At 43.9% G+C, this 555,480-nt stretch overlaps 6 protein-coding genes, 1 non-coding gene and 1 pseudogene across 32 annotated transcripts; 5 read left to right on the forward strand and 3 right to left on the reverse strand.

The window, feature by feature from the left end:
• Nucleotides 1-21,547: 21,547 nt before the first annotated feature.
• Nucleotides 21,548-239,147, reverse strand: ELP3 (elongator acetyltransferase complex subunit 3). 9 transcript variants are annotated; one of them, XM_086414847.1, is made up of 18 exons: nt 238,672-239,147; nt 235,670-235,762; nt 164,115-164,245; nt 134,528-134,627; nt 131,460-131,598; nt 126,327-126,397; nt 124,968-125,031; nt 122,504-122,572; nt 120,067-120,221; nt 99,968-100,129; nt 96,371-96,497; nt 87,445-87,638; nt 67,071-67,161; nt 64,203-64,268; nt 61,985-62,212; nt 60,979-61,060; nt 60,751-60,893; nt 21,548-22,794 (listed from the first exon to the last, which is right to left on the reverse strand). In XM_086414847.1, exons 4-18 carry the CDS (start codon nt 134,602-134,604, stop codon nt 22,732-22,734), a joined length of 1,731 nt encoding a protein of 576 aa, XP_086270973.1. In that variant the 5' UTR covers nt 134,605-134,627; nt 164,115-164,245; nt 235,670-235,762; nt 238,672-239,147; the 3' UTR covers nt 21,548-22,731. The 9 variants fall into 9 exon arrangements, 8 of the variants coding, with proteins under 8 accessions (XP_086270973.1, XP_086270974.1, XP_086270978.1 ...); XM_086414848.1 differs by having other exon boundaries at nt 238,846-239,128; XM_086414852.1 differs by lacking the exon at nt 60,751-60,893.
• Nucleotides 45,390-45,496, forward strand: LOC147366646 (U6 spliceosomal RNA). The gene has a single exon (XR_015132194.1). It is a non-coding gene; the product is annotated as a U6 spliceosomal RNA (small nuclear RNA).
• NUGGC (nuclear GTPase, germinal center associated) lies at nt 150,022-200,614 on the forward strand. 3 transcript variants are annotated; one of them, XM_086414843.1, is made up of 19 exons: nt 150,022-150,159; nt 157,593-157,680; nt 162,952-163,056; nt 164,068-164,176; nt 165,481-165,703; nt 166,250-166,480; nt 170,543-170,752; nt 174,922-175,097; nt 177,942-177,960; nt 178,330-178,419; nt 183,960-184,065; nt 184,435-184,568; nt 189,354-189,518; nt 192,052-192,209; nt 193,912-194,053; nt 195,539-195,647; nt 196,540-196,676; nt 199,087-199,177; nt 200,346-200,614. In XM_086414843.1, exons 2-19 carry the CDS (start codon nt 157,638-157,640, stop codon nt 200,483-200,485), a joined length of 2,388 nt encoding a protein of 795 aa, XP_086270969.1. In that variant the 5' UTR covers nt 150,022-150,159; nt 157,593-157,637; the 3' UTR covers nt 200,486-200,614. The 3 variants fall into 3 exon arrangements, with proteins under 3 accessions (XP_086270969.1, XP_086270971.1, XP_086270970.1); XM_086414845.1 differs by lacking the exon at nt 150,022-150,159 and adding an exon at nt 156,469-156,595; XM_086414844.1 differs by lacking the exon at nt 150,022-150,159 and adding an exon at nt 157,418-157,501.
• SCARA5 (scavenger receptor class A member 5) lies at nt 229,910-362,993 on the forward strand. The gene is made up of 9 exons (XM_086414854.1): nt 229,910-230,249; nt 234,300-234,420; nt 261,829-261,957; nt 306,419-307,093; nt 320,935-321,015; nt 323,748-323,846; nt 325,682-325,738; nt 349,759-349,953; nt 360,880-362,993. The coding sequence occupies exons 2-9, from the start codon at nt 234,306-234,308 to the stop codon at nt 361,014-361,016; spliced, it is 1,488 nt and encodes a 495-aa protein (XP_086270980.1). The 5' UTR covers nt 229,910-230,249; nt 234,300-234,305; the 3' UTR covers nt 361,017-362,993.
• LOC147366649 (U6 spliceosomal RNA) lies at nt 349,424-349,517 on the reverse strand (annotated as a pseudogene).
• A 23,620-nt stretch (nt 362,994-386,613) lies between the features above and the next one.
• On the forward strand, nt 386,614-419,543 carry PBK (PDZ binding kinase). 4 transcript variants are annotated; one of them, XM_086414855.1, is made up of 8 exons: nt 386,614-386,780; nt 389,860-389,937; nt 392,338-392,431; nt 404,365-404,507; nt 407,698-407,867; nt 409,746-409,875; nt 417,735-417,911; nt 418,533-419,543. In XM_086414855.1, exons 2-8 carry the CDS (start codon nt 389,880-389,882, stop codon nt 418,730-418,732), a joined length of 972 nt encoding a protein of 323 aa, XP_086270981.1. In that variant the 5' UTR covers nt 386,614-386,780; nt 389,860-389,879; the 3' UTR covers nt 418,733-419,543. The 4 variants fall into 4 exon arrangements, with proteins under 4 accessions (XP_086270981.1, XP_086270983.1, XP_086270984.1 ...); XM_086414857.1 differs by having other exon boundaries at nt 417,735-417,906; nt 418,531-419,543; XM_086414858.1 differs by lacking the exon at nt 392,338-392,431.
• Nucleotides 419,544-425,762: 6,219 nt separating this feature from the next.
• On the reverse strand, nt 425,763-456,310 carry ESCO2 (establishment of sister chromatid cohesion N-acetyltransferase 2). 6 transcript variants are annotated; one of them, XM_086414864.1, is made up of 11 exons: nt 453,818-456,310; nt 452,402-452,462; nt 450,826-451,651; nt 448,686-448,722; nt 445,601-445,658; nt 441,850-441,976; nt 440,588-440,719; nt 439,437-439,526; nt 438,618-438,761; nt 430,117-430,292; nt 425,763-427,027 (listed from the first exon to the last, which is right to left on the reverse strand). In XM_086414864.1, exons 2-11 carry the CDS (start codon nt 452,452-452,454, stop codon nt 426,895-426,897), a joined length of 1,776 nt encoding a protein of 591 aa, XP_086270990.1. In that variant the 5' UTR covers nt 452,455-452,462; nt 453,818-456,310; the 3' UTR covers nt 425,763-426,894. The 6 variants fall into 6 exon arrangements, with proteins under 6 accessions (XP_086270990.1, XP_086270991.1, XP_086270988.1 ...); XM_086414865.1 differs by having other exon boundaries at nt 450,826-451,310; nt 453,818-454,006; XM_086414862.1 differs by lacking the exon at nt 453,818-456,310 and adding an exon at nt 453,658-453,815.
• An 84-nt stretch (nt 456,311-456,394) lies between these two features.
• On the forward strand, nt 456,395-489,613 carry CCDC25 (coiled-coil domain containing 25). 8 transcript variants are annotated; one of them, XM_086414869.1, is made up of 10 exons: nt 456,395-456,498; nt 461,712-461,759; nt 464,946-464,994; nt 467,833-467,883; nt 468,384-468,435; nt 474,217-474,292; nt 478,496-478,599; nt 478,791-478,993; nt 482,415-482,460; nt 486,398-489,613. In XM_086414869.1, exons 1-10 carry the CDS (start codon nt 456,471-456,473, stop codon nt 486,425-486,427), a joined length of 687 nt encoding a protein of 228 aa, XP_086270995.1. In that variant the 5' UTR covers nt 456,395-456,470; the 3' UTR covers nt 486,428-489,613. The 8 variants fall into 8 exon arrangements, with proteins under 8 accessions (XP_086270995.1, XP_086270998.1, XP_086270992.1 ...); XM_086414872.1 differs by having other exon boundaries at nt 464,955-464,994; XM_086414866.1 differs by lacking the exon at nt 486,398-489,613 and adding an exon at nt 484,620-484,809.
• The last annotated feature ends 65,867 nt before the right edge of the window (nt 489,614-555,480 follow it).

Consider the following 555,480-nt stretch of genomic DNA (forward strand, 5'->3'; position numbering starts at 1 on the left):
GACAAGTCCAGGTGGGGAGGCCTGTCCTAACTGGGCTTTGTGCTCTCTGTGCCGCTACAGTGGGGTATTGGGCCCCCTCCCTACCCTGTGCAGGATGAAGGGCTGGGACTGGAGACAAGTCCAGGTGGGGAGGCCTGTCCTAACTGGGCTTTGTGCTCTCTGGGCCGGCAGAGAGCATGTCTTTTCCAGTGGGCCTCTTGCTCCTTCTGCAGCCCCAGAGAGATGGGGGTGCTTGCAGCTTCTCCTGGCAGAGACCTAGTTGCCCCTCTAGGAAGCCCTTCTGGACCACAGCCATGGAACCTCATGCTGGCTTCCTCTCCACGAGGCTCACCTCTGGCTCCTGGGAACACTTGTGCGTCTGCGTACAGGCAAATCCTGGGAGCATGTCCCTCCTCCCTCCCCCTGGTCCTCTCACTTTCCCTAGAGGGACTGCCAGAAGCTTCTAGATTTCCCTGGAGGGCCAAACTGTGCACATGCAGGCAGAGCAAGCTCACGGAGAGGACTGCTGAAATCAAATTCAGAGGCCTCCCTCTTTGAGGAAAGAGGAGAGGGGTGGGGGTGGGAGTGTCTCTCTACACACTCCTTTTCCAGAATCTCCTCCCCATCTCCCATCTGAGTCCCACTCCTGGTCTGGGGAAGCGATTTCAGATCTGTGTCAGGCACTCTGAGTTCTGGCACTCACTTGGATCACTGCCTTCTCGGGAACCCTGCTGGGGCTTCCATTTTTGCCTTTCATCATAGGGGCCAGCTCAGCGGGCACTGTCAAGGAGCAGTTTCATTATTATTATTTTTGCCACCAGCACCTTCATATGATACCATCAGTCTCCCTCTCAGCCCCCGACGCCCCATGACATCTCAGACAGACCCGTGGTATTTGTGTTTTATCTGTAAGAACACTCTCCTTTGCAGACATTTGAAAGTTAGGCTAGAACTTCCTTGGTGGCCAAGTAGTTAAGAATCTGCCTTGCAAAGCAGGAGATGCTGGTTCCATCCCTGGCTGGGGAACTAAGATCCCTCATGCTGTGAAGAAACTAAGCCCATGCGCTGCAAAAAAAAAAAAAAAAGTTAGACTAAGTCAGGCTGTGATATGATGCTGAGCTCCCCATGGGTCCCTCCCCAGGCGTGAGGAAGGGCATGGTGTCCGGCATGGCTCCATTTTGCTTTGTCACACTGTCTTTGTCCTGCTCTGGGCTCCTCAAAGGAGGGCGAAGGGCACAGAGGAAAAGGGTAAAAGCCTTATGCGGCAGTGGGTGCTGTATGAGGGCCCTGGGCGCCTCTTGACTCTAAATGCATGAAGTTGTTTCTGGGCTCTGGAAAGATCTTTGCAAGCACCTCTGTGCCTACCCTGACTCCGTCTGTCAAGATGGTCCCAGTGAGTCCCTACAGCTGGAGGGAGACCTCAGGGGCCCCTTTCTGAAGCGTCGCCATCCTGCTCATCACTTTTCCTGGAGACTTCTCAGCTGGGTCATGGGAGGCCCCTGCCTCCCTCCTCTCATCCTGCGAATTCCCTGCCAGTAGTTCTCCTTTCCCCTTTCAGTCTTCTCTTTCTAGGCTGGGGGTGTCCAGCTAGACTGGTTCTGCTCTAATTTCCTGGGTTATTTGTTCACTGGCTATAGTTCACTGGTTCTTGCATATTAAAGCCTTACAGTCTGTTAAATCCCAGCTGTCTGTACAAATAGTGGTCTTTGCCATTAACATCCTCAGGACTTCAGCTCAAACTCTGCAGGCAGGAAGAACATCATCACGTTCTGTGTGAAGGATGTACTTACACATAAGTTACTATACTTTTGTTTCTTGGTCCTTTGTTTTTTTTTTTTTTTAATTTTTTTAAAATTTTTGTTGTGGTGCACAGGCTTCTCTAGTTGCGGCACATGGGCCTAATAGTCATGCAGCGCGTGGGATCTTAGTTCCCTGGCCAGGGATCGAACCCACGTCCCCTACATTGGAAGGTGGACTCTTAATTACTGGACCACCAGGGAAGTCCCTGTTGATCTTTTTCTTAAAGCTACTTCATTCATTTATATTAATCCCCTATAAGCTTTCAGATTAAAACCCCAGCTTTTTTTTAAACTTGTTTTTTCAAAGGTTGATCTTGGGACTTCCATGGTGGTCCAGTGGTTAAAGAATCCAACTTGCGATGCAGGGGATGTGGGTTCAGTCCCTGGTCAGGGAGCTAACATTCCACATGCCGAGGGGTAACTAAGCCTGCATGGTCAGGAAAGACCCCACGTGGTACAACTAAGACCCAACACAGCAAATAAATAAATTGTAATGTTTTAATTGGAATATAGTTGCTGTACAATATTATGTAAGTTACAGGTGTACAATATAGTGATTCACAATTTTAAAGATTATACTCCATTTATGGCTACCATAAAAGAGAAAAAAGACTGTTCTTACTCTGAGATAAGTGAGTTAGTCTCCTATTGCTTTGTGTTTTGTCAATTTTACTGCATGTTTGGTGTTTTGTAGGAAAAGTTGGAGAATAGGAAGAAGAAACTTGGAGATAGGAAGAAGAGATTATGAGGTATTGTTTGGGCATGCCAGGGGGCACAAGTGGTAAAGAAACCCCTAACAATGAAGGAGATGTAAGAAATGTTTGATCCCTGGGTCAGGTCAGGAAAATCCCCTGGAGGAGGGCATGGCATCAAGGGATGCTTAGGCCTGATTCTGTTGACTAGATATTTTACAAGCCCTTAGGGCAGAGGTTAAGCTAATTTGCAGATGGCTGTCAGGTAGAGATGGAAATCATTTCTGTCCAGAAGACTAAATAACCTGAAAAGTTAATGGCTCTGTTGAATATTTACCAGTTTTGTATTTAACCCATAATTAAATTAACTATATGTACATTTCTGGCTTCTCAGTTGGTCTCTGATAGGTTTTCACATCTTCCTGTTTACCTCATTAATTAGTTAAAATCTTTGGCATGTGTTCTTTTTTTAACATTATATTCCATTTAGAATTATTATAAAATCTTGGCTGTATTCCCTGTGTTGTGCATCTTTTCAGCTTACTTATTTTATAAATGGTACAATAGTTTGTACTTCTCAATCCCCTGCCCATATTTTGCCTCTCCCCAATGGTAACCACTGGCTTGTTCTCTATATCTGTTAGTCTGTTTCTCTTTTGCTATGTTCACTGCTGCTGCTACTGCTAAGGCGCTTCAGTCGTGTCTGACTCTATGCAACCCCACAGACAGCAGCCTACCAGGCTCCTCTGTCCACGGGATTTTCCAGGCAAGAGTACTGGAGTGGGGTGCCATCGCCTTCTCCGCTATCGTCACTAGTTCCCTTTATTTTTTCATTCCATATATAAGCGATACCATACAGTCTTTGTCTTTGACTTACTTCACTTAACGTAATGCCCTCCAAATCCATTCATATTTCTGTTGTTGTTCAGCCGCTCAGTTGTGTCTGACTCTCTGCGACACCATGGACCGCAGCCCGCCAGGCTTCCCTGTCCTTCACTATCTCCCGAAGTTTGCTCAAACTCATGTCCATTGAGTTGATGATGCCATGCAACCATCTCATCCTCTGTTGCCCCCTTCTCCTCCTGCCTTCAATCTTTCCCAGTATCAGGGTCTTTTCCAATGAATTGGCTCTTTGCATCAGGTGACCAAAGTGTTGGAGCTCCAGCATCAGTCCTTCCAGTGAATATTCAGGACTGATTTCCTTTAAGATTGACTGGCTTGATCTCCTTGCTATCCAAGGGACTCTCAAGAGTCCTCTTCAGCACCATAGTTCAAAAGCATCAATTCTTTGGCACTCAGCCTTCTTTATGGTCCAACACTCACATCCACACATGCCTACGGGGAAACCACAGCTTTGACTAGACAGACCTTTGTCAGCAGGTAACGTCTCTGCTTTTTAGTATGCTGTCTAGGTTTGTCATAGCTTTTCTTCCAAGGAGCAAGTGTCTTTTATTTCCATGGCTGCGGTCACTGTCTGCAGTGATTCTGGAGCCCAAGAAAATAAAGTCTTTCACTGTTTCCATTGTTACCCATTTATTTGCCATGAAGTAATGGGACCAGATGCCATGATCTTAGTTTTTTGAATGTTGAGTTTTAAGCCAGCTTTTTCACTCTCCTCTTCCATCTTCATCAAGAGGCTCTTTAGTTCGTCTTCAGTTCCTGCCATTAGGGTGGTGTCATCTGCATGTCTGCGGTTATTGATATTTCTCTCCAAAATCTTGATTCCAGCTTGAGTTTAATCCATCCTGGCATTTCACATGATGTACTCTGCATATAAGTTAAATAGCAGGGTGACAATATACAGCCTTGATGTACTCCTTTCCAGTTTTGAACCATCCATTGTTCCATGTCTGGTTCTAACTGGTGCTTCTTGACCTGTACACAGGTTTCTCAGGAGGCAGGTAATGTGGTCCAATATTCCCATCTCTTTCAGAATTTTCCAGTTTGTTTTGATCCACACAGTCAAAGGTATAAGCATACTTAATGAAGCAGAAGCAGATGGTTTTCTGAAATTCCCTTGCTTTTTCTATGACCCTATGGATATTGGCCATTTAATCCCTGGCTCCTCTGCTGTTTCTAAATCCAGCTTGTACATCTGGAAGTTCTTGGTTTATATACTGTTGAAAGCTAGCTTGAAGGATTTTGAGCATTCCTTTGCTAGTGTGTGAAATGAGTTCAACTGTGCGGTAGTTTGAAACATTTTTGGCATTGCCTTTCTTTGAAATTGGAACTCTTCTAGTCCTGTGGCCACTGCTGAGTTTTCTAAAGTTGCTGGCATATTGAGTGCAGCACTTTAACAGCATCATATTTTAGGATTTGAAATAGCTCAGCTGGAATTCCATTACCTCTCCTATCTTTGTTCAAAGTGATGCTTCCTAAGGCCTACTTGACTTCACACTCCAGGATGTCTGGCTCTAGGTGAGTTATCCGGGTCATTAAGATCTTTTTTTGTATAGTTCTTTTGTGTATTCTTGACAACACTTCTTAATATCTTCTGCTTCTGTTAGGTCCATACCATTTCTGTCCTTTATTGTGCCCATCTTTGCACAAAATGTTCCCTTGGTATCTCTAATTTTCTGGAAGAGATCTCTGTGTACGAAGTTACTTCAGTCATGTCCAACTCCTCGTGACCCCACGGACTGTAGCCCACCAGGCTCCTCTGTCCATGGGACTCTCTAGGCAAGAATACTGGAGTGGGTTGCCATTTCCTTTTCCAGGGGATCTTCCCCACCCAGGGATGGGACTGTGTCTCTTACGGTTTCCTGCACTGGCAGGCAGGTTCTTTAACCACTAGCGCCACCTGGTTCCCACTCTTTTGTTTTAGATAGATATTCTATCCCGTATCTATTCTTTGCGTTATTCACTTAAGAAGGCTTTCTTCTCTCTCCTTGTTATTCTTTGGAACTCTGAGTTCAGATGGGTATATCTTATCTTTTCTCCTTTGCCTTTAGCATCTCTTCTTTTCTCAGCTATTTGTAAGACCTCCTCAGACAAACATTTTGCCTTTTTGCATTTCTTGGGGATGGTTTTGATTACTGCCTCCTATACAGTGTCATGAACCTCTGTCCATAGTTCTTCAGGCACTCTGTCTATCAGATCTAATCCCTTGAATCTATTTGTCATTTCCACTGTATAATCATAAGGGATTTGATTTAGGTCATACTTGAATGGCCTAGTGGTTTTCCCTACTTTCTTCAATTCAAGTCTGAATTTTGCAACAAGGAGTTCATGATTTGAGCCACAGTCAGTTTCCAGTCTTGTTTTTGGTGACTGTATAGAGCTTCTTCATCTTCGGCTGCAAAGAATGTAATCAGTCTGATTTCAGTTTTGACCATCTTGTTGGAAGAGGGTGTTTGCTATGACCAGTGTGTTCTCTTGGCAAAACTCTGTTAGCCTTTGCCCTGCTTCATTTTTTACTCCAAGGCCAAACTTGCCTGTTACTTCAGATATCTCTTGACTTCCTACTTTTGCATTCCAGTCCACACATATTGTAAGTGGCAGAATTTCATTCTTGTCTATGACTGCGCAGTATTCCGTTGTATATATGTATCACATCTTCTTTATCCATTCATCTGCTGATGGACACTTAAGTTGTTTCCGTATCTTAGTTTTGTAAATAGTTCTGCTATGAACATTGAGGTGCATGTATCTTTTCAAATTAGTGTTTTCCAATATTTCTCAATATATACCCAGAAGTGGAATTGCCGGATCATATGGTAGAGTTTAGCTTTTTGAGGAAACTCCATACTGTTCTCCACAGTGGCTGCACCAACTTAGATTCCCACCAACAGCACACGAGGCTTCCCTTTTCTCCACACCAGCCTTTGTTCTCTCGTCTTTCTGATGATTGCTGTTATAACAGATGTGAGGTGATATATCATTGTTTTTTTGTTCTTGAGTATGTTTTCATGTACATATTAGCCATTTATGTTCTTTAGAAAAGTGTCTAGGTCCTTTACCTATTTTCCAATTGGATTATTTGTGTTTTTTTGTTTTGTTTTTGAGTTGTACGAATTCTTTATATATTTTAGATATTACATCTTATCAGACACATTGTTTGCAAAGACTTTTCCCTTTCTATACATTGTCTTTTCACTTTGATAACCACTTCTTTTGTTGTGCAGAGGCTTTTGTTTTGAATGGTCTCACTTGTTCATTTTTATTTTGATGCTGGTTCTTTAGGTGTGATTTCCAGAAAATTTACCAGGACCCCTGTCAAAGAGATTTTTCCTATATTTTCTTTTAGGTGTTTTATGGTTTCTGGTCTTCATTTAAGGCATTCATCTGGCTCAAGTTAATTTAGTGAGGTGTAAGTTTAGGCTCTAGCTTCATTCTTACATTGTTGTTCAGTCACCCAGTCATGTCCGACTCCTTGCGACCCCATGGACTGCAGCACACCAGGATACTCTTGTGTGAGTGCCCAATTTTCCTAACACCATTTATTGAAAAGACTGTCTTTTCTCCATTAAGTATTCTTGGTGCCCTTGCCAAATATTAGATGATTGAATGAGTATGAGTGTATTTCTGGATTCTTGATTCTGTTCCATTTGTCTATGTGTCTGTTTTTTGTTTTCAGTCTGTTTTTGTTTTGATTATTGTAGCTTTACAATATAGCCTGAAATCAGGAAATGTGATATCATCTACTTTGTTCTTTCTCAGGATTGCTTTGGTTATTCAAGTTTGTGTGTGTGTTTCACATAAATTTTGGGATTTTTTTCTACTTGTGTAAAAACTGCCATTGGAAAATTCATAAGAGTTGCATTGACTCTATAGATGGTTTTGGGTAGTATGGATATTTTAGCAATAATTCTTCTGATCCATGAACACTGGATATCTTTCCATTTATTTATATCTGATTTCCTTAATCAATGGCTCATAGTTTTCATTACAGAGATCTATCACTTCCTTGGTTAAATTTATTCCTCTTTTATTGTTTTTGATGCTATTATAAATGAGATGGGTATGTCTTTTTCAGATAATTCACTGTTAATGTATAGAAATGTTACTGATTTTTATATATGAATTTTGTATCCTGCAACTTTACTGAATTCATTGCTTAGATCTAACTTTTTTTGAAATCTTAAGGATTTTCTATATATGTAATGATGTCTTCTGAAAATAGAGACAATTTTACTTCTTTCCTTCAAATTCCGATACTTTTTCTTTTTCTTGACTAATTGCTCTGGTGGGGACTTCCAGTGTTATGTTGAATAGAAGTGGTAAGAGTGGGCATCCTTTTCTTGTGCCTGATCTCAGATAGAAAGCTTTCAACCTTTCACCACTGAAAATGATGTTAGCTGTGGGCTTGTTATATATGACCTTTATTATGTTATGTTCCTTCTGTACCTAATTTATTAAGAATTTTTTTTTATCATGAATGTATGATGGCTTTTGTCAGATGTGTTTCCTGCACTTATAGAGATGATCATACGATTTTGTTTCCTTCATTCTCTTAATGTGATTATCACATTGACTGATTTACATGTGTTGAACCATTCTTGAATCCCAGGGATAAATGCTACTTGATCGTGGTGAATGTTCCTTTTAATGTGAGTTCAGTTTGCTAGTATCTTATTGAGATTTTAACGTCTATTCATCAGGGATATTGATCTGTAGTTTTCTGATAGTGTCCTTTTCTGGCTTTGGTATCAGGGTAATGCTGGGCTTGTAAAATGAGTTTGAGAATGTCTTCTCCTCTATGATTTTTGGAAGACTTTGAGAAAGACTGGAATTAATTTTTTAACGTTTGGTAAAATTTAGCAGTGAGGCTATTTGGTCTCAGGCTTTTCATCTTTGAGTGGTTTTTGGTTACTGACTTAATCTCTTTACTAGCAATTGGTCTGTTCAAATTTTTAGTTTTATCCTGATTCAGTCTTGGAAGTTTGTTTGCAAGATTTTTTTTCAGGTTGTCCAGCTTGTTGACATGTAGTTGTTCATAGTTGCATCTTATGATCTTTCATAAGATATCAACTGTAATGTCTCCTTTTTCAGGTTTGTTAATTTTATCTTTTCAAAAACCAAGTCTTAGTTTTTTTAATCTTTTCTTTTGTTTTCCTGCTGTCTATTTTATTTCTGTTTTGATTTTTATTTTCCTTCCTTCTGCTGACTCTGGGTTTTGGTTATTCTTTTTTTTCCTCTAGGTCTTTGAGACATAGAGTTAGGTTGCTAATTTGAGATCTTGCTTATTTCTTAATGTAGGTGTTTATTGCTATGGCCCTCTTAGAACTGCTTTTGCTGCATCCTATAAGTTTTGGTATGTCATGTCTCACTTTTGCTTGTGTCAAGACACTTTAATTTCCACTCTAATTTCTTCTTTGATTCATAGGTTTGGAAGAGTGTTTAAGTTCCAGTATTCCTGAAATATTTTCCAATTTTCCTCCTGTTATTAGTGTCTGGTTTCATACCGTTGTTGTCAGAGAAGCCACCTGGGTATGACTTCAGTCTTCTTGAACTTGCTAGACTTATTTTGTGAACTAACATTTGGTCTATTTTAAAAAATGTTCCATGTGCACTGGGTATGAACGTATATTCTGCTGTTGTCAGATAAAGTGTTCTGTATATGTTATGTCCATTGGGTATGTCTACACTGTTAGCAGCTTTTGCTGGATTCCCTGGTGGCTCAGATGGTAAAGAATCTACCTGCAAATGTGGGAGATCCGGGTTCTATCCCTGGGTTAGGAAGATCCCCTGTAGAGGGCATGGCAATCCACTCCAGTATTCTTGCCTGGAGAACCCCAAGGACAGAGGAGCCTGGTGGGCTCAGACACAACTGAAGTGATTTACTTATTGGGTCTATCAGATCAGTTCAGTTGTTTAGTCATGTCCGACTCTTCACGACCCCATGGACCACAGTACACCAGGCCTCCCTGTCCATCACCAACTCCTGGAGCCTACTCAAACTCATCTCCAATGAGTCGGTGATTTCATCCTCTGTCGTCTCCTTCTCCTGCCTTCAATCTTTCCCAGCATCAGGGTCTTTTCAAATGAGTCAGCTCTTTGCATCAGGTGGCCAAAGTATTGGAGTTTCAGCTTCAACATCAGTCCTTCCAATGAACACTCAGGACTGATTTCCTTTAGGATGGACTGGTTGGATCTCCTTGCAGTCCAAGGGACTCTCAGGAGTCTTCTCCAACACCACAGTTCAAAAGCATCAATTCTTCTGTGCTCAGCTTTCTTTTTAGTCCAACTCTCACATCCATACATGACCACTGGAAGAACCATGGCCTTGACTAGATGGACCTTTGTTGGCAAAGGAATGTCTCTGCTTTTGAATATGCTATCTAGGTTGGTCATAACTTTCCTTCCAAGGAGCAAGCGTCTTTTAATTTCATGGCTGCAGTCACCATCTGCAGTGATTTTGAAGCCCAATAAAATAAAGTCAGACACTGTTTCCCCTGTTTCCCCATCTATTTGTCATGAAGTGATGGGACCAGATACCATGATCTTAGTTTTCTGAATGTTGAGCTTTAAGCCAACTTTTTCACTCTCCTCTTTCCCCCTCTCAAGAGGCTCTTTAGTTCTTCACTTTCTGCCATAAGCATTGTGTCATCTGCATGTCTGAGGTTATTGATATTTTTCTGGGCAATCTTGATTCCAGCTTGTGCTTCTTCCAGCCCAGCATTTCTCATGATGTACTCTGCATAGAAGTTAAATAAGCAGGGTGACAATATACAGCCTTCGTGTACTCCTTTTCCTATTTGGAACCAGTCTCTTATTCCATGTCCAGTTCTAACTGTTGCTTCCTGACCTGCATACAGATTTCTCAAGAGGCAGGTCAGGTGGTCTGGTATTCCCATCTCTTTAAGAATTTTCCACAGTTTGTGGTGATCCACACGTCAAAGGCTTTGGCATAGTCAATAAAGCAGAAGTAGATGTTTTTTTGGAACTCTCTTGGCTTTTTCAATGATCCAGCAGATGTTGGCAATTTGTCTCTGGTTCCTCTGCCTTTTCTAAAACCAGCTTGAACATCTGGAAGTTCATGGTTCATGTATTACCAAGGCCTGGCTTGGAGAATTTTGAGCACTACTTTACTAGCATGTGAGATGAGTGGAATTATGTGGTAGTTCTTGCCTGGAGAATCCCATGGACGGAGGAGCCTGGTATGCTACACTTGATGGGGTCGCAAAGAATCAGACATGACTGAGCGACTTCACTTCACTTGAGCATTCTTTGACATTGCCTTTCTTTGGGATTGGAATGAAAACTGACTTTTTCCAGTCCTGTGGCCACTGCTGAGTTTTCCAAATTTGCTGGCATATTGAGTGCAGCACTTTCACAGCATCATCTTTTAGGATTTGGAATAGTTCAACTGGAATTCCATCACCTCCACTAGCTTAGTTCATAGTGATGCTTCCTAAGGCCCACTTGACTTCACATTCTAGGACGTTTGGCCCTAGGTGAGTGATCACACCACTGTGGTTATCTGGGTCAAGAAGATTTTTTTTTGCTCAGTTCTTCTGTGTAGTCTTGTCACCTCTTCTTAGTATCTTCTGCTTCTGTTAGGTCCATACCGTTTCTGTCCTTTGTTGTGCCCATCTTTACATGAAATGTCCCCTTGGTATCTCTAATTTTCTTGAAGAGAGCTCTAGTCTATCCCATTCTGTTGTTTTCCTCTATTTTTTTGCACTGATCACTGAGCAACGCTTTCTTATCTTTCCTTGCTATTCTTTGGAACTCTGCATTCAAATGGGTATATCTTTCCTTTTCTCCTTTGCTTTTTGCTTCTCTTCTTTTCTCAGCTATTTGTAAGGCCTCCTCAGACAGCCATTTTGTTTTTTTGCATTTCTTTTTCTTAAGGATGGTCTTGATCCCTGTCTCCTGTACAATGTCATGAACCTCCATTCATAGTTCATCAGGCACTCTGTCTATCAGATCTAGTCCCTTAAATTTATTTCTCACCTCCACTGTATAATTGTAAGGGATTTGATTTAGGTCATACCTGAATGGTCTAGTGGTTTTCCCTACTTTCTTCAATTTAAGCCTGAATTTGGCACAAAGGAGTTCATGATCTGAGCCACAGTCAGCTCCCAGTCTTGTTTTTGCTGACTGTATAGAGCTTCTCCATCTTTGGATGCAAAGAATATAATCTAGTCTGATTTCAGTATTGACCATGTAGTGATGTCCATGTGTAGAGTCTTCTCTTGTGTTGTTGGAAGAGGGTGTTTGCTATGACCAGTGCGTTCTCTTGGCAAAGCTCTATTAGCCTTTGCCCTGCTTCATTGTGTATTCCAAGGCCAAATTTTCCTGTTACTCCAGGTGTTTCTTGACTTCCTACTTTTGCATTCCAGTCCCCTATAATGACAAGGACATCTTTTTTGGGTATTAGTTCCAAAAGGTCTTGTAGGTCTTCATAGAACTGTTCAACTTCAGTTTCTTCAGCATTACTGGTTGGGGCATAGACTTGGTGATATTGAATGGTCTGCCTTAGAAACGAACAGAGATCATTCTGTCATTTTTGAGATTGCATCCAAGTACTGCATTTTGGATCCTTTTGTTGACTATGATGGCTATTCCGTTTGTTCTAAGGGATTCTTGCCCATAGTAGTAGATATAATGGTCATCTAAGTTAAATTCACCCATTCTAACCCACTTTAGTTCTATTGGGTCCATTTTAATGCTATTGGGTCTATAGCATTATTCAAATCTGCTGTTTCCTTATTGACTCTGGATGAACTATCCAGTGTTGAGAGTGGGGTATTAAGTTCTGCAATTATTATTATATTGCTGTTTATTTCTCCTTTTTACCTCTGTTAGGTTTTGCTTTATATGTTTAGGTACTCCCATGTTGGTTGCATAAATTTTTACAATTATTATCTTTGTCTCTTTTTACCACTTTAGTTTAAAGTCTATCTTGTCTGATATATCTACCTCTGTGTTTTTTGGTTAGCGTTTGCTTGAAATATCTCTTACATAGACTCTCAGTTTTTAAGGCTAAAGTGAACCTCTTGCAGGTAGAATATTGTTGGATTTTTTTAAAAATTCCATTCAATCATTCTGTCTTTTGATTGGAGAATTTAATTCCTTTATGTTTAAAATAATTATTAATAGTAAGGACTTACTATTTCCATTTTGTTAACTGTTTTCTGGCTGTTTGTAGATCTGTTGTTCCTTGCTTCTTATCCTTTTGTCTTTTTGTTTTGAGACCTTTTGGTATCAGTATGTTTTGACTTCTTTATCATGTTCTTTTGTCTGATTATGACAGGTTTTTCCCTTGTGATTACCATAGTGCTTTCATAAAATTTCTTAAAATTATAACACTGCATTTTAAGCTGATAAAAACTTCTGTAGCATTCCTAATGTTACACTTTCACTTCTCTTCCCTCTCACAATTTAGATTATTGATGTTACAGTTTATATATTTTAAAATATTGTGTAAACAATAACAGATTATTGTAGTTATTTTTTTAAAATTATATTTGTTTCATTAACTTTTAAACAAGACTTGAATTATGGACCACCACTATCATATTACAAAATCTAACTTTGTGTATTTATCATTACTAGCAAGTTTTATTGTATCTTCTAGTGTTTTTAGTCTGTTAAATAGCATTCTTTTACTTTTATTCAGAGAACCCCTGTTAACATTTCTTGTCAGGTAGTTGATGAACTCCCTCAGTTTTTGTTAGGAAAGACTTTATATCTCCTCCTTTTCTGAAGGCCAGCTTTGCCAGGCATAGAATACTTTGTTGACAGTTGTTTTTTTTTTTTATCCCCCCTTTCAATAATTTGAATATGTCATCCCGTTCTCTCCTGGCCTGAAAAACCTTATGGAGTTTTCCTTATATAAAACTTCTTTGTTTTCTCCTCCTCCTTTCAAAGTTTTTGTCTTTGACTATTGACAATTAAATTACAGCTTGGCATTGCATTATTCATGTTCAATGCATATGGGTCTTCTGGGCATCATGCATTTGGATGTCCTCTTCTCTCCCCAGGTTAGGGAAGTTTTTAGTCATTATTGTTTTAAATATACTTTTTGTCCCTTTCTCTCTTTCTTTTTCCTCTGGAGTTCTCATAATGCACAGGGTTTCTTCACCATTTTTCATACTTTTTTTTCTTTTAGTCCTCTAACTGGATAAATTAAAACATCTTGTCTTCTAGGTTATAGATTCTTCTACACAGTGAAGTCTTCTTTTGAAGTTCTCCATTGAGTTTTTCAATCCTGTTTTCTTCAGTCATTGTATATTTCAGTTCTAGGGTTTCTGTTTGTTTTCTTTTGATGGTTTCTAGTTCTCTATTGAACTTGCCATTTTGTTCATGCATTGTTCTCCTAATTTCAGTTATCAGTGGGATCTGATCGTTCACTAAACTTTGAGGATTATTCTGAATTCTTTGTCTGACAGTTCATAGATCTCCGTTTCTCTAGGGTCAGTTATTATACCTGTATTGGTTTCCTTTGGTGGTGTCATGCTTGCTTGATTTTTTCATGATCCTTGATTCCTTATTTGTCCATCTGAGTAAGTGGGCTCCTCTTCCAGACTTTACAAGTTCCCTTTGGCAGAGACAGTTCTTCACCAGTCATCTCAGTTTGGGTTTCTGGATATGTGTGCTGGAAATGTCCTTGGGTGGGTGAGACCTGCTGACAGGGTCTGTTTTTGGCTGAGACCACTGCCTGAGCTCTGAGATGGCAGAATTCTCAGGTGCCATTGCCTGAGAATTGGATGGGATTGCTGGCTTGGTTCCTTGCCCAAGCAAGTTTGATTTTCTGCCTAAGCAAGGTTGCAGGATGAGCTCTGTGATTGCTTCAGTTCTCTGGTCAGGTTTACTAGATGGTCAGGATTGGGTATACTACTCTACTCAGCAGCAGATGGGTCTATGAATTAGCATCCCTGCTCTGGTGGGGCAGCAGGATGGGCCCTGAGACCTGAATGGCTTACTCTTTGGGAGACTTGAATCAGGTAAGACTGCTCTGAATTCCCTGGCCAGATGGGGCCTGGTTTGCTCTGTAGACAGGGAGAACTGCTGGTGTGTTTTCTGCTCAGGTGCCTCTAGAGGTCAGGTTGTTGGGTGAGCTATGCAGCTTCCCACGTGCTCTGGTTGGGTTCCCTGGTAGGGTGCGCTGAGGGCTTCCCAGGTGGTGCTAGTGGTAAAGAACCCAACTGCCATTGCAGGCGATGTAAGAGATGTGGGTTTGAACCCTTGGTCAGGAAGATCCCCTGGAGGAGGTCATGGAAACCCACTCGAGTATTCTTGCCTGGAGAACCCATGAACAGAGGAGCCGGGCAGTCTACAGTCCATAGGGTCACAAAGAGTCAGACATGATTGAAGCAACTTAGCATGCACGCACACATGGTGGGCTGAGGACTGTATCTAACCATGGGTGGGGCTACAAATTAGCTTCCTTTCCCAGGTAGAGTGGGAGACCCAGTTCTAAGGCCAACAAGGCTCTATGCAGATCATCTGCTCTGCCAGCCTAGTGTATTTTCTGCTTGAGGGTTGCTGGATTACACAGCTTCTGGGTGTTAACCTTCAGGCTTTCTGGTCAGAAGGGGCCAGGAACTACACTCAGCATTGAGTAGGGCTATGGATTAGCTCTCCTGCTTGGGAGAAGAGGGGAATCCTCTAAGCCCAGCAAGCCATTCTGGTCATGGTCTTGCCTCAAGCTGACCCACTCCCGGAGTTCCCTGATCACTTGGTGCCACTGGCTTTGCTCTGCAGGTGATCAGCTCTGCCAGCCATACCCTCTGCTCTGCTTAAGTGTTGCTGAATTCTGGCTGCCTAGGTGTCTCTGATCAGGCTTTCTGAGGGGCTGGGAGCTCCACTCAGCAGTAGGCTGGGCCATGATTCAGCTACCCTGCCTGGGCCAGAGCACACCAGCCTCCAGGGCTGGCCAAGCTCTTTGTTTGAGAACTCAAATCAGTCAAGCCTGTGTCCTGCTGAGTTCCCTGATCAGACTGTGCCCACCTAGGCTCTGCAGATGAACAAAGCAGCTGCAGTGGTTGGGACTACTCCTTGGACACTGCTGGGAGGACTCACTCTGCTGGTTTTTGCCGGCCCCTCACCACTTCTCATCACAATCAGATGCCCAGGGCTCAAGTCCTGCCGGTTCTGCTGCAGTCCCTGTGATGCACAACCAGAGTGGGGGCTCCTAAGAAGGGACCCACAGTGGGAGCTGGGTATGCACCCTAGGCTCTATTTTCTGCTGGGGAGCTATAGGCCCAGGGGCAATCTCTCCGCCTGATGCTGTACCAGCCTGGGGAGGGGGTGGTGTCATCAGCATGCAGCAGCTCCTCTTAGCACTTCTGGTGTGGCCTGTCTTGGTGTCTGGTACAGGGATTTTTTCGGTCTCACTCCTGTGTTCCAGGGTTTTCTCAGTGGTGACCTGCACACGAATACTTGTTAGTTGTTCTTGAGGGAGAGCGAAGGCCTATTGGAATGGCCTATGTCACCAGCTTGGTGATGCCACTGTCCTCTGTTGTCTCTTCTTATAAGAACACACACACAGATATATGGACTTCCCTGGTGGCTCAGATGGTAAAGAACCCACTTGCAATGCAGGGTAACTGAGTTCAATCCTTTGGTTAGGAAGACCCCTGGAGAAGGGAATGGCAACCCACTTCAGTATTCTTGCCTGGAGAATCTCCATGGACAGAGGAGCCTGGCAGGCTATGGGCCATGGGGTCACAAAGAGTCAGACACGACTGAGCAATACTTTCACTTTCTTCACTTTTGCATATATATAATATTTTAAAATAGTAATTATATTATGTATTAAACATATCTATCTAAATGTACATTTTTCAGTTCTGAGGATTTTTAAAAATTTATTTAATTCTTAAATGTTTTGGCCATGTGGCACAGCACGTGGGATCTTAGTTCTCTGACCAGGAATCGAACCTGTGCCCTGTGCATTGGAAGCGTGTAGTCTTAACCACTGGACCATCGAGTAAGTCCCTAAGGACATTAATATTGTTGAATCAAGGTTCCACCTTATGACCACACTCATCTTTAATTACCCACCCCCCCCCAAAGGCCTGATCTCCAAATTCAGCCACATTGGAGGTTGGGACTTTAATATATAAATTTGAGGGGAACACAAACATTTAGCCCACTGGAACAGGGCTTACTGACTTTGTGTGGAGTGACCATCTGGGTTGCTTCTTGAGGAACTCTCTATGATTATATTTTTAAGTCCTTCCTCTCAGGCCGGTTATTCTCTAGAAGGGCCTTTCTTTTCTTTCTTTTATAAAAAAATATTTTATTTGTCTGCGCTGGGTCTCAGTTAAAGATCCTGGCACACAGGATCTTTAGTTGCAGCACGCAAACCCTTAGTTGCAGCATATGATATCCAGTTTCCTGATCAGGGATCGAGCCTGGACTCCCTGCATTGGGAGGATGGGGTCTTAGCCACTGTGACCAGCAGTGAAGTCCCTGAAATTGCCTTTCAACATCTGGCCTGTGGGGGGGGGGAGTCTTGCCAGCAGTCTGAAACCGAGCTGGGGACGATGAGGGCAGTGTCAGTGCTATTCAGCATGCATGGGTTCCTTTCATCAGTCAGGTCAGTCACTCAGTTGTGTCCGACTCTGCGACCCCAGGGACTGCAGCGCGCCAGGCTTCCCTGTCCATCACCAACTCCCGGAGCCTACTCAAACTCATGTCCATTGCATTGGTGATGCCATCCAACCATCTCATCCTCTGTTGTCCCCTTCTCCTCCCGCCTTCAATCTTTCCTAGCATCAGGGTGTTTTCCAATGGGTTGGTTCTTTGCATCAGGTGGCCAAAGTATTGGAGTTGCAGCTTCAGCATCAGTCCTTCCAATAACATTCAGGACTGATTTAGTTTAGGATTGACTGTTTGGCTCTCCTTGCAGTCCAAGGGACTCTCAAGAGTCTTTTCCAACACCGCAGTTCAAAAGCATCAATTCTTTGGTGCTCAGCTTTCTTTATAGTCCAACTCTCACATCCATACATGACTATTGGAAAAACCATAGCTTTGACTAGGCGGACTTTTGTTGGCAAAGTAATGTCTCTGCTTTTCTTTTTCTAGCCATCAGGTAGATGTAAACAATCCTGGCTGCTGTCCCAGCACCCCAAGCATGCAGTGGTCTAAGACCCTAGATTCTTTACCACTGCACCAAGCTTGGCATTCTTAAGATGGGACTTGTTCCCAACCACATGTGTGCTGCCCCTGCCGGAGCAAGGCCAGGCCCCAGACAGGTTGCTCCTTCCCTGATTCCTGGAAGTTGGGCTACAGATGAAGGATGGAAAGGCTTGGGGGTGACGGACCATAGGGAGGGACCCAGAAGCCTGCAGTGGATGACCAATGCTTATAAAAAAGAAAACAAAGCAAGCATATCTTAGTACTGAGTCAAGGTATGTGTGCAGCCCCTACTCTTCATCGATGATTCTAGCTATTGTGACAGTGAGAATAGAAAAGAACATGAAAGACCCAATGAAATAAAGTGTGGTGTCTGCAGACAATGGGAATTTAGGTAGTCATTAAAAAGAATGAGATGGGGACTTCCTGATGGTCCAGTGGTTAGGACTTGGCTGAGATCCGTGTGTACTGACACGGGAAGATGGTGGTGGTAGTTACATCTTGTGGAGTGAAGACAGTTACGAGGTGACACGCACCGTGTGACCATTTCGTGTAAAGCTGATTGGTTGTGTGCGGTCACGTGCGATTGCATGAAACGGCATTCATCACAGGGCTTACCGCTGTCTCTTGGTGAGATGTCAGGTTATTTTGTGCCTTTCTGTTTCATTTCAACCTGTTACAATGAGCATATATAATTTTGGGGACCGAAAAACAGCGATTTGCATTTAAATGGAAAGAGCAGCCTTCCTCTGGTCTGCGTTCTCCCTTGATGACATCATGACTTTCCACTTCCTGCACTTGGGAAAAACCTGGTTGGTGAAAGAAACCGGTTACAGGTTGTCTGTTGTGAGGCTGAGATAATATGAAAGCAGACTGGTTGCTCAATACTTGTTAGCGTTCTCTTTAAACATAAGCTGACAGGAAACATTTTCCCCCCTAAAAAGGGAAACATGGGGTGGAGTGAGAAAGGCCAAGTGGGTGACTCGGGTTTGGATCTCCTAAATCCACTTAGTAACTGAGCTCTGGGTTGTGGGGCTGGGCTGCTCCATGGGCACCGTGCATGTGGCCGTATACACGATCTGTGGATATTCAGGGCTGGTGCTGATGGCACTGGGCAAGGTGGTGGCTCTGGAACTTCAGGCCCAGTGAGGCAGATACCAGCCCGTGTCCTCATTTATTAAAGGAGGGAGATGAGTGTTGACCTTGAAGGTGACCTAGATAGCAAAGCAGCACATGGCGGGGCTCAGATGGTAGTTACCCCACTTGGAGGAGTTTTCCAGGTGGACAGAAGGGTGTTCTAGGCTTGTCGAGTGACAGGGAGGAGATAAAGCTGTACATTTGGACATAAAAAAGTAGTTTTTTTCCCCTTGTTACAGGCTTATTGTTATTTGGTCACTAAGTCGTGTCCAACTCTTTGGGATCCCACCAGGCTCTTCTGTCCATGGGACTCTCCAGGCAGGAATACTGGAGTGGGTTGCCATTTCCTTCTCCAGGGGATCTTCCCGACCCAAGGGATTGAACCTTCATCTCCTGTATTGGCAGATGGATTCTTTACCACTGAGTCACAAGGAACCTCCCTGTTACACATGTTATTTGTCTATGTTAAAATCAGTTTCTTTCAAAGGTCCATAAGCTTACGTTTTGGGGACAGCCATCACAGGATGAGACACAGAGGTACAGCTGGTACACATGCTGACGCACACAGGTGGCCCTGCTCGTCCTCCCTGGCCCCAAAGGTGGCCAGACTCCCTCAGGGGCTCCCTAAGTGGACATGGCTACCTGTGCACACACAGGAGAGACCACAGTCCACGCTGATGCTGGACAGCTTTCCAGGAAGCCCCCAGAATCACAGGGATACGTGAAAATGCTTTTTGCTGTTGCAGAGTCTCAGCTAGCTTCTTGTCCCTCAAAGCATGGAGCTGACAATTTGTAACCCTGGACTTACATGAACGAGAGAGGACCAGTCAGAACATCCTCAGGTAGAAGGCCTCAGAGCCCAGTGATGCTATTCTTCTGACACTGGCCTCTAGCAAAATTGAGAGATTCTAGCAAAAAAAAAAAAAAAAATCAGGTTCTACTGCCAGCAGGTAAGAAACTCTCATGTTAGAATGGGCCAGATAGACTTCCCTGGTGATCCAGTGGCTAAGATTCTGCACACCCAATGCAGGGGATCCAGGTTTGACTGATCAGGGAACTACATTCCACATGTTACAACTAAGAGTTTGCACACTGCAACTAAAGATTTTGCATGCTGCAAATAAGACCTGGTATAGCCAAATGAGTAATTAAATAGGTAAATACCAAAAAAAAAAAAAAAAAAAAGGCAGGATACTGCACTTGTTAGATATTGGCTATAATAGCCGGTACTTGTAGTGTGTTTTATGTCCCACAGGCCTTGATCAAAGAAATAGACACATGTGAGCTCATTTATTCTTGACAGCTACTGCACGAGGGAGAAACTGTTATCAGATCCATGTTACAGACAGGAAACTTGCTGAGGGGCAGTTTTCTTGCTCGAGGTCACACACCCATTGAGAAGCCACTTCACTGGAGTGAGGATGGTTTATACAGAGAATGTTGTGGTTTATGCAGCATCTTATCAAATGTGATCACATAAGAACATTGCGTTCATTCTGACGGGTGGGCAGTTCTCTCATTACAAATGAGGGGAGGGCAGCTCAAAAATAGGAGGGGACTTGCTCACAGCTTCAGAGTTAATAGAGGAGCCCAGGTTTTCAGAACCTAGATCTTGAGCTGTTTTATCAGGTTAGGGGTCTAAGTTCTTTATGAACAAAATGGCTTTTTTTTTTTTTTTTGGGTTGAGCCTTGCAAGTTGCAGAATTTTAGTTCCCCAACCAGGGATTGAACCCAGGCCCATGGCAAGTGAAAGTGCGGACTCCTAAATACTGGGCCAACAGGGAATTCCCCAAATTTCATTTTTAATTAGATGATAACCTTAAAAAATACCATAAAAATCTCTGGAAATGAAAAGCTGTAATTTGAAAGATGCCTTCATAGAACAAGTTTTGGCTTTTAAGTTGTACTTCTCAGGATTCTTCTGGGCCAGTAGGAATTTATTCCTTTAAAAGGAATCCACATTCATTCCCAAATCTGAGAAACAGTGAGTTCTACCAGGCTCTTTTACTTTGCAATAATGAATTTTTAAAATCTCATTTTTAATGCAAATAGATTTCAGTCTGTTTTTGATAAGGGCTTGATTTAAAAAAGTAAAAAAACTCCCCAAGTGATTTAACAAAAACTCAAACCAATTGCTAAGGAGCTGCTCAGTACAGATCAGACACACAAACTGCAGCTTTATAGGCTTCATGCTGAGGCTGAAGGCAAGGCGCCTAGCTGCTGTTCCTTATGAGGCAGTCCATTCGACCAAGACCACACATCCCTAGAATGGCCAGGCACCAGAGATGCCAAGAACAGTCTTTGGAGGTCAGGGGAAGTCATTCTGCTTAAATGTGAGTGAACTTGAATTTCATGCTAACTAGAGCAGCTTATTTGTGACCTATCTGACATCCATTGTAGGTCTGCTTTAATTAGTAAAGAAAAGGACACACTGATTGGAAGTAAAGAGTGTCCACATTAAAAATAATGATTAAGTGCCCCCCTTCCTGTGATGCTCATGCAGGTCCTCCTTCAATGATAAGACTCCTTTCCCAGGTGTCCAGGCCATACTGACTGGCTGTGCACGTGCTGATCTGTTACTTCTAAAGACCGCACTGAAAACAATCCTTCTCTAGGTAGTTTCTCAGTTATCTGAGAGGCTGTCTCTGGGGCTAGTGTCCTCAGTTTGGCTCAAAACTGAGAAGTAGCTGAATTCCCTAAACGGCGCTCATGAAAAGCCTCTGCGGTTCCGCAGCGAGTTGACAAGGGAGCCGATGCCATTTGCCTGGTGGCATTTTAACAAGATGGCAAACAGCACCCAGGAGGAAATGGACAGTGCCGGAGACAAGAAACCCAAGCCTGTAAACTCATGGCAAATGTCACCGTGTTTACAGGGAGAGGAGAGAAAAAGCCTTATATGATTCTTCCTTGTGTGTTGAAGATTTTATTTTTCAAACATTTAGAGGAATCAACTCCCTTTACTCTAACTTTTTGTAAAATGCCACTGAATCCCAGGGATGCAGGTTAAGCCATGCTCTTAAGAACAGACCCTCTCCAGGCTGAGTCTCCTTAATAGCTTACCTGGAAGTCACAGAGAGGCAGTCCTAGATGACGCTTTGAAAAAGCCAATCTTTCTCCTATTTTTAGATTTGGACCTGTTTCCAGTATTTTTTTAAACTTTCATATATGAGTTTAACTCTGCCTTTTCTCCATTTAAAACTGAAAGAATTAAAATGCAGGGAAGAATGGCTGTGTCTTTGTGTCTTGATGCTCAGACGTGTGTGCGGCAGACTGCCTGCTCAGGACAGACCAACGGGGACGCCAAATGCTTCTCTGGGCGAAAGTGCTGCCCACGGTGTTTAGCAGTTGTCAAGTGTGAGAAGTACGGGCAATCAAAATCCTGAAATAAATGGATGTCTGTAATGGCCCTTTGTAGATGGCAGCCAGTGAACTGAGAAAGGCTGGTTTCAAGCTTGAACCCTCACCTGTTCTCTCCCCATCACAGATATTTCAAACAGCAGCACAGGAACCACAATGACTGCCATTAAAACGAAAGCTGTTTTTAAACTAGTGCTGGAACGCGTACGTATTATAGCAACAGGACAGAGATCAACGTCTGACAGCTTTCACATGATCCCGACACAACTCTTTGTCTATACTCTACATAAATAACCTACCCCTAAGTTTACTCTTTAAGTGACATAGCCAGTTTTAGTTCATGAATCGTGGTGTCCAAATGAGTTGATTAACTTGCTTTTTGTCTCTTTGCCTGAGTCATGACGGTTAGGTCACTTGCAAGTCTCATGCAAAACCAAGAAACTAGATACAGGAGTTAAGCCTTGAAAACTGGTGACATCTTGAGAACATGCAGGAGCGGGTGGTGTGGGGGGGTCTGAGTGTCCAGGCTCCATGGGCTTGGTCAGCAGAAGCCCGACCCAGCCCTGAGCAAGGTTTCCAGGCTCCAGGGCGAGGGGGAGCCTCCTGCCAGGGGCTCAGGGAGGTCCATTTGCTTTGCTCAGCCTCTGTGCTGAGTTTTCAAGACATCCTGGATCGGTTTCCTGCCAGGGAGGAGATGCCTCCAGGTGGACTGGTGTGGTGTTATTCTAGCGTCTTTACCATGTATGGACCTTGCAATCTGTAGCCAATCTTTCTGTAATAATTCCTGGTGCCGACCCCTGTGAAGAAGCAGAAAAAACAGAAGTCAGAGTCTCTATTAAGCTTAACTTTGTGTGTGTGCTAAGTCACTCAGTCATGTCTGTGACCCCATGGACTATAGCCCACCAGGCTCCTCTGTCCATGGGTTTCTCCAGGCAAGAATACTGGAGGGGGCTGCCATTTCCTCCTCCAGGGGATCTTCCTGACTTAGGGATCGAACCCGCATCTCTCATGTCTCCGGCATTGTTAGGCGGGTTCTTTACAACTGCTACCACCTGGGAAGCCTAAGTGTAACCTTAGTAGCTCAACAGCCAGCACATGAGTCCCTCTGAGTTGTCCTCCTTCAGCCTCCCACTCACTCACAGACCAAAGTCCATTCCAGACTGAATCTCATTTTAGTAAGTCTGGAACTGTTATAAATTCTGAACTCAAGTTGCATTAAAGCATAGAAACTGTATTTCAGAGCTGATGGGTTTACAACCCTGTGGGGACCACGCAGCACGGCTTTAGATGTTACAGGTGAATGGCGAGTGGTGGACCTAAAGTGTGCGATCTCCACACTCCGAGTGAAGCCAGACAGCGTCATGGTTTCCTGGGAGGCTGAACAAGAGGACAGGTGTGGGACGTGGGGTCTCTGCAGCCTCGATGCCCTGACCCAGAGAAGTGTCAGTGCCACTCCTCCAGAACAACCATTTCTGCAAAACAATGTCAGTGACGTTAAATTAGTGGTACTTAATTTGCACCTTGTTTTATAGGTTTTTGGGGGTATTAATTTGGTGTATTTATTTTGATATACAAGCAATTTAAGCACCAGGAACTTACGCTGACTTTTTATTTGCCTACGTTTTAAGGAACATTAGCTGATTTAAGTCAACTACTAAAGGTCTGTAAACTTTTTCTTCTTGAAAAGGAATCTATATATTACTTCCATTTGAGGAAATTATTGTAAATGGTATCTCTCTAATAAAACACGAACACATATAAGAAGCTGAGCTCCCAGGAGGATAAAGTGTGGTTTATGCGGTATTATCTATATGCTGCTAAGTTGCTTCAGTCGTGTCCGACTCTGTGCGACCCCACAGACGGCAGCGCACCGGGCTCCTCTGTCCACGGGATTCTCTGGCCAAGAATACTGGTGTGGGTTGCCATTTCCTTCTCCAATTATCTATATGAGTGGTTAAGAGTATGGGCTTTTGATCAATTAGACATGGGTTTAAGGGCTGTGGCTTTGGCCAATTATTTAATTTCCCTGAACCTACATTTTATCATCTGTAATAATGTACCTGTGTCTTAAGGATGGTGAATAGTAAATGAGATGGTCCTTGAGATGTGCTTAAGTCCAAGAGTCTGGAAAGAGTTGTTTCTTCTGAAACACTGGCTGCTGTTAGTATTTTAAAACTTCTAATGATCTGATAGCTGATGGTTTTTCTAGCTTCATTCTCCCTGGAAACACTATGCTTCAGCCTTGGGGAAGTTTTAAGTTCCCTGTATGTCTGGCTCTTTACCTATCTTCCAGGCTTGGCCCATGCTGTGCCCTCTAGCAAATGAATTAAACCCTGGGGAGGGGCGTGGGATCCTCTGATCTGGAACTGGTTGGTCAGAGGCACACTGACAACCTAGATTTGCGATTCGCATCCAAAGTGGGGATGGTCTTGGGGACCGAACATGTAACCTGTGGGGTCTGACACCATCTCCAGAGAGCTAGTGTGAGAACTGAGTTAACTGTAGGCCACCCAGCTGGTGCCATGGAATCACATGATGTGTGGGAAACACTACTTCTGCTGTCAGTAGTGTTGTGGTCTTACTCTGTGTAACGTAAAGGAAGACACTGGCATTCTTCTTTTCAGTGCTTTGCCCCACAGCTCTCACCACTGTGATGCTGGTTGACCTCCCCCTGTGGTGGAAGCTCTATGTATCTTGTTCATCACTTTGTATTCCTAGTGATCAATATTGTGTGTGAAATCAGGCCACTGCTAGCCCTCTCCAGTCTAACCTCATTCTTTAGCCCAAACATTTGCTATTTAGGAACAGCCTTCCCATCGTGTTTTGTTTCCCATCCCTTTTCAAAATCTTTCAAGTATTATGAAAACCGAACTGAATTGATGTGATGGAGGTAACAACAGAATTGTCCTGTGGTAAGAGGTCACTGGAGAATTTCCCAGGATTACTAATATTGTGTCTTGTACAATTTCACCTTGTCTTTGTGTTCTAATCATCATTTCTGTTCAACACTGTGGTTTGGGGTAGAGCTGGGGGAAGACAGAAGCATGAACAAATAATGGGTCAGGCTGCTCAGACCCACTGGATCCAGGAAGACATCTCATACCTCTCAGAGGGTAGGTGCGTGCGTGCTAAGTCACTTCAGTCCTGTCCAACTCTGTAATCCCATGGGCCATGGCCCGCCAGGCTCCTCTGTCCATGGGATTCTCCAGGTGAGAATACTGGAGTGGGTTGCCATGCCCTCCTCCAGGGGATCTTCCTGACCCAGGGATCGAACTCAAGTCTCTTATGTCTCCTACACTGGCAGTCGGGTTTTTTACCACTAGCGCCACCTGGGAAGTCCCCCTCAGAGGGTATAACCAATTTAGTGTTTGCATTATCTCCTGAAGTTCTGTATCTGTAAGCAGGTCCTATGTCCCAGCAATCACATTCCCAGAGTGAAAAGAGGAACAAATGCTTATAGCCAACAAAAGACAGGATACTCATAACATCCAAAACAGGAAATAATCCAAATATCGATCAATAGTAGAATGGATAGAGTACAGGATGTTCACACAATGAAATACTAATACGGCAACAGGAAAGCAGGAACTAGAGCTACCTCCAACACCATGGACGAATCTCGCAGATCTAATTTTGCACAAAAGAAACTAGATATATGAGTCCATCAATGAAAAGTTCAGAAACAGACAAGACTAATTTTATGGTGATAAAGGTCAGAATACTGGTTATATTTGGAAGACAATAAGGATTGACAGATGGAACAAGGGAGTGTTCTGGAATGCTGAAAATGGTGTATCTTGATCTGGGTTAGAAGTTATTTAATACATGGGAACTTACACATACACACAAACTACATGGTATACTGAAAACACTGTACTTTATTCATGTACATACATTATAGTTCAATTTAAAAAAAATCCCATGAGGGTGTATATCCATTTAATAGATGTTCCATGAGTTTTGACAGCTCTGTTTATATAAAGAATTCAACAAAATAAGGAAAAAGGATGAGAGGTAGGTGGCTAAGAAACCATTACCAGAGGGATCAGTGTATCACAGAAATGTCTCTGAAGTCATCAACACAGAGCTTTCTATTTCTAGAATTCTAGAAACACACAAACATGCTAGAAATGACTTTTGTCATCCTTTCTTCCACTTTAAAGTTTGCATTCAAACTGAACTTTGCTCTGTGACATGACAGCGTTTGGCAGAGGCCCCCTAAGATTAAAACGAGCTTTTCCTCACTTCAGCTGCAAAGCACAGACTGTAGCATAAATTAAGGATTCTGATCAGAAAAGTGACATGACTGACTTACCTTTGAAAGAGATGGCTCTGAATGCTATTTTGAGAACAGAAGGAAAGTTCCAGGAGGGCAGGGTTTTGCCTGCAGAATTGCTAGTACCCGGAGCAATGCCTGCACGTATTGTTCAGTAAGTAAGTAACCAAGGGCAGGGGGCGGCTTCCCTGGTGGCTCAGATAGTAAAACAATCTCCTGCAATGCAGGAGACCAGGGTTCAATCCCTGGGTCGCAAAGATCCCCTGGAGGAGGAAATGGCAACCCACTCTAGTATTCTTTCCTGGGAAATTCCATGGACAGAGAAGCCTGGTGGGCTACAGCCCATGGGGCCGCAGAGAGTTGGACACGACTGAACGACTGAACTGAACCGAACTGAGCGACTAAGCACACATACACACAACCAAGGGCAGAAACAGGGAGACCAGTTAAGAAGCTATTGCAACAATCCAGGTAGGAGATGGAGGTGCCTCAAAGCAGAATCATAGTGGTGAAGAGTGGCTGGAATCTTGAAATACTTAAAAGGGAGAGTTAGAAGAATCTGCTGATGGATGTGAAGAGAGGGGCCTAAGATGACTCTAAGGTTTTTGGCTGAATAAGGATAGATTTGGAGAAAGAATGAATTGCCAGTTAGTGAGACTGAAAGATGCTGGGAGAAGCGGTGGGGAGGACACCAGGAGCTTGGCTTTGGCCGTGCTGCAGGTGAAACGGCTGTTAAGACATTCAAGTGGGGATGCTGAGTGATATGTGATGGTTCTGGAAGCCTTTCTTGCTCTTAGATGGTCTCTTTTCATGAATGTTCTTTTGGAAAGAAATTCATTTTCCTTTTTTCTTAATTGAAGTATAGTTGATAATACTAGTTGCACACGTACAACAGAGTGACTCAAAATTCTTAAACCGTACTCCATTTACAGTTATGATAAAATATTGCCTATATGCCCTGTGCTATACAATATATCCTTTTGGCTTATTTATTCCATACGTGGTGCTTTGTGCCTCTTAGTTCCCTACCCCTACTTTGCCTCTCCCCAGTGGTGACCACTAGGGTGTTCTCTGTATCTGTGAGTCTGTTAGAAAGAAATTTCTGGCTGGGGCAGGTAGCTTATAAGGGAGTTGCCTAAGGATGAAGCAGGTGGGTGGAGGCTGGCAGAGTGGGCAGCTGAAGACAACCTGGGTCCTTTTTGATGCTGTTGAATCATGAAGTAGCCAATCTTAAAGCTGCTTACCTAGGAAGCTGTTGTGAAAAATGTTTTCTGTTTGGTGTAAGCCATTTTGTTTGGTACTTTGGCGCACTGTAATAATACATGAGATAAACATCATTTTAACCATTTTTAACTGTACAGTTTACTGGGATTAAGGAGCTTCATACTGTTGTTCAACCCTCACCACCATCCAGTCTACAGCAGTAAAACTGAAAGTCTATATCTATTAAACAGTAGCTCCCTGATTTATACAATTATTCAGTTCAGTTCAGTCGCTCAGTCGTGTCTGACTCCTTGCGACTCCATGAATCACAGCACGCCAGGCCTCCCTGTCCATCACCAACTCCCGGAGTTCATTCAGACTCACGTCCATCGAGTCAGTGATGCCATCCAGCCATCTCATCCTCTGTCGTCCCCTTCTCCTCCTGCCCCCAATCCCTCCCAGCATCACAGTCTTTTCCAATGAGTCAACTCTTCGAATGAGGTGGCCAAAGTACTGGAGTTTCAGCTTCAGCATCATTCCCTCCAAAGAAATCCAAGGGCTGATCTCCTTCAGAATGGACTGGTTGGATCTCCTTGCAGTCCAAGGGACTCTCAAGAGTCTTCTCCAACACTACAGTTCAAAAGCATCAATTCTTTGGCACTCAGCCTTCTTCACAGTCCAACTCTCACATCCATACATGACCACAGGAAAAACCATAGCCTTGACTAGACGGACCTTTGTTGGCAAAGTAATGTCTCTGCTTTTCAATATGCTATCTAGGTTGGTCATAACTTTCCTTCCCAAGGAGTAAGCGTCTTTTAATTTCATGGCTGCAGTCACCATCTGCAGTGATTTTGGAGCCCAAAAAAAGTCTGACACTGTTTCCCCATCTATTTCCCATGAAGTGATGGGACCAGATACCATGATCTTCGTTTTCTGAATGTTGAGCTTTAAGCCAACTTTTTCACTCTCCTCTTTCACTTTCATCAAGAGGCTTTTGAGTTCCTCTTTACTTTCTGCCATAAGGGTGGTGTCATCTGCATATCTGAGGTTATTGATATTTCTCCCGGCAATCTTGATTCCAGCTTGTGTTTCTTCCAGCCCAGCGTTTCTCATGATGTACTCTGCATAGAAGTTAAATAAGCAGGGTGACAATATACAGCCTTGACGTACTCCTTTTCCTATTTGGAACCAGTCTGTTGTTCCATGTCCAGTTCTAACTGTTGCTTCCTGACCTGCATATAGGTTTCTCAAGAGGCAGGTCAGGTGGTCTGGTATTCCCATCTCTTGAAGAATTTTCCACAGTTTATGGTGATCCACACAGTCAAAGGCTTTGGCATAGTCAAGAAAGCAGAAATAGATGTTTTTCTGGAACTCTCTTGCTTTTTCCATGATCCAGCGAATGTTGGCAATTTGATCTCTGGTTCCTCTGCCTTTTCTAAAACCAGCTTGAACATCAGGAAGTTCACAGTCCACATATTGCTGAAGCCTGGCTTGGAGAATTTTGAGCATTACTTTACTAGCGTGTGACATGAGTGCATTTGTGCAGTAGTTTGAGCATTCTTTGGCGTTGCCTTTCTTTGGGATTGGAATGAAAACTGACCTTTTCCAGTCCTGTGGCCACTGCTGAGTCTTCCAAATTTGCTGGCATATTGAGTGCAGCACTTTCACAGCATCATCTTTTAGGATTTGAAATAGCTCCACTGGAATTCCATCACCTCCACTAGCTTTGTTCGTAGTGATGCTTTCTAAGGCCCACTTGACTTCACATTCCAGGATGTCTGGCTCTAGGTCAGTGATCACACCATCGTGATTATCTGGGTCGTGAAGATCGTTTTTGTACAGTTCTTCTGTGTATTCTTGTCACCTCTTCTTAATATCTTCTGCTTCTGTTAGGTCCATACCATTTCTGTCCTTTATTGAGCCCATCTTTGCATGAAATGTTCCCTTGGTATCTCTAATTTTCTTGAAGAGATCTCTAGTCTTTCCCATTCTGTTGTTTTCCTCTATTTCTTTGCATTGATCGCTGAGGATGGCTTTCTTATCTCTCCTTGCTAGTCTTTGGAACTCTGCATTCAGGTGCTTATATCTTTCCTTTTCTCCTTTGCTTTTTGGTTCTCTTCTTTTCACAGCTATTTGCAAGGCCTCCCCAGACAGCCATTTTGCTTTTTTTGCATTTCTTTTCCATGAGGATGGTCTTGATCCCTGTCTCCTGTACAATGTCACGAACCTCATTCCATAGTTCATCAGGCACTCTATCAGATCTAGGCCCTTAAATCTATTTCTCACTTCTACTGTATAATCATAAGGGATTTGATTTAGGTCATACCTGAATGGTCTAGTGGTTTTTCCTACTTTCTTCAATTTAAGTCTGAATTTGGTAATAAGGAGTTCATGATCTGAGCCACAGTCAGCTCCTGGTCTTGTTTTTGTTGACTGTATAGAGCTTCCCCTAAAATTTTCAGAAATATAACTGGATATTTTAGAAAACTGAAGTACAGTTAATTTATAGTTCGTGTTAGTCTCAAGTATCCAGTGAAGTGATTCAGTTATATAGACACACATACAGACGTTGAGTACAGTTCCCTGTGAGGTACAGTTGGTCCTTGTTGGACAGCTCTCTTATATAGTGTGTATCTGTTAATCCCATATTCCTACTTTATCCCTTCCCCGCTTAGTAACCACACATTTGTTTTCTCTGAAATAGTTCATTTGTATCATTTTTTAAAATCGCACATGGACGTGCTGTCTGTCTTTCTGATCTCACTTAGGATGATCATCTACGTAGGTCCATGCATGTTGCTGCAAATGGCAGTATTTCATTCTCTTTATGGCTGATATTCTACTGTATGTATGTGAGTGACTGTGTATTTGTACACACACACACACTCCCCATACGTCCATCTGTCAACACACATTTGGGTTGCTTCTATGTCTTGGCTATTGTAAATAGTGCTACAGTGAATACTGGGCTGCATGTATCTTTTCAAATTAGTTTTCTCTAGATATACACCCAGGAGTGGGACTGAAGGATCATATGGTAACTCTAGTTTTAGTTTTTTAAGGAACCCCCATATTGTTCTCCAGAGTGGCTGCACCAACTTACATTCCCACCAGCAGTGTAGGAGGGTTCCCTTTTCTCCACATCCTCTCCAGCATTCATTATTTGTAGACTTTTTAATGATGGATGTTCTGACTGGTGTGAGGTTAGCTTTTTATACTTCTAATTTTACAAAACAGATGTCATTTCCCATGGGCTTAAGACAAACAACAAAAGTAGAGGCGATAGTAGACTGAACATCCAAATACCCAGTACCCAGCTTCAACAATGATCAACCCCTCCATCAGGCTTCTGTTGCTTCTAGCTTCCTACCTACATGAAGTCACAAGATAGATTCAATGTTTCCTTTTGATTCTGCTCAGCTCAGTCACTGGAATCAAGTTTAAATCTCCTCTTTCAAATGATGGTAATCTTTACCATCTTCTTTACCAGTTATGGAGAAGGAAACGGCAACCCACTCCAGTATTCATGCCTGGAAAATCCCATGGACAGAGGAGCCTGATGGGCTATAGTCCATGGGGTCGCAAAGAGTCAGACATGACTGAGCGACTTCTGTGTGTGTGTGTGTGTGTGTTACCAGTTATAACCAGATTGAGGGCTCTCCAGGTGGCCCTAATGGTAAAGAATGTGCCTGCCAGTGCAGGAGACGTAAGAGATGCAGGTTCGATCCCTGAGTCGGGAAGATCCCCTGGAGGACGGCATGGCAATCCACTCCTGTACTCACGCCTGAAGAATCCCATGGACAGAGGAGCCCAGTGGGCTACAGTCCACCAGACTGAAGATGTGCAGCTGGTCAGAGAGCTTTACTTCCCCAAGCATGCCCCAGCCTACATCTGTCTACCATAAATAGCTGTAGAGGTGATGGAGAAGCTGCTCCTTACACATAGCACAGGATTCAACAACCCCTGGACAACCACAAAGTTCCATGATCTGGAACACTCCAGGTGTGCTGGTCAGTGAACAGCTTTACTGGAGTACAACTCAGCACTCCTCAGTTAAGAGTCCCACTGAGGGACTCCCCTGGGGTCCAGTGGTTGAGAATCCATCTTCCAATGCAGGGGATGTGGGTTGGATCCCTGGTCAGGGAACTAAGATCCCACATGCCATGGTGCAACTAAGCCTGCGTGCCATAACGAGAGAGAAGCCCTCGCTGTAACTGAGACCCCACGCAACAACAACAAAAGTCCCACTGAGCATACAGACTCCCCGGTTCCCAACTTGTGCCCTAATACAGAAGACGGGGCCTGGAAACTATTACCAACTCGAGGGAGGAGAGACATTCGGGCTTTGCTTGCTATGTACCTTTTTGAAGGAAAGGCACATTTTCACAGAGAAGGCAATGGCAACCCACTCCAGTGTTCTGGCCTGGAAAATCCCATGGATGGAGGAGCCTGGTGGGCTGCTGTCTATAGCACTGCACAGAGTCGGACACGACTGAAGTGACTTAGCAGCAGCAGCACATTTCAAGCTCCGATCCTTATTTTCAGTAACATCAGTAGCACTGAGACGGGAAGCCTACTTCTGGCCCACCAGGGAAGCTGTCAGTATTTTGGGGAGAGAAGTTTGACCTTTAGCCAGCCTGGACTCTCACCTCTTACTTAAACAAAAATATTCCCTATTTGTATCTCTCTGTGCCTCCTGTTTCTTGAAAGAAAGATTTTCCTCTGTTTCTACCCTCTGCAGAACGGGCTGGCAAAAGTATTAGCATTCTCAGCCAGCTTAGAAGGGAAAACGCACCATCACTGCGGTGGGTGGAGGCCACGCTCTGCCCCTTCTGCTCTCCTTGGTTAGCAAGGCTCCTCGTCACAGTAACTTTCCTCTTGCGAGACAGCCAAGAAAAAGCAATTACATCTCACAGCTGACGTCAGCCGAGCTCCTGGACTGACGTGGGCAGCTGTCTCACAGGCTTCTGCCCTTGAGGACAGACAGGCAACGGGCTGTCTCCAAAGTAAGCGAGTTCTCTACCCGGTGGCCTGCGTGCGGCTCTGCCAGTCCCTGGGCTGGGGGGTGAGCAGAGGTGACCTCTGTGCAGCTGTCCTCAGGGAGCCTGGTTGACAGAGCCCACAGCTGGCAGCAGAGCCTCAAGGACAGGGAGGAGGGGGCAGTCCACGAACTGGAGGCATCTCCCCCAGCTTTACTGGGAGCTGGGTGCTCTTGGCAGTCGGCCTTGGAGCAATAAGCCCAGAGGCCACAATGCAGAAACAGCTTTCCCACCAAGTACTGACCTGACCGCCCTCTGCTCCTTTCGTCCCACCCAGAGCCAGCAGTGTCCTTTGATTAAACCCTCAGCCTGGGGCTGCAGGGGCTTCCCAGGTGGTGCAGTGGTAAATAATCTGCTTGCCGATGCAGGAGACATAGGCTTGATTCCTGGGTTGGGAGGATCCCCTGGAGAAGGAAATGACACCAGATGCCTTCGAGCCTCCAGCCCCTCAAGGTGGATAAAAATGCCTCTGCTTCCATATCACCTCTCCCTTTCTTTGAAAGATGTGCACCATTTTAGCTTAACACGGTTTCAGCTACTTTAAGTGTTGATGAAAGAGAGGAAATTACCCAAAATGTACAGGCCAACTGCCTCAGCCACTGGCCACAGAGCAGCTTAACTGTGAGCTGATCAGTGCTGTTTAATAAAGGGGGAGGGAGGGAATCACACAGCCGTAAAAAGGTGAAATCAAAGATGAAAATGGAACAAACCTGTTTACTCAAATTCTGTGCTATGTGTGCTCAGTCGTGTCTGACTCTCTACGACCCCAGAGACTGTAGCCCGCCAGGCTCCTCGGTCCATGGGATTCTCCGGGCAAGAATACTGGAGTGGGTTGCCATTCCCTTCTCCAGGGGATCTTCCCGACCCAGGGACTGAACCCGAGTCTCCTGCATTGGCAGGCAGATTCTTTACCACTAGCACCACCAGGTAAAGCCCTTAAATTCTACTGATATGCATTAGAAAAAAAATGCATTCTATTTTTACATAAATAGAGGAAGCAGGCAAAAGAAGTCAACTAATCAAGGTGATACCTGATTAGACTGCGACACTCTGCTTCTCCACGTTACTACAGCCCTTTCTCTCTAAGGGTAAATCCAATACCAGAGTGAAGCTTAGAAGATGAAAATAAACACATTTTTCCTTTAAAAGAGAAAATAAGTCAGAAGCAGGAAATGAGCCTCAACCCCGCTTGTCAGAATCACAATCAGTTACACAATCACAATTCTGACTAACTCCATCTCAAAATAAAAGCAGCAACGACTGTAGAGCCGAGTGACTGTAGAGTACAAAGCTAGAGGAGGGCCGCTCTGTTTGGAGCCCTTACATCCACACCAGGCATGCACGCTAGATGCTCGACACACACCAACGAGACTGAGATTACTATCCTGGGAAGCACGAGAGATGCAGAAAGCGTCCTAACTCAAGGTCACACAACTGGGAAGTACAGGAACCACAATTCAGAGCCAGCTTGACTCCATGGCGTGTTCCCAAGGAGCCCAGGCGCCTGTGTTGTGGGGGATGCCGACCCTGCTTCCCTTGTGCTCGGCTGTGAATGTCTCGTCAGCCCTGATAACAGCACATCCATTTTTATTCCAGCATGGAAAGGACGGCTGACCTGTCGCAATCACCTTACCTTCTCTGTGTCCAGTTTCTCGCTGTCCTCTGTTTGATAAGGTCGCCATGTTTGTTTTATATAGTGGTTTATTTCCATTTCACTAACAAGGGCTCAGCAAAAAACAGAATAATCACATACAGGGTTCTGGTAACATAGTTCTGTACTGCCTGCCTGTGTTAACAGACGTGGCTCGTACACATGTGAGAGCTACTGGGAAGGGTGCACTGTTGAAATAACTTGACAAATGTGGTCACCCTTTTTAAAATGAAGACACATATGATATAGAGGTTTGGGGGAAGAAAGCAACAAAGATGGAACACTGATGGGAACTAGACGCTACTGGATGAGGAGACCAGGCAGGAGTGTGTGCTGAGTCGCTTCAGTTGTGTCCAACTCTTTGAGACCCCCATGGACTGTAGCCTGCCAGGCTCCTCCGTCCACAGGATTCTCCAGGCAAGAATACTGCAGTGGGTTGCCATTCCCTTCTCCAGGGGGTCTTCCCGACCTAGGGAATGAACCCGCATCTCTAAAGTTTTCTTGCATTGGCAGGTGGGTTTTTTACCACTACCACCACCTGGGGAAGCCCTAGGAGTATTTAAGCTTATAAAAGAGGTGACTTCAGGCTTATGGCAGACTAAATGGCTAGGACCAACGTTTTAGCTGCAGATAATTAAAAAATGTACACAAAACTAAAAATGCTTCCACTAGAAAAATACCCAACAGCTATTGATGATCAGGCAGGAAATAGGGAGAATATGTGAGCTCTGAGAAGGGAGTAGAGCCTTTTCTGCCTCAGTGGTGATGCCAACCCAGAAAGGGCAGCTGGATCCACAAAGGCCGGCTGGAGGCAAGTAGAATGGGAGGAGGCACATGGCTACCAGAGGCATCAGCTACAACACCCTGTATCTCTCTTCCCTCTACGAAGAGCTGTCTCTACGGTACAAGGAAGGTGAGAAGCACCCATCATCGAGGTCTCAAAGTATTCCTGAGAGCAAATTCTCTCATAAAAAGCTCAGCAAATAATAAAACAGTGAGGTAGGTACAGATCAAGACAAGACAACAAAAGGAAAGAGACTGCAGAGACTCTACATTTGAAATTATCTGACACAGATTGTAGAAAAGTTCTGCTTACTACATACATGGAGATAGATGCCGGAGTTAAGAATGTTTAAAAGCTACAAGAAACTACAAAACATGATGTAACAGAGTTGAAAAAGATACCAGAAATCAGAGAATTAAGAACTAAGGCATCAATGGATGAATTTAATGGTAGGTTAGACTTAATTAGTAAAGTGGAGAATGAAATGCAACCCACTCCAGTATTCTTGCCTAGAACTTCCCATGGACAGAGGAGCCTGGTGGGCTACAGGCCATGAGGCTGCAAGAGTCTGACAAGACTTAACTTTGTACTGTTGTTGCTTAGTCACTAAGTCAGAACAAACTTCAATAATAAAGCATGGAGAATTTAGAGAACTGGGTGGGGGTACAGGACATGAGACACAGTGGATACAGTGAGTAGGTCTGACATGTTTAGCTGGAGTCCCAGGATGTTGAGGGGGGCGGGGTGGGGACAGTGGGATAGAATCAGAGAATGAAAATTACTTGGAACTTAAAAAGTCAACCACCAATTAAAGAAACTCAATGAAACCTAAGCCATCCCAAGAAGATGAAATGCATATCTAGAATCATAGTAAAACTAGGGAAAATAAAGACAATCTAAAAATAAAGATACTTAAAAAAACCATAAAAGCAGCCAGAGAAGATCCTCAAAGACAGATATCTGACTGCAGAAGATAGTGGGAAGACAGTTTCAAGGAACTGAAAGAAAATGCAAGCCCTATACTATACTCACTGAAACTTACTTCAAGAATAACCAGAATACAATATTTCATACAATTAAAATTAAAATAATTTGCTACCAGAAGAATTTTACTAAAATAAATTCTTTAGGTACAAAGAAAACAATATTGGCAAATTACCCAAATAAATACTCATCAGCAGTAAAACAAGTAAATTGTGATAATATCTACATCATCAGATCAGATCAGATCAGTTGCTCAGTCGTGTCTGACTCTTTGCGACCCCATGAATTGTAGCACGCCAGGCCTCCCTGTCCATCACTGACTCCCGGAGTTCACTCAGACTCACGTCCATCGAGTCAGTGATGCCATCCAGCCATCTCATATATCTACATCATGGAATCCTACATATCAATGAAGGTGAATAAACTACTCTTAGATGCAGCAAGGACTGAAGAACAAAGAAAGTGGTAAATACACTAGTAAATCTAAATGAATATTGACTGTACCTAACAGTAATTATAATAGTAGTAATAATATCTTATAGATTTTTGAAAAAATATATCTCATACACAGACACTGCAGAAAAAAGAACATCTGAATAGCCAATAAGCTTACGAAAAGGTAGTCAACTTCATTAGTCATCAGGGAATATAAATTAAAACTATGAATGTAAATTAAAACACATCATATTGAACAACTGACATTCTAATACAAGTGAAAAATGTTAGCACTTCGGAAAACTACTTTGCAGACTCTTATAGTTGAACATATATATTCCCTGAAATCCAACAATGTCATTCCTGGGTATATATTCCAAACAGATGTGTGTTTATGGGCCACCCCAACTGGAAAATAACCAAATATCCAGCAAGAGTAAGACAGGTAAATTGTGAGATATTTGTATAATGGAATCCTGCCAATTCAAATCAATGAAAATGAATGAACGCAGCCACAAACCATGTGACCCAATCTCACAATGCTGCACCAAAATAACCAGAACAAAATGCACCAAAATGATCTCACTTTTCTAAAATTAAACACAAAACTATACATATATATAAATGATTCATAATTACGAATAGAATATAAAGAAACACCCAAGAAAATAGGAAAAAAGAGGCTCCTGGAGGAAGGAGGAAAGCAAGGGGAGAGAGGGGGATTAAGACTGGGTGGGGTTAACAAGGGTATTGGATGTTCTGTTCTTGACCTAAATGAGGATTGGTTAAACAATTCATTTTTTAGCACTTAATGGACTTTGCTGTCTACTTATTACAGCTTACTGTCGACTTTTAAAAATGAAAAACAGAGGTAAGATTAAGTTATTTGACCTACATGAATGCTTATTTAAAGGGGGAAATAAATCAATCTTTCATGCATATGGAAATGGGGAAACTTGGGTTAGAGATTCCAACTGGACATAGAAAGAACATGAAATTTGCAATGTGACTTAATAAATGTTTGATCAATTAAACAATTTCTTCCTCTTTTGAGTATATACTGGGTTTTATCTCCTGGACTTCTTAAAGGCAAGAAAAACTCTGGCCTAATAATAACGGTAGGTGCCCAATATGCTACTAAAGAAAAGTGGAAAAATAACTCCAGAAAGAATGAGAGATGGAGCCAAAGCAAAAACAACACCCAGTTGTGGATGTACTGGTGATGGAAGGACAGTCTAATGCCATAAAGAAAATATTGAATAGGAAGCTGGAATGTTAGGTCCATGAATCAAGGTAAATTGGAAGTGGTCAAACAGGAGATGGCAGGAGTAAACATCAACACTTTAGGAATCAGTGAACTACAATGGACTGGAATGGGTGAATTTAACTCAGATGACCATTATATCTACTACTGTGGGCAAGAATCCCTTAGAAGAAGTGGAGGAGACTTTATAGCAAAGAGTTCGAAATGCAGTACTTGGGTACAATCTTAAAAATGACAGAATGATCTCTGTTCATTTCCAAGGCAAACCATTCAATATCACAGTAATCCAAGTCTATGCCCCAACCAGTAATGCTGAAGAAGCTGAAGTTGAACAGGTTATGAAGACCTTCAAGACCTTCTAGAACTAACACACCAAAAGATGTCTTTATAGGGGACTGGAATGCAAAAGTAGGAAGAAAAGAGATACCTGCAGTAATAGGCAAATTAGGCCTTGGAGTACAAAATGAAGTAGGACAAAGGCTAACAGAGTTTTGTCAAGAGAACACACTGGTCATAGCGAACACCTTCTTCCAATAACATAAGAGAAGACTACACATGGACATCACCGGATCGTCAATACTGAAATCAGACTGATTATATTTTTTGCAGCCAAAGATGGACAGGCTCTATACAATCAGCAAAAACAAGACCTTGAGCTGACTGTGGCTCAGATCATGAACTCCTTAGTGCCAAATTCAGACTTAAATTGAAGAAAGTAAGGAAAACCACTAGACCATTGAAGTATGACCTAAGTCAAATCCCTTATGATTATACACTGGAAGTGACAAATAGATCCAAAGAATTAGCTCTAGTAGGCACAGTGCCTGAAGAACTATGGACAGAGGTTCATGACAAGACCATCCCCAAGAAAAATAAATGCAAAAAGGCAAAACGGTCGTCTGAGGAGGCCTTACAAATGGCTGAGAAAAAAAGAGAAGTGAAAGGCAAAGGAGAAAAGGAAAGATATATCCATTTGAATGCAGAGTTCTAAAGAATAGCAAGGAGAGATAAGAAAGCCTTCCTCAGTGATCAGTGCAAAGAAATAGAGGAAAACAATAGAATGGGAAAGACTAGAGAGCTCTTCTCTTCATGCAAAGATGGGCTCAATAAAGGACAGAAATGGTATGGACCTAACAGAAGCAGAAGATACTAAGAAGAGGTGGCAAGAATACACAGAAGAACTATACAAAAAAGATCTTTATAACCCAGATAACCACAATGGTGTGATCACTCAACTAGAGCCAGACATCCTAGAATGTGAAGTCAAGTGGGCCTTAGGAAGCATCACTATGAACAAAGCTAGTGGAGGTGATGGAATTCCAGCTGAGCTATTCCAAATCCTAAAAGATGATGCTGTGAAAATGCTGCACTCAATATGCCAGCAACTTTGGAAAACTCAGCAGTGGCCACAGGACTGGAAAAGGTCAGTTTTCATTCCAATCCCAAAGAAAGGCAATGTCAAAGAATGCTCAAACTACCGCACAATTGCACTCATCTCACATGCTAGCAAAGTAATGCTCAATATTCTCCAAGCCAGGCTTCAATAGTACATGAACCAAGAACTTCCAGATGTTCAAGCTGGATTTAGAAAAGGCAGAGGAACCAGAGATCAAATTGCCAACATCTGTTGGATCATCAAAAAAGCAAGAGAGCTCCAGAAAAACATTTGCTTTATTGACTATGCCAAAGCCTTTAACTGTGTAGATCACAGCAAACTGTGGAAAATTCTTAAAGTGATGCCAATACCAGACCACCTGACCTGCCTCCTGAGAAATCTGTATGCAGGTCAACAAGCAACAGTTACAGCTGTACATGGAACAACAGACTGGTTCTAAATCGAGAAAGGAGTACGTAAAGGCTATATATTGTCATCCTGCTTATTTAACTTATATGCAGAGTACATCATGAGAAATGCTGGGCTGGATGAAGCTCAAGCTGGAATCAAGACTGCCAGGAGAAATATCAATAACTTCAGATATGCAGATGACACCACTCTTATGGCAGAAAGCTAAGAAGGACTAAAGAGCCTCTTAATGAAAGTGAAAGAGAAGAGTGAAAACGTTGGATTGAAGCTCAACATTCAGAAAATGAAGATCATGGCATTCGGTCCCATCATTTCATGGGAAATAGATGGGGAAACACTGGAAACAGTAACAGACTTTATTTTTTGGGCCTCCAAAATCACTGCAGATGGTGACTTCAGCCATGAAATTAAAAGACGCTTGCTCCTTGGAAGAAAGGCTATGACCAGCCTAGATAGCATATTAAAAAGCAGAGACATTACTTGGCCAACAAAGATCTGTCTAGCCAAAGCTACGGTTTTTCCAGTAGTCATGTATGGATGTGAGAGTTGGACCATAAAGAAAGCTGAGCACCAAAGAACTGATGCTTTTGAACTGTGGTGTTGAAGACTCTTGAGAGTCCCTTGGACTGCAAGGAGATCAAACCAGTCAATCCTAAAGGAAATCAGCCCTTAATATTCATTGGAAGGACTGATGCTGAAGCCGAAACTCCAATATTTTGGCCACCCGATGTGAAAAACTGACTCATTGGAAAAACCCTGATGCTGGGAAAGACTGAAGGCAGGAGAAGGGAACAACAGAGAATGAGATGGTTGGATGGCATCACCGAGTCGATGGACATGAGTTTGAGTAAGCTCTGGGAGTTGGTGATGGACAGGGAGGCCTGGCATGCTGCAGTCCATGGGGTCACAAAGAGTTGGAAATGACTGAGCGACTGAACTGAATAATGTAGATATTTTCATGTTTGAAGAAAGAGAATTAATTAGAAACCTGGAAGTTCTTTCCTGCTCTTTGACACTACTTTTGTTTTTTTTACTACCTTGTCTTTTTACTACATGGGGCTGTGTTTCACAGCTAGTTTTGTGTTTTACTGAATTAAAATTGAGCCCACATCATATTCCTAGAGCCAAAGTTGGAAAAAGTGAGAAAATATGCTCAATCTATCCATTGATACTCAAATTTCTGATTTTCCTGATTATATAGAAAAGATTGAGATAATGATTCATGATCACTTAATTTGAAAAAAAAAAAATCAGTGAAATAAAAACAAACCCAAAAAACTTTTAATTGCTTTTGGGTTCAATTAATCAACCATTTATCGAGTGCTTGATATATGACTAGCACCATTAATGCAAGGAAAATGTATTCATTAGTTTCATTTACTTGCTACTGAAAGGAGATTTTATTACATCTCATTGATCTCTTAGCAGGATGGTGATATTTCGCTCTTCAACAATACACACTGATATCATAGTTGGGGAGAGGTTTTTCTTTTGAACCTTTCCTTTTTTGCTTGAAAACGTTTTTCTTTTGGCTGAAAAGGAGCCAATTAACTCAATGACCCTGCATCTTTCAAAGATAATTTTTTTTCCCTGTTCTGTTAAAAAGAAACTCTTAGTAGGTTACCCACATATAATCTTAGCTCTTCAAAGTAGCTGGTTATCACAAGTCATTAACACAGCACATTTATTCTCCATCAGAGAGTATCTTGGAACATATACATACAGAGAGTATCCTAGGAGAGGAGATTCAATCGGTTACCCAGCAACCTAAATGTTCCCCTGTTTTGAAATGACTATACCAAAATAACAAAGTAAAAATGAACAAAGAATAAAACAAGGGAACTTATAAAGCAGGTGTAGAGACTAAACAGAAGCTACTGTGGTAACTTAAAATAGGGTGATGCTGGAGGGTTATCCCATTGCTCTTGGGTTTATTCTTCACAGGGAGTCTGATGACTTCACAGGAGGGCCTACAATCATCCAGTTCAAGTCAGTGGCTCTGTTCCCACCAGCACAGAAAGTCTGCTAGGTCACAGATCCTTCCCACTACTTTGTTCGTGCCCCAGATCATCAGTGTGTTTCTGCAGAAGTTAAAGACTGCCATGTTAAAGACCAGCTAGGAAGAAGGATCCTTTCTATTTATAGTCTTTTTTAAAAAAGGTAGATTTTAAGAAGGAAAATGGTAGAGTAGAAAATTCTCTAATTTAGTCCCTCTACTGAAATAACCAGTAGCTGGAAAAACACTTAAAGCCAACTATTTGGTTTTTGGTTCTGGGGACACCAGAACCTGATAAGGTACTTACAGCAACCAGGGGGGTGCTTGATGAAGCGAGAAGCTGCTGAATTTGGTAGGAGGGCAGCAGAGAGAACCACCTACCACCCTCCAGTGGCCAGCTGGAGCGAGTGGACAGTAGCAGTATCTGTTTAAGATTTGAAGATCTTACAGTAGGTACTGGTACAAATCCAGTACCTGTCTTTTTAAGGTCCAGACATTTTAAGGAAATCCCTATCAGGTGACAGGCCCACTGCAGAGATAATGAAACAGAAATTTCAGTGACCACATGCAACAAAGAATACTGAATTTGCAAAAACAGTTTGAAAAAAATACAAATGGATGACTCAGCCCTCAAGGGCAATCCCTGAGGAAGGAGAGAATCTGACTTTTGTTATTCTTGAGTGTGTGTGGTTCTAAAAAGCATACCAAAGACTTCTCTTGTGGCTTAGCTGGTAAAGAATCCGCCTGCAATGCAGGAGACCTGGGTTTGATCCCTGGGTTGGAAAGATCCGCTGGAGAAGGGAAAGGCTACCCACTCCAGTATCGTGACCTGGAGAATTCAATGGACTGTATAGTCCATGGGGTCCCAAAGAGTTGGACATAACTGAGCAACTTTCACTTTTTCACTACCAAAGACAGGAGAGGAAGGCTCATTCACAAGAAGAAGAGAAGCTGACAGAAACTATGCGTGAGGTACCTTAGACACGAATTACTAGGCAAAGTCAACTATTAATTACCTTCAAGGAGATAAGGGAACCACAGGCAAAGAACACAGCCAACTAAAGCAAAAGCCAACATATGGGACTGCATCAAACTAAAAAGCCTCCACTGCGGAAGAAATAACTGGCAAAAAGAAAAGGCAAGCTACAGAACGGAAGTATCTGCAAACCACATATTGGATAAGGGGTTCTTATCCAAAATATATCAAAACTCACACAAGCTGAAAACAGATAACAATCTGATTTTAAAAATGGGCAGAAGAACTAAAGAAACATCCTTTTTTCCAAGGATGACATCCAAAAGGTCAATAAGTAAATGAAAAGGTGTTCACCACCACCAACCACCATGGAAATGCAAGTCAAAGCCGCACGACCACCACCAAGATGACAAAAGATAACATGTGCTGGTGAGGATACCAAGAAAAAAGGAGGGTTTATATATACCACTATTGAAGTGGAAGTCGGTACAGCCACTTATGGAAAACCACAAGGAGGTTCCTCCCAAATTTAGAATTACCATATTATCCAGCAAACTCCATACTTGGATATATACCCCAAAGAAATAAAAACAGGCTGTTGAAGAGATATGTGCACACCCATATTTATTGGTAGCATTATTCAAAGAGCCAAGATATGGAAATGACTTAAGTGTCTGTCAACGGGTAATGGGTTAAAAAAAAAAAAAAAACCCACACACTGAAATATATTTCAGTCCTAAGAAAGGAGGAAAGCTACCTATACACCACTTCAACCACACAGATGAACCTTGAGGACATTATGCTAAGTGACACAGTTGTGCTAAGTTGCTTAAGTCATGTCCGACTCTTTGCAACCCCATAGAGTATGGTCCACCAGGCTATAGTCACAAATTGATAAAAATATATACACACCTAACAACAGAGTCCCAGAGTATCTGAGGCAAAAATGCACAGACTTGAAAGGAGACTTAGTTCTGCAATAAGAGCTGGAGTCTTCAGTACACATTTTCAGTAATGGAGGACTTGAACAACACTTTAAACCACTGAGACCTAACAGAACACATCACCCAGCAACAGTGGAATAGACATTTTCCATGGTGGATACGGAACATTTTTCAAGTTAGATCATGTTATCAGACCATAAAACAAGTACTAATACATTTTAAAAAAAGTCTGAAATCATACAAAGTATGGGGAAGAAAGTACAAAGAAAAAAAAAGACTCAAATCGCTAAAATTAGAAATGAAAGAGGAAAACATTACTACTGACTTTACGGTAAGAAAAAGAATTATGAGAGTATGATAACAATAAGAATATGTATGTACGCCAACACACCGGATAACCTAGTGTGCTAACACCAAAAATTAACACCAATCCTTCCCAAACAAATCCAAAAAAATGAAGAGGGACACTTCCTAACTCATTCTGTGAGGCTAACAAAACCATGATATCAAAGCCAGGCAAACCCTACAAAGAAAACTACAGACCACTATCTTTATGAATATCTATGGGAGAAAATATTTGTAAATCACAGATCATTTTAGAGTCTAGTAGCCAGCAAATATTAAAAATTCTTACAGCTCATCAGCAAAAAGACAATGACCCTAATCCAAAATGAGCAAAGGACTTGAACAGACTCTTTTTTAAAAAAGAAACACACAAAGAAGCACACAAAAAGATGTCCAACGTCAGTTTAGTCATTGAGGAAATGTAAGTCAAAGCCACGGTACAACGTCACTTCTCACTCATTAGGATGGTTATAAAAATAAAAGGAAGATAAGTACAGACAAGGATGTGGAGAAAATACAACCCTTGTGCACGGTTGATGGGAAAATCAAATGATATGCAGCAGCAGGAGGAAGCAACGGGGCGATTCCTCAGAAAGTTAAACAGAAGCACCAGTAGCCCAGCAACCTTACTTCTGGATACAGACGCAAAGGAACTGAAAGCAGAGACTCAAACAGATATTCATATATTGATGTGATAGCAACATCACTGACAATAGCCAAAAGATGGAGACAGCCCCAAAGTGCAAGTGTGTGTGTGTGTGTGTGTGTGCAGCATGGCTGAACCTTGAAGACATTATGCTAAGTGAAATAAGCCAGACACGAAAGGACATATGTTGTATGATTCCATTTCATAGAGACAGAAAGTAGATTAGAACTTACCAGGGGCTTGGGAGATGGGGGAATTGGAAATTGCTGCCTAATAAGTGCAGCGTTTCTGCCTGGAGTGATGAAAACGTTTTGAAAATAGGGATGATGGTTGCCCAACACCATGAATGTAAGTAATGCCACTGAACCCTATACTTTAAAATGGTTATAACGGCAAATTTTATGTTAGTATACATAATTTACTACTTTCCCAAACGTGGGGGGAGAGGAGACTTTAAGGTGCATTAACTATCTTCAATTTTTAATGGGGAGGAAGGAATGTGGATTAGGATCCGATCTCAAAGCAGGCACCCTTGGTCCAAAACTGGTCTTTTATATTCCAAAACCTAGGAGGAAGACGTCGGAGAAGGCAATGGCACCCCACTCCAGTACTCTTGCTTAGAGAGTCCCGTGGACAGAGAAGCCTGGTGGGCTGCAGTCCATGGGGTCGCTAGAGTCGGACCCAACTGAGTGACTTCACTTTCACACATTGGAGAAGGACATGGCAACCCACTCCAGTGTTCTTGCCTGGAGAATCCCAGGGACGGGGGAGCCTGGTGGACTGCTGTCTACGGGGTCGCACAGGGTCAGACACGACTGAAGTGACTTAGCAGCAGTAGCAGCAGGAGGAAAACATAAAAGGTCAACATCATAGATCTTTAGACAGGCCTGTACGGGGAAACAGAGGAATATCCTCATAGAAGAGATGGCAGACAGAGGTCACCTGCAGGTGTGGCCTGTGGGGCCTGCCTGCCAGATTCTGCTTAGGACCGAGTTAGGTGTAACTGTGCTGCCTCGATGGCTGTATGAAAATCTGGATATCAGTGCTCGCTTCGGCAGCACATATACTAAAATTGGAACAATACAGAGAAGATTAGCATGGCCCCTGCGCAAGGATGACACGCAAATTCGTGAAGCGTTCCATATTTTTATGGATTAAAGATCTAAACGTAAGACCAGAAACTATAAAACTCCTAGAGGAGAACATAGGCAAAACACTCTCTGACATACATCACAGCAGGATTCTCTATGACCCACCTCCCAGAATATTGGAAATAAAAGCAAAAATAAACAAATGGGACCTAATTAACCTTAAAAGCTTCTGCGCATCAAAGGAAACTATTAGCAAGGTGAAAAGACAGCCTTCAGAATGGGAGAAAATAATAGCAAATGAAGCAACCGACAAACAACTAATCTCAAAAATATACAAGCAACTCCTACAGCTCAACTCCAGAAAAATAAACGATCCAATCAAAAAAGGGGCCAAAGAACTAAATAGACATTTCTCCAAAAAAGACATACAGATGGCTAACAAACACATGAAAAGATGCTCAACATCACTCATTATCAGAGAAATGCAAATCAAAACCACTATGAGGTACCATTTCACACCAGTCAGAATGGCTGCGATCCAAAAGTCTACAAATAATAAATGCTGGAGAGGGTGTGGAGAAAAGGGAACCCTCTTACACTGTTGGTGGGAATGCAAACTAGTACAGCCACTATGGAGAACAGTGTGGAGATTCCTTAAAAAACTGGAAATAGAACTGCCTTATGATCCAGCAACCCCACTGCTGGGCATACACACTGAGGAAACCAGAAGGGAAAGAGACACGTGTACCCCAATGTTCATCGCAGCACTGTTTATAATAGCCAAGACATGGAAGCAACCTAGATGTCCATCAGCAGATGAATGGATAAGAAAGCTGTGGTACATATACACAATGGAGTATTACTCAGCCATTAAAAAGAATACATTTGAATCAGTTCTAATGAGGTGGATGAAACTGGAGCCTATTATACAGAGTGAAGTAAGCCAGAGGGAGAGACATAAATACAGTATACTAACGCACATATATGGAATTTAGAAAGATGGTAACAATAACCCGGTGTACGAGACAGCAAAGGAGACACTGATGTATAGAACAGTCTTGTGGACTCTGTGGGAGAGGGAGAGGGTGGGAAGATTTGGGAGAATGGCAATGAAACATGTAAAATATCATGTAGGAAACGAGTTGCCAGTCCAGGTTCGATGCATGATGCTGGATGCTTGGGGCTGGTGCACTGGGACGGCCCAGAGGGATGGTATGGGGAGGGAGGAGGGAGGAGGGTTCGGGATGGGGAACACATGTATACCTGTGGCGGATTCATTTTGATATTTGGCAAAACTAATACAATTATGTAAAGTTTAAAAATAAAATAAAATTGGAAGAATAAAAAAAAAAAAAAAGAAAGAAAATCTGGATATCAGGATTAGGACTAGAACCTTTGAATCCAGGCATGCCCAAAGAGAGTTCATCCTGGGAGAAGGCCAAATGAAGTTTCCTGTGGAAAGGGACTGGATGCCTATTAATCACAAGTTAATAAAAATGTATTTGATCACTTAGTATCCAAAGATAGCCACTACCAGATCCAGATCCTGTCTTTTTGAGAAGTGGAATTTTTTTCCTTTTCCCTTTAAATCTGGGCTGGCCCAATGACTTAACCAACAGAATGGGGCAGAAGCCACATCGTGGCAGGTAAAGTGACCCTCAGGACTTCCCTGGTGGCTCAGTGGTAAAGAATTGGCCTGCCAATGCCAGAGACACAGGTTTGATCCCTGATCCGGGGAGATCCCACATGCTGCTACTACTGAAGCCTGCACGCTGAGAGCCTGTGCCCCACAATAAGAGGAGCAACCACGATGAGAGGCCTGAACACGACAACTACGGAGTAGCCCCAGTTCACCGCAAGTAGACAAAAGCCGGTGCGGCAACAAAGACCCAGCGCAGCCAATAAATAAATAAATAAGTAATAAAAAAATAAAATGACCTCTTCTCTTTGAAGGTGGGGTGGACACACTGGCTCTCTTCTGAGACCAGGTTATTAAGACTAGGGCTTCCATCTCAAAGGGGCTCTGTCTCTGTGATCACTCTGCTGGGGGAAGCAGGGGGCCACGTGATGAGCAGCCCTAAAGACATGGTCGCCCTAAGGAGGAACACTGGCCCTGAGACCAGCAGCCGGTGAGGAACTGAAGTCTGCCAAAGACCACACAGCGAACTTGGAAGTGGACCCTTCAACCCCAGTTGAATCTTTGAAATTACAGCCCTGGCTGACACCCTAACTGCAGCTTTATGAGATGCTCTGGGCCAGAGGCACCCAGCTAGACTCCTTCTAGATTCCTGACCTATGAAGACTATGAAATAACTGTTGTTTTCAGTTACTAACATCTGTGGTTTTTTAAAAAATTACACAGCCATAAATAATGCACATAAGATGTTCTACAACTTATAAGCGTCTTAGAGGCCAGCCTTCATGCCAGGAGAAGCTCAAGCATGTGGAGAAGAACCAAGGTGTTCACGTTGACAGTCTCAGTCGCGCACACTCGCTGCCGCCTAGAAGAGACTCCAGATGCGTCACCCCAGCAGCTGCCAACCATTTAAGGCACTGCAGCTGAGGCCCTCGACATCATGGAACAGAGACAAGCCATCTTCTCTATGCCCTGCTGAATTTCTGACCCACAGGATCACTGAACAAATAAAATGGTTGTTTTAAGTCACTAAATTTTGGGGTGATGTGTTCCTCTGTAATAAATGACAACTACTAATTATTAGGATTTGCAGTAAGAGCTAACAGACCACACGGGGTATAAATCTGGTGCTTCTGACTGGTGTACCAAACATCAGTGAGTCCTTTACCAAATGGACAAACTGAGTAAGTGGATGCTTCGGGAGGTAGTGAGGTACATAAGCAAACATTATCCTGTGACCACAAGCTAAAATCTAAATCCATCACCTAATGTCTTGAAAATGTGAGCCATTGGTTAGACAACAGTTTAAGCCAGGCTCGTGTGCCTTGACTTTGCGCCGCATGCTGACTGACACCCGACAGCCAGTGAAGGTTTACACGCTCAACGAAGACCAGCAGTGGGACAACCAGGGCACCAGGCATATCCTCCAGCTACGTGGAGTGGCCAAAGGGCATGTCCCTGCACGTCTGTCCCTAACAAAACGTGGTCCACTGGAGAAGAGAATGGCAAACCACTTCAATATTCTTGCCCTGAGAACGCAATGAACAGTATGAAAAGGCAAAAAGCTATGACACTGAAAGATAAGTGCCCCCCCAGGTTGGTAGGTGTCCAATATGTTACTGGGGAAGAGCAGAGAGATAGCCTGAGAAAGAATGAAGAGTCTGAGGCAAAGTGGAAATGATGTCCAGTTCTGGATGTGTCTGCTGATGGTAGTAAAGTCCAATGCTGTAAAGAACAATATTGCATAGGAATCTGGGATGTTAGGTATATGAATCAAGGTAAACTGGAGTTTACATTGACATTTTAGGAATCAGTGAACTAAAATGGATGGAATGGGAGAATTTAATTCAGATGACCATTATATCTACTTCCTTTAGAAGAAATGGAGTAGCCCTCATAAGCAATAAAACAGTCCAAAATGGTTCGCTTCCAAGGCAAATCATTCAATATCACAATAATCCAAGTCTATGCCCCAACCACTAATGCCGAAGATGAATGATTCTATGAAGATCTACAAGACCTTCTAGAACTAACACCAAAGAAAGATGTCCTTTTCATCATAAGGGACTGGATGCAAAAGTAGGAAGTCAAGAGATACCTGGAGTAACAGGCAAGTTTGGTCTTAGAGTACAGAATGAAGCAGGGCAAAGACTAATAGAATTTTGCCAAGAGAATGCACTGGTCAGAGGTAAAACCTTCTTCCAACAACACAAGAAATGACTCTATATGTGGACATCACCAGATGGTTAATACTGAAATCAGATTGATAATATTCTTTGCAGCCAAAGATGGAGAAGCTCTATATAGTCAGCAGAAACAAGACCAGGAACTGTGGCTCAGATCATGAACTCCTTTTGCAAAATTCAGACTTAAATTGAAGAAAGTAGGGAAAACCACTAGGCCATTCAGGTATGACCTAAATTAAATCCCTTATGATTATACAGTGGAAGTGACAAATAGATTCAAGGGATTAGATATGATAGAGTGCCTGAAGAACTATGGAGAGAGGTTCATAATGTTGTATAGGAGGCGGTAACTAAAACCATTTCCAAGAAAGAAACACAAGAAGGGAAAGTGGTCATCTGAGGAGGCTTTACAAATAGCTGAGAAAAGAAGAGAAGTGAAAGGCAAAGGAGAAAGGGAAAGATATACTGAGTTGAATGCAGAGTTCCAGAGAATAGCAAGGAGGGATAAGACAGCTTTCTAAAGTGAACAATGCAAAGAAATAGAGGAAAACAATAGAATGGGAAAGACTAGAGATCTCTTCAAGAAAATTAGAGATACCAAGGGAACATTCGGAGAAGGCAATGGCACCCCACTCCAGTACTTTTGCCTAGAAAATCCCATGGACAGAGGAGCCTGGTAGGCTGCAGTCCATGGGATCGCTGGAGTCGGACACAACTAAGCGACTTCACTTTCACTTTTCACTTTCATGCATTGGAGAAGGAAATGGCAACCCACTCCAGTGTTCTTGCCTGGAGAATCCTAGGGATGGGGAAGCCTGGTGGGCTGCCGTCTATGGGGTCGCACAGAGTTGGACACAACTGAAGTGACTTAGCAGCAGTAGCAGCAAGGGAACATTGCATGCAAAGATGGGCACAATAAAGGACAGAAATGGTATGAACCTAACAAAAGCAGAAGATATTAAGAAGAGATGGCAAGAATACACAGAAGAATTGTACAAAACAGGTCTTAATGACCCAGATAACCATGATGGTGTGGTCACTCACCTAGAGCCGGACAACCTGGAGTGTGAAGTCGAGTAGGCCTTAGAAAGCATTCCTACCAACAAAGCTAGTGGAGATGATGGAATTCCAGTTGAGCTATTTCAAATCCTAAAATACGATGCTGTTAAAAGTGCTGCACTCAATATGCCAGCAAATTTGGAAAACTCAGCAGTGGCCACAGGACTGGAAAAGGTCAGTTTTCATTCCAATCCCAAAGAAAGGCAATGCTGAAGAATGTTCAAATTACCATACAATCGCAATCATTTCATATGCCAGCAAGATTATACTCAAAATCCTTCAAGCTAGGCTTCATCAGTACGTGAACCAAGAACTTCCAGATGTTTGACCTGGATTTAGAAAAGGCAGAGGAAACAGAGATCAAATTGCCAATATCTGCTGGATCATAGAAAAAGCAAGTGAATTCCAAAAAAAATCTACTTCTGGTTCATTGACTACGCTAAAGTCTTTGTGCATCACAACAAACTGTGGAATATTCTTAAAGAGATGGGAACACCAGACCACCTTACCCACCTCCTGAGAAACCTGTATACAGGACAAGAAGCAACAGTTAGAAAGTGAAGAGGAACTAATGAGCCCCTCAATGAAGGTAAAAGAGGAGGGTGAAAAAGCTGGCTTAAAACTCAACATTCAAAAAATGAAGATCATGGCATCCAGTCCCATCACTCCATGGTAAATAGATGGGGAAAAAGTGGAAACAGTGTCAGATTTCATTTTCTTGGGCTCCAAAATCACTGTGGATGGTGACTGTAACCATGAAATTAGAAGACGCTTCCTCCTTGGAAGAAAAGCTATGACAAACCTAGATAGTTTATTAAAAAGCAGAGACATCACTTTGCTGACAAAGGTCTGTATAGTCAAAGCTATGGTTTTTCCAGTGGTCATGTATGGATGTGAGCTTTGGACCATAAAGAAGGCTGAGTGCCGAAGAATTGATGCTTTCGAACTGTGGGGCTGGAGAAGACTCTTAAGAGTCCATTGGACTGCAAGGAGATCAAACCAGTCAATCCTAAAGGAAATTAATGCTGAATATTCATTCGAAGGCATGGTGCTAAAGCTGAAGCGCCAATACTTTGGCCACCTGATGCGAAGAGCCAACTCACTGGAAAAGACCCTGATGCTGGGAAAGACTGAGGGCAGGAGGAGAAGGGGACAACAGAGGGCAAGATGGTTGGATGGCATCACTGACTCAATGGACCTGAGTTTGAGCCAACTCCGGGAGATGGTAAAGGTCAGGGAAGCCTGCTGTGCTGCAGTCCACAGGGTCGCAAAGAGTTGGACATGACTTAGTGACTGAAAACAACAAAGAAGAGGATGAGGTGGTTAGACAGTATCACAGACTCAGTGGACATGAATTTGAGCACATCTCCTGGAGGACAAAGGAGCCTGGTGGGCTGCAGTCTGTGAGGTCACATGGAGTCGGACATGACTTACTGACTGGAAAACAACAACAATGTCCTGTTGGAATCAGAAACGTCCCAGCTAAAAGGCTCCATAATATCAGTATCTTGGCTGCCGCTAAAAAAGGCAGCATCAGTATTTTCCAGCATTATTTAGTTATCTGTTCACCCAACCGCCAAGAATTTGCCAAATCCCTGCCTCTAATTGATCTCAAAAAGAAGAGCTTTATCAAACTGAATGGGTTAGAGCAATGTCAAACACTCGGAGAAAAGAACAGTACTAATCACACGAATGTTACAGTGATAAGGAGTTAACACTGCAACAAACCATAAAAGAGCCTTTGTGACAGACAGCAGATGGTGACCATTGCAGGCTAGACTTCGGAAGGTGTCCTTCCTCAGAAAAAAGCCTGTGAAGCATGTAACAAAAAAGCAAACCTTTGTATCAAAGCTCCTAGACTGCTCAGGCATGTTCTTAGGGACCATGCACTCCAACTCTGTTCTTCTACCAGAGCAGAGTATACAACTCTCATTCCCAATATCCATAAACAAAGAGGAACAAGAATGGGGAGGAAAGTCTACACACGTATGTGTGTCAACTAAATTAGCAAGGTGATCTTGCCAGACTTTCAGGCACGCGTTTTGGCGACACAAGACTCAACAGCATGGGCCTGGGAAGAGCAATAGCAACTTGCCACATCCTGTTGCTCCCATGCTGGCATCTCTCCTGGCATCACCAGCTTCTGCCCAGGAACTTGTGATCCTACTACACATGGACCAAGGTGCTGGTGTGCCAAGTTGCTTCAGTTGTGTCCGACTCTGTGAAACCCTATGGACTGCCAGGCTCCTCTGTCCATGGGATTCTGCAGGCTAGAATACTGGGGTGGGTTGCCATTCCCTTCTCCAGGGGGTGTTCCCGACCCAGGGACTGGACCCAGGTGTCTTATGTCTCCTTCACTGGGAGGCAGGTTCTTTACCTACAGCACCAGCTGGAAAGTGCCCCTGCCTAGGAAACTTCACCAAAAATTCAGTGGCCTGCAAGTTCCAAACAGTGGAAACTGACTAGTGGCCTATTTGGGAATATTTGAAAAAACATTAATTAATATAGTCATGTGATACCAACTGTGGGACAGGTCCAATGCACTTGATGTACGATATACTGTATAACTGGTACTGATTCATCTATAAATGAATAGATGAATAAACAAATAAACATCAAGTCAAGGAATAAAGAGTCCTGAAGTGAGCTATGTGACAATGCCTCCATAGTCCAGCTGCGATACAGACACCACTGAGAAAGCATTTAGCTAATGTGGTATCAAGCAAGAGAGTATTCTGTCATCAACGCTAGTCTGGCTAATAATGATGCTGAAATTAATCAAGTTTTTATAGTAAAGCAGTATTTTATGTTGTACCTGTTGTTTCTGAAAAGAAAGGTGTTCACCACCACAGCACAATCCCACTGGAACATGCACCAAAAAAGGATTATGTATGATCACTGTTAACGTCACAAAATGAATGAGAAAGAGGAATATATAGAACCTAGATCAAATTGCCAGCATCCGCTGGATCATGGAAAAAGCAAGAGAGTTCCAGAAAACCATCTATTTCTGCTTTATTGACTATGCCAAAGCCTTTGACTGTGTGGATCACAACAAACTGTAGAAAATTCTGAAAGAGATGGGAATACCAGACCACCTGACCTGCCTCTTGAGAAACCTATATGCAGGTCAGGAAGCAACAGTTAGAACTGGACATGGAGGAGCCTCCGAGCTTCCCGGGCCGGCCTCCGGGTCTCGTGTACCCCTGGGCAGTCGACCCCCTCCTACCGGCCCGGCGGGCCCGCCGTGGCCCGGCCATGAGTGCGGCCGCATGATGCATCCCTGCCTGGGCCGCTGCAGTCGCCGCCGCCGCCCCCGCCGATTTTTACAAAAAAAAAAAAAAAGAACTGGACATGGAACAACAGACTGGTTCCAAATAGGAAAAGCAGTACGTCAAGGCTGTATATTGTCACCCTGCTTATTTAACTTCTCTGCAGAGTACATCATGAGAAATGCTGGGCTGGGAGAAGCACAAGCTGGAATCAAGACTGCCGGGAGAAATATCAATAACCTCAGATACGCAGATGACACCATCCTTATGGCAGAAAGTGAAGAGGAACTAAAAAGCCTCTTGATGAAAGTGAAAGAGGAGTGTGAAAAGTTGGCTTAAAGCTCAACATTCAGAAAATGAAGATCATGGCATCTGGTCCCATCACTTCATGGGAAATAGATGGGGAAACAGTGGAAACAGTGTCAGACTTTATTTTTTGGGGTCCAAAATCACTGCAGATGATGACTGCAGCCATGAAATTAAAAGACGCTTACTCCTTGGAAGGAAAGTTATGACCAACCTAGATAGCATATTCAAAAGCAGAGATATCACTTTGCCGACAAAGATCCATCTAGTCAAGGCTATGGTTTTTCCTGTGGTCATGTATGGGTGTGAGAGTTGGACTGTGAAGACAGCTGAGTGCAGAAGAACTGATGCTTTTGAACTGTGGTGTTGGAGAAGACTCTTGAGAGTCCCTTGGACTGCAAGGAGATCCAACAAGTCCATCCTAAAGGAGATCAGTCCTGGGTGTTCTTTGGAAGGACTGATGCTAAAGCTGAAACTCCAGTACTTTGGCCACCTCATGCAAAGAGTTGACTCACTGGAAAAGACTCTGATGGTGGGAGCGATTGGGGGCAGGAGGAGAAGGGGACGACAGAGGATGAGATGGCTGGATGGCATCACCGACTCGATGGACATGAGTTTGAGTGAACTCTGGGAGTTGGTGATAGACAGGGAGGACTGGTGTGCTGTGATTCATGGGGTCGCAAAGAGTTGGACATGACTGAATGACTGAACTGAACTGAATGGTGTGCATTTCATTAAGGGAGTATTAGGAAATAATTTGGACTTCCCTGGTGGCTCAGATGATAAAGAATCTGCCTGCAATGCAAAAGACCTGGTTTGATCCCTGGGTTGGAAAGATCCCCTGGAGAAGGAAATGGCTATCCCACTTCAGTATTCTTGCCTGGAGAATTCCATGGGCAGAGAAGCCTGGTGGCCTAAAGTCCACAGGGTTGCAAAAAGTTGGACACGACTGAGCAACTTACAGGGAATGATTTATGAAAAAATGTAAAGGGATAAATTATTATGAAGTTAGAAAAGATGAAGCAGTCTTTTCCCTTCCTTCCTGAGAAGTCCTGTATTAACACACATGGCCCATACTGGTTTGCCTTTGGCAAGCTTCCTGTGTCCATTAGCAAATAGGTAAGCCAAGGTGAGGAAAAGCTTTTCCAGGCATTTTAGTAGATTATGAGTCCATTACCAGACAGATCTAGTTACAAATGTGCCCTTTTTTTCAGCTAGATGATAATGCAAAGCACAAAACTACCATTACTTCCAACTGAGGGAGATATGTGCAGCCTGGAACACTGGCCAATGAAACAAAATAATTGTTACTTTTTGCCCAAATATTATCTTGTTAATCAGTGTTTCTGGGGCACAAGACCATTCATTTCAGTTCCAGAAAGCCATATCAGACGCTTTTAAGTCTCAGGCACAATGATGTTTTTCACTAGTTGGGATTGTAGACATGCCTTTAGAGTCATGTGACTCTGAGCTCCATGATCTAGAATAATCATATCCCCACGGAAACTCAGTTTGCTCATCCTATATTTAAACTCGCTTCCCCTGCCTTCTTCTTTGCCTTTTTAATAGGCTGAAACAAAATCGCTATTGATCTCTGACTTCAGTGATTTCTGTCATCAAACAATCTGATATTTTCCTCATTTCTCATCATCGTTTGATCCGTCAGCCTGGTGCAATTCTTGGCCAATGGCCATGTTAATTTTCTACTTGAAAGAACACAAATAGGATACTGCTTGTGACGAAGGTAGTGGGGGGAGCTTGGGGAATAGCCGTCCGTCTTGATGCACAGCAATTAGCCTGGCAAAATGAAACAGGAACACGATTGGATCTGAAACCTAGCCAAAACTGCCTAAAGGAAAAAAGGTCATTTTGTTGGCGGTATTAAGTGGCTTTTTAAATAGTGGCTACTGACAGTTATATTTGCCCTTTCAAAAATGGTACGGGCAGTGTGACATCAGAGATCTCCAGTTTCCATGGTGATTATTAGTGATGGCATTTCAAATGTTATGGTTAGGTTCTACAGTATAAATCTCTGCATTTGACACTATAAGAGAGGGAAGAGAAAAAAACTGCTTCATTGTAACATTTTTAAAGGAGAGAAACTGATCATCCAAGTAGATAAACATCATGGCTTTTAAGTAAATAGGATTTGTTCATCTTAAACAAATGAATGTTGATAGAAGCAATATGAGGAAGTTGATGAAAGATACTATAGCACTTGAACTTAATAGGGACTAATTAATTGCTTGGGTATTTAGCAGCAATTAACTATTATTTCCTGCCTGCATATTATTTCATAAGCTGATTGTTCTCATACTAGTGATTTACCCATTTTTATATGTAGAAAGAGATTATTTTCTCATGCTGAAGCAGCTAATCCTGAGTTAAGAAATAGTCTAAGTAGGGAAAAACCTGTCTTCCTCTGCAGTTACGGACAAGCTGCAGGGTGAAGACTGAGTGAGCTTCTCTGGTCCACGTGAACATCCCTCAAAGGCAGGGCATCATCTCCTCCTCCTTCTATCTGCCCTCTCAGCCCTAGGCCCCTGCACACAGGAGACACTCCAGAAATGCAGCAATTCTGGTGTTAAGAAATTCATTATTGCTTTAATTTAACATTCAGAGTTGATGGTTAATCTGAAAACACACAGTTTACCAAGACAATTTTATATACTTAGGCAGAATGAATAAACTTAAAAGTCACTCTGATGGACTTCCCTGGTGGTCCAGGGGCTCAAACTCCACATTACCAATGCAGGGGGCCCACATTTGATACCTGGTCAGGGAGCTAGATCCCACATTCCAGAGCTACATACCCCAACTTAGGGAAAAAAAAAAGATCCCACATGCCACAAGGAAGATCAAAGATCCCATGTGCCGCAACTAAGACTCAGCACAGCCAAATAAATATTTAAAAAAAAAAAAAAAAGACACTCTGAGACAGTGTTTCATTTGATGTTGATAAACGGGTTTTCAATTTTCTCATGTAGCTATCAAGTTAATCTTTTATAAATCAGCTGCAAAATACACAACATGGACCTTTTATAAACAAAATATATTGAGACAACAAATAAAAAACAATTTGTGTTTTAATATGGAAAAACAGCATATATGGAATCTTTCTGACTAGTCATTCAAATCAGATCTACTGTGTAGTTAGTCATATTGTCCAGAGGCAGAAGACTATAAATCCAAGTAACAGAAACAATCTGCTGGCAAGATAAAGGGAAATCATAATGAATCAGAATTTAATTAAAAGAATTCTACATAAATGCATGCCTCTCACAGTCAGTGTAACCAGAATGATAAGTGATCCGTCTCTCCCTTCTTCAAGCGACTAGTTATGCCAGGACAGAATATCTAGGCTAGCACTGTGTATGAGTTACACAAAAGCCTACAGACCAGAAGGATAGATTTACAAATCAAGGGCAAGGTCAGGAAAAGAAAAACAAACAAGCCAGGTAGGACACAGATCACAGAGTATTGCCAGATGGGACTAAAGTGGACAGGCATCCACTTCCTTTCATAGACAGGATTAGCGACCTACGGGAAACTTTATCATCATTTCTATCATCAAACACCCAAACTGAAGGAGACTAATTACTCATGAAATTAAAGGGTCTCCTGGTATGGTTTCATAAAAGAATCTACTTAATATGAAATCAGTAAAAACACAATTGATCTTGTTGAGAACTAAAAGAGATGAAGCTATTTAAGGGGCAGATTTCTAGACTGTTAGAATGGCAAATGATAACCCAACACACTTATTTTTAGTAAAGAAATAAAGGTCCATGGAGATTGGAGCAACATTATTCAAGATGATCACAAGGAGAGCTGCTGTCAGTGCAGGAACAGAATCAACGCCCCGGCCCAAGCGTCTCTTCTTACACATCACGTCTAATGAAGTACTGTGAAGAAATGCAGCACCGAAGCACCAGCACTACCATAAGATTTTCATTCTAAGGATCACTTACGGAGAATAACTGACTCTTTACAAAAAACTAATTAAAACACACACACACAGCATTGTACTTAAATCAGGAAGACCAAAGTCAACTGAACAAATAAGGGAAGGAAAACAACCAACCAAGAAACACATTATGATTAAAAACCAACAAGAACACTTTAAATCTGCCCTCCTTGAAGTTCTGAATAATGGACACCTCAGGTGTCTAATTCAGGAACTCAAGTAGAACACTAACATGTTACTAAATTAGAGAAATACAATGCATCACACACAGAGTAAATGTTCTTAGTGTTTTCATCTGAAGGGGGATCAGATCTTGGGTCAAACAGAAAGTCAAGGCCCTAGATGGATTCTTCAGTACAGGGCACTGGTGAGGGCTCATAGATCAGAGACAGGAAGTACCACTTCCTCCCACAGGACTCACCTGAGTACCAAAAGCGCATTTCCAGGGCTGCTCCTGTAAAAACCTGCTGGCCATGAGAAACCCCGGTACAGAAATCCAGTAGTCCACCTGTGACAGCTAATAGTGAGAAAGGTTCTTCCCTGTTATTTTTAGCAAGTCTCTTCTTGCTATTTTAAAAGTTCAACAAGCAGATGATCTGAAATTGAGCTATTATTTAGATTAGAATAATAACCTAGAAAGAGCACAGATGCGGATTTCCACTTAGTAAGACACTGTTCAAAAAACAGAAACCGAGGTTCTTACAGGTAACTGAATGTGTCCCTGGGCAAATCAGACGCTCCTCTCTGCATATAACATTTCAAAAAAGAGAGAGACAGCATGAAGGCAAATTAACTAAAGCAGAGAAGTGACAGAATACAGATGCCCTTCAGTTTTAAAATTCATCAGGTTCCCACGATACCAGAAAATCACACAGCTGCACGTCAGACTTAGGGAATGCAGGCACTGCCAGGGTCACACAGAATACCTTTACCTTAGTGATCTGAAACAGAATACTACATTTGGAAGAGAATACTAAAACCTCGCTACTCAAAGTGTGATCTGAAGACAATCAGAATGGTCCTACCAGGAGCCAGTTAGACACCTAGGCCCTCAGGCTCCAACCCAGACCCAACGAGTCAGAATCTGCACTTCAACAAGATCTCCAGATGATTCACAAACCCATTAAGGCTTGGAAAGCACGGTACTACTGAAAACACTGACAGTTCGCTGGCAAAAGAGGCCAGCTGAAATTTCAGGTGATTCACAGATGCACACGTATAATGAGCTCTGAGTCAGTCTGGCCCTTTCCTGGTACTGGGGAAGGTTGACTTCTTGTCAACCACAAGCTGAACAATTGAGAAGTAAACCTTTTTTAATTACAAATACTGGCAACCAAGCAGGTGAGCTTCATTGAATTCCCACCTCTTTACAGGGTTTAAGGTAACAGAAAAAACACAAAGAACAGACTTGTGGTTGCCAAGGCGGGAGGTAGAGGATGGATTGGGAGTGTGGGGCTGGTAGATGTAAACTGTTACATTTAGGAAGGTCCTACTGCATAGCACAGGGAACTATATTCAATAACCTGGGATAAACCATAATGGAAAAGAATATAAAAAAGAATTATGTATGTATATAACGGAGTCATTTTGCTGTACAGCAGAAATTAGCGCAACATTGTAAATCACCTATACTTCAATAAAAAATATTTAAGATAACATAGAAAAATATAGAGAGCTAGCAGTGTTAAAAAATGCTTTATTAATCTGTCTGGAAAATGCCAAAAACCACAGCCAGATTAAATAATCGATTAAGTGAGCCTGGGTCATTACATTTTCATAACTGTAATCATTAAAATCTGGGCAAAGGTATTGATTTATTGATTGGTAACAACTGATTTTTTTTTTTTTAAGTTTCATTTAATAATGCTGGAGGGAAAAGTAACCTGAATCTTGATCAGGGCTTTCACCATGTTAGCTGCTTATTGAGAAGAGCAAATTTTGTAAGGGTATGACACTGAAGAGTACAAGTGAATGGGTGTAGTCATGTTATTTTTTATTCCACTTACACCAGACTTATCTTTTCACGCCCACTTCCCCCAATCACCTGATGTCCTAGGTGAGGCTAAGGGGAATGCTTCCAAAAAAGGGAAGAAATCTGTTCCCCAGGAACAAAGTCATTGAAAACAATTTTTAAGGAGTAAGGAACTCTGTCTAGAAACATCTTGTACTAGCAACGACGTTCTATTTTAATTTTCTGAACAATACTCACAATTACCACATTAACTTATGATTTTCTTAGATTTATTCATCTAATTTCATTTTCCCAGACAGAGTAACTGGGCAACGAAGCACAAGAGACCATGAGGAGATAGGGTACAGGAGGGTACCATGAAGAAAGGGAGCATGAGGAGATAAGAGAGACCATGAGGAAGACAGGGTACAGATTACTCATCTTGCCACCAAAGAGTGTCTGCAAGCTCTATTCTGCCAGACTGCTTACAGGAATTTTCTTTGTGCCAGAGCACCACCAGTCTTTCCCTATTTGGCTCTGCCCAATTCTGAATATAATAATCATAAACAGAGGCAAGAGAGGCCTTGTTAGGGGAACCACTGACTAAAACCACCCACCCTGGCCAGGCCTGAATAGTAACCACTTGCATGAGTTCTATTAAATAAGAGATCCTGATAAGGAACGCAGAGATAACAAACTACCATGAACCGGAAGAACTTGGGAAAGGTCAAAAGGAGAGTGGAGACATCACTTCATATGTCTACCAAACTCCCAGAATCCTTCTCGCTGGAATCCATCTACGCTGAGCGATGCGTGCACCTCCAGGAAGGACCCTGAGTCAGAACAACGGGCCAGAGGCAACCTGGAAACTAATCCCATCACCATAAAAGCTGAGACTGAGCCACGCGGCAAAGCAGTCCTCCTGGGCTCCTTACCCTTCTGCTCTCCACCCGGGCGCCCGTTCCCAGTGAAGTCTCTTGCTTCGTCAGCATGTGTGTCTCCTTAGACAATTGATTCCCGAGTGTCAGACAAAAGCCCACTCTTGGGCCCTGGAAGGGGTCCCCCCTCCTGCAACAGCCTGAGATACTTTTAATTGTGGTACCAAGTTAACAATGTGAATGAATCATGAACTTTGCCCTCCCCCTATGCCTACCCCCAGTTACCTGATATAACAGCTATTTTCCCAGATCCATGTTCTTCTCTGGCTATTCGTTCTGCTTCCTCCATCAGCAGCATGCCAAAGCCCTACAAAGAAGCAATAAAGGGGGTTAGGGAACTGTGAAGGAGAGAAGTCATTAAGAGGGGTCCATAAAACAAGAAGGCTGATATTTAGTAGCTGCTAAACTCTTTAAAAGTGACAAAAACCCATTTATAGGCATAAGGAAAGAAATGATTCAATTATACCAAAAGTACTCAGTGGCAGACTACGAATAACTGCAACAAAAGCCATCCCAAGGTATTTTGTGGATGATGTAATCTAGTCACAGCAAGGGAGGAATTGCCTGTCAATTTCTGTCGCTTTTTAAACAAGTTCTAGGCAATCTCCAGGTGATGAAAGTCTGGAGCATCTAATCTTGTATTATTAGTCACCCTTTCAGTTTCTAAAAGGCTTTTGGAAACCAGGCAATATTCTTAAATAATCAATAGATTGGGGGTTTAATGCTAGGTCCACCATTAGCAGTTTTAACTTGCTCTCCTGAAAGTGAAAAAAAGTGGTTATTTATTTAGGTTGTTTGGGGGAGTAGAATAGTGTGCCACTATCTTTTAGCTTGCATTGACAAAGTGCTTTAAAATTTCATAAGTGCTTTCTTTCACATTATCATCTTCCTTCGATTCCAAACTAGTTGAATCACACAAAATTGCTGGTATTAGATCATTTCTGACTTTCAAAAATAGCAATTTCCTATGGTTCAGTCTATTATTATATTCCACTTGATTGAGTCTCAATTCGTCTCTCCCTCCCCCTCCCTCATGCCCAAAGGGCTACAATTTAAAGAGAAAACCTCTCTGAACAACAGTAATGTTGGTTCCTCTATTTCTGTGCTTTCCTTTCTCCTTTCCTCTTCCTTTTCTTCTCTGCCCTCCCTCTCCCCCCTGCAATCCCTTTTCTCTTTTCCTCCTTTGAGCGACTTCTTAACCATAGTCAAACAGAAATTCAGTCCAGGATACCTGATGCTGAAATTTAGTGGGATCCCGACTGCTTACGGGAACCACACTTCCGTACACGTGCAGCTCTCGGACTATGGACACACCCCCAACCAATTCGAAACGGAATGTCTCCTCTGAACACTTCCGTAATCTCAGGAGGCCAATCAAGATGTCCTGATCTGGGTCTTCATACGATAAGAAGGTTTCCCAGCCTCCATTTGCAACATAATCTCTTCTCACCAATTCAACCTGTTTTAATAAAAAGCCATACAAAACTTTTTTTATAGAAGAATTAGAGAACAAAGTACATTTCTATAATTATATACATTTAAACTAATATCTATAATTAGGGATAGAGAATAAATAACCACAAATTACGTTTCTTTTTACTTCTCTCCTCTCAATAGCACTGACTATAAATGAGAATTTGTGCCTTGTCTATAGATGATGTAAGAAGAAAACTGTTTTACCATTTTATAAATATATGAACCTCATTAACCTTAAGATTCTTACAGGGTTTGGCTCAGTTAATACTTCCATGGATTTAAATCTCTCAGCCACTATGAAAAGTCTCTAAGGTAAAATTATAAGTTATGTCATGTATGTAGTTCTTGGGAGCACCCCCCGGGCCCCAGAACAGTCAGGTGCTCAATGGTTTTTAGTCCTCACCTCTTCCACTAAAACCTGCTTTTTTGGGGAAAAATGTGTTGGTTTCATTCCTTGATGGGATTTTAAGAAAAAGTATCCCACAGGACCTTTAAAATATTGGGTTGACCAAAAAGTACATTTGGGTTTTTTTCATAAGATGTTATGGAGAAACCCAAAAAACTTCTTGGCCAACCCAACAGTATGCCTAATTGTGAGATTAACAGGTTAAAGAAAATACAGCATCAGAGAGGGGTTTTAGGGGAAGCTTTTGTGTTAGCACTCTAGATGGTGTTTTGACTTTTGCATCCTGCTCAAGTGGCCCTTGTACTCTGCACAAATATTAAGCAATTGACGGGCAGAGAAAGCTACGTATGTGGGCACAGTCACACTCAGATGCACTCCAAAAATGGGCAGACTGGACCCACAGTGGGGTGAACAATCAGATTGACACTGACATGCCTCCTCAGCTTCTTGTTTGCTGCGTAACTGGACTGCACCAGAATTTGGCAGAAGAAGTAACTGTGCCAGGGTCTACTTTTTCCTTAAAAGGTCCAAGATGTGAAAACCATCAATTCATTTTGAGAAGACAAATATCAGCTGCAGATCTCATCTCTTCTAGCCTTTCTCAAACAGGCTCCCACAGGAAAGAGAACCCCCACAGAAAAATCTGGCAAATAGCTAACACGATTACAGGAGAGAAGTTAATTCATTAAAAATGTTTTATAGAAACCCTGTTGATGAGGGTGATCTCTTCACCTGATTACCACCAGCGGGCAATAACTGAACACAGAGACAAGCATGTGACACTCAGCTTTACCCGAAGGTAGCCACTAGTCACATTTGGCTATTTATATTTGAATTCTTTGGCACTGTGACATTAAATAAAATTAAAAAGTAAGTTCTTCTTGCACTAGCCACCTTTCAAGTGCTGAACTGTCACATGTGACTGGTAGCTGACTCCGTATTAGGTGGCACAGATGACAGGACACTTCCAGCAGTGCAGAAAGTTCTGCTGCATAGTACTGATCCATAATGAAGTTCCAACCTCATCTTCCTAACCTGCCCTTCTAGTGTTGAGTGATCTTCATATCTGGCTTTGCTGGCTTGACCTGATTCTCAGTGACTCTTTGCTCTTAGTTTCTTTATTAACTTTGAGAGTTTGGTTTTGGTTCTAACTATAGGGCTTCCTTGGTAGCTCAGCTGGTAAACAATCTGCCTGCAATGCAGGAGACCCCAAATAGATTCCTGGGTCGGGAAGTTCTCCTGGAGAAGGGATAGGCAACCCACTCCAGTTTTCTTGGGCTTCCCTGGTGGCTCAGACAGTAAAGAATCTGTCTGCAATGCGGGAGACCTGGGGTTGATCCTTGGGTTAGGAAGAGCCCCTGGAGGAGGGCATGGCAACCCACTCCAGTATTCTTGCTGGAGAATCCCCATGGACAGAGGAGCCTGGCGGGCTACGGTCCATGAGGTCGCAAAGAGTCGGGCACAACAGAGCAACTAGACACAGCACGATACAAAAGCAGGTACAGGCCCAGGCTTGACAAAGAGTAACGAGCAGGACGTAATCTCTCTATAAAATGAAGACACTAGCCTGGTATGGCCGGACTTTGTGATGAATTTCTTGGATTCCCACCTCTCTGGTTCTCACATCACGACACTGAAAAAAACAAAGCAAAAGAAATGAAGAAAGGGGAGGAAGGAGGGGCACAGGAATGGGGAAAAAATAAAGAGAAAGAAAAGAAAGAGGGAAGGGGAGGCAAATATAAAACTGGTCACTAATACAATTTTTACTGAAACTTCTCCACCAAATTCTGGGCTCAAAATTACATTTGAACATAATTTACATTGAGATTAAAAAAACTGAATTTAAAAATGAAGTCATTTTTAATAAATCTGAAGATAGGGAAAAACAAAATGGAAATATATGAAGTTAACAGCATATTGTTTTTTAAAAGGCATTTAGAATCCAAAGGAGATAGATACATAATATTGAAAGTAAAGAACATACCTCCTAAAAATTTGAACATAGTTTTACCCAGAGGATATAACTGTATCTGAAAGTGCAATCCCAAACTCTATCTACAGAAGAGTAACAACTGAATTCCTAATGTTCCAAAACCTTCCCCATTTTATAGCCCTCAATGTTTTTAGCATCATCATGTTTGTATCAAATTTTAGAAATGTCAGAAAGAGGGCAACTAAGACTGCTATCTTCTGCAGAGAAGGGCTCTGTGGAATAAAGGCTGGGAGGGAGGAAAGAGCTTTTATTATTATACAGTCTTTTATTATTATACGGTCTGAATCATGGTGTCATGGTGGCAGACTGGCTCTCTGAATGTCCCAGGAAGCACAGAGTTGCCTGTGGACGTGTGCTCGGCCTAGCCACATGATGTAACTCTCGCTTCTACTCCACGACCCAGAGTGTAGGCTGTGAAGCCTGACACTTATAATTACAAAATCCTCACAGTGACTATTATCTGTCCTATGATAATAGGACAGATAGTTCCCTAGAACAAACTATGGAACTTATTTCCAAGATTCTAACGCTTTCCATCGGTGAGAAAAGATCACCCTAGGAAAGCTGATGATGTCTTGCAGCCATACTACTAATAGTGTATTTGGTGTATATATGGAGAGAATTTCACGAGAAAAATAAGCGCTCATTATTCAGTTCTAGAAAAACTAAGCTATTTCCATGCCCTGGGAACCCATATCACATGCTCCTAAAGAACCCTTGCCTGCTTTTGCCCTTTCTTGGAGGGGTGGGGAATGGTTTTTACGAAAGAGATTGGTGTGTCCTTATTTTCTAGTAAAGACACTGCCTAGGTAAGCTAGATAACTTTTGGCTATGACTGAATTCCAGTCTTGAGACTCAATCCTAGATTACTTTATGAGAGCCTACCAAGGTTTAAGAGGGGTACAGGGTTAAAGATGATGGCTGGATAATGAGGTTATCAGGCTAACCAGGCCAGGAGGAGAAGGAGGAGCTGAGGAACTGGGACAGTTGGGGACCAGAGAGCAGAGCAGTCACATACTTGCTGGGGCTATTCATTACTGTACATGGGGCTTCCTTGGTGGTTCAGTGGTAAAGAAACTGCCTGCCAATGAAGGAGACTTGGGTTCAATCCCTGGGTCAGGAAGATCCCCTGGAGAAGGAAATGGCAACCCACTCCAGTATTCTTGCCTGGGAAATCCCATGGACAGAGGAGCCTGGCTGGCTATGGTCCATGGGGTCACAAAGAGTTGGACATGACTGAGCGACTGCTGCTGCTGCTAAGTCACTTCAGTCGTGTCCGACTCTGTGCAACCCCATAGACGGCAGCCCACCAGGCTCCCCCATCCCTGGGATTCTCCAGGCAAGAACACTGGAGTGGGTTGCCATTTCTTTCTCCAATGCATGAAAGTGAAAAGTGAAAGTGAAGTCGCTCAGTCGTGTCTGACTCTTAGCGACCCCATGGACTGCAGCCTACCAGGCTCCTCTGTCCATGGGATTTTCCAGGCAAGAGTACTGGAGTGAGGTGCCATTGCCTTCTCTGGACGGAGCAACTATATAACAATTACTGTACATAAAGTTGCTGTTTTTCTAGAACTTAAATTATTATTATTTTGGTAGAATAAGCCAATAATGTTCACAACTCTAGACCGTTTTCTGAAAAAAAGAAAAGAAAAACTTCTTCATAACAAATCAACTAAGAGAACAAAATGTTTCAGGTATGTCCACAAACATGATACGTAGTCCTTAAAACAGTGCCTTTCAAAGAGTGGTCCATGTCTGCACTGCGTGTGAGAACCTCCCTCAGCTCCGTACCAGACCAAGTGAATCAGAAGCTCAAAGCAGAGGCCAGGATGCAGGCTCAGGCCTAGGCACCCCCTGGCCTTTCCTCTTAGCAGCTCTGAGAAATAGCTCCTAGGGCACTGAGTTTTAAACCATATCGCGATTTCAAAATCATCTGCAGATTCCTGGGCTCTTTGTATTTCCAGGGAAAGCAGAAAGGAGGTGCTTAGTAAATATTTCTGAAATAAAAAAGCAAACGAAAAGACACAGGGGCAAGGTGGGGCAAGGGAGAATGGTGTATCTGGACAATAACATCGGTAATTATTTCAGCATGTCATCTTTGTTTCTTCAAAGGTCGTATTTATCTATAACCACTGGTCAAGAATCAAACACCCAGTATTTCAAAAGAAAAGAGGTTTTCTAAAAAAGGAGCTGAACACATAGTTGACAATTTCAGTAGGCAAGAGAAAACAACCATTAAATTGACAAACCCATACTCTTTTAGGAGAAAGCAGAGGGCTGCAGGGAGGGATGCAGATGGTGGAACCACTACTTCAGCTTCAGCATGCTGTACAGAAAGAGGGGCTTCAATGCATGAAAGCTCTTTGACCCAACCTGTAAGTTTATCAGGTGATCGCATGTCTGAGAGTACTTTGATCTCTGCAGTTACGGTCAGGCTCTTACCTGTATTCCAAGGTCTTTCATTCTTGCAAATGCCAGCTCTCTCAAGTTTCCGTGCTCCACTCCTGAGCTGACTAACGGCATTGGAATATCTCTGCAGGAGAAAAACATCAGTTATTGCAAAATATAAGTCACTCTCTAAAACAGGAAGGCAGGGATATTTTTTACAAAAGGAGAACCACCCTTCCCCCCTCAAAAAACCCCTACAAAACAGACCAAGAAAACAGAGGCTGAATATTCTAACTGGAAAGCAGATTCACAGCTTTTCTACCTCCCAGTTTTTCCATCTATGAAATTATGATTTTCACCAATCACGTAAGGTTTTCTTAAGAAATACCTGATGAAATCACTTTAGAAGATTACTAAATACAAAACAAATATCCAGTAACCATTATAATGATTTTTGGCTGAAGAGACACCTGTACTAAACAGGAAACACAATTCTTGTTGTTGTTTTTATAAAATCCAATTTGTTTAAAAGAGAAGAAATAAAAATTATTAACACACTGATTTATAACTTATAGACACTTTCCTGTAGAGCTGCTGAATGACAAGTAACCAGGAAGCTTAAAAGCCTGGCCGAGATGACAACTGGTCTCAAAGAATATATCCCCACCACCCACTGCAACGTTTCCTAAAAATCTAAATTAGAAGTGACTCTTCCCTGGTGGTGCTAGCGGTAAAGAACCCGCCTGCCAATGCAAGAGACTCAGGAGACTCCGGTTCAATCCCTGGGTCAGGAAGATCCCCTGGAGGAGGAAATGGCAACCCACTCCAGTATTCTTGCCTGGAAAATTCTCTGGACATAGGAACCTGAGTGCTATGGTCCATGGGGTTGCAGAGTTGGACACGACTGCATGACTGAGCACAACAACTTCATTAGAAGGGAATAAGAACTTGCTTAAAGATGAAGTAGATAAAATTTATTTCCTGGCATTAATACAGTGTTAAGTGCCAGGCACCAAGGAAACTTTGATCAAAAGTTGAAATTATGAGCTTCATTTTAGTAGCCCTCAACCTCCCTTCTAGAGAAAAACCAGTATCTTAACACAAAATAGCTAAAAAAAAAAAAATCTGAAGTAAGAATATGCTTAGGACAAGTCCCCAATTTGTTTTGTCTAATATTTGGTGGATTAGAAGACTTGAATGATACACCAATTATCTTGTTTTCTCATTTTTGCTTTTGAATCAACTTGAGTCTTTTCCTTCTCTTCTCACTTATCCCTCCAAATGTTAAGAAAATACAATTAGCTAATTCACCATTTGATTCTAATACGATATTCCCCACTCATTCAAAAGTATCAAAAGCTAATCAATTAGCATTAAAAACTATACATAATAAATAGACTCTGGAAGCTACTATAAAGAAATGATAAACCAAAATTCTTTAAGAGAATGACATACCAGGGCATTCAAAGTGACATAAAAATATATACTTTAGAGTGATTAGTTAATATCTATGGTTTACTTATACTTTTTAGTAAAATAAACTTTCTTCCTTTGGAACTGTAATTCCTTCCAACCAGTCCATCCTAAAGGAAATCAGTCCTGAATATTCATTGGAAGGACTGATGCTGAAGATGAAACTCCAATACTTCGGCCACCTGATGTGAAGAGCTGACTCATTTGAAACGACCCTGATGCTTGGAAAGACTGAAGGCAGGAGCAGAAGGAGACGACAGAGGATGAGATGGTTGGATGGCATCACCGACTCAATGGACCTGAGTTTGAGTACACTTCGGGAGTTGGTGATGGACAGGGAGGCCTGGTGTGCTGCAGGCCATGGGGTTGCAAAGAGTCAAATATGACTGAGTGACTGAACTGAAAACCAGATATATCTTAAACATTTATTTTTGTTTACACATCTATTTGGCTACACTGGGTCTTAGTTGCAGCACGAGGGATCTTGAGCTGTGGCATGTGGGATCTAATTCCCTGACCAGAGGCAGAACCCGGGACCCCTGCATTGGAAGCGCAGAGTCCTAGCAAGTGGACCACCTGGGAAGCCCCCAGGTCCATCCTAAATTAGTAATCATATGAAACTGAAAGAAGGCGAGTGAAGCAAAAAGCAGGTTTTTTTTCTTTTTTTGTGCTCGTACCCCCAATAAGCATAATAGAATTTACGATTCTATTTGCTTACACAGATAATTAGGGTATTCTTTTAGGTGACAGAGGAAAAAGCAGTTTATTTTATTTTAGGAAGGAATGTATAAAAAACTGTTTTAAGTTTTTTTACTATTTCATATTATATAAACCAAAGTTAAAATCTCCCAAATGCCTCTTTTAACCCTGAACCAGTCAATCCTAAACTAAATTAGTCCTGAATATTCATTGGAAGGACTGAGGCTGAAGCTGAAACTCCAATACTTTGGCCACCTGATGTGAAGAACTGACTTATTGGAAAAGACCCTGATTCTGGGAAAGACTGAAGGCAAGCAAAGAAGAACGAGGCAGAGGATGAGGTGGTTGGGTAGCATCACCGACTCAATGGACATGAGTTTGTGCCAACTCTGGGAGATAGTGAAGGATAGGGAAACCTGGCGTGCTGCAGTCCATGAGGTGGCAAAGAGTTGGACACGACTTAGCGACTGAACAACATTCTATTAAATTACTCACAAATATATGTAGTTACACAGCAAAGTAAAACACTGTTATATGTGATATGAAATTAATCTGATAATATAAACGGCAACCAGTTAGTACCCATTACATGAGATACATTTGACTCTTGTTATTCACTGCAGTGAAGTCTGATAATGTGCCATGGACACTGAATGAGCAAATATGGAAGCACTGCTCCTAAGCAAAACGGAGGGTTAGGTTCCTATCAGCTTTCAGTTCATTTCCTTCCACTGATCAACACATCACTTTGTTCTGTGTTTCTGTTCAAAGACACTTTATTTAACACAGAATTCATTCATTAACACTGTATATGGCCAACAGCACTATGATTCATGCTGTAATGAAGCTTATCTAACACATTTATTTTCTTTGTAAGACACATCACAATCTTCTTGTGCTTAGGAACACTATGCATGAAAGAAAGAAAGTGAAGTCGCACAGTCATGTCTGACTCGTTGCGACCCCATGGACTGTACCCTACCAGGCTCCTCCGTCCATGGGATTTTCCAAGCAAGAATACTGAAGTGGATTGCCATTTCCTTCCCCAGGAGATCTTCCCGACCCAAGGATTGAAGCCAGGTCTTGCGCATTGTAGGCAGACGCTTTACCGTCTGAGCCACCAGGAAGTCTGGGACATTTTAAACAGTAAAATCAACAAAAAGCATAAAAACGTGAATAACGTGTTATTAAGCGGATTGTTAAAGAATACCTGTTACAGTATGAGAGCTCACACAAGTATAAATATCATGCCAATATCCTGTTCCTCACCGATCCTCCGACCACCAGTCTAGCATCTGCTGATGACTCCTTCTACACCACCTGCCCTGCAACAGTCATCACTGGTGATTATTTCTACCATCTCTTCTGTGTTAGTTGAGCTTATATTTCAAGGAAGAATAGTCCCTTCTCTAATTTACAAACTCATAGATTCCTATTTTATTCAACCAGTTGTAGTAGTCTGATATCAACATTATTTTGTTGCTTAAATTAGATGTGGCCAGTAGGCATGCACTTAGGCTGGCTTCTGGGTCCTTCTGACATATCTGCAACATTCTTTGAGTATTTCCTTACTTTCTGCAACAAGATGTTCCAGGTTTATCTTACATTTACCAACCCTAGAACTAGCCATTTACCCAAGCAGTCCTGCTTCCTTTCAGTGGAGCACGGTATTTAAAACCAAGATCTGGGCACTCACTGTGCTCATTATTACTGAGGTATCATTGCCTTTAGAGATGACTTTACACATGTACATAACCAGATGGTCAATACCAAAACTAGACTGACAATACTCTTTGCAGATGAAGATGGAGAAACTCTATACAGTCAACAAAAACAAGACCTGGAGCTGACTTTGGCTCAGATCATGAGCTCCTTATTGCAAACTTCAGGTTTAAATTGAAGAAAGTAGGGAAAACCACTAAGCCATTCAGGTCAGACCTAAATCAAATACCTTATGATTTTACAGTGGAGGTGACAAATATATTCAAGCAATTAGATCTGATAGGCAGGGTGCCTGAAGAATTCTGGACAGAGGTTCGTAACACTGCACACAGGCAGTGACCAAAACCACCCCAAAGAAAAAGAAATGCAAGAAGGCAAAGTGGTTGTCTGAGGAGGCCTTACAAATAGCTGAGAAGAGAAGTAAAAGGCAAGCAAGAAACAGAAAGATACATATCCAACTGAATGCAGAGTTCCAGAGAATAGCTAGCAGAGATAAGAAAGCCTTCTTAAGGAAATAATACAAAGAAATAGAGGAAAACAACAGAATGGGAAAGGCTAGAGAAAGACTTCAAGAAAATCGGAGCTATCAAGGCAACATTTCATGCAAAGATGGGCACAATAAGGACAGAAACAGTATGGACCTAATAGAAGCAGAAGATATTAAGAAGAGGTGAAAAGAATACACAGGAGAACTATATGAAAAAAATCTTAATGACCCAGATAGCCACGATGGTGTGGCTAGATCACTCACCTAGAACCAGACATCCTGGAGTGTGAAGTCAACTGGGCCTTAGGAAGCATCACTTTGAACAAATATAGTGAAGGTGATGGAATTCCAGCTGAGCTATTTCAAATCCTAAAAGGTGATGCTGTTAAAGTGCTGCATTCAATATGCCAGCAACTTTGGAAAACTCAGCAGTGGCCACAGGACCAGAAAACATCGGTTTTCATTCCAATCCTAAAGAAAGGCAATGCCAAAGAGTGTTCAAACTACTGCACAATTGCACTCATCTCACATGCTAGCAAAGTAATGCTCAAATTCTCCAAGCCAGGCTTCAACAGCACATGAACAGAGAACTTCCAGATGTACAAGCTGGGTTTAGAAAAGGCAGAGGAACCACAGATCAAATTGCCAACATCTGTTGGATCATCAAAAAAGCAAGAGAGTTCCAGGAAAACATCTACTTCTGCTTTATTGACTATGCCAAAGCCTTTGACTGTGTGGATCACAACAAACTGTAGAAAATTCTGAAAGAGATGGGAATACCAGACCACCTTACCTGCCTCCTGAAAATCCTGTACGAAAGTCAAGAAGCAACAGTTAAAACAGGACATGGAACAACAGAGTGGTTCCAAACTGGGAAAGGAATATGTGAAGGCTGTATACTGTCACCCTGCTTATTTAACTTCTAGGCAGAGTACAACATGCAAAATGCCAGGCTGGATGAATCACAAGCTGGAATCAAGACTGCCAGGAGAAATATCAATAACCTCAAATATGCATATGACAAGACCCTAATGGCAGAAGGCAAACAGGAACTAACGAGCCTCTTGATGAAGGTGAAAGAGAAGAGTGAAAAAACTGGCTTAAAGCTCAACATTGAGAAAACTAAGATCATGGCATCCAGTCCTATCACTTCATGGCAAATAGATGGGGAAAAAGAAACAGTGACAGATTTTCTTTTACTGGGCTCCAACATCACTGCAGATGGTGACTGCAGCCATAAAATTAAAAGACACTTGCTCCTTGGAAGGAAAAGTATGACAAACCTAGACAGCATATTAAAACAGAGACATCACTTATGCCGACAAAGGTCTATATAGTCAAAGCTATGGTTTTTCCAGTAGTCATGTATGGATGTGAGAGTTGGACCATAAAGAAGGCTGAGAACCAAAGAACTGATGCTTTCAAACTGTGGTGTTGGAGAAGACTCTTGAGAGTCCCTTGGACTGCAAGGAGATCCAACCAGTCCATTCTGAAGGAGATCAGCCCTGGGATATCTTTGGAAGGAATGATGCTAAAGCTGAAACTCCAGTACTTTGGCCACCTCATGTGAAGAGTTGACTCACTGGAAAATACTCTGATGCTGGGAGGGATTGGGGGCAAGAGGAGAAGGGGACGACAGAAGATGAGATGGCTGGATGGCATCACTGACTCGATGGACGTGAGTCTGAGTGAACTCCGGGAGTTGGTGATGGACAGGGAGGCCTGGCATGCTGCGATTCATGGGGTTGCAAAGAGTCGGACACGACTGAGCGACTGATCTGATCTGATCTGATCTGATATGATAGAAGGGAACACAGAATTACCAGCAGGGCTGGCTAATCATTTATGGGGCCCAGTGCAAAATGAGAACAGAGCGTCTCTTCTTAAAAAATCATTCATGATTTCAAGATAATGAGAACAGAGCATTAAGCCAAGTTAAAGACCCTTGAGACTACAAGGTTGCATATGCCTTGAAGCTGGGACTAGCTATCCCAAAGCACAAGTCAGTGCTAACCTGGTAACAAAGGACTTTACAAGGATTCTGACAGTTCATAAATGTCCTTACATTCATGTCCGTCCCTACAACATGCCACATGGTGTTAATGGTCTTTGGCAGTGAAATGCCTGGAGTGTACCAGACGGGAGTTTTTCCTCATTACGGAATAGAAATGTGGCCATCTCCACTTTCAGAGATAATCTGTTTTCACTGAAAATGAAGAGAGAAAGAGAGTTCTGTATACACTGAGCATCATCTATGTGCAACACAGTAGATAAAGCAACCTGGAATATATAAACAGACACTATTCCAGACTCCCAGGAGTTCAAAGCCCAGGTAAGATTATAGACCCTCGGACTTTGCTACATTCATCTAGGTGCAAGTTTCATTTATTTTTAGGTTTTTCAATTTCAGTCTAGTTTCACTTTCTTGGCTTGAAGAGATACTCCATTCAGGAATATTCACTTTTCTATTTCAACAGGTAACCTGTCAAGCTTAGAGGTACTAATATTTGCAATTTGCTCATCAAAAGTCTTTCAAAGTGATGTCTAGAGCTTTTTTTGGTCTGAAGTTCCTCATACCTCAGAAACATCTTTTGGTTGCAAATTGGTATTCTATTCTAATGCTTCACAGTGATTTAAAAGTCACATCAAGGCAGACAGCTGTCAAATAGCCTGTGGGCAGCGGCAGTTTAATGTGGCTCCATCATGTGTCTGGAGAGAATTTTACATTTAATCATTGCCTCCACTCTTCCGTGCTGCAGTACAGAATGATTCATTGGGGTGCTACTTCATAAAAACACCCAGTTAGATGTTACTGACTCAACCGTCATAAAATTTAAAGTGTAAAATAGTTAAGAAAGAAAAAGGAGGGGTAGGTGGCGTGAGGAAATTGTAATTTTTTTTTTAAAAGACAAGTGTAAAACATTGTTTTTACTTGAAATATCTTCCTTCCCACTTTCCTTCCTTTGTTCGTTTCTTCTGATACCTGTCCAGAAAATCATTCCTAGAAACTTTTTCTCCATGTATGAGTTTAGATTCACGAGTCAACACTAAGCAAATTGTCTGTAATTAGCAGAAGCTGACACGAGGTGAACCTACATAGGAATAAGACAGATTTTCTAAAGGCACAGAACACAAAGACACATAATTTTCCTTTGCTATGATTTAAAACAAAAATAAACTAGAATTATTAAAATCCCCTGGATTAAACACCCTGGGAGGAGGCTTTTTCCTTTGCCAGTGGTTTCTTTACAGCAACATATAACCAACAGCTTCCAGATGAGCAGAGTGAGGTGCTCAGCTGTACTTCTGGACCATATTGGTTTTCTACATTTTCACAACTATTTTAAGAGTTTAAAACCAAAGCTAGAAGAAACACTGCAGAGTGAAAACCCTGTGATTCTTTTCCCAAATCAGAAGGTTTCTCAGCCACTTCAGTTCAGTTCAGTTCAGTTGCTCAGTCGTGTCCGACTCTTTGCAACTCCATGAATCGCAGCACGCCAGGCCTCCCTGTCCATCACCATCTCCCGGAGTTCACTCAAACTCACGTCCATCGAGTTGGTGATGCCATCCAGCCATCTCATCCTCTGTTGTCCCCTTCTCCTCCTGCCCCCATCCCTCCCAGCATCAGAGTCTTTTCCAATGAGTCAACTCTTCGCATAAAGTGGCCAAAGTACTGGAGTTTCAGCTTTAGCATCATTCCTTCCAAAGAACACCTGGGGCTGATCTCCTTTAAAATGGACTGGCTGGATCTCCTTGCAGTCCAAGGGACTCTCAAGAGTCTTCTCCAACACCACAGTTCAAAAGCATCAATTCTTTGGTGCTCAGCTTTCTTCACAGTCCAACTCTCACATCCATACATGACCACTGGAAAAACCATAGCCTTGACTTGACGAACCTTTGTTAACACCATCTAAACACTCAGCCTTCTCTTGTACACATTTGCATGTAACGCTTGAGTTACCCATAACACTTCCCTTAGCGCTTCTCTTTCAAAATTTGACCACTGAGACCTTGATACAAACTTCTTTCTGGAAGTCTGCTACTGCTGCTAAGTCACTTCAGTCGTGTCCGACTCTGTGCGACCCCACAGACGGCAGCCCACCAGGCTTCCCCATCTCTGGGATTCTCCAGGCAGGAACACTGGAGTGGGTTCCATTTCAGACATATCGTATTCTAGCTATATCTGAACATAACTTTAAAAATAGCAGTAAATGGAGTATAACATTTTCATGCAGAGATATGAAGCTGTTTTACCAAAACATAGCTACCAAATCATTAAGTGTTAATATCAATAAACTCAGATATGCAGATGACACCACCCTTATGGCAGAAAGTGAAGAAGAACTAAAGAGCCTCTTGATGAAAGTGAAAGAGGAGAGTGAAAAAGTTGGCTTAAAACTCAACATTCAGAAAACTAAGATCATGGCATCCAGTCCCACCCCTTCATGGCAAACAGATGGGGAAACAGTGCAAACAGTGTCAGACTTTATTTTTTGGGGGGCTCCAAAATCACTGCAGATGGTGACTGCAGCCATGAAATTAAAAGACGCTTACTCCTTGGAAGGAAAGTTATGACCAACCCAGACAGCATATTAAAAAGCAGAGACATTACTTTGTCAACAAAGGTCTGTCTAGTCAAGGCTATGGTTTTTCCAGTAGTCATGTATGGATGTGAGAGTTGGACTATAAAGAAAGCTGTGCACCGAAGAATTGATGCCTTTGAACTGTGGTGTTGGAGAAGACTCTTGAGAGTCCCTTGGACTGCAAGGAGATCCAGCCAGTCCACCCTAAAGGAAATCAGTCCTGGGTGTCCATTGGAAGGACTGATGTTGAAGCTGAAACTCCAATACTTTGGCCAACCTATGTGAAGAGCTGACTCATCTGAAAAGACCCTGATGCTGGGAAAGATTGAAGGCAGGAGGAGAAGGGGACGACAGAGGATGAGATGGCTGGATGGCATCACTGACTCAATGGACATGAGTTTGGGTAGACTCCCGCAGTTGGTGATGGACAGGGAGGCCTGGGGTGCTGCTGTTCATGGGGTCGCAAAGAGTCGGACATGACTGAGCGACTGAACTGAACTGTACTATGTGAACACGAACACAAGTTTGTTGGTTTCCTAGTCTTCATATCCGCCCAGGAAAGAGAAGACCATTCCAAGACCTTTGAAAGTTAAAATTTATCAAGTTTTCTTTTTGAGCTATCTCAATAAAAAGTACCATCTATCTTCTTTATGATCCAAATTCCATGATTGGCAAATTATATATAAACAGACAACTGATGTAAGAAGACACAGATAATAATCAGCTTCATGGGAGACATGTTAATCCTCACCAATAGCTCGGGAAATGCAAATTAAAATCCTAGGTAAATAAAATAAAAAATACAACCATTTAATTCTGTAGAGGTTGTGATAAAATCAGAAACCACATATTTACTCTAATATGATATAATTCCTTTGGAAAACCATATCAATATACATAGCAAAAAAGATAACACTCATTTATACGTTCCTTGTTCCAGAAAGTATGTTAAAAGGAATAGTAACAACAACGCTTAGATCCTTTGTTACGAGTAATCCTTCTCCTGGGTTCTACTACTCTAACAGGTTACTTCAACAGAAGTAAAAAGTTCTATGCACATGAATTTTAGATGGAGTAGAGGCCAAGATAATAATAATAAAAAAAGAGAGATGAAGAAACCAGGAAGCAACCTAAATGTCTAACATTAGGGAACAGTTTGCTGAATGAGACAAATTCAAATGCTAGATTACCAGGCTGCCATTAAAATGATAACTATGAAGATTTTTTAAGTCATTGGCAAGAAATAGAATTCAAAAAGCATTATTTGCCAGTGTATAAAATGTACCGCACAGACCCACTGTCTGTTAAATTGAGAGAACTCATTGTACTATCACACAAGACACTGAAATGGTGATGATCATAGTATAAAGAGAAGCATAAAATACTAGGAGTGATAGCAAGAATATGAAACCTGCCTCTTCCTATGAAGATTTACTCTGGGGGTAACCTCAGATATGCAGATGATACCACTCTAATGGCAGAAAGTCAAGAGAAACTAAAGAGCCTCTTGATGAGGGTGAAAAGAAGAATGAAAAAGCTGGCTTAAAACTCAACATTCAAAAAACTAAGATCATGGCATCTGGTTCCATTACTTTATGGCAAACAGATGGGGAAAAAGCAGAAGGAATGACAGATTTTCTTTTCTTGGGCTCCAAAATCACTGTGGACGGTGACTGAAGGCATGAAATTAAAGGACCTGCTCCCTGGAAGGAAAAGGATGACAAACCTAGACAGAGTATTAAAAAGCAGAGACATCACTTTGCTGACAAAAGTCTGTATAGTCAAAGCTATGGATTTCCCATGAGTCATGTATGGATGTCAGAGCTGGATCATAAAGAAGGCTGAGTGCCAATCAATTGATGCCTTTGAACTGGGGTGCTGGAGAAGACTCTTGAAAGTCCCTTGGACAGCAAGGAGATCAAAGTAGTCAATCCTAAAGGAAATCAACCCCAACATTCATTGGAAGGACTGATGCTGAAGCTGCAATACTTTGGCCACCTGATGCGAAGGGTGGCATATCTGGAAAAGACCCTGATGCTAAGAAAGACTGACGGCAAAAGAAGAGGGTGGCAGAGGATGAGATGGTTAGATAGCATCATGGACTCAATGGACATGAGTTTGAGCAAACTCTGGGAGATAGTGAAGGACTGGAAAGCCTGGCGCACTGCATTCCATGGGGTCGCAAAGAGTTGGATTTGACTTGGCAACTGAACAACGATAACAAAATGTACTGCATCCCAATTATACAAAGAAAGTTTTAGAAAAATAATGTAAGCCTGTTCATACCACATATATTGAAAGTGATTTTTACAGTACCTTTATAAATGAAATATCATTCTGTTGATGTAAATATAGTTATATTGCAAGAAAAATTAAATACATGGCTGAAAATTGAGAAGAAAATATAAGTTCTGATAATCAGTACTATTCTATGAACTTTGTTGGGAAGAAGCATAAAAATCACATGATCAAAAAGGAATGTACTGGATCAATGACCAGTGATGCCACATTACACCCCACACCCCAGTACCACAAAGCCCGGTCAAGAATGTCAGTGACTATTGATAACAAAAAGCAAGTCAATATAAAACAAACTTGAATCATATTATGCAGCACATACCAAGAAAATACGTCAATAAAATCGTTAAAAAATAAGTAGCAAGATATTGTAAACTTGAATGAATTCCACAGTTTATGTGTGTTAGTCGTGTCCGACTCTTTGCAACCCCACAGACTGTAGCCCACCAAGGGATTCTCCAGGGAAGAATACTGGAAACTGTTGCTGTTCCCTTCTCCAGAGGATCTTCCAGGTCCAGGGATCGAACCCTGGTCTCCTGCATTGCAGGCAGATTCTTTACTGTTTGAGCTACAGGGAAGTCCACAGTGAGCTACACAAAAAACCAGAATTCTAATGGAAACGTGAAAAACAACATCATAGCTATATTAAACACACAAAAATGTAAAAATAAAATGACAAAGATTTTATCTTTATATTAAAAATACTAGAAAATAATCAACTTCAGAATTAGGAGGGAAGTTGCTATATAAGACAGGGAGCCCAGCCTGGCTCTCTGTGGGGGAGAGAAGCAAGGGAGAGAGGGGATATACGTATAGCTATGGCTGATTCGTGGTGTTGTACGCCAGAAACCGACACAACAGTATAAAGCAACCTTCCTCCAAATCAAAAATAAATTAAAAAGTTAAGTAAATTATCAGTCCCAAAGCATGAAAATCTGACCACACAGCTAAACTCGAGATGACTCTCTACCAAAGGTCTTCACTGCTGGCAACTGAATCATCACTGTCTTCAAATAGAAACTGCCCAGAGATTCACTGAGGACATTACCAAGGCGGCATTTTTAAAGAGATTTTACTTCTTGTTTCACAGTAGTCTATCAGGTTTTAATTCACTCACACATTGGTAAGGTAATAAGAGTGTCACTTCAAAAGCTTAATCCTACACCCCCGAGTACTACGTGTTCCACATAAACCCTGTAAGCGATGTACTGATAGAGAAAGACAGTCTGGCCCCTAGGGTCAGAGCTGGGGGCGGGAAGGGGGTGGGGGCCTCTTCTACTGTTTGAGTCTCCAGAGAGCTGTAATGGGGTCGAGACAGGAGAACGGGGAACATGGGTGTTTCTTTAATCAGCTTCATGTTAGTCATGCATAGTATCAAGACTTTCTCCTCCTACGCCCTTTTGCTTGTCTAAAATACATACTCTTAATTCTTTCTGTCATGACCCCTTTATAGTTTTACTGGAGAGTTTATATTTGCTGCTCCTGTTTTCTCAAAGCCGTTATTTTTTCAGTTGATGGTAAGCCATGATAATGTCCCTCAGTGACATTTCATAAAACCTATAAAATTAAGCTTTTAATGTTATAGCAATGTCTTCATTGCTTGAGACTCACTGGTTACAGCACTAAGGAATTTAAAGATAAATACAGTGGGGAGGATGCAAACTCTTCATCTGATTTCCCATGCTATGCCTTGTTATTCTTGGCTAAAAAAAAAAAAAAAGCAAACTGGTGACCATGGCTGGGAAATGTCTATTCTGTGATACCTGTTGCCTCGCTTGACTGCTGAGAAGTAGTGTACTCGTTTTTCTCTGGTGGCCCCTATCAGTTAAATGCAAAGGAAACTTTTCTTTTGCTGTTGTTAACACTACTTACTGCATCTCAAAGTCACAGAAAAATTCCCAAGTGTGGTACCAATAACTATATTCCTCAAGTATTTGAAAGTAAATTGGGAACAAGATGTCCCAATGGCCCCCCAGAATACTCTTAAGTATCTCCTACAGCAAGGATATTCTTTTACGTAACCATAATACAACCACCAAAATCCAGAGACTGATAGCGGCACTTTACTACTGTCTAATCCTAGACTCCATCCCAACTTCCTGTGAGCCTCTGGTCCCAGCATTCCCATCAGCTGATCAAACGTGACTTTTTAAAAATTTGTGTTTCTATGTACGGTCTTATGCTCTTTTTCTCAATAGATGGAGAGATGCTTCATTAACATTGAACTCATGCCTCAAAGTGGAGAAGGAAATGGCAACCCACTCCAGTGTTCTTGCCTGGAGAATCCCATGGACGGAGAAGCCTGGTGGGCTGCAGTCCATGGGGTCGCACAGAGTTGGACACGACTGAAGCGACTTAGCAGCATGCCTCAAATAGCTCATGTCTGAATGAAGCTAATCTGACATAGGTATATTCTCCATAAGGCACAGTTACAGCCTTCTTGCATACAGGAACACTATAAGACACTTCAGTACGATGTTTAGAGGCCATTTCAAACAGCCACCTCACCAACAAGCAGCCCAGAATTGCAAAAACCATGCCTGTTAAATAGACTGTGAAAAGGACATGTCCACACACACACACTGTATTTGTTATCATTTGTTACAATTATTTCTATATCTACCGGACAGGTTGCAAACCACAAATTGACACCAGTATCTCCTATTCCAGAACACCATGTGGTATATTCTAATTTTTTCCTTTTTCATATTTGTAGTTCCATTTTCAGGGTTCCCTGATGGCTCAATGGTAAAGAACCTGCCTGCCAAAGCAGGCTTGATCCCTGGGTTGGGAAGATCCTGTACAAAAGGGAATGGCGGTATGCTTGCCTAGAGAATCCCATGGACAGAGCAGCCTGGAGGGCTACAGTCCATGGGGTCACAAAGAGCTGGACATTATTTAGCAACTGCACAACAATGACAAATTCTCTTTTCAGATAACAAAAAGCCAGGTCCATTACCCTTAATATTGTCTACCTACTAGATCCACCTCCTGCATGTTACTGACCCTTTCTTTCTGTCCTCATCTCTGGATCCCCTGGACACACTCTCCTTGCCCTGCTGACAAATGGTGCCAAGGGCAGGCATCAGCAAGAATGTCCCCCCTCACACCTGGGCTGCTCTAGCCTGAACCCCGCAACTGACTCCTTCACAAGAACACCCTCCTCCCCGTGCTCTGGGTCCCATGGCTCCCTAGATCTCCATGAGGATGCCTGCATGGCTCAGTACCTCCTAATGTCTCTTAGACTGAATTGTTCCAGAAAGGTGAAAGAGAAGGAGGAGAATGCAAATAATTGTGATAACTGAATTTTCTCATCACTATCTCCTTAATAATTTTTTTTTAAAAGAAATTGGTGTGTATTTATTTATTTATGGTTACATCATACAGCATGAATATCCTAGTTCCCTGATCAGGAACTAAACTTAGGATAATGGAGCATGGAGACTGGCATTGGAAGCACAGAGTCTTAACCACTGGACCACGAAGGAAGTCCTTCTCCTTTTTATTTTTAACTGTACTTAAAAAAAAAAAAATAGATCATTAAGCAATTTAGGTCCTTATGGTGGGCCAACAATTATAAAAATTTAAGAAATCAATATGTTGTGCCAGAAATGTATAACCATTCTTTGATGTTGTTCTTGTTTAGTTGCTCAGTCGGGTCCGACTCTTTGCGACCCCATGGACTGTAGCCCATCAGGCTCCTCTGTCCATGGGATTCTCCAGGCAAGGATACTGGAGTAGGCTGCCATTTCCTACTTCAGAGGATCTTCCCCAACCAGGGATCAAACCTGTGTCTCCTGCATTGGCAGGTGGATTCTTTACCACTGAGTCACCTAAGAAGCCCAAACACCCTTTGACCTTTAAGCAAATCCATTATTTTACGTCCTTGATGATGTTCCCATAGTTGACAGTTCTGCTGTATGTTATGAGTAGCACAGTCTTTGTGCTCAGCAGAGTACTAGTCACAGGACAGCTGACAGGACATCCATTTGTTAATCCCATTTGGTCTTTTACTGGTAATATTAGAATCTGGGTGGTTTTGAGCAGGGTGGTGGAAATGTGCCTTAACAACCAGGAAATGCAGGAATGGCTTTGTCAGGATTGTAGTAAATAGGTAACTTTATGGCCTTTAACTTTATCTTCAGTGTTATGTTTCTAGTTAGAAAAAGGGGGGGTGGCACTCCCCTGAGTGTCCGGTGGTTAGGGCTCCACTCTTCCACTACAGTATATCCATAAGATGGCAGAGTAGAAGGACGTGTGCTCATCTTCTCCTTCAAGAACTCCAAAATTACAACTCGCTGCTGAACAACCGTTGACAGGACAATGTTGGATCCCACCAAAAAGAGATAATACCCCACATCCAAGGGCAAAGGAGAAGCCCCAGCAAGACGGCAGGAGGGGCAAAACTGCATTTAGAAACAAACCCCATACCCATCAGAGATGGTTCAAGGGCTCAAACAAAACCTTGTGTGCACCAGCAGGCCCCACAGAGACTGAGCCAGACCTGCCTGTGAGTGTTTAAGTGTCTCCTGAGGAAGTACAGGTCAGCAGTGGCCTGCCGCAGGGGCAGGGGCTCTGGGTGCAGCAGACTTGGGTATGGCATAAGCCCTCTTGGAGGAGGTCACCATTAACCCCACCATAGAGCCACCAGAACTTACACAGGACTGGGGAAACAGACTCTTAGAGGTCACAAACAGAACCTTGTGTGCACCAGGAGGCCCCACAGAGACTGAGCCAGACCTGCCTGTGAGTGTTTAAGTGTCTCCTGAGGAAGTACAGGTCAGCAGTGGCCTGCCGCAGGGGCAGGGGCTCTGGGTGCAGCAGACCTGGCTGTGGCATAAGCCCTCTTAGAGGAGGTCGCCATTAACCCCACCATAGAGCTGCCAGATCTTACACAGGACTGGGGAAACAGACTCTTGGAGGGCACAAACAAAACCTTGTGCACACCAGGATCCAGGAGAAAGGAGCAGTGACCACAAGAGACTGACCCAGACTTGCCCGTTAAGAGTCCAGGAATCTCTGGCAGAGGCATGGGTCGGCCGTGGCCTGCTGCAGGGTTGGGGGCACTGAGTGTAACAGTGCGTCCAGGGGACCTTTTGAAGGAGGTCGCCATTATCTTCATTACCTCCACCACAGTTTGGCCTCAGGTCAAACAACAGGGAGGGAACACAGCTCCACCCATCAACAGAAAATTGGATTTAAGATTTACTGAGCGTGGCCCATCAGAACAAGATCCAGTTTCCCCCTCAGTCAGTCTCTCCCATCAGGAAGCTTCCAAAGCCTTTATCCTTATTCATCAGAGGGCAGACAGACTGAAAACCACAATCACAGAAAACTAACCAAACTGATCACATAGACCACAGCCTTGTCTAACTCAATGCAACTAGGGCCACCTAAGACGGGACGGTCATGGTGGAGAGTTCTGACAAAACGTGGTCCACTGGAGAAGGGAATGGCAAACAACTTCCGCATTCTTGCCTTAAGAACCCCATGAGCAGTATGAAAAGGCAAAAAGGTAGGACACTGAAAGATAAACTCCCAGGTCAGTAGGTGCCCAATATGCTACTGAAGAAGAAAGGAGAAATAACTCCAGAAAGAATTAAGAGATGGAGCCAAAGCAAAAACAACACCCAGTTGTGGATGTACTGGTGATGGAAGGACAGTCTAATGCCATAAAGAAAATATTGAATAGGAACCTGGAATGTTAGGTCCATGAATCAAGGTAAATTGGAAGTGGTCAAACAGGAGATGGCAAGAGTAAACATCAACACTTTAGGAATCAGTGAACTAAAATGGACTGGAATGGGTGAATTTAATTCAGATGATCATTATATCTACTACTGTGGGCAAGAATCCATTAGAAGAAATGGAGTAGCCCTCATAGTCAACAAGAGAGTCCGAAATGCAGTACTTGGATGCAATCTCAAAAATAACAGAATGATCTCTGTTCGTTTCCAAGACAAACCATTCAATATCACAGTAATCCAAGTCTATGCCCCAACCAGTAATGCTGAAGAAGCTGAAGTTGAACGGTACTATGAAGACCTACAAGAGCTTTTAGAACTAACACCCAAAAAAGATGTCTTTTTCATTATAGGGGACTGGAATGCAAAAGTAGGAAGTCAAGAAACACCTGGAATAACAGGCAAATTTGGCCTTGGAATACAAAATGAAGCAAGGCAAAGACTGAGTTTTGCCAAGAGAACGCACTGGTCATAGCAAATACTCTCTTCCAACAACACAAGAGAAGACTCTACAAATGGAAATCACCCGATGGTCAATACCAAAATCAGACTGATTATATTCGTTGCAGCCAAAGATGGAGAAGCTCTATACAATCAGCAAAAACAAGACTGGGAGCTGACTGTTTTAGCTCATGAACTCCTTATCACCAAATTCAGACTTAAATTGAAGAACACAGAGAAAACCACTGGACCATTCAGGTACGATCTTAAATCAAATCCCTTATGATTATACAGTAGAAGTAACAAACAGATTTAAGGGATTAGATCTGATAGACAGAGTGCCTGAAGAACTATGGACAGAGGTTTGTGACACTGTACTGGAGGCAGTGATCAAGACTATTCCCAAGCAAAAGAAATGCAAAAAGGCAAACTGGTTGTCTGAGGAGGCCTTACACATAGCTGAGTAGAGAAGAGAAGTGGAAGGCAAAGGAGAAAAGGAAAGATATACCCAATTGAATGCAGAGTTCCAAAATAGCAAGGAGAGATAAGACAGTCTTCCTCAGTGATCAATGCAAAGAAATAGAAGAAAACAATAGAATGGGGAAAGATTAGAGATCTCTTGAAGAAAATTAGAGCTACCAAGGGAACATTTCATGCAAAGATGGGCACAATAAAGGACAGAAATGGTATGGACCTAACAGAAGCAGAAGATATAAAGAAGCATACACAGAAGAAATATACAAAAAAGATCTTCATGACCCAGATAAGCACAATGGTATGATCACTCACCTAGAGCCAGACATCCTAGAAAGTGAAGTTAAATGGGCCTTAGGAAGCATCACTATGAACAAAGCTAGTGGAGGTGATGGAATTCCAGTTGAGCTATTTCAAATCCTAAAAGATGATGCTGTGAAAGTGCTGCACTCAATATGCCAGCAACTTTGGAAAACTCAGCAGTGGCCACATGACTGGGAAAGGTAAATTTTCATTCCAATCCCAAAGAAGGGCAATGCCAAAGAACGTTCAAATTATTGCACAATTGCACTCATCTCACACGCTAGTAAAGTAATGCTCAAAATTCTCCAAGCCAGGCTTCAATAGTACATGAACTGGGAACTTCCAGATGTTCAAGCTGGATTTAGAAAAGGCAGGGGAACCAGAGATCAATTGCCAACATTTGCTGGATCATTGAAAAAGCAAGAGAGTTTCAGAAAAACATCTACTCCTGCTTCATTGACCATGTTAAAGATTTGACTACGTGGATCACAACAAACTGTGGAAAATTCTGAAAGAGATGGGAATACCAGACCACCTTACCTGCCTCTTGAGAAATCTGTATGCAGGAAAAGAAGTAACAGTTAGAACTGGACATGGAACAACAGACTGTTTCCAAATCGGGAAAGGAGTATGTGAAGGCTATATATTGTCATCCAGCTTATTTAACTTATATGTAGAGTACATCATGCAAAATGCCAGGCTGGATGAAGCACAAGCTGGAATCAAGGTTGCCGGGAGAAATATCAATAATTTCAGATATGCAGATGACACCACCCTTATGGCAAAAAGCAAAGAAGAACTAAAGAGCCTCTTGATGAAAGTAAAAGAGGAGAGTGAAAAAGCTGGCTTAAAACTCAACATTCAGAAAACTAAGATGATGGCAACTGGTCCCATCACTTCATGACAAATAGATGAGGAAACAATGGAAAGAGTGACAGACTTTATATTTCGGGGCTCCCAAATCACTGCAGATGGTGACTGTAGCCATGAAATTAAAAGATGCTTGCTCCTTGGAAGGAAAGCTATGACCCATCTAGACAGCATATTAAAAAGCAGAGACATTACTTTGCCAACAAAGGTCCATCTAGTCAAGGCTATGGTTCTTCCTGTGGTCATGTATGGATGTGAGAGTTGGACTATAAAGAAAGCTGAGCGCCGAAGAATTGATGCTTTTGAACTGTGGTGTTGGAGAAGACTCTTGAGAGTCCCTTGGACTACAAGGAGATCCAGCCAGTCCACCCTAAAGGAAATCAGTCCTGAATATTCATTGGAAAGACTGATGTTGAAGCTGAAACTCCAATACTTTGGCCACCTGATGCGAAGAACTGACTCATAGGAAAAGACCCTGATCCTGGGAAAGATTGAAGGCGGGAGGAGAAGGGGACGACAGAGGATGAGATGGTTGGACTGCGTCACCTACTCAATGGACATGAGTTTGAACAAGCTCTAGCAGTTAGTGATGGGTAGGGAGGCCTGGTGTGCTGCAGTCCACGGGGTCGCAAAGAGTCGGACACGACTGAGCGACTCAACTGAACTAAAGTTCCAGTGCAGGGGACATGGTTCTGATCCCTGATCAGGGAACTAAAATTCCGCGTGCCTCAGCACAGACAAGGGAAAAAAAACAAAACCATGATTGTAAACGAGATCTCAGATTCTCTATCCTAGGAAAAACTGTTCAGGTGATTTCCTTCATGCCAACAGGAACAGGTCACTCTTTCTCCATAGTTACATTAATATCAGTGAAGAATGCCTGTTGCTACTCTCTCAGGGGCTCTAGAACAGGGATAACACACACATGGTCAGTGCGTCCTCTCACACTCAGTATAGGATCTGGGTTGGAGCAGATCCGGAAGAGGAAACACTGATTGAGATCACAGGCTCCTGCGACCCAACACCACACTGCTGACCATCACCCTCCACCCATCTCCTGGCTCATGAATGAGTGGAGGAATTAACACATGGATACAGATGACACTAGCAAAGCAGCTTGGACACCTGTCTTATCCCCAACCCCTCTATATACAGAGAGCATTCCTGATGTCCCATTTGTTCCCAGACCCTCTGTCTACAGACAGCATTCCTGGTGTCCCATTTGTAATGAAAAAAAATTCAAACCCATCAATTTTCAATGACACTGTTCTCATTAGACACTGGATAGACAGACTTGTCAGTAATGACTGCGGGCATGAAAGATAACACACTACCTCTGCACGCGGTACACTCGAGTCCACGGGGGCACGAGGGCCAGGATCCGGGCCACCAACTCGATCAGGTCGCTGGGGGAATAACTCTTGTATCTTCCTGACTTCCACAGTTCATAGAGCCCTGTCCCACGAATCACCAGGGTAGGGTAGAGTTTCAAACCGTCAGGACGGAAAGCTGGGTTCTCGAAAAACTCCTGTGGAGAGGGAAGATGAGCTCCATTAGTTACATGGAGATTACCCACGGTGAAGTTTCCATCCTGGGCCGACTTCTCTCACACACCTGCCTGGTCCCTAGACTACTTTCCATCAAGCGTGGGGAAACAGAACAGAAACTCACTGTTTTTATAGTCTCACGGGAGCAAGACACTTGGGTGCTGGGTGCCCAAGCCCTGGCTGACCCAGCTCCTGGCCACTGCTGCGGGGTCATCACTTGCCAGCCTCCCAACCTTGCCTTCCTGCCGTGGCAAAGGCAATTTCCTCTGCCTGGAAATCTTATCAGGTTTTCTTCATCTAGCTCACCTTTAGGTCTCAGCTCGAATGCCAATTCTTCAACGAAGTCTTACTGACCTTCAAATACAAGTTGCTTCACTTAAATTTTTTTTTGGCGGGGGGGAATTCTGTATTATTGCTTTCTTAACATCATCACACTGAAGATTCATCTGATGCCTGCCTTTACCTCCAGACCACAATCTCCTTTAATAATGAAGTATACTTAAAAGTGACTTTTAAAAGTGACATAGATCATTATCTGGGCTGCAAAACCTAGTGTTTCCTGTGTGGCCCTCTGCAGAGAAAGTATGCCGACCCCTGGGTATGACTGTGTTGCTCTCAGGCCAGCGGGCACCGTTCCTAACCCAGAAGACACACACAGTCCATTTGTCACCTGGATGCTGAGCAGTACAGCTAATTCATCTCTTTTGACACAGTCATTTCCTGCATTGTATCACCTCAGCTGGCTTATTTCTTTACTTGGGATGAAGCAAGGAGACATCAAGCCTTCTCCTTTCTATGATTTTGCACTGCAAATCTGCTCTTATCTAGATTCCACTTGACATGTGATGGAGGAATTAAAGTGGATTCATATAGTTCCCTCTCACCCCGACCTGGCATTAGTGTCTAAATGGCCAGAGTACTGTATCTTGTGAATGGAGTAAATGCTTTCTATCTTGTGCTGTTATTACTCCAGAGCTTCCCATTGTGTAACTTGCTTTCCAAAGAGATATAACTACTGAGTTTTCGATCTCTCTCATTGATTCCTATTATCATCTTAAATGCTGTAATCTTTGTGCACCATTGGCTCTGAGGGACAGTCTGCTGTAACTGCGTGTAATTTTCCCTGTAACATTTCTATTTTAAAGAGTCATCCAGTCTTTAATAAATATTCTATAGCCATCCACAAAAAGTATGTATGCAAGTCACTCTCCACCTAGTCTGCATCCATACGGGGAACATAGGATTTCAGCAAAGTACTTCTGGCTACTTGCATAATAAATTTAGGAGATATAAGGGCTGATATAATCCTTTCATAAGAATGATGATAGATGGAATTGGCGCAGGATTTCTGGTAAACACAGAGAATTGAAATATGTGTTTCTTTCCTTTCCTTCCAAAATCACACTAAAATAACAGGAAATAATTTTTTTAAAGCATAAACTCGGAGGAACAAAGGGAACATCAGACGAGAGAGGAGGAGGAGTAAGTGATGGCAGTAATTTCTGGAAGACAGAAAATGGAAGACTGGGAAATGACTGCAAATGAAGAAAACTGCAAACAAACCATCTGCAAAGGAGGGTACGGAGGAAAGGGCAGCTCAGCCACACGAGAGTCCCAGGAAGGCACGTACATCAGAAACCGCACGCATCAGGCAGGAGGGAAGATGGCACTGGATCAAAGTCTTTTCACAGATTTATCTCTAATTCCCCTAAGTTCTGAGTCCTTCTACAGGCAGTCACCTGTAGAAGGTGACATTTTTAAGGTGCCCGTTTGTTCCCTGGAGAAACTAGAAAGCTGCTGGACTCTGAGATGGCAGGTGCAAAGGAAGATGTGAGTGAGGATCAGAGCTTGAAAACAAGGAGATTAAGTGAAAGCCAGCATGGTAAATGGTGGGCCCCACCCTGCTCCCTGGACACCAGTAACCAGTTTGCTGTGACCTAGACACATATCCCCCACAGCCCCCAAGAGCAAGCTGGAGAGTTTGTCTCTGGATTAAATAAATGGTCCTAAATAAGAGTTCAGGGTACTGACATTTGGGAATCCCCTAAAGAAAGGAAGGCTGATTACTGTGAGGTATACCATCAACAAGCCACAAAGAGTTTGTGATCTGGTTTTTCAGCTCCTCATCTTTAAGGCATGACCATTTGGCTAACGATTACCAGATACTTGGGGGGAAGTCTAAAACAGGAAAGGCAGACCAAACAAAAAGAAACAGAGGAACTTGGAGCAAACAGAGGCATTGCATGAAGGAAAAATAAACCTTAAAAAAACAAACTGTAATTCCTTTAGAGAGAGAAGATCTAGTACATCCATAAAGGGCTTCCTAGGTGGCAAAGAACTTGCCAATGTAGGAGATGCAAGAGACGTGGGTTTGTTTGATCCCTGGGTCAGGAAGATCCCCTAGAGAAGGAAATGAAAACTCACTCCAGTACTTTTGCCTGGAAAATTCCATGAACAGAGGAGCCTGGAGTGCTGCAGTCCAGGGGGCACAAAGAGGTGGACATGATTGAGCGCGCGCACACGCACACACACACACACACACAAAACAAGAGGATGCTAGAGAACTGAATGTAAGAAAGAACTCTTGGAAATTAAAACTATAACAAAAACATCTAACAGAAAAGTTGAAAGATAAAGTGAGAAAATAATAAGAAAGCAGGAAAAAAAAGACAAAAGCAGAAAAGATAAGAATATCAGATAATCAACCTGGGAGATCCAACATTTCTAATATGAGTTTTAGAAACAGAACACAGAAAATGAAACAGGAAAAAGTATCCCATAGTACAAAGAAATTTCTCAGAAGAGTTGATCAAAATATAGCATGATTAATTAAAAAAAACTCTCTTAAGATACACCACTGTGATATATCACTTTCTCCAGAGTGAAAAAACCCAGGTTATATATATAGTAGTTTTTAAGGAATAAGGAATACAGTATTAGGAATAAGAATGACAGTATGCTTCTTAGCAGCACTAGAAGAGCTACAAGACAATGGCATAATGTTTTAAAAAAGAAAAAAAGGAGGGAAAATGGCTTTATGGGATTCTGTTAAGTGTGAAGGTGGAAGACAGAAGAGACATTCTTGCACATGTAAAAGGTTTGCTTTCCATGATAAATCCTTTCTTAGGAAGCTGCTGGAGCATGTGTTTTAGTAAAAGAAGTGTTGAAGTGTGAAGTGTTAGTGTTAGTTGTGTCTGCCTCTTTGCAACCCCATGAACTATAGCCCTCCAGGCTCCTCTGTCCATGGGGATTCTTCAGGCAAGAATACTGGAGAGGGTTGCCATTTTCTCCTCCAGGGCATCTTCCCAACCCAGGGATCAAACCCGGGTCTCCGCATTACAGGCAGATTCTTTATCATCTGAGCCATCAGGGAAGCCCAAGTAAACCAATAAAAGTAAAGGAATAAACCAATAAAAAGATTAATTTGGTTTCCAAAACAAAGGTTCTGACTGTAGAGAGTCAGAAGAGGAGCCCTAAGGAAGACACCTGTGAACCAGACAGAGAATTGCCAGTCCAGGTTGGAGCTGGAAGATTAAATGTCCAAGAGTTATATTTTGAGTCTAAAAATGGAACTTAGAGTATCTGACACAGTTGGCCAGTGACAGAGGGGCTTTAACACTGAACAGGCACATTTGAAGGTTACAGAACTTGGAGAACTAATAAGAAAGAAAAAAAAGAGATGATTTCATAGTTAACTGGAAGAAAAACAAAAAGTTACTTAAGAAAAGAACGTAAGTATGATATATTGGCTTCCCCAATGGCTCGGTGAGTAAAGAATCCATCTGCAATGCAGGAGACACAGGAGATGCTTTTGAACTGTGGTGCTGGAGAAGACACCTGAGAGTCCCATGGACAGCAAGGGGATCAAACTGGTCAATCCTAAAGGAATCTTCACTGGAAGCACTGATGCTGAAGCTGAAGCTTCAATACTTGGACCACCTGGAAGGTCTGATGCTAAAGCTGAAGCTCCAATACTTTGGCCACCTGATGTGAGGTGCGAATTCATTGGAAAAGACCCTGATGCTGGGAAAGACTGAGGGCAGGAAGAGAAGGGGATGACAGAGGATGAGATGGTTGGATGGCATCACCGAGTCAGTGGACATGAGTTTGAGCAAGCTCCAGGAGTCGGTGATGGACAGGGAAGCATGGTGTGCTATAGTCCATGGGGTCGCAAAGAGTCAGACACAACCGAGCGACTTTCTCTCTACTGATGCTCAGGAAACAGCAATCCAAACACGGAAGAAGGAAACACAGTGGTAAATATTAGAACCCCCGCCCCACCACTAGGCTACAACAGTTGAAAGTGGCGAGGACTACTGCATTTCGATATGACCCCCTTAGGAGGTACTGGATTCTCAAATACTATTTAATAACAGCTTATTAATTCCACTTATTTTATAAACTTAAAAATTAACAAACATCATTCTGCTGGTGATGTGAATGATACATTAGACGGGAACATGGCTGGTGGCCCTGTGACTTAGATAAGAAGCTGTCTGCCTTTGCAGGGGGTTGAAAGCATGAAGCTGTGGTGGTGGGGGTGAAGAGGAGGGGACGGCTTTAAAAGATATTCAGAGGGAGTAACAGACAGGACCTCCTGTTGGATCAGACCCAGAGTCCAGGGAACAGTAAGAGGAGCAGCAGCAGCAAAGATGTATGAGCACTCGCTCTGTGCCAGGCATTTTTCTAACTATGCATTATCTCTGCCCATCTTCACAGCCACCCCATTTTAAAGATGAGGAAACTGAGGAACAAAGAAGTTCAAACAGTTTGCTACCAAGTGGTGGGGCCAGGACTCAAGCTCACCCCAGGCTGGCTCTGGAGTCCAAATATTTTCTACTTCCTCCTGAATGATTCCTAAATGTCTAGCTTGGGAGAGTATGTGGATGGCGGGGCCACAAATAGTACAGGAAACAGAAGAGGAGGAGACCACTGGGGAATGCAGAAGTATGTCCATATTGGATACATTACGTCTGAAGTGCGGGTAAGGCCTCTGGTGCCTGTTGAAGAGTGTTCAGCAATTGGACTTAAGAGCTGAGGCTTAAGACTGCAGAGAAAATGAGATTCGTTGAAGTGTAAGTGGTAAAATCAGGACAACAGAAGAAAGACACATGTATAGACAGAAGAGCAAAAGACAGAAGCCACATTTATGCAGTGAGGAGAAAAAGAAGATCTAGCAGAAAAGAAATAGTCCTAGAGGTAAAAAGGGAAGCAGGAGGCAGCAGAGTCACAAAAGCCAGGGAGGTGAGAATTTAAGACTGGAGATAGTCCCGTGGGATCTACCTTCCCCGACCAGGGATCTAACTTTCATTCCTTGCACTGGGAGGTGGATTCTTAACCACTGGACCACCAGGGAAATCCCTGGAGATAGTCTCTAACAACAACAAATGCTAAGGTTGGATAAAATGTCAGCAGAGAAGTAGCCTTTGGATTTGGAGATTAGCAAGTATATCACAATGTTTGAGGGCAGGCTGTGTGTATGTGTGTGTCTGTGTTGGCAGCGGAGGACCTGCCAAACTATAACTTGATCACTTGGTTTTTGGGAAAAAAGCTCAGTGGGGGTGCGGGCAACTCCTGAGAGTCAAAAAGGTGGGCAAACATGGATGGACTTTGAAAGACTTCCCATGATTGACAGAAGGTTCTGGAGATAATTTTTCCTCAAGAGAAACCAACACTTTTTTAGCTACACTTAGCTGAAATGCTAAGCATTTTCAGCACCCTGAGCTTGCATATCCAAAAGCAGTCTAATTTTAAAAGAATAAAAGACCGAAACAGCAAAAAGTCATTATGAGTAATAAATGATACAACATTTTGTAGTCTTATCTGAGGACAGGTGGAAAGGGTGAAGTTAATGCTCGGAGGATAAAGTCCTAAGATGTTAAACATTCTCCATCACAACCAGGATTTTCAGCTTTATAAGGAAAAAGAAAATTTCATTCCAAAAGGAAATTTGAGTTACTAGACAATATAAGTAAATGCTGTTGATCACACACAGCTTTGACCAGCTCTGCACCTATCACTAGATAAGAGTGTGAATCTACATTGAACAGATGCAAATGACCACTTCTGCTCTTAGTGACTCAGAATTAACCTAAGTAACAAGGTGTGAGAGCAAAGCCAATTTATAACTAAGGTGCACAGCACACAACCCTAGAGATACTACGGCTGCAATACCTCAGTGGCTGTAGATGCTTTATGGGTGTACCAGGCAAGGCTGCCTTGTCCTCCAGAGTGATAACATTTTATAGACTTCTACAATTATTACAAGTAGACCCCTTACCTAGCAATGCTTCCAATGAATAAAACATGTTAAGGGAACTATCTGTGGGCTGCTAATGTGACAATAAAAGTAGACGAGGAAAAAGTTTTTAAAGTGTAAAATATGCTGCCTGCTACTGCTAAGTCACTTCAGTCATGTTCGACTCTGTGCGACCCCACAGACGGCAGCCCACCAGGCTCCCCCATCCCTGGGATTCTCCAGGCAAGAACACTGAAGTGGGTTGCCATTTCCTTCTCCAATGCATGAAAGTGAAAAGTGAAAGTGCAGTCACTCAGTCATCTCTGACTCCTAGCGACCCCATGGACTGCAGCCCACCAGGCTCCTCCGTCTGTGGGATTCTCCAGGCAAGAGGACTGGAGTGGGTGCCAATAACATGCTGCCTACTAGTTCAGAAAATCTCTAGAAAACAAGATTTCCTAGACAAAACCTAGTTTGTTTGTTTTTTAATTAGTAAACCTTTTATTGAAATATATCTTAGTATGGAAAAGTACACAAATCATAAGTGTAGATACTATCAAACAGCTTTCTAATCTGATGTACCAATTTATATTCCCACTAACAGTGAATGAGAGTTCCAGTTGCTTCACACTCTTATCAACACTTGATATTGTCTTTTTTCATTTTCACTACCCTGATAAGTATACACTAGCCGTGCACTGTAGTTTTAAATTTCATTTCTTTGAAGATAAATGACTTAGAGAACTTTTGAACAGGTATTGAGTAGCTGAACATCTTATTTGTGAAGTGCTTGTTCAAGATTTTTTTCCCCCATTCTATTAGGGTGTCTTTTTAAAAAAATTGATTTGTAAAAATATTTACGATAATCTATAGGTTGATTTTTCAGAGGATTTTTTTCTAGAGAGAAATCTGATTTTTCTCATTTTGGCTCTATTGTGTTATTCATTTGCTGGGATGAAGTTAGAAAAGGCATACAGTCTACTCATATTCCCTGTGGGTTTCTTTGAAAAGATTGTAAACAAGAAGATAAATCTGTTTACATGGAGGGCTGTCTTTGCAATGTTATTTCTGAACTATTCTTTAAAGACACTAAGAAAATAAATTGTGAGACTCAGTTATTTGCTATTACATTTTTTTTTCCCCAAGGGCACTTAAAGTTATGAACTCTGGCTATACCACTGGCCCACCCAGAAGCTGTGCTAAAGAAATGTGTGTTTCAGGTGCCTTTTAGGCTTATAGTCTAGTACCCAGCTAATACGACTGAGAGGAAGATATGGCTCAAAATCTATTACATAGTCAATATGCGGGAATTCGTAACATCTGTGAACATCTGTGAATTAATGCTGTCTTATAAAACAGACCTTTAGTTGTATTTCATTTGCTTGGAAATAATAAAAATAAACTTTCTGAAAGGAAAGAAAGAACATCATGATGAATTCCACAGTTCTAATAACAGAGCATAAAAGTCTTTTTGCTGATGAAATAACTTGATAAACATTTTCATCCTCTTCTCTAAAAGGATATCCCTAAGCCACTTTCCTATTTGAGAATCTGAAGGAAGAAAGAGTTCTGACCAATCTCATTTCCCAAGACCAAGCTAACATGGATCAAGCTAACATGTGATAGGGTGAAAACAAACGAACAGGATTTCCTGGGGGTACAGTGGATAAGAACCCACCTGCCAATGCAGGGGACACGGTCTGATCCCTGGTCAGAGATTTCACACACTGCAGGCAACTGGAGACTGGGCACCTCAACTCCTGAGCCCAAGCTCTCGAGCTTGTGAGATGCAACCGCTGAAGCCCATAGAGCCGAGCTCCACGACACGAGAGGCCGTCACGATGAGAGCCCGTGCATCACAACCAAGAGGAGCCCCCCTCGCCACAACCAGAGAAAGCCCGAGTGCAGCAATGAACACCCAGCACGACCAAAAATACATTAATAAATTATCTTTTAAAAAAGCAAACAAACCCCAGAGTTAGGTATTAAAATTCAAAGAACGGAAAGGCTAGAAGAAAACAGAATAGTTTCTTTCCCTGTTTAGGGAAATCCTGAAAGAGAAAGGCAGTTCTAAGCTTAGAAGCATCTTAAGAAATCACTAAATAAATAAGTAAACAGGAAAGCTTGACAACAGAATAAAAAGTAAAAGACCAAGAAAAATATTAATAGTGTGGGGAAAATATTTTTAACAAATTGCCTAGAAAGTTCATATAATTAACATTAAAAATATTCATATCCAGTGGAGGAATCAGTCAGAGAACAATTCCCCAAAGATGGAAGAATTATACTTACTGGATACATGTATACATATGGCTGAGTCCCCGCGCTTTCCACCTGAAACTATCTCAACATTGTTAATCGGCTGTACGCCAACACAAAATAAAAAGTTAAACAAAAAAAGAGAAAAAAAGCAGAGCGGGTAGCAGCAGGACGCACAGGCATTCTCACGGCAGCCTGGTTTGGGTCAACACTTACTGTGAACTGTTCAATGTCTCTCTCCAGCCCCACATTCGGCAGATCAGGCATCATGTGAGCCACCACTTTGAAGCCAGAATCTTTGGCCAGGTGGAAGGACTCGCACACTGCCTTCACAGTGTGGCCCCTGAGGAAAGAAAATTCACTACCTGTTACACAAATAAACGGGCAAGAAGGTGAGCAGCAGCAACAGAGCGAAACAAAGTCTGACACAGGTAGCGGTAGCTCTGGAATGAGGAATATGGTTGGGGAAGAGGAAATCTTAGAAAGTCATCTTTACATCTCTGCTTCTAAGAAGGCCTGGAGAAAAATAATTTTAATTCTAAGATATTTCTCAGAAATTCCTTATGCACCTCCTCAAAGTTCTGACAGCAAGTGACTGAGGTCACAACAATTAATATGGTGGTGGTTTAGTTGCTTCGTTGTGTCCTACTCTTGTGAGCCCATGGACTGTAGCCCGCTAGGCCCCTCTATCCGAGGGGATTCTCCAGCTAAGAATACTGGAGTGGGTTGCCATTTCCTTCTCCAGGGGATCTTCTCAATCCAGGGATTGAGCCTGGGTCTTCTGCATTGCAGGTGGATTCTTCACCGACTGAGCCACCAGGGAAGAAGAATTAATATACACTAAAATTACCTGGTTTAGCATTATGGGCCACAATAAGTCTGCTAATATAAATACCTAGGTTAAAAACAAGAATAGTGAGATCAGAGCCTTACAAGAACAGGATTTTGTTATGCCCTTTCTTTTAAAAATATTTATTACAAATAATTTCATTGGGAGAAAGAAAGGGAGGAAGGGAAAGGTGGGCAGAGAGAGACAGAGAGATTCATCAATATGCAAAGTACATTTCACTCTGGTGGGCAGGCAGGTCCTTAAAAAAGTATTAGTAAGAAGAGAGAATAATTGAGTGACAAAGTATAATCATTTGGGGCCAGCTGGATAAGTCAGCTTAACATTCTAGCGCTACATTCAAGACGCAAGCCCTATTAATAGTTTGGGGCTATTAAAAACTGAAGCCCACAGGGCTCTCACCAGAAAGACCTTCCCATTCACCACCAAAAACTCCTAGAAACTGTGGACCCCAGCCCACTCTCTGAAGGTTCCTATTCATTTCCATGGCTTCACTCTCTGATCTCTTTTTGCTAACGACTTCTCAATTTCCATGGCTGGGTCAGGCCTCTCTTCTGACACCACGCCCAAATACCCAATACTCCACTGCTGCGCTGTACAACAGTCACGAGGCACACATGGTTATTCAAGTTTATCTTGAAACTGATCCAAATCAGTAATTCAGTTCCTTGGCTGTGCTACCACAGTGGACAATGTGGGTTCTGAACATTTCAGTCACTGTGGAATGTTCTGCTGGACAGCCTGGCTCTAAAGCAAACCTTCAACTGGTTGCTGCACCAGCACGTAAGGGTCTAAAGCCTAGTTTTCCACAGTGAAACTCATCTTGCCTCCCAGCCTCCCTCCCTCCCATTCTTTCTCACCCTCATTCCCATTCGGTCACCATACACTGCTTTTCAGGACATCACCTCCTGCTTGAATTCCTGCAACAGCCTCTGAACTGGCCTTCCTTCCATCTTCTTAGTCCACCCTCACACTGTGATCCCTAAAAAGCGATGTTTCTAAAATGCGGATATGGGGACTTCCCTGGGGTCCGGTGGTTTAAGACTTCCAGTTTCCTCTGCAGGGGGCAGGGGTTCGATCCCTGGTAGGGGAACTTAAGATCCCACATGCCATGTGGTGTGGCCAAAAATAAATAAATGAATACATAAAATGCAGACTTAGCTGGCCTTGGATTAAAGTCTAAGCCCACTGGGCCAACTTCGAAGGCTCAGTCCCTCTGCTGACCCTTTCAGCCTCACCTCTGACCGTGCTCCCACCTCACACTCCACACTCCACCAAACAAAATCAGCCCAAAATCCCTAAACGTGCCATGATGTGCTTCTGCTCTCAGGAGCTTGCCTGTACTCTTCTTTCAGCCAGAAACAGTCTTCCTCTTCCCCACCTGACGAACTCAGACTCTTCCTGTGAGTCTCAGCAGCCTGAAAGAGTCTTCCTCTTCCCCACCGGATGAACTCAGACTCTTCCTGTGAGTCTCAGCTTCCACATCATTTTCTTCAGAAAGCTTCTCTGGTCTCCGAGAGACTCCATCCGCAAGGTACCCCTCCAGCACAGCCTTTTTACTGCAGCAGCCCTACCAGCGTTTCTGGCTCAAGCCTTCCCCAACAAGACTGCATCGTATTCACATTGCTCTTTCTCAAGCCTGATATCCATCAGACTCTTCCTGCGCACAAAAATATTTTGGAGATCTCTATTACCTTAAAGGGGCTTCCCTGGTGGCTCAGTGGTAAAGAATCTAGTTGCCAATGCAGGAGATGTGGGTTCGATTCCTGGGTTGGGAATATTCCCTGGAGAATGAAATGGCAACCCACTCCAGTATTCTTGCCTGAGAAATTTCATGGACAGAGAAGCCTGGAGGGGCTACAGTCTATGGGGTCACAAAGAGTCAGACATGACGTATCGACTAAATAACAACAACAAATTCCCTTAAGGGAAGCATCTGCCTTCCTTAGCCTGGAGCTCTTCTTGGTTGTTTCCAAGATGCTGACCCATGTGTCTCCCTGATTTCCCTTTACTTCCGTCTCCAATCACAACCCTCCATCATGTCTAACTCCTATTAAAGTGAAGCAGTCTTTAAGGTCCAACTCAACACACACCTATTCCTGAAACCTGTTTTTATTTCTGGACAGAAAAGAACTTCATCTTGGCTCTATCAGCTCTTACTCTTTCCTTCCTTAGACTCTCAAATTTCTCAAAGTTTATACCCATCATCTCACCAGCCTTTCTTTCAGTACCCTGCCAGTTGGCATTTGCTTCATAAAAACTAATTTGTTAGATCTCACCTGGGCGTATTTCTTTATGAACTGATCGACTGTGTTGGGACTCAGTTGTGACACACGGAATCTTCACTGCGGTGCGCGGGCTCCAGGGCACGTGGGCTCTATAGTTTTTGGTGCGCTGGCTTTCCAGTTGAGGCACACGTGGGTGCCTCCACCCACGTGTGGGTGCATGGGTTGAGATGCACCTCCAATCCATGCAGTTGAGGTGCATGGGCTCAGTAATTGTGGCACACAGGCTTGGTTACCCAGCAGCATGTGGGGTCTTAGTTAACGATGACCATCACCCAGCAATCAAACCTGTGTCCCCTACACTGACAGGCGAATTCTCAACCACTGGGCCATTATGGAAGTCCCCCTGGCTTCCTTCTTGTTCAAACCCTTTTCTCTGTTCCTAGTCTCCTTGGCCTTCTCTCCTGTTTTAAACTATTGACTTTGAGCCCTGCCTTTGCTTTCTGTACAGGAAAGGCTATTTATGAATAGGAAGAGAGATGAAGATGATGTTTATAGGCTACTAGAAAAGAGTCAGCACAGAAAGACTGAAAGTCAAGGAAGGAGGAGATGGGGTTCAGAGCATGGACAGAAAAATGAATAGGAGGAACACCTAGACCCCTCCCTCTCAGATGGGTAGGAACATCGATCTGCTTAGCGGGGGAAGAGGAAGGCTCATGCACTTCGCCTGTGCCATCTTACCGGTTGGTATCTCTGGCCACATCCTCATAGACACTCTGCACCCCAATCTCCAGCCTTGTGCAGCCGTAGGTCAACATATCACTGAGATGCCGCTTCATGCAGTAATCTGGTCTGGTCTCAATAGTAATTCCGATGCACTTTGTGAGGCTTCTCTCAGAATACCTATAGAGCAAAGAGAAAAGTAAATAGCCTGCCAAAGCTTTAGGACGTTGGCTCTCATTTCAAGGATGTCTTCCCCTTGTCCTCCTGGATCTAACCCAGTAGTTGAGAGCACCAGCTCTCGGGTCAGACTGAGTTCAAATCCTGGTTCTGCTACTTCTTAACTATGCAACCAGGAACGTGATTAACCTCCTTGTGCTTCGGTTTCATCATCGGCAAAATGAGGGTAATAGCAGCTACGCCTCATGGGACAGACGTGCCTGAGCTGGTATACAGTGTACAGTATTCATCGGCACCATCACCATCGTGTTCCTGCAGCGTGCGGCAGCCATAATCTCCTTGAAAAGCAGGGATGTCAACTGTGAAAACCCTCATTTTCGGTTCCTAGCAACGATTTTTCATGTAAGTGAAAACAATCTGCATCATTTATTTCCTACTCCATGTTTTAGAGTCATGTTAAATGAAGGAAAACAAAAGAAGGGGGAGGGAAGGGTATGCATAATGATCATAATGATCACAGGAAGAATTCAGGTGAAATGTCTCCCCCTACCCGCACCCCCCACACACATCTTCTTGTCAAGCCTATGAATCTCAGCAATGACTTACAAAATTAGGAGTCATTTTTCTCTTTCACTAAAACCAGGTATCAGAGTGGTGAGCACCACTTGAGATTCAAGCTGTTTTGAGTTAACAGTCTTAATGCTGGCCAGAAACCCAGGAAAATGAAAATGACTCACTAAGGGGAATGCTGACGTGCAGGAATAGGACACTCTTACCTACAGAGGCCACTGTGGCCAAGCACTGCACTGAACACGCCACAGGCAGTGAATGCTCTCATCAGCTCCATGACGTGCCTTTTATTATCCCCGTTTTGCAGATTAAGAACCTGAAGCTCCTAATGTGATCAAATATTGGGTTGGCCTAAAAATTTGTCTGTGTTTTTCCATGCCAGCTTATGGAAAAGCCTGAGTGGACTTTTTGCCCAACCCAATGCTTTGTCCAGGGCTTCCCTGGTGGTTCAGATGGTAAAGAATCTGCCTGCAATGTGGAAGATCTGGGTTGGGAAGATCCACTGGAGGAGGGCATGGCTACCCACTCCAGTATTCTTGCCTGGAGAATCCCATGGACAGAGGAGCCTCGCGGGCTACAGTCCATTGGGTCTCACAGGGCTAGAGACAGCTGAGCGACTAACACCTCGCTTGGCACTTTATCCAAGAGTACAGAGCTCATAAAATCTAAGTCAGGACTTGAAGGTAGGATTTTGACAAGGTCAAAAATCCTTGGTCTGTTTCACTCTATCACACTGCTTGGACAATTCAGCATGGGATATCAGATCTGTCTCCTCTTCCACTTCTGGGCTTCCCTTATGGCTCAGCTGGTAAAGAATCTGCCTGTGATGCACGAGACCTGGGTTCAATTCCTGGGTTGGGAAGATCCCCTGGAGAAGGGAAAGGCTACCCACTCCAGTATTCTGGCCTGGAGACATTCCATGGACTGTACAGTCCATGGAGTCCCATAGAGTCAGACATGAGTGAAAGTGAGTGACTTTCACTTCACACTTCAACTTCTAGAATGAAATCATTCTTCCAAATGCCCTTCTACGACTTTCTTAATTCTTCGGGGAGAGTGAGGGAAGCCTTTATTTGGCACTTCATTTCCTTCTTTTCAAAGAAGTTCATAGCTTTTGTTGTGAAAAAGAAAACTCATAAAATTTCTACAGTTCTGTAACTGCTGTTCTCTTTTAAACTCATTCATTCATCACTGTCAATAAAACGGACTTGTCTAATTTAAAAATAATTATTAAGGTGGTTAAGAATCACTGAACTGAAGAACTGACTCAAGTCTTTCACACTATGACTGTATTCCTAAGGTTTTATATAGGATTACCAAAGGCAGCAAGAACTAAAGGTAAAGGGCTAGGCCACAGTTACTAAACAATGAATCCTAAGACAAAAAAGGACACAGATCTTATCAAATCTTGCTTCTGACAGGATACTAAATCAACTGGCTTATCTGAGACAACCGGACCAGAAAGTCACAGGCCTTTCTAATAAGTGAGTCCTAAGGCATGCGGGAACAAAAGTATACGCTACCCCAGGATACACGTAATTCAGGCTCAAACATCAATTATCGTGTTTGGAGAAAGCCATTATTTTAAGAAACTGAAACACTAATGTATTATGGAGAAAGCATACTGCATGAAGGCTGACTGAAAAAACCCATGAAGCAGAAAACTCTAAATGAATATATTTCACAAAGTAAGTGAGGACGTCTTACAGTCAGACATTCCAAAATTGTACCCCTCTATTAACTGATATTTTTTTACAAAACCCACAATATTTCCGAGAAGGATGCCATTAAGTTAGCAAGCGTGGCAGCACAATAGTACCTTGCGTTCCCGGGACAACGAGAAGACAGGCAACCGCACAGACGGAACGTGTCTACAGGAACGAGAACTAAATCCACAGAACCTCTCTGCTGTGTGGATCATCAAAGGCCCAAGCAAGGCTGATAGGGAAGGCTGCTGCGAGGATGATAAGGTGTCTTCAGAAGTAATTAGAATACAGCCTAGGACACAGAGGCAAACCTTATCCTCACACAATAATTTACCGCCAAGCCTTTCCTCTAGGGGGAAAACATCAATACCTTCGGCAGCAGCAGAAATGAAGGGATAAGAAATAACTTGTTTTAAAAGCCAATACTTTGTGTCAGTTTCTGCTGCACAACACGTGAGTCGCCCCACCCTCCCCGCCTCACCCCTCTAGGTCCTTACGGAGCACTGAGCTGAGTCCACACACATGTGTTAACACACAAATATGTGCATAAAGGCAGGCAACTAATCTAAGCAAAACACCTGAGCTGGTATTTTACGGCCGATATAACCCCCCATATCATTTAAACAGCCATCCAACAGTACAGCTCTCCTTTACTACCAAGTTCAACTGCCATACCTTTGGGGAGCAGGGAGAGGCGGTGGACTTAAGTTCTTGGGCAATTAGGAAATACCGAATTTTCCAACCATGACCATGAGCTTCTAAGAGACAAAATCAGAACCTGAACTCTGGCTTTCTGATTCCAACTCCACTTCTCTTTCTGTGACATTATAGGGCCATCTAAACAAGCCTAAATTCCACCATCATGGGGCTACACTGATCTGGCTTCCCAGGCGGTGCTAGCGGTAAAGAACCCACCTGCCAACACAAGAGATGTATGAGACACAGGTTTGATCCCTGGAATGAAAGAGCCCCTGGAGGTGGGCATGGCAACCCACTCCAGTATTCTTTCCTAGAGAATCCCATGGACAGAGGAACCTGGCGGGCTAGTCCACAGGGTCACAAAGAGTCTGACATGACTGAAGCAATTTAGCATGCACGCACACTTCTTTGCATGCTGTAGGAGCAACATCAACTAGAAAAGATGCTAATGCTCTCTGTGAAGCTAACTTAAGCCAATATCTTATGCTGATGGCATTTTTTTTTAAACTGGGAGGTGGTGGTGGGAGGCGAATGGGACAGTAACCCAGGAACATCAAAGCAAATAAAAACCAGATGCTACCAGCCTTCAAAACAAAGCTCAAATACATTTCTCCTGTCATGATGCCTTCCCAGTGCCTCTTGGCAACTCTGTGCTCCCATTCCGAAATATCTTGCTCACACTCTGTATGAGTTTGTCTCATCTGTGGATATGCCTGTTTGTCCATTTGGACAGGAAGCTCCTGGAAGGCAGTAGGCTCATAAATGTTTAGAGGTAAGGCCTTCAGCACTGAAAACTCTCCTTCAGTATAAAAAAGAAAAAATACAAATATGAAGAATGAGTAAATGAATGAGGCAAAGCTAAAGACACACAGGTGAAGGAGGTCTCTCTTGACTCCAATAGCAGCCTCCAGCTAATTCGCTACCGTTCCCCTTTGGGAACAGGTTACTGTTCCCAAACAGTTAACCCTAAAAACTGCTTAACCCTAGACCAGGTAATCTACAGAAAATAAAGACGCAGTAGTCCTTTGTCCCAGGGAGGCCCAGCAGTCTAGCTGTAGGGCTAAGACACACAGCTAAAACCAAGAACCACTTAAGATCAAAGAGCTAGAAGTGGCAGATGTTATAACTGGATAAAATGATTTCTTGGAAAGCATGCTTCTATTTCTGGAAGAAAGTGACCTATAAAAGTGACATCTATTATTACTACTTACTGTCCCCTCATAATAAGGGCCCAACCAGCGGGGCACTGAAGGAAGACGATATGAAAGCCTCTTTAAACTGTTTCTGCTTCACTCCAAGAAGTCTGTGGCATCAAAAAAACATTTCTGATTGCTATTAATTTCCTGCCATTCTCTCTGAAACCTCTGTCATTAATGAAGTTGGCTGGGCCTTACTTTTGATTTCCTGTGTAAAATCTCACTAGAGGTTGAGGTCCAAATTCCTGAGAGGTTTAAGACCCTTTCCTACATGGACATCCCCCTACCCAAACCCAACCTGCTCAAACCAAACCACAAAGTAGATATGTATGGTATGTAGATGAAATATGAACTTTCATTAGTCAAAAGGTACAAACTCTCTTCTGCATCTGCAGTCCCAAAATGAGTAAGTAGAATTTATAAACTTCTTTGGACAGCCAGAGGTTTGTTTGACTTGCCAACTAATATCTGGGGTTACTGGTGTAGTTCCTCAGTGCATGTGCTTAGTCCTCAGTCGTATCTGACTCTTTGCGACCCCGTGGACTGTAGCCCGCCAGGCTCCTCTGTCCATGGGATTCTCCAGGCAAGACCACTGGAGTGGGTAGCCATTTCCTTCTCCAGGAGAACTTCTCAACCCAGCGACAGTCTCCTGAATTTCAGGCGGATTCTTTACTGGGGAAGTCCCCCAATTCCTTGGAAGTACCACCAAACACATTCTTTTTTGGGGAGTGAATATAATCATATCTGGAAAATATCTCAACAGAATTTTACGTCCTGTCTAATGCTGAGCTAATGATGGTCTAGACTGAAGAATGACTGCGTTGGATGTTTGGGGATTTATAAAATAACTTTTTCCTTTTGAGATGGTGGTCAAGTTTGGTTCCTGGATATTGGCAGTTATGTTGGGAGGGTCTAATACATAACAAAAGGTTCTGCTCAACACAAACTGAGGTACCAGACAGAAGCAGAATTTCGATTTTTACATGAGTACAACCTATGAGAAACTAACCTGGTAACGTAGCTTAGAGAATAATCAGGGACCTCTGCTCCCTTATCATGCTGGTTGACAAGGTTTAGGACACATGAAAAACAACCCACAACATTTTGGGTTTTGATTCTTCCAACACCCAACAAGAGTGCTATTATTTTGTACACCTGGTCAGAATGCCGAAGAACCAACAGCAATAACACTATTGACAGAAAATGAAAACACAATCAGGGTTATCACACATTCTTTCAATACTGTATTCACATTCAAATTCAAGGACTAGAATGTTATATACATAGCCCTTAAATTTGAATGTGAATACAATATTGAAAGAATGTGTGGTAACCATGATGATTGCTTTTTTATTTTCTATTAATAGCACATTATATACATAACATTATGCTTCCCTGGTAGCCTAGTGGTAAAGAATATGCTTGCTATGCAGGAGACCCGGGTTCGATTCCTGGGTTGGGAGGATCCCCTGGAGGAGGAAATGGCAACCCACTCCAGGATTCTTGCCTGGAGAATCCCATGGACAGAGGAGTCTGGTGGGCTACAGTCCATGGGGTTGCAAAGACTTGGATATGACTGAGCTACTAATACATACACATATACAAAACATTATAAAAAAGCTGCCATTGTCAGGAAGTAACTGTTAGATGAAAGATAAGCTCTCAATACATCTTTTAGATAAAAATCACCATTCCAATAGAAATCCTTAAAGCACAGAATGTCACAGAAAGCAGTAACTTTAGAGATAATCTAGTCTCACCTTCTCATTAATAACGTAGGATAACAACAGAAAATAAGCCTGGAACCTATTGTTACTGCACAGTTCTTCCCACTGCACTCACTTAACAATGCTTTCTAAGTACTGGGTTGGCCAAAAAGTTTGTTTAGGTTTCTGAATGAACTTTTTGGCCAACCCAATACCTTCTCTTCTCAAGGCACTGTGCTTGATATGAGATCCTTTCTCTTAAGAAGACATTCCGTATTAAGACACAGAAAAAAAAATGCATTATATGAAATTAGACAATAATGGTATTCCGTAAGACCACAACTCTTGGCTACTAAAAACCAAAGTGAGGGAGTAACTAAATTAGTAGTTGCAAATTCAATTGTAGCAAATGTGAACAGATTAAATACTCCAATTAAAGGCAGACAATGTCAAAGTGGATTAAAGAAACAAGACCCAACTACTGCAGACTGTTATCTATAAGAAACACATTTTCAATACAGGGACACACACGGGTGGAAAGTAAATGGGTAGAAAAGTATGTATGTAACAGCTGTAATGGGAAACAACGCCAACAAAAAAGGAAACTTCAAGACCAGAAAGGACTTCTCAATGTGATAAAAAAGTAAGCTCATAATCAAAGTTTTATCAAAGTTCATACGCCAGGAAAACGCACCAATCACAAATGTGCATACACCTAGCAGATCTTCAAAATAAATGAAGTAGAAACTAATACAACTAAAGAGGTAAACAGATCATTCTTCAATCATAGCTGGAGATTTTACTCTTTTTCTCTCAGCAATTGATAGTACATAGAAAAGAAAAAAAAATCCCCAAAGACCATTGAACAACACTATCTACCACCTCAACTTAATTGATGTTTATAGAACATTACATCCAAAAACAGCAGAATATACCTTCTTTCAAATACACATAGTATGTTCACCAAGAGAGATCATATATGCTGAGCCACAAATAAGTCTCAATAAAAAAAACTTTTAAGAAACTGAAATGGTACAGAATAAACCCTCTCTGATCAAAAGGGAATTAAAATCAGAAATCAAGAAAAACTCCATGTTTTTGGAAACTCAGAAATTAAACAATCCATTTGTATACAATCCACAGGTAAAAATACAATTTCAGGAAACATTGTAAATTAAATAATAATTACAACAGAACATATTAAAATTTGTGGGATTCAGCCAAAGCAGTGCTTATGGGAAAAACTTAAAGCTTTAAATACTTACATTAGAAAAGAAAAAAGGTCTATAGGATAGCTAGGTTTCTATACTTTATTTAAGCAAAGAAAAAGAAAAGCAAAGTAAACTCAAAAAAAGTAGAAGACGATATAAGAATAAAAGCAGAAATATATAAAGTAGAGGGCATAAACAAAATCAAAAGTTAATTCTTTGCAAAGAACAACAAAATTGATCAACCATAACTAGACTGATAGAGAAAAAAAGAAAGAACACAGATTATCTATATCAGGATTGAAGGAGGGGTGATCAATAACATCCTACAGACATTAAAAACAAAGTAAGGCAATGTTAGGGATTGGGGGCAGGAGGAAAAGGGGACGACAGAGGATGAGATGGCTGGATGGCATCACCGACTCAATGGACGTGAGTTTGAGTGAACTCCAGGAGTTGGTGATGGACAGGGAGGCCTGGCCTGCTGCGATTCACGGGGTCGCAAAGAGTCAGACACGACTGAGCGACTGAACTGAAGGGAATGTTATGAACAACTTTATACCAAAAAGCTTGACAACTTGGATAAAACAGTCAAATTCCTTGAAAAACACAACTTACGAAAATGGACACAGATGAAACATAATATCTGAATACCCCTTTGTCTATTAAAGAAATGGAATTAATCATCTAAAGTGTGAGTCACTCAGTTGTGCCCAACTCTTTGGGACCCCTGTGGACTGCAGCCCACCAGGTTCCTCTGTCTATCGGATTTTCCAGGCAAGCATGTTGGAGTGGTTTCCCATTTCTTTCTCCAGGGGATCTTCCTGATCCAGGGATCAAACCTGGGTCTCCTGCACTGCAGGCAGATTCTTTACCAACTGAGCTACCAGGGAAGCCCTGTATCTAATCATCTAAAGCCCTCCAATAAAGAAAACTCTAGTCTTGGACAGTTTTACTCATGAATTTCGGCAAACACACAGAAGAAATAATATTCATCTTACATGAAGTCTTTCAGAAAATAAGGAGGAAATGCTTCATAACTTGTTTTATAGGGCTGGCATAACACTGAAGCCAGAATGTAACAAAGAAAAGAAAACATGAAATCTCAGAGCACCATCCCCCATGAATAAATCCTTTCCAAAGTATTAGAAAGCTGAATCCAGTGATATGTAGAAAGAAAAATACATTACAACCAAATAGGGTCTATCTTGGAGAAGGCAATGGCACCCTACTCCAGTACTCTTGCCTGGAAAATCCCGTGGACGGAGGAGCCTGGTAGGCTGCACTCCACGGGGTCGCACAGAGTCGGACATGACTGAAGCGACTTAGCAGCAGGGTCTATCTTAGGAATGCAAGGTTAGTTTAAGATTAAAAAAATCAAAGTAATATACATTATCAGAATGAAAGAGGAAAAGCCTGTTATCATTTAGTCACAGAGAAATCATTAGACAAATGAGTTAACAATAAAACTCTGCAAAATTTTTCAATCTGATAAAGATATCTTAAAAAAAAAACTCTCAAGTAACACTGCACTTAATACTGCAGTATCAAATGTTTTCCCTATATTATTGGGAGTAAGACAGAGTCATTCTCATCACTTTCATTTAGCACTGGACAAAACGTCCAAGCTATTGCAATAAGGAAGAAAAGCATCCACAACCAAAAGGAAAAAAATTAAAATTCACTGTATTTGCAGATTACATGATTATTTTTAAAGAAAATTCTAGCATATCTACAAAAAACAACTTACAGAACTGAGTAGTGAATTTAGTAAGTTCATATGCTATAAGGTTAATACACAAAAATCAACTATGTACCTTGATACTAACTGCAAACAATTTGAAAATACAATTGAAAACAATTTCACTTAATACAACATCAACAAACAAAATATTGGATTGACTATAAAAAGTCTGTCCTGTTTAACCCACATGAACTTCTGGCCAACCCCAAATTTTGAAATAAATTTAACCAAAAGCTTACAAAATCTCCAAACCAAAGACTGCTAAGAGAAATTAAAAACTAGAAGACAGACTATGTTCATAAATTGGAAGGTTAAATTGTCAATTTTCTCAAAATTTTTCTATACTTTAAACACAATACCAATCCTATCACACTTTTTACTAGAAATTGACAAATATAAACTTTATACAGAAGGGCTGCTGCTGCTAAGTCACTTCAGTCGTGTCCGACTCTGTGCGACCCCATAGACGGCAGCCCACCAGGCTCCTCTGTCCTTGGGATTCTCCAGGCAAGAACACTGGAGTGGGTTGCCATTTCCTTCTCCAATGCATGAAAGTGAAAAGTGAAAGGGAAGTCGCTCAGTCGTGCCTGACTCTTAGAGACCCCATGGACTGCAGCCCACCAGGCCCCTCCATCCATGGGATTTTCCAGGCAAGAGTACTGGAGTGGGTTGCCATTGCCTTCTCCATACGAAGGGCAAAGGACCTAAAATATCCAAAGCAATCTTAAAACAGTAGGACTGAGTTAGAAGATTTACACTACTTCAGGATATACCCTAAAACTACAGTAATCAAGACTGTGGTACTGGCATAAAGACTGAAAACAGATCAATGGAACAGAAAAGAGTCCAGTCCAAAATTTATATCGCCAACAGATTTTTGACAAAACTGCCAATACAATCTATATGGGAAAGGGAAGTTTTAAAAGAAGTAATGTTGAAACAATTAGGTATGTATATAGAAAAAAAGAAATCTCAACGCCTATCATGCACTACACATAAAACCTTAAATCAAGATGGATCATAAGCCTACATATGAAACATAAAAGTCAAATCTATAACTAGAAAAAAACACAGGAAATATCCCCTTGCCTTGTGAGTAGGCAAAGGTTTTTTAAGAGATAATACAAAATAAGCAGTAAGTATGAAAGAAAAAAATTGCTAGATTAAACTTCACCAAAACAAAACACTCTGTTCAAAGATTTTAACGTAATGAACAGTCAAGTCACAGACTGGGTTTCCGTGTTTGCAAAACAGAGATTGAACAGAGGACTAGAATCCAGGGCATATAAAAAATAAAACAATAGGCAATAGGCAGAAGGTTTTAACACACACTTCACAAAGGAAATATACACAGAAAGCATCAGTACATAATAAAGTGCTCAGCATCATTAGTCAGCAGGAAAACGCAAATTAAAAGCACAGTGAGATGCCACTACACACCCACTAGAATGGCTAAACTTCCAAAGACTGGCACCACCCTACTCTAGTGAGGATCTGGAACAAATGCACACTCATATGTTACCGGTGGGAGTACAAATGATGCAACCACTTTGGGAAAATGTCTGGCAGTTTTGAAACTAAACGCATGATGGTTATTACACCCAAGAGAAATAAATACATACATTCACAAAAAGACTGCGTAAGTATGCTCACTGAAGTTTTATCATGATAGCTACAAACTGGAAATAGCCCAGCTATCCATCAACAGAATGGATAAACAAACTATGGTCTACGCCTACAAAGGAATTCCACCCAGAACTAAAAAGATAATGGCTATTATAAAACTCAACATGGATGAAGCTCAAAATATAACTCTTCATGAAAAGATGTCTCACACAAAAGAATATGTATTATTTGGTTCCATTTATTTCGTTGGCCAAAATGTCCGTTCGGGTTTTCTAGATCATCTTACTGACTTACTAATCCCGAACTAACTTTTTGGCTAGCCAATACATGACGTTTAATAGGCAAAACTAATCTATGAAAGGGGACAACATGAGAACAATGGCCGCCTCTGGGAGTCCAGGTGGGGTTTACAGGGAGGAGGCAGGAGGAACCTTTCTGGGTGGCAATGATGTTCTCTGTCTTAGCAGGGTTTTGTTACACAGGTACATGCATTTGTTAGAACCCATCAAGCAGTATCCTTAGCATCAGTGCACTTCATTTTCAAGTAAATTCATTCAAATTTACTTGAAAAGAAAAGACTACAGTGAACTAGCTAATGATGTGCATGATGATGTATTTGGGGAAAGTATACTGAAGCCTGCTTTAAAATGTGTTAAAATAAATAAAGAGGGATTGATGAATGCACAGAAATGGCTAGTTAGCTAAGTATGTGATGAAGCACATGTCATAGAACATAGGTTGTAAGTATGTGATGTTCACTGGAAAATTCTTTCCACTTTTATTTCAAAAAAAAAAAAATGTTGGGAGAAAAACTAATATCTCTTTATGATGACTAAGATTGTACGCTAGGTTGTGCTGCCAGTGTCAAGGATCCTGGTTACCGTCTGTGAAAATCTGATTTACCAAGAGAGGTAGTAAAAGTGATCAATATACAAAGTGAGGGGTGGGTGGGAGGTGCGATACTGGAGCCAAAGCCCAGAAAGGCAGGAGATGATCACTTTCAGGGCTTCTCAGGTTGCTCTGCTTTCTCTGTTACTCTGCAAATCTATGAAATTATCTTCTGGGCCTGGTACCCAGTGTTACCTAGCACTCTAGTTTTTCCAGGACTCAGGAGGACATAGTTGGGGGCTTTAAACTCATTGATGGACATGGGGAAAAAAAAAAAAAAGGAAGGAACGGAAATGAATTAAGAATTCCACAGGGAGAAGGTATGACTCACCCACTTCTTGATGGGTAACTCCCCTTTTAAATGGCATCTTGTGAGAACAGCCAAGGAGCAACAAAGATTGAATGTAAAACTGCTTCTGGGCAAGACTGATTAAAAAGGAATACAACTGTTAAAAGGTTGCTTTGAGTGATTTGGCGACATGTGCATTCTGGCGAATGGGTGACTCACACCCCACTGCCGGTCCTTTTCATCTCCAGGGTGACGATTTTTGAAGGACGAGAGTCACCAGTAATTGATGATCTCCAGACACTACTGCGGTCTTAGTCTAAATGACAGCAGTGATTAGCACTTTGCTTGATTTAATGAGTCTTCACAGAAACCAAACCTGCTTCGTCCTCGACTCTCTGTTTCCTCAGCTTTCCAGTGTTCCCAGCCGCAGGGAGCTAGCGTACTGCTTGCTACTACCCTGCCATAAATGTTAACCAAGTTCACCTCGTTAGAGTTTTCCCTTACTCTAACTCTTCATCTTTTCAGAAAAAAGCAAAACGTGAATTAGATTGGACACATGACAGTGAAGCAGGGACACAGCCGAGCTAACAGTAGAACTCGACGTGAGTTCGAACAACGGCTATTAGCTTTAAATGAGGTTGACTCATTTGTCACAATATGAACAATAACTTTAAGAAAATTTATTTATTTTTAAAAATTTGGCTGCGCTGGGTCTTAGTTGCAGCACGTGGGATCCAGTTCCCTGACTAGGGATCGAACCTGGGCCACCTGCATCGGGAGTGTGGAGTCTTAGTCACAAGACCATCAGGGAAGTCCCAGTATGTAACTCAGTACTGTATCTGTGTGGTCATATTAGTACCAACTACTAGGAAAATAAGGATTCCCTGGCGGCACAGTGGTAAAGAATCCACCTGCCAGGGCAGGAGACACGGATTCAGTCCTTGTGCGGGGAAGATCCCCTGGAGTAAGAAAAGGCAACCCACTCCAGTATTCTTGCCTAGAGAATTCCATGGACAGAGGAGCCTGGTGGGTTACAGTCCGTGGGGTCGCAAAGGGTCAGACACGACTGAGCATGCATGCATGCAGACTAGGAAAATAAACATGAATTTACTACCTTACATCTGAGAGAGGTGAGCCACACTAGGGAACCCAAATATTTTTCTTAAATACCATCTATACAAGAGAATTTAGATCAGTAAGATGAATGTCCATCCAAAAATTTTGCGGGAAATGTTATGTCCAAAACTCAGTATCTCTGGGCTGCTCTACATTTTGCAAGGATGTCAACGTTTGAAAAGTTTTCTGCGTTCTGTAGTACCAACCAGACAACTATTTCTTCAAATTACACAAAGCTTCCCTAAAAAACAAATACCAATTTTATTATAGGGAGCTGGCGGTAAAAATTTACCTCCACAAACACAAGACTGCAAATTGGCTTTCTCTAGATTATTTCATAAAAGCATAGAGGCCAGGAGAAAAAAGAGCAAAACATGCCAAGTGGGCTGGCAGGACTCAGTGTAGCGTTTATGGCTGGCTTTATGGCTCCCAGACTGTACTTTTACTACTTCCCGAGAGCCATTCATATTTGCCGCAATGAAAACTCAAATCACATATAAATTTTTATCTGAAAATAAAGTGTTTATTGCCCCCTTGAGGTAAATTAAAGAACAGAAACAAAACAACGCCAGCTCTGGTCTGTCCTTTAGAGAAAGAGGCTTTCTTCTTCAAAAGACTTTTTCTACACACATACCGTGATCTGAAGTTACAGAGTAAAAGTTCATTTCACCCCCAAAAAGGACAATTTATACACACCACTAGGCATCAGACCATTTCTGTAAAAATAGAGCTAAAACTTCACACAAAGAATATCAGTTCAGTCATTCAGTCGTGTTCGACTCTTTGCCACCCCATGGACTGCAGCATGCCAGGCCTCCCTGTCTATCACCAACTCCGGAAGCTTGTTCAAATTCACATCCATCGAGTCAGTGATGCCATCCAACCATCTTACCCTCTGCCGTCCTCTCCTTGTCTTCAACCTTTCCCAGCATCAGGGTCTATTTCTAAGGAGTCAGTTCTTCACATCAGGTGGCCAAAGTATTAGAGTTTCAGCTTCAGCATCAGTCGTTCCAATGAATATTCAGGACTGATTTCCTTTAGGATTGACTGATTTGATTTCCCTGCAGTCCAAGAGACTCTCAAGAGTCTTCTCCAATACCACAGTTCAAAAGCTTCAGTTCTCTGGTGCCCATTCTTCTTCATGGCCCAACTCTCACACCCATATACAACTACTGGAAAAACCATAGCTTTGACTAGAAGGACCTTTGTTGGCAAACTAATGTCTCTGCTTTTTAATATGCTGTCTAGGTTGGTCATAGCTTTTCTTCCAAGGAGCAAGTGTCTTTTAATTTCATGACTGCAGTCCACCATCTGCAGTGATTTTGGAGCCCCCTCAAAAAAAGTTTGTCACTGTTTCCATTGTTTCCCCATCTATTTGCCATGAAGTGATAGGACCAGATGCCATGCTCTTCATTTCTTGAATGTTGAATTTTAAGCCAGCTTTTTTCACTCTCCTCTTTCACTTTCATCAAGAGGATCTTTAGTTCCTCTTGGCCTTCTGCCATTAGGGTGGTGTCAGCTATATATCTGAGGTTATTGATATTTCTCCCAGCAATCTTGATTCCAGCTTGAGCTTCATCCAGCCCGGTATCTTGCATGGTGTACTCTGCATATAAGTTAAAAAACCAAGATGACAATATACAGCCTTGATGTACTCCTCTCCCAATTTGGTACCAGTCCATTGTTCAACATCCGGTTCTAACTGTAGCTTCTTAACCTGCATACAGATTTCTCAGGAGGCAGGTCATGTGGTCTGGTAGTCCCATCTCTTTAAGAATTTTCCAGTTTGTTGTGATCCACACAGTCAAACGTTTTGGCGTAGTCAATAAAGCAGCAGCAGATGTTTTTCTGGAACACTCTTGCTTTTTCTCTGATCCAGTGGATGTTGGCAACTTGATCTCTGGTTCCTCAGCTTGTACATCTGGAAGTTCTTGGTTCACATACTGTTGAAGCCTGGCTTGGAGAATTTTGAGCATTATTTTGCTAGCGTGTGAGATGAGTGCAATTGTGTGGCAGTTTGAACATTCTCTAGCATTGCCTTTCTTTGGGATTGGAATGAAAACTGACCTTTTCCAGTCCTGTGGCCACTGCTGACTTTTCCAAATTTGCTAGCAAATTGAATGCAGCACTTTCACAGCACATCTTTTAGGATTTTAAATATAGCTCAGCTGGAATTCCATCACCTCCACTAGCTTTGTTCATCATGATACATTCCAGGATCTCTGGTTCAAGGTGAGTGTACATACCATTGTGGTTATCTGGGTCATTAAGAACTTTTTTGTATAGTTTTTCTATAGTTTTTCTGTCCTTTATTGTGCTCATCTTTGCATGAAATGTTCCCTTGGTATCTCTAATTTTCCTGAAGAGATCTCTAGTATTTTCCATTCTATTGTTTCCCTCTATCTCTTTGCATTGCAAAATTTTAAAGTTTCAGTTGATAAAATGTCAAATTAACTGTATCCTAAAAATACATTATACACATCTTCAACTGGCCTAGCTAGCTCACGTGACCTAAGGAACCCAAAAAACAGACTAAAAATCTCTGCAGCAAATTTTCATGGAGGGGGGGTTAAGGGGTGGAACAAGTCTAAGATATTTATGATTCAAACTCACTTAATGCACAAGGTCTGCAACAAGAGATCAGCTGCACTGAGAAAAGAATATATAACACATAAGCATGGGGAGAGAAAAGTGTGACGGTCTGAACAGATGATCTGATCCTAAGAGGGAATTCTCAGAGTTCAGTGGATTTTTAGGCAGTAATCCTCTGAGGTACCGCTGTCATCCTAACGTCATGGGGCTTTGAACTAATTAAGGCTGTTTTTCCTCTAATTGCGTTTTATTCTAAGCTGTCATCTGTTTGTCAGTATTATTAGGAAAAAGGCGTTGGATTACATCATGACTCCCTCGGAAGTTTGAAAGACTTCAGCATTTTACTCAGTATGACTCATATTCATGAATGATCAAGGTTCCGAATGAGCAGTAAAAATAAGGTCCTATTTCATCCTGCTACTCAAGGCCCTGCAGGATGGAGATCAGGCTGGCCTGCTGTTGCTCAAAGTCAATTCATGGACACAGATTTAACCGATCACCTCCTCTGGTGGCCATCACACAAAGTAGGCTGCTCACACCCACTCTCCCAGATGCTGAGCACGCCACCCGGGCATCTCAAACTGTTACTGAATCTGAGGCTCTAGCTTCGTCACAAAAGAATTCTGAAGTGAAGTGATAGGTAAGAAGTGAATCTGGTCCCATCACTTCATGCAAACAGATGGGGAAACAAGTGACAGACTTTATATTTTGGGGCTCCAAAATCATTGCAGATGGTGACTGCAGCCATGAAATTAAAAGACGCTTGCTCCTTGGAAGAAAAGCCATGGCAAACCTAGACAGTGCATTAAAAGGCAGAGACATCGCTTTGCTGATAAAGGTCCATCTAGTCAAAGCTATGGTTTTTCCAGTAGTCAGGTATGGATGAGAGAGTTGGACCATAAAGAAGGCTGAGTGCCAAAGAATTAATGCTTTTGAATTGTGGTGCTGGAGAAGACTCTTGAGAGTCCCTTGGACTGCAAAGAGATCAAACCACTCAATTCTAAAAGAAGTCAGCCCTGAATATTCATAGAAAGGACTGATGCTGAAGCTGAAAACTCCAACAGTTTGGTCACCTGATGCAAAGAGCCAACTCATTGGAAAAGACCCTGATGCTGCGAAAGATTGAGGGCAGGAGGAGAAGGGAACGACAGAGGATGAGATGGTTGGATGGCAACACCTACTCAATGGATATGAGTTTTAGCAAACTCTGGGAGATAGTGAAGGACAGGGAATTCTGGTGTGCTGCAGTCCATGGGGTAGCAGAATTGGACATGACTGAACAATAACTATGACAAGTGGGAGAATTATTCCAATTATTTTGGGGATGAGGCAGAGATTTCCAGGAATCACCATCCACTTTTTGACCTCTTTGGTTAGCCTTAGAACCGTTATGGCACTGGAGGGTGTGCTATTTAGCATGCTAACGTATTACAATGAGTGTATGATAAGGCTCAGTGTCTACTAGAGGCTAACTGTTCCACCATCTTGGTTCCAACCAGTCTGTCATGCCCCATGGCCATGTCATGGATTTCCCAGGTGGCTCAACGGTAAAGAATTTGCCTGCCAATGTAGAAGACGCAGGAGACCTGGGTTTGATCCTTGGGTCAGGAAGATCACCTAGAGAAGGAAATGGCAACCCACTCCAGTCTTCTTGCCTGGGAAATTCCACGGGAAGAGGAGTCGGGTGGGCTATAGTCCATGGGTTTGCAGAGAGTTGGACACGACAGAGTGCACGTGCACACCCATGCCCACCTCATTCTTTTAAAGGCTGTGTCCTGCCCACTTCCCTCATATTTCAAAACTACTCTGGAGATTTATTTAAACTTATGAAAAAGTCTCTCTACTCTTTTCATTTTTACTAACCCAAAGGAGAGCATTAAGACATTAAGGGGATTGAAGTAGGGTGAGCACAACACCCTGCCCCCCATTCCAAGAGGCACCCCTACGTGGGTCATTAGTTGTCAATATCCGAGCAACAGATGATCATTCAAAATCCATTCACCAGTTTACTTGTGGCTGCCACATGCCAAGAACTATTTTAATTACAGGATAATGAAAGCATCTTTGGGTTCATTCAAGTCCTACTTATGACCCTGCAAAAAACTTAGAGGGGCAATGTTTGAATAACCTTATAATTAGCTGTCTTCCCGCACCCAACCCACCCCCACTGTAATAAAAAAGAAGCCAGAAAAAAAAAAAAAAAGCCTGAAGGCAGTGGGAGAGGGAGTGCAAGGAAAAAAAAAACAAAACACATATTTCTTCCAGTATTTTGAAGCTCTGGTGATGTATACAAACGTGTGCTCACACACACACAGACAAGCACTCTCGTTCGTTTTACACCTGGCACGATGTCCTGCGTTATAATTATAGCCAAGTTTAGGCTCTGAAAACAAAGCTGCCTTGGTTTCACAGGCCCCACTCCACTTCCTATGGACCTGGGCCAAGGGGCTTCATCTCTCTGGGCCTCAGTTTCCTCACTTGTAAAACAGGGATGATTTAAATATGTAACTCAAAGATTTTTTGCGAGAATCAAGTAAGTAAATACTCACTGCAGCGCCCAGCACACTGCAGACAGTGTAAATGTGACGGTCCCCTCCGCACGGTTCTAACGGATGCCAAGGATGACCATGACTCCATCACCGCTTCCACGTATTTATACTCACACAGGCATGGCCACACACGAGACGGGATCACACAGTAAGAGCCGCTCTAAAACTTGCTTTATCATGTGGTGTACCCTGGAGATTCATGAGACTCTCCCATAAGGTAAGCTCACCCATTTGTGTGATGATAAACACCTGTGACAATCGGATACTCCTCAGTTTTAGAGGGCTGGCCGAAAGTTCATTCAGGTTTTTCCATGAAATGTTACAGAACATTTTTTTCTGGACCATTTATTGCCAGCCCAGACATCTCTTGTACCGCCTACACATGTCCCCACTTGAGGCATTTCAAACTTAATGAAGCCAAAGGAAAAGTCTTGACTTTTCTCCCACAAACTCGTTCTTTCCCCTGTTCTTGCATCTGGGTAGGCAGCAGTACCCTCGGTCGCTTTCTACAACCCCAAACTGGGTGCATCCTCGACTCCCTCTTTCTTATTTCCAACCTGATTCAAAGTCCATCAGCAATAAAATATAGCTCTAACCCATCTGCCCTTTTCTGTCACTGCGGCCACCACCCTCATTTGAGCAGGGGTGGGCACAACAGCCTCCCACCCGGTTTTCCACTTCTGCTCTGGCACCCCTCAAATCCACTTGCCGGGATGTCTTCAGACCTACAAACCTGAACACGTCACTCTCTGGCTTGAAACCATTCACCTACTTCCTACTGCTGATTCCAGAGTTTTTTAAGTCCTCAACATCCAGCACAGCCTTCAAGCTCCCCTCATGCCATCTGCTCCTTGGTTTGCCGGAATCCAGCCACTCTCTGAGGAAGACCTCAAGCTTCTTCCTTGTTTCAGCGCCTCTGTCTTATTCGTTTTCTGCGCCTGGCCTGACTGGCTGCTCCGCATACTTCCGATCTCAGCTTAAACATCACCAGGTCATGTTCAGAATCAGCCTATGTTTTCTCCAGCACAGCAGCCTGTCTCCACCACGGCACCTACTGTCTGTCATCTGTTGAACCAGCAGAATGTGAGCATCACCAGGGCAAGGACAGCATCCGTCTTGTTCACCGTTTTGTTCCCGGTACCCCAGGCAGAGCATGGTCCCTAGTGGGCCTTCAATTAACGTTCAGTAATTAAAGGCAGAGTACACAGTAGCTTAGCCAGGTGTCCCTGAAATTTCTGAAAATAAAAACTATTTTAAGACTTTCCCTTCTAAAATCACCAAACTTAGGAAACTTTAGTTTTCTTCTCATTAAAAATGGAGACAGGAGGTATCAAAAGAAAGCATAGCTGTCTTCTGTTTTATCAACTAGAATTTGAAACAAATAAATGATCCCATTCACAAATAAAAATGACTCAACACTCATCAGATAGTAAGTCATAAAACAGTAACTATTAAATAATAGTCATTTGTTCTGTCAATTTTATAGCAGCTCACTGTCTCAGATTAAAAGTACTGCCCGAGCTCTTTCTGGGTGAGCTCACCAACTGCAATCCAGGCCACTCCTGCAGCTTAGACCAGCCTAAGGCCGAAAAGATCTGTGCAGCGATTTTGTATCTTTTGTTGTTTTTCTTTTCCTTTCTTTCTATTCTTTTGCAGTGACTTTGTGAGAATACTAATGCCAATGGACCACACTCACTTTTAAAAAACATAATCCTTCTCCCCACAATATAGCAGTAACAACAAGCACCAGGACTGCTGAGGTGATTCCTGTTAACTTACCGTGGTCATCATTTCACGATATAAGTGAAGTCATTATGCTGCACACCTGTAGACAGTATTGTACGTCAACTACATCTCAGTAAAATTGGAAAAAATGTATTTAACCATACAATCCATGAAAACCATGCAAGTAAAAAGAATAAAAACCTCTCCCCTTGTCCCCCAAAGAACTAGGAGGATAGACATAGAGCAGAAGGAATTCTCACAGACTGCTGCTAGGAGGATGAACCAACAACCACTCAGGTGAATGTGATAAAGTTAGGATTTCTTACTTGACGGCCTCATAAATATTGTTGGAGGTATGTCCTGATAAGGCATCATGTAAATTTCGAATAAAATAATCTCTGTATTCTTCTGGAAGGGCCATAAATGTTCCACCCATCACGATAAATTCCACTTTATCCACACTGTGACCAAGCTGTTTTAACTGAAAGACATAAATTCGTCAGCATTAGCAAGGTATAGTCAACTACTCTTAAGTGGCTTACTGAAATTTTCTAATTTTACTTGGCAGTGTTTTTATCACTACAGTTTAAAAACGAGAAGCAAACATGTTGAGCAAATTCTACAGACTCAAGAAAATAGGCTCCAGAGTCTGAAAGAAAAATAATTACGGTTCAAATAAGAAGAAAGAGTAAGAATTTAAAATAATCAAAAGTTTGATGTCAACTTACAGAGTTAAGTGAACATTCAGAAATACAGAGGATATAAATTAGCAGCAAATATAATCACACAAGACATAATTGTATACATTGTAATAGAATGAACAAATCTTTCTTGATTATGTATTTTTTAAGACTTCACTGAATTTGTTACCAGACTGCTTCTGTTTTACGTTTTGTTTTTTTGCCCAGGAGGCACATAGAATCTTAGCTCCCTGACTGGGGCCTGAACCTGTCCGCCGGCACTGGAGGCAGAGTCCTAACCACTGCACCACCAGGGGAGCCCCCCAGTATGTATTTTATGCAAGACCTTGGGGTCAGCATTGAGGACAAAGAAGCCCATAGGCAATATAACCAGGACTTGATGCAAACGAAAGAAAGGGAACACCAGATGAGAAAGCAGCACTAGGAAAGCAGTTTCACATGAAAACTTTAAAGTTTTGATTTGTGAAGATTCTGGATACAGGTGGCACCTTTTCAGCCTGGTTTCGGGGTGGGGTAGAAATCAGTCTGAAATGTAATATCTCCTCTACATGGGGACACAATGATACAGATCTTTCCAGTTTTCAACAACAAGTCAAGATTCTACTTTTTAAAAACAGGTATTTCGATTTCTTGCCAGGTGTTAGGCTTGAGAAAAACTCAGTCAAGGGGACTACAAATTATGAACTCTAATGTACTAAGTAAACAGGATATCTGCACTTAATATGAGCAAAAAGTTATCTTTTTGAATACTTATTTCTGAAAATGGAATATAGCAACTTATAAATACATACATCCTTATAGTAGGTTGGCCAAAAACTTCACTCCGGCTTTTCCATAACATCTTATGGAAAAACCCAAATGAACTTTTTGGCCAACCCAATACATATGTAAATCCTTACACAAACATAAGCGTATGTGCATGCATGTGCAACACATACAAATATATGTGTATATAGCTATCAACACTAAAAGAATACTCCAGCTGTGGTCGTTCACCAGGGGTACACAGTTAAATCTTCCTGGTAGCTTTTTCAAAATATCTTGCCTGGACCCTAAATCAGACAGCACCGCATAACTCCAGTGGCGAAACGGGGTGCGTGTTTTGACAAAGTCATTCAGGTGATTCTAGTACATTTACAGCTGGGAAAAAATCACTGCCCTCTGGTACTTTCTACATCTTCCAGAACCCATACTCCTTTTTGGTAAACAGAAACCTTTCAAGCTCTACTGACACATTTTAAATAAATTAAATACCATGGCTAAAAAAGAAATGAACACAGAGGTGACTTTCTGTTAACGTGTTACTTTCCATCTCAGTCTGTCTAGTTGCCTGACTAGATGTTACTATAAAAACTACGGACAGTGCTTGCGTTGTTGTAAAGTAGGCAAGTTTAAAATGAAGTTAATGTTCAGACTTCTCAAACACACCAAGGCCACTGACATAGTACTTGTTTTTTAATCAGTCATATTAAGATATAATTTATAGATTGGGTTGGCCAAAAAGTTCGTTTGGGTTTTCCCATAAGATGTTGCAACTTTTCTGGCCAACCCCATACAATAAAATCCATTAACTTTAAGTGTACAATTAAATGAGTTTAGAGTTGTGTAACCACCACAACCACCATTATAAAGAACAATTCCATGGCTCCCACGAGCCCCTCATTCCCCTGTAGGCAATTCCCTATTCTCACCCCAGCAAAGCAGCCACTATACTTCTCACTTGGCTTATGGAAGCTAAAATGCAATCCACCCACCTACTGCCTAAGACCTTCGACACTGCCACACACTGTAAGTTTCATAACACGCATGACTTTCTACAAACTCAAAGAACTTTAGAGACTATAAAGTCCTTACAGAAAATAATATCGTCTTTATAGCAAGTGGTGTTTTTGACCCTGCTAGGAACTGCAAAACTGTCCTCTCCTTCAGATGGGATATTAAAAACTTATGAAGGAGAGAAATATTCTTTCAGTTCTTATTTCTGGTTCAACTCAAATCAAGCAACAGCACCTCCTAAGTATAAAGATCTAATGTAAAAAAAAAGTGCTTTTTAAAACCTTACCTGTTCGATCCGGTGTCTTGTCTGCAGGTAAGGGTCATACCTGGCACGGATAGCTCGCATGGAGGTTGGCTAAAAAAAGAAAAATATCCTGTCATGCCCACATTGAATTAAAAATAAGATGTAGTTTCAAAAGGGCTGTATAAAAAACTAAAATTCTCTTGGGCTCCTTCCTTCCTTCCTCAGTGTGGTCAGTTTGAAATAATGACCTGAAGATTATCTGGCTGGTCTTCATTCAATAGCAGGCAGCTCCCTGGGTCATGGTTACAGCTTTGTGTAAACGCTGATGGAATTCCCAGAGTTACCAAATTGTTTTGCTGCTCTAGACAGAGGTGTGCATGCATGTTCAAAAAGAGTTCCTTGAGAAAATAACCTTTGAGCCAGATCATTAAATTACAACATAGGTTTTGATGGGTTAACATGAAGTCTTCATGCTGTCATAAAAAGGTCAACGGCCACCAAACAACGTCCTGGTAGAAAATGTTCCCAGCTACTGAGCCCTCGTGCGGCAGCTACTGAAGCCGCGTGCCTAGAACCCGTGCTCCACAAGAGAAGCCACGATGAAGAGGGGCCCCTGTGCACTGCAGCCGAGAAAGACCGTGTGCAGCAGTAAAGACCCAGCACAGCCAAAAATAATAAATAAACAGAATAAAAAGGAAATGTTCCCTGAAGACACATTGTTAAGTGAGAAAGGCAAGGTCTTGACAGACTACCTGCTGTGTACAAAGTCAGGATACAGAAGATGAATTGCCTTTATATGTCTATGCTGTTAATATCTATGCTGGGTGAACAGGAAAGGGACGATACTGACTGTTCAGTGGGCTGCAGCCGAATGGGGTGGCCAGGGAAAGTGATGAGAGGGAGCCTTTTCACTGAGAGATTTCTTTTTGTATTTTTACAATTTGATCTAGTAAAAAAAAAAGGAAAAAAATGAAAAACCATACATAAGAAGATAAAAAAAGTCACTTAGGCTGCTGGCTGCCGGCCTCTTCTGAAGGGGTTGACTGCTCGGAAAGCCTGCTTGGTGGCCTCCTGCTCTCGCTCTTGCCCCCGCAAGAGCCATCAAAGGCCTCTTAAAACCTGCCTAGATTATACCATTCCTCTGCTTTAAACCTGGATGGCTGCACGTGACACCGATTGGGTTGGCCAAAAAGTTCACTCAGGGTTTTCCTTGACAGTTTACGGAAAAACCTGGACAAACTTTCTGGCCAGCCCAATATAGCCAACTTCTTGCCTTGCCTTACAACCCTCTGTGTCACTGTCTCCCAGATCTCATTCTCCCCTCACCCGCTCTGCTCCAGAGCCCTGCCGTTACTCTCACTCTGGCTCCACCTTTTATCTATTCTCTCTGCTGGGGATGCTCCTTCTTGATTTTCTTGAAAGCCTTCTTCTTGTCATTCGGGGCTCAGTTACCACGTCACCCCTCCCAGCCACCAAAGCTGAAGTCACCCTCTCCTATATCTTACTTGACTTCACTTTCCTGCTTCCCATTTCAACTGGTACCTGATATTTTTTCGTTTGTTTCACTACTGTTTTGTTGTCCAGTCACTAAGTCATGTCCAACTTTTTGTGACCCCCATGGACTGCAGCATGCCAGACTTCCCTGTCCTTCACCGTCTCCTGGAAATTGCTCCAACTCATGACCATTAAGTCGTGATGTTATCTAACCATCTCATCCCCTGCTGCCCTCTTCTTCTGCTTTCAGTCTTTCCCAGCATCATTATTATCTGCTGCTGCTGCTAAGTCGCTTCAGTCATGTCTGACTCTGTGTGACCCCATAGACAGCAGCCCACCAGGCTCCCCCATCCCTGGGATTCTCCAGGCAAGAACACTGGAGTGGGTTGCCATTTCCTTCGCCAATGCGTGAAAGTGAAGTCACTCAGTCGCGTCCGACTCTTCGAGACCCCATGGACCGCAGCCTACCAGGCTCCTCCGTCCATGGGAGTTTCTAGGCAAGAGTACTGGAGTGGGGTGCCATTGCCTTCTCCTTCATTACTATCTACCCTCCACTTATTAGAATGCAGATTCCACAAGACCTGACCTGTCTTTTCCATGGCTGCAGAGGCAGGAAAACATCCTGGTGAGGTGCACAGAATTCAAGGCCTGGCCCTGTTACATTTGGGATGTGTCTTCCAGGCCAGTTGTGAAAGCCTTCTAGGCTCCAGTTTCCTTATCCATAAAACTATGATAATAATAGTGTTTACCTTCAAAATGCCGCTGGAAGATTTAAAGTTGTAAAGCACTTAGAACAGTGTTGACATATGTTCATAATAAGCGCTTAGGTAAGTATTTCTGCAGTGACTGGAACAATATATAGAAGCACTTGGCAAATATTTCATGAATGAGTAACTTGTGCAATCAAGAAAAAAATAAGAAAGAAAAATTTTAAGAAAGCCAGTACTTGTAAAAGCATATGCTAAGTAAAGTATGACATAACACTCCTCCGGTCAGCCTCACATTACCTTACCTCATATCCAGTGTAAGACTGGGTGGAATATTCGAAATCTGAATCAGGTCCGCCAGGGCAGTACCTGCCAACACAACAAAAGGGTGAGGGTGTCAGACTCAGAACTCAGCTCTACTGTCCAGTTTGGGACCCGCAGTCTCCATAAAACCCTGCTTGAAGCAGCTTCATTTTCAAATCCTGACAGAAGATTGTACCTTTGTGCTCTCTGCAAATACTTAACATTTTCTACTAATAAGTAAAAAGGTAAACATGTAAAGGAACAATATTGCAGTAGTTTTCAGAGTACTGCAGCCGCTATCATTTTATTTTTTTATTGGAGTGAAGTTGCTATATGAGGCTGTGTTAGTTTCTGCTGTCTGATGAAGCGAATCAGCTGATGTGTACACACAGCTCCTCCTCCTGGAGCCTCCCTCCCCACCCCACCCCTCCAGGTCCCCAGCGAGCACCGGGCTGAGCCCCCTGTGCTGTACAGCAGCTTCCGGCGGGCTATTTTACACGCTAGTGTACGTGTGTCAGTGCCGCTCTCTCAGCCCGCCCCACCCTCTCCTTCCTGCTGTGTCCACATGTCCACGCTCTACATCCGCATCCCTAGTCCTGCCCTGGAAATGGGCTCATCTGTATCATTTTTCTAGATTCCGTGTGACAGATGAATGGATAAGGATGATGTGGTACATCTATACACTGGAATATTACTCTGCCATAAAGAGGAGCAGAGCTGGGTCATTTGTAGAGATGTGGATGGACCGAGAATCTGACATACAGGGGAAAGCAAGTCAGAAAGAGAAAAACACATATCGTGTATCAATGCACTATCACTTTAGAAGTTTAAGCTTTTAGGGGCAGATAACAGTGCCTACATTTTCCTAGTTTGGATTGATACTCACAGTGCTCTCTTGGTAACTACACTTAGGAAAATTTTTCTCCCGACTGATCTTACTATCTAGAATCATGCATATTCTTCTAATTTTTCTAATTATCTAAGCTTAAGAAGTTTAAAGACTATTTATAAGGGTAACTTTTTGGGGATACTTTGCTGATCCAAATTCATTTTAAATTTCTGACATTTGGAATTCAGGCTTCTCATATTTCCATGTTTCATTTATCAAGTTAACAGACTATCTACTCTTTTGAGTTCTGTAACTATGTACTGTATATTGAAACAAATTAAAATCTTTATATGTTTTATTTTAAAGCACTGAAATATCCTATTAATGGCTGCTTATTTCAAAGAACTGACTTATGAATCTTTAATAGTTAAAGTTTTAAATATGACCAGCATGCACTGATCAAGGCCCTAGGACTTGGTATATCCATTAAAATGCAAACACATACACGACCTATTAAAATCATCATACTCACACACATATATTTCCTGTAAAACTGATGTGTGGACATCTGTGGGGTTTGCACATGACAGCCACAACAGCAATCTATAAAAGAAAGATTAATAAAAAAGCAACTGTGAAATAATTCACAGGAAATTCTGGAGAGTGGTTAGCTGAGAAAATGGGAGAGGGCCGCAACACAAGGGGCTTCAAAAGTGCTTGTGATGCTGTGTTTCTTAAACAAAGGCGTGGGTACCAGGGTGATCTCTTTTCAGTGTTATTAACCTTCAGATCAGATGGTACAGAATGAATCTTGGAGGAGGGGTCCCTGCTGGGGCTCCAAGGAACCACGTGTAGACGTGCACAACCTTCAGTCTCCTGACCTCTGGAGCTCACCGTTGGCAGTAAACAGACACTGAATGCACCACGATGGATCCAGGATTGGGAGAGAAGTGGACCAGAGCCCCGTGCAGATCAGGGCCTATGCAGACTGACTGCAGCCTGATTTCAGTTTGGTTCAGTCCTGTAACAGGAATTTCAGCTGTGGAGTTAGCATGCAAGGCCTCTTGAGAAAGATGTACGTTTACTGAGAAAGCATGAAGGTTTGGGTTTTTGTGTAACCTGGGTGTCCAGAGCTCAAAAGTCTGTGGCTGTTTTGAAGAATGAAGTACTATATGAAATTTTGGTTATTAAAGATATAACTTTGTAGCCTTCCTATCTGGAGAAATAAAATCCTTTAAATGAAAAAAAAAAAAAAAAAAAGTGCCACACTCAATATGTCAGCAAATTTGAAAAACTGAGCAGTGGCCACAGGACTGGAAAAGGTCAGTTTTCATTCCAATCCCAAAGAAGGGCAATGCCAAAGAATGCTCAAACTACTGCACAGCTGCACTCATCTCACATGCTAGCAAGGTTATGTTCAAAATCCTTCAAGTTAGGCTTCAACACAACATGAACCAAGAACTTCCAGACATACAAGCAGGATTTAGAAAAGGCAGAGGACCCAGAGATCAAATTGCCAACATCCATCAGATCATAGAAAAAGCAAAGGAATTCCAGAAAAACTTCTGCTTTATTGACTATGCCAAAGCCTTTGACTGTGTAGATCACAACAAACTGTGGAAAATTCTTCAAGAGATAGGAATACCAGACCACCTTGCCTGTCTCCTGAGAAATCTGTATGCAGGTCAAGAAGCTACAGTTAGAACCAGATATGGAACAATGGACTGATTCAAAACTGGAAAAGGAGAACGTCAAGGCTGTATATTGTCACCCTGCTTATTTAACTTCTATGCAGAGTACATCATGCAAAATGCCAAGCTGGATGAAGCTCAAGCTGGAATCAAGACTGCTGGGAGAAATATCAATAACCTCAGATATATAGCTGACACCACCCTAATGGCAGAAGGTCAAGAGGAACTAAAGAGCCTCTTGATGAGGGTGAAAGAGGAGAGTGAAAAAGCTGTCTTAAAACTCAACCTTCAGAAAACAAAGATCATGGCATCTGGTCCCATCGCTTCATGGCAAATAGATGGGAAACAATGGATCAGTGACAGACTTTACTTTCTTGGTCTCCAAAATCACCGTGAACGGTGACTGCAGCCCTGATACTAAAAGATGCTTGCTCCTTGGAAGAAAGCTATGACAAACGTAGACAGCATATAAAAAAAAAAAAAAGATAGCATTATAGTCAAAGCTGCCGTTTTTCCAGTAGTCATGTATGCATGTGAGAGATGGACCATAAAGAAGACTGAGCGCTGAAGAATTGATGCTTTTGAACTGTGGTGTTGGAGAAGACTCTTGAGAGTCCCTTGGACTGCAAGGAGATCCAACCAGTCCATTCTAAAGGAGATCAGTCCTGGGTGTTCATTGGAAGGACTGATGCTGAAGCTGAAGCTCTAATACTTTGGCCACCTGATGCAAAGAGCTGACTCACTTGAAAAGACCCTGATGCTGGGAAAGATTGGTGGCAGAAGAAGGGGACAACAGAGGATGAGATGGTTGGATGGCATCATGGACTCCATGGACCTGAGTTTGAGTGAACTCCAGGAGATAGTGAAGAACAGTGATGCCTGTCGAGCTGCAGTACACGGGGTCACAAAGAGTTGGATGCGACTGAGCAACTGAACAACAACAATTGATGCGTCGATTGTAGGGCAACCTGGGGGAGGGGAGAGGAAGTGCAAGGGAACTCTGTACTTTCTGCTCAACCGTTCTGTAAGCCTAAAGCTCTATTAAAAAATAAAAACAAAGCACAACAGTAACAGCAGGGATAAAGCATGGAGTTTAGGATGCACAACAGATAGGGGATGACAATAAGCTGTGTGCTCTTGACATTTTTAGTAGGTTACTCTGGTGGATCTGCTGAAGCTAAGACAAAGCAGGCCTGTTATGAAACGACTCCAATAACCTCCAAAATAAGAAACAATAAAGGTCAGAACATTCCTACCCATGGTGGAAGGAATGGACAATGCATTTCACATCATTTGGAAACCAAACAGATGGGGGCACCATGAATAAGGTGGTCAAGAAGGATGAAAGAGCAAGTCTGAGCAAGCAAGCAAGTCTGGTCTTGCTATACTGAAGGGTCTACAGGCAGTCAAAGGAGAGACGTCTAACAGGCAATATGACGTGGGCATGAAGTTGGGGGAAAGGCTGGAGCTGGGAGTCAGCGTATGGCAGTGTTAAACACCAGGGGGGCCTCCCTGGCAGTCCAGTGGCGAGACTCCGCCTTCCAATGCAGGGCACGCGGGTTCAGTCCCTGGTGGGGCAGCTAAGATCCCACATGCCTCGAGGCCAAAAAACCAAAACATAAAACGGAAGCAATGTTGTTAACAAATTCAATAAAGACTTTAACAATGATCCACATTAAAAAAAAAAACAAAAGACATCAATGGATGAGATCCCCAAATGAAGTGTGTACAGCGCTAAAAACAGTGGGCCTGGGACCGCAGAAGATATCCATTTTTAAAGACAAGCAGAACAAGAGTAGCTCTCAGAGAAAGAAAAGAAGGGATTCGAGGCAGGACGAGGACAGAACGGAATCGTGGAAACCAGGTGCATTTGTCAGGCCCAGAGGTTGACAAGCCTTTGCTCGCATGATGGCAAGCCCGTGCATACTGCCGAAAACTGACAATGCAAGGTTTATCCTGAGAGCACATTATTTAGGGAAGTAAATGCCAAGAAATCAGCTAAGACTTAAAAGCCATTGCCCTGGGTAGGGGAGGAGGAGGGGGAATGTAAAGAGGAGGTTTGGAACTATTCATTTTTCTGAAAGCCTTCTACGCTTCGGTACAAACCAACCAAAGAACCCCAAACACTTAAGTATAGAGAAGAGACTGGGATTGATGGTACACTCTGTGCAAAGGTTCTGGGGTTTAATTAGTTACAAGTGTGATGTGGTCCAGGAGAGACGGCTACCTGGCAGGTCATGTAAGCAGGAGAAGTGCAGTAGCCCCACCCAAGGAACAGACTGAACTTAGTTCACACGGGGAATAAAGGACTCGACTCTGGGCACCAAGTCTGAGGAGGGCCCAAATCCCACCCTGTGTCTTTCACACTCATCCTTGTTATCCTGGAGGCCTGGCCTCAACTGAGGCTCTTCATGCCTGGCTCAAACTGAGAGCATTCCAACTGGTCTCTCTGTCTCCAAGCGACTGACCCTCCATCTTTAAAGAACATTTTATTTCTTTTCAATTTTGGCCACACTGGGTCTTCGTTGCTGCATGCAGGCTTTCTCTAGCTGCAGTGAGTGCGGGCTTCTCTTTGTGGTGGCTCCTCTCATTGTGGAGCACAGGCTCCAGGCACACGGTGTCAGCAGCTGTGGCTCCCAGGCTCTAGGCCCTGCAGTTGTGGCGCCCGGGGTTAGCTGCCCTGCGGTATGTGGGATCTTCCGGGACCAGGGACTGAACTCATGTCCCCTGTACCAGCAGGCGGATTCCCAACCACTGGGCTATCAGGGAAGACCTCCCCTACATCTTGTATCCAAATTAATTTTCTGAAAAATCTATCTGGTTCCCATCACTCCCCTTCTCAAAAATCTTTTAGTTTCCTCGTATCTGGCTTCTTTGTGGGACATCTGGGCTTCCCTGGTGGCTCAGCTGGTAAAGAATCCGCCTGCAATGCAGGAGACCTGGGTTCAATCCCTGGGTTGGGAACATCTCCTGGAGAAAGGAACAGCTACCCACTCCAGTATTCTGGCCTGGAGAATTCCATGGACTGTATAGCCCATGGGGTCGCAAAGAGTCGGACACGACTGAGCAACTTTCACTTCACTTCATTTAAGATCTTTGACAAGCAAATGCCACAGTAACACTTTACCCCGAAGTCCTGCCGCTTTCCAAAGTGAAGCCCAGCTCTGGTGAGCCTGGTACACTTGCGGTTTCCCCCCACACACACCTCTTACATCATCTGTGCCCTAATTCCTGCCCCTTGCTCCCACGACTCTGCGCTTGCTCTTCTCCGCTTACATGGGCACCACTTCTGGGTCAGTCAGGCGCTTCCTAGTTCCTTATACTGTAGGGACATCTCTGTCTTCTGGACACCCTCCTGAATGGTGTCAACTGGTTCACAGTTACCATACGTATTAATATAATGACTCTGCACTATCAGTTAACTTTTCAAAACACCCTTTATGTTATAAGCCACGAGCTTAAGGTGGCCAACAACATTTATCATCTTCTGGTAGTCACCAAGTTTCAGTCTATACTTTTAAAGACCTCCTCCCCCTCAACACCCTATGCCCCGTGAGTTCGTGCTCAGTCGCATCCAACTCTTTGTGACCCCATGGACCGTAGCCTGCCAGGCTCCTCTGTCCATGGGATTCTCCAGGCAAGAATACTGGAACGGGTTGCATGCCCTTCTCCAGGGCATCTTCCCTACCCAGGGATCAAACCCACGTCTCCTGCATTGGCAGGCGGATTCTTTATCACTGAGCCACCTGGGAAGCCCCACTTTTGAAGACACTAAAAATCAAACACCATCTTTTCCTCTAAGTGACTCTCTTCCCTGGTGCTCTCCAAGCCTCCTGCATGCATCTCCACCCCAGCACACATCACTACAGGTGGATTTTATGAATTCAAATGGCCCACCTCCACCTCACTACGTGGAGGCGGGGATCAGTGGCCCAACCGATACACAATCAATACGTGATGAATCGCTCACTCACCCCACTGGCGGTTCTGATGGGTTTCGCCTTCAGCTTGGGGACCAAGACCTTCCGATACTGAGGCGGGACCGCGGCGATGATGTCCACCAGGCGGGGCTGCGCCGAGAGCCCGTATTTGGCAGCTGTCCTGGTCTTCACCCTGAACGTAGAGCATCCATCATGATCAAGGTCAAAATATTCCAAGGACAAGCTCCCAGAAGAATAACCTATGAACAATGTCACCAATGCTCGCGACTCCCATATCCCCTCACCAGATGAGCACAGTGGCTCTAACGCTTGTAACTGTCAGGGAAACAGGGGAACAAAATCCACGACTTCTTGTTCTCTGGAGTACCAGAGGAAGCCAGATGACCAGGGGACGGGACCCAGGACAATGACACAGTCGAGGTCTCGTTCAAGGTAGGGCTCCAGCGTGAGAGGATTCGACCCCTCCCCCAGCTTCCGCAGCACACATCCGGGATGAGGTTAACCCTCTCGCGGGGGCCTGCTCGGGACACTGTGGGATGATCAGACACGCACTTGGCCTCGACGGGCACCTCTCCCTGCTGTAACAACCAAAACTGTCTCCAGACGCTGCAAAGTCTTGGGGGTGGGTGGAGGGGTGGGAGTCGTCATGACTGGTCGCAAGCCATGGTCTCAGGCCAAAAAGCAAAACAATCAAACACAAAGCTATGTAGACCCGAACAGGAAATAAAGTATTGAGTTGGCCAAAAAGTTCACTTGGGTTTTTCTGTTAGATGTTATGGAAAAACCCAAACAAACTTATTGGCCACTCCAACATATATTTTTTAAAGCATTTAAAATATTTTTCTAATATAAAATACTACCTAAATAACAGAACAATGAACCATGTAATATACTTTAACAATTATAAAAACAATCACTCTTGTAACCACATTCCAAGAAAAAGAACATGATCACCATTTCAGAAGACCCCTGTGTGCCTTCCTGACTGTAACCCTATCCGCACCCCCAAAATAACCTTTATCCCAACTAGTTTTCTTCTATAATCGTAGAAGAAAAACTGTTCCTTGTTTTCTTCTATAATTGTACCAACTTTTCTTTTCTTTGTGGCTGCTAGCCAAATCCCACAGTCACTTTAATCCATCTAGAAATACTATGAGGTGTGCAAATCGTTTAAACAAATGTTTACTGAGTTCCTAAGAGGTACAAGAGACTACCTAAGTACCTGGGACATCAGGAAGTGTAAGGCAGAGCTGTTTCGTGCTCTATGTTTGCAGACAGGCATGCACAAAAATAAGTCTGCTGATAATAAAAACATACGTAATAGAACACACACCCAACCATGAATGCTTACAGCGCTCAAGACGAACTCAGTGTGTGCTGGGGAGACATTCATGGAAATGGGCACAGAAAAGCGTAGGCTTCACAGATGGGAGGGGAGTTTGGGGGAGAATGGATACATGTATATGAATGGCTGAGTACCTTTGCTGTCGACCTGAAACCATCACAGCATTGTTAACTGGCTTTACTCCACCGCAAAACAATAAGTTTAAAAGTATATACATTACAACAAAAAAGAAAGTTGCTAAGAGAGTAAATCCTGGACGTTCTCATCACAAGGGAAGAAGAATTTTTTTTTCTATTTCTTTAATTTTGTATCAATATGAGAGAGAGGATGGATGTTCACTAAACTTACTGTAATCACCTCATAATGTGTAGGCTGAATCACCATACTGTGTATCTTCAACTTAAAACAGGGCTACTTATCAACTGTATCAATAAAACTGGAAGAAGAAAGTAAAAACTAAAAAGGAATGGATGAGGAAGTTGGTAGTGAACATGGAAGAGAGTTATAATGCAGACAGAGTAGGCAAACTTGTGACCTGAACTGGACCCAAGGAAAAGATTCAAAGGCGACGCCAGAGTTTCAAGCCTGAAGGTTAAACGATTCGGCGAAGGGGCCATCTGAGTACCGGCTGGTTTTGAGGAAGATGCTAACTTTAGCTTTAGGTGTGCTACATTAAAGAGGATGACAAAAATATATAAGACACAGAAACGTTCACGAGAAACAAAAGATTTGTATAATTATGGGTACAGCCGAGAAAAAAATAGGGGAAAAAAAAATCAGTTAAACACATGGTAGAAAAATCAATAAAATATAATGTCTCCATAGCAAAAAAGAACATTGATTTCTTTAGCCAACATTTATTAAGCACAATGTTCCAAAGAAAGGGTAAAACATATTTTTCTAGACAGGGTCTAGAGAAACGTCATACGCACAGAGACTAGACCACTGACGGCCTGGGGTGGGGGAGCAGATCACTAGAGCAGATCTATATGACAGGTACACAGTCGATAAACAGACGCAGAGAGGAGAGACCACTCTTATTTGATGATGCAGCCAAGTCCAAGCTGAACCTGACTGTGGGGAGGAAGTGGATGGACGTGTCCGGGAGGCTCTGAAGCGGGGAAGGGCTGGATGACATCAAAAGGCCCAAAGAGAGGGTCTTCCTGGGAGCCAGCCGCCACCTGCTGCATCTCAGCGGAGGGACCGGAACGAGAGGAGGAACGTGAAGAGAGACGGACAGCAGGACAGACCACGGGCTCTGCAGACAGACGGTCTGATTCCAAATCTCAGCTCTACCAATTACCACTTATTCACTCTTGGAAAAATTACGTAACCTTCTCTATCTCGGGGGATCCATCTGTCCTGGTAAGTCCTGACCTCAGACAGTGTTTGAGAGTGTCAGCTGGGCTAATACGCCCAGTGTACCGCTAACAGTGACCTGACTACAGTATGCGCCCAAGAAATGTTAGACGCTGCCAGCAATATTAGGCTCTGAGGCAACTTTGCCATACATAATCAACAGGGCAGGGCAGAAAACTAAATTCTCAATTAAAACATGAAACATGAGATAGAACCAGTAGTATTTGATAATTGCATGCATGAAAGAGATCTATTAATACTTCCCAAGAACAAGATTACCTTCTTTGGCCCTGAGGTATGTGAGATTCCAGCTCCTACACCAGGGATCAAACCCACACGCCCTGCCTTGGAAGGCCAAGTCTTAACCACTGGACCACCAGGGAACCCCTCCACTTACTTATTTAGATCGATGTCTTTCCCCTGTTCGTGAGCTTCAATTAGTTGTTTAATAACATCTCCTATGGTCAGCATCATTAGCTGAGCAGGGCTGAGGTCGCCTAGAAAGATAATATTTGACAAAGTAAAAAGTCATATTATTCAGCAAATGTTTTTGTATTTACTAGCAGTTTTCCTTCCAAAATCATTCCAATCGTGCTGAAATAATAGCTCAAGTTTACCAGACAGTGAACTTTTATTGTTTACAATTTAGCCATATATCTTATACCTTTAATTTAAAAACAAACCTGAGTTCACCTACATACGGGAAGGGTTCACTCTAGAAGCATATACAGGAAAAGCATGATAGATACAGGGAAGAGCAGAGACAAACAGGAAGGAAAAGAACCAAATTGCACAGGAAAGAACCAAAGGAGTTAAAATAGCTTCCCTTCATCTCCAGACTTTTTGATTACATTTAGTTGGTTTACTTCATCTGATTCTCAGAAGAAAGTGAGGTGGATGGAACAAGAATATTTGCCTGTCCCATAAAAATGTTAACAAGGGATGAAGTTGAAACTCAAACCCAGGTGTCCCCAGAAGCAGAATCACACAGCAGTGTAATACTATTTTGAAATACAAAGGCAGGGGTCTGTCCTCGCCTAGGGACTTTAATGCATCCCTAAGATTCAGTCTAAACAGCACTGCAACCTTCTCCTGGCAAATGAGGCCATCCTTCTCACCTAAGAGGCAACAGCAGAAGCTGACATGGCATGACCCACCCTTTGCCCACAAATACAGTTGCCTGGTTCAAGGATGGGCACCTATTCAGGTGGGGGCCAATCTGAGCTCTTTTACTCAAGGCAAAAAAAGACACCAGCCCGTTTCCAGTGGTAAAAGCTGTGAGATTTCAGCTCGGGAGCTGCTAGCAAGCACACTTCCTGCCTGCAGAGAAAGCTGGTGTCTAAAGATAGCGATGTCATCAGAGAGGGGGCAAGACGAGAAAGCCCTGGCCCTCCCATTTACTTGATCTCATTTGAGACCTCACAACAACACTGGAAGGTGGGTACTGTTTTCCCATTTCACAGATGTGAATAATTAAGGCAAGTTAAGACATCATTGTAAATGACATGGTTAAGACTCAAATTCAGGCCTTTCCCTCACAACTTACATGCTTTTTCCCACTGTGCCAAAGCACCTCTAATTTCCTGAGACACAGCTACCATAAACAATTTGAGAAAAGTCCATTTATAATAGGAGGCTAACGCTTTCTAAACTGTGTAACTCAACCCCTCAGTATTCTACAGAAGTGCCCAAGGGGCCATGTAACAGACAGGGCTGGTGGTGAGGAAGGTAAAGTGGGGGGTGGGGGCAGAGGGAAGGTCTCTTTCTCCATTTCAACCCAAGCAGCTTCACTTCCATCTGTTTATATATTGAAGTTCTGCATAAGAATGTATTTGGAGGGAAAAGGGGGCTTCAGGTGATAAAAAAATACAGGCAGACCTCATGCAGTTTGGTTACAGGCAGACCTCATGCAGTTTGGTTCCAGGCGACCACAAAAAGGGGCATACTACAATAAAGTATGTCACACGAATATTTTGGCTTCCCGGTGCACACACAAGTTACATTTACAGTGTACTATAGTCTGCTAAGTGTGCAAAAGCAATATGCCTTAAATAAATGAGAGACACAAGTTTTGGGTGGCTTCTTTTGGCACGGGTGTGCGTGTAAGACACTTCAATCCGGTCTTGACTCTTTGCGACCCCATGGACTGTAGCCCACCAAGCTACTCTGTCCATGGGATCTCCCAGGCAAGAGCAGTGGAGTGGGTTGCCACGCCCTCCTCCAGGGGATCTTCCCGCCCCAGGGATCGAACCCTCGTCTCTTATGTCTCCTAGCATTGGCAGGCAGGTTCTTTACCACTGGCGCCAGGGCACTCTAATCTACAAGGAGAGAGCAGGAATTTCCCCAAGGCTCTGCTTACCTTAGTTAACAAGTGAGGCATGGAAAAGTGCTGCCGCCTTGTGGACACGTCCCGCAATAGCAACCTTCAACCTACAGGCAGATTCTTTACCACTGAGCCACTAGCGAAACCCCAAAACTATTGCTTATGGGCACTGAATATTCATAAAGACTACGTGTGCGCTCAGCTGCCCAGCTGTATCTGACTCTTGGCGACCCCATAGACTATAGCCCGCCAAGCTTCTCTGTCTATGGGATTTCACAAACGAAAACACTGGAGTGGGTTGCCATTTCCTCCTCCACAGAATCTTCCCGACAGGAATTGAACCCAAGTCTCTTATGTCTCCTAGCATTGGCAGGCAGGTTCTTAACCACTAGCGCTACACAGCATTCTAATTAACAAGGAGATAACAGGAATTTCCCCAAGCCTCCCCGGTGGCTCTGCGATAAAGATCCCCTGAAATGCAGAAGCTGCAGTAGACCCAGGTTCGATTCCTGGGTGGGAAAGATTCTCTGAAGGAGGAAATGGCAACCCACTCCAGTATACTTGCCTGGAGAACCCTATGGATAGAGAAATCTGGCGGACTACCTTCCGTGGGGTAGCAGAGAGTCAGACACTGCTGAAGTGACTTAGCATGCATGCTGCTTACCTTAGTAACAAGAGTGAGGCATGGAAACGTGCTGCCGCCTTGTGGACATGTCCCGCAATAGCAACCTGCAACCTACAGGCAGATTCTTTACCACTGAGTCACCTGGGAAACCCCAAAACCTATTGCTTATGGGCACTCAATAGTCACAAGGTCTACGTGGGTGCTCAGTTGCTCAGCTGTATCTGACTTTTTGCGACCCCACGGACTGTACCCCGCCAGGCTCCTCTGTCCATGAGATTTCCCAGGCAAGAATACTGGAGTGGGTTGCCATTTCCTCCTCCAGGGGATGTTCCCATCCCAGGGATCGAACCCAGGTCTCCCTCATTGCAGACAGATTCTTTACTAGCTGAGCTACCATCTGAGCCTTCAGCAAATATACTCTTTTTACTGGTGTTGAGTTTTGCCTCGATGTTGAAGGCTGCCAACTGCTCAGGGTGGTGGATGCTGAAGGCTGGGGTGGCTGTGGCAATCTCTTAAAATAGGACAACACTGAAAGTCTGCTGCATCCCCTGACTCTTCCTTTCATGAACAATTTCTCTGTGCATGCAATGCTGTTGGGTGGCATTTTACCCACGGTAGAAATTCTTTCAAAACTGGAGTTGATCGCCTCAAACCCTGCTGCTGCTTTATCAAGTAAGTTTAATATTCTAAAGCTTTTATTATCATTTCAACAATCTTCACAGCATCTTCACCAGCAGCAGACTCTGTCTAAACAAACCAGTTTCTCTGCTCACCCGTAAGAGGCAACTCCTCATCCATTAAAGTTTTCTGTGACACTGAAGCAATTCAGACACATCTTCAGGCTCCACTTCTAGTTATCCTGCTGTTTCCACATCTGCAGGGACTTCCTCCACTGACGTCTTGAACCCCTCAAAGTCATCATGAGGGTTGGAAGCAACTTCTTCCAAACTCCTATTAATGTAGTTTTTTTTTTTTTTTTCACCTCTTCCCATGAATCACAAATGTTTTTAATGGCACCGAGAATGGTGAATCCTTTCCAGGTTTTCAGTTGACTTTGCCCATGTCCATCAGAGGAATCACAAGCTATGGATTTCTTAAATAATAAGACTTGAAAGTTGAAATGACTCCTGGATGAGACTGTGCAATGGATGCTGTGTGAGCAGGGATGAAAACGTTAATCTCCTACATCTCCACCAGAGCGCGTGGATGACTAGACACATCAACAACGAGCAGTGATACTTTAAAGGGCTCTGCTCTCAACAGCGGGCATAAAATATCAGTAAACCATGTTGTAAACAGGTGTGCTGTTTATCCACACTTTGTTCCATTTACAGAGCACAGGCAGAGAAGATGTAGTATAATTCAGAATGGTAAATAAGCATTTTGTTGCTGTTCAGTCGCCAAGTCGTATCTTACTCTATTGAAACCCCATGAACTATAGCCCACCAGGCTTGTCTGTCCATGGGATTTCCCAGGCAAGAATAGGGGAGTGGGTTGCCATTTCCTCCTCCAGGGGATCTTCCCGACTCAGGGATCAAACCCCCATCTCCTGCCTTGGCAGGTGGGTTCTTTATCACTGAGCCATCAGACCATCTGCATTGTGATTGTGAAAGTCGCTCAGTCGTGTCTGATTCTTTGTGACCCCATGGACTACATAGCTCATGGAATTCTCTAAGCCAGAATACTGGAGTGGGTAGCCTTTCCCTCCTTCAGGGGATCTTCCCAACCCAGGGGTTGAACCCAGGTGTTCTGCATTGCAGGTGGATTCTTTACCAGCTGAGCCACAAGAGAGTATCCTGCCCTCTGAAGCTCTCAAGGCAGGCACTGACCTCTCCTCTCTAGCTTTGAAAGTCTTGGTGGCATCTTCTTCCAATAGAATCCTGTTCTGTCTACACTGAAAATCTATTGTTTAGTACAGCCACCTTCATGAATTATCTTAGCTAGATCTTCTGGATAACTTGCTGCTCTGCCATGCACTTTGATGCTGTACAGATGACTTCTTTCCTTAAACTTCACAAAAGTGAGCCCTGCTAGCTTCAAACCTTTCTTCTGCAGTTTCCTTACCTCTCTCAGCCCTCACAGAATTAGAGTTAGGGCCTTGTCTTAGGTTAGGCTTGGGTTTAAGGGAATGCCATGGCTGGCTGATCCATGCAGATCCCAAAACCTTCTCCATTAGCAGCAATAAGGCTGGTTTGTTTCCTTATCATTCATGAGTTCACTAGAATATCATTTTCAAATTCCTTCAAGAACTTTCCCTTTGCATTCACGACTTGGCTGTTGAGTTAGCACTCAGTCTATCTCAGTTTTCAACAGGCCTTCCTCACTAAGCTTAATCATTTGGGGCTATTAATTTAAAGTGAAAGATGTATGACCCTGCCTTATACCTGAACCCTTGAAGGCTGTTGTAGGGGTACTAACTGGCCTAATTCAGTAGCATTTATCAGTCCTCATTGTCCAAAGGAACAGGGAGGCCCAAGGAGAGGGATGAAGATGGGGGAATGGCCAGCAGTCAGAACACATCATTTATTGATTAAGTTCGTCATCTTACGTGGCAGTTTGTGGGACCCCAAACCAATTACAATAGTAGTATCAATGATCACTGAGTACAGAGCACCATAACACACACAGAAACAGTGAAAAAGTCTGAAATACTGTGGGAATTACCAAAACACGACTGAGTTGTGAACTGAGCAAATGCTGTTGGCAATATGGCACCGACAGACTTGCTCAACACAGAGTTGCTCCAAACCTTCATTTGGTAAAAATAAACAAACAAAACACAGTATCTGTGAAGTACATTAAAGCTAAACACAGTGAAACGAGGCATACATGGAGATGAAGATTTAAAAACATTTGGACAGCTCTTCGGTGTATTGAAAATTATCTGGATAAGTAAATTAGTAAGAAAAGTCTTCATGGAGGAAATCAGAGAGATCTTTAGAGAAAGGGCAGGGTTTGGACAAGCAAAACAGAGGGCAATCCAGAAGGAACAATGTTAGGTATAGGAATTACCGATCATGTTTATATGAAAGTGTTGCCAAACTGGAATGGAGCCTTTCTGACAGGGTTGGGTAAAATCAGATCACAGGGTACACTGGCTACTCGACAAAAGATGCAATACACAGTGGAGAATTATATGTTCTTGAGTTTGGGAGTAAAAAGATCAAAGTAGTGTTTAAAGAAAATAAGTACAGATTGATCCTTGAACACTGGCTTGAACTGTGTGTGTCCACTTATATGTGTTTTTTTTTTTTCCCTCAATAAATACAGTACCTGTATTTTTCAGATCCTTAAATTAACTAAGTGTGGGGAAAAGTTTTTGTTTAATTAGCGACCACAATATGTGGAAACAAAAGAACTAGGATTTGAGTCCTAATGCTATCCAAACTGTGTGAGCTTACTGCCCCTGGGTGAGTCATTTGTCAATTTCTTTGCTTTTGAGGCAGAGATAGCAGTATTTGGATTTTCAACTGCATGGTGGTGGGGGCAGTGCCTCCAACCCCAGGGTTGTTCAAGGGTCATCTATATACAAAATACACTACAGAAAATGAGCATACAAAAAACGATTCAGAAGATGAAAGAATACACATAATCTGCATACTAAGTAAAAGGCTCTTGAAAGATAACTTTAAAAAAAAAAACACAGAAGATTTAAAGCAGAACACTTGGATGACAGACTCAGTCCCTAGCTCCCAAATCCTACTGGCTATGTCGTAATGGGAAGATCAATGCCTTCTGAGCTCCCTGTTCCTTGTTGGCAAAATTGGGATAATACATACACATTTCACAAGACCAGTGCAAGAACCAAGTGAAATAATGTACATGTGAAAGTCTATTATTCGAATATTAGTTCTTCAGTGAAGGTGGGTTAGAGGAATGGTGGCTAGAATGAGGATAAACTACTGCAAGAGGCAATTTCTGTAGGAACCAGCAGGGCTTGGTGATAGATGAAATTAAAAGTAAAGCTGTCTGGCCTACAGATAGAGGAGCAAGTTAGAGGGAGAAGATAACTAACTAGTTAGGGGCAAGCAGTCTTTGAGCCCACAAAGCAACTGAAGGTAATTTGGATACTTGGAGTACCTGATGCCAAGAGGCATAGTAATCAAGGGCAGTTTTTTTGTTTGTTTGGGGGATTCGGAGAAACAGCCTGACCAACCAATTCGGTTCTGTTTCCTAAATATAATCTTGGGCTAGGAAAGTTACTTAATTCTTTTAATCTCAGCTTCTTCATTTGTAATCTGGAGATGATACCCACATAAGAATTATTAGCAAAGGCTCAATAAACGGTAGCTACGATTATCATAACCATCATTACTATTAGACCGACTTCTCAAATGAATTTACAGAGATAACACTACAACCTGCAAGAAAATATTTGAAATTTGACTCTATCCGGTTGAAAAACTAAAGATGAAATCGCTCCACGCTCAGGAGGTAATTAACTCCGGAGGTAATACAAATGGGAATAATTGCCTAATTACCCCACAAATCCCAAGAATAACTCGGCATTTCTCTTTCCTTTTTAAAAAACATTTAGAACTTTAAAACAATCTCAAATCAAAAAGGACGTGAAACGTGTAGTAAAACCTTAGCAAATTAAGAGTTCGAGACCGTGTTAAATCCATCGATCACGTAAATTTCTTGGAACAGAGCTTTTATCATTTATGCAAAAGACACCAAGTGATGGCCAAAAAGGAAGAATAAGGATAGGCCGGTTTAAAAAGCACAGTAGCAGGGAGAGACGAGTTCACAAACTGACCACAGGTGGTGGGGAGACTGCCAGACAGCAGATTCCCGCGGGAAAAACCGACTTCAGCATCTGATGGCCCGGGTTCGCCCCTTCCCTTCCACCACCCGTTCCCTCTCCCTGTCGCACCTTTGCGCTTCTGCCTCATCTCTCCGCTGTCGTAGCAGCCGCCACCCCAGAAAATGTAGATATCTACTCGGACCACGGGGGAAATTGACAGCCACCAAGCAACCCTGTCCTGTCGTAAAACGACGGAAACATATCGTAAAGCTGTCCCGAGAAGACCACGAGTGCAAGGGTCCGCCCCGCCTTCCTGCGGCGGCTCCCGGAGCCCCTGGAAGACGGAGCAGAGCTACTGAGGCCAGTCAGCCGGGGGTCAAAGGGCTGTAGGATGCTAGCATCCGAACGCCACCGCAGCTCTGGCATTAGAAACCTTGACCTGAGCAGTACAGCTACCGGACAGAGCTTATGGACAGAGGCTGCGCCAGGGAGCCAAAACAAGAGGGTGGATGTGGATGGTGTCTAAATAAGGTGGAGGAGCCTAGGATGCGTTAGGTCCGCGGGAATATGAGGGGGAAGAGAGTGATGACAAGCCCGCCAGTGTGGAGGAGACTAGATTTAGAGCCTGGAAGAGACCATGCAGCAGTCAAGTAACGCTGTGAGGTCCAGACTTGGCCGCCAGTTGATCACTCTGGTCTCAGGCAAATGGGACGTATCAATAACCATCATGAAAGCTTCGAAGTTTCTCCAGAAAGACGCACACACGGACAGCTTTGTAGAGTTTGGAGGCAGGATCTGGGATCATGGTTTTCTGAAACCCATCCATGATCTCCTTTATTCATAGACCAGAAATTAAGAACCCCTCTTACTGCGACAGGACTTCCCGGTGGAACATTCGTAAAAGAATCTGCCTACCAGTGCAGGAGATGTAGGAGACCCGGGTTGGATTCCTGGGTCAGGAGGATCCCCTAGAGGAAGAAATGGCTCCAGTATTCTTGCCTGGAAAATCCCATGGACAGAGGAGCCTAGCGGTCCAGTCCACAGGGAAAGAGGGGTTGCAAAGAATTGGAGGCGACCTGAGCATGCAGGCATGCACTTATTAGGACTTACCTGGTGGTCCAGTGACTAAAACTCCATACTCCCAATGCAGGGGGCTGAGGATGCCTAGTGCCTAGCTCCCAATGCCTAGTCTGGGAACTAGATCCCACATACTGCAACTAAGAGTTCATCCACTCCAGTTAAAGATCTCTCAGATAGCAACTAAAAGACCCTGCATGCTGTAGCTAAGACCTGGCACAGCCAAATAAATACATAAATTTAAAAAAGAAAGAACCCTCTTATTAATACATGAAGAAATGAATATGTGCTGTTTCCAGTTCTCTTACTTTGCACTAGAATTGAGATAACTCCAAGTCTTTGGCCTCACCATAACACTGCAACTCTCCTGGTCAGTTTTTGTGATTGTCCATCAGGACAAATTCAGTAACATGTATCTGTCCTTATTGTCATCCTAGTACCAAGTGACATACGTTAGCTACCTAGAAAGTCTTCTAGGACCCTCCAAGAAAAACTCTTAGTTTTTCTTCTAATTTTTCTCAATCTTCCTGTATATCTTCTCAAAATATAGGTATTCCACAGGGGTCGCTTCTTAAAATTGTCTCCCCCAAAGTGATCCCCAGAGTACCAAAGCTTTAAATACCATCTGTTTGTTCCCATATTTGTAGTCCAGCCCCAGCTCCTCCCCTACTTGACACTGTGTCAGATCTGTGTGTGTAATGTGTATCAGAAATGTAACATGTCTCCAAAGGAACTACACTTTTACTCCAACTCTGCCCTTTCCCCAATCTTCCTTATCTGAAGACACCATCCTCTACCTCATCACTTTTTAACCTCACACAAGAGAAAGAGAGAAGCTGGAGATTTTAAATTATAATTGAGAATGCTATATTTGAGCTAATATTTGATAATGCGGATATCTGGGGGAAAGAGGCTGTCAAATAGAGGGAACACTTAGTGTAAAGGTCCGAGGGTGAGAAGATCCTTGATGTGTTCACAGAAAGCAAAGAGGTAGCTGGCATTTGAGCAGTGAGTGAGGGGAACTGTAATAGAGGTCAGAGAGGTGATGGGGTGAGGTGGGGTGGGGGACACTGCAGCTCATGAAAGACTTTGTAGGCCAGTGCATAGGCTTTGCCTTTTACTGTCAAGTCATGTGGAGTACTATTGGAGAGCTTTTTAGCAGAAATATAATGTAATTTATAATTGAAATTACCTCTGGACTTCCCTGGTGGTCGAGTGGTTAAGAATCCTGACAATGCAGGGGACACAGTTTTGATCCCTGGTCCAGGAAGATTCAACATGCCATGGGGCAACTAAATCCATCTGCCACAACTACTGAGCCCACGTGCTCTAGAGCCCATGCTCCGCAACAAGAGAAGCCACCGCAACGAGAAGCCTGCACACCGCAATTAGTAGCCCCTGCTCATCACAACTAGAGAAAACTTGTGTGCAGCAACAAGGACCCAGTGCAGCAAAAAATAGATGAATAAAAAAAAAATTTTAAGTCTATTTGTTGAGAGTAGATTGTAGGGAGGAAGCACAGAGTGGGGAGATCAGTTAGGTGGTTGTTATCACATCTATGCCAGGGATTCCCAAGCTTTGATGCTCATGAGAATCACCTAGAGAGGGGTGAAAAATCCCAGTGCCCAGGTCACACCCTGTGCCAATTAAATCAACATATCAAGGGGGTGGCAGCCAGGCATTAGTATTTTATAAGATTCTTCCGTTCATTTCAGTCGCTCAGTCGTGTCTGACTCTTTGCGACCCCATGAATCGCAGCATGCGAGGCCTCCCTGTCCATCACCAACTCCTGAAGTTCACTCAAACTCATGTCCATCGAGTCGGTGATGCCATCCAGCCATCTCATCCTCTGTCATCCCCTTCTCCTCGTGCCTCAAATCCCTCCCAGCATAAGGGTCTTTTCCAATGAGTCAACTCTTCTCATGAGGTGGCCAAAGTATTGGAGTTTCAGCTTTAGCATCAGTCCTTCCAATGAACACCCAGGACTGATCTCCTTCAGAATGGACTGGTTGGATCTCCTTGCAGTCCAAGGGACTCTCAAGAGTCTTCTCCAACACCACAGTTCAAAAGCATCAATTCTTTGGCGCTCAGCCTTCTTCACAGTCCAACTCTCACATCCATACATGACCACAGGGAAAACCATAGCCTTGACTAGATGGACCTTTGTTGGCAAAGTAATGTCTCTGCTTTTGAATATGCTATCTAGGTTGGTCATAACTTTCCTTCCAAGGAGTAAGCGTCTTTTGATTTCATGGCTGCAGTCACCATCTGCAGTGATTTCAGAGCCCCCCAAAATAAATTCTGACACTGTTTCCACTGTTTCCCCATCTATTTCCCATGAAGTGATGGGACCAGATGCCATGATCTTCGTTTTCTGAATGTTGAGCTTTAAGCCAACTTTTTCACTCTCCTCTTTCACTTTCATCAAGAGGCTCTTTAGTTCCTCTTCACTTTCTGCCATAAGGGTGGTGTCATCTGCATATCTGAGGTTATTGATATTTCTCCTGGCAATCTTGCTTCCAGCTTGTGCTTCTTCCAGTCCAGCGTTTCTCATGACGTACTCTGCATATAAGGTAAATAAGCAGGGTGACAATATACAGCCTTGACGTACTCCTTTTCCTATTTGGAACCAGTCTGTTGTTCCGTGTCCAGTTCTAACTGCTGCTTCCTGATGTGCATATAGGTTTCTCAAGAGGCAGGTCAGGTGGTCTGGGATTCCCATCTCTTTCAGAATTTTCCACAGTTTATTGTGATCCACGAAGTCAAAAGCTTTGGCATCGTCAGTAAAGTAGAAATAGATGTTTTTCTGGAACTCTCTTGCTTTTTCTATGATCTGATGGATGTTGGCAATTTGATCTCTGGTTCCTCTGCCTTTTCTAAAACGAGCTTGAACATCAGGAAGTTCACGGTTCACATATTGCTGAAGCCTGGCTTGGAGAATTTTGAGCATTACTTTACTAGCGTGTGAGATGAGTGCAATTGTGCAGTAGTTTGAGCATTCTTTGGCATTGCCTTTCTTTGGGATTGGAATGAAAACTGACCTTTTCCAGTCCTGTGGCCACTGCTGAGTTTTCTAAATTTGCTGGCATATTGAGTGCAGCACTTTCACAGCATCATCTTTCAGGATTTGGAATAGCTCAACTGGAATTCCATCACCTCCACTAGCTTTGTTCGTAGTGATGCTTTCTAAGGCCCACTTGACTTCACATTCCAGGATGTCTGGCTCTAGGTCAGTGATCACACCATCATGATTATCTGGGTCTTGAAGATCTTTTTTGTACAATTCTTCTGTGTATTCTTGCCATCTCTTCTTAATATCTTCTGCTTCTGTTAGGTCCATACCATTTCTGTTCTTTATCGAGCCCATCTTTGCATGAAATGTTCTCTTGGTATCTCTAATTTTCTTGAAGAGATCTCTAGTCTTTCCCATTCTGTTGTTTTCCTCTATTTCTTTGCATTGATCGCTGAGGAAGGCTTTCTTATCTCTCCTTGCTCTTCTTTGGAACTCTGCATTCAAATGCTTTTATCTTTCCTTTTCTCCTTTGCTTTTTACTTGTATTCTTTTCATAGCTATTTGTAAGGCCTCCTCAGACAGCCATCTTGCTTTTTTGCATTTCTTTTTCTTGGGGATGATCTTGATCCCTGTCTCCTGTACAATGTCATGAACCTCAGTCCATAGTTCATTAGGCACTCTGTCTATCAGATCTAGTCCCTTAAATCTATTTCTCACTTCCACTGTATAATTATAAGGGATTTGATTTAGGTCATACCTGAATGGTCTGGTGGTTTTCCCTACTTTCTTCAATTTAAGTCTGAATTTGGTAATAAGGAGTTCATGATCTGAGCCACAGTCAGCTCCCGGTCTTGTTTTTGCTGACTGTATAGAGCTTCTGCATCTTTGGCTGCAAAGAATATAATCAATCTGATTTCAGTGTTGACCACCTGGTGATGTCCATGTATAGAGTCTTCTCTTGTGTTGTTGGAAGAGGGTGTTTGCTATGACCAGTGCGTTCTCTTAACAAAACTATTATATTAGCCTTTGCCCTGCTTCATTCCTTACTCCAAGGCCAAATTTGCCTGTTACTCCAGGTGTTTCTTGACTTCCTACTTTTGCATTCCAGTCCCCTATAATGAAAAGGACATCTTTTTTGGGTGTTAGTTCTAAAAGGTCATGTAGGTCTTCATAGAACTCTTGGGTAATCCCAAAGTGCAGCAAAATTTGAGAACCACTGACCAAGACCAGAGATGATAATGACTTGCGTAGGGGAGGAAGCAGTGGAGAGGGTGAGACATGTTCAGATTCTGAACATGCTTTAATGGTTTCAGCAAGACTTCCTGACAGCCAGATGTGGAGTGTGGAAGAAAGACAGGCATCGACATCAAGGGTGACATGGAGGGATGTGTAGGAGGGGCTGGATGTAGCTGTCATGAGCTGAACTGGGGAACACTGCAGGTGGAGGGGGGTTTCAGGGGAATGGGGGCTTAATTTGCATGTGTTGTGTTTGGGATACCTTGTGAGCTGTAAGACATGCAAGAGATCGGGGCTGGAGGTACCAAATGAGAGCGATGCGCATATGGGTGATACTTACAGATGTGAGAATAAAAGAAAGAAAAGAGTGCGACAGAAAGAAAAGAGACCAAAGATTAAGCTTTGGGGTATTCTATAATCGCCAGGAAACAGGAATAAGTAGGGAAGGAGGCTGAGGAGGTGCAACCAGGGAGGTGGGAAGGAAACTAGGCGAGCGTGGTTCCTGGAAGCCGAGTGGGAAAAAGTGTGTTGAGGAGGGAGTGATCCCCTGGATCAAATGCCATTGATGGGTCAACAAAGAGGAGGGTTGAAAATTAACTAGGATCACCGGAGACTCTGACACAAACAGTTTCACAGAGTGGCAGAAGTGAAGGCTTAACTGGAGTGGGTTGATGATTAAAAGGAGAGAGCTCTGAGACGGCAGCTTTAGAAACAACTCTTTGAGGGGGTTCGCCATAAAATACAGAGGAATGGGACAGCAGCTGGCAGGGAAGCCGGGCTCAGAGGGAGCGTTTGTTAAAATGGAATAAGTAACAGCATGTTTGTATGCTGATGGGAATAATCCAGGGGACACTGAAAATCTGATGAATGAAGAGGGGGCAGTAATCTACCTTGTCCTGCAGTTGGACAGAAGGAAGGGGATCTGATGCCCGAGAGAAAGGATTAGCTTTTGGTGGCTGTAGGCACTGTTCAGTCACTCAGTCGTATCTGACTCTCTGCGACCCCATGGACTGCAGCACGCCAGGCTTCCCTGTCCTTCACCATCTCCCTGAGCTTGCTCAAACTCATGTCCATTGAGTCAGTGATGCCATTCAAGCACCTCATTCTCTGTCGCTCCCTTCTCCTCCTGCCCTCAGTCTTTCCCATAGATGGGGTGTATTTGGAGTTCATCTATATCCAGGCTGGAAGGCAGAGCCAGTGATACATGTCGGGGGCGGGGGGCGGTTGGGTGTGATGGTGGGACTCTGTGGAAGTTCTCTTTCAGTTGCTTCAATGTTTCTAGTGAGTTCAGTGAAAACTCAGCTTGGTAGTTTGCCCAAACTCCTAATGGAGCTAGCATTCAGGTGTCCAATAGTATCAAAGGCCACCTTAATGAACCCAGCTTTAAAAATGACCAAAGTTCACGTTAGTTATTAGGGGCTTCCCTGGTGGCTCAGTGGTAAAGAACCTGCCTGCCAATTCAATCGCACAGGTGATGTGAGCTCAATCTCTGGCAAGGGAAGATGCCCTGGAGAAGAAAATGGCAACCCACTCCAGTATTCTTGCCTGGAGAATCCCATGGACAGAGGAACCTGGCGGGGCTATAGTCCACGGGAGCTGCAGAGAGTCAGACACGACTGAAGCAACTTAGCATGCACACACTTCAGTAGTACCTCTGGTTAATACAGGTAACTGTTGAAGTAGAGAAACAGCCAGTAGAGGGAGAGCTAAGCACACACAACATGAACGTATGCTATGATTTCAGCCCAAAGAAATCCAACAGTAGTGAAGGTAGTTCATGTTGATTTTCTTTGTTTTGAACTCCATATTGGTATTTCTATGGTTTTCTAATGGATGAGGCACACCAGCTTGCTAAATGTTGCAAGCAATTTTTAAGACCACATTCTTTCTGACCTTTTGTTGCTTTCCCACTTTGGACCAAAAACATACCTGCAGTTACTGCTGCTGCTGCTGCTGCGTTGCTTCAGTCGTGTCAGACTCTGTGCGACCCCATAGACGGCAGCCCACCAGGCTCCGCCGTCCCTGGGACTCTCCAGGCAAGGACACTGAAGTGGGTTGCCATTTCCTTCTCCAATGCATGAAAGTGAAAAGTGAAAGTGAAGTCGCTCAGTCATGTCTGACTCCTAGCGACCCCATGGACTGCAGCCTACCAGGCTCCTCTGTCCATGGGATTTTCCAGGCAAGAGTACTGGAGTGGGGTGCCATTGCAGTTACTGAGGGGTACCCTAGTAATGACTGACTCTGTCTTTGAAGGTCAAACACTACCTGAGCTGAAGGTTAAAAAAAAAAAAACAGATTTTATCCCTGTACTTGATGTGACTGTTGGGTGTTAGCAAGGAGGAATAGGTTCTGCTTTCTTCTCCTGGACGGCATTTCAAAAATACTTGTTTTCATGTTCTGTTTTTAAAAATGTGGATGCAAAATTTAAGTTCCAGAAAGAGTTATTTAAAACTGTATGACACTCATTTCTACAGTCACATGACCCAATGTCGTTTGGTTTTGGTGAATTTCAGGATTGTGTATCAAGAATCAGCTTATCTTCATCATCTCATATTATCCATCACTCCCAGTTGTCTTCTATTTGGGGCGGGGGGAACCGATACTTCGTCTCTCTTGGGACTGGGGTGATTTTCCTTGCTGCTTAGGTTAAATCAGATCCATCAGAATAACTCTCATCCTCAAGCAAAGGATACTGCAGGGTGGAAGCTGCAATCCATTTGGAAAGGAAAAATGATTAATGTGTAGGCATAGGGAAGAGAAAAATATGAGCGCCCCAGTTCACATACAACTGAAGTTTAAATGAAAGGTGCAGATAAGTACGTAACTATTTATGAGGGCGGAGACTGTCATAAATAGCTCTCTGATGGCAAATCAGTTTCACTTCTGCTTATGTAAATGTGGCTTTATGACAGGGGCCACAAAGGTGGTTCAACATACCTCGACCAAGGCAAAGAGGTTGCCACTGTCTTTGTGGAATCTTGGAGCTGTAGCATGCAAAGTGACATCTGGTAAGTTGTTTTTCTTATGCAATTTATGCTGTAACTTATGACTGATTAAAAAATAGCTTTAGAGAAAAATGGAGATGATGGTAGTTTCCATAGAATTCACAACCAACTTCCTCTCTCATCTTACATTAGTAAAGGTACATTTTTTATAATTAATGAACCAACATTTGTAGTAGTATTATTAACTAAAAGAAGAACAGTGAAAAGAAAAGAAAGTGAAAGTGTTAGTCGCTCAGTTGTGTTTGACTCTTTGTGACCCCCATGGACTGTAACCCACCAGGCTCCTCTGTCCATGGAATTCTCCAGATAAGAATACTGGACTGGGTAGACATTTCCTTCTCCAGGGAACTGGGGTCTCCTGCAATGGCAGGCAGGTTCTTTACTGTCTGAGCCACCAGGGAACCCTAAAGGTTATCCTCTATTCAGATTTTCTTAGCTGTTATCTAGTGTCTTTTTTCTGTTTTAGAATCCTATCTAGGGGAGGGAGATGGAGAAGGCAATGGCACCCCACTCCAGTACTCTTGCCTGGCAAATCCCATGGACAGAGGAGCCTGGAAGGCTGCAGTCCATGGGGTCGCTAAGAGTCGGACGCGACCGAGCGACTTCACTTTCACTTTTCACTTTCATGCATTGGAGAAGGAAATGGCAACCCACTCCAGTGTTCTTGCCTGGAGAATCCCAGGGACGGTGGAGCCTGGTGGGCTGCCGTCTATGGGGTCGCACAGAGTCAGACACGACTGAAGTGACTTAGCAGCAGCAGGGGAGGGGGATTTGGGAGAGAATGGACACATGTATATGTATGGCTGAGTCCTTTCGCTGTTCACCTGAAACCATCACAACGTTGTCAGTTGGCTATTCCCCAATACAAAATGTTTTTGGTGTTGTTTAAAAAAAGAATCCTATCCAGAACACCATATTACATTTAGCTGTTGTGTCTCTTCTTGGCTGTGACCTTGTGTTTGATGACTTTGACAGTTTTGAGGAGTCCTGGTCAGCTCTTCTGTAGGATTCACAAAGAGACTGGAGTTTCGGGTTTAGGGTGGAAGATCAGAGAGTTAAAGGTCATTCTCCTCCCGTCACATCAAAGGTACATATCATCAAGATGATTTACGACAGTTGTTGTTGACCTTGGTCATCTGGCTGAGGGAGTATTTGCAAAGTCTTTCTACTGTAAAGCGACTCTTTTTCCCCTTCTTTCCATCCTGTCCCCCTTGGAAGGAAGTTACTCTGTGAGGCCCATGCCCAAGGAGTGGGGGATTAAGTTCCCTTTCCTTCAGGGTGAAGTATCTTTAGAAATTGTTTGGAATTTTTCTGTGTGGGAGACTCATTTTTTCTCCTTCTCATGATTTTCCTAAAGTCAGTTATTTCTTGAGGGAAAGTGATTTTACTTTACTTAAGTGAATTTTATGGCTGCGTAAAGGCCAATGAACTAGAAATCTGGAGAATCGGGGCTTAGTTTGAATTTTATAACAGTGTGATCTTAGGCAAGTCATCAATCCTTCTTCCCCAAAGAAAACTTGTGTTCCAGGCACCATTAATATTAAATGCATCAATACGAAACTGAGTTTAGTATTAACATCATCTTATGCCTCATTAAGTTTGGCAAGCTTGGTCGAGCAATATGAAAGGATTCAAGTTCATTGCCGTAAAATCTGATAAAGTATGTAATGAAAATATCTGCTTACTTTACTTATCTAGTCACCTGGGGGAGAAGGACTGAAAAAAGCCATGCCTCCTCTACTGAATCTACCTCTGGCAGCCGTGCTCCTAATGTTGCACACAGAAGCTGATGCATTAATGCTGAAAACATAACTCTTTTCCTCCGGGGGTTTGATGGCCCTTGTTTCACTTTCGCTTCTAAGCTAATGTGTTTAAATTGTCCCTTTAGAGAGTACCCAGTTTGGAAGAGCCGTGTAATGTCCAATAAAGTGGTTAGGAAATTCTGCCATCACCAAAAGTATTTAAGCATTAAAAAAAAGAGAGAGGAGATAAATCCACAACATTGCATTTTTAAGAATCTGCTCCTTGCTCTTATTTCATTCTTCAATTACCTCCCTGTGGGAGGGGACAAGATGCTACCAAGGGCATATAACCCTGAAGATGCTTCATCAATGGGAACAAGAATGGGGGTCAGTTTACCATTTATGGTGGCATCTGTTCCCCCTGCCCACAAAAGTTGACTTTGCCCAGGTAAATATTAGTACTGATTTCTTGTTAAACTATCTTCACCAAATATTCTGAAAGTCAATAACATTTGTCCAGGTGCATAAGTGTCTGTGGGGCTTCCCAGGTGGCTCAGGAGTAAAGAATCTGCCTGCCAATGCAGGAGATGTGGGTGACGTAGGTTCAATCCCCCTGGCTAAGTAAAGGGTAACACACTCCAGTACTCTTGCCTGGGAAATTACACAGATAGAGGAGCCTGGCGGGCTACAGTCCATGGGACTGAAAGAGAGTCAGACATGACTGAGCGCATGGAAGTGTCTATAGACCAGCTTTGCATCAGTGTCACATACAGCCCTCGCAATGAACTCCAGACGTTAAGTATTTTTCTATTCTCATCTTACATGTGGATAAACTGGGACTCAGAGAGGTTAAGTGCTCTGTTTAGTGTCACACTGCAGTACCAGAGCAGGATCCCCCAATCCAGGCATTCTGACTCCAAATCCTGAGTACTTTCCCCATGGCATCCCTCACAGCCTGGAACATAAACCTGGGTGTGCAGACACCTTGCCCATTTTCTTTCCTCGCGTGTCCCCAGGCCCTAGAACCATGTCTGGCACACAGTAAACACTTCACAAATGTTTGCTGAATGAATGAATATAATTCCTGCTGTTATTAATTTTACCATCCAAGAATATGTTTAAAAGACACACGTCATTCAACACATATTTACTCAGCGCTCACTATGTACTGAGCACTTTCCACATTTATTAAAAGTAGGGAAGAAACCAACGTTAATGATCAAAATGCCCCTTCAAGTTACTTTGCTAATTTAAGTATTTTAATTTTTTTCCTGTTACTGTGGCCTTGGGGCAGGGGAGGGGTGCTGGGGTCGGGGACTGGAAATGGAAGGAAAACAAGAATCTAGTGGGGAGAGGTTAATGATGTGAAGCAAGGGAGGGTGGGACAAGATTCAGACTAAAGGAGAAGAGACTTAGATGTTTGTAATTCTTCATAAACACATTAAATTCTGCTCTGGACATGGACTGAAAGCAATGAACTACTCACTGCCCCCCCAACACACACACACAATCACGCATGCTCACGTGTACCCCCCAATGCCCCCGGCAGTCTGGCTTTGTTTTATTCTGAGGTCACTAGCTTCAGTTGGTGTCCTTAAGCCCAGTTTCATCAAGCTACCACTCTCGCTCCTACTCAACAGCCTTCACTCCCCAAATGCCTCCTCGTGCATTAAAGGGAACCCCTCATTTGTGTTCACTGTTCTCTCCATCTCTTACTCTGAAGCTCCAGAGATGGTTTAAATAGTACCAGTTAGAGGTTTCTTGGTGGAATGATGAGAACCCTGAACTTGGACTCACTGTCTGACCTTGAACAGGTCCCTTCCCCTCTCCAGGCCTCAGTGTCCACATCTGTAGAAGGGGCTCAAGAACATTATTTCATTCCACTCTAGGAAGCTCTTCTAGGACAGGAGTGACCACTGCCTTGGTGTCACCTCTGTTATGTTCTTTTAAGGAAAAAAGAGTGTATGCAAACACAAAAAGAGGAAAGGGAGAGTGAGAGAAGCAAGAAAAACTGTCAAAAGTCACAATTATTTGACAGGAAACTGGTGCTGTGCAGCCTTCCCACATCTAGCTAAATATGCAGAGTCCCTTTTAAAAGATGCTATTCTTAGGCTCTCTGCACATGAATGTAAATAAGTACTCAAATCAAAACTTACACGCTAACCGCACAGTTGAAATACAAGCGAAATAAACCACACATCAAAACTTTGCCCTGTGAGCCACACGTGTGGACGTTTTCAACTGCTTCTCTGCAGAAACAGGTTTCACAAAACACACCACGGTTGCTGCCTCTTTGGGGGAGAAAGTGGAGCCCAACATAATTTGAGGAAGGACTCTGGGTCTTTTGCTCTTTAAAATGAACCTGAAATCACCGTATTATCAATCATGCTCCTTTTGACTATCGTTACTGTTCGTATAGTTGCTCAGTCGTGTCCGACTCTTTTGCGACCCCATGAACTGCAGCCTGCCAGGCTCCTCTGTCCATGGGATTTCCCAACCAAGAACACTGGAGTGGGTTGCCATTTCCTTCCCCAGGGGATCTTCCCAACCTAGGGATTGAACCTGTGTCCCCTGCATTGGCAGTCGGGGAAGCCTGATCCATCTTCTGTATTTGTTCCTGGCACTGGCTAGTACAACCAATCGAAGGTCTACAGTGGATCTGTACCCCGGGAGGACCATACATTTGTTGTCTCCAGAGCCCATTGTGATATGACGTTTAATATTTTGTGTGTGTGACTATGGCTCATGGAGTTGCCATCTTCAGAAAACAACAGATATATTTCCAGGGGGCAATTCCTAGTTTCACATCTAAAGTTATTGTTAGGCACTATCATATTTTTTCTCCTAACTTGCCTAGGTTTTGCCGAGGTTTAGCATTTCCAACCCAGAGAAGGCGAGTGAGTCGGACACGACTGAGCCACTTCCCTTTCACTTTTCACTTTCATGCACTGGAGAAGGAAATGGCAACCCACTCCAGTGTTCTTGCCTGGAGAATCCCAGGGATGAGGGAGCCTGGTGGGCTTCCATCTATGGGGTCACACAGAGTCGGACACAACTGAAGCGACAGCAGCAGCAGCATTTCCAACCAGGAAACTGTCATGAATTTTAGTAACCTCATAGAGTTTTCCCACCACCGGCTTTACTGATGAACATTTCAAGCAAGAACACGGTATCTTGGGATTTGAGGAAGCCTTAAAGCCCGTCTAGTTCAATGCTGTTATTAGGTGATCATAACAGTGAAAGTTTAGACACTTCTAGGAGCAGAAAATTCATTACTTACTAAGGGAGCTCGTTCCATTTTGGACAACTCTGAATACAAGAGAAACGTTCAGCAAAAATGTACTTTCTTATACTTTCCACCTAGTGGATCTAGTTGTCCCCTCTTGGCACCACTGGAAACAGGCATTATCTCACTATTGTATTCAACTCTAAGGTTAAGTATTTCAAGACCACACAAAGTCCTCTCCACATCTTCTGCTTCAGCCCATGTCTTCCTTCCCTCAAGCTAAACATTCCCAGTTCCTATGGAGCAGTCCTATCAAAAACGAATTTGAGTGGCTTCCCTGGTGGTCCAGTGGTTAAGAATTCGCCTTGCAATGCAGGGGACATGAGTTCGATACTTGGTTGGGGAACCAAGATCCCACGTGCCGTGGAGCAACTAAGCCTGAGCACCGCAACTACCGAAGCCTGAGCACCACAACTAGAGAATTTGTGCTCTACAAGAAAATCTCCCACATGACGCAATGGAGATCCTGCAGCTTCAACAAAGACCCCATGCAGCCAAATACATAAACGTTTAAAAACAGATTCGGTGTTTAGACACCCTTGGCCTCGGAATCTCATCAAAAGCTTCCCATCCACTGTAATTAATTAATTCAGCACTACGATCGATCATTGCCGTTCACAATAGAAATATGACATTGAAACAAAAGCAGCCATGACCTCGAATAGCTCAGACGTAAAGAAAGAATCACAAGCGTACAATTCAGGTGTGCTCGGATCAGCGGTGGCACAAGAGGGGGACGAATGGGAACCGGGACACAGCTGCACAGAGGAAACGTGCAAACGAGATGCTAAGAAAGAGTCGCGATTCTCCAGGAAGAAGAGGGGAGCACATTTCTTCTTGACTCCCCTGCCTCGGAGGACTGTAAGGAGTTTGGGGCGGTCTGAGCCCAGGTGAGGAATGGAGAGATGAGGCACCTCCTAGCAAAGGCTCAGGAACGTGTACAGAGCAGAGTTCAGACCACACTCACCAACACCCACCAGGAAGAGAAAGCATTTGTTCTGTTAATGCCCATGAGCTGAACTAAGGGTGAGTGGCTCTTTTGACTGAGGAGCTGCGATTTTCGTTTGGGAGTGATATGTAAATGAGGCACAGTCTTGCTAACTAACGGCCGTGTGTCTACTGGGGGTTGACAGGTCAGTTGAGCTTTTGCATATTTCAGAAGGGCTGGTGACTCTCTGCTTTTGAATTATGCAGCTGAGTAGTCCAATCAGCAGCATCAGAAATGGAGAGGAAGCACGTGGGGTGCCCCGCCTTGTGTGCCCCGGATCCTCCCTGATCTGTGGAGGCAGAAACACTCCAGGACATCAGCACTCGCTCTTCTGAGGCTTTGTGGATCCAGTTTTCCCTCTGTGTTCAGTCCCTGTCTCCCAGGGCTGGAGACAGGTTCGATCCGATACTTCTTTTTTTGGAGGTACCTCCCCCCCCACCCCCTCCCCCACAGATGCCCCATGAGGCGGAGCTGACATAATCCCCAATTGGGGTGTCTCCCTGATTGCAGTGCCGGGTGGGGTGGTGAGGAAGACCCAGAGAACCTAACGGTTATTGCATCTCTTATTCCCCGCTCAGCATCCTCCGGAGCAACTCCAGGGGATCCCAGGAATATCAAATGTTCCATCCACCTCCCCGATACTTGCTGAGACCCGCTGGGACTCAGTGTCACTCAATGGCCCAGGGGTTCCGGGCTTACCTGATGGGGGCGCTGATGTCTCCCAAAACAGCAAAGCTGTATAACTTCACCTTCAAGGCTCTGGTCGTTAGAGGTTTATTGTCTTTTCAGACTGAGCTGCCTTCAAGATCTCAGGTCATTTCAGTTTAAAGGTCAATGGATAAAAAATGGTGGGGATATATGTGTATGTCTGGCTGATTCATTTTGCTGTGCAGCAGAAGTAACAGCATTGTAAAGCAACGACACTCCAATAAAAAGTAACAACGAAAAGAATAGATTCCAAGAATTTCTTTTAAAAATCTGCTATATACATTCATGTGTAGTTTTGTGTGCGGACACAGCTGTCAACTCTTTGGTATAAATACTGATTCATGACTGCCAGATCAATGCTGAGTATGTTCAGTATTGTAACAAGTTGACAGTCTTCCAACAGTGGTAATATTTGGCACCATCAGCAATAAATAGTCATTTCTTTTGCTCAAAAAAAAAAAATTCTATGGATTCAACTATTGCTGAAAATCAATAGTCAAACATGGACTTTTGTCATATTTAAACCAACACACAGTGGACAAGCTGTTATAAAGGATTCAGAGATAAGGTAGAATAGCCATTGCCCTTTAGAAGCTTGGTATCTAATTGGGGAGACAAAGCGTAAGCAAAATTACATGTTCTTTTTGTTTTGTATTTATAATTTCTGCCGTCTACTCCTCCCCACCCCCACTCTGTACTTTGTATTTTTCAGGCTGATGCTCTAAGTGGACAAAAGCAGGCGGTTACATAACAGGAAATGGCAGAAACTGAAGATTTTCTGATTCGGGAGCTACATCCAGGTAACATCCCTTCACTATCTCCTGATGAAGAGAGCAAGAACTATTTACCATTATATATATGTGTGTGTGTGCTAAGTCGCTTCAGTCGTGTCCAACTCTTTGTGACCCCATGGACTGTAACCCACCAGGCTCCTCTGTCCATGGGATTTCCCAGGCAGGAATACTGGAATGGGTTGTCATTTCCACCTCCAGGGGATCTTCCTGACCCAAGGATCCAAATTGCATCTCTTGCACTGCAGGTGGATTCTCTACCACTACGCCATTGGAGAAGCCCTGAGCAATATCTATTTGCCATTATAACCAAGGGCAAAGGGGTAGGGACTGTATCATTTTTCACTGTTCTTTATTGAGAAGCTGCTTTCTCACAACGTATTTTAACAGTGGATGAATATCAATTATTTCAATAACAACTAAAAGAGCCCATTAATAATCTAGTGGGTTATCTGACCAGAAATTCAACTTGTGCCCCCCACCCTCCTTTAAAAGTTCAAATAAATAAAATTCAAAAATAAATACATAAATAAAAGAAGGTTCCAGGAAACCATCTTGGATTTTCCGAGGGCATCCCGCTCTCAGAATGGAGAAGGTAAGCCCCTGGAATCATTTTGCATGCTTTCTGAAGGAGAGCTGTAGGGTGAACCACACTGGAGTCCCTGAGGGTGGCCTCCCTTCCTAGAAGCCTGGGTGGAGGACACCCAGAGACAAGGAGGGAACTTCCCCTGGGAAGATGCATTTAAGTAACCCCTAGTTACAAAACAATCCTTTGTGTTTTGAGAACTGGAGAGGAAAAATTTTCTTACTCCTGGGGATGAATTCCCTTAGCGGCAAGGGTCAGTGGGGGTAGTGCTGGTATCTGAGACATGGCTGGGCAAGCAAACTGAAGGAATTGCAACTTTAGGGCCCCCTTGGGAGACGTTAGTCCTGAAGGTGTGGGGCGTCCTGCTGGGAAAATCTGCGGCAGGTTCCCTCAAGGATCTGATCAAAGCGTCTATATTGAGACGGTTGTCAAAAGCGACACCTTGTGGCAGCAAGGAGCCATAGCAGCAGAGACCACGGCAGGCTTCTTGGGACGGCCCCGCCCAGCCCTCTGCTCTTTCCTCCAATGTTGTCTAGTCCATAAGTTCTGTCAGACTATTTTGTGACCCCATGGACTGTGGCCTGCTAGGCTCCTCTATCCATGGGATTTCCCAGGCAAGAATATTGGAGTGTGTTGCCAATAAATCAGTGTAATATCGTGGAAAAGGGAAAGGAGTGCTTGAACAATTACAGGGAAGATAAGAGAAATGGCCAGTTCACATCCATTCATTCTGGTTACAATTTAGTATGAAACCATTCGGGAAGATCCCCTGGAGGAGGGCATGGCAACCCATTCCAGTATTCTTGCCTGGAGAATCCCATGGACAGAGGAGCCTGGTGGGCTACAGTCTGTAGGTCACAGAGAGTTGGACACCACTGAAGCGACTTTCCATGCATGCACTACCATTAAGTGTTTTAAATCCCAGATGAACTACTTTCTCCCTTCCACCTGTTTTTTCATTTTAGATATTAAAGGCAAAGTGTAAAACCTGCTTTATCTGACTTCTCAGTGTTTGCTTTTGTTGAGAAATAAGTTTCCAAACTTTGATCAGACTAATTGCCACTCCTTACAAAGTTGAAATAAAGGCCAGGATACATGGGCTGTATACTAAGACTCTATTATGCTTGTGGCTAAGATCCTCTGCAAATGTTGTTTAAACAAGAGTTCCTGAGTTACAGGGTCAAGATCAAGGCCCTCCATCCTTTTACTCTTTGCACAAGCAGGTGTGAAAACACTCTGGAATTCCAAGACACCGTTTATAATGTGTTCTAAAGTGTTCTTCAGCAAACCACTGGCCTAGCGGCTGGAGTAGTATTTTTTTAGTAGTTAAAAATTATCTGTTTTATTTTGGTAAAACTTTTTGGTAAGTTTTCTAGGATTTCACTTGATAGCTTTAATCATAACATATTTAAAATTCTTGTTTTTCTTTTTTAAGCTCTGGGATGAATAAAATAGAAGACTAATTTATAAACATCTTCCAGAATATTAAACCACAATAGATAATGATTTAAAGTAAAAAGACTGTAATTGTGCATCGAAAAACATTGGACATGTGGTATCCATTCTTGGCTTCTAGTTATTGCTCTGTCATTTGCTAGCTCCGCACCCATACAAGTCTCTTGATTTCTCTACATCTGAAGCCATACATATTTTACATTGCTTTCCAGCTCATAAATCCTGTGATTCTGTCACCTCCTTGTTATCAATATCAAGGTTCAAAAGTTTAACCCACAGTGGATTTCCTTAAGCTAAAGTACTGAAGTTAGATATTGATATTTGCTTATTATAATCAAATACTTTGGGGACTTCAGAAAACCTTAAATGCTTCCATTTTAAAAAAGCTTTTAATTTTATATGGCGTACAGTTGATTAAAAACGTTGTGATGGTTTCAGGTAACAACAAAGAGATTCACTTCTGCCTATACACATGTCCTTTTCCAAATTTTTTTCCCATTTAGGTTGTTACAGAGTATTGATCAGAGTTCTCTGTACTATACAGTAGGTTCTTGTTAGTTATCCATTTTTAAAAAAATTTTTATAGGAGTATATTGCTTTACAATATGTGCTAGTTTCTACTGTATAGCAAAGGGAACCAGCCATCAGTTCAGTTCAGTTCAGTCGCTCAGTCGTGTCCTACTCTTTGTGACCCCATGAATCACAGCTCGCCAGGCCTCCCTGTCCATCACCAACTCCCGGAGTTCACTCAGACTCACGTCCATCGAGTCAGTGATGCCATCCAGCCATCTCATCCTCTGTCGTCCCCTTCTCCTCCTGCCCCCAACCCCTCCCAGCATCAGAGGCTTTTCCAATGAGTCAATTCTTCGCATGAGGTGGCCAAAGTACTGGAGTTTCAGCTTCAGCATCATTCCCTCCAAAGAAATCCCAGGGCTGATCTCCTTCAGAATGGACTGGTTGGATCTCCTTGCAGTCCAAGGGACTCTCAAGAGTCTTCTCCAACACCACAGTTCAAAAGCATCAATTTTTTGGCACTCAGCCTTCTTCACAGTCCAACTCTCACATCCATACATGATCACAGGAAAAACCATAGCCTTGACTAGACGGACCTTTGTTGGCAAAGTAATGTTTCTGCTTTTGAACATGCTATCTAGAACCAGCCATACGTGTACCTATATCCCCTCTTTTAGGATTTCGTTCCCTTTAAGGTCATCATAGAGCATTAAGCAGAGTCCCCTGTGCTATACAATAGGTCCTTGTTTGTTATCCATTTTAAATACAGCAGTGTGTACATGTCCATCCCAAACTCCCTAGCTCGTGGCATACATTTTTCTTCTTCTCTGCCCCTTTCTCTCTAGCTCTAGCCACGGAGCCAGCAACCACTTGGTGTTTAGTTCTAAGGCAGTCCTTAAACTGAGCCAGGATAAATTCTTTGCGTGGAGCATACTTGTAAGGTTAGAATGTCTGAGATGGAAGGGTCTACGGACAAGCTCTTTCAACTCCCTGTCACTGCGTGAGCAGGAGCAGGCCAAGATTCAGGCCTTGGCAGACAGCTCACCCTGCACTGCAATACTCTGGGGTGTAAGCTGGCTCCAAAACACTGAGGAATTTGTGCAGGAAGATGCCCAACTGAGGCTGCCTGAGCTGTCTGGGAGACTCGGGCCTGGAGCCCCATGTGGGAGGTTGGGCCTTCTGCTCAGGTTGCCATCCTGGGTCCCTGAGTGATGCGCCCTTTCTGTGGTTCTTGAGGGAAGATGACCTCCCAGTGTCACGCTCAGTTTGGGGGCCTCATACCCTTATATAAGCTTAGAGAGTTATGACTCTTGGGGTCAACTGTTTTCCCAGGTCACCTCACGGCCATTTGCTAAGGTTTATACCACCCCCAGGAGCGCTGGATTCGGCCGTTTCCAACAGTCTTGACCCCAAAGACCCCCGTACTGTCCTTTTCTCACCAGGTGAATCCTGCCAGGGGGGTGTTTTCTAAAACCCATCCAGGGACTTCTCTGGTGGTCCAGGGATTACGAATCCACCTTCCAAGGCACGGGACGTGGATTTGACTCCTGCTTGGGGAACTACATTCCTACATGCCGTGGGGCAATTAAGACTATGTGCTGCAACCACTGCGCCCAAGCACCACAACGTGAGAGAAGCCGTCACACCACAATGAAAGATCCCGCACACCACAACAAGGACCCAATGCAGCCAGATGAATTCTTCTTTAAAAAAAAGTTAAAATACTACAATTGATTTTAATGTATATTTAACTGTGTCGCAATGGTGCTCAGTATTTCCTTATATTTCATATTTAATTATTATGGCTTAAAGAATAAACATGTAACCAAGACCCAGCACAATCCAAAAAAAAAAAAAAAAACCAAACCATCTAAACACACTGTTTTGGTTTTCAGTTAAACCCTTTCCTGAGGATGATGGAGCCTCCCAGTCCTTCACTTTGTAACCAACAGAAACCACTGAAGTGAATAGACCTCTGCAGGACTACAAAGATTTGCTTCTTGGCAACTTTTTTCCTTGCCTATGTAAGGAAGCAGCTACTAACATCTTTAAGGCAGGAAGGAGGAAAAAGCCTCACTCTCCGCAATTTAATCTCTGAGGGACATCCACTTGGAGGGTACCCTCCACAGCTCTTGTATTCCTTCTATTTTTGTCAACTGACTCATTGTACAGATGAAGAAACTGAGGCTCGGGGAGAAGAAGGGATTTGCCTTGGTCACATGGCCCGTTCTGTTCTCTCATTCTGCTCCTGATCAATTTCCTGGGTTGCAAAGATGTCCCTGAGGCCTTTCTCCACCCCACACTGAGCCATCTCAGGCTTCCCTATCCAGCCATCTTGGCTTCCCAGGATTCGCAAACAGGAACGTTTCATGTCATCTTGACTTGTCTTCTGGGGAGATAGGTTGGGCTGCATTTGGAACTAGATGCAAAGTCCTGGGACTCTGGGAATTGGAAATCAGACTGGAATGACCCAACAGGGCTGCTTCTGAAATGAGCTCACAAACAACCAGGGCTGGCAGGGATCCTTCTAGCCTCTTGGGGTTTGTGTGTCGATAGAGGTCAGGCAAAAACAGTGACCTCTGAACCACACAGGGATGAGAGTGACGACCCCCCTTCACAGTCGAAAATCTGCATATAAGTGGACTGTGTTTTTGGTCTACGGTACACCATGCCCTCAAGACCTATAATTTTATATGTAATTTTATGTAACTTCTGTTTATCTCTAGAGGATGATGATATATTTAAAGAACCAATGAGAAAAAGAAGACGATCCGATCGAGACCAGAGGTTTCGAGCATTTCCCTCTGTGGAACAAAGCGCCCTCAAGGAATGTGAGTGTCCTGAAAATGCTTTATTGCTTGTCTGATGCAGCTCTGTCCTTTCCCAGATGTGTTAACATCCTCAAAAGAAGAGAAGGGTACTTGGAGAAGCAGAAGCAGGATGGAACATCTCTGAATGATCTTGATCCCATTAAAGGAGCCCTCGGGACGTCCCTGGTGGTCCAGTGGTTAAGATTCTGAGCTCCCAGTGCAGAGGGCCCAGGTTTGATCCTTGGTCGGGGAATTAGATCCCACATACTACAACCAAGAGTCTGCATGCCGCAACTAGGACCCAATACAGCCAAATAAATAAATATTTAAAAAAAAAACAGGAGGCCTCCTGGTCTCTGCAGAGATACTGTGATCTGACAGTTTATCTCTCAAGATCTGGATAGAAGGCTTGTTACAAAAATAATCTCTTCCTGATTAACACTGAAAATGGTTGGTCTGGTCCTTTTGTGGGTATTTATAGGATGTGCTTGCAGTTTTCTTCTATTTGTGACCACAGGAGAGAAGACTGTAGAGGTGCTGTAGCCCATGGTGAAGTGGACGCTGACTTGTGTTACCTTGTGCTTCAGAGCCGCCTGGCTCCTTGGGGGGCTCTCGTCATCAGTGATTGCTCTCTCCCACGATCTGTGACCTCTCCCATCAGATAACTTGCTCTTTTGTTTAACTGGCTTTTCATTTCATCCCCCACCCCCGCCCCGCCTTTTCTGCCGTATTAAGCAGACTCCTGCTGTGCAGACCAAGTGCTTGATCCCTGCCAGGTTTTAATGTGCTTGGTCACTCAGTCGTGTCTGACTCTTTGCGACCCCCTGGACTGCAGCGCACCAGGCTCCTCTGTCCATGGGGATTCTCCAGGCAAGAAGAGTGGGTTGCCATCCCCTCTTCCAGGGGATCTTCCCGACTCAGGGATCGAACCCAGGTCTCCCGCATTGCAGGTGGATTCTTTATTGTCTGAGTGACCAGGAACGCCTGCCAGGTATTAATACATCCCTGCTAATACATCTCTATTGATTCCAGATGAAAAACTGGAGTCTCGGACCAGAAGAGTTTTGAGCAACACTTACCAGAAACTTATTCAGTCTGTGTTCCTGGATGATAACATCCCCAACAGCATCAAGTACCTCATGTGAGTCTGGTATTGGCTACCATCAGATATTCCTTGGATGTCTCTCCTTAGGTGGTAGCAGATGCTTTTCTGCAATAATGAAAGAGAATTTCTGGTTAGGAACTAAGCAAAGAAAGCCAGAAAGTTCTGTTGCTATGGGCCATTTCTGTTAACGCTGGTGGTTGCCACACTGCACTGTCACCGTTGCTAGGGAATCTGCTAAAGATTTTGAAAATGGAAAGTGAAAGTGCTTTACATTCGTACATCAGATTCCATTTAACTGTCCCAAAATGCCCAATAAAGTAGAAGCCATGATTATCACTCCAGTATTTTCCTAAAATTGAGGCTCAAAGAGTCCAAGACATTGACCAAAGTCACACTGCTGATGAGTAAAAGGGGTGGAATCTAGCCCAGGCTGTGGGACTCTGAGCCTGTGCCATCAAAGGTCCTGTCCAGCTGCCTTGAAAGATTTAAGTGGGGTCGAGGCTACATCTCCTGCCCAGTAAGACCTCAGGGTTGCTCCTAATAACACTTCCCACCACTGTATAAAGTTCATGTCTAAGATCAAGCCTGTGTAATTTTCATGGAACATAAACAAGGAGATGTCACATCTATATAGACGTTGTAGAGTTTGTGTAGAATTATCATTTCTTCTTCTTGTGTGTTCAGTCTTGTCCTTCTCTTTGCGACCCCATGGGCTGTAGCCCACCAGGCTCCTCTGTCCATGGGATATCCCAAGCAAGAATCCTGGAGTGGGTTGCCATTTTCAACTCCAGGCGATCTTCCCGACCCAGGGATTGAACCCATGTCTCTTGCCTCTCTTGCACTGGCAGGCAGATTTTTTACTACTGTGCTACCTGGAAGAATTATCATTGCCAAATATTTTTGCATATTCTTTTTTTAAATAAAAGATTTTTTTCTGTGCTGAGTCTTGGTTGCAGCACATGTTCCCTGGCTGCAGCACGCACGCTTCTCTAGTTGCAGCACGTAAGTTTCCCTAGCTGTGGCACGTGGGCTCAGTGGCCCCGGAGCGTGTGGTTGGTTCCCCGACCAGACCAGGGATCCAGCCCACACCCCTGCATTGGAAGGCAGATTCTTCACCACCCAGTTAGGGAAATCCCTTTTTGCATAATCTCATTTGATCCTCCTGACAACTCTGTATAGTTAACAGGGCTGAATATTCTCCTTTGACCAAAGAGACTGCAGAGAGGACTCAGAAAGATGGGATGACTTGACCAGGATTGGAGATTAGTTGCTGTATGTTCTGACATTCTCCCAACCTTGCTTTGATGACCTTGACAATGAGTGTTTTAAAACTGATCTAGAAACAGGCTTCTTGCCTTGATTGAAAAACCATCATTGGACCCCATCTACATTGGATTATTCGGAAGCACTGGGGCTGGGAAGAGCTCCCTGATCAATGCCATCATCCGGCAAGCCATGTTCCTACCTGTGTCTGGAGAAAGTATATGTACGTCATGTATCGTTCAAGTGAGCTCGGGCTGCTGTGAGCAGTATGAGGCCAAAATCCACCTTCTCTCCGACCAGGTAAGAGCTGCCTCCCTCCTTCCTTCCTTCCTTTCTTCTCCTCTCCCTGTTATCTTCTCTCTCTTCCTCCTTTCTCCCTCCTTCCTCCTCCCCTTCCTTCCTTCACTTCCTCTTTTTCTCCCTCCTTCCTTCCTTCCCATTCTCCCTATTTTCCTCTCTCTCCATCCTTTCTTCTTCCTTCCTGCTCTGTCTTCCCTCTTCCTTTTCTTTCTTTCCTTCTCTCTCTCTTACAGATTCACATTCCTTGTCAACATAGCTCACATCTTTGTTAAACGAAAAGAACATAAGCCATACACAATGAGAAAGTCCAAAAGAACGAGATGGGGGCTCTAGCTTGGGTGCTGCCTCAGCTGGTTATGGGACTTTGGGTTCCTGTTTCCTCACTGACCATACAAGTGGGTTGGGTTAGATGATACCTGCCTGGATTAGATGATCTTAGATTTCCTGGAGCCCTCTGCCCCCTACAGGCTCACTGGACTTTGTCAATGTCTGCTGAATCTGTGTCATGGCTGTGGGGTGGGCTTGGCCCCCCCTCTGTCTCGGCAGGAGTGGAAGGAGGAGCTGAAGAACCTGACAACTCTCCTGCACAGGACGGAGGGGCCGGGCGGAGAAGAGGAGGATGCGTGGGACAGGGGCGATGCAGCGGAGGAAGCTGTTTGGAAGCTGCAAATGTTTTATGGAAACGGAGCAGAAGGAAAGAGCTACGAGGAGTTACTAAGGGCCAAGCCCAGAGGAAAGATTCCCACCTCCAGAGTCATCTCCCTCAAGGCAGAAGAGGTAGCTTCAAGATGTTTCTCTTGTTGTTATCATGAGCCTCAAGGGTAACCATTGAATCCGTTTGGGGGATTGGTGCAAGGCACAAGGTTCTCTCTCTCTCTCTCTTTTTATTTTAATTTATTTCCTTATTTTTGGCTGTGCTGGGTCTTCGCTGCTGCGGGGCTTTTCTCCAGTTGTGGCAGGCGGGGGCCACTCTCTAGCTGTGGTGCTCAGGCTTCTCATTGTGGCAGCCTCTCCTGTTGCAGAGCACCAGCTCTAGAACACAGGCTCAGCAGTTGCAGCACTCAGGCTTAGTCACCCCGAGGCATGTGGCATCTTCCTGGATCAGGGACTGAACCCACAGCCCCTGCAGTGGCAGGTGGCTCTTTATCACAGAGCCACCAAGGACATCCCCCACCTCCGCTTTTTAAAAACATTTTTATTTACTTTTTTATTTGGCTGTGCTGGGTTTTCGTTGCAGCACACAGGATCTTTGATCTTCAGCGCTGCAGGTGGGATCTTTAGTTGCAGCAGGTGGGATCTAGTTCCCTGCCAGGGATTAAACTCAGGCTCCCTGCACTGGGAGTGCAGGGTCTTAGCAACAGGACCAGCAGGGAAGTCCCAAGGCACAGTGTTTTATTGGAAATAAGTTGGTACCAAAATCAGAAGTAGCCATGATTTTTAATTTGCAGTCAAACGGGAATTTTTCATGTCTGAGGGGGGAGATTTTGTGCGCAGGAAAGACTGTTTATAGTTACTTGAGGATTAATTAAGGATGTGTTTTGCAGCAAATAATTAAAAAAAAAAAACACCCAAGTTTATAACAGCTTAAACAAATTGGGATTTATCCACTTTCTCACATAAGAAGACTGGGGGCAGTTGGGTTTGTGAGTTGGTTCAGGGGCTCAAGGACATCAAGATCGACAGACCCCTGGTCCCCTGACCTTCTACAGCCTGTCGCCTCATTGTCACACGATGGCTACTGAAGCGCTGACCTTCGCACCTAGCTCCATGGAAGGGACAAATGGCTAAGCGGGGTACCAACCGCGTCTCCTCTTTTATTGGGAAGTAAACGCTTTCCTAGAAACACACCCAGCAAATTTCCATGTAGATTTTCTTGGTCAGTACTGAGCCATGTGGGTTTTCGGAGCTGAAAGGGAGTCTCGGGAAACGAGAAGTCGACTTGTGGCTGGCTGAGACCAGTCTCAATCCACTGCCTTCCCAAATACACAGTCAGGATGCTGGGGGCAGGGCTGAGGGGCAGGGTGGGTATTAGATAAGCAACTAGTAGAACCAGCCTCTCCTTTTATGATCAATATATTTTTTTAATTAAAATTCAATTTTAAATTAAACCAAAATACATGTGGAACTAATATGCAATTTACCCACATTGCATACTACAAAAACCTAGTTTTTCTTGCATCTTAAAATTCACCTTTAAAATATTGTTATTCTATTTGTAAATCTGGTGCTTTTTATATAAAGTAAGAATAATTACTTACACCAGTTCTAAAACTTAATGTCCAAATATCTCCTAAGCTTAATATAGAAAAGCCTCCTTTAAAAGTTAATACTACTTACACAATTAATCAACATTCCTTAGACTTAAGAGTTCAAATTTAGCATATTTGTTTCTCTCAAAAAATTTGAACTACTTCACCAGGCATACTTAGAAGTCAAATGAATTAAACCTTTCAAGGCACTTAGCTCTTATATATTTAGAAAATCAAAGAAATGTAGTAGCCCCCTTTCTTATGTTTAAATGGATAGTCACTCAGTCATGTCCAACTCTTTTCAGCCCCATGGATAATAGCCTGCCAGGCTCCACTGTCCATGGGATTCTCCAGGGAAGAATACTGGAGTGGTTTCCATTCCCTTCTGCAGGGGATCTTCCCAACCCAGGGAGGGATCAAACCCAGGTCTCCTGCATTGCAGGCCATGCTTTACCTTCTGAGCCACCAGGGAAGCCCGTAATTAAAACTAATTAATGGGTAAGCAGCAAGGTCCTCCTGTACAGCACAGGGAACTATATTCAATATTGTGTAATAAGCCACAATGGAAAAGAATACGGTAGACAGTATACATATGTATGACTGAGTCACTAGTAGAAACCAAACACAGCACTGTAAACCAACTATACTTCAATCAAATTAAAAAAGGACAACCCCCCCCCCAAACATTATCTTCCTAATATCCAAAATACAGACAGAGCATGTCCAAAGAAACACAATGACGACAAAACTGGTTAGTTTATCTGAATACATACAACTTACACCTAGGTGTCCAGGTAATATTCATTTCCTCACTTACTCTGCACTTAGAAATATTCCTTCCCAGCATGAGGAATTTACTCATTTGAAACAAGACGAATGGAATCAGCATCTCCAGGAGTGAGGGCACAAATTCAGACTTTGGGGCATGGATTCTAGACAGGGGAGAGGGAATCTGAGTTTACTTCCTAGAATGGTTTGCTCCACTAGTTTATTGAGTGGTACGTGCCGGCTAAGTTGCTTCAGTCATGTCTGACTCTGTGCGACCACACGGACTGTAGCCCGCCAGGCTTCTCTGTCCATGGGATTCTCCAGGCAAGAATACTGGAGTGGGATGCCATTTCCTCCTGCAGGGGATCTTCCCAACCCAGGGATTGAACCCACGTCTCTTATGTCTCTTGCATCAGTAGACAGGTTCTTTACCACCATCGCCACCTGGGAAGCCCCGTTTATTGACTGGAGCCCTCTTCTTACAGAAAGCCCACGCTTTTTTAAGCCCAGTGCCTTTTCTCTTCTGTTGCCCTTATCCTAGCTTGTTTATTTTTTTAATCAAACTATCTTAAAGAACTTTTATCATCTCTTCTTTCACAATTTCGTATTATTTGATTAGAACTGCTATCTTTTAAACACATTTTTGTGGATATGGGCCATTTTTAAAGTCTTTATTGCATATGTTACAATATATTTTCTGTTTTTTGGTTTTTTGACTGTGAGGCATGTGGGATCATAGCTCCCTGACCAGAAATTGAATCCATGGCCCCTGCATTGGAAGACAAAGTCTTAACCACTAGACGGTGTACCAGGAAGTCCCTTGATGATATATCTTATTTCCTACCCAGATAGCAACACATTCTCTGATTCGATCTCAACTCTCTTAAGAATTTATCTTTCTTTCAGGGCCATTCTGTAGATACTTATTAACAGTGACTGCACTACATCCCAAATCTTCTGTCCTCTGAATTATCGCAGTAGAGATTTGCTGCTGCACAGAGTTGCTGGCATGAATGTGTTTAGGGAAAAAAAATAGGCTGAGAATGATCCTTCATCTCACTCACCATCATTAAAATAGCTTGGAAATGCCGATCTGTCCATATATTCTTTTGAACTTGGAAGATAAAATTTTTAAAACCTTTTGAAGATCAACTTCAGACCAATTTTCAGCTTAGAAAATTTGGCACCATTTCATGATCAATTTTCCACAGTCAGGGCTTTCTGGTCATAGAAACGTTCACATTAGTTCAAAAATCCTCTCTCTCTCTCTCTCACAAATTTAGAATGTTGCAGATGATTCCCATTGATTTTAGAACTGGAATGGAATTTAGAAGATAAAATCATCACCCAGTGAAGCTGTAACTTCCTCATGTCCTGTTCTCACTGCTTTTGTTTTCTCCATCTGTCAGTGTTAGTTGCTCAGTGGTGCCCCACTTTTTGCGACCCCATGGACTGTAGCTCGCCAGGCTCCTCTGCCCGTGGGATTCTCCAGGCAAGAATATTGGAGTGGGTTGCCATTTCCTTCTGCAGGGGATCTTCCCAACCCAGGGATAGAACCTGGATTTTCTGCATTGCAGGCAGATTCTTTGCCATCTGAGCCAGCAGGGAAGCCCATAGGAGCCTGAACTTCCTGATCTCCCAGTGTTCTTTGTAGTTCTGAGTCTAGACCCTTCCAGGCAGGACCTCAGGCCTCCTGGGGCCTGTCGCCCAGTACTGCATCTCACATGACTCAGTGGACCGCTGCTGAACCCGAGTCATAGCCCAGCTAGGGCAGAGGTGCTGGAGACTGTCTCGTGTACCTGACCATGTCCTTCTTCCTCAGGCAGGGGAGCTGTCTGTCAAGCTGGACCCCTACATCCGGACCCAGAGGAGAGACTGGGATGGAGGATCCGCTGAGACACACATCTGGCCCTTGATCAAACTGGTCGAAGTGACCCTTCCCAAATCAGAGCTGATTCCTGAAGGGGTTGTGCTGGTGGACATTCCAGGCACAGGCGACTTCAATAGCAAGAGGGACGAGATGTGGAAAAAGGTGATTCTCTTCCATAGGGCTTCATTCCCTCTCTCTCCATCCCCACCGTTCTCTGTAAAGCAGAAAGAATGTTCCACTTTCCGCTTAATGGATTTTATAAGCTCGATAGAGTTAAATTCTCCCATGTTCTAAGCCTCAGGGCAATGGTAGGATATCGGTGGCAAGAGACATTGCGGAGGGAGGAATCACGAGATAGGCCTGGGAGCTGGAACTGGAATTGTGGTACATGAGAAGGGCCAGCAACAGAGGGGCCCAAAAGTAAGCAGAGGAGACAAGGTCAGAGTGAGACAGGGAGGGCAACATCTGGGTACAAAGCAGAAAAGCCAATAGCCACGCACCAAGGAATCAGAAGGCTGCTCCTGGGTTTGGTTGTAAGGAATTGTTGGTAAGTTGCTAAGTCATACTGGACTCTTTGTGACCTGTGGACTGTAGCCCACCAGGCTCCTCTGTTAGGGGATTTCCCAGGCAAGAATACGGGAGCCGGTTGCCATTTCCTCCTCCAGGGGATCTTCCCAACCCAGGAATTGAACGCACATCTCCTGCATTGGCAGGCAGATTCTTTACCACTGAGCCACCTGGGAAGCCCTTGGGGAAGGTGGGGTGGGCTTTAATACACGCTTCCTGGGGAAGCTCCAAGGGGGTGAGTGACAGAGAAAGAAGGGCAGAAGGAGCTCAGGCGTGCAGTATTGTGAGGGGGAACACGGGGCACAGGACAGAGCTGGAAGGGGCTGGGAGGGTCAGGAGAGGTCCATGAGTCATCATCAGCGCAGAGGCTGCCAAAAATCTCTTTGCTGGACTGCTGCTTCCCTGGTGTATGTAGACTTTAAAGTCCGCAGATTTGTGCTAAATGAATGACTATGGGCCAGGGGAGCTTTGCAACTGTGGTTTTCCATAAGGATCTGGATGGCAGCTTACAGATAAGCAGCCTGTGCCCTGATTTTACAGCTAAGGAAATGAAGGCTCAGAGACGGGAAGTCCTTTGCCCAGAACCACACAGCTACTGAGTGGCAGAATTTAAACCTGAGGGCAGATCCCTGCCTTCTCAGCTGAGGCTCTGTCTCTCAACCTCCAGAAAGTCCCCTAACGATTCTTTTTTAAAAATTAATTTATTTTTGGCTGTGCTGGGTCTTTGCTGTTGTGTGCAGGCTTTCTCTAGTAGTGGTGAGCAGGGGCTGGTCGCCAGTTGCAGCGTGTGGGCTGCTCGCTGCACTGGCTTCTCTTGTTGCAGAGCATGGGCTTTCGGTAGCTGCCCAAGCTTCAGTAGGGCTTCATGCACGGGCTTCAGTAGCTGCAACACACAGCCTCATTAGTTGTGGACCCTGGAGGGGGCAGGCTTCAGTAGTGGTGGTACGTGGGCTTAGTTGCTCCATGGTGTGTGGGATCTTCCTGGACCGCGACGGAACCCACGTCTCCTGCACTGGCGGGCGGATTCTTTAGCACTGAGTCACCTGGGAAGCTTCCCTAACAGTTCTTTAAGGTGGAGGCAGTCTCCCAGTGTCCTTCATCCTTGGTGGCCTGTTCAGGCCTGGCCTGGAGAGCCTTTGTTTCTGCAGGGTTTCAGGTCTCGGGGTGGAATCCACCACCTCCTCAAGTTCCAGGCCAGCATGGGGAGTGACAGCCTCAGGGGGTGGCCGGCCTCTGGCACAGGATGGAGCTGTGGCTGCTGCCAGTTCAGACACATTGGGCAGCTTATCAAAGGCCACTCAGAACAGAGGAGCCAGCAGACCTGGCTCAGAACCTGGGCTCTGAGGAGGTTGGGCTGAAGTGAGGCGATGGTTCCCAGCCTGCTCTTTTTGGCAACAGCTCCCCCACATTCTTGTGGTTTTGTGATATCCTCTCAGGAGAAGTTACTAGACTCCCCTCCATCCAGGGAGAACAGAATACAACCCCCCTCCCCTACCCCTCCAGCTGCCAGCGGTGCCCTCCCTAAACTAAAACCATTAACTCAAATTCCCCCGTGCTGCCACCTAAGTGTCACCTGGCCTCTCAGAGGCCCATTCTCATTGCAAGGAGGGAGGTGGGTGGGGGCGGCAGGGGCCATTCCACCCCCTCCCGGTTCCAGAGGCTCTTGTCTTATAGACTGGCCTTTTCTGGCAGGGCCTGAAATTTAACCACTGCAACTTTTATGATTGAGGTCCTCTTTTGTCTGGCTTCCCTGGTGGCTCAGATGGTAAAGAATCTGCCTGCGATGCAGGAGACCTGGGTTAGATCCCTGGGCTGGGAAGATCCCCTGGAGAAGGAAATGGCAACCCACTTCTGTATTCTTGCCTGGGAAATCCTATGTACAGAGGAGCCTGGAGAGTTATACAGTCCATGGGGTTGCAGAGAATTGGACACGACTGAGCGACTGAACAACAATAACAGCAATTTTCCAGGACCAGGGGGATGTAGAGGTAAAAGAGGCCCTGCCCTGGAGGAGGAGCGGGCAGGTTTCATCTTCCAGAACTGATAGAATTGTCTGAAGCTTCCCTGAATTGGTTATAATTTGGGAAGTGGGGCGGAGAGATGGGTTTTATTTTCCTGCCTGAATTTGTGTCCATCCATGTAGGGGAGGAGGTTCAGAACCCAGATTTGTGTGCCCTTAAGTCAATCCTTTGCCTTGTGGGGTCTACTATGTACCCTTTCCATAAAATACTGAAGTCTGTTTGACTCTTGAGATGCTTGCTTTCAAAACAATGATCCATGAAGCCAAGAGGTTCATGGGCAGAGGATGGGGGGTGCAGAGAAGATGGGGGCTCCAAACCCTCCACCTCAAATTCAACTAAAGCTGTTCTACTTTTAAAAATCAAGTTGGACCACTGGAGTTCTTCCTAAGATTTCATCTGGAAAAGGGATCCACTGCTAAAAATAAGTTTGAACCCCCCTGCTCTACACCATGGTTTCTTAGCCCCAGCTCTTCTGACTTAGGGGTGGAGAGGGCAGAGAAATTCTTTGCTGTAGGGGCCCAACCTGGGCATTATGGGATGTTTACAGCATCTGTGGCCTCTGCCCACTAGCGTCCCCTCCAGTCTGAACAGTTAGAAATGTCTCCGGGCGTTGTCGAAGGTCCACCAATTAAGAACCAGTGGCACAGAGCAAATAATGATTTAGTTAGCAACTCACAAACTTGTCACACCTTTATGTGCAAAGTGCTATTCTGAGGAACCATAAAACAAATTCAATCCTGGAGTTGGACCAGTTTTCCATTTATATGGAGAGATAAGATGGGTAAAACAATACAGTCAGAGAAATCTCACAATTGCTTGTCACATAAAAGTTGTATATTTGATAAAGCGATACCTATGCTATCAAATCATTAAGTTACAATTTCATGTTCAATTCAATCATATGGGTTTCTGGCTCCCTGCTGTCACCTTGTGGTCGTGAGCTGCATATGCAGGGCAAGCCAGACATCAAAATAATGCTCGGCAGTGACAGCTTTGGAATAAACGCATGACCAGGACTAGTTCCAGAAAAAAACAAGACTTCTCCCTAGAGGATGGCTTAGTAAATCAAGCTAGTGAGGGATCTGGGGCTGAAGGTCTGATTTCTTGAATTCTATCAATGACTAATGCCACAAACATCTATGAAGCTTCTAGTTTGGGCAAGGTGCTGTGTTTGAGGTGCTACGGATTCCAAGCTGAATGATGTGGCCCCTTCCCATCTGGCACCTCGCGTCTGGGTGGGGAGGTGGGGAGGGGTGCAGAGTGCCAACCCTATACAGTATAGTAGCTGTACAGTAGCTCTGCCTGAGAAGTACCAAGGCAGGTAAGTACAAGTGCTATGGGATGCAGAGATGGGGTGACCAACCTAGCCTCAGGTGGCCCTTGGTGATCTCAGAGGGCAAACGGAGGTCAAGCAGAGGTTGTGGCAAGAGCAAAGACCCCAAGACAGATGCGCAACTGACACCCACGGATGCGCAAGAAGCTCATGTGGCTGCTGCATAGAGAGTGTACGGGCGGGGGTTGGTGAGAGATGGGGCTGGACAGAGAGCTGGGGCAGAGCACGGAGGATGGACATGACACATTAAGGAAACATGTCCAGTATTCTTTTCTGGAGACTCCCATGGACAGATAAGCCTGGCAGGCTACAGTCCATGGGGTCACAAAGAGTTGGACAACTGAGCGACTAACATGCTACAACCGAGGCACCATGTATGCTCTTAAACACGCTGTGGTCATGTTTCACAGACCATTGATAAGTGCTCCGTGATCTGGGTGATCAGTGACATTGAAAGGATTTCTGGAGGGAGAGCCCACGAGGACCTTCTGAATGAGAGCATGAAGGCCTGCCAAAGAGGGTTCTGCAGGGACCTGGCCCTGGTGGTCACCAAGAGCGACAAGCTCCACCTGCCGGAATATCTGAGGTACTGCTCTGGGTGTGCAGGGACGCGGGTTTCCCTCTGTGGGTCCCAGGTGCCGTAACTACTGTAACGACAGAGCTTTGACTCATGGGCACTGTGGACTCAGGCAAGTGACCAATGGTGATGAAAAAGATGCCTGGGTGACTTCTGGGCCATCAGGTAGGTTGTCTTGAGAATCTTCCAGAGCAGCTGCTTAATGCCCAAGAGGCTGAATTCTGCATAGCTCCAGGGGCGCCACTCATGAGTCTGAGATGCAAACAGCAGCTCCCGGTGTTTCACAGTGTAATGGACCTGCCTGCCCCCACGGATATGGGAAGCGTAGATGCCCCACAGCTAAGAGACACTTCCTATAACAGTCTGGGTGGTGCAGCTTTGAATTGTTAGATTCTGTTTCAGATTTATTTAGGCCACCACAGCACTGAGTTTCCTGTGTTAGTAGGTTTTCATGAGTTATGTATTTGATATCGCAATCTCCCTATTCATCCCACTTCCCCCTTCCCTGCTTAAAGTCCAGACATTTGTTCTCTGTGTCTGTGTCTATTTCTGCTTTGCGAATAGGTTCATTGGTACCATTTTTCTGTTTGTTTTTCTCTGTCTGACTTGCTTCACACACTGTATGATGCTGTCTAAACTGTCCATCAGCAGAGGTCTGCATCTTGACTGGGAGAGGGGTGGGGGCACAGAAAATCCCACCGACAACGAAATGACAAGAAATTAAGATCAGATCAGATCAGATCAGTCACTCAGTCGTGTCCGACTCTTTGCAACCCCATGAATCACAGCACGCCAGGCCTCCCTGTCCATCACCAACTCCCGGAGTTCACTCAGACTCACATCCATCCAGTCAGTGATGCCATCCAGCCATCTCATCCTCTGCTGTCCCCTTCTCCTCCTGCCCCCAATCCCTCCCAGCATCAGAGTCTTTCCCAATGAGTCAACTCTTCGCATGAGGTGGCCAAAGTACTGGAGCTTCAGCTTCAGCATCATTCCTTCCAAAGATATCCCAGGGCTGATCTCCTTCAGAATGGACTGGTTGGATCTCCTTGCAGTCCAAGGGACTCTCAAGAGTCTTCTCCAACACCACAGTTCAAAAGTATCAATTCTTTGGCGCTCAGCCTTCTTCACAGTCCAACTCTCACATCCATACATGACCACAGGAAAAACCATAGCCTTGACTAGCTGGACCTTTGTTGGCAAAGTCATGTCTCTGCTTTTGAATATGCTATCTAGGTTGGTCATAACTTTCCTTCCAAGGAGTAAGCGTCTTTTAATTTCATGGCTGCAGTCACCATCTGCAGTGATTTCAGAGCCCCCCAAAATAAATTCTGACACTGTTTCCCCATCTATTTCCCATGAAGTGGTGGGACCGGATGCCATGATCTTCGTTTTCTGAATGTTGAGCTTTAAGCTAACTTTTTCACTCTCCACTTTCACTTTCATCAAGAGGCTTTTTAGCTCCTCTTCACTTTCTGCCATAAGGGTGGTGTCATCTGCATATCTGAGGTTATTGATATTTCTCCCGGCAATCTTGATTCCAGCTTGTGCTTCTTCCAGTCCAGCGTTTCTCATGATGTACTCTGCATATAAGTTAAACAAACAGGATGACAATACACAGCCTTGACATACTCCTTTTCCTATTTGGAACCAGTCTGTTGTTCCATGTCCAGTTCTAACTGTTGCTTCCTGACCTGCATACAAATTTCTCAAGAGGCAGATCAGGTGTTCTGGTATTCCCATCTCTTTCAGAATTTTCCACAGTTTATTATGATCCACACAGTCAAAGGCTTTGGCATAGTCAATAAAGCAGAAATAGATGTTTTTTTGGAACTCTCTTGCTTTTTCCATGATCCAGCAGATGTTGGCAATTTGATCTCTGGTTCCTCTGCCTTTTCTAAAACCAGCTTGAACATCAGGAAGTTCACGGTTCACATATTGCTGAAGCCTGGCTTGGAGAATTTTGAGCATTACTTTACTAGCGTGTGAGATGAGTGCAACTGTGTGGTAGTTTGAGCATTCTTTGGCATTGCCTTTCTTTGGGATTGGAATGAAAACTGACCTTTTCCAGTCCTGTGGCCACTGCTGAGTTTTCTAAATTTGCTGGCATATTGAGTGCAGCACTTTCACAGCATCATCTTTCAGGATTTGGAATAGCTCAACTGGAATTCCATCACCTCCACTAGCTTTGTTCGTGGTGATGCTTCCTAAGGCCCACTTGACTTCACATTCCAGGATGTCTGGCTCTAGGTCAATGATCACACCATCGTGATTATCTGGGTCGTGATCTTTTTTGTACAGTTCTTCTGTGTATTCTTGCCATCTCTTCTTAATATCTTCTGCTTCTGTTAGGTCCATACCATTTCTGTCCTTTATCGAGCTCATCTTTGCATGAAATGTTCCTTTGGTATCTCTGATTTTCTTGAAGAGATCCCTAGTCTTTCCCATTCTGTTGTTTTCCTCTATTTCTTTGCATTGATCGCTGAAGAAGGCTTTCTTATCTCTTCTTGCTATTCTTTGGAACTCTGCATTCAGATGTTTATATCTTTCCTTTTCTCCTTTGCTTTTCGCTTCTCTTCTTTTCACAGCTATTTGTAAGGCCTCCCCAGACAGACATTTTGCTTTTTGCATTTCTTTTCTATGGGAATGGTCATGATCCCTGTCTCCTGGACAATGTCATGAACCTCATTCCATAGACATTAAGATACTATTATCAAATGGACCCTGGAGGTGGGCCAGAGCCTTTAGGCTGAAGAAAGAGCTTAGGGAGAGCAACAAAGGCGTGCTTTCAAGGGAAGTCAAGACTGCCATGATGCATCATGAGATAAGTAATTATTCCATTTTTCATTTCAGGGAAAGAAAAGTGGGAAATGTAAGTATGGACTAATTGTTTTCTTTTTTAAAGCTCGATTGAGAGATAATTGATAGACCAAAGTTCGGACTAGTTATTTTTAAATAATACTTTTTATGACTTGGAGAAGGACATGACAACCCACTCCAGCATTCTTGCCTCGAAAATGCCGTGGACTGAGGAGCCTAGTAAGCTACAGTCCATGGGGTCGCAAAGAGTCGGACACGACTGAGCGACTTCACTTTTTATGACTAGTGTTATATGATTTGAACACCTGCACACCTGTCTGGGTTAAATGAAGAGCAGCCCCCTAAATGTTCATCTTATCCCTTTATTACTCTTGATAACTCTGCATTCTTGGCCATGCTGTTATTTCTTCTTATAATCCAGGAAGCTATTCAAAGTCAGCGAGAAGCTGTTTTAGAAAGAAATGAAATGATAAAGCTACAGAGGAATAAAATTCTCAAGGATAAACTCAAGGTGAGTGAACAGATTCTGCTATGCATTTTTCTGCTTTTCAACCACTCAGACTTTTGAGACACAAGTGCCTGTTTGGGCAAAAGCTTTAAAGTAGATGATATGTCCTACTGATTACTTACTTTGTAACCTTAGGCAAATTACTGTACCTGTCTGAGCCTCCATTTTCTCATCTATAAAGCTGGGAAATAATAATATATACTGCCTGTGATTGTTGGAAGAATTGAATGAGTATATAGTTTACTGAGAACCATGAGCAGATAAAATCAGGGATTACCATGCAGGTTGAAGCGTGCTTGGCTAGAGGGATGCAGAGGGGCTGTGGGAACTCAGAGGAAGGATCCTCAGTCATGCTGGCAGTTGGGGTAGGTGATGCTGAGAAGTTCAGGGAAAACTCCTCAGCCTCTTGTGCAGAATTTTAAAGAACCAGTAGTCTTGGGTGAGGAGAAGTAATAGGAGAAAGGGCATTCGAGACAGAAGGAAGAACGTGATTGAAAAAAATCTGCTACACTGGGTGAACTACAGGCAAATAGGTTTGAACAGCTAAACAAAGGCCATATGCTGTGTTGGGATATAACGTCTGAGTTCTGTTTTTCAAGTTTGAGTAATTGGTCTGTGGGAATCTTGGTGTTCCTCAAGTTATTTTTATTATTCTGTTACTAAAATAGTTGCAAACATAAAACTCCTTCCTGTAATAGTCTTATGCAACCTTAAACCTGAAACCAACTTGAAGATAAAATATAAAGAAAACAACCTCAATGTTAGATGTGATAGGTGAGGTGGCTTTGCTGAAACTCAATCTCCAGGGCTGGGTTTTATAGGAAAAGCATATGGCCTTGCGGCCAGTTCTATAGTTAACTGCTTTCTGTATTTTGACTTCAATTATTGTGATGCAGAAAATGTCTGGTGTACAATGTGGAACTGAAAATTGCAGAGCTTTTGTTTCTAATTCAGAATAATCAGACCTCATACATAAGCCAAGGTCTTCTACCAGGCAATTTTTGAATGCTGATTTTAATGAGGCAGTAACTCAGAAGAGCTGTTCTTGTTCTCATTAATTGTGGAGGACATAATTATATTGTTTCTGGAAGTAGAAACATAAAATATTGGGTTGGCCAAAAAGTTCGTTTGGGTTTTCGTACCATCTTATGGAAAAACCCGAATGATCTTTTTGGCCAACCCAATACCTCAATTTACAATTCATGATTATATTTAGTGCTAATAAATGTGGCAAACTGGTGTGTATGAGATAGGGTCTGTGCAAAATGTCAGCTTGCAGGATGCCTATGGTTCTGACTCTTAATTGCACAAGTTCTTTGAGGTTTGCACACCTACCCCTCTGATGGCTACCTAACACCTTCATTCTCCAGCCACCTTTTTTTCAGTTTGAATTGTTGTGAAACCTTTACTTGTCCTGCAGGCCTTCATTTGGAGCATATTTAATTTAGCCATGGAAAAAATGAGGCAGAATTTGATTATATAGCCATTCATAGAAATGTGTATGCTTATTTTTTTAATTACAAAAATGAAAATTAGAAAAAAATATTTATGGAAAAGACAGACTCCTGGGACTACATTTTTTTTATCTCAATTTGGAAATATTTTAGAAAGGTGATTTTCTCAGTAGTATGGAGAACATGTGCGTGCTAAGTCACTCAGTCATGTCCAACTCTCTGCGACCCTATGGACCATAGCCTGCCAGGCTCCTCTGTCTATGGGATTCTCCAGCCAAGAATACTGGAGTGGGTAGCCATCCCCTTTTCCAGGAGATCTTCCCAACCTAGGGACTGAACCCACGCCTCTTACGTTTCCTGCATTGGCAGGCGGGTTCTTTACCGCTCCTGCCACCTGGGAAGCCCAGTAGGGAGAATGGATAGTGGGAAGAAGGGCTGGTGAGGACTGGAGGTAGAGAGATCAGCTTGGGAGGCTTTTTCTGTAATCTAGGTGGTGTTACAAAAATAAAAATAGGAGTGATAAGAACCTGAGTCAGGCAGTAACCACAGAAACAGAGCAGACGAGATGCATTCAGGAGCCAAGAGGGAGTTCCGTTCCACAGCTCAGGATGGCTAACTGTATGCGGCAGGCAAGACAGAGCTGGGTTTTGATGTTCAGGCATGCCTTTTGAGCGATTGTTATGCAGTATTTTGCCTTTGTTTTTGCAAACCTGTAAAGAAAACCTGCACCATTGTTCCTGTGCTCCTGTGTGTCCCTCTTTTTAACTTGCACACAATTACCATGCTCACACTTCTGACCGCAGACGTGTGGCGTTTTCCCCACACTGAACAATTCTCCCTGATCTCAGCTGGGTGCCTTACAGTTTAACTCAGTTTGACATTGCCTACTTGGAGAGAGGGCTTCCGAGGTGGCTCAGTGGTATAGAACCGCCTGCCGATGCAGGAGATGTGGGTTTGATCCCTGGGTCAGGAAAATCCCCTGGAAGAGGAAAGGGCAACCCACTCCAGTATCCTTGTCTGAGAAATCCCACGGACAGAGGAACCTGGCAGGTTAAAGTCCATGGGGTTGCCAGACAGCTGGACACGGCTAAACAACAACCTGGAGATAGCATCAGACCCCACAGGTTAAGGGTTTAGTCCCACAAGACTGCCCCCACTTCAGATATGGATCACAAGAAGTAGGTCCCCAGGTTACGCACTGCTTCTGACTTCATCACAAATTGGTTCCTATGACTTCCTCTCCCTTGGATTCAGTTATTTGCAAGAATAGCTCACAGAACTCAGTGGATCAATTACTCACATTTACCAGTTTATTACCTAATAAAGAATTTGATATAAATGAACAGCCAGATCAAGATATACATAGGGTAAGCTCTGGGAGGCTCCCCAGGAACAGAGCTTCAGTCCCATTAAATTGGGGTGCATTGCTCTCCAAGTATGTGGATGTCTTCACCAACCTGGAAGTTCTCTGAACCCTATGTTATTGGGAATTTATGTAGACATGATCAATTATGAACTACATTTCCAGCTCCTCTCTCCTCTCTGGAGAAAGGAGGTATGTGCTTAGAAATCCCAAGGGATTCGGGAGTTCTTTGCCGGGAACTGGGGTCAAAGACTAAATTTTAGAATGAAAGATTCTCCCAACACCTCTTTGTATAAGGGTCTCAGGAGCCCTGTGTCAGGAATTCAGGGCAGAAGCTGACAGACAGACAGACACAGAGACAGATATTATTTCACAATACCTTCTTGTTTTACTCAGTTTATAGATCATATGAACTCATTGCTTTTCACAGAATTATTGTGTTCTGTTTGATGTTCAAGTTCACATGCTGGCCAATGGAAGCCCTTAATTTAAGCTGAATCCTTTCAGCATCAGACATTAAAAATCAATATCCTCATATCAATAACCTCAGATATGCAGATGACACCACCCTAATGGCAGAAAGTGAGGAGGAAATAAAGAATGTTTTGATGAAGATGGAAGAAGACAGTGAATAAAAACTGGCTTAAAACCCAGCATTCAAAAAACTAACATCACGGCAGGCAGTTTCATCACTTCATGGCAAATAGATGGGGAAACAATGGAAACAGTGACAGGCTTTATTTTCTTGGGCTCCAAAATCACTGAAGATGGTGACTGCAGCCATGAAATTAAAAGACGCTTGCTCCTTGGAATAAAAGCTATGACAAGCCTAGACAGCGTATTAAAAAGCAGAGACATTACTTTGCTGACAAAGGTCCATCAAGTCAAGGCTATGGTTTTTAAAGTAGTCATGTATGGATGTGAGAGTTGGACTATAAAGAAAGCTGAATGCTGAAGAATTGATGCTTCTGAACTGTGGTGTTGGAGAAGACTCTTGAGAGTTCCTTGGACAGCAAGGAGATCAAACCAGTCAATCTGAAAGGAAATCAGTCCTAAATATTCACTGGAAGGACTGATGCTGAAGCTGAAGCTTCAATACTTTAGCCACTTGATGCGAAGAGCCAACTCATTTGAAAAGACACTGATCCCGGGAAAGATCTGCTGGGCAGAAAAGGGGGCGACAGCGGATGAGATGGTTGAATGGCATCACTGACTGAATGGATGTGAGTTTGAGCCAGGTCCGGGAGATAGTGAAGGACAGGGAAGCCTGGCATCCTGCAGTCCATGGGGTCTCAAAGAGTCGGATGGTACTTAGCAACTAAAAACAACAAGACGTTATAAAACTATCTTTGCTCCCTTGCAGCAAGTTTATATTCAGACCAATTTTTTTTTTCTCTCTCCCCAAACATGGACCTATTACTATAAAAGAAACTTGGGTTTCTTTTAGTGAACGAGTGAGTGAAAATTGCTTAGTCATGTCTGACTCTTTGCTACCCCATGGACTATACAGTCCATGAATCCATGGAATTCTCCAGGCCAAAATACTGGAGTGGGTAGCCGTTCCCTTCTCCAGGGTATCTTCCCAACCCAGTGATCTAACCCAGGCTTCCCGCATTGCAGGTGGATTCTTTATCAGCTGAGCCACCAGGAAAGCCCAAGAGTAGAGAGTAATATTAAAAATGAAGGTTAGGGTGCAAGGAGTACATATCAAAATGTTCATACAAGTAAAAGAAGTAGACAGGGTGTTATCACTGCACAATGATTTAAGTGACAAAGCTAGATTTTTTAAAAAATGGGGTTACAACTAATTCAAAAAGATATATGCACCCCAATGTTCACTGCAGCATTATTTATAGTTGCCAAGACATGGAAACAATCTAAGTGGCCATCAGCAGATGAATGGCTGAGTAATATTCTGCTCTGTGTGTGTGTATGTGTGTGTATATATATATACACACATATACATATCAGATCAGATCAGTTCAGTCGCTCAGTCGTGTCTGACTCTTTGCAATCCCATGAATCGCAGCACGCCAGGCCTCCCTGTCTATCACCAACTCCTGGAGTTCACTCAGACTCAAGTCCATCGAATCAGTGATGCCATCCAGCCATCTCATCCTCTGTCGTCCCCTTCTCCTCTTGCCCCCAATCCTTCCCAGCATCAGAGTCTTTTCCAATGAGTCAACTCTTCGCATGAGGTGGCCAAAGTACTGGAGTTTCAGCTTTACCATCATTCCTTCCAAAGAAATTCCAGGGCTGATCTCCTTCAGAATGGACTGGTTGGATCTATACAGCACATCTTCTTCATCCATTCATAGGACTTCTATGAACATTGGGGAGCACGTATCTTTTGGAATTAGAGTTTTCTCCAGATACATGCCCAGGAGTGGGATTGCTGGATCCCATGGTAACTCTTGTTGTTTTAAAGAGTTTTTTTAAATACACTTCTGAACTATTTTCTGTATACATTTCCATATACAAAAATAGAATTGCTATTTTTTTAACTCTGCAGAGAATCTCTGCAACAATGTCCTCACGACCCCTGACCTTGCGAGGGGGACAGATGGGAACATCTGACCTTGAGAATGTTGCTCATTCCTTACGGGGCTCGTGCAGAACGGAAAGTGGATGAGCTCAAGTTTGCTGATGGCTCTGGTGAAGCGGGTGCATGGCTGCCTTTGTGGCAGCTGAGTGATTCTGTTCCCTGTGTGCCTCTCTCATTTCAGAGAAAACTGCCAGCTGACTCCAGAGTTCTGGAAGCCTCTGAGTTGGTGTACACGGTCAGCGCCCAGGAGTACTGGCAGCAGGCGGTCCTCACCGAGGAGGAAACTGGTAACTTATATAAATACATATATTTTTATCTCACTCACTAAAATTCTCAAGAATAAGCTTGGCATGCTGAGTTTCCCATCCTAGAACTTTCTGTGCCAGTTTCCAGTTTGCCAGTTTCCACACCTACGAGCAAATATGTGTGTGTTTCTGCATTGTTGTGGTTCCTGATGCTTCACTGCTGACCTCCCATCTGTAGTCGCTGATCCTAGACTGGGGGAGACAGAAAGGTTGGTTTCATGAGCATTCCACCCCCAGAGGACCTCAACTGAAGTTGATTCAGACTGCCATCCTGATCTGTTCATTTTCATGAATGCTGTTTCCTATGAACTCTGGCCTTTTCAAACTGTTTGTGTTGCCTGTGAATTCCAGAAATCCCCAAGCTAAGAGAGTATATCAGGAGAAGGCTCTTGGATAAGAAGAAGAGGACGGTGACCAAGTATGTCACTGAAGCTTTTGGCTTGTTGCTCCTCACAGACAGTTTCAGCTGTACAGACCACATGCAGGTATGCTGGGAGTCTTCTTCCCGACTCAGGGATCAAACCTACATTGGCAGGCGGATTCTTTACCATTGAGCCACCAGGAAAGCTCAGCTTATTCCAGCAAAAGAAGACACATCTCTCCTACCATTAAACACAGTCTACCTGATTCAAGTCTCAGGAGAGTTTAAAGTGACTATTTTTAACTTTCCCTCTCTGCCTATCTGTCACAAGTGAAAAAAGAAAAAAAAAAAAAAAAAAAGATCAAACATTCTCTTCTTTCCTTACTCAAAGGTTACAATGTTAACCCTCAGATTATTTTCTTTAGACCCTATGAGTTTAGGGTGTTCCTCTGGTCAGAGAAGAAAAGTCATTCCAAGTTAATTCTCTAACTTGGTAAGAGGGAGGGTTCTCCCAGGCTGGGAGGCAAAGGACGCACAGCCCAGGGGTCTCCCCACTCATGGCTGCCCCGCGCCAGGGGTCTCTGTTCACGGTACCGAAAGCCTTCCCACCCCTCTGCCTGCCTTTGTGCGCTCGGTCGTGTCTGAGTCTTTGCGACCCCATGGCCTAGCCTGCCAGGCTCCTCTGTCTACCAGATTCTCCAGGCAAAAATACTGGAATGGAGTGGGTAGCCATTCCCTTCTCCAGGGGATCTTCCTGAACCAGGGATTGAATCTGCCCACATTGCAGGCAGATTCTTCACTCTCGAGCCACCAGGGAAGCCCCTGGCCTGCCTTTGAGTTATCTGCCAAATGCAGATGATGCCCACTGACTCCCTTACTACAGCAAGCTCTGAATTAACAGCCTTTGGACGTTCTTATTTGGTTGGTGTTTCTTTATTTCCATACTTGCTGTCATCTATCATATTTGCTCAGCCAAGCTGTCTGACCTGTTATTACATAGAAAAGGGAAGGGGTAGAGCCATGTACAATCGCGTTGGTCCCAATAACATGGGACAGTCAACCTGGGAGGGCCCAGTGGAGGGACTAGCTGAGGCAGCTGGTCTGGACATGACTTCAATGTGAAAAGTGAACAATGTTGACTCTTAAACAATATTTTATTTATTTGGCTGTGCCAGGTCTTCATTATGGCATGTGGAATGTAGTTCTCCAGCCAGGGATCGAACCCAGGCCCCCTGCTTTGGGAGCTTAATCCATGGAGCCACTGGGAAGACCCGCAATGTCAACTTTTAATAGTCCATGCTGCTGCTGCTGCTGCTAAGTCGCGTCAGTCGTATCTGATTCTGTGTGACCCCATAGACGGCAGCCCACCAGGCTCCCCCGTCCCTGAGATTCTCCAGGCAAGAACAGTGGAGTGGGTTGCCATTTCCTTCTCCAATGCATGAAAGTGAAAAGTGAAAGTGAAGTCGCTCAGTTGCTCAGTCGTGTCCGACCTCTAGCGACCCCATGGACTGCAGCCTACCAGGCTCCTCTGTCCATGGGATTTTCCAGGCAAGAGTACTGGAGTGGGGTGCCATTGCCTTCTCCCATAGTCCATGCAGTGTTGGTCAAATATCTTTGTTGTTGTCGTTTAGTCACTCAGTCGTGTCTGACTCTTTGAGACTCCACACCAGGCTTCCCTGTCCTTCACTATCTCCTGGAGCTTGCTCAAACCCTCGTCCATTGAGTCGGTGATGCCATCCAACCATCTCATCCTCTGTCGTCCCCTTCTCCTCCTGCCCTCCCTCTTTCCCAGCATCAGGGCCTTTTCCATTTTAGAAATTCTACATAAAAAGTGCCAAATAGAGCAAGATTCACCATCTTTTCCCTCATATTTCTTACTCTGTGTTTTGTTCTAGTTCTGTGAAAACAAGAAAAAAAAAAACAAAAAACACACCTTTCTGGAATTTGAGATTTTCTATTTTGACTTTTGTCCTCTGAAATACTAGTGAAGGTTTTGACATTCCAACTTCCCAAAAAAATTCTTCGGGGTGAAAGTTGCCTTGCTGCCCAGCCAAAGATTGCTTTTGGAAGTGCTGATGGAAAATGAATCAGATGCGGTGCTGTGTGTGGTTGGTTTGCTTGATAAACACTGGGACAAAGCCTTCTGCAGTCCAAGCTGGAGATATGGAAGTTCAGCCTCAGTTCTCTCCCTGTATCCAGACTCTAGGCGACAATAGACGCAGAGGAAGGGGCTGGCTGGAATTCTATCCTAGCCTTTTAGAGGGGGTTGCCAATAGCCTTCCTCAAAATTCTTTGGCCTCACATATCAGTCTCAGCCTTACTTCTTTGATCGAAAGTTGGAAGGCCAGAGTTTTGTCAGTTCCTTTGTATTCTGGCGGAGGGGGGGAACACCTAAAATTGTATGTGATGGACCATTTTTTTTAAGATTGTGACTCAAACTCAAAAATTAGAGAATAATTATTTTATTTTATATTTTTAAAATTAATTAATTTCATTTTTGGTTGTGCTGGGTCTTCACAGCCGTGCACTGGCGTTTGTCTAGGTGTGGCAAGCAAGGGTACGCTCTTAGTTGGGGTGTGAAGGCTTTCCATTGAGTGGCTTCTCTTGGGGTTCCCAGGCCCCAGAGCACCGGCTATAGTAGTTCTGGTGCTCGGGCTTAGTTGCTCTGTGGCCTGTGGAATCTTCTCAGACCAGGGATTAACCCCATGTGCCCTGCATTGGCAGGTGGATTCTCAACCACCGGACCCCCAGAAAAGTCCAGTTACTGTTTTTAAATGAACAGGGATCTCACCTTTATTTTTACGAATCAATAGGAAGTTGATTATGACAATCTCAATGCTGAATGAGTCCTGCATTTATTCATTGTAGATGTCAGCCTTTTTCCCTTTTTTTATTCCCAGCTTTTTCATTCCCAGCCCTTCTGCTTATCTTTCTTTCCTTCTTCAATAAAGATTCGTTGAGAGTGAGCCATTGTGAGAATCTTGCCTGCTGCGTTCCCTTTCATGACTTCTTTCTTCTTTCATTTTGCTTACCAGCGACACCACAAATTTCAAAGAACCCAGCAAGCACTCTGAGAAAAAAGTCCTGCTTATAGAATTCTGGGGCTTCCCTCGTGGCTCAGGTGGTAAAGAATCTGTCTGCAACACAGGAGACCGGAGTTCGATCCCTAGGTCAGGAAGATCACCTGGAGAAGGGAATCGCAACCCACTCCAGTATTCTTACCTGGAGAATTCCATGGACAGAGGAGCCTGGTGAGCTACAGCATAGAATTCTAACTAGTGAAAACTCTGAAACTTCCCAGGGCATGCCTGAAATGGGATAGTTTCCATAGAGTTCTGAAACTCATCTATTCTGAGACTCAGAATGTAGAAGTTTGAGGCTATTTTCAGGATCATTCAGCTCCATTCCACTTAGTTCACAGACAATGCCCTTGAGGATTCAGGGATGATAAGTCATCCATGGAAACTCTCACCTCAATGCAAGAGCTGTTTCTGTCATCCGGTTTGGAATAGAATTTAAAATCCTATGCTATCCAGCCATTTCTCCATGCCACTCACTCATTCCACAAACGTATATGGACTGCACTCCCCGTGCCATGCCTGGAGTAAACAAGCACGAATAACAGTCTGTCTCCTCAGCAGGGTCCTGGCCCAGAGCAGGGAGACACGTGGCCTGAGGGAGATACAGCACAGCAGGGGTGTGCCAAGTGCAACGGGAGCCCAGGCAAGGGCACCCCAACTCTGCTCACCCCAACTCTGCTGGGGAGTCAGGGACAGCGTGACATGAGAAGTGCCTTTTGAACTTTTTCTGGGAGGACAAGAACGTGGGCAGAGCCTGTGCACAGCCAGAAGGATGGCACATTTGGGGAACGGCAGCAAGTTCATGGGCAGCTACACGGGAGGACCTTTTGGGCAAAGACAGAGCTGGCGATGCTGGAGAAATTGGTTGAGTTCTGGCCAAGAAGGGCCTTAAGTGCTGAGCTAAGGAGTGTGGCTTCTTTCCACTGCAGGTGGACACTGCATGGTCTCCAGGGTTCTCATACAGGGGCAGGCACTACAAAGTTCCCAGTTTGGAACCTAGAGGTCAAGACAGCCTCTGGTGGTCACTCCCTTGTATATCTGAATTGACATTTCTTCCCTGATTAGGCTGTTCTCCTTTGAAGCAGGAACCAAGTCTTTATTTTAGTGGTCCTATAGCTCTGTTATTTATTCCAGAAGGTCACTGTTAGCCTGGGACTTGATAGAAGCATAGAATCCCAGGTGCTCGGGTTTGAACCAACTTGCCCAGTGAGTTCTATGCACATTTTTTCTCACACAAATTTGAGAAATCCTATCCTCCCAAACTGCACCAAGTTCATTAAATATCTGTCAAATCAGATGTCATTGGAAAAAATCTCTTTTAATAATGGCTGGATTTTTAAAAATATTTACTCTTTCCAATAGCCTAATGGATTATACCACTAAAATAAGTTGTAGGAGGCATATATTTGTTCTGGTCTCCAATCTCACAAGTGGCTTCCCCGGTGGCTCAGATGGTAAAGAATCTGCTGCCAGTGTAGAAGATTAAGGTTTGACCATTGGGTTAGGAAGAGCTCCTAGAGAAGGAAATGGCAACTCACTCCAGTATTCTTGCCTTGGAAATCCCAAGGACAGAAGAGCCTGGCAGGAGACAGTCCATGGGGTTGCAAAGAGTCAGACACAACTTAGAGACTAAGCACATACGTGTGCCAATCCCACAAAACTTAAGGAGATCTGTGGACTGGAGGATGCTTTACTGGGCGATGGGGCGAAGTCCACTGTGGGTGATTAGCTCAAGCTCAATCTGCACAGGCTCAGAGGAAGCAGACCTGGAAAAGCCGATGCCTATAGGGAGGGCATAGCCTCACGCTCCTGATGGTCCTTGTTCCTAGAATGAATACTTGCACATGAGTGGCCTGCGGAGATTTGTGGAAGAGAAGATACAGTTGCTGGAGAAGGCCATTGACCAGTGTTTCGCCCACATAGCTCGGCCCCTGCAAGAAGGGATCTGGAACGCCAGGAGTTCCTACCGACGCATCCTTGGGGCGTGCCTGGTGGTGAGTGACCCCCTAAAGGGAAAAACCATGATATTTGGTGAGGTCTGTCTGATCCCTTGCCTACTTTTCTACTATCCCATTGCTTTCCAGAGAAATAAAGAGCTAGAAGAGATTGGGAGAGAGTGAAAATTGCACACAGGAAAGCATATTGAGTAACTGTTTGACTATGCATTGCAAGGATGCAGGGAAAGGTACATGGTTAGGGAGATTTAGGATCTGAGGGTCTTGCTTTGAATGCCAGCCCCACCAAACACCCTTTCTGTAGGCCTGGGTGAGGCCCTAAACCCACTTAAGCCTGTTGGATTTTTCTTCTATAAAATGGGGATGATAAATACTTGTCTAGTCTATTTCACAGGGTTGATGTAAGTATCAATTAGATACACAATAAGAAAGCATCCTGTAATCTCTCACTTGGCGTACAAATTGTTGTTTTATCTTTTAATTAGTTATGGGTGGTTTCTAAGGGATGGCTAGGAGGAGGAGATGGTTAGATAGCATCACCGACTCAACAGACATGAATTTGAGTGAACTCTGGGAGATAGTGGAGGATAGAGGAGTCTGGTGTGCTGCAGTCCATGGGGCTGCAGAATCAGACACGACTTAGCAACTGAACAACAAGGGATGGGAGATAAGAAATGTGTATTGTTGTTTAAGCCATGAAGTTTGGGGTAACTGGTTTCATAGCAATAGGTAACTAAGTGACCCTAGGGAGAACTGTTTCCATAGGATGGTAGAAGATCCCAGATCAAAACAGTGAATGAGTAAGTGGGTGCTGAGCAAGTGAAGGCAGGAAGTGGGGACCAGTCCTCTGAGATGACGTACCTGGGGAGGAAGGAGCAGCATCAGGTATCTTCAGCTGTCACTAGGGCTCTATCCTAGGAACTATCCCCTCTCTCCTTAGCCCTTCAATGGCTTCTTTCTCTGGACTACAGACACACCTGGGCAGTTCCTATTGGATAAGCAACTTGCCTTTGTGATCAGACATTTGGGCAGATATGTATATACTAACATCATAACGTTATATGACATAGTAAAATAACCTAAATGTCTAGTGATAAGAGAATGGTTAAGTGCATTATGATGCATCCATATGATATTATGTGGTTGTTAAAATATTTTTTGGAAGTATTTGCAATGAATTCAGGAAATGCTCATTTTATAATATTAGGAGAAATGGCAGAATATTAAAATACAGATAGCTAGACAGGATAGATAGATGTGGGTAGATATAGTATGCTGCCAGTTGTACCATGCTACAACAGCCATTAACTTAAAATATATTCTCCTAAAACATAGATCACTGATTAATGATCACAAGTGCTTCCCTGGTGGCTCAGATGGTAAAAGAATCTGCCTGCAATGCAGGAGACCTGGGTTCAATCCCTGGGTCGGGAAGATCCCCTGGAGGAGGAAATGGCAACCCACTCCAGTATTCTTGCCTGGGAAATCCCCATGGACTGAGGCGCCTGGAGGGCTACAGTCCATGGGGTTGCAAAGAGTCAGACACAACTGAGCAACTAAATAACTACAATGCCGATCACAAGGCCCTCTACTGACATTCTGGTCAGTGCTAACATATTTTATATTCTCTTATTCTTCTACTGAGAATCACCATGCGGCTAAAATCTGTTGACTCTAAAAGCTCTAGCTTCATAATAATTTTTTTTCTTCTCATTTGTGAATTTATGTTTCTGGGAAAAATATGACAAAGATATACACATCAAATCACATTTTATCAAATATTTAATAAAAAATACAAAACTCTGGGCTGTGCTTGGAAAATCTGAAACATACTTGCAGTGGAGTCAGAGCACATTTGTATTTAAGAACTGCTCATTTAACACATGTTTACCAAGCATGACATATGCCAGGACCAGACGGTGAGGACGTCATGATGGATGAGACGCTGGGCTTAATCTCAACCAGCTGATGATCCATCGAAGCAGCCTGATGAGTAAAGAGACAAATGCGAAGCTGCTGTATGTGAGCAAAGACAGTAGAGGATGCTTTGGGAGCTCAGAGTGGAAGCTCCTGCTGACCAGAGGTGTGACTGCTATCCTCTTGTGTAGCTTAATAATGACTAGCTTAATTGGAAGATCATGTCTCTACTCTTCCCAGTAATTCTTGCTTACAGTGTTTGGGATCTAGACTAAAACATCCCCAATAGATCCTAAACTAGTACTCAAGTATTACTGATAATTTCATTTTACTAAAATTTAGACTAATTGAATGAGCTTCCCCGGTGCCTCAGTAGTAAAGAATCCAACCGCAAAGCAGGAGATGCAGGAATGTGTGTTTGATCCCTCTGTTGTGAAGATCCCTTGGAAGACAAAATACCTACCCACTCCAGTATTCGTGTCTAGAGAATCCCCTGGACAGAGGAGCCTGGTGGGCTACAGTCCATGGGGTCACAAAGAGTCGGACATGTCTGACTGACTGAGCATGCACGTGCACACACACACACGAGGCAGGGTACGTCTGATTCCATGAATTCTAGGTACCCACTAACTCTGTTATCTTACTGTTTATCCAGAGGAGTAGAGGAAACCAGGGCTTTCACCAGACTCTGAAAGCGGTTTGCCTGAAAAATGGCATCTATGCCTCCAGGACTCTTTCGAGAATTGATCTGAATGAAGCCATCACACAGCCCATCTACGAACAGATTGATCCCATTTTTGGGCGCATTTTTAGGTAAAGGAATCCATTTGGCTCCTCTCTGAACAAACATCCTAAGAATGCCTGGGCCAGAGTCTCATCTTCAAGAATTTGTTCTTGGGATCTGGAAGGGTCCAGAGTAGCTTGCAACTTGAGGAGGAAAACTCAGTCTTTGGCAAAACACAAAAGCCTTCTTGGTTGGGTTTACTTAAAATTTTCCGGTGGTGACCCGGAGTGCAGCTGGAGACACTACTTTGAGACTAATGTTATAATTCCTGTTATTTTTCAAATATCTCCTACAGGCAGCAGGGGATCCATTTTCTTATGGACCTGGGCCCAGGATAGGGTATTTTGGTTGGAGAGTGTGGACTTAAGGAAACACACAGTCTTCATAAATTTCCCTGAGTGAGAAAAGGAAAAATGGCTCAGGATGACTCTGCTTGTTCTTTGACACATGGCATGGGGTTTGGGGCCTGAGCCTTCACAGCGCCTGCTCCTTCCCTTCTTCCTTGGCCTCCAAAACCTCCTTCCACAGAAACAGAGTCTTCTATTCCTCACCTGTCTTCAGTCTCCATCCTTCACCTGGCCCGCCACCTATTTGAACCATTCAACTTTTGCTCAATGCTCCCTGCCCCCCAACCTTCCTTTAAATTTGTTTTTCATCATGCCATTCCACCTATGCCCACTCATCCTGTTTACATGTCTGTAGGGTAAACTCCAAATTCCTTAGAATAGACTTCAAGACATTCCACCTGCCTCCAATTGGCCTTTCCCACCCCTCCTTGCCACCCCCGCCCCCCGCCATTTTACCAATCTGAGGGCAGCAGAGAGTTACTGAGACATGCCAGGAACTATGCTAAGCACTTTGCATGCATCATGTTATCATATCCTCCCAAGAACCCTCTGAAGTGGCTCTGCTCTTTTTGCAAGTGAACACACTGCCATTGGGAGGAATCACACAGCTTTCCCCGGCCCCTTGACGCACAGGTAGAGATCTAGGACTTCAAGCCTCTGCCCTCTTCTCTGCTCACCTGCTCACCTCATACCCCTGGGATGTCCTGAAACTTAGTTCACTATGTCATCCCTGGGGAGAATGCTGCCTCCTCCTTTTCACCTCCCTAAACCTTACACAGGCTTCCTGGTGGCTCAGTGGTAAAGAATCTGCAGAATCGCCTGCAATGCAGGAGACATTGGGCTCAATCCTTGGTCAGGAAGATCCCATGGAGGAAATGGCAACCCACTCCACTATTTTTGCCTGGAGAATTCCATGGACAGAGGAGCCTGGCAGGCTTCAGTCCATGGTGTGACTAAGAGTCAGACATGACTCAGTGACTAAACAACAGCAAACCTTGCCCATCTTTTAAGGTGTAGTTCATCCCACCCTTTCAAGTGGGAACATTTGAGTAGCAGAAGGACTCTGAGTTTTGAGGTCAAACAGATCAGTGTCTAAGGCCTGACCCTGCTACTCACTAGCCATGTGACTTTGAACACATTCTAGCAACCATTTCCAAACTTCAATTTCCTCATCCATAAAATGGGTGTCATTGCACTGACTTCATAGGTTTTATATCAAGGGCCTAGCACAGCACAGTGCTTGGAACATTATAGAAATTTTATAACTAATGATCTCATCCCCCTTCTCTTAAAAATGAGTAAAAGAATACCAGCTAGTTAATTCTTTGTTTTAATCCCACAATAGCTGCTGCTATCTCTTAACATTTTACTTTGCTTTCCTCAGGTCTGGGAAGCCCACTGATGGTTCAGCTCTGATCCCCCACATAGATGCTTTTAAGCTCTCTCTGCAGGAGAAGATGACTGAAATTGGGATAAGAAATGGCTGGAAATATGACAGCTATAAAAATACTTTCCTGATCCAGGAGGTAAGATCCTTATAAAGTGAAGAGGGCGATGAGTTTAGGTAGTGGTTTTCTTCCCAGCAGGATTTTGGAGGTTGCCTGTTTTTCCCTACTTGTTCCCTTGGAGTGTCTAGGCTCTGGGTAGGCCTAATAATTGATGCTATGAGATCCAGAACATAGCAGGATGGAGGAGAGAGAAGTGATCCTGGAGGCAGTAAGCTTTGTTCCCCTGAAAAGCAGCCAATCATAAGTGCTGAGATTGTCATACAGACTCAGTTCCCAGGAAGTATCTTCGAAGAGTCTTTAGCTATATAAACATTTGAATCCACTTTTAACAGACTCACTGACTTCATTTTTGCCAATATCATGAAATACCATCCACGGCAGTGAAGTTTAAAGAAATGTCATTTTTTTGCAGATTACTTTTTAGTTTTGAATCCTCAAGACTCTTATGTGGGACTCATTTTCTTAGTCTGGGCTGTCTTAGTCTATTTGGGCTGCTATAACAAAATACCATAGACTGGGAAGCTTACAAACAACAGACATTTCTCAGTATTCTGGAGGCCAGAAGTACAGGATCAAGGTGCAGGCAGATTTGGTGTCTGCTTGGGCCCACTTGCTGGTTTAGGGGTGGCTGTCTTTTTGCTGTGTGCTTACGTGGCAGAAGGGCACAGAAGCCCTCTAGGGTCTCTTCTATAAAGGGCATCATCCCAACTGAGAGGGCTCCATCTTGAGTCCTAAAAGCCTCCCAAAGGCCCTACCTCCTAAAGCCATCACACCGAATTTGTGCTCAATCAGTTGTGTCTGACTCTTTGCAACCCATGGACTCTAGACCGCTAGGCCCCTCTGTCCGTGGGATTCCCCAGGCAAGAATACTGGAGTGGGTTGTCATTGCCTTCTCCAGGGGATCTTTCCGACCCAGGGACTGAACCAGGTCTCTTCTACTGCAGGCAGATTCTTTACCATCTGAGCCATCACATTGGGGTTTAAGATTTCAGTGTAAGAATTTTGGAAGACCTGACTATGCACAGGCCCACAGCACAGGCTCAGCCCAAATTACACAAGAATCACCTGTGCCCCCTTACCCTTCCCACGGATGCCCCATCCCATAACCATGCGTGCCCCTGAGTCCAACTCTGCAAATACTTACTGAGTTGTCTGAGGCACCAGACACTACGGGAAGCGTTTGGGGTGTAAAGATGCTTAAGACAAAGTTTTGGAACTTCCCTGGTAGTCCAGTGGTTAAGACTCCGTGCTCCCAATGCAGGTGGCCTGGGTTCCGTCCCTGGTTGGGGAACTAAGAGCTCATATGCTACAAAGCATGGCCAAAAAAAAAAAGACAAGACAAGGTTCCTGCCTGTGAGGGAGGAGCTCACAGCCTGGTAGCGGAGGAGATGGGAACAGCCAACAGGAACCCGGGCAGGGGAAATGGTACAGCCCTCGGAAACCCCTGCCTTGCTTCTGTCAAGGGACTGTCACAAATGGCCTTTTGTTGATGTGGATTCTCAGATAAGTGCCATCCTGGGAGGCCTGGAGGAACACATCCTCAGAAAGAAGAGGAAGATCTATGAGTCTCTCACCACGTCTGTTCAGAACGACCTGAAGCCCTGTTATGAAGGTGGGGGCCCCAAGGGCAATGTTTCTGCCTCCTCCGGGGTCTGCCAGCTCCTTTAGCGTCCTGTCTGCTGTTCCCTCCTTAAAGCATTTGTCCTTCTATGTCCTAAGGCCCCATAACACTCTTGGTCTGCAAGTTAAAACCCAACAATTGCAAACGGGTGGGGAGAGGTCAGTCATGAACCGCTTTTATCTGTTTCCACTTCTTTCCATCCACCCTTCATCTAGACATCTTGCTTCTCTCTGCGTTGCATCGCAGCTAATTAAACTATAAAAGCCATTTATTGAATTCTTGTTCTTATTTTAAGTATCTGTAAACTCACTTGTCAACTTTTTCTTGGCTTGTTGATCCCATTGATTTTGTTCTGGGGTGGGTGGTGGAGTTTGGAATTTGGTAACCTTCTGCTTGCTCCTTAGGTTTTCTACATGAAAATGATCAAATATTGATTTTTTTGTATTATGTTATTCTGTTTCCACAGTGTATAAAATGGTGCTACATATGTGACTATATATATACAAATACGTATGGTTATGTAGCTGTGTATACGTGTGCTCAGTCGTGTCTGAGTCTTTGTGACCCTATGGATTATAGTCCACCAGGCTCCTCTGTCCATGGAGTTTCTCAGGCAAGAAGACTGGAGTGGGTTGCTGTTTCCTACTCCTGGGGATCTTCCTCACCCAGGGACTGAACCCATGTCTCTTGACTCTCCTGCATTGCAGGCAGATTTTTTAACCACTGTGCCACCTGGGAAGCCCCAGGTGTGTCTATATGTGTGTCTGTATGTATATGCATATGTGTATGTATGTATAGTTGGTTTGCTTGTCTTTATTTCTGATGCTAAGGATATCTAAGCAAGTCCTTGCTGAGGTGTTACTGTGGCTGTCATTTTTGCCAGAGGCCGCACAGATCACAGGCAAAAAAGCATGTGAAAGAATGAAAGATGTCCTCAGAAGAGGGGTGGACCGGCAGGTGGCTGAGGGCATGTTCGAACGGGCGCAAGAAAGGATGCAGCACCAGTTCCAGCAGCTAAAGGTATTCAACTTATGCAGTTTGCATTCCGGTCCCAGAGGACTCCTTGGGGAGCACGGGAAGGAGGGGCAGAGATGGAGGAATTAGTAGTTGTTTGAGCCCAGATAGAGCCAAATGCCTTCTGCAAAGTGGGCTCGACTGACGCCCATGATGCCGGGGTAGGGGCCAGCCTCCACCCTGCTTCCACCTCTACCGCCATCACGTGCTGGCTCGCGCTTGTCTCAGTCTGTGACTTCAGAAACTCAGTGCCTCCAGCTGTCTCCTGCATCTTTCTCTTTCCTGAGTCATCACTAAGATCACTGTGATATCTCGAGGGGACCCTAAGCACTTCACAAACATGAGCTTATTGAATCCCCAACAAGTCGGTGAGATAAGGTGCTACAATCGTTCCCACTTTACAGATGAGAAAACTGAGGCAGACAGAGGCGTATCAACAGGTCACAGAGCTAGCAAGTTACAAGTGTGGGAATTTGGGACCAGGTAACCTAGCTCTGCTGCTGCTACTGCTTAGTTGCTTCAGTTGTGTCCAACTCTGTGCAACCCCATAGACGGCAGCCCACGAGGCTCCCCCGTCCCTGGGATTCTCCAGGCAAGAACACTGCAGTGGGTTGCCATTTCCTTCTGCAATGCATGAAAGTGAAAAGTGAAAGTGAAGTCGCTCAGTCGTGTTGGACTCTTAGCGACCCCGTGGACTGCAGCCCACCAGGCTCCTCCATCCATGGGATTTTCCAGGCAAGAGTACTGGAGTAGGGTGCCATTGCCTTCTCCGAACCTGGCTCTAGAAATAGTATTATCTCAAGACATACTTTTAAAAAAAATATTTATTTGACTGCACCCAGTCTTAGTTGCAAGATTTAGTTCCCTGACCAGGTATCAAACCCAGGCCTCCTGCATTGGGAGCATGGAGTCTTAGCCACTGGACCACCAGGGGAGTCCCCAGATCTTTTTTTAATGAGGGAAAATGTCTTGTCTACATAAAATACCTATAGATAAATGCCAGCCAACTCTTATAGATCTGCTCATTACAGTACCTGGCATAGATTTTGGTGAGATTCTGTCCCCTCTCAAAAGACAGTTCCTGACAGTTTCCTTGAAACCAAGTGCTCTGTCAAGTACACCTGGACATCCAGCCCCAGTCCTGGGTCTCTTAGTTTGTCAGCCTCCTCTGCAAGTAATATAAATTCTTTGCTTTAGTCCAAGCTACTGCTAGCCCCTCCCTGGCCAATAGCATTTCCAAATTCATCAGCCTCAGTCCAGGCTTAGCTGACCTCTCCCAGCCTCCCAAGGACCCAGCTCCTTGCTATTTCCGTCCACCTCTGGACCAACCTGCTTCCTGAAACATCTCCAACCTCTTATGCACAATCTCCTCTCCTCCCATCACCGCAGTTTTGGAAAATCCCTTTCTCCACGACACGAAGCATGTTATTTCTCTTGGATGGGGCTAAGAGGTATCTCATTTACCAGTAGCAGTGCAGTTTCCATCATCTCACATATTACCGCTGCCTACAAATACCTGCAGAAAATCTGCCAAATTCTATAGCTGCCTATCCCCACTGAGTACATAAAAACTGGCCTTTTGGCCTTTCAGGTGCCTAAGAAAACAATTGCACTGAAAAACGATGAGCACATTGATCATGTACAAATGTATCTTAAATGACAGACATGCGAGAAGGTGCCACTGGGCGAGACCACAGAGGGTTCCCGTTCTCCGATCTCACAGACAGTGAAGCTAAGGGCCAAAGTCACTAGCACAAGGTTCACAGATGCAGCTGAGACTAGAACTTTGGTCCAATGCATTGGTGAAAAGATCATGTCTTGGAGTCAGGAGGCGAAGGTTCAGAACTAGGCTCTGTCAGCATAGTGGAGAGTCGAGTGTTTTTCAGCAAGAGATGGTTGGAAGAAGGAAATGGTTTTTGCTGATAAAAGGACTGAGAGTAGCAAGGAGACAAATCTCAGGCAGTTGGAAAGTTATATATTAATGGTGTGTTATGAAAAGCAGGAGGTCGACAAACATTTAGGCAGTGACTAAACTCACGGTGGGACAAGAGGATGATGATCAGTGCTTTGCCTCTTTTTCTGCTTGTGTGGCATCTGTTCTCCTCCCCCCAACCCCCACCTCCACTATGCCTCCCTGCATCCTCATTACTCCTGATTTGGCTCTTCAGCATCAGAGTACAATCACCGAGTCTAGGAAAGGAGCTATGAAGGCAGGTGGGACCCCTCAGAAATGTTGTCCTGATGCCTCTAGTCACCCAGGGTATCCTCAGGGGGTCCACCCTTGGACTTGACTTTGGTTTCAGCAACCCTGGTCCCTACACTCTCTGGTTGGGGAATGGGGTGGGGTCCCTTTCATAAGATTCCTTCCCCTTGAGACTGCACCATCTTAACAGAATGACTGTCCTTTGTCATGTAGAATGGAATCACGGAGAAGGTGAAGGGCAGCATCGCTACCATGCTGACCCTGGCTTCGTCCCCAGGGGATGGGCTCTACAAGGAGCTTGCAGGTAAATACATACAACCTTTGTGTACTCGGGAGCAAGACAAACAGCCTCAGGGTTCTGGTCTCCCTTCTTGGTCACAGTCTTGGCTCCCATCACTGGCCAGCTCAAGGTAGGGGAGTCTGAGTCATGCTATGGGGCATAGAGGTGCAAAGGGGATTGAAGAGGCTTTTGGATCAATGCCAGAGCCAACCCCAAGGTCAGCCTGAACTGTCCCTTCACAGGGACTGTGTGTGTCAGGGTTCTCCAGAGAAACAGGACAACAGGATGTGTATGTCTCCCACACACACAAACACACATAAGGAGATTCATTTTAAGGAACTGGCTCATGCAACTAGGAAAGGTTCATGAGTCCATGTGATAAGGGAGGCCAGCAGGCTGGAGACTCAGGAAAGACTTGCAGTTCAAGTCCAAGAGCAGTCTTCCAGAGAACCAGGAAGAGCCATTGCTGCAGATGAAGTCTAAAAGCAGTCTTCAGGAGAATTCCCTCTTGCTCAGGAAAGACCCGCCTTTTGTTCTAGGCAGACTTTCAGCTAATTAAATGAGGCCCACCTACATTGCAGAAGAGAATCTGCCTTACTCAGAGGCCACTGATTTAAATGTAAATCTCATCCAAAAATACACTCACAAAAACATCCAGAATAGTGTGTGACCAACTATCTGGGCACCGTAACTCAGACAGGTGGAGACATAAAATTAACCATCACAAGGATATCATCTAGTAGCAGACCATAGGCTAAAAACCCAAGATGCCAAAATGGAGCAAATGCACTAGAATTTAGAATGGGGACAGCTGGGAGGAGAGGGAGTGGAGTAGGAGAGAGATGCCTGGAAAAGGCTGGGGGAGGTCTGGCATGGGGTGTGCTTTGTATCTCCTTCCACTGAGCACTTGCGAAGCCTTGGTCAAGACCCACTGATTTCCCAGACTTATTCTATGGGTAGGTTTGTGTTTATTTTGAAGGTGCCCACTATGATCAGATAAGCCTTAAGAGCAACAATGCCTGGTTTGATCAAGTTGTTCATAAAATACACTGATTGGACCATCTAATCTCTAAGCTCCATTCCTGAGCTCATATTCTGGGACAGTTGACCCAAGTCAGAACAGGATTCTCAAGGAATCTGTTTCCTGAGGACATTTCTGAAAAGGACACTAACTCCTGATGCTCTTCTGTAGATGTCAAAAGTGAATACAAAGAGATGGAGAAGCTGCACAGAAGCCTGAGAGAGGTTGCTGAGAATGCAGTGCTGCGGAGGGGCATGCAAAACTTCCTTCTGAGAATGTCCCCCAGCAAAGCTGGCCCCCCAAAAACATAAGATTTAATTCTTGGGGCTTAGCCCCAAGGGGATGGAATACCAGCCTAGAGACAATCAGATTTACTTGTGTTGGTTAAAAGCTAATAAAGAACATCACCCAACTCTGGGAACTTTATAGGCAATAGAAAATCTGTATATGGTTACTTTTGGCATAAAGTCGAGTACAGAACACATCATTTCATTTTTATTCTATTGCCAATGAAACCCTCAGGAAGTTCTAAAGTTTTAGGGATGAGAAACTTGTGCCTCACGGAAGAAAAATACCTAAAGAGTGAAAAACTTATTTGTGGAGTCTAAAATATGACACAGATGCACTTATTTACAAAACAGAAGGAGACTCACAGACATCAAAACCAACTTACGGTTACCAAAGAGGAAGTGGGGTAAAGAGGGAGAAATTAGGGGTCTGAGATTAGCAGATACAAAATACTATATGTAAAACAGATAAACTACAAAGTCCTACTGTATGGCACAGGATATCCTGTAGTAAACCATTATGTTAAAGAAGATGAAAAAGAATATATACATATATACACACATATGTGTGTGCATATATATTATATACATTTATGTATACATATATATGTATACAATATATGTGTGTGTGTATATATGTACATATATATATATCTGATTCACCTTGCTGTACTACAGAAACTATCACAACACTGTGAATCATTGTTATTATAATCACTTCAATTATAATAATTTTAAAAAAGACTCTCTAGTTTGGTTCTTGGTCTGACCCATGGACTCCATCACAAGTTCTAAGTCATAGCCGATCCATCTGCCCAGGAAATGGGACACTGGCTAGAATTAAGCAGAATGCTACCATCAGAAACATCACGACTGGGGTTCAGGGTAGCCCTTGATTCTGGAGGAGACAAGAGGAAAAGGTATGTTGCTCAGAAGACTGGGAGGTGGGCAGGGAAAAGAACAGTTTTCGAAAACACAGCTTTAAATGCTGCACAGTATTCTGATGTATAGATGTGTTTTGCTGTTGTGTAGTCACTAAGTCATGTCCAAATCTTTGTGACCCCGTGGACTGCAGCCCACCAGGCTCCTCTGGCCATGGGAATTCTCCAGGCAAGAATGCTGGAGTGGGTTGCCATTTCCTTCTCCAGGGGATCTTGCCAACGCAGGGATTAAACTCATGTATCCTGTGTCTCCTGCACTGGCAGGCAGATTCTTTACCTGGGAAGCCCATACTACCATTTATCTTACCATTATTCTATTGCTGGACGTTTAGATGGTGCTGTTTTTCTCCACTGTAGATAATATTATAGAGAATACTCTTATACAGCTATCTCTGTCTCTCTCTCTGATTTTTTTAAAGAGATAGACAACCTTATAGATGATTTCAAATACAATTTTAAAAATTAGAATTCCTGTGTATACACAGTATTCTAAAAATCAGAATGAAAGGAGAGTATTCCAACTTATTTATGAAGAAAATTTTAACCATGATACTTAGAACAGTGATTATAAGAAAGAAAAACTAGTAAGAATTTTGAATTATGTCTCAGTTCAGTTGCTTAGTTGTGTCTGACTCTTTGCGACCCCATGGACTGCAGCATAGCAGGCTTCCCTCTCCTTCACCAACTCCTGGAGCTTGCTCAGACTCATGTCCATCGAGTCACTGATGCCATCCAACCATCTCATCCTCTGTCGTCCCCTCTTTTCCTGCCCTTAGTCTTTCCCAGCATCAGGGTCTTTTCCTATGAGTCAGTTCTTCGCGTCACGTAGCCAAAATATCACAGCTTCAGCTTCAGCATCAGTCCTTCCAATTGAATATTCAGGACTAATTTCCTTTAGGATTGACTGGTTTGATCTCCTTGCAGTCCAAGGGACTCTCAAGAGTCTTCTCCAACACCAAAGTTCAAAAGCATCGATTCTTTGGTGCTCAGCTTTCTTTATAGTTCAACTCTCACATCCATATTATGTCTGCTGCTGCTGCTAAGTCGCTTCAGTCATGTCCGACTCTGCGCGACCCCATAGACGGCAGCCCACCAGGCTCCTCCATCCCTGGGATTCTCCAGGCAAGAACATTGGAGTGGGTTGCCACTGCCTTCTCCAATGCATGAAAGTGAAAAGTGAAAGTGAAGTTGCTCAGTTATGTCTGACTCTTTTCGACCCCATGGACTACAGCCTACTAGGCTTCTCCACCCATGGGATTTTCCAGGCAAGAGTACTGGAGTGGGGTGCCATATTATGTCTAGGTATCCAATTATGCTTGCTGCTGCTGCTGCTAAGTCGCTTCATTCGTGTCCGACTCTGTGTGACCCCATAGACGGCAGCCCAATAGGCTCCCCCGTCCCTGGGATTCTTCAGGCAAGAACACTGGAGTGGGTTGCCATTTCCTTCTCCAATGTATAAAAGTAAAAAGTGAAAGTGAAGTCGCTCAGTCATGTCTGACTCTTAGCAACCCCATGGACTGCAGCCTACCAGGCTCCTCCATCCATGGGATTTTCCAGGCAAGAGTACTGGAGTGGGGTGCCATTGCCTTCTCCGCCAATTATGCTTAGATATCCAAAATTTAAGCAACCCCAAATAAAAAATATATGCGTTTTCTACTGTGTAACTGATAAGTTATAGAATTGAGGAGTCCCAATTCCAAAATTCCTCTACCTCTGATTTTTATCTTTAGGATAAATTTTTTAAGAATTCCATTATAGGATCTGAGTAAAAGAGCACTTTAAAGTCTCAACTGTTCCAGAAAACCTGTCTGCTTACTAGCAGGAATGAGATTTCCTGTGTTACCATTTTTTAATACCATTTAAAAAAAATAAAAAATGGATATTATTGTTTTGTTCAGTAGGTTCACGGGATCAAATTTTTAATATTACCATCTTGTATTGTATGGGTTGTTACTGATACTGAAACCCTTTTTTGTGTTTATTGAAGTTTCTCCCACTTGAATTGTCCTTTCATAATCTTTTCTTTTGGCGTGGCTATCACTTCTTCTCATTTTTCTTTTTACTTTGAAAGAACTTCAAACTCTGAAAAGTTGCAAGAGTACGAAGAACTCCCATCAACCCTGTATCAATATGCCAGCATTTTACCACACTTGCTTTATTATTCTTCAGTGGGAATGTGTGTGCTTGTGCATACCTTTCTCAACTATTCCAGAGGAGTTGTATGTCTAGGCCCCTCCACCCCATAATATTTTAGTGTATTCCATAAAAACAAGTATGTTCTCTTACATAACCCCAGTATAATGACCAAATTTGGGAAATTCAACATTAGTATAATATTATTGCCTTATCCACAGTCTATGTCTAAATTTCCTCAACTGCCCAGTTATGGCCTGGGCAGAGCAATACTTTTTCATCCAGCGTCCAACCCAGGATCAAGTATTTCACTTGCTTCCTTTAATCTCAGACATTTTCAAGGAACATAGGCCAGATGTTTCATAAAATGTTGGCTTGTCTGATGTTTCTTCGTGATTAGACTTGGATACCCTTGGCTAAAACAACCACTTAATTGCCTCATCCTTTTTAATGAACAGAGTCAGAACTCGCTGCTGAATGATGAGGGAGGCGTCTAGAAACTAAACACAGATGCGAGTCTAACCCGGGTGTCGAAGCGGGTCCCTCCCTTTTTGTCTGGCAGGGCGGTCCTCGCTAGTCTTGGTGGGGTGGGCAGGGAGGTTGAGGAGGATTTGGAATAACCCTCTTAGTCTCTTAGGCTTGGAATACTGCCTGCCATGGCTGCTGGTGACGAGGGGGCACTGCCACGATGCTCTCACAATGCGGAGCAGAATGGGGAAGCAGGCAGGGGGCACTCAGCTCCATTGCAGCCTGTGGCATCAGGAGGCAAAAGCTTTGTTGGTCAAGTTCCTGGACTTTCCAGACTGGCTGACCTCCTGCAGGGCTGGGTGGGTCTCAGAGCACAGCAGCAGGAGGGCAGGAGGCATGACCCCTGCCACGAAGCAGAGGAGCCTGCCCAGCTTCGCTAATAGCTCAGAGGGTAAAGAATCTGCCTGCAATGCAGGAGACGTGGGTTCAATCTCAAGGTTGGGAAGATTCCCTGGAGAAGGAATTCGCAACCCACTCCAGTATACTTGCCTGGGAAATCCCATGGACAGAGGAGCCTGGCGGGCTACAGTCCATGGGATGACGAAGTATCAGACAAGACTGAGCAGCTAAGCATGTGCAGAGGACCCTGCCAGACTGCTACGGCCAGCAGCCCCGTCTCCTGACCTCCCGTGGTCTCTCTTCCTCACGTTCTTTCTTCAGCAGCTCCCTTCAGGCCCCACACACCCTCTTTGGGGAACGCCACCCTTTGTCTACCTTCCAGTGAAAGTTTCAGAGCTCAGGTTTGGCCAGAGGGTAATGGAGACGCTCCTCTGCTCAAGTGTGTCAGTTCAAAAGCAGGGAGAAATGGGTCCTAAAGACTTAACTCCAGCATCTCCACCAGCAGGAACTATGGTCTCATCTGTGAGCAAGCACACTTCTCCAAAGCAACTATTACTTTTTAAAAGTAATCGAGTCTGGGGGCTGCACTGTCTCTGTTGCTGTGCACAGGCTTTCCCTAGTTGCAGTGAGTGGGGCTACTCTCTGTTGAGTTGCGTGGGCTTCTCACTGTGGTGGCTTCTGCTGTTGTGGAGCCCCGGCTCTAGGTGCACGGGCTTCAGTAGTCGTGGCACACAGGCATAGTTGCCCGGAGGCATGTGGGATCTTCCAGGACCAGGGATAAAACCCATGTTCCCTGCACTGGCAGGCGTATTCTTAATCACTGGGCCACCAGGGAAGTCCAAAACTGACTATTAGTATTATTCTTGTAGTAACCAACACTGTCTTGTTTCACATGAGGAGAGCTTGCTCTTGGCCTGTTTCTTGGCAAGACTGTGCTAAGGTGCCTCTAATCCACCCTGTTCTGGGCTGATGTCACTAAAGCCACTGCTTGAACTGAAATGGGCTCTGCTATTCCCATCTCAACCTGGCAGGGCTGAGTTCATGGCACTTCTTTCTCATCCCCAGCTCTCTTCCTTAGGAGATGCCATGTGGATCCTGCCACAGTTACATCATCATCATAAGAAATGGTGACTCTGACTCACCTAAAATGTTAAATTATGCCAAGAAGCTCTGCTTACGAAAGGAGAGAAACGATCATTTAAGAATGCACAGCACCGAAATTGTAAAAATTAAAAATGTTTCTACAAGGACCTACTTTACAGCACAGGGAACTATATATAATACCTTTAATACCTTGGGCTTCCCAGGTGGCTTAGATGGTAAAGAATCCACCTGCCACGCAAGAGACGCAGCTTCGATTCCTGGGTTGGGAAGATCCCCTGGAGAAGGAAATGGCAACCTACCCTAGTATTCTTGCCTGGGAAATCCCATGGACAGAGAAGTCTGGTGGTCTTACAGTTCATGGGGTGGCAAAAGAGTCAGACACGACTTAGCGACTAAACAATAACAATAACCTGTAATGAAAGAGAATTGAAAAAGTATGTATTTATAACTGAATCACTTTGCTATATACCTGAAACTAACACCACACAGCAAATCAACTACACTTCAAAATTTTTTTTTTGTTTAAAACATGTAAAAATAAAAATGTTTCAGTGCTAAATAACATAGTGGAATGTGCAATTTGTGGAGCACTTCATGATCTGACAATATGGGATAAATGAAGTGCTTTTTTTAAGATTTTTTTTTAATGTGGACCATTTAAAGTCTTTATTGAATTTGTTACAACATTGCTTTTATGTTTTTGTTTTCCGGCCATGAGGCATGTGGGATCTTAGTGTCCCAACCAGGGATCAAACCTGCAACCCCTGCACTGGAAGGCTGATTCTTTTTTTTTTTTTTTTCTTTTTCTTGAAAGCATCTTACCATGCATAGTCTGTATTACTAGCTGACCTTCAGTTCCTTTGTTTCTTTTGCATTTCTCTCCATTCCAATTGAATTACCCAGAAAAATATAAATGTGTGCTGGTTTATTTTCTTCTATCTAAATACCACGTTACAACTCAGTACATCTTCCCTTCTCCCAGCCACATGGTTTAATCTGATTTAGGGATGAAGAGAAAATTGATAATGAGCCATAAAATCTGGGTGAGGCTGTGTTCTAGACACCCTCGGTAATAAAAATCCCTTCAATTCTCAATTTTAAAGTGATGCTGCCTAGTCTTTTTTTTTATTGATTTTTGCTCCTGGCAGAAACATGTGGGTTCTTGCTTCTGGAAAGAAGACAAGTCACGTGACTGTGGCCTTTGTCTTTTGGCATCACATGGAGAAAAAGGCAGATTTTGCTTTGAGTTAGGAAATGAGAAAAAGCTGTACACAGAGGTAGAAAGAAACCAGAGGCCTGTTGATTGGCTCTTTCTCTCTCTGAAATCAAAACCTGCTGTAGAAATTTTAAAAAACGTGGTAGAACTGTTGAAACTCTGGAACTACCGGTGAGACAGTTCAGCGTGATCGAAACATTCCTACTCAAGCCCAGATTGGGTGGAGCTAACAGTAGGTAGCAGTAATTGATGACAATTACATATATCTATGCATGTATTTCTTTACATCTCACTGAGACTGTTCAATTTTCATTATTTTGATAATGGTATTTATTTATGCTTTTTGAATGAGCATCATAAAGGTGCCCAGAGAACTTAGGAGAAGCATGGATGAATGGAGTCAAGTTAGAAGCTTTTAACAGAGAATTAGAAAACAAAGAAGAACTAAACAGAGATGAAGAATCCAACAACTGAAATAAGATAAATACACTAGATGGAATCAATAGGGGATTAGGTGATACAGAAGAATAGATCAACACACTGTAAGTCAGAGTAGTGGAAATCACTGAAGCTGAACAGAAGAAAGAAAAAAGAATCAAAAGAAATGATGAACTTCTCTGGTGGCCCAGTGGTTAAGAATCCGTCTGCCAATGCAGGGAACACGGGTTTGATCCCTGATACAGGAAGATCCCACGTGCCCTCAAGGCAGCTAAACTCACGTGCCACAACTACTGAGCTCCTGTGCTCTAGAGCCTGTGCACCGCTACGAGGAGGAGCCCCCACTCTCCACAGCTAGAGAAAGCCCATGTGCAGCAACAAAGACCCAGCGCACCCCAAAGTAAATTAATTTTTAAAAAGGAAATGAGGACAGTTTAAGAGACTTCTGCTGCTGCTGCTGCTGCTAAGTCACTTCAGTCGTGTCCAACTCTGTGCGACCCCATAGACGGCAGCCCACCAGGCTCCGCCGTCCCTGGGATTCTCCAGGCAAGAACACTGGAGTGGGTTGCCATTTCCTTCTCCAATGCATGAAAGTGAAAAGTGAAAGTGAAGTCTCTCAGTCGTGTCCGACCCTCCTCGACCCCATGGGCTACAGCCTTCCAGGCTCCTCCATCCGTGGGATTTTCCAGGCAAGAGTACTGGAGTGGGGTGCCATTGCCTTCTCCGAAGAGACTTCTGAGGCAATACCAATCATACTAACATTTGTATTATAAGAGTCCCAAAGGGAGAAGGGAGAAAAGGGCAGGAAACATATTTCATCTTCAGACTTCTACAACTAGATTTATCTTGATGACCATTTTGAAGTGCACAGAAATATCAAATCACTATTTTGTACAACAGGAACGAACATAATGTTGCAGACCAATTATATTTCAAAAATTCATAGAAAAAGAGATAAGATTTGTGGTCACCAGAGGTGGGAAGTAGAAGGAGAATTGATGAAGGCAGTCAAAAGGTACAAACTTTCAGTTACAAGATAAGTAAATACTAGGGAGGTAATGAACAATATGATAAATATCATTAACACCGCTGTACGTTATATATGGAAGTTAGATTAAATCCTAAGAGTTCTCATCACAAGGAAAACCTTTGTTTCTAGTTCTTTAATTTTATGTTGATATGAGATGATGGATGTTCACTCAACATTGGGATAATCATTTCATGATGGATATAAGTCAAATCATTATGCATATATATACACATTACATGTGTACAGAGCTATGTGTCAATTACAGTAAATCACAGTAAAACTGGAATTAAAAGAGATTGTGAGACTTCCCTGGGAGTCCAATGGGTAAAACTCCAACGCAAGGGGCACAGGTTCGACCCCTGATTGAGGAACTAAGATCCTACATGCTGTGTCGTCCAGCCAAATAAAAAAAAAAAAGAGAGAGAGAGAGACTGAATGCAATCTATAACTACCTTTTAAAAGTATTTAAAGTGCTGTTCTCTTGGGGTGTAGAGTTTTAGAAATAATGGTGATGGCCTAATAAGCAACAGATCAAATCAGACCCTACCCCGTGGTTTTTCTCCAGCTTTTATGGAAATCTCATTATGCCTGGAAAAGGGAACATATACACTCCTTGCTGTAAAAGATGCTAATAAAGACCTCAGCCACAAAACAATCAGATACATTGCACTTTCTTTTCCAGTGGGGAGAAATATTTACATTTTCTCCATAATCTTCTGTTTTCTTCTATCACTGGTTTATAACAAAGAGAAGATTTTGCCAATTTGAGCCTAGAAATTGCTCCAATTTCTATATAGAAATGAAAATAGTGTCTGCTTGGTAAATTAGAACCTGGTTCACTATACATATTCATGGGTGTCTTAGTCTGCTAGGGCTGCTGTAACAAAATACCACAGACTTTGTGGCTACAACAACAGCCATTTATTCTCTTCAATTCTGGAGGCTAGAAGTTCAAGGTGTCAGCAAGGTTGCTTGGAGACCTCTCTTTGTTCCATAGCAGACTGCCTTGTCACTGCAGCCTCACACCATTTTTCCTTTGTCTGCACTCTCCTACTATCTCCCCATGAGTTTGTTTCCTCTTTTTTTTTTTTTTTTGATTTTATAAAATTGATTTCTTCAAAAATGAAACGTAAATGGCAGCCACAAAAGCCATGAATAGCGCAGTCACTTGAACTTTTAATAAACTTTGGGTGAATTCCTTTTCATGAAAATGAAGAATGTGGACTCCCTTAAATTAAAAGGGAAATGACTCCATTCCAATGCCTCTATTCAGTTGTTCTCCCTGTATCTGGCATAATCTGAGCATTCACCTTCAGAAGCTAATATTCTAAACTGGCTGTGTTAAGGTGGTTGTTCAAAGGATTTCTTATATATATATATTTATAGAACAAAATACAATTATTGGAGAACAATTGCTCTACAATATTGACATGTGGCAGAGCCCAACATAATATTGTTGAGTTTCCTCTTTTGTCATGGACACCAGTCAGACTGGATTAGAGACTACCCATCAGCCTCATTTTAACCCAACTATCTCTTTAAAAACACGGTCACATTCTGAGATAGTGGTAGGGGGAGGTTAGAGTTTCAACATGTGAACTTGAAGAGGACACAGTTCAGCCCACGACAATGGACCAGTCTTCCCAGAACCCAGGGAGGACTGGTCCATCCTTGACAAGATCTGAGACTGGCTGCCTCTGTGCCCTGAACATGTGCTCTTCACCAGCTCTTCTCCACTCATGCACAGCACCGTTGAGTCCTGCCCCAAGGCCACAGAGGCAGAGCCCAGAACAAAGGCCACCTCCAAAGCTGACTTAGCCCCTTTGTAACCACTGCCAATAAGAGCCCCTGTAATCATCACTAGCCAGGTTCTTGAACCCAAATTGGGCAAAAATTCCCCCTCTTGGTAATCAGCCTATAGCACCCCAACCAATCACCTAATGCCAACCTTCCAGCAGGATTTTTCTTCATCTTGAGGCTACACATTTGGCTACTAATCCATGAAAACTGTCAAATCTCCCTGGTCTGTTGGGAGGTTGGAGTGCCCACATTATCTCTGTTCTTTGTTTTTGATAAAGTCACTCCCTTCTGAAATGCTTTGTGTCTGGAAATTCTTACCAACACGTGCTTGGACTGCATCAACAAATACTGCCTACCTACTAAGTCTGAAGGGTTCCAATGCCTAAGAGTTGATCCCTCCTTAAGGAAGCTTGTAATCATGTGAAGATGTCGGGGTGACCTCTATAAACCAAACCAAACCTAAAGAGAGGTCCAAAGAGTTATGGGACTTCAGTGGGGACAGAAGCTTGTGCTTGGTGTCCTCGTCCATTTGGACTGCTATAATAATACCACACGCTGAGTGGCTTATAAACAACAGAAATTTACTTCTCATAACTCTAGAGACTGTGGAGTCCAAATCAAGGCGGTGGCAGATTCAGTGTCTGGTGAGAACCCACTTCCTGGTTCATAGCCGGGGCCTTCTCCCCGTGCCCTCACATGGCAGAAGGGAAAAGCGAGCTCCCTGAGGCCTCTTTTACGAGGACACTAATCCTATTCACAAGGGCTCCACCCTCAAATGTAATTGGGTGCAGTCACTACAGAAAACAGTAATGAAGCATCCTTAAAAAAACTGAAAACAGAGTTGCCATATGATTCAGCAGTCCCATTCCTGGGCATATCCCTGGACAAAACTATAAATCAAAAAGATACATGCGCCCCTATGTTCATAGCACCACTATTCACAGTAGCCAAGACACGGAAGCTACTGCAATGTCCATCAGAGGATGAATGGATAAAGAAGATGTGGCACATATACACAATGGAATACTACTCAGTCATTTAAAAAATGAAGTAATGCTATTTGTAGCAACATGGATGAACGCAGAAATTATCGTACTAAGTAAAGTAAGATACTGGGAAAGAATGAGGACAAGATGAGAAGGGGGTGACAGGGTGAGATGGCTGGATGACACCATTGACTCAATGAACATGAGTTTGAGAAAACACAGGGAGAGAGTGAAGGACGAGGAAGCCTGGCACGCTGCAGTTCATGGGGTCACAGAGAGTCAGACACAACTTAGCAACTGAATAACAACAACAAAAGTCAGGAAGAGAAAGACAAATAATACCATATGATATCACTTATTTGTGGAATCTAAAATATCATACAAATGAATTTATCTGCAAAACAGAACAGACTGACAGATACAGAGAACAGACTGTGGTTCCAATGGGGAGGGAGAGGGATGGACTGGGAGTTTGGGATTAGCAGATGCAAACTGTTACACATAGGATGGATAAACTACAAAGTCCTATTGTATAGCACAGGGAATTATATTCAATATCCTGTGATAAACCATAATGGAAAAGAATATGAAAAAGATATATATAACTGAGTCACACTGCTGTATAGCAGAAATTAGAATGAATACAACAGTGTAAATCAACTATACTTGAGTAATTAATAAAAAGAACATGGGATCCCCTCTTACCAAGTCCCCTCTCAAAGGCCCCACTTCCTAATACCACCACATTGTGGGTCACTGGAAGAGACCCTGCTGATGGGAAAGATTGAGGGCAGGAGGAGAAGGGGACAATAGAGGATAGGATGGTTGGATGGCATCACCGACTCAATGGACGTAAGTTTGAGCAAACTCTGGGAGATAGTGAAGAACAGGGAAGCCTGGCATGCTGTAGTCCACGGGTCACAAACAGTTGGACATGACTGAGTGACTGAACAATACCACCACCACGCATTTCAATGCCCAGCGAGCTTCACTGACTCCACACTCCGGAGTAATTGTTTCCTCCTCTCCCCAGTAGAGAACTGTAGGCTGGTCACTGGGAAGTTTCTAGACTGGGAAACGTCAAGCCTGGATATATCATACTGATATCATACTGAAAACACATCAAGTGCACAGCAGGATGCTGGTGCCCAGTTGCCAGCCCTCGTTTCCCTTCAGCTCCCAGAAAATTGACTGCTCTCAAAGGAGAAGGCTGAAGATGATCAAACAACATGAAAAAAAAATATTAAAGACAAATATTGGAGGTTCACTTGTAAAATAGTCCATCCAGATCACCCTACAGTAAAACCCTGAGTTGACCCATTCTTTCAAATAGCTTTTTCAGTTCTCCACTCCTAAATATGAGAGACAATGAAGACTTTAGAGAACAGAACAATCTCTCACATAAGAGAATAAGAACAAAACAAACAGAATATAAGCAGCTCAGAGGCAATAGAGACAGTTAGAAGGAGAAGAGAATATTTCTTAGAAGCCATCATTAATATCTTTAGGGAGACATGTAAAGATATTACATAGATGAGAAAAGAAAGTTCTATGATAAAAAATGTATCACAGAGTAAGAAACTCCTAGAAAAATAAAAAATTTGCTAGCAGAAAAAATTTTAAATTTAAAAAGGATATTTGCAAGATAAATTCAAGGAAATATCCCCAAAAGTAGGACAAAAAATGAGAAGATGGAACCTGGGAATTAAAAGCTAGGAAAATTAGAGAACTTGTCCAGAAAGTACAATAACTGAATAAGAAGAGTTTTGAAAGAGAAAAGGAGGGAGGGCACCTGGGAGGGAAGGAAATAGTGAAGGGAATAATTCAAGAAACTTTCCCAAAAATGTAGAACCTGAGATTTCAGACTGAAAGGTCTCATTTTGTGCCTGGAACAATGGGTACAAACTGGCCCACATCAACATTCATATTTGTAAAATTTCAAAGTACTGGGGACAGAGAAAGTTTCAAACATTTCTCAAGAGGAAAGAAAGAAGGTCATAGGTAAGGATCAGGGATAAGAATGGCTTTGAATGTCATAATATTGGAAACTATGGTAGAATGTTTTAAACACTTGGAGGAGAAAATATCTCAACTTGGATATAAAATGGGAATTTTATGCCCAAACTATTAGTCAAGGGTGAAGGTAAAAGTAAAAGATATTTTCAGCCATGCAAAGTCTCCATAGAGGTGTTCTGCCATAAATGTGCACCACCAAACAAGGAAGAGAAAAGCAGGATAGTAAGAAAGCAGAAGTTCCAACCTAAGAATGAATTAAGGAGAAGCTCCAGGACTACAGTGAAGGAAAATCTCTGGATAATATCCATGAACTAGGTGTAGAGATGCTTCCCAGGTGGCTCAGCGGTAAAGAATCCACCTGCCAATGCAGGAGACACAGGTTTGATCCCTGGGTCTGGAGGATCCCCTAGAGAAAGAAGTGGAAACCCACTCAAGTATTCTTCCCTGGGAAATCCAATGGACAGAGGAGCCTGGCGGGCTACAGTCCATGGAGTCAGACATGACTTAGTGACTAAACAGAAGCAGCAAGTGTAGAGAGCAACTGGCCCCCATGAAGGCAATCAAAAAGTTTGGGGGATATCTACAGGAATATGAATTGGTAGGATATCTTATGTATTTGACTATATCTAGAAGAGATATTATTGTGGATCACAATAAACTGTGGAAAATTCTGAAAGAGATGGGAATACCAGAACACCTGATCTGCCTCTTGAGAAATCTGTATGCAGGTCAGGAAGCAACAGTTAGAACTGGACATGGAACAACAGACTGGTTCCAAATAGGAAAAGGAGTCAAGGCTGTATGTTGTCACCCTGCTTATTTAACTTATATGCAAAGTACATCATGAGAAACGCTGGACTGGAAGAAGCACAAGCTGGAATCAAGATTGCCGGGAGAAATATCAATAACCTCAGATATGCAGATGACACCACCCTTATGGCAGAAAGTGAAGAGGAACTAAAGAGCCTCTTGATGAAAGTGAAAGAGGAGAGTGAAAAAGTTGGCTTAAAGCTCAACATTCAGAAAACGAAGATCATGGCATCTGGTCCCATCACTTCATGAGAAATAGATGGGGAAACAGTGTCAGAGTTTATTTTTTGGGGCTCCAAAATCACTGCAGATAGTGACTGCAGCCATGAAATTAAAAGATGCTTACTCCTTGAAGGAAAGTTATGACCAACCTAGATAGCATATACAAAAGCAGAGACATTACTTTGCCAACAAAGGTCCATCTAGTCAAGGCTATGGTTTTTCCTGTGGTCATGTATGGATGTGAGAGTTGGACTGTGAAGAAGGCTGAGTGCCAAAGAATTGATGCTTTTAAACTGTGGTGTTGGAGAAGACTCTTGAGATTCCCTTGGACTTCAAGGAGATCCAACCAGTTCATTCTGAAGGAGATCAGCCCTGGGATTTCTTTGGAAGGAATGATGCTAAAGCTGAAACTCCAGTACTGTGGCCACCTCATGCGAAGAGTTGACTCATTGGAAAAGACTCTGATGCTGGGAGGGATTGGGGGCAGGAGGAAAAGGGGACGACAGAGAATGAGATGGCTGGATGGCATCACTGACTTGATGGACGTGAGTCTGAGTGAACTCCGGGAGTTGGTGATGGACAGGGAGGCCTGGCGTGCTGCGATTCATGGGGTCGCAAAGAGTCAGACACGACTGAGTGACTGAACTGAACTGAACTGAGAAGAGATGAATGCAAATGATGTGGGGGAGCCTGGAGATTAGAGAAGAATTCATGATAGATAAATAGAAAACTACAGAATCAGAAAAATAAGATAATTATTCACTCTGGGAAAAATCAAATGTTGTAGAAGAAAATTAAGCAATAATATATATGGCATGACTTGGCTGTGAACAGAACTGATTTACATAATCAAATTAAACTGAAAATGATATTTTAAAAAAAGCATGAGATGGCTCTGTTAGGACAGCAGGGAAAGAAATATTATTTGATGTGGGAAGTAAAGAAAGAATTCTTCTCTCCATAGTGGGAACAGATAATGCATAAAACAAACAAAAATCAAGAAACAGCAGTATAACTGTGTTATTCAGAAAAGTGGAAAGAAGTATAACAAATAACTGCAAAAGTTGAAATGGGTGCCTATGGGAATTAGGATTTGGGTTTGAGCATTTAGGGATCTGTTGATTTCATAATAAAGCTATAGAACTATTTGATTATTTTAAAAAACTATATAAAATGCTTGCATAAAAAATAAAATGCATGCATACCTTTGATAAATGTAAAACCTAAATTAAAGAAAACCTCCATTTTTCATGAGCTATGATATGTATCCAGTGCTTCAGGAAGGGGGACAAAAAGAAATATATTCTGTCACTTCACGTTCTGTCTGATTCCTTCACTCTTTCCCTTCCTCTCCCCTTTCTCTCCCTCCCCTTCCTTTTTTCCACTTATGTGACTCATTTTCCTCTCTTTTGCCTCCCTCATTCTTTCTCAATTTCTCTTCAACTTTCCCCACTTTTTTCTCCTTTTCTCTCTTTCTGGCATAATATGCAGCCAAAATATCTTTATTACTTATTATATTTATTGAAGATAATGTTTCCTGTTCTTAGTTCTTAATATGAAAAGCATGCATGGAATGTTCTTTCCTTCCCCCAGCCAAAACAATCTAGGCAGAAAAATGAGTGTAAGTTACTTTTTAACAAGGCAGAGCAATTTTTCATGTAAAGGTGCTCATCGACTTGGGGGAGACGTCAGAGGTCACTGGCTCCAGCCAGTTGCCTGGTGTAGGAGACCCCTCTGTGGTACTTCCATTAAGCACAGGTTACCCAGGCTCTGATTAAACAATGTGAAGTTTCCATCACAAGCCAGAACACTGAGATCCAAACAGCTGTTACGAATAAGAGCTTCTATAAAAACCTAAACTCACGCAGCACTGTGGTGCACGTGTGTGAAGTCACTCAGTCGTGTCTGGCTTTTTGTGACCCTATGGACAGGCTCCTCTGTCCATGGGATTCTTCCGGCAGGAATACTGGAGTGGGTTGTCATTTCCTTCTCCAGTGGATCCTCCCGATCCAGGGATTGAACCTGTGTCTCTTTCATCTCCTGCATTGGCAGGGGGGTTCTTCATCATAGTGCCATCTGGGAAACCCAGAGCTTCTATATGTTGAATAGAAATCTGCCTCCCCCCTTGGATTATTTAAACAAAACAAAACAAACACTGCTCCCCATGACAGCTCTTCATGTATCTGCCAGCAGAAAACACATCCCCTTGAGTGGTTTCTGCTCTGGGCTTAATACTTCTCTTTCCTGTTGGTTTCTAGACCCTTCTCCATCGTAGTCATTCCTGTGGGCACCCTCTGAGTTGCAACCTACTCTTTCAATAAGAGGCATCTTAGAACTGAGCATACTTCACCAGGTGTGAGCTCACTGATGGAGACTGCAGGTGCTGCCACCTCCCCTTTTCGGCTCACCATACTTCCGTTGATGCAACCTAAGTTTTCAAGTAGCTGAATATCTGTTTCTTTCAACCCCTGCTGACTTAACCTCGAAGTCATTTAAAAGCTTATGTTTTTTTCTTATGTGTTCCTGAGAGGCTTGCTATTCCATATCCTGTATGTAAACAGATGAGTTTCCCCAGCACTGCTATCTGTTTTACATTTATCCCACTAAGTCTCTTCTTCTGAGTTTTGGCCCCAATCCCCCCCTCCCCCCCCGTTTTGAGAATTTCCTTATGATTCACTTGAATGAACATGTTTGGCTCCCAATTACAAATTGCTCACATTAAAATTACTTCATCACTCAATTCCCAAACAAAATTTACATCATCTCAGCTCCAAGACAGATTCTCTTCAAGTCCCTCACTATGCGACCCATGCTGGGTCCCCCGGGTTATTGACAAGGCGGTCCAGGCAAGCCCTACTCTTGGGTCTCTGGCCTATGCACATGATGGGGAGAGGCACCCATGGCCTTCAGTGCCTAAAACCCTGGACGAGTGTCAGAAAACTTGAGCTGTCTCCTGTAATCCATCATCCCCACACCTTCTGGGAAATGAAAATGAGCCGCACACAAGGGGACGAAGCAGATGGTTGGGAGGATTCCATACTGGATGCTGAGCAGGGAACTCCATGAGGCGGAGGCCCTTGCTCCCACTGTCTCGGGACTCCGCGCCAGCTGTCAGCAGCTGGACACCAGAGAGAGAACCACATCATGATGAATACTCCATCTGTCAGGAGCTATCAACCCTGAAAAATGACAATGGCTAACATTTGTGAACTGCTTTGAGTTTTCAACATTCTTCTCCCTTGTAGTAACCCTTGCAGACAGGAAGGCCAGGGAGTCATAACCCAGTCTGACAGATGAGGAAACTGTAAGATTTGAAGAGGCTGGGAGATTTGTCCACACCCACAGCACTTGGGAGGTGGAGGCAAGGTCGAGTGTCCTGCCTTGGGGTCCAGTGTTTTTGGCAACTTTAAGCTGACTGTCAGGTCATCAATTAGTAAGTGCTGAGCTACCACCAGCCCTGAGGCTGATGCTGGCTTAGATGCTGGAGGGATGACACACACGAGTATAACACATGAACTCTGACCTTCGTGAGCTCAAAAAACCCTACAGTACTTTGTTCAGGGACCTGAGGGGGTGGGGCAACCCCTGAGTACAAAAGCCAATGAGAGAAGAGCAAGGCGGAGGATACTTCCGGTGAGGGGCAGGGCTTGGGCTGGTTGGAAAGTCTGGGGCACAGGCGTGAGGGAGATGGGTGTGGGTGGGGAGGGGTGAGAAGGGACTGGCGTCAGTGGGGATCAAGGTGAAGAAAACAGGATGGAGAGAGTGGCAGTCACTAGCGTTGATCAAGTGAAGGAGGAAACAGAATAGGCTTTATCTTGAAAGCAGGACTCCATCTTGGGCCCGACTGTGGACTTTGAGCTATATGCTCAGTATCTATGGAAACGACATACCAACTGAAAAACCAGCACCGCCCCCCCCCCCCGACCCCAACCAAGGAAGAGCCCCAGGGCTCTCCATCGCCTAAAAGAATGCCCTAATTATCTGTGTCACCGAATAGAATCATACATTCTATTATGCTTATTGGGCTACGACCACAGGCCTATTGATAATTGTCCACTGTTAACTACCTAGGCTTAAGGCATATGAATCACGGGTTAACTTCGATTGTCAGGGAATTTGGGGAGGTGGGTTTGTGCATGTACACTTAGGGTATACAAGGTTTTCACAAAAACTGGTCAGGGTCCTTTCCTAAGAGGAGACTCTGCCTTGGGCCTGCCAGAGTAATAAACTGCACTCCACTATCTGCATTGTCCTTCTGAGTGAGTTTGTTTCCTTGAACGCGTGGCTACGGCTACAACATATGGATATATACCTATGTCTGTGCATATATTCTTTTTCAGACTCTTTTCCATTATAGGTTATTACAAGACACTGAATATAGTTCCCTATGCTATACAGTAGATCCTTATTGGTTACCTATTTTATATATAGTAGTGTGTATCTGTTAATCCCAAACACCTAATTCATTTTTAAAATTAAATTAACTGTGCTACAGTACCCTGGAGGAGGGCATGGCATCCCACTCCAGTATTCTTCCCTGGAGAATCCCCACGGACAGAGGAACCTGGCAAGCCCCATGGGTTGCAAAGAGTCAGACATGACTGAGTGACTGTGCACAGCACACACACAACACGGGGCTTCCCTGGTGGCTCAGATGTAAAGATTCGCCTGCAGTGCAAGAGATCTGGGTTCAGTCACCGGGTCAGGAAGATCCCCTGGAGAAAGGAATGGCAACCCACTCCACTATTCTTTCCTGGAGAATTCCATGGACAGAGGAGCCTGGCAGGCCCCAGTCCATGGGGTCACCAAGAGTTGGACATGACTGAGCGACTAAAACTTTCACACATAACATAAAATACACCATCTTGACTTTTTAATTATTAGTATACATAGTAGTTAGGGAAATCCACAGTATTGTGTGACCCATCTACAGGACTGTTTTATTTTGCAAAACTGAAACTCCCATCAAAAATAACCCTTTACTCCCTTCCCTAGTCCCTGGGAGCCAGCATCTATACTTTCTGTCTCCATGAATGTGACAATCTAGATATGTTATTATTTCATTTGTGGCTTGGTCTACAAATACATATGCTTTATAATTTTTACCTTTAGTCTTCATTTCTTTTTAACCTGGTTCAGGTGAAATATAAATACAAAAAAAAAAAAAAAAACCCCACAAACTTGTCCATGGTTCCCAAACCAGTGTTTATTTTGCTCTGTCATTGTAGGCTTTGTAGGAATGTCCTGATGAAAAATACATACTCTCTCAAAAGCCAGAATTTACATTTACTCTTTTAAAAAGAAAACATTGTTTAATTATACAGTGAATTGAATCAATTTAGGTCTTGTTCAGCAGAGTTTTTTAAAAAAGTAGTTATTGTACACACAGGAAATGATGTAGGAATTTGGCTTGTGTGGTTTTCTACAAGTTTGTTTGATCAATAACATAAATGCTTTCTGGCTTGTCGTCTTACTGTTTATCTCAAAGTATCCATCTGATCTTAACTGAAATCCAGCAACCACCTCCAGCCACAGGCCTCACTGCCCCTGCCCATAGGAGCTAAGTGTTGGGGGAGGAAGGATATACCCAAGGAAGGGGGCTTCTGAATCAGCCCAGGCCTCTGGGAGAGTCTGTGTCTGATCAGCTTGACGTCACTCTTTTGTCGTTATTCAGTTGCTCAGTCACGTTCGACCCTTTGTGACCCCATGAACTGCAGCATGCCAGCTTTCCCTGTTCTTCACTCTCTCCCTGAGTTTGCTCAAACTCATGTCTATTGAGCTGGTGATGCCATCCAACCATCTTATCCTCTATTGTCCCCTTCTCCTGCCTTCAATGTTTCCCAGTGTGAGGGTCTTTTCCAACGAATCAGCTCTTTTCATCAAAGAGGTGGCCAAGGTATTGGACCTTCAGCATCAGTCCTTCCAATGAATATTCAGGGTTGATTTCCTTTAGGATTGACTGGTTTGATCTCCTTCCTGCCCAAGGGACTCTCCAGAGTCTTCTCCAGCACCACAGTTTGAAACATCAGTTCTTCGTGCTCAACCTTCTTTTTGGTCTACCTCTCACATCTGCACATGACTACTGGAAAAACCATAGCTTTGACTAGACCTTTATTGGCAAAGTGATCTCTCTGCTTTTTAATATGCTAAGTTTGATGTAGCTTTCCTTCCAAGGAACAAGCACCTTTTAATTTCATGGTGGTAGTCACCATTTGCAGTAATTTTTGGCACTCAAGAAAATAAGATCTGTCACTGTTCCCACTTTTTCCCTATTTGCCATGCAGTGATAGGACCAGATGCCATGATCTTAGTTTTTTAAATGCTGAGTTTTAAACCAGCTTTTTCACTCTCCTCTTTCACTCTCACCAAGAAGCTCTTTAATTCCTCTTCACTTTCTGCCATTGGACTGGTATCATGTATGACTTTTATTTCTTCCTGCACAATTTTCTGTATCCACCCCCCCAAAAAAAGTACGTATACTTTGTTAATCAGAAAAATCCAATAATCATCTTTAAAAGATGACTCTGACACTGTAAGGCTGAACTCGGACAAAGTTGTAGATTCATATTATCGAGTCTAGACCTTAATCGGAGAATTCCTATGTGCATGTCCTTCGGCAAAGCGCTAAACTCTTGGTCCCAGTATTCTCACCTGACATAAAGATAATAACCCCTTTTCACAGGGCAGTTGTGAGGACCAGATGGGATGGGACAGTGGCTGTGAGCCCACCAGTTTCATGAGATATTCCTCAGAATCCCTTGAAATAGGGTTCTCTGCTCAAACCAAAAGTGTCCTCTTACTGCAGGACTTATCAGAGCCTTTAAGGTGGTACTGAGCATGGTACCTTCCCAAGTGGGCGGGGGGTAAAGTATTAAGGTTTCTCCCTTTCTAAGTGCACACAGAGAACAAGGCTAGTGCTCCACAGCTGATGCTGAAGGAAATTCTGAGCTAAGGTAGTGAAAAGGCTTTGTTTACAATTTAAATAAAAACAAATGTCAGAAAACTATAAGGGTTATTCCTCTGAGTGTCAAAGAGTAGAAGATGGCTCATGCTACTGGGGTGTGGGGAGGAGACATTCAGTCTTGTCTGTCCCCTTCCTGGGGCGGGGGGAGACCGGGTCCCACCTGCTCCACTTGCCATTGCCACACCAGCCTGCAGCAGAGCCTGATAAATATTTGAGAGCTGGACGCCTAAAGCATGGGTTTCACTTCCTTGTGTTGTAGCCACATGACCAGCGGACCCAAGGCAGAGTCTCCTCTTAGGCAAGGACCCCGACCAATTTTTGTGAAAACCTTATATACCCTAAGTGCACAAACCCACCTCCCCAAATTCCCTGACAATCAAAGTTAACCCGTGATTCATATGCCTTAAGCCTAGGTAGTTAACAGTGGACAATTATCAATAGTCCTGTGGTCATAGCCCAATAAGCATAATAGAATGTATGATTCTATTCGGTGACACAGATAATTAGGGTATTGAGGGCCTAGAGGAGCTACTCCACGTTCAAGGTCGGGAGGGGCAGTGGTGAGGAGATACCCCTAGTCCAAGGTAAGGAGCAGCGGCTGCGCTTTGCTGGAGCAGCCGTGAAGAGATACCCCACGTCTAAGGTAAGAGAAACCCAAGTAAGACGGTAGGTGTTGCAAGAGGGCATCAGAGGGAAGACACACTGAAACCATAATCACAGAAAACTAGTCAATCTAATCACACTAGGACCACAGCCTTGTCTAATTCAATGAAACTAAGCCATGCCCTGTGGGGCCACCCAAGACGGGCGGGTCATGGTGGAGAGATCTGACAGAATGTGGTCCACTGGAGAAGGGAATGGCAAACCACTTCAGTATTCTTGCCTTGAGAACCCCATGAACAGTATGAAAAGGCAAAATGATAGGATACTGAAAGAGGAACTCCCCAGGTCAGTAGGTGCCCAATATGCTATGGCATCACTGACTCGATGGACGTGAGTCTGAGTGAACTCTGGGAGTTGGTGATGGACAGGGAGGCCTGGCGTGCTGCGATTCATGGGGTCGCAAAGAGTCGGACACGACTGAGGGACTGAACTGAACTGAACTTTAGGTAATGGAGAGCCCTGGGGCTCTTCCTTGGGTGGGTGGGGGCTGGTTTTCCAGTTGATATGTCGTTTCCATAGATACTGGGCATATAGCTTAAACTCCACAGTCCGGCCCAAGATGGAGTCCTGCTTTCAAGATAGAGCCTATTCTGTTTCCTCCTTTAGATATATATATAACTAGATTACTGTGCTGTACACTGAAACTAGCGCAACACTAGAGTAAATCAACTATACTTCAATTAAAAAAAATAAGTAGTAAATTACAGTGAAGATATATGAAAAAAAAAACCCATAAATATATGATACGGGACCTTTAAGCTCCCTGGAGAAAGAGGATGGTATGAGAAGAGCAGTGGCCTGGGTTTAACTGCTGTGCTCAGACTCACCCAAGTCGTTCCTCCTGCATTCTCTGTGCTCAGCCACACAGGCCTCGTCTGCCCCTCCAGCGTGTCCACTTTGTCTCCATACTGGGGTCTGTGAATCTACTTGTCTCTTGTGCCTAGAACACACTTTCAACCCCAGATCTTTACACAGTTACCAAGTCCAAGCTCGCTCTACTCGCTGCATGATAGCATCCGTGACAGAGGTAAGGCTACTGTCCAAGAAGACAGCAGGCTAATATTTCAAAATAATCTTCTTACCAGAGTTTGGATGCCAGTTTCTTTTATGGATCCGAGATGGAGTGGGGGTAGTGAGGAAACAAAGTAAAAAGGCCATCAATCTTGCCAACAATCTCCTAGAATGGCAAGCCTAGGGCAGGAGGATGTGTTAATTTCTCCCTTCCTGCCATCCACAGGTGGATAGGGCTCTGAACAAAGACACTTTAACAGTCAGGCAGAGGGGCAGGATTCTCTGAGGGAGCCCACTATGTGTGATTACAAGAAAAGCAATGGAAAGCAAGTCAAACAGTTCCAACATGGAGTCAGAATTGACTTCTCCCTGCAACAACAATGCTCGTCTGTGCAGCCGTCGCTGTTTTGTCAGGCGCTGGTGTAGGCATTTGGTTGCATGAGTGTGCTGCCTTCACAGGGCTGGTGTTCCACAGAACATAACAATACAGTAATAATCATCAGCAAGCATAAATTAAGTCTATGGGGTAATGAGAAAAAAAAAAAAAGGCCAAGGGTATGGAGAATCTCCAGGCAGGTCCTGGAGAGTAATTTTAAACAGGAACCTTCGGGTCAGCTCTGCTGAGAGCGTGACATTTGAGAAAAGACTGGAAGGAGGCAAGAGTTCATCATGGAAACATGTGAGTGAACCACTGCACACAGATACAACAGTCAACACAAATCCATCAAGCAGAGACCTGCTGGTGTAAATGGAGGTACACAGACAGCTGGGAATTCAGGCCTAGAGCCCAGGTTAAAAAAAACAAATTCAGACTAAGTAAGTATGGTTACAGGAGCTCAGCTTCACTGGTCATCAGGGAAATGCAAATTAAAACCACAGTTTGGGACTTCACTGATGGTGCAGGGGCTAAGACTCCAAGCTCCCAATGCAGGGGGCCTGGGTTCGATCCCTGGTCTTATTTTAGATCCTGCATGCAATTAAGAAATCTGCATGCCACAATGAAGATCCTGCAAGTTGAAACTCAGACCTAGCACAGTCTAAATAAATAATTAAAAAACAAAACACAGTATGTTTGCATAGGTGCCTCCTCAGTTGTGTCCGACTCTTTGCAGCCCCATGGACTATAGCCCACCAGGCTTCTCTGTCCACAGGGGTTCTCCAGGCAAGAATACCAGAGTGGGTTGCCATTTCCTTTTCCAAGGGATCTTCCCAACCCAGGGATTGAACCCACGTATCTTGCATTGGCAGGCAGATTCTTTACCAACTGAGCCACCAGGGAATCCCAAAACACAGTATGATGCCTCCACAAAAGACAGATGTCACTAACACAGGCACGGATGTGAACCGTCTAAAACCCTCATGCTTTGCTGGAGGATGGCAAACTGGTACAACCACTTTGCAAAGTTCTGGGGAACATCTACTGAAGCTGAACACGGGCCAGCCGATGACCCAGCAACGCCTTCCCAAGGTATATACCCAAGAGAAATGCACCCATGTGTTCACCAGGAGACATGCATGTGAATGGGCATGGTGGCACTCTTTAGTCAAAACCTGGAACTTACCCAAATGGCCATCCACAGTAGAAAGGATATTCACACAGTGGAGGCCCTACAGTGGTGAGAATGCATGAACTCCTGCTAAATACCAGCAAAGGGAACAATCTGAAACATACTATTGAAATTAGACATACGGTGAATGACTCTATGTATATGAAGTTCAAGAACCGGCAGGATCATCTATAGTGATGGAATACGGGATGGTAGTGACCGGTGTTCGGGGGATTAGGGACCAGGAGGGCCAGAGAGGAACTTCTGAGGGTGTCTGTTCTGCTTTTGACTCAGGTGTTGGCTCCTATTCAGTTTGTGAAGAATGTACAAACTGGATTATGTTTCGTCCAGTTTTCCTTAGGTATGTTAAACTTTTAAGAGTTTTTTTTTTTTTTTGGTTGGGGGAAAAAAAGAATCTCTTGGGCGGGGGTGGGGGGAAACAAAGTCAGGCCTGAGGGTGAAGGTTTGAGATTCATCTAGCCTGAAGACATGAGGAATCCCTTGAGGGTTGCCAGGCTGTGATTCTTGGCTCTCAGACCTTCTCTCCCCCTGGACTGAGATCCTGAAGGAAGGGGCTAGGTCTAACTCATGTTTGTAAAAACATTCAGGATATGCTGCAAGAAGGTTACACAACAGATGTTTGTTGAATGAATAACTGAGTGGATGGAAGGAATCTCTGCAGACAAAGAGGCTCCAGAGTAGAAGACTGCTGTGGATGTTGCGTCTGAGAGCCCAGCACTATGACCTTCAGTTTCCGCATTGCTGGGTTTCTCCATATGAAAACTGAGGATGGTAACGCCCCACCTCCACCCTAGAGAGTTGCTGGGACAATCACATGAAATCATTCAAAGAAAGTGGGAAGCACTTGAGCACCTTGATGGACCTCACTGGCCTCCGCATCCATAGATGCAGCTACTTCAGAAGTTTATCCCACTCTCCTTCAGGGAAATCAGTTTCATAGTACTGTCTGGGTGGGGAGATCCCTATTATAAATGCCTTCTTGGGGCTTCCCTTGTGGTCCAGTGGCTAAAACTATGAGCTGCCCATGTAGGGGGCCTGGGGGTTCAATCCCTGGTCAGGGAACTAGATCCTGAATGCAGCAACTAAGAGATCCCACAGGTCGCAATGAAGATCGAAGATCTTGCATGCTGCAACCAAGACTTGGTGCAGCCAAAAAAAAAAAAGAGCAACCAGAACTCTCATATTCTTCTAAAAAAAATAAATAAAGGCCTTCTGCGATTGAATGGAAGCAAGCTGTGTTGTGGACCATGCTGATTTCAGCTGACAAGAAGTTATCTGAGCTAAGAGCTGCCTATGAAGGACTCTCACCCACTAGAAATCTTGCCTCACAGGTCATTCCTATACTTAACGATTGAAAGCTCTTTGCTGTTTGGGTGGCTTTATTCATAACAAAGATTAGAAACAACCCAAAAGCCCATCAAAAGGAGAATGGATAAACAAATCATGCTCTGTGCATAACATGGAATGTTACTCAGCCAAAAAGAAGAAACAAAGAATGAACTACTGCTCCAGGCAACAATAAAGACTACTCTTATCACTGGAAGAAGTGAAATAAATCAGAAACAAACAAGGGAAAGGCACCTCCTCTTGCCTGAAGCTGAGTTTAAAAGGCTAAACATTCTCCCTGCAATTTTATAGCTTAATGGTTCTATATCCATTTGTGGGTCTCACTTGCAGAGAACTCCATGTCTGTGTCATCAATTGCCAATGGTAAAGGAAGGCTCAGCCAAGAGCCTGGGCTGCACTGGCGTCCCCATTCTTCCCTTTCCCTATGGCCAGGGCACAGCAGTGTAGGAGTGTTAAGAAAAATGCTTTGTATCCTCCTACACGCTGGGCTGGAAGAAGCACAGGCAATCAAGATTGCCAGGAGAAATATCAATAACCTCAGATATGCAGATGACACCACCCTTATGGCAGAAAGTGAAGAGGAACTCAAAAGCCTCTTGATGAAAGTGAAAGAAGAGAGTGAAAAAGTTGGCTTAAAGCTCAACATTCAGAAAACGAAGATCATGGCATCTGGTCCCATCACTTCATGGGAAATAGATGGGGAAACAGTGGAAACAGTGTCAGACTTTATTTTTCTGGGCTCCAAAATCACTGCAGATGGTGACTGCAGCCATGAAATTAAAAGACGCTTACTCCTTGGAAGGAAAGTTATGACCAACCTAGATAGCATATTCAAAAGCAGAGACATTACTTTGCCAACAAAGGTCCATTTAGTCAAGGCTATGGTTTTTCCAGTGGTCATGTATGGATGTGAGAGTTGGACTGTGAAGAAAGCTGAGCGCCGAAGAATTGATGCTTTTGAACTGTGGTGTTGGAGAAGACTTCTGAGAGTCCCTTGGACTGCAAGGAGATCCAACCAGTTCATCCTAAAGGAGATCAGTCCTGGGTGTTCATTGGAATCACTGATGCTAAAGCTGAAACTCCAATACTTTGGCCACCTCATGCGAAGAGTTGACTCATTGGAAAAGACCCTGATGCTGGGAGGGACTGGGGGCAGAAGCAGAAGGGGACGACAGAGGATGAGATGGCTAGATGGCATCACCGATTCGATGGACATGAGTTTGAGTGAACTCTGGGTGTTGGTGATGGACAGGGAGGCCTGGTGTGCTTCGATTCATGGGGTCACAAAGAATCAGACACAACTGAATGACTGAACTGAACACTGTTGGTAGGATTGTTAAATTGGTGCAACCACTATGGAGAACAGTAAGGTCCTTAAAACACTAAAAATAGAGTTACCATATCATCCAGCAATCCTACTTCTGGGCATATGTCCAGTAAAAAACAAAAACTCTAATTCAAAAAGATACATTCTCCCCAGTATTCATAGCAGCAGTATTTATAATAGCCAAGACACTGCAATGTCCATCAACAGATGAATGGATAAAGACGACGCAGTGTTATATGTGTGTGTGTATGTGTGTGTGTGTGTGTATATATATACATATACACACATATGCGTGTGATGGAATATTACTCAGTCATAAAAAAGAATGAAATAATGCCATTTGCAGCAACATAGATGAACCTAGAGATTATTATCGGAGAAGGCAATGGCACCCCACTCCAGTACTCTTGCCTGGAAAGTCCCATGAATGGAGGAGCCTGGTGGGCTGCAGTCCATGGGGTCGCTAAGAGTCGGACACGACTGAGCGACTTCACTTTCACTTTTCACTTTCACGCATTGGAGAAGGAAATGGCAACCCACTCCAGTGTTCTTGCCTGGAGAATCCCAGGGACAGGGGAGCCTGGTGGGCTACCGTCTATGAGGTCGCATGGAGTCGGACACGACTGAAGCGACTTAGCAGCAGCAGCAGCAGCAGCAGCAGAGATTATTATACTAAGTGAAGTCAGAAAGAGAAAGACAAATACCATATGATGTCATTTACGTGTGGAATATAAAATATGATACAAATGGACTTATTTTTGAAGTAGAAATAGATTCACAGGCAGAGAAAACAAATTTATGGTTGTCAAAGGGAAAGGGAGTAGGGAAGGGATAAATCGGGAATTTGGGACTAGCAGATACATACTATATATATAAAATAGATAAACAACAAGGATCTATTGTATAGCACAGGGAACTATATTCAGTATCTTATAATGTATAATGGAAATGATTCTAAAAGAATATATATATGTATAAATGAATCATTTTGCTGTACACCTGAAACAGTGTAAATAAACTATACTTCAGTAAAAATAAAAAATGCTTTATTTCACATAAAGTAGGACATCACCAGGGTCTCACCAATCACTGCATTTATTGCTAATACATACATTCTCTGCAATAAGATGCTCGGAGATGACACTTTAAGCACATTTCCTGCTATTTGTAAAATGACATTCCTAGGAACACTGGTGACTTGATTGGTGACTGAAACACTCTTTTTCATCAGAGGCAGTTAGGGGAGTGGTTGGGGGCACAGACTCTACAGTCACACTGCCTGGAGTAGAATCAAGCTCTGGCACTTGCAGGCTGCTTGACTTTGGACAAATCACCTATTTCCTCTGTCTCTATAAAATGGGAATAATAGCAGTGCCTGGGCTTCCCTGGTGGCTTACTGGTAAAGAATCTGCCTGCAATGCAAGTGATGCTGGTTTGATCCCTGCAGAGGGGAAGATTCCCTGGAGAAGGAAATGGCAACCCACTGGAAATGGCAATCCAGTATTCTTGCCTGGAAAATTCCATGGAGAGAGGAACCTGGTGGGCTACATCCATGGGATTGCAAGCATCGGACATGACTCAGTGGCTAAACCACCAGCAACAGCAGTGCCTACCTGACAGGGTTGTCATCAAGGTTAAATGAGTTAATATGTGAAAAGCACTTGGAATTGCCTGGCACAGGGAACATATGATGAATGTTTTTCTCTCACTTCTTCCCCTTTCGCCTCCTCCTCTTTCTCCCCATCCTCTCCCCTCCTCCCTCTTCCTTATCCTCCAATTATAATTATCATCACCATTACGATATAATTACTGCTTTTTCCAGTAAAACAGAGCCTCGGAGCCCCACACTGTAGCTCCCTCCCGGGGTCACTAACAGTGACTAAGACTTCTGTGACTCAGCTGTGGTTTGGTGGCTGCGTGGGATGGGGGGTAGAGCTGAGCCCTGGCAGACTGTTCTCAGGTACGAGGTCAGACCCTCCAGTGCTAAGGCTGAATTTGTAACCAATAAACGGGCATATGTTCATGAACGTGACCTTCAGCGCTCTGTCTCTGGGGTGGGAGGGCATACATACAAACTGACCATGGACCATGGTTCAGATTGTTTTTAGAATTTCTCTGATGCTTCTCCCATCACCATCTCAACCTGAATGAAGGTAATCACCCCTTCAACATTTTGGTGAGAGCGCCTGTCTTTACACATTAAACATAGCTATGCTGAGGTCTACAGGTGTGTGGTCAGACGCTCAGTTGTGTCCCATTCTTTGTGACTCCATGGACTGTAGCCTGCCAGGCTCCTCTGTCCATGGGATTCTCCAGGCAAGAATACTAGAGTGGGTTGCCATTTCCTCCTGCAGGGGACCTTCCCAACCCAGGGACCAAGCCTGTGCCTCTTATGTCTCCTAGGTTCTTTACCACTAGTGTCACAGTTATTTGTGTCCAAGCCTGCCTCTCAGCCTGGGTTGCGACCCCGTAAGGACAGCAGCCTCCTCTCACTCACCCCTGTAGCCTCACCCTTGTACAATGTCAGTGCTCCAGAAATCCTGGCTTCCTTGATGAATTGTACTGAACCTGACTTTGGGAAGTTCCTTCAGCACCCTCAGAGTCCTCTTCTGAATCTCCCTGGTGTGGGCAGTCTGTGTCCTTTACGGGTAGATATGGCTCTAAGAAAACACAGAAAGTAGTAATTCTACCCCAAGTTTGGTGAATGAACAGAGCAATGCCAATCCTGTCATATAAATAAATTTACAAGGCTGGGTTCCTTGCGCAGCTCTTAAGCCAGGTCTAGCTGCCATTTCGTTAGAAGCTTTCCAAAAAGTATCTCGAGCAGAGCCTTCAGAACAGGAGGGCGGAGTCCCAAGATCAAGACTCCTTTGGACGCAGCAGGCATTCCTGTGTGAAGCTGTAATGCTGAGATTGGCCACTAGAGGGAGGATGCGTTCTAGGCCCCAGGGGAGCCTCGCAGTTGCTCCAAGAACTTTATAAAGCCTTGCGGCCAGTGCAGCTGCAGTTCACGGCTCAGTCAGTACCTAGCGGAGCCGCTGGTGCCTCCACAGAACATCTCGAGCGCTGCCCGAGGCTGAACGAGGCCAGACACCAAGACAGGGACTCCCACTTGGTCACAAGGTTGAGTCTTGCCTCCTGATCTGATCCTCCTGGAGAAGTGACTCCCGAGACCCTGGGCACTGTGCAGTCTCTATGACTCCGTCTGGATTCGGCTGGCTGTGGGGACAAGCTCTGAGGGGCTGCCTGGGTCTCGGGGTGGGGACAGTGGCCAGCTCTCCAGCCACCATGGCAAATGCCAGGAACTGAGGGGACAGGTTCTGCAGCTTCACTGGGGGCACTCAGGTGAGTCTGGGCACTGACTGTCCTAGCACCTGGGCATGGCTTCTTAAAGGCAGCCGGAGGACACAGGGCACAGGTTTGGGCATCGCGTGGAGGTGCAGGTCCTGGGAGGGGAGGTTGTAACTGTCAGCCTGAGGGATCTGCCAGGTTTTCATCCATCTGTCTGGGCTGGTGAGTGTGGGTATTTGGGAGCCAGAGAAAGTGATTGCTTTAGTGGCAACTCTGCCTGGGTTGTGTCAGAGCTCCAGAGCCTCTTCAGGGAGCAGATGGTACAGGTGACAGTCTCTCCACATGCGTGGTGAATGTGTGTGCATGCCTGTGCCTGTGGGTGTGCCCAGCGGTGGAACGTAGGAAGGCAGAGCTTATTTATAAACCATCTGCACCTCTCTAGTTCTGAGTGATGCTTCAGATGAACTGAGTACAGTTAGAGGAGGAAAGGGCTCAAAACCTCCTTAGCAATTCTCTCTCCAGAGAGGACCTTGTTCACAGTGGTCCCTATCTGATTTTGAGGAGTTACGAGCCCTGTAGTGTTAAATGCTGGAATCCAGCAAGGATGGGGCCACCCCTCTGCAGGAAGAATTGAGTCCTGCTGCTGCCTGGAAGGGGGCTTTGAGAATTAAGGTGCGGCTCTCAGGTCTGGTCTGCATTCACCATTGCTTTCGCAAAGGGGTCCAAATAGCATTGTTTCTGGGACTACTAGGTGGGAGGGAGGTCGAGGGAACCCAGAGACCCCTGTACCAGGCTGCGTGGCAGGATCAGAAGATGCTGGGGGGCTGTGGGTGGTCACCAGGCTCCACCACCATCTTCCTACCTGCCCCATCCATACAGCCCTCCCACATGCCCTGTTCCACATGAGACTCACAGAGACCGGGTGGTTGGGAGGTGTGTCCTCCCTATCGCAAAGGCAGAGGCTGGATGTGTTAGCTGACGGACCAAGCTCCCCGGGGATAAGATGTGGCGCCAGCTTGGGACCCATGTCCTCTGAGACCCCACTCCCCACAGGTTACTTTGGTGTCTACTCCCTGCCCAGGTTTCCATGCCACTGGCCCCCTCCCTTCCAGCTCTCTTAGCTCCAGGGTCCCCACCTGGCCCTCTTCCCTGCATCACCGTGGGACTGAAAGGTGGCCACCGAAAGGGACCGACACATGCATCTTGGCCAGAGAAGCCTCGTGCGGAGCCAGTGCCCTGGGTGGGGTTAAATGCTGGAACTCCTCCTCTCTGACATTCTTCGGTTCCTGCTCCTCTGGGCTTCACTTGGCTTATCTTTAGAATGGGAACAACGGACCAATGCCACCTGCCCCCTTGCAGTGCCCCTGGGAGGTGGGGAGCTCCTGATGGCGATCTGTACAGTGTGGGACGAACACACACACATGCTCCGGGGGTGGGGGTGGAGGGTGGAGGCATTGCTCTATCATCACCACACTTGGCAGTCAGTTGCTCAGACTTGGCCCAAAGGCTATACAACCAATGACTGGAAGGTCTAAATTCCTGTCCCCCATTCCTCAAGAAAGAAAAACAGCCCCAAATAAAACCTGGGGCAGACAGAAAGCTCTTAGGTTTCATTCTCCAGTAACAAACATTAGCAGAGTCGGCTGAGCACTTCTCATCTCAGTGCGCACTCACATCTGGCCCCTCTCCCTCTCCCCCGCCCCCAGGCTGCAGCTCCACCAGCTGAGGGGTGTGGAGAGGGGGCTGGGAGGGGCCGCCGGACAGACACATTCCAGATAAGGGGCCCCGCCTTCCAGCTCTGGTCCAGGAGCTGATGGGCAGAGAGAGAAGGCGAAAAGGCAGATGGGGAAACTGGAGCAACCCCAGCTCTGCACCTCCTCCCCTGGCACTCGGTGCCCCCACAGGCTCTGGGTGGCAGTTGCTGTTGCCTTTGGCAGAGAGAGGGTTCCCCCTCCCAGAGGAGACACTGGCCTCCTGCTTCGTCGCTCCCCAGGACTGAGGCCAGAGGGTGGGGTGCCGCACAGAGCGCTCGTGAAATGAAGGCGTGTCCTCTATAGCTTAGCAGCAGTGGAGCCGCCTGGGGCCCCACCTCGAGGCCCTCCCTGGGTGGAGGACTTGGACGGATGGCCGGCATTAGAGACTCGAAAACTGGACATAATTGCAGCCCAGGAGAAGCTGGGTGCAGGGCTCCAGGAACCCCAGGGGGCAGGGAGGAGAGATGCTGGCAGGCCTGTGGGCCCCCCTCCACCCCTTCCTCCCAGAGGCTGGAGGAAAGGCCCGCAGGGTCTAGGAACACCCTGAGTGGGCCTGTGCATACAGGCATATGTGTGTACACGTGTGCAAGGCATGTGGCTTCTCATCACTGGAGGTCAAAAGCAGACACCCCATCGTCCCTCCAGGGCCAGTGGAAAGACAGGTGGATGGCCACTGTAGGCTCTGCCCTCTTAGCCCTCCTCCTATGACCCCGAGGTCATAGGTCCCTGAAAAGAAAGGTCAGGTCACGAAAATAGGGGATTTGTGTTTGCTGCGTCTGGCAGAGGGATCCAGCCAGCCTCTTCCTTCACTGTCCCCGTTTACTGGAATGGGGGTTGCCTCTTCCCTTCAGTCAGTGGCCGGTGTCCCCTTCCGGCCACCTGCCAGGCCCTACCCCCTCTCCCAGCCGGCTCTCTGGTCCTCAGGGTCGACTCCATGCTGGGCCAAGGACCCCCCCATCGTCCCAGGGCATTTATCTTCCAAAGAATTCACTGTTTAAAAGTGGATTTTTTTTTTTTGCTTCAATATCCACATAGCTATGGGCTTTCCTGGTGGCTCAGTGGTAAAGAATCTGCCTGCAGTGCAGGAGACCTGGGTTTGATCCCTGGGTTGGGAAGATCCCCTGGAGAAGGGCATGGCTGCCTGCTCTGGTATTCTTGCCTGGAGAATTCCATGGACAGGTGAACCTAGTGGGCTACAGTCCACGGGGCTGCAAACAGCTGGACCCAACTTGGTGACTAAACAACAACGACCTACAGAAAGAGCACCAGAACCGAAAGAAAGTCGACGTAAACGAATGACTGGAAATGAGCTGAAAGCAGAGGCATTTGTGAAATCACTGAGCGTCTATGCAGGAAAAGGATATCCAGTATTCTATGTAAATAAACACTTTGTGATCCAGCCCCACAAATGAATTCTTCTGATTATACAAAGAACGTAAACATATCGTAGAAAACTCCCAAAATACAGAGAACAAAACTAAGCGCAAATCCCCACAAGCCCCACCAGATTCCTGCAACACGTCTCCCCCGGAGAAACCCAGAGCATCTCCGCATATAATCTCCCGTTGTGCACTCTGGAATGTGTAGATATTGCAAAATGGGATCGTGTGGTGCTTGCGTGTGTAAACGGGGCTGGGTCATTTCAAATAGCGTGGCACTTCCCCGTGTCGAGGGGGCATTCCTGGAGTTCCACGGGGTCGACTCAAAGCCCCAGCCACCCAGGAGACCACCCGGACACCAGAGCCCTCTCCTGGTCTAGGGCTGCCCAGGCCTTGGTGTCTAGGGGACCCCACCTGCTCCTCAGGCTCCCACGGGGGCCAATCCTGCCTGTGGCCCTCTGAATCCAGCTCCTTTGACCATGCCATCCCAGCCAAGTTTGGGAACAGTTCTGGCTTTAGCTGTGTTGGTTGGTGGTCTCTGTACTCTGTTTCATGCCTAGCTTCCCCCCATTTCCAACACAGAGCAGAAACCCCAGTCTCCCTGCCATGCCCAGGACTCCAGAAGCTTGGAGAGGATTCTGTCTGGGTCAGGAGGTTTGGCTCCTCCCGGCCCCACTTGGCACGGCTCTCGGTGCCATGGACCCCACCAGCTCAGGGATCCAGCCCCACCAGAGCTATGAGAGGGAGAGGATAGATCCCATGGTCAGAAAGGTCAGGACTGTGACCGCTCCAAGCCAAGGAAGTTGAGGAGGGGATTCGGATCCTGGTGGCTGATGCCTGCCGATGAGGAAGGGTCCCTGTGTTCAGGCTCAGGGTCATCACGGTGATGCCTTGCTCTACAGATTCATTTCCATCTCCAACTACAGCTTATTCTCTCTCCCCTATATCTGCCCTCTCCTCTCCTGCTGCAGGACGTGATGGAGAACAAAGCCATGTACCTGCACGCCACCGTGAGCGACCGTGACTCCAGCTCCATCTTTGAGGAGCCCTTTGATGGCAGGAGCTTGTCCAAGCTGAACCTGTGTGAGGATGGTGAGTGCCGTGGGCTCGGTCTTGGCTGTGAGGTCAGCCCTGCCCGCCCCCACCCTCCCACCCCACCCCACCCCACCCCGCGGCCTAATACTGCATAGGTCGAACTTCATGCTCGGAAAGGTCTTTCCTCATTCATGTGTCTCAACACACCTATGTGACCACAAAATGAGACCCATTTCACAGATGAGCTAGTGGACTCTGAGAAAAGCATTAGGCGTCACATAGCTCGGGCTTCCCTGGTGGCCCAGTGTTAAAGAACCCTCCTACCAATGTAGGAGACCCGCGTTTGATCCCTGGGCCAGGAAGATCCCCTGGAGAAGGGATTGGCAACTCACTCCAGTATTCTTGCCTGGAGAGTCCCCATGGTCAGAGGAGCCTGGTGGGCTACAGTCCACAGGGTCACAAAGAGTCTGACGTGACTGAGCAACTAAATGACAACAATCACGCAGCCCATCGGTCACAGAGCAGCCCCAGCACTGAGTCTCCTCACTCCTAGCCCAGTCCTTTTGCCTCTCTGCCATCCTCTCCTCTTCAGTGAGGCTGGGGTCATGCAAAAGGCAACTGAACCAAGAAGCTCAGACCCTTTCAGGTGACAGATCTTCAATTAGCTTCCCAGGGCTTTTGCAAGGAGGGCTGCATCTCTCCAGGGTGCTCATCCTCCCCCGAGACTAAGGCCCAGGTCCTGGTGCAGAAAGGGACCCCCTCTCAGTGCACTGCGCTGCATCTCTGGGGGCTAAAACCCTGGAGCAAATGGATGCAGTTTCCTCCTGAGGAGCTCAGAGCATCTTGCCAACAGCTGACTCCTCTGCATCCAACACAGAGCTCCACACTGCTGCTGCTACTGCTGCTAAGTCGCTTCAGTCGTGTCCGACCCTGTGCGACCCCATAGACAGCAGCCAACCAGGCTTCCCCGTCCCTGGGATTCTCCAGGCAAGAACACTGGAGTGGGCTGCCATTTCCTTCTCCAATGCATGAAAGTGAAAAGTGAAAGTGAAGTTGCTCCACACTGAATAGGTGCTTAATAAATGCTTGTTGCCTGCATGAACACACTCCTCTTTGCAGTTAGTATAGGAGAAGAGAGCTTCATCCTCACTTCAAAGATGAACTGAAGGAAACTCACGTGAGAGTTTTGTGAAGCTTTGTGATCAATGAGATGGAGATTGGCTATCTTAGTTAGGCTTCTCCAGGGAAACAGAACCAGTATGATGTCTACACTTATGAAGAGACCGATTATGAGGAATTGACTCACCTGGCTATGGAGGATGGGAAGTCCCATGATCTTCCCTCTGTAGGCTAGAGACCCAGGAAAGCCAGTGGTGTAGTTTAGTCTGAGTCAGAAGGCCTGAAATCAGAGAAACCAATGGTATCAGTCACAATCTGAGGGCCAGAGAGGATGAGATGCTATGTCCCAGCTCCAGCAAGCAGACGGAAAGTAAAAAGCAAATCCTGCCATCTTTTGTTGTATTCAGACCCTCCCACCCACACTGGGGAGAACAGTCTGTTCTGATTCCACCAATTCAAAAGCTAATCTCATCCAGAAACACCCTCAGAGACACCCAGAATGTTTAATCTGGGTACCCCACAGCCAACCAAGTTGACATAAAATCAACCATTCCAGATGCCTTCATTCAAACTTTCTCTCAAGCACTATGTTTCACTGTGCTCCACTCTGCCAGCTGCCTTTGTCTTGAAATTCCTCAAAATTAGAAATGACTCCTCATTCAGCCCCATCTTTCCTCCCACCAGGTGCTGAGAGCAGGGAGGGAAGATGGGTGGCTCAGGCAGGACTGGGGATTGTCTCAGCGGGGAGAGGAGATCTGGGCTCCTTTCCAGGTGGTGCTAGTGGTAAAGAATCCATTTGCCAATGCAGGAGACATAAGACACTCCGGTTTGATCCCTTGGTCGGGAAGATCCCCTGGAGGAGGGCATGGCAACCCACCCCTGTATTCTTGCCTGGAGAATCCCAAGGACAGAGGAGCCTGGTGGGCTACAGTCCATGGGGTCTCAAAGAGTTGGGCACAACTGAAGTGACTTAGCACGCACACACCTGCCCTAGTAAACTTCCCACCATCAGAACTGTTTCTCTGGATTCCAGTTAACAGACACATTTTGAGGACCCACAATGTGTCAAGCTATGGGTTAGATGCCAGAGATGCTCCAGAGAGAAATTAAACCATTCTTGCCTTCCAAGGGCTTCTGATCCCAGTGGAAGCGACTGGCATGGAGACAGTTACCCACCATGTAAAGGAGGTAAAAATATGTGATTATTAAAGTCAAGAAGGATGAACACCTTCTGGTAAAGGCCTTAAAGACTGAATATCATTTTATAAGAGAAGAGGTAGATGGGAAAAATATTACCAGCTGAGCTGCACTGAGATGGGCCAGTGTTTCTCTCAAGTTAATGACTCCTGGGAAGAGATGAAGGACCCTGGGGTGTTGATTCACTAGTCAGTGCTCAGCTGTTCCCCATCATCACATCCACAAAGGTCAAGGTGGCTTTTATATCCTTCAACTGCCCTCTCTCCCCACCAGCCCATCAATAGGCCTGGTTTGGCAAGAAAGAACTGGGGTACAGCTCAGAGGGGTAATTGTAGGACCGTGAGGGCCAGTATTGGGCACCAGTGGGGAAAGTCATGGCAGGGAGACCCTGGGGTGGGAAGAGGCCTGGAGGGCTGCTGTTGGGTCATCATTTCTCCTTCTCTTGACCTCTTTGTAACCCCCCTTTACCGAACCTGGGATTTAAAAGGCCATTTGGGGCTTCCTTGATACCTCAGATGGTGAAGAATCTGCCTGCAGTGTGGGAGACCCAGGTTCAATTGCTGGACTGGGAAGATCCCCTGGAGAAGGAAATGGCAACCGGCTCCAGTTGCCTGGAATATTCCACAGAGGAGCCTGGCGGGCTACAGTCCATGGGGTTGCAAAGAGTTGGACACGACTGAGTGACTGAGCACATGGATGAACAAAGACAGGGATCCTTGGAATCTAAAGGAGGCAGAACAAATCAGTTCTAAACCTGATTTGCACATTGTCTGGCTCTCCTGCACACTCATTCCTTACCAGACATGGGGTGGGGGCGCGAGGACTGGAGTACTGAGATGAAACAGCCACCTAAAAGCTCCTGGGTTTCTTGGATTTCCCCTTCCCTGTCATTTCTAAGAGGAAAATGGTGAGCTCTGACTTGGGGAAATTCAAGCCAGATTTGTTCTTTTTCCCCAGCACTTGGCTTCTTTGTCCCTCATCTCCGGAGAGGGAGGAAGGGGTGGGGCTGACAGGGGCAGAGAGAGGTGGACAGAGGTGAGGACCAGCCTGCCCCCCCAGGCTTTGAGTAAATGAAAGCAGAGTTGCTGGGACTCCAAGTCCCTCCCTGTATTTTCCCCCTGAAAACAGGGAGGTGGGAAGAGAGGCAGTGCCTCCACTGGGCCCCAGGGATCTTAGGATCAGCGGAAGCAAAGCTGAAAAACTGCAGCCTAGATATTGAGGTAGTGTGTGTGTCTCTGCGACCCCATGGACTGTAGCCCGCCAGGGTCTCCTGGCCATGGGGATGTTCCAGGCAAGAATACTGGAGTGGGTTGCCATGTCCTCCTCCAGGAGATCTTCCCAACCCAGGGATTGAACCCCCGTCTTCTGTGTAGGACTCGGGCTTTAACGCAGGAGGGACTTTAAAGTGTTAGGCTGTACATGCCTTATTTTCAGGCACTGGAAACCCCTCCCCCCTCTCCTCCTTTACCTTTTTGTCCATCTGTCTTTTCCTCCTACCCTGCTTCCACCCCTTTCCTTCTGTTCACAGGCCAGGTGAGAAGGAAGCTGAGGGGCTATTCAGGCTGCAGCTCCCCATCCCCGCCATGACCCTCTCTGGCGTGGTGCCTCCCACATCCTTCCAGGCTCTCTCCCTTTCACCCTCAGCTCCAGGGTGACACCTTTGGGACCTCTCCATCCTCTGCACCCCTTGGCCGGGCCCCCTCTTAGGACCCCACCTGCCTCCTCCCTGTGTCTGAGCCCCACTGTGGACAGGAACGCGCCCAGGGCAGGGGCCTCATCACCTCTGGGTCTCCAGTGGGGAACCTCACCTGTGTGGTTGGAATTCATGGGCAGGCTCACGGCAGAACGTGACCTCCAAGGTCTTCCAGCCAAACCCTCTCTGACCTTGGTGCCCACTGACGCCTCCCACGGAGGAGAAACCCAAAGAGAGGCTGTCTGGGCCTCGACCCCTCCTCCCCCAGCTCCCTCTGTGCCTGCCCCCTCCTCGCTTACCTCCATGGTCCAGCCTTTCTCTTCCCGCCTGAACCCCTGAAGCCTCTCCTGTCTGGCGCCAGTAGGCGGAGGGCTGGGCGTGGGTGATGTTTGGCAGGGCCTGGCTCCTCCACGGCCCTCTCCAAGGGCCAATGAGAGGTGTTAGTGTCAGAAAAATATTGCAGTCATGCTCACCCCGCGGCCTCGGGCCCTCCACCACGCTCCGAGCATCATCCACCGGCTGCAAATGGGCGGCCCGCGGAGGTAATGAGTTACACATGCGACGCCTGCAGCCAGGCCGCTTGCTGAATGTAGGGTCCGAACTCCCTGTTCCTGCGTCCCTGCCCCATAAAATTACATTATTCTCCTCGGGGAACCCCCACGTCCACTTTCTCAGCCATCAAACCTCCTCAGTTCATACGGCGTAGCTGAGGGCTGGCCGGCAGCCGCCCAAGGGTGGATTTCCAGGCAGGCCCCCAGCTATCTTGGTCCCGCCCCCTCCACAGGTTGGAGAATCCGGCACCCAGGCCGGAGAGCAGAGATGTTAACTCGTGCGGTGCCGCGGTGCGCTCAGCTCCGTGCGCGCTGACTCCGGCTGTGCTCACTGGGGCTGGTGGGCAGGTGCGATCCTGGGTGTCTCTGGCCCCTTTCTTTCCACAAGAGGGAGGGACAGCCAGGGAAGGTGCCAAGAGCCTGGAGAGTGAACTTCGCCCAGCCTAGGATCTGTGCAGTGTGTCTTCCGTTGCCCCTCCACGTCCACCCCCTGCCACTCAGCTATCTGCCTTGTGGGGAGCCACCGCAGCATGGAAGATGGGAGATTGGTGTGTTTATTTCCCAGATCCTGTCCTATGGGGTCACCTTGGGCTGCTGTGTCCTTCCGCCTGAGTTCACAGCTCCTTGTAACCACGCTCTCCACGTGGCTTTCTGCTTCCAGGCTCCAGAAAGTGCAGCCCTGGTGGGCTCTGAGAGCCCAGGACATAAGCCTGAGGGCACCACTCTGGCTCTTGTGGGCGTCTCACACCCTTGGCTACACCTTTGCACATATTCCCTTTTTAAAATCCTGTGACATTCTCTGATTTGAGCGGGCTGTCTGCCTCACTGGGGTCCTGACACCCTCATCCTCAGTGTTCCCATCTGCAAAATGGGAATAATGTTACTCAGCTCTTGGGACCTTGGAGGAATCAGGTTATATAACCTGAATGAAGCACTTCGGACCTAGTATACCCTCAGTACACAGATACTTCACCTCCTTGCCCTTTGGGGAGTCCCCTGAACACCTTGGGGAAGTGGAGAAGGATGGGGGAGACAGAGAGGTCAGGAGCAGCGGCTGTCACCCAGGGTCTCCCAGGAAGCACCCATGCCACTTCTCAGAGCCCCCCGGCCCAAACAGTGTTTTAAGGTTGGTTCCTCCTTTTTCTTAAAGAAAGCAGCGTTTGGGTAGTGGGCTTCCCCATGAAGCCTAGATACTCAAGGAAACCGAGCAATTTCTTTTAGTCCTCCAAATAGTAGAATCTGTAAGGAATATTCTGGGTCCCCAGGGCAGCTGGTTCTGTGGCAAGTCCGTGTCTGTCCACTCCCCACCTCTGTCAAAGTCACTAGGTCCCTGAGGTTGCCTACCGGAAGAGTTAGGGGTGTGTTTCACGGTCGCTGGTGGAAGCTGGCTTTGCTTCAGACCCACGGCCTTGCTCGCCCTGGGTACCTGGGGGCACATATAACATCTCTAACATCCATAGTAGTCTGCCTCATCCATTACAGGATGGCCTTGCAGGGCGGCAAGAAGCACTGGCCCTGGAGTCCCAGGGACTGGGCTCCATGTCAGGCTCTGACACTTGCAGCCTGTGTAATCCTGATCAGGGGCTTCCCATGTATCTCAGGAGTAAAGAATTCACCTCCCAAGGCGGGAGATGCAGGAGACGTGTGTTCGATCCCTAGGACAGGAAGATCCCCTGGAGGAGGACATGGCAACTCACTGTAGTATTCTTGCCTGGAGAATTCCATAGACAGAGGAGCCTGGTGGGCTACAGTCCATGGGGTCGCAAAGAGTTGGACACGACTGAGCATGCAGCATGCAACCCTGTTTGAGTTCTTAGCTCCCTCTCCTCTGTACAATGGAATAATAATGGCTCAAGACTCAGGGTTCTTGCCAAGCGACATGAGTTATTCCACATTTAGTCCTTGCAGTGCCTGGTGTATGCTGAGTGCTCCTAACCATTAGATCTTAGGTCGAGTGTTGTCGCAGCCTTTCTGTCTGCCTGGGTCCACCCTGGGGCCCACCCAAGGCGCTCCAGTTCCTCCTCATGCTCTATTTTCAGTCTTCAGGACAGAGAGCTTCCTCTCTTCCTCGTTCTAGGTTTATCTGGGGTTGATTCCTGGTGTCAGATAACAAGCAGTGTGATGGATGCCTCCTGGCTTTTCTCCATGTCTTTCCTGGACCATCGACCTGGCCTTCCTGGCCCCTGTCAGCCTGTCCATCCACAGTCATGCTGAACTGTGGGTACGTTCCCTCTGGCTGGCACTGCATGCCTTGGACTCATCCAAATGTCCCAGCACCCAGCGCTGTGTGTTGCCCATAGAAGGCATCTTTACTTGCTGAATGGCCATCCACATCCTTGTTCACCAAGCGCAGAAGCACCAGAATAAAGGAGGGCTGAGAGAGTTGAGTTTAAGACATAAGGAACTGGGACTTAAATCATCCAGAGAGGACAGGGTTTTATAGTGCTGCTGATGCAAACAGAAGTGAAAGATCTTGGGTCCTGCCTTCAAGGGGCTCAAAGTCCCCAGAAGAATTCGCCTGCCAAGACGGGAAACGCATTGACTGCTGACAGACCCTGCCTTACAGTGTGATTCATTCTCTAATGGCAGTGCAGTTAGAGGGGAGAATTTCACAGTCTACCTGGGGGAGAGAGGAAGTTCTCCTGTGACATAGGAGTATGGAGGTGTGGACAGGAGCAGTTTTGGAAAGGCAGTGGGGTTCATGGTTAGTAGGTCCTGGTGAGATCAGGGAAGCCTGAGGGGATGGAGAGCACCGGGAAGACGGGAGGGGCAGCTCTCACTTGGGATGTGTGAAGTCGGGATTAAGAAAGGGCCTCGCTTATTGGTAGAGCCAATCAGAGTCTAGTGTGAGCCACATGAGCGATTCTAAATTTTCTAGTAGCCACACAAAAAGATACATCTGAAAAAAATTTAAATACAGGAACATATTTAATTTAATCCAATATATTCAAAATAGTTGGTTGGGCTTCTCAGGTGGTATTAGTGGTAAAGAACCTGCCTGCCAATGCAGGACATGTAAGAGACATGGGTTCAATCCCTGGGTTGGGAAGATCTCCCGGAGGAAGGCATGGCAACCCACTCCAGTATTCTTGCCTGAAGAATCCCATGGACAGAGGAGCCTAGTGGGTTAGGTCCATAGGACTGCAAAGAGTCAGACATGACTGAAACAACTTAGCACGCAGCACACATTCAAAATATTATCATTTTGATTTGTAATCAGTGTAAAAGTGATGGAGATATTTGTATCTTCTTACTCAGGCTGAGCCTTCAAAATCCAGTGTGCATTTTTGCATTCCGAGCCTGTCTTATCTTTGGCCACATTTCAAGTGGGTCAGAAAAGATGTGACATCAGAAGAGAAAGAGTCAGAAGTGGAGGTTGAGAGACAGCAACAGTGATTGCAGAGAGGGGTAGGGGAGCAGTGTGCTTTAGCAATGAGGAAAAAGTGTACAGTCGTGTGATGTGGAAGCTGGGGCTTTTAGGAAGAAGAGAGAGAAGGTTCTGGAAGTAACAATGAGGAGCAAAGAAAAACACCCCCTGCACCTTTAGGTTGGTTGCATGAGCATAGGAAACAGAAATCTACACTTAAGAGAAGCAGGTTTCAGTTGAAACAAGGAAAAAAAAAAAAAAATCTTCCAAGCAGAGGTTGGGGGAATCAGGAATTTTTCAGATGACTGGCTGTGAGGTCTGGGGCCACAGTGGGAAGTTTTCAGCAGACTGGGAGGGAGATGTTAAGGAGGATAAACAGGGCTGCCTGGGGATTGCAGTGGGTGATGGGGAGCCCTGGGGCTTCATGGAGCTGGTAGAAGCCAGGACCAAGGCTGGGATGCTGGTCTTGTGGCAGAGCTGCTGGCAAAGCTGAATGTTGGTGATGGGGGTCTTGGCAGGAGTGCAGAGTCCTAGAACTCCAGCACCCCCTCCCTGGCGTGTGGGCCGAGGGAGGGAGGGGTCTTGTCCTGGAGCACCAGGAGCCCTGGAGATCATTTTGGCCTTTGTGGAGGCAGGGAGATCAGGGGAGGCCAGGGCAGGTGATGGGAGGATGGCAGGGGCCCAGTAGAAGTGATGATGCAGTGTGATATATGCAAACTACCCCAGTGCAATGGCTCCCCTTGATGGAGCTCGTGGCACAGGCAGGCACTGTGCCTGGGGCTGCAATACACCGTCTCCATTAAACCTCAGGTTGTATTATTAGTCCCAGTTTGTCAATGAAAAGATGACGTCTTAGATGAAGTTAATTGGCCAAAGTCACCCAGCTAGTCAGAGGCAGAGCCTGGATTCCAGTCCACAGCTGCCTGATCCTTAAAATCCTGCCCCTCAGCACAGCTCACCTGGTTCACTGCAGTTCCAGGACTCAGAGACCCTGTGCATTTAAGAACCAGGCTGCTTGTGGTGAAGGGCTCTGAGCGGATTCTTGGGAGTTTCAGAGGTGGAGCTGTCCTGGGTTATGACATAGCTAGGGCAGGGCCGTGGGAATAAATGGCTGTGATGCAGGAGACAGATGGGATGAATTATTCTAAAAGGTGCCGCTGGCAAGAAATAGATATAAACCCAAATAGGTTTGGACAAGAGCACAAGGACGGAGTCTTAAGTGGCTTTGGCGGGAAGCCTGGGACAGTAACCTCTATGGATATTAGGTCAGAAAAATGCCCCTCCCTCCCTCTTCACTACACCATCTCCTGGGGCTTCTGGAGTCCAACCTGCCCATGCAGAGTTCAGCAGGAGGATTGGGAAGACATAAATCCAGCCATGACGAGGGGGCCCAAAGAGGTAGGGTTGGCGGGGACCCTGCCCTGCAGACACATATGCTGGCTAACCTAAGATCCAGCCACAGAGCTGGTGGGGACCTGTGATGGTCCCAGCCTTCTGCATGGCGTCCTGAAGCCCACCTGCTCCCTGATGCCTTCCCACTTCCAGTTATCTGGCTTGAGGTTGAGTTCAAGTCAGGATAACCAAGATGTTCACAGCGGGCAGAAGAAACCCTGTCTTTAGGAAATCTTGTTAAAAGAGTCTATCACACAGAGTGAAATAAGTCAGAAAGACAAATATCGTATATTAACCCATATATGTGAAATCCAGAAAAATGGTAAAGTTGAATTTATTTGCAGGGCAGGAATAGAGACACAGACGTAGAGAATGGACTTATGGATCCAACAGGGGAAGGAGAGGGTGGGAGAAATTGAGATAGTAGCATTGACATTAATATATACACTTGGAATTCTCCAGGCAAGAATGCTGGAGTGGGTTGCCATTCCCTTCTCCAGGGGATCTTCCCGACCCAGGAATCAAACCTAGGTCTCCCATCTGCAGGCAAATTTTTTACTGTCTGAGCCACCAGGGAAGCCCCTAATACGTATGCTATCATGTGTAAAATAGATAGCTAGTGGGAACCTGCTGTATAGCACAGGGAGCTCAGCTCGATGCTCTATGATGTCCTAGAGCAGTGGGATGGGGGTGGGTGGGAGGGAGACTCAACAGGGAGGGGATATATGTATATATACATATAACTGATGCACTTTGTTGTACAGCAGAAACAAACCCAACATTGTAAAGCAATTGTATTCCAATTAAAAATAAGAGAGAGAGGCAGCTCCAGGGACGGGGCTGGCTCTAATCTCGGAGATGCAACAGTGAGTGGTAGCGTGAAGCAAGATATTAATTTCTCTTCCTGGGAATTGAACCTGGGTAGCCTGGATGGAAACCAGGAATTCTAGCCATCAGATTAGCAAGGACTAGAGGCTAGAAGCTGTTTTTCCTGGATCTTTGCCACCAGTGAAAAATGCATTTATCCTGGAGGCAGAAACTGTAACCTGCCTGCCTGCTAAGTTGCTCAGTCGTGTCTGACTCTTTACCACCCTGTGGACTGTGGCCCACCAGGCTCCTCTGTCCGTGGGATTCTCCAGGCAAGAATATTGGAGTAGGTTGCCAGCCTCCTCCAGGGAATCTTCCCCACCCAGGAATCGAACCCACCTCTCTTACATCGCCTGCATTGGCAGGCAGGTTCTTTACCACTGGCACCACCTGAGAAGCTCTAGAAACTGTAAATGCAGGTATGAAGTTTATTATTAGAGACATAGCACACCAGCAAGTGGGAGAGAACATAGGACAATGGCTTGTTTAGTTAAGAGGCAGAAGCAAGGCAGAGATGCACTCGGAGAGAGAAAGAGTGTGGGGGTCCCCCTGGTGAGAAGGAGCCCAGTAAGGAGGCAGTTAAGTCATTTATACAGGGCAATTCTTCCGGGTCTTTGTCTTCCTTCAGGCCGATTATCTGGCTTCTTTTTCCACACCTGACCTAGCCTAGGACACTCCCTGGGTGCACACATACCCCTCGGGCAAGATGCATCTCAAAGTGAAGGCTTCTAAGAGGAGTCATTATGACCTGGTGTTATCCCTTGACTTTTGACCCACAAGGAGCCTTTCTGCACAAGTATAATGTCTCCCTTCTCCCAAAAGAGGAGGGAGCAAAAAATCCTTTAATCCTTTACTCACTCAGGGTTTTGCCCCTCTTTGTCCCTGCCACAACTATTACTTTGACTTTTGCCATGACTGTCACCTCAACGTGTTTACAAGAGACAAAGCCTGGCTATCTACCCTGTTTCTGTTGTTACTTCCATTTCGGAGGGCAAACAGGAGGCTGATTGTAAATGCCTTAACTGGAGCCCACCCATCTCAAGAAATGCTGACAGTTGTTAAGTATCCAGTCTGAAGATCACTTCTTCCTTCCCCATGAAATGCAAACAGGAGGCCAGTTGTAAATGTCTAACCTGGAGCCCATCTATTTCCTACATCAGCTCAGGTCTCCTCTCCTGGCACTCAGTGCAGGTTAGTTTCCATCATCCATGGTCACCTTGGGGAGCACAGGGAATCCAACCAGTGGAGGAGGGAGTTGGAAGATAGACAGTGCCAGGGACAGGGGGCAGAGGGCAGCAGTCAGGTCGTGAGGTGCAGACTGAAGAGAATACTGAGCGTAAGGGCAGACAGGGCAAGCTTCCTGTCTGCAGCTTGCAGGAACCCTTTGGTTTCCACTTGCCCTGCTCTCCTCATATGTTGATTCATTCAGCACTCTTCACTTTTTTTATTTTTCAAACTTCTATTTTGCATTGGGGTATAGCGGGTGGCTCAGTGATGAAGCATCTGCCTGACAATGCAGAAGATGCACGTTCAATCCCTGGGTCTGGAAGATCCCTTGGAGGAGACCATGGCAACCCACTCCAGTATTCTTGCCTGGAAAATTCCATGGATGGAGGAGCCTGGTGGGCTACAGACCATAGGATTGCAGAGTCAGACATAACTAAATGATTGAGCATGAAATAGTCAGTTTTTAACAAACAACGTTGTGACAGTTTCAAATGAACGAGGAAGAACATATCCATTCTCCCCGAAACTCCCCTCCCATCCAGGCTGCCACATCAGACTGAGCAGAGTTCCCTGGAGCACTGTTCACCGTGAACAGCGTCTCTGAAAATGATCTTATAGTTTGTCTACAAGTAACAGTGAGCTTGATCTTGTCCCTTTGCCAGATAAGTTCTATCTTGGCATCTTAGTTCTCTGGCCCTTTCCTGACCTCAGTGTACTCTGCCAGATGTACGAATTCACTCCTTCCTTCTGGAGCTGGAAGGATGAAGTCCTTCCTGATGTTCAAACCTGGATGAAAGATGATGTCCCAACCCTAAGGGCGGCTATTAAAATGTAAATGTGACATCTGAAGTATTCTAAGCATTTCCAGGACATCCAAGGGGAGCTGCCTTTTGTGTGTAGGTTTATGGGGCTGGGGATGGGGGCCTCTGAAGGATGCTGACAGACTAAAGGTGAAAAGGACACTGTCACGCCAGGGGGTGGAAGAAAAACCAGCCTTCCAGGAACCTCAGCTTATAGGGTATGTCCTTTCCCTGCCCTCTGTGAATGGCCTTCCTGCTAAAGGCATTTTGTTTTGTGATCAGGAATATAAAAATGGTTGTTCTGGTTAAGTTTTCAAAGCCCAGAGTTATTTCTGGATAGTTTAGACCCTAGGGGGCTTCATTGGTGTTTCAGATGGTAAAGAATCTGCCTGCAATGCAGGAGACCTAGGTTCAATCCCTGGTTTGGGAAGATCCCCCAGAGAAGGGAATGGCAACCCATTCCAGTATTCTTACCTGGAGAATTCCATGGACAGAGGAGCCTGGCAGGCTACAGTCCATGGGGTCGCAGAAGAGTTGGACACAACTGAGTGACTGAACAACAACAATTAAAAATACAGTGAAAAATAAAAGAAACAGCACAATACCTGGATACAAAGATGAATTGGGTGCAGAGAAGAAGCTGTTTCTTATCCCAAGGCCCCAAGATGTCAAAGTATCAAATACAGAAACTAGAAGACACATTTTTAATTTAATTTTGTTTGTTTTTAAGTTGGCTGTGTTGGGTCTTAGTTGTGGCACATGCCCCTTGGCATGTGAACTGTTAGTTCCCCTACCAGGGATCGAACCCACATCCCTGCATTGGAAGGTGAAGTCTTAAGCACTCGACCACCAGGGAAGTCCCTGAATACATGGTTATTGCAAAAGCCTAAACAATGGCTTGGAGGGCCCAGTGTATCTGTGTTCGTTTACTAGACTCTCTTATCTATGCACAGCCAACAAATGTTGATTGAGTACCTACTACATGCCAGGACCTGGGGGATCCAGAGATGAATCAGGGATCTCACAGACCCTGCCGTCTCAGAGCTGACTTAGGACAAATCTGTGTTTTCATTCATTGATTGATGAGTGTGATTCTGTTCCCATTATTGGCTATCTGATCATTGGCCATCTGCCAGTGAAGCTCTATACATGACAACCGTTGGTTCCAGCCCTTACCAGGGGGCAAAGGTTCAGTGGGTCTGAGGACAGTCATCTTTGCTCAGACCCAATAAACTTCCTTCAGTGGCCCAGTCTCTACTGCTTCCTGTGCGGAGGCCAGAGCGGGGATGCTTCGAGCCTGGAGGCCTCAGAGATGGTTCCAGTTCAATTCCATACAGGTGATATGGGCTGTGGCCTTAGGCTTCCTGTCTTTAAAACCAGATCCCCAAGCACCCTAGATGTCCATCGACAGAGGGATGGATAAAGAAGCTGTGAACATGTATATAATGGAATATTCAGTTCAGTTCAGTTCAGTTCAGTCGCTCAGTCATGTCCGACTCTTTGCGACCCCATGAATCGCAGCACGCCAGGCTTCCCTGTCCATCACCAACTCCCGGAGTTCACTCAGACTCAGGTCCATTGAGTCAGTGATGCCATCCAGCCATCTCATCCTCTGTCGTCCCCTTCTCCTCCTGCCCCCAATCCCTCCCAGCATCAGGGACTTTTCCAATGAGTCAGCTCTCGAATGAGGTGGCCAAAGTACTGGAGTTTCAGCTTTAGCATCAGTGATTCCAATGAACACCCAGGACTGATCTCCTTTAGAATGGACTGGTTGGATCTCCTTGCGGTCCAAGGGACTCTCAAGAGTCTTCTCCAAGACCACAGTTCATAAGCATCAATTCTTCGGCCCTCAGCTTTCTTCACAGTCCAACTCTCACATCCATACATGACCACTGGAAAAACCATAGGCTTGACTAGATGGACCTTTGTTGGCAAAGTAATGTCTCTGCTTTTGAATATGCTATCTAGGTTGGTCATAACTTTCCTTCCAAGGAGTAAGCGTCTTTTGATTTCATGGCTGCAGTAACCATCTGCAGTGATTTTGGAGCCCCCCAAAATAGTCTGACACTGTTTCCACTGTTTCCCCATCTATTTCCCATGAAGTGATGGGACCAGATGCCATGATCTTAGTTTTCTGAATATTACTCAGCCATGAAACGTAACACGTCTGAGTCAATTCTAGTGAGAGGGATGAACCTATATCTTGTTATACAGAGTGAAGTCAGAAACAGAAAAACAAGCATCGTATATTAACAAGCATCGTATATTAACACATTGTATGTATGGGATGCAGAAAAATGGTACAGATGAACCTATTTGCAGGGAAGGAACGGAAGCGCAGAGGCAGATAACAGACTTGTGGACACAGTGGGGAAGAGGAGGGTGGGACGAACAGAGAGAGTGGCATTAAAATGAATGCATTACCATATGTAAAACAGATAGCTAGTGTGGGAAGTTGCTACCTAACAGAGGAAGCTCAACTCAGTGCTCTGTGATGACCTGGGGGTGGGAAGGAGGTTCAAGGGGGAGGGGACATATGTATACATAGAGCTGAAACTAACACAACATAGTAAAGAAGTTGTCTTCCAATTAAAATGAAACAGAACACCCCCCTCCCCACCCCCACCAGATACTTAAATGGCCCTTCCAACTCAACTTTCCAACTCAACTGGTGGCAAGAGTTGGGGCAGTGAGACGGGTGGGGGTGGGATATTTAAGGTAACAATTCCTGCCCCGAGCACTCACCGATTCTTCAGACCAAGGCAGACCAGGGCAGGGGCTGGATGTTGCTCCAGCAGCCAGGAAAGAGTAATGATTTAAGTGTGGAAATAGCTGAGCCCTGGCCTCCACGTTGCAAATACATCATCAGATGATTTATTTCCTCTGATGAGATGCCAGGAGAGGAATTGGGAATCTTTTTGAGAGGGATTCCAGGGTCACTCCACTGGAGGAGCGTTTCTGGCCCCACTTTAGACCGAACCCTGAGCCCACTGTTGTTATATATATATACACATATAAGTTTGTTTATTTATTTTCGGCTGTGCTGAGCCTTCTGGGGCTACTCATTGCAGTGGCTTCTCTTGTTGCAGAGCATGGACTCCAGGTGCTTGGGCTTCAGTAGTTACAGCTCCCAGGCTCTACAGCACAGGCTCAGCAGCTGTGGTGCACAGGCTTAGTTTCTCTGTGGCTTGTGGGATCTTCCTGGGTTGTGGATTGAACCCATGTCTCTGCATTGGCTGGTGGATTCTTTACCACTGAGCCACCAGGGAACCCCAACCCTCACCTTCACTCCCTTTGTTGTTTTGGGTCTCTCTGCATTGACACAGCCTTCCTTCCAATCCACGTACTGCCCATGTTGGATAAGAGTACAGGCATCTCCCCTGAGCCCCAGGACCTCATTCTTTTCCTAGCCCCTCCCCTCCTCCTGGGTTGCAGTGACCAGCCAGCTTACCTTGACTGCCCTCTGTCCCCTCCCACCTGGCTTTCTCTCCCAGTCCCTCAGCCCTGGTTGCAAAATTATATGCACATCAGCCAGTCTCTTCCCACTGCTGCAAAATAAGCACACAAGCCCCTGATTGTTCTCAAAAATTTTCATGCAGAGTAACTTGAGAAACAGATAGGGCCGGAGAAAAATAACAAATATTGCAAGGAAGTTACAAAATACCTCTACAAGTACTTGAAGAAACTGTCCTAGGTCATCATAACATCTAAATTGAATTAGCTCCACCCTCCCTCCCTCTCCCTTTCTTAGAAATGGGATCCCATCTGATCACACGGAATACTGTATTTTCCTTTGTCTCTCGCCCTCACAGGGCTGTCTGCCTCGAAGACTCAGGTGTGAGGGCCAGTGGGCCAGTTGGTGCTGGGTGCTCACCCGGACCCCACTGGTGGTGTGGGACCCTCCCAGACTCAGGTCCGGTGAAACTGCTCTGTCAGGTCCTCGCCTCACACCCTCCTTTATTGAGGGAAAGTAAACAGAGGTCCCCGTGAAAGCCAGAAAGCCGTGGCGGTTTCAAAGACAGAGGTCATTTGGGGCTCTCTATTACAATGAACAATGTGGGTGATGAGTAACCAAGTGAGTATGATGAAATCAGCCTTGGGTGGGTTTAACAAGATCCTTTGATGAAATGAGTGCCAAGGTCCCTCCCAGCCATAAAAACCTTATCTCCACCTGCTGTGTAGGAGCTGTGGGACCACAGAGAACAAAAAATAAACAGGCTGTTGTGTGTTCCTGTGCTCTGCCGCTTTAGTCGGGTCTGACTCTGCGCCCCATGGACTGCAGCCCTCCAGGCTCCTCTGTCCGTGGGATTCTCCAGGCAAGAATGCTGGAGTGGGTTGCTGTGCCCTCCTCCAGGGGATCTTCCTGACCCAGGGATTGAACCTGTATCTCCTGCATTGCAGGCAGGTTCTTTACCCACTGAGCCACCTGTCTGTTGTTGCTGAAACTCAAGTAGGTGTCAGTTGAATCATTTCATTCTGTTTTATTTTATTTTTTTAATATTATTTAGACTCAGATTCTTTGGGAAGAAGTTAATACCCACTTTTTTTCTGTTTTTTTTTTTAATTTAAATATATATTAAAACATTTACAATGTTATGTTGGTTTCTGCCATACAGTAATGCAAATAATACCCACTTTTGGTCAAATGCAATTTGTGAGTATTTTTTCAAATGGGAGGCAAATAAATTCAAAATAACTCCCCAAATGCCTTAAAATTATAGTTAAGAAATTGAAAAATCAGGGACTTCCCTTGTGATCCAGTGGTTAAGACTTTGCCTTCCAATGCAGGGGGCATGCATTCAATCCATGATTGGGGGAACTAAGATCCCATATGCCCCATGACCAAAAAGCCAAAACATAAAACACAAACAATATTGTTAACAAATTCAGTCAAGACTTAAAAAAATGGTCCACAGCAAACAAAATCTTACAAGAAAAAAAAAAGATACTGAACAATCAGTTTTGCAAAGAAAGGCTAAATTGATGCAGGGGCTGCCTCAGCGTACTTTCTCAGGCTCTCCCAGCCAGTATGAACAGAGGCAGGCTTTGAACCAGCCTGCTCAGAGCCCCATACCCGTGTTTGTACGCCTGAGAGTGTCAGGAACCCTCACCTGCCTAATACAATACACCCTCCAGGAAACAAAGGCCCTGTGGTTCCGGGGCTCCCATTGACATCGGGAGACCATCTCCAGACTCTTCCTCAGCTCAACTGTTTGGGGCTGAGTAGTTTTCAGATAAATTTTCCTTTTCTGTTCTTTAACCTTTGCTCCTAATCACCTCCCTGCCCTAAGCAGACAGTATTTTAACAAAAGCTCTTTAGGGTGTCCTCTTGTTCCCATGATTAAAAGGAATGCTTTACAATTTTAACCTCAGGGAATAATAAATAGTTTTAGGCAACCCCCTTTTGTGTGTATCCTGTTAAAGAGAAATCAAAGTTTTAAAATGAAGCTCTGATAATAGTGAGACTTCATTGATTTTCCAAAAATATGTCTTCATGTTGTTTTGATAATGACAAATGCCTTACTTCAGAACTGGGTACCTGTTGCCATAGATATGGGATTTCATCATTGAATTGGAATTAAGACATCCAGGGGAACAGCTCAGGCTTCTAGATATCTAAGAAGAGCCATGCCTGATGATGCAACTCAGCCAGGATTAAGTGTCAATTCAGTTCCAATGAATTTCTCCCACAATTCACCTCTATAAGCACTAAGTAGCAATTCCAAATCATGGGTGAATAAGGAAAGCCAAGATTTTATTTTTTGGGACCAAAATTTTGCTCAAAAAATATCTTTTGCAGCCAACAGAAATGTGTCAACTATTTGCATACAGTAACTTTGAGAACCAGTCTTTGCACCAAAAATAAATGGATTACACATGTCTTTGTTCTTGCAAAGAAACTTATTGCGATGGTTCTGCTGTGTGCTGATTGATGGATAGGGAGATGAGTGAGTCTCAGGACACCTTTGGAAGACAAAAATGGAAATCAACAATTGTGAATAATGAGATTAGTACCAAAGGTAAGGGCAAGGTTCTGATATGGTTATTTCAGTGGCAATTAATTTCAACATTCTACCTTCTGGATTATTATCTTGAACATACAAAAAAGTTTTGTTTTGCTTCTCAATAAGAGAAGTCTTCTGTGAAGTACATCAAAATTCTTCCCCCCACAACTTTCATTGAACTGTGATTTAATTACTTTTACTAACATCAGTGACTCTCAGATATGACTATATGCAAGACAGCAGTATTCAAAGTGATCTATGGGTGTGAATTTGCTGTTTTAATAATTAGATATGTCCACTGAGTCGGTGATGCCATCCAACTATCTCATCCTCTGTCATCCCCTTCTCTTGCCCTCAATCTTTCCCAGCATCAGAGTGTTTTCAAATGAGTCAGCTCTTCACATCAGGTGGCCAAAGTACTGGAGTTTCAGCTTCAACATTAGTCCTTCCAATGAATACCCAGGACTGATCTTCTTTAGGATGGACTTGTTGGATCTCCTTGCAGTCCAAGGGACTCTCAAGACTCTTCTCCAACACCACAGTTCGAAAGCATCAATTCTTCGGCACTCAGCTTTCTTTATAGTCCAACTCTCACATCCATACATGACCACTGGAAAAACCATGGCCTTGACTAGATGGACCTTTGTTGGCAAAGTAATGTCTCTGCTTTTGAATATGCTATCTAGGTTGGTTATAACTTTCCTTCCAAGGAGTAAGTGTCTTTTAATTTCATGGCTGCAATCACCATCTGCAGTGATTTTGGAGCCCAGAAAAATAAAGTCAGCCACTGTTTCCACTGTTTCCTCATCTATTTGCTATGAAGTGATGGGACCAGATGCCATGATCTTAGTTTTCTGAACGTTGAGCTTTAAGCCAACTTTTTCACTCTCTTCTTTCACTTTCATCAAGAGGCTCTTTAGTTCTTCTTCACTTTCTGCCATAAGGGTGGTGTCATCTGCGTATCTGAGGTTATTGATATTTCTCCATTAGTAATAGTGTAATAGGAAGACACTAATTTTTCCACTTATGAAGATGATAGAAAACTCCCTTCTTACATAAATTTCAGTTTAAAAAAAGTGGAATGAGGGCTTCCCTGGTGGTCCAGTAGTTAAGAATCCATCTTGCGATGCAAAGGTCACTGGTTCGACCCCTAATCGGAAAGATCCCACATGCCCAGGGCAGCTAAGCCCAGGAGTCACAGCTACTGAAGCCAGGGCATCTAGAGCCTGTGCTCCAAAACAAGAAAAGCCACTGCAGTGAGAATCCCACACACCACAACAGAGTCGCTCCCATCTGCTGCAACTAGAGAAAGCCCCCATGCAGCAACAGAGACGCACAACAGCCAATAAATAAATTTTTAAAAATGGGGCTTCCCTGGTGACTCAGATGGTAAACAATCTGCCTGTAATTCGGGAGACCCAAGTTTGATCCCTGCATTGGGAAGATCCCCTGAAGAAGGGAATGGCAACTCACTCCAGTGTTCTTTCGTAGAGAATCCCCATGGACAGAGGAGCCTGGAGAGCTACAGTGCATGGGGTCTCAAAGAGTCAGACACGACTGAGTGACTAACACACACACACAATAGAGAAAGAAAATAATAGCCCAGGAATACTCAGCTCTGGCAAAATGGTGCAGGCTTCGTGTGGATGTGGTGTGTAGAGTCTGAGAAACCATCCACTGACTGCTTCCAGCCAGCCATCAGGAAGCATGACTCCCCACTGAGATAAACAACTCTCCCAGCCTGGCATGCAGAACCCATTCTGCACATCACTTGGTACTTATTTTTGAGTTGTTGTTTGCTGTTTTGAAGCCAAGGTCTTCTCTAAGGCTCTTGAGCCTCCTTCTCTTGGCTCCTTGATCTCCTGAGATGACACCCTCCTTTCTGAAGGCCATCGAGAATTGAAAAACTTTTCCCTTGATTCTCCTAGACCTTGGAAGAGCTTTTGCTTTGTTTTGGTGGTGCCCTTCTCTCTCTAGATCTGGTTTTGTGTGTGACCAAACAACTATGTTTAATAACTAACAGCTTTGTCTGGTACGTTCCTCAGAACTGTTCTCATATGGAGGAAGAAAGTTTTCAGTTTTCTTCTTAAAGTCAAATGCTCAGTCGCTCAGTCATGTCCAACTCTTTGTGACCCCATGGACCATAGCCCACAAGGCTCCACTGTCCATGGGATTCTCCAGGCAAGAATACTGGAGTGGGTTGTCATTTCCTGCTCCCGGGGATCTTCTGACCCAGGCATCGAACCCTCTTCTCCTGTGTCATCTGCCTTGGCTGGTAGATTCTTTGCCACTGAGCCACCTGGGAAGCCCCTATTCTTAAAGATGCTTACTCCTTGGAAGGAAAGTTATGACCAACCTAGATAGCATATCAAAAGCAGAGACATTACTTTGCCAACAAAGGTCCGTCTAGTCAGGGCTATGGTTTTTCCTGTGGTCATGTATGGATGTGAGAGTTGGACTGTGAAGAAGGCTGAGCACCAAAGAATTGATGCTTTTGAACTGTGGTGTTGGAGAAGACTCTTGAGAGTCCCTTGGACTGCAAGGAGATCCAACCAGTCCATTCTGAAGGAGATCAGCCCTGAGATTTCTTTGGAAGGAATGATGCTAAAGCTGAAACTCCAGTACTTTGGCTACCTGACTCATTGGAAAAGACTCTGATGCTGGGAGGGATTGGGGGCAGGAGGAGAAGGGGACGACAGAGGATGAGATGGCTGGATGGCATCACCTACTCGATGGACATGAGTCTGGGTGAACTCCAGGAGCTGGTGATGGACAGGGAGGCCTGTCATGCTACGATTCATGGGGTCGCAAAAAGTCGGACACGACTGATCGACTGATCTGATCTGATCTGATAAACCTACATCTTAAAGTCATAGTTTTCAAATTTACAAATAAGATGATCAAGCTAGAGAAAAAGAGAAAATTTCAGCCATCTATGAAGGCCTGGGCTTCAAAGCCTTGAGTTACTGCTCCTCCAGCAGACCCTGGGATGAGCTGCTGACACAAAGAATCATTGCCTCTGCAGTACCACACTTGGCTTGTGCCTTATCACCCCACTATACTACTTTATTCCACCTCTGCAATAGTTATCTGTTTATACATCTTCTTCCCCTCAGATGTGAGCATCTGAAAGGCAGTGATTGTATCTTCATCTCTCATTCAGCACGTTTTCTGAATGCCTGCTATATGCCTGTGCTGGTTTAGGAACTGAAAAGTTGGACATAAATGATGCTGACAAAAATCCTTCCCTCAAGCAGCTGCTGTCTTTGTGTTTCCCACTGTCTATCATAGTGTATTAGTTATCTACTGCTGCGGAACAAATTACCCCAAACCTTAGCAGCTTAAAGCAATAAAAATTTCTTGTCTCACTCTGTTTCTGAGAAAGCCATGGGGGTGAAACGACATCTAAGATTTTTTTTTTTCAGATCCAAAATGTTGCTCAGAAATATGTGTATATACATATTTATAATCCCATATATTTAATTTATATATGTATAATCCTATCTGGCAGAAGTCTGGGAGCAACTTAGCTGGGTTGCCCTGGCTCTGGGTTTCTCATGAGACTGCTGTCGAGATCTCAGCCAGAGTGTAGTCATCTGATGTCTTGATTTGGCTGGAGAAACTGCTTCCAGACTCACTCACGTGGCTGTTGGCTGAAGGCCTCAGTTCCTTAGTATGTAGCCTCTCCATAGTGTATTCATGACATAGAGGCTGGCTTCCCCCCAAATGAATATTCCAAGAGAGATAAAGAGCAAGCAAGGAGGGAACAGCAGTGTCTTTTGTCTCATCTCAGGAGTGACACGCTATCACTTATGCCATATTCTATTGGTCACACAAACCAATCCCGGTGGAGTGCAGAAAGAGACTATGCAAGGGGGTGGCATCCTCTGGAAGCCATCCAAAGATGGCTTCCACAGCAGGACAGTGGATGCTTAATAAAAGTCTGTTAGAGTTTTTACTGTTCATGGGTTTTCTCGAGGCAAGAATACTGGAGTGGTTTGCCATTCCCTCCTCCAGTGAACCACGTTTTGTCAGATGCAAAGAGCTGACTCATTGGAAAAGACCCTGGTGCTGAGAAAGATTGAGGGCAGGAGGAAAAGGGAGCAATGGAGGATGACATGGTTGGATGGCATCACTGACTCAGTGGACATGAATTTGAGCAAACTAGCTTGGTTGGTAAAGAATCCACCTGCAATGCAGGAGACCCTGGTTTGATTCCTGGGCCGGGAAGATCTGCTGGAGAAGGGATAGGCTACCCACTCCAGCATTCTTGGGCTTCCCCTGTGGCTCAGCTGGTAAAGAATCTGCCTGCACTGTTGGGAGACCTGGGTTCAATCCCTGAGTTGGGAAGATCCCCTGGAGAAGGGAAAGGCTACCCACTCCAGTATTCTGGCCTGGAGAATTCGATGGACTATACTCCATGGGGTCGCAAAGAGTCAGACACAACTGAGCAATGTTCATTTTTCTTTTTCTGGGAGATAGTGAAGGACAGGGAAGCCTGGCATGCTGCAGTCCATGGCATCGCAGAGTTGGACACGACTTAGTGACTGAACAACAACAGAGATTTTATCTCAACAATCCATAAGTCAAAACCTTTACTTTTTTTTAGTAGACTAATTTTTAGAGCAGTTTTAGGTTTACAGTAAAATTAAGTGGAAACTACAGAGAGTTCCCACATGCCCCCTGCCCCACACATGCACAGCCCCCCTTACAATCAACATCCCCACTAGGGAGGTACACCTGTCACAACTGATGAGCCTGCATTGACATCATTATCATCCAAAGTCCATGGCTTACATTAGGGTTCCCTCTTGCTGCTCTGCATTCTGTGGGTTTAGACAAATGTGCAATGTTTTAGACAAATGTGCAATGATCTGCATCCGTCATTATAGTATCACACAGCATGGTTTTACTGTCCTAGAAGTCCTCTGTGCTCTACCAATCCATCCCTCCTCACTCCCAACCTTTGGCGTCCACTGATCTTATTATTGTTCTCATAGTTTTGCCTTTTCCAGAATGCCATACAGTTGGAATGATACAGTAAGTAGCCTTTTCAGATTGGCATCTTTTACTTACTAATATGGGCTTTCCAGATGGTGCTATCAGCAAAGAACCAGTCTGCCAGGGTAGGAGACATAAGAGATGTGGGGGTTGATCCCTGGGTCAGAAAGATCCCTTGGAGGAGGGCATGGCAACCCACTCTAGTATTCTTGCCTGGAGAATTGCATGGACAGAGGAGCCTGGCAGGTTACAGTCCATGTGGTTGCAAAGAGTTGGACCCGACTGAAATGACCTTGCACACATGCACACATTTACTAAAAGGCACTTAAGTTTCCTCCATATCTTTTCATGGCTTGATGGCTCATTTCTTTTACTTTTATAAAAAGTCAAATAAATGAATATATTACTGACTGCATGGTTTTGGAGCGTTTTCAATTTTCCAGTAAACTTAATACTTTGAATGGTTTACTCAGTTAACATGCTGCTGCCATACTACATTAAAAATTAATAAATGTGTTTTGGGCAGATTTAGTAACTCGTCTTTACCCTATATTGTCTCCTGTCTTTCCCTTATAATCATATTCACTAGCCATCTTGCCAGAATCATTCAGTGGAGTTCTGCTTGTCTAACCATTGGTGGAAAATCTCCGTCTGAAACCCTTGTTCTGTTTAAAACAGATTTTGTATAATGTACAGAGTAATAGTTTGCTAAAAGGACTGAGCTGTCTCAGAGGAGGTTCTGTGTCGTGTGTGTTTGTGGACAAAGGGACCTGTCACCAGTGGCACTTATTAGACAGAAGCCTCAGGTAGAGGAGAAGGGAGCTACTCATTTTTTTTCTTAATTAAAAACAGTTTTTTGACCAGGCTATGCACCATGCAGGATCTTAATTCCCTGACTAGACATCAAACCTGTGCCCCCTGCAGTGGAAGTGTGGAGTCTTAACCACTGGACCAACAGGGAATTCTCTCCTCTTTTTTGGGGGGGAAAAATTAGAACTGTATCATTGCAGTTTGACCCACTCTTACAATGAGCTAGAAACAAACATGCAACAACAAAACAAGATGCAAGTCTTCTTGGCTGTGTGATTTTTTCTCCCCTTATTCTGCCAACACTGAAAGTCAGCACAGACTTGACAATCAAGGGATGATGTTCTTATTAGTGGGAGTAAAAGAAAAGAAGCTTTGCCCTCGTAACTCATTGGTTTAGGAAAATGTTTTCATCCCTAGAGGAAGGAAGAGGTCCTGATTATTTTGTTTTCCTTCTCAAGCTGAAAAATTTCAAACTGAATGGCAATTAGCACTAACCCATCCCTTTATAAATCATGAAGTAGCCTCACTAGTCAATCCATGACTCTGTATTGTTGCCCTTAATCCTTTACTGTATTAATGCTCAACTTACTCAATAGACTTCCTCAAGCTCAGGCAGGAGAAGGCAATGGCACCCTACTCCAGTACTCTTACCTGGAAAATCCCATGGATGGAGGAGCCTGGTAGGCTGCAGTCCATGGGGTCGCACAGAGTCGGACACGACTGAAGCAACTTAGCAGCAAGCTCAGGCAAGGTATAATGTAGTGTTGTGCCTTAGTAAAAAAAGTTATGTGCAAAAAAAATTATATCAACATCTTTTTGAGAGAATAGATTCTTTTTATAATGAACATATAATTGTCCAGTGAAACTGGAACGGTTAACAGAATTTGGTTAAACTTAATTAAACCTTCAAGAGAAATAGGAAGGGGTCAAACAAAGCCAACGAATGGAGAAGCCCAAGATGAATTTGGGATAAACATAAAGATAATGGCGTTTCAGCCTGGGTATCTTCTGGTCCCTCCCGATAGCTAGGCTGGCATCCTTATCATCGTCTCAAGAGGAAGCAGGGCTTAGAGCAGGAGAGCTGATACTAATATTTAGGGACTTCCCGGGTGGTTCAGTGGTTAAGACTGTGCCTTCCAATGCAAGGGCTATGGGTTCGATCCCTGGTCACGAAGCTAAGATCCCACATGCCTTGGGACCAAGAAACCAAAACATAAACAACAGAAGCAATATTGCAACAAGTTCAATAAAGGCTTTAAATTTTTTTTAAAAAAATAGTTGTGCAATACATGATGCTATGCCTATGTTCCTGAGGGAAATAAACTCAGGTTTCTGAGGGAAATAAACTTTTCTCTACTGAGTTGCAACTGGCCAGCCAGCTGTTCTCATGAGAAACAAACAAAAACAACAAAATGCTACAAGAAGCTGGCATATTTAGGAGCAAAACAGGTTATAGATAATACTGTGGAGGAAGAGATAGAAGGTTCTGGAAAAGAAGATTTAGCGTACATTAGAAAAATGTATTTTGCGCAAGACTTAGTGGAAAATCAGGTTAAGTCTTCAAAATTTGCTAACACTTGAGGGTTGACGAGAATGGTAATTGAATTTGTATTTCTTGACAACTTGTTCCAAGTTGTACCCGATGTTTTATGGAAGTATTGTGTAAGAGTTCTACTTAGCTGTTTTAGCAACAGTATTTTCAATAAAATAGAATAAATGTGTGGGAAAATTTTCTTCACTGAACAATACCTCTGGTGAGCTATGGCAATGCTACCTGATAGGTAGTAAGGAGCCCCCGAAGCACCTCCCTGGTGAACCCCAAGGTACCAAGGATCACAAACATCTCAGCATCTTTTTTTTTTAATTAAATAAAAATTGGATATCTTTTGGCTGTGCCTCATGGCATGTGGGATCCTAGTTCCCTGATCAAGGATTGAATCTGTGTCCCCTGCCTTGGAAGCATGGAGTCTTTACCACTGGACGGCTAGCAAGTCCTATCACAGCATCTCTACAAATGTTTTTTGAATACCAATTATTTCAACATCTGTTGTCAGCCTTTTTGGGCTCCCACATCTGCCTCCCTGTGCAATGAACAGTTCTCCAGTTGGCAATACTCTCCCTTGCAGGGGGTGGGGATTGAACATAATATGGGCATGTTATGAAAAAAAAAAAAGCCCTCCATCATTTCTTATCTGCCATGCTGGGAGTCAGGGCAGGATGGCATCTCTTCCTCTCCACTGTCAGTCAACCGAGGAGGTGGAGATGGGTGAGCTTGCTGGCCTCTGTAGCAGTCGTCTTAAGGAGGGTTGAAGAAGAATTCTCGTGGAAAGATGACCTGGAATCAGGACCTGGCATCCTCACCCCAGGGTCTATCCCTTACATTTGACAACCTTTATTAACTGAAGGGGTTGAATTAGACAATCCATGGGGTCCATTGTGCTCAGACACTCAGTCGTGACCGACTCTTTGAAGCTCCATGGACTGTAGCCAGCCAGACTCCTCTGTCCATGGGATATTTCAGGCAAGAATACCAGAATGGGGTGCCATTTCCTCCCCCAGGGGATCTTCCCGACCCAAGGATCAAACCTGCGTCTTTTGCATCTCCTGAGTTGGCAGGTGTCTTCTTTACCACTAGTGCCACCTGGGAAGCCCCAAGGTCCGTTAGAACTCTGGTATTTTGCTGTTCCATTTTGACCAGAACCTGGTGAGCCTTGAATAGTTTCACAGGAAGAAGTTCTGTACTATGTTTTCCTGTAAATCTAAACCCAAGGTTGTAAACTGGTGGTCAGCCCTGACGTATAAATGTGTTTTGTTTACACTCCCTAGTGGTTTTTCCTTTCCTTTGTCTTTTTTCCCCCCTAATTAGTTGTCAACACATAAAAAAGGGAGATTTCTCTAAATAATCTCTGGCTTGTCTTAAAATTTTTGGACCTGTCAACACCTGGCCCTCGTTCTGACATAGCAACTGCTTCCAGATGGGGCATGCACTGCTGGGTTCCCCAGGCCCACCTGGCCCACCTCCCTTCCCTGGAGTTTGCAACCTCTTTTTAAAATGCTCTCCATCTTCTCCTGATCACGGGGGACAATAACGTTTGTAAAGGGCAGCCTATCCTAGCTTTCTCTGCTACTTGCTCTGGCTCCAGGAGGGCGGGTTTGTATGGCCATGTGAGCTGTTGGGATGCCTTGTGGCTCATTCATGAGCAGAGGTTGGGAGGAGAGAGAGAAGCTGAAAAGCTTATCACAGTTCTGAGATGCTCCCTACCATTCCACCTGCATTACAGATGTGCAGAAGGTGTGTGTGGTGACGGGAGGTCGGGTGGGGAGTGCTGCCACATGAACATCCACATGCATCAGGGAGCCATGAGACCAAAAGAGCAAAGCGGCTTTGGGAATTCTCAAATGTCTTTTCCCCTCTTCTTCCTACCCTTCTTGTTAGGTCCATGCCACAAAGGACGAGCAGGTGGCTGCTGTACCCAGCTGGGCTCCCTGTCAGCCCTGAAGCATGCAGTCCTCGGGCTCTACCTGCTGGTCTTTCTGATTCTCGTGGGCATCTTCATCTTAGCAGGTAAGAGCATCCTTTGCCACCCTGGCCTTTAAGGAAGTGAGCAAGAGGTGAGAGCGGATGGGAAATGGGGAGTGGGAGCCTCTGCTGTTCATTCCCACAGTCAGGAGTCCAAACACTGCCCTTGTTACCATGGAAACCACAAAGGAAGAAGCTGGCTGGTCTTTCTGACCAGGCATGATCCCGAGCAGCATTGCTTATGTCATGTTGGGTGAGTTGGATGTGAGGGTGAGAAATCTCCAAGTCCCAGAGCAGAGACCTAGCCACTCTTAAGAGGCTTCTGCCTTGTCCTGACTCATCGTGTTGACATTGCGCATTACCCTGGGCCTCCCCAGAGCTCTGTGCTGTGGTTTGTACTGAGCAGGCTGGTTCCCCTGTCCTGGGATATGATGGAAATAGTTACAAGACACTTCATTGCTGAGGTTAATCAGGGTTGTGGTCAACTTGCTGCCCCTCTGTGATTCCTGGGGGTGGGATGAATTTGCCCCAGGTCAGCCGGGCTCTTCTCCCCAGTTTCTGCTTATAGAATAGGCTGGTGATGGTCTGGATTTTGGTCCACCTTCTCTAACCAGGAAGAAGCAGAGCTCATGGACTCAGGAAGGGATCAGGTGGAGGATCTCATACTTTGAGCATCCCAGCTCACACACAGGTCATCCCACTGGGATGGAGATGATGGGACACAGGCACGGAGGCCATGGTGGTCTCTCCTGACTCCCACCCAGAGGGAGGGATGCTCAATTCCCACCTATCTCTATGGAGATATGAAAGGCTTGACAAAGTGAGGCCAAGGCATCAACTCATTTCGGCATCATTCATCCTACGTGAGTGCCTACTTTGTGTCAGATTCCATGCTAGGATCGGAGACACTGATAAATAAGACCCAGGGGCTCCCCTCCAGGAGGTCCCAGTCTAGGGGACAAGGCAGGAGCACAGAGGCAGAGTCCTGTCTCAGGGCAGAATGCAACAGGGACTATGATGGTGCCTGTGACATTGACACACAAGTGCTATGGTGATCCAGTGGATATGCAGACAGAGGAAGTGAGGGTGTTGCATGGAGATCCTGGTGGGGAGTGTGTGGGGGGTTAGTCAAAGAAAGTCTTCTGACAACGCAGAGCTGACTTGGAGTGCCGGGTGGAGTCCTTGACTTAATTCTTAATTCCTGCCCTTACCTCTGGGGCAGGAAAAGGGAGATTAAACCCTTGCAGATGACCCCTCAGGAGCGACCCCTGGTCTTGTGTCACCTTCTGTCAATGAGTCTAATCACTTGGACCCTGTGCTGGGATATTCAGTGCTGCCTTTGCCCTCAGATTTCCACACTTGGAGCAGAGGGTATCACTAGGGGTGGTATCTGTCTCATCAACCATCAACTTTGACCTGGGGGGAGCAGCCAAGACCAACAATGAAAGAAACTTATGATTCATCCCAGGGACCAAGAGATGATGTCCAGCCAAAGGGTTTTCTTTTTTTTTTTGCACATGTTCTTGGGCTGCTCAGTGAGAGATTGGGATCTGGGTTTTGTGGGCTTGGCAGCCATGACCATAACAAATTTCCAGAATTTTTGGAAAGTGTTTCAGCGCAGCAGGAAAGCTGAGCTATGTTGTTACAACTACTCGGCTGAGTGAGAATTTTTAGGTGATGGAAGAGGGTCTAGAGGTGAGACCCAGGCTGGTGGGGACCCTGGGGCAGGTCCCTGGAAGGCCTGGGAGGCCTGGAAGGGCATCACCTCTTGGGCAGCGAAGGGTTGCTGGGGAATGAAGTTTCCCTTCTGGTGTCTGACAGGCTGCCAGGTGGGAAAGGGTGGGCATAGTTCTGTGTGGTCTCAGAGGGTAGAACTAAGTGAATGGGTGGATTTTGTAATGAGACAAATTCCCATTCAAAACAGAGGAGGGTTTCTAACCAGACAGGATACCCAGCTCAACACAGAGAGTTGTTTTTTTTTTTTTTTTCTCCTGTCTTGAAGTTGAATGGGATTTACGATGACCATTCTGGAAGTTTCGGAAAGGAAAGTGGTGCATGGTTTCCTAATCTCATGGAAAGTTTGCCTTGCTTCCTTAGTTATTCCGTGTGAAAACCTGGGGAGGATTTTGATCATCATAATTACCTTTGAACCCGAAGTTCATGAATACCATATTGCCTGTGGGGGATGAAGATTTAGGGGGTGGACTGGAACCAATCTGATGAAGCAGAGGGTTGGGCTTTATCTCTTGGCTCTGTAGCCTGGCCACTGTCACCTCCCCAGGTTCTTGTCTGGAGAATCATGTGGGCCTCTGGATGGGTTTCCCAGGTGACTCAGTGGTAAAGAATTTGCCTGCCAAGCAGGAGACTCACGTTCAATGCCTGGGTGGGGAAGATCCCCTGGAGAAGGAAATGGCAACTTCTTGCCTGGGAAATTCCATGGACAGTCCATGGGGTCGAAAAAGAGTTGGATACAACAACTAAACAATGACAACAGCCAATAAAGGACTACCGACCCCAGCTACCTGTCCCTTGGAGAGGGGACTTAGGAATGTGATGGATAAGCCTGCGGTTCTTCAAAGGGGCTCTGCCTGAGCTTAGGTAGGAAGTTTCTTCCGATTGCCCTGATTGGAGACCTCCAGGGATGCTCCGTTTAAATCCCAAGGTGATGGGAGATTTATGGTTCAGAGTAAACCAGAGCTAGCCTGGCCTTCTGGTAGATGTCCTGCTGGGGCTGCTCCCTCTTTTGGGACAGAACATGTTCTCCAGTGCCCTGCAGAGGTCACCTGGCACAGGATGGGCCATGGACTGAATTGTGTCCCTTCCAAAATGTATGTATGAAGCTCTAACCCCCAGTGTGATGGTATTTGGACAGTGGGGCTCTAGGGAGCTAATTAAATTATGAGGATGGGGCTCTCATGATGAGATTGGTGACCATATAGGAAAAGAGGAGAGAAACACAGAAAGAGAAAGACAGAGATCTCTGCTAAGTGGGGACAGGAGACAGGGCCCTGTGAAGCCAGTAACAGAGCCCTCATCAACAACCAAATCTGCCTGTGCTTTTTTTTTTTGGCTGCCCTGGGTCTTTGTTGCTGAATGAGGTCTTTCTGTAGTTGCTGCGTGTGGGCTTCTCCTTGCATTGCAGAGCGTGGGCTTCTCCTTGCATTGCAGAGCGTGGGCTTCTCCTTGCATTGCAGAGCGTGGGCTTCTCCGTGCATTGCAGAGCGTGGGCTTCTCCTTGCATTGCAGAGCGTGGGCTTCTCCTTGCATTGCAGAGCGTGGGCTTCTCCGTGCATTGCAGAGCGTGGGCTTCTCCTTGCATTGCAGAGCGTGGGCTTCTCCGTGCATTGCAGAGCGTGGGCTTCTCCTTGCATTGCAGAGCATGGACTTTAAGGACACACAGGCTCAGCAGCTGCAGACTGTGGGCTCTAGACCATGGGCTCAGTGGTTGTAGTGTACGAGCTTAGCTGCTCTGTAGCATGGAATCTTCCCAGACCAGGTAAAACTGGTGTCCCCTGCATTGGCAGTGAAATTCTTAACCACTGGGCCACCAAGGAAGTCCTGCCTACACTTTGATCTTGAACTTTCCGGGCTCTACAACTGTGACAAATGAATGTCTGCTGTTTAAACCACTGGCCTATTATTTTGTTATGGCAGCCCTAGCTAACTAAGACAAGAGGAGTTCTGTTTGAACCAGTCTTAGGCTTCAAAACCTTCTCATTGACACAAAGCTTATACATCTGACAACTGGATGATAAAATCATCCACTGAAGTAAGTGCCATGTCTGGATACCTGGTGGATAATATCTCATTGTAAAATAAATGCTTGTTCTTACTTCAATATTACAAAATTAAAACCTCGTTACATAAATTATTACTCTTTTTTTAAAGGTTTTTCCAATGTGGACCATTTTCAAAGTCTTCACTGAATTTGTTACAATATTATTCTGTTTCATGCTTTGATTTTTTGGCCATGAGGCATGTGGGATCTTAGTTGCCCTACCAGGGATCGAACCTGCACCCCTTGCATTGGAAGGCAAAGTGTTAATCACTGGACTGCCTGGGAAGTCCCTATAAAGTAGTACTCTTATTAAACTTCTCATGGGCTTCTCTCAATTTCTTGGTTTATCCAAGTATTAAAAATTAAAGGCAAATACTGTACCAGTGTTTATGCAACATCTCAGCATCCCCTCTCAGAAGGTTAATCCAGCCATTACTCAAAATTTATTCTCAATTGAGCTTTCTACCCAATCTACCTAACTATCCGTCCCCCCACCAGCATCCTCTTGGGAGCTTTCCTCTGATCCTCCCACATCATCACTGGGTTCTATACCCATGGGATTCCATCATTTCCCAAGGAACCAGCCATTCTTCCCAAATTCCTCTAAGTCTTTCTATGTCTTCAACTATGTGTATGTCTTCAACTCATTTTATTACCTGGACTGGTGGTTCCCCTATTATGTTTCCATTCTGTTCTGGGTTCATGTTTTAGACAGTACAGACTGTCAGGCTTTAGGTTCGTGAACGAGAGAATTGAGATTAGATGGTCATGTGGTCAGAAAGTCCTCCATTTAGCACTTTAGGGAAGATGTCCCCTGTGATGGAGTTCAAGGGTTGGAGGAGGTTCACCCTTATCCATGACTGTTGTGAGACAGCACTGTGATGATAAAGGGTGGTCATCAGGACCTATGTCTTCTTCCCCTTGTCTGTCACAGCTCCACTGAGAAATCTGAATTCCCATCACGGCAATGATACAGCAGAAAGGGGAACATCTGGGGATCTAGTCTGGTGGAAAGAGGGAGCGTTACAACAATGCAGACTGCAGAGCTGTACCAGCAAGAGCTCCTGGTGAAATATGGGCTCCTCTCATGCCTTAACTTAATCCTTCCTTAACAGCAGCAGTCAGTTATTGCCATCAACAGCCTCAGGAAGTGCTTAACTTGCACGTGAGTGCTTAGTGAGTGCAGAGTAAGCCCTGGTGTCTTAGTCTGTTCAGGCTGCCATGACAAACTACCACAGACCAGATGGTTTAAAACGCAAGCATTATGGCGGGCTGTGGGGGATAGGCAGGGAAGGAGAAGGCGAGAAGAAGTATGAGAGAGTGGCACTGAAACATACGCATTCCCATGTGTAAAACTATTAGGTTGGTGCAAAAGTAATTTCGGTTTTGCATTGTTGAACTTTGCCACTTGATATTGGAACACATTCTTAAATAAATGTGGTTCTGTTATTCAAAAAAGAAGAAGAAAACAAATTAAACCCAAAGTAAGGAGTAAAATTAAAAAAACAAACAAACATTAATTTCTCACCGTCCTGGAGGCTAGGTAGTTTGAGTTCAACGTGCTGGCGCATTCTGTCTGATGAGGGCTCACTTCTGGTTAAAAGATGGCTGTCTTCTTGCTGTGTCCTCATGTGGAGGAAAGAGCAAGGAATTTCTCCGGGGTCTCTTTTATAAAGGCACTAATCCCATCCAGAGGACCCCACCCTCATGACTTAATTATCTCCCCAAGGCCCCACCTCCTTGATGGTAATACCTTCACTTTGGGGGTTAGGATTTCAACATATGAATTTGGGAGGAACACAAACATTTGTCTATAGCTGGGGAATAAAAGATACAATTTTTGCTCTGGGAGGATTTAAAAACATAACACACACATGCATTAAAACAGTATGATGTAGTAGCTCACGCTCCATGCCAAATTCTGCAAAGGAGATCCTGGTTCTGGAGAGCTAGAGGGTTGGGGCAGTGTCAGCTTGAGAGAGCTGAACACCAGCTGACCCAAATGTTGTTTAAACTGAGCACTCCTTTTCTTTTTAACTTTTTATATTGGAGTATAGCCAATTAACAGGGCTTCCTTGGTGGCCCAGGGTAAAGAATCTGCCTGTCAATGCTGGAGACATGGGTTTGATCCCTGGGTTGGGAAGATCCCCTGCAGAAGGCAATGGCAACCCACTCAAGTATCCTTGCCTGGGAAATCCCGTGGACAGAGGAACCTAGCAGGCTACAGTCCTTAGTGACTAAACAACAATAATAGCCAACTAACAATGTTGTGATAGTTTCAGGTGGACAGCAAAGGGACTCAGCCGTACATACACATGTATCCTTTCTCCCTTGAACTCCTCTCGCATCCATGCTGCCACATAACATTGAGCAGAGTTCCCTTTGCTATAACAGTATAGGACCTTGCTGGTTATCCATTTTAATACAGCAATGTGTACATGTACACCCCAAACTCCCTAACTGTCCCTTCCTTACACCCTTCCCACCCAACCACTGCAACCATAAGTTCCTTCTCAAAGGCTGTGTGTTTCTGTTTTATAAATAATCTCATTTGTATCATTTCTTTTTAGATTGTACATATAAAGGCATCATATTTCTTTTTCTTTATCTGACTTACTTCAATCAGTATGACAGTCTCTAGGTTCATCCATGCTGCTGTAAATGGCATTATTTCATTCTTTTTTTTTTTAAATGTTTTATTTATTTGTTTGACTGTGCTGGGTCTTTGTTGCTGCACAGACTTTTTCTCTAGTGATGGAGATTAGTGACTACTCTCTAACTGTGGTGCCCAGGCTTCTCAATACAGTGGCTTCTCATGTTGCAGAGCAGGAGGGGCTCTAGGGCATGAGGGCTTCAGTAGCTGTGGCTCACGGGCTCTAGAACACAGGGTTAATAGTTGTGATGCACGGGCTTAGTTGCTTTGTGGCATGTGGAATCTTCCTGGACCAGGGATCTAACCCATATCCCCTGCATTGGCAGGTGGATTTTTTACCACTGAGCCACCTGGGAATCCCTATTTCATTCTTTTTTTTATGGCTGAGTGATATTCCATTGTATATATGTGCCACGTCTTCTCTATAGATTCCTCTGTCAATGGAAATTTAGGCAACTTGTCCATGACTTGGCTGCAATGAATATTGGGTTGCATCTCTTTTTAGATCACTTTGTTTCAAGCAAGTCTGTCCCTGAGTTTGCAATCAGAGAACAGTGTGCTCAGACCCCATATCCCTTTATACCACAGATGACTGATACCATCATGCATCTTGGAATTTAAAGCGCGATGCCCTCAACCTTCCCTGGGACACTGGCAGAAATAGCATGCACAGTGCCATCCTGTGCATCCTGTGAGGCTGCCCTTCAGGACTGTGTTTGTTCTGTCACGTAATGTCCATGAAGAGGGCCTGTAGAGAGAGGTTTCCTGTCTTAGTCTCAGAAGGAGAAGTACTTATCCTGAGGAATGAGTTTGTTTTCATCCAAAGGAGGCTGTGGATCTTAAAGTAATTAAAATCACTTTCAGGGAGGTAGTTAATGCAAACTGAGAGCTGCTATCATCCCCTCGTAGGATGTGTGAATTTGTAGGCAATTAAAATGGGAACCTGGAGACCTTCATGGTCCACCCACAGCAAGTGTATTGACTTCCTGGAAAGTGTTTTTTCTGCTGGTCTCATTTTTGCCTTCATTTAGCGTCTCCAACTTTTTCTTCCTTTACATTGTTCTCATCTCCTGTTATTTAAGAGTATTTCATGTATCCTCATAAACTGCCTTAATCCTTTTTTGGAACAAGGTAGGGTGTTAGGCCCAGTTTGGTCTTTAAAGATAATTCTGGGGACTTCCCTGGTGGTCCAGTGGTTAATACTCTATATTTCCAACGCAGAGGGTTCAGGTCTGATCCCTGGTTGGGGAGCTAAGATCCCACATGTGGCTAGGTGCTGCCAAAAGGAAAAAGCAATGATCTTACCTACTATATTCAGTGCTGCAAGTGCGTGTTGTCTTAAATATGTGAATGAGTGAATGAATGACAGAGACAAGGCAACTTGGAGGGGATCTTATTTGTGCAAAAAAAGATGGTTTTTCTGTTTTAGCCAAGTATCTAAAGGACATGGTAAATATGGAGTTACTGTCCAAGACCATGGCTCATGGAAGACGTAGGTATATAGGTATGTTATATTCAGATACACACTTCATGGTATCTACTGTATTGGCATCACAGCCTTCAGGGAGAATATTAGGATAGACAGGGTCATGCAGTACTTTATTCTGGTTAATGCCATGGACTCTGAAGCCAGCATGTCTGGGTTTGAATCTCCCATTCTCTGTTATCAGCTATGTTGCCCAAGGGACCTGAACTTTCTCTACCTGACTTTCTTCATTTGAAAATTAGAGAAATAATTATACCAGCCTCATTGGGTTGTTCAGTTCAGTCGCTCAGTCGTGTCTGATGCTTTGCAACCCCATGGAGTGCAGCATGCCGGGCTTCCCTGTCTATCACCAACTCCCAGAGCTTGCTCAAACTTGTGTCCATCGAATCAGTGATGCCATCCAACCATCTCACCCTCTATCGTCCCCTTCTCCTCCTGCCCTCAATCTCTCCCAGCATCAGGGTCTTTTCCAATGACTCAGTTCTTCACATCAGGTGGCCAGAGTACTGGAGTTTCAAACTCAGCATCAGCCCTTCCAGTGAATATTCAGGATTGACTTCCTTTAGGTTGGACTGGTTGGATCTCCTTGCAGTCCAAGGGACTCTCAAGAGCCTTCTCCAACACCACAGTTGAGAAGCATCAGTTCTTCAGCGCTCAGCTTTCTTTATAGTCCAGCTCTCACATCCATACATGACTACTGGAAAAACCATAGCTAGATAGTTTTGACTAGATGGACCTTTGTTGGCAAAATAATGTCTCTGCTTTTTAATATGCTGTTTAGGTTTGTCATAGCTTTTCTTCCAAGGAGCCAAGAGTCTTTTAATTTCATGGCTGCAGTCACCATCAGCCATGATTTTGGAGCCCCAAAAATAAAGTCTATCACTGTTTCCATTGTTTCCGCCTCTGTTTGCCATGAAGTGATGGGACCAGTTGCCATGATCTTAGTTTTTTGAATGTTGATTTTTAAGCCAACTTTTTCACTCTCCTCTTTGACTTTCATCAAGAGGCTCTGTAGTTCTTTCCTGCTTTCTGCCATGAGGGTGGTGTCATCTGCATATCTGAGGTTATTGATATTTCTCCCGGCAATCTTGATTCCAGCTTGGGCTTCATCCAGTTTGGCATTTCGCATGATGTACTCTGCATATAAGTTAAATAAGCAGGGTGACAATATACAGCTTTGACGTACTCCTTTTCCTATTTGGAACCAGTCTGTTGTTCCACGTCCAGTTCTAACTGTTGTTTCTTGACCTGCATACAGTTTTCTCAGGAGGCAAGTAAGGTGGTCTGGTATTCCCATCTCTTGAAGAATTTTCCACAGTTTGTTGTGATCAGACAGTCAAAGGCTTTGGTGTAGTCAATAAAGCAGAAATAGATGTTTAACTTAAACTCTTAAACTCTCTTGCTTTTTCTATGATTCAACAGATGTAGCAATTTAATCTCTGATTCCTCTGCCTTTTCTAAATCCAACTTGAACATCTGGAAGTTCATAGTTCATGTACTGTTGAAGCCTGGCTTGGAGAATTTTGAGCATTACTTTGCTAGCATGTGAGATGAGTGCAATTGTGTGGTAGTTTGAACATCTTTGGCGTTGCCTTTCTTTGGGATTGGAATGGGTTGTTAGAGTTAAATAAGCTAATACATATCTAAAGCATTTAGAAAAGTGCCTGGCACACATTAAACATGATAAAATAGGGGGAAGGGTGTGGGATGAATTGGGAGATTGGGACTCATACATATACACTATTGATACTATGCGTGAAATCAATAACTAGTGAGAACCGACTGTATAGCTCAAGGAACTCTACTCAGTGCTTTGTGGTGACCTAACTGGGAAGAAAATCCAAAAAGAGGGGATATATGTATACATATAGCTGATCCACTTTGCTGTGCAGTAGAAACTAACACAACATTGCAAAGCAACTATACTCCAATAAAAAGAAAAACACAATAAAAGTAGTAGCTATTATCATTGTTATTATAGTAATACTACCCTTGGTGGCTCAGATGGTAAAGAATCTGCCTGCAATGCAGGAGACACAGGAGATGCAGATTCGATCCCTGGGTCAGGAAGATCCCCTGGAGAAGGGACTAGTAACTTCCCTTCTCCACTCCAGTATTCTTGCCTGGAGAATCCCATGGACAGAGGAGCCTGGTGGGCTAGTCTATGGGGTGGCAAAGAGTCAGGGATGACTGAGCGACTAATACACAAACAAAACACAGTATTACCGCTGCTGCTGCTAATCGCTTCAGAGTCCGACTCTTTGCGACTCTGTGCGACCCCATAGACGGCAGCCCACCAGGCTCCCCCATCCCTCAGATTCTCCAGGCAAGAACACTGGAGTGGGTTGCCATTTCCTTCTCCACTATCAGTATTATTACTCTTGCCTTTTCTTGCAGTCAGTTAAGCTTGATAATATAAACTGAGAGTCAGAAAAACTTGGGTTTAGCCCCATTTCCTCCACTAACACCCTGTAATCGTGGAAAAAATCACTTCGCCATCTGAACCTTTGTACACTCATTTACAAAATAAGCAGGTTGGACTAGATCAATATTTCTCAAACTTTGACCATTACCTGCATTAACAAATACATTTCACATGACAAGTAGTTCACACAGATATTCATAACTGAAATAATCTTAAATGTGTGATGAATACCGATGACTTTTTATTCTATTCTGTTCACTTAGCAAAAAATGGTCACAATCCATATGTTTCTTTTCTGATCCACAAATGGGGTACAAACCTAAATCTGAAAAACAGTTGGCTAAAGGAGAGTTCTGCTGGTCTATGTGTCTTTCAAACATTCTATGACAAGAGTTATATTCTTTTCGGTATAAGGGCTTCCCTGATGCCTCAAAGTAAAGAATCCACCTGTAAGGCAAGAGATGCAGGAGATGTGGGTTCGATCCCCAGGTCAGTGAGATAGCCTGGAAGAGGATATGGCAGCCCACTCCAGTATTCTTGCCTGGGAAATCCCATGGACAGAGGAACCTGGCAGGTTACAGCCCATGGGGTCGCAAAGAGTCGGACGCGACTGAGCACTTCAGTATATGGATTTTGAGAGAAAATTTCTGAGTTCAAGTCCAGACTGTGTCTCTGAATGTATCTATAATCTTAAGGCAAATCATTTAACCTCTCAAATCCTCAGTTTCCTCTTCTATCAAATAGGATAACAATGGTACTTCCCCGATAGGACTGTTGTGAAGATGAAATTAATTCATGCATGAAAACTCTTAGTGCCTGGCACATAGAAAGTGATCAATAAACATTAGATATGATTTTGGTTTTACTATCATCATCATCATCATTATTGGAATAAGCAGAGAGATTTTGCTGTCAGAATAGCAAAGGATTAGAAACCTCTTCATTTTGCCTGTTCACCCAGTGCCTTTGTGTATAGACAGAGGGAACTAGGCATGCCCAGTGCCGTGGGAGGCGATGTGCTCAGAGCCCACACAGTTTCAATAAACTCACTGGGGTAGGAAGCCTGGAGACCCTGAGGGACCCTGGACTTGCAAAGGCAACGATGGGGTCAGGATGCCGAGAAACAGAACAGTGTCTCCAGCAGTGCGGGTGAGCCAGCTCTGCAGTGCCACTTGGGAGCTGAGCCTTGGAAGGGGTCTCAGGGGGATGCCGTGAACACCCTCCCTCCCAGGGCAGGAACCTCCCCCCTGACTTCCAGACAGAGGAGGCAGTGTGCTCTTCAGAACAGCCACGGACAAAGCCACCACAGCTCCTGCTCTTACGGACAGGAGCCACAGTCCTAGTCACCCTCGACTGTCCCATACTCGCTGTTTCTCATTTCTCTGGCAGGAACAATTCACAATGAGGCTCTTCCCTCACCCTCATGATTATTCTTCAGTGAGTTGAAAACACCAGGCTCAGCAAGCCTCATTCCTTCAACAGTCATTCATGATACCTGGTTTGCAGACCTTTGTGAGATTCCCCGGTCTTGCACATTATAAGTTACAGTTTGTGTGCCTGCTGCTCCCCTTCTAGGCCTTCCCAGGTGGTGCTAGTGGTAAAGAACCTGCCTGCCAATGCAGGAGACATAAGAGACATGGATTTGATCCCTGGCTTGGGAAGATCTCCTGGAGAAGGGAATGGCAACTCACTTCAGTATTTTTGCTTGGAGAATCCCATGGACAGAGGAGCCTGGTGGGCTACAGTCCATGGGGTCGCAAAGAGTCGGACATGACTGAAGTGACTTAACATCATCTTGAGCATCCCCTTCTAGTACAAAAGAAAGCTCCTTCACGATAAGGCACTGTGCCTTGATTGTCTTTGCATTCCCAGTGCCTAGTGTAATACCCTGCACACAGAGTAGGTGCTCATTTAATGTGTGGCCTAAACTGAACACCTCAATATAATGGCCATCCTTCCAACATGTGTGCATGCCCAGTTGTTCAGTCGTGTCTGACTCTTTGATCAGATCACCTTTGATCTGGACCCTCTGTGTATGCTGATGTAGCCTAAATTTGCATGAACCTTCCTGGCAGTGACTCACTGTAACACATGACACCACCTCCAAGTGATGGAGTGCTGGGCAGTCATGAATAATCAGGTCCTCTGCCCACCCACCCCAAGCCCAGATTTCTCCAAAAATAAACACTGCCTCCTGAGGGCTCCTCCATCCCACATCAGTTCAACTGGCTTTTGGTGGCTTTGTTGTTGCCTTTATTTAAATGCAGATCTTGTTAGTGATCCCAGTTCAATGTCATCACGCTGCTTTCTGCCAAGTGTTGGAGCCTGTTGGATGAGTTTGAATCCGGAGTCAGACTTCTGTCACTGAGCTTTGCCTTGCAGCAGTGTGTCATCAGTCATTTCTGGGCCAGCATCCCAAGCTGCTCCCCTCCCTGCAGCCTGCCGCCACGTGGATGGCTCCCAGGAAGACAGGACCCAAGGCATGCCAGCCCAGGCACATGAGCTGCTGTCCCGTGAGGTGAGGCAGGGAACACTTCACAGACCCCCACCGACCTTCAGCCTTAAACCTAAACCTTCCCCTCCTGAGAGACCACCTTTCTTCTGTATCACACCTTGGGCTTCCCACCTTCTCATGATGTCAGGGCTCCCCTGGAAGTACTCCAGCCTCACCTTAGCTCCAGGGCAGAAGGATAAAAAGGCGGAAGAGATTTGACATCCTACAGCTCCACACAAGATTCCACTGGATGGGGGAACTTTATGTCTCTCTGACTCTGATGGAGGCTAACCATCCCTGAGATGAGAAAAGTGGGCCCCTGGGAAGGTCACCTACAAATTTGACAATATGCTGTCTCTATCTTTAGTCAAATTGTTATAATAATTGGATGGGACAGGGCAGAGGACCTGTCTCACCTACATCCCCTAGAATCCTTCTTTTAGATGAAGTGCCAAATCTAGCCACTGCCTGTTTTTGTCAATAAAGTTTTATTCACACACAGTTACACCCATTAATTTGTGTCTTGTCTACAGATGCTTTTGTGCTACCAGGACAGAGTTGAATGGTTATTTCAGAGACCAGGGGTTTCCCCGATGGCTCAGCAGGAGACACAGGTTCAGTATGTGGGTTGGAAAGATCCCCTGGAGAAGGAAATGACAACCCACTCCAGTCTTCTTGTCTGGGAAATCCCATGGACAGAGGAGCCTGGTGGGCTACAGTCCAGGGGGTCGCAAGAGTCAGACACGACTGAGCACAGCAACAACAGAGACTAGATTGCCTGCAGAGCTAAAGGTAATTACTCCCTGGCCCTTTACAAAAGTTTGTCAACCCCTCCCGGGGCTTGTCCTGACCACTAGCAAACCTTTCATTGTTCGCTTCTGGGTTGGGCTTCATGGTTTTCAAAGAATTTTCGCATATGCAATGTCATCTAATCCTTCAAACAATTGAAGGACTCCAGAAAACAGTTCTCAGTATCTGGATGAGGAACCAAGCTCAGGGCAGTTGCCTGTGGACCCCCGCCAGGCAGCAGGAACCTGGACCAGGACAGCAGACATGGGTGAATCTGGGACTGCTCTCACCCCAGATGCCAGCTTGTGGCACCACCTACTGCTCAGTGTCCAAGTGCACAGGAGCTAGAGGTGGACTGCCAGGGTACCGATCTGGCTTTGCCATGTACTGTGTGACCTTGGGCAGGTTATTCAAGCTTCCTGAGTCTTAGTGTCCTTCTCTATAGAGTGGCAGTGGTACCACTCTCACTTAACAGTGCTGTGGTGAGGCTTATGTTAATCCATCCGTATATTCTGCTTACACTAGCCTATGGCATGTAGTTATGAGTAAATATCATCAGTTCTGTTAAATGATTGTGATCAAGAATAATGCCCATCAACTGGGGAATTCCCTGGTGATCCAGTGTTTAAGACTTGCTCAGTCATTGCCCAGGGCCCAGGTTTAATCCCTAGTCTGGGAACTAAGTTCCCACAGCCACAGGGTATGGCCAAAAACCAACCAACCAACCAAAAAAAAAAAAAACAAAAAAACCCTTCCCATCAACTGTACCACAATCCAGCCCTCATTTCACATGGTTCTGGAAAAGACTCCTGAGAGTCCCTTAAGACAGCAAGGAGATCAAACCAGTCAATCCTAAAGGAAATCATCCCTGAATACTCATTGGATGGACTGAAACTCCAGTATTTTGGTCATCTGATGAGAACAGCTGACTCAATGGAAGAGTCCTTGATGCTGGGAAAGATTGAAGGCAGAAGGAGAAGAGGTCGTCAGAGGATGAGATGACTGGATGACATCACTGGTGCAATGGACATGAACTTGGGCAAACTTCAGGAGATAGTGAAGGACAGAGAGGCCTGGCGTGCTGCAGTCCATGGGGTCCCAAAGAGTCGGACATGACTGGGCGACTGAACAACAGTAATACAGAAAGTGTTGAGAGAGACTTGTGAATTGTTTTGATTTCTCTCCCGGAAGCCAGTATTGGAGGAAACTTTAGAGGCACTGTAACACAGCAGCCAGGTCTTGCTAAGAAAAGAGCTTTCTTATTTAAGCAAATAAGCCTGCTTGAGTAAGGCTATTGCTTCCTTCTGCAGCTTTTAACCCCCTCTTCATGGCTCAGTATTTGTACCTGTGAAGTCTACCTTTCCATCTGCTTTCTGGTTCTATCTTCTGCTGTGCGTGCCCTGAGCTATCACGTAGATCTCATCACTAATTGATGACTAGGAGAGTGGTCTGGAATTGAAGCTGAGCCACTAGCTCTTGTTCTCTGCACTTGTGGAGAAAAGTTATAAACTCTGGGAATTTTTTTGCAATGATTCTAGGCATTATGCCTCATCTGCCCCTGCCCAGGGGCTTGGAGCCCTCTGGCATCAAATCCAAAACAACAAATGCTTGTTCAGTGCCAACAGCGTGCCTGAGCACTGTGTTAGACACAGCAAGATGTCAAGAGGAATGAGGAGAGGCCCTGGCCATAAAGATCGTACCAACTGGAAGAGCAGATGTGCACAGATAAACTGTAAAACACAGCATAGAGCAAAGAACAAAAGTTTTGGAACCAGGCAAACCTGAGTTCAAATATCAGTTGATCATTTTTGAGTTGTGATCTGGGAAAATTATTTAAACCTCATTTTAAAAAAACATTACATTGGGGATAATAATGATCACTTGACTGCAGGCATGGAATTAAAAGACACTTGCTCCTTGGAAGAAAAGCTATGACCAACCTAAACAGCCTATTAAAAAGCAGAGACATTACTGCCAACAAAGGTCCATATAGTCAAAGCCATGGTTTTTCCAGTAGTCATGTATGGATGTATATGGATGTGAAAGTTGGAACTTAAAGAAGGCTGAACACAGAAGAATTGATGCTTTTGAACTGTGGTGTTGGAGAAGACTCTTAAGAGTCTCTAGGACTGCAAGGAGATCAAACCAGTATATCCTAAAGGAAATCAGCCCTGAATATTCATTGGAAGGACTGATGCTGAAGCTGAAATTCTAATACTTTGGCCACCTGATGTGAAGAACTGACTCATTGGAAAAGACCCTGATGCTGGGAAAGATTGAAGGCAGGAGGAGAAGGGGATGACAGAGGATGAGACGGCTGGAGGGCATCACTGACTCAATGAGTTTGAGCAAGCTCCAGGAGATGGTGAAGGACAAGGAAGCCTGGTGCACTGCAGTCCATGGGGTTGCAAAGAGTCCTTTGAGACTGAGCGACTAAACAACAACCAGTGTTATGAGGAATCAGTGAAATAACACATAAAGTGTCTTGCACGATTGATCCTGGTTTAGGGGCTCCCTTCTATTGTCTCTAAGAAATCCCTCAGAGCTGGGAAACTGAGTTTTTTGGCTCCAGCTGTCCTTCCAGCTGAGCAGCCCAGCATGGTCTGATGGCTGGCAGGCATCTCTGTGCTCCTTTGTGAGATCTTTTTGAGAGCAAACCAAAGGATGCAAGGAATTGGGGCAGTGTGTGTGCTCAGTCACTCAGCCGTGTATGACTCTCTGAGACTCCATGGACTGTTGCCCACCAGGCTCCTCTGTCCATGGGATTTCCTAGGCAAGAATACTGGAGTGGGTTGCCGTTTCTTCCTCCAAGCGATCTTCCCAACCCAAGGATCGAACCCCCATCTCCTGCACTGGCGGGAGGGTTCTTGCCCACTGAACCACCTGGGAAGCCTGTAATTAGGGCAGAGGGTGGGGTATGGCCCCTTTGTGTGTTCTCGGCTCGCCCTGCTTGGGTGGTCTCATTCCGCAGTCTCCCCTCCTCGGGAAATCCCTTAAGAGAGGCAGGTTGGGCTCTGCTCCAGCTTAGGGCACATGGGTAGCCTCTCCCAGTGATCCCTCACCACACTCCTCTCTGATGAGAGCATCACTCAGGGCTCAGCTGTCATTCTGGGGGCTACCTGGAGGCAGCTCTCCTTTTTCAAGATCTCCTCTCTATGTGGGGTCTTTGGAATCTCCACCCCGACTTAGCACCTGCATGAACATGGAGGAGGGCAGCGAAGGTGTCCAAAGTGACTTCTAGGAGGCGATGGTGCCAGTTCCGAGGGCGGAGAAGTCGGGAATCCTTCAGAGTCCTGGCCATGCTGAGTCACCCTGGGAGGGATTCCTTCTACAAAGTGCTTTGTTTCTCTTTCTTGCTGTTGTCAATGACAACAGGGTCTGGCCAGTTGTCCTTGGACTAACAGACTAATGTTTCAGCATATTATCTGCCAGGGTTTTGGAAAAAACACATCTTCCTGGGAGGAGTGGGGGGGTGGGAAAGGCGTCTCTGGTTTTACCAATTAACACCTGTCTCCTGACCATTAGCAGCCCTGGAGCCTGAATAAACAAGCAGATTGCCTCGGGGAAATCAATGCCCTTTCAGGATCTATAAAAAGCAGTGAGTGCCCTTTGGCTCCGAAATCTACTGCTTGACTCAGTGCAATGATTTCAAAGGAAAACAGCAGGTGTCCAGAAGTCCTAGTATGTTATTCAGCATCACTCAAAACAGGAGAAACCTTGAATGTCCAACCTAAAGGGATTGTTTCGCTAAACGACTGTAAATCAACATAAAGGAATAGTACACAGCCATTCCAAATGATAACTATGAAGCAACACAGAGAAGTGTTTATGAAATCGTGTGTCAAGGGAGAAAAGACTGCCCAGTTGCGTGTGTAGGCTGCAGTGCGATTGGGCAAGTAGATGTGTGCATGAAAGGAGAAAGGGTGGAAGGGAACTTGGAAGAACGAAAACAACTGTGGTAGAGCGAGGCTTATTGGTACACATTCTTCTTTCCCAATTTCCTCTAATGTTGTTGGTGATTTAATAAAACCACCCTTTAAAAAAGCCACAGGAATCCTGTAACCCGGGGAACACAACACCCAGCTCCCAGCGTAGTTTTGACAGCCCTGGATTCATCAACACGCTCTTTTATTGTTGTTTAGTTGCTAAGTTGTATCTGATCTTTTGCGACCCCATGGACTGTAGCCCACCAGTCTCCTCTGTCCATGAGATTTCCCAGGCAAAAACACTGGAGTGGGTTGCCATTTCCTTCTCCAGGGCATCTTCCTGGACCAGGGATCTGGAGTCTCGTGCATTGGCAGGCACGCTCTTTACTGCTGAGCCACCTGGGATGATTAGGACAGAAGAAAATTGTCTGCACAGGCCAGAGAGAGAAGCTGTGGCTCTGGGTGGGTTAGTTTGCATCGGGTTGGGCTCTTACTATCACCTCTAAGGACTGGCTAGCCCAGGGAAGGGCAGTCTCTTCCCAGCCAGGAAGAGATGTCAGAACATTGAAATATACAGAAAATTAAACACATAGACAAGACACAGCCTCCCATGGGGAAGAGGAAGGACCTGGCTTCCTTGGTCTCAGCTCACATGCACCAGTGCAGTGTCCCCAGGGATGGGGGGCACCACTAGTGGGGGGCACTCACGTTCTAGGCTGGGCTCTGTCTTCAGTCTCTCCTGGGCAAGTCAGCAGCCCCCCTTGGAGGACAGGTCTCCACACCATGGTCCAGCCTTTGGCTCTTGGTCTTAACACCACCACTAGCTGTATGGCCAGGGGTGGGAGGCCTTGCCCTGGGGAGCCTGGAAACCTGATCCTTTGGTTCATCAGTGATTATCAGCTGTTGGCTACCTAAACACCTATTCTACTCTTGAGGCTCTTTAGAGGTTATATCAGGGTCTCCAGGTTGATCATGTCTGGACTAGACCTTTGACATATTACCAGCTCGGAAAAGTTCCCCCAATCCCATGACTGTACCCGCTTTGTATCCACTTACCCCATCTTTCCCCTCACTCTTGTATTAAGGCTGCTGGTTTCTGTCACTCACCACTAAACCATGACCTGTTAGGGCCACATGTGAATACCTTTGAATCAAGCACACTAGATTTTGAAGTTACACAGACTTGGACTCTAGTCCCAATCTGCTCTTTTTCACTCTGTCACTTCTGGCAAATTACTTAACTTTGAGCTGCAGTTTGCTTCTTAGTGAGTGGTGATCCTAATGCCATCCTCCGAGCAATGTGGTGACCCTTGGATTGAGGCAGTGTATTGAAGCACCCACCATTTCTCTTGGGAGGAGTCCCAGTACACCATACATTATGGTAATTCTTGGCATGGCCCACATTATAAGCTATTTAGGCCATACTAACCTATTTTTTTTTTCTCTTAGACCTGAGTGCTCAAATAGGTATTTTGTAAGAGATCTAAAGTGTAGAGTGAAAAAGTTGGCTTCAGCTCAACTTTCAGAAAACTAAGATCATGACATCTGGTCCCATCACTTCATGGGAAATAGATGGGGAAACAGTGGAAACAGTGTCAGACTTTATTTTTTTGGGCTCCAAAATCACTGCAGATGGTGACTGCAGCCATGAAACTAAAAGATGCTTACTCCTTGGAAGGAAAGTTATGACCAACCTAGATAGCATATTCAAAAGCAGAGACATTACTTTGCCAACAAAGGTTCGTCTAGTCAAGGCTATGGTTTTTCCAGTGGTCATATATGGATGTGAGAGTTGGACTGTGAAGAAGGCTGAGTGCCAAAGAATTGATGCTTTTGAACTGTGGTGTTGGAGAAGACTCTTGAGAGTCCCTTGGACTGCAAGGAGATCCAACCAGTCCATTCTGAAGGAGATCAGCCCTGGGATTTCTTTGGAGGGAACGATGCTGAAGCTGAAACTCCAGTACTTTGGCCACCTCATGCGAAGAGGTGACTCATTGGAAAAGACTCTGATGCTGGGACAGATTGGGGGCAGGAGGAGAAGGGGATGATAGAGGATGAGATGGCTGGATGGCATTACTGACTTGATGGACATGAGTCTGAGTGAACTCCAGGAATTGGTGATGGACAGGGAGGCCTGGCGTGCTGCGATTCATGTGGTCGCAAAGAGTTGGACACGACTGAGCGACTGAACTGAAGAGATCTAAGTGGGGTTGATTGAGTGGGTGTATCCAGGGTATCTCTTATATTCCAGGGAAAGAGTCAGCATCAGTGTTTTGGGCATTGCTGAGATGGATGAAGTTATCACCACTTTGAGACCCAGGCTCCTGGCTTGGAGCCCCTGCCCTGCCCCCATACTTTAGAGAGCACCCCCCCCCCCACCATCCCTCTGCTGACCACATCCCTTCCCACAAGGCGAGGAATCCTGGGGACCAAGAGAACGTGACCGCCTGGAGCCCTTGACTTGTCCCCCCTGGTTTCTGCACCAGGGACCTGGCACTGAGAAATTTCCTGCCCTGAAGGCCCAGATCTCTTCCAGGACTTTTGGACCATTTGCTGAGGGCAAATCACATTGCTGGCCAGAGAGTGGCAAAGCCTGAGCTGTTTGCAGGTGTTGAGGGGATGGGAGGGTGGAATCAGGATGTTGGGGTCTCCCCAGGCATGGGCGTGAGGCAACACTGTGGTACAGGACCTCTTGGGGGTGGGAGGGTGAGCGTCCCCTCACTAGACGGGGGCCTGGACCAGGTTCCGGGAAGGCGTACACGTTCTCTGGCTCTTGTCAAAGCCCAGGCGTGGGTGAGTTAATGGCTACGAACGTGCTGGTGTCACTGCCTCAGATCCCAAGGCTGCATCCACTTGGCAGTGGCCGTGTGCTAAGCCCAGCCACTTCCTGGGGGCTCTGGACCTCCGCTGGCCGCAGGGACTCTGCCCAGAGACAGTGGGAGCGGGATGCGGGGGGCGGGTAATGCTCTCAGCCCAGGCCTCGCAGGGAGGAAGGGTACTCAGAGAGCCACATGTACTCCCTGGGCCTTCCAGGTCTCTGCTGGGGGCCCTGTTGATGCCCTCAGACTTGCGCAGGAGCAGCCTGCTGGCCCAGCTCTTGTTCTTTCAATGGCAGCTCTGCTCCCGTCAGCTGGGGCAGTGTCCACCCCGCCACCGCCCCCCGTCCCTCTGCAGGAGCCGTGCCTGTGCCCACCAGCCGTCTTCACCAGGCCGCCTGCCGTGGAGGGTGCAGACCCAAAGCACTGCCAGGCTTCAGGCAGGGTGGCTCCCCTCTGGCTCCAGTCCCTGCGAGCGTAATAATTGGTTTCTCCCACGACGAGCTCTTTAATGGGCTGTGGTCAACGCGGAAGGGGGTGGATGATTTATCGGTTACGCTGCCCTCTTCTCGCCTTCTTTGCTCTCTGAGATTTCACGTGGCAACTACGGCCTGATGCCCAGCTACCCAGTTTGTGGTGCCCGAAGCCCCCGCCTCCCCACACGGCAGCTGCCACCCTCACCACCACAGCCGCCGCCACGTCACCATCACGCTCTATTTTACATCTGCCATTTCACTTGGTGAGGTGAAAATTGTCCCCATTTACAGATGAGAAAACCGAGGCTCATGAGACTGCTGGTTCCCACAGGTGGCTAAGTGTCCATTAAGTGTATTATTTATTTATGTATTTTTTTTTACTGTGATGTGCAGTGGCGGGGCGGGGAGGCCTTAGTTCCCTGACCAGGGATCGAACCCACGTCCCCTGCATTGGAAGGCGGAGTCTTAACCACTGGACCACTGGGGAAGTACCTTCATTAAGTTTAATTGGCACCTGTGGTAGGAGTCAGAGCTGGGCTCAGCCCGGGGTTTTCCAACTAAGAGCTCGTTCTACATGCCCGTGTGGTTTCCACCTGGCCCCCAGTGAGGGAAGGAAGCTCAGCTTGGAAGCAGAGTTCTGTCCACAGCTCAGGTCTCCCTGAATTCAACATTGCATCTCCACGGCTCACAGCCTCTGGGTAAGAAGTAGATAGAGAAACTGAGGCATCTGGTTTGAAGGGCAAGGAGGATGGTTTTCCACGAAGAAGGCTATTTCCAAGTCAATCCACAGTTCCATCCATTTGAAACTTGTTCCCATAGCCTGGCCATGCAGGGTTGTTTTTTTTTTTTTTTTTTAATAACATCTGCTTTTCTAGCACACATTATACAAACAGATCCACAGAACGGGTTGTAACGTATCATAAATGACAGTAAAAAGCATGAACTCTCGAGGATGAATTTTAAAATTTTCTTGATAACACAGGGGGTGATGGAGACATTCTCGTTCCTTTCTGCAGCCCACTGCTTTTGATTTAACTAGGCGTTTGGACTGGAATAGTTGTTTTTTTTTCCCCCCCTCTCAATCTTGGAAAATGTCTCACAGCTGTAGCCGCCTGCTCTCAGCTGTTTGTTTTTCTTCCTTGGAGAGGGACTTGGGAAGGTTACCCACCAAACCCCAGGGGAAAAGGCAGTTTGAAGGCGCACCAACCCCGAACACGTGGGGCCTAGGCTGCACTCTGTCTCCCAATGAGCAAAAAAGCTGCCCGGGGGTCCTGACCGCCCCCAGAGTGGGGCTGGCTGCAGGCCCCTCCTCCTTTACATTTAACGGCAGAGAAGGTGGGGGAAGGGGAGAAGGTTCCAGCCCACGGGCCCCAGGCCAGGCCCTGAAACTTCAGTTGTAAAAGCTGAGCTGGGGCTGCATCAGTGGCTCCCAGTCGGCCCATTTATCATCTGGCCTTGGGTGGGACTGACCAGAGCCTGAGTAATGTTTGCCTGGGGCGCGTGTGTGGACCAGCGGGACACGCCCCTCAGCCCCACCCTCACCCCAGGGGACGGGTCCCCAGACCCATCTGAGGCTTCTTCCATCTTCCTGCCCCCACCCCACCCCAGCTCCTCTCTTTAATTCCCCTTAAGCATTTTTTAAAAATTGTGGTAAAATAGACCTAAAGTAAAACTTAGCATCTCAACCATTTTAAAGTGTACGGTTCAGTGGCATTAAGTACATCCACATTGTTGTACAACCATCTCTACCATCCATCTCCAGATTTCTTCTCAAACTGAAACTCTGTAGCCTTGAAACATCAACTATCCATTTCCCCTAGCCCCTGCCCCTGGCTCCCACCCTTCTGCTTTCTGCCTCAACAGATTTCTCTATTCTAGGGACCTCATATATGTGAGATCTACAGTATTTGTCCTGTTGTGACTGGCTGATTTCACTTAGCACAGTTAATAGCCTCAAGTTTCATCCATTTTATAGCATGTGATAGGACGGCCTTCCTTTTTAAAAGGCTGAGTAATACTCCTTTGTGTGTGTCTACATATTTTGATGCTGGGAAAGATTGAAGGCAGTAGAAGGGAGCAACAGAGGATGAGATGGTTGGATGGCATCACTGATTCAATGGATGTGAGTTTGAGCAAGCTCCAGGAGATAGGGGAGGGCAGGAAAGCCTGGTGTGTTGCAGTCCATAGGGTTGCATAGAGTCAGACACGACTTAGCAACTGAACAACAAATATTGCTTTGTGTGTGTCTGTATATACCTTGCTTTCTGTTTATCCATTCACCTATCAGTGGATAGTTGCTGCTGCTGCTAAGTCGCTTCAGTCGTGTCCAACTCTGTGCGACCCCATAGACGGCAGCCCACCATGCTCTCCTGTCCCTGGGATTCTCCAGGCAAGAACACTGGAGTGGGTTGCCATTTCCTTCTCCAATGCATGAAAGTGAAAAGTGAAAGTGAAGTCGCTCAGTCGTGTCCGACTCTTAGTGACGCCATGGACTGCAGCTTACCAGGCTCCTCCATCCGTGGGATTTTCCAGGCAAGAGTACTGGAGTGGGGTGGATACTTGAGTTACTTCCAACTTTTGGCTGCTGTAAGTAAAGAGTATGGGTGTGCAAATAACCATTCAAATTTGTTTTCAATTCTGTTGGGGGTATCCCCCAAAGTAGAAATGGCTTACCCTTTGGGTTTTTGTACTTGAAATTTCCACAAGACAGTCTGACCACCTGAGACCTCTGTTTGCTGGGAGAGACAGCAGAGGTTGAAGGAAATCTGAGAAGAAAACCAAAAGCCATGGAGATAATAAACTTTCATTCTCCCACATCTCTCAGCACAATGATGTCACTGAAATAGAAATGGGACAGGGTTGTTATTAGAAATGCAGACTGCCAGGGCTCAGTGTATGTAAGTCTCTCAGTCATGTCTGACTCTTTGTGACCCCACAAACTGTAGCCCACCAGGCTCCTCTGTCCATGGGATTCTCCAGGCAAGAATACAGGATGGGTTGCCATGCCCTCCTCCAAGGGATCTTGAACGCAGGTCTCCTGCGATGCAGGCGGATTCTTTACTATCTGAGCCACCAGGGAAGCCAGGGTTCATCCCATCCCTAAATCGGAATATCTCCAGGCTATCATCTCAGAGTGACTTGTGTGCCTCTGATTTGCAGCAAGTCTTAGAGCCATTGCCTGTGGACATTCCACTTAGCCGGCTGAAGATGGTTAAAAGGACCTCGTGAGATCCTCTGTGGTCCTGAGCACACTTGGAGTGTGGATAACTGCCAGTCTGCCACACCCGGTGTACTGATTGCCAGATCCTTAGCCATAGCAGCCTGAACCCTCCCTGGTTGGGTTGTCTGCAACAGTCAGTTCAGGCTGCCATAACAAAATACCGCGGATCGGGTAGGTTAAACAACAAAAATTTATCGTCTCATGGCTCTGGAGACTGGAAGTCCAGGGTTAAGGTGATGGCAGGGTTGGTTTCTCTTGAGTCCTCTCTCCTTGGCTTGTAGACCGCTCCCCTCTTGCTGCCTTTTGAAAATTTTTAATTAAATTTTTAAAATTAGTGAATTAATCTTGACTGCCTTCACTTCTGCGTGGACTTTTCTCTAGTTGCTGTGAGCAGGGTGTGGGCGGGGCGCTTTATTCTTTAGTTGCCGTTGGAGCGCTTCTCATTGTGGTGGCTTCTCTTGGTGCAGAGCACAGGCTCTAAGGTGTGTGGGCTTCAGTAGTTGGGGCTCCCAGGCTCTGGAGCACAGGCTCAATAGCTGTTGAGCTTAATTACTGAGCTTAGTTGTTCCTCACTATGTGTGATCTTCCCAGACCAGGAATCAAACCTGCATCTCCTGCATTGTCAGGCAGATTTTTTTTCCCACTGAACCGCCAGGGAAACCCGCTGCCTTTTGACCAGGTCTTATGCCCCTGGTATCTTTCTTCTTAGGAGGACACAAGTCAAATTGGATCCAGGTTCCACCCTCATGGCCTCGTTTGAGCTTACCCCTTTACAAACCTTACCTCCAAATACAGTTAACATTCTAAGGTACTGGGAGTTAGGACTTCAACACATGAATTTGGGGGGCACAGATTTGGCCTATAGCACAATCCTTCCCTCCTTTATTCAATAGATGATTATTTTATTTTATCTCTTTTTTTTTTTAGGGAAACACATGGAGTATTTAATGGGAGGGAAAAATAGTACAATACATGTTGTTAGACACATGGGCAGACTCAGAGAGAGAGAGTGGTATCCTTGTGGTGGTTTGAGTCACTTTTATGGGTCATTTCTTCCGGGTTTCCTCTGGCTGATCACTTTAAGTTGTCTGGTTCAGAGTCCGTATTTGGTACCTCAGTATCCTCCCATGTGTGTGTGCTCATCAACAGATGATTATTTTAAAAAATTTTACTTTGCTCAAACATAACAATACCATCAGAAAATAGGATAAAAATGACTCATAATTCTACCACAAAAAAGTCAATTATTTTTAAGCATCCCAGTTTTGATCCTTAGATATGTGTGTGTAGATGCTTAATTTTAAAGCAGGTGCATTCCCCACGTTGTTGCATGATAGACCTCACAACTGTCATTTTTAGGTCATCATCAAAGTCCACCTAGTGGATATACAACTAGGTAATTATTTCCTAAATGGATCAGTCACAACTTTCCCCAGTTTTTCACTCCTACAAATAAGAATATGATGAATTTCTTTGTGCTATTCCATTTCTCTTCTTTTGGACTCTTCCTCAGGGTAAATTCCCAAGTGTGAGATTATTGGACAAAGGATGTGAACATTTTTGTGGCTCTTGATACATTTTGCCAAATTGTTTTCCAAAAGTATTTGACACTGTCATCAGCAGCGTATAAACACACAAGATTTCACCCGATTCTCTCCAGCATGATGTAGCACTGTCCCACTATTTTTAGAGAGTTTTCATTTTATTTTACATTTCTTTGATAATGAATCATCTCATAAAGTGTTTTTATACATTTGATTATTAACTGTATCATCTCTTAAGAAACTGCCTCTTTAAGGCTTTTTCCAGCTTACCTATGTGGCTAAATAAGTATCTACTACATGCTCATGGGGGACTAAGGCAGTTTAAGGCTTAGTTCTTAACTTCCAGAAGCCTAAAATCAGAAATCACACTTATTTAGTCATTGCTGATTTCTTTGTACTCAGTCCACTGCTTTGCACATTTTGTGTGTTCAATAAAAATTTTGTTGCATGTAGTTTAATCCCAGATAATATGTTTATTTTTTTGCAGTTCAGAGATCTGTATTCCATTCAAAGAAATGCAGGCTCTGAATCCAAAAGGAGTCTGAATCCCAGAGAGATAGCCTGGACCTGATAATCTTACATGCATAAGCGTGGGGTCCTGTGCTCCAGCATAGGGAAGGTGTGCTTGACAGTAATTTTAAAGATTCAGGGTTTGAGGTTGGCAGAATGAATAACTGTGCGATACAGCTGCTCATCAAAAGCTATTGCAATCAAGGCCATATTAATAGAGGTGCAATGTGTAGAATAAGGGAGGTGACAGTCCCATCTAGACAGCTCCTCAGTGTTTGCCCTTTTTTTTTTCTCTTTTCAGTTTTTTATTTTGAAAATCATTTTAAACCTACATTGTATTATGAATGTCTATGTACCCTTCATCGGAGAAGGCAATGGTACCCCACTCCAGCACTCTTGCCTGGAAAATCCCATGGATGGAGGAGCCTGGTGGGCCACAGTCCATGGGGTCGCTAAGAGTCGGACAAGACTCAGCGACTTAACTTTCACTTCTCACTTTCATGCATTGGAGAAGGAAATGGCAACCCACTCCAGTGTTCTTGCCTGGAGAATCCCAGGGACGGGGGAGCCTGGTGGGCTGCTGTCTGTGGGGTCGCACAGAGTCGGACACGACTGAAGCACTTAGCAGCAGCAGCAGCATGTACCCTTCATCTTGGTCCATCAATTGTTAACATTTTGCTGCTTTTCATTCTCTCCCCCATCCTCTCTCATTGTTATTACTATTTTTTTTAAATTGTAGAACCATTTGAAAGTAAGTTGTAAACTTCACCCCTAAATACTTCTGTATGAATTTCCAAGAACAAGGAAGTTTTCTTATATCACCACTTAGAGTTTTTACATTTAGAAATTTAGTATAGGAACAGTACAATCATAAATATATAGTCCATAATTAACTTTCTTCAGTTGTTCCAGTAGCTGAAGCTCCAACACTTTGGTCACTTGACGTGAAGAGCCGACTCATTGGAAAAGACCCTGATGCTGGGAAAGATTGAGGGCAGGAGGAGAAGGGGGCAACAGAGAATGAGATGGTTGGATGGCATCACTGAATTAATGGACATGAGTTTGAGCAAACTCTGGGAGATGGTGAAGAACAGGGAAGCCTGGCATGCTGCAGTCTATGGGGTCTCAGAGAGTCGGACACCACTTAGCGACTGAACAACATCCTTTATAGCAATTTTTTAAACCTACTACAGGATCCATGCTTCTGCTGAAACTCAGCATCTTTTCACCAGGTGCTGAATAGAAACTCAGGAAGTTTTGGGTGAAGTAGAGAAGAGTAGCTTTTCTTGCTTTGCCAGGCAAAGGGGGCCATAGTGTGCTAATGCCCTCAAGACAGTGTGACCCACCCAGGGGCGGGCAGGGAGGAGGTTTATAGTGCTCAAGGAGCAGAGCGTGATCAGCTCTCGGACTGGTTGGCATCAAGGTGAAGTTTCAGGTATCATCCACCCTCTGGTTTCAACCAGTCTAGGGTCCATGCTCCTGTGGTCAGCAGTTTTCATCTGGAGGGGGCGGTCTGCTTCCCGTAAAAACAGCTCAGGAATGTGTGTCAGACCTTTATATCTTTCAGGGAGCTGGGTGTTTGGTGACTCTGTTATGTGGCAGATTTATAGTCTAGATTATTACTAGTTCCTTGCCCCGACAGCTATTCTTTGTTTAAACATCTTCCCTTTTCCCAATCATTAACTCTCGAATCAGCATTTTACTTCAGAAGACGAGGACGCAGGGGCTTGTACACAGTTTCAAAGCCAGGACTACTCATTCAGTTACCATGTTCCTTTAGACTTTCTTTTCTCTAAAATAACTCCTAGCCGTTGATTGTTTTTCATGACAAGGATATTTTTGAAGAACACTGGTCTGTTGCTTAGCATAATATCTCTGTTTGAGTTTGTTTCTTTCTCTGTGATTAGATATCAGTTAAACATTCATGGCAGGACCATTTCATAAACCTTGCTCAGTGAATCCCACTGGGGGAGTATTATGTCATTTTATTCCTTTACTGATGATGTTAACTTCGATCACTTGGTTGAGGGCTTCATTTACTGTAAAGGTACCTTTTATTTCTTTTCTAACTCAAAGTCATGGAGACTCTTTGGTACTGTCTAGATATACTGTAGATATACAACAGTCTCTCACTTAATCATTTCATCATTCATTGATAATTCTTGCCTGAATCAGTTATCATGAATCTGGTCATAAAATGGTGTTTTCCCAGCCCACCCCAGTGACACTAGAGTGGACGCAGACCCTGGAGTGCTGAGGCTGGCTTCAGTTCTGTGCATCTTTCCTCAGTTATGAATTGGGATGTCAATAGCTCGATGTTCGCCATAGCAAGAGTATTTATTAATACACCTCAGAAGTTGGCAAGCGCTACAAAGTGGGATTTTTGCTTTTCCCTCGGAGAACTGGTTGTTAAACATTTACTGCAGGATGCAGATAAGCTGAGACACATTCAAAGGAGAATGGTTTTGGTGGTGAGGGACTTTGAAACCTTAAGGAAAGGGAATCTGTAAAACTATTATATTAATTTAAAAAAATAATAAAAGGAGAGACTTCCCTGGTGGTCCAGTGGTTAAGACTTCACCTTCCAATGTAGGGGGTATGGGTTCCATCCCTGGTCAGGGAACTAAGATCCCACATGGCATGTGGCCAAAAAAACCAACAGAAGCTATACTGTAACAAATTCAATCAAGACTAAAAATTGTCCACATCAAAAAAAAAAAAAAAAACCTTAAAAACAAAAGGAAAGGGAATCTGTCTTCAAATATTAAAACGATGACCTTGTGGGGAATCTTTGTTATTGAGGAGAGAAGAGAACCCATTAACACCCCAGACACTGTGCATTCCCACCACTCACTCACCTTCCCGAGCAGAGCTGAGGGGCTTGGCACCAGAGGGCGGAGGTGGGTGGGGGAGGGGAAGCTTCTCACTCTGATCTTGGAGAAAACAGTGTGGGTGCAGGTCTGCGAGGTGCAGAGGACGCAGAGCTCATGGCTCTCCTATCCTTGGTGGATAGGGTAAAAAGTGGGTACAGAAAAGTGGGTACAGAGTTCCTTCTAAGGATGAGGGATAAAGCAGGCTTGGGTGTCAAAGAACATGAAGACAGTTTTGAATAGCAGCTAAGGGGACTTCTTCCAGCCTACCAACCCACACAAGCAGATCGATGCCAGGTATATTCCAACAGCACAAGGATGGGCCAAGTCAGCACAGTTCTTCTTTTCTGAGGTCCAAGAGGTTAAAGCAAGGGAAGGAGGGTGATGCAGCTGCCGGGGGTTTGTCGCTGATGAGTACAAAGTAGGAGAACTCCCTAGAGGCCCCAGGCATTTGAAAATAGTTCTGACTCCCGGTGCAGCCGGGAATCAGGCATAGCCGGAGGAGGTTGAGTTACCAGGATCAATCTGCCTATTGACAGTGGCAGGTCCCCTCTTGATGGGAAGCTGACAAGCTTGGTGGTGCTGGTGGTAGGAGACAGGGGAGTCAGTGTCCGATTTCTCTGGAAAGCATCCAGTGATTACCAGGTCCCAAGGGAAGCAGTAGGGAAGGGTCATCACCCTTTTCATCCCACAGGGCCCCAGTGGGTAAAGAACCGTGGGTTCAGAGTGCCAGTGAGTCACCAACAGGAGGAAGATGAGGGATAAAATGTGTGTGGGACTGGATGTTACTGGCTGATGGTGGAGAAAACATTTCTTTTCACTTCCCTCAGTTCTTTATTTAATGTAAATGAGGCTTCCATGCTGGTGAAAAGTATAAGATCAGGTAAGGCACATAACAATGTTTTGTAAATGTCAAGCTCTATACAACTCTTCAAAGTACCATTATGACTGTTAATGTCAACTAATTTGATAATCAGGAAGAGAAGGCACCTAGAGTAAAGGGTTACCTGAATACCAATAGTGTGAATTTGAATAGGACTTCTCCATAGATCTGGGGTTTTCTTTCCACATGTTTGATTTCCTCAAATGAGGAAAACATCTACATAAAACACATACCAGAGTGCCTGGCCAGTAGTAAGTGCTCAATTAGAGTTTACCCTTATCTTCAATCTCACAACCACCTTCTGAGATAGATGTTGTTAATTCTATTTTTAGAGGAAACACTCAGAACAATGACTTCTCTTGTCTAAGAACAGAAAGTGAAATCGTGGACAGGATTCAAACCCAGGCCTTTGCACTCTTAAGTTTGATATTCCTTCCAATGACTTCTCTTGTCTAAGAACAGCAAGTGAAATTGTGGACAGGATTCAAACCCAGGCCTTTGCACTCTTAAGTTTGATATTCCTTCCTTTCTAATCTATGTGTGAGGATCCATCCAATTTTCAGAGTCTATGAAATCCTCAATCTAATTCCTTTATATAATCTGCACTTCATGCTAAGATGTCAGTTTTTGAAGAACTGTATACATGAGGTGCATGCAGTGTTCTTTTTAAAATTATAATATGTTAAAAGTCATCATTAAAATTGTTCGCTTTTGTAGAAAAGACTCTGAACCCACATAATCCCACATCCTGATTGGTGATTGTCACTGGCACAATTTTCATATGACTCTTTCACAATACTAAATATTTTTGCAATACTAAAGATATCCAATCTAATCATGCAGGATACTCTGGGGACCAATTAATATTTCAAAATAATTCATACTCGTGGAGTAAGTGTTTTTAATTGGAAAAAATCTGCCTCTTTGGGTAAAATGCTTTTCCATTATTATCAGTGGTGATTCACATGGATGGATGGGTGGGTGGGTGAATGGGTGTTTGACCAAAAAAAGATGCACAACATGTGAGAGCTATGAGTTGTTTTATTTGGGGGCAAAATGAGGACTGCAGCCTGGGGAACAGCACCTCAGATAGCTCTGAGGGACTGCTCCAAAGAAGCAGTGGGGGAAGGTCAGTATATAAGATTTTGATGAAGGGAGAGTTTAAAATAATCAAGTCCTTACTTTCGAAAAGGTTTTCTGCGAGTCACGAGGAGCTGATATCACCATGAGGGATTTAGTGCTTTTCTAGATATGAGGTGATGCAAGGATTGGGATCATGAAACCAATTCCTAAAAATATCTATCTGAAGACCTGTGCCACCAGCTTCCCTAGAGCACAGAGTGCTTCACTCTCCACCCTGAATTCCCTTCAGGGCATGTTGAAGGTTGGCAGCTGCAGCAGCAAAGGGTTCAATCTCTGCAGGGGCAGATGGCAAATGCCCTTGGCAACCACCAGTTTATAGTTGACAGGTGGATGGATGGATGGGTGGGTTGATAACTTATTCTGGTTTCCTGGACAGTGGTGTGGTACCGTATCAATAGAATGAGATAGGAACTGGGTCTTATGATATGTGAGCCCTAGCCCTGATTCTGCCACCAACTATTAGATGACCTGGGATATTTTCATATCACCTTTATCAGCCTTCGTTTCCTCTTCTGAAATTGAGAAGTACGTGATTCTCAAGGTCACTTTTAGCTCAAAGCATCCATGATCTAACTGTACCAGGGGTCCGAATTCTAAAGAACAAAGATACGAGATATCTGACACGTTGGCTGCAAATGTCATGCTCTGAAAAAGGAAACCCAATAAGTGCTGAGATTCCTGGCAAGTCTGGCCCAGATTCCTCACGTGCTTCTTTGTGAGAATAACTTCCAACCTCCTTAAAATACTCTGACAGGCTCAAGAAGCAAAGAAAGATGGATCTGAGGAAACCTGCCAATGGGAAGAGTTCACATCACTCCAACCAAAAGCCGTGTGGAAACCCTAGGGGACTGATCCTGAGCTGTTTGAAAACAAGCACTGATGGAACAGATTGTCCAGAAAGATAGAAACACAGAAACATCCTCGCTGCCTTCACTGATTTTAGACGATAGCCTCATGTGACTGTTGCTGGGGAGGCAGGCTGGAGAGATGGAGGGGAGCATCAGGAGGGCCCCACTGGAGCCTGGGGATGATCCATGCATGGGATACAGAAGAAAGTCATATAGTCTTTTGCATTATTATCAGTGATAATTCACATGGATGGGTGGGTGGATGGATGGATGGATGGATGGGTAGGTAGGCTGACGGATGGATGGATAGGTGGATGGGTGGTTGGATGGATGGATGGGTGGATGGGTGGGTGGGTTGATGGATGGGTGGGTGGGTTGATGGATGGGTGGGTGGGTGGATGGGTGGGTGGGTGGATGGATGGATGAATGGGTTAAATCTGGATTTGCCATTCACTAGTAGTGTTTTTTTGAACAAGCCACTCAATCTCTCTAAGCTTCATCTGCAGAACTGGGCATATAAACATGTCATGTATTCTTTTCTGAAATGGCCAGGTGGATGTGGCCCTGAGAGGAGACAGGTTCAGGCCGAGTTTCTTGTACTCACAGATACCAGAGACAGGAGGCATGCAGGCCACACAGAACCTTATGGGGAAGGGGGGTCAGAAGGCAGAAAACAGGAGTGAGGGGAACAGTCAGGCCCAAGCCTTTATTGGGGTTTCTGTGAGAAAGACAAGGCAGTTCTAGCTAGTTTGAATAATTTTGGTGGACTGTGGGCTATAGACGTGTTCTCTAGTTGCCTTGGGACCAGCCTTGGGAAGATTGAGGCAGAGAAATGTTTTTTGGGGGCAGAGAAAAGAAGTGTGGCTCCAGATTGGATAGAAAAGGGATGCTCCCAGCAGGGCCCTTTGCATCTCTGAGAATTGGCCAGCTTCAGGAGGAGCAGTCTCTCCCCTGCCAGAAAAGTTTCTTAAGATGTCAGAATATCATAATATACAGAAAATAATTATATATACAGGCATACCTCAGAGATCATGTGGGTCTGGGTCCAGACCACCACAATAAAGTGAATATTTCAATAAAGTGCATCACAGGAATTGTTTGTTTTCCCGTGTGTATAAAAGTTATGTTTACACTATCCTGTAGTGTATTAAGTATGCAATGGCATTGTGTCTAAAAAAAACAATGTACGTACCTTAATTTAAAAATACTTCATTGCTAAAAAATGCTAGGACTTCCTTGGTGGTCCTGTGGTTAGGATTCTGTGCACTTCCACTGCAAGGGGAATGAGTTCAATCCCTGGTCAGGAAACTTAGATCTCACAATATGCATGGTGTGGGCAAAATAATAAAATAAAATAAAAAAATGCTAACCATCATCTAAGCCTTCAGAGAGTCATAATCTTTTTGCTGGCAGGGCAGGGGAAGGAGGGAGGAGAATTGAAATATGGCAAGAATCACCAAAAAGTGATGCAGAGACACAAAATGAGCAAATGTTGGGAAAATGACACTTGCTTGATGAAGGGTTACCACAAACCTTGAGTTTGTACCAAGCACAGTATCTGCAAAGTGCAGTAAAGCAAGGTGTGATAAAACAAGGCATATACACGCACATACAATGCAGGACACATCTCATCTGAGAAGCTAGATATTTGAATGGTGATCTCAAAGGATCTCAAAAGTTAAAATACATGTCAACACCCAAATTAAAAGATTGAAAATATTAATTTATTTTTGGCTGTGCTGGGTCTTCGTTGCAGTGCGGGCTTTCTTTAGTTGCAGCGAGCAGGGGCTACTCTCTACTTGCAATCCATGGCTTTCTTATTGCGGTGGCTTCTATCGTTGCAGACCACGGGCTCTAGGCACGAGAGCTCAGCAGTTGCAGCTTCCGGGTTCTAGAGCTCAGACTTGGAAGTTGTGGCCCATGGGCTTAGTTACTCTTCAGTATATGGGGTCTTCCTGGACAAGGGTTTGAACCCATGTCCTCTGCATGGGCAGGTGGATTCTTATCCACTGGACCACTTGGGAAGCCCAGGTTTTTATTTCTTTATAGCTATGTTCCACTAATAAGTCTTTGAGGGCCACTTTCTAGAAATAACTGCAATAAAGAGGCTTGGAAATCAACACCCGCTTTTACTGTCTACCCTAGCTTCTTTCCAGTTAATCTCCAGTAAAGGGCCTCACTTATATGGGTTAAATTGCATCCCCTCAACATTCAAGTGTTGAAGTCCTAACCCCCAGTACCCCAGATATGACTGTATTTGGAGACAGGCCTTTTAAAGAGGTGATTAGAGTCAGATGAGGTCACCAGGTTGGGCCCTAAATCAATATGATTAGTGTCTTTATAAGGAAAGGAGATTAGGACACAGACATGCACAGAGGGAAGGCCACGAAAGACACAGGAGGAATGAAGCTACAAGCCAAGGAGAAAGGCCTCCAGCAGAAATCAGACCTGCTGACACCTTGATCTTGGACTTACAGCCTCCAGAACTATGAGACAACTAGTTTTTAATTTCTGTGGTTTAAGCCACGCAGTCTGTGCTATTTTGTTATGGTAGCCCCAGCAAAGTAATATACCACTTATTTGTTTTTTAAAAAATACATTTTAAAAAGAAGGCAAATATAAGGACAGATAAAGGGAGTGTTAGGGAGTTTGGAATGGACGGGTACACACTGCTATATTTAAAATAGAACCAACAAAGACCTACTGTATAGCACAGAGAGCCCTGCTCAAAGTAATGTAGCAGCCTGGATGGGAGGGAAATCTGGGGGAGAATGGATACGTGTATATGTATGGCTGAGTCCCTTTGCTGGACACCTAAAACTGTCACAACATTGTTAATTGGCTATATTCCAATATAAAATAAAAAGCTTTTTAAAAGACCCATAAAAGGAAGAAAGGAAACAATAATAACAAAAAGCATACCCATATATAGAATGGTTTTTAGATCTGCTTCTCTCAGGATGGGGCTTCCCGTGTGGCGCTAGTGGTAAAGAACCCGCATGCCAGTGCAAGAGACGCAGGAGATGTGGGTTCGATCTCTGGGTGGGGAAGATCCCCCTGAAGAAAGGAATGACTACCCACTCCAGTATTCTTGCCTGGAGAATTCCATGGACAGAGGAGCCTGGCAGAGTACAGTCCATGCAGTCGCATAGAGTCGGACACGACTGAGTGACTGAGGACACACGCGTGCACCCCATCAAAATGCTGCATTTCCTGACATTGCTCGTAATGATTTCAGATACTCTGGCCTCTGAAGTGAGGGTCCTGGGAACAGCCTCCTCAAGAAGAGCCTTTTTCATCATAATTTGTCTTGGATCCCATTTCCACGGTCATCAAGACTGAATTATGAGAGACTCCATTGGCTTGGACCACTAAAGGGAATGCCTGTGCCAGGAGCACAGAGCACCCAGCACACCTCTGGGGAAAGTAACCAACATATCGGTGGAGTTTTTCTTCCTCTGAGGTTGTGCCAGGCCATCCTAATGTGGATATCCATGGCTGTCTGCTGGCCGGCAGTCAGCCTCCTCTCCACACATCCCCCAGTTCAGAGTCTGTGCTCCTCCATGGGCCAGAGACAGGTCTATGCATAAAGGCTGGGCATCTGGGTTGCACTGTTTCAGAGATGCCATCTGCATCCTTCATGCTTGTTTCTTGGATCCTGCCTGAAGGACCTAAAACTGGCCACTGGGCTTACTTACTTAGGGAGCCCTCTAGTCCCAGAACTGACAAAGGCCTCTGCACACAGGCATTCAGGACAGCACACCCATGTGGGTAAAGCATGTGGCCCTGGGAGCCACTGGTTGATGAGTCTTCTGGTGAACAGAGCATCAGAAAGCTCAGGCCACCTGGGCAAAGACGGAGCTTCTGGTGGTTTCCTTCTCAAAGGGCCTCCTGCTACTCTGCGCTGTGGCTGCAAACTCCTGGCTCTCTTCTGTGTGAGTGCAGGGGATGGTGGGCTGCAGACAAATAAGCCAGTCTCCAGCCTGTAGATGATGATCCAGGACATCCTGCTGAGTGAGCTCGGAGCGGGGACATGTGATATTGGGTAGGCCAGAAAGTTTTTCAGGTTTTTCCAAAACAGCTTACTGAAAAATCTGAATCAGATTTTCGGCCAATCCAGTACTTAAAAAAAAAAGTTAATAAGCTCACCCCAAATGTACCAGGGTGGCTCAGATGGTAAAGAATCTGCCTGCAATGCAGGAGACTTAAGTTCGATCCTTGGGTTGGGAAGGTCCCCTGGAGAAGGGGCCTCTGGGCTACCCAGTCCCATATTCTTCCCTGGAGAATCCCATGGACAGAGGAGCCTGGCGGGCTGCAGTCCATGGGGTCACAAAGAGTCAGGCATGACTGAGCAACTAACACTAACACTTTCAAACTTACCAATCTGCTGCTTTCCTCTTTGGGTCCTTATACATGTCCTCTAATACCTCACCTGCCCCGTCTGCTTCATTTCCCCTGCCTCTGCCCTTCATTTGCAAAACACACATTCAAAAATAAAATAATCCAAAATTTCCAGAGAGTGAGAGCAGGGCAGTAAGCCCCAAGCATGGGGCCCTTTTGCATGTGGGGCCTTGTCACACACCACAAGGCTGGCCCTGGTTTTCTCCTACCTCTTGGAAACTGGGGAGCCCTAGTGAAAATGTGCATCACTTTAAGTGCTAAAGATCTACCGATAACCTTTTATGCAATTTGGAATGAGCATTATGGTCCAGTTTTAAATGAATTTTCTATTAAAGTCACATGTATCTAGATCTCAGGAAATCCAGCCGGGTGTTACGGACCTCCTGAAAGAAAGCCTCCTTTCTTGTCTCTTTCTTGGTGCTTAAATTGAGGTGTCTGACTTGCAGTTTCATTTCAGCCCCATCCTTTCCCAACTCTTCCCTCAATGTGTCTGCATGCGTGCTCAGTTGTGTCCGACTCTTTGCGACCCCAGGGACCCACCAGGCTCCTCTGTCCATGGGATTCTCTAGGCAAGAATACTGGAGTGGGTTACCATTTCCTTCTCCTGGGGATTTTCCCGACCCAGGGATCGAACCTTCATCTCCTTTGTCTCCTGCATTGGCAGGCGGATTCTTTTACCATTGAGACACCCGGGACGCCCTTTAATGTGACGCTCTGTGAATTCTGACACCCACCTTCCTCCCATCAGCATCATGAGCCTAAATGAGGACAAGGCCAGGATGGCTGCATGGGACAGTGGAACAGCCAGGCAGGTCCAGCTCCTACTCACAGATGGTCACTGCGTCGCTTGAGTTTCAATTTTTGATCTGTGATATGGTGATACCATCTGCCTGTAGGCTTGGAAGGACCACACAGTTCTATGGCCCCTGACTGCATTCTAGAATCTGCTCCCTTCCTCCACCGGCCTTCTCCATCAGACTAGGATGCCAGTTCTCCATGCCCCGCACCCCCTGACACCCAAACCACTAACAAGTCCCTCTCACTTCTAAGGCTGATGCAGGACTTCTGCTCAGGTGGCCTGGAAAAAAGGGGGAGAGATACTTTCTGTTGTTTGTTTTGTGTAAGGGTGGGGCCAGCAGGGCCTTCATAAACCAAGCATCTTGAGCTTCCTTTCACTCTTTCCTACCTTCTCAAGCTCCTTCATCTGAACACAGGCAGAATTCCTACTTCACAAGTGTGCTGGGAAGATGAAACGAAGTCACTCCTAACAAGAGACTAAAGCTGTGTTTGGCATATTTTTGTTCAATCGCTAAGTTGTATCCAACTCTTTGTGACCCCACAGTCTACAGCACTGTCCTTCACCATCTTCTGGAATTTGCTCAAACTCATGTCCGTTGAGTCGGTGATGCCATCCAACAATCTCTTCCTCTGTTGTCCCCTTCTCCTCTTGCCCTCCGTCTTTCCCAGCATCAGGGTCTTTTCCAAGGAGTCGGCTCTTTGCATCAGGTGGCCAAAGTATTAGAGCTTCAGCTTCAGCGTGTGGTAGGTGCTTAAGAAATGTCATCTCCCAGCCTGCTCCCCCAAGTAGACTTTGGAGTTCAGAATGGGGCTGACCATCCCTGCAGCAGGTATGGAGGACAAAAGACTGGATAATGGGACGATGACCCCAATCCATCCTTATTTATGCTCTGGCATCTCTGGCCTTCTCTGAGCCTCTTTTTTACCCTTTGAGGATATTAGGAATACTTGCAGCACTGCCTACCTCCCAAGATGAATTATATTTTAAATTAAGGGAGATAATGAGTGTGAAACTTTGTACAAAGATAAAGGGTTATTAACACAAGTGCTCAAGGCTTAGGTCGCCAAACCTCAAACAGAACACTTTGCTTTTCTTCCTCCAGCTCACAGGCACCTCCCCTGCTCTGCTGGCACGGTGGGTGTGTCTGATGTGTTTGGGGAACACAGCCTCTCTGGTCAGTCTGGAGCATCTTGACTTCACCAGCATATGATCATTTTTTAATGTGCATAAAAGATGATTATGAAACAGGGAGCCAGCTCAGGGCTGGGGTCTGGGTGGGAAGACTGCAGGAAATGTGTTTGTGTGACTCACCTAGCCCAGGGTGTGGCCTGACAGATATTCATCCATCAATCAAACATTATTACAAAGTGTACATGAACACATTCATTAGGATTCAGCAATTAGTACTGAATCAGAATCTGAATTAGAATCCATGATTCCTGCCAAGCAGCCTAACTCCCACCTGGGTTTATGATGGGGAACTCACTACCTTTAAAGCTTATTCCCTATTTGTGCGTCTCTGTTAAAAAGTGTATTCTAGGGACTTCCCTGGTGGTGAAGACTCCATGTTTGCACTGCAGGAGGTGTAGTTTAGATCCGTAGCTGGGAAAAAATAAGGTCCTGCATGCCACGTGATGTGGCCAAAAATAAATAAATAAATAAGTAATAAAATAAATGAAAAGTTTATTCTGTGCTTTCCACCCTTTCAGTTCAGTTCAGTCGCTCAGTCGTGTCTCACTCTTTGCGACCCCACGGACTGCAACACGCCAGGCCTCCCTGTCCATCACCAACTCCCGGAGTTTACACGTGCATTGAGTCGGTGATGCCATCCAACCATCTCATCCTCTGTTGTCCCCTTCTCCTCTTTCCCTCAGTCTTTTCCAGCATCAGGGTCTTTTCCAATGAATCAGTTCTTTGAATCAGGTGGCCAAAGTATTGGAATTTCAGCTTCAGCATCAGTCCTTCCAATGAATATTCAGGATTGATGGTGTCACAATGGGAGCTCTGAACCCCAATGACCTGAATCTAAAGTCAGTCTCCTCTGTCTACCAACTATGTGACCTTGTGAGTTACTCGACCTCTGTGTGCCTCAGTTTCCTCATTTGGAATAGGAAGATCATAACAACACTTATAGGCTTATTATGGAATTAAATGCATTAATATGGGAAGTACTTAGAACATGTCTGGCACAGAGTGAGGACTTGGGAAATGCCAGTAATTATTGTTACTCTACAATTTATCTTCCCCTTTGTGAAAGTATGAAAGCTAAAGAATAGTTAGAGCAATTAAAAGTAAATACAGCAGGCAGAGAGATAAATGAACTGTTTGCATAAACATGAATTAAGAGAGTCACACTCAAGGAAGAATTGTTCCCTGTTGAGGACAGCAAACATCTGGAAGGGATTAAGTGGGGGTAAGAGGGGGTGGGGTAGTGTGAGCTGAGAACACACTGTGACTGCTGGAAGGAGAGAATTCATTTCTGGGGTGGGTAAGTGATCCCAAAAGAGGGAGGCTGCTCTGGGCTTCTACAGCACGACTGGATGCCCAAAGAGTATTTACTCTTTCAAATAATTTCGTTCTGATTAGACTGAGTACCTAAAATACCCATATCATTCATTTGAGCTAATTCATTAAATTAAAAAACCCAGAAATCAAATTGTAAAGATAGGTAGGTAATGCATTGCCTTGAGAAAGTCACTTCTAAAATGCAAATATACTAACATAAAATAACAGGCTACCATTTTGTATCTGGAGAAGGCAATGGCAACCGACTCCAGTACTCTTGCCTGGGAAATCCTATGGGCGGAGGAGCCTGGTGGGCTGCAGTCCATGGGGTCTGGAAGAGTTGGACACGACTGAGCGACTTCACTTTCACTTTTCACTTTCATGCACTGGAGACGGCAATGGCAACCCACTCCAGTGTTCTTGCCTGGAGAATCCCAGGGACGGGGGAGCCTGGTGGGCTGCCGTCTATGGGGTCACACAGAGTCGGACACGACTGAAGCGACTTAGAAGTCACTTCATGGGATTTTCCAGGCAAGAGTACTGGAGTGGGGTGCCATTGCCTTCTCCGATCTGTGACATTAACCATATGAAAATTGTAATAGTGCATTGAGGTTTTATTGAAACTGGCACATTTAAAAATCTATAATGTACATGTGTGTGCTAAGTCGCTTCAGTCATGTCCGACTCTTTGTGACCCCATGGACTGTAGCCTACCAGGCTCCTCTGTCCGTAAGATTTTCCAGGCAAGAACACTGGAGTGGGTTGCCATTTCCTCCTCCAGGTGATCTTCCCAACCCAGGGATCGAACCTGAGTCTCTTATGTCTCCGGTATTGGCAGCTGGGTTCTTTACCACTAGCACCACCTGGAAAGCCTATAATGTAATTACAAATAGGTATAACATACAGGAAGTGATTTGGCTAGAATTTTTTTCTTTTCTTTTTGTGATTTGGTTGGAATTTTTAAGAGTTATAAAAATGTCTATAACTGTGGCTCTACTAATCCAGCTTCTAGGAATTTATTGGCAGGAAAAAATTCAAGAGAAGGAGGGACCTTTCTGCACTTGTTTTCGATGATTAAGAGTGGGTAAACTACCAGGCATCTCCCTGATGGGCTCTTAGGCAGCCATCAGAAGGATAATTATAAAGGACAGATGGGGAAAGTGTGAAATAATCATTCACAAATTTAAAAAGCACAGGAATTGAATTGTAAAGACTGGGTATGCATTTGGATGGAACTAGAAGAAAATGGAAAGGAAACCAGTGTTCTTTGTTGGAGGTTGTGAGATGGTGGAAGAATTTTTTCTTTCTTTCCTTTCAGTTTATGTTAAAATTGGTTGTGCAATGAAAAATGATCAAAGACTCAGATGGACTCTCTAGGAAGGGGTAGCTGATTGTCAACCTTCACCATATGGGCAAGTTTCAGTCCAGTTTTCTGAGAGAGACAGGGTCTCAGATCTGAAAGCTGGGGGCTGATGGGCAAGGCGGGTGGCCTCCCAGGGCACAGGGACCACCTGCAGAGGGAGGGAGGGAGGTGCTGGTGGGAGCTGGCGGAGAGTGGCTTTAAGGGAAACTGCCTCCTTCACGGGGTTGCCTCTGACAGGCCTGAGCTAATGAGCATTAAAATCAAGTACTTGCACTGTTCCTCTTAGTCATTCGCAATCCCAAAGTTAAAACCAGAATCGACAAACCTAGTGTTTACTCCTTCTGATGAGCTGCGGTGTTTCTGAATCTCAGAGCATCCAGAGCACAGACTGACACTAGAATATCAGGCTTTCTGGTTTCCAACCACCCTGTCTCAAATACTTGTCAATCAGTCTGGTCGAATATCAGACAAACACAATCAGGCCCTGGCCTGCGATGACTTCTTAGGCAGACAGTTCCTGTGGTTGCTTGGGTTGTGATTGCATCATGGATTCATTTCCCCAGAACCTTTACTTCTATTGACAACTCTTTTTAAAAAAGATTTCTTTATTTGGCTGCGTAAGGCGTTATTTGCAGCAGGCGGAATATTTCATTGTGGCGCACGGGCTTTCTAGTTGTGGCTCGGGCTTAGTTGCTCTTCAGCATGTGAGATCTCAGTTCCCTGACCAGGGGTCGAACTCATGTCACTTGAATTGAAAAGTGGATTCTTAACCACTGGACCTTTCCAGGGAAATCCCTTGACGACTCTTTGACTAACTTTTCAGAGTAGTGGGGCATGAAGGGAACCGCTGGACCAGGAGTCAGGAAGCATGCCGTTAGGCAGATCATAAATATGCTCATGGTTTCAGTCTCTTTATCTGTAAAATGGGGAAACTTTTTACCAAAGACTGCCTAGACTCAAAATCAATGATGCAAGTCTGAAAAACTCAGTTTGGGCCATAGTAGAGAGTCTTCTGCCCAGAATGAAGTTGAAGACCCCTCTTCCAAACTTCGCCCAGTCTTTATACACCGTGGAAAGAAACAAATTTAGATCAAGCCCCACCCTGTAAGGGGATGTTGACACCCTGTTATGTGCAGAAGAGGTTAGCCAGGCGGTATGGACGCTCAGAAGCTAGTCAGGAGACAGCTGATGAAGGAACTGCTGACTTTAACCAGAAGCATTGTTACATAGCCAGGATGTGATCACTGTCTTTGAGATTCTGAAGAGCTGTCTTGTGGGAAAAGTAAAATTCACTTGCTTTCTGTGACCTCAGAGGGCAAAATCAGTGGTTAGAGAGTACAGGGAGGCAAATTTCAAGTCTGAACAGAATACAGAACATTCCAGCACTTAGAACTAACTGAAAGTGGAGAGAATGGCTTTGAGCAGAGGTTGGGCATATGCTTTTCTTGGAGATTAAAGTGCTGAGTGAACACTTTAATTTTGTTGACTATTGTCATTTTTTTGTTTCTGGGTGTGCCATGTGGGATGCAGGATCTTAGTTCCCAGACCAGGGGTCGAACCCTGCCCCCTGCAGTGGTAGCACTGGATTGCCAGGGAAGTCTCAAGGGAGAATTTGAAGTGGGGCTCAAATGCTCCTCTAATGCTGTGAGCCTCTGAATGTAATCTGAGATGACTTACATCCTCCAGGGCAGCCACCATAAATGCTGTGCACTGGCAGAAGCATCAGCTACAGCACCCACAAAACCACCTTCCTCAGTCCCAGCTTGAGGTTCAGGAAAGAGCTAGTGTATATGGATCCCCTCATCACTTGAACAAGCTGTGTACCAGATTCCCCAGCCCTCTCCATCCCAAGATTTCCAAGGCAGAATTCCCTCTGTGCCTCCTTCGCCTCCACCTCCTACTCTGCCCCACCCCCACTACTAGTTTCCATCTTTCTGGTGTGTAGATCAGAGAGGGAGACAAAGATGTGGACAGTGCACAGCAAACAGACCAGCATTCCTAGACATCCCAGGATGTACCAGGGTTTGCTGTGTCCCTAAGTGCTCCATGAGCATGCAGGAGACACCCGATGCTAGATGATAATGACTCAGAGGCACGCCCCTCCCCTTCATATTGTGAACTAGCTGCTTATAATCAAGAAAAGGAAACCTCTTTTTCAAGAGAAAAGGGTGGAAGACCATTGAGGTGGTTGTCTGAGGAGGGAAATGCACATGTGCTAATTCACTCAGTTGTGTCTGACTCTCTGCAACCTCATGGACTGTAGCCTGCCCGGCTCCTCTGTTCATGGGCCCAGGCAAGAATACTGAGTGGGTTGCCATGCCCTCCTCCAGGGGATATTCTCCACCCAGGGATCAAACCTGAGTCTCTTATGTCTCCTGCACTGGCATACGGGTTCTTTACCACTAGCGCCATCTGGGAAGCCCCAGAGAAGGGAAGGTATGGATGTAAAAAGCATCTCCCCTAGCCTAAAGGGAATGGGATCCCGAATTGGGGAGTGGGAATTACCAGCGCTGCCCGGAGCCTGGCTGAGTCTGCTGCTGGCATGGTCCCTTTAGGCAGTTCCAGAGCAGACTTGGAGGGCAGCATCTGGGTTCCAGAGCAAGCAAGCCCTCTGGGTTGGAATCCTGTCTCCATGTCTTACTTGCTGTGCTGTCTGAGGCAAAAGTAACAGCTTTAGCCGTAAAGAGGGGTAAATAAGGGTCCTTTGCTGCTCTTTAGTTGCTCAGTCGTGTCCGACTCTTTGCAACCCCATGGACTGTGTAGCCTGCCAGTCTCCTCTGTCCATGAGATTTCCCAGGCAAGAATACTGGAACGAATTGCCATTTCCTTCTCCAGGGGATAAGGGTACCTCCCTTCTAAAGTGGAGAGGATGACACACAATATTGGAGGGTAATGCTCGTGGAACTGCTGATGCCTGATCCTTTCCAAAATAAAAAAAAAAAAAAAAGAGAGAGAGAGAGAGAGAGAGACCGGTTCCTACGGATCAACCTCATCCATAGATAAGTCTGTGCGTGCATGCGTGCGTGCGTGCATACAGGCTAAGTCGATTCAGTCCTGTTGGACTCTTTGTGATCCCATGGACTGTAGCCCGCCAGGTTCCTCTGTCCATGGAATTCTCCAGGCTAGAATACTGTAGTGGGTCGCCAGGCCCTTCTCCTGGGGATCTTCCCAACTCAGGGATGGAACCTGCATCTTTTATGTCTCCTGAATTGGCAGGCGGGTTCTTTACCTTTCGCCACCTGGGAAGCCCATAGATGAGTCCAGGGGTTCCCAAACTCAACCGCATCTTATAACTACCCTGGGCTCTTTTTAAAATTCCAAAGCCCGGGTCACCTCCCAGACCCATCCAATCACAATTTCTACAGGTGGGATCCCTGGCCAGGTGATTCTCACGGGCAGACGTGTTTGGGGACCACACTGGCTGAACACCGTTTAGGGGATGTGTTAAGGCGCTCAGCCTTAGCCACTTCTGCTTTTCCTTCCTCTAGTTGAGCGTCTCCTGCCGGGGCGGGGGTTGGCGGAGGATCTCCGCAGCCGTCTCATCTCTCCACCTCCTCCTTCTCCTCCATCTCCGCAGTGTCCAGGCCCCGGAGCTCCCCGGACGACCTGAAGGCGCTGACTCGGAACGTGAACCGGCTGAACGAGAGCTTCCGGGACTTGCAGCTGCGGCTGCTGCAGGCCCCGCTGCAAGGGGAGCTGAGCGAGCAGGTGTGGAAGGCGCACGACGCGCTGCAGAACCAGTCGGACTCGCTGCTGGCCCTGGCGGGCGCGGTGCAGCGCCTGGAGGGGGCGCTGTGGGGGCTGCAGGCCCAGGCGGCGCAGAGCGAGCAGGCGGTGGTCTTGCTGCGGGAGCGCGCGGCCCAGCAGAGCGACGCGGCGCAGCTGGAGCTCTACCAGCTGCAGGTGGACAGCAACCGCAGCCAGCTGCTGCTGCGGCGCCACGCCGGCCTGCTGGACGGGCTGGCGCGCCGGGTGGGCGCCCTGAGCGACGAGCTGGCGGACGTGGGCGGCGCGCTGCGCGGCCTCAACCTCAGCCTATCCTACGACGTGGCCCTGCACGGCACGCGGCTGCGAGACCTGCGCGTGCTGGTGAGCAACGCCAGCGAGGACGCGCGCCGCTTGCGCCTGGCGCACCGGGGCTTGGAGCTGCAGCTCAAGCAGGAGCTGGCCGTGCTCAACGGTGTCACCGAGGACCTACGCCTCAAGGACTGGGAGCACTCCATCGCGCTGCGCAACATTACCCTGGCCAAAGGTATTCCCCTTTCCGCCACCCACCGGGCCCTCGGGGACTGCGAGGGCCCTTACCGCTCAGCACTTCTTCCCACATGATGCACACGACTCCCTTAGGCCTGGGAGTCCCACTCCCTCCCCAAGCCCACACCTCCTTTATTAAGTCTGGCCCTCAAAGACCCTGGAGTGTCCCATCCAAATGGATTATGTGCATTTCCAGGCCTGCACAGGATAAAGGTCCTCCCTGCCACCCCGCTCCTCCCCCAAGACAGCACACACTCTGTTCACACCCCGAGCCATGAGAATGGCCAAGGGTGGCTCCCGAGGCCCTGGGTGGTCAGAGCCTTGGATGTACCAGCCAGAGCCTCCAAGAGTTTGGGGTTGGGGAGAAAAGCAGGGCTCAAACTGGGGGTAGGGGTGCTCCCCCAGTGTCCTGGTGCTTCCATTGTGTTGGGTTGCATCCCCGACATCTACAAGGCCTGCACTTGGCCAGCTTCAGGACCAAAGAGAGAGCCTGGAGTCAGCAACAGGAACATGGATGGTTCACCGGAAAGGGGAGCTGACAAGTCTGAAGCAAGGTTCTGCAGCGACTCTCCACTGTGTGTGGCAGACATCTGGCAGGTCCTGGCCGTGGTCTTTGCTCCTGGGGGAAGGGGAGATTGCCAGTTATAGGGGGATTTGATGTGGGGTGGGCTCATTGGTTACCAGGGAAACCAGCATAGGGGCACGCCCCTCACCTCCCCTTTGATAAACTGTCACTAGCTAGGGCCCAAGGCAAGTATGTAGGAAGGTCAATGATGTGAGTAGGTGTGGGTGAAGCAGGCATTGGTCAGGTGGGGGATGGACAGAGAGCAAGAGAACAGCCATTTTGGGTGGCCTGACCATACACAGGTGGAGCTACAAAAAGTGGGAGAATTCCAAATTTGAACCTGCTCTTCCAGGCTGTTATAAAGCCATAGTTCATCCAGGTAGAAGAACATATTTTATTTTCTTTAACAGTGTGTTAGCTTCAGTTTTCACTCTTACATATAATGGCAAAAATGTGCAGGCCTCCATTTGGCCTATTGCTCCAGGTCCACAAACATCAGCATCTTTACAGCCAACCTCCCTCTCTTGCAAACCTGACTGACTGCACCCCTACTCACCTCTCCCCAATTCCTTCCCACTGGTGTCCACCCTGCACATCATTGTCAGAGGCACAGTTTGTGAAATGTACTTTCCCTGCACGACCCACTGCTCAGAACCTGCCATGACTGCCCCGGAGTCTGCCAGGTTCACCAAAAGTCCTTAGGCTGACAGTGGACAATGATAATACCACTTTGAACATCAGCTCTGTTGGGTACCAGGCCAAGTGTAACTCATAGAATGTCTTTTAAAAACAATCATGAGATTCAGGAAACTGCTCACAGTGGCAGTCTGGGAGGTGATGGGCCAGGATTCCAACCCCAGCTTTTCTGATTGCAGAGACGATGTGCTTTCCATTGCATCCCTGTCCCCAGCCTGTCTTTCCTACCTTCTCCTCCACCTGGTCCCCTGTACCAGGGTTCACTCTGCAAGGGCCAGTCGAGCAATGTCAATGCATAAAGTGACTTCGGTGTCAGGGCAATAGTAAGGGTTATGACAGGTCTGGCCCGTTTTGGCCTCGACATAGACAAGGTCTTCCCATTTTTTCCAGAGAAACCAGAAACATGGAATGTTCTAGAAATTTTTTAATTGTTTAACTCCGTGGGCCAAATACTACATATCTGTGGTTCCTGTATGGTCCGCAGACAGCCAGCTTGCACCCTCTGCCCTGTGTGAAGCATCCAGTCCAGTGGGACATGTCTTGTCCCTGCCCTGGAGATACACCCCTCCTTGCCCACTCCCTTGGCTTTCATCCAGCCATTCCTCCCACTGCAAAGCCCCCTTCTTCTTCCTCCTCATCCAGACCCCACTGCTCCTTCCCATCTCACTCAGACCCACCTCCTCCAGGACCCCACTGGCCTCTCTAGTTCACTGAAGTCTCCCTCCTCTGAGATTCTGTATTTTTCAGAGCAGAAAGTAGTCATGATGAAGACTTCTACTTATAATACTTTCCAAGTCCGGTTTATAATAATAAAACATCATTTGGTTTTAAAGTGGGTCCCCATCACCAGCTGTGAGCTTGTTTGAAGGCAGGGTTCACTGGAGAGCCAATAGGATTTCTGCAGAGAAGCAGCTGAGGCTCCAGGAGGAAGTACCTGGCTTACTCCAGGCCACACAATTAGAAATGATCCAACCTAGGGCTTTTGTTTTCAACAGCTTTAGTAAGGTATAATTTGCATGGCTTTCCTAGTGGCTTGCTCAGATGGTAGAGAATCTGCCTGCAATGCAGGAGACCTGGGTTTGATCCCTAGGTTGGGAAGATCCCCTGGAGAAGGAAATGGCAACCCACTTCAGTATTCTTGTCTGGAGAATCCCATGGAAATGGCAACCCACTTCAGTATTCTTGTCTGGAGAATCCCATGGAGAGCCCATGTCATCAGACGACTGGTTTTCTTTCTTGGGTGACTTTGGGTTTCACGTTTCAGAAATCAAAGAACAGGAGACAGTGTGTCTTCTTCCAAATCCACACACCTGGGGTCTCAGCTTCTTGTTTCCTTGACCTCCCCAGTCTGCATGCTAAGTTGTTTTCAGTTGTATCCAACTCTTTGCGACCCCATGGACTGTAGCTTGCCAGGCTCCTATGTCCATGGGATTTTCCAGGCAAGAATACTGGAGTGGGTTACTGTGTCCTCCTCCAGGGATCTTCCCGACCTAGGGATCGAACCCACGTTGGGTTATGCCTCCTGCATTGGCAGGCAGGTTCTTTACCACTAGCACCACGTGGGAAGCACCACCCCAATCTGGTCAGTACTTAGTAATAGCAGTGATGCTGAATCATAACCTACAGTGAACCTACAGGTGAACAGACATTTTGTCAACTTTAATTTTCTACATGGACATTAACGATTGCTAATCCTCACATCCTACAAAAATGGTGTTACTGAACCCATTTTATCTTTTTTTTTTTTGGCCATGCCACGTGGCATGTGAGATCTTAGTCCCCCAAACAGGGATTGAACCTGAGCCCCCTGCAGTGGAAGCGCAGAGTCCTAACCACTAGACTCCCAGGGAAGTCCCTGAACCCATTTTATAGTTGAGAAACTGATGAATTTCCCAATGTTTTTTACAATTGGCAAGTAACAAAGTGACAAAGCCCAGGTTCAAAGTGGGTCTTTCTGGCTCAAAAAAAGCATGTTTTTGTCACTAACTATGGTACTTTCCAGGGTGGAGAGAGACTGGCTAGGAGCCATGAAGACAGAAGAGAGAGTGGTCCCTCAGGTCTATCCCTATATTGGGAGGTAGTCACTCCTGTTGGGCTTTCCCGTGGCTCAGATGGTAAAGATTCTGCCTCCGATGCAGGAGACCCAGGTTCTATCCCTGGGTCAGGAAGATCCCCTGAAGAAGGGAATGGCAATCCACTCTAGTATTCTTGCCTGGAGAATCCCATGGACAGAGAAGCCTGGCAGGCTACAGTCCATGGGGTTCCAAAGAGTCGGACACAACTGAGCGAGTAACACTTTCAAGGGAACACTTTTCCACCAGGCACTCCCCCTCCCTTCCTCTTCCGGTCCACAGATGATGTCCCCGTGCTTCTTGCTGGTGCAGCCTCCTTGGCCTTATCGAGCATTTCACATTCTTAGTTTCTGAGTCCACTCTCCTTTTGGCTCAAGCTAAAACAGCTCCAGATCACCCATTTGCCATGGTTCTTCCAGTGAAATCCTCCGAGCGGTCTTTCTTTGGTTCTGAAACTAAGTTCCACCCTTGCTTCCTTTATACCGAAATTTCCTCTGGGTTCTGCCCAGGACTGCCTTGTAGTCTTCAAGCTTCACATCTTTTTAAAATTCGTATTTATTTATTTACTTTGGGCTGTGCTGGGTCTTCGTTGCTGCACCGGGCTTTGTCCGGTGTGGTGCACGGACTTACTGTGGTGACTTTTCTAGTTTCGGAGCATGGGCTCTAGAGCACGGCTCAGTAGTTGCAGCATGAGGGCTTAGTTGCCCCGTGGCATGTGGAATCTCCCTGGACCAGGGATCAAACCCCCTGAATTGGTAGGAGGATTCTTTACTGCTGAGCCACAGGGGACATCCCAAGCTCTGCATTCTTGATGGGCTGCTGGCTCTTCAGAGATGAGCACCATTCGGCCCCTGCCCCTCCCAGGACCTCCACTGTGCTGTGTCTCCCTGTCCCTCCTCCCTCTCTCATGGTTGCTGGGGAAGTTGCTGGGGACCCAAATGGTGTGATTAAAGAGAGTTCCCTTTGGCATAGCGGAATATAATTACCATGTAACTGCAACAACACAAAACTCTACCCTGGCTTTTGGATAAGGGATTTTTAGCAGATAAGCTTTGCTGAATTTGTATATTGTGGTCTGAGTGGCTTTTGTTGACTAGTTTTGTTCAGTTCCACTCAGTCTTTAAACACAGACACACACCGCACACCCTCCCACTCTGCCTTTTCCTGGCTCAGAATCCACAAATGCTCCACTGTGTATATTTTTATATATATGAACTTGTTTATGTTATTCTTGAGCATGACCCCAAATGGTTGCATTCTCTCACTTTGTTCCACAGTTTTCTACGGGTTTTGCCTCTGGCTTGTCTTTTGTGTACATTCACCGTGGTGCTCTCTGTTTCCTGCTTTGCGTTCTCAGCACTGATCAGGTCTGTTGAAATCTCTCTGCGGTGCTGAAAGAAGCAGAGAACCTAGATGATCAGGCAGGTGAGGCGTTCCAGGAGAAGGAAAGCTAACCAGAGAGGGGAGGCTCCCAGGAGGGGTAGTGTGTGAGCAGGGGCCTGACGGCAAGACTCTGCAGCCACGTGTTCAGCTGCAGCAGGCTCTGTTCGCTACATGGATGTTCGTAGACTCCCAGAAGGTTAGAGTGACAGATGGGCTCTGAAATCAACTAGCCCATCCCTCGTTTTGTAGTTAAGGCCCTGGAAGCTCAGAGCAGAGAAATGACCTGCTGACATCAAATCCCCAGCCAGTGGCCCTGCTGGGCTAGAAAATTCATCTCTCAATTCATGAAAGCAAGTTGGCAAAGCATACTTATCTGTGGGCTGCTTTTTCAAGGAAAAAAATAGACCATCTAGTAGAGAGTCCCATTCAACAAATATTCATATGTAGGGACTGTGTCTCCACCTCCCCTCACAGCGAGTGGCAGGGGGCTCTATTGTTTCACCTTCCACATCCAACTCTGCTGGGAGGGGAATGGAGCAGATAATATTTGAATGAGCTTTCTTTTTTTTTTAAAGAATTTATTTATTTTTGGCTGCCCTGCGTCTTCTGTAGGCTCTTTGTTGCTGTGTGCAGTCTTTCTCTAGTCGCAGTGGGTGAGTTTCTCATGTGGCTTCTCTTGTTTGGAGCACAGGTTCTAGGGTGCAGGGGCTTCAGTAGTTGTGACACACGGGCTTAGCTGCCCTGTGACATGTGGGATCTTTGTTCCCAGACCAGGGATTGAATGCATGTCCCCTGCGTTGGCAGGCGGATTCTTAACCACTGGACCACCAGGGAAGTCCCTTGAATGAGCTTTAAGCTTCTCCTCGTTCACACTGTCACTGTCTCATCGTCTGTGTTTCATTGGAACAGTCAGAGCACAGGTGAGATGAGGTCCTGCTGGGACAGGAGGGGAATGCATGCTGTGGAAGTCATTGGTTGCACCCAGCCTTGCCCACTGACCCTTTGCCTGAGGCTCTGGGGAAAGCTGGCTTTGCAGGCTGGCCACAGCCTGGTGCATATACTTGGGGCCCCAGAGAGGGTACACGAAATGAGGCTCGAGAGCTCACGACAGTGTAAATGTCAGTGTAAACGTCAGTGACGAGAATCTGGAGCCCCAGTGACATCAGGGAAGTGGAAGCAGAGCCATTACTTGCGGGACCCCACCTCCAGCAGCCGGCCTGGGATTAGCATACTTCTGCTGGAGTGTTTACATTACAGTCTCAGGTCACTGTTTCGCTGGCTTCAGGCCTGCCGCATCAGCTATCAGTGAACATTTGTTCTTGGCAGGTCATTGTCTAGATTCCAGCACCCACGGGTCCCCCACTGCATCTCTCATTCCAGGATCCGGGAAGGGAGAATGAATTGTCTTTCCCTTCCCGCTGGCTGATCCTCAGAAGAATCCTGGTGTTTCTGCCCAGTGTGCGTGCGTGCTCAGTCGCTCAGTTGTGTCCGACTCCTCGCAACCCCGTGAACTGTCGCCTGCCAGTCTTCTCTGTCCATGGGGTTGTCCAGGCAAGAATACTGGAGTGGGTAGCCATATCCTCCTCCATGGGATCTTCCCGACCCAGGGATCGAACCCAGGTCTCCCACCTTGCAGGCGGATTCTTTACCATCTGTGCCACCAGGAGAAGGCCTTCTCCCCAGTCCCCAAATCCTTTGTTCTGAGCTGGAGATGCTTCCAGCTGAAGCGGCTCAGGGCAGTCGGGTGAGTGCAGAATTGCGCTGGGGGGTGGGCTAGACCGGTGGACAGGCAGGGACCTAGGCATGGGACTGCTCTGCTCCCACTTCCCCTGTCCTCTGTGGCAGGAGCTGGGAGAAGAATGTTGACACCAGGCCAGAAGCACAGTGAGGGACTCTGGTCTGTTCCTATGATTGAGGAGAAGTGGACTCTGCTCCTCCTGTCCCAGCTTACTTCTTTTCCGACCTGCTCCAGTGATAGAAAAGATGAGATGGCGTAGATGGTGAGAATCTTAAAACTCATCCGAATGTTACTCAAAGAAAATGAAAAAATGCATTTGCAGGAACATGAATGGGCCTAGAGATGATCATACTAAGTAAATCAGACAGAGAAAGACAAATATCATATGATGTCACTTACATGTGGAATCTGAAGTATGATACGGATCAACATGTCTATGAAACAGAAACAGACTCGGAGATACAGAGGACAGACTTGTGGTTGCCCGGGGGAGGGGGAGGCAGGGAGGGATGGATTGGGAGTTTGGGATTAGCAGATGAGAAGTATTAGGTATAGAATGGATAAACAGCATGGGCCTACTCTGTAGCACAGGAACTATATTCAGTATCCTGTGGTAAACTGTAATGGAAAGTATGAAATATATCAGTTCAGGTCAGTCACTAAGTTGTGTCCGACTGTTTGTGACCCCATGAACTTCAGCACGCCAGGCTTCCCTGTCCTTCACTATCTTCCAGAGCTTGCTCAAACTCATGTCCATTGAGTCAGTGATGCCATCCAACCATCTCTCCCTCTGTCGTCCCCATCTCCTCCTGCCTTCAGTCTTTCCCAGCATCAGGGTCTTTTCCAATGAGTCAGTTCTTCGCATCACGTGGCCAAAGTGTTGGAGTTTCAACTTCAGCATCTGTCCTTCCAGTGAATATTCAGGACTGATTTCCTTTAGGATGGACTGGTTTGATCTCCTTGCAGTCCAAGGGACTCTCAAGAGTCTTCTCCAACACCACAGTTCAAAAGCATCGATTCTTCGATGCTCAGCTTTCTTTACAGTCCAACTCTCAGACCCGTACATGACTACTGAAAACCTAACTCAGGATCTGACTACTCAGGACCTGACTTGATGTCATGTTCTCAGGAAGCCAGGCTGACAATCTGGAGCTTGCTTGGACTCCTCCCTTTCCTCTGCCCCACCCCCTTCACGGCTCTCATCCAGGTGATTCCCGAGGCTTGTCTCTCCCTCCTTCCTCACTGCCTCCCTCATCGGGGTCCTCCCGGCCTCCCTTCCTGGCTCCAGCTTCTCTCTCTTTCCCACTGTTGCTGTCTGATTGATCCTGTCAGTGTTCAGCCTTCTTTATAGTCCAACTCTCACATCCATATATGACCACTGGAAAAACCATAGTTTTGACTAGACAGACTTTGTCGGCATATTGTAAATATAAAAATATTATAGATATATAACTGAGTCACTTTGCTAAATAGAAGAAACTAGCACAGCATTATAAATCAACTATACTACAATAAAATTAAAAACAATGCTCATGCAGGGACCACTGGGATGGCTTACACCATATAGCAGCTTCCATGACTCCCCAGAAGTCATTCCTTGAATCTCACTCATGTCCTGGATGCTATGTGGGGCCCAGGGCCATGGAGAGCGGGGCTCTAGCCCCACAGGTAGGCCTCTTCTCCTTGGGGACCACAGTCTGAGAGAAGTGACAGTGACAGGCACGTGGATACAGGGTGGCCTGTCCAGTCTTGGATGCTTCCCTGGGGAATCTGTGCACAGTGATGCTCGGGGCTCCTCCCAGCTCTGAGATGTGGGGGTTCCGCCCTGGTGCCCTCTGAGATCAGAGGGGTGAGTGTGAAGGTGAGCTTCAGAGCTGAGAGCGACGGGCCTCTGAGAAGGGAAAGGACTTGGCTAGTATTTGGGGACACCATGAGGAGAAAGCTTTGGCTGAGGTGGAGGAGAGTTTGTATCGAGAAGCATCAGACTGTGAGTTTGCAGAAGGGGTCAGGTTGGGAATGATTTGCAGGAGTCTCCAACAGAGAGGGCTGCTCGTCGTAGTGTGAGGGGCTTCCGAGGGCTCTGAGTTCACCTGATTTTGATGGGATCAATTGGACAGCAACAGTGGGTTATTGAGAGAAGCTGGAGCCAGAAAGGGCTCCACCCCTATGAAGGAGACAGGAAGGAAGGAGGGAGAGACAAGCCTCGGGAATCACCTGGATGAGAGCCGTGAAGGGGGTGGGGCAGAGGAAAGGGAGGAGTCCAAGCAAGCTCCAGATTGTCAGCCTGGCTTCCTGAGAACATGACATCAAGTCAGGTCCTGAGTAGTCAGATCCTGAGTTAGGTTTTCAGTAGTCATGTACGGGTGTGAGAGTTGGACTGTAAAGAAGGCTGAGCATCGAAGAATTGATGCTTTTGAACTGTGGTGTTGGAGAAGACTCTTGAGAGTCCCTTGGACAGCAGGGAGATCAAACCAGTCCACCCTAAAGGAGATCAGTCCTGGGTGTTCATTGGAAGGACTGATGCTGAAACTGAAACTCCAATACTTTGGTCACCTAATGCAAAGAGCTGACTCATTGGAGGAGACCTTGATGCTGAGAAAGATTGAGGGCAGGAGGAGAAGGAAGTAACGGGATGAGACGGTGGGATGGCATCACTGACTCAGTAGACATGAACTTGGGCACACTCTGGGAGCTGGTTAGGGACAGGGAGGCCTGGTGTGCTGCAGTCCATGGGGTCGCAAAGAATCAGGCATGACTTAGCGACTGAACAGGAACAAATAGATCTCAAGAATGCATCACCAGCAGTCAGCGCTGATTTGAAGAAGTGCTTGGTCCTCAGAGCTCCAGACAGCCTGGCCCCTTGAGACCCAGACTGGCCACATTCCAGGCTCCTCTGAGTCAGCCTGGCTAGTACCACCCGAGGACACGACTAAGCCCTGGAAATCAGCACCTGCCTTTACTAGCCACCCTTGCTTCTTCCCAGTTAATCTCTAGTAAAGGTCTTCACTAACCACTTGCTGTTGTTGTTTAGTCTCTCAGTCATGTCTGGCTCGTCACGACTTCATGGAGTATAGCCCACCAGGCTCCTCTTTACATGAGATTCCCCAAGCAAGAATACTGGAGTGGATTGCCATTTCCTTCTCCAGGGGATCTTCCCAACCCAGACATTGGCAGGCAGATTCTCTACCACTGAGCCTCCAGGGAAGCCCACACTAAGCACTTAGTTGTATCTTAAAAACTCTATCCACGTGTAGGATATTTTTAGAATCTGGCTCTTATTGAACTGGCAGGGGGGGTTCAGATGGGGCTATTCTAATAGCCATCCTCAGTAATCTCAGCATAGTTCTGATGAAGCATTTTGAAGAGTAGGGTACAAGTGGTCAGGGACAGTCTTGCCACTCACAGGTTCTCAAGCCCGTTTATATCCACCATGTCACTGAGTTCCCTTACTCCTCACTGCAAATACCTGAGGAAGGAATTTCTACTTAGATTTTACAGACCCAGAATTTGAACCCAAGATCTCCATCCTCAAATCCCACCTTCCAAGTGATGTCTGTCTCCTTGATGCCTCTCCATCAGAGTTAGTCCAAGAGATAGCATCCTGTTTTTGCCAGAACTGCTGCTGGGAAGGTCCATGTGTTGGGTCACACCCACCTTGGAGTGAATAGAAGAAATGGAGGACGTGGTCTCTAGCATCAGTGACCTGGTTGAGCCCAGGGTGCTGAGTTTCCTAGGGCAGGAAGGAGGGCAGGAAGGAGCAGGGAAGAGTGAGAAGGGGTGGAGTGGTCTGGGGGCAGGAGAGGGTGACAGCCCTGTGACTGTGATGACAGAGATTCAGGAACTGCTGTCAGCAACCTTTGCTGCAGCCTTGACCTGGCCAGGGGATTGCTGGCGTGGGCATTATAAAGCTCACTTGCTTCTTTCCCCTCTCTTTCTCTGCAGTATAATCTTAGGCGTGTTCCCGACAGGTGTGGTGTCTCGGTCCTATTGTCTGGAAGCTGAGGTCCACATGGCCAGTCTTACTTTGTTTTTCTTCCTATAAAAGAGGAGTGAAAGTGGATCAGTCGTGTCCGCCTCTTAGCGACCCCTTGGACTGTACAGTCCATAGGTTTCTCCAGGCCAGAATACTGGAGTAGATAGTAGTAGTAGCCGCTCCCTTCTCCAGGGGATCTTCCTAACCCAGGGATTGAACCCAGGTCTCCCACATTGCAGGCGGATTCTTTACCCGCCAAGCCACCAGGGAAGCCCTGGTGAAGAGAGGAAGATGATTACAAACCGCGGTCCTCCTCACATGATCCATGCCTTGTTTAATGATTTGTGCACTTTTCAATTGTTGATTCCTTTTTTCCTCTGTTCTCATGCCATTGGATTCTTAAACCGCTGTCAACTTTGGTTAGGGTCTGAGGACAGTGCCAACTTTGGGAATGTATCAGTACATCTTGATCTTGGCCGCCTGGCTGTTTTGTGTGTCTTAACACCCTCTGATCTCATATACTCGTTCATTCGGCAAGTATTTATTGAGCAAGCATGACTGCTAGGGGGCGAGTATACATGTTTCGGTTTCCTAGGGCTGCATGGCAGAGCAGCACAACTTGGGTGGCTTTTTGTTGTTTACTCAGTTATGTCCAACTCTTTGCGACCCCATGGACTGTAGCCCACCAGGCTCCTCTGTCCATGGGATTTCCCAGGCAAGAATACTGGAGTGGGTTGCCATTTCCTCCTCCAGGGGATCTTCTTGATCCAGGGATTGAACCCAAGTCTCCTGCATTGGCAGGAGGGTTCTTTACCACTGAGCCACCAGGGAAGCCCCTGGGTGACTTGAAACAACAGAAATCGATTCTCTCACTGTTCCGCAGGCTGGAAGTCTGAGATCCAGGTGTGCACAGGACCATCCTCCCTCTAAAAGCTCTGGGGGAGGATCTTTCTTGGCCTCTTTCTCTACTTCTGATGTTGCTGGCTATCCGTGGTGTTCCTTGGCCTGTAGACGCGTCATTCCAACCTCGGCCTCCATGGTCACCTGGCCTTCTGCCCATGTGTCTGTCTGTCAGGACACCAGAAATTGGGTTAGGACCCACCCTACTCCAGTCTGACCTCATTTTAATTAATTACAGCAGCCAAGACTCTCTTTTCAAAGAAAGTCGTATTCTGAGATCCCGGGTGGACCTGAAATTGGCAGGGACAGTTTGACCCAGCGCAGTACAGTTGGGGCATTTTCCTTGGTCCTCTTTTTTGTCTCACTGAGCAGCCAGAATGGAGAGTTTAGAATCTGGGTCTTCACAGCCAGTACAGGGATGCCAAGGGTGTGGTCCTGTCTCGGGGAGCTGGCCATTTTCTTGGGAAAAAGAGAACATGTACACTTGTGACTACAGGACATGGCAGTGTGGGATAAGCATCAGATTGTATCAAGGACATGTGTTCAAACAGGCCCTGCCCACATGTGGCAGGAATGATGGATCAGAGAAGGCTTGGCCACGAGAGTGGCAATGAGCAGCCTTGGTGGGGCAGGTAGTGATAGGAGATTGATGGGGAGGGCCCCCTGGCTCACCAGCCTGGGAATAGCAGGCTGCAGGGCATGAAGGGACAGGTCTCTTCTGGGAATGATGTGACGTCTAGCATGATGAGTGAGGCCGGGTTGATGGGGCCAGACAGCCCTGAGCTGATCCACGGCTCCCTCACTCATTAGCTGGCTGTGTGGTCATCTGAACCCAGAATGTGTGGACTGAGTCGGATCACACAGGCTAGAATCCCTGCCATGCTGGAGCCTCACCGTGGAAGGAGGCCCCACCAGGGAGCATTTAGAAACCCCTTCTTCCATCCAGGTGCTCAAGCTAGAAATCTGAACCTGATCCTGGCTGCCTCCTCTGCTTTCACCTACATTAGCCAAGGTCTGTCTCTTCTACTTCTTAACAGCCACTGACATCCCTCCTCATGGCTACTTCCCTAATTCAGGGCTCCCCTACCTCTCAGCTGGGTGCAACCTCCTCCTTAGCCTCCCTGCCTTTATTTCCCCCTGTTCCCATCCCTTTTCCAACACCGCAGCCCGAGCACTCTTCCTTGTGTGCAGATCTGGCCACACTTGTATTTCAGGTCCCTCCTGTGGCTTCTGGTGCCCTCGGGGTCAAGTTCAACACTTGCACCAGGCCTCAGAGACCCTCTACTTTCTCATCCTTCTTACCCCATCATGTGTCCCCCTGGCTTCCAATCCTACCAACTCTTACAGATCTTTAAGGTCTTATGGGGATTGTTCTCTCTGCCTGAAACTTTCCCCTTTCACTGTGTCTTAGATAGTTAAGGCTGTTATAACAATACCATGGGCTTCTCTGGTGGTTCAGTGATAAAGAATCCAGCTGCCAATTCAGGAGACTTGGGTTTGATCCCTGAGTCGGGAAGATCCCCTGGAGAAGGAAACGGCAACCCACTCCAGTATTCTTGCCTGGGAAATCCCATGGACAGAGAAGCCTGGCGGGCTGTAGTCCATGGGATCACAGAGAATCAGAACATAGCAACTAAACAACAATACCACAGACTGGGTGGGTGGCTTAAAAGGCAGAGTTTTCCTTCTCACAGTTCTGGAAGTTGGAAGTCTGAGACCAGGATTGGGTTCAGATGCAAGCCTTCATCCTGGCAATGGCTGCCTTCTTGCCACATCCTCCTATAGCAGAGAAAGCATGCTTGCCAGTACAAGTGTGAGGAAGGGAGGGAGAGAGACTGCTCTCAGAGGTCTCTTCTTATAAGGGCACTAATCCCATTATGGGGGCCCCACCCTCATGACTTCATCTAACCTTAATCACCTCCCAAAAGGCCCCAACTCCAAATACCATCACATAGGAGGGTAGGGCTTCAACACATACCTTTGATGTTGGGATGAGGGAGCCACAGACATTCAGTCCATAACACACTCCCACTCCTCCCTTTACTTAGCCACTTCTGTTCCTCCTTGCAATTTCACTGTGGATGTTACTTCTTCCAGGAAGGTTTCCCCGATTTCTGCCACCCCCACCCACAACACACACACATACAAAGGTGGACTAAGTAGAGCCCCATGTGCCTCCAAAGCATATTTTTGACACTTCCTTTCTGTAGGAGTGAGGGTTTTTTTTCTTTTTAATATTTATTTGGCTGCCTCGGGTCTTAGTTGCAGCACACGGAATCTTTCACTGTGGCCTGTGGGCTCAGTAGTTGTGGCCTGAGGGCTTAGCTGCTCTGCATCATGTGGAACCTTAGTTCCCTGACCAGGAATCAAACCCGTGTGGCTGCATCACAAGACAGATTCTTAACAGCTGACCCACCAGGGAAGCTCCGCAGAGGGGGTTTTTGTTTTCTCGGCAGGCGACCTGCTCCAGAAAGCTGTCCTCTAACCTGAGTGCCGTTTGTCACCCTTTCAGGACCACCGGGCCCCAAAGGTGATCCGGGGGATGCAGGGAAAGAAGGCGAGCCTGGAATCCCTGGACTACCTGGACTTCGAGGTAATGGAGGCCCCGGGAGGGACCTGGACATACCAGGAAGGGAAGGGGCTCTCCCATCCATCCCTGACTTTCTGTTTTATTGTTGATGTCGGTGATGGGGCTCTCAGGACAGTCCCCAATTGACTCAGCTTTAGACGCCCTGTTCTGTTAAAAGACTAAGAGGTTGTTGGTGTAACGTGGTGTGTTTTAGTCTCTCAGTCGTGTCCGACTCTTTGTGACCATGTGGACTGTAGCTGTCAAGCTCCTCTGTCCATGGGATTTCCCAGGTAAGAATACTGAAGTGGGTTGCCATGCCCTCCTCCAGGAGCTCTTCCCCACCCAGGGATCAAACCCAGGCTTCCATGTAGCAAGCGGATTCTTTACCATCTGAGTCACCAGGAAAGCCCTGCTGTTAATATAAGTCAGTTAAAAAAATAAATAAGTTCTTTCTGATTTGGAAAGCTTAAAACATTTTTTAAGTAGTGTAACACTAAGATGGAGCAAATCCTTTTCCGTATAAAGTACCAGGATCTGAAGGACAAGAGTGCACAGGAGTCTTACAGCTCCCTGAACCCCAGGTTAGGGCCCCTGAGACCAGGATCATCAGAAGGAATCAAGGGCGTCCTCTGATCCAGAGCAACCCTTCAAGTATGCCACACCCCCTCGGCATTTCCTGGGTCCCCAGCACTTGACCCCTTGCTTCTGCGGAAACCACCCCAGTCAGTAGACACCCGTCCTCTCCTGCCCTTTGCTACCTGCCCTAGTGACAGCCTGGAAGGTCCAGTAGCTGACAGGGAGGGTACTTTGGGACCTTCTGGAAAGAATGTGTTCTCCTTAGATGCCTTGTCTCAGGAGTTCCTGTTCCATTGCCTTATCAAACTTTGCATCCCAGCCTGTCAATTCTGGAGCCTCTGCTGTGAACAGCATTTTTCTAGGAGAGTGTAGAGTCTTCTTGGGGCTTCCCAGGGGGCAGGAGACGAAGGAGACATGAGTTTGATTTCCTGGATTGGGAAGATCCCCAGGGGGAGGGCACAGCAACCCTCTCTGGTATTCTTGCCTAGAGAATCCCATGGACAAGAGAAGCCTGGAAGGCTATGGTCCATAGGTCGAAAAGAGTCAAACATAACTGAAATGACTGAGCTTGCACACACTTAGAGTCGTCTTAGTCAGCAGTCCCCAACCTTCTCGGCACCAGGGACCGATTTCATGGGAGACAATTTTTCCTTGAACGGTGAGGTGGGGAGATAGTTTCGGGATGAGTCAAGTGCTTTAAATTTACTGTGCACTTTTTTTCTATTATTATTACTTCAGCTCCACCTCAGATCATCAGGCATTAGATCCTGGAAGTTGGGGACCCCTATTCTAAGTGATGTAAGAAAAGGGGAGGCTTATCAGGGGAAAGGTATCTGCTTATTTATGTCAGGAATCACACCTCCAAACCCTCTCCTTCCTAAATCTCTAAGGAGGCTGCAAACAGGGGAGGAGGCAGAGGCTGGTGGAGGCGGAGCTCACAGCCTGGCCTTCACTCCTGGCCTCCGCCTCTCAGCGCAGCTCCCTAAACTCAGAAGTTAAGGATCCCCAAGGGCTTCCAGAGCAGTCTTTTTCTTCCTCAGTCAGTGATGGGATGGGGGACCCCTGGGCATATCGTGCATGAGATTCAGAATTCCATGACAGCAGGGCTGTTGGCCTACAGGAATGTTATGTTAGGGGGCGGAGGGGAAAGGAATCAAGCCCTTTTCTGAGGTCTTTCCACCCTCTTGGGACCCTGGTCATTTGGTGTTTGCTGTAGAGAAATCATAAGTGAAAGGCAGATTTCTTCATGTCTTGGAAAAAGGTCAAAGAAAACGAACTAACATTCAAAGCAGGAAAGAACAATTAATTAGTTAATCAGAGTGCCCTGCTTTGCAGAGATAACTTTGGGCTTAGGTCAGGCCTCCAGGGGTGGAGGCCTCACTGGGTAAAAGCAATTGTTGACTTCTGGTCTCTATGGTGACCTGCAGCTGGTGTCACGGGCCTTGGGGCCAGGAGCCCTGGGGCCTGATAGATCAACAGCTTGTCTCACCCCAATTATTGAGCTTTTGGACTTCCTCCCTCCTTGTCAGCCTGCCATCCCCTTCTCTACACTTCCCTGTGTTTGTTGCAGGGAAGGGACCTTTCTATTTTTTTTTTTCTATGGAATGAGGAGTGATTTCATCTTCTTCCTACCCTAAGTACCAATAAGCCCTTTTCATCCAGCATGAGATGAAGCCAACCCATTAGGGCTAAGATCCTGTCTCCAACAGTGTCTGCTGTGTGACCTTGGGCAGGTTGCCTCACCTCTCTGGGCCTCAGTTTTCTCATTGGTAATACAGGTGGAATAACACCTCAGATTATGGGCAGAATTAAATAAGATACTTAATAAAAAGCGTTCAGGAAAGTGCCTGGCACATTCAAAAGGCTCAAGATATTTTTGCAAATCTAAATCTCCAGCGTAGGTAGAGCTAAAGAGAGCTCGCCCAAATGAGTTTGGCACCTCCGACATTGCTCACAATAGACTCGGACCTTTCTTTGGGAGGGATCCAGACTCATTGGGTTAAAGGTGCTGACGGGGAGAGTTTGTGTTGGCCTTTTGAGATCTGTTTTTGCAGCGTCTTTAACTGAAAAAAATCAAGAAGCAGAGGCAACAGGAAGATGCATGGTTGAGCCAGACAGTGGTCACTGAGGGCCCTTCCAGTTCTGAGTCTGAGGCCCCAAAACTTTCTTGTCTCCCCTAGGTCTGCCAGGGGAGAGAGGGACCCCAGGACTGCCCGGCCCCAAGGGTGATGAAGGGAAGCTGGGAGCTACTGGGCCAATGGGCATGCGTGGCTTCAAAGGTAACACTGCATCTCAGAGCATGCTTGCTTACCACCCGCCCCTGAACACCAACTTGGGCACTGGACTATGGACTGGGCTCAAATTCTGGTTCTGCCACTGACCCGCTGAGTGACCTTGAGCAAGTCACTGAATCTCCTTAAGCATCTGCTTCTTTTCTTCCTTTTGGCCATGCCATGTGACATGCGAGATCTTACCCTGGATGAGGGATGGAACCCATGCCCCCTGCAGTGGAAGCGTGGAGTCCTAACCACTGAACCACCAGGGAATTCCCATTAATCATCAGTTTCTGCATCCCCAAACTAGAAATCCTCATGATGCCATATTTCACAGGGCTCTCATGAGGGTTACATGGAATGCATATGAGTGAAAACGCAGTAAATTCTAAAGCACTATAGAAATGCAAGGGCGTGTTCCTGTGCTTGCAGTTCAGTGACGTAATGAGAGGAAACCAGGTCAGGAGAACAGAGACTGCAAACCCAGGCTACCCCTGCCCCCAGGACGGCCAGATTCCTTACAGTTTGTCATATTCTTTTGGTCCCCCAAATAGTTAAAACTTTAAACAGTTCTCAGATTTCCACTGTCAATAGTGTTTCTTCTGACTTGTTTTCCTTCATGTTAATAGTCACCTTGTTCATTTTCAGGGGAGCCCATCTTTGCATGTTCATTTCGAGTCTCCAAACCTCCTAGCACCATTGCAGAAGAAGAAATCTGACACTCTTTCCCTGGCCTTTGCCTCCTCCCTTGTTCTCACCCCACATCAAGGATGACCTGTTGATCTTGGATCACTGGGAATTTTTATTTTACTTTCTGCCTGGTGATTAAACAGACTGAGGTTTTCCTTCCTCTTATATCCACATTTTTAAAAATTGATTTTTAAAACACATTACAAAAGCAGCGCATGCTTACTAAAAACAATTCAACAATACAGAAATGCATAAAGTCTAAAGTATACAGTGAGTGCCCTCCTTCGTGGTCTCTTAGGTGCTTACTCTTCAGAGTAACTACTGCAAACACTTTGGAGCACATCCTGCCAGACTTTTTTCCAAAAACACATTCATATTTACATATATGGTTGCCTTTGTTGTTTTTTTTTTTTTTTTTTCCAAAACTTGGATCACACAAGGCATCTTCCCTTGGAACTTGCTGGCTTCCTTTTTTTCATGAGAGAATTTGCCATAAGCTTTTGATTTGTAGTTGATTTTCTGGAGGCACTTGGATGGAATCCCCTGGTCTTTTTAATGTCCCCTTGAGTGGTGTCAGGACCTTTCAACTTCTTTGTAGAGTGAGATGTTAGCTGAGAAAAGAGCTTTGTTCTTTTAACCATATCCTAGGAAGGAAATGCCACAATTCCCTGGAAACTCCCTCGTGTTGTATAACCTCCTTCACCAAAAAATCTGCCCGATGTAGAACCTATGTTTCTCCTTGTAACTGAAGACCCTCCCTGCTTCCTTTTCTTCCTGCATGCTTATTAGAGCAACCTTGGATTTAAGCTTCTAAAATTTTGGCTATTTAGTAGGAATATCTTTTCTTTGTCTGCTCCCTATGGGATACCATGCACTCCTTTAAGTCCGTGCTGTGATGGTCCTCTGTGTTTTAATTAAGAGGGAAGGAAATGTCTCGGCTTGGTGCCCACCCACCCTGCTCCCAAGGAGGACTGGACAGACAGCATAACTGACTCAAGCTCTTACCCTTCCTGCCATACATGCCCTGCAGGTCTGCGGGCTCCTGCCTCAGCATTTCTCTGGTTTGGGGTTAATGTCTCCTGCAGATAAGACTTTGTTCACCATGTGGATTTATTTCCATTTCTAATGTGGGTTTTCCTCCTCTGTTCTAGGTGATCGAGGCCCAAAAGGGGAGAAAGGAGAGAAAGGAGACAGAACAGTGGATGCCAGTAAGGAAATTCTGTTGGGGTCACTGGATTCTGGGTCGGCACAGGTGTGGCTGTTGCCCCAAGCAGCCCCACAAGTTTTGGGGTCTGGAACATGGAGCCATTGGCCCTGACTCCAGTGTCAAAGAAGCTACCTACCTGCTCTAGGGCTCAGTTTGTCCAGCAAGAGAGAATTATACCCAGGGGCACAGGCTATGTTTCCAGTGGTTGTATAAGGGTCTGGAAGCAGACTGCCCAGGCTTCTTTCTGGTTGCCTCACTACGTAATGTGTGCCTCAGTTTTCTCATCTATAGAATGGGAATTAAAAGTGTTCTTACATCATAGAGTCATTGTGAGAATTAAATGAGTCAATCCATGTAACTGGTGGTTAGGACACATGGTTAGGACTCAGTATTAATTATTAGTATCCTATGTAATACACCAATTCAGACAGACTTTCTCAAATCATCAGAGATGCTTGCTAAAATTCAGTTACTGACTTCATTAAAGAGCTTGACCTACCTGGGTGGTTATATGGGGAAAGGTGTTGAGGCTAAGCAGAAACCTGTTTGTTTTTTCCCTCTGCCACTAACTGAGCAGTGATGCTGGAGATTTCATTTGGCAGACCACTGAGTCCAGAAATGGATGTCTCTCCAACCAGGGTCCTTCCTACAGTGTTTACGAGGGAAGTCAGCTTATCTAGTTCTAACACTCTTTTCCAGGGCTTATTTCCATTATGAAGGGCTCCATGTAGAAACTTGGAGAGACTGCCAGAGAATAGCGAGCCTCCAAGCCAAGTTTCAACGAATAGAGTTTTCTAGCCAAGTTAAAAAAATGGTACCAGCACATAGTATTCTGGGGGCTCTGAAATCTACCATCTGGGTAAAGGCTCAAGCTGTTTACCCTCTTCTAAGGCATATGGGCTCTGGTGTGGGCTCTCCAGGAATCCAGGGCCTGGGGAAATGGACAGACACCACTCTAGATGCACACTTCGGACCCAATGTGAGGGTTTCCTGAAGGCTGATCCTTGGTTTCAGTGGATCCTTAAAGTGACACTTCCATCCAAGCTATGCAGGGCCAAGAGACCTTGATCTTGAATAGTACCTTCTCCAAAGTCCGTGAACCTTTATCTTGCCTCCTCCTTCCTCTGCCCTTTCCTTTCCTAGGACGGTGGTTAAGGATCCAATAGGAGAAATGTACGTGATAGCTTTTTGTCTCTCTGAAGCGCTGGGTGTACCTGAGCACAGGTATGCCCATATCTACAGGGACCCCATACGCTCATCTTCTATTGCTGTGTCGTGCCAAGTTGCTTCAGTCGTGTCTGAATCTTTGCAACCCCATGGACCATAGCCCACCAGGGTCCTCTGTCCATTGGATTCTCCAGGCAAGAATACTGGACTGGGCTGCTGTGTCCTTCTCCACACCTTACCGTGGATGCTGTAATCCACAGCAAACTATGTACTTTCTAGCATTATCTAGAGTCCCTTTCACGGAGAAGGCAATGGCACCCCACTCCAGTACTGTTGCCTGGAAAGTCCCATGGATGGAGGAGCCTGGTAGGCTGCAGTCCATGGGGTCGCTAAGAGTCAGATACGACTGAGCGACTTCACTTTCACTTTTCACTTTCATGCATTGGAGAAGGAAATGGCAACCCGCTCCAGTGTTCTTGCCTGGAGAATCCCAGGGATGGGGGAGCCTGATGGGCTGCCGTCTATGGGGTCGCGCAGAGTTGGACACGACTGAAGTGACTTAGCAGCAGCAGCAGAGTCCCTTTCAAGGACAGCCAAGGGCTTGACTGGGAGTGTCTCAGCTAGAAGAGATATGCTGGACCATGCAGGAGCCAAAAAAAAAAATGAAGGCAAAGGAAGGGAATCTGGATGTGATCTAGGATGTCAGTGATATATCTGAGTCACATTTCTTTGAGAGCTGGGCAAACTACTTTGTCTCTTGAACACTGCCTTGTACAGCTCTTTGCTGACTGTTGACTTTTGGTAAACAGTGCCAAAGCAGCTGAGAAGGACCCTGACATTCCCCTGTGAAATGGAGAAGTCCTGATGGGGTGGTGGGAAAGGAGGGACAGTGGAAAGATGACCTCTGAGAGGGATAGCAGAGACACCGCCCACCCAGTGCGTACCCACGGGTGCTTGTCAGACTCTTTAGCAGCTTCTCCAGCTGACTCAAGAGCAGGGGGTGGGCTGCGCTGGGCAAGCCTGGAAGAGCTGTGCGCTGTCAGTCACCATGCAGCCCATGGGGATGTTTTCATCTGTTTGCCTTGCCTCGGTGGGCCCAGCTGGGTGGGCTTTGCAGTGGGATTGGGCCCTGAAGCTGGGGGCACAATGTATAGGGGAATGGGTGTGGGACAGAGCTGAATCGCAGAGGTTGGGGGCTCCCCCAGGCATGGGCAGGGAGCCTGGGGGAAGGGCATCTAATCCACGTGGCCCTGGAGCCTCTATTCTGCACTCAGAGGCTGGCCAGCCCCTTCTCAGGCACTGCTGGTGTTCGTTTTTGCCCTGAAGGGGCTGTACCCTCCCTGGAGCCCAGAGCTCAGATAGCTGCCCCCGACAGGACCCCAAAATGTCTCCATTGGTGATGGAGCAGGAAAGTGGGGTGGCTTTGCAGGTTCAACCCCATCGACAGGGGACTGTACATGCAGCATGCAAGGCATTAAAGACACACATAAGCATTGCAGACCCACCAGGCTGAACGGCCTTGTCTATTTCCCATTCTCAGAGGCCTGGAGTGGGGAGTAGAGACTCTCAGGGCAAGGAGCAGCGGCTGGACAGACACCCAGGCCTCGGCCTTCCCTGATTCTGGAATGAGAGGAAGGCCTCTGGTCTTTTTTTTGGCCGCACTGGATCTTCGTTGCTGCACATGGACTTTTTCTAGTTGCTGCAAGTGAGGGCTACTCTCTAGTGTGGTGCTCAGGCTTCTCTTGTTGCAGAGCATGGGCTCTAGAGCGCATGGGCTTCTGTCATTGTGGCTCCCGGGTTGCAGAGCACAGGCTCAATAGTTGTGCACAAGCTTGGTTGCTCCTTAGCACGTGGGATCTTCCTGGATCAGGGGTGGAACCTGAATCTCCTGCATTGGCATGCGGATTCTTTCCCACTGAGCCAGCAGGGAAGCATCCCCGCCTCTGCACCTTTTTTTGGTGCGCCTCAAAGCTTGTGGGATCTTAGGTCCCTGACACAAGGATTGAACTCACGCCCTTGGCAGTGAAAGTATGGAGTCCTAACCACTGGACCGCCAGGGAATTCCCAGGCCCCTGGTCTTGAAGAGGAGGAGTGGGCTCCTTAAACAACTTCGAGGTGCCCCCACCTGGAGATAGAGGTGACAGGGCCTGAGGCTGAAGGAGGGCGATTGAAGCTCTTCGGGGCTGAGACCTGGGTCTTCCCACGGCCTCCACCCACCAGCCTGCCTCTGCTCATGCCAAACCCACACTGTAGTCAGACTCCTGGTTATGTTTCCACAGAACTCTGGTCCCAGAGGCATTCACTGGATCGCTGGGACTGAGGTTCTGAGGAGGGGCCAGGAGATCATCTTACAGAAAAGTGAGGAAAGTCTGATCCATGCTGAGTGCCTACTTCTGGAGGGGGGTTCTTAGTCATTCCTCCAGCCCAGGGCAGCCCCGCCATGAGTTCCCAGGGGTGAAAGAAAAAGTTCTCAGCCCAGGGCTCCACCTTCCTTAAAAAAGGATGTGGTAGAGGAGGAACCCTCCTCGAGGAACCCAGCTTGCCCCTGAGGCCTGGAACCTTTACCAAACACCTCCTACCCTGGTGGCACAGTGGTAAAGAATCTGCCTGCAATGTAGGATCCCCAGGTTCAATCCCTGGGAAGGGAAGATCCCCTGGAGTAGGAAATGGCTCCAGTATTCTTGCCTGGGAAATCCCATGGACAGAGGAGCCTGGTGGGCCTCAGTCCATGGGATCCCAATAATCCAAGATGACTTAGCAATGAAACCTCCACCACCACCTCCCACCTTTAACAGCAAAAAGCTAAAACTCCAGCAGGTGGGGGTGTTACTACATTAAAAGGATTGATGAGAAAAAACATAGACCCCTCCTCAGGTCAGAATCAGAATTTGACGGTTTTCCTTTGAAGAAGGCATTATAGCAAAGACTTCTCAGGACCCATTTTTTAAGTCAATATTAAATTATTTTTCAGAACAAGATCTTGTAATTATTGATCCTTGTTTTGGCCTGGAGTCATAGGGTTTTAGAGTCTTAGGATTTTAGAGTCATAGGGGTTAGATGGTGTTTCAAACCATCTTCTCTTCCACTCCAGACAGCTGGACAGAATTCCCACAGTCTCCCAGCTAGGTCATCGCCAAAGTGAGGCTAAATAGAATGCAGAGCTTCTGATTTCTGCTTGATGAGAGGTAAAGGTCTTTTGTTGTTGTTGTTTGTTTGTTTGAGGCAAGGCTGGTACCATGTTTGGCTTTTGAGAGTTTGGCCAAGAACAAAAAAGTTAGATTTGCGCATCTTAAGACAGGAAGACATTTGTTTTACCCTCATCAATGGTCCATTTGCAAGAAAAATAAATAGTACTTTTGCAGCGAGGGAGTAAGTAAAGGATCTGTGTTGTTTAAGCCCCACAGTGTGGATTTCAAGCAGGATGTAAATTCAGATTGTTTAAAAATGTTTCCTCAATTAGGATTCACATGGGGAAAAGCATGCAGGAGGGGCCAGGGTGAATTCCAAGCCAGAGCTTAGCGATAGCTATCAGTAGCATCTCAGAAAAACTGAAAAATGGTTAACAGCTTGTGTGTGTTTTCAGTATGTAAGGAAGTAGGTTTCTGTGTGTTTGGCAGGGTGGGGAGCCAGTGGACACCCTGCTAAGTCACTTCAGTCATGTCCAACTCTGTGCGACCCCATAGACGGCAGCCCACCAGGCTCTACTGTCCCTGGGATTCTCCAGGCAAGAACACTGGAGTGGGTTGCCATTTCCTTCTCCAATAGTGGACACCCTAGCATGCAGTATATAAGCTCAAAATAAGTTATCAGGATGGTGGTTTCTAGACAGTTCTTTTCCATCACTGCTGAGATGTCTCTGTCTCTGCTTTAACCAATTCTCAATGTTTTGTTTTGTTTTCTGGCTATGCCTCACGGTATGTGGAATCTTAGTTCCCCAGCCGGGGTTTGAACCCATGCCTCTTGCCGTGGAAACTCAGAGTCTTAACCACTGGACCGCCAGAGAATTCCCTCTATCTCTCTTTTAGGACCTGTGTGTGTGTGTGTGTGTGTGTGCATGTGCGCTCATTTGGATCGCTTCATTTGGATCTGACTCTTCAAGATGCTATGGACTGTAGCCCTCCAGGCTCCTCCATCCATGGGATCCTCCAGGCAAGAATACTGCAGTGCGTTGCCATGCCTTCCTCCAGGGGATCTTTCTGACCCAAGTCTCTTTTGTCTTCTGCCTTGCAAGTGGGTTCTTTACCACTATCACCACCTAGAAAGTCCCTCTTTCAGAATATAGGATGCAAAGACCATCCACTGGAGTCTATGAATTGCCTTCCATCCATCCCTGTCTCTGGAGATGCCAGGGAACCTGTCTGGGATAGTGTAGCGCCAGAAGCTAGCATTCTTTCAGACCTGAGGGACTGAATTTGTTGCAATAATGCTTCTTTCAGACCAGACTTTTTATGTACACTTATATCTATTAGTCCAACTGTGTGCACATTTTATTCCTGGTGCAACTTTACTACCTCAGCAACAGCATGATTTGAAAGTAAACCACACTTCCAAGTTAAAGTAGGCACTCACTCAGGACTGCTAACCAACTAGCCCACATTTCACTTAACTCTCCAGTCCTATCCAGGAGGCATAAATCATGTGCCTGTTAGAGAGATAAGAAAGCTGAGGAAGAGGATAAGGAGCCCGCCCCCACCCAGCGGCATTCATCCGGGGCAGAGTCAAGACCCAGGACGGGTCTGGAGTCCACTAGCAGTCCATCTTGGATTCTCTTTGATTCTCGGATTCATTCTCTCTGGCCTTTGACCTGGGGGTCAGCATGGGGTCCTTGTGGGCCTCTCTCCTTAGTGGGTTTAATATGAAATTGCTAATTTCTTTCTTACCAATGCTCATTGTTTAAAATTTATTTTTATAATTGAAGTTTAGTTGATATAAAATGTCATATGTTATAGATGTACAATATAGTGATTCATAATGTTTAAACATTATACTCCATTTACAGTTATCCCAAAATATTGGCTCTGTTCCCAAGCTGTACAAAGCATCCCTATGTCATACCTAATAGTTTGTACCTCTTTACCCCTCCCCTTGTCTCGCCCCTCCCCTCTTCCCTCTCCCCACTGGCAACCACTTGTTTGTTCTCTGTGTCATTGAGACTGCTTCTCTTTTGTTATACTCACCAGTTGTATTTTTTACTTATTTTTTTAGTTTTTTAAAAAAGTTCTCGATGTGGATCGTTTTTAAAGTCTTTACTGAATTTGTTGCAATAATGCTTCTGTTTTATGTTTTGGTGTTTTGGCCCCAAGGCATGTGGGTCTTAGCTTCCAACCAGGGATCAAATCTGCACCCGCTGCATTGGAAGGTGAAGTCTTAACCACTGGACAGCCAGGGAGATCCCTAGTTGTACTTTTTTAGAGTCTCAGTTACTTTTAAGAGACTTTTCCCCATCTCAGAGTTTGTTCTTTATTTCACCAAGCCCTCACTGTCTCACCTGCTTGGGGGCTTCTGGGATCGGCCACACTAAAGTCTTCATGCCTGGGATGGGGGCTCTGCCTCTGACAGCAACACTTCCCCCCTCACGGGCTTTTCCTGTTCTTCCTGACTGATTGTGTTCAGTTTCTGCCTTTGTTCATCCTTTCTCTTTATCCTCACATAGTGTCCCTGACAGAGGCAAACACCACAGAATGGTGGAGATGGAAAAGTGTTTTTTAAATGTTTCTTCCCTTCCCTTTATTTTTGGTGATTGAGAACACACGGAGATACAAAACTCACTCAGAAAAATTGTCTCGCGGCAAAGCAATGGTTTTTCCAGTAGTCATGTTCAGATGTGAGAGCTGGATCATAAAGAAGGCTGAGTGTCGAAGACCGGATACTTTCAAACTGTGGTGCTGGAAAAGACTGTTCAAGGGAACAGTCAGTCTCTTGAACAGCAAGTCTTGAGAGTCCCTTGAACAGCAAGGAGATCAAACCAGTCAATCCTAAAAGAAATCAACCCTGAATATTCATTGGAAGGACTGATGCTGAAGTTGAAACTCCAATACTTTAGCCACCTGATGCGGAGAGCTGACTCACTGGAAAAGATCCTGATGCTGGGAAAGATTGAGGGCAGAAGGAGAAGGGGAGACAGAGGATGAAATGGTTGGACGTGAGTTTGAGCAAATTTTGGGAGATGGTGAAGGACAGGGAAGAGTGGGGTGCTGCAGTCCCCGGGGTCACAAAGAGTTGGACATGACTGAGCAACTGAACAAGAAATACCACTTCGGGTGCTGGCTGGAGCAGAGTAGGCAACACTTGAGAGAGAAATGAGCACAAGGACGGAAGATAAGGAGTGCTGGGAACCTGGTAAGAACTGAGCAGACACAGGCGAGGCCTGTCCTGAGGGTCAGTAACCCAGCCAGCACAGCACAGAGCCAGCTTGGAAGGGAGTCAAGAGGGCAAGGGATTTGTCTCACTTCTGTCACAGAGAAAAGGTAGACGTGTGGAAGGAAAGAAACGCTTAGGGAAGAGAATGTCGGTTATTCACTTACTTAGCGAACATTTGCTGGGCCTTCGCTGGAGACCGGGCCCTGGCTGAGGGCCCCATGAGGAAGGCCTGTCCTCACCTTGAGGAGCTCAGAGGCCGGCAGTTGAGAGGAACACGCAACATTCCTCAGAGAGCATGGTGGGGGCTGTAGGAGACGAATGTACAAAGGGGGTCACTGGATGATGTGTCTCTGATCCAAGTCTTGAAGACCAAGTTGGTGTCCATCTGGGGCCTGGAGAAGGTGAAAGAATTCCAGGTAGAGAACCTCATGTAAAACAGCAGAGCACTGTCTGATTAACCCAAAACGTTCGGTGCAGCAACCTTGGCAGGAATCGAAAACTGAGGCCAGGAAGGCATCTGGGGATCCGTGGACAGGAGGTCAGGCTTGGTCTCTGGGCAGCCAGGATGAGCGGCAAGCAGCGTGTGAAGTGGCAGCAGTGGGAGGTGAACAGCCAGGTGGAGGCCCAGCTAGAGGCAGGACCCAGGCCGGGACATGAGCCCCAGCCGTCCACAGTGGCCCTCGGCACCTCAGCCGGAGCTGGCGCCCGGCAGGCTGGCTGTGCCCCCGACGAAAGGTCCACTTTGGGCCCAGGCTTCCCTGCTGCCTCTGCTCTGCTCTCACTGAGCTACTTCCCTTAGAGAAAATCCTGTTTTTCAGAATCCCCGATTTCCTGAGAAGGAGAGGGGACAGGCGGGCTGCAGAGCAGCAATCCTGAGATCTGAGTGCCCTTCTGACCCAGCCATGTGGCCTTGAGGTCACCCTCTGAACCTCTCCAACCGCAAGTTCCTCTTTTCTCCTCTGCTCTGTGCACGATCTGGCCCTGTCGGCATTCCGCTTTGCCAAGAGCCTGTATTAAGCTTTCCGAAAACAAATCCAGTGACTTTTCCTGAAAGCTTCCAGCGACCCCTTCCAGGAGAACTTCAGATTGCTCCATGCAGAAAGCCGGTCAGTTCCGATGAATCCGAGCCGCCCTTGGTTTGATGGCTTTGAATAGATCCAAGAAGCCTAGGAAAAACACGAAGCTGGGCTCCTTTAAGAAGCCAGGGGGTGAAGTGGGGGAGTGTGGTGGGAATAGGGGGGCTGCCTGAGAGCCTCTGATGTTCCCAGCCGAGAAAACAGAGGGAAGAGCTGAAGCTTGGGCCCTGGGGCAACGCAGCCCCCTTGGAGAATCTGAGATCTCACAGAGAATCAGGATGCTGGGAGGTCACTAACAGGCCCACTAGGATTTGTGTTCTGGGTTTCCCAGGTGGCGCAGTGGTAAGGAATCCATTTGCCAGTGGAGGAGATACCTGGGTCACGAAGATCCCCTGCAGAAGGAAATGACAACTCTCTCCAGTGTTCTTGCCTGGAGAATCCCATGGACAGAGGAGCCTGTCAGCTATGGTCCATGGGGTCACACAACAGTTGGAGATGACGTAGCCGCTGAGCACACAGTATCTGTGTTTATTGCATGAACCATATGCAGCTGACACCCATCCTCCTGGGGGCCTGGAGGACCACAGCATCCCCCTGTCCTTGGCAAACAGCTGGTGGTTTCTGGGATCTGCCCTGAAGAAAACTTTTAGTAATACAAACCTCAGACCGAAGGTGAGTGAGGCATTTTCTACAAAAACAGTGCCTTGGAACCACTGAAGAATTGAAGTTTTAGTCTTTGATGTGGGTTTTGTTTGAAGAAAGCTTTAAGTTGAGACATACATTAAAACCAGGAATGGTTAACGTGTTTATTGAGAAAGCAACTCAACCAAGTCAGGAATTGTTCGTAATCCCCGTGACCCTGTACTCAGTCATCTTAGGTTGGGTGGTAAAGGTGCTAGAGGCAATAGCTTAAGCCAGGGAGGTCCCACCACTGTGTCTTTTTGATGTAACTGGATCGGAGTTAGCTGCCACTGCGTTCGTTTCACGGCTGCACTTCCCCTCGTGTCCTTTGACCATGGAAAACTGCCTCAGGGATGTACTTGGAACCAATTGTTCAGATGGGCTTATTTCCCCTGGTGCTGAATTTCAGCCGCTCTTCCAAAGAGTGCTGCTGTGGAATTCTGAGGGAACAAAGAGGTAGGCAGAGCCTGTGGACACATCCCAGGAGGTCCTGTGGATGCTGTGGTCGGGGAGGGATGGCTGGTTGATTCACTGACTTAGAGGCTGGGCGAGTCCCTTGCCCCAGTGCCTCTGTTCCCACCAGGATCCTGGGGGCTTATATGGCGAAGCGAAGGGAAGCGAAGCGAAGTCGCTCAGTTGTGTCCGACTCTTTGTGACCCCATGAATCACAGCATGCCAGGCCTCCCTGTCCATCACCAACTCCCAGAATTCACTCAAACTCACGTCCATCGAGTCGGTGATGCCATCCAGCCATCTCATCCTCTGTCATCCCCTTCTCCTCCTGCCCCCAATCCCTCCCAGCATCAGAGTCTTTTCCAATGAGTCAACTCTTCGCATGAGGTGGCCACAGTACTGGAGTTTCAGCTTTAGCATCATTCCTTCCAAAGAAATCCCAGGGCTGATCTCCTTCAGAATGGACTGGTTGGATCTCCTTGCAATCCAAGGGACTCTAAAGAGTCTTCTCCAACACCACAGTTCAAAAGCATCAATTCTTCAGCGCTCAGCTTTCTTTATAGTCCAACTCTCACATCCATACATGACCACTGGAAAAACCATAGCCTTGACTAGACAGACCTTTGTTGGCAAAGTACTGTCTCTGCTTTTGAATATGCTATCTAGGTTGGTCATAACTTTCTTTCCAAGGAGTAAGCGTCTTTTAATTTCATGGCTGCAGTCACCATCTGCAGTGATTTTGGAGCCCAGAAAAATAAAGTCTGACACTGTTTCCACTGTTTCCCCATCTATTTCCCATGAAGTGATGGGACCAGATGCCATGATCTTCGTTTTCTGAATGTTGAGCTTTAAGCCAACTTTTTCACTCTCCTCTTTCACTTTCATCAAGAGGCTTTTTAGTTCCTCTTCACTTTCTGCCATAAGGGTGGTGTCATCTGCATATCTGAGGTTATTGATATTTCTCCCGGCAATCTTGATTCCAGCTTGTGCTTCTTCCAGCCCAGCATTTCTCATATGTTAGAAGAACTCTTTACGGTGTATGTCATTGTCCCATTTAACAGATAGGGAAACTGTTCTGAGAGGTTAAATTACTTGCCTAAGGTAGAGCTAGAAAGTGGTGGACCCAGTGCACAGGCAGGATTCAATGATTTAGAGGGACTTCCCTGGTGGTCTAGTGGTTAAGACTCGATGCTCCCAATGCAGGGGGCATGAGTTTGATCCCTGGTCAAGGAACTAAGATTCTGCATGGTGCAGCAAAAACAAAACAAAACAAAAAAGAAAAAAAGAGAGCAAGAGAGAAATGAAGATTTTGGGGACTTCCTAGGTGGCCTAGTGGTCAAGACCGTGAGCTTCCAATGCAGGAGGAATGTGGGTTTGTTCCTGATTGGGGAACTGAGATCCCACTTGCTGCACACCCAAAAATAAAAGAAAACTAAAAACAAAGAGCAAGGATTTAGAATACACAGATGGGGAAGCAAGCATTCCAGCCAAGCGTCTCAGACCTTGAACTTGAAAGAGAGCAGAATGGAGAGAGGAAACAGGGAAGGGTGGGGACAGTATGAACGAAGCCAGAGGGTGTGGAAGAGCCTTTTTAGGAAAGGCCAACAGTCTTTTTTCTTTGTTTTTTTTTTTTTTTTAAATTAGACTATTTATTTTGTATTTGGGTATAGCCAGTTAACAGACAGTGTTGTGATGGTTTCTGATGAACAGCAAAAGGATTCGGCTGATACATACACATGTATCATGTATATGTGTACATGTATCTGTTCTCCCCCCAAGGGCTTCCCTGTGGCTCAGAGGTAAACAATCTGCCTGCAGTGCAGGAGCTGCAGGAGACCTGGGTTCAATCCCTGAGTCAGGAAGGTCCCCTGGAAAAGGGAATGGCAACCCACTCCAGTATTCTTGCCTGGAGAATCCCATGAATGGAGGAGCCTGGCTACAGTCCATGGGGTCGCAGAGTCGGACTTGATGGAAATGACTTAGCATGAGCACATTCTCTGTCAGACTCCTCTCCCATCCAGGCTGGAAAGGCCAATAGCATTGGTCATGAACCCTGCAGGTAAGGCAATGGTCCGTGAAGGGTTTAGAGGAATGCCGTGTGAACATCAGTGCCTCCTCACTGTTACCTATGTAACAGAGTAGGGTTTTGGGATCATGGCCTTTCTCCTGGCTCTACAGCTTTTCTTGCTAGTTCTAAAGGCCTGTTGACCCTCTCTGACCCCTCACTGCCCTTTGAGAAGCCCAGGAACAAATGCAAAGCAAAGGACTCCGCTCTCTGCCCAAGCCGCCCAGTAAATTCCTACAAGTCCAGTTCCCAGCAGAGCTTCTGTTAGCAACATCCTCCCGCAGTGATGGGAGTGAACCCCTGCTTCAGGACTGGGCAGGGAAAGCACTTCATTTATTATTTGATCAGACACATTTTTATTGAACACCTGCTAGGAGCCAGCCAGCCATGACTAGCATTGTTCTTGTTCAGGCGCGCAGCCGAATCTGAGTCTTTGCGACCCCATGGACTATAGCCCGCTAGGCTCCCCTGTCCATGGGATTTCCCAGACAAGAATACTGGAGTGGGTTGCTATTTCCTTCTTCGGGGGATCTTCTCGACTCAGGGATTGAACCTGCATCTCCTGCATTGTAGGTGGATTCTTTGACTGCTGAGCCACTGCTGAAGCCCCACAGGGCATTAGAGAAACAAAATCAGCCAAGACAAACTCCTGGTTTCTAAAGATATGCAGTAGAGTTGAGGGGGCCAATGGGTGAGTCAACAGTTAAGAAAAAATAATCCAGCATAAAAAGGACAGTGATAATTGGGAGGTACTTCTGCTATTCTTTCTGCCCAGTAAGTAAACCCCTCCCTCAAGCAAAGACACAGTACAGTGACCTGTGGGACTGCTGGACTGGAGACCACGTGTGGTCACTTTATCACAGGACCTTGAGGAAGTCACTTTCCTTCAGAGTCTCAGTTTCCTCATCTGTATAATGGGTATCATACCCACCACCCCGGAGGAGGACTGCTAAGATCAAATGAGACCTAAGAAAAATGCTTTGAGGAGGCATAAAGCACCATATTTAGAGTCAGTTAGGGTTCAATTCCTGGGTCCGGAAGATCCCCTGACCTTCCTGGGCATGGCATGGGCCTGGCAACTCACTCCAGTATTCTTGCCTGGAGAATCCCCATGGACAGAGGAGCCTGGCCAGCTACGGTCTATAGGGTCGCACAGTTGGACACGACTGAAGCAACTTAGCATGCACACCCACACCATTAGGAAATAGCATTTTATAAAGTGCACCCACAGGCCAGACCACAGTTTAAAAGCAATGCCCTCCAGCAGAGCCTGGCTGGAAATTCCTTAGGCTTGTGGAATGACTCCTGTCCTTCGCATACGGACCACATTTACCGTGGATGTCAGGGGAAAGAGCAGTGCCCTGTCTGGACAGCACAGAGCCCTCATGCTGCAGGCCAGCTGGGGGGCACGGAGAGTTCTTTCTTCACAGGGAAGAAAAGTTCAGCCTCCTTAAAGGGCAGCCGGTCTAGATTATCCCTGGGGCTCCGCTCTGCAGCTGCAGAGCATCAGAGCCTATTTTCCCAGCCCCACGTGTTTATTTCTGTTCCCCACAACCTCCTGTCTTTTGACTTGTTTTGCTTTGGCAGGGTCTGGAAGGCAAGATAAACAAACCTAAAGGAGCTGTGAGATTTCAAGATTATGCCGGGTTTCCCCTCCTCTTGTCTCTTGAGAAGCAAAGTTCCCTGGACTTTTGGGCCCTTCTGATGCATATCCCAGCAGGGTCTGGGGTACTTAGAGATTGGTTCTGTTCCGGGAGCCCCTCATCCATTCATTCATCCAGTCACTCACTCACTCAGTACCATTTGTTGATGGCAGCATGTCAGGTTTCTGCCTGCAAGTGAGGCTACGAGTGGGAACCACAAGAATGTTGAATGCCTGTCTTCTCCAGAGATGACTATGGTGGGGGCATGGGAGCTGGCTGAGCGAACGGTGCTAGGCGATTTCTCATGTGTGGGGGCCATGGGTCAGGGAGGCCCTCCTGGAGGAGGTGGCATTGATGTGCCTTACAGCAGGGGCCCCCAGCCTCCAGGATCTAATGCCTGATGACCTGAGGTGGAGCCAATGTAATAATAATGGAAATAAAGCACACAATAAATGCACTTGAATCATCCTGAGACCATCCCCTCCCTCCTCCCAGTCTGTGGAAAAATTGTCATCCACGAAACGGGTCCCTGGTGCAAGCGCATGGCAACCCTCTCCAGTATTCTTGCCTGGAGAATCCCCATGGACAGAAGAGCCTGGTGGGCTGTAACCCACTGGGTCGCAAAGAGTCAGACATGACTGAAGCGACATAGCACGCACGCCTGCACCATTAGGAAATAGCATTTTATAAGGCACACCCACAGACCAGCCTACAGTTTAGAAGTGATGCCCTGCAGTGGAGCCTGGCTGGAAAAAGGTTAGGGACCACTGCACAAGACCCAGCTACTGTGAAGTTGTGTAGCCCAGGCTTTATCCTAGATCTGTCCCCTACAGCAGTGCTTTTAGCCCTGGCTGGACATTTACAACACCTGCCATCTGTTCAGAAATTTCCCTTCCCCACTTTCCCACTGGTTGATCTTTTTTAAAAAAAACTTTTTATTTTATACGGAGGTATAGCTGATTAGCAATGTTATGATAGTTTCAGGTGGACAGCAAAGGGACTCAGCCAACCATATACATGTATCCATTCTCCCCCAAACTCCCCTCCCATCCAGGCTGCCACATGACATTGAGCAGAGTTCCCTGTGCTAGACAGCAGGTCCTTGATGGTTATCCATTTTAAATAGAGCACCTCCTGGTTGATTTTGAAGCACTCAGGTGATTCTTAGAGACATCCTATGGCCAGGAACTGCTGATGTCCCAGGCTCTTTCTCTTACTCCTAAAGACACGCTTTCCTGCAGCTCCAGAGGACTGCTGGGAGACAGATGAAAGGCACTTTTCGTGTGGAGAGGGAAATACTTGTCTTCAGTGTTCAGCCGGCTCTGTGGTTTGGAAATGAAGGGCCTTTGCTCTCCTCCCCGGCTCCACTTCGGAGCAGCTATGTGACCCTAGGCAAGTTATTTGACTCTTCTGGGCCCATTTCTCCTCTGTTCAGTGAAGGTCATAATGACTAACTCATGGAGCCGTTGAGAAGAGTAAATGAGCAAAGCCGTGGTTAAAGCACTCTGCCCCAGGCCTGACATGCCGCCCCATGCAGGCACTAGGTGTCCATGAGTTCCCTTCGTCATCCATCCTTGACTTGAAATCTCTCCCTGGCAGAATCCACCTTTGTTGTCGCTGAGTTTGGGATGGTTCTAAGCCAGGTGCAGACAAGCCCCATAGGCAGTGGGTAGTTCTAAAGGGTACCCTAGCTCTCAAAACCAGTTTCCAAGATGATAGCTACTGGTTGTTGAACTGTCCTCCCAGGCCCACGGAGAGGCAGAATAATGCAGCCACTCCCTCGGCTGTGCTCCCAGCAGACGCTAGAGAAAGACAGTCGGCATCTTGCCCCCTCAATTATAACCCTGAAACCCGAAGTAAATAGAGTAAAGTAAGGTAGGGAATAATTGGATGAAAAAAACCCTGGAGCCATCCAGAGATGCCAGCGCCCCGTGAGTGAAACCAGATGCAGGTTTTAAAATCCTGGAATGGATTCCCCAGAGATACTGTCAAGTTCCCTTCCATTCCCAGAGGCAGAATGAGCAGCTGTCAGGCCTGATACAGAGTGGAGAGGAATGCTGTATATGCAGTGGGAGAGGGGGGCGGGTTCAAGGCCAACATTGACATTCAATGCCAAGGCCAGGGCACCTGGGGTAGACCCAGCCTGCTTTGTCTAGGACCTTGCTTTTCCTACCTATATGTCTACAAGGCAAAGAGAACAAGGATTTGTTTTGAAAACAGAATCCCTACATACTAGATTTGTGCTGGGAGCCCCCGAGTGGCCTCAGCCCTGGCTCACATTCCTAGACCTTTCCGGAGCAGTCTTGCCTAACGAATCACATCCAGCTTGCATTAGTGAGTAGAAACTTGCTGACAGCAGGAGCCAGTCTTCTGCCTACGCCCCTGTCCCCCTCCCCTCCCAGGCTAAGAAGCCAGGAACTGAGCCCTGGGGAGAGCAGAGGAAGTTAGGAGGAGATTAATCCAATTGGAGGGCTAAGCCTGCCCCACCTCCCCCCCCATCATTTCCCCCACTCCCCAAGCAGCAGGCTTGCTTTGCAACAAGAGTCTCAAGAGTATATCTTGGGGACTTCCCCAGCAGTACAGTGGTTAAGACTCCACGCTCTCAATGCAGGGGGCACAGGTTCGATTTCTGGTTAGGGACTAAGATTTTCCATGCTTCACTGCATGGCTTTTTTTTTAAAAAAAAAGGGATATATCCCTGATGGGGCCACTGGTACCCAAGCCATCTCCATAAGTCATGAAGATGTCTCAGAGCTGACCACAGGTTGCTGGGCAAAGTGCAGGCTGGTGGGTGGGGCTCACAGTGATGGGTGTCCATGACGGGCCAAGTCCTTGACATGCATACTTGCTCCCAACCATCACCATTTCCCCCAATGTAAGGAGAGGTAAGTAGAGAGCGGTCCCATCGCGTCTTTAGTGGAGCCAGAATTGAAACCCTGTTTCTAAGTCCAGAATCAGCCTCATGCCACTCTCCCCTGCTGCCTCCCCACAGGGATCACCATGCTTCCCTCCATCTGAGTTCCCCACCCAACTCAACACCCAAGAGGCGAGTAGCTAACCAGCCCTTCGATGGGTGCATGGGATCACAGGTGCTGTCTATGGGCATTTTTGGTAACAAGGACCAGAGACTCACTGGGTCACTTCAAGTAATGCGGGTATATGGTAAGGACACCCAGGAAGACTTCAGAAGACTAGGGTTTGTAAGACTGTAGGCTTGCAGAGCTTGGAACAAGGTCTTTAGAATCCAAGACAGTTCTGGTGGCCTCAGGACCAGGGTTCATGTCTTCACTCTAGTGTCTCATGTCCAACATGGCTTATTCATTCCACCTTCCTTGCTTCTTTATACTTCTGCTCAGCTCTGTGTTACCCCTTCTAGGTTTCTGCATTATTTGTGGTGGTTTGTTGTTGTTGGTCAGTTGCTAAATCTTGTCTGACTCTTTTCGACCCCATGGACTGCAGTGTGCCAGGCTCCCCTGTCCTTCACTGTCTCCTGGAGTTTACTCAAATTCAGGTCATTGAGTCAGTGATGCCGTTCAACCATCTCATCCTCTGCCACCCACTTCTCCTCCTGACCTCAGTCTTTCCCACCATCAGGTTCTTTTCCAATGAGTTGGCTCTTTGCATCAGGTGGCCAAAGTATTGGAGCTTCAGCTTCAGCACCAGTCCTTCCAATGAATATTTAGAGTTGATTTCCTTTAGGATTGACCGATTTGATCTCCTTGTGATGGTTAGAAAAGCCCAAAGACACTGTGGCGATTACCTAGAAGAAGCTGCATGTGTCAAACAGTGGTGACATCTGTAACCCACAACTAAGTGTAAAGAAGTTGTTGCTAGAGGTATCTCCAGAAAATGCAAAGGCTTCTTCATCCATATATCATATTTAGTTCTTCTTCATAGTCTGGCCTCATCTGTGCCTGAGGGGCCACCCTGTTTAACTGAGGGGCTAAGAGCATACTTGAGGTCTTGGTGCAGGACGGTGGATGAGAGCCTCATTGTCAATCCCAGGAGTGGCCTGGGTAGTGGGCAGGGTCAGCAGAGCAGATCAGAGAATGAGGAGGTGGGTTCCATGGTCTGGTCCTGCAGCTAGGCAGAAAGCTCCCAGCAGGGCTTAGAACTATTGAAGCGCTGGAAAACTTGCTGGTGAAATGATTGAACCCTTTGATCTGGGAGAGAGCAAGGAGCTCACCCAGCCAGAAAGGGCCAGTCTCCTGCTCTGGGTTTCCTATTTCAGCTTCCTCTCCTGTGGTTACCCAGCCAGACAAAAAGTGATGCTGTTGTTTGAGGTTGTGATGGAAGGGACTCTTCTCTGTCTGCTGCCTTGTATAAAAAGGCAGATCCTGGACTTTTCTGGTGATGTAGTGGATAGGAATCTACCTGCCAGTGCAGGGGGCATAGGTTCAATCCCTGGTCTGGGAAGATTTCACATACTGAGGAGCAACTAAGCCCATGCACCAGAGCTACTGAAGCCTGTGCACCTAGAGCCTGTGCTCTGCAACAAGAGAAGCCGCTGCAATGAGAGACCTGGACACCACAGTGAAGAGCAGTCCCCACTCACCACAGTTAGAGAAAGCCTATGCAGAGCAACAAAGACTCAGAAAAAAGCAGAGGAGAATCTGTGACCCCAAATCTGGAGCTGTAGGGGAAACAGAGCAGTGGAGTGTCCCTGCTATGAGTGGTAACCAGGAAAAACTCTGCCCAGGACTTAGTGGCCAAGGGCTTGGGACAGGCTGTCAAGTTAGCAACTCCCCATTCATCCTCCAGGTGTTCAGTGAGGAGCGGTGCTCGGTGTTTCTCTTGAGCTCAGGTCTCCCAGAGCAGAGGTGGAGTGTGGGCAGAACTCTTCCTGCAGATAGCAGGGTGGGAAACCCAGTGGTGGTCCCTACTCTCCACCTGCAAACCGTGGGCACATGTCCAGGTAGATTCCAGTCTGCAGAGTAGACTGAACAAGAGAACAGATGTCATATCCTCTTCACTCAGGGGGTTCCCTTTGTGAATCAAACTCAGATATCCACTTGGGAACTGCTTGGGCACGGTGGGTTCTTCAGGGTTGCGTGCCAACATTTTGCTCAGGAAGGACTTCCTGGGGCTTCACTGCGGTGAAAGGTGAAGAAGGAAGTGGAGACCTGTTGGTCAAGGGCAGCTGTTAAGGGAAGTAACATGAAGTTGTGAAAGCGTGAGGACCTTTGTCCCCACCTGAGCCATCCCCTCTGTCTACTGGGTTAGGAGTGTCTGAGTTTTATTTTTTTTTAATTTTCTTTTTATGAGGACCATTTTTAATGTCTTTAGTGAACTTGTTACAATACTGCTTCTGTTTTATGTTTTGGTTTTTTGGCCCTGAGCCATGTGGGATCTTCGCTGCCCAACCAGGGATCAAACCCAAACCCCCTACCTTGAAAGGCCAAGTCTTAACCACTGGACCACCAGGGTAGTCCCAGTGCCTGGGTTCTGAACAATCCGAACCACTGCCTTCCACCTCCCTCTACTGTCCTGTACAGAGAGAGGCATCTCCTTGACCCCAAACAGCCAGGCACACTCCATGGGGACCACTCTGGGTGGATGTCTAAGGAATTAGCTCGCTGGACTTACAGGAAGTATAACGGGGCATGTGGGGTGGGGGGCATTGGGCACAGGCTGACGCAGCCTCCTGGACACCTCCTCTCATTCTGTGGGGCTGACACAGCTGTGGGGTGAGCGCATTTCCCAGTGGTGGTGGTTTGCTTGGTGGGAAAGCGTTGCTCTAGGGCAGAAACTGCTGGGAAAAGGCAGAGTTTACACCCTCTGCCCACAGAAACCCAAACCTCTTAGCAAGTCGTGACGTTCGTCTCAGGCTGGAGAGGAAGTCAGCGCTGGCTTCACTGGGGGGTTCCCCAGGCGGATTCCCGGAGGTGGCGTGACAGCTCGGCCTGGGTACGGCCTGCCTCTGGCCGCCCCTGTAGCTCTTAGGGCAAAGCAGGCCAGGCTTACTGTTCGTGGGACTGCCCCTTTAGACTGTCTGAGTCCCTCATTGGGGCAGTTAGCATCATAATCAGATCAAATCTCAGCTTATGGTTTTCCTCAGGGCGGTAGCCACAGGGATGTGCTCCTGTTAGGGGGAAGAAAGGATTAAAAAATTATAGCTTAGAGACCTCCCTGGCAGTCCTGTTCTTAAGATTTCACCTTCCAATGCAGGGGGTGTGGGTTTGATTCCTGGTTGGGGAGCTAAGCTCCCATATACCTCAAGTCCAAAGAACCAGAACAGAAAATGGAAGCAATATTGTAACAAATTCAATAAAGACTTAAAAAATGATCCACATCAAAAAAAAAAAAATCATAGCTAGTGCTATGTTCCATAAGATGGCGCTAGATCAAAATTTGCCTCATTGATTTTTTTGGGACCTGCAGTGTCTGCTGACCCCATGGGCAAGGGACTGTGTTCAGCCTCCATTGTAGGGAGAAGTCCTGGATCTGGGGGACCTGGGAACAAGTGACAAGGGACAGGCTTCAGTGCTTGATGAGTCAACTCTGGTGTCTGGTATCTGGGTGTGCGTGGGTTGGGGGACACACACATCCCTGAGACTGATGGGGGCTGTCACCTTGCTTGGCGTGTGGGGAGCATGGGGCAGAAACAGTCTTGAACTTGATGTTCTGAGCCCCATAATTATGGTTACCGTATGCTTCCAATGTTTTGAAGTTGTCCTGTTTCCAAATATTCTTTTGCCACTTCCATATACATTGAAGCCTCCTGGGAACTCTAACATTTCAGCATCCAAGTGACACTTTCCAGATTTCCTTCAGCACTCGCTATAATCACATGTCAGACCACATCCTTATTTTCTCATGTAGAATGTATGGTCATCGAACCAACAGCTTGAGTTCTGGGTCCAGAGCCCTGGGGTCGTCCTACCGAAAGAAGAAGTCAGTGTGGGGAGTGAGTAGAAGAGACGAAGGTGTAATAAGGAGGGTGTTGGAAACATTGGTAGCCATGATGCTGACTCTCCATTCAGGCTCCCAACAAAGTCACTGGCTGTGTCCACTAGACAGGACCTGCCCTCCGGGGTACGTGCTATCTGAGTGTATTCATTTGTGCATGCTTTCACTGGGCCCAGCCTGGGCACGTCTAAGTACCAGGCCCTGTATCAGGCTATGTGACCTGGCCTCAGAATTCTCCCAGTGTCCTAAAGAGTCAACAGGCAACTGTTACACGAAGTGATAAGATATGTCCGCAGCAGGGGTCTTGGATGGGAATGGGTGACCACAGGAGGCTTTTTTTGGGAGATGTGACATCCAAGCTTGAGATTTAAAGGACGTGAAAATGTTAGGCCAGAGTACAGAGCAGCTTTTTTCCTAAGATACAGGGGTCCGTGTTCTCCCTCAGCTCTTTCAGGTCCCCACTCAAGGTCTTCCTTGTCTCCCCATCTGAAATGGCACCCCCTCAAGCTCCATTCCCTTCCTTGTCTTCTTGTCTATGATGGCACCTTCTACTCATCCCCTTCTCTGTCTCCAAGATGGTGCCTCCATGCTCCATTCTCTTCCTTGTCTCCCCATCCAAGATGGTGCCACCTGACCCTCCATTCCCTTCCCTGTCTCCCCGTCTAAGACGGTGGCCCCCACCCTCCACTCCTTTCCTTGTGTCCCCAGCCACACTGGCGCCCTCCATGCTCCATTCCCTTCCTGTGTTTCTGTTCTTGTCTCTGCACCATCACTACGTGGCCATAGTTATATTTGAATTTGTTTCCCAGCTCTGTGACTAGTCTCCTCCACTACAATATAGTCCATGAGGGCAGAGACTTTGTTCACGGATCTATCCATCGCTCCTACAACAGGACCAGGCTCCTAACAGATGGTCAGTCACTTATTTGGCAAGATGAAGAAGTGAGTACAGTGAGCGAGGCTAGCCAGAGCGGAGGATAAGGGGGCATCTCTGAACGTCAGCTGGGCTGCCTGTACCGCACCACACTTCTTCCTGTTATTTGGACCTTGAACTCGGCCTCGCCTGCTCTGGGATGCACAGCCTCCTCCTGCCACTCTCCCTTTACTGATGACCCCACACGGAGACTGCCATTGGCAGCCTCCTGGCCTGGCGTGGCCCACGGCCCACGGTGACAGGGTGCTGACAGAGGCGAGGCAGGTCTGGGAGAAATCAAGACTGACATTTCAGCCTCAGCCAACACGCCAGGGCCAGACGCCCAGTCCGGGCCAGGCTGTGTTTGTGGCTGCTGGCTCCAGGTTGGCTTGTCATGACGGCTCCCGGGTGGTGTCTCTGTCTCAGACCTGGCCTCTGAGTCCCGCTGTGCTCATTGTTTTCCATCTGGAGGAGTCTCTGCTCTCTTGCTCATTCTCAGCCTCTTCTGATAACCTGGCTGGAGTTTATAAACTCATGTGCAAAGAATAGTCAGGGATGACGGATGCATGAGTGCTCAGTTGCTCAGTCATGTCCGACTCTTGGTGACCTGTATGAACTATAGCCCACCAGGCTCCTCTGTCCTTGGGACTTTCCAGGCAAGAATACTGGAGTGGGTTGCCATTCCTTTCTCCAGAGGATCTTCCTGACCCAGGGATCGAACCCGCATCTCTTTCATCTCTTGCACTGGCAGGAGATTCTTTACCAGCTGAGCCACCAGGAGACACCCCAGCAATCCTCCTTATTGGTATTTACCCAAATGAATTGAAAACTTATGTCTATACAGAAACCCGAACATGAATGTTTGTAGCAGCCTTATTCATAATTCCTTCCAAGATGCCCTTCATTGGGTGAATGATAGTTAAACCATAGTACATCCAGACAATGGAACATTATTTGGTGCTAGAAAGAAATGAGCTATCCAGCCATGGAAAAAGGAGCCTTAAATGCATATTACTACATGAAAGAAGCCAATCTGAAAAGGCTACATACTGTATGATCCCAACTGTATGGCATTATAGGAAAGGCAAAGCTATGGAGACAGGAAAAAGATCAGTGTTTGCCAGGGGCTAAGGGTGGGGGTTGGGATGAAGGGATGGAGCACAGAGGAGTTTTTAGGTAGTGAAACCATTCTGTAGGATACTATGTTGGTAAATACAGATGACACCACCCTTATGGCAGAAAGTGAAGAGGAACTAAAAAGCCTCTTGATGAAAGTGAAAGTGGAGAGTGAAAAAGTTGGCTTAAAGCTCAACATTCAGAAAACAAAGATCATGGCATCCGGTCCCATCACTTCATGGGAAATAGATGGGGAAACAGTGGAAACAGTGTCAGACTTTATTTTTCTGGGCTCCAAAATCACTGCAGATGGTGACTGCAGCCATGAAATTAAAAGACGCTTACTCCTTGGAAGGAAAGTTATGACCAACCTAGATAGCATATTCAAAAGCAGAGACATTACTTTGCCAACAAAGGTTCGTCTAGTCAAGGCTATGGTTTTTCCTGTGGTCATGTATGGATGTGAGAGTTGGACTGTGAAGAAGGCTGAGCGCCAAAGAATTGATGCTTTTGAACTGTGGTATTGGAGAAGACTCTTGAGAGTCCCTTGGACTGCAAGGAGATCCAACCAGTCCATTCTGAAGGAGATCAGCCCTGGGATTTCTTTGGAAGGAATGATGCTAAAGCTGAAACTCCAGTACTGTGGCCACCTGATGCAAAGAGTTGACTCATTGGAAAAGACTCTGATGCTGGGAGGGATTGGGGGCAGGAGGAGAAGGGGATGACAGAGGATGAGATGGCTGGATGGCATCACTGACTTGATGGACGTGAGTCTGGGTTAACTCCAGGAGTTGGTGATAGACAGGGAGGCCTGGCGTGCTGCATTTCATGGGGTCGCAGAGTCGGACACGACTGAGCGACTGAACTGAACTGATGTTGGTGAATACATATTATACATTTGTCCAGACCATAGAATGGACAATACCAAGAGTGAACCCTGGTGTAAACTCTCTACTCTGGGTGGTTACGACATGTCTCTGTGTGTTCATAGATTATAAAAAATGTACCATTCTGGAGGCAGGTGTTGATAGTTGGGGAGGAAGCTATCCATGTTGGGGGTGGGGGGGGGTCTATACCTTCTTTCTTTTTTAAGTTTTTCCTTTTTTCATTTCATAGGATATCTAGCATCACCAAATGTAAAGGGAAAAGCCAGTTCTCACATTTTTATTTAGTGCTATAATTACTAAATTTGGATTTCACCTTGATCTTGAATAAAGTGATTAAATAATGATCAGCAATTAGCAAGAATTTAATGCAATCCATGCAGAAATTTGTATTAGATTTCTATTGTAGCTGTAAAAAAAAAATTATAGAATGCTTCATGAATTCACATGTCATCCTTGCTAGTCTTCCCTGTATCGTTCCAGTTTTAGTGCATGCACTGCCAAAGCCAGCACTGTTCCTGCTTTTCAGTTTTGCTATGAACCTAAAACTACTCTGAAAAAAAAAGTATTAAAAAAGGTGGAGAGAAGGGCAGGGGTGACACCATGGTTTCTGCTGGCTGCCTGCTTGGCCTTCACTGGAGCCCCAGCGTCCTCCCCACGCCGGGTGGTGATGAGGAGCCGGGGAGGGTTCCTGGGGGGCACTGCTGTGTCCAGGCTCGGGGGAGTGACCGTGACCCTGCGTTGCTCCTGGCAGGTGGCGTGGAGGCGGTGATGGTGCGGCTGGTGAACGGCTCGGGCCCGCACCAGGGCCGCGTGGAGGTGTACCACGAGCGGCGCTGGGGCACCGTGTGCGACGACGGCTGGGACAAGAAGGACGGGGACGTGGTGTGCCGCATGCTGGGTTTCCCCGGCGCAGAGGACGTGCACCGAACCGCTCAGTTCGGACAAGGTAGGGCGCCCACCAGAGGAGGACGTGGGGCGAGGGACCCGAGTCCTAGGCCTGCCCTCCCATCCGGGGTCCCCTCGATGGCAGTCCTGCCGAGTGCCACCTGGCCTCCACCTGGGTCCTTCCCACCCTGGGGGGCCCGCAGCCTCCAGCCATCCGTCTCCAGACAGTTCTGACCGTTAGAACATTCCTTCCTTCCCTCGAATTGGACCCCCTTTCTCTTTTTGTCTCCTGCTGGCCTCCACTGTTGTGGACTGAGTGTCTGTGTCCCCCTACCCCATCCCTCCCCAGCCAAATCCATATGGGCTTCCCTGGTGGCTCAATGGTGGAGAATCCGCCAGCAATGCAGGAGACACAGGTTCCATCCCTGGGTCAGGAAGATCCCCTGGAGAAGGAAATGGCAGCCCACTCCAGTATTCTTGTCTGGAGAATCCCATGGACAGAGGAGCCTGGTGGGCTCTAGTCCATGGGGCTGCAAAGAGTCAGACACGACTGCGTGACTGAACAACAACGTATTCATATGTCGAAATCCTGACCCCCAATGTGATGGTATTAGGAGGTGGGGCCTTTGAGAGGGTGTCCAGGTCACAAGTGGAGCTCTCATAATGGAACCTTAGTAAAGGAACCTAAGGGTGCTCTGCCCGCTTCCGTGAGGACACACAGGAGCCTCCTAGTCTGAAGGGGGCTCTGCCTAGAACCTCAGCATCCGAGCACACAGGCACTCTGACCTTGGACTCGCATCCCCCGGATCTGTGAGAAATAAACATCTCTTGTTTACAAGCCGCCCAGTCTGAGCCCACGAAGACAATCGCGCTCACTGAAGCGCTCTTGTGAAATCTGTTGTGACAGCTGGTGGAGAGCAGCCGATTGACCCCAGCATCCTGGCCTCTGGACTGAAAGGCCCAGTGCGCAGAGAGTTCAAAGGGTCCAGCTCCACAGACGACAGCCCACCGGGGGCGAGTGCTTCCCCCCACCTGAAGCTGTGCCCTGGGTCTCAGCCTGTTTTCTGCAAGGAAAGCTGCCATCTTTGTTTGCAGGCGAAACAGAAGTGGGGAATCAGTCCTCACTTTCCCATTTTCGGCTCTGATGAGGACTTCTCCCTAATATGTGGAAGCAAAACGTTTTAGGGGGAAAAGTCATACATTCTTTTAGAAAAGCTGCACTAGGCCACTTGACTGTCATAGGAAGGGTTAGCCTAAAACTCTTCCATCCTCCCTTGATTTAAAAAAAAATGTTTTCTTTAATTATGAAAGTCTGATAACACTTTTACAGAAGACTTGGAAAATACAGAACCAGGTTATATATAGTTCTACTTTATTTTTTAAAGTAGATAAATTAAGATGTTTAGTTGGAGTTTCAATATCAACCTCTCAAAAATGAATAGAACAAATACTCAGAGAAGTAGAAGGATATGATAGATCTGAAAAGCACTGTGAAACCAATTCAACATACTTAACATTTATACAATTTTCACACAAAAGTAAGATACAAATTCGAGTTCCCATAGAATAAAAACTAGGAGACACTGGAACATATCTGGTTTCCCTTATTGCTCAGACGGTAAGGAATCTGCCTGCAATGCAGGAGATCCTTCCTTGATGTTTGTATCCTACGGCATGAGGGGAAGCCCTACAATTGTCACTCAAGCCTTTTTAAAATTAATTTTTACCAGAGGGTAGTGGCTTTACAATGTTGTATCGATTTCTGCTGCTGCTGCTGCTAAGTCGATTCAGTCATGTCCAACGCTATGCAGTCCCATAGACGGCAGCCCACTAGGCTCCCCCGTCCCTGGGATTCTCCAGGCAAGAACACTGGAGCGGGTTGCCATTTCCTTCTCCAATGCATGAAAGTGAAAAGTGAAAGTGAAGTCGCTCAGTCGTGTTCAACTCTTCACGACCCCATGGACTGTAGCCTACCAGGCTCCTCCATCCATGGGATTTCCTAGGCAAGAGTACTGGAGTGGGGTGCCATTGCTTTTTCCAATACATATACATATATCCCCTCTTTTTTGGATTTCCTTCCCATTTAGGTCACCACAGAGCATTGAGTAGAGTTCCCTATGCTATGCAGTAGGTTCTCATTAATTATCTATTTTATGTATAGTATCAATAGTCATATATATGTCACTCATGCTAAGTCACTTCAGTCTCGTCCAACTTTTTGAGACCTACAGACTGTAGCCCACCAGTCCAGGACAATCCTCTGTTCATGAGATTCTCCAGGCAGGAACACTAGAGCAGATTGCCATGCTCTCCTCCAGGGGATTTTCCTGATCCAGGGATCAAACCTGCAAGTCTTACATCTCCTGCATTGTCAGACAGGTTCTTTACCACTGGTGCCACATGGGAAGCCCTTATATATGTCAGTCATAATCTCCCAATTCCTCCTACCCACTCCTCTTTCCTTCTTGGTATTCATACGTTTGTTCATTACATCTGTATCTCTATTTCTGCTTTCAATAGGATCATCTATACAATTCTTCTAGATTCCACATATATAAAAATATTGTATATTAATGCCACTGGAGTCTTTAAATCAGGCGGTGGAAATCCAGACTCGATTCTACATTTGCATCAGATTTGCACCATTAAATATGAATATGAAGTGGCTCAGTTGTGTCTGACTCTTTGCAACCCCATTGACTGTAGCCTGCCAGGCTCCTCTGTCCATGGGATTTTCCAGGCAAGAATACTGGAGTGGGTTGCCATTTCCTTCTCCAGGGGATCTTCCCGACCCAGGGTTTGAACCTGGGTCTGCCGTGCTGCAGGCAGACTCTTTACTGTCTGAGCCACCAGGGAAGCCCTAAAGGTGAACTGTGGCCCGACCTCCCCATCATTGTCCAGTAACTTAGGTCATGTGATATTTGAGACCTGGGCAGGTAGGCAGGCCAGGTGTTACTCACAGGTCCACAGAGGGAAATGGGGCCTCCTGTCCCAGCTGCACTTCCTTCTTCCCAGAGCAGCTTCTGGCTCCTTCCATGGGCAGGCACTAGGCTCAGCGCAGGGATGTGGAGTTGTCTCTGACAACATAGTCTCTGACCTCAGCATGTTCAGTTTAGGGGGAGGTGGACATGTTCACAGATTCTAAACAGCATGCAAAGGGCTCGCCTGCCCTGCCAACTGTGGGGCGGGGCGGGGTGGGGGATGCCCACCTCTCCTGGCAGAGGGCGGGTTGCGCCTCAGGTCCAGATGCCCCTCTGACCACAGATTCCCTTCAGAGAGGTGCCCAGACTCCTGACCCCAGTCGGCTCACCCTCAGCCTCACGGAGTCCCCCAGGCTCCCGGCCTCAGCCCCGCCTTCCATAGTCTCTGTTTCTCTTACAGATGTGCTTTCTGTCCTTCCAGGCAGGACTGCAGACCTGTCCCTCCCCTTCCCCTCACCCACTCCCCTGTCCCTCCTCTGTTGAGTCCCTGGGTCCTACAGATTCTACCCGTGTCGACCTCTTGGGCCCTTGACTCCGTCCCCTCCTCTTTGTTCTCACCGTTCTTGCCTTAGGCACTCAGGCTGGGTAGAGCAGTGGCTCGGAGCTCAGGCTGTAGGTCAGAGCCTAGCTAGCATCCCATATCTGCCACTTTCTGGTTGGTGTCCTGGAGCAGACTTCCTCACCTCCCCAGGCTTCAGCCCTCCCACTTTTGCAGGAGGATGGCAAATGAAAAATGAGATCGTGTATGGCAAGCAATAGCCCAGCACAGGCCCAGGTGCAGTCATTGGCTGCTTGTTGGGAGGAGGTGGGGCACCCTCCTGGAGCTCTTTCCCGGACGCCCTGCTCCCCACCTCCTCTTCCAGGCCTTCCTCTTCCTGCCTACCAGGGCTCTTTCTAAAACGGTCTCCTGCTTGTCACTCCCCTGCCCAACGCCCAGTGGGTGTTTACTGCTCTCAGGATCAAGTCCGGTTTCTCAGCTTAGTGCAGCAAGGTCTGTCCTAAAGTGCCTCACTCCTCAGCGGAGCATCCTTCAGCCACATGCACCCAGATGTGGGCTCTGAGCTCATACAGCTGTTTTCGATCTCTGTGTCCTATCGCCTGCTCTTCCTCAGGTTTGCAATACCTTTCCCTCCTCTTCACCTAGTTAATTCCTTTTCAGTTTATTTGCTGTTGTTCAGTCGCAAAGTCGTGTCTGACTCTTTGCAACCCCAAGGACAGTATTCCAGGCTTCCCTGTCCTTCACTATCTCCTGGAGTTTGCTCAAATACATGTCCAGTGAGCCGATGATGCCATTCAACCATCTCATCCTCTGTCATCCCCTTCTCCTCCTGCCTTCAAGCTTGCCCAGTCAGAGTCTTTTCCAATGAGTGATAGGTACTGCATAAAGTGGCTCCAATACTTTGGCCACCTGATGGGAAGAACTGACTCATTAGAAAGACCCTGATGCTGGGAAAGATTGAAGGCAGGAGGAGAAGGGGACGACAGAGGATGAGATGGTTGAATGGCATCACTGATTCGATGGACATGAGTTTGAGCAAACTCCGGGAGTTGGTGATGGACAGGGAAGCCTGGCATGCTGCAGTCCATGGGGTCGCAAAGAGTCGGACACAACTGAGCAACTGAACTGAACTGAAAGTGGGAGGGAGGAAGGAGGAACCGGAGGAGAGTGCGAGGAGAGAAGGAAGGAAGAAACTTTTGTGCCTGCAGAATCTGCATCCTCCCCGAGCCATACAAGAAACTGCCGAGCCTGGCATGCTCTTGGTGGTTTGGCACCATAAAACTTTTCCTGGCCAGGGCTCAATAATTAAATGATCAGTGTCCCTGGGAAAAAAAACAAGGAAAGACCCAAGTGAGAAAGACTTGGAGATGATTTTTTTTTTTTTAATTTTAAATTGGTCCAAGAGCTGTTGGAGAGGGAGGGAGTGCAGTTGGAGAAGATGGAAGTGATGGCTGGATCAGGGTCCAGAAAGAGATGGAGGGGGTGAGACCAGGGCAGCACCCAGGGAACTGGTCCTGGACCCACTGAGAAAATCTGTGAAACATGCAGACAGACAAAGGAGGTGAGGATGGGTACAAATGCAGGTGGATTTGTAGGTGGGGGTGGATGGATGGATTGAGAATGTCCATTCTAATTATATTATTATTAGCATTTTTGCTCTTTTTTTTCTTAAGATCAAATTTAAATACTTGGAGGTAGCTTAGTGCAAGGGTCAGCAAATATTAAAGGGCCAGCCAGAAGTAAATATTTTAGGCTTTGTGGGCTAGATGGTCCGTCTCACAACTATTCAACTCTGCAGTTGTAGCACCAAAGTAACTACAGACGAAAGTAACTGCAGTCTACAAGGTAGATGTTCCAATAAAACTTTATTTACAAAAGCAAGAAGTGGGCTGAATTTGGTTTGCCACCTCTTAGTGATCCATAAAGTGCAGTGTATATGTGCTTCTGTAAGGAACAGGGACTAGACTGGCTGGACATCAGAGGTCACTATCTCCTCCTCCCGTAATAGTTGTGAGACAGGTCTGCTAACCTTTCTGGGGCCTCAGTTTTTCTTTCTCTTAAATATCTATTTGATAGCTGTCCTGCCTGCCTCTGTGTGGTGCTCTGATGGCAGCCCTTAGGGGTCAGTGTAACTCATTCCTTCTATTAATATTACTCTAAATAAACATGAAGCAGCTCAAATGTTAGTTCCATGAAGCAGAGATTTTTTGTTTTTTCTTGTTTTGTTTTTGTACCATTTTTAAAGGTGACTTTCCCTTTACACTTATAACAGAATATTGGCTATAGTCCCCGTGTTGTACAATACATCTTTGTAGCCTATCTGACCCCCAGTTGTTTGTACCTCCCAGTTCCCCATCCATGTGTTGCCCCTTCCCCTTCACTACACTACTACTACGAAGTCGCTTCAGTGGTGTCCGACTCTGTGCAACCCCATGGACTGCAGCCTACCAGGCTCCTCCATCCATGGGATTCTTCAGGCAAGAACACTGGAGTGGGTTGCCCCTTCCCCTTCACTGGTACCCACTCATTTGTTTTCTGTACACATGCATTTTGTGGTATAGTCGTTAGTTTGTGGTGTTATCTTAGATTCCTCCTATACGTGATATCATAAAGTATTTGACTTTTCTGACTTATTTTGCTTAGAGTAACGCCCTCCAAGTTCATTCATGTTGCTGCAAATAGCAAAGTTTTGTTCTTTTCTGTGGCTGAGTAGTATCTCATTGTATATCTAATATATACCGCATCTTCTTGATCCACTCCTCTGTTGATGAACACTTCGGTTGCTCTCCTATCTTGGCAACTGTATAATTACAGTGCTGCTGTGAACATTGGGGTGCATGTATCTTCTTGAATTAGTTTTTGTTTCTTGTGGATATGTACCTGGAAATGGGATTGCTAAATCATATGGTAATTCTGTTTTTCGTTTTTTGAGAAACCTCCATACTATTCTCCACCAATTTATATTCTTAGCAGCAGTGGGTTTTTAAAAAAATCATTTTCTGTTCACTCATGTAGCCCAAACACCCAGAATAGCACTGAGCGTGGAGTAGATGCTTAAATATTTCTTGAATGAATGAATGATGAGAATAAAATAAAATCTCTGCTTACTCATCCCAACCATCCCCTCACATTCCAACAGCCCCTAAGGCTCCAAGTGTCAGAAGACCTGGCCTCTGGTCCCACTTTTGCCTCCATAAGATAAAACCTCATCGTATAGCTTCAGTTTTCTGATTCTAAAGTGGGGGAACAGAGAACCCCCTTCCTGCTTCCTAATGGGGCTTGTTATGGAGTTCACAGAGAGAACCCGCATGGAGGAGCAGACCTAATCTAGAGCAGGGCTCTCAGACTTGAAGGCATGCTGACTGGTGGAGATGCTGTTAAGATACAGTGTGTTAGTCGCTTCAGTTGCGTCCGACTCTTTGTGACTGTAGCCCACCAGGCTCTTCTGTCCATGGGATTCTCCAGGCAAGAATACTAGAGTGGGTTGCGTGCCCTCCTCCAGGGGATCTTCCCGATGCAGGAATCAAACCCAGGTTCAGGTTCCACTGGGTACAAGACTCTGCCATTGCTGATGAGCTCCTGGGTGATACTGACCTCCTGGTGCTCAGGCCACACAATGAGTGTCAGGTGTTAGCTCTCATGGATGTCAAATGACACAATGATTGGTACCTGGATTCATGAGAGTTCTAGCCTCTCTGACACGCGGGGAGCAGAGATGATCTGCGAGTTCATTGGCCCCTTTAGTGATGTCCCAATAACTGCAGATACGAGCATTGCTGATTTAACAACCCTGTCCTCATTTTCGGAGAAGGCAATGGCACCCCACCCCAGTACTCTTGCCGGGAAAATCTCATGGACGGAGGAGCCTGGTGGGCTGCAGTCCATGGGGTCTCGAAGAGTCAGACACAACTGAGTGACTTCACTTAAACTTTTCACTTTCATGCATTGGAGAAGGAAATGGCAACCCACTCCAGTGTTCTTGCCTGGAGAATCCCAGGGACAGAGGAGCCTGGTGGGCTGCAGTCTCTGGGGTCGCACAGAGTTGGACACGACTGAAGCGACTTAGCAGCAGCAGCAGCAGTCCTCATTTTATTAGCTCTTCCATGACTGAACATTAGCTAGAACTCCCTAGCCAAACCCCAACTAGAGTTTGGAGTTTTGTGATCCTGTGTACGCATTAGGACTGGTAACCTTGGGCCTGTTTTGTATTTGTCAGTCTCCTTCATTTGCTGCTTTATTTGTTTTGGGTGTGACTAATCCCACGGAGCTCTTGGGTCTGCAACCTTTTCCTGGGTAATTTGTAAGCTGATGTGTTTTCCAGGAGACATTTAATCTGAGAATTTTTGCTCAGCCTCAAAGGGCTTATTGTGTAAGAGGCACACTGTATCCGGCCAGGGAAGAGGCTGTGATGAACAAATAACATTAACAAGGACAGCAGAAAGAGATCTCTCCTCCCAGCTCTGTCCCCTAGTTCACTGCTCGGCAATCCGTTGAGCAGATACCGAATATCTCAGCATAACAAAAATATGTCCAAACCACTAAGTCCTTGCAATCAATTTGTTGTTGTTCAGTCGCTCAGTCATGCCCGACTCTTTGTCACCCCATGGACTGCAGCATGCCAGGCTTCCCTGTCCTTCACCATCTCCTGGAGCTTGCTCAAACTCATGTCCATGGAGTCAGTGATGCTATCTAACCATCTCATCCTCAGCCGCCCGCTTCTCCTCCTGTTGTCAATCTTCCCCTGCATCAGAGTCTTTTCCAAAGAGTTGGCTCTTTGTATCGGTGGCCAAAATATTGGAGCTTCTTACTGGGCAGCAAAATGGTTTAGTTGTTCCCTGGATGCTCTTTCCTGTGCAGTCCAAGGGTGAGTGACAGGTTTTAAGGATTTTAATACTCAAAGAGTCGGACATGATTTAACAACTAAACAACAACAATACTCGACAATTCCTCTAAAAGGAGAGGTTGTCTAGCTGCCGAGTGACGGGACAAGGAGGCATGGTGCTAGGATCAGATGCTAGGATCCCTGAACTGCCTTTCATGTAGGGTTTTGGTGCATTTCAAAGCCCTTTAAAATATAGGAACTATTACTTCGTTTGGGCTTCCTTTGTGGTTCAGCAGTGAAGAATCTGCCTATGAAGGCAAGAGACTCGGGTTCAATCCCTCGGTCAGGAAGATCCCCTGGAGAAGGAAATGGCAACCTACTCCAGTATTCTTGCCTGGGCAATCCCATGAATAGAGGAGCCTGGTGGGCTACAGTCCATGAGGTTGCAAAGAGTTGGATACTACATAGCGACTAAACGACAATTACCTCGTTTAACCTGCCCAGATTGACATGGTAATATTGGAACACAGTTTCTGACCTTCAACCCCATGATTTTTGGTACCAGCTCTTGAACGTAACAAGTAAGTTTACCCAGTAGGTTCTCAGTTTACTTAGCTTCAGCACCAAAAGTCTCACGTCCTGGGAATCCCCTCCCACTTTTACAACTGAAATGGTCCTCCTGGATGGGCTGAGACTTGAGATTTGTCCTACTTGTTGTAAAGCCCTATTTCTGCTGTACCAGAGAAGGCGATGGCACGCCACTCCAGTACTCTTCCTGGAAAATCCCATGGACGGAGGAGCCTGGTAGGCTGCAGTCCATGGCGTCGCTAAGGGTCGGACACGACTGAGCGACTTCACTTTCACTTTTCACTTTCATGCATTGGAGAAGGAAATGGCAACCCACTCCAGTGTTGTTGCCTGGAGAATCCCAGGGACAGGGGAGCCTGGTGGGCTGCCGTCTGTGGGGTGGCACAGAGTCGGACACGACCGAAGTGACTTAGCAGCAGCAGTAGCAGTGCTTCTCAAACTTCAATGCAGGACCACTTGGTTCAAATGGTTCTGGTTCAGTAGGTCCTGGGCAGGGCATGAGGCTGTGTATTTTTAACAAACTCTGATGCTACTGATCTAGGATCACACTTTGAGTAGCGAAGCTCTAACCTAATGACTCCATGGGCGATGGGAGCCCTGAAGCTCAGGCAGCATTCCAGAGGGCTCCCGAGTGAGCTCCCACCATTAAAGATGTGGCTTGGCCATCAGCCCAGAGAACCCACCAGAACATGGTTGATGGCCCTGCCAGTTCATCAGTGGGGGCTCCAGGTGACTTCTCCCCTCCCCGCTGACCTCTCTGACCCCAGACAAGCCCTCTCCACTCCCTTGAAGCCTCACCCAGCTGACCTATTCCCTTGACGTTCATTGAAGACCTCAGTGCCAGGTCTGTGTGTCTTGAGACTCGGGTATAATCCTGGGAAAACCAACTAAAGGCTCCCTGTATGGGCACCTTCAGACCATCAGGTTGGTCCTCCTAAGAGCTGAGTGAACAGGGCAGGGTGAACAGGTGGGCAAAACTCAGCTGGATTGTCTTAGGGACCTTGTATTTTGGGAACTGGCCTAGTTTGTTACTGAACTGTAACCTAGCTTATGCTTACGGATGCTTCCGCCTGTCATAACATATATGTCTGGTGATATTGTTAGTTTCTGAGATCTGCTGTCATTCCAAGGACCACTGTTTGACACTCATTGTGTGAGACTATCAGCTTTAAATTTCAAAATACTGGAGGTGATGTTGACACTGAGATATTTGGTTATGGGGTACTGGATCTGTCTGAGTTAGATCTTTCTGACATTGTCCCTCTGATTATGTCTTGTCTGAATATTCAGCAGCAAAGGCTGCAAGATACATCTCAACAGAGGGGACTTCCCTTGTGGTCTAGTGGCTAAGACTCTGTGCTTCCACTGCAGGGGGCACAGGTTTGACCCCTGGTCAGGGAACTAAGAGCCCACAGGTTATGTGGCATGGCCAAAATCTCAAAAGCTATTAAGCATCTTGTATAAAGTGTGGGCCTGAGAGGCAGCAAGACTTGGGCTTGAGTTCAGACTCTGCCACTTACAAGCTGAGCAACCTTGCACCAATTGCTTTCTGAACCTTAGTTTTTCCGTCTAGAAAAAGGGTTATTCATGCCCATCTCACAGCACCACGGTGAGAATGGACGAAGATCATATGTTTAAGAAGCCCGACACATAGGAGCTGCTCAGAGAATACCAGCATGGTTATTGTTTAGTCGATAATTTGTGTCTGACTCTTTGTGACCCCATGGATTGTAGCCGACCAGACTCCTCTATCCATGGGATTCTTCAGGCAAGACTACTGGGGTGGGTTGCTATTTCCTCCTCTAGGGAATCTTCCTGACCCAGGGATTGAACCCACGACTCGTACATCTCCTGCATTGGCAGGTGGGTTCTTTATCACTGAGCCACCAGGGAAACCCATCCTCACTGTCCATTATTTTTATTCTGCTTTCAAGAAACTGAGCCTAGAGAAGACGTGTTGGTCTTGGTGGAGTGGAGAAGGCAGGGGGAACCACTCAGTTAGAGAATTGACAGCAGATCTCAGGACAGACAGCGTGCTCCCGTCTGTCCTGCACTCCTGCATCTTTGCTAAGACATCGTGTCCACTTGTCTCCACAGGCACAGGGAGAATTTGGATGGACGATGTCGCCTGCAAGGGCACCGAGGAGAGCATCTTCCGCTGCAGCTTCTCCAAGTGGGGGGTGACAAACTGCGGGCACGCTGAGGATGCTGGCGTGACATGCAAGAGACACTAACAGTGGGCACAGCCCGAGGTCCGGGCCCAGCTGCTGAGCCTCCTTCCTGCATTCTTGGGGTGGGGGCAATGCTCGGGGATCCCCTGGCCACGCCTCTGCCCTCCACGCCCAGCCCAGCACCCCCAGACCTCTGTAATTCCCATCCCAGGACCACGGTGACCTGTCACCCTCCTCCTCTTGGACATCTGTTCCAAAGCACAACTCTGGGATCCACTGCCTGTCTCTCCCTTCCGCCACGGTTCCTGCATGGAGCCCTGGTCAACTGGATCGCCTTTTTCCAGAGTCTTCTAAACACCGTGCCCTCAAGGCTACCTGTCCATGTTCTCTGTGGTCTGTGAGTTACAGATGGATCCTGGCGACCAATGCAGCAGTGAAGATGGGTAGGAGGCATCCCAGGTTGATTACTCTGCAGATCATTCCCAAACCTCAGGCCAAGAGTTTTGACCAGCAAGAGACGATACTGAGTGATTCGCCTTCCCCTCTTTCCTCTGCCTCTGCACAGCGTTTGTTAGTTTGGGAAAGTGACATAGAGGAGGGGCGGCTCTAGGAGTGAGAGGGAGATGCCAGCCTTCTGCAGGAACCAGTCTGGATTCCAAGAAGGCAAGTGAAAGGAACATTTACTGAGTGACTGCCATGTGTGCTACATAATATCTTGGGTGCTCAATTCATGTATCACTTTGCAGCACTCCTGCAAGTCATGCTGGCTTGGGTACCACTTGACCTCCAGGTAGCACTCGACTGACCCATTCACCTAGCCTATCAGTCAGATGGAGAATGAGACCATTGTTTCGACCTGAACTCTCATTATGTCTTTGCTTAGACTCAAGCAAGAAGCTGGGGTGCAGCACAAGTTGACTAAAAGATTACATACTCCAAATCCCATAGGGTATAAGTTCAAGGTTGGATGTGACTGGCTCCCAAGGCAGCCATCCACATAGGAGGATGGATTTAGAGGGTGACATGGGAGCTATCTGGGCTAAACCAAGGCCAACCCTCAGTCATCTGGCAATCAGGATTAAAGCCACGTTGCCTGTGTCTCAGAGCTATCTGGAGGCGATGATACAGAACCTTCCAGGCCTCTTTGGGTGTCATCCTGTGGTCAAGAAAGCACATGTCCTGATGGAGCCTATAAGACTGGAAGGAAATGCGGATTCCCTACTACATCTAGGGGAAGAAGAGGCTGTGGGCCTCTGGGAGCCCTCAGTCTGCACCCCTTTCCTAGTGATGGGGAGATCAGAGTCTGCTTTTGACATGAGGAGCAGGTCATGCTGGGCATTTCTGTGTTCTAGGCCTGGGGAGCTTCATGGTAGCAAGTGAGCATAGGCCCAGAGACCTTGGGGGAGTCACAAACTCAGACACGCCTCAGATCGCAGTCACCTGTCCTACATGGTGGGCATCGCCTGCCTGGGGAAAGCGAGGGCTGGGACCCTCTGGGGATGAGACCAGCAAAGCTCCTGGCTGACAACTAAACCAGTACATGCTATTGGTTGTTCTTTGCTTATAATATGCTTATTATCTGCTATGTTTACATAACATGCATGTACTCATGCATCTTTTCCCAGAGCCAATACATGTATGCATATATGAACACGGCACTCTTTACTACATAGCTCAGTACATCGCAAAGTTTGCATTTTAAAAAAAGAAAATACTCAAGGTGGAAGAATGTCACATTAAGTGAAATAAATCCCTAAGTTTGTTCTGACAAAGAATCCAGTTATCCCAATGAAGACCCATGTAACTTTCTTACCTGGTCTTTTCATTCGGGAAAACATAAGTCTTGCTTTACATCAATGAAAAACCATGGTGATATGTGTTTGAACTTTAAAAGCAAAGTCTACTAGTTTACATTCCTACTTAAAGGGACGTGGAAATAGCCATGATCCTGTATTTCAGGGACTAAGGGAAATTAGGCCAGGCCTAAAATACATTAGACCTTTTGTAAGAATTTCAATAAAGCTGAAAATATGATGCTAACAAGTTTCCCTCACATTTTTTCTCATGAAAACCCAGTGAGCATGGGAAGGAGGCGGGCAAAAATTGGATAGGTCTGATCATTTTTCAGCAGGAATTGGTAGAATGGACAGCTTATGAGAAGCTGCCTTAATACTTCCAGAGGACGATAAACATAGTCTAGACCAAGAACTTGATGGCATATGAAGTCTTAAGTTACCTATTAGGTAACCTAAGGAAAGGGTCTCAAGCAAAAGAATGATAATCAAGACCCAGCTCATAAGAGAATTGCTTTTGTATTCCTAAAGGAAAGTCCACCTGTCAATTTCTCACTTCTCCAGAGCTGTTGGCACAGACAGTAAAGAACCTCCCTGTAATGCAGGAGATCCAAGTTCGATCCCTGGGACAGGAAGATCCCCTGGAGTAGGAACTGGCAACCCACTCCAGTATTCTTGCCTGGAGAATTCCATGGACAGAGGAGCCGAGTGGGGTCACAGAGAGTCAAACACAACTGAATTCTTACTTGGGGATGTGCTTTCATCCAGAGTTCCATTAACACAGAAGAAGACCACCCAAGGTCTGAACCCCCCAGTGAGAAGCAGGAGCCCCCAGGCCCAGGACCGGGCAGTGTGTGGGGTGACCTGGGTCATTGGGTAGTCCCGGTCACATGCTCATAGCTGCACCTCCGGGAGAACCTCATGGCCCCAGGCTGGCCGTGGGCCCTAATAATTTGCCAAAGGAGATCAAAAAGTAGACTTTCTGGAAACACACCAGAGGCATGGTTTCCTCCTCTAAAAAGCCAGGTGATACCCACCCCCAAAGAACTGTGGCTCCCACTCTATGTTCAGGCTACGTGGAGAAGGGAACTTCTCCCCTCGAATGTCTACAAGGCCCCAGGTTTCCCTGGTCTCAAATACCCGAGAACCCATGGTGCCTGCATGGGTTGTAGTCAAGCCGACAGCTGTGGTGGGTTTGAGTCACAAAAGAAGTTACGGCACTCTCCACCACAGTCACCTGGGGGCTTCTTCAGCCTCATTGTTTCCTGACGGTTATTCTGACATTTCTATGAGATGTCAGCTGTGTGAAGCACCTGTCTTTCTCTTCTTGGAACAGCTCTCCCTTCAGCCCTCCACGGAACACCTTTCCCATCCCTCCTTTTCTCTGCTCCTCCACCTTTTGATTCTGGGAGCTGAGTTGAGTTCTGACTGAGGGGAGCTTTGTCACTGAATCCTCTTCACCAGCTCACCCCCCAGTGAGAACAGGCTAAGGAGCTTTCCAGGAGGACTCTTAGTCCCCTAGGGTAGTGGTCTCCAATCTTTTCAGCACCAGGGATCAGTTTTGTGGAAGGGATCAATTTTTCCACAGACTGGGTGGTTGAGGGGAGGAGGTTTCAGGAGGATTCTAGTGCATGACCTTTATTGCGCACTTTATTTGTATTATTATTATCTTGTGATATATAATGAAATATATACAGCTCACCATCATGCAGAATCAGTGGGAGCCCTGAGCTTGTTTCCCTGCAACTGGATGATCTCATCTGGGGGTGAGGCAGTGGCAGCCGCTCCCTATTGCTAACACCACCACCTCAGCGCCACCTCAGATTGTCAAGCATTCGATTCTCACAAGGAACATGCAACCCATATCCCCGCCTTGCATAGTTCACAGTACACTTTGAGCGCCTATGAGAATCTGACGCCTCTGCTGAGCTAATAGGAGGTGGAGCTCAGGTGGTAACCGGAGCAATGGGGACCCGCTGTAAAAACAGATGAAGCTTCACTCGCTCACCCACCGCTCACCTCCAGCTGTGCGGCCTGGTTCCTGGCAGCCACCCGCCAGTATCCGTCCATGGCCCGGGGGACTGGGGACCCCTGCCCTACATGGGGACCTCCCACCCTAGCTGGAGGGAACTTGAACAATTCCCAGCTCACTATGAGCTCTGCTCTCAGTGCTTTCCTCAGAAATTGTTCTACCCAGCCTCCCAGGGTTCACACAGATTCAGCAGACAACATGAGGGAACCCTGTGCACTTTTCTGGAACTTTCTTTACGTGGCTCCCTAGTCTCAGATGCTGTGCCCAGCAAATTCCAGCCACCTTGGCCTTCTCAACCTCCAATTTCTGTCTCCTCACCTCATCAAGTTTCAGCAGAGAGCCTAGGCCAGTGCAGGCTGACCTCATGGGCTGTCTTTTTCTCAAGGAGCACAGACTTGTGCTGCTGTTGCTGCTGCTAAGTTGCTTCAGTCGTGTCCGACTCTGTGCGACCCCATAGACGGCAGCCCACCAGGCTCCCCCGTCCCTGGGGTTCTCCAGGCAAGAACACTGGAGTGGGTTGCCATTTCCTTCTCCAATGCATGAAAGTGAAAAGTGAAAGTGAAATCGCTCAGTCGTGTCCGACTCTTAGCAACTCCATGGACTGCAGCCTACCAGGCTCCTCCATCCATGCGATTTTCCGGGCAACAGTACTGGAGTAGGGTGCCTGAGGTCTAAAGTCTAAAGATACTTTGTCAAGTATTTTGACTCCCTACGTCGTGTCTGGCTCTTTGCGATCTCATGAACTGTAGCCGGTCAGGTTCCTCTGTCCATATGATTTCTCAGGCTAGAATACTGGAGTGAGTTTCCATTTCCTTCTCCAGGAGATCTTCCCAACCCAGGAATTGAACCCAGGTCTCCTGCAGTGCAGGCAGATTCTTTACCACCAGTGCCACCTGGATCCAAGTCTTATTTTCACAAGTTATTAGATGAACTTCCAGCTTCAGGACCATCACCTATAACTCAGAGTATCCTACATGCCTTATGTTACAAATATTTTTCGAGAATATATTAAAAGGGTTTAAAAAATCTAAAGGGTTATGCAAATTGTTTTTGTTCAGTCGCTAAGTTGTGTCTGACTCTTTGCAGCCCCGTGGACTGTAGTACTGCAGGCTTCCCTGTCCTCCACTATCTCCCAGAGTTTGCTCAAATTCATGTTCATTGAGATGCTATCCAACCATCTCATCCTCTGTCGCCTCCTTCTCCTTCTGCCTTCAGTCTTCCCCAGCATCAGAGTCTTTTCCAATGAGTTGGCTCTTTGCATTAGGTGGAAAGTTTTGGAGCTTCATCTTCAGCCTCAATCATTCCAATGAATACTCAGGGTTCATTTCCTTTAGGATTGACTGGTTTGATCTCCTTGAAGTCCAAGGGACTAATATTTATATAATAACATGGAAGACTTTGACCTTTGGTTTACTGGAAAGATGGTTATTATAATTTAAAATTTTAAGAATTGATCGAGACAAGACGAATACCTTAATAAATAAATTCTGGGACCAAAATAAGTATAGTTCATTATAGTACCATATTGTCAGGGTATCCACCACAGATTTATCTGCATTGTCAAGGAAACACAGAATTTGGGTTTTTTAAAAATTCACTCTATGGGAGTCTGCTCATGAGACAGAAGGGCCTCTAGGTCCAATTCTTTTCTGGAAGGGCAGACAATGAAGTGTCTGTGATGTGAACAGCTTCAAAATACATTTTGCAGCCCATTTCTCCAGCTTTACTGAGTAACAGGCCAGAGTGTACAGGAACTTGAAGGGCAGAACAGACAGGAGAAATGGGAATAAAAACTTTCTGTAGTTCCCGCCACTCTAGAAAGCCCACTGTTAGCTCTCTGGTGACATCTGCAGGCCAACAAGAGAATGACACATTTGAAAGCCTTCCAGGAAGAATACACCCTCTAGGGTCAAATCAGAGAAGGCAATGGCACCCCACTCCAGTACTCTTGCCTGGAAAATCCCATGGACAGAGGAGCCTGGTGGGCTGCAGTCCATGAGGTCGCCAAGAGTCGGACATGACTGAGCGACTTCACTTTCACTTTTCACTTTCATGCATTGGAGAAGGAAATGGCAACCCACTCCAGTGTTCTTGCCTGAAGAATCCCAGGGACAGAGGAGCCTGGTAGGAGGCTGTCCATGTGGTCACACAGAGTCGGACATGACTGAAGCGACTTAGCAGCAGCAGCAGCGGGGTCAAATCAACCAGATTATTCTAAAGCCGACTCTAACGTGCATAGGAATCACCTGGGGATTTGGTTTAAACTCAGATTCTCATTTAGTAGGTCTGGTTTGGACCCAAGATTCTGAAGGTCTATTTCCTGGGTGATGCCCAAGGCTGCCTGACCACCTCACCTGTCAGGCAGCATTGAATGTCAGAGTTGGGAAGGGTATCAAAAGTCATCTGTTCAACCTCCTAATTTGACAGGTGAGGAGGCATGAGAGCAAGGGGAGAAGGCAGGCACCCCCACAAATATAAGTAATGTAGGATGTTTCATTTCTCTCAGTCTGCCTTCCATGTCTATAATAATAAACTACATGAGCTCAGAAAGGTTTTCCAGCTCTTATGCTTAGTGATGACATTACTTGCTCAAGGCCACAGGTCTAGTCTTTGCCTCTTCTGACGAGCTCAAGAGATCAGGTTGGATGGCAGAGGCCCCTGAAGGTTAATCCAATTACCAAGTGCCTTGGGCATAAAGATGGCTGTTTTGTATAATTGAATGATTTTTTTTTTTTTTTTTTTCTTTCCTGTTTCTCCTTGACTTCCTTGTGCTCCTGGCTGGGAAAGTAACTAGTTCTAGATGAAGTAGAAGATGTTCCTGGTTTCCAAATGAAAGTGATATTTTCCAGATGGTAAGAGACCAGTCCAGATTGCAGAAGGGGAGTCCAGGGTCAGAAATCACAGAAATTCTACTGTCATCTCTAGCTGCAGTTACAAAGAAAGGGCAACTCCCAAAACAGTCGCTTCGGCACATCGCCCACCAGGTTACAGCAGGGCTACCTCACCCTGAGCCTCCTGTTCCCCAGTGCACCCACCTCTCCAGATTCTGTGGACCCCCTTCCCTCCCCCACCCAATGTCACAGTTGCTCCCTGTAGCTGTGCTGTGGGGAAAAACAAACAGGACTGTAGATTTTTAATTCAAGGACATTTGAAGACAAATCCAGCTAACTCTGAACGACATTAGGTGTCCTTGGTCCAAGTTTTGGAGTGAATTACCTTAAAAAAAAAACAAACAGCTGACGCTGCATTTTACAATTCAAGGCCTTGGAGTGAATTACCCCCAAACCACGATTAATTGGCAGAATATGAAAATAAGCGCTGACTCATGGAATTCATTAACATTACCATTTAAAGTAATAGTTCAGCTATATGAAATTAGAAATGCAAGAAGTGGACACTTGTGTGTATGATCTGGCATGGAGTAGTGGAAAATTCCCTGAGCTGGGAAACAGAAGATAGGGGATTTATTTCTGAATCTGCCACTTACTAGATGTATGTCCTTGGGCAAGCTATGTAGCCTCTTTGGGACCCAAATTCTTACATTTGTAAGATGAAGGACTGTGTTAGATGGTCTCTGAGTTCCCTTCCAGCTCTGATTTTTTTCGACCTCAAAACCTGTATGCTTGTTTGCTTGCTAAGTCGCTTCAGTTGTGTCCGACTCTTTGCAACACTATGGCTTTGCAACCCTAGCCCGCCAGGCTCCTCTGTCCATGGGATTCTCCAGGCAAGAATACTTGAATGAGTTGCCATGCCCTCCTCCAGGGCATCTTCCTGACCCAGAGATTGAACCCACATCTCTTACATCTCCTGCACTGCAGTCGGATTCTTTACTACTGAGCCACAGAGGAAGCCCCCAAGCCTGTAAAGGTTTTAGAAATTCTACGAAGAAGAATGCTAGTAAGGGCTCTCTTACACCTTAATGTCACACACACAACTGTCTCTCCTGCTCAGGAACTGTATACAGTCATCCCTTGGTATCCATAGGGAATTAGTTCTAGGATCTCCCATGGAGACCAAAATCCAAGAATGCTCAAGTAGGTTATATTAAATGGTGTAGTATTTGTATGTAACCTACACACATCCTCCCAGATATTATAAATCATCTCTAGGTTACCTATAACACCTAATCCAATGTAAATGCTATGTAAATACAGTTGACCCTTGAACATCTTGGGGGTTAGGGATGCCAACCCTCCTTGAACTAAAAAATTAGAAGCGAACTTGACAGTGAGCCCTCCATATTTGAAGTTCCACTTCTGGAAATTTAACCAACCTTGGGTTGTGTAGTACTGTAGTATATATTGAAAAAAATTGGTGTGTAAGTGGATCTGCACGGTTCAAAGCCGTGTTGTTCAAGGGTCAACAGTAGTCGCTGGTTTGGGCAGATTCAAGTTTTGCCTTTTGAAATGTTCTGGATTTGGGGGGAATATTTTTCACACATGGTTGGTTGAACTGCAGACTCCAGAAATTCAAAGGCCCACAGATGCAGGTCAACTGTACACAGCTAGTTGTTTGTCATCTAGGACCTTGATCATATTCAGTTGTGTTTCCTTACCGTGTAGTAGGACCTTATAAATGTTGAGTAAAATGTTTAATGAAAGGAGTCAAGTCTTAAGTTAGAACTTTAAAATCCTGGCAAGGCTTAAGAACATAATTTTCTTGGTCATACTTCCAGTTACTGTCCCACGTGACTCCTCTTTAAAGCCAAATGTTACGAGATGACAGCTGACTCCATTTCCTCTCTTCCTCCTGACACCTACCCCTTGAGGGACACTGAAAGAGTTCAAAGCTCACCAATGATTTCTGTGTTCGAGTGACATTGTGAAATGTGCTCACTTGGTCTTGGCACTGGTTCCTGGGACAGAGTTCCTAAAACCCTTGTAATTTCCCTGTGATGAGGATAAGAGGGGAGCTTAGAGACGAACTGGGAGAAGGCAATGGCAACCCACTCCAGTACTCTTGCCTGGACAATCCCATGGACAGAGGACCCTGGTAGGCTGCAGTCCATGGGGTTGCTAAGAGTCGGACACGACTGAGCGACTTCACTTTCACTTTTCACTTTTGTGCATTGGAGAAGGAAATGGCAACCTACTCCAGTGTTCTTGCCTGGAGAATCCCAGGGACAAGGGAGTCTGGTGGGCTGCCGTCTATGGGGTCGCACAGAGTCAGACACTACTGAAGCGACTTAGCAGCAGCAGCAGCAGGAGAGACGAACTGAGAGAGTAGCACTGACATACGTATGCTATTATGTGTAAAACGGGGAGCTAGTGGGATGCTGCTGTATAGCACCGGGAGCCCAGTTTGGTGCTCTGCAATGATCTGAAGGGGTGGGATGCGGGGGTGGGAGGAAGGTTCAAGAGGGAGGGGATATATGTATACCTATAGCTGATTCACTTTGTTGTACATCAGAAACTATTACAATATTGAAAAGCAATTATACTCCAATTTAAAAAAAAAGGATAATTTGCTTGAATAACCATGCTTCCTTAAGCCAGCCAGTTATTTGTGGCCAATCAGTGCTGACCATCATCTTGGATGATCATCATCAATAAAAATAAACCCTTACATGTGCATAGTATAAGCTAAATGAAGGCAGCTTTACATGTTATCTGATTTGGCTTTTGTCATTGCTCTGTGAGGTGGTTACGGCTGTTATAATTATGAGTGTGTAGTTGGAGCCATAGAGGCACAGCCAGTTTAGGTACGTTGCCTGAAGTCACATCGCTGGTGCTAGCATCTGAATTTTTGTGCCTCCTTCCCAGATTCGTATGTTGAATCCATAATGCATAATTAACTTAGTGGTATGAAAAGGCAATAGATGTGTCTGGCAAATAGAATCTAAGGTAAGAGGCAATTGTAGTGATCCAGGAGAGAGAACAGGGTTGTGGAGAAAGGAAATAGCTTTAGACATGGACAATGAGGGCCCTCCCTGGTGTCCAGCGGCTAAGACTCTGCGTTCCCAATGCAGGGGGTCTGGGTTGGATCCCTGGTTAGGGAACTAGATCTCACATATTGCAATTAAAGATCCCACATGCTGCAAAAAGACCCAGAGCAACAAAATAATTTTTTTTTTTTTACAAATAGAAAAGGATGGTGAGGACCAAATTCTAGATATATTAAGAAGAATTGATAGGAGTTGACTGGCTCGAGGTAGAAGGTGCAGAAGAGGTTTCTGAAAGCATCAACAGAAAAACATCAGAGAAGGAGCAATTCTTTCAATATGGAGGGAGTGGATGGAGGTGGGAGGAACACACAGATTCAGTTTGAGTCGAAAATATGAGCTAAAAATGGGGTATATAGGTTTCCCACAAACACTTGTAATACAATTCGCCCACTTAAAGTGTACAATTCAATGGTTCTTATTCTCTTCACAACATTGTGAAGCCATCACCACAATCAATTTTGTAATATGTTCATTGGTCCCAAAAGAAAGCCCATACATTTTAGCAGTCACCCATCTTTCTTCTATTTCACCAGACCTAGGCTACCGCTAACCTACTTTCTCTATAAATCTGTCTATTCTAGACATTTTGTAAAAATGGAATCATGTAATGTGTGGTCTCTTGTGACTGGCTTCTTTCACTTAGCATAATATTTTCAAGGTTTATCCACGTTGTGGCATGTGCGTTTCATTTCTTTTAAATTGCTGAATAATATGCCATTGTGTGCATAGACCACTGAGCTACGTATGCTCAGTCATGTCCGGATTCTTTGCAACACCATGGACTGTAGCCTGCCAGGCTCCTCTGTCCGTGGGATTCTTCAGGCAAGAATACTGGAGTGGGTTGCCATTTCCTCCTCCAGGGGATCTTCCCAACCCAGGGATCAAACCTGAGTCTCTTGTGTCTCTTGCATTGGCAGCTGGATTCTTTACCACTGCGCCACTTGGAAGACTACAAGTGATACCTACTCATCAACTGATGAGTGTCTGTTGTTTCTACATTTTGATTCTTAGAAATAACACTGCTATGAATATTTGCACAAGAGCTTTTGTGTGGGCATAAGTTTTCATTTCTCTTGGGTTTATGTGCGGGAGTGGAATTGCTGGGCCATAAGATAACTCTATGATTAAACTTTTGAGGATGTGCCAAACTGTTTTCCAACGCAGGATTTCTACCAGCCGTGTATGAGATTTCCAGTTTCTCAATCTCCTTACCAATGTGTCGCTGGGGCTGATGAAAACTTCTGGTGGCCTACCTCTCCCAGGAAGATACCATATCCCTTTAGTAAGAGTTGGAAGGAGAAGGAGCCCTGTGTCCTTGACTTCACCTTCCTGGAATAGAGTTTCTGTCGCACTGATCTGGAAGTGGGGAGGAAATGGATGAGTCATGGTTCAAATGCTACAGACCCTCACTGTTCTTACCAAATTTTACTATGTTTTCTTAAATAAGTATTTCTTTATGTTCTGTATACCCTAAGGACAATTTCCAGAGACTTTAAATGTTAGGATTTAAAGAATAATTTTCACTAGTTATGCTTGTTTTGCTGGAGGCTGCAGAGCATTTTTCACTGTCATCCTGGAAGAGGAAACCTAAATGTGTGTAATTTAGAGCTGCCTAAGACTGTGGTAATTTACATGCAACATGGAAAACTGTTACACAGGGAACATGTGCTCTATGAAATTGACTTTGAGAAACACTGATGTAGGCTAATCAAGCTCTGCAATAAATGGGAAATTAGATGAATTTGAAAGGGATAATATTTAATTATTAATGGAAAATATATTGACCGCACCCCATTCAACAGTGGGATATTTTTATTTTTAACAATTTAATTATTTGTTGTATTTGGTTGCGCTGGGTCTTTGTTGCTGTGCAGGCTTCTCTCTAGCTATGGCGAGCAGGGGCTACTCTTTGTTGCAATGTTCAGGCTTCTCGTTGCAGTGGTTTCTCTCGTTGTGGACCATGAGCTCTAGGGTGCATGGGCTCAGTAGTCGCAGTTCCCTGACTCCAGAGCACAGGCTCAATAGTTGTGGGGCACAGGCTTATTGCTCCAAGGCATATGGGATCTTCCCAGACCAGGAATCAAACCCCTATCTCCCGAATTGGCAAGCAAATTGTTTACTGCTAAGCCACCAGGGAAACCCCAGAATATTTTGATTTTTACTCTCAAAAGGAAAATCATATTTATCTCCTTCCATAAATTATGTATAACCAAAACACTCCAGTACCTAACACCCTTACAGGCAAAGACATTCTAGAAGTTTCAGTAAACCACCAGATCCTATGCCTCTGAGTTTCACGGATCAGTTAATTTCCAAAAAATATCGGGAGGCTGTTTTTAATATTTGCCACATAAGGACATCTTTGAAAAACCATTTACACAAACCATTAACATTTCAGATCTGAGAGGGCATTTGAACATCCATAAAAAGAAGAATGTCATAATCAAGATTATGAAGGAAAATCTTTTAAATAGAATGCATTTAGCCTTCTAAAATGTCATTTATTCCCCCTTTTTAGTCTTTTAATGGTGGTCCTGTGGAGACATTGTTACAGACTGATTAGAAATCTGGCATTTTGGAACCATCAAAATTTGTAAGCTGAACAAAGAAAAATGGCAAATTTAATGGGCTCCCTTCTTTTTGCAAGGCAGTGCTACCCCAATCCTACATTTGGACCTAGACTTAATTCCTATCCATATGGAAAAATCAAAATAAACTGAGTGAATAGTTTTTTTTTACCAAAATATTTAATAAACAGTTTTCTAAATACATAGCTATTAGATATTTACATCTTTTCTATTCAAGTACTTGTCAAAGAAACTTGGAAAAGGAGAAGAATTAAAAGACAATAGTATGTATTAACATATGTAAAATAGATAGCCAGTGGGAATTTTCTGTAGTCTCAGGGAACTCAAAGGGGCTCTGTAACAACCTAGAGGGGTGGGAAGGGCAGGGAGGTGGGAGGGAGGTTCAAGAGGGAGGGGACATTGGTATACCTATGGCTGACTCATGTTGAGGTTTGGCAGAAGCCAACACAATACTGTAAAGCAATTTTCCTTTAATTAGAAATAAATACATAAAAAAAGATAACAGTATGTACATTGACATCAGCCATAATTGGAGATTAAGTGTTCTAGATACTGTAATTATTGAATGGGGAAGTAAGAGGGGGTATGAGATGTCAGATTTACACAATTTTCAGAAATAGAGCTATTTTGTAAAACAAGGAACACTTACGTTCGTTATTGTAAGGGTTAAATCCCAGGGTGCTTTTCTGTTAGCATAATATATCTCTGAAACATTCTCCTGCCCTTGAAGCACAGTACAGCTGCTCTGGGCTCGATCCAATTTAGGCTAATATCTCTGTAATTCTTTATACGGCTAATAAAGTCTTTGGAACCTTCTTACTGTGATTAAACACTAACTAAGGCCTTGCCAAAGACACTTAGCAAAGAACTGGCATTGTAGGTTTCCAGTAACAGAATGACCACGGGCAGTCAAAGCAATGATCAGAATCAAATCCTCTGGAAATTATGTCACATTTGAAAATAAGCAGTTGGCATTCATTTCTGGCACCGTGGATTTTGTGGTCGATGCATCCCCCGCGCAGTGTGTGCTGGAGGTGAACAGAATATGTCACTGGTGCCTCCTTTTCCATTTTGAATTCCATATTGCTTCCCCAGAGAATCACGAGAATTATTTCTCTCTCCTTTTTTCCTTTTCATAAGAGGTATCAGGTAATCCACTCATCCCACAAATTATTTGGAAGATGAGGAAAAGCTCGGGCAAAGCAAAATAACTTCCAAACCAAATAATGTGTCTTTTTGTCTCTTCTTCAGAGTATGAAATGTTTTGAAATAAATAACAATTCTGGAAAAAAATATCCTCCCTGGACTTTAGGGTTGGGGAACAGAGCTTAGCTTCCTTTAGACCCAAGGAACTCTGGCTTGATGACATCCTATGCTTTATAGATCAGAATGGTCCTTTCCTAAAGCTTTCTTTCTGTCTGAGCAGACCTACCTGCCTTAAAAGTCAGTACATTCAGGGTTTGCTTAGCTAAAGGGTTTCTGTTGTAGATTACTGTTGACCAGTTGCCTCATCCAGGAATCTGGATTCTAGATTAAGCTTTGGTGACTGGTCCATAGGAAGGTTCATAAGCAAGAAGGGGTTCTAACGTGAGAGAATCAGAAAATCTGGATCACAGATGTGTGTTGAAATGCAGGTTCAGGATCTAAAACTGAGATGATGCGGTTGATTGTCAGGGAATATACGAGGCATAGTCAGGGAATATACGAGGCATAGTCAGGGAAAGAAGAGAAATGAAAAGTGTCCAGGAAAAACTCATCCAGTGTGTCCTGGACTGACCCATCTTGTCACAAAGCAAGCCCAAGAGAGGACACTATTCTTCCGCAAATGTTTCCCAAGGAGTAATAATGGTTAGACCTGAACCAGGGATACAAAGATCAAGGAGAGACTTTCAGGACTAAAAAATGAGAAAGTAGGCACATGTACTTGCTTTCACTTCCTCCTCTAGGTCAGAATACCAGAGTGGGTAGCTGTCGCATTCTCCAGGGGATCTTCCCAACTCAGGGATCGAACTCAAGTCTCCCACATTGCAGGCAGATTCTTTACCAGCGGAGCCACCAGGGAAGCCCAAGAATACTGGAGTGGGTAGCCTATCCCTTCTACAGTGGATCTTCTTGACCCAGGAATCGAACTGGGGTCTCCTGCATTGCAGGTGGATTCTTTACCAACTGGGCTACCAGGAAAGCTGGGGGGAGAAGGCTATGGAATTTCCCGAAAGTTTAGGACCTGGTGGCAATTATAACTTTTGAGAGGGAGGGGAGTTGTGAAGGTGTGGCTAACATTGGAAAATTGGTTGCAAGTCTGTTTAAGGAACAGTTAGACCTAGAAACAGTGACCAAACCAAAAGAAACGTTCATCCCTAGCACCCAGATTGTGGTATTGAAATATCCTTCTTTAAAAAGAAAAACTTAGGGTCTTTTTTGAAGAAATGGCTGATACCAAGTCGGAGGCAAGAAATGTACAAGATGAATCTAAAACATTTTGTCGTATTAATTGAAAATGAAACTGGGAAAAACCATTAAGGTCATGTAAACAGGAATCAGGAGTCGACTTGAAAAAACTGTTGTTTGTTGTTGTTTAGATGCTAAGTTGTATCTGACTGTTGTGCAACCCCATGGATTGTTGCCCACCAGGCCTCTGTTCATGGGATTTCCCAGGCAAGAATACTGGAATGGATTGCCATTTCCTTTCCCAGGGGATCTTCCCAACCCAGGGATCAAACCCGAGTTTCCTGCATTGACAGGCGGATTCTTTACCACTGAGCCACCAGGAATATATTTAACAAAAAACATGAAAACCATAAGGCATTGCTGGGAAGACCTAAAATAATGGAGAGGTATACTTCGTTTATAAACATGAAGACTCAATATTACTAAGGAGTCAAATTGCTCTATGGATTCAACACAATAGAATTAAATACCAACACTTTTTTTTGTTTATACTGTTAAGATAATTCTTAAATTTATGTGAAAAATCAAAGCACCTAGTATAGTCAAAACAATATTGAAAACAAAAAATACAGTTGGAAGATTTCTACTACTTGATTCAGAGACTCGCTATAGTATGCTAATCAAGCCAATATGATTTTGTCATAAGGACAAGCAAACAGATCAAAAGAACATATTAGAAAGTTCAAAAATATAACCATATATATACTGTCAATTGATATTCAACAAAATCATGAAGGGAAAAATCTTTTCAATGAACAGTGCAGGAAGAACTGGAGACGTATATGGTGGGGGTTCGGGTGGGATGAGGGATGAACTTTGACCCCATCTCCTGCAATACCCAAAAGTTGAAATGACTATAAACCCAAATTAAAAGCTAAAATTGCACTGTGGTGACCTAGAGGGCTGCAACTGGAGGGGAGTGGGGGTAGGGTGAGAGGCAAGCTCAAGAGAGAGGGGATATATGTGTACTTACAGCTGATTCATGTTGCTGTGCGGCAGAAACCAACACGACACTGTAAAGCAATTATCCTCCAACTAAAATTTTAAAAAAGCTTTGAGAGAATTTGTAATGATATTTCTATTTTTAATGCACTAAAGCTAAAGATTTTTATTTCACAAACTAACATTCCAGGACTAGCTTTCTAAGAACTCTGTACCTGTATATTATAACAACCTATACACTGCAGGAGTTTTTAACCATCCAAAATTGAGATATCACTAAATTACGGAATTTTACTACTAGAGAATCTATACTATCATTCGATCTTAGATGACTTGTGTTAGATAACATATCTAAGTGCTTAGTATTGGGAAAATATTAGGAGATAAATTTTAAGTTATAGATTTAGAGTGGCCTTGATAATTTATTTAGTACCCTGATCTGGAGTAAATTCTAAGATACCTAGCATAGGCCCAGAGAAATATTCAAAAGAACTGACAATGGGAAAATAAAACTGAAGAAGTGAAGAAAAAAAAAAAAAACCCAACAAACCTAGAACTATAAAGCTTCTAGAAGAAAACTTAGGATTTCCCTGGTGGTCCAGTGTTGAGAATCCACCTGGCAATACAGGAGGCACAGGTTTGCTCCCTGCTCTCGGAAGGTCCCTCATGCCTCAGGGCCACGAAGCCCACGTGTCACAACTACCGAAGCCAGTGCTCTGTAACAGGAGAAGCCACTGCAATGGGAAGCCTGTGCATGCAACTGGAGAAAGCCTGCATGCAGCAGTGAAGACCCCGTGCAGTGAAAATTAATAACATTATTTTTTAAATAAGAAAGGACATAAAAAGCACTAACCATGAAACATTGCTAACTTTGACTTCATAAAAGGTTCAAAAATCTGTTCATCAAAAGATGTCAAGAAAATCAAAAGACAAGTCAAAGACTCGGAGAAAATATTTACATTACATACAACAAATGAAATATTTGTGTGTCGAGTATATAAATAACTTGTACAACTCAGTAATAAAAAGACAACCAACCCAACTGAAAAAAGGACTAACCATTTCAACAGACACTTTGGAAAAGAAGTAATATGATTACCAGGCATATGAAAGGATGCTCAACATTATTAGTCCTCAGAGAAATAGAAATTAAAAGCACAGTAAAATACCACTTTGCACTAGAAATAAAAGCATACATTGTGAGTGGGAGTGTAAAATTGGAAAAATGGTTTGGCAGTTCCTTATAGAGTTAAATGTACACATGCCCCATGACCTAGAAATTCCAGTTTAAATATTTATCCAAGACTAATGAAAACATATAGCCACAAAAAGACATGTGCAAGAATATTTATAGCGTTGTATTCACAAAATAGCCCCAAATTAGAAACAGCTCTAATATCCATCAGCAGAAGAAAACAAGAACAAATTGTGACATATTAATTCATTAAAAAATAAAAAAGTACATGTTGTATGGCTTTTTTTATATGAACTTCAAGGATGAATAAAACTAATTAGATGATGGAAATCAGAATAATTGTTACCTATGAGTAGTGGAGATTAATTTTGACTGCAGTGTTTATTACCTAGATGTACTCATTTGTGTATTGTGTGTGAAATAAGTGAAAATTTTCAGCTGTGTATATAAAACCTATGCATTTCACTGTAGGTGAATTTTTTTTTCTTTTTCTTTTTTTGGCCACATTCCATGGCATGCAGGATCTGAGTTCCCTCAACAGGGATCAAACCCATGCCCCTGCAACTGAAGCACAGAATCCTAACCACTAGACCACCAGGGAAGTCCCATGTATGTGAATTTTGATTCAACAGACATTAAAATAAATATATTGTCCAAAGTAGTCTTTTTTGAAAAAGGAACTTGCAGAAGATGCAAACAAAAACAAAACTAAAAACATGTCTTCAGTCTTGATCTGGCCTGAAATTTATAACTCTATTCTATTGGATTTTTAGGTCTAAACCACAAGGTGAACTCAAGGTGCTGTCCATTCAGCATAGTGGATGCCTCTCCTGGCTTCCTTGCCTCCCAGCTCCCTGCCTGTCCCCCACCTCAGAGGAGCAATATCCCAGCAAGTCCTTTTGGCTTTTTTCTCCTTTGACCAGGTTCCGATAGTCTTCTTGAGGGACTAACTTCCTTTTGTTTTGGTGATAGGCCTCTAAAGGCCTCACAATTTCTACAGATTCAAGTGTTAATTGCTCAATCATGTCTGACTCTGTGGGATCCCAGGGACTGTAGCCTGCCAAGTTTCTCTGTCCACGGGATTTCCCAGGCAAGAATACTGGAGTGGGTTGCCATTTCCTTCTCCAGGGGATCTTCCCTACCAGGGATCAAACCCGGGTCTCCTACTTTGCAGGCAGATTCTTTATAACTGAGCCACCTAGAAAACCCACATATGAATATGTGATTTTTTTCAATTTTTTTTAACCTGGCCTAGGATCACTTGGTCAATGAATAACTGAATGAATTGATCCACTTCTGAAATTTACATGAGCAGTTCTTAGAGTGAAACCCCTATTACCACTCTCAGGGGAAAGCCTCATCAAAGACCACTTAAGTTCAGGCTTACAATCTAAATAAATAAACAAGTGAATAAATAAAAGCTCTTTCCCTCTCTCCCTCCATCCAGCAGTCATTTTAATAAGCTACATACCTAGCTTAGGACTGTTCTCTGGTTCAGGATTTGTGCTGAAAATATTAATAGGTACATGAAGGCCTATAGGTATTGAGGTCTTGGGGGCCTTTTCCTTCTGATATCCATCTAGCTCTTCACCCGTAGAGCAACCATTAAAAAAAAAAACGATGTATCATGTTGCTGGAAAAGTGATTTCTGGTTAAGGGCAGCCTGGTGGTAACAAGCTCTGGGCTTGTTTTTATGGCTCTGTTTCATGGGATTTAATATATGGTACGTGTGTACAGCCCGACCAGCTTCTCCATTTAACTAGATCCCTAGAGGAAAGGGCCTGAACCTATGATTTTCTTACGTCTTGAGAACATCTGGTTTTTTCTCTTAGTCTATTTAGTATATGCTGTTGCCTTAGTGGCAGGATAATTTCCAACAGCATGCCGTAAGCAGGATTTGCATTTCATCTAAACTCTCTATGCATTCCACATAGGTATTGGGTAGTTGAAGTGTAAACCACCAAAACCTCTTTCCTGTTTCCCACTGTATTGATTCACCCTAAGAGGCTGAGAATCAAAATGTTTTCTGGCTGAATTCGAAAGCAAAGAACATGGGAGAGCAAAAACAACAGCAGGGTGCCGAAATTGTGGCCAGATGTCAGAACCAGCTCAGAAGTCTTACACAATCACTGAGGATGGAATACTCATCTTTGTTAGGCATTAAGTAGGCGTCTTCCCTGAGGGAAGGTTCGAATTCCCTGTTCCATCTTCCCAGTGTCCTGGACCACAATGGAGGAAGGAACTCATCAATTACAGACCACTCAGATCCCAGCACATGTTTCCAAAGCACTTCTTGTTTTTCAGGCCCCATATTCCCAGAACAAGCAAAATTTCATTTCTTGTTGGGTGGTAGGAAAAGTCAGAGCTGCAAGTGGAAATCTTTAGCCATTGAGGATGAGTAAAGGCTGGTGGAGTTTAGTCTTCCTAACAGGCAGTTGTGTGGAGGGCTTCCCAGCTCCTACTCTGCTCCAAGCTTGCAGCTGCACTCCCGACCCCAGATCCCCAGTGTTAGGAAGCTGCTCCAGACAAAAATATTACCTCTTAGAGTTCACCCATATTCCTGTTCTTATTTTCTGTCTCTCTCTTTTTAAAAAAAAAATTATTTATTTATTTTTGGCTGCAAAAATAAGTATTTTATTCTTAGTTGCAACATGTGCTTCTTGCTAGTCATGACCTGTGGGCTCTGTAGTTGCTACGCGCAGGCTTAGTTGCTCCACAGCTTGTGGGATATTAATTCCTGGATAAAGGGTCAAACCCACATCCCCTGCATTGAAAGGCAGATTCTTAACCACTGATCCACCAGGAAAGTCCCTGTTTTCTCTTTTCTATCCTTAAATATTTCCAGCTCGTGATCACCATCCATCTGAACTGACACACCCTTTTGCTGTCCTTTGAGGGAGCGGGGAGAGACCAGAGTATGAAGCCAAAAGTAATTAAACTGTAATAAGACGTCATGTTTGCCCAGTAGTTTAGCTTTTTCCTACTTCCACAGGTGCATCCATGAGGCAGATGATAAAAAATTAGACCAAAGGTGGTTTCTCCATGACATTCAGTGGGAAGGGTCATGGTCAGAAACATTGTCTAAGAGGCAGCAGGCTTCAGCAGGTGTTCGGCCTGTTGTGGAATGAAGAGTATGAGTGAGGTGACGAGGGGATAACCCGTCCTTTGCCTCTTCCAGCTTCTGGTGATTGTCAGCATTCCTTGGTTTGTGGCCACAGGCCACCTCTTTAAGTCAGTATCCTCAAATCTCTCTCTGCTCCCTCTTCACACTGCCTTCTCCCCTGTGTGTCTGTGTCAGTCTCCTCTGCTTCCTCTTCTAAAGATCCATGTGGCTGCATTTAGATCCCACTGGATAATCCAGGATGATATCCTCATTTCAACATCCTTTAACTTAATCCAATCTGCAAAGACCCTATTTCCAAAACAGCTAATATTTACAGATTCCAGAGATTTAGAACCCCATGTCTTTGGGGGCCAGTCCCTTGGACAGCCAGATCAAACCAGTTAATCCTAAAGGAAACCAACCCTGAGTGTTCACTGGAAGGACTAATGCTGAAGCTGAAACTGCAATACTTTGGCCACCTGATGCAAAGAGCTGACACGTTGGAAAAGACCCTGATGCTGGGAAAGATTGAAGGCAGGAGGAGAAGGGGACAACAGAGGATGAGATGGTTGGATGGCATCACTGACTCAATGGACATGAGTTTGAGCAAACTCTGGGAGATGGTGAAGGAAGGAAATCTGGCATGCTACAGTCCATGGGGTCGCAAAGATTCACACATGATTTAGCAACGGAACAACAACAACAACATTCAGCCTGTTACAATGTCTTTTGCCCATTTTCAGACTGGATTGATTTCTCAACTGCTGAATTTTAGGAGTTCTTTATGTAATAGTCTAGAATTAAATCCTTTTTGGACATGTGGTTCACAAACATTTTCTTCAGTTCTGTAGCTTGTTGCTACATCTTCACAGCATCTTTTGCAGAATTAAAGTTTTGTAATGAGGTTCAATTTTTTGATTTTTCTTTTTTAAAAAGTTACTTTTTTACTTATTTGACTGTGCTGTTTCTTAGCTGCAGCACATGGGATCTTTAGTTACAGCATGCAAGCTCTTTGTTGCGGCACAAGGGAATCTAATTCTCTGACCAGGGACCGAACCCTGGCCCCCTGCATTGGGAGCACAGAGTCTTAGCTACTGCAGCACCAGAGAAGTCCCAAGTTTTCTTTTTACAGAGCATACCTTTAATGTCGAGTCTATAAACTCTTTACCTAGCCCTTTGTTCTGAAATTTTTCTTTAAGTATCACCAGTGTATTTCTAAATTTTTTATAGTTTTGCTTTATACTTTTTTTCCCTAAAAGTTTTATTTTTCTTGTTGTTTAGTCTCTGTGTCTGACTCTTTGCAACCCCAAGGACTGTAGCCCTCCAGGTTCCTCTGTCCATGGGATGTCTCAGGCAAGAATACTGGAGTGGGTTGCCATTTCCTCCTCCAGGGGGAATTGATTCCCAATCCAGGAATCAAACCCTCATCTCCCACATTTCAGGGGGATTCTTTACTACTGAGCCACCAGAGAATTATATGCTTTACATTTTGTATTTTTTTTTTTTCTGTAAGTTTTATGTTTAGTATTTTACATTTAAGTCCATATTTTCCTGGCTGTTTGCCAGGATGGGTTTTATTACACAGTTGTGAAGATTTCTTGGATACTGTGGTGGACTGTGTTACTGTTTGTGTTATGTGTCTTCCCTTTATGAGCTTTCTATATCTGTTCCTATTGCCAGGCAGGAAACTAGGAATGTCATGTTCAAGAATATCCACTGTAACTCTGATCCAGGGGTCAAGAGACCACCACTGTCACTGCAGACATCTTTCAACGGCTACAGAGTGAGTGACCAGGTACCAGAACACAGCTGCTGAAACCTCAGACTCCACAACTCTGCTTGCCATGTGATGTATGTGAAAGGATGTGAAAGGGATTCCATCTCACTTCTGCGTTTCAAATCGCACCCAGTTCATCTCATTGACAATTTCCAATTTACCAGCAGAGCCCCTCACTGTGTCCAACAGGCTCCAACACATGGGAGTTTTAGGGGGATGCAAACATTCAGTCCCTAACAGCCAGCAAACACTGATTCAGGGGCCGTGGCTAAGACATTTAAGTTGCCAGCTCAGACCGGATTCCCAGACAAATTGTCATTCTGTGTCACTGAAGGAAAGATAAATTCTCTGTGCAACAGTGTTTATCCATCTTGTCATTCTCTCGGGTATTCACCGAACATTTCTGAGCACTCATCTACGCAGGCAGGAGAGGGCTATGGAGCTGACATTCTAGTGGAGGAAGACAGAATAGAAAGAAAATTCCATTGTACTGGGGTACTTGTTGGGATAGGGAGAATTGGAAGGCATTCTGGGATCATAGAGGAGAAATCACATAGACTGGGGCCATTAGAGTATGTCCTGGGGCAGGCAGCACTTAAGCTGAGAGCTGATGGATGAGTAGATGCTGAGCCAGTCAGAAAGGGCAGGAGGGCTTTCCTGGCAGAGGGGGACTCATGTGCACGTGGTGGAGACATGAGAAAACACGTGTGTTCCAGGAACTACCTTAACTCAGTATAAGGGGAGACCAGATTCAGAGCTAGAGGAACCCAAGCTAGAGACACTCAGTCAGATGCTAAGGGGAGGTATTTTTCACTCTGAACTTAATGAGGAACGCTGAAGGATTGCAAACAGGGGAGTGCCATGACCAGATTTACACTTCAGGAAGATTAATGAGGCAGCAAAGTGGAAATCAGGGATTCCTAGGTGGCACAGTGGTAAAGCAACAGATGCTGGAGATGCAGGTTTGATCCCTGGGTCAGGGAAGATCCCCTGGAGGAGAAAATGGCAACCCACTCCTATATTCTTGCCTGGAGAATCCCATGGACAGAGGAACTTGGTGGACTACAGTCCACAAGGTCGAAAAGAGTTGGTTACGACTAAATTGACTTAACATGCACACAGTGTGAAAATCAACGGGAAGAAAGGAGTGACAGGAAGAAGGGGGGCAAATTAGGAGTCATCAATAGAGACAAGTGAGAGTTTATAGTCCCAGGTGGAACGGGGAGGAGGACAGAGATTTAAGAGATCCATGAGGAAGAGTTGTCAGAACTTGGATGGATAAAGGAGAAGAGAAGCTCCGGGCTCAGGCCTTGGGGACAGATGGAGGAGCCACTCACTAAAACTGGGACGCAGAAGAGCAGCACCAAGATGGGGCGTGGGGTGGGGGCCTCAAGTGCCCTTAGCTGTGGACCCAGTGGCTTTAGGATGCCAGTACAGCACCCTAGGGACATGTTGACTGGTTGGATACACAGATAGAAGAAGAACAAATTCTGAAATTTTCTTTTCTTTTCTTCCTCTCCCCTAAACGTTCTCATCATTCTTCTAGCCAATCAGCAGTATCCATATGGCCTCAAAGAAAATTGAAATGCAATAGCAGTAGAAAAGAGGGGAAAAAAATTAATATCCCTCCCCCCACCTTTAAACTAGGCTCAAAAGGGGAGGCGATGAAAGGAGCAGAAGTTTAAGTTTATGCCATAAAAAGATGAGGATGCAAATGTTCCTTTGCGCATAACCAACCAAGAATCAAATACAGAGTCTGGGTCTCTTTTGCCTAAGCCAGGGAATCCAGGCCACTTACACTCTGGGAGAAATTACCGGTTCAGGTTGGAAACTGTTTCCTATGACGACTGACTGGGGTGCAAGATTTTGAGATTAATGATTACATTTTACAGGCAATAACATTAAGCTTGTGAAGTTCAGATGTTTCTTCTGATAATCTCTGGAGGTACTTTTATAGTTACAAGATGGGGAACAGGATGGTTATAAGTCTTTACCCAGGGACCTTCATTCCTGTGACTATTTTCTGCTTCATCTTACACCTGTGTCAATATCCTCATCTCCCTAGGGTTTCTTTGCACAGGCAGTGCTTAATTAAGGCGCTGTCAGGCTCTGGCTTTATTAGCCATAAGAACAGAAAACAGAGACTTGTAAAATTGTAGAACTTAATAAAAAGCATAGCAAATTATAGGCATTTTTAAAAAGATGATGAGGTGTGTATTATGCCTCCGCAAAAAATATCAGAATGAGAATAGAGGGAAGGTACTTCCCAGGTGGCTTAAATGATAAGGAATCCACTTGCAAATGCAGGAGATGCAGTTCGATCCCTGGGTTGGGAAGATCCCCTGAAGGAGGAAATGGCAATGCACTGCAGTATTCTTGTCTGGAACATCCCAGAGGAGCCTGGTGGGGTACAGTCCATGGGGTTGTAAAGAATGGGACGTAGCTGAGCAACTGAAAACACACACAGAAAGTGACCATCTCTGCTTAGGAGAGGGTGGCCAAAAATGGGAGGGCCCTGAAGGTGGAGACGTGTGTGTGTGTAAGATGGAAGAGGTTTTGAACATGTTTGTTAAAGAGGAACTCTAAGCTCGAGTTCAAATCCTGACTCTACCGTCTACTGGCTCTGTGACTTTAGGCAAATTACTTAACCTCTCTGTGCCATTTGGGTTTCCTCATTTGCGAAAAATGGGCTTTACAACTATAGTTACCTACATTATAGTCTCCTTTGTATTGTGTTGTGTGTGTGTTTCTTTCTTTGGACACTTCCCTACCCTTCCCTCATCCCCCTCTGCCTAAGCTCCTCCTGAGCAGGAGGGGGCTCTGGTGACTTAATCATCTTTGTGTCTCTTTCAGTGATTGCTATAGTATATCTTCTGCAGTGGGCATTCGATACACATCCGGCACATAGTAGGTGCTCTCTGGGCTTTCCTGGTGGCTCAGACAGTAAAGAATCTGCCTGCAATGCAGGAGACTTCCGTTCGATTCCTAGGAGGGGAACATCTACCGGAGAAGGGGAAGATGCTATCTAAATATTTGTTGAATAAATGAACACATTCCTTTGTAGCTCAGCTGGAAAAGAATCTGCCTGCAATGCGGGAGACCTGGGTTCGATCCCTGGGTTGGGAAGATAACCCTGGAGACGGGAAAGGCTACCCACTCCAGTATTCTGGCCTGGAAAATTCCATGGACTGTATACTCAGTCCATGGGGTCGCAAAGAGTCGGACACTACTGAGCGACTTGCATTTTCACTTGAAATGAAGGTAGTGGTTACAAGAGGTAGCAAAATTTCTGAGTATCGATGTTTCTTCTCAGTCAAAAACGATTGCTACTCAAGACAAGTGCATTTTTAGTTACACTGTTTCAAGGCCAAATTTGTAGTAAAAAAGACAAAAGAACCATCACACATTCTGGGCACAGCGTTCGTAACTGGGAAAGGATTTCAGCCTAAATACAGGCATACATTTTCTTTTTAATTGGAGTTGTCCCTCTGAAGGGCTGACAGTGGCTGTAAAAGTCAGTTCGTTTCTACCTTTTATTTGGCTTCAAAGCATCCCTATTGGGTAGTAAGGGAGAAGGAAATGGCAACCCACTTCAGTATTCTTGCCTGGAGAATCCCAGGGACAGAGGAGCCTGGCGGGCTGCTGTCTATGGGGTAGCACAGAGTTGGACACGACTGAAGCGATTTAGCAGCAGCAGCAGCAGCAGTGGGTAGTAAGGTGGGATCGATAAACAGAGGGGAAAGGCTGAAAAGAACAGGAACGGCGAATCCGGCTTGGTGTGTCCTTTGCGCCGCCCCGTAGTTCGCGATCGACGTAGGGGCGGTGCGTGCGCTATTTTGAAAGCCCGGCGGGTTCCCGTCGGAACTACGGTTGCCGAGTCCGTGTGTTGGCGGGTCGGACCCCACCCCCTCACCCCAGAGGGGCGCGGAGTGTTGGGGGCTGCTCGGGACCAGTTTTCAAGACAGCCTTTCCCTGGACATCTCGTCGTCCCACCTCGTGGCTCTGGTAAGGAGAGAGATTTTAGGGAACCTGCCGCGAGTGGGCCTGGCCGGGTGTCCCGCGCCCCTCGAGCCGCGGCCTCTTTGCTTTTTTGACAACTTGGGGCCTGGAAGGAAGGTGGAAGACGTTGGGAATATGCATTAAACTGGGAATTATCTTAGGAAGCATCTTGACGACCCGCGTGCGCATCAGACTTACGGGGTACGGTGGGGATTCGAAGAAAGAAATCGCTCTTTTCTCAAATCAGAGCTCGACACTACTTTTTATGGAAGCCCGCCAGGGTTCTCTGTCCATCGGATTCTTCAGGCAAGAATACTGGAGTGGGTTGCCGTTTTCCCCTCCAGGGGATCTTCCCGACCCAGGAATCGAACCTCCTGCATTGGCAGGCAGATTCTTTACCATTAATGCCACATCGGACGCCCAGGTGCTGTTTATTAAGGGATATTAAGTGGCTCTATGCAGCATTTAAGCAAATGTTCTCTCTTCCTCCCAGTTTTTTATGGACAATCCAAACGAGCTTACAGACAGGTAGTAACAGTTTGCTTTACAGTAAATCTAATACAAAACCAAACCTTTTTTCAAAATAATAGTTAATTTTTTAATAAAAAGGATTTTAAAAGAAATGTTACGGAAGGAAAAAAAACCCTGTATTAACTTGCTTGTGTATACAGTATGTACATTGTATTTTCATAGATAATTTTAAACTAATAGTTTATTGAGATGTAATTAACATATCATGAAATTCACTCTTTTGAAAGTGTACAGTTAAGTGGTTTTTGGAATAGAGTTGTGCCGGGGTCCAGCCCCGGTGGATCCAGGGAATTCGAAGCGGGGCCGGCGTCTGCGAGGATCAGGAAACAACTGCTTAATTAAACGTTAATTAAGGATATAAACAGTAATAGAATAAGGACAGCTCAGTGAGGAAATTGAGTGGAGAAAAGAGGCTGAATAATTTAGCCAGAAGGTGAGAGAAAGAACGACATGGGGAGACCAAGTTTCGGTGAACAAGGCCCGCACTTTATTTTCCAAAGTAGTTTTTATACCTTAAGTTATGCATAGAGGATAATGGGGGAAGGGGTAGAGTCATGCAGTAAGCCAGGCTTTCTTCCTGCAAACTTCTCATATGCAAAAGTTTAGGTGATTTGCATCATCTTCTGGCCCAGAGGCCTATTAACATTTTAAGACCCTTTCTTCAGAAAACTTATTTTTCTCTAAAGGCGGCTAGTCAGGCGCCACCCTCCAAAAGCATTAAAGTTGCATTCCTATAGGGCAAAGGTGTGGTGGGCTACAACAAGAAAAAGAATTAACTCAAGGGTCCAAGGTTACAAACATTAAAATTACTACTTATACCAATCATATTAATCAATACACTGCCAGGAACACAGCAGGTAAGGGATATGGAAACTTAGCAGCAAACATTGGCCCAACAAGTGAAAAACCCTTCACCAATAAAATTTCTAATCAATCTTTTAACTACTCAAAGGAATCTGTGTTTAGACAGTTTAGAACATCTCCTGCCTCTCACAGTTGGGAGGCTCTGAACAATCACATGTGGCCGGAAAAACCTATTCAGGCAGGCTAGAGGATTTCCAAAGGAGTTTGTAGGTTGAAACACTGTCACACCCAGGAACTTTATTAACTGGAGCTGTAAGTTAACTCTCTTTCTAGAGAGAGGTAGTGGGGGACAGGCCCCCCGCCCCGCCGCCCCCCGAAAAGTCAGAGGTGTAGGTGAGAACACAAAGCAGAAAGTAGGCAGACTCTGGTTTTGGGGGTAGATGCTCGAGAATTTCCAGGGGGACTCCTGAGGCTCGATCCCGCCCTTGCGTATCCGAGCCTCCTTCCTCATGACCTTTGCCACGGGCGGAGTTCCTCACGCTGGCTCCTGGCAGTGATAGACTTCCAGTTGAGCTATTCCAGATCCTGAAAGATGATGCTGTGGAAAGTGCTGCACTCAATATGCAATATGCACTCAATATGCAGTATGCCGGCTCCCGGCAGAGTTGAATATATTAAACCACTACCTAATTTTAGAACATTTTCATCACCCCAGAAAAGATGGCATACACCCACTAGCAGTCACTCCACATTCTCTCTTCCCTTCAGCCCACAACAACTAAGCATTTATTTTGTCTGTGGATTTGCCTGTTCTGGATATTGTGTGGAAAAACAATCATATATGTGGCCTCTTGTGTCTGCTTTCTTTCACTTGGCATAAGGTTTTCAAGATTCTTTCATGTTGTAGTATACATGAGTACTTCATTCCTTTTAATGACTAAATAATATTCCCTATGTAAAATATATACTCTGTTGAATAATATTTTATTGTGCGTAGTATCGGAGAAGGCGATGGCACCCCACTCCAGTACTCTTGCCTGGAAAATCCCATGGATGGAGGAGCCTGGTAGGCTGCAGTTCATGGGGTTGCTAAGAGTAGGACAGGACTGAGTGACTTCCCTTTCACTTTTCACTTTCATGCATTGGAGAAGGAAATGGCAACCCACTCCAGTGTTCTTGCCTGGAGAATCCCAGGGACGGGGGAGCCTGGTGGGCTGCCGTCTCTGGGGTCACACAGAGTCGGACATGACTGAAGCGATTTAGCAGCAGCGGCAGCAGCAGCAGTGTGTAGTATATGCCATATTTTCTTTATCCATTCATCATCTGATAGCTTTTTCTGTTTCCTTTTTTTGGCTATTAGGAATAATACTGCTTACAAAGCCAAGCTCTTAAAAGCATATAAAAGATCTGTTAATAACTACTCCTGGGAAGTGTGGGAGGGTACGAGGTGATTTTCTTTTTTTTAACCAAGTGCATATATTATTTTAAAAATAAAATAAAAATCCACAATCATTAATAGCATGACCTTGGGTATGTAATTTTACTTATCTTTAATTTTAGTTTATCTTTCTCCCTCTCTGGGTTTCAGTTTTCTCATTGTAAATACAACTGGACTAAATATTTGTCATGGTCTTTTTCAGTTCTCAAATTTTTTGTAAATAAGTGATAGTATTATAGGAATTTTTTCTTCATGAATGAAAGATGTATTCTTTATAACTGCAGTGTACCTTTCTATTCATTTTTATCATAGGACTTTAAGCAATTATTACAATGGAAGAAACCAATAATTTCAAGACACCAAGCAGATTATCTGAAAAAAGGAAATCTGGTAATCTATAAAACCTTTCTTCATTGTTACTGATATCAGAAATGTCTTCATAGTATTATAGTTAAATCCTTTCATTGTTATCTGTCACACAAGAACAGTTTTAGTATAAGTCATCTTTATAATGTTGATCTCAAGAAATAAGACTTCTTTTATAGTTCAGAGTTTGGTCATCTCTGATCTAATTTTATTGACATTCTAGCAGATTTGTAGGTTCTCCTAGGTGAAGAAGCAACTTAACTTGAACCTCAAAGGAACCACTTTATCTTTCCCCCTCTATGTATGGGAAGGGTATTTTCCAAGGCAATTCAGTAGACAGGGTAATCTGTCACTTCAATTTGACAAGCCCTTTGGGCTTCATTTTGTTGTGCTGCAGCCTGGAAAGTGTTTCTAAGCAGTAAGTTAGGGCAGTGATAGGACTCATCTCATTAGTTTCTCTCCTCTCAGAGTTCATAGTCCTGCCCTGCCGATTGTCAAGTATGTGAAAACCATTATATTTTGTCAAATTTTCTAGTTGTTCATGGCAAAAGGGCAATCCAAGAGCAGTTAATTGTTCATGAGCAAAAGTAGGACTGCTCTATCTCATTTCTTTTAATAACCTTATACTACTCTGTAATATAGATATGCTATAATTATGACTCTAATGATCACTTAGGCTTTTCTTTTTTTTTTTTTTGTAGCTACAAAAGCAGATCCCACTATTGGCATGCATGCACGCATTCACGTGTGTATATGGTATCTTTGGCTGCATGCCGTAGCGCAGGCATTAGCAAACTTTTTGTAAATGGCAGATAGTAAATGGTTTAGGCTTTGTGGGTCACATAGGAACCCTTTTGCCATCGTCTTCTTCCTTTCTTCTTTCTTCCTTGCCTGCCTCCCTCCCTTCCTTCCTTCTTTCCTTGATTTTTGCCTAAATTAGTCGTTACTGTGATTGCCGAAAAATGATATTAATAACTTTTTTTCTTTGTGGTGCTTTGTATGTGTCTCTGTCTCCTGAAGTCCTGTTTACTATCTCCAGAAGGCTCAGCTCCTGGAGAAGCTGAAGGTGTGTTTAGAAGGGAATGTTCCAGGAAGAGTTAGAGGTTTGGAGTCCAGACTGATATTATCAAGTACACTGAATCTGTCTCTGTTTCCCCTGTTCTGGCTCCAGAGAAATAAGACAGTCACTGGTGAGACAGCTGCCATTCTGTGTAGTTTCTTTTTTTTTTTTTATTTTATTTTATTTTTAAACTTTACATAATTGTATTAGTTTTGCCAAATATCAAAATGAATCCATCACAGGTATACATGTGCTCCCCATCCTGAACCCTCCTCCCTCCTCCCTCCCCATACCATCCCTCTGGGTCGTCCCAGTGCACTAGCCCCAAGCATCCAGTATCGTGCATTGAACCTGGACTGGCATCTCGTTTCCTACATGATATTTTACATGTTTCAATGCCATTCTCCCAGATCTTCCCACCCTCTCCCTCTCCCACAGAGTCCATAAGACTGTTCCATACATCAGTGTCTCTTTTGCTGTGTAGTTTCTATACCTTGAATTCTCTCATCTCCAGGATCTTGTCCCTAATTGTCTTTGTTCTAAGGCCTCCTCGGTTTTTTTCTTTTCTGGACATGGAATCTAGTTCTTCTGTTTTGAAACCAGATTTGAATTCTTGACTCTGTAACCCTGGCTTCTTTAGCAAGTTGCTCTCTGGAATCAATTCCATGATAAGAGTTGTGCATAAATGCCTTGATGAGGGTGTGTAATTGAGAGGAGTGTAGCTGGTATGACACTGTCTTTTCTACTTTGAATCTGCTCTTAAGGGTGATCTTGGTATTGGCTTGATTCGAAGTCATCCTCAGGTTCTGATCTTTTCTGGAGTCAGTTCTAGCTCTTTGATTCTGAAACCAAATCTGGATTCTAGGCTCTTCAGTGTTATTAAAGGCAAGTCTTCATTTGGTAGCGTAATCTGGATAAGGGTTTTGGTTAAAAGTGTTGATAAGGGTTTTCCGTTGACCTGTGAATTTGATATAGCTTCTGTCTATACTTTGTTGCCATGGTGTTAGAGTTGTCTTGGGCCATGTTGGAAGAGAGTCATGAAGTCTAAGGATTCAACCAAGAGACTTTCTTTATCTGTTTTTTTAACAACGCTTTTAAAATGTAAAAATCAATTCTTAGCTTATGGGTCATATAAAAACAGGCTGTTTTGCTGACCCCTGTTTAAGTGTTCCTGTAGAATAGAGCTCCAAAAGTAGACTTGGTCAAAGGTATCCATTGAAAGTTGGGACACATAGTGTCAAATTGCTCTGCAAGACTTTGCCAGTTAATTCCCTTAACAGTGATTTATTGAGAACGTTAGGATGCATCTGTGGAGCTCTTTTCAAATACTAATTTTATTTTTTATTTCTCTTTCTGACATTTAGCATTATGTTTAACTCCATGTATAAATATTCCTGCCTCTCCATTTATGCAGAAGCTTGGCTTTGGTACTGGGGTAAATGTCTACCTTATGCAAAGGTGAGTATAAGATTTCACGTTAACATTTTTACATGGAACCATAGTTCCACTGTACGTGGAGACAAAAAGGAATGTGAACATGCAAATATTTAGACCTGGGGTATGTTCATATTTTTGCCAGAGCTCTACCTGGTACATCTTTCTCCTAGCTTCCTCTTAATGGGTTATTAAAGGAGAGGTAATTTGTAATTTTTCCTTGGCTTGTGTAGGAGGGGAAAAGGACACAGAAAAGGGATTCCTGTGTGATAATAACACAGGATTCTCAATAAGAAAACTTCAAAGAGGATACCAGTGTTGGGAGATATCAGTGACTATTAATCCCTTCTATCTGGAGAGTTGCCTTCTCAGGATATTCTCTTCTAAAGAAGTAATATTTTTATTTATGTCATCATTAAGTGAGAAGGGCAGATACCTGATTCTAAAGTAGGAAAATTGTATTAAAAGAAAAATGGAATACTAGAATAGATGCTTATAGCTAATAATATTACATATGGCAACAAACACATTATTACAAAGTTGTTTCTTTTATTCATTATTCTGTACCTAGTTTCATGTTTATTAAGTGGCAAACAGTTATGTACTGTTTAGTGCTCCCTAAGAATTAGCCTGATTAGTCCAAGGCAGCATATCATTAGCTTTTCTAGGTTTACGTTGTTTCAAAGAAATACTTCCTCAAGTAAAAAGCTGGTGAATCGAGACTAGTATAGCAGTTATATGTAAGTGGGTCTTCTTGAAGTGTCTTCGCAGCTTAAACACCCCCTTTTGTGTGTTTGTCTGCTGTTAGTTTTTTGAACTTCCATTTTTTAATGTCTAAAACTCTGGCTTTAAGTTATTTTGAAAGAAAAAACTTATCACAATTTCGTGGCTAGTCTCATTTTTTCTTCCTTAAAAAAGTTTTTTTAGAATGTGAAGTGTGTTGTTAGCAAAGTTATACTGTATGTGACTTAATTAGAAAACTTCATTGGAAATAGCAGTTCCCGCCTGACCCTCCCAGTCCTCAGTGTGGCTCTGTTAGCTTGGGATTTTCCTTTATAGTAGCCTCAGTTCAGTTCAGTTCAGTTCAGACGCTCAGTCGTGTCCAACTCTTTGCGACCCCATGAATCGCAGCACGCCAGGCCTCCCTGTCCATCACCAACTCCCGGAGTTCACTCAGACTCACGTCCATCAAGTCAGTGATGCCATCCAGCCATCTCATCCTCTGTCGTCCCCTTCTCCTCCTGCCCCCAATCCCTCCCAGCATCAGAGTCTTTTCCAATGAGTCAACTCTTGGCATGAGTGGCCACAGTACTGGAGTTTCAGCTTTAGCATCATTTCCTTCCAAAGAAATCCCAGGGCTGATCGCCTTCAGAATGGACTGGTTGGATCTCCTTGCAGTCCAAGGGACTCTCAAGAGTCTTCTCCAATACCACAGTTCAAAAGCATCTATTCTTCGGCGCTCAGGCTTCTTCGCTAGATTTCCTTTGCCTCTCAGGTGAATTGGATCCTCTATTTTTCTTGTTTCATGTCTTAGTATTTCTTGGTTTCCATCTCATTCTGGTTGAAGACATTTGTTAGTGCCCCATGAAAAACAGAAGATACATTTTTGAGAATTTACTTTTCTAAAAATGTTTTCATTTTATGCTTGTACTTGAGTGGCCTTTTTTGTTTTTCTGGGTTAGAATTCTCATTCAGAAGTATGTTCTCCCCAGAATTTTGAGAACATTGTTCACTGCTGCTGTTGAGAATTCTGAAGCCCCTCTGACGCTGAGTCTTTGTGTTTCTGTTCTATGTTGTCTCCTCCTCCTGCTGTCTTATAACCTTATATGGTCTTTTGTTTGTCACCGCTGTTCTGCATTTCACAGTGACATGCATGGGTATGGCCTCTTGGAGCCTGAAAATTCCTATTAAATTTTTGAGAGGCTATTTTTAAAAATTACTTTGTTGATCATGTTCACCCCTTTTTATCTGTCCTCTGTCTTGGATGTGGGATTTACTGGCTTAATCTTTGATCTACCTTTATTTTATTTTATTTTTGGTCTGTTTTTCTATTTTCTCTTTTGTTCTATTAATATTTTCTGGGAAATCTTCCCAACTTCATTTTCTGATACTTCTATTTAGTTTTTCATTTTTGTCTATCTTGTTTTTAAAAATTATCTGAAAGTTTTCCTCTTTAAAAAAAATATAAATTTATTTATTTTAATTGGAGGCTAATTACTTTACAATATTGTAGTGGTTTTGCCATACATGGACATGAATCTGCCACAGGTGTACATGTGTTCCCCATCCTGAACCCCCCTCCCACCTCCCTCCCCATCCCATCCCTCAGGGTCATCCCAGTGCACCAGCCCCGAGCACCCTGTCTCATGCATTGAACCTGGACTGGTGATCCGTTTCACATATGATAATATACATGTTTCAATGCCATTCTCCCAAATCATCCCACTCTCGCCCTCTCCCACAGAGTCCAAAAGACTGTTCTATACATCTGTGTCTATTTTGCCGTCTCGCATATAGGGTTATTGTTACAATCTTTCTAAATTCCGTATATATATATATATATGTGTTAGTACTCTTGCCTGGAAAATCCCATGGACGGAGGAGCCTGGTAGGTACCAGTCCATGGGGTCGCTGAGGGTCGGACACGACTGAGCGACTTCACTTTCAATTTTCACTTTCATGCATTGGAGAAGAAAATGGCAACCCACTCCAGTGTTCTTGCCTGGAGAATCCCAGGGACAGGGGAGCCTGGTGGGCTGCCATCTATGGGGTCGCACAGAGTTAGACACGACTGAAGTGACTTAGCAGCAGTAGCAGTAGTATACTGTATTAGTGTTTTTCTTTCTGGCTTACTTCACTCTGTATAATAGGCTCCACTTTCATCCATCACATTAGAACTGATTCAAATGTATTCTTTTTAATGGCTGAGTAATATTCCATTGTGTATATGTACCACAGCTTTGTTATCCATTCGTCTGCTGATAGAGACATCTAGGTTGCTTCTATGTCCTGGCTATTATAAACAGTGCTGCGATGAACATTGGGGTACACGCATCTCTTTCAATTCTAGTTTCCTTGGTGTGTATGCCCAGCAGTGGGATTGCTGGGTCATAAGGCAGTTCTATTTCCAGTTTTTTAAGGAATCTCCACACTGTTCTCCATAGTGGCTGTACTAGTTTGCATTCCCACCAACAGTGTAAGAGGGTTCCCTTTTCTCCACACCCTCTCCAGCATTTATTGCTTGTAGACTTTTGGATCACAGCCAATCTAACTGGCGTGAAATGGTACCTTATTGTGGTTTTGATTTGTATGTCTCTGATAATTTACTCCTTGGAAGGAAAGTTATGACCAACCTAGATAGCAATTCAAAAGCAGAGACATTACTTTGTCAACAAAGGTTCATCTAGTCAAGGCTATGGTTTTTCCATTAGTCATGTAGGATGTGAGAGTTGGACTGTGAAGAAAGCTGAGCGCCAAAGAATTGATGCTTTTGAACTGTGGTGCTGGAGAAGACTCTTGAGAGTCCCTTGGACTGCAAGGAGATCCAACCAGTCCATTCTGAAGGAGATCAGTCCTGGGTGTTCTTTGGAAGGAATGATGCTGAAGCTGAAACTCCAGTACTTTGGCCACCTCATGCGAAGAGGTGACTCATTGGAAAAGACTCTGATGCTGGGAGGGATTGGGGACAGGAGGAAAAGGGGACGACAGAGGATGAGATGGCTGGATGGCATCACTGACTCAATGGACGTGAGTTTGAGTGAACTCTGGGAGTTGGTGATGGACAGGGAGGCCTGGCGTGCTGCAGTTCATGGAGTCGCAAAGAGTCAGACACAACTGAACAACTGAACTGAACTGATAATGAGTGACGTTGAGCATCTTTTCATGTATTTGTTAGCCATCTGTATGTCTTCTTTGGAGAAATGTCTGTTTAGGTCTTTGGCCCATTTTTTGATTGGGTTGTTTATTTTTCTGGAATTGAGCTGCAGGAGTTGCTTGTATATTTTTGAGATTAATTGTCAGTTCCTTCATTTGCTATTATTTTCTCCCATTCTAAAGGCTGTCTTTTCACCTTGCTTATATTTTCCTTTGTTGTGCAAAAGCTTTTAGGTTTAATTAGGTCCCATTTGTTTATTTTTGCTTCTATTTCCAATATTCTGGGAGGTGGTCATAGAGGATCCTGCTGTGATATATGTCGGAGAGTGTTTTGCCTATGTTCTCCTCTAGCAGTTTTATAGTTTCTGGTCCTATGTTTAGATCTTTAATCCATTTTGAGTTTATTTTTGTGTATGGTATTAGAAAGTGTTCTAGTTTCATTCTTTTACAAGTGGTTGACCGGTTTTCCCAGCACCACTTGTTAAAGAGATGGTCTTTTCTCCATTGTATATTCTTGCCTCCTTTGTCAAAGATAAGGTGTCCATAGGTGCATGGATATATCTCTGGGCTTTCTGTTTTGTTCTATTGATCTATATTTCTGTCTTTGTGCCAGTACCATACTGTCTTGATGACTGTAGCTTTGTACTAGAGCCTGAAGTCAGGCAGGTTGATTCCTCCAGTTCTATTCTTCTTTGTCAAGATTGCTTTGGCTATTCGAGGTTTTTTGTATTTCCATACAAATTGTGAAATTACTTGTTCTAGTTATGTGAAAATACCATTGGTAGCTTGATAAAGATTGCAATGAATCTATAGATTGCTTTGGGTAATTTTCACTATATTGATTATTTCAATCCATGAACATGGTATATTTCTCCATCTATTTGTGTACTCTTTGATTTCTTTCATCAGTGTTTTATAGTTTTCTATATATAGGTCTTTTGTTTCTTGAGGTAGATATATTCCTAAGTATTTTAATGGAATTGTTTCCTTAATTTCTCTTTCTGTTTTCTCATTGTTAGTGTATAGGAATGCAAAAGATTTCTGTGTGTTAATTTTATATCCTGCAACTTTACTATATTCACTGATTAGCTCTAGTAATTTTCTGGTGGAGTCTTTAGGGTTTTCTATGTAGAGGATCATGTCATCTGCAAACAGTGAGTTTTACTTCTTCTTTTCCAATTTGGACTCCTTTTATTTCTTTTTCTGCTCTGATTGCTGTGGCCAAAACGTCCAAAACCATGTTGAATAGTAGTGGTGAGAGTGGGCACCCTTTCTTGTTCCTGACTTTAGGGGAAATGCTTTCAATTTTTCACCATTGAGGATAATGTTTGCTGTGGGTTTGTCAAATATAGCTTCTATTATGTTAAGGTATGTTCCTTCTATTCCTGCTTTCTGGAGGGCTTTTTTTTTTAATCATAAATGGATGTTGAATTTTGTCAAAGGCTTTCTCTGCATCTATTAAGATAATCATATGGTTTTTATCTTTCAATTTGTTAATGTGGTATATTACATTGATTGATTTGCAGATATTGAAGAATCCTTGCATCCCTGGAATAAAGCCCACTTGGTCATGATGTATGATCTTTTTAATATGTTGTTGGATTCTGTTTGCTGGAATTTTGTTAAGGATTTTTGCATCTATGTTCATCAGTGATATTGGCCTGTAGTTTTCTTTTGTGGCATCTTTGTCAGGTTTTGGTATTAGGGAGATGGTGGCCTCATAGAATGAGTTTGGAAGTTTACCTTCCTCTGCAATTTTCTGGAAAAGTTTGAGTAGGATAGGTGTTAGCTCTTCTCTGAATTTTTGGTAGAATTCAGCTGTGAAGCCATCTGGTCCTGGGCTTTTGTTTGCTGGACGATTTCTGATTACAGTTTCAATTTCCATGCTTGTGATGGGTCTGTTAAGATTTTCCAACAGAAAATCTTGGAAAGTTGTACTTTTCTAAGAATTTGTCCATTTCTTCCAAATTGTTCATTTTATTGGCATATAATGCTGGTAGTAGTCTCTTATGATCCTTTGTATTTCTGTGTTGTCTGTTGTGATCTCTCCATTTTCATTTCTAATTTTATTGATTTGATTTTTCTCCCTTTGTTTCTTGATGAGTCTGGCTAATGGTTTGTCAATTTTATTTATCCTCTCAAAGAACCAGCTTTTGGCTTTGTTGATTTTTGCTGTGGTCTCTTTTGTTTCTTTTGCATTTATTTCTGCCCTAATTTTTAAGATTTCTTTCCTTCTACTAACCCTGGGGTTCTTCATTTCTTCCTTTTCTAGTTGCTTTATGTGTAGAGTTAGGTTATTTATTTGACTTTTTTCTTGTTTCTTGAGGTAAGCCTATATTGCTATGATGCTTCCCCTTAGCACTGCTTTTACAGTGTCCTGTAGGTTTTGGGTTGTTGTGTTTTCATTTTCATTCGTTTCTATGCATATTTTGATTTATTCTGTGATTTGTTGGTTATTCAGCAGTGTGTTGTTCAGCCTCCATATATTGGAATTTTTAATAGTTTTTCTCCTGTAATTGAGATCTAATCTTACTGCATTGTGGTCAGAAAAGATGCTTGGAATGATTTCAATTTTTTTTGAATTTACCAAGGCTAGATTTATGGCCCAGGATGTGATCTATCCTGGAGAAGGTCCCATGTGCACTTGAGAAAAAGGTGAAATTCATTGTTTTGGGGTGAAATGTCCTATAGATATCAGTTAGGTCTAACTGGTCTATTGTATCATTTAAAGTTCGTGTGTCCTTGTTAATTTTGTTTAGTTGATCTATCCGTATGTGTGAGTGGGGTATTAAAGTCTCCCACTATTATTGTGTTATTGTTAATTTCCCCTTTCATACTTGTTAGCATTTGCCTTACATATTGTGGTGCTCCTATGTTGAGTGCATATATATTTATAATTGTTATATCTTCTTCTTGGATTGATCCTTTGATCATTATTTAGTGTCCTTCTTTGTCTCTTTTCTCAGCCTTTATTTTAAAGTCTATTTTATCTGATATGAGTATTGCTACTCCTGCTTTCTTTTGGTCTCTATTTGCGTGGAATATCTTTTTCCAGCTCTTCACTTTCAGTCTGTATGTGTCCCTTATTTTGAGGAGGGTCTCTTGTTGACAACATATATAGAGGTCTTGTTTTTGTATCTATTCAGCCAGTCATTGTCTTTTGGTTGGGGCATTCAACCCATTTACGCTTAAGGTAATTATTGATAAGTATGATCCCGTTGCCATTTACTTTGTTGTTTTGAGTTCGAGTTTATCCACCCTTTCTGTGTTTCCTGTCTAGAGAAGATCCTTTAGCATTTGTTGGAGAGCTGGTTTGGTGGTGCTGAATTCTCTCAGCTTTTGCTTGTCTGTAAAGCTTTTGATTTCTGCTTCATATTTGAATGAGATCCTTGCTGGGTACAGTAATCTGGGTTGTAGGTTTTTCTCTTTCATCACTTTAAGTATGTCCTGCCATTCCCTTCTGTCATGAAGAGTTTCTGTTGAAAGATCAGCTGTTATCCTTATGGGAATCCCCTTGTGTGTTGTTTGTTGTTTTTCCCTTGCTACTTTTAGTATTTGTTCTTTGTGTTTGATCTTTGTTAATTTGATTAATATGTGTCTTGGGGTGTTTCGCCTTGGGTTTATCCTCTTTGGGACACTCTGTTTTCAACTATTATTTCCACAAGTATTTTCTCATGGTCTTTCTTTTTGTCTTCTTCTTCTGGGACTCCTATGATTTGAGTGTTGGGGCGTTTAACGTTGTCCCAGAGGTCTCTGAGGCTGTCCTCATTTCTTTTAATTCTTTTTTCTTTTTTCCTCTCTGCTCCATTTATTTCTACCATTCTATCTTCTACCTCACTTATCCTATCTTCTGCCTCCATTATACTACTGTTGGTTCCCTCCACAGTGTTTTTGATCTCATTTATTGTATTATTCATTATATACTGACTTTTTTATTTCTTCTAGGTCCTTGTTAAACATTTCTTGCATCTTCTCAATCCTTGTCTCCAGGCTATTTTTCTGTAACTCCATTTTGTTTTCAAGATTTTGGATCATTTTCACTATCATTATTCGGAATTCTTTATCAGGTAGATTCCCTATCTCTTCTTTGGTTTGGTGGGCATTTGTCATGTTCCTTTACCTGCTGAGTATTTCTCTGCCTTTTCATCTTGCTTATATTTCTGTGTGGTTCCTCTTTATTGTGGAGGTTCCTTGCTGTGGATGCGGTTGGATGGGTGGCTTGTCAGGGTTTCTTGGTTAGGGAAGCTTGTGTCGGTGTTCTGGTGGGTGGAGCTGGATTTCTTTTCTCTGGAGTGCAATGAAGTGTCCAGTAGTGAGTTTTGAGATGTCTGTGGGTTTGGTGTGACTTTGGGCAGCCTGTATATTGAAGCTCAGGGCTATGTTCCAGTGTTGCTGGAGAATTTGCATGGTATATCTTGCTCTGGAGCTTGTTGGCTCTTGGGTGGTGCTTGGTTTCAGTAAAGGTATGGAGGATTTTGATGAACTCTTATCGATTAATGTTCCTTGGAGTCAGGAGTTCTCTGGTCTCTGATGTTCTCAGGTTTTGTACTTAAGCCTCCTGCCTCTGGTTTCAGTTTTATTCTTACAGTAGCTTCAAGACTTCTCCATCTGTCACTTCCAAAGTGGTTCCCTCTTTTTATTTTAGCTTCTGTTTGCTGGTCTCTTCAGTGTCTAATTTCCACCCTGACACAAGGGGGCGATGGTGGTCACGTTTTTAGGCTCACTTGTTCAGTAGTGCTGTGGGGAGGGAGGAACACTGCAAAGCAGTATCACTGGCGTGTGTGGGGAGTGCTGGCAGTGTTTCAGCCGCACTGGGTTTGCCCCCGCTCACGGCGTGTATGCTTCCACGGTCTACACTTCTCAGGCTCTAGGTTGCTCTGCCGGGAACTGTCTTAGGCCGGCCCTGCGTTGTATGCATCTCCCAGGTCTTAGCCGCTCAGGTTCAGGTTTTCGGGTACTCCACAAAGGCGCAGATCGTTTGGGCCTGCGTTTTGTGCCCGTCCCAGGTCCGAGCAGCTCAGGTGACCAGGTGCTTGGTGAGCGCAGTCACCCCCAGGTGGGGAGGGGGTGTGTCTTATTGCCTCCCCCGTCCAAGCTGCTCGGTTTTCTGGGTGTACAACTGGCGTGCCTTCTTAGGTGTGCCGTGTATCTCTTCAGGGGAGCTGATCTCTGGCTGTGACTCTCTCAGCAGATGTCAACTGTCCAGAATCCCAAGAAGTCTTGGTTAGCAACGAAGCCTGCTTGCAGTTTGGTAGAGGATGCCTCTCTGGGGCCATGATTGCCCGCTTCCAGCTCTGGCTGCCCTCGCCTGCCTGTCTCCCGTGGGGGATGGGCTGGTCCATAGCTGGCTAGGTCTGCTCAGTCTTTTGTTCTGTGAGCAGGCCTGGCAGTGTCTTAGGTTAGGGCTTTTCACGGGATAGTTCTCTCTCTTTTTTGTCTCTCTCTCTGTCTCTCTCTGGCCACAGTCTGGGTTGCTGTCTCACGTTAGTTCCCTTAGATTGCCCTCAGGGCATTCAGGCCCGGTCCTTACCCTAAACAATGCAGTCTGCGGCTCCCTGTCCAATCCCTGCTTGCTAGTGGTGGATGTGAGCGTCTGGGATGCTTCTCTGCTGGGAGTTGCCGTTAGGCATGTAATCTGTGGGTTTTAATTATTTATTTATTTTTCCTCCTGGTTATGTTGCCCTCTGAGATTCCAAGACTCGCCAAGGACCCGCTGGTGGGAGTGTTTCCTTGTGTTTGGAAAGTTCTCTCTTTTTTTAAGACTCCCTTCCCGGGACAGATCTCCGTCCCTACCTCTTTTGTCTCTCTTTTTATCTTTTATATTTTGTCCTACCTCCTTTCGAAGACAGTGGGCTGGCTGCCTTTCTGGGTGCCTGATGTCCTCCGCCAGCATTTAGAAGTTGTTTTGTGGAATCTGCTCAGCGTTCAGATGTTCTTCCGATGAATTTGTGGGGGATAAAGTGGTCTCCCCGTCCTATTCCTCCACCATCTTAGGACCACCTCTCAAGTTTTCCTTTTTAAGATGGCATCCCATGTCTTGTGGGGATGCTAGACATGTATATCTTGAACCTGGATGTTGATAACACAGGTGTGTTCAAGTGTGAAAACTCACTGAGCACTGCAGGCACATTTGGTCATGAATTGCTCTGTTGCTACATAGACCGCAGGTTCTCAACTGTGTCAGTCTACCTCAGGCTAAATACCTTCTGCTTTTTCCCTTTCAAAGTCAGTCTTCAGTCTTCAAACTGAAGTTTTATTTCAGTGGTACCTGAGAGGGATCAAATTTATATGTGTATGTTCATTTTAATTCAGAGTATATATTATTTACTGTTAAATTTGCATTGCTGGATTAACCCAACATAGTTGTGATGTATTATTATTTTTTAATAAACTGATAGAATCATTTTGCTATTGTTTAGAATTTTTGCATCTGTAAGTGAAATTGGTTTGTGATTTTTCTTTTTCTGTTGTCCTGTATGATTTTTGTCCCTTTTCATTCTATTCCCTGGAATGGTTTGTATGAAATGGAATGATATGTTTCTTTACAGTTTAGTAAACTCAACTCTAAAATTATCTATGTTTTGTATTTCTTGTGGGAAGATTTTTAAACTCTTGATTACGTTTCTTCTTTTATCAGTTTTCTTAACTTTTTTAAAGAATTTGTCCATTTTACCTTTTTATTGGCTTAAAAGTTCTAGTATTCACTTGGATATTTTTAAAATCTCTGTTGTATATGTCCCCATTTTTGTTGGCAGTATTGTTTGTGTCTCCTTTTGTTTTTCCCTTGTGCAGTCTCAACAGAAATTTGCCCGTTGTATTAGCATTGTCTGTGAACCATCTTTTGCCTTGGCAACATTTTATTCAGATTTCATAATAATATCCTTCTCATTCTGTAACCTATAGGTTAGGATAGGATGTAGGTAGGTTAGGGCATATGGAAAAGGTGAAGATGGACTCGCTCACTGAGTTATAAATAATCCAGAGCTATGGGTACCCCTTGAGACTTGAAAAATACATTTTTATATTAAAAGAACATGGAAGAGGTTATTCCCAAATGCTATTGTTATCTAAAACTGGAGGTTTAAGAATAGTTTAAGTAAACTTATGCATGATAGATGTATATGAACTGAGAAATCTAGTGATCCTTTGAATACATGTATTCTGATGTTAAAAAAAGGTCCTGCAGTCACAGAGCTGTGCCCATGAGCTAGTACAGAGCTGAACATGATTTCTTGGTTCCATCTCGTTTTATGTTCTTATGGTTGAACTTTGCAATCTTTAACTTTTGAGGCTCTTTGGCTTGTGCCCAAATGCTGCCTACATTTTGTTCTTTGTAATTGGCCGTACTCATAAATGCCTACCTTACGGGGTGAACAAACCTTTCCCTGACTTCATGTCACCTGTTTGTTTATTTAGGCCTCAAAACAGGTATACCTTAAATGTTCTTCAACAGCTGCATCTTCCTAGAAAATAGACAATTTACATTTTTTTTCCTATTAGTATGTTTATTATTTTCTCCCTAAACATATGTATATAGTGAGAAGTATATAGGATGAATTGTTTTGTCCATTAGAGGCATAATATTTGTTGGTAAAAAACAGTCTGTTATTTGCATGATTACACACGAGCCAAATGTATTTTGTACATTTCTTCTTTAAATTGTTTCTTAGAAATTAATGTTTATTACTTTAACATTCTATAATTTATATCTGGTACATATAGTTAAATGCTTTTTAAGTAGTTGGTAGTGACATGATTGAGTGAAAAAATTAGAAAATACTATAGAAATTTTGAAGTTTAAAATCTATAACATTTTGTCTTTTTCCTTCTAGTTTTCTCTTTTTAACCCTTCCTTTCCAAAGATATCAGACTTCTCTTGTAATCAGTAGATTTATCAGCTGTATGTACACAGTTATAAAGGATATATAACAGAAATGTTGATAGTCTAAAATATTTACAAATTAAAAAAAGAAAACTAAAATACTCTCAAAGTCTTTTTCAAAATGTGGAAGTTCCTATTAGTCATTTGAACTGTATTATGGTTATTAATCTTTCTGTACATTTTTGGTTACTTATTTTTTAAGATCTCCAAGAGGTTTGTCTCATTCTCCTTGGGCTGTGAAAAAGATTAATCCTAGATGTAATGATGAATATCAGAGTATGTATCAAAAGAGACTAACTGATGAAGCTAAGATTTTGAAAACACTCAATCATCCAAACATTATAGGTAAGTTCACATATTACTTAATAACAGTATCTAGTATAGTATCTTGTTTATCTGAAATGGTTTACATAAAATCTTAACTGCTTTCACTAATAATAAGTGAAGAAAGGCGTGATGGAGTTTGGCAAGAATCCAATTAATGTGAACATTGTGAAATAAAAATTAGTGGGACTTCCCTGGCGATCCAGTGATTAGGACTCTGTGCTTCAACTGCTGGGGAGCGTGGGTTTGATTCCTGGTAAGGGACCTAAGATCCTATAAGCCACCTGGCTTGGCCAGAAAAAAAAACATAGTGTATATTTTTAGATGCAGCAAATTTGGAAAACTCAGCAGTGGCCACAGGATTGGAAAGGTCAGTTTCCATTCCAATCCCAAAGAAAGGCAATGCCAAAGAATGCTCAAACTACCGCACAATTGCACTCATCTCACATGCTAGTGAAGTAATGCTCAAAATTCTCCAAGCCAGGCTTCAGCAATACGTGAACCATGAACTTCCAGATGTTCAAACTGGATTTAGAAAAGGCTGAGGAACCAGAGATCAAATTGCCAACATCTGTTGGATCATTGAAAAAGCAAGAGAATTCCAGAAAAACATCTATTTCTGCTTTATTGACTATACCAAAGCCTTTGACTGTGTAGATCGCAACAAATTGTGGAAAATTCTTGAAGAGATGGGAATACTAGACCACCTGACCTACCTCCTGCGAAATCTGTAAGCAGGTCAAGAAGCAACAGTTAGAACTGGACATGGAACAACAGACTGGTTCCAAATTGGGAAAGGAGTATGTCAAAGCTGTATATTGTCACCCTGCTTATTTAACTTATATGCAGGGTACATCATGGGAAATGCTGGGCTGGATGAAGCACAAGCTAGAATCAAGATTGCTGGGAGGAATATCAATAACCTCAGATATGCAGAAGACACCACCCTTATGGCAGAAAGCAAAGAAGAATTAAAGAGCCTCTTGATGAAAGAGGAGAGTGAAAAAGTTGGCTTAAAACTCAACATTCAGAAAACTAAGATCATGGCATCCAGTCCCATCAGTTCAGTTCAGTTCAGTCACTCAGTCAAGTCCGACTCTTTGCGACTCCATGAATTGCAGTGCGCCAGGCTTCCCTGTCCATCACCAACTCCCGGAGTTCACCCAAACTTATGTCCGTCGAGTCGGTTATGCTATCCAGCCATCTCATCCTCTGTCGTCCCCTTCTCCTCCTTCCCCCAATCCCTCCCGGCATCAGAGTCTTTTCCAATGAGTCAACTCTTCGCGTCAGGTGGCCAAAGTACTGGAGTTTCAGCTTTAGCATCAGTCCTTCCAAAGAACACCCAGGACTGATCTCCTTCAGAATGGACTGGTTGGATCTCCTTGAAGTCCAAGGGACTCTCAAGAGTCTTCTCCAACACCATAGTTCAAAAGCATCAATTCTTTGGCTCTCAGCTTTCTTCACAGTTCAACTCTCACATCCATACATGACCACTGGAAAAACCATAGCCTTGACTAGACGGACCTTTGTCGGCAAAGTAACGTCCTCTGCTTTTGAATATGCTATCTAGGTTGGTCATAACTTTCCTTCCAAGGAGTAAGCATCTTTTAATTTCATGGCTGCAATCACCATCTGCAGTGATTTTGGAGCCCCCATAAAGAAAGTCTGACACTGTTTCCACTGTTTACCCATCTATTTCCCATGAAGTGATGGGACCAGATGCCATGATCTTCGTTTTCTGAATGTTGAGCTTTAAGCCAACTTTTTCACTCTCCTCTTTCACTTTCATCAAGAGGCTTCTTAGTTCCTCTTCACTTTCTGCCATAAGGGTGGTGTCATCTGCATATCTGAGGTTATTGATATTTCTCCCATCAGTCTTGATTCCAGCTTGTGCTTCTTCCAGCCCAGCATTTCTCATGATGTACTCCAGTCCCATCAGTTCATGGCAAATAGATGGGGAAACAGTGACAGACTTTATTTTTTGGGGCTCCAAAATCACTGCAGATAGTGACTGCAGCCATGAAATTAAAAGACGCCTGCTCCTTGGAAGAAAAGTTATGATCAACCTATACAGCATATTAAAAAGTAGAGACATTACTTTGCCAACGAGGTCCGTCTAGTCAAAGTTATGGTTTTTCCAGTAGTCATGTATGTGAGAGTTGGACCATAAAGAAAGCTGAGTGCCGAAGAATTGATGCTTTTGAACTGTGGTGTTGGAGAAGACTCTTGAGAGTCCCTTGGACTGCAAGGAGATCCAACCAGTCCATCCTAAAGGAAATCAGTCCTGAATATTCATTGGAAGGACTGATGTTGAAGCTGAAACTCTAATACTTTGGCTACCTGATGTGAAGAACTGACTCATTTGAAAAGACCCTGATGCTGGGAAAGATTGAAGGTGGGAGGAGAAAGGGATAACAGAGGATGAGATGGTTGGATAACATCACTGACTCAATGGACATGAGTTTGAGTAAACTCTGGGAGTTGGTGATGGACAGGGAGGCCTGGCTTGCTACAGTCCATGGGGTCTCAAAGAATCTGACACTACTGAGCAACTGAACTGAAGTATATATTTAAAACTTCATAGGAATAGATACAGTCATTATGCTATTGGTACCATGGAGAATTCAGGAATGTAAAGTCTTCATTTGTGTAATCTCCTTTTTTCATTTTTAATGTAAGTAAGTCTGGTGAAACCATTATATTTAGGAAGGCATAGAGTATAAAACGGAGAAGGCTTTGGCACCCGACTCCAGTACTCTTGCCTGGAAAATCCCATGGACAGAGGAGCCTGGTGGGCTGCAGTCCATGGGGTCGCTAAGAGTCAGACACGACTGAGCAACTTCACTTTCACTTTTCATTTCCATGCATTGGAGAAGGAAATGGCAACCGACTCCAGTGTTCTTGCCTGGAGAATCCCAGGGACGGGGGAGCCTGGTGGGCTGCCGTCTATGGGGTCGCACAGAGTTGGACACAACTGAAACGACTTGGCAGCAGCAGCAGCAGAGTATAAAAACATTTCAATTTGTGATACTGTTGGCCAACACTGAAGACATTTAAAATTAGATCTACTAAATAAGTTTTGTAAGCACTAGCTGTTTCATTTTGTGTTTGACAGTGTTGATCCAGATCTGTTTTCAGTCACATTATTGTAAAGAATGAAATACTTTTGTTCTTCCCTACTCCAGTAAGAAAATGACGTATTTTCTTTAAGGTTACCGTGCTTTCACTAAAGCTAGCGATGGCAGTCTGTGTCTTGCTATGGAGTATGGAGGTGAAAAGTCTCTGAATGACTTAATAGAAGAACGAAATAAAGATAGCCGAGATCCTTTTCCAGCAGCCATAATTTTAAAAGTTGCTTTGAACATGGCAAGAGGGTTAAAGGTAACTATGCTATTATGTTTTGAATGAGTTTTGTGGAACCTAAAAAAATAAATACTTTATTTACAATGTTGTGTTTAATTTCTACTGTACAGGAAAGTGACTCAATTATACATGTATCTCCTTTTTCACATTCTTTTCCATTGGGGTTTATCACAGGATGTTAAATATAATCCCCTGTTCTTTACAGTAGGACGTTGTTGTATATCCATCCTATATATGGTAGTTTGCATTTGTAACCCCAAACTCCCAATCTTTCCCTTTCTCACCCAGCCTCCCCCTTGACAACCACAAGTCTGTTCTCTATAACTGTGAGTCTGTTTCTGCTTTGTAAATAAGTTCATTTGTGTATTTTATATTCCACATATAAGTGACATCATATGGTATTTGTCTTTCTGACTTAGTATGACTAAGTCCATCCATGTTGTTGGAAATGACATTGTTTCATTATTTTTAATGGCTGAGTAATACTCCATTGTGTGTGTGTGTGTGTGTGTGTGTGTCTATGTCTGTGTCTGTGTCTGTTCATCTACTGATGAACAGATACTAATATACCTAGTTACAAGGTGAATTTTTTTTTCCCAAGAGAGGGAGTTGCCTTAAATCTTTATAGAATCTTTCATATTGAAGAATGTACTGTTTTGATCAACAAAGTATTGTTAGAGGCCTTCACACCTTCACATGGCCTGAAATAATCCAAGTCAGGAAGTTTTGCTTATAGAGATTGCATGTTAGATTTAGTTAATTGGACTGTTGTTTAGTCATTATTCCTGGGGGTGTATTCTAACCCTCTGTTGCTGTAAACAAGCCTTTCAAAGATTTCTTTGTGGGATGTTATTAGACATTGTGAATATACATCTATAGTCAAATGAAAAAAATCCTCTCAGGGTTATACAAATAAACTATTGTATCTTTGAATTAGACATACTGTTAGAGATAAAAATTCTGTATCCTGAATAACTTAAGTAATCATGGCTCCAGAAAATTGTTGGATGACTCAGAAAAACAGATTATGTAATGTAGTGATGTCAAGAATTGCATGTTGAGTTCAAATAAAATTGATTCATGAAATGTAAAACTGGAAAAAGGCACTATTTCTAAATATATATTTTAATATTTTATAGAAAAACATTTTAAATAGGTTGGATAAGCTAATAATTTGAATCATTTAATTATTTTAATTGTGTATATATAATGGAATTAATAAATTACATTATAAATATATTTGAGCATATTCAATTTATGGTTAACAATATTTAAATAAGCACAGTAAGTGTTCCAAGTTCAATACCAAGAATTGTTTCTGCATCTTTTGCAGGCCCAGGTCATAGAGTATAGATGCCTAAATGCTGATGAATGAAAAAATAACTTTTGTAGGACGTTTTTGATTATGGATGAATATTATCACTTGTCATTTCTAAGAAAGGGTTAAAATATAGCCTTAGATTACATTACTGCTTCCTCTTTTCCTTGTGAAGTATGTGTAGTGTTATCTCAACAATTTGTTTGAGATAACTGTGTCATTGTGAAGTTTAAAAAATTATTTCTAAAATAATTGTCCATTTTATAAAATTGTAGTATATTTTGAAATCTGCAGTATCATCTTTGATGTATAAGTATGTGAGGTTGGTTGGAAAATTAAAAGTTGGCTTATCTATACATAGACATCAATTTCCAAAGAATCTTTCAGATTTCTGGTCAGTATGGTAGACTAAGAGGTAGCGTGGGATGGTTCCTTCTCTAGCATCAAATAGTTTGAAATGATAGACACAAGTCTGCATGTTAGGCAGGGAGTTCAGGTTGTTGTTTTGTTTGAAAGTTATATACTTTTTTATTAGTTTCTATTTTTTCTCAGATATTTTAAATTTTTCACTATTTTAGTATCTGCACCAAGATAAGAAACTGCTCCATGGAGATATAAAGTCTTCAAATGTTGTTATTAAAGGCGATTTTGAAACAATTAAAATCTGTGATGTAGGAGTCTCTCTTCCATTGGATGAAAATATGACTGGTAAGCAGAATTCTAATTTTTAAATGGTTTCTGTACAGTTTTTAAGTTTCTATTACATATTTAAAAATAACAAGTTCACATTCTTCAAAAATCAAAAACTATTAATAAAAAGTGTATAATAAAAAATATCCCTTCCTATCTCTGTTCTACTCAGCCTCCAGCCCCTTCCCTTGCTACATACACAATATAAATTATTGGTTTCTCATTAGTATATATTTTAATTGAAGAAACGTGGAGAAGTGTCTCTAACCTGCTTTGGGATTTTTAAGTAGTAAAAGATCTGGGAGTAGAAAATACAATTTTTATAAGGTTTTATAAAGAAATTGATTTAGCATCAGCATAATGACAAGATTTGGGAAACTGCTAGAAGAAAGTGGAATGGGAGCAGGAAAGAGGATTTCTAACTAAGGCCAGTCTTCTGCGTTTTGCCCCTTGGCCCAGCCTACCTCATTCTTCTCTTTTATTGTGAATACTAACCATTCTCTTCTCAGGGAATTTAAATATGTTCTTTCTTCTTCTTCTTTTTTTATTTTTTACTACATTCTTTTTTAAAATATTCTTTTGTATTATGGTTTATCTAAGGATATTGAATACAGTTCTCTGCTGTACAATAGGACCTTGTTGTTTATCCATTCTATATATAAAATGTTATGTGGCTAACCCCAATGTCCCACTCCATCCCTTCCCCAACCCCCTCCCCCTTGGCAACCACTAGTGTCTTCTATACCAATGATTCTGTTTCATAGGTAGGTACATTTGCCTCATATTTTAGATTCCACATATAAGCGTTATCATGGTATTTGTCTTTTTCTCTTACTTCACTCAGCTTGATAATCTCTAGTTGCGTCCATGTTGCTACAGATGGCATTATTTCTTTCTGTTTTGTGACTGAGTAGTATTCCATTGCATATATGTACCATGTCTTCTTATCCATTCGTCTGTCAGTGGTCATTTAGGTTATTTCCATATCATGGCTTTTGTGAACAGTGCTGCTGTGAGCATGGTGGTGTTTGTGTCTCTTTGAATTCTATTTTGGTCTGGATATATGCTCAGGACTGGGATTACGGGATCATATTTTTAGTTTTCCTGAGAAACCCCCATACCGTTTTCCACAGTGACTATACCATCTTACATTCCCACCAAAAGTGTAGGAGGGTTCCCTTTTTTCCACATCCTCTCTGGCATCTGTTATTTGTAGGCATTTTAATAATGGCCACCCTGAACCCGTGTGAAGGTGGAACCTCATTGTAGCTTTGATTTTCATTTCTCTAATAGTGCTGTCCATCATCTTTCCACGTGCCTGTTGGCCACTTGTATTGATTTGGAGAAATGTCGGTCTGTTTAGGTCTTCTGATCATTTTTCTATTGGGTTTGTTTTTGTTATTGTTGAGTTGTATGAGCTGTGTGTGTGTTTTGGAAATCAATCCCTTGAGTTGCATTGTTTGCAAATATTTTCTTCCATCCTGTGGGTTGTCTTTCATTTTGCTTATGATTTTTGCTGTGGAAAGCTTGTAATTTTGATTAGGTCCCATTTGTTTATTTTTATTTTTATCACCTTGGGAGACTGACCTAAGAAAACATAGATATGATTTATGTCAGAGAACGTTTTGCCTATGATCTTTTCTAAGAGTTTTATGGTGTCTTATGTTAAGTCTTTAAGGCATTTTGAGTTTTGTGGTTGGTGAGGGGGTGTGTTCTAATTTCATTGATTTACATAGAGCTGTACAACTTTCTTAGCACTGCTTGCTAGAGAAACTGTAGGGAATTTAAGATATGTTCTTGATGAGGAACAGAGCCAAAATCCAGAAGCCTCAAAGAAAACCACTGCTTTCAACATATTATTTAATAAATAACATTTAAGTTTGCCTCTTTATATAAATATAAGGGGTGTGTGTGTGTGTTAGTCGCTCAGTCATGTCCGACTCTTTGCGACCCCATGGACCATAGCCTGACAGTCTCCTCTGTCCATGGGATTCTCCAGGCAAGAATACTGGAGTGTATTGCTGTTCCCGTCTCCAAAATATAAGGTATAGGGGAGGCTAATACTGTTTAGAACTTACGTACATCTTAATTTCCAGTTAAAGTCTATAAGTTGAATTGAAGGAAAACACCAAGATAAACAGATTGACTTCCTAATAATGTCTGTAATCAATAAAGGTAGAACTGGATGAACCCTTAGGCCAAATAACTGGTACAAGGTTATAACTTCAGCAAATAAAAGGAGAAATTGTCAAAAAGAATAAAAATAAGATTTTAGCATAATTGTCTCAATCATTAATAGATCTAATAGACAAACTAAGATGTAGCAGGTCTGAGTAAATAGTAAGTTCATTTTCTATGCATTAGAGTATTTATTAAAATTGACTAGTTAGGTTACAAAAGAAAACCTCAAGTTACAAAAGTAGGAATAGGCTAAAGGCTAACAAAGGTCCATCTAGTCAAGGCTATGGTTTTTCCTGTGGTCATGTATGGATGTGAGAGTTGGACTGTGAAGAAGGCTGAGCACCGAAGAATTGATGCTTTTGAACTGTGGTGGGAGAAGAGTCTTGAGACTTCCTTGGACTGCAAGGAGATCCAACCAGTCCATTCTGAAGGAGATCAGCCCTGGGATTTCTTTGGAAGGAATGATGCTAAAGCTGAAACTCCAGTACTTTGGCCACCTCATGCAAAGAGCTGACTCATTGGAAAAGACTCTGATGCGGGGAGGGATTGGGGGCAAGAGGAGAAGGGGCCGACAGAGGATGAGATGGCTGGATGGCATTACTGACTCGATGGACATGAGTCTGAGTGAACTCCGGGAGTTGGTGATGGACAGGGAAGCCTGGCGTGCTGCGATTCATGGGGTCGCAAAGAGTTGGACACTACTGAGGGACTGAACTGAACTAACATTCATTATCTTCAGAGCTATAAATATATAAATTCATGTACAGTTGGAAATAAAAACTCAGTTTTTTCAGGCATTTAAAATATTTGTAAATAGTTCTTAGCTGAGAAGTAGTGAGATTCCAGTTACATACTATTTAGAGAATAATGAGAATGTAAGAGCAAATCAAAACCTATTTGATATGGTCCAAAAGCATTCAAAGGAAAACACTGTCATTATTTAACCTTTATGAAATTGAGTTTTCAGCTGAAATTAGAAAAAAAAAATGAAACCGTAAAAGAAAAAAGCAGAAATGAATTAAAGATCTAAAAGTTTTGCAATATCCCAGTATGATCTATGTTATTTTAGAACATGTCAAAGAGAATGTAGAGATTATCCTTGAGGATACATGTTCAAACACAGCCAGGAAAATCCTGTGAAAAAGTGTTGAGTAGGAATTTTCTTGACGAGGTATTAAGGATTATGAAACTGTAGTCATTAAAGCAGTGACACTAATGCCAAACTAGACAGAAAATTTCAACATAAGAGTCAAAAGATAATTCCCAAATGTATGAAATTTGTTATATGATAAAGGTGACATTTTTGTATTAGTGGAAAAGAGGTAGTTGAATTAGTAAATGATGGTATCGGTTTATTTTAGAGAAAGTTGTTTTCTTTTCTCACACTCTAATCTCTGTAGATTGAAGATTTTTTAAAAAGTAACAGAAAAAATTGTTGGTAAAGATAATGTTGGGCTTAAGGAGGACACGAGAGGTAGAAACCACTTTTTAAAAGAAGTCATGACTGCTAAAAAAGTCATTGAAAACTTTCCCCATTCTAGTATGAACAAGAGTATAGGCCAACATACTCTCATGCACTGCATAGAAGTCGTAATTTATCATTCAGGTTAAGATCAGTTTTGCTATGGTAACATAAACCCTCAAAAACCTCACTACCTTAAAACAGGCAAGGCTTATTTTTCAAGCTGCATGTCCACTAGGCCTGTGTTCCACTCCATGTCATTCTCACATTAGGACCTGACATGCTAGGATGTCTGTTGTATGGAATAATGCCGTCATTGTGCCCATCATTGTGTGGACGGTGAAAAAGCTCTAGAGCTGCACTGTCCACTGCAGTTTTTTGGTTGTTTAGTCACTCAGTCGTGTCCAGCTCTTTGTGACCCTATGGACTGTAGCCTGCCAGGCTCCTCTCTCCATGGGATTTTCCTGGTGAGAATACTGGAGTGGGTTACCATTTCCTTCTCCAGGGGATCTTCCTGAACCAGGAATTGAACCCACGTCTCCTGCACTGCTTTACTGCTGAGGTACCAGGAAGCCTGTCTACTACAGTAGCCACTAGCTGTGTATGGCTATTTAAATTAATTAATATATTAAAAATTCTTTAAATTCATTTTCTCAGCCACCTTAGCCACATTTCAAGTGTTCAGTAGCTATGTGTGGTTAGTGACTACCATACTGAGATAAAGAACATTTTTATCATCACCAAAGTTCTGTTGAACAGTGCCACCCTAGAGTCTTGCCCTGACAATTAAATGCTCCAGTTCAGAAGTGACACAAGTCACTTCTTTCACAAGTCACTGCCCTGAACTAGTCAAATGGCTTCACCCCAAAACATGACAGGCCAGAAAGTGTGGTCCTTCTGTGTGTCTAGAAGGCAGTCCTTCTGTGTACGCAGATGGTGAGGAATAGCAATAGTAATTACCAGTGTGTAGCCTTTTCAGAGGGCAGTTTAGATATATGTATATTCTCTGAAAAACAACCCTTAAAAATGTTTATGCCCTTCAGTCCTGTCATTCCATTCCCAGGAATACATTCCAAAAAAATAATTGGGCAGTATGGGTATTTTTTACATTAATCTGTTACATTAATTTCTGCAAAAGTCAAAAGCTAGGACTAGGCTTACAGACGGAGAAGGCAATGGCACCCCACTCCAGTACTCTTGCCCGGAAGATCCCATGGACGGAGGAGCCTGGTAGGCTGTAGTCCATGGGGTTGCTAAGAGTCGGACACGACTGAGCGACTTCCCTTTCACGTTTCACTTTCATGCATTGGAGAAGGAAATGGCAACCCACTCCAGTGTTCTTGCATGGAAAATCCCAGGGATGGCGGAGCCTGGTGGGCTGCTGTCTATGGGGTCGCACAGAGTTGGACACGACTGAATCGACTTAGAGAGAGAGAGAGAGAGGCTTACAGAAGAGTTGTAACAGAAGAATCAAAAGCCATGCAAGCTTGAAAATAACGCATACTAAGAACAGCAACAGTCCCAGTAAAAATGCTAACACCTTAGATTTTCACTGCCAGGCAGCATCAGGCCTGTACAGCCATGGACCCTGTGTTTGTGCTTCCTTGAAGGTAAATGTGATGGCATTTACTGTCAATAAATAAAAAGTTAAAGTAAAAATTTGATTTGGCTTTCTTAATAAAGTATGATATCACTTATATGTGGAATCTTCCCCAGTGACTCAGTTGTAATGAATCCGCCTGCCAATGCAGGAGACACAAAAGACACAAGTTCAATCCCTGGGTTGGGAATATCCCCTGAAGAAGGAAACGGCAACCCATTCCAGTATTCTTGCCTGTAGATTAGCGGCCTACAGTCCATGGGGTCAGAGAGTCGACAGGACTGAGCAACTGAGCACACACTTGTGAAATCTAAAAATGAACAAGTGACTGTCACAAAAAAGAAACAGATAGGGAGAACAAACTGGTGATTACTAGTGGGGAGAGGGAAGTAACAAGAAAAGGATAGGGAATTAAGAGATACACACTGCTGCTGCTGCTAAGTCGCAAGGATACACTGCTATTGTTGTTCAGTGGATAAGTCGTGTCCGACTCTGCTCCCCCATGGACCGCAGCACACCAGGCTCCTCTGTCCTTCACTGTCTCCTGGAGTTTGCTCAAATTCATGTCCATTGAGTCGGTGGCGCTATCTGTCCATCTCATCCCCTGCTGTCCCCTTGTCCTTTTGCCTTCAATCTTTTCCTGATGAAAAGTCCATATGTTAATGATGGTAATTTCTGGGTTGATTATGTACCAAATATTTTTAATACTAAGTATAGTCAGGCACTGTGCTAGGAACGATATACAGGAAAAAAGGACACAGTCCTTACCCTTTAAAGATTCCTAATCTAGATGGAAGTTCCCTCAGCAGCCACCTTGGTTATCTGATGACTGTTGCCGGTATGGCAGTGCTTAAGTTCAGGTAACCCTTATTTTACTTAATAATGTTGCCAAAGTGGATAGTGATGCTGGCAATTCAGATGTGCCAAAGAAAAGCCATGAAGTGCTTCCTTTAAGTGAAAAGGTGAAAGCTCTAGACTTAATAAGGAAAGAAAAAAAAAATTGGATGCTGAGTTTGCTGAGATCTACTGCAACTTCTGTGAAATTTTGAAGTAGAAAAAATATTCACACTAGTTTTGCTATTACACCTCAAACCTTAAAAGTTATGGCCATAGTGTGTGGTAAGTGCATGGTTAAGAAGAAGGCACACATTTACACAGTAAGATAATTTTGAGAGTGACTACATTCTCATAACTTTTATGATAGTATATTGTAATTGTTCTATTTTATTATGTTATCTTTGTTGTTACTCTTATAGTGCCTAATTTATAAATTAAACTTTATTAAAGATGTGCATGTATAGGGGAAAAAAAATATATATATATATGGTTTGATACTGTCCTTAGTTTCAGGCATCCACTGGGGATCCAGGAATGTATCCCCCAGGGATAAATGAGAGGAAGGGGGCTGCTAAACCAAAAAGGATAAAATAATTGAAGAATAAGTCAAACCAAAAGTCTGACCTTTTTATTGAACACCATAAAACTTCATTGAGAGCATTAAGATGTTAAGTGAGAGATCATGATTATGGATTGACAATACTGTTAAGATGTTAATTCTTCCCAGATTGATCTAGTGATTCAATCTAATCCCAGGTTCAGCTAGAAAGCTGACCTTCTCATGAAAATTGAGGTGTTGCCTCTTAACATTTAAATGGAAACACGAGTGGACCTGTGTCGTTCCTGGGCAGAGAAGCTTTAAGGGCCTCTGTGTAATTCCACCTGTCCGTTCTTCCCTGATGTAACAATCCTAGATTCAGGGAAGTGGTCGGCTTTCAGCTGAAAGACAGTGTAGTTTGAAAAAGGAAGAAATGGAGGCACAGATTTGGTGATCTGCTCAGGGTCACAGAGCTTGCACAGGTCTTTGAACCCGGGTGAAGCAGTCTGGCTCAAGTCTGTCTACATTTATACCCCTTTCTAAGAGAATTGCTTTGGAACAAAGGTTCGTCTAGTCAAGGCTATGGTTTTTCCTGTGGTCATGTATGGATGTGAGAGTTGGACTGTGAAGAAGGCTGAGCACCGAAGAATTGATGCTTTTGAACTGTGGTGTTGGAGAATACTCTTGAGAGTCCCTTGGACTGCAAGGAGATCCAACCAGTCCATTCTGAAGGAGATCAGCCCTGGGATTTCTTTGGAAGGAATGATGCTAAAGCTGAAACTCCAGTACTTTGGCCACCTCATGCGAAGAGTTGACTCGTTGGAAAAGACTCTGATGCTGGGAGGGATTGGGGGCAAGAGGAGAAAGGGACGACAGAGGATGAGATGGTTGGATGGCATCACTGACTTGATGGACGTGAGTCTCAGTGAACTCTGGGAGTTGGTGATGGATAGGGAGGCCTGGCGTGCTGCGATTCATGGGGCCGAAAAGAGTCGGACACGACTGAGCGACTGATCTGATCTGAAGAGAATTGTTTCTCTACACCCTTGCCTACGGACTAGCTTTTTGAATACTTAACAATCTGATAGAGAATACCTGTTTTTATGAGGTTGAATGTATTTTCATGTTTACTGGCTATATTTATTAACCTTTAAACTACCTGTTAAATAACTTGCCCATTTTTCTTTGGGTCGTTTGCCTTTCTTAGTGGTTTCTGGTGCTTGCCCTTTTGATCAGTTTGCGTCTCTTACTTGTTTCAGTGACTGACCCTGAGGCCTGTTACATTGGCACTGAGCCTTGGAAACCTAAGGAAGCTCTGGAGGAGGATGGTATTATTACTGACAAGGCAGACATATTTGCCTTTGGTCTTACTCTGTGGGAAATGATGACTTTATCTATTCCACACATTAATCTTCCAGATGATGATGATGATGAAGGTATAACTACTTATTTTTAACATAAATCCCAATCTCTCAGTTTGAACTTAAGAATGATTTATAAATTGGGGCTTCCCTGGTAGCCCAGATGGTAAAGAATCTGCCTGCAATGTGGGAGACCTGGGTTCTTCCCCTCCAGGGAAGATCCTCTGGGATCTTCTTAAACTTTAAGAAGGGAATGGCTACCCACTCCAGTGTTTTTACCTGGAGAATTCCATGAACAGAGGAGCCTGGTGGGCTACAGTTCTTGGGGTTGCAGGGTCAGACACTGGTTTAATCTCATACAAATGAGATGTAGATTGAGAACAGGGAGATAAATTGAGAAAATCCAGAGGAGCAAGAAATTACCTTAAAAACTCCTCTTGCCTGAGAAAATGATTGGAAAGGTACCCTAGTAAGGGGATTGGGGTGGCTAACCTTTAAATCCCTGACAATAATTGATCTACACCATGGCAGGACAGTTGAAGAGACTGCCTGTGTAAAATGAAAAGCATATTGGATGATGAATTCTTATTTCAGAACAGTGAGTTTGGGCAGTTGCTAAACTTTTCCATGATTTAAATTTTTAATTTAAATTTTAAGTTAATTGATTTTAATTGTTTCTAACTCCTTCATGAGCAGATAAAACTTTTGATGAAAGTGATTTTGATGATGACGCATACTACGCAGCTTTGGGAACTAGGCCACCTGTTAATATGCAGGAACTGGATGAAACATACCAGAAAGTAATTGAGCTCTTCTCCGTATGCACTAATGAAGATCCTAAAGACCGTCCTTCTGCTGCGTGCATTGTTGAGGCTTTAGAAGTGGATATCCTGTGATCAACTCGTACCCATGACTGCTGGAGCCTCAAGTATGGCTCATGTATATAGCCGTTCTGTTTACCATGATACATTTATGTAGTTATTATGATGATCCATAATTATTAGATGGAAGTGGCCTATTGTAGGACCACAGATAGCACCTTATTAACATTTGAACAACTGTTTCTATTATAAAGGTAGTTCATGTATGCTTATGTTAATAAACATTAGAAATTGTAAAGGGTTTTCTATAAAGTTTAAGAAACTACTAAAAAATTTGAACTTGTTTATATAGATTTAAAATAGTGCTATAAAAACTTATGTCTAACAATTTGGGCAGAGTGAGTTTTATTCATGATCTTTCTCAGATGTTCTCTCTTAATGGATCTACTGAAATGAGCACTTTGTGTATTACAGAATAAGTCTACATTTCCTTACCTCTTAAAACCTTTTGCTGGCCTTTCTTGGTTGATGTGCTTATTAAATAGGGTCACTGAGACCAGAGACCTGGGATATGGCTCACAAGAGGAGTTCCCTGGGTACATCCAAACATTTTTGGTTAAGGCTTGTCTTGTTCCAGAGCTTTGGTTTTTGCTTTAATTTGTTGAATGAATATTCTGTACTGGTATCTTTAATATTTTTATTTACTGATCTATATCTTAAGCATATCACAGTATTGGTGTAAATAAAACTCTAATAGGACAACATGGAATAAAGGACATGTCAGTTACCCAAAGGTGTGTTATCCTATTTTGTACTCCATTGTATTGAGTCTTGTCATTAAACTTATTGAGTGAGTGTTGTCATTAAACTTATTGAGTGAAAGCAAGTTTTTCCCTCTTTCTTGGCCTTATTTTGTTAATCTGTAAAATGAGAGTGATTTGAATCCTTATTTTCTATCTGTGAGCCACATCTCCCTGGGATTTTTCAAGTACTGAATTGTGCTTGTGAATCTACTGATACATCTAGGGTAAAAATTACTGTGATGTAGGGGATCTTAGATTAAGAACCACTGCACTCTGGGCTTTAAACAATTCTGGAATTCAACAGAAGGTTCCTTTTAGTATGAGATTGTACCAAGCAATACTATACAGATCATTAATGGCTTATCTTCTGTAAAAAGATCATTAAAGTGTCAAGAAAGTGAATGGAAAACTACATATAAAAAGCATGCTGCTTGTTATAGTCTCAAATGCTACATGAGAAAAGGCCGAAAAATTGGTGAGCTAAGAATCTAGGAAAAACTAAGATTCCTTTCCAATACCAAATAAATGAGCAGAAATTTTAAAACAAAACCTATCATAGAAAATAGAAGACATAATAGGGTCAACAATGCCAAAAGTTGGGTCTTTATCAGGTCTCATCTAGAGAGCAAAAAAGACATGTCAAGACAGAAACATCACTGCAGATCCTAAGCATACCCAATCTCATTCATAAATGTGAAAAATCCCAAACAAACCCAAACTGATAATATAAAAAGGAAAAACTTCATCAAGACCAAGTTGGATCTATTTCAGGAAGGCTAGCCATGAAATTAAAAGATGCTTACTCCTTGGAAGGAAAGTTATGACCAACCTAGATAGCATATTGAAAATCAGACATCACTTTGCCAACAAAGGTCCGTCTAGTCAAGGCTGTGATTTTTCCAGTGGTCATGTATGGACGTGAGAGTTGGACTGTGAAGAAAGCTGAGTGCTGAAGAATTGATGCTTTTGAACTGTGGTGTTGGAGAAGACTCTTGAGAGTCCCTTGGACTGCAAGGAGGTCCAACCAGTCCATTCTGAAGATCAGCCCTGGGATTTCTTTGGAAGGAATGATGCTAAAGCTGAAACTCCAGTACTTTGGCCACCTCATGCGAAGAGTTGACTCACTGGAAAAGACTGATGCTGGGAGGGATTGGGGGCAGGAGGAGAACGGGATGACAGAGGATTAGATGGTTGGATGGCATTACTGACTCAATGGACGTGAGTCTGAGTGAACTCCGGGAGTTGGTGATGGACAGGGAGGCCTGGCGTGCTGCATTTCATGGGGTCGCAAAGAGTCGGACACGACTGAGCGACTGAACTGAACTGAGGTTGGTTTAACATTTAAACAACCATATTAATATAAGAAAAATCAAAGGATGGAATTTTGATAAAGTTCAGAATCTTCAAGATGTTTAAAGGAGTCTGAGAAACCTGGGGACAGAAAGGAACTTCCTTAATATAAGAAAAGGGCCCATATCTAACAAAATCTATAGTAAACATCATTTTACACTAACTTTGGCCACCTCATGTGAAGAGTTGACTCATTGGAAAAGACTCTGATGCTGGGAGGGATTGGGGACAGGAGGAGAAGGGGACGACAGAGGATGAGATGGCTGGATGGCATCACTGACTCGATGGACATGAGTCTGAGTGAACTCCAGGAGTTGGTGATGGACAGGGAGGCCTGGCGTGCTGCGATTCATGGGGTCGAAAAGAGTCGGACACGACTAAGCAACTGATCTGATCTGATAGATTGGAAGTGAGCATTCCACTGAAAGTCATATGTTGGTAACTAATCCCCAATGTGTTTGTATCTGGAAGTGGGGCCTTTGGAAGGTAACTGCAAGAGGGTGAAGCCCTCACAAATGGGATTGGTGCCCCTATAAAAGAGATGTGAAATAAAATTTGTATGGCAAGACAAAAACAAAACAGAATGTTCTCTGCTCTTCGGCTTCTCTCCGTTCCCCTATGCACTATGTACCTGGCATTATGCGTTGACCAAACCTCCCCATCAGCAGAAATACCTGCCAAGACATAAAGATGGCTAACAGGCACATGAAAAGGTGCTCAACATCCCTAATTAGAGAAACTCAAAACTACAATAAGGTATCATCTCATGCAGTTCAGAATGGCTGCTGCTGCTAAGTCGCCTCAGTCGTGTCCGACTCTTAGCGACCCCATGGACTGCAGCCTACCAGGCTCTTCCATCCATGGGATTTTCCAGGCAAGAGTACTGGAGTGGGTTGCCATTGCCTTCTCCGTCAGAATGGCTATCATCAAAAATCTACAAATAATGCTCAATAATTACATAAATGCATAAATAATACATAATGCATAAGTAATAAATGCATCAATAATCTACAAATAAATAGGGTGTGGACAAAAGGGAGCCCTCTTACAATAGGTGGGAATGTAAATTGGTGCAGCCACTATGGAGAACAGTATGGAAGTTCTTTAAAAAAAAAAAAGATTTACCACCTGATCCAGCAATCTCACGCCTAGGCATATATCCAGAGAGGACAAAAACTACTTAAAGACAAGCACCCTAGTGGTCACTGCAGCACTATTTACAATAGTGAAGACATGGAAGCAACATATATGTCCATCAACAAATGAATGGATAAAGTATATATATATATCATTTTATGGTATATATTCATATATGAAAGCCATAAAAAACTGAAATAATGCCATTGGCAGCAACATGGATGGACCTAGAGACTATCATACTATGTCAAAGAAGGAAAAATATATCACTTATATGTGGAATCCTAAAAACAGAACACGTGAACTTCTTTAAAAAACAGACACAAAATACAGATTTATAGTTACCAATGGGGAAAGGAAGGGGGATAAATAAATATGAAGTAAAATACATACTCCTATATATGAAATAGATAACAAGGACTTCTATAAAACACAGGAAGCTATATTCAATGTCTTGTAGTCTATAATGGAAAAGAATCTGAAAAATATACAACTGAATCACTTTGCTATATACCTGAAACACTGTAAATAAAGTGTGGGAAAGTTGCTCAGTCGTGTCTGACTCTGTGACCCCATTAACTATACAGTCCATGGAATTCTGCAGGCCAGAATACTGGAATACTGGGTAGCCTTTCCCTTCTCCATGGATCTTCCCAACCCAGGAATCAACCCCAGGTCTCCGGCATTGTGGGCAGATTCTTTACCAGCTGAGCCACAAGGGAAGCCCAAAATCAAGTATACTTTGGTAAAATAAATAAAATGGGAAGAAAGATTTAATAAAAAGTAAGAACTAACACCCAAAAAAGATGTCCTTTTCATTATAGGGGACTGGAATGCAAAAGTAGGAAGTCAAGAAACACCTGGAGTAACAGGCAAATTTGGCCTTGGAATACGGAATGAAGTAAGGCAAAGACCAATAGAGTTTTGCCAAGAAAATGCACTGGTCATAGCAAACACCCTCTTCCAACAACACAAGAGAAGACACTACACGTGAACATCACCAGATGGTCAACACTGAAATCAGATTGATTATCTTCTTTGCAGCCAAAGATGGAGAAGCTCTATACAGTCAGCAAAAAGAAGACTGGGAGCTGAGTGTGGCTCAGATCATGAACTCCTTATTGCCAAATTCAGACTTAAATTGAAGAAAGTAGGGAAAACCACTAGACCATTCAGGTATGACCTAAATCAAATTCCTTATGATTACAGAGTAGAAGTGAGAAATAGATTTAAGGGACTAGATCTGATAGAATGCCCGATGAACTATGGATGGAGGTTCATGACACTGTACAGGAGACAGGGATCAAGACCATCCCCATGGAAAAGAAATGCAAAAAAGCAAAATGGCTGTCTGAGGCGGCTTTACAAATAGCTGTGAAAAGAAGGGAAGCGAAAAGCAAAGGAGAAAAGGAAAGATATAAGCATCTGAATGCAGAGTTCCAAAGAAAAGCAAGGAGAGAGAAAGCCTTCCTCAGTGATCAATGCAAAGAAATAGAGGAAAACAACAGAATGGGAAAGACTAGAGATCTCTTCAAGAAAATTAGAGATACAAAAGGAACATTTCATGCAAAGATGGGCTCAATAAAGGACAGAAATGGTATGGACCTAACAAAAGCAGAAGATATTAAGAAGAGGTGGCAAGAATACACAGAAGAACTGTACAAAAAAGAGCTTCACGACCCAGATAATCACGATGGTGTGATCACTGACCTAGAGCCAGACATCCTGGAATGTGAAGTCAAGTGGGCCTTAGAAAGCATCACTACAAACAAAGCTAGTGGAGGTGATGGAATTCCAGTGGAGCTATTTCAAATCCTGAAAGATGATGCTGTGAAAGTGCTGCACTCAAATATGCCAGCAAATTTGGAAAACTCAGCAGTGGCCACAGGACTGGAAAAGGTCCGTTTTCATTCCAATCCCAAAGAAAGGCAATGCCAAAGAATGCTCAAACTACCGCACAATTGCACTCATCTCACACGCTAGTAAAGTAATGCTCAAAATTCTCCAAGCCAGGCTTCAGCAATATGTGAACCATGAACTTCCAGATGTTCAAGCTGGTTTTAGAAAAGGCAGAGGAACCAGAGATCAAATTGCCAACATCCGCTGGATCATGGAAAAATCAAGAGAGTTCCAGAAAAACATCTATTTCTGCTTTATTGACTATGCCAAAGCCTTTGACTGTGTGGATCACAATAAACTGTGGAAAATTCTGAAAGAGATGGGAATACCAGACCACCTGATCTGCCTCTTGAGAAATTTGTATGCAGGTCAGGAAGCAACAGAACTGGACATCGAACAACAGACTGGTTCCAAATAGGAAAAGGAGTATGTGAAGGCTGTATATTTTCACCCTGCTTATTTAACTTATATGCAGAGTACATCATGCGAAATGCCAGGCCGGATGAAGCCCAAGCTGGAATCAAGATTGCTGGGAGAAATATCAATAACCTCAGATATGCAGATGACACCACCCTTATGGCAGAAAGTGAAGAGGAACTCAAAAGCCTCTTGATGAAAGTGAAAGTGGAGAGTGAAAAAGTTGGCTTAAAGCTCAACATTCAGAAAACTAAACTAAGATCATGGCATCTAGTCCCATCACTTCATGGGAAATAGATGGGGAAACAGTGGAAACAGTAGCTGACTTTATTTTTTGGGGCTCCAAAATCACTACAGATTGTGACTGCAGCCATGAAATTAAAAGATGCTTACTCCTTGGAAGGAAAGTTATGACCGACCTAGATAGCATATTGAAAAGCAGAGACATTACTTTGCCAACAAAGCTCCGTCTAGTCAAGGCTATGGTTTTTGCAGTGGTCATGTATGGATGTGAGAGTTGGACTGTGAAGAAAGCTGAGTGCCGAAGAATTGATGCTTTTTAACTGTGGTGTTGGAGAAGACTCTTGAGAGTCCCTTGGACTGCAAGGAGATCCAACCAGTCCATTCTAAAGGAGATCAGTCCTGGGATATCTTTGGAAGGAATGATGTTAAAGCTGAAACTCCAGTACTTTGGCCACCTGATGTGAAGAGTTGACTCATTGGCAAAGACTCTGATGCTGGGAGGGATTGGGGGCAGGAGGAGAAGTGGAAGACAGAGGATGAGATGGCTGGATGGCATCGCTGACTTGATGGACATGGGTTTGAGTAAACTCCGGGAGTTGGTGATAAACAGGGAGGCCTGGTGTGCTGCGATTCATGGGGTCGCAAAGAGTCGGCCACGACTGAGCGACTGAACTGTACTTGAACTGACTGAATGACATTATCAATGTGTAGATTATTTTAGAATTTTTTTATATACTTTTGTGTGACAAAAATAAAAATTTATTTTGGAAACAAATTTCTAATCAAAATAAAATACTATTAAAGAAATAAAGTTGCAAGATTAGAAGGGGGAGCTCTCATGCATGCCCTATTAAGACAGATGAGCCCAACAAGAAGCGGACTTTCTCTCCTAGCAACTGCTCAGCCAATGAGACAGGGTCACAACTCACCCAGCGCTAAGTGCAGAACTGTTTACTACTGCCCTCCCAACTTCCTCTTTCTCTCTTTTAAGAGTTCTCTCCGTGTTTTTGCTGAGGACTTGAACATGGTCAAATATGGTTGCAGACCCTGAATTGTAATTCTTTGCTGATCTTGAATAAACTCATTTTTGCTAGAAAGCTATGTGGCAGTCTATTTGTTTTAGGTCAGCAGCTGCTATAAGTATCTGTGCAGGTTGTTGTGTAGATATAGTTTTTTTATAAAGAGCATGTACTACTTTTACAACCACAAACTAAAATGAAAATCAGTGCATTCAACTGAATAAGAGAATAGAAAAATAATACAGAAAAGAATTTTAATTGATTCATCATAAAGGCATCGAGCAAAATAATGTTAATGAAGTTTTAAAATAAAATATTTCAGACAATTTTTAAACACAGCAGTACAGAAACTAGCATTAAAATGTTTGGAAAATTTACACACATTTTAACACTTTCACAGTCTTTTGAGAAACCAAACTTTAAAATTTTAGAACTATTAACTTAAAGGCAAATAAAAGAATGTAGAGGAACAGATTCTACAGAGTTATGACCTGGACACTACTTCCCTAGAGTCTTACTGCCAGAGTGAAGCTACATGACTTTATAATAATAAAAAAAGCTGAATAATTCTGTTTTTCAAAGTATCCATGAATTATATTAGAAAAATGTATCCATATTTAGGTATATTTACATAAAGTCATCATGTTCTGTGGCCCATCAGCCTAGACATATTTATTATCCTTGGTTCTGTTAAATTTTAAATCTGTTAGAGGTTTAAAATCTAACCATATGAATCATCTAATCCAAATGGGTATCCATTTTGTTAGACACCAATCACCAGTAATAAGTTCACTAAAGAAAAGTAGCACAAACACCAAAAATTAATGACAATAGTGCAATTACAAAGTTTAATTATTTCTGAAGTGTGCTTTCTGAATAATGATTTTTAAAGTGAAAAGTATTTAGCTATAAATTCTGTTCTATACAAAAGGACATCTGTCCCCGGTACAAATTGGGAATTCAGAATACTTTAACTATACTCAAACTGAGTTGCTACAGCCAAGTACCTATAAAATGAGAATTTTGTGTATGAAATCAGGAGTTACTTTTAAGAAATGGGGATGGAAATTTGCCTATCTTTAAACTTTCTGATCAGGCATGAAGTAATTCCGGCCTCAAAGTTTACTTTATAAATAACTGGTCAAATTTCTGTGAAAAACCAATGTTCTTACACAGAAGAGAAATAATTTTCCAGTTATAGCTACAAAGTTTCATAATTAAGGATTCAGAGTGCTAGTCAGTATACATTAAAGATTTTTCCTTTCTTTGTATCCCTAGATACTTGCTATTTGTTAAATAGTTTGTATTTTATGATAATAGGCTGTCAGAACTCATTCACACAGTAACTGTTCTATAGTTGAAATTGGTTTCAATTATTAAAATTGTATACAAGGAAATTAGGTGTGTTGCAGTACTTGGTTGCAAATAACTTGCCATCTGGTGTTGGGTCAGAAAATGCTATTTCATTAGTGCTGAGAAAACAGCCAAACATGAAGCAATTCCTAAAAAAAAGAGGAAAAGACAATTTAACAATGGAACTAACTTTAAATTTTGATTAAACATGAGCACAGTATTTTAAAGCAATCTAGTTAAAAAAAACTTCAATCTCTTTGTTTTTCAGTCACTAAGTCGTGTCTAACTTCTTTGCGACCCCATGGACTGTAGCCCTCCACGCTCCTCTGTCCATGGGATTTCCCAGGCAATCCTGGAGTGGGTTCACATTTCCTAATCCAGGGGATCTTCCTGACCCAGGTATCGAACTCTTGTCTGCTGCACTGGCAGGAATGAGTTTTTTTTTTTTTTTTAAACCACTGAGTCACCTGGGAAGCCCCTCAATCTTTTTAAATATTCTTAGTTAAAATTATTTTATTAAGTGGTAAAATGACTCAATGTCTTATATTTCAGGGGGTGGAAGTTTAATGGTATCATTTCACAGGTGAGAAAACTAAGGCCCATAAAAAGTTCTGCTGAGAGGCAAAGAGAACCATACAAACCATCCAGTTGACTCTAGGTGATCCATGGTAATAATAAGCTACTGATATGAAATAGTATTGCTAATTAAAAGCCACAGATAATTACAAAAAAAATATAACACCAACAATTTTAACCAATAACTATCTTCTTTTTAACTACATCACACATTCAGAGCTTTAAGAAGGCAAAACCTAATTTTGCCTTTTGACTACATTTTGACTACATTTTGACTGCATTTTGACTACAGTTCTCCTTGATCCAGCTCAACTGGGATTAAAAGCAATAAAGTGAAATAGCTGAAAGAATTCAACAAAACTGAGGGATATTCTATGAAATAACTGGCCTTAGTCTTTAAATTCGTCAAAGTCCTAAAAGACAAAGAAAAGCTAAGTAACTTACAGGTTAAGGAAGATGAAGACTAAAGAGATATTATGACTAAAAGCAATGTGTAATCCTGAAGAGAAAAAAAAAATGATATGAAGGGCATTTGAGACAAATAACAAAACTGAAGTATGAACTATACTGCTGCTGCAAGTTGCTTCAGTCGTGTCCAACTCTCTGAGACCCCATAGACGGCAGCCCACTAGGCTCCGCCGTCTCTGGGATTCTCCAGGCAAGAACACTGGAGTGGGTTGCCATTTCCTTCTCCAATGCATGAAAGTGAAAAGTGAAAGTGAAGTCACTCAGTCGTGTCCGACTCTTAGCGACCCCATGGACTGAAGCCTACCAGGCTCCTCCATCCATGGAATTTTCCAGGCAAGAGTACTGGAGTGGGGTGCCATTGCCTTCTCCAATGAACTATACATTAGATATTAAATATCCTAAATTTGGTAACTGAGCTGTTCTTATATAAGAGAATATACTTGAACATACTGAAAAACTAAGGGGGTAAAGAGGCATATTATATGTAACTTACTTTAAAATAATTCAGGAAGAAAATAAAAAAGAATCTGGACAAAGATACTGAGGGTGTTCTTTTTACTATTCTTCCTATTCTTTCATATGTGAAATTACTTCAAAATAAAAAAGAATTGGATTCAATGAGAAGTTAAGATATCCGCTTCAAGTATACTTACTATATAATTGAATAAAAAGTGTATTGCTATATATACTAGACTCCAAAGCAAAGTATTGATTAAGCAGTTCTCTTTGCTTCATGAATGATGGTATGAGCTACAGAAAAAGTATTATTAGATCTGTGGCTTTGAGTCCTATCTCCTTTTACTATCTCCATCAGTGTAATCTGTACTAATAATCCTATCTGAGCCTCAGCTGCTTCTGATGCAAAACAATTAGGAATAATACTGTTCACTTGTGAGGATTTAAAACATACATTGTCTGTAGAGAGAGATGATTAGGCTCCTCACATACAGGAGAGCTGCCAATTATGTTACCTGTATCTCCAACCCAAGTGTGTGAGAAGATATGTTCTCAAATGATTGTTTTATATTTCTCCTTTGCAACTTTATTTTTATCACTGCTTACAATCCATTGCCTTAGTATTCAAAGTATTACCTATATACCAGCAATGTTCAGCATCAGCCAAGAGCTTGTTAGAAATGCAGCATCTCAGGCCCACCCCAATCTACTGAATCACACCTGCATTTGAGCAAGATCCCCAAGTTGGTCACAGGCACTTTCACATTTGAGAAGCACCGGACTACTGCCTGGTAGAACCAGGTTAAATACTGGTATTCTCCATGGCCTTCCGTGGTGGCACAGATGGTAGAGTGTTCCTACAATGCAGGATACCTGGGTTCAATCCCTGGGTCAGGAAGATCCCCTGGAGAAGGGAATGGCTAACCCACTTCCAGTATTCTTGCCTGGAGAATCCCACGGACAGAGGAGTCTGGCGGGCTCCATGGGGTTGCCAAGAGTCGGACAAAACTGAGTGGCTAACACACACACACTTTCTCTCTCTCCATACCAAATTTATGTATCGCAATAAAAAATAAAGAAAGTGGAGGTTATTTCACAATTAACTACAAACAAAAATCTTCATAGACACCAACTTTTCTCACTGCTCCCCTTTTAAGGTATGTGTGAGTGAGAGTTCTCTTATATATGTTAGATATACTGGACTTTTACTAATTAGATAAATGATTTATAAATAACTATTCTCTGGGTTGTCTTGCTAATTCACTTTTACATTTAGTTACATTTGTGTTACAGTAAGTCTCTATTAATCATCTAGTCACACATCAATAAACATACAATTTCTACAATTCTTTTAAACCTCTCTTTTGTTTTTATAGGTTATATTTATTTAAATTAATTTTACATCTGTTGAATCAAAAAGTTGGACTTGTATTTTCCATTTGTTTGCCTTCTATTTCCTAGCAATTTATCTTTACTTTATCTTATTAATGTGTTGGTCTATAACAAAATCCAGTCTTTGACTACAGGTAGTTTGAAAAGCAATGGTCTAGAATATTTCACACTTGGAATACTGTATGCAAAATTGAATACACCTAGTACTTTTTTTTCGTTTCAGTGTCAGCACTGCCTCAGCCTGACTTTGGTAGTATTTACACAGACCAACATCATTCCCTTTGGCTCATGAGCGAGGAAAGCTTCTGGGAGAGCTAACCTGGGTCTGACCAATTGTACTTCTTACCTGAGCGTGTCTACCAGTCGTCGTGCAATGCGCTTTCTTCTTTTCAGTCTGAAGACCCAGATTCTACTTATCCCACACACTGCAGGTTCTGGTACATCTGAACATTGCCAAGCCCTCTGACATTCTTTAGAGCTTGGGGTTTCTGGGCCAGTTGGTTCAGACAGGACACGGAAGGCCTGCAGTGATGCACAGAGGCATTAGAGCTAATGGTACAGCTGAGTTCACATTTCTTTTTAAACAAAACCTAAGTATCTAAAATAAATCTTATTCCACCTTCACAAAAATGTTTAAGTTCTTTGCTATTTCTTGAATTCTTGCCCAATTATATTCACTTAATGCAGAAAAATGACAGTAGTGTTGAGATATTCCCATATACTAGTGTATTACACTGGAGAAGGCAATGACAACCCACTCCAGTACTCTTGTCTGGAAAATCCCACGGACGGAGGAGCCTGGTAGGCCGCGGTCCATGGGGTCGCTAAGAGTCGGATGCGACTGAGCGACTTCACTTTCACTTTTCACTTTTATGCACTGGAGAAGAACATGGCAACCCACTCCAGTGTTCTTGCCTGGAGAATCCCAGGGACGGGGGAGCCTGGTGGGCTGCCGTCTATGGGGTCGCACAGAGTCGGACACGACTGAAGCGACTTAGCAGCAGCAGCAGTGTATTACACCAATGTGAAATTTCCTTCTTTTATTGATTTAAAAAAATGATAAAATTCAGACTCTTAATAAAGCACATAAGCTTCTCCCATTCTTTCCATCCTAAAGTGTATATAAGATACCCTAAAAAAATTAATAACACTATAGGTTTTTGCATATAAACTATGAAATTGGTATTTTAATTCTTATTTTGAAATCATTGTAGATTCAGAGGAAGTTGACAAATGGCACAGAGAGGACGTGTATCCTTCACCCTATTTCCCCCAATGGTTACATCTTCCATAATTGTAGTACAATACCAAAACTGAGAAGTTAACATGGGAACAATGTGGGTAGGACAGTTCTGTGATAATTCATCATATCTGAATATTGATTTAACCATCACTACAATCAAAATATAAAGCTACTGCATTATCATGAAGCTCTTCCTCTTGCTACTTCTCTATAATCACACCCATTTTCTCCCCTCCACCATTGCTAAGCCGTGCAACCACAATCTGTTCTGTCTAAAATTCTGATATTTTGAGAATATCATATAAATGGACTCATACAGCATGTGATCTTTTGAGAATGGCTCTTTTTCACTCAGCAATACGCTCTTGATAACCTGTCCAAGTTGTTGCATATATCAACAGTTTGTTCCTTTTTATTGCCAAGTAACATTCCACTGTATGGATATACTAGCGTGTTTAATCAATCACTTACTGAAGGACACTTTGGTTGTTTCCAGCTACCGGCTATTACAAATAAAGCTGCTACAAACACACAGCTACGGGCTTTTGTGTAGACATAAATTTTCATTTCTGGAATAAATGCCCAGGACTATGATTGCTGAGTCATACGGTAAATGTATAATTAATTTTTTAAGAAACTGCCAACCTGTTCCCAGAGTGGCTGTAATATTTTACATTCCCTCCAACAATGAATGAAAAAACCTCATTTCCCTGCACCCACACCAGCATTTGCTATTGTCACTGTTTTCCACTATAGCTGTTCTTAGGTGTATGTGAAACTTTAACTTCCATCAAGAACACTTTGCTTTTGAAATGAGAATGAACAGAAGAGTACATGTAGGAGTCAGTTGGCTATACAGATCTTCCTCAACTTACAAAGTTACATCCTGATAAACATAGGTTATAAGCTGAAAACACTATACCTTGAAAAGAAGTGCATTTAATACACCTAACCAGTGAACTTTATTTTTTTGGGCTCCAAAATCACTGCAGATGGTGACTGCAGCCATGAAATTAAAAGACGCTTACTCCTTGGAAGGAAAGTTATGACCAACCTAGATAGCATATTCAAAAGCAGAGACATTACTTTGCCAACAAAGGTCTGTCTAGTCAAGGCTATGGTTTTTCCTGTGGTCATGTATGGATGTGAGAGTTGGACTGTGAAGAAAGCTGAGCGCCGAAGAATTGATGCTTTTGAACTGTGGTGTTGGAGAAGACTCTTGAGAGTCCCTTGGACTGCAAGGAGATCCAACCAGTCCATTCTAAAGGAGATCAGCCCTGGCATTTCTTTGGAAGGAATCGTGCTAAAGCTGAAATCCAGTACTGTGGCCACCTCTTGTGAAGAGTTGACTCATTGGAAAAGACTCTGATGCTGGGAGGGATTGGGGGCAGGAGAAGGGGATGACAGAGGATGAGATGGCTGGATGGCATCACTGACTCAATGGACGTGAGTCTGAGTGAACTCTGGGAGTTGGCGATGGACAGGGAGGTCTGGCGTGCTGCGATTCATTGGGTCACAAAGAGTCAGATACGACTGAGCGACTGAATTGAACTGAACTGAACCTGCGAAACCTCATAGTTTAGCCTAGCTTACCTTAAATATGCTAAGAATGCTTACATTAGACTACAGTTTGGCAAAATCATCAAACACAAAGCCTAATTTATAATAAAGTGCTGGAACTTCCCTGGTGGTCCAGTGTCTGAGACTCTGAGCTCCCAATGTAGGGGGCCCGGGTTGAATCCCCGGTCAGGGAACTAGATTCCAGATGCTACAACTGAGAGTTCACATCCTGCACTGAAGATCCCTCATGCTACCACTAAGAGCTGGCACAGCCAAATAAATAAATATAAAATTGATAATTAAAAAAAAGGAAAAAAAAAAAGCGCTGAATATCTCATGTAATTTACTGGATACTGTACTAAAAATGAAAAACCAAATGGCTGTATGTAGAGAACGGTTGTTAAGTATACTGTTTGTTTACCCTTGTGATCGCCTAGTAGACTACAGCTGCCATTCTTTGCTGCTGCCCAGCATCACAAAAGTGCATATGGCTAGCCCAGGAAAATATGAAAATTTGAAGTAGTTTCTGCTGAATGTCTATGGTTTTCACACCATTGCAGAGTTGATAAGTTGTAAATCAGAGACAACCTGTATTGTCTATTATCACTACATAAACAGCGCACTTAAGATCAAAGAAAGAAAAGGCCAAATTGATTACTTTTACAGTCTGTAATACAAACCAACTGCTTTTCTTTCTCTACTCATATATATGTATGAGATGAAAAGCAGAAAAAAACAAAAAAGGAAAATAAGAAAAAGATGGTAGAAATGAAGGGGGAACAGGGAAAAGGGAGGCATCTATAAAAATGAGTAAGAACTGGAGAAGGAAATGGCAACCTACTCCAGTGTTCTTGCTTGGAGGATCCCAGGGATGCGGGAGCCTGGTGGGCTGCCGTCTATCGAGTCGCACAGAGTTGGACACGACTGAAGCGACTTAGCAGCAGCAGTGGCTATATAACATCCAGCTGAAGACTAGCAGAGGGGTACTCTTTCTGCCCCCTTCTGATGCCTATGTCAGAAGCTTTCTCTGTCTTCTTTATACTTTAATAAAACTTTATTACACACACACACACAAAATGAGTAAGACCAATTTATGCTAACATCATTTCAAGATGTCTTAAAACAGGTAAGTATTTTTAAAAGTAAAGGGACATAAGTGTGGGATATTACAAAGTCAGGTTAAAAGAACACATTTGAGCTATAATTCTCTCTAGCGTAAGACTACTCTGTAAGCTCCTTGAAGGGCAAAAACTATTATCTCTATTTGAGAAGAAGGGTTGCAAAACATTTTCTGTTTGGGACCAAACTGTAAATACTTTAGGCTCTTTGGGCCATGTGGTCTCCGTTGCACCTACTCAACCCTGCCACTGTTGCACAAAAGCAACCACAGATAATATGAAGAGGAATGAGCATGGCTCCGGGGCAATAAAAATTTACAAAAAAGAGGAAGGCCACACTTAGCCCTTGGGTTATTATTTGCTAACTCCTCTGCCAGAACACTGCTAATTGGTATCCAAAGTAGATTCTAATTACCAGACAAGTAACAACCTTTCCAATTTCCTATTGATGGGTGGGGCTGTGCTCCCTCCCTGTTGTTTGACCTGAGGCCAAACTATGGTGGAGATAACGAAGATAACCGTGACCTCCTTCAAAAGGTCCCCTGCTGCACTGCTGTACTCAGTGCGTCCAACTCTGCAGATCACCACCAATCCAGCCTCTGCAGAGACTCCTGGACACTTACACGCAAGTCTGGGTCAGTCTCTTATGGGGTCACTGCTCCTTTCCCCTGGATCCTGGTGCGCACAAGGTTTTGTGCAAACAACTTTGTTTGCCCAGTCCTGTTTTAAGTTCTGTAATCACATCCCACTGGTCCCCAAAGTCAAAATCCCTGGGGCTTCTCATTCCCTTTGCCAGATCCCCAGGTTGGGCAATCTGTTGTGGATCCTAGAACTTTCTTAACAGTGAGAGAATTTCTTTGGTGTAATTGTTCTGCAGTTTGTGGGGCGTCTGCTCAGTGGCTCTACGGTGGGGTTAATGGCGACCTCCTCCAAGAGGGCTTATGCCACAGGCTGTGTGACCCAGGTCTGCGGCACGCAGAGCCCCTGCCCCTGCAGCAGGCCACTGCTGACCCATACCTCCACAGGAGACACTCAAACACCCAAGGGCAGGTCTGGTTCAGTCTCTGTGGGGTCTCTGGATCCTGGTGCGCACAAGGTTTTGTTTGAGCCTTCCGAGCGTCTCCAGTGAGTATGGAGTTTGCTTCTAAACATGATTTCACCCTTTCTACCGTCTTGCTGGGGCGTTTCCTTTGCCCTTGGACATGGGTATCCTTTTTTGGTGGGATCCAACATTCTCCTGTCGATGGATGTTCAGCAGCGAGTTGTAATTTTGGAGTTCTCGTGGAGAAGATGAGCGGATGTCCTTCTACTTTGCCATCTTTACTGAGCATGGCCCCACCCATCAGAACAAGACCCAGTTTGCCCCACAGTCAGTTTCTCCCATCAGGAAGCTTCCAAAAGTCTCTTATCCTTATCCATCAGAGCGCAGGCACCCACAATGAAAACCATAATCACAGAAAACTAATCAAACTGATCACATGGACCACAGCCTTGTCTAACTCAATGAAACTATGAGCTATGCTGTATAGGGCCACCCAAGATGGACAGTTCATAATGGAGGGTCCTGACAAAACGTGGTCCACTGGAAAAGGGAATGGCAAACCACTTCAGTATTCTTGCCTTGAGAACCCCATGAACAGTATTAAAAGGCAAAAAGATATGATACTGAAAGATATGATACTGATCTCCCTAGGTCGGCAGGTGCCCAATATGCTACTGCAAATCAGTGGAGAAATAACTCCAGAATGAAGGGATGGAGCCAAAGCAAAAACAACACCCAGTTGTGAATGGGACTGGTGATGGAAGCAGGGTTCAATGTTGTAAAGAGCAATACTGCATAGGAACCTGGAATGTTAGGTCCATGAATCAAGGTAAATTGGAAGTGGTCAAACAGGAGATGGCAAGAGTGAACATCAACATTTTAGGAATCAGTGAACTAAAATGGACTGGAATGGGAGAATTTAATTCAGATGACCATTATATCTACTACTATGGGCAAGAAACCCTTAGAAGAAATGGAGTAGCCCTCGTAGTCAACAAGAGAGTCTGAAATGCAGTATTTGGGTACAATCTCAAAAACAACAGAATGAACTCTATTCGTTTCCGAAGCAAACCATTCAATTTCATAATAATCAAAGTCTATGCCCCAACCAGCAATGCTGAAGAAGCTGAAGCTGAACAGTTCTATGAAGACCTACAAGGCCTTCTAGAACTAACACCCAAAAAAGATGTCCTTTTCATCACAGGGGACTGGAATGCAAAAGTAGAAAGTCAAGAGATACCCAGAGTAACAGGCAAAAATTTGGCCTTGGAGTACAAAATGAAGCAGGGCAAAGGCTAACAGTCTTGCCAAGACAATGCACTGGTCAAAGCAAACACCCTCTTCCAACAACACAAGAGAAGATTCTACACATGGACATCACGAGATGGCCAACATTGAAATCAGATTGATTGTATTCTTTGCAGCCAAAGATGGAGCTCTATACAGTCAGCAAAAAGAAGACCGGGAGCTGACTGTGGCTCAGATCATGCGCTCCTTATTGCCAAATTCAGACTTAAACTGAAAAAAGTAGGGAAAACCACTAGAGCATTCATGTATGACCTAAATCAAATCCCTTATGATTATACAGTGGAAGTGAGAAATAAGATTCAAGGGATTAAGTCTGAAAGACAGAGTGCCTGAAGAACTACGGATGGAGGTTTGTGACATTGTATAGGAGGCAGGGATCAAGACCATCCCCAAGAAAAAGAAATGCTAAAAGAGAAAACAGTTGTCTGAGGAGGCTTTACAAATAGCTGAAAAAAGAAGAGAAGCTAAAGGCAAAGGAAAAAAGGAAAGATATACCCATTGAATGCAGAGAACAGCAAGGACAGATAAAGCCTTCCTCAGTGATCAATGTAAAGAAAGAGAGGAAAACAATAGAATGGGAAAGACTAGAGAGCTCGTCAAGAAAATTAGAGATATCAAGGGAACACTGCATGCAAAGATGGGCACAATTAAGAACAGAAATGGTATGGACCTAACAGAAACAGAAGATATTAAGAAGAGATGGCAAGAATACACAGAACTATTAAAAAAAGATCTCATGACCCCAGATAACCACGATGGTGTGATCACTCACCTAGAGCCAGACATCCTGGAATGCGAAGTCAAGTGGGCCTTAGGAAGCTTCACTACGAACAAAGCTAGTGGAGATGGAATCCCAGGTGAGCTATTTCAAATCCTAAAAGATGATGCTGTTAAAGTGCTGTACTCAATATGCCAGCAAATTTGGAAAACTCCGCAGTGGCCACAGGACTGGAAAAGGTCCGTTTTCATTCCAATCCCAAAGAAAGGCAATGCCAAAGAATGTTCAAACTACCACATAATTGCACTCATCTTACACACTAGCAAAATAATGCTCAAAATTCTTTAAGCCAGGCTTCAATAGTACATGAACCATATACTATTTTCCAGATGTTTAAGCTGGATTTAGAAAAGGCAAAGGAAGCAGAGATCAAATTGCCAACATCCACTGGATCACAGAAAAAGCAATGGAGTTTGACAAAAACATCTACTTCTGCTTTATTGACTATGCCAAAGCCTTTGACTGTGTGGATCACAACAAATTGTGAAAAATTCTTCAAGAGATGGGAATACCAGACCACCTAACCTGTTCCTGAGAAATCTGTATGCAGGTCGAGATGCAACTGTTAGAACCAGACATGGAACAAGAGACTGGTTCCAAATTGGGAAAGGAGTTATGTCAAGGCTGTATATTGTCACCCTGCTTATTTAACTTCCATGCAGAGTACATCATGCGAAATGCCGGGCTAGATGAAGCACAAGCGGGAATCAAGATTGCTGGGAGAAATATCAATAATCTCAGATATGGAGATGAAACCACCCTATGGCAGAAGGCAGGGAAGAACTAAAGAGCCTCTTGATGAAAGTAAGAGGAGAGTGAAAAACCTGGGTTAAAACTCAACATTCAGAAAACTAAGATCATGGCAACCGGTCCCATCACTTCATGGCAAATAGATAGGGAAACAATGGAAACAGTGGCAGACTTTTATTTTGGGGGGCTCCAAAAATCACTGCAGATGGTGACTGCAGCCATGAAATTAAAAGACGCTTGCTCTTTGGAAGAAAATTTATGGCCAACCTAGACACCATATTAAACAGCAGAGACATTACTTTGCCAACAAAGGTCCATCATAGTCCAAAGCTATGGTTTTTCCCAGTAGTCATGTATGGATGTGAGAGTTGGACTGTATAGAAGCTGAGTGCCGAAGAATTGATGCTTTTGAACTGCGGTGTTGGAGAAGACTCTTGAAAGTCCCTTAGACTACAAGGAGATGAAACCATTTAATCCTAAAGGAAATCAGTCCTGAATATTCATTGGAAAGACTGATGTTGAAGCTAAAACTCTAATACTTTGGCCACCTGATGGCAAGAACTGACTCACTGGAAAAGACCCTCATGCTGATAAAGACTGAAGGCAGGAGAAAGGGATGACAGAGGATGAGATGGTTATATGGCATCACTGACTCAAGGGACATGAGTTTGAGCAAGCTCCAGGAGTTGGTGATAGACAGGGAAGCCAGTCCAAGGAGTCACAATAAGTTGGACATGACTGAGCGATTGAACTGAACAACCATTTTGCCAATATATTAACCTGCAGTAAGCCACATGTTCAATAACTGAGCTTGCTTAAAATACTATACTTTATAGTTCAAGTATATAAAAGACTTATATGAACTTAAGACTGACTAATCCTGCTGATATAAGCCAAAATATCAGACATAATAGAAATAAATGACTTCAATTATCTAGATGGTCAAGGATATTTTAGAAGGAAAATGATCATTAATGGTAGCCTTCTTAAATGCTTGAGACTTCTCCTGACTACTTCATTTTGCAATTTGTAAGACAGCATACCATACCTGTTTGATGGGCTCTGCAATTAAACACCCAACTACTTTCTTTTCATCAGAGATAAAGAGCAAGGTTTTGGTTTTGTTTGGATATTTGGGAACAACTTGCTGGAAGCCCAATTCATTATCAACAAGTTCCTGGACATCTTCAACCTAATGATGTCAAAAACCGAAAGAGATAAATTTGTTTTTAAAAATATAACAGAATATATATATATATATATATTTACACACAAAAGTATGCTTATCAGTTTAACCTCTTTAGTCTCTATTTCTTAAATTTTCACAACCCCCAAATTATTCCACTACTGAGGAATGTTTCTGCCACTTCGGAAACAGGGTTTTAAGAAACTATTTTAAACATCACTTTCAGCACCCTTGAGTGGAACAGGGAGTAGGAAGATTCTGTTTCAGCTTTATCCCTTGTCTACTGGGGCGAAACATCCAGCCCGAGAAACAAAGGCAATACCAACCTAAGAATTAGACCCTGGAGCTGTTAATTTCTCAACCTTATAAAGTTTATTTTTCACAAATGGAAGATGTAGGCAAGCAATACAATATGGACTCTTAATGTTTTCTTTAATCTCTTTTTGACACACCTTTACTTGTTTTGTAAGTTTAATTTTGTATGAACTACTTTGAAAGTCATCCTAACACCTGTACCAATGTACAGTGATTATCTATAAACAAAAGTGTTTTATATAATACTTCAATATAGGTCGATTTTTTGGTGGAGAATGGGGAGAGTAGAAGGAAAACAAAGACTGAAAAATTAATATTGTAAAGCAACTATACTTCAATTTAAAAAGAAAAACTAATGTTTCATACCTTTCTGATAGCATAACTCGGGTCACGTGGCAGGACCAACACAATTTTCCCATCCCAAAACTCTGCTACAACACGTTCTTTTTTCCAGCCCTGCCAAAGGGGGGAAGAAAATCACATTTTGATCTAAAGTGGAAAAAAATTAAATAATGTGGTCTGGAGAAGACAAAAAAGATGAACAAATGAATGATATAAAAAAGATAAAATTCAACTACGTGAATGTGGCAAAGGAAATAAAAGATGACTGAAACAAAGCTCCTGTCTTCAAGGGGCTGACATACTGTTGGGAGACAAATAATCTATTATAAAAGAAAGTGAAAGTTGCTCAGTCATGTCTGACTCTGAGACCCCATAGTCCATGGAATTCTCTAGGCCAGAATACTGGAGTGGGTAGCCTTTCCTTTCTCCAGGGGATCTTCCCAATCCAGGGATCAAACCCAGGTCTCCCGCATTGCAGGCAGATTCTTTACCAGCTGAGCCACAAGGGAAGCCCGTTATAAAACAAGACGAAGTCAAATAAGAGCCCCTTGTAGGAATACAGAGAAAAAAAACCATGAATTAGCAGTGTGAAAGTGGGGGAGGGGCAGGATAAGAAGAATTTTAATAAATCAGGCTAAAAATATTATGAAGGCATGAATTACAGCAATAAAAACATGAAAAACGGGGATGCATTTGAGTAGCAGGTACAATCATAAAGATAAGGCCAACAACACGCTGTATATGGAGTAGGAAGGTATTTCATGAAGGTGCTTCATGAAGAGCAAAGAAATACCCTGGAGGAGTCAAAGAAAGCTGTTCTTCTAAGGTTATCTAGAAAGAAGAAACTGGAGTGAGAAAAGGGGAAACTCCTCAAGTCTTTGAGTTTTCTACCATGACTGCTCAGCTCTGCTCCAAAAGCTAGAGGTAAGGATGCACGGTGTTCATTCAACCAAGAGCAGTAACTTCTCTTATATTAGCACATGAAGTTTGAAATGGCACATCTATTAAAACTAAAATACCATCAGTCTCAAATATTAAACACACAACAAAATTACAGATGATAAAATATTTCTGGATATGTAAACCTTTCTATATTTAGGCAAAAGGAATGTCTCTTTTAAAGCATTTTCACTTTTAAAACAAGTGGAAACAACTTTTTTTTTTTTTATACTTACTGTATATTTGATTCCCTCCACAAATCGGTGGTGATGCTGAACATGCTGCAGTTCGTCCTCGGGGTTGGAAGCAGCGTAGATCATGCCACAGGACTTACACGTGGTGGCTCCGAAATGTTTCTGACCTGCATCCTACAATTGGAAGAGGGAAAATAGCCCATCTAAACACATCACAGATAGCTCTACATTTAGTTCATGTAAATTTGTCCATTCATTCAAATTTGTCCTTATTTTTCTTTTATGCTGGTATAGGTGAAACATAAATGAAAGTCTGGTTACTCTTTCTCTCTACCCATCAACAAAATAGAATGAGAAGAGCCTAACATGCCATCGTGATAAAAGTGAAATTGCCTCTTTGAATGGACAGCAGGAAAAAAACACACCAAGATTCTTTAGCTGGACCCATAGTTCTAAGAAGGAATAAGATGAAATCATAAATATTATAGCTAAGATGAAAAATGCAACATCCTTACTAAGCTCTTATATGAGAGGCCTAAAAAAGCCTTATTTCAAAGAAGCAGAGCAAAATTTCAGGACTTATATAGCATTAGATAGCATTTTTTCCTTAAATGGTTAGGAAAAATTAATTTAAATTAAATATTAAATAAATTAAATTAACATATTAATAAAATTAAAAAATAAATATTAAAATTCTTTTCCCCAAGAGTTGATGAAAATTAAGTACAATGCATAGTAAAAGTTCAAGAAAAGCACTGATAAATTAATAGAGAATTCAGGGATATTCAGTGTCAAGGTTTATTAATTCCTATTCGGTCTCAAGGCACTACTTAAGGCTACTGATAACACCAAATTTTGAACTGTCTATATAGGTGTTTGCAAATTTTCTGCCAAGGGCCAGATAGTAAACATTTTAGGCTTTGCATGCCACATACATTCTTCTCCTTTTCTTCCCAACCTTTTAAGAATATAAATGCTATTAGCTCAAAGGCCATGGTCCAACTTTGGCCCACAGGTATCATACGCCAAACCCATATCTAATGCAGTGTAGCTCTTCTCGTTAAGTCTTTTTGATTCCGAGACAACTCATTCATCAACATTCTACTAAACTGCCAGCACTCCCCAACACTATCTGTTCAAAAATATCCTTGACTAGCTTTAAATGCTGCCACAAGAGCAAAGGTAGCATTTACAAACTCAGAACATCTGTAACTCCTGGTAACTAGGCTAAGACCACACGTCAGACTTCAGGTTCTATACGTGAGACCCACGTACAGGAGGAGCTTTGTTTTAAATTTACTCACAATGATGAGCTGGTCTTTTGTTTCTTTGTTTGAATCTCTGGTATTAGTACTCTTCTGTATGTTGACTTGTTTTAAGAAGTTAGTAGATGTGGTGGATCCCACAGAAGACTGTTCTTCAACTAGAGATCTTGAAATAGAAAGGTGGTAATTGTCATTTAATAATTTTAACATGTTTGATAAATTATAATGAAAAGAAAACATATGTAGATAACATTTGCAGAGGACTTTGCAATTTTTCGTGCTTTCTATCAGAAATAACTTGAAGTAATAGGGCTAGAAACAATGAGAAGCCTGAGGCCCACTCAGACAGGATCCGTAGTCAACTCAAGATAAAGTAACTAGGGAAGAATGATGGAAAGACTCAAATTCCTGTCTTCTAACTCCAAGTTCAAAGGATTTCATCTATAGTATCAGATGCATATGGGTTTCCTAGGTGGCTCACAGGTAAAGAATCCACCTGCTAAGCAGGAGATGCAGGTTTGATCCCTGGGTCAGGAAGATCCTCTGAAGAAGGAAATGGCAACCCACTCCAGTATTACCTGGGAAATCCCATGGACAGAGGAGCCTGGGGGCTACAGTTCATGGGGTCACAAAGCATCAGACATGACTTACTGATTAAACAACAACAACAAATCAGATGCATATACATAGGATTTCTTCATAAGTTGATGTCACCTTTAAAAATTAATCTTTTCTTGCTTTTTAAATCTTAAGACAATATTTACCCATGCAGGCATAAAGATATTCATGGAATGCCACAGCAAATAAGTAAACACTATACTGGATCTCACAGACCCACAGGAAGTCAGTCACCAGCAACCAGCATATTACAATCCAACAACTTTTTACTGGGGCATGGGGAAGTGAGTGAGCTGCTGCTGTTGCTGCTAAGTCGCTTCAGTCGTATCCGACTCTGTGCGACCCCACAGACGGCATCCCACCAGGCTCCCCCGTCCCTGGGATTCTCCAAGCAAGAACACTGGAGTGGGTTGCCATTTCCTTCTCCAATGCATGAAAGTGAAAATTGAAAGTGAAGTCGCTCAGTCGTGTCCGACTCTTAGCGACCCCACGGACTGCAGCCTACCAGGCTCCTCCGTCCATGGGATTTTCCAGGCAAGAGTACTAGAGTGGGATGCCATTGCCGTCTCCGGAGTGAGTGAACTAATACACACCTAAAACAGCACCCTGCTGCTGGTGCTACTAGGTCGCTTCAGTCATGTCCGACCCTGTGCGACCCCATAGACGGCAGCCCACCAGGCTTCCCTGTCCCTGGGATTCTCCAGGCAAGAACACTGGAGTGGGTTGCCATTTCCTTCTCCAATGCATGGAAGTGAAAAGTGAAAAGTGAAAGGGAAGTCGCTCAGTCGTGTCCGACTCTTGGCAACCCCATGGACTGTAGCCTACCAGGCTCCTCTGTCCATGGGATTCTCCAGGCAAGAGTACTGGAGTGGGGTGCCATTGCCTTCTCTGCACCCTACTAGTCTCAAATTCTTAGACAAAAAACAATTTAGCTGGATAGATGTTGAGGCAATTTTTTCCCTTTAGGAGACAATGCTGGGGCTGGCTTATAGAGGTTGCAAACTGGAGCCTATAGGCCAAATCCAGCTACCAGATATTCTGATTGGCTCACACAGAGTTTGGATTAGCTACGAATATTTTAAAATCTAGAGATTTCACTTAAAAATGTGTATTTCCAATATTGCAAGAGACACTGGAAGATCATTAGACTTGTTCACCAAGGAATCTAAGAGTTGGAGCCACTGGCACAGGCTCTTTTAGATGGAGTGTGCTTCTCCAGTTGGCTGCAGTCTCTGTAGGTACTAAGTTTATAACCCTTGCCTTACAATGAAATGACTTTCTTCCAAGGATCAAAGAAATAGAAATCTCTAGAGTAGAGGCAAGGGGGTGTGGGTGGGGGAACAAGTACCCAAAGCAAGAAGTTCAAACAGAAACTCACATTGATAAATAAAAAAAAAAAAACTGGAAAAATACCCTATGTAATGCTTTATGCTAACCCAATCTGTCCTCTTATCATCTGACTAGAAAATAGCTTTTATAATGACTTGACAAACCTATGGTGAGAAATATATTTCACATCATGACCAATGCAGATTCACATACATAACTGGGAAAAAAGATTCACTAAATACACTTACTATGTGAGAGATGTATTATTCCATTAAGGAAAAAATGCTAGATGTGATGCCCTTAAATTTTTATTGATGTGACAAACTATCAATACTAATAATACCAACAATATAAAAAACACTTATCTAGGTCACTGACTCCTCTATGCCTTATACAACCTTTGCTAAGTAACTCAGCACTTCCCATCCTTGCAGGCATTTTTACTTCTAGCCTAGCAATGTTAACACTTTATTATACACATTTGTTTAAATGTCTGTCCTCTTCTAACCATGACTTCCTTGACAGCAGAGCCATGTTGTACTTCTCTTCACATCTCTAAAATTCAGTGTAGTTCAACATCACACAGTATTGTATAAATGTTCGCCAACTGTAAGAGTACAAACCCAGACAATCTGTGATCTACCTAAAGTAAAAGTCAGAGTAAGCCACAGGAAACTGATGATATCTGACTTTTTGGGTCCTACCTAATGAGCAAATTTCAAATGATTCAACCAAGTCTCCTAACATCTCCCTGTGCTAGGTTAGTTTACACACTGTTAGCTGATTGTGATAGGTTTTTATCCTCAATAAATAGAAGACAGATGAGAAAAGGGAAAGGTGAAAGAAATTAGGAATATGGTCTCTGAAGGGGAAAAGCTACCCACCCGACCAATCTCCAAGACAATTTATGGTGAGATGCCCTAAGAGCAGGAAAACTTTACTAGGAAGTTCCCTGCTCATTATCTTCAGATGTTTATCATCAAACAGGGAAAAAAGAAACAAAGCTGCTTACTGAGCAGCTCCCTAGAGAAGGAAATGGCAACCCACTCCAGGACTCTTGACTGGAGAATCCCATGGACAGAGGAGCCTGGTGGGCTATAGCCCATACGGTCTCAAAGAGTCGGACACAACTGAAGTGACTTAATACTGCCTAGTGAGGTGTTCAAACTGTTAAGAAACTTCGTTCTCAGAGCTTTTTTGCATATACTTATAAGCACCCATGCCTCCCCCAGTTCCAGTTTTAGTTTTGAGCAGGATAGTGTGTAGCTTCAGCTGGAAATTATAACAGCATTGAGTTGCTGCAAGTTACTTATTCCTCTGGCCAGTCTCCTCATCTGTAAAATGGGGTAATAATGGTATCCACACCATGAGATGCCAAGTGCCCATTAAACATGAACTATTATCAGTATGTTATCACACAAAGGAGGCAATACAGCCTAATGGGCTTTGATTAATCATGGATTCTAGTCCTGGCTTTGTCATCTAAGAGCTGTGCAACTGTGGCTGAATTACAAGGTTTTCTCCGCTGCAAATGGTAATAATGATATCAAGCTTCTGGGTTGTTGTGGGGATAAGTGAAAGAGTGAATATAAATTATTATGGGTCAGGTATTATACAAAAATTGAAGAAATTACTGTTATTCCAGCCCATAAAGGTCTTTTCCTTCTCTTAATTCTTCAAGTTCTTATGAAGTTTCTATAAGAGGGTCTAATTTCATCTCCTATTCTAAATATTTCAATGGGGAAGAGAAAAATGCTCTCCAAATTAAATAGTATATGAAAAAAAGAGAGATCCAATGGACTCATAATTAAACCTTGAACATTAAAATAAGAGCAACCCTTACCTTTTTGTGTTGACTGAAGACATAGTGAAGATAGGATAGACAATGGACTCAGGAGAAACTGGTAAGGGAAAAAAGTGAACAATAATTTGTATCCCAGAATAAACTTAAAGCTTTAAAGCATAAGATTTTCAAGATTAATAAAACAAAAATACTCACAATACTTGATTTTAAGACTAACAGTAATTAAGACAGTACGGTATTGACAAACAGATGAATGTAACAAAATAGAGCCCCAAAACACCCACCACCTATGCACGTATAGTCAACTGATTTTTAACCAAGAAGCATAAGTTAATTCAATGGCAAAAAGATAGCCATCAAATTATGCTGGAACAATTTGACATCCATATACAAAAAAATGACAAAACTCACATAAATTTAACTCAAAATGGATCACAGATCTAAATGCAAAATGTAAAACTATAAAACTTCTAGAAGAAAATTCCACATGAACCTGGGTTTGATAATAAGTTTTTATGTACATCACCAAAAGTACTCCAGTAGCAATAGGCACATCAAGTCCAGAACCTGGTTTCCAAATAATATTCCCCAACAGAAGGGACCATGGTTCCTTGGAGAAACGGCTGAGTCTAGGACTAGGTTAGGGAAAATGCAAGAGGAGCCTATAGCCTTTTGTAGTGCCAGAAAGTAATAACGAAGTGCTCAAAAAGCAAAAGAAGGGGACATGTCAAAGAGAACTGACCCAATGGTCAAAGCTGGAACAATATGAATGACAGAACAAATCATGTAGTATTAGACTTTAATCCCAAATATAAAATATTCATGAGTGCATACTGGTGAATATTCAGGAGTCTATTTATTTACTTACAAATTGAGTACATAAATGGGAAAGAAGAGATAACTCTTCCTAACAGAAGGATTCCAAATAATATATGTGAAAATTTCCCCCTCCAGGAGATGAAGCTTAATCCCCATCCCTCCCTGAAAGGGTAGGCTAGACTTAACGACTTACTTCCAAAGAACAGAGTTTGGCAAAGGAAAAAGGGTAACTTTTACAGTGGAGAAATTGGGCAAACCTGACCAACCAAGTGATAGAGATTAAGTTAACATCATCTATAATGTCATTTGGACATTGCACCCAAAGTGGTGAGAATGGCATTCACCTCAGTGGCATTCTTCCTCCAAACCTATAACCCTGGTCTAACGATGAGAAAAACATCAGACAAACCCAGGTGCAGGAACATCCTATAATATAACTGGCCAGTACTCCTCAAGAATGTCAAGGTCATGAAAACAAAGAAAAGACTAAGAAAATGTCACAGACAAGAGGAGACTATGGAGACTCGGCAACTAAATACAGTGTGATGCCTAGGCTGGGTCCTACAACAAAAAGGGGATGTTAATGAAAAAAATCAGTCAATTCCAGATATAGCTTAGAGCTTATTTAATAATATACCAGTAATTAGTTTCTTAGTTTTGACAAAAGTATAATAGTCGTACAAGATGGTAACACCACCTTACCTGTCTCTGAGAAACCTACAGGTCAAGAAGCAACCAACAGTTAGAACAGGACATGGAACAAAGGACTTGTTCAAAATTGGGAAAGGAGTATGACAAGGCTGTGTACTGTCACACTACTTATTTAACTTCTGTGCAGAGTACATCATGTAAAATGCTGGGCTGGATGAATCACAAGCTGGAATCAAGACTGCCAGGAGAAATATCAACAACCTCAGATATGCAGATAATACCACTCCAATGGCAGAAAGTGTAGAAGAACAAACAAGCCTCTTGATGAGGGTCAAAGAGGAGAGTGAAAAAGCTGGCTTAACACTCAACATTAAAAAACTAAGATCACGGCATCTGGTCCCATCAGATAAATAAAAAGAGGAAATAGTAGAAGCAGTGACAGATGTTATTTTATTGGGCTCCAAAATCACTACAGATGATGACTGCAGCCATGAAATTAAGACACTTGCTCCTTGGAAGGAGAGCTATGACTAAACTAGACAGTGAATTAAAAAGCAGAGACATCACTTTGCCAACAAAGGTTTGGTTAAAAATATTGTTTTTTCCAGTAGTCATGTATGAATGTGAGAGCTGGACCATAAAGAAGGCTGAGCACTAAAGAACTGATACTTTCAAAGACTCTTGAGAGTCCCTTTGATTGCAAAGGGATCAAGCCAGTCAATCCTAAAGTAAATCAACCCTGAATATTCATTGGAAGGACTGATGCTGAAGCTCCAATACTTTGGCCACCTGATGCAAAGAACAGACTCACTGGAAAATAAGACCCTGATGCTGGGAAAGACTGAGGACAGGAGAAGGGGAGACAGAGGATGGGATGGTTGAATGGCATCACTGACTCAATGGACATGAGTTTGAGCAAACTCCAAGAGACAGTGAAGGAAAGGGAAGCCTGGAGTGTTGCACTCCATGGGGTCCCAAAAGAGTTGGACCTGACTTAGTGACTGAACAACAACAATAGGGTAAATGGGGTAAGACAGGTACAACTTCTCTGTAAATCTAAAATTACTACAAAATGAAAAGCTTATTTAAAAAAAGAAAAGAAGTGGGAGTTCCCTGGTGGTCCAGTGGTTACGATTCAGTGCTTTCATTCCCATGGCCTGAGTTCATTCCCTGGGTCCAACCTCTTACTTGAGAGATCTCTTCCCTAGATCACACTTAATCACTGGCAGACCCAGACAAAACCCAAAACTCCTGATTTTGGGTGCCCTCTTATGGCTTAGTGAATTCTGCTTACAATTGGGCTTTGATCACAGATATATATATTTTTCACTCCCTCCTATCATTTGGGGTAAAAGCATAGGTATGATGAGAACACCTGGCTCTAGATAGCTTAAGTAACTGGGCCATATCTCACAGACCAATTAATCAGAGTATTTTGTCTTAAGTTCTCCCATAAATTCTCCTTGTCTCCTCCTCAAAATGCACTGCACTGCTTATCATAGAAAACAGTGTTACCGAGAGCAACACAAAGTCATGGATACTGAATATTTTAAAAAGCCAAAATAGTATTGTATATAATTTCATATTGACACATGTAATGAAGCATTATTACATGAAAAAAACTCATTTTGAGAAGAAAAGTTCTCTTACTTACCTGCTTTGTTCTCACTAATGACTCCATCTGATGCATCCTGAAAATAATGAGTAAAGTTAAAGAAACCTATAATTCTTAATCATCACACATTTAGCCAATGAATCCCAAGAGATTCGTTTCTAAAACACAATATGTATTTTCATCATGAATTACATTTCATAATGACTTTAAATCCTCAATTTTCAGTTTGTTTTAAGGAAAATTTCCTCTGTATTTACTAAATGTAATACTTTTAAAGTAAAGTATTACATTTATATAGAGTGTGCATATTTAAGTTTATAATTTGTCATCCTGTCAAAAATGTATTATTTCCTGATAAAGATGACAGAATGAAAATCATAGAACAACCTGTCTACAAAAATAAATTGAACAACAGAAAAATCAGTAAAAATGGCAAAAATTTCCCTAGGAGCCGCCAAACTGAAAAGAGCCAACCCTTTGTCACAAGCTTTAAAAACAGGGAGCAAAGGAGAGAAAAACATCCTGGAGTAGTTGGAGAGGCTTCTAACTCCCACTTTTTGGATAGTAGCAGGGAGGTGGGAAAAACAAAGGAGAAAAACTTGTTACAAATTTCAGTAAACACTACTTATTTGATGAGACTTAAGAGAACATACAGCTTGGGGGAAAAGGAAAAAACTTTTGATTAAAGAACTCCTATTCAAAATCATAACTATCTCAGAAGAATGGGGGACAGGCCATCAGTTTGCCATTTCTCAAGGCTCCACAGAGTTGGGAAAAGGTTATGCACGCTCTAATGAAAACAGGATTTACCCTTAGCTGTGCTGTGCTTGGTTACTCAGTCCTGTTGGACTCTTTGCAACCCCATGGACTGTAGCCTGCCAGGCTCCTCTGTCCTTGGGATTCTCTAGGCAGGAATACTGGAGTGGGTTGCCATACCATCCTCCAGGGGATCTTCTCAACCCAGGGATCAAATCCATGTCTCTTATGTCTCCTGCACTAGCAGCCAGGTTCTTTACTGCTAGTGCCACCTGGGAAGCCCCTAAAAACACTAACTATCAAATAAAAGTTTCTCTGAACCACAGTCACGAAGGAACTTAAATAGCTACCTCCATAATACCAAAACCATAATACCATATTACCAAAAAAATGATGGTAGGCTTCATTAAGCCAAAAAAGGGAGGAAAATCCTATTTTTCTACTCTGCCTCAAAATTCTTTATAATTATGATAGTATATGGCTTCATAAAAGCAGTCCTCCAGACTGTAAACAAAATTTTGTTCCCATATGGCAGTAATCTCAGGGAACAAAGTATCAGGCTACCACTTGACAGGTCTTCATTTCCTTCCACTAAATCAATGTATGGAAACATATCTAGATCAGACCAGTTTTGCTGCTAATTTTACTTACTTTGTAAACATTTAAGTTTGCAGTTACCACTGTCAATGTTTTTTCCTGTCTATCAAGTATTACCAAGTATATTGCTAAATGGAACATGTTCTTGCTTGCCTAAGCCATAAGAGCAATTCTACTAATTATTTATACTGTTTCTGACAAAAAAAAAAAAAACACAACTGTATCTTGACAGGGGTTTTAGTTACATGGTATGTGAGTTTATCAAAATTCAGACTATATATCTGCACAATTCACTGTATATAGATACATGTCAATTAAAAAAAATAAGGGGCACCACTCAAGCTAAAATTAATTCTCAATCCATGTGTGTATATTGGGGGGGGGTCTTCTGCATTTCTCATCTTATTAGCCTTCTCCATGTCTATTTGATAATGAAGAGACAGTCTTGTTAAAACGACATGATGATTTCTCGGCAACATTTCTTTCTTTTCTGAGCTTCATTTTAAGGGACTAGCTACACACACACATACATACTTCCTACCTACATACATACAGATATGGTTTTCCCTGGTAGCTCAGTCAGGAAAGAATCTGCCTGCAATGGAGGAGACAGGGGTTCGATCCCTGGGTTGGGGAGATTCCTTGGAGAAGGAAATGGCAACCCACTCTAGTATTCTTGCCTGGGAAACACCATGGATGGAAGAGCCTGGCAGGCTACAGTCCCATGGGGTCACAAGAGTCAGACATGACTTAGCAACTAAACCACCACCACCACCATATACAGAGAGAGCCAACTTAGTTTTAGAAGCTATGAATTTCCATTTACCTTTATTAATTTCTCTTCACTTTTACTTCTTTCACTCAACAGCTCAACGTTCAGTTCTTTTTCTACTAACACACACTTTGGCGCTTGCCTTGTCTCAAACCTTCTTTCATTGACAGTCTCTCCACCAGACTCTTCAATAACTTCTGATTTATTTTTCTGGGTGAGTCCCAGTAACAGCTTATCTTCCAGGGATGATTTTCTCAATGAGGGCTTTTTCCTACTAACAAAAAAAGCTGCTCCACCCTGGAGGGTAACTTGTGGTTTGACCTTCTGGCTTAGAACTCGAGGAGCATTCAGATTATTTTCAGCTGAGTAACAATTATTCTCCACAGTTGGCTTATAGGTCACTCGGTACTGCTTGGAATTTTTAGAATTCTTTGATACAGGCTTGATGCATTTATATCCCACTTGACACTTAGCAGTTAAACTCTTCTGTGGTTTTTTGTTCATCTTCTTGGAGCAGACTGGTTTTCCTTGCATTTTTTCTGTCATATAGGAATACGATTTATCCTCATTATTAGTTTTTAGACCAATGGATCTACTCTCTTTTATCAGCTTTCTCTCCAATGGATTGAGGTACCACTTATCTTTGTTGTAAAAGGATACAACAGACACAGCAGATTTAAATGGTGAACCTTTATTTGCAGATGGCAATCCATTTTTAGTTGTTCTGAGTGGACTTGAAATCAAATGGCCTTGTTGAGAGCAATGAATCTTTCCTTCATTTTTATCACTGGTTTGGCAAATGTGCTTTTTATTAGGTAATGGAAATACATTTTCAGTGAAGTCCAAAATTAATTTCTTTGATGGAATATCTGATAATGGGCTATGAAAGGAAACAGTCCATTGATAGTTATTTTGGTTCGGTTTTTATGTCAATTTACTACTAAGCAATAAACAACTTCACCTGGAAGGCATATTAAAAATATATCTCCAAAAGCATCTATCTACATACACTATTAGATTAGCAGTAGGAATTCTCAAATTCTGTCTTTACAAAGTATTTGAGTATTTTTCAAAACTAAGACCCCAATAATGTTTGTGAAAACACTTTACAAAGAAGCTTTGAGAAATGTGTGTGTGTGTATGAGTGTTTTAAAACCTATTTCTAAGTTTTGGCCATATACTCTGAAACAAGTTCCCTAAAATGATTAACTATACACAATAAACTGACCACTTAGGGCCTGTAGTTTATATCTCTGGTATAACATACACAGAGTACACAGCTTTCTAGGATTGCTGTGTATAATAGGATGATCACCTATTATATGCAAAACAGCATGTTAAATATTACATGAGAGAGCAGAAAGAAGCAAGGTAATAAAAGATCTGACACATATTTCCAAGGTAACAGGTAACATAGGTAACAGCCCTTTTCCTGATTCCCTCCAAAGGCACTAAAAAATTAATTATAAAAGCTTATATTATTTCCAGACTAGAATTAGAATATAAAGTATTACTGTAACTACAAGGAGTAGGAAATGAAAGAATGGAAATATTTAGACATAGAAGAGAAGATAAAAAATATTTAAGACGGTAGATTTTTTTAAGAATTTCCACTCAGGATGAGACTTACATGTCCTGGCTCAAAGAGCACTGCTTCCTTTTTGTTGGCGTTAAAGTTGACATCCTAACTCCTAAAAGCAACAGAACAATAACCAAATAAATCCAATGTGTATAAAAACTGCTATATCAAAACTATGATTTATAATACTGAAACAGTTCTCAGATGGGTGATGGTCCATTAAGATAAAAAAAAAGTTGTTTTTTTTTTTTTAAAGCAAATTACTTTGATAAAGGTTTAAAGCATGAAGGGAAAAAAAACAAAAACAAAACACTACCTCACAAAGAAAGTGAAGTCTCTCAGTAGTGTCCAACTCTTTGCGACCCCATGGACTGTAGCCTACCAGGTTCCTCCATCCATGGGATTTTCCAGGCAAGAATACTGGAGTGGGTTGCCATTTCCTTCTCCAGGAGATCTTCCCCACCCAGGGATTGAAACCGGGTCTCCGGCACTGTAGGCAGACGCTTTACCGTCTGAGCCACCAGGGAAGCCCCTCCACTAATTAAGCAGAGACAGTACAATTTAATTTAAGAAGGAACAGTACAAATTTCAAGCTGGAAAATGGTCCTACCAAAGAGGAAGGATTTTACCCCATTTCAGGACACACTTTCCCGACTTCAACAGCCTGATGAATTCATCTCAGGTTTAATCACTCTATATCCTGGGCAGCTGTCCTTCCCATAGCCCTCACCACCCGCCTCCCCCCAAATCCCAAAAGCCCTCCTGCTGTTAGATGCTCTAGCCCTAGGCTTCCAATCCACCCTGCACTTCCTTGGTATCCATTTTGCGTATTTTCTCTTCTCGTCTTTGGCTTGACGGTCTTTCCCTACAGGCTGCAGGTACAATGAAGGCAGAGACCATCTCTAACTTTTTCATCAGAAGCCAGCAAGAAAACAGGGAAGCATAATTCTCTCACATTTTATTAGCTGAGGAGCCGCTTGTTTTCTTATTTACAAAATACTCTGACCTCCTAAGGCTGCGAGTAATAAACACAATGACGCATGTTAACTCTCGAGCAGATGGTATGTTGCTCAATAAATTTTCCCTTCCCCTTCCTTTCGGATCAAGTGTATTTTTAATACACAAGCATAACTTTCAAGTTATACAGAAAGACCTGAGTCTCTGGAAATTCGTGTCGAGCTGCAGCTTTAAAGATCTTTCTGAGGCTGAATAAGGAAAGACAGGAGAGAAAAGCGACCCTGTCCCCACACGCTGTCAGGGCAAAAGGGCGAGAAAACTCAGCGTCAGAAAGATGGAAACCAGGAGACCTGGAAGCGCGTACACCAGCTCCTCGCTCTGGTCTCCAGCCTAGAACGCGCCAAGCACCGAGCAAAAGCTCTCTTCCTTTGACATTCATCCCCACGTTCCACAGAACCTCCTGATCCCCTGGTTCTTCCACATCACGCCTCGGCCCCACGCAGCACTTACCTGGTAGCACCTCAGACAGGCGACCTCTCCTCAGCCGAGCCCGTGGTCCCCCACTGTATTCAAATTCTCGCGCGCCAGTCCAGGCGGAAACCGCTGCGTTCCGATTCGCCGCTTCCCAGCTTCTCCAAGGGCAGGCTCGACGATTGGTTGTGCACCAGCGCTTGCCCCGCCTCTTAGGAGGTGGTCTCCAAGAGTCTCCCGCCCTTGCAAGACTGAAACCTCTCCCCTGGTGGAAACCACGTCTTCCAGAACCCCTTGGGCAGCGCCGGGCTCCTGTCGGGAGGCCTTACCTAGGTGCATTCTGGGAGTTGTAGTTTTCCGTAGAATGAAGGCGTTCTCTGGTACTGGACATATTGAGGTCACTTGCTGTAAGATTTTTTTTTTAATAGCAGCCTAAGCTTACTCCTTGGAAGCAAAGTTATGACCAACCTAGATAGCATATTCAAAAGCAGAGACATTACTTTGCCAACAAAGGTCAGTCTAGTCAAGGCTATGGTTTTTCCTGTGGTCATGTATGGATGTGAGAGTTGGACTGTGAAGAAGACTGAGCACCGAAGAATTGATGCTTTTGGACTGTGGTGTTGGAGAAGACTCTTGAGAGTCCCTTGGACTGCAAGGAGATCCAACCAGTCCATTCTGAAGGAGATCAGCCCTGGCATTTCTTTAGAAGGAATGATGCTAAAGCTGAAACTCCAGTACTTTGGCCACCTCATGTGAAGAGTTAACTCATTGGAAAAGACTCTGATGCTGGGAGGGATTGGGTGCAGGAGGAGAAGGGGACGACAGAGGATGAGATGGCTGGATGGCATCACTGACTCGATGGACGTGAGTCTGAGTGAACTCCAGGATGGACAGGGAGGCCTGGTGTGCTGCGATTCATGGGGTCGCAAAGAGTCGGACACGACTGAGCGACTAAACTGAACTGAAGATTCTCAAGTTACTTTTCACATTTGAAGCTATAATGTTGGCGATCAGTCGCTAAGTCGTATCCGACTCTTGGAACCCGATGGACTGTAGCCTGCCAGGCTCCTCTGTCCATGGGATTCTCCAGGCAAGAATACTGGAGTGGCTTGTCATTTCCTTCTGCAGGGGATCTTCCCGACCCAGGAATCCAACCCAGGTCTCCTTCATTGCAGGCAGATTCTTTACCGACTGAGCTACGGTTACTTTTTTTTTTTCCCTAGTGGTGTTAGGGGAGAAGACAATGGCGCCCCACTCCAGTATTCTTGCCTGGAAAATCCCATGGACGGAGGAGCCTGGAAGGCTGCAGTCCGTGGGGTCGCTGAGGGTCGGACACGACTGGGCAACTTCACTTTCACGCATCGGAGAAGGAAATCGCAACCCACTCCAGTGTTCTTGCCTGGAGAATCCCAGGGACCGGGGAGCCCGGTGGGCTGCCGTCTATGGGGTTGCACAGAGTCGCACACGACTGAGGTGACTTAGCAGCAGCAGCAGCAGCAGCAGTGATGTTAGGTGAAGCAATTAAAAAAATTTTTTTTTCAAGTTAAATAAAAAATTAAATCACGGCAGTAACATCGACATGCCAGGTATTCATGAATGTTTTAGTATTTTATTTCATTCACCACAGCCTATGGGATATGTACCATCATTCCCATTTTATAGAGAATAAAACTGAGGGCCTGAAAACAATTATTATTCATAGGACAGTGTAGATTCTTCCTTTGGAAAGCCCAAAAGTTCCTAAAGCACTCGTTTGTTATTAGCTACGTTATTTTGTGTACCACCTCCTAGTACACTCTCTGGCACATTTCTTAGTTCTAAAAAATTCAGTTAAGTGATGCGCTTAACTTCACATAAGAAGATAATAGAAATAATCAGGTTAAAGCGAAATGCTGATGGGAACTGAGTCAGATCATTCCCACTTTACAGCTGAAGATGTGAGGTTCCCTCAGCCTCCTAGGTAACAGATGGCAGATCTTGGATTTAAAGGTGGAACAGTACGAGTCCAAACGCAGAGAGGCATACTGCCTCCGGTGAAACTATCTTTAATTCTGGAGTGTTCACCACGTCCTAAACCTTTTATACCTATTAACTTACTTACCCTTGGCAAAATAACCTGTTTATTAACCGCTCCATTCATACTCATTTTGCAGCTAAGTGCAGCAACCGAAAGTGCCCAACAAGTGATGGAGCTAGAATGAAAATAGTGGAGGAATTTGGGTTCATTTAAAATTTAATGAGCTTCTATACTAAGTTCCAAGTACCGTGATTAGTTCAGTGAAAGCGTAGCCGTGAAGAAGGCACAAGGTTTCTACTTTCGGGGAGCCCAGATGCGGGTGAAAAGCGGCAAATGAAACCAACCTGATAGCCCACAGGGTGGAGGTTCTAAAAATAAAGCCAGGCAGTGGCATTTCTCTCTTAAGATAGTTCCCCGCATCGTTTTCCACCCACCAATGCTCCTGCCTCCATCCTCTTCCCTTTGACCCCCAAATAGAGTTCCGAGGGCGCCGACACCGCCTCCTCCGCAGAATTGGAGATGGCGCCGGCGACAGGCGTTATGACGCGACCCGACGTCAGCCGGAAGTGCGTGGAGCAGTTCCGGGGAACGCGGCCTCCGCGCTTCCGGTATCCTGAGCTTCCAAGTTTGAGTACTGCTGCTGGGCGCTGTAGTTGTCCCACCGCCGCTGGCATCATGGTGTTCTACTTCACCAGTAGTAGCGGTGAGTGGTCGCCGAGACCTTCCGGGTCCCTATCTCGACTGTGGGGCTCCGAAGCCGGACCTCGAGGCCACCGCTAGCCTGGTCCTTAAGTGCCTTCTCGGCAGTGAGTGCCTCTTCCCTCGTCCTGATGGTCTCTCCACCGTGTCCGTCCCAGTCCTCCCAGTGTGCCTCCTCGTCAGTGCCTGGTTTGGGGGGAGGGAGCGTAGAGGGTCCATCCCCAGTGCTCTCTTTGCCTCCGGTCGGTTTCCCTTTTCCCTTCAGAAAGACCTGTCGCTACCTGAAATCAGGCAGTTTGTGGACTTATTCACACTACCATCGTGAAGTCTTCTCTTCCCCACCCACCCCCGTAACATTTAATCTTGCTGCTCTCTGGTAAGAAAGGAGACACCTGCCAACAACTCTGCCTTACAGAAAGGGCGCCTTACCCTTCCAGGAAAGGGTTATTGGGTTTGGATGCTACCGAAAGACTGGAGTGGCGAGACATACACTCATTGGGCAGAGTTAATGTCCCAGATTTTGAAAAGTGACATGATAGTTTCTGATTTGTCTTTGGCAGGCAAGAAAAGGGTGTGTTTAGTCCCCAGGAACTGCGGTGTCTTCGTTTCTCTACTTATATTTTTCTCTTTGCCTTAAATCAACCCCCTAGCTAGCTGCTCCTCCCCAGAGACAGCCCTCGCCTATCTTTTCCAAATGCCTTTCTTTCCTTGTTCCCACCCCAGGATTGCTTAGGTATATCTCTTGGGGGAATCCCCTTAACACAATGTATACGTTCAGCATTGCACTTAACATATGATGTTAAACTTTTGTCTGCTTGAGATAGAGTGTAAGCCCGTTGAAGGCAGGTACAGGCTCTCCTTGTTCCGCTAGCATAGTGCCTGGCTCTTAATAGGAACTCAATAAATACTTACTGAATAAATGAATGCTATTTTTTGACTTCTGGCACACTCTATTCTATTGCTACTCTCTGCCTACTTGTTAAAGGTGAAATTTAAGTGAAACTAGCAATAGTGGTTATGTGGGTTTGAACAGGGTGGCACTTGCTCTTTAGAGATGAGCAAGTTGAAGCCCAGGAAAGTTGTAACTCACAGAGCCCTCCTCTGCTACTCCGTCACACTGTCACATCTCATTTTTCTCACTAGTTTAGGCTTCCACAGTGTGCTATTAGCCATTTCTCTGTTTCCGTGGACTTAGTTTTTTCTTATCCATATTATTAAAATTACTAGAAACAAAATTCAAACTAGCCTGAAAAATCATTCTAAGCTCCTAATTGCATTTTTATCTGCTGTCTGTCCTGTTCTGCCCCTCTGTCATAATATAACAGAAGCGTCTTTTTGTAGCTTCTCCACTCACAAGAGTCCTTGACAACATAGTTATCCATACAAGTCCAACAATGGAATGACAAATATAGGCAGGGCATGTTGTTGTCCTTCTTTAGTTGCTAACTCCTGTCTGACTCTTTGAGACTCTGTGGACTGTAGCCTGCCAGGCTCTTCTTCCCAGGCAAGAATACTGGGGTCAGTTGCCATTTCCTTCTCCAGGGGATCTTCACTGACCCAGGGGTCAATGTCTCCTGCATTGCAGGCAGGTTCTTTACTGAGCCACCTGGGAAGCCCGAGGCAAGGCGTATAGGTACTAAATGTGTTTTACACAGGCTACGTTATTCTCCTTAAAGCAATTCTAAATTCTTTGAGTGCCAGTCATATATATGGAGATGCCCCTAATAGAGTAGAGGGCTTCAGTTGATTTGTGGGTCATTTTTTTCTCATTGGCTTCCATTGCAGCATCAGAACTGCTTCCTGTTGGAAAAATATTTGGCCTCTTAGGTCTAATAAATCTACGATTGTGCAGCTTTTAAAATTGCAGAGTAATATAGTAGTAAAATTTTTTACATATTCCAGTATGGAAAACAATTTGAACATACAGAATCTTCAGGAAATGACTTCAGATAGATAGATAGATAAGCTTTTCAACCAACTGATGGTTTACTGCAATAAAACCCCCCTTTAAAAAAAAAAAAAGTGGGCTGGAAATCGCAGTAGAAAATTTTTGCCTTCTCTTTTAAAATTAGTATCTCTGATTAAAATCTGCTTATTCTTTCATGCTCCCATAATAGATTAAGAAAACAATAACCTTGCTGTATTTTCAGTGTCAAATTCAAGACCGTCTGATTTATGGATTCCTGCACATTAGTGCATTAAGCATGTTAAGTTCACATATGTTTTTAGTACCTTTTACCAGTGTCCTTCTCAATATAGACGGTTCTGTAAATTATGAAATTATCACAACACCTCAAAAGTTGGGTTGATTGCTACACCTGAGTCAGGAGTCTTCAAGACAACTAGTTCTCTTACTAATTACATTATTTGGGTGAGAGTTACAAGAGTACTAGAATAATTCAGTTTACTCTTCCTTTATCCCTCTAACATGGAAAGGGAAAGTTGCTCAGTCATGTCTGACTCTTTGTGACCCCGTGGACTATACAGCCCATGAAATTCTCCAGGCCAGAATACTGGAGTGGGTAGCCTTTCCCTTCTTCGGGGGATCTTCCCAACCCAGGGATTGAACCCAGGTCTCCCACATTACAAGCAGATTCTTTACCAGCTAAGCCACAAGAGAAGCCCAAGAATACTGGTAGCCTATCCCTTCTCCAGGAGGTCTTCCCAACCCAGGAATCGAACAGGGGTCTCCTGCATTACAGGTGGATTCTTTACCAACTGAGCTATCAGGGAAGCCACGGAGGAGAGCTTAATTCAGACTTCTTACTCAGAAGTCATGCTTCTTTTTAAAAAAAATTTATTTTCTATTTTGACATTTCAGTCTTTTGGAAAAGTTACAGGAATATTAAAAGATTTCCTTTATAGCCTTCTCTCAGATTCCCCAAATTCTAACATTTTTACCACATATGCCTTATCTCCTTTTCCCTTCTTCTTTTTCCACGTTTTCCATCTCCCTTTGCCCCACTCTGTCTCTCTGCACACACACAAACACACTCACAGGTTTTTTTTTTTTTTTCCTGAACCATCTGTAAGTTGTGTCTTACCCCTAAATACCTCAGGGTATTTTTCTTAAAATCAAGAATATTCTGTTATCAGAAGGCATTGTTCACTATCCAAATTAGGAAATTAACATTGCAGTGATACTATTACCTAGTCAGCAACTTATATCCAGTTTTCATCAGAGTCCTAGTAATGAACTTATCACAAAAGAAACCTGCAAATCAATTGTTGCATTCTGTTGTCATTCATTGCTCTCTGGAGTCTTCTGATCTGGAGCAATTGTTCAGTCTTTGTCTCTCATGACACTGTCTGTTGAAAAATTATTCTGTAGAATGCCCCTCAGTTTGGGGTTGTAGCAGTTATGTTATTAACCACCTCATTTTATAGGTCCGCCATCCATTATCTGTCATTCTCTTGGCAGAAGCTTAGCTAGCTTGCCCTGCAGAGACAGCTTTGTTTACTTCAATCATTAAAAAAAAAAACAACACCTTTTTTTCTGATTACAAAAACCATCTATATATTTTGTAAGCAAGTAGGTAAGGTCACTGTTAACAGTTAAATATATATGTATCCTTCCATAGTATAAAGAAAATGGGTGTGTGTATTAGAAACATAGGTAAGCATGTTTATATGTACAATTATTATTTTTTTTTACATATTGAATCTTACTGTTTATAGATAACACAGAAATACTGTTCTGCTAGTTATTCACCTACTTTTTATTTTTAATGGATCCATGGCATTTTGTTTATGTGTTCTATATTCTTAATTAACGCCTGTTCAGTTTGTATGAAGAGCTTCATTGCTTGGTGAAGTGTTAATCAGTAGGGTATGTACTCTTGGTGGTGACATTATAGGATCAAAAGGGTGTACAAATATAACAGCGCCCCAAGTGAACATCTGAAACACTTTTTAGTTGTCCTGCAGTTGGTATTTGTCCAAAGCTGTGCAAAGGGCTTATCAGGATAATATAATACTTAATTATAGACAGATCTGTCAACTAGTCAATACAAACATTCTCTCCTTTCAGACTTCTCTCAACTACTTCCAAGTACTTATGGATGGTAGTCATCATAACTGCTCACTAAAGGAATTGGGAGTCTTCTGTTCCCAAGAAGGGCAACTATGCTTGATCATTTAAGGAGCTTTTCATTTGGAAAGTACAGGCAACCCTGAATTTACGAATCTACAAATGAGAGTTCAGAGGTCCACTTAATGGAGTAGTTCCAGCTCTGGAGCGACAACCAGCAGACCACCTAGCCCAACCTTAACACCTGTCAGCCAGGCTTTGTAGACAGAGACCCAGTGGCTGTTAATTCAGGACTCTAGATCCAAATGGGGTCTAACAGATTTTGGTAGACTAGCTCAGAAACTCAGGACCCCGTTAGGATTTCAAAACCTAACTGATGGCAGATGGAGGAGCCCACAGCAAAACACACTAGCTCAGGAAAGCCAATGTCATTTCTAAGGTAAGCCATACCCGGAATATCCAGTTTGATTTAGGGTAGGAGTTAACACTGATTTCACATTAGAAATCACTATAAAAAGAGATCTTTAAAAAAAAAAAAAAAACCAATCCCCAGAGATTTGGATTTGGTTGGTCTTAAGTGGAGCTGGAGCAAAATTAGGTGATTCTATAAACAGGGTTCAGTGTCACTGATGAGAAGAAGCTTGAGAGCCATGTTGCCCCTGAATGTGGTAGGGAGCCAGGTATGATTTGCAGCACCCCTGGAATGCAACTAAATCAAATCATGGAAGATAAACCTTACCTAAGTATTGGAACCTATTTTTAAATGGTTGAGGTGATGAGTTTGGGTGGTTTTTTGGAAAAAAAAAAAAAAGTACATATATATATATATTTTGAAGAAAGCAAAAGTAGATGATGGAACTAGAATTGCATTGTGCTACCTCCCTGAGAAAGTAGGAAAGCAGCCATTTTTAAGAGGATTGGTCAACGTTTTACAGATTGTCAGTATTTTAGACTTTGTGAGCCACATACGGTCTCTCTAGCTTATTCTTCTTCATTTTGCTTCTTTCAACCCTTTAAAAATGTAAGAATCATTATGAGCTCAAGGGCTGTCCAAAAACAAGGCTGGATTTGGCCTACCAGCCATGTTTTGCCAACCCATCATAAGCATTTGTCCCTTGTTTTTCCCACCAAATAGGTGTGTCTGTAATGATGTTATCTAACTATGTCTTATTTTTGTTTTGTCTTAGTTAACTCGTCTGCTTACACTATTTACATGGGAAAGGATAAATATGAAAGTAAGTTTTCAAAAGCATTTGATTTTGAAATTTCCAGCAGGTAAGTGTTAATTGCCTATTCTCTCCATGGTTTGTTGGATGAGTTTTTAGTTAACTACTATAACCCATTAGAAGGAATTCCAAATGATTAATTTTCTTATAATGTAGTTGTATCAAGTGATAATTGAGAGAATTAGACCATTTGTTGCTGATTAGGAACTTACATAGTTTTGCGGTATCATTTGATTTATGGGTGATAGGAATCAGAAGTTAACCTTTGCTAGTTTTCATCAAATAAAAATAATCTGTGGCTTAGACTTTTGCAAAGATCTTTTTCTGTACATTTTTACCTCATTTGAGAAACATATCTTGGTTTTTTTGAGGCAGAAGATGGTTCTTTTTGAGTTGAAATGTGAACAGTGTTTTGAAGCTTTCTTGACCACTCTCACACATATATCTATATCTTTTTATATATATATACACACACACAGACACATCTATCACATAAAATGTATATAACATTATAATTATGATGATGTGATAGTTATATAACAATATAATTATAAATCAGATCTATACAACTGTTTTGAACCCTGCTATAATCATAAGCAGACTCAGTGTAAGCAAGACTATCACATCCTAGCCAAGAGAAAAAAACCGTATAGCATAACTCATTTTTAAACAGTTTTTCCTTATAATGAATTTATGCCATTGACTCTGGGTGTGACTTAATGGAAAAGCAGTGTGCAGTGTATTAAAACTTGAGTTTTATATTTCTCCTTGTAATCCATGAATGTCCTGGGTAAATTTTCTCATAGCATCCTCCTGATGAACGTAACTGAGGATGCTGCTGATACCTCCCTATATTACACTGAGCAATAAGGCACAGGTATATCTCCCGGAGTTTGCTGAAACTCATGTTCATTGAGTCGGTGATGCCATCCAACCATCTCATCCTCTGTTGCCCTCTTCTCCTTCTGCCCTCAAGCTTTCCCAGCATCAGGGTCTTTTCTGATAAGTTGACTCTTCACATCAGGTGGCCAGTGTATTGGAGCTTCAGCTTCAGCATCTGTCCTTCCAACAATTATTCAGGGTTGATTTCCTTTAGAATTGACTGGTTTGATCTCCTTGCAGTCCAAGGGACTCTCCAAGAGTCTTGTCCAGCACCACAGTTTGAAAGCATTGATTCTTCCGCACTCAGCCTTTATGGTCCAACTCTCACATCCGTATGTGACTACTGGAAAAACCCTAGCTTTGATTATACAGACCTTTATTGGCAAAGTAATGTGTCTGCTTTTTAATATGCTAAGTTTGTCATAGTTTTTCTTCCAAGGAGCAAGCATCTTTTAATTTCATGACGGCAGTCACTGTCCACAGTGATTTTGGAGTCCAAGAAAATAACATCTGTTACTGTTTCCACCTTTTTCCCATCTGTTTGCCATGAAGGGGTGGGACCAGAATAGGGGTCAGTTTTTCTGTGAACCTAAAACTGCTCTGAAAAATAAAGTCTGTTAAACAAAAGCAATGCAAAATGAGATAATATTAACAGCAGACATACAGAGAGTAAATGTGATCAGGGAGAGCCAAGAAGGCTTCTTAGAGGAGTGGGTTAAAGTGGACTGGCTAGATTGTGGAATCCTTTAAACCTCAGTTGTAGGAATTTCTTTCTATAGATATAAATCTAGATACAGAGTTTACACCTCCGGATGTAAATTTAGATTCTACCCAGACCCCATTGGAGTGGTATTTCACTGTTGTTAAAGTATATGTAGGAAAAAAACCTGTCGTGTAGGACATTTTTTCCCCAGGTACTTTTAGAGTCACGCACTCTCCTAGTCTGCTGTTAAAATGGTATCACGTTTTTCAGGTGCTATGTTCTCTACGGTGCCTAGCACATCACATTTACTTCTAATAGTCTTGCTGACTTCTGACAAAGGACTGGATGGAACAAAAAGGAATTTTAAGTTGGACAGTTTTCTTTCAATAAAAAAAGCTTTCTGATGTGTTCTTTATTAGCCAGCAGGTGTCACCAGGGAGCCAGACATTGCCCAAATGAAAAGAAGTTTTTATAATTTCCTTTTTCTCATCTTTCTGATTATTTCTTGGAGGTTTGCTCAACTTTTTACTTGCACTTGTAGAAAACTCTTCAGAAAACTCAAGGTGTATGCATTTGCTTAAAGTGCCCTCATCCGAGAGGGTACTCTAGCATCTTTTTGCTTTTCTGGACGATAAATACCTCATTCAAGTTAGGTAGATTGTACTTGAGTACATTTTAAATCATCATATGTGAATCGCTTTGTTTACCTTTTTTTATCTTTTTATCTAATATCAATACCAAGTAATGCTTCTGTATTAAACACAGTTAGTTACTAATTATTGATATGATTCACTGGAGGTATATATTGAAATAAAATATACACACATGGGAATTCCCTGCCAGTCCATTGGTTAGGTCTCTGCACTTTCTGCTGTGGCCCAGGGTTCAATCCCTGGTTGGGGAACTGAGATCCCACAAGCCATGTGGTGTGGCTAAAAAAAAAAAAAAAAGCATACAGTTTAAACAAATACTTCACCTTTGTTCACTTCACCTTTTGAACAAATGCTTCATGATTGTAATTGTTCAATTGTAAAACCTGTTAAAAGTGTTTTTAAAAAAAGAAGGTTAAGTGAAATATGCTAAAGTTTACTGTAAGTTGGGAAGGGAAAAAAATACCAGTCTTTTCCACAAAACTTTTTCTCTCTCTTAATGAAGAAAAGAGTAATTCAAAAAGGCTTTGATGATGGAAAATTAAAAAAAATTTTTTTGAACAGTTTTTGTTTTATTTAAAAATTATTTATTTTTTATTGAAGTATAGTTGATTTAAAATACTACTTAAGGGAATTCCCTGGCAGTCCAGGGTCAGGACTCAGCACTTTCATTGCCAGAGCCTGGGGTCAGTCGCTGGTTGGGGAACTAAGATCCTGAAAGCTGTATGGTATAGCCAAAAAAAAAAAAGAACCAAAGAATAATTTTAAAACTGAATTAAAATTTTAAAAATAAATATTATATTCGTTTCATATGTACAACATAGTGATTAGGTATTTTTATAGATTGTACTCCATTTAAAGTTCTTACAAAGTAATAAAATTTAAAGTTATTACAGCTGTATTTCTCTGTACTGAACAGTGTATCTTGTTGCTTATTTGTTTTTACTTTGTTCTCTTCTGTCTCTGCAGATGAAGATCTGATAAAGTATGGCTGGCCTGAAGACATTTGGTAGGTAACAAATTTTGGTTCTGCTGTTTACAGATCGTTATTTACTTTCTGAGACTTGGCCAACCACCTGACTCCTGTGATTAAAACTACAACTCATGGTTTGCCATTTGTTTATGACTGTTCAGTGGTAAAAAGCTGACCACCAGCTCCCTTCACTTATAAGTACCACGTTAACTGGGAAGGAGGCCTCAGAGATGGACCTCAGGCCTGACTGAAAAGGTCTTCAGAACATAGGCTTACTTTTACTGCCTGTGTGTCTCCTCAGAGTAGGTGGCTGAGACCACCACACTGAAGCCCCAGAGATCTCCAGATCTGTCACGCAAGAGATAAGAATGATTATATATGTTATGTAGTTACCTGCTGTAAGGTTTGGGGCAGACATACCTGCAGAGAAATGATTACATATTCAGATGCACTATGAGAGGCAATTCACAATAGCCTTTTACCTGACATTAAAAGAAAAAAAGTAAGTGGAAGAGAAATTTCCAACATTCAGCCTACATCTCCCGGAGTGCACTTACTGAACTGGTGTCTACAGATGCCTGATACCCATGTCAACACTCTTAATATTAATAATCTTGAGATTTAATGTCTTGTTGGAAGTGATTGACTAGTATTTCCAGAAGCTATTTGAGGTCTGATGTGAGCTGGCATAGCCCTAAATTTCAAGACCTGTTCCAGTTCATAAACCATTAATCCTGGAAACGTTCTGAGGCATACAAAAAATGAATGAGTTAATCTGCATTCCAGGGCAGATTTTCAACCTGGGTCACCTTGATGTAGACTCTGGAACTGAACCTCTGGGAATGTCAACATCTGAGTTTATACTAGGAAACCTCCTACAGTGCTTGGAAGCAAAGAATTTTTCTAGGATTAAATGAGAATGGAACTAAACTCATTTTTTAAAGTCTTTATTGAATTTGTTGAAATATGGCTTCTGTTTTATGTTTCTGTTTTTTTTGGCCGTGAGGCATGTGGAATCTCAGCTCCCCAACCAGGAATCAAACCTGCACCCCCTGTATTGGAAGTGCAGAGTCTTACCACAGAAGTCCATCATGGAAGTCCCTAAATTCTTTTTAAACAAAGGAAAATAGAAAAAGTGTGCGTTTACTGCCTCCAGACTCCCTGCTACTGCTACTGCTAAGTCACTTCAGTTGTGTCCGACTCTGTGCAACCCCATAGATGGCAGCCCACCAGGCTCCCCCGTCCCTGGGATTCTCCAGGCAAGAATGAGTAATATATCCAGAGACCCCACTTGAAGAAGTAAAATTACCCAACTTTGGGTGCTCTGCATCTCTACAGTCTCAGGTCAGGGATGCTCATATATTCAAGTTTCTAGTCTCTGTATTCAGTGATTAAGCAGGGAGAGGAAAGTAAGTGGAAGAGAGAGAACTAGGGAACTAGTGGGCGTAATTTAAACTTGGAGTGAGCATTTGGGACGTTTGTTAAGGAAGCTTGCTCCAAATAGTTTACAGAGCTGACGTTTTTGTTTGTTTTACACTTCAACCAAAGCCCTGAATATCTGTACATTTCCCCTGTCCTTTGTAGAGGTGTACCTATAAGCCTGAAGTTCAGGTAGATGAGCAGTGGTATTGCTGTGTGTGTTTTAGTACTTTGCCTGCCTGTGTATGAACCCAGTATATATGTATGTTGAACTATATATGTATTTCTACTGACAAAATTCCACATCAGGGACCTGTAAGGGAAGTGAGAATACAGTCAAGCTACTATGGGTATGTAGAAAAGAGTTGTTGTAAATAGAGAACTTTAAATTGGAATGGGAGAAGTTTTCTCAATTGAGCTTGCTTATGAATGGGGTATTTTTCTAACATCCTAAAACAGGGTAGTAAGATATAATTTCTAGATTTTCAAGAAGCTTATTTTCTGGCTGGACAGTGCCGAGCAGAAGAAAATCAGTAGGAATCTCTTACATGAGAATGCAAATGAATAAATGAACCTGAAGAAGAAAAATAAACCAAGATGTTATGTTCATTTCTGGCTGTCAGTATTTGTGAGGAGTAAAACCTAGAGTCATCATAGACTGCCAAAAAACGTGTAAAACTTTTTTGTATTCAAAGTCACTAGCAAGATGCTTAACCTTTTTAAAGAGGGCATTACAAACAGCATAATCTTGACCTTTAAATAGAATCACACTGTCTACATCTTGGAGTGGGTATAAATGTGTAACCATTTTCAGTTCTAAAAAATTCTTTAATACTAATAAATTATCTAGAGAAATATATAATGGGCTGTGATGTTGTTCCCTTAAAATTTTATTAAACATTCTTCAGTCTTGAAAGGACTAAGGAAGAGAAGACTGAAGTTAACAGAATCAGGAGTGACAGCTGTGTGTTACCATTGTTTGCTAGCATTCTGAAGTCATCTTTGGGTGTTGGGAAGAGATATCCACCTCATTTGGTGATTTCTAAAGGTGAATAACTTAAAATCCCCAAATGTTGGGTTAGGTGAAAAAAGGACATTTTAAAAAGATTTAATTAAATTAATGAAAGATAGAACCTTAATGAAAGGTAAATGCAGGACTTTGGGAGTAAGAGGGCTTTCTAATACTTTTAGGACAACATCATAAAGGGCAATCACCATGCTTTCCCAGGAATCGAGTGTTAGTGTCATTGTTAGATGTAAGGCTAAGTGAATTGGGTTTTGGAGTTTTTTTAGTTTTGTTTTTTCTTTTAAAATTAATTTTTACTGGAGTATAGTTGCTGGATGAATTGCTAGTCTGACCCCTAAAGGGTCCATTTACTGCTTCAGTCCTTACTTGACTCTTCTGTCTCTGATTGACATCCTCTTTGGATTGTTTTGCCATTGCTTGAAACTCAGGATGTCCCAAACCAGACCTGTCATCTTTCCCAGCTGGCTCCCTCTGCAGCTGTAAGATGTGTCTGTCAGTGGTCCTGCAGCTTTCCCAGGCTTGCAGCCCTGGAGTCTTGATGACTTCTTTCATTCCCTTCTCTTCCCTCCTCAAATTCCTTTCCCATGTTTGTATACATCCCATGCTTCAGCCTGGGACCCTCCAAATCTCAGTTCATCAGTGAATCCTTGGGTCACTGATAGCTCTTTCTCACTTGGTCACTGATAGCTCCTTCTCACCTGAAAAATCACACTTCCTGGGCATTTAATGTTCGTCACCTCCTGTACTCATTTTGGCACTTAGTCTTGCACAGCTGCAGAACTCTCCATGTTTTTCTCACCTCTCCTGGTTGAAAGTGAGCCCTTCGGAGGTGGTTGGCTGTGTTTTCTGCTCACCATGGTGCTCAGCATGCAGTAGGCAACTGAATTCACATTTTTGGCCTGGAGTGCTTTCAACACAGGTGGCATGAGGAGATGGGTGTCTTGTACCTCTTGCTAAAAGTGGTTTTCATTCTTTGTAGGTTTCATGTGGACAAACTCTCTTCGGCTCATGTGTACCTTCGATTGCATAAGGTAACTGGATTTAAACGTGGATTCAAAATTTTTTTCTTTAGTGATAAGCATCCTGTCTTGTCCTCTGTCCTTTTTTTTTTTTGAAAATAAATTGCTTAGAGTAATAAATATGTACAAAAGTCTACAAATTAGCTGATGAAGAGATGTCTTCCCCTCACCTAGGAAATCACTAAGGGCAAATCTGGTAACTTGAGGTTTGGAAGGGGAGCACAGCACACGTTTTCCAGCTAGAAGCACTGTCTCGTCCCGCCAGCTGAGGTGTGCTGTGTGTCACCTCTGCTCTCTCCCTGTCATTTCAGTTGACACTCCCGGACTTCCTGTCTTCTTCTGGGGAGATCACATTGTGGTTCCTCTTTCTCAGACTGGTGATTCTCCTGTCTCACCAAGGGCACATGTACCTGTTACCCGGGGCTTCTTCAGGAGGTTTAAAACAGCATTATCATAGTAAAGGGAAAAGATTCCATGTTCTCTAGTCACATAAAACTGTTTTTCTAATCTGTCTTTATATCCATGTATTTTGTATAGTTGAATCATAAGGTATAGATAATTGTTATGTGGAGTTGGTGATGGACAGGGAGGCCTGGCATGCTGTGATTCATGGGGTCACAAAGAGTCAGACACGACTGAGTGACTGAACTAAACTGAACTGATATTTATTTTGGGATGATTTTAGATTTATAGAAAAGTCGCAGAGGTAGTACGAGTTCCTGTACACGCCATGCCCAGTTTTCCCCACTGCTAACATCTTACATTACCATGGTAGGTTTGTCAGAACTATGGAGCCACGGGTGCAGCACTGGTCACTAACCTCTGGGCTCTGCTTCGATTTCTACAGTTTTTCCATTAACGTGCTTTTTCTGTTCCAGTATCTGGTCCAGGATCCCACACTGCATTTTAGTTGTCGCATCTGCCTAGTCTCTGGTCTGTGACAGCTTCTTACTCTTTCTCTTTTTGTCATGACCTTGACAGTTTGAGAAATACCGCTCAGGTAGTTTATGGAATGGCACTCAGTATGGGTTTTTCTCATGACTAGACTGGAGTTACGGGTTTAGGGAAAAAGTAGCACAGAGGTGGAGCGCTCTTATCCCATCATGTCAGGGGTATGTCTATTCACAGGACTTAGCACTAATGTTGTTAACCTTGGTCTTCTGGCCAGGGTAATGGTTGCCGGGTTTTTCCACCAGAGAGTTGTATTTCTCCCCATTTTCATACTTCATTATTTGGAAGCAAGCCATAAGTCCATCCTGTACTCAAGCAGGGAGAGGATAGAACTAAGTCCCACGTCCTAGAGTAGGGAGTATTTGCATGTATTGTTTGGAATTCTTCTGTAAAGATTCGTCTCTTCTCCCGCATGTATTTAATGTATTCATTTACTTATATCAGTATGGACTGTGGCATTTTATGGCTAAAATCGTCCCTGCTTTTTGACTCTTCCACCTCAGCTCCTGTGTTCCTCTGACATGCTCCTGTCGTTTTGGTTTTAGAGTCCTTCCTTACTTTCTGACTTTCCTAGATGCTCCAGGCTCATTATTTTCCCTGCTCCAGCCCTAGAATCAGCCATTTCTCCAAAGAACCTTGGTTCCTTTTATTGAGAAATGGTATTTAGAAACCAAGACCTGGACTCTGGGAGTGCTCATTGCTACTGGAGTGTCATTGCTTCTAGGCCCTCTCATGTGACAGAGCTAGGAAATATGTGTATATATATATATTAATGGCAACCCACTCCAGTGTTCTTGCCTGGAGAATCCCAGGGACGGGGGAGCCTGGTGGGTTGCCGTCTATGGGGTTGCACAGAGTCGGACATGACTGAAGCGACTTAGCAGCAGCATATATATTAACCCATGTTAGTAATTTGTGTAAATAATTGTTTCTGTACCTACAGTAAGCGAAACATGAGCTCCTACTGATGTCTCTGGTGAATCCATTACTGTGGGGGCCTTTCTCACCTTCCTTCCTTGCTCATCTGTTATTACTTCATTCTTAGACAATGGGAAAGGAGACCTGGCTCCCACCATCATTTGCTTATTTGAATCCAGTCTATGTGGAAGTGGTTTCAGATTTGGTGACCTGTATACCCATAAGAAACAACTTTGTCAACTAGAGTACAGTGTTTATGTGCAATTATTTTTGGTTCTGCCTTACAGTTTCCATTCAAAATGCTGTTTTTCAAAGTTACTTGTAAGCTGCTTTCTCTGCGATGCCTTGCAGTGACATTTTTTGTGCACTTAGATTCTCTCGTCTCAGTCTGCATTCCTCCTTGGCATCCCCTCGTTGATTGTATTACGTGACCATGTTATTTTTATATTTATTGTTTTGACTGGCTGCTTCGAGTTGACAGTATGCCACAGTTAATTTGAAAGCTCCCTGTCAGAATATAAGTTGTTTACAGCATTCAGTATTATGAAACCCCAACAAGAAATGTTTTTTATGAACTATTTCCTTTTCTTCTTTTGATTTTTTTTAAGCGTATTATTGGGTCAAAAGATATAAACATTTTAGTAACTCCTTTTATGCCAGATTTCCCTTTGAAAATATTGTGCTTATTTAAAATGCTACCTGATATGTATAGGTTTTCCAAAAACGTTTTGGGGTTTTATAACTTAAGAGCAACCTTTTGACTATTTTTAATTTAAAAAAAAATGATTTCATTATGCTGATAATATTTACTTCTCAGTGTACTAACAAGATAAAACATGCTACCCCACCTTTACTTATTCTGCTTGTGTTTTTGAGAACTGTATTGTAAAAAAGAAAAAAAAAAAGTTTGTGAACTCTGTGCTGGAACAAAATTCTGAATTTTCCTAGGCAACTTCTTGCCATTCTGAAACTATTTTAAGTTTAGAGAAAATAAAGAATGGTGTTCCCAACTTTCCTTTTGGTTCAGATTAAGTTTTTTCCTTTGGATTCTGCTGTGTCAGAAAATGGAAATAATGGTGATAGTCCCAAGTTCACCTTACCACCAGTTAGTACTTGTCTGAACAGGAGTTCCATTTCATTTTCTTTTGGAATCCCTTAACTGTGCTCAATAAAAATCTGTGCTCCTAAAGGAACTTCTGCCTGGTTGATGTCCTGCAGTAAAGGCCATCAGTTCAGTTCAGTTGCTCAGTCATGTCCGACTCTTTGCGACCCCATGGACTGCAGCATGCCAGGCCTCCCTGTCCATCACCAACTCCCGGAGTGTACTCAAACTCATGTCCATTGAGTTGGTGATGCCATCCAACCATCTCATCCTCTGTCATCCCCTTCTCCTCCTGCCTTCAGTCTTTCCCAGCATCAGGGTCTGAGTTTCTGCTTCAGCATCAGTCCTTCCAATGAACATTCAGAACTGATTTCTTTCAGGATGGACTGGTTGGATCTCCTTGCAGTCCAAGGGACTCTCAAGAGTTTTCTCCAACACCACAGTTCAAAAGCATCAATTCTTCAGTGCTCAGCTTTCTTTATAGTCCAGCTCTCACATCCATACATGACTACTGGAAAAAGTAAAGGTTGTAGCCCTTTGTATTAATTAGTAGGTACCAAGTAAGCGTTGGAGATGCAGTGAGACTAAATAATTCAGAACCTAGACTCTGGAGTTGGACTGCTGGCTTCAAATCCTGGCTGTGCTCATACCAGCTGTGCACCTCTGAGCAAGTTATTCAGCTGTGCCAGTTTCCTCTGTAAAAGGGAGCTCACAGCCCCTGACTCACTGGGTCATTGTAAGGATTAAATGAGCTAGCATGACTGAAGTTTTGTGGTTTTTTTTTTTTTTTTTTTTTTTTGCTGCACCGTGCAAGATCTTAGTTCCCTGATCAGGGATTGAACCCTTGCTCCCTGCATTCAGAGCTCAGAGTCTTAACCACTGGACCACCAGGGAGGTCCCAACTAAAACATTTCTAATAGTGCCTGGCACTTGCTTAGTGCTATGTGTGTTTCTTCTTCTTTTTTTTTTGTCAATTTCAGGTGAATTCAACCCAGGCTTTAAAGCTTATGGATATTCGTCAAGTGTTTGGCTTTTTTTCTACACTTCTTTGATTTTTTGAAAACCTATAGAAAAGTCTCACTTATCAAGAGGTTTCTTATCTCATTAACACAGATGGCACAAAGCCTACAGTCAAAATTCTGGCCTTTACCTTAGACTCCCCATGCGTTTTGTTTACTCTGACTTAATGCATAATACTAAGCCAAATGATTTTATTTTATTTGGTCTGCTCATATTATTAGAAATAGCAAAACAAGAAGAGGGGATTGCTTCAGGAATAGCAATAGCTTTAGGTAGTAAGAAGGACCATTGGTACATAACCTGATATTAAGGGCCAAGATAACATTTCCACAAAAACTCCATAAGCACCGTACTCTGGGGCCAGTTGTTAGAGCATGACTTTAATCCTGGGTTCATCCCTCAGCTCTGACATTCACAAGACATGGAGGATCTTGGCCCAGTTACTGAACCTCACTAAGCTTCATTTTTTCATTGGTAAGGTGAGCATAATAATACTATCCATTTCATATGTCTGTTTACTTAGTGCTCCTACCATTCAAAGAGTGAATATTCCTAAAGCGGTTCCTAATTTGTTCTTTATTATTCATTTGATGTGTTTAGTATAGGGTCAGTCAGCGTCTGTGAATGTTAGAAGCCCCTGACGGCATCACCATCACTATATTGTAGCCTAGTGTAGTGGTTGATATTCATGATGATGACATTGTGTTAATCAAGTTGGTAAATTCAGAATCCTGTATTTAAGTGAATAAGTCTATTCACAGGATGAGATAGGGTTTAAGTAGTTACACTTAAATCACTTATTTTTTAGTCAAAATTTAGGTGTTTGAGAGATTCCCATTTTGAAACATTAAGGGGAAAAAAAAATAGAACAAACTTAATTTTTCAAATAGTTAGGTAGATAAAACATTTCACACCTGGACAGAAGTGCTTCTGTAATCCCATGCCTAACAGCCAGTGCTGAGCTGATTTCCACTAGCTCTTGCCTCTGACATATTTTTGTTCTTTTGGAATGGTTTTGCTATTCAGCTTTGACTTTGATACTGTATCTGTAAAGTGAATGAATCGATATTTTTTTCTCCCTTACGGTGGAAGGTTATATGTAACACACCAGGAGCTTGGTTCCTGACTAAAGCTGAGGGTAGATGACCTACCAGATGATTTGAGACCCAAAACTGTAAGATGCCTCATGTGTGTGTGTGTGTTTTAGTCTCTCAGTCATGTCTGACTCTTTGTGACTCCATGGACTGTAGTGCGCCAGGCTCCTCTGCCAATGGGATTCTTCAGGCAAGAATACTGGAGTGGGTTGCTATTCTCTTCTCCAGGGATCTTCCCAACCCAGGGATTGAACCCAGGTCTTCTGGATTGCAGGCAGGTTCTTTACTGTCTGAGCCATTGGGGAAGCCCTTGAGAGGGATGTCTCTTGAAAGGGAGGTTTTAGGGACCTCAGCTAAGAAATCTTCCCATTCCAAAAACAGACACCACTTTTCCACAAGGTTTCTAAAATTATGAATGAGAAGAAAGAAGGAAAAAATTACTCAGACATAAAAACGCTTAATATTTTGGTGGTTTTATTTTCATACCCTGTTTTTTATTTACCTATTAAGTATTAGTATTTTCCATATTACTGCCTTTTCTTAAACATTTCCATAATTGACTTTATTTTTCAGTGTCTTGAAATACAGTTGAAGATCCCCTTGCTTTTAGTAAAATTGTGCCTAGTAAGGTAGCAAAGCCCTATAAAAGTGCTCCATTATTGCTCAGAAACAAGGTGGTGGGCCATTTGGTTTATTTTTGTGTTTCAGGGAGAGAAAATAGAAGATATTCCAAAGGAGGTGCTGATGGACTGTGCCCATCTTGTGAAGGCCAATAGCATTCAAGGTCAGTTTTCCTAGGGGTGTTTTCAGAACTCACACCACTTTGTGTCTGAAATGGATTACATCATAGAGAACATGTTACTGACTTTGGCTTGAGTCTGGAGAATAACATGTATATAATATGCCTTTCCCCTGTTTTGTTGTTTAAGATGGCAATCTCGCTACCTGTCAGAAAACTGAAGACTAATCTCATGGCCCATTTCAAGTCTTTTTTTTTTTTTTTTACCCTGTTTTCTTTCCCTTGAATAGAAACTTGTCTAGACTTGCCTACCCTTAAGATTATTTGTGAAAAGACTTTTGGAAATTAGGTTATATTAAAAGCCAGGCGACAGATGTGTCTCAGGTCTTTATTTGTAATGTTGTTGGATATCTTTATTTTCATTATTTGTTACTGTTTTCTTGGCCAAAAAGTTCTTTGGAGGTTTTCCATAAGGTGTTATAGAAAAATCCAAATGAACTTTTGACCAACCCAATACATTCTAGAATTCAAGTCTCCCATTTGCTCTTTCCTACTTTTTCTTTCTTCTCTCCTTACAGACTTTTTTCTCCCTATGAATTTTACAGATATCAAATACACTGATCTTGTCGTCTCCCAGAGAATTTTAAATAACTGGTCTGGGGTGATAGAATCAGTATTTTTATAGTGCTCTCCAGATGTTTCCAATGTGCAAAGAGTGTTGGGACAATCCGCATCTGTGTTTTAAGTAGGACCTGTAATACTGGGCTTGGTGCCTGTTGGGTTCTACTGTACAGGATTTAATTTTTCAATGGTCACTGTAGGTCAAGAAGGGCAATTAATGGAGTGGAGGTGGCAGTTATAAAGGAGTGTAGGGAGATGGTGTTCTCCTGAGAATGATTGAGCTGATGGACTAGATTTTAGTTGTAGGACATGGACCTAGATAGGGTTGAGGTAAGTTTGGGTTCCTTTGAAGTTGAGGGCCGATCCAGAGGGAGGAGAAAAAATATGGTTTACATAGAAGATAAGCATGGGGCAGACACAGAGCTGACAGCAGGTCGCAGAGGTCGGTGATTACTGGAAAAGAGCTGGAAATGAGCCCCTCTCATACCTTTTAGCCTGCGGATCTCACGCAGGCAGCTTTCCTGGGTCAGGGGCCTAGCCAAAGAAACCGGAAATCTTGTCCCACTCATTTTCAGCTCCATAAATCATTAAATTGTAATTCATTTTAGGACATTCCATTTTTATGAGTAGAATCAAGTTGCTAAGATTTCCAGGTAAGATCTCTGGTTACTGAAATAAAAATAATAAAAATTGAGACTGTCATCATCCTCTTGCCTTGTGTGTTCCAACCTCTTTCACGTATTCTTGTCCCCTTCCCACGCCTCTGGCTGGCAGAGGCAACTTTGTTAAAGGAGCCTTGGCCTTGTTATTCTTGGCCCAGCCTCTTTCTCCTTAATCCCTTTGTAGTTTACTAGTTCTAGGGAAAACAGAAAAGAGAAGTCATTGAATCACTGAATCGTTAGCCTCTCCTTTTCAGCCTTCCACAGGGATGGCTCACTTAGCAGAGGAAGGAGCTGAGCCCAGGCATCTCACTATCAGGAGTTAATAGCAGAGGATGCTGAGGAGTGAAGAAGATTGTCTTTGCTGTGGGATTTGCTGAGTGCACTCCATCTGTGTCACTTTGTCCTAAAAATATTTTCCTCCCTGGCTGACCACCTCCCATGCTCTTTGTCCTCATGGAATCTGGTCAGCCTCTTCTTTATTCACTTTATAATCTCTTGCCAGATTATACTGTCTGAAAGCCTGGACACTTTCCATGACACCCTACACCTTGTCCATACAGTTAAATCCAGACTTCCTACGCTGGCATTTAAGCATCTCAGATCTGACCACAGACTCTGTTTCCCTTCGTATATTTCACACTCCAGCCAAAGCAAATATCTGCTGTTTTCCTACCTTGTGCCTTTGCTTCTATTGTTCCCTCTGCCCTCAATGTTATACTCCTGCTCAGTCATCACATGTCTGGATCCAAGCTAAGGCTGAGGGTTGACACAGTAGTTATAATAGTAAGATCTGCTACTACTGCTGCTGCTTAAGTCTCTTCAGTCGTGTCTGACTCTGTGCGACCCCATAGACAGCAGCCCACTGGGCTCCCCCGTCCCTGGGATTCTCCAGGCAAGAACACTGGAGTGGGTTGCCATTTCCTTCTCCAATACATGAAAGTGAAAAGTGAAAGTGAAAAGTGAAAGTGAAAAGTGAAAGTGAAGTCGCTCAGTTGTGTCCGACTCTTAGTGACCCCATGGATTGCAGCCTACCAGGCTTCTCCATCTGTAGGATTTTCCAGGCAAGAGTACTGGAGTGGGGTACCATTGCCTTCTCCAGTAAGAGCTGCTAACATTGACTGTTAATTACATGCCTGGCACTGTGCCAGAAACATCACACATTATTCATTTGTCAACTCTACTGAATTAAGAACGTTATTTTCATTTTATAGATGAGGAAGCCAAGATTAAACCAATTAAGAAATAAGGAACTTAACCTCTCCTGTGGAATCTTTCCCTTTTTCCATCTTTGAGTGACCTCTGCCCTCCCTGAACTGCCTTAGCGCTTTACCTGTATCTTTCCATATCACTTGACAACGTCTCATTTTACTTGAACTTATTTATCTGACTCAACAGAAATGAGTTCGAGCAAACTCCAGGAGATAGTGAAGGACAGGGAAACCTGGAGTGCTACCCTTCATGGAGTTGCAAAGAGTCGGACGCAACTTAGTGACTTAACAAAAAAAAAAAATGTATTTATCTGTCCTCTTTTAATCTTAGAGGACAGCATCCATTGTCTGAGCCATGTTTCTGTCTCCCACAGTGCCTTGCATGTGGAGATTTTTTTAGACTTAATTTTGAAGAAAATTTCAAACCTGCAGAAAAGTTGTAAGAAAAATACAGCTCTCATCTGCCTTTCATTTAGAGTCAAGAATTTTTCCATATTTGTTTGCTCTTTCCCTATGATATACTCAATGGTTTTTTGTTCTTTTTTTTTAGCTGAACCATTTGAAAGAAAATCACAGCCATCACGACCATTCAGTGTGTCCTAAGGACACTGCCTAAAGTAACTGTGTTACAGTGTTAAAGTCAGGAAATGTAATGTGGGGAGAATACCGTTACCCACTTCTGTCACTTTATAGTATCTCTTTTTCCTCACCCAGGATCCTGTATTCTATTCACTTGGCATGTCTCTCTGGTCGCCTTTAATCTGGACACTTCTTTGTTTTCAGGACTTTGACACTTTTAGAGTGGAGGCCACTTTGGCCTCCTGATGCTTCCTGTTCAGTAGGATCAAATTTTCTGGCAGGAATACTATGCAAGTGAAGCCTCCTGCATTACAGTCAGGAGGCACCTGCTGCCAGTTTGCCTTGTTTTTGGTGATGTTAACATTGATCATTTAAATAGGGCTGTGTTCCCCAGATTTGCCCAGTGTATGTGGTCATTGAATATAAACACTGACATGTATCACCATCAGATTCAGAAGGACCTCCGGGAGCACTGGACCAGTGATTAAACTGGGATTCTTAGAGCTGCCTGGGAGGCGGTTGGCGTGGAGGGGCGCATGAAGTGGGGGCGGTGAGGGCACAGGAGGCGTGAACAGGGCTCCTGCCACCCCTTTTATCCAGAGCATCTTTGCTTTGACTACTTTGACATGTTTTCTTTGGTGAAAGACGTTCCACTGCTAAAAGAAACAAACAACAGGAACGCTACTAAACGAGTCCAGCCTCCTCATATTTCAGACAAGATTCCAGGAGCCATGGGGACTTGCCCAAAGTGAACCAGCTGGTTTGTGGTATGCCGGGTAGGATTCTGTCTCCTGAGTTCCTTTATCTTGCTGCTTAATCTTCATTAGGTCAAGGGCTCCTTTGAGAATCTGAGAAAACCTGTTTGGTCCTTTTCTCTTTAAAAACACATACAGTAAATGTTGTTCAACTTTAGAAAGCCTCAGAGTCCCTGAAGCTGATCTCTAGACCCCTGCTTTCCATTGGAATACTTTAGCTTGAATTATTTGTGGCCTTGACCATTTGTCTTTGTAGGGGGCTTCTTTTTTAAAAAGACAAAATATTTTGTGGTTTGAAACACTCCGTGGCCTGTTCATTCTCAGCCTTTTCCCCTGTCGGATTATGGTGACTTAATCATGGGTGTGGGCACGCGTTGCTCAGCGTCCCCCTGCCCGCATGCTGAGGACAGTCTCTCTCGGCAGGCTGCAAGATGAACAATGTGAACGTGGTGTACACCCCGTGGTCAAACCTGAAGAAGACGGCCGACATGGACGTGGGCCAGATTGGCTTTCACAGGCAGAAGGATGTGAGTGTGCTGACACCGGAAGCGGTGGCGCCCTCGTGCTGAGGGGCGTCTGTCTCTGCTGTCCAGGGCTCTGCATGTCTGTTTCCTAAAGGGAGTCCACTTGGGTGGCAGAGGAAAGCTTCTGCCCTATTCTGAGGGGGAGGAGAGAGCCATAAAGATTAAGTATCTTTTTTCCTACATCTCCCTCAAAGGTGAAAATTGTGACAGTAGAGAAGAAAGTGAATGAGATCCTGAACCGATTAGAAAAGACCAAAATGGAGCGGTTCCCAGACCTAGAGGCAGAGAAGGAATGCAGAGACCATGAGGAGAGAAATGAGAAGAAAGCCCAGATTCAGGAAATGAAAAGGAGAGAAAAGGAAGAGATGAAAAAGAAGAGGGAGATGGACGAACTTAGGTATGCTGGAGCTAAGACACTCACATTGACCTTGGACAAGTTCTCACTGCTGACTTAATTGGGAATTAACCCTTAGGAATGAATGGTAGATTTAATTTGTGATACATGTACCAAAAAAGTTACTGATTCCTTTGGGAAGGGTATAGGATCAACATGAGCTGTCTTGCCCTGTCCTGACCCAGTTTCCTTGGAATACTCTGGATTATTAGCAAGATTGTTCAGCCAGAATGGAGGTATTATGATCAAGCACTGGTATTATCGACATGCACATGTCCCTGTTGGGAGTTCTGCTAAAAATAGGTCGCATGGTCTTATTTATAATACCGTATTCAAGTGGAGAAATCTGGAAGTGTTACCCCAAGTTATAGCCTGCCAGCATGAGACAGACTATTGCAGAGACTTAAACATTCAGTTTGATGTAGAATTGTGAGTCTCTCTTGTGTTGTGAACGAAAGAACAATTAGCAACACCATCGGTTTAAAAAATGTGTGGAATTTTGAGTGATGCATGATTTAGACTATTCTTTTTGTTTTCAATGTGCGTTGGAAAATTGAAAACATACCTTTTTGTGCGTTTTACAAATCTACCATAATTTTGTTTAGAAACATAATACTGTATGTTAGAAATATGAAAAAAAGTGAAAGTGTTAGTAGCTCAGTTGTTTCCGACTCTTTGCCACCCCATGGACTGCAGGGACCCCATGGAGAATCCAAGCAAAAATGCTGGAGTGGGTTGCCATTCCTTTCTCCAGGGGATCTTCCCAACCCAGGGATCAAACCTGAGTCTCCTGCATTGCAGGCGGATTCTTTACCATCTGAATGACCAGGGAAGCTCCCTTGATAATGTCACTTAATTTACTTAGAATATTTAATAAGAAAGGTTAGCTAACATGTTTGGATACTTGTCATCTTCCCAATACTATATTGTGCTTTACTGCATTATCTCATTTAATCCTAACAATAGTCATGTGAGGCAGATATTTTTTATCATCTGCATTTTGTAGAAGAGGAAAATGAGAGACTGAGTAACTCACCCAGAGACATGCAGCTCATCTCAGTCTGCTTCTCAGTCTCACACACACTGTTTCCACTCTCTTCTGCCCTCTCTTCAGTCTGTTTCAGAGTTTTAGTGAAACTCCAACAACAAGCTCTAAGCTCAGATTTGTTTTATAACCTGTCAGTGCTAGAATCACTTTAATTTCTGTCTTTGACTCTTTGACCCAAGAGATCCAATGCTATGCCTACAAAATCTTTTCATTCTAAAGCCCTTCACTTGCCTTTCTGACATGGCAAATACCATTAAATTTCACCAACAGTGGATTCATTTATTTGGACCATCTGCTAAGAAACGTCTGCTGTGATAGCTGAAGAAATTGATGTTTTAATCTTTGGGGAATTCTACAGATAAAGTGAGAAGACATTCTCACCCTGGACGGTATCTGCAGTGCTTCCAAATGGTTTCAGGGAGGAAGTCCTTCATAGCCTCATATCTTGGTGATGCCCAACTTCTTCCCAATTCTAATGCCATTGTTTAGACTCTAAACTCCCTTTTTCAACTTTCTGAATGAGAATGGCAATCAGATTTTCATTTCTAATTTCTATCAGAATAAAAAAGGATGGAATTGCCATTGTAAAGTCTAGGTTCTTTAAGCTCTAGTCAGGAGTCTATCCATCAGCCTTTAGCTCAGAACAGAGCAAAACCCACGACACAGAAGGCACCAGCTTCCTTCTCAGATGAGAAGAGCAGCAGTCCCTAAAGACAGAACTCCATCTTGTTCTTACAAATACGTGCTTTACCTACCCTGTCCTCAGTGTGCAGAAATTCCAGTAATCTGATACTCTGAGTAGGTCTATGTAAAGATCATTCTTTGAGGTAGTTTTCTTAAAGAAATATTTAGATTGTTGGGAGAACGCCGAACTGTGAAGGTTATACCAGTATATTTTGTTGTTGATCAGTCGGTAAGTCATCTCTCTGTGACCCCATGGACTGCAGCACACCAGGCCTCTCTGTCCATCACCAACTCCTGGAGTTTACTCAAACGCATGTCCATTGAGTCGGTGATGCCATCCAACCATCTCATCCTCTGTTGTCACCTTCTCCTCCTGCCTTCAGTTTTTCCCAGCATCCGGGTCTTTTCCAGTGAGTCGGTTCTTTGCATCAGGTGGCCAAAGTATCAGAGCTTTAGCATCAGTCCTTCTATTAACCATTTTATTCATTTACACAATAATGAAAAATTCCTCTTATTTAGACTCCACATACTAATTCTCACTTACCATCTTGTTCATTAGCTCTTTAGACTAAGTGTGAGCTTTTTGGCTCACACTTGCCCTATAGGTTAACATCTAATGGGATTTTTGTGTAGAGAATCTTTGTGTAGGGTTACCTGTAGAGAGGAAGCCTTGAGTGACATGTTCCTTCCTTACCTGCTGTGCTGTAAGCCACACTTAGAGTAAGGATGTAGCAGAAGAAACGTAGCCTAGGTTCTGAAAGTAGTCGGAGTCTTAGAAGTGACCTTGCTTGGAAAGTGAGAGAAGCAAAACAGCTCCTACTCAATTTCATGTGGATTTTGGAGCGCCCTTAAACAGGTACCTGTGAGTCTCCCAGGGGACACCATCGTTTATTGACACACACTGGAGAGGAGTGTCTGTAGTTCCCCCGCAGTGTGTCCAAGTCAGTTTCATCTCCGTAGTTGGATTCCTGGTCATAGCCTGCTCACCTGCTCTGTTAGAACCTTGCATAACTTAACTTGGCTTTTGTCATACTGTAACAAACTTTTATTAACATTGAAGTCTAGCTCACCATGTAAACATTGAAACTGGAAGGAATAAGCAGCAATCAGAAAAGGAGTCAATAGAGAAGTGTGTGACAGATCAGAAAAGACCAAGGGTAGGACCTCAGTCTATCTAAGGTGGGGATGTTTCAGAGTTGGCAGCTTCAGAGATCAGAGTTGAAGCCCAAGGTTCAAGTGATTGAAGTTAGAAAAGAACAAACCCCAGTGAGATGACAAGTCACAGCTGCTGCTGCTGCTAAGTCACTTCAGTCATGTCCGACTCTGTGTGACCCCATAGACGGCAGCCCACCAGGCTCCCCCATCCCTGGGATCTCCAGGTGAGAACACTGGAGTGGGTTGCCATTTCCTTCTCTGATGCATGAAAGTGAAAAGTGAAAGTGAAGTCGCTCAGTCGTGTCCGACTCTTAGTGACCCCATGAACTGCAGCCTACCAGGCTCCTCCATCCATGGGATTTTCCAGGCAAGAGTACTGGAGTGGGGTGCCATTGTCTTCTCTGCAAGTCACAGCAGAGATGCTCTTTTCTTCAGAAGGCCCTCAGCATTGCTAGATACTTGGTAAATGTTCATGAAATACTTGCCAGCCAGAAAATCTTACTTAAAATGTGTGTGTTTTTTTTTTTTTTCTTCTAGGAGCTATTCATCACTAATGAAAGTTGAGAATATGTCTTCAAATCAGGTACATTCAAGTTATTCACTCTAATTTTGTGCCTTGAAATAACTCACTGAGTTTGTAATGATTGAGTTTCTGGCCAGTGTTGGTTGACATGTTGAGGCTGGCTTGACAATGGTTTGGCAATGATTGAACACTCAGGTGGATTCTATTAGACACTGCCCACCTTCCCTGTGGACTTCATCACGTGTTTGTTTTCAAAAACTTTTTCATTCCCTGTTTCCCTCTTTTCCGGCAGGCATGCCAAAAATGCCTTTATTTATTAATGTTCTATAGTAATGTGACTGCAGATTCTATGTTTTAATTGAGTGAGGACAAAATTATCACCTTCAGTTAAAGTAAATGAAAGATCTTAACTGTAGTCTAAGCACCAACATTGGTTGTCTTCATGTTCCTCAGGACCTAAGATAGAGAAAGATGGTGATCCACATTATAGTGTAGAAGGGGTCTTCTTAGCATCAGCAAGCACATCATTATTTTATTGGAACTGTGGCAGGGACTTACTGTCCACAAGTGCTGTCTTGCCCAAAATTTATTTTGAAGTGGCTGGAAATAGCATAGTTAGGCCATTATTAAACAGTCTGTGCAAAAAAAAATGAAGTTAGACAGGTGTATTTGCTTCTGTGTTGCGTGTTTATAGTATAGCATATGATGCTTTAGATGTGTTGTCCCTTGCACTGGGCACTCTTTGCATGTGGCTATTTAAATTACATTTAATTTGATTTAATTTAAAAACTCAGTGTCTCAGTCACACTAGCCACGTGTGTCTAGTGGCTATGCTATTGGATGGTATAGAAGTAGGTCATTTCCATGACAGAGAAAAATACTGTTAAGCAACACTGCTTTAGATGCTTAGAAATAACAGAACTTAAGTTTCCTTAAAGGTCACCTCACCAAACCCCATATTCAGTGCGTGAATTGTAATTGTAGGATTTTCCACCTTGTTCGTCTGTAAATGTCCTTCTAAAACTTGATGAGAACAGTAGTCTTATTCCTGTCCCTTTGGAGAACTAAAGTTATGGTGCTCCTTTATGAGTCAGAGATGTACCTTTATAATTTATTCGTGAAAAATTCCAGAGTAGTATTAGGTAATTAAATAGAGCCTTGACGTTGAAGTTCTGAGGCTTAAACTGCCATTTACTAATTGGATAAGACTAATAAAGTTACTTAACCTCTCCGAGGGAGTATTCATCAGCAGTAAAGAGAGACATTATCTCATGAGGCTGTTGTAGAATTTAAAGAAGGTCATGTGTGTGAAAGTTCCTCCTTGACTTAGACAACTCTATGAATATAAACAGTCATTATTATTTCTTATCCATATAGTCCTTAGTTGTTATTTATCCACGGAGCATCAGTATCAAGAGATGAAGTGTATTTAATCCCTTCTGGAAACTACTCTGAGAAACAGTTTAACAGTTGAGCAGAAGTTGTTAACATAACCCAGGTCTGATGTCTTTGCTATGGTTGTTGTTGCTATTGAAGTTTTCTGTTATTTAGAGACAACTTCCCAGCAGAAATCTGGCATGTATATTGTGTATGACCTTAGCCATTTTCATTATGGATTTTCAAAGTTTGGATGTTGTTTTGGAATTAAGAAACACATATACACACACAAATATACATCTTTGTATAGACACTACCCGATGAGTGACATGTTAAAAGTTCCAGGATTAGAAAGTCAGGTTTGTAGACCAAAGGATTACTAATCTTCCTGCCTTTCCTCTCCCTCCGTCACTCCTGCTGCTATTCCCATGCCGGAACCAGGTTCAGATTTCAGAGGAAGTTTTGTGCTGGGTGTTTCTGTTCTCTCACAGTGCAAGGACTCGCGTAGCTCTTCCTCCTTCAAAAAAATGGACTTTCATTCTCCTTGTAACCATCTTCTGTTAAAGGGACGCAAACATTTTTGAATCCACAGCTTGGTCAGTTGATTTTCAGCCAAAGACTGGTGTTTACCTAAGACACAACTTAATTTTTAACTTAGCTTACACAAGTTCATCAGGAAAAATATTAAGTCTTCCACCCTGAGGTTAGTTTTAATTTTGAGTTTTTGCTCTCCTGTTTAGAATAATTTTCTTCCATCTATCATTTCTTTCTAATTTCTAAATTTGATATCAGGAACCATGGACCGTTTCTTGTGACATTTTATTTGCTTATCACTTTTTAAGTGGATGACGAGAAACCTGTTTTGCTCCACTGAAAAGCATGTTGACTCTTGTTTAGTCACTAAATTGTGTCTGACTCCTTTGTGACCCCATGGACTGTAGCCCACCAGGCTCCTCTGCCTATGGGATTTCCCAGGTAAGAATGCTGGAGTAGGTAGCCATTCCCTTCTCCAGGGAATCTTCCCCCAAAATATTTTGACTCTTAAAGGGAATCTAAAATACAGAAATTGTCCAAGTCAAGTCTCAGATTGCAGCTATATATTTAAAAGTTACTGTAATCCCCAAAAAACACAGATCCCCTGACACATGGGAACTCCACAGATCTAACTCATAGGTTTTATTGGGAGTAATTCACTTTGATTGGCACCAAGCCACATTATCTTAGTGAGTTTTGGAGACACAAACATCCTCAGATCATCCTTGGATTTCAAGCTGACCTTCGAAGATATAGGATGACTCTTTCAACATCTCTGATACTATTATTTCAGTGTAGAACTCTTGGGCAGTCAGAGTTCGTGTGCGTGGATAGACTATAAACAGTAGTTTGCATTTTGTATAATTATCCAAGGCATTTTCACTGTGGCCTGAATTCCTTGTGCTAATTGAAGCGGGCACAGAGAAGCCTGCTGAATGGAAATCAAGCCAGACTTCCCAGAAACCACTGTTTTCTACCTTTTCCCCTGTTTCCCTGCCCATCTTTAACACAAGCTATTAAGGAGAAAAGCATGTTGCGTACCTGTAAACCTAAGTCCTCTCCCTCTCTATCAAGGCAGGTATAAAGCATGGGAAAGAGAGAGAAGCCAAAACAATGTTGTGTTCAGGTTACGACATTTTCACGCAAATGTACCAGAACTCACAGTATTAATGAATGTTGGCGTCCAGAGCAGTTGTCTTAGGGTATGCAGTAGCTCAGAAAGCAACTTCACAGTGAAAGTCGCTCAGCTGTGTCCAACTCTTTGCAATGCTCTGGACTTGACGGAGCTGTCAGGCTCCTCTGTCCATGGAATTCCCCAGGCGAGAATACTGGAGTGGGTTGCCATTCCGTTCTCCAAGGTATCTTCCCGACTCAGGGATCGAACCCGGGCCTCCTGTGTTAATTGCAGGCAGATTCTTTCCTGTCTGAGCCGCCAGGAAAGCCCAGAAAGGAGCTCCGGGGTTCGCTTTTGTGCTTGGTCTCCAGGGCTTGTCTATACACAATAAAATCAGTCCTTACACAGGTACCACTGCCATGTGAGGATTTTTTAACAAAAACTTGGCAAGCCAGCTAACTTGGTAACTAGCCTGTAGCTTCTGGATGACTGTTTCCATTTAAAAAAAAAGAGAGATGCCACCTTGTGAAATAACAAATACATGATACCCTGAGGCCCAAAATAATGGAATTTAGATGAAACATATTTTTGCATATTTATAGCTTTGTTGACATTAAAACATCGAGGCAGTATTTGTTTTGTTTCATATTGTGGCCTGTTTGTTGAAGGAGTCATGTTTTCTGCACCCTATAGTAAGTCATTGGGCCTCACTTCACAGTCTGGAACTCATTGGTCTCTCATTGCCGGGCAATCCAGGCCATGTAGTGATGACACCTTAGAGAACACAGCTGCTCTTGTCGCTGTTCTAAACAACTAACAATTTAAGATAGAGAAGAAATGATTGAATTTAATTATTTTTAATTGAATTCTATAGTTCATCATAAGGAAGCTTGTTACTTAATACTCTACAGTTTTTAAATTGAATTACTTATTTTGAAGGCTTTTATGGTTTCACTGTTTTGTCTCTTACAGGATGGCAATGATTCAGACGAATTCATGTGAATGGAGGAAAGGACCTTTTAAAGATGTGAATTTGGGGCAGTGTGCAGAAGTTTTCATCTATGTTCTGAGTCATAAAAAAACAACCAACCAAAATTCTGCCTTCAAAATATTCTACAAATATTACCAACTTTGGAGTTTAAAAAAAGTGTTCCCTTTTTTGCTGTCAGCAAAGGATCAGATGAGTGTATATGTGTATATAAATGTGTATACAGTATAGTTGGACTTCAGTAGAGCATATCATTTTAGGAAAGTGAAAATATTTTTGCCAGAACATGCCTTGGAACCTCACGAAAGTTGGCCGCCCCTGTTCTTGGAATAGACTCTAGAACGAACCATCTCTGGAAAGTATTTCTATTACTGCGGTCTGTCCTGAAAACAGATGTCTTGAAAAGCTCCTCATATTCTTAAAATAGTCTCAGTTCTGTTAAGAAGAACGTATTGATGAGCAATATAAGTGAATGTTCCTCTCACCCCTGACTTCCTGGTTAAGGAAAAAAAAAAGATATGGGTTTTGAAAGTGATAGTGATATTTTCAGAAGATAACTGGCTTCCCTGGTCATGTCCCATTGTGCCATCCGAGTTTGTTAATGGATCTGCCCTCATCTCTCAGCTTCTCCAAGCTTCCACCTGCTATATCCTTCCTTTTCCCATTGAGAGCCTCCACCCAGGCACCATCAGACTTAAGAAAAAGAATAGTCGATGTTAATCAGATTTGGGCCTTATGGCAGTTTTTACCTGAGCCCCAAGTTGTATAGTACAGCTTCCGGCTCCAAAGTCATTTCTCAGCATTGAGGGAAGAAACAGGAAGGAGTGCTCTGTGAATTCCTTTGAAGATGTAGGTTACCTGGTTTCTGTCTTGGGATGTAGCATAAAGCCCAAGTCTACTTGGCAGTTACGGTTTAGAAAGACTAAAGCATGTCACTTGCCAGCCGAGTAGTTTGTTATTTACTTTGAAATAATATTTATTTTGAGTGGTAATCCCGGAGCTCAGATTCCTCAGTTGTAGACTCAGTAACTTAATAGGTAACAGTCCTGCTCATCTGAACCACCTGTCTTCCAGGGTGACTCTGAATAGAAGAGAGATCTCTGTGACAACCTGTAAAGCAACCGCTATGGAAAGAGACAAAACAATGAAAAGGAAAGACACAAAGTCTGTGGGTCAGAAGGCAGAGAGGTTCACACTTTAACCCCACCCAGAAGTCTTCAGCTCTGTTCCAACCCAGCAAAAGCGCCTCCTCCAACAGATACTCTACCTGTAATAGTGGAATAGAAACAAGACTTATTTCTGTTTATCCCAAGTTGGTGTGTGGGGTTGAACTGGAAAACGTCTTGGGCCAAATTCTGAGAGGGTGCAGAAGATGAACGCATAGATTAGTGATTATCTCTGTATATATGTCTCATGACAGCCTGGAACTCTGTGAGTTGGAAATGTAACAATAAAGACTCATTTTTATTTGGGAGGACAGTAATCTATAACTTCTTAGAATTTGCTCATTAGTTCCCTCCCCAAGCTGGTTCTTAGGGTAATCAGGCTGTGAAACCCTTCTCTGTCACGTGGGCTTAATCTGACAGGTTCTCCAGGGGTGATCTTCCTCCTTCACTGACAGATGTGTCTGTCCCAGATGCCCGTGGGGGCCAGAGTGGACGACCTTTCTCAGGCACCTTCTTGATTCAGTGTAAATCAGCAACTGTGCTTCTTCAATCAGATAGCCCTCCCACCTGGTGACTGTAAATGAAGTGCTGCAGCTGTCTAGAGTGGGGAGACTGCCTCTGGCATTGCCTGTGTAACCTCATCTCTCTGCCCCATGTTACAGCATATACAGGAAGAACTTTGGAAGAATACATCTATTTTTACTGTAGTGTGAGAGATCCTGGGGTCCACATGGTAAACTCTTAGCTGACACTGGTTTCAAATCCCTGGCCCTCGACCCTTTCTAGCTGCTCTTTGCTGATTGCCCCTCTTCCCCCTCTTTCTGTGCGATGGGCAGGGTTTTTGACCAGCTCCCATGGCCCCAGAGGAAGCATCCTCTTTTTCTTCTGAGAACATTGGCTCAGTGCCAACAGGTCAAACTGTTGGCATTGAAGTCATCTCATTTCTGGCTATTGGCATGTTCCCTCAGCTTTTTATAGGAAAATTCCAGACTGTTGGCATTTCTGTAAGCTGTGCCCTTGATCAAATCACACACCGTGAGCATTTCTCTTTTCCACTCCGCCTCCAGTCTCCCTGCTCCGATCTGTGTGCAGGTGAGGGTCACATGATTATTTACTTAACAAACTGTCGTATTCCTGTAGCTTGAGAAGTTATTTCTTATCCACCTTTTTTGACCTGGAGTCACAATCTTTTGGGCAAGGGAAGTTTGTCACAGTGCATGGGATAGAACAGACTTTAGGGAGTTGACCAAAATAGGGAAGGTTTTGACCTTTGCAAAGTAGGCGCTCAGCTGTGGTGGATCCCCTTCAGTATCTGTTTTTGTTGCTGTGCTGTGTTGAACATTGTCTAAAGCCCAGATTTTGGTGAACCTTTGAACTGTTCCTTCCACTTGGGAAGGAAGGTGTGAGCCACACATGTAGCAAGATTAGAGAGGGAAGTAGGTTCTGGCCTCTTTTTTAAGACCAAAGCTGTTCCTCCCACATTTGTATCCATCAGAGACAGAAAGCTCTCGTCTTCCAGGCTGGATCAGGTTATGGGAAAAACTGAGCAGGATGGAGAAATGGAAAACACGTTCCAATTTTTGCTGACCTGTGGTCTTGAAAGCCTGCTTTTCTCTGTTTGATTTGAAGGACAGTGTTGTGAATAATAAATCCCACACTCAGAATGATCACAGTAGAGTGAGTGGGCAGCATCTTGATTCTGAAGTAGGCTGGGAAACAGTCCAGCTGTACTCAGCACTGTAAAATTAGAAACTTCAGTTCCAAGCTAAATGTCCATCTCGACCCATCTAACTCCAGGGAGTGTGTAAGAGCTGGGAAATGAGGACAGCACATCCGGTGCCCCAGCAGGCCACCGTTCAGGGTGGGCTTCATGAGAGCCCTTTCCTGCCTGGTGCACGGGGGCCCAGCACAGGGCAAGTGACTTGTGTGCATCATGTCATTTCATGTTGAGTATGAACGATGCCACCCATGTATGCGTCGTGTTCTGGATGAATGACATGTAAAATAGAATAAAAGCTTATAGTTTGAGAAGAACCAAGTGTGCGTGTGGGCTTTCACTTTCCTTTCCTCCATGACGCAGTCTCATTGATGGGCTGTGTGTACTTTAGACAAGTAGGAAGAAGGAGGTTCTTGGCTACATGGGATGATGCCCTTCGAACAGTCAGTTTTGCTCTTTAGCAGGAAGAAGAGAACAACGTAGAGCAAAGGGGAGATGCCCAGGGATTTCAGGAAGAGAACTGAAGACCTCGTAGTCTCGGGGCTGTGATCTCCGTGCACCAGAATGTGAAGTCTACAACTCAGTTCCCCACCCCTCTAGAGTTCCTAGGGGTCTGCCTGAGACCCGGACGCCTGGATGAGGTGTGAACTGCAGACTTGTTGGAATGGTACCCTTGATGAATGTGGTAGCTCAGGGCCAGTGCTCTGTTAACAGAGCCAGCCCTTCTGAGATCCTGTGTTGTCACTGCTGACAACACACGTTACCCAGTGTGTTGGCAGGAGGTATCAGGGTAGGAGGAACCACAGAAACAGACTTCTCTCCCAGCTGTAAAAAGCATATTTGACTTCTTAAATGTTTATTAGAGCAGGGGCCCCCGTTGAGGAAGTCCGAGCACAGACTGGAAAAGGATTTCCAGACACACAGCATTTTAGAAGGGAGTGAGTTTATTAGAACAAAACGTGGGCTCCGTGAGTGCAGTAGGCCGACCACCTGACAGACCATGGAGAGCCATCGCTTTTCGTGGGTTAGTAACCAATTTTTATAGCCTCAATACAAAATTGGAAGGTTGGCATTAGGTGATTGGTTAAGGTCTGTAGGGTGACTACCAGGGTGGGCATTTTTGCTTAATTTGGAGTCAGGAATCCTGTTAGTGATGGTCACAGGGGCTTTTGGCAATGATTACAAAGGGGCTTAGTCAGCTTTGGAGGTGACATTGGTTCTGGGCTCCACTTATCTGGCCTTGGTGCATAGCCTTGCACCTGTGTCCTTGGGGCAGGACTCAACAGCCCCCAACCCCTGGGATCTAATGCCTGGTGATCTGAGGTAGAACTGACCTAATAGAAATAAGTGAGGGGCTTCCCTTGTGGCTCAGCTGGTAAAGAATCTGCCTGCAATGTGGGAGACCTGGGTTCGATCCCTGCGTTGGGAAGATTTCCTGGAGAAGGGAAAGGCTACCCACTCCAGTATTCTGGCCTGGAGAATTCCATGGACTGTAAATAAACTGCACAATAAGTGTAACATCCTTGAATCATCCCAAAACTATCCCCCACCCCACCCCATCCTAGTCCAAGGAAAAGTCGTCTTCCATGCAACCAGTCCCTAGTGCCAAAAAAGGTTGAGGACCGCTACATTAGAGGATACTGGGTTCTGTTTCTCACTAGTCAAGGCAAACCTGCATTCTTTTGGTTTTAACTGCCTTAGCTACTAGAATTCTGGGGTTTAAGTTTTTGAGTCAGTCAACCTATCTGAGGAATGTAGGTGGAAACAGAATTTTCACATAGAGAAATGTAGATTCATTTATATTCTTCAGGTCAGTTCAGTCACTCAGTCGTGTCCGACTCTTTGCGACCCCATGAATCGCAGCACACCAGGCCTCCCGGTCCATCACCAACTTCCGGAGTTCACTCAGACTCACGTCCATCGAGTCAGTGATGCCATCCAGCCATCTCCTCCTCTGTCGTCCCCTTTTCCTCCTGCCCCCAATCCCTCCCAGCATCAGAATCTTTTCCAATGAGTCAACTCTTCGCATGAGGTGGCTGGACTCAAAAGTACACAAAATACTGGTACCTAACACTGTGTGTTAACCATGGCTTACCATTAGAATATACACACCCCTGTTTTTCTGTCTCACAACTGATTGCTTCGTTTGTCTTGCTGAATTCACGGTATCAGTTGTTGGAGGGATGCCAAGCTCTCCACCTTAGTGATGGTAACTACAGCTCTGCACTCTGCCGGATGAAATAAGAAACAGGTCTCTGTGTTGGCAAGCGCCAATGGGCCCTGACTAGGCATTTTCTGCCTTTGTTGACAGCCAAGGAATGGAGGCTGGGAAATGAACGCTCACCCTGGAATCGCATGTAGCTTTTGCTAGTTCCCAACCCTGGTGAGTGGGTGTCAGTATTTAAGGGTTAAAAAAAAGGGAGGCGGGGAGGAATTCTCTAAACTCAGTATTGTTTTTCAATCCCACATCAGCCCCATCCTTTGTAACCACTGCATTAAAAATATAAGATTAATGGCCTGACATTTTACATCCTGCCTAGATGAAGCCTTAGATGTCTGCGTACTTGCTGGTATTTTGGTTTCTGCCTCAGCGGTTTGCCTTGTAAAAAGAAGGTCAACATTTGCTTATGATTTCTGGGATATGCTTATGAGAACAGGATCTTCCAGGTGTTGAGGGCTAGTCTGTTGATCTTGAACCATTTTAGCTCTTAGTCAAAATGCAGGGTCAACAGGTTAAAATTACAGACTGAGAAATATAAAGGGAAAATATTATTTGAGGCAATGGTCTTCTATCCAGCTCGGCCTTACCAGAATTGTCTTCAGTTATGAAGCCTATTGCTTCATTATATTATTCAATCATCCCTTCAGAACTCTGAAATTTTTGTTCTTTGGTTAACATAGTCAGCACCCAATAAGGTTTACATAACTTACTCCAACAATAGAATGGGAAAGACTAGAGATACCAAGGGAACATTTCATGCACAAATGGGCACAATAAAGGACAGAAATGGTATGGATCTAACAGAAGCAGAAGATATTAAGAAGAGGTGACAAGAATACACAGAAGAACTGTACAAAAAAGATCTTCATGACCCAGATAATCACCATGGTATGATCATTCACCTGGAGCCAGACATTCTGGAATGCGAAGTCAAGTGGGCCTTAGGAAGCTTCACAAAGCTTCACAAAGCTAGTGGAGGTGATGGAATTCCAGTTGAGCTATTTCAAATCCTAAAAGATGATTCTGTGAAAGTGCTGCACTCAATATGCCAGCAAATTTGGAAAACTCGGCAGTGGCCACAGGACTGGAAAAGGTCAGTTTTCATTCCAATCCCAAAAAAGGCAATGCCAAAGAATGCTCAAACTACTGCACAATTGCACTTATCTCACACGCTAGTAAAGTAATGCTCAAAATTCTCCAAGCCAGGCTCCAACAGTACTTGAACCATGAACTTCCAGATGTTCAAGCTGGATTTAGAAAAGGCAGAGGAACAAGAGATCAAATTGCCAACATCCGTTGGATCAGCAAAAAAGCAAGAGAGTTCCAGAAAAACATCTATTTCTGCTTTATTGACTATGCCAAAGCCTTTGACTGTGTGGATCACAACAAACTGTGGAAAATTCTGAAAGAGATGGGAATACCAGACCACCTGACCCGCTTCTTGAGAAATTTGTATGCAGGTCACGAAGCAACAGTTAGAACTGGACATGGAAGAACAGACTGGTTCCAAATAGGGAAAGGAGTTCATCAAGGCTGTATATTGTCACCCTGCTTATTTAACTTATATGCAGAGTACATCATGAGAAATGCTGGGCTAGAGGAAGCACAAGCAGGGAGCAAGATTTCCTGGAGAAATATCACTAACCTCAGATATGCAGATGACACCACCCTTTATGGCAGAAAGCGAAGAACTAAAGAGCCTCTTGATGAAGGTGAAAGAGGAGAGTGAAAAAGTTGGCTTAAAACTCAACATTCAGAAAATTAAGATCATGGCATCTGGTCCCATCACTTCGTAGCACATAGATGGGTAACAGTGAAAACAGTGACAGACTTTATTTTGGGGGGCTCCAAAATCACTGCAGATGGTGATTGCAGCCATGAAATTAAAAGACGCTTACTCCTTGGAAGACAAGTTATGACATCACTCTATACAGACTATACAGACAACGAAAGTCTGTATAGTCAAAACTATGGTTTTTCCAGTAGTCATGGACAAATGTGTACAAATGCAGGACATAAATAAGGCTGAGAACTGAAGGACTGATGCTTTCAAATTGTGGTGCTGGAGAAGACTCTTGAGAGACCCTTGCACTACACAGAGATCAAACCAGTCATTCCTAAAGGAAATCAACCCTGAATATTCATTGGAAGGACTGATGCTGAAGCTCCAGTAGTTTGGCCACCAGTTGCAAAGAGCCAACTCATTGGAAGAGACCCTGATGGTGGGCAAAATTGAGGGCAGGAGGAGAAGGGGGTGACAGAAGGTGAGATGGTTGGAGGGCATCACAAACTCAGTGGACATGAGTTTGAGCAAACTCCAGGAGATGGTGAAGGAGAGGGAAGTCTGGCGTGCTGCAGTCCACGGGGTTGTGAAGAGTTAGACATGACTGAGCGACTGAACAACAACAAAGGGTAAAGGAAACATACAGACCCTCCCTCGCTTCAGCGTGCCCTCTCCTTCCTCCAAGCAGCTGTGAATTCCATGGATCTCCCAGGATTCGGAGTTGGGAAGAATATTTAAAATGTTTTCTTTGATATGAGTAGGAATTCAGAATTTGAAAGGAAAAGAAGGGCACAGGTGTTTTCGAGCAGTGAAACTCTTTGGATAGTACTCTAATGGTGGATACACCTCTTTATACATTTGTCCAAACTCAGAATGTCCAGCCCCTAGCGGACCCCAGAGTGAACCCAACTGTAAACTGTAGGCTGTGGGTGATAATGACAAGTCCTGTAGGCCCATCAACTGTAGCAAATGTACCCTCTGGTGTGGGAGGGTGTTGATAGTAGGGGAGGCTTTGGGTATGGGTGTGGGGGCAAGAAATACATGGGAAATCTCTGTATCTTCTCAATTTTGCAGTGAACCTGAAACTGCTCTAAAAACTAAAGTCTATTTAAAAGAGAAAAAGGGTATAGAATGATAAATGTTCCCAGTTCCCCTTCTTGGAGGCAACCAGTAGTACCAGTTGCGTTTTTTTTTTTTTTTTTTTTAATTAAAGGCAAATGTCTAAACCTGGACTTAGCTCAATCTGCCTGCTTCTTGGACTGGATGCAGCAGGGGCTCAGCGAAAGGTGGTGTGTGTGTTTGGTGTGTATGTGTGTAGGGGTGTGTGTGGGCAGGGGTGCTTCTCTATGATTTTGCCTCCTGGGCATTTAATCCAAAAGAAAATGCCCAACCCCTTCCCAGAGTCACCCCTGGCTGGGGCCGAGGGAATGGTCAGGAGCTCAGAAATGGAGAGGAACAAGAAGGTGGGCAGTGGCCTGGTGTCCTTCCCCATGAAACAACCTCTGCCGGGACAAGGAGGTACAGGATGGGTTCTCTCTCAATGAACTCATGTGTTCTAATTAAAATCTGACCTTAGTGGAGCACAAACAAAGGAAATGAAGACAGCTTCTTCACCTCGGTTTATGCTTGGGGGTGGGGAGGAGGTGGGAACAGGACTGACCTCAGGCGTCTTGTGATGTCAGCGCCCCAGCCCCCGCTTTGGTTCTCTGCCCTTAATACCTTAGCCACCCGCTGCCCCAGTGCCTCTGCTTACTGCTGCAGAAAGGATGGCGGGGAAGATCCAGTGTAGGTGAAGGAGGGGGAGCCATTCACCCTTTTCATCCTAGATCTTACTTTTAGGAGTGTGGGTTTTAGGATATAACTCAGTTCCTTTTCTGTGTGACTTACGGCAAGTCACATGTCCCCTCTGGGCCTTATGGTACCCAGGGGAAAAGGAATAGGAGCACAGGAAGGACTCTAAATCCTAGCTCTGTGGGGGGCAGGCAAGTGATGGGACTGAGGGCTGCTGGGGTGGGGTGGGCAAGTGTGTGCACAGCACATGTGGGTAGCCCTTCTAAATGGGCGGGGGTGGGGGGTGGGGGGGGCGGCGGTGCTGCTGCTCAGCCCCACCTGAGAGTTGTCACGGGGAAATTGAATTCCATAGGATAAGCCAATGAGTAACCGATTCATTGAAGGTTGAACTTGGCAATGTAGGGAAAAAGAAGGGGCTTTCCCCTCCTCCCCGCCCCCGCAAGATTTTGGTGTTTTTTTGATGTGGCCCATGTTTAAAGTCTTTATTGAATTTGTTACAATAGTGCTTCTGTTTTATGATTTGGTTTTTTGGCCACAAACCATGTGGGATCTTAGCTTTCCAACCAGGAAATGAACCCACACCCCCCCCTACATTGGAAGGCGGAGTCTTAACCGCTTACCCCACCCACCAGGGAAGTCCCAGGGCTTTTTATCTTTATCATTTTCAACAATGGTTTGATTTCCCTACCGTTGGTGGATACTTCGGATGAATAGGCCAGATTCTGTGATTTCTGACCCACTTCCCAGGATAGGAACAGTTCCATCTTAAAATGGCAATTTCCTTTTATGTATTAAAAACTCCAGTCTTCCATAGAATGGATAAACAAGGTTCTACCACATAGCACAGGGAACTATATTTGATATCCTGTGATTAAACCATAATATGAAAAAAATAAGAAAAAGAATGTATAGATATATATAACTGACTCTCTTTGCTGCACAGCAGTAATTAACACGACATTGTAATTCAACTCTACTTCAATAAAAAATTTTTTTTAAATTCCAGTCTCATTTAAATCCAAACTTTAATTACAAATAGGATTCCAAACTTCAGCCCACCTTCTGATTCACGTCTGATTCTCCCCCCTGCCTCTTCCAACTTCTCCATGCTCCCCTTGCCACCAGCAGCCAGCTCCTCTAGGGGTGGGGCCAAGGCTAAAAAGACAGATTTTAGGAGGCTTTCTTACCGCTTGGTCTTCCTCTATAGTAGCCAAGAGGAAGGGGATATGCACCGTTGTAATCTGGCTATTGGAGTGTCTTGCAACTAGAAGGTGGATGTGCTCAACTACTTACTGCTCTCAGTTTTGAGACTTCATGAATATCCAATAGCAAATGACATCACAAATCTCATTTTCAGTCGAATTTCCAGATGTGTATATGAGAGCTCAAAATTATTCACCACTGCTGGATCCAATCAGACCCGCCCATCACCTATGGGCTATCAGTTTGAAGGCTTTGGGTTAGCAGAATTCAAAGGTCTCTTCCTTAGAGAGCAACAGTTAAGAAAGCAACAGTTAGAACTGGACATGGAACAACAGACTGGTTCCAAATAGGAAAAGGAGTATGTCAAGGCTGTATATTATCACCCTGCTTATTTAACTTCTATGCAGAGTACATCATGAGAAACCCTGGGCTGGAAGAAACACAAGCTGGAATCAAGATTGCCGGGAGAAATATCAATCACCTCATATATGCAGATGACACCACCCTTATGGCAGAAAGTGAAGAGGAACTCAAAAGCCTCTTGATGAGAGTGAAAGAGGAGAGTGAAAAAGTTGGCTTAAAGCTCAACATTCAGAAAACAAAGATCATGGCATCCAGTCCCATCACTTGATGGGAAATAGATGGGGAAACAGTGGAAACAGTGTCAGACTTTAGTTTTTTGGGCTCCAAAATCACTGCAGATTGTGACTGCAGCCATGAAATTAAAAGACGCTTACTCCTTGGAAGGAAAGTTATGTCCAACCTAGACAGCATATTCAAAAGCAGAGACATTACTTTGCCAACAAAGCTCTGTCTAGTCAAGGCTATGGTTTTTCCTGTGGTCATGTATGGATGTGAGAGTTGGACTGTGAAGAAGGCTGAGCGCCGAAGAATTGATGCTTTTGAACTGTGGTGTTGGAGAAGAGTCTTGAGAGTCCCTTGGACTGCAAGGAGATCCAACCAGTCCATTTTGAAGGAGATCAGCCCTGGGATTTCTTTGGAGGGAATGATGCTAAAGGTTAAACTCCAATACTTTGGCCACCTCATGCGAAGAGTTGACTCATTGGAAAAGACTCTGATGCTGGGAGGGATTGGGGGCAAGAGGAGAAGGGGACGACAGAGGATGAGATGGCTGGATGGCATCACTGACTCGATGGACGTGAGTCTGAGTGAGCTCCGGGAGTTGGTGATGGACAGGGAGGCCTGGCGTGCTGTGATTCATGGGGTCACGAAGAGTCGGACACAACTGAGCGACTGAACTGAACTAAAGGTCTCTTCCAGCCCTCATCATCTGTGAATTTATGCTTTTCCTAGATTTAGTAAGAGGCACTGGAAGTCATCCAAGCTTTTCCCCTTATAGGAAGGGTCCCTCCCCGGAAGGAATTCTGGGTGTCACGTGGACACCTCCAACAACCTGGAGAAGCAGGAGGTGAAGGGAAGGGCCAGCAGGTGGCAGGAGAGAATAGCACAAGTCCCAGCTTCCGTCCATCAGTTGTGATTCCGGGGATCGCTCTGAGCCCCTCTTGTGTTCTTGCAGCTGGAAGGGAGGTTGAAACAGGACCTCAGGAATCTCTCCAGCACCAAGAATCTGGAAGCACATCTGGAAAATGTGATGTTTCTGTTGGTGGTGATAGGGTCTCAAAGCCTTTGGCCATTGAAATCTGAGAAATGCAAGGTACCAATAATATTGATTTTATTTTTTATGTATTTTTAAATTTAAATTTATTTAATTGGAGGCTAATTACTTTACAATATTGTATTGGTTTTGCCATACATCAACATGAATCCGCCACGGGTGTACATGTGTTCCCTATTCTGAACCACCACCCTCCCACCTCCCCCCTCATACCATCCCTCTGGGTCATCCCAGTGCACCAGCCCCAAGCATCCTGTATCCTGCATCCAACCTGGACTAGTGATATGTTTCTTATATGATATTATACATGTTACAATGCCATTTAATGGTTTTAAAAGAAAGTGTCTGTCAACCAGGACCTACTGTATAGCACAGGGTACTCTGTGTTATGTGGCAGCCTGGATGGGAGGGGACTTTGGGGGAGAATGGATACATGCATATGTATGACTGAATCCCTGTGCTGTCCACCTGAAACTATCACAACATTGTTAATTGGCTATACCCCAAAACAAAATAAAAAGTTTTAAAAATCATGGAATAAAAAAAATAAAAAGGAAGTGGCTGTCAAAACATTAGGCTTATATTTGAAAACAAATCTCCCTTATTTTAGAATCAGCCTCTTGCTTACCTTCCCAGGCATAATGCACAAGTCTCACAGAATCATGAAACTGCATAGAGTCAGAGCCTGTGGCAGTTGCAAGGGACCTGAAAGGTCATTTAAACCAATCACACTCTTCTATGTCCTTTCCAACTACCTGTTAACAGAACTCTCCCAGGCTCTGCATGAATGCATCCAGAGATGGGAAGCTCATGACCTGTCAAAGCCATCTGGCTATTAGAAAGTTACTTGATGGAGCCTCACAGTGGCTTCTACATCATTTTGTCTTCTGGAGCCTACCTGGGCAAGATGAATTCCTCTTCCATATAACAGCTTGAAAGGTTTGAAGACAGCAGTCAACTACCCCCGTGAATCCTCCTAAACTCGTATTAGCAGGAAAAGCAGGCATCTGAGGACAGACAATGACTCTTCACATCTCCTGGGTCAAATTCCCTTCCTCCCAGGGAAAGAGCAGTTCCTCGACTGTGCATGGTCGTTGGCCAGGACCCCAGTCAGTGGCTCTTGATTACCTGAGTCTTTGACTTTCATTATCAACTAAGTCCCCTAACTCTTCCATACATCACATTGATTAGACTATTAGAACTTTGGGGTAGTTTTTTAGACCAGAGGACTGTAGATTTATTCCTTTCAAAAATTTTTTTACTGTAAAATGTAACAAACACTCAAAAGAATGCATTCATTTGCAAAGATAATATAAATACTGTGTTTCATCACCAAGGGCTTCCCAGCTGGCACTAGTGGTAAAGAACCCATTTGCCAGTGCAAGAGACATAACAGACACAGGTTTGATCCCTGGGTCAGGAAGATGCCCTGGAGGAGGGTGTGGCAACCCATTCCAGTATTCTAGCTTGGAGAATCCCATGAACAGAGGAGACTGGTGGGCTTCAGTCCATTGGGTCGCAAAGAGTCAGACAGGACTCAATCAACACCCCATCTCCCAAGGTAAGAAATTACAAAGTATCCCCTACAGACCCTTTGTTCCTTTCCCTGATCACGTCCCCTCTTCCCTTCCAACTTTCCTGGCTTCTCTGATGATTATTCCATTGCTTTTCTTCATGGTTTTTATCTCCTACATGTATTCCCCAAAACAATACACTGGTAAGTTCCACCTATTTTGAACTATATATAGAGGAATCTTATAGTGATTTTTTTTCTATGACTTGCTTCTTTCACTCAATATTAACGTGTTTACTTTTCCCTATTAAAGATATCTTGTTACAGTCCAGTTAATTCTGGCTTTAATTATTCCCTCTAACATAATTCCCTTTATAGATATTATCTACGTATTTGTAAGTATTCCTTCTATATTATCATCCAAAAAATCTGGGGCAGTATTGAATGGGTACGTCTCAGGGTAGTACCTTCAGCAAACTTCTAGAAACATACTTTCTGACTGAGATGAATCCATTATTTAATACTCTTTGAGTATACTCACCCAGTAATGAATTCTCCTAGTTTTACTGTAATTCAGACTTTATTTTTCTACTTGCTCAGATGATTATCAAAAAACGCCTTGCTACTATATATAAAATAAACAGTAAGGACCTACTATAAAGCACAGGAAGCTATATTCTGGGAAAGAATATATATATATATATATATATGGCTGAATGACTTTGCTGTACACCTGAGACTAACACAACATTGTAAATCAACTATATCTTAGATCTTAGTTTAAAAAAAAACCAAAACCTTACTTGAAATCCAGATAGACTATATTTATGGCATTTTCCTGATCTACCAGTTCAGCAACCTCATCAAAATGTGTATTGGTTCCAAGTAATTGCTCTACTGCTTTCTAAATGGCATAAAACAGTCTTGATTTTTATATTTTTGTATGAGATTGAGAACTCTCATATGCAGGTCACGAAGCAACAGTTAGAATTGGACATGAAACAACAGACTGGTTCCAAATAAGGAAAGGAGTATGTCAAGGCTGTATATTGTCACCATGCTTATTTAACTTCTATGCAGAGTACATCATGTGAAACACTGGGCTGGAGGAAGCACAAGCTGGAATCAAGACTGCTGGGAGAAATATCAATAACCTCAGATATGCAGATGACACCACCCTTATGGCAGAAAGTGAAGAGGAACTAAAGAGCCTCTTGATGAAAGTGAAAGAGGAGAGTGAAAAAGTTGGCTTAAAACTCAATATTCACAAAATTAAGATCATGGCATCTGGTCCCATCACTTCATGGCAAATAGATGGGGAAACAGTGGAAACAGTGACAGACTTTTTTTGGGGTGGGGGGCTCTAAAGTCATTACAGCCATAAATTAAAAGACTTGGAAGAAAAGTTATGACCAACCTAGGCAGCATATTTAAAAGCAGAGACATTACTTTGCCAACAAAGGTCTGTCTAGTCAAGGCTAGTCAAGGCATACTATTCCAGTAGTCATGTATGGATGTGAGAGTTGGACTATAAAGAAAGCTGAACACTGAAGAATTGATGCTTTTGAACTGTGGTGTTGGAGAAGACTCTTGAGAGTCCCTTGGACTGCAAGGAGATCCAATTAGTCCACCCTAAAGGAAATCAGTCCTGAATATTCTTTGGAAGGACTGATGCTGAAGCTGAAACTCCAATACTTTGGAGTTTCATGCGAACAACTGACTCATTTGAAAAGACCCTGATGCTGGGAAAGATTGAAGGCGGGGGGAGAAGGGGACGGCAGAGGATGAGATGGTTGGATGGCATCACCAACTCAATGAACATGAGTTTGAGTAAACTCTGGGAGTTGGTGATGTACAAGGAGGCCTGGCATGCTGCAGTCCGTGGGGTTGCAAAGAGTCAGACACAACTGAGCGACTGAACTGAAGTGAACTGTTGAGATTGATGGCAAGGTCACCAAGCCTATACTTGTAGGAAATTACCTTGACTTTGAAAAACCAGAATTATGCTTTCTGATCTGTTGCTTTCCATGATTTCTTGAAGTCCACAAACAGCACCAGGAGACCTCCCTTCAGTTTTCAGTACCTGGAGCGCCTTTGACCTGGACCAGGAAGTTAGACTTGGAGAGACTCAGAGGCAGCTAATCCCCAGAGATAAGAAAGGCATGTTTACTGCAAAGAAGACAAAGCTCTTAAAGACTGGCCTCCAGAAAGTGGTAGGTGAAGTAATTTTAAGAAATTGGCAGTAGGAGAGGTATTAAGAATTTGAGGGTGAAAGGCCAAGGTTGAGAGAGTCCCAGGGTAATGAAATGCATGTTTTTGTGAAAGGCCAAGGTTGAGAGAGTCCCAGGGTAATGAAATGCATGTTTTTGTGGGAAAGGGATCAGATTGTGGAAAGGAAGTAGCAGAGTTAAAATGATTTTGTAGCTGGTCCATTTAGCATGGAATGATAGCTTTCTTCACCAGTCAAGGGCCAGGAGGGGAGAGAAAGAAGACAGGACAGTTTGGGGCTGAGGGGCAAATTGAGATGAGTTAAGGCCATTGGCAAGGGCTCCTTCCAAAAGGCTGACACCATCCAAAAGGCTCCAGCCCCCAGGGGAAGGAAATCAGATGGCATGAAGATGGTGTGGCTGGGTGGAGCGTAGGAGGGAGATGGGACAGGTGGTATGATTGGGGGTCTGAGGAGAGGTGAGTGGGTTGTGGTTATGGTAGGAAAGGGAAGCCACCGAGGGGCCAGGTGGATGGACACGCTGAGTAGGTGATGATATGGACCGCGGAAGGGGTGCTTCTTGCTGCTGAGGTTCACCCCAGGGAGTGACATCAGTAGGGTTGGAGCAGGCTCAGGTGAGGCCTCCCCAGGCAGGTGAACATCGTGGACTAGATCAGGGCACATGGCCCATGTTTGGTGCCAGAGCTGCTGGAGGTAAGGAGTAAAGGACAGAAATAGATGGCGTGAACTTCGGAGAAGGAGCAGAGGACGGTGATCGGCCTGGAGGCTGCTGTACGGGTGGAGGCCGAGTTCCCTACACTGCCATAGAGCGGGACGGGAGTGGAAGACGCCCCCAGGGGACAGGGGAGAGCCACTTTGGCTAGGGAGGAGGGCGAAAGAGAGGAAGGGTTTGAGAGTGAACGAAAATTCATTCTCGGAGGCACAGCCGGAAGGTCACGCTTGTTGCCAGCAGCTCTGGGAGTCAGGTTTTTAGGAGTGGGGTGGGACCCATAGGTGAGTGTCAGGCTGTGACAGTGGAGCTGGTGGGTTGTTTTTCAAGGAGCGCTCTGGATAATATCGATGAAGGCATCAAAAGTTGGGAGGTCTGTGTGAGGACCAGCAGTGATGTTGCTAAAGCCTTAAACTCCCCTATGGGATAGTCCACGAATAGGATCTTCCTTCTAGAGAGGTGGAAGCCCAGGGTAGATGTGAGCAAAAACAATGAGGGCTCTGCACCCAGGGCCTGTCTGGGTCTTCATTCAATTTCATGTCCACAGAGCACCTGCCTCAGTGGGTGGAGGTCATTATCAGGGAAGGTCACTCACTCAGCACAATTCCTCCAAGTTTTCCAGAGCAGACAAAAATGTATGAGACCTTTAAAAGCAGGGATGGGTGGGACTTCCCTGGCGGTCCAGTGGTTAAGACTTTGCCTTCCAGTGCAGGGGCCGGGTTCAATCTCTGATTTGGGAGCTAAGATCCCACATGCCTAGTGGCCAAAATACCAAAACAGAAAACAGAAGCAATGTTATAACAAATTCAATAAAGACTTTAGGGGGAAAAAAAAAATGGTTCACATCAAAAAAAGTCTCAAAAAAAAAATAAAAGCATGGATGGGCTTCCAAATTCAAATAGAAACCAGCACACGAATACATGTTTAACTGATGTCTACAAATGAAGTACTGGTTGCCATCCTTGTGCTTGCTGCTGCTGCTGCTGCTGCTGCTGCTAAGTTGCCTCAGTCATGTCCAACTCCGTGCGACCCTACAGACGGCAGCCCACCAGGCTCCCCCATCCCTGGGGTTCTCCAGGCAAGAACACTGGAGTGGGTTGCCATTTCCTTCTCCAATGCCTGAAAGTGAAAAGTGAAAGGGAAGTCGCTCAGTCGTGTCCGACTCTTAGCGACTCCATGGACTGCAGCCTACCAGGCTCCTCCATCCATGGGATTTTCCAGGCATGAGTACTGGAGTGGGGTGCCATTGCCTTCTCCGTTCTTGTGCTTAGATATAGCATATAAACATTTCGTTTCAAACTCCTAAGTTAGCAATGCGCATTGATGACTGAGAAATCACACCCAGCTGCAAACTATTTGAGTTAACAAAGTCAAACAGCATCTGAATCACGCCTGAATTGAGATTTGAGCTCCAGAGTCCTGAGTGTGCTGGCAAGACCCCCAGTCTTGCTGACTTTTATCATCAGAGGCCACCACTGATCCAGTTGTCATTACCAAAGGTCAAAACTGACTGCCAAACCCCAGGGCCTTTATATGCAATGAACCAGCCCCAGCCCCATCTTTGGGGGCTTCCCAGATGCTGCTAGTGGTAAAGAATCTACTTACCATCGCAGGAGACACAAGAGACATGGATTTGATCCCTGGGTTGGGAAGGTCTTCTAGAGTAGGAAATGACTACCCACTCCAGTATTCTTGCCTGGAAAATCCCATGGACAGAAGAGCCTGTTGGGCTACAGTCCAGAAGGTCACAAAGGGTGACACAACTGAAGTGACTTGGCATGCACCCATCCCCATCTTTGCTTTCTTTTTAAATTTTTTCCTTTTTTTTCTTTTAAATCTCTTGCTTTAATTTTCTTCATAGCACTTACCACCATGTGCCACAATTTCTCGTTTTTGTATCTGCTTATTGGGCTCCATTCTACATAGTTGCCGTATAGTCAGGGGTTTTTGTTAACTCTGTACCCTAATATCTAGAACAGTGCCTGACTCCTCATGGCCTTGTAGTACAGATGTGCTTAATGAATGACATTTCCCAAAGTGAAGAAAACACTTCACTTTGTAAAAACAACTTCCAAGTTTTACACAGCCAAATATATATTTAATGGCTTTATGTTCAATTAAATGGGCTTCTCTGGTGGCTCACTTGCTAAAGAATTAGCCTGCAATGCAGGAGACCAATGTTGGATTCCTGGGTCAGAAAGATCCCTGGGAGTATGAAACAGCAACTCACTCCAATAATCTTGCCTCGGAAATCCCATGGACAGAGGAGCCTGGTGGGCTGCAGTCCATGGAGTCACAAGAGTCAGACATGACTTAGCAATTAAACCACTGCCACCAGCATGTTTAATTAAATACATTTGTTTAATGTGAGATGGACTAGAGTTTCCAAAAAAGAGAACAAGGGCTTGATTGACTTTTCAATGGCCTTGTTCCTGAAATGATGAAGGAATAAAGCTGGAAAGTACCTTGGAGATCAGCCAGAACAGAGTTATGCCCTGAACGGATTATTCAGGGCAGAGACTGGACTAGAATCAGGGTCCTAGGCTTATACTTACTCTTTCTGCAACCCACCCCCACCCCACCCTACAGTGAGGGGAGGATGTGGTGTATGTCTTAGCAGAGAAAGGCTCACCATGAAACCAATGTTGTGTAGGGTCAGCTCACTTGCACAGAGCCCCTTCCAAGGTCTGTGTCAATTTTTGCATTTGTAAGGTTATGTTCTTCCTAAAGAGGCCCTCCTGGTGGATGGTATCAGCTTCAGACTGCCTTAAACTGAGATCTACCAGTTGTAGGCACAGACAGAATGGCCTAGGCTCATCCCCCACTCCTCTCTGGTACACACATCCATACATGATTGAACTGCCTCCCAGGCCCTACACTTGGAGAACAATACAAGATTCCCAACCACAGCTTAGAAAGGACCTGCAGGGACTTGACTGGAGAGGTTGAAAATAGGCCTCTTGGCGGGGGGTGGGGCGGGTGGGGGAGGGGGAGTGGGGGGGCGGCGGGGGTGGGGCGCGGGCAGAACTCTCTCTTCTTCCCAGAGGAAGGGGTGACACCTTTGGCATTGCTGGAGAGACCCAGGAAGGGACAGGCCCTGACTAGTGCTGGGATTAAAACAGGAGGGAACTGGGCAGGGTACAACTTATAAAAGAATGATGTAGTCCGGAGGATATGACATAAACTGGTGAGAGCCACTGAGGCCCAAGGTGCTGGAAGATTCAATTTCCAGGAGACCTTGAGCCTCATTATATACTCATTGCAGTATATTAGCATATGCTAAGTGGCACACCCAAGGGCGCTATGACAGTTCCAAGACTGACAACAGAAGGCCAAAAAGTGGGTGGTGGCCCAGTTCCTGGAGATCCTTGTCCCTTCTCCAAGGTGGTTGGAGTAATCCTCCCCTTGTTAGCCTATGAAATTACCCAGCCCATAAAAACTAACCACCCTGTGAATCTGGGGCCATTCTCACCTTTTGAGATGGCCCATGTTCAGATGGAGCATGTATATCTTGCTTAATAAATCTTTTTACATACAGACTTACTAGGTCTACAGTAAGTGATAAATGTTACATAATGGTGAAATATCCAATATATATTGGGAGGGCTTCCCTTGTGGCTTAAGTCATTAGGATTCTGCCTGCCAATGTAGGAGACACAGATTCGATCCCTAGTCAGGGAATTAAGATCCCACAGGGCTCGGAGCAACTAAGCCTATGCACCACAACTATTAAGCCTGTGCCCGGAGCCCAAGAACTGCAACTACTGAGCCCATGTGCCACAGCTACTGAATCCCGAGCACCTAGAGCCTGTGCTCTGCAACAAGAGAAGCCTCCACACTGAGGAACCCTCATAATGCGACTGGAGAGTAGCCCCCGCTCGCCCCAACTAAAGAAGACCCTGTACAGCAACAAGGACCCAGAACAGCCAAAAATAAATAAAATTATTTCTTAGATTTATAAATATATATTGGTAGATACTGGGTAGTTCCTCTCCAAAGACATTGTATGGTTTTTGTGGCTTTTCAATCCTTTCCTATGAAAAGGACTAACTTTTGGGACCTCTCTCTTCTGTCTTCCACCTATCCTGTTCTTTCTGCCAAAAATTATTACCAACTGAAATCTCTATTTTCCTTCTAGAAGGATATTAATTGCTCAGTTGTGTCCAACTCTTTGCGACTCTGTGAACTTTAGCCCACCAGGCTCCTTTGTCCACAAAATTCTCCAGGCAAGCATACAGGAGTGGGTTGTCATTTCCATTTCTCCCTCTAATTATCCCTAAGATGCAAAAAAAAAAAAAAAAGAAAAGAAAAGAAACTAACAAGCATAATATACAACTGCATTTTGAGTTGGAGGTTTAACCACACTGAAAGTAATTACTTTAAACTACCTAAAACACAGTAATTTGATTGTACAACCTGGGTAGCGTATTGAAAAGCAGAGACATTACTTTGCCAACAAAGGTCCATCTAGTCAAGGCTATGGTTTTTCCAGTGGTCATGTATGGGTGTGAGAGTTGGACTGTGAAGAAAGCTGAGCGCCAAAGAATTGATGCTTTTGAACTGTGGTGTTGGAGAAGACTCTTGAGAGTCCCTTGGACTGCAAGGAGATCCAACCAGTCCTTTCTAAAGGAGATCAGCCCTGGGTGTTTTTGGAAGGAATGATGCTAAAGCTGAAACTCCAATACTTTGGCCACCTCATGTGAAGAGTTGACTCATTGGAAAAGATTCTGATGCTGGGAGGGATTGGGGGCAGGAGGAGAAGGGGACGACAGAGGATGAGATGGCTGGATGGCATCACTGACTTGATGGACGTGAGTTTGAGTGAACTCTGGGAGTGGGCATGGACAGGGAGGCCTGCTGCTGCTGCTAAGTCGATTCAGTTGCGTCCGACTCTGTGCGACCCCATAGATGGCAGCCCAGCAGGCTCCCTCGTCCCTGGGATTCTCCAGGCAAGAACACTGGAGTGGGTTGCCATTTCCTTCTCCAATGCATGAAAGTGAAAAGTGAAAGGGAAGTTGCTCAGTCATGTCTGACTATTAGTGACCCCATGGACTGCAGCCTACCAGGCTCCTCTGTCCATGGGATTTTCCAGGCAAGAGTACTGGAGTGGGGTGCCATTGCCTTCTCCCACAGGGAGGCCTGGTGTGCTGCAATTCATGGGGTCACAAAGAGTTGGACACAACTGAGCGACTGAACTGAACTGAACTGAACTGACACCCTTAGTGGGAAATACCTTACGATAAAAAGAACTCACTTCATGGCAAACAGAAGGGGAAAAAGTGGAAGTAGTGAGTTTATTTTCTTGGGCTCCAAATGACTGTGGATAGTGACTGCAGCCATGAAATTAAAAGACTCTTGCTCCTTGGAAGGAAAGCTATGATAAACTTAGACAGTATATTAAAAAGCAGAGACAACACTTGGCCAACAAAAGTCCGTGCAGTTAAAGCTATACAGAATGGCTACCCAACTCCAATATTCTTGCCTGGAGAATCGCCCTGGAGAAAGGATACTGGTGGGCTACAGTCCATGGGGTCTCAGAGTCGGACAGGACTGAAGTGACTTAGCACAGCACAGCACAGCACAACCCAATAAATAAATAAAGAGTGCTTGTGAGGCTCAAATGTCTGAGAAAATACATACAAAAGAGCCTGTATGTAGAAAATGATATGTAAATGTAAGGCAAGATTGCTTTTATTTTCAAACCCTTCTCCTAAACGGAATTTTTCTTGGCCCAAAGCTATAAGAATATAGGAAAAACGAGTATGATGGGATTACTCAAGCCTAAGAGAAGTCTCTCTTTGATTTCTGCAGCCACATACCACTGAACTTGCTGACCCAGGGATCTTGATATCTGTGTCCTAGGGTGGACTGCCTGGACCAGTCCATCAACCGCAGTCAGGGAGAGAGGTCTGGAGGGAGGGAAGGAGGGAGAGTTTGGGATGGGATCTTGTCCAAGTGATGAAGCGTTATGAGTCAGAGTTGGCTGGAACCAGGCATCAACACTAGGTTGGCCACCCAAATGCCAGCTGGGTTGTCTGGCTCCAGTCCTGTGCCAACATCCCATGCCTCTGGGCATATTTTGGAGGGGATTTTGGGAAGCCAGGCAGCTGCCCATCTGACACAGAGAGCTCCACTGCTCCTCTGGGTCTGGGGGAATCCTAGGGTGGGCAGGTGAGTCTGAGCTGGACTCCATGGGTCTTGAAGTACCTGCTGCCCCAGCCCTGAATCTCAACCTGTCCAATGAGGTACATGGTTGGAGCTTCCTGGACTGAATGGGGTACATTGAAGAGAAAACCTGGGTGGCCCGAGGGGGTGTGTGGAGACCACAGTACTGTGGGCAGGAGGCTGGGCCCTCGACCAGTCATGCTTCTTCCTGGCCTAGTCACTTACTCCTCCCTGGGCCCCAGGGACTCTAGGTCTTGAGTCGGGCCCATAAACCTTTTGTGAAATCTTCTCAGTGACTCTGATGATCATACAGGTTAGAAACCATGCACTTGAGGCTACACTGGTGGTCCAGTGACCGACTCCATGCTCCCAATGCAGGGGGCCCAGGTTCAATCCCTAGTCAGGGAACTAGATTCCATATGCAGCAGCTAGCATTTCACATGCCACAATTAAAGATCCCACATGCCAAAACCTAAAAAAAGAAAAGATCTCATGTGCTTGGATCAGGAATATCCCTTGGAAGGGAAATGGCAACCCACTCCAGTATTCTTGCCTTGGAAATTGAACAGAGGGGCCTGGCATGCTGCAGTCCATGAGACTGCAAAAGAGTTGGACATGATTTAGCAACTAAACAACAACAAAAACAAGCCATGTGCCACAGCTAAGACTTCACATGGCGAAACTGAAAATCTCACATGCCACAATGAAGATCAACGATCCCGAGTTTCGCAACTATTACGAAGACCTGGCACAGCCAAATAAATACATAAATGTTTTTTTAAAAAGAGAAAGAAACCACATACTCCTCCAAATGGTCACTAAATCGTCTCACTTTGGTTTTTAGAGTCTGTTCCTGCCTGATCTTCTGCTTTTCTCTGAACTGTGTTCATTTAATTAAAAAAAAAACAAACACCCATATATATGGGAAGTGCATATTCAAGTAGGGGAAGAAAGGAAAACTGACATTTCTTAAGGAGGTAGTCTGTACTGGGTGCTTGAACAAGGTCACCTCTGTGTGGCCTGCCCGGAAGACAACTGTAGACTATAGATGAACTTTCAAATAAGTTGCCTTTCTCCCTCTTCCTGACTCTGAAATGCAAGGGTCACTCTGCTAGGGAGCTCCTCACACTCTAAGAGAGGGAAATGAGATGGGAACTTACATTTAGTTTTTGGCTTTTTTGTTTACATTTAACTTTTTAAAGCTAAAGCAATGTATAAAAGGAATATCTGTGTGTGTTTTTAAAGTCTGTAAATGAAAAATAGTGAGAGTTTACCTCTCACCACATTCCAAAAATTGTCCCCTTACCCATCACCCACATAACCAACTTGAGTGTTTTCTTTTGGCATTTATTTCTATAATATGAAGATTACATGTTTATACTGCTTTCTCTCAGTTTTAGACAGTGTATTTATTGATTTTTCTGTTATGATAATATATGAATATGAGCTTTCTTCCCACCACCTACCTGTTGTATTCCCATTCTCTCAATATAGATGAATCACTATTTTTTATTTTATGGCAGTAATCAGGGTTTACATCATTAAGAGTTTATAAAGCTTGTTTATGACAAAGTCAAGTGGCACACTGCGATTGCATTCTTTTTCCAATATAGGTTTTGTTATTTTTTTTCCTGGAGTTAATAATTGCTCTTCTTTTACTAGCATAATTTTCCATACTTCCTTCTTTTTTTATTGGACGATGCTGGGTCTCAGTTGCAGCACGTGGGATCTAGTTCCCTGACTAGGGGTTGAACCTGGGCTCCCTGACTAGGGAGCACAGAGTCTTAACCACTGGGCCACCCAGGAAGTCCTTCCATACTTCTAAGAGCTCCATCATATAATCAACAGTATTGTTTATGTTCTTGAGTCTAGGTGTTTTCTAGAGAGCTCCTTTTCAGAGCCCTTCATCCTTCTCCAGTCTGGACAGGTCACTCCCTAGGTGTGCTGTTAAAGTATCCTTTTAGATGTCTCTTCACTACTCCTCTGAGTTGCAACTTCATTTCTGGGAACTTGTGACTGATTCTGTCTGAGTTTACCTTTTTGTTTTGCTGATACCTATTCTCCCATAGTTTCCCAAGACAATGTGAATGGAACTGAATTTTCTGAGTCTTTGCATGTTTAGAAAACATTTCTGCTCTCACACTTGGCTGATTGATTAACTGGGTACAGAAACACAGACTGAAAATAATTTTATGTCATAATTTTAAGATATCAATACATTTGATCAGGAGAAGTCAAATGTCATTCTTATTCCTTTGTGTGTAATTTTTTACTTTATTCTATCTCTAGAAGCTTTAAAATTCTTGGCTTTATGCTTGGCGTTCCAGAATTTTTGGATCAAAGACCTTTAGTTTAGGTTTAGATCTTTCAAAATTTTTTGTTCTTGTCCCTTGGCAGGTTCTTTTAATCCTATGAATATAGCCCTTAATTCTTGGGAAATTTTCTATATTATTTATTTGATAATTTCTTCTTTTTCATTTTCTCTCTCTCTTTCTGGAATTTCTGTTAGTCTTTGAACCTCTTAGGTTGATCCCCTGATTTTCTTATGTTTTCTCTCTTATTTTTTATTCCTATGTTCTGTTTTCTGGGGAATGTCCTCAATATTATCTTCTAACCCCTTAACTGAACGTTTTATTTTATCTGTTAATTTCCAAGAGCTCATTCCTGTTAAATGATCATTCCTTTCTCATAGCACCTGTTCTTGTTTTATGGCCTCTCATGTTTCTATGAACATATGAGATTGGTTGTTTATATTTAACGATGAAAAACTACAAAAGTTGATCGGAAACTCTGTGTTGCTTATCACTTTAAAGTGACTGGGTTGAGACTTTTCCATTTCTTTGGAAGACTGCTCCCTCTGAATATTAGTTATCTGGAGGCTCTTTTCTTAAGGACTGTTCAGTTTCTCTAAAGAATCCTGTTTTCATGTGTATGTGTGTGTATGTATGCTCAGTCATGTTCAACTCTCTGTGACCTCATGGACTTAGCCCACCAGATTCCTCTGTGCTTGGAATTTTCCAGGCAAAAACACTGGAGTGGGTTGCCATTTCCTACTGCAGGAGATTTTCCCAACCCAGGGATCAAACCCGTATCACTTACATCTCCTGCATTGGCAGGCGGATTCTTTACCACTGTTCCACCCGGAGAAAAGATTCCCATCAGACTGTCAATTGATACTTCCTTTTCAGCCCTGAATCTCACCCCTACAATTTGGTGCCTGGAGTCCCCAAGTTCATAACCTCTTCTGTTCTCTTTCTCCTAAGAATAAATCCTGTCTCATGCCTAAGGAGTAAGAATCTGGCTGCTCGTGTTCTGAATGTAGGTAGGTTTTCTACTTATGTCCCCCTTTTCCCCCCATACCTCACCTTACCCTCCTTCTTCAAGTTCTGAGCTTCTCCAGGGCCTATGAAATGAACTGGTTCTTTTCTCATAGATTCTCAACTAGAACATTTCTCCTCCTCCTTGATGCTAAAATAGTTACCACACCTCTCAGCATCCAAGCCTCCTCTTCTCCTGCAAGATCCATTCAGTCCCCCAGTTCCGCTGCTTCTTCCTCTCAAGACCTCTCACACTTCCCTGCTTTCTTTCCCCTTCTCTGTATTACCACCAGCACTAATCTCAGCTGCTCCTTCCTGGGTCTGCCAAGGTCCTGCCATAGCCTCCCAGCAGCCAAGTGCCTGTGATAAAGGACAGAAGCCCCAGAAGGAGGCAGTTGGGGTCAACCTCGTTCAGTCCCAGGCTGAACCTTCCTTCCCTCCTCAACCCACCTCAGCACTCATTTTCTCTACCTCTGGTACCCTGAGGGACTCAGACCATGAGGATTTTCATGGCAATGGCGGGAGGGAGGAGTGGGGGTGGAATGTGCAATTAGGAAGCAGGAGGGAGGCAGCCCCCTGGCACTGTCACTAATCGCTCCCTTAAGGAGCAGAGGTATGGGTTCCATTTTGGCCCAATTCAGAGGATACCGCCCTCTGGGGAGCAGTCTGGGGCTGAAAGTTCAGATTATTTTGCAGCTTTTGCAGCAAACATCCACTCAGAACACATGATGTCACCAAAGATGGCTTGATTAGCCTGTAGGGTGCTGGCAGCAAAGACACCCCACTCCCATATCCAGCATGTCTTCCCTCAGTAGGGAGACAAAAACATTCATTTCAAAGCAGGAATGGGCTCCCGACGGGAGCTGGCCCAGCGTCGTGTGTGTGTGTGTGTGTGTGTGTGTGTGTGTGAGAGAGAGGCGGGGGGGAGAGACCCAGAAACCAGAGATGGGAAACAAACCCCACACAGGGGCTGTGAAAGGCATTGACGAACAATCTCTGCAGCTATAACCTCAGCCAGTTCAGGAAGTTTTCCCCCAAGTCCAGCTCAGCCCAGGCTCTTTACTGTTGACGCAGAAAGTGAAGGGGCCCCCGGCTAATGTTTCTTCTGCTCCTCTAATGCCTTATTCTTTGAGAACCCAGCACGGAGCCCCAGGAATTTGCGAGGGGAATGTGAACTCTTCATGTCCATACCTTCTGGGGCTTCGCAGATGGTGTGAGTGGTAAAGAATCCGCTTGCCAATGCAGAAGATGCAAGAGATGCAGGTTCGATCCCTGGGTCGACAAGATCCCCTGGAGGAGGAAATGGCAACCTGTTCCAGTATTCTTGCCTGGGAAACCCCTAGCGCAGAGGAGCATGGCCACACATTTTCCCTTTCTCCCTTCCTTCATCCACTCCTTCTCTTTTTCCTTCAATTCTTTCCTCATTCTGCATATTCCTCTTTATCCTTTTTCTTTTCCTCAGCTTCTTCTTCTCATCTCCTTCTCATGTAAAACTAGTAACATCTAACATTTATTTATCCGCGAGGAGGGGCCAGCCCCTCATTTTGCTAAACACCTTATGGATTGTGTGTCATTTAACAAAATTTTTTTTCTTTAAATGTTTTACAAGAGTAATCCTTGCTTGTTGTAAAAAAAAAGAAAAAGAAAAAAGAAAGAAAGAAAGTGCAGGTGGACTAAAATAAAAAAAAAAAACAACAAAAAACTTAAAGTTCCCCTCCATAATCACATCTTTGACGTGGTGGTGTATGTTCTCCCAGATTTTGCTGTAAGAACGTGTGTGTGTGTGTGTGTGTGTGTGTGCACACCATCGTGTCTGACTCTTCACAACCCCATGGACTGTAGCCCACCAAGCTCCTCTGTCCTTGTGGTTCTCCAGGGAAGAATACTGGACTGGTTTGCCATTTCCTCCTCAAGGGGATCTTCTTGACCCAGGGATCGAACCTGCATGTCTTGCATCTTCTGCATTGGCAGGCAGATTCTTTACTATTTGCGACACCTGAGAAGCCCACTGTAAGAATGAACCCTTCCAGATCTACTAGGAGATTCTTTAGAAGTGAGGAGTCTGCAGCTGAAGCTCGGCTTTGAGTGAATCACAGCCCCTTGGCCTTCTACTGGGGGCTCAGTATCCCCAGGCTGTACCTGCATCTTAGGAAGAGGCCTGGCCCTGCCCGTTGGTACCACATCCAGGTCGAGAGACCAGATATTCTCTCAAGAAAGCTCCAGCCTGTTCCTTTAGCCACCATTCTGAGGATCAGACCCAGATTCCTGGTGTGGCCACACACCTCCTCTGATCCCCTTGAGCCACCCTGACTTCTTGGCTTTCACTCTTTCTGCCAAGCCCTTGGCAACAGCAGGGCTCCTTGTTCCCTCCACCTGCACCAACAGGCGGAAAGTGCTGGCCCAGCACTGTGTCCACGTGCTTAGCGTCCTCTGCCAGGCCCAGGCGCACCATGGACCAAGTGCCCCGGGAGGCTCCTCTTTGGGTGGCTTGGGGCTGTCTGTTCCCCGGCGTGTTACAGCCAAGTTTCCATGGCCCTGCGTGCAGGGACCAGGGGCCAGGCCTGTGGGTGTGGGCAGCCTTGGGTTCCACGTGGGTTCTGGACAGGAAGAGCTTTCATGTGGATGCCAGCTGGACTCCTGAGCCCTGGCTGGGCCCGGAGAAGGGAGAGCTGCAGCGAGAAAAACACGTTGTGTTTGGGAGTCGATTGGTGGGAAGGAAGGATGGAGAGGCAAAGCGTTTGTCCAGGCCGAGAGGACAGAGACCAGTGGGAAATTAGAGCCTCTTCCACTGAAGAAGCGGCCTTGGCAGAGACCTGGGGAAGGAACGTCTCCCGGGTGGGGATTTTCAAGCCTGCCTTTGCAGTCTCCTTCTCGCTGAGCCTAATCAGGTCAAGCGTCCAGCTCCCGCTGCCAGACAGGGTGGCATTGTTTCAATCCCCTACTCACACCCCTTCTCCCCTCCACTGAGAACTGAGTTCTGACAAAGGAGGCCCTGAGGAACGGGCCTGGGAGCGCAGAGCCCAAGGTCTGGGGAGGCGGGTCACTCCCTCAGTCTCCCTCCTCCCTACCGTTGGTTATTTTTCTGCCCCGGGGACTTAAGGAGGAAAACAAGGCTGCCTCTGGAAGACCTGAAGGCTGTTTTTGTTGACATAAAGGCGCTTTCTGAGCAAACTGCTCCCTGAAAGGTCAGCCCTCATCCCAGGCAGCCTGGGACTCAGGGTGGGTTTGGGAGGTGTGGGGAGAGAGGAAACCGAGGGCCACTTGGGGTCAGATGACTTCACCAGAGTGGGGAGGGGAGCTTCCTGGAGATGGGGCCCTGGGAGACTCCCGAGGCTCCTTAAAACTTAAATAAGGCTTGTTTATCTGTCTTCCAGAACACCCCACAGCGTGGCAGAGAGGCCAGAGCTGTGGGCAGGATGCAAGTGAACCTGGCATCTGGGCCTGTATCCACTGCCTCTGGCTTCACCTCTCGGGGCCTCAGTTTGCACGAGGGCACCAAGTTGAAAAACCTTGAGGGACTTCCCTGGTGGTCCAGTGGCTAAGACTCCATGCTGCAAATGCAGGGGTCTGGGTTTGATCCCTGGTCAGGGAACTAGATCCCACATGCCACCACTGAAGATCCTGCTTGCTGCAACAAAGACCCAGCACAGCCAAATAAATAAATAAAAACAAATATTAAAAAGAAGAAGAAGAACTTTGAGATCCCCTCAACCCAAACATTCTAGGTGTTCAGCGGAAGTTTTCTGAGTGTACACCCTTATGCCTGGCATAAAGCTAAACCCAAGGTCCCAGGTAAAGTGATCAAGAGACCTGGTTTGCCTGGGATTCTCTCAGTTTTAGTACTGAACACCTGGAGGCTTGGTCGGGCTAGCCCCACACCTCAAGCAGCTCGTGATCTGGAAACAATGACAGTGGTATAATAGCATGTGACGAGGGGCCAAAGGAAGAACATACAAAGGCACGCAACTCAGTGGAGCCACAGGCAAACTCTTAGAACCAGAGCTGGGAAATTTTACCATGATGACATCTGTGAGCAATTAGGAGCGATGGGTGGACTTCTTTTTTAATCAGCTGTATTGAGGTATAATTTATACACAACACAATGTACATACTTCAATGTACAATTCAACTGATTTTTAACAAATATATATATTTTAACATATATATATATAACAAATATATATCCATATATTTATATATCCATATCTATATCCATATATATATGGGCTTCCTTGATTGCTCAGGAGGTAAAGAATCTGCCTGCAATGCAGGAGACACAGGAGACTTGGGATGGATCCATGGATCAGGAAGATCCTCTGAGGAGGGCATGGCAACCCACTCCAGTATTCTTGCCTGGAGAATCCCATAGACAGAGAAGCCTGGTGGGTTATATCAATATAGAAAGTGTTAGTCGCTTAATTGTGTCCAGCTCTTTTGCAACCCCATGGACTGTAGCCCGCCAGGCTCCTCTGCAGGATTCTCCAGGCAAGAATCCTGGAGTGGGCAGCCATTCCCTTCTCCAGGGGGTCTTTCCAACCCAGGGATCGAACCCAAGTCTCCTGCATTGCAGGAAAATTCTTTACCATCTGAGCCACAAGGGAAGCCCTATCCATATATAAATCCATGTAACTGTTACACCTGTGAGATATTTACATTGCTCCAGAAAGTTTCCTGGTGCTCCTTTGCAGTCAATCCCATTCTTTCCATCCCGTCTCAGGTAAGCATTTACCTGACTCCTAACCACAGATTAGTTTTACCTGTTCTAGAACTTTGTATAAAAGGAGTCACTCTCTTAATTGTTTTTATTTTTCGGCTGTGCTGTGCAATACGTGGGATCTTAGTTCCCCGACTAGGGATTGAACCTATTTCCGCTGCAGTGGAGCGCTTGGAGTCTTAACCACTGGACTGCCAGGGAAGTCCCAGGAGTCACACTCTTTAGAGTCTGACTTCCTTTGTTTAACATCATGTTTTTGAGCTTCACTCAATGGATATACCACAATTTGTTTATCCATTTACTAACTGATGAACATCTGAGTCCTTTCTAGTTTTTTTGTCATGATGAATAATGCCGTTATGAATATTACATATAAGTCTTTGTGTCTCTTGGGTAAATACCTACAAGTAGAACTGCTGGATCATTTGTTAAGTACATGTTCCTAACTATAGAAATTCTCCCAACTTCTCCAAAGTGGTTGTACTATTTTACATTCACACCATCAACATCTGAGAGTCCCAGTTGCTAGACAACCAACATTTAGTTTTGTAAGTTTAAAGATTTTTAGCCCTTCTAACAATATCTCATCATAGTTTAATTTGCATTTCTCTGGTGATTAGTGAAGTTGAGTACTTTTCATGTACATCCATGTCATTCATCTATCTTATTTTGCAAAATGTCTGTTCAAGTCTTTTATCCCTCTTCAAACCAGGCTGTAAGTCTTTTAAAAATTTAATTGTAGAGTTATTTATATATCCTGAGTGCAAATCCTTTGTCTGATACATCTATTGCAAATACTACCTCCTGGTCTGTGGTTTGCCTTTTTATTTTATTTTTTAAGGTTTATTTTGAAGAAGATAGGGCTTTAATTTTTATATTAAGAAATCTTTGCTTACCACAAGGTCATGAAAATTATCTCTCATGCTTTCTTTTAGAAGTTTTATAGATTTAGTTCCAACATTTAGCTTTGTGGTCAATATCAGATAAATTTTTGTGGAAAAAAATCATTTGTTGAAAAGACTTTTCTTTATTTATTGCAATTCCTTGGTGCCTTTGAGGAAAATCAATTGATAATATATAAGTGGCTCTATTTCTGCATTCTCTGTTTGGTTCATTTAATGTATATATTTATCTTTACACCATTATCACACTGTCTTGATTATTGTTACTTTAGTCTTGAAATCAAGACTACAACTTCACTCTCCTTCAAAATTCTGTTGGCTTTTTAGGTCCTTTGCAATTTATACACACATTTTTTAGCGTCAATTTGTCAATTTCTACCAAAACATCTGCTGGAATTGTGTTGGGAATGAATAGCATCTATAGAATCAGAGGGAGAATTGACATCTTAATAATATTGAGTCTTCTTATATATGAACATAATATATATACCCACTTGTAAAGATCCTATAAAATTTCTCTCAGTAATGCTTTGTAATTTTCAGCATAAAGATCACATACATCTTTTGTACATTTCTCCCAATGTATTTTATGACTTTATACTATTACTGGATCATTTTTTAATTTTTATTTTTCCAATTATTTTGCTCCTAGTTATAGAAATGCAATGACTATACATTGGCCTTCTATGTTTTGACATTGATAAATCCAGTTATTAATAATTGTTTTCATTTGATTCCTTAGGATTTTCTACATAAGCAACCATGCTGTTCATGAATAAAGACAACTTTTACATTTTTGTTTCCCGTATTTATCTTTTTATTTGAATAGAGGTGTAAGTCCTCTAACTTCACAGACCTCAGCCTCTGAACTCTGTCTCTTAGACATCTTTTAGAGCTTGGCTTTAGTTTTTTGTTTTTTAGGGTGGAACTCTGATAGGCCTTAGGCTTCCCTGGTGGCTTAGATGGTAAAGAATCTGTCTGCAGTGCAGAAGACCTGGGTTTAATCCCTGCGTTAGGAAGTTCCCCTGGAGGAGATCTCCAGTTAAGGCCTTGCCCTCTGGTGATTTGATCCTGCTGGAACCTGAGGAGACAAACAGATGTGTTTAATTCCTTTGGGTCAGTGTTACCTCCTGGCAGTTCATAAATAGGTACTAATCTCTCTCTTTGAGACTATTTTGCATTACTCCTGCATGTCAAATTCACAAATTAGACCATGAGTAACCTGTACTGTGGAGAAGGCAATGGCACCCCACTCCAGTACTCTTGCCTGGAAAATCCCATGGACGGAGGAGCCTGGTAGGCTGCAGTCCATGGGGTCGCTAAGAGTTAGACACGACTGAGTGACTTCACTTTCACTTTTCACTTTCAGGCATTGGAGAAGGAAATGGCAACCCACTCCAGTGTTCTTGCCTGGAGAACCCCAGGGATGGGGGAGCCTGTTGGGCTGCCGTCTATGGGGTCACACAGAGTCGGACACGACTGAAGAGACTTAGCAGCAGCAGCAGCAGCAACCTGTACTGGCCATATTAAGGAGATAAGCTTCTTATTGATGGAGGCTCCATTTACTTCTTATTCCCATACGTCCCTCCCTTTCTCCTGAGCTGCCTTTCTTATTCTGTATGTGTTTTTCCACTCTCTATTTCTTTTTTAGATTAATTTTTATTGTGTATAGTTGCTTTACAATCTTGCGTTAGTTTCTGCTGTACAGCAAAGTGAATCAGCTATACGTACATATACATCCCCTCTCTTTTGGATTTCCTTTCCATTTAGGTCACCACAGAGCACTGAGTAGAGCTCCCTGTGCTATACAGGAGGTTCTTATTAGTTATCTATCTTATGTATAGTAGTATATATATTTGGGCTTCCCTGGTGGCTCAGACAGTAAAGAATCTGCCTGCAATGTGGAAGACCTGGGTTTGATCCCTGGGTTGGGAAGATCCCCTGGAGGAGGAAATGGCAACCCACTCCAGTATTCTTCCCTGGAGAATCCCCATGGACAGAGGAGACTGGCAGGCTATACTCCAGGGAGTTGCAAAGAGTCAGACACAACTGAGCGACTAAGCACAACACAGTATATATAATGATATGTCAATCTCAATCTCCCAATTCATCCAAACCCCACCTTCCATCCCCAGGGATCTATATGTCTGTTCTCTATGTCTGTGCCTCTATTTCTGTTTTGCAGATAAATTAATCTATATCATTTTTCTAGATTCCACATATAAGGAATATTATATGATATTTGTTTTTCTCTTTCTGACACTTTATTCTGTATGACAGTCTCTAGGTTCTCTGTTTCTTATTAAATATTTTTTTCTTGGGTCATATGAATTTGTATATATCTTTGTGTAAATCGATTTCCATGTACTTATATAAATAAATTCACATACATATATATGATTTACACACACCTGATGGAGATCAGGTGCTTCTGTTAGTGAGAACCTGTGTGGCGTAATTTCTGAGGAATGACGTTGGCAAAGTGAGGTTGGAAAACATCCAAAGGCAGAGAACTACTATTTACTAAGCAGTGACTCTGAGTCAAGGCACTAAAATAGACTGTTTACATACAAAGTTCACTTAAACCTCATTACTACTCTATGAAGTAAGTATTTGTAATACTTATTTTTCAAATGGAAAGCTGGAGCTCAATGAGGTAAATTTAACTTCCCCCAAGATGCAGCTGGCAATCAACAGAGCAAGGATTCAAAGCAACATCTCTCTGGCTCAAAACTGGGTTCTTTTCACTATACAATACTTTGTCCCTAGAAAGATGTCTCAAGGACTTCCCTGGTGGCTCAGTGGTAAAGAATCCGCCTGCCAATGCAGGAGACACAAGTTCAATCCCTGATCCAGAAAAATCTCACATGCCCCTGGAGCAGCTAAGTCCGTGTGCCACAAATTCTGAGCCTGCACTCTAGAGCCTGGGAGCCGCAACTACAGAGCCCACGTGTTGCAGCCACTGAAGCCCTCGCACCCTAGAGCCTGTGCTCCACAACAAGAGGTCCACGCAAGGAGAGGTCCACGCACTGCAACTAGTCAGCAGCTCAGCTCTCGGCAGCTAGAGAAAAGCCCACATGGCAACGAAGACCCAGCACAGCCAAAAATATAAATAAATAATTTTTTAATTTTGAAAGATATCTTAAGTGATCAAACGGCATATATGGTTCCCTGGCCCCTGGGGATGGAATGAAGGGAAGAAGATGTACAGGGAATAGGCCTGTGGTCCCAGCATCGCCCTGATGGAAATGGTCAGAATTTAGGGGTCCTCTCTAATAATCTCCCACTGGAACCTGAGTGATCTTTGAGGGTTTGTGATCAGACACAGGAGAGCAATGAGGGTGGGAGAATTTAGCTGAGGAAACCAGAGATTTAAGTAATGGAAAACTGCAGAAAAGGAATCATAGGACTCACAAGGAAAGGGGTCCAGAATCTAAGAGGAGAAGGGATTGAGGATGAGGTCAGAAGGAGAACAGAACCTTGGGTGACCAAAAGGTCATCCGATACTGAAATTTACAGGAATCCACCGGGGCGGAATTAATGGAGCAGGCAGACAGCCTTCCCAGAAGTCACTCACACGTGGACAGACAGGAACTGGGTGAGTGCAACCAGTCTTGCCTGGTCTTGGCAACAGTGCCAGTATCATTTATAATCAGGATGAAACAAGAGGTCTAGTTAGAAATGTTACCATGTTACGAAAGTCTAAGGAAATGAAGCATAATGTCCTGATGAATGCAAGAAGGGAAGGAGTTAGAGCATTTGAAAAAAAGAAGAAACTAAAGTAAAGTAAGAATATCTCAGATATTCTGCTGTTCTGGGCAAGGAAGCCTAAACTGGGAGGTTTGAACATGGGGTGACTAGAAAGGTGTGTTCTGACGAGTCCTGGCGATTTGCTAAGCTCACCCCAGTCTCCCTCTCCTGGAGAGAATGAGATGGTTGGAGGGCATTACCGACTCAATGCACATGAGTCTGAGCGAACTCTGGGAGATGGTGAAGGACAGGGAAGCCTGGCATGCTGCAGTCCATGGGGTCACAAAGAGTTGGACACGACTAAGCAACTGAACAAAAACCCCAGTCTCAATTAAATGCGAATACTCCTCACTTTGGAAAGGCAGCTTAACATCTTTACTTTTTCATATTGTAAATTAAAGATTGCTTAACACATGCAGAAGATCCAAAAGGTGCAAAAAAAATAAACAGAAACATAGGTGTCCTGGCTACCTCTGTCACCCACTTCCCCACTACCTCTTTTCAGAGGAACTCCTATTATCAGACTTTGGTTCCTTCCAAAGAGATTTGCAGCGTTTAAAAACTGCTATGTAAATATTGACATTTTTCATACAAATACCACACTCTACATGTTTTTTTGAACTATGCTTTTTACAAATTTTAACTTCTTGATTAAAAAAAAAATTATTCCTTAGTTGCAGCATGCAGGATCTAGTCCCTGACCAGGGGTCGAACCCGGGCCCTCTGCAATGGGAGTGTGCAGTCTTAGCCAGTGTACCACCAGGGAAGTCCCTGGAAATATTCCTTACCAGTTCATAGAGAACTGCCTATTACTTCTTAAAAGCCCCCTAATTGTCTATCTTCTAGATGTATCATAGTTTCACTAGTTTCCTATTATTGGGAGTTCAGGTTAATTTCCAATCTTTTGCTATTATATACTGCATACTGGGCAGTAAATATCCTTGAACATACATTACTCTGTGTATGTGTGTATATGTGTGTGTGTCTGATATGTGTGTCTGGTGTGTGTGTGAGGGAATGGGGAGGACCTAAGAGTGGAGGTGGAAGATCAAAGGATATGTATGTTTTGAAATACGGAGAATGTTTGCTCCCTTCTTGAGATGCATGCTGGCTGCTCACTTGTGAAGCCATCTGACTGATGGTAGAAAACAGATCAGAGATACCATTATATTAATCCATGCCCTTTGTTTCAGCTCTTCCAACAATCCTGTGAGGTGTGGAGGCAAGTCGTTCCTATATTTTGTCCAAGAAAGTGGAGTTCAGCAAGGTGCCAGCAATCCCATAGTAACCCAGTAACTTCAGATCAGTCTCTCAGGTACCCTAGCAATGGGAAAGGTTGCAAGTCTCTGGAGAAAGGATAGAGATACTAGGGCTTTAGAACTATGCATCCTTCATGATAAAAAAACCTAAATCAGCTTTCTGGTCCAAACTGGTCTTAGGCATGGGCGGGGGTCATCTGCCGGGTCGAGCTCAGCTTGAGCAAAGCTAAGATAGCACACTGGGCCGGCTCCTGCCCCACCAGGTTCTGCGATGTCTTGGGGTCCTGAGACGACCTCAAGGCCGGGTCACCCCCAAATACAGGATTCCCCAGATTCTAGAGCATTTGGGTATCTTTTGAGTGTCCAAACACCCACACCCAAACGCAAGAGGACTTTTGTTCTTTTTTTTTTTTTTAATTTTTATTGGAGTATGCAAAGATGGGCTCAATAAAGGACAGAAATGGTATGGACCTAACAGAAGCAGAAGATATTAAGAAGAGGTGGCAAGAATACACAGAAGAACTATACAAAAAAGATCTTCACGACCCAGATAATCACGATGGTATGATCACTCACCTAGAGCCAGACATACTGGAATGTGAAGTCAAGTGGGCCTTAGAAAGCATCACTACGAACAAAGCTAGTGGAGGTGATGGAATTCCAGTTGAGCTCTTTCAAATACTGAAAGATGACGCTGTGAAAGTGCTGCACTCAATATGCCAGCAAATTTGGAAAACTCAGCAGTGGCCACAGGACTGTAAAAGGTCAGTTTTCATTCCAATCCCAAAGAAAGGCAATGCCAAACAATGCTTAAACTACTGCACAATTGCACTCATCTCACACGCTAGTAAAGTAATGCTCAAAATTCTCCAAGCCAGGCTTCAGCAATATGTGAACTGTGAACTTACAGATGTTCAAGCTGGTTTTAGAAAAGGCAGAGGAACCAGAGACCAAATTGCCAACATCCGCTGGATCATCGAAAAAGCAAGAGAGATCCAGAAAAACATCTATTTCTGCTTTATTGACTATGCCAAAGCCTTTGACTGTGTGGATCACCATAAACTGTGGAAAATTCTGAAAGAGATGGGAATACCAGACCACCTGATCTACCTCTTGAGAAATTTGTATGCAGGTCAGCAAGCAACAGTTAGAACTGGACATGGAACAACAGACTGGTTCCAAATAGGAAAAGGAGTACGTCAAGGCTGTATATTGTCACCCTGCTTATTTAACTTATATGCAGAGTACATCATGAGAAACCCTGGGCTGGAAGAAGCCCAAGCTGGAATCAAGATTATTGGGAGAAATATCAAGAACCTCAGATATGCAGATGACACCACCCTTATGGCAGAAAGTGAAGAGGAACTCAAAAGCCTCTTGATGAGAGTGAAAGAGGAGAGTGAAAAAGTTGGCTTAAAGCTCAACATTCAGAAAACGAAGATCATGGCATCTGGTCCCATCATTTCATGGGAAATAGATGGGGAAACAGTGGAAACAGTGTCAGACTTTATTTTTTTTGGCTCCAAAATCACTGCAGATTGTGACTGCAGCCATGAAATTAAAAGACACTTACTCCTTGGAAGAAAAGTTATGACCAACCTAGATAGCATATTCAAAAGCAGAGACATTACTTTGCCAATGAAGGTCCGTCTAGTCAAGGCTGTGGTTTTTGCAGTGGTCATGTATGGATGTGAGAGTTGGACTGTGAAGAAAGCTGAGTGCTGAAGAATTGATGCTTTTGAACTGTGGTGTTGGAGAAGACTCTTGAGAGTCCCTTGGACTGCAAAGAGATCCAACCAGTCCATTCTAAAGGAGAGCAGCCTTGGGTGTTCTTTGGAAGGAATGATGCTAAAGCTGAAACTCCAGTACTTTGGCCACCTCATGCAAAGAGTTGACTCATTGGAAAAGACTCTGATGCTGGGGGGTATTGGGGGCAGGAGGAGAAGGGGACGACAGAGGATGAGATGGCTGGATGGCATCACCGACTCAATGGATGTGAGTCTGGGTGAACTCCAGGAGTTGGTGATGGACAGGGAGGCCTGTCGTGCTACAATTCATGGTGTTGCAAAGAGTCGGACACGACTGAGCGACTGATCTGATCTGATCTGATAGTTGCTTTACAATGCTGTGTTAGTTTCCACTCTACAGCAAAGTGAATCAGCTATAAGTATACGTATATCTGGCACCCCACTCCAGTACCCTTGCCTGGAAAATCCCATGGACGGAGGAGCCTGGTAGGCTGCAGTCCATGGGGTCGCTAAGAGTCGGACATGACTAAGCGACTTCACTTTCAATTTTCAGTTTCATACATTGGAGAAGGAAATGGCAACCCACTCCAGTGTTCTTGCTTGGAGAATCCAGGGACTGGGGAGCCTGGTGGGCTGCCGTCTATGGGGGTCACACAGAGTCGGACACGACTGAAGTGACTTAGCAGCAGCAGCAGCACTCCTTGGAAGGAAAGTTATGACCAACCTAGATAGCATATTGAAAAGCAGAGACATTACTTTGCCAACAAAGGTTCGTTTAGTCAAGGCTATGGTTTTCCAGTGGTCACGTATGGATGTGAGAGTTGGACTGTGAAGAAAGCTGAGTGCCGAAGAATAGATGTTTTTGAACTGTGGTGCTGGAGAAGACTCTTGAGAGTCCCTTGGACTGCAAGGAGATCCAACCAGCATTGTAAAGGAGATCAGTTCTGCGTGTTCATTGGAAGGACTGAGGCTAAAGCTGAAACTCCAATACGTTGGCCACCTCACGTGAAGAGTTGACTCTTTGGAAAAGACTCTGATGCTGGGAGGGATTGTGGGCAGGAGGAGAAGGGGAAGACAGAGGATGAGATGGCTGGATGGCATCACTGGCTCGATGGACGTGAGTCTGAGTGAACTCCGGGAGTTGGTGATGGACGGGGAGGCCTGGCGTGCTGCGATTCATGGGGTTGCAAAGAGTCAGACATGACTTATCGACTGAACTGAACTGAAGGAAGGGCTTCGGAGCTGCCAAGGAAAGCCTCTTAAACTACAGAGTTCCCCACACCCCTTTTTAAAATACGTTCAGACAAGTATAAAATACTTGTACAGACAAGTATAAAATACGTTCAGACAAGTATAAAAACATACATTTACAGTTTAAAACTAAAATTAATACCAGCACTCATGGAACCTTCACCAGGCACAGACATGCAATATTAACAGTGCTCCAGAAGTCCTCCCTTGTGCCCCCCACTTATCTATATCTTGTGTGGAAATTCAGGTAAGCGCTTTCCTGATAAACAAACCTGAGAAACACTGAGATGTTTTTCCAGAATTCCCCTCCCCCCATATTCACAGCATCCAATCACACACGGTCTTCTTGCGAGATGTTGAAGCTCCAAGCCCCGCCCCCCATACTCGCAGCATCCAATCACACACGGTCTTCTTGCGAGATGATGAAGCTCCAGAACTTGGCTAGTATCCCACCCTGCCTCCTAGTCCACTGATGGGTTAGGAAGAAGTGTTTGTAGGTAAGAAAAAAAAAAAAAAAAAGCTTCCCAGATAGACTGTATGGTGAGGGAGAAGTGGTTTTCTATGGTAAATCTTCCCTTTGCATTTTTTTTTTTTTTTTTGGAAACTATTTTTTTGATTGATTGATTTGTTTTCGGCCACTATGGATGACTTTGACAGTTTTTTTTTTCCTTTATCCTGTGTCTTTTCTCTCCCTTTCCTTCCCTCCTTCCTCGTCATATGTGATCACTGAGCATCAGCCATCAGGAGCACAACACAACATCCACTCTTGTAGATGGAAATAATTTTGGAGTGCAAACCACACATAGGTCACTGATTACAGATACAGTGACTGGTCACAGAATCCAGTTCTGGCCATCATTTTTAGTTAGAATTCCTGAAGGACAGGGACATTCAATAAGTATTTTTAAATGATTAAAAGTTTCCTGAGTTGCTGTATCATTCGGGATGCACTCAGAAGCAGAAATCACACCGATTATTCAGATAGAATTTAATATAAGGAAGTGCGGACTGGTATAAAGTGGTCCATCAGAGAAAAGGCAAGAAGAGAACCCAAAGGTGTCACGAGGCAGCGACTTCAGAAAGCAGGGCTGGTGAACAAAGGGTCTAGACTGAATTACTGAAACTCAGAAACTTAAAGGAAGGGCCCATGAGGCTGAAACGCAGATGTTTGAAGAGAGGGCAGGGGGCTCGGCTCAGCTGACCTGGTATCTCCAAGCTCAGAGAAAAGGATCAAGACCTGTGAGAAGGGCCACCAGTTAGTTATTTGGTGTCAGTGTTTCCAACAGGAGAGGGGAGGGGAATGCAATCAGGCTGTTTCTGTGTTGGACAAACTTTGAACTGGATTCAGCTGCTGTTACTGGTGAAGAAGGGAGATTCAAGAATGAAAGCTCACAGGAAGCAGATGGGGAGGAGAGAGTCTTTTCTCCTTCTCCAGACTTCCATTTCTGTCTAGTGGCCCCTCTCTCTCTGGGCAGAGTATAACTGGAAATCAGGTGAGGAAGCGAGTCCCGGCATTACACAGCAGGCGTTGAGCAGAGTGCAGAGTTTGAAACAAAACGACAACAGCTTAATAACTGATTCAGTAGGTCTGACAGGTAACTCAGAACTGACTCTCCTGAGACCACTGTGTGATGGTTTAGTCACTCAATCATGTTGGACTCTTTGTGACCCCATGAACTGTAGCCTGCTAGGCTCCTCTGTCCATAGGACTTCCCAGGCAAGAATGCTGGAGTGGGTTACCATGCCTTTCTCCAGAGGATCTTTCCAACCCAGGGATCGAATCTGGGCCTCCTGTATTGCAGTCTCTTGCCGTCTCCCCCACCCCATTCTCTCTCCCTCTTTCTCTTCCTCCCTTCCCAGAAAAAAGGTGTTTTGTTCATTAATGTGCAGGAAAATTGTGGGGGAAACTGCTTTGCAGAGAGGGAGTGTGGCTCTATTCAGGGATTATGACATTGAGATCAGGCTCTGAGTTTCTGCTTATGATGGCTTCTTTCCTAGGCAGGATCTTCTTGCATTTTCAGGCAAATGGCCCCAGCCACTCCAGGCTCTTCAGTCTTCTGACCTTCTGCTACCCCATAAAGAGAAAGTGCCTCTTTTCTCATATGTTCAGCAAAAGTCTGGGTGCTGATGCTGTTTGGTGAATAAGTCCTGCCTGGGTAACATGTCCATTCCTGCAGAGGGTGTGTCCAGAGTAGTGGTATTCTCACTGGTCACACCTGAGTCACTGGTCCACTCTGGGGGAATGCGGGTGGTGTGGTCAACCCTATTTGAACCACATGGAGTGATTAAAGGTGTTTATCCAAAGGAAAATAGGTTGTTGTTACCTGAACAAGAGGCAGTGCATGCTCGGTAAACTAACGCAACAGCTATGTGCTCTAGGCAGCAGAGGTGCTGAATTTGCAGGTTGAAGCCGCAGAGACCAGCAGGAAAAGAATTCTGGGAGAAAGAGATGGTAAAAGCATCAGCCTTGGAGGTGGGCTGGAGACAGTTTATCTAGCAGCCTGGGCCTCCATGATGGCTCATGAGGCCCCATAATGTCCAAGGAGGAGAAGGGCCTCTTGCCCTCTGTATTCTTTTTAAAATAATATTTTCATCATCATCACCATCACCATTATTTGTCTTTTAAGTTTTTATTAGCAAAGATTTTCTATTACTCAGCTGTAAAAAAGAAGGACATAATGCCATTTGCAGCAACACGGATGGACCTAGAGATTATCATACCCAAGTAAGTGAGTCAGACAGAGAAAGACAAATATCAGTTCAGTTCAGTTCAGTCGCTCAGTCGTGTCCGACTCTTTTCGACCCCATGAATTGCAGCACGCCGGGCCTCCCTGTCCATCACCAACTCCCGGAGTTCACTCAGACTCATGTCCATTGAGTCAGTGATGCCATCCAGCCATCTCATCCTCTGTCGTCCCCTTCTCCTCCTGCCCCCAATCCCTCCCAGCATCAGAGTCTTTTCCAATGAGTCAACTCTTCGCATGAGTGGCCAAAGTACTGGAGTTTCAGCTTTAGCATCATTCCTTCCAAAGAAATCCCAGGGCTGATCTCCTTTAGAATGGACTGGTTGGATCTCCTTGCAGTCCAAGGGACTCTCAAGAGTCTTCTCCAACACCACAGTTCAAAGGCATCAATTATTCGGCGCTCAGCTTTCTTCACAGTCCAACTCTTGCATCCATACATGACCACAGGAAAAACCATAGCTTTGACTGGATGGACCTTTGTTGGCAAAGTAATGTCTCTGCTTTTCAATATGCTATCTAGGTTGGTCGTAACTTTTCTTCCAAGGAGTAAGCGTCTTTTAACTTCATGGCTGCAGTCACCATCTGCAGTGATTTTGGTGCCCCCCAAAATAAAATCTGACACTGTTTCCCCATCTATTTCCCATGAAGTGATGGGACCAGATGCCATGATCTTAGTTTTCTGAATGTTGAATTTTAAGCCAACTTTTTCACTCTCCTCTTTCACCTTCATCAACAGGCTTTTGAGTTCCTCTTCACTTTCTGCCATAAGGTGTTGCTTATATATGGAATCCAAAAACATGATACAGATGAACTTATTTATAAAACACAAATAGACTCATAAACATAGAAAGCAAACTCATGGTTCCCAGAGGGGAACTGGAGTAGGGGGAGGTGTAAATTAGGAGTCTGAGGTTAAAATATGCACATTCCTATAAAAAAAAAAGATAATCATCAAGGACCTACTGTGCAGCATGGGGAACTATACTCAATATCTTGTACTAACCTATAATGCAAAAGAATCTTAAAAAAGATTTATATGTGTGTATAATTTTAACTGAATCACTTTGCTGTAAACCTGAAACTGACGCAACATTGGAAATCAACACTATTTCAAGAAAAAATTTTTAAAAATTAAAAAAAGAGAAAATTTCCAACATACACAAAGGTAAAGTGAATAGTGAACTCCATGTTCCCATCACCCAGTTTTCCAATTATCAAGTGTTTTCCCAATAGTGTTTGATTTGTCATATCCCATGGAGTATTTTAAAAACATATTTATTTATTTGTTTGGCTGCTCCAGGTCTTAGTTGCAGCACACAAGATCCTCAATCTTCATTGGGACATAAGACTCTTTGTTGCAGCATGTGGGATCCAGTTCCCCATCTAGGGATCGAACACAGGCCCCCTGCATTGGGAGCACAGAGTCTTAGCTACTGGATCAAAGGGAAGGCCCTCACATGGAGTATTTTAAAGCAAATCCCAGACATCAGATCATTTCATCTCTAAATATTTCAGATGTGTACCCCTGAAGAAAACCATAATCACAATATATTATCACAAGTAATAATTTTTTAAATGGTCTAATCGTAAATCTGTGTTAAAATTTCTATGATTAAAAAAAATGTCTTTATAAGTTAGTTAGTTTGAATTAAAATCTGAAGTCCACGCATTGCATTTGGTTGATATGTCTCTTGAGTTTCTCTTTTCATTACACTTTGACTTGAAGATGAATTTGAAGTCTTTTTAAATCTGTAACATTTCCTCTTTGCTTTACTTTTCTTGAGCCATTTGTTGAAGAAGCTGAGTCATTCTGGCTTTGACTGGCTCGACATGTCAAGATGATGCAGATAATATTAACATGTGTCTTTAGAGCTATTGTATGTAATGTGGGAGATGGACCCAAAGGCTTGATTTTAATAAGGGTCAATTTTTTCCCTTTTCTTTCTACCTTTCTTGTTTGTTTTTTTTCTTTTTTGACAAGTTTACTTTATAGGTGGAACTATGTACTTTCTATTGCCTTGTATCAGGTGTGTAATATCTGATTCTCTTAAAGGAATAATTTCTTTTATTAAAATTTGTATTGGAGTATAGTTGATTTACAATGTTGTATTTGTTTCAAGTGTACAGCACAGTGAATCAGTTGAACGTATATTAAAGGGAAAAGTTTCAATGCAATCTTTATGAAAGATTTTGCTGTAGACTTTTCAGGGTAGATACTATCTTTTAGGTATAAAAGTTCCCTTTTATTCCTAGTTTGATAAGATTTCTTAAGTCAGGAATGGATGCTTAACTTACTAAATCCTTTTTCTGCATCTGTTTATCTATGTTCTTTTCTGGTTTTGGTAACAAGATTTTCTCTCCTCCTAGGATAAATTGGGGAATTCTCCCTATTTTTTCTGTTCTCTGTAAGAGTTTGTGTTGGATTAGAATTGCATGTTCTTTGAATGTTTTCATTGAATTTGCCTCTAAGTCTTTCTGTGTGGGTTGAGTGTTTTCTTTGTGGGGGGGCGTATTTTAAACCACTGATTCAATTTATTTAATGGTTTCTGAATATTCAGGCTTTTGACTTCATAAGTCAGTTTTGGTGAGTTGCACTTTTCTATGAATTTGTTTGTTCCATCTAAGTTTTCAAATTTATTGGCATCAAATGTTCATAATACCTCCTCTTTATGTCACCTTCTTCATTCCTAATATTCTTTATTTATGTCTTCTTCCATTTTCCTTGATCAATATTGCCTAGTGTTTATCAATGTAATTAGTCTTTTAAAAGATCTTCACTATTCAACTGTCTTTTTGCAATTTCATTAATTATTGCCCTTTGTTATTTCTTTCTTTCAGGTGGCAAAAGTGATAAAGAACCTGCCTGCCAGTGCAGGAGACACAAGAGATATGGGTTCGATCCCTGGGTTGGGAGCATCCCCTAGAGGAAGAAACAGCAACCCACTCCAGCATTCTTGCCTGGAGAATCCCACGGACAGGGGAGCCTGGTGGGCTGCAGTCCATGGGGTTGCAAAAAGCTGGACACGACTGAGTGCATAGCACACTCTGTATGTGTATTTCTGTGTACATCTTCAAACTTTTTAAATTGGACACCTGACTCATTAATTTTAGCCTGTCTTTTTTTTCTATTTTTAATATATGTTTAAGACGATTTATTTTCCCCCCAAGTACGCCTCAGCTACACTCCTCAACTTCTGAGACTTAATCTTTTTATTATCAAATAATTTTAAAATAGTTTATTTCAGTCCAGTCTTTATTATACTTCTTTTTTTGACTCATGAGGTTTTGGAAGTGAATTTCTACTTTTGTATGATTTTTTAAAAAATGAGTGTCAATTTACATTCAGTGAAAAGCACAGACCATGTGTATATAAGTTTTACCAAATCCATAAATCTGTATAGATTACACATCTATCAGTATATAGACCATGGCCGTGACAGCAAAAAGTTGCCTTATGCTTTTCGCATCAATACGTGCTCTTCCTCTACACAACATAAGGCAGCAACCCTTCTCATCTTTTAGCATCATACAGCAGCTTTACCTCTTCTAAAATTTACTATAAATGGAATCACACTGTATGGATTATTTTTTGGTGTCTAACTTTTTTCTTCAATATAGCTTTTTTTTTAGTGTTCCTATGATGTTGCTTGTAGTTTTGTTTGTTTGTTTTGCTTTCCTTTCCTCCTTGTCTTAATCCTCATCCCACGCCCTCTCTCCACTCCTTCTTTTGAGTGGTTTATATTCCATTGCATGAAAATACCACAATTTATTTATCCATTCCCCTGTTAGTGGATATTTGGGCTGTTTCCAGTTTTCAGCAATTATGATGAAGGCTGCTATGAATGTTTTTGTTTGAGTCTTTTTGTGGAATATGTTTTTCTTTCTCTTGGGTAAATATCTAGGGATGGAGGTGTTGAGTCATAGAGTAAGTGCTTGTTTGCCCTCACAGGAAACTGCCAGTTTCCCAGAGATGTTCTTCCATGTTCACACTCCCACCAGGAACACCCTCACTAACACTGGATGCTCTAAGTCTTTTTATTTTAAAAAATGTATTTATGTATTTACATGTTTGGCTGCGCTGGGTCTTCGTTGCGGCATGTAGGCTTTCTCTGGTTGTAGCGAGCGGGGGCCACTCTTTGTTGCGGTGCTTGGGCTTCTCATTGCAGTGGCTTCTCTTTTTGCCGATCACGGGCTCTAGGGTGCGAGCACTCAGTAGCTGTGGTACACGGGCTTAGTTGCAATGCAGCGTGTGGAATCTTCCCAGACCAGGGATCGAACCTATGTCTCCTGCATTGGCAGGCGGATTCTTATCCACTGTACCACCAGGGAAGTCCCAGGCTTTTTAATTATTTTAGTGAGCAAGGTGTGGTATTCTAGTTATTTTTTTTAATCAGTTTTATTGATGTATGATTTGCATACAATAAAATGCATACATTTTAAAGTATATAATTTGATGAGTTTCGAAAAATGTCTACAACTGTATCACCACCAACCCTAATGAAGATATACAATATTTCCATCACCTCACAAAATTCCTTCATGCTCCTTTTCAGCCAATCACACTCTATTTCTGCTCCAGATAACACTACACTGATTCCTGTAGCCTGCCAGGCTCTTCTGTCTGTGGAATTCTTCAGGCAAGAATACTGGAGTGGGTAACCATTCCCTTCTCCAGGGGATCTTCCCTACCCAGGGATGTAACCAGGGTCTCCTGATTTGCAGGCAGATCCTTTACCATCTGAGCCACCAGGGAAGCCCCAAGCTTATTCCTACCACTTTTGATTTGTTTTGCCAATTCTAGAATTTCATATAAATGGACTTATACATGAGATAGTCTCCCTCTCTTTTTTGGTATGGCTTCTTTCACCCAGCATAATTATTTTCTTTTTTTATTGCTGAATGGCATTCCATTGTATGGATGAACCACAACTTGTTTATCCAGTCTCCTGAGAGTGGATATTTGGTTTGTTTTTACTTTTTGCCCTTCATGAATAAACCCTTTTATGAATGTTCTTGTGCAAATGTTTTTTGGATATATGTTTTTATTTCTCTTGGATAAATTCCTAGGAGTGGAATGACTGCACCATACAATAGGTATATGTTTAACCTTTTAATGAACTACCAAACTGTACTTCAAAGAGATTGTATCATTTTACATTGCCATCCTAACACTTGACACGGTCTGTCTTTTTAAGTTTAGCTATTCTAACAGGCATGTAGTGATATCTCATGGTGGGTTTACTTTGTTTTTTCCTAATCACTAATCATGTTGATCATTTTTTCATGAACTAATGTCTTTTGTGAAGTGTCTGTGCAGGCATTTCACCTATTTTTATGGGTTGTTTATCTTCTTGGTACTGAGTTACAAGGGATATGCATATATTTATAAATTATTTGTCACGTATTTTCTTCCAATGTGTAACATGCCTTATTATTTACTCAACTGGCTCTCTTAACGTGAGATTTTAATTTTATGAAACCTACTTTATTAGATTTTTTCTTTTATGGTTAATGTAATTCTTTTGCACTCCAAGATCATGAAGTTTATTTTCCTACATTTTATTCTAGAAGCTCTATAATTTTAGTTTTGATCTTTAGATCTTGATCCTCTAGAATTAGTTTTTGTGTATAATATGAAGTAGGGGTGAAGATATGTATTATTTTCCATTTAGATATTCAACTATTCCAGTATCATTGTTGAAGAATCTTTCTTTTCCTCATTGGTTTATTTTGGTGCCTTTGCAAGAAAAAACAACTCAATTGACCATTTAATATTGAACTTTTTTCTGACTACTCTTGTTCCATTTGTCTGTCTATCTTTGTGCCAATACCATACTGTTTAGATTACTATATGTTCATAGTAACCACTGAAATCAGGCAATGTAAGCCCTCCAAATTAGTTTTTTTTTCAATAATTTTTTCTCTTCTTTTTTGCATATTCTATGTTATTTATATTTCCTTGTATCTTTTAGCATCAGCTGCTAATTTGTTTGGGATTGCATTGACTGTGTATCAATTCAGGAAGAATGTATGATATTGAGTCTTCCAATCTGTGAACATGTAATCTCTACATTTATTCCGGTCTTTTAAAATTTCTGTGAGCAACATTTTATAATTTTATATGTAGATATTTTATACATATTTTGTTAAATTTATTCCAAAATATTTTGTGTTCTTTGGTGCTCTCATAAGAGGTTTGTTAAATATCACTTTTCAATTTTTTGTAATTAGTCTATAGAGATACGACTGATTTTTATATAGTTACCTTGTATACTGTGCCCTGATAAGCTTGTTTTTTTTAGTAAAAGTAAAGGTTTTTTTTTTGTAAATTCCTTAGGCATTTCTATAGATAGCATTGTTATGCTTATAAACAGAGACAATTTTGCTTCTTTTCTAATCTTTATATTTCCTTTGCTTATCTTATTTCACTGGCTAGGACTTTCAATTAAATGTTGAATGCAAGTGGTGAAGGTCTACACTCATGTCTTATTTTTGATTTTAGAAAGGAAGCATTTGGTATTTCACCTTTATGTATGTTGTTAGTTGAAGGATTTCCATAAGACTTAATCAAAATTTGAAGTTTCCTTTGAGTCGTATTCTGCCAAGGGTTTTAATTTTAAATTGTTTTTGGATTTCAACAATTGTTTTTGCATCCACTGAGATGATCAAATGATTTTTCCTCCTTTATTCTGTATGTATGATGAACTATATTAGTAGATTTTCAAATGTTGAACTTATTAGCATTACTGTGATAAACCCCACTTAGTCATGATAAATTACCTTCTTTATATATGACTAGATTTGATTTTCTAGTACTGCTAGTTCAATTTAAAATTTTTTGCATTTAAATTCATTAAATAAATGAGAAATATTGGTCTATGATTTCATCTTTTCTTGCAATACTTTATTGCTTCCCTCCTCTTTTGAAAAAGTCTGTGTAAGATTGATATTTATTCCTTAAATGTTTGAAATAAACACAGAAGAAACCATCTAAGCCTAGAGTTTTCTTTAGGTAAAAATTTGAACTATGAATCCAATTTTTAAAAATATATATAGTGCTATGGAGTTTTTTTTATTATTTTATATTAGTTTCTGTGGTTTTTGCCTTTCAAAGGATTCTTCCATTTCACCTAGACTGTTGAATTTAGTGGTATAACCATGCTCCAAATATTCCTCACTGTCTGTAGGATCTATAGTGCAACCCCTCTTTCATTCCTAAAACTCTTCATCAGTTTAACTAAGAGTCTATCAATTTTATTTATATTTCAAAGAATCGACTTTTGACCATGTTGATTTTCCTTATTGTTTGTTTCTTATATTGATTTTGACTTTAATCTTTATTGTTTTCCTGAAATGTCCTATGCTTTTACATTTCTTTATCTAGCCTCTTATGCCAGAGACATAAGTCAATGATTTAAAAAGCTTTTTTTCTATTTTAATATAGTCATTTAAAGCTCTGAATTTCCTTCTAAGCACTGCTTTATCTGCATCCAACAAATGTTGGTATGTTTGTGATTATAATATCAGTTCAGGATGAATACTCACCAGTTGTTGGCTGCAGTGTTCTCATGTCATTGGGTCCAACTGGTGGATGAAAAGTGAAAATGAAAGTTGCTCAGTCATGTCCAACTCTTTGCAACCCCATGGACTATACAGTCCATGGAATTCTCCAGGCCAGAATACTGGAGTGGGTAACCTTTCCCTTCTCCAAGGGAGCTTCACCAACCCAGGGATCGAAGCCAGGTCTCCCATATTGTGGGAAGATTCTTTACTAGCTGAGCCACAAGGGAAGCCCAAGAACCCTGGAGTGGGTAGCCTATCCCTTTTCCAGGGGATCTTCCCGACCCAGGAATTGAACCAGAGTCTCCTGCATTGCAGGTGGATTCTCTACCAACCCACTCTGCCGATTCATTTTCTAAATGTTTCTATGTCTGGAAGAGGGTTGCTCTGCGAAGCTGAGGTAAGAACAAGATGGATGATGGGGAACAAGGAAATTCCAGATTATAAACTTTGGGGTCAGGCTTTTGGGGGGCATTTAGAGGTTTTGACAGTTTAGAAAAAGAAGCAATTGCCAGGTTATAAATCTGGATACAATTATCACGTGCAGATTCTTTCTTCCTTTCATTTAAGGGAGCTCTGCCTTGTTGCAAGGAACAACTTCAGAAACAGTGGAGTTGGAGTAGAGTTGGTTTAGGGCAATGGTGTTCAAGTTTTTTTTTTTTTTCTCCTTTTTTTTAATATAAATTTATTTTTTTAATTGGAGGCTAATTACTTAACAATATTGTATTGGTTTTGCCATAAACCAACATGAATCTACCATGGGTGTACATGTGTTCCCCATCCTGAACCCCCCTCCCACCTCCTTCCCCATACCATCCCTCTGGGTCATCCCAGTGCACCAGCCCCGAGCATCCTGTATCATGCATCAAACCTGAACTGGCAATTAGTTTCACATATGATATTATACATGTTTCAGTGCCATTCTCCCAAATCATCCCACCCTTGCCCTCTCCCACAGAGTCCAAAAGACTGTTCTATACATCTGTGTCTCTTTTGCTGTCTCGCATACAGGATTATCATTACCATCTTTCTAAATTCCATATATATGCATTGGTATACTGTATTGGTGTTTTTCTTTCTGCCTTACTTCACTCTGTATAATAGGCTCCAGTTTCATCCACCTCATTAGAACTGATTCGAATGTGTTCTTTTTAATGGCTGAGTAATACTCCATTGTGTATATGTACCCCAGCTTTCTTATCCACTCGTCTGCTGATGGACATCTAGGTTGCTTCCATTTCCTGGCTATTATAAACGGTGCTGCGATGAACATTGGGGTACACGTGTCTCTTTCAAGTCTGGTTTCCTCGATGTGTATGCCCTGCAGTGGGATTGCTGGGTTGTATGGCAGTTCTATTTCCAGTCTTTTAAGGAATCTCCACACTGTTCTCCATAGTGGCTGTACTAGTTTGCATTTCCACCAACAGTGTAAGAGGGTTCCCATTTCTCCACACCCTCTCCATCATTTATTGCTTGTGGACTTTTGGATAGCAGGCATTCTGACTGGTGTGAAATGGTACCTCATTGTAGTTTTGATTTTCATTTCTCTGATAATGAGTGATGTTGAGCATCTTTTCATGTGTTTGTTAGCCATCTGTATGTCTTCTCTGGAGAAATGTCTGTTTAGTTTTTTGGCCCATTTTTTGATTGGGTTGTTTATTTTTCTGGAATTGAGCTGCAGGAGTTGCTTGTATATTTTTGAGATTAATTCTTTGTCAGTTGCTTCATTTGCTATTATTTTCTCCCATTCTGTAGGATGTCTTTTCACCTTGCTTATAGTTTCCTTTGTTGTGCAGAAGCTTTTAAGTTTAATTAGGTCCCATTTGTTTATTTTTGCTTTTATTTCCATATTCTGGGAGGTGGGTCATAGAGAATGCTGCTGTGATTTATGTCAGAGAGTGTTTTGCCTATGTTCTCCTCTAGGAGTTTTATAGTTTCTGGTCCTATGTTTAGATCTTTAATCCATTTTGAGTTTATTTTTGTGTATGGTGTTAGAAAGTGTTCTAGTTTCATTCTTTTACAAGTGGTTGACCAGTTTTCCCAGCACCACTTGTTAAAGAGATTGTCTTTTCTCCATTATATATTCTTGCCTCCTTTGTCGAAGATAAGGTTCCATAGTTGTGTGGATTTATCTCTGGGCTTTCTATTTTGTTCCATTGATCTATATTTCTGTCTTTGTGCCAGTACCATACTGTCTTGATGACTGTGGCTTTGTAGTAGACCCTGAAGTCAGGCAGGTTAATTCTCCAGTTCCATTCTTCTTTCTCAATATTGCTTTGGCTATTTGAGTTTTTTTGTATTTCCATACAAATTGTGAAACTATTTGTTCTAGCTCTGTGAAAAATACTGTTGGTAGCTTGATAGGGATTGCATTGAATCTATAGATTGCTTTGGGTAGTATACTCATTTGCACTATATTGATTCTTCCGATCCATGAACACGGTATATTTCTCCATCTATTAGTGTCCTCTTTGATTTCTTTCACCAGTGTTTTATAGTTTTCTATATATAGGTCTTTTGTTTCTTTAGGTAGATATATTCCTAAGTATTTTATTCTTTTCGTTGCAATGGTGAATGGAATTGTTTCCTTGATTTCTCTATTTTCTCATTATTAGTGTATAGGAATGCAAGGGATTTCTGTGTGTTGATTTTATATCCTGCAACTTTACTATATTCATTGATTAGCTCTAGTAATTTTCTGGTGGAGTCTTTAGGGTTTTCTATGTAGAGGATCATGTCATCTGCAGACAGTGAGAGTTTTACTTCTTTTCCAATTTGGATTCTTTTTCTTTCTTTTTCTGCTCTGATTGCTGTGGCCAAAACTTCCAAAACTATGTTGAATAGTAGTCGTGAAAATGGGCACCCTTGTCTTGTTCCTGACTTTAGAGGAAATGCTTTCAATTTTTCACCATTGAGGATAATATTTGCTGTGGGTTTGTCATATATAGCTTTTATTATGTTGAGGTATATTCCTTCTATTCCTGCTTTCCGGAGAGTTCTTATCATAAATGGATGTTGAATTTTGTCAAAGGCTTTCTCTGCATCTATTGAGATATCATATGGCTTTTATTTTTCAATTTGTTAATGTGGTGTATTACATTGATTGATTTGCAGATATTGAAGAATCCTTGCATCCCTGGGGTAAAGCCCACTTGGTCATGATGTATGATCTTTTTAATGTGTTGTTGGATTCTGGTTGCTAGAATTTTGTTAAGGATTTTTGTATCTATGTTCATCAGTGATATTGGCCTGTAGTTTTCTCTTTTTGTGGCATCTTTGTCAGGTTTTGGTATTAAGGTAATGGTGGCCTCATAGAATGAGTTTGGAAGTTTACCTTCCTCTGCAATTTTCTGGAAGAGTTTGAGTAGGATAGGTGTTAGCTCTTCTTTAAATTTTTGGTAGAATTCAGCTGTGAAGCTGTCTGGACCTGGGCTTTTGCTTACTGGAAGATTTCTGATTACAGTTTCAATTTCTGTGCTTATGATGGGTTTATTAAGATTTTCTATTTCTTCCTGGTTCAGTTTTGGAAAGTTGTACTTTTCTAAGAATTTGTCCATTTCTTCCACGTTGTCCATTTTATTGGCATATAATTGCTGATAGTAGTCTCTTATGATCCTTTGTATTTCTGTGTTGTCTGTTGTGATCTCTCCATTTTCATTTCTAATTTTATTGATTTGATTTTTCTCCCTTTGTTTCTTGATAAGTCTGGCTAATGGTTTGTCAATTTTATTTATCCTCTCAAAGGATAAATAAACCAGCTTTTGGCTTTGTTGATTTTTGCTATGGTCTCTTTTGTTTTTTTTGCATTTATTTCTACCCTAATTTTTAAGATTTCTTTCTTTCTACTAACTCTGGGGTTCTTCATTTCTTCCTTTTCTAGTTGCTTTAGGTGTAGAGTTAGGTTATTTATTTAACTTTTTTCTTGTTTCTTGAGGTATGGCTGTATTGCTATGAACCTTCCCCTCAGCACTGCTTTTACAGTGTCCCACAGGTTTTGGTCACATGGACCACAGCCTTGTCTAACTCAATGAAGCTAAGCCATGCCATGTGGGGCCACCTAACATGGGCGGGCCATGGTGGAGAGGTCTGACAGAATGTGGTCCACTGGAGAAGGGAATGGGAAACCACTTCAGTATTCCTGCCTTGAGAACCCCATGAACAGTATGAAAAGGCAAAATGATAGGATACTGAAAGAGGAACTCCCCAGGTCTGTAGATGCCCAAAATGCTACTGGAGATCAGTGGAGAAATAACTCCAGAAAGAATGAAGGGATGGAGCCAAAGCAAAAACAACACCCAGTTGTGGATGTGACTGGTGATAGAAGCAAGGGCGGATGCTGTAAGAACAATATTGCATAGGAACCTGGAATGTTAGGTCCATGAATCAAGGCAAATTGGAAGTAGTCAAACAGGAGATGGCAAGAGTGAACATTGACATTCTAGGAATCAGCGAACTAAAATGGAATGGAATGGGTGAATTTAACTCAGATGACCATTATATCTACTACTGTGGGCAGGAATCCCTTAGAAGAAATGGAGTAGCCATCATGGTCAACAAGAGTTCAAAATGCAGTACTTGGATGCAATCTGAAAAACGACAGAATGATCTCTGTTCGTTTCCAAGGCAAACCATTCAATATCACAGTAATCCAAGTCTATGCCCCAACCAGTAATGCTGAAGAAGCTGAAGTTGAACAGTTCTATGAAGACCTACAAGACCTTTTAGAACTAACACCCAAAAAAGATGTCCTTTTCATTATAGGGGACTGGAATGCAAAAGTAGAAAGTCAAGAGATACCTGGGGTAACAGGCAAATTTGGCCTTGGAATATGGAATGAAGCAGGGCAAAGGCTAACAGAGTTTTGCAAGAGAACGCAATGGTCATAGCAAACACCCTCTTCCAACAACACAGGAGAAGACTCTACACATGGACATCACCAGATGGTCAACACCGAAATCAGATTGACTATATTCTTTGCAGCCAAAGATGGAGAAGCTCTATACAGTCAGCAAAAACAAGACCAGGAGCTGACTGTGGCTCAGACCATGAACTCCTTATTGCCAAATTCAGACTTAAATTGAAGAAAGTAGGGAAAACCACTAGACCATTCAGGTATGACCTAAATAAAATTCCTTACGATTATACAGTGGAACTGAGAAATAGATTTAAGGGACTAGATAGAGTGCCTGATGAACTATGGAATGAGGTTCATGACATTATACAAGAGACAGGGACCAAGACCATCCCCATGGAAAAGAAATGCAAAAAAGCATAATGGCTGTCTGAGGAGGCCTTACAAATAGCTGTGAAAAGAAGAGAAGTGAAAAGCAAAGGAGAAAAGGAAAGATATAAGCATCTGAATGCAGAGTTCCAAAGAATAGCAAGAAGAGATAAGAAAGCCTTCCTCAGTGATCAATGCAAAGAAATAGAGGAAAACAACAGAATGGGAAAGACTAGAGATCTCGTCAAGTAAATTAGAGATACCAAGGGAACATTTCATGCAAAGATGGGCTCAATAAAGTACAGAAATGGTATGGACCTAACAGAAGCAGAAGATATTAAGAAGAGGTGCCAAGAATACACAGAAGAACTGTACAAAAAAGATCTTCATGACCAGGATAATCACGATGGTGTGATCACTCACCTAGAGCCAGACATCCTGGAATGTGAAGTCAAGTGGGCCTTAGAAAGCATCACTACAAAAAAAGCTAGTGGAGGTGTTGGAATTCCAGTGGAGCTATTTCAAAACCTGGAAGATGATGCTGTGAAAGCACTGCACTCAAATATGCCAGCAAATTTGGAAAACTCAGCAGTGGCCACAGGACTGGAAAGGGCCAGTTTTCATTCCAATCCCAAAGAAAGGCAATGCCAAACAATACTCAAAACTACTGCACAATTCCACTCATCAAATATGCTAGTAATGTAATGCTCAAAATTCTCCAAGCCAGGCTTCAGTAGTACGTGAACTGTGAACTTCCAGATGTTCAAGTTGGTTTTAGAAAAGGCAGAGGAACCAGAGATCAAATTCCCATCTGCTGGATCATCGAAAAAGCAAGAGAGATCCAGAAAAACAGCTATGTCTGCTTTATTGACTGTGCCAAAGCCTTTGACTGTGTGGATCACAATAAACTGTGGAAAATTCTGAAAGAGATGGGAATACCAGACCACCTGACCTGCCTCTTGAGACCTATATGCAGGTCAGGAAGCAACAGTTAGAACTGGACATGGAACAACACACTGGTTCCAAACAGGAAAAGAAGTACGTCAAGGCTGTATATTGTCACCCTGCTTATTTAACTTCTATGCAGACTATATCATGAGAAACTCTGGGCTGGAAGAAGCACAAGCTGGAATCAAGATTGCTGGGAGAAATATCAAGAACCTCAGATATGCAGATGACACCACCCTTATGGCAGAAAGTAAAGAGGAACTAAAAAGCCTCTTGATGAAAGTGATCAGATCAGATCAGATCCGTCGCTCAGTCGTGTCCGACTCTTTGAGACCCCATGGATCGCAGCACGCCAGGCTTCGCTCTCCATTACCAACTCCTGGAGTTCACTCAGACTCACGTCCATTGAGTCGGTGATGCCATCCAGCCATCTCATCCTCTGTCGTCCCCTTCTCCTCTTGCCCCCAATCCCTCCCAGCATCAGAGTCTTTTGCTGCGAGTCAAGTCTTTGCATGAGGTGGCCAAAGTACTGGAGTTTCAGCTTTAGCATCAGTCCTTCCAAAGAAATCCCAGGGCTGATCTCCTTCAGAATGGACTGATTGGATCTCCTTGCAGTCCAAGGGACTCTCAGGAGTCTTCTCCAACACCACAGTTCAAAAGCATCAATTCTTCCGCATTCAGCCTTCTTCACAGTCCAACTCTCACATCCATACATGACCACAGGAAAAACCATAGTCTTGACTAGACGAACCTTTGTTGGCAAAGTAATGTCTCTGCTCTTGAACATGCTATCTAGGTTGGTCATAACTTTCCTTCCCAGGAGTAAGCGTCTTTCAATTTCATGGCTGCAGTCACCATCTGCAGTGATTTTGGAGCCCAGAAAAATAAAGTCTGACACTGTTTCCACTGTTTCCCCATCTATTTCCCATGAAGTGATGGGACCGGATGCCATGATCTTCATTCTGAATGTTGAGCTTTAAGCCAACTTTTTCACTCTCCACTTTCACTTTCATCAAGAGGCTTTTCAGTTCCTCTTCACTTTCTGCCATAAAAGTGGTGTCATCTGCATATCTGAGGTTATTGATATTTCTCCCGGCAATCTTGATTCCAGCTTGTGCTTCTTCCAGTCCAGCGTTTCTCATGATGTACTCTGCATAGAAGTTAAATAAACAGGGTGACAATATACAGCCTTGACGAACTCCTTTTCCTATTTGGAACCAGTCTGTTGTTCCATGTCCAGTTCTAACTGTTGCTTCCTGACCTGCATACAAATTTCTCAGGAGGCAGGTCAGGTGGTCTGGTATTCCCATCCCTTTCAGAATTTTCCACAGTTTCTTGTGATCCACACAGTCAAAGGCTTTGGCATAGTCAATAAAGCAGAAATAGATGCCTTTCTGGAACTCTCTTGCTTTTTCCATGATCCAGCGGATGTTGGCAATTTGATCTCTGGTTCCTCTGCCTTTTCTAAAACTAGCTTGAACATCAGGAAGTTCACAGTTCACATACTGCTGAAGCCTGGCTTGGAGAATTTTGAGCATTACTTTACTAGCATGTGAGATGAGTGCGAATGTGTGGTAGTTTGAGCATTGTTTGGCATTGCCTTTCTTTGGGATTGGAATGAAAACTGACCCTTTCCAGTCCTGTTGGCACTGCTGATTTTTCCAAATTTGCTGGCATATTTGAGTGCAGCACTTTCACAGCATCATCTTTCAGGATTTGGAATAGCTCCACTGGAATTCCATCACCTCCACTAGCTTTGTTTGTAGTGATGCTTTCTAAGGCCCACTTAACTTCACAATCCAGGATATCTGGCTCTAGGTCAGTGATCACACCATCATGATTACCTGGGTCGTGAAGATCTTTTTTGTACAGTTCTTCTGTGTATTCTTGGCACCTCTTCCTAATATCTTCTTCTTCTGTTATGTCCATACCATTTCTGTCCTTTATCGAGCCCATCTTTGCATGAAATGTTCCTTTGGTATCTCTGATTTTCTTCAAGAGATCTCTAGTCTTTCCCATTTTGTTGTTTTCCTCTATTTCTTTGCATTGATCGCTGAAGAAAGCTTTCTTATCTCTTCTTGCTATTCTTTGGAACTCTGCATTCAGATACTTATATCTTGCCTTTTTTCCTTTGCTTTTCACTTCTCTTCTTTTCACAGCTATTTGTAAGGCCTCCTCAGACAGCCATTATGCTTTTTTGCATTTCTTTTCCATGGGGATGGTCTTGATCCCTGTCTCCTGTACAATGTCACGAACCTCATTCCATAGTTCATCAGGCACTCTATCTATCAGATCTAGGCCCTTAAATCTATTTCTCAGTTCCACTGTATAATCGTAAGGGATTTTATTTAGGTCATACCTGAATGGTCTAGTGGTTTTCCCTACTTTCTTCAATTTAAGTCTGAATTTGGCAATAAGGAGTTCATGGTCTGAGCCACAGTCAGCTCCTGGTCTTGTTTTTGCTGACTGTATAGAGCTTCTCCATCTTTGGCTGCAAAGAATATAGTCAATCTGATTTCGGTGTTGACCACCTGGTGATATCCATGTATAGAGTCTTCTCTTGTGTTGTTGGAAGAGGGTGTTTGTTATGACCAGTGCATTTTCTTGGCAAAACTCTATGAGTCTTTGCCCTGCTTCATTCCATATTCCAAGGCCAAATTTGCCTGTTACTCCAGGTGTTTCTTGACTTCAAACTTTTGCATTCCAGTCCCCTATAATGAAAAGGACATCTTTTTTGGGTGTTAGTTCTAAAAGGTCTTGTAGGTCTTCATAGAACCGTTCAACTTCAGCTTCTTCAGCATTACTGGTTGGGGCATGGACTTGGATTACTGTGATATTGAATGGTTTGCCATGGAAACGAACAGAGATCATTCTGTCATTTTTGAGGAAAGTGAAAGAGAGTGAAAAAATTGGCTGAAAGCTCAACATTCAAAAAACGAAGATCATGGCATCTGGTTCAATCACTTCATGGCAAATAGATGGGGAAACAATGGATACAGTGTCAGACTATATTTTGGGGGGCTCCAAAATCACTGCAGATGGTGACTGCAGCCATGAAGTTAAAAGACACTTACTACTTGGAAGGAAAGTTATGACCAACCTAGATAGCATATTCAAAAGCAGAGACATTACTTTGCCAACAAAGGTCCATCTAGTCAAGGCTATGGTTTTTCCTGTGGTCATGTATGGATGTGAGAGTTGGACTGTGAAGAAGGCTGAGCGCCAAAGAATTGATGCCTTTGAACTGTGGTGTTGGAGAAGACTCTTGAGAGTCCCTTGGACTGCAAGGAGATCCAACCAGTCCATTCTAAAGGAGATCAGCCCTGGGATTTCTTTGGAAGGAATGATGCTAAAGCTGAAACTCCAGTACTTTGGCCACCTCATGTGAAGAGTTGACTCATTGGAAAAGACTCTGATGCTGGGAGGGATTGGGGGCAGGAGGAGAAGGGGACGACAGAGGATAACGTGTCTGGATGGCATCACCAACTTGATGGACATGAGTTTGGGTGAACTCCGGGAGTTGGTGATGGACAGGGGGGCCTGGCGTGCTGCAATTCATGGGGTCACAAAGAGTCGGACACGACTGAGCGACTGAACTGAACAGAACAGAACAGGTTTTGGGTTGTTGTGCTTTCATTTTCATTTGTTTCTATGCATATTTTGATTTCTTTTTTGATTTCTTCTGTGATTTGTTGGTTATTCAGCAGGGTGTTGTTCAGCCTCCATATGTTGGAATTTTAAATAGGTTTTCTCCTGTAATTGAGATCTAATCTTACTGCATTGTGGTCAGAAAAGGTGCTTGGAATGATTTCAATTTTTTTGAAGTTAACCAAGGCTAGATTTATGGCCCAGGATGTGATCTATTCTGGAGAAGGTTCTGTGTGCGCTTGAGAAAACGGTGAAATTCATTGTTTTGGGGTGAAATGTCCTATAGATATCAATTAGGTCTAACTGGTCTATTGCATCATTTAAAGTCTGTGTTTCCTTGTTATTTTTCTGTTTAGTTAATCTATCCATAGGTGTGAGTGGGGTATTAAAGTCTCCCACTATTATTGTTATTGTTAATTTCCCCTTTCATACTTGTTAGCATTTGCCTTACATATTGCAGTGTTCCTATGTTGGGTGCTTATATACTTATGATTGTTATATCTTCTTGGATTGATCCTTTGATCGTTATGTAGTCTTTCTTTGTCTCTTTTCACAGCCTTTGTTTTAAAGTCTGTTTTATCTGATATTAGTATTGCTACTCCTGCTTTCTTTTGGTCTCTATTTGCTTGGAATATCTTTTTCTAGCCCTTCACTTTCAGTCTGTATGTGTCCCTTGTTTCAAGGTGGGTCTCTTGTAGACAACATAAGTAGGGGTCTTGTTTTTGTATCCTTTCAGCCAGTCGTTGTCTTTAGGTTGGGGCATTCAACCCATTTACATTTAAGGTAATTATTGATAAATATGATCCCGTTGCCATTTACTTTATTGTTTTGGGTTCAAGTTTATATACCCTTTCTGTGTTTCCTGTCTAGAGAAGATCCTTTAGCATTTGTTGGAGAGCTGGTTTGGTGGTGCTGAATTCTCTCAGCTTTTGCTTGTCTGTTAAACTTTTGATTCCTCCTTCATATTTGAATGAGATCCTTGCTGGGTACAGTAATCTGGGCTGTAGGTTATTTTCTTTAATCACTTTAAGTATGTCGTGCCATTCCCTCCTGGCCTGAAGAGTTTCTATTGAAACATCAGCTGTTATCCTTATGGGAATCCCCTTGTATGTTATTTGTTGTTTTTTATATTACTGATATGCAGATGACACCACTCTTATGGCAGAAAGTGAAGAGGAACTAAAAGCCTCTTGATGAAAGTGAAAGTGGAGAGTGAAAAAGTTGGCTTAAAGCTCAACATTCAGAAAACGAAGATCATGGCATCCGGTCCCATCACTTCATGGGAAATAGATGAGGAAACAGTGTCAGACTTTATTTTTCTGGGCTCCAAAATCACTACAGATGGTGACTGCAGCCATGAAATTAAAAGACGCTTACTCCTGGGAAGGAAAGTTATGACCAACCTAGATACCATATTCAAAAGCAGAGACATTACTTTGCCAACAAAGGTTCGTCTAGTCAAGGCTATGGTTTTTCCTGTGGTCATGTATGGATGTGAGAGTTGGACTGTGAAGAAGGCTGAGCACCGAAGAATTGATGCTTTTGAACTGTGGTGTTGGAGAAGACTCTTGAGAGTCCCTTGGACAGCAAGGAGATCCAACCAGTCCATTCTGAAGGAGATCAGCCCTGGGATTTCTTTGGAAGGAATGATGCTAAAGCTGAAACTCCAGTACTTTGGCCACCTCATGCGAAGAGTTGACTCATTGGAAAAGACTCTGATGCTGGGAGGGATTGGGGGCAGGAGGAGAAGGGGACAACAGAGGATGAGATGGCTGGATGGCATCACTGACTCGATGGACGTGAGTCTGGGTGAACTCCGGGAGTTGGTGATGGACAGGGAGGCCTGGCGTGCTGCGATTCATGGGGTCTCAAAGAGTCGGACATGACTGAGCGACTGATCTGATATTGCTGCTTTTAATATTTGTTCTTTGTGTTTGATCTTTGTTAATTTGATTAATATGTGCCTTGGGGTGTTTCGCCTCGGGTTTATCCTCTTTGGGACTCTCTGGGTTTCTTGGACTTGGGTGACTATTTCCTTCCCCATTTTAGGGAAGTTTTCAACTATTATCTCCTCAAGTATTTTCTCATGTTCTTTCTTTTTGTCTTCTTCTTCTGGGACTCCTATGATTCGAATGTTGGGGCGTTTAACATTGTCCCAGAGGTCTCTGAGATTGTCATCATTTCTTTTAATTTGTTTTTCTTTTTTCCTCTCTGATTCATTTATATCTACCATTCTATCTTCTACCTCACTAATCCTATCTTCTGCCTCCATTATTCTACTATTTGTTCCCTCCAGAGTGTTTTTTATATCACTTATTATATTATTCATTATATATTGACTCTTTTTTAATTTCTTCTAGGTCTTTGTTTGGAGAAGGCAATGGCAACCCACTCCAGTACTCTTGCCTGGAAAATCCCATGGACAGAGGAGCCTGGAAGTCTGCAGTCCATGGGATTGCTAAGAGTCGGACACGACTGAGCAACTTCACTTTCACTTTTCAAGGAAATGGCAACCCACTCCAATGTTCTTGCCTGGAGAATCCCAGGGACGGGCGAGCCTCATGGGCTGGCATCTATGGGGTCGCACAGAGTCGGACACGACTGAAGTGACTCAGCAGCAGCAGGTCTTTGTTAAACCTTTCTTGCATTGTGTCAGTCCTTGTCTCCAGGCTATTTATCTGTGATTCCATTTTGTTTTCAAGATTTTGGATCATTTTACTATCATTTGGAATTCTTTATCAGGTAGATTCCCTATCTCTTCCTCTTTTGTTTGATTTGGTGGGCATTTATCCTGTTCCTTTACCTGCTTGGTATTCCTCTGTCTCTTCATCTTGTTTATATTGCTGTGTTTGGGGTGTCCTTTCTGTATTCTGGCAGTTTGTGGAGTTCTCTTTATTGTGGAGTTTCCTTGCTGTGGGTGGGCTTGTCAAGATTTTCTGGTTAGGGAAGCTTGTGTTGGTGTTCTGGTGGGTGGAGCTGGATTTCTTCTCTCTGAAGTGCAATGAAGTGTCCAGTAATGAGTCATGAGATGTCAATGGGTTTGGAGTGACTTTGGGCAGCCTGTATATTGAACAGGAACAGGGCTGTGTTCCTGTGTTGCTGGATAATTTGTGTGATATGTCTTGCTCTGGAACTTGTTGGCCCTTGGGTGGTGCTTGGTTTCAGTGTAGGTATGGAGGCATTTGATGAGCTCCTGTCGATTAATGTTCCCTGGAGTCAGGAGTTCTCTGGTGTTCTCAGGATTTGGACTTAAGCCTCCTGCTTCTGGTTTTCAGTCTTATTTTTACAGTAGCCTCAAAACTTCTCCATCCATACAGCACCATTGATAAATCATCTAGATTAAAGATGAAAGATTTCTCCACAGTGATGGACACCCAGAGAGGTTCACAGAGTTACTTGGAGGTGAGAAGAGGGAGGAGGGAGATAGAGGTGACCAGGATGAGATGAGGTGGAATCAAAACAGAAGAGAGCAAGCTAGCTAGTAATCATTCCTTATGTGTGCTCCACAGTCTGGACCGCTCAAAGATATTCACGGAGTTATATAGAGAAGAGAAGAGGGAGGAAGGAGACAGAGGTGGCCAGGAGGATAAAGAGGAAATCAAAAGGAGAGAGACAGATCCAGCCAGTAATCAGTTCCCTAAGTGTTCTCCACCGTCAGGAACACACAAAGAGATTCACAGAGTTGGGTAGAGAAGAGAAGGGGGAGGGAGGAGATAGAGGCGACCTGATGGAGAAAAAGGAGAGTCCAAAGGGGGAGAGAGTGGTGAAGCCAGTAATCTTGCTCCCAAGTAAAAATAGGTACTGAAGATTGGGTTCTTAAAGGTATGAAATTGATAGCAAATACCAAAAAGCAAAGATTAAAAATCTGGAGTAGAGGTTGGATTTTCAAAAATTCAATATTAAAGAGAAAAAAGTCACAAAAGTTATTTATATATATATATATATATATATATATATGAAGTTTGCTTTAAAAAATAAGGTTTCTCTCTCTTTTTTTTTTTTGCAAAGTAATAGTAGGTTATAAAAATGAAAATGAAAAGAGTAATAGAGGACTTAAACATTTTAAAAATTAAAGAATGATCATAAAAATAGTAAAAATATATCTAGGACTTTCTCTGGTGTTGTTGTGGGCAGTGTGGGGTCAGTTCATTTTTGGATAGTTCCTTGATCCGGCTTATATTTCTCAAGATCTATAGGCCCCTTCCTATGTAGTCAGTACGAACTATAGGGTTTTAATCTATTGGACCCGTCACTTCCAAGGAAATTCCCTCTGTTTTAGCTTCTTCTGTTTGCTGGTCTCTTCAGTGTCTAATTTCTGTCCTGACCCAAGGGGGTTGTGGTGGACAATTTTTTAGGCTCAGTTATTCAGTGGTGCTGTGGGGAGGGAGGGACGCTGAAAACAAGTAACACTGGCGTGTGCTCGCAGTGTCTTGGCCACACTGGGTTTGCCCCCGCTCATGGTGTGTGTGCTTTCCCTGTCTACACTGCTTAGGCTCTAGGTTGCTCTGCTGGGAACTGTCTGAGGCCAAGCCCTGGGTTGTATGCACTTCCCAGGTCTAAGCGGCTCAGGTTCAGGTACTCGGGTAGTCCTCAAAGGTGCAGACTAGGTTGGGCCTGCGTCTTGTGCCCTTCCCAGGTCTGAGCAGTTCAGGTGACCAGGTGTTTGGTGAGCACAGTTGCTGCGACTTATTGCCTCCCCCGTCCCTGTGGCTCAGTTTTCTGGGTGTACAACTGGCACACCTTCTCAGGCGGATGTTGACTGTCCAGAATCTCAAGAAGTCTTGGTTATCAATGAAGCCTGCTTGCAGTTTGCTAGATAATGCCTCTCTGGGGCCGCGATTGCCCCCTTCCGGCTCTGGCTGCCCTCGCCTGCCTATCACCGGAGGGGGATGGGCTGGTCCGCAGCCTGCTAGCTCTGCTCGGTCCTTTGTTCTGTGAGCGGGCTTGGCGGTGTCTTAGGTTAGGGCTTTTTGCGTGGTAGCTATCTCACACTCTGGTTTGCTAGTCCAAGTTAGTTTCCTCAGATAGCCCTCGGGGCATTCAGGCCCAAGCCTTACTCTAAGCAATGCAGCCTGTGCCTCCCTGCCCAGCCCCTGCTTGCTAGTGGCGGATGCAGGCGTCTGCGCTGCTTCTCCGCTGGGGGAGTTACCGCTGGGCTCGTAATCTGTGGGTTTTAGTTATTTATTTGTTTCTCTTGCCGGTTATGTTGCCCTCTGTGGTTCCAAGGCTCGCCACAGACTCGGAAGTGAGAGTGTTCCCTGGTGTTTGGAAACTTCTCTCTTTTTTAAGACTCCCTTCCCGGACGGAGCTCTGTCCCTACCTCTTTTGTCTCGCTTTTTATCTTTTATATTTTTTCCTACCTCCTTTTGAAGATAATGGGCTGCTTTTCTGGGTGCCTGCTGTCCTCTGCCGGCATTCAGAAGTTGTTTTGTGGAATTTACTCAGCGTTCAAATGTTCTTTTGATGAATATGTGGGGGAGAAAGTGGTCTCCCCATCCTATTCCTCCGCCATCTTAGGACCCTCTTGTGTTCAAGTATTTTGATCACACCCACCATTAATAAAAAAAAATTGGAGGATCATTTATTTATCTCCTAATAAATGTAAATTTATTTATGAATTATTTTCCATGTTTCTATTATTGGTTAATGTCTCAAACTAAAATTGCACTAGAACGATGTTTATCATGAAGGATAATAAAGTTAAATTTATTTTCAAGTCATATTTTTTATCATTTCATAGTTTTTTTTGGTCAAATCTGATTGTGTGAAAACAAAGTGTGACCTTGAATGAACAAAACACAAGAAGAACATTGTTTAATATTTAAAAGTTTGTTCCTTTCCCACTGGAGGATTTGGCTGGGCTCCCATTTTGGAGACCTTGGGTTTAGGGAAAAGGCCATAGGGAGGTTTCTGTGGATCTCTGCTTTCTCAGGCCCCACTGAATTCCTGATTTCGCCATTGTGTAAGAAGTAGCTCTGAGACAGGCTGGGACCTGGGTCCCTTTCCTGCAATCCTTGTATGTGGACAAACATCTTCTCAAAGAACAAAATATAAAGAAATTATAAGAGACTAAAAATTACCTCATGCATGCACCGTTAGAGCAAATTCTGGACAAAAAGATAAAAAAAAACCCAACTTGCTTTCCCAGTGGCTCAGCAGTAAAGAATTTGCCTGCAGTGCAGGAGCTGCAGGAGAGATTGGTTCAGCCGTTGGGTCGGGAAGATCCCCTGGAGAAGGAAATGGCTACCCACTCCAGTATTCTTCCCTGGAGAATTTCATGGACAGAGGACCCTGTTGGGCTACAGTCCACAGGGTCATAAAGAGTCAAACATGACTGAAGCAACTTAGCATTCATGCACGCCACTTCTGAAAAGCCAGGAGCAAAAACAATGTTTTGGGAGCAAAAGCTAGTCATTGCAAATATCCCCGGCATGCAACACCACCTGAGGGCTGGACAAACCAACTAAGCCACCCTCTAGCCTGACCCCTGAACACATCTCTATCCTTGCTCCATATGAGGAACCAGCTCACCCTCCTCCTTGGGGAGTCAGCAAGGGAAACTGTTGTTTGTTCTTGTTCCCTGCTGTTGCAGCAGGGACCATAAAAAAGTCTTGCCTGAATTTCTTGTCTGGCTTTGTGTCTATTTCTATTGCTTGGGGAAAGCCAAGAACCTTGGTTGATATCAGCTCGGCATAGCTGGCTTCCATTAATCCTGGGTTAGGATTCATATTACATCTCTGTGGCATTAAGCAACTTACTTTTTTGAGGCTGGTTTTCTGACCTATTAAATGTAAATACATTTAGTTCCTGAGGATTAAATGAGGTACTGTAGTCAACTCATTGCAAAAGACCCTGATGCTGGGAAAAATTGAGGGCAGGAGGAGAAGGGAGCGACAGAGGATGAGATGGTTGGAGAGCATCACCGACTTGATGGACAAGTTTGAGAAAATTCTGGGAGATGGTAGAAAAAGAAGCAACTGTCAGGTTATATATCTGGATACAATGATCATGTGCAGATTCTTTCTTCCTTTCATTTAAGGGAGCTCTGCCTTGTTGCAAGGAACAACTTCAGAAACAATAGAGTTGACCTAGGGCAAAGGACAGGGAAGCCTGGCGTGCTGCCGTCCATGGGGTTGCAAAGAATCGGACATGACTTGCTGGCTGAACAGCAACAAATGCATAAATAAAAACATTTTTCCCCTTTCTTTATTTCTTACATTCCTGGTTCTCAATTTTATATGGGGGCATTGGAATGCCCTAGAGACTTCTCCCCCTCATTCCTCCTATCCCACCCCATCTCTGTGGTCTTGAAGCAGTGGGTCTGGGGTGCAGACCGGCAGTCTGCATTTTCACTGGTTGTCCCCACTGAGTGCACCGCACCAGCCTTTGTGTCTCTCCCATGCCATCAGACACAGAGCCTTTCCCTTTGAAGCGTTCAAGAGAAAATAAAAGGACTGAACAGGTACAGGCAAAGAAAATAAATGCCCAGGGAGTCTGCTCAGTGCACCGCCCACCTATGTGTCCAGGCAGCTCCTTGCCAGCTGGGCCCACCCTGCTGAAAAGCACGGTATGGTCAGAGCGTGTTTGTCAGCTCTCCACTCTCCGCTCTCCTCTCCTATGGTTCTGTTTTGACAGGTGTGTCCAGGGCTGGCATGGGAGATGTTGCCAGCTCAGCCCTGGCAGAGGAGAAGGAGCAGGAGGAAGGCCCCAAGGTTCTTCCCAGACCCCTCTGCTGCCCCAGCTGGAGGGGCACCTCCCAGGGATAAAGGTGGGCCAGTCTGGGGTTTTTAGAGGTGCTCAAGTATGTGTCCCAGGCCTGTAGCCTCCAGGAAGGCTCTTGTTCTGCTTAGAAAAAGGCCCAGAGCTCCTCAAGGTTTTGTACATCTGGTGGCAATGAAAACAACTCAATGGCAAACGCCATGATTCTAGCCCACTGACTGCACCCCACTGCCATCATCTCCAAGTCTGGATTCAGATTTTCCTGCCTTGGCCTTGGCCTTGGCTCATCCCAGGAGAGCAGCCATGCAGGGCAGGAGGAAGAGCCCTTGGTCAGAGTTGTAGGACAGGAATTGGGCCACATCTGGTGACTCCCAGATGGAGTTGAGCCCAGGATGCCCTCTTTGTTTCTGGATCAAGAAACTGGAAGTCAGAGAGAGCAGTGCTGGGCTGACAGTCCCCTGACACACGGAGGACCCAGCAGAGAACAAACACAACCCACTCCCATTCCACGTGCACTGAGGGACTCTATCATGAAGCACCGCCCCCTCATCACCCCGCTGGATTCAGGTAGATCCATTTCCCAAAGTTTACACACAGGTTGTAGCAAACCTTTATGATTCTGACTGCCGGCCCCACCAGCCCCTGTGGTCAGCTCTTAGGATTTTTAGCAATATTTACAATGGTCCAGATGCCCTGAGGAGAGTGAAAAAGTTGGCTTAAAATTCAGCATTCAGAAAACTAAGATCATGGCATCTGGTCCAATCACTTCATGGCAAATAGATGGGGAAACAATGGAAACAGTGACAGACTTTATTTTTTAGGGCTCCAAAATCACTGCAGATGGTGACTGCAGCCGTGAAATTAAAAGACACTTGCTCCTTGAAAGAAAAGCTATGATCAACCTAGACAGCATATTAAAAAGCAGAGACATTTCTTTGCCAACAAAGGTCCATCTAATCAAAGCTATGGTTTTTCCAGTAGACATGTATGGGTGTGAGAGTTGTACTATAAAGAAAGTTGAGCACTGAAGAATTGATACTTTTGAACTGTGGTGTTGGAGAAGACCCTTGAGAGTCTGTTGGACTGCAAGGAGATCCAACCAGTCCATCCTAAAGGAAATCAGCCCTGAATATTCATTGGAAGGACTGATGTTGAAGCTTAAACCCCACTACTTTGGCCACCTGATGTGAAGAACTGAGTCATTGGAAAAGACCCTGATGCTGGGAAAAATTGAAGGCAGGAGAAGGGATGAGATGGTTGATGGCATCACCGAATCAATGGACATGAATTTAAGCAAGTTCCAGGAGTTGGTGATGGACAGGGAAGCCTGGCATGCTGCAGTCCATGGGGTCGCAAAGAGTCGGACAAGACTGAGTGACTGAACTGAACTGAACAGAACTGAAATGAGATGCCCTGAAGGGCCATGTTAATGGGGCGGGTTGTGGGGTGGCTGTTTGATGAAATGAGACACAGAGAGGGATTGTGTGTGTGTGTGTATGTGTAGGGGGGCCACTTTCTGGGGAATGTACATCATTTGCTGCCTGATGGATCTAACCAACAGCCAAGTTGCTGAAAAACCTGAGACATGAGAAATTGCATTGCCCAGAAACCCAGACGCTGGAGTTCTGATCCCTGTCGGGCAACAAGCCCCTCAGGCCCTTTTCAGCCTTTGGTTTCTCACTTCAATAGCAAAGCCTTTGAGCCAAGTGAGTCACCAGCTCCTTCCTGGCTCTAATCATGCAGGGAAGGTGGGTGGGTGTGTGCGGAAGCTCATGTTCTGGCTGCTCATCTGCAGAGGGAAGTGGTGAGTAATACTGTCCTTCAGAAAGCCTGGGTCTGTAGGATAAACACCAGCATGAGTTTGCCTGATGTTTATGGGATGGTAACCATCGCTGGGCCCCGGCACTGAATTGTGTCCCTGAAAAATCCATATATTGAGACCCTGACCCTCAGTGTGACTGTACCTAGGGCGAGGGTCTTAGGATGTAATGAAGGTTAGCACGTGTGCATGTGTGCTCAGTTATGTCCGACTCCTTGTGACCCCATGAACTGCAGCCCACCAGGCTCCTCTGTCAATGGGATTCTCCAGGCAAGAATACTGGAGTGGGTAGCCATTTCCTTCTTCAGGACATCTTCCTGACCCAGGGATCGATCT

The sequence above is a fragment of the Bos grunniens genome, chromosome 8 (genome assembly GCF_055505025.1).
Source record: "Bos grunniens cultivar Pamir isolate PY7600 chromosome 8, Bosgru_T2T1.0, whole genome shotgun sequence".
Classification (NCBI taxonomy): domain Eukaryota; kingdom Metazoa; phylum Chordata; class Mammalia; order Artiodactyla; family Bovidae; genus Bos; species Bos grunniens.

Excerpts from the sequence above, each read along its gene's own strand:
- CCDC25 (XM_086414866.1), top strand. The coding sequence starts at position 456,471 with ATGGTGTTCTACTTCACCAGTAGTAGCG. Across the intron at positions 468,436-474,216 it reads TGTACCTTCGATTGCATAAG|GGAGAGAAAATAGAAGATAT; the intron begins GTAACTGGATTT and ends TTTGTGTTTCAG. Across the intron at positions 474,293-478,495 it reads GAAGGCCAATAGCATTCAAG|GCTGCAAGATGAACAATGTG; the intron begins GTCAGTTTTCCT and ends CTCTCTCGGCAG.
- ELP3 (XM_086414846.1), bottom strand. Across the intron at positions 131,599-134,527 it reads AAAGACATCGATCTAAATAA|GGTGAAGACCAGGACAGCTG; the intron begins GTAAGTGGAGGG and ends CTCTACGTTCAG. Across the intron at positions 61,061-61,984 it reads CCACTAAATTTCAGCATCAG|GGCTTTGGCATGCTGCTGAT; the intron begins GTATCCTGGACT and ends GCTTCTTTGTAG.
- SCARA5 (XM_086414854.1), top strand. The coding sequence starts at position 234,306 with ATGGAGAACAAAGCCATGTACCTGCACGCCACCGTGAGCGACCGTGAC. Across the intron at positions 325,739-349,758 it reads AGACAGAACAGTGGATGCCA|GTGGCGTGGAGGCGGTGATG; the intron begins GTAAGGAAATTC and ends TGCTCCTGGCAG. Across the intron at positions 349,954-360,879 it reads AACCGCTCAGTTCGGACAAG|GCACAGGGAGAATTTGGATG; the intron begins GTAGGGCGCCCA and ends TTGTCTCCACAG.
- PBK (XM_086414855.1), top strand. The coding sequence starts at position 389,880 with ATGGAAGAAACCAATAATTTCAAGACACCAAGCAGATTATCTGAAAAA. Across the intron at positions 409,876-417,734 it reads ATTGGATGAAAATATGACTG|TGACTGACCCTGAGGCCTGT; the intron begins GTAAGCAGAATT and ends TACTTGTTTCAG. Across the intron at positions 417,912-418,532 it reads AGATGATGATGATGATGAAG|ATAAAACTTTTGATGAAAGT; the intron begins GTATAACTACTT and ends CTTCATGAGCAG.
- ESCO2 (XM_086414864.1), bottom strand. The coding sequence starts at position 452,454 with ATGTCAACTTTAACGCCAACAAAAAGGAAGCAGTGCTCTTTGAGCCAG. Across the intron at positions 451,652-452,401 it reads TGCTCTTTGAGCCAGGACAT|CCCATTATCAGATATTCCAT; the intron begins GTAAGTCTCATC and ends TTCCTTTCATAG. Across the intron at positions 430,293-438,617 it reads TTGCAGAGCCCATCAAACAG|GCCTTCCGTGTCCTGTCTGA; the intron begins GTATGGTATGCT and ends GCATCACTGCAG.
- NUGGC (XM_086414843.1), top strand. The coding sequence starts at position 157,638 with ATGGCAGAAACTGAAGATTTTCTGATTCGGGAGCTACATCCAG. Across the intron at positions 166,481-170,542 it reads TCTCCCTCAAGGCAGAAGAG|GCAGGGGAGCTGTCTGTCAA; the intron begins GTAGCTTCAAGA and ends CTTCTTCCTCAG. Across the intron at positions 195,648-196,539 it reads CCTGAAGCCCTGTTATGAAG|AGGCCGCACAGATCACAGGC; the intron begins GTGGGGGCCCCA and ends CATTTTTGCCAG.